This window comes from Ambystoma mexicanum, chromosome 10 (genome assembly GCF_040938575.1).
Source record: "Ambystoma mexicanum isolate Mex_15411 chromosome 10, UKY_AmexF1_1, whole genome shotgun sequence".
Classification (NCBI taxonomy): domain Eukaryota; kingdom Metazoa; phylum Chordata; class Amphibia; order Caudata; family Ambystomatidae; genus Ambystoma; species Ambystoma mexicanum.
In genome coordinates this window covers 190,417,110-190,993,825 of record NC_090932.1, presented here as the reverse complement: position 1 = coordinate 190,993,825, position 576,716 = coordinate 190,417,110, and the positions used below count along the sequence as shown (strand labels likewise).

Sequence of the window (576,716 nt, the reverse complement as noted above, 5' to 3'; positions counted from 1 at the left end):
GCACACGGGGGCAGTCCTCATTAGCACACATGCACCCTACTTACATGCAAGTCACTCGGCGGCCTCTCCTGTCCATGTTCAAGATCACTGACATGTTAGCATATAGCCTGTGGTGTAGTTCCACTCAACACTCGGCCTATGTCATCACCTGACTGACGGCTATTTGAGGTCACCCTGCAAGCTGCTCCTCCTCACGGGCATCCTTCCTTGCCTCACCACCACCCTGCAGCTCATTGTCTCCATGTTACTGGTAAATTTCCGTGTTGGACTACTGCAATGGCCTGTTCCCCATTCCTGTGTACATGCACACTTCCCTCTTCAACCCTGCCAAACCTGTACTGTGGGGAACTTCCGTTGTCCTTGATGCAGGGTGTCTCACTTGAACCGTGCAGATGGCACAGGCTCAGAGTGGACATGAGTGTTCATTCATGGACCATGTGCATTCCCTGTAAGCCCCTATGGGTCAGTGGCAGGCTAATCATTGTACTACATCTCCGGTATGTTATCCGTCTCATGGTATTTGGTCATCCATATCATGCTCACTCAGGGTCACTTCCTCATCACGCACATGTTTAGGGTGTCCTTGTCTGTGTCGAGCACATTCCTCCCTCTGTTACAGCCACCCTTCCTCTAGGCTACTGGTGTTGTGGCTTCTGCATGTATAGATGTACTTGTGATGGTTCCTCATGTATCCTGCTTACTGTCCCCCTCTCATCTGCTGTAGTCTCAGTTGACTGAGATGATGCAATTGACACCTGCCAACACTGTCTGCAACTTAACGGTTCTCTGGTCAGCCATTCTGATCCATGCACTGCCTTCCTGCCATTCCCCAGGGGGGTGGGAGGGGGATTTCACTGCATCCCTACAACCCAGTGCCAACATTTTGCACATGATGACTGCACTTGTCCTTACAGTGCCGTCATGTCACGAGATTGACATCACTACGTTTTTGGTTCTGTAGATAGTTGAGGACCTACACATGTGCTGCACTGCACCCACACACTTCTGAGCCATGTTTCACCCTTCAACATGCCTATTCACTCGTCTGATGTCAAAGGGCATGTATGCATCCATGTGCCTCCCTTCACTGCATTTCAATGCCCTTGCGTTGTTGCATCCTGTGACATGTGTACTTTTTGGGATATTTATTTTCTTGCCGTGCATGTTGACATGCATTTTACATGTGTCATGGACAGTTCAATTTGACTTACTGCTGTGGCTATTTGGTAATTGTGGCATGGCTATGCTATGTGCCATCTCTTTGTTGACATCTGTCATTTTCACCTAAGATCTATGCCTGCCAGAAGGTTGTGTGTGATGCAGGTGATATGCTACATGCAGTACATGTGTAGGTTTTGCATTTGACACACATCCATGTCTGCTTCCATGGTCCCCTTCCATTTCATTGCCACTGCATGCATGCCAGTTTGTGTTGTGTGTGACATGGCTGTCTCATGTGTTGGCCCTCAATATTGTGTTGTGTATGTGTGTGGTATGTGCTGCTGACATGTGTGCTCATGTCTTTTTATTTTGTTACAGGTGATGATGCACCAGAAACAGAGGGTGGGGTGTTCAGGTCAACAACCATGCACCAGTGGTGGTCATGGGGTGGTAGGCGCGAACATCCACTGGTGCTCCAGGCCATCCTGTCCAGGCATGCCTCTGGTTATGGCTCTGAGGATCTCTTTGACTCTGATGGTGAATCGGATGCTCATCAATCCATGCCATCGACGATGGGTGTTTCTGCAGTGGACGCTGTTCTGTCCGCCACACCTGCAGTGGGGGTTGAGCCCTCAAGGGGCCAGCCAGTGGTGGAATGTCCGCCTGTGGTGGTTACGGGTGTAGAGTCACCCTCCACATCAGTTGCTCCTGTTCCTGGGGCAGCAGATCGATGTAGGAATGCAGTCCTGCAGCCACAGGCAGTGCCACCACATCAAGGACCATGGGCCTCATTATAAGTGAGGCGGTAAGGGGTTACGGTGCCGGTAAAGGTGCCGGCGCTGTTAACCCCGTACCGCCTCATTACGAGGTCCCCTCGCGGGACCCGCTCTGCACGTCTGGTTTTAGTAAAACCAGGCATGCAGACCGGGTCCCGCGAGTGGAGGAGGGAGCAAACAACGGGCCGCTCGTAATTGGCCCGTTGTTTGCTCCCTCCCCCATTCCCATTCAGCCCTATAGGGGCTGAATGGGAATGGGGAAGGTCCGGGCCTGGGTTCCTGGAGGGAGGAATTACCGGGCCCTCCGAACTCAGAATGACCCGGTAATTCCCCATTCTGGGAACCCGGACCCGATTTTGGGGCAGCCATGCCGCCAATAACGGCATGGCTACCGCCAAAATCGTAATGAGGCCCCATGTCTCCTTGGGACCAACAGGTGTGGTGTACGGCTGCCTTGTACCACCGGGGAACATTGGGTGGGAGCAAGCCATGTATGCCATAACACAGCAACAAGGGAGAGCAGTTGAGATGTTGGCTCAAGGTATGGAACGTGTGACCGATTCCATTCTCCCCCTGATAGGCAGGTGGAGCTCCAGAAGCAGGCAACGCAGTCCACGTGCCACTCAGGCTGGGCACGGTGGCCTCCAACAGGGCCTGCCAGGCTGAACTGGTGGCTCTGCGCTCAGCTATTGCTGCTGAGGAACAGGCCCACAGGGAAGCCCTGAGGGAAGATAACACCTCCCTCAGAAGTACTCTGGCTGCACTCATGAGCCAGGGGACACGGACAGAACAGAGGATGGTGGAGCAGCTGGAACACACCATCTCGGCTGAACTCCATGCAAACCAGGCGGAGGTCCATCTGTCTCGTGAGGCCTCGCTGGCAGAGCTCCGTGTTATATATGGGTCCTTGCAGGAGGAACTCTGTGTTACAGGTGAGGCGCTGCATGGCGACCTCCATGCCATATTCCTTCAGAACCATGCTCACCAGACCTGCATGCTTGCTGCCGTCGAGGGGCTTGATGGGGCTATGCGTGGTCAGGCACCTGTGCCACGCGCACCTCCTGATGTACAACTAGGGAATGAGACGATGACGTATCTGTCACTCAGGTCAGGCCGTGAAGACCAAGAGCCCATTTTCTTTGTCTCAACATCATCGCATGTGGGTGTTGAGGTGCACCCTACACCTCCCCCCTCCTGGGTGAACCGGGTCCACTTTGGCCATTTTTATTTTTCGTCTATTGTGCAATTATGTTGTAGTGGGGTGCTATGTGGCATCGGATGGCATCCACTTTGTGTTCCGGCTGGGCCCATACAGGCTTGTCTCGTGTTTCTGTTTGTGGCTTGGGGTCCGGACACAAATGCCACTCCTGCTTTCCCTTTCCATGGGCTCGCAAGGATGGCACGGTGTGACAGTAACTTACACAGAGGCATTGGACTTCCATCTATCTGTGGCCAGTCTGAAGTCCAACTTGTGTATACACCCCTAGTGGGGATTCATGATGTTATCTCCAGTGCATGGTTGGACTGAATTTTGGTGAGTATATTGTTGACTGTGCTTGATTTCAATTAGATTTTTCATGTATTGCCTTGACTGTGTATATTGTTGATGCACTTAATGCTGTATGCGGTTCCATGACCCCTTTACCTGTCGAAGCCACTCTCATGATGGTAGGGGGGAGTGTGGTGGCAATGTCACATTGAGGCATTTGTGCTATGGTGTTTCCTCACTGTCTGATATTGTCACTGTTGGGTCCTGTGTTCATGATATGTTATGCTGGTAAATTGGTAGTCCTGTGTTGGCTTTTCTTATGATGTGTTACAGGATCGGCAATATGTTTCCGTTGCAGATGTGTCCAAAACGGAGTGGTTCACATGGGCATTGTATGCAACACTGAATGTTCATGCATTTCCCATGCTAACATACATTAAATAGCCCTGCAACCCCCCCACCCCAACATCCACACACGCACAAACTACTTGCCTTCTGAGACATGTTGTGTCCCTGCTGCACTAGTTCATATTGTCTTTCGTGACCTTGGATTGGCGCCGCAGTCTCATTATTTTGCTTTGTTTTTTCATGCAGCTGCAGGGGTTTCCAGGCCGCAAACCACTCACTGTACGGTGTTGTGTAGTGAGCGGGGTGTTTTGGGGGACATCCCCGCAGCACCTGCATTTTCTTTTCTTCTTTGGGATTCCCTGAAATGCATGTTACAGAAGGTTCAAGGTTTTAGTGTTGACAACTTTGTTGGCATGCTTTCACGTCCTTTTAGTATAGGGTGGATATTTCTGCTCACTCTTTTCCTCAGAGTCCGTGTCTGAGGGGATTGTCTGTGGACTGATTCCATTTGTTACGGTGCAATTTGTGACAGTTGTGTCATGTGTGTTGATATTTTTATTGTAGTTTTCACATTGCATGCCATGGCGTGGTGTGGTGTGTGGGGTGGATGACATGGGGTTGGAGGAGGTTTCCATGACATACCAGCATTTGGATGTGATGTTTTGCATGGGGGGTGGAATCTGTAGCTTGCAGTGTGCCTTTTGGTCACACAGGATTGTGTTTAAGTGGTTAGGGATGCACACAATGCTGCAATTCCAAGGGCACATTCTCAGGGTGTTAAGGTTGTGACAGTTGACTGTCCCTTTGTCATCATTGATTGTCACCTGGAATTTGCCAGGCATGTGTGCACTCCGCAGGGGGCGGGAGTTTAGGTAAAAAATGTAGCCACAAGCTGGGTACGGGCTGGCTTGCCACTTGCCCTTTCGCCTCCCATGCACAGCAGCCATGCGTGTGATTGGGGATGTGAGGGGCACCACCATGTCCACCGGTACACCCTGCCGGGTTGCAACGTTGTGCAGGACCAACCAATGAACCCAAGAGCCCCGCAAAATCTAAACACTCTGCCCGCTGAAGGTCATTGCCATGGCCATTTTCAATCCTCTCAACTCCTCCTAACAAAACTCCTGCTACCCTCTCTCCCTGTACACCACACCCAGGAAACCTGATTGGCTGATCCTCTGATGTACGCAGACACCACGACTGCCCGTGGTCTCTGCAGCCCCCTTTCCATGCCAGGCCAGTTAAAATACCCAGATGTGACATGTTCCATCCACAGACTACCGCAGTGTCCACAGACCCCATAGAACAGGGGCAGCCCTTCTACCCATTCCACTTTCATGTTCTCAACACTCCCACACTGGCTGCTTTCAAGGAGTCACACATCCATCCACCAATCACATCCATATCTCTACACCTAACCATGTGATCTCACTTCAACACTTCAGATGTACACTTGAACTCAGAGTACATAGCGCCTGTTAATGAAAGGCATCCGCATCAAAACTACGGTGCAACTGTCCGAGATGTCTATTTCCAGATTCAACAAGATATGCATCTAACAAAACAGAGTACATGTATGCTTATATTTAAAAAAGAAATGTTCATGAAATTGTTCACAAATATATATATATATATATAGAGAGAGAGGGTTCCTGCTACTTACCCTGTAATAAGGTTCTAAATAAGTATATTCTTACCTGCATTCATCACCTGCTCACATTAAGCAGCAAACAATTACAATGCTCTGCACTTCAAAAGGTTTCTATTTACAATCATTGTGATGAAAGTTACAAAATGCATATGTGCATGTATAGCAGTACTGTGTCCCTGTTCAATAAAATAAAGGAAAAGCATCAAAATGGATCTTTAGACCATTTTTAAGTGGTACTTATTAGTGTTTTACCATTTAATATTTTGGCAGCACATGCATACATCACAACATGACCCATTCCAATCTATATGTGCTTACTAAGTCTTTATTTATTCCTTTGCATTCTGTCACTTCCAATGAACTTTGCCCATTATAAAATTCAAATTACAAGTTCCGGAATGCAAAGAAAAAAACATGACAACTTCAAGATTCAAAGATTCAAAACTGTGACATGTACATCAAATAAACATATAAAATGCTGCGCTTTTCAAAACATTTATTTTTGAAGCATTTTGAAGAAAGTTCAAAAATGCATATCTGCATTTACAGCAGCACTGTCACTTTTTCATAAAAGAAAGTAAAAGCAGATAAAATAGATTTGTACATATTTGTACTTGCCACTCAGTGTGTGCCAGTTTAATAAATTGTCAGTACATGTATACTTCCCAACATAAATCATTCCAATCTTCAGCTGCTTATGCAGTCATACTTTGTTCTCTACATTCTGTGACTTGTACTCCAACTTTCACAATGGGAAAAGTAGAACTACAAGTCCCAGAACGCAAACAAAAAATCTAGGACTACATAAAAACCTACAGATTAGAATGCATCATGTTGGCAAATATGCATATACTCCTAACATATTAAACTTCCATCCACCAACTGCCATTTTAAAGTGTACTACAAATTTTTTCCATCAACTTTTCCTCTTTTTTACAAAATGTTACAGAGCTTCTATAAATGCACATACGGATTCCTAAACTTTCATGAAATGCTCCTAAAAGCAACCATTTTTAAACATCTACCAATTGTATTAACTGTTATCCCCACCACTCCTTCTTCCTTCATAAATGTCAACCCTGCTTACTAAAAGTACTTCGCCATTAACACATATCCCTACTAACTTTCTTTTACAATTACAGGAAAGAAGCACATTACCAAAGACAACAACCGAAAAATGAATACCCTTTGCATCAAACAAAGTATGTATATTAATGTACCATGTATATATATGTAATTACAGCAGCACAGTTCCATTATATATTACCCCAGACTACTCTTTTCAAACCAACATTTCTTTCACTCTAGCCCATTATATTCCACCATTCACACTCTTAACTAGTCCCATCTACACACCACCATTGCAACACCCAATCTGTTGCTCAAAACAGTAAAATCACCCTACAGATTCCATCACATCACCACTCCCTTACTAAGCCAACACCATCACACCTCTGCAGACTCTTACTCTCACAACCTTCCAAACCACACCTAATATACCACCTCACAATCAACCAGCACTCTACCCATCTCTATAATCAAACCCACAAAGCCATGCACCATACATGCATATACATTGCACAACTTTCCAACACAAACTTTCTCTTTTCCCAACAGAGACAACAAAATGCCTACTAAAAAGCAACTCTGTAGAAAAGAAAAAAAATAGAGCAGATAAGAATAAAACTGCAGGACATAGTCATCCACCTCAAAATCATTTATAGAAAACATTAAAAAACAAAAGAGCTAGTAACCTCCCTCAACAAAACTAAACCAGCCACAGCTAAAAAAGGCAAGGGCCCTCTTGCAAAAAGTAAAAAAAATATGTACAAAGAAAAGCAGACCTACTAATGAACCTAACCCTCTATCTACCAGTGTTAGCATAGTCATGGTAAAGCAATCCAAAACATTTATGTTACAGAAAATGTTCCACTGTAGAGTTCTTCACAATCTTATAAAAGCAACAGAAAAGTCACAATCTACCCTTAAAAACTATTGAGGGAGACTAATCCTGCAAGCTCTTATTGACAGCGTTTTTCTACTAAAGAGAAAATTGTTTGTATTAATTTTAACAGAATGAAACCACTAACTAAATTAATTAATACATTACAAAAACTTCTAGACATGCGCAGTGTCAATATACAAACCTTTTCAAACTTTTGTAATGGGGAATGCATTCACACATGCAGTACAGAACCGTATTTCAATGAAGAAGCTTATAAACAAGAACAACAAAAAACAATTGCCATAGACAATAATGGTTGAGGGTATGAAATGGTGGAACACACCATTATGGCAAAAGAAACCCTTATAGAAAAAAAGTCCCCAACAAACTTTGAACCAAATGCTCCTTTCACCCAAACAAACCGTCCAGTGTACAAATGGACATGCAACACAATGTTTAATGTACACCAAAAATCCTTTAAATCTTTACTGCAATTCCTCAATCACTATGTGAAACTAAAAAACAAAAGTAAAATGAAAACTTTACAACCCATAGACTCCTGTCCAGTGCAGAGCCACACTGGTCAGCAAGGATATTCGTTATCCTGTATTTTAGGAACTGCTTGCAAAAGCACTTTTCACCACATCAAAATGTTAGCGACACACCATTCTACTATACATAATCTTGTGCATCAACTATACAATGCAAAAAGTCCTGCTCTAGAACTGCACAATTGAAAAAGCATTTTCCTACATGGAACAGCCAAAGAACTGCTTCAGGAAATGGAGCACATCCAACGTAAATACTTTGGAACTGAATTTGACTTAGAAAATTCTGTACCTTCAGAAAACATTACCGAAAACCTCATGAACACCAACGTCCGAATAAAGACATACAAAAAAGAAATAGATACGTTTCAAAACACTTTGCTGAAATACCAGACCAGATATGTCTGTTGTCGCAGAATGTTTTATAAAAAGAGCACAAAAAGAGTAGATCTAGCCTACAAAATAGAAAACAATGAAGAATATCAATGGTACCAATTAGCTTTATTTCGAACAGCAGAAATTAAATACAAAAGAACTGACTGCTGAACAGTTTGCACGTACTGCAACACAAAGCTTGACAATAACCAAATGCCATCACATTCTCTCACTAATAACTTAGAAATATTCCCACTTCTGAAAGCTCTCCAACAACTTACCATGTACGAGAACATTATAATACAAACAGTGCACACATTTCAAGCTACAATACACATTTAACTGAAATCAGCCAAATTACCTCCATTCGAGTTACTAAATGGCCTCCATAGCAAAGTATTATATTTGCCATTAGATCTAAAAGAAAATGTACAAACTCTAGGAGTAGAGAGACCAATAGATACATCTTTGATTATACTAGTTAATATTGTGACAGCAAAAGACATAAAAAGTGTGGCAACAACTAGTCGACTTAAGCAAAGTTAGGCAAGCCCTACAATATCTAAAAGAAAACAATGAATACTACAAAGATATAAACATAGAGAAAACCTAAAAGAAACCACCCAAATTATTGAAGACCCACCAGCAACTGGCCAATTTGAATGAGTAGATCCTGTTACTGCAGCCAACATTTTAGATCATTATACAATTCACCCACTACACTCCAAAAACACCACAGACAATGCATTAGAAACATATCAAATGCATCAAGCCAAAAGATACCCAATGAGCATATGGGAAAAAAGTAAAGAAGCACGTTCTTTTCCTCTACTCTTTCCTACAGGAAAAGGAGGAAGATATGGTGAAAGGTCCTCACAAATTAGTGCATCAGAATATTGCTCTTTAACCATGTGCAGTGCCAAGGACGAGATAGCTAGTCCTTTTTGGCACCTTGTTTTGAGCGATCACTGCCCCAGAGAAGGGGGCAAAAAATTTTTTAAAAAAATGGGGAGGGGGTTTGGGGGCCCTAGCCACCAGGGATTTTTTTGGAAAGGGGAGATTCTCCCCTTTCCAAGGAGACCCTGTGAGACAGCATTGCTGCCCACGGATCGGGCGCAGGGCACTCGATGCGCGGGCAGCAATGCACACTAGACACCAGGGATGTCTTTGAATGCGGGGGGAGGTGGGGGTTGCTTAGAGTAAGCACACCTTGATCCCCGGCCCCCAAAGCATGGGGGCACATATGTGTACAACCCTGGGGGCAGATGGCTGATCATCTGCCCCCACGGAAGGGGGCAAAATAAAAAACGAAAAGCACAAAAACAAAAGGGAATTTTGGGTGGGGGGGCACTAGCCACCAGGGATATATTTTACAGAAAAGGGGGGTGGCCCTCTCACCCTCACCCCAAGGGGAAATGGGGGCACCCCTTGTAGCCCTCCCTGGGGGCAGATATCTGCTCCTAGGAAGGGGCATTTGACCCCAGGGAGGGCTGCAAGAGATGGCCCCCTCTTTTCTGCCCCCAGGGAGGGCTGAATGAGATCCCCCCTGCATTTGGTGTTGGGGGTAGAGGGTCACCCCCCATTACATTAGAAAATTACCTGGCTGTTTAGAGTGCCCCTCAGCCCACCCTAAAGTATAGAGTACCTTTTCCATTTTTTTCTTTGTTTACAAAACTTGCCTTGGCGCAGAGGGGCACATTGGTGTGCCAATCTGGCACTGGGGTGCCCAAACCTTACTGCCCACCCACTGGGGGGCCTGTCTCACCATTTCTGGGGGCCCTCTCCCCCCCATCCCAGATGGAGGGGGGTGTACCTCACGCAGCCGTTTGTAGGAGGCCCAGGGAGGCCTGCATGAGGTGCCCCCACTACCCATTTGGGGTGGGGGGGAGAGGGCCCCCAAAAATGGTGGGACAGCCCCCAATGGGTGGGGCAGTAAGGTGTGGGCACCTCGGGGCCAGATTGGCACATCAATGTGCCTCTCTGCACCAAGGGGAGTTGGGTTACCAAAGGAAAAAAGTGAAAATGGTGTAATGCTTTTTAGGGGGGCTGTGGGGCACCCCAAAGGGTCAGGGAATTTTCTAATGGGATGGGGCATTGACCCCCTGCCTTCCCACCCTCAATGGAGTGGGTGCCATGTCATGCAGCCCTCCCTGGGACCAGTTATCTGCTCCTAGGTACGGATGCCTGAGCCCAGGGAGGAGTGCAGGACAGCCCTCCCCCTTATCTGCCCCCAGGGAGGGCTACATTTTGCTGGTGGGACCATAGGTAACACATGTCTTTTGTTTTGTTTACAGCTTTTTCTACCCGAGCAGCTGCAATGTTATGTGAGTACTGTTTTTTATTATTCAATGGTTAGGGCCCACTGTCAGTTGGGTGGGTGAGACTGGGGCTGGATTGTTGGTGGTGTGAGTGGGAATGGCCCATCTGGGCAGATCACCTCCAACTGTCCTGGAGTTGCGGCTGGACTGCATTACAGCTTTTCCCTTCGGGGAGGTATTGGCACACTGCCGAGACTCCTTGGTGGGGAGAAGCTGTAATGCAGGGCAGCCAGGGCTCCAGCAAAGTCAGGGGTAATATTCCTGGCCTTGGCCTTAGCCACCCTTCTCCCATGTGGGTATTTGCTGTGGGTTCTGGGTAATACATTCTTGGCCGATTTGCACAAGTCAGACCTCTGTGGATTCCCACGTGTGTCCTCTTTTGGGAAATGCATGGGGTTCCCTGTTTTCCTTGCTGGCTTCAACACCCTAGGCCCAAATCTGTAGGTTGCCCACATGAACAAAATGGTCAGTGGCGAAAGGCTTGGGGTTACGAGTGGGTTTCCCTTTTACTTTTGCGCCCCCGGTAGGTGCACCCACACATGTGAGGTACCGTTTTCATCGGGACACGTGTGGGGACGTGGAAAGGTAGGCCATGTGTTGTTGGTGGTGTGTTTCGGTGGGTGGACAGAGCGAAATGTCTGAGAATTGTCTTCATTTCCAGCCAATTTCAGAGACATTTCCCTGTGTCCACTCACTGAAACACATCAAAATTTGGCCATGATAGTGACGTCACTGTTTTATAGTTCATTGAAAAACACATTATCTGTGACATACCTTCAGAAACCACAGATGGCGACCTACATACCCAAGTTTTAAGTTTCCAAAAACATAAGTGTGACAAATACTGCCGACGAAGACAAAAACAAAGGCAAATGCTGCACCAAATGTCGCTTTGGCTTCCCTAGACCAGTTTGCAAAAAAGGACAAGTAAATACCTTGATGTCTTCTGTTAGACACAGCTTAAAAGGCAAATCCCCTAAAAATACATACAACATTAAAAGGGGCGAAGCATCTAAGTACATCAATGATTACATTGCAATCATTGCCCTCTTGTGGAATGCAAGCATAGACATACAATACAATGCAGACAATTCTGCTGCAATTGCAAGATATGTCACACCCTATCCCACCAAAGCTGAGAAAACAGAGCTAAAACACCTCTGAGATGACATATCTGACAAAACACACATGTATTTTACAACGTCCATATAAAAATGCACTCCCATAGAGAATGCATGGGCTACAAAGCTGCAGACCATTTAACAGGTACAGCCTTATATGGCAAATCTGAACACATTGTTTGGCTGAACCTTGGACCAGCTTCATCCTGAAAAAGAGTACTCAAATCCTACCAAGAGATAGAAAACATAGCCACAAATGATCCCAACAGCCAGGACCTTTAAAAAAACAATTGAAGACTGGCCACCAGGGGGCGCACGGATGATCTCCTCCTCCGTGTGAGCTCTCCCCTCACGGGTCCATGAGGTGACTTGAGCCGCCACTTCTCGACCCCCGCCCTACTGCGATATCTGGAGCCAAGCTGTGTGAAGGTCCCCCCCTACTGCAGGAACAAACCCGGAGCAAAACGGTGAAGATTTCGTGTGAAAAAGCCCAAGAGAAAATTGGAGTCGGCTGCGCCACAGACTTATGAAAGTGAAACCAGCCACAGCGCGCGCGACTCCAAGGAAGAATCTTGCCGGGCCTACGGCGGAGCTTGGATGACTGTGCCACACGTGGAGGGTACCCAGGACGTGTCAGTCGGTGCCGGATTGGCATACAATACCGCGTCGGAACCTGCTTTTCCTCCGGCGAGTGACAGGGTGTGCACTGGGAGGAAGGTGGCCCCCTGGACCAGCAACCGCTAGCGCGCCGGAGCGCATAAGGTGAGCCCTGTAGCCCCCCTCGCCCGAGCGGCGCCCCGCCCGTCTCCCCTAGGGGGTTTGCCTGGGGTGTGCCCTGGTTGGGAGCGGTCAGCCACGGACGTCCGTCATACGGCGTTCGGCTCCCGCAGTACATACTGAGGACAGCTCGAGCCTCCGGGATCAACACAGAGAGCGGACATCCGAGGGAGGACTCCCCCCCCTTCGAATCGCACAAGAGACCTCTACAAAGTCGCTGTGGAGGCCGGTTTTGCACCCAACAGGCCCCAGCGGCCCCGCGACTTGACCCACGCAGCATAGGGAACCGCTGCAAGGGCCCCCAGGATGGCGCACGCACAGAGAACAAAGCGCCCAAGTCCCTAGGTATGCAGTGAACGCAAAACACCCACGGATTGTATTGGGCCACAACTGCAGACCACCTCAGGAGCTAAGGCACCTGAAGCGGTGAGGGGCCCAAAGCACTCTAAGGAAAACGAAGCCAGCCCAGTGCTAGAAACCCTGGTTGCACACGGAAGCAACAAAGATCAGGCAGCAGAAATATTGCACTCAGGGCTGCCTGGGAGGCCTCCCCATACAAAGTTCCAGTAAATGGCAGTAGTGCGCCTCAACAGGTGTGCACCTTGTAGGAGATCCCACTGGGACCATTAAACAATCGACCTGGGAAAAGGGTACCATACACGCTGCAAGTTCTCTGGACCTAGCTGAGGGGGAACTAAAATAGGAAGTACCCCACACGCGGGTCGCGCCTATACTAATCTGTCTCCCTCTCCTAAATACACTCTGGAAGATACCCAAATATGCAGCACCAGTGGTGAGACAAGTGAAGGGTCTATCCCCAGACCCGAGGGGTGCCACCGGACCCAAGTCAGCATCACTCTCTGAACTGTGTATTGCTACGTGAAGCACCCAGGCACCACCCCATGCTCCCCGAAGCTCCATGAAGACCTGAACACTCAGTCCGCCTTGCTCTCACACACCTACATCGCCGCATAGAGGGTAGGGCCCCCGAATCAGGGGCGTGTGCCTCCTCTACCTTGAGAATCATCCCATGCAGGGGGAAAACAAGCTTGCCAAATACGCATACGTTCCATCCCCCCTGGCTCCTCACCAGAAAACGGCAATGGCAACAGACGTCACCGGAGCGGAGGCCGCTGCCACCAAGGGGGACATTGCGGCGCTACTGTCGGAGATAAAGACTCTGGGAACCAACCTGGGCGGCAAGATTGATAGGATCACCCAAAGAATGGACAACTTTGAGGAGAGACTGGAGGGTGTCGAGAATAATCAGGCGTCCATTGACACTCTTGAAGCCCAAATGGACACGAGAATACGCAACATTGAAAGGAGGGAAGGAGAGATACGACTAAAAATCGATGATTTAGAAAATAGGGAAAGAAGGAATAACCTCCGATTTTTTGGTATTCCGGAATCTGAAGGAGAAACTGAAGACTCACTCAAGGTCACAATACACAACATTATAAAAATCTTAATGGCAGATGAAGAAATAGATGAGCCCGTAACCGAGCGGATCCACAGAGCTGGCGGACCCCCCGGTGGTCCGCGCTCTGTCCTCGCAAAATTCCACCGATTCCAAGACAGAAATAGGATCCTGATGAAAGCCAGATCGGGAGACTCGCTCACATTGGGCGGTGCCTCCGTCACCATCTTCCAGGACTTATCATCGCTCACGCTTGCATTACGGCGTCTTTGCAGCCCCTTGACCAAGTGGCTCAAAGAAAGGGGCACAAGATACCGGTGGGGATACCCTTTCTCCCTCACATTTGAACACAACGGTATGAAAATTGTCCTTCGATCCGAAGAGGAGATCAAAGATTGTATTACGGATATCCTCGGGACTGCCCCCGAGGGGGCCGAGCGAGGTGGGTCTGACCAGACCGGACCACAATGGGAGCTTCAGGGCCCCAGAAGAAAAAGAGTGAAAGGATCCAGAAAATACAGACGCCCAAATAACACGCCAGAACAAGGGAAATAGGAAGTGTGTGTGACCCGGCCTGACTACAGCCACAGCTGAAAAACGTGACACCGGTCCCCGCAGAGGTTGCAAAATGGCAAGATCCGTCGTGTGGGTGCCACCGCTGGCGGAGCACCCCTCAGGATTGTGAGGCGATGCAAACTTTTGCGAGAGGACCCGGGGCCCACACGTAACGTTAAACTTTTACATGTCTGTTGTTATCGTTGTTGGAATTTTGTGGTGTTTTGGGGAGGGGAGGGGGGAGATCGAGATGGGGGCTCACCCTAAAGTTGCGATGGTATATCTGACCGGGACCGTGAGGCAACGGTCCCCACTGATGGTCCACCAACGGACTGCACAGTGTCATCCAGTCCGTTCCGGACGCCGTCAACAGCTGCCCATGCAGCGCCTCCAGTTCCCAAGCTTAAACGAGCACCACCAGCTATGGCGGAACAGGGGGAAAGGGGAGAGGGGTAATAGTCACTTGGGAAATGTACACACATCACTGGGCTCACTTCAATACATCACAGTCGAGATGGCACTGGGAACTTGCATGTCTCTCTGGCCGCAAGAGATGAACGATCCTCGAACGCAAACCACCGATGGCATCACCTGAGAAGTCCAAGGGCAAGGGTCTCCTCAGAATTGGGACTATCAATGTGAAGGGATTGAACTCACCTACTAAGAGATCGTTGGTGTATAGAGAATTCCGCAGATCTGACATAGACATCCTCCTCCTGCAGGAGACGAAATTTGCAAGAGGGGAGGAGCGGAGAGTTCTGGGGAGGCGGGGAGGCATGGAATTCTGGGGCTCTGGCCCGCTCAGGAAAGCAGGGGTCGGAATCCTTGTCAAGAAGGGAATTGGGTTTGAATTGGAAAAGACCTGGTCGGATGTGAGTGGTCGAGCCCTTCTGATAGTGGGGAAAATTGCAAGAGTTCGCGTCACAATTGCCACAATATACTCACCCAACAGCGGACAGGCCGCATTCCTTAGGAAAACGATCCCCAAAATAGTACTAGAAACCGCAGGTCACCTCATCTTAGGAGGCGACTTTAACCAGTGGGAAGACCCTTCCGTAGATTGGAGACCAGGCAAACCGGATACGAGGACCCAGCATAGAGGGGAGCGTACTGAATTCGCCGTCATGATGGAACTATACGACCTGCGGGACGTGTGGAGGATTCTGCATCCCGATGAAAGTGGCTTCACCTTTTATTCGAACCCCCATGGCACATTCACACGTATAGATTATATATTCCTTTCTTCTGACCTCACAGAGTCCACAAACTACTCTAGAATCGTCCCGATAACATGGTCAGACCATGACATGGTCCTGGCGGATGTCAACTGGACCAACCTACCCGTCGCTGGGGGATCTTGGCGCTGCAACGAGTCCCTCTGGACTGATGTGGTGTTTAAAAACGAAAAGGAGACCGAGATCGAAGAATATTTCAAGGTGAACAACAATGGAAAGGTCTCCAAACAAGTGATTTGGGAAGCTGGGAAGGCTACTTGGAGGGGGATACTGATACGCGAAGGCTCGTCTAAAAAAAGGGAACGTAGGATCGTAGAAAACAAACTGCGTAATGAAATACACCAACTGGAGGCGGAAGTAAGAGACAATGCAGAGGTGGACCCCACTATACTAGACATAGCTCACCGTAAAAGAGAAGAATTGAGACTGTTGGAACATGGCCAGGTGGTGAGAAAACTGCAATTCCTCAGGCAGACATACTACGAGAAGGGGGACAAGGCCGACGCACTATTAGCTGCCAGGCTAAGGGAACGGAGGGAGGAACCTAAGGTGAGAGAGATAACAGAGACCACTAACCCCACGGTGTACCCTCCCCACTCAATACCCGAGAGCTTTGCCAACTTTTACGAAAACCTATATACCTCTGAGCTGATCTCTACCCAATCTGATATATCCTCCTACTTGTCCTCAATCACCATGCCTACAGTAACACACACAGAGGCCGAGCTCCTAGACACTCCAATAGTCGAACACGAGATACGTGACGCAATCAAACGGCTAACACTAGGGAAATCCCCGGGTGAAGACGGTTTCACGGCCGGCTTCTACAAGACCTTTAGCGACCAACTGTCACCCTTCCTCACGGAACTCTTTAATGAGATAGTGGACTCTGGGACCGCTCCGGATTCTTTCAAGAAAGCCCTCATAACAGTCATCCCTAAGGAGGGCAGGGACCCCAAACTATGTGGGTCATACCGCCCCATCTCCCTCCTCAATCTCGACGCCAAGATCTATGCCCGAGTATTGGCCGCGAGACTGGAAACCTTAATGCCTAAACTGATCCACCCCGACCAAGTTGGGTTTATTCTTGGGAGGCAAGGTGCCGACACCATGCGTAAAACCCTACACCTCATCCACGCAGCACACAGTCTACCAGATGACCCGGTTCTCCTATCCATTGACGCAGAAAAAGCCTTTGATAGGGTGGAGTGGGATTTCCTGGGAGCAGTCCTCCAGAAAGTAGGGATATGCCCCAAATTCTGCGATGGGATACGTGCAACATACGCCTCCCCCAAAGCATCGATATTTGTGAATGGGGAGCATTCCAGATGGTTTGCACTACAACGAGGGACCAGACAGGGATGCCCCCTCTCCGCGATCCTGTTTGCACTCTCCCTCGAACCTCTGGCCCAAAAAATTAGAGAAGACCCCCAAATAGAGGGTATACGGTTGGGAGGGACGGAATATAAGATAGCGTTGTACGCAGATGACATCCTTCTACACGTAACTAAACCTAATAACTCCATCCCCCATGCCCCAACTCTAATAGAAGAATACGGCCAATACTCCGGCTTTAAGGTAAACAAATCAAAGTCCATACTCTTCCCCCTCCAAGGTACCCCCGACGAGAATGAAGCCAAGTTCCTCTCACTTGGACTCAAGGTGGAGCACACGAAATTGCAATATCTGGGTATTCAGATCACCAGAGCCCTGAGCGACCTTTATGAGGCTAACTTCCCCCTTCTCCTCCGACGATTTGAGACAGATCTCGAGAAGTGGAGCAGATTGACGGTTTCCTGGCTGGGGCGTATCAACGCCGTCAAGATGGTGTGCCTCCCCCGCTTTCTCTATCCTTTCCAGATGCTACCAATTGAGATGCCCCAAAAATTCTTCATAGATGCCCGAAAGATCATGATGCGATTCATTTGGCAGGGGAAGAGACCGAGGATCGCATACAATACACTCATACTCCCCAAGGACAGGGGAGGAGTAGGCCTTCCCGATCTGAGGACTTATTACAAAGCCGCCCAGCTGCGCGTCTTAATCCCACACCTTAGAGACCACAAACACCTACAATGGGTACAGATGGACAATCATTACATGTCCCCCGCCACAGTAGCAGAATGGCTATGGTCGCCATACCAATGGGTCCAAAGGAGAATTAAACGTCATCCCATACTAACTACCATATGGAGCATATGGCGCACTGGGAAAGAGATGCGAGAAGTCACAACCTGGCCATCCCTGCTCAGTCACTTGTGGTCTCCTGGCATAAACGACCACATTCCGAATTTAGAACGGTTCCAGTCATGGTATGAGGCGGGCCTAGAGAGGGTGGGGCAACTCCAAAGAAAGGATTCGTTCATCACGCTACCGGATCTGACCACAGCACTAGGGATAGGCAACTTATCGACATTCCACTTTATCCAACTAAAAGGGGTGCTAACGAGACCTGAGTGGAGAGGAAAATTGAAAAGAGACCTTACCGCCTTTGAGAGACTACTAGATTCCAGAACAGAAACGAAAGGCCTTATATCCGCAATGTATCAGATGCTAATAGCAGCGGGAGGTGGATCCACAGACTCCCTTAGAGCCAGATGGGAAAAAGACCTTGGCGAAGAGATACTCCCTGACCAATGGGACTTAATGTGTAGAGCTGCACCCAAATCCTCCATATCCAATCAGTATAAGCTTCATGCCATAAAGCTCCTACATAGGTGGCATTATGATCCACTCAAACTCTCTAAAATGTCCCAGTCAATGAGCCCGAGATGCTGGAGAAATTGTGGAGAAACTGCCGACTACTGGCACATATGGTGGAGCTGCCCACATATCAAAGTGTTTTGGACCGAGGTCCTGGGATGGATTAAGGAGGTGGATGGAATCCAAAGGGAGGTCAACCCATGCCTTGTACTGTTTGGCCTCGAAAAGGACGAAGAGGACTGGTTCCGGGTGAAGGGTCTGGTCCCCCAGCTATTGTTGGCGGCGAGAGCCCTGATAGCGAGCAAATGGAAATCTCCTTTAGCCCCAGGAAAGAACGAATGGATTAAATTGGCCACGAACATTTACGTGATGGAAACGATCACTGCCTCCCTACATAATAAATCAGCAAGGTGTGAAACCCTATGGATGGACTTTAAGAATAAATATATCACACCTATCATGGACTCCCATTCAGAGGAACCCTCAGAAGCTTGACCTAGAGATGCCAAACTCGGAGAATACTACAAGGGGTGAGAGACTCATTTCCAGTGGCCATGGTGCTGGCTGATGTTGCACTGTGCCGATTAAGCGTTCCCAGTGCTTATGTTAAATGATTATACCTATGATGTACACTACTCCAAGTGGGGGAGGGGGGTGGGAGTGGGTTGAGGCGAACAGTGTAAGAGACATACCCAGACACATGGAACTGTCACAAAACCAAGTGATTCCAGCAGCGTCTTTTACTTTGCATTGATTGTCCGGCATGTGCCTCTGGAAGATGTATAATTTTCTTTGGTTACTGTTTGCCTCTCTTTTGTTTTTGTAAAACCAATAAAGAAAAATTAAAAAAAAAAAAAACAATTGAATTGACACATACTACCCAAACAGGAGTCCCCCTTTGGAAAACATGTGCCTGTATGACATTGCCTACAAAACCAAATGACACAACTGGCAAATGTTCAGTCTCAACTTATGAAGAAAGCCTAGTTAAACTCACCAAACTCAATTAATCATATAAAGTCATCATTTAAATCTCCACAACATAAAGAACTGTATTACATGGCCCTACTCCAACTTTTTAAACCTTGGAGAAAAGAAAAATTATTAGGTGACTATGGGCCTCATTAGGAGTTTAATAAGGGCATGGCTGCCTCCAAACTCGGGTCCGGGTCCATGGTCCCTGAATGGGGAAATACCAGGCCATTCTGACTTCGGAGGCCCGGTATTTCCCCATTCAGGGAACCCAGACCCGGGCCATCCCCATCGAGCCTCTTTAGGGCAGCAGTGAAACCACCAGTGAAAGGTCATGCTATTTTCAAAACGTTAAGACACAAACAATGCAACAATACCCTGTGCAGCATTGGAAATGTAAATCTCTGGCAACATTACACTACAGAGAACTAACGCAAAGCATGCGTCCAGTCTGCAGACCTCAACTATACTAACATTTTAAAAAGCATTAGAAAGATGCACATCCATCTTAAATATTAGACTAATCCATGAGCTATATGGACAAAACAAATCTGCTCCTGATGTCATGTAACAAGTAACAACAAAATCTAAAATGTATGTCCTTAATGTCAATCCTTGCAAGCTGTAGTCAATTCAAAGAGAAGTTAATTTTGAAAAAAGAAATGCAACCCATACTGCATATCAGCTCCATAGACAAACTCGAAGTGCACAGCATGACACTTCCTATGTGTCAATAAGCAACAGCATGACTAAATAGCTTAGAAAAATGTATCTCCAACACAGCTGGATTGGAGAAAATATTGACTTTGTGTATAAACTGCAGAGTAATTCTAAAACTTAACCTTGACGTAGAACAAGGTTTAGTCAATGGAGCAATTGGTACAGTTGTTGGCTTCCAAATGTATCCACATGACTATAACATTCAGTTTGTCAACATCCACTTTGACAAACTTGCAGAATAAAAAATAAATTGGACGAACAATAATAGCATGTTTCCTTCTTTTCAAAGACATGTTGGTACGCAGAGAGCAATTTTCTCTATCTCTTGCATATGCTGTCACTATTCACAAATCGCATGGTTTAACCCTAGATCAAGCATTGATTGACATTGGCAGCACAGTCTTTAAAGAAGGTATGAGTTAAATAGCACTTTCACATCTGCGTACACTCAAAGGTCTATTCCTAGTTAACTTTGATGCAAACAAAGTCAACACTGAAATTCCATGCATCATGGAATACAACAGGATACAGTCACTATATAGCCCCATCTAGATACATACCCTGTACCTAAAAAAACAAACCTTTAAAAAGACAAGTAATGCAAACAGAAGCTATAGCAGATCTCCCAACAATACTGCTAAAAAAACAACAACCAATTCCTTCTGCATCAAACAATACAACCACAAAGCTGTCTAGTACAAAGTCAACTGCACGTCCATCACAAAAGAAAGACACACGTCTCTTCTCCAGAAACATCTGCAGGCCCATCAAACAATCCACAAACAGAACTCTCTGGTCCATTTAAATTCAGCAACACAACTGGAGTAAATTGTTATGCTAATGTGACAATGAATCTTCTCTTTCAATTGCCACTAATTGTTCACAACATTTACTTAAACGGGTCGGACCAGTTGTGCTTGCAAATGCTCCTCCTTCATAGAAATGCCACAAATAATCCTGACAACACTTACAGTGTCTCAGGTATAAGGCAAGAAAAGGACTACTGTGCAGGAGTGGTAGAATTTACCCTAAACACACAGGAAGATCCACAAGAATTCCTAATGTACTTACTACAAGTACTGGAAACCAAAAACATCCATATAAATGAAATCTTCCAGATTTCATACACGTGGAAACATACATGCACTCTCTGCAACCATGTTTCACAAGACCACATCCCTAATAAACGATTTTGTATATGTATCCATACCAAATTCTGAATCCATTCCAGTTCCCATCTTCTGCAGAATGCAAATCATGGCATATTATGCCCTTTTTGCAAGTCAGACAATCGTTCCACCATACAAATAAACTCACATAGCCAATATGTCATACTAATGCTTCTAATGTACAGTGCAGATAGTATCAAAAATAACTGTAAGCTTACATGCTTCACACACGGCCAAGTATCTCTTGGAAAGAAACCCTTCATAACAGTATGTATAGTATACCGCACTGGTGCCACAACCACTTCAGGGCACTACACTGCATATGTCAAATAAGAAATGGTTGGTTTGAATGTAACAATACCTCTGTTACTCCAAAACATAGGTTACCAGCACATTTATCAAATGCCTACTTAATATTCCCTCAACCCAAATTTAGCCACTAAACTATAGCACAATTAACAATTAGAATACGCCAACAGATATCTAACTACTTGAAAAATACACTTCAGTCCAAAACACTTAAAATACGCATCTTAATTCTTATATGACAAAACATCTTCTAACCTCTAATGTAGTTAGAATGCGCCAACAGGTATCTAACTACTTCAAGCATTCCCTTAATCACAACATACTATAACCCTTACACTCACGTAACTGTAACCATTATTTTAAATCCAGTATGGATTTTGGTTCCCAATGATTATTTAATGTCAAAACTACAGCAGTGGGTCAAACAGTAATGGTGTACCAAGCTGAGCCTCATTATGAGTTAGGCAGAAATTTGGCAGTAAATCCGCAAAGAAATTGCCCTAAGGAATTACTGTTACCGCCACTTGGTCAGGCAACATTTCTGCCTGATTACAAGTGGTGGTGGTGGTGTAACTACCCATTTATTTTGGGTCCATTGACCCAATGGGGCTTTTTTTTTGCAGAATTACTGCTGCAGAATTACCATCACAGTAATTCCACCAATTCTGCTGATTTTTTTCAGCATTGAGTGGGAAGATTTACCTCCAGGGTTTACCTGGAGGTAATCCTCCACTCAAAACCCAACCTCACAATTTGGCGTAGTGGTAGAATTGGCAGTAACTCAGTTACTGCCAATTTTACCACTTGCCATCTATATCGTATTGAGGCTGACAGTACTTAGAATGTACTTGTTATGAGGGTCTAAAAAAAGTATGTCTAAAATTGTATACAACTACAGATTTTAAACTATGCTGCTTAAACAATTGTACTGTTTTTTTCCCACAGAAAATAAACCAGAGATTCCAGCTTCATAACGCTATAAGACTAACTAACCATAGCAATTATAATCAAATACATATTCTATGAGCCCTATCCTCAATTGTACTACAATCATAAGTACCATATTCATTTCAATTACATCATTCTTCCTTATTACAAACACTTGGTACTCCCACTACATTACCTATAATTACTATACACATATTACCACTATGGTGATTCTGGCCACACTCCTACTACATTACCTATAATTACTATACACATTACTACTGTGCTGGTTGTGGCCAGTGGACATATTCTTGGGGCCATGGCCTGCGGCAATGCCCCCCAGAATCTGGCCACTGGTCTCAACCACTACAATACAATTAACTATGTAAGAAGTACGTACCATACAACAAGTAATAAAACTCACCCTGACCCCCGCAATCAAAATGATGTTCGCGGACACTGAAATTGACCGCGGACTCCCCAGCATTTCCAAACCCTTTTTCCACCTATAAATACAGCACCACATTACCTTTATTCCACTTCCCTACCATTTCTACACCCTCTTTCAGCCATCAAATAACCCCAAATGTCTTTCCCAAGCTGTCCGTTCACGCTGCTGTCCGTAAACTACTGCGGTGTCCACGCACAGCTACGACACCTGAAAAACTTTTTCCACCTACACAAATAGCCCCATGTCATGGTTTTTCCACTCCATGCCCTTCCCAGCCCCTCTTTCCACCACCAAATAACCCAAAATGTGTTTTCCAGACTTGTTCCCCGGCAGCTGGCCGCGGATCCATATTTGCGGGCATTTCCAAAAATATGACACGTCTCACTCTTTTTGCCATCCAATCAGTGGCTGTGTCTGATGTCCGCGGACCTCACGTCGGCTCTCGGACCAATAGGAGGCCCTTCCGCGAACCGAACAGAGAAGTGAGTCTGCGTTCCAAACCCAGATATCGCACATTTCTTTGGACCTACTTGGTGGTTGTTTAAAAAAAAAACTGGACGGATTTACACCAAATGTACAAAAGCACGCTTTTGGGACTAAACCGCGGCTCATGCCGCAAATTTGGTGAAAATCCATCCAGTGGTTTGGGCTGTAGCCAAAATATTTTTCCATTACATCTATGGGAAAAACCACACATTTTGGGACCCCCCCCCACTATAACTTTGCCCCCCATTAACAAAACCTCACCAGTTGGGAAGCAAACTGCAGTCTGTGCAGTTTGCCATAGTGTTTTTTCACTTTTCATTACCTGAAGGAGGAGCCGACCCTTAGAAACAGCTCAGGGCCGCAGAGTAGAGTTGTGCAAGTTGAGAAGCAAACAGCAGTATGTACAGTCAGTGTCAGCCGGGTGTACACAACGCCATAAAATACAACACTTACGGACGTCGCTGTGAAATATCAGCTTCGAAGAGCTACGAAGTGAGTGGGACTTACTAAGGGACTACTAAGCGAATTCTATTTCTTTATGCTCTTGTATTCAGGACGACTTGCTTGTGCACGGCTATATTACTATATGCAGCCGAGACATTGACTACCAAACTTTGAAAAAGATTGTCTGCTCAAAAGCCTATTCATTTGTATTTTTGGGGCTTCCTGAACCATTATCCTTGGCACAAGAAATAAACTTGCTGGAGGCTTCTTCTACTGCTGTCTCCCCTTGGTGGCGAAGGCTGGCAATGCTGTGACTGGTGCCTCGTGTCGATTTGATTGCGGACTTGAAAGGGACCATTAACTACTACTTCTTGTAATCTGCATTTACAGAACTTTGGTTCTTCTTCGGGCAGTGACTGCAGGCATTACTGCCATTGAGCTGACCCGGGCAGTGCACCAAAGTAAGGACATTTTCGTCCATCTGTATCCCTATTGTGTCCTTATTGCTGTGACCAATTATTTGTTTTAATTTTTTTTACGGGCAGTGACTGGGGGCATCCTTGCCTTTGAGCTGACCCGCTTGGAAGGCCCAAGGAAACACATTCTGTATAATCTCCATTTACATTCCTGTGCCCCTCACATTCTACCTAGGCCGGTGACTGCGGGGATTTCTGCTTTTGAGCCGACCCGAGTCCTGGCACAAAGGGGCTGGCTTTACATAATCTATACCTTTTTAGCTGGAATTCTGCTACTCTACTCTGGGCGGTGACTACGGGCATTTTGCCATTGCATAAGCATACCTAATTCATCTTTAGTGTGGTGCTTGGGATCACCCAACTTTGGGAGGCGAATGTGGGCACTTGTGCCTTTGAACATTCCTAGTTGCCAGCTAACAGTTATCATCTGTTATAACATTTGCAAATATTATTCTATTTTCTACTTTTGGATGCTGACTGGCGCCTGTGGGTACTGGTACCTCGAATTTAATTTTGTGTGATTCAAAACTGTCTTGTCTCTATTTTCTTTGGGGGCTGTGGGGAAATTAATCTTTACTACCCTGCTGCCTGTGGGTTCTACTGCTCTAATCTTTTCTGTGAATTGGTTTGGCTACCTGTTTGGCATTGTTCCAGGCAAATTCAGTTCGACTCTTCTTTAGAGGGACCGGGTGTAGGACCTCCATTGTTTTGTCCTACTGGTCCCTAAACCTTGGTGCAAATTAGGATCACGCCGAACTTGAGGAGTGGTTTCGCCCTGGGCAAAGCCTCAAGAGAATGGGAGGGTTATGTGAATGCTATTCGTATCTTGACCATTAATGGGCACAAGGAGGCCCTGAATGAACCACTGTTTCTGTTTAAAATTACTGAACCAATTTTGGAGAACACTCAAGACAACAGGGTTGGGACAGGGCTGGTAGGTGCAGGGTGCCTGCAGGAATGTACATCTGCACCTCATACTATGGTTTCTACAAAGGTGGTAAGATTCCATGCATCTACTCTCCACCCCCCCCCCCCAACACTTTGGACAGGCCAATAAGGATAGTAGATCTCCTGGGCTAAACAGTCGAATGCACATGGTATTAGGAAAGGATTTGTGTACCTTGTTAAATCAATCTTCTTGCCCCCCTTCTTTTCCTTCTCCCCGCTCTCCCAAGGTGTTTGTATTTGGAAATTCATGTTGGTGGTGCTTATCTACGCCTAGGCCTCAAGCACAGTTAGATGCTGTGGGACCACTGAACCTCCCGCTCCCCGATGAGGCGGGGCAGGGCGAGATCCATGGTCCAGGACAGGATTGTACCATCATGTATGATTATTTTCATTTAGCTGCAACAGCAACTAGGGATCTTTTGAGAGACATTATAGTCCTGGGCATGACCTCCATTCTGGAGGACTCAGGAATAACCAGAGGCCACAGGCTACACCCTGGAGCCATTGATCATCTAGCATCTGGCAAAACAAATTCCTTGAGGGGAATGGCAAGTTGAGGTCAGGAATTCCATAGATGGAATAGGATCAGATAAACTGGTGAAAACCCCCTATGAAGACATTAGGTGGCTGTCATGTCTTGGTTGCCAAATATATGACCAGGAACAGCACAAACCATCCAAAAAGACTGAGGAAAGCACAGCGAAGTGTTCAGTGAATGTTGATATATATAGCACACACAAGGAGAGTGAGGGCTTTTCGTCACCGCCTCAGGCCCAGGGGGAGGCAATAAATAGGCATGGAGACACCAATGGCTCCTCTGGGAATGTGGCCCAAAAATTAAGGGAGGGCCCTAAAGCACACACAAAACAAGACTGTACCATATCCGGGGGTCCTATGGGCCTTCCATTTCAAGAATTAGTATCTTCCCTAATATCAAACGTACATATTAGCCTCAATATTGCATTAAAGACTCTGACAGAGACACAAGACAACTTGGGTAGGGTACTAACTGGCCAGCAGACTGCATTCAATGAACTGTTGAATCAAACTGTGTTTCTGGAAGGATTTGTTGAGGGAATGGTTCCCCAAAGTGAACAAATGCAATTAGTTAAGGATTCTCTATTGGAGAATACTCAAAGACTGACAAACCTCGATGCAAAGGTGACATTCATTTTTGATCAATTGTCTATGCTGGAGAAAACCCAGCGGGCAATATCCAAGGTTCCATGTGAAGGGACAATGGTTAAGGATGCAGCAACATGCACCTCACTGGTTGAGGTATCTAGTACTGATGTTCTGTAAGATTCACATCTCTCAGATACGCCCGACAGCCATTCGGTCGTTGTGGCGGCTGCTGCTCGCTTGGAAACATTGCAGGCCCTATACCATCCTCCTGGAACATTACTGGACGTGCCTGCTATAACCACTACTCAAGACAATCCCAATTATCTGTATAGCAGACAGCCAACTGCTAGGGGAACAAAATGCAACAGCAAACAGAACCATTTAAAACAAACTAAAAATATGCTGGCCGCTAGGCTGAAGAGGCATAATTTCAACTTACATGGTATTCTCCAATTGTCAGGGACTGATAAACTTATTGACTTGGATCCAGAAGTGGGTCAAGAAGCAGAGACTGTATCTAGGACCTCTATAAGGGTACCTGATGTTACAGAGGAAACATCAGATACACCTACGTGCCTTGCAAATCCGGCCGGAATGAATCGACTGATGCCCCCGACAAACAATTAGCATCGACTTCTGGTTTTGTCTCGGGGAGAAAAGTCTTACAGAAGGTGGCTCAGGGTCGATCATTAAAGGACCCAGGTTTAGGCTTTCCTGATCGTCTGCAAACAAAGCAAAATAAGATCACCTGTTTTGGCAAGATCATGAGTACAACCCATGCTCGTGTAATGATGGGACCACAGACCTCAGAGGTCGGCAGCCTACGGAGATGCTTCTGGGGCTGTTGCAAATCAGGGGATTACTGTACCTGTACCCTTGTCTAATATTCCACTCATTGGCAATATCAATCAAACTCTTGAGGTTAAGTTGGCAAGACAGGTGTCGCAAATAGCCACACCGGTGCAGGTGGCAGACTATTAAAAAAAATCTTTTTATTGGTTTTACAACTTAAATCAACATCGATAACACCCCCCCTCTCTCCCTCTCCCCACACCCCTCCCCCTTATTCCCTGAGACTCGAGACGACTAAAACATGGCTACCAGTCTTTTGAAATCAATACAGAGTTACACTTTTAGAACATATTAAGGATATAGATGTTATGGGGGCACCATTGAAGCATATAGTCACTCTAAGTATTGGAGTACCGGGCCCCAAACCAGTTGAAAGTTCTCGGTGGCTCCCTGTAGTTTACATGTCATCCACTCCATTGTTACAAAGTGCCATACCTTTCTGAGCCATTGGAGTTGTGTCGGGAGTGACTGTTGCTTCCACCCTTGGGCTATCACCAGCCAGGCAGCTACCACCAGGACCATGATTACCTTCCGCTGGCGCCTGGTGTGTGTTTTTGCGTCGGGTCCCATATGCCCGCCAACCAGACTCCGTCCCCAAGGTTTTCCGATCCTTGAACCATTTTCCCAGCTTGGGTCCTAATCTCGTTCCAGAAGGGTGTGATATTCGGGCAAGTTCTCCAGATGTGTCTCCAGTCTCCTTCCTGGCGACATCCACGCCAGCATAAGCCATCCGTTTTGGGATACATTTCTTTCAGTCTCTTTGGTGTTAGATGCCATTGCAGCAGTACTTTTTGTCACATTTCCCTCAGGTGAATGGATCTTGTCAATGTAGTGACGCTTCGCCAAACCTCCTCCCAGTGGGATCGTGGAATTTCCATTGCCAAATCTCGTGAGGTCTCTCGTTCCCGCTTCTTCGTTGATCGGGGAGGATAGCCAGAGACGTCAAGTTCCCCCTCTTTACTGCCGAGTCCCACGCATTGAGGGGAGCGCTCAGTATCTCACTCAGATGGGTGTTCGCGTGTCTGTGCCTTTTGTGGGACCACAGGAGGTTTGAGAGTGGGCCCCCAGCCACAGCTATGTCCTGCTTTGTCCATTTGGCCTGTGGGGAGTCTGTCACCCACTCTTTGATGACTCGCAATTGTGCCGCTTCATAGTACCTTTTAAAGTTTGGGAAAGCCTGGCCCCCCTCCTTCACTGCTGTTGTCAAGGTAGCCATTGCCACCCTTGGTCTCTTGCGCAGCCACACATATGCAGATGTTATCTTGTTTAGAGAGCGAAAGAATGACCTGGGGAGCCTAATTGGGAGGGCCTGTAAATAATACAGGACTTTAGGGAGAATCGTCATCTTGACCGCCGAGATGCGTCCCCACCACGAGGTGGATAGTGGTGTCCATCTTGTCAATAGTTTTTGGAGGTGGGTGAGCAATTCTGGATAGTTTGTCATGTACAGTTGCTGGATCCTAGAGGTGAGTTTGATTCCGAGATAGATTATACTGTCACGTTCCAGTTTCACTCCTTGCTCCTGGGCCAGACTTGAAATAATCGCAGCGTCGGCCGACAGGTTCAGTACTTCTGATTTGCTTTTGTTTATTTTGAGGCCTGAGATGGCTCCGAATGCCTCCAACTTGCTCATAAGTGTAGGCAGGGATCTGGTGGGGTCCGTCAGAGCCATCATCATGTCGTCGGCGAAGGCCATGGTTTTATGTTCCAGCCAGCCCATCTGCACTCCCTTAATTCGGTGCTGTTGTCGTATCCTCACTAGGAGGGGTTCTAGAAACAGGGCGTACAGAAGGGGGGATAGTGGGCACCCTTGTTTAGTGCCTCTCGTCTGGGCGACAGTCTTGGACAAGAAGCTGTTGACGGCGATTCTTAAGGAGGGACTATAGTTTGCCTTGATCATTCTCATGTAAGAGTCTCCAAAGCCCATGTGTATCATCGTACGAAAGAGCTGCGACCATTCAACTCGGTTGAACGCTTTTTCAGCATCTAAAGCTACTAGTATAGCCTCTATACCCGTACGCTCGGCCTTTTCTATTATATGGCACACTCTCCTGGTGTTGTCCGATGTTTGCCTTGTGGGGACAAAGCCCGACTGGTCTGCATCCACCAAAGAAGAGGGTGTACTGTCAGCCTGTTAGATAAGACTTTGGTGAAAAGTTTTGCATCCAGGTTTATCAGGGCAATCGGTCTATATCACCCTGGGAGGGTGGGATCTTTTCCCGGCTTTGGAAAGAGCAATAGTTTTGCCTCGTTCATTGATGGAGTAATATTGCCCCGAGTTTTGAAGGTATTAAACAGTCTTGTAAGTCTTGAGGCCAATACATATCAAAATTTATTATAAAATGTATCTGTATACCCATCCGGTCCCGGTGCCTTGTTCTTGGAAAGTTGCTTGATGGCCTGCATCACTTTCTCCAATGAGATATCTTGATCTAGTGCTTACGGGCTTCCTCGGTCAGTTGCGGGAGAGGCACTTTCTGGAGATATATTTCTTGGTCCTCCTCTTTTGGATTACTGGTGGTATACAGGTCCCTATAAAAAGTCCTCATAATCTCGCCCATTTCGTCGTTGGTTGTTGTCATGGAGCCGGATGGATCCACCAGCGCCATTATGGATCTTTCCCTAGTCATCTCCCGAAGCTGTCGAGCGAGTAGGGTGTCCGCCTTATTGGCGAGGATGTAATATCTTTGTTTCGTCCTCATGAGTGATTGGCCCACCTTCCGAGTATGGAGGAGTTCCAATTGGCCTTGGATATGCTGTATGGCCCGCCTCTTGGCTCTACTTGAGTTAGCTGCTGCCTCCTTCTGTGCATCTCAAAATTGTGATTTAAGGTCTCTTTCCCACTGCGCTAGCTGTTTATCTCTTTTAGTTTTCAAGGCTATTAATTCACCCCTCAGAACCGCCTTAAAGGCGTCCCACACTGTGTCTTGCGGGCTCTCCCCTGTGTCGTTTTCGTTGAAGTACGTATCAATCTTCTCTTGCATTTCCTCCGCCAGCACTGTGTCTTGTAGGAGCTCCGATGGGAATCGCCAGGCCCACACCCTACCCTCCCTGGTTTTGAATGCTAGAGACAAAGTTATTGGGGCGTGATTCCAGAGAACGAATGGACCCGTCTCCACCTCCCTGATTGTGCCTAGTAGGTTCGGGGAGACCCATAAATAGTCTATTCTCGATAACGAGCTGTGTACATGAGAGTAGTGCATGAAGCCCTGCCGTTCCCCGTTCATTGTTCGCCAGGTGTCATGGAAGGAGAGGGAGTCAAATGCCTTCTTCAATGCCTCCGAGGGGGCTTTCGAGCCTTCGCTAGTTCTACCCGTCCTATCCTGAGTGGGGTGCCAGACCAGGTTCAGATCTCCTCCCAGTATAATATCTCCCGTCTCAAATTCTTCAAGCGTTCCCAGCAATTCCTTTAGGAATGCCTCTTGGCCCACATTGGGAGCATAGACCGATGCCAGGGTGATTCTCCTCCCCTCCACCGTGATGTTCAAGATGACATATCTCCCTTCCTTGTCAGTTCTGTGGCCATGGATCTGTACTTTCAAAGTGTCCTTTATGGCTACCTGGACCCCTGCTCTCTTTCCCTCCGCATTTGACTGGAAAATATGTTTCACCCCTTTTATCTTCAAACAAGTTTTTTCACTTTTCTTTATATGTGTTTCCTGGTACAGTGGGATGTTCGCTTTCTGCTTCCAGGCTTGCTTGGGAGTATTCATGCCCCTTACATTCTGCGAGAGGACCGTCACCGGGATTTTATTTATTGTATTCAAGGGAAGATTGATGGGTGGGTTATTTGTGGTCGCCCTGTTTTCCTGTTGCACTCTGTGTTCTGCCAAAAGATCGTCTCGCCGTCTCCAACTTATAAAGTCCTCTTATTCCCTCCCACACAAAAGAACCCTTGAGGTCAGAACTGGGTTGCTACATACCCTGAGACGAAATGTCTAGTGCCCCCGGCTCGTAATTCCCCTCATAAACACATTGTGGGGAATCCTAAACCCCACTGGTGATTCCATTGGAACTCTTCCTCTTCCTCTCCTCGGCCTGCTAATAGACCATCGGGCAATTCAAACGCTTCCTTCTTTTCCAGTTGGTGTGTGTAGCAGCGACCCTTAACTTATGTTGAGTTCCTGATTAGCGTTGGAGTGCCCTGTGGCTGTCTAGGTTTTCTTGTCTCTTCCTTTCTTGTGGACCATCTCCCACCCCTCCCGCTGATTTGGCCCCCTAAGCCTCCTCTGGGGTTTCCAGTGTGCACCTTTCCCTCCACTCGGTATGGCCAGTATCCTTTCTCCTTCTTTGCAGGAGGTGATCCTGTGCTGGGATCCCTCCCATGTAAACAGGAGGCCGAACGGAAAAGTCCATTTGCATTTCACCTGGGCCGCAGATAAGTGGCGAACTACCGAGTCCATCAGCCGTCTTTTGAGAATGGTGGACTGAGCCAGGTCCTGGTATAATTGCACTTCCTGACCATTCACTCTTATTTGGGGGGCCTGTCTGGCTTTTCTCAGTATCTGTTCTTTCTGGGCGTAAGAAGTTATGGCCACCAGCACATCTCTGGACCTCGTTCCCAGCTCGGCCCCTCTTTTGGGGCCCACTCTATCGATGCGGTCGATCCCCACTCCCAGGCCCTCCTCTTCGGCCGGGATCTCGGCGAACAATTGCGTTACCGTCGACTTCAGATCTGGTTCACCTATGGTTTTCCGGCAGATTTTTGATTCTCACATTGGACCTCCTCGATCTGTTTCCCAGGTCCTCGCATTGCTGTTCAAGGTACATGGTTGTCTGGGCTACCCTATCTAATGTTTCTTTGTATTTTAAGGAGTCATCCTCTAGTTGCTGCAGTTTTCTTTCCATTGAGTCGGTTCTCTACCCCAGCTTGGTTACGTCCTGTCTGATTTCTTGGATTGATTGGACCATCTCACCCCTTAGAAGTTTAAATTGCTCTTGAACACAGTTGAGAAGTTGCAATTGAAGTTCTTTAAAACACATTTGCATGTCCTCTTTGTTCATTAGAGTTCCCTCCATCCTTCCTCGGGTTGAGATGGAGCCAAGCGGGGGGAAATCTTCCGGGGTAGGTGTGAGGTCGTCTTGTGTCCCCCAAAACTGCTTTAGGTTCCTGCCCTGATTTCTCTGCGGGGAGGAGTGTGCTGTGGACTTTGCCTGTGATTTGGACATTTAAATACCTTGTCAGACCTGGTGGTGTTTCTCTGTGGGGGTCTCTGCGGGCCTGCTCTTGGGGGAGTCCTTGATTGCAGTTCTGGGGCTATTGCGTGGACCCACCTGTGCTGCAGGGAGAGCCGGCCTCTGTCTGTGGAATATGTTCTGTGTGCCGCCGCACCAACAGTCACCGGAGAGGGGCTGTGGCACAACGTTGCTCTTGGGGCCCCCAGAGTGTAGTCTCCAGGCAGTATGTCTTTCTTATGGCCCTCCTCCCTCCACCTTTGCCCGCTGTGTGCGTTGTTCCCCACCTATTGCTTGGGGAGGGATAGGCTGGCTCAGGTCTGCTTGCGTGCGTGAGGTGATCACAGCGTTGCAGTGCGCTCTGTGATGGTGGTTATGTGGCGAGATCAAGCTTCACAGTGCCAGTTGTTCGAGTGTAGGGTTGCTTGTGCTGGTGGCTGTGCCCCAGCTTGGCGCACACCTTTGGAGTTCCCCTCCTGGGGCTGCTCTTTCCAGTGTGCCCCCATTCAGACCCCCTGTGCCCGGGGGGTTCTGGTATCTGGGGGGCACCCACGGGTGTGTCATCGCGGGGACCCCGCACCTCCGTGCTTCCTTAGTGTGGCTAATGATCGGTGGGGCCTCTGGCAGGCCTGAACCGGCAGGCCGCTCTGGGATGCTGCTAAGTTTGTTGTTGCCCCGAGGGACTCCGGCGTAACTGAAGGAGGGGGGCGTGGGTCCACTCTCCACTCGGGGGACCCACCTCCTTCCCTCTAGTCTGTCCTCCGGCACGATCTGGGGGCCCGCAGCATGATCCTCGGTGGGTGGGGGAGGGGGTCTGATGCCTTCTTATTTGGTGTTGTGCTGGCTTCCGCTGCAGCAGCCTCTCCCTCCGGCGGGCACCGCGTATGATGCGGGCTGGGCGCACGATCCTCTGGCGGATGGGGGGAGAGGGTCCGCCGCTTTCTCCTTTGGTGTTGTGCTGGCTCCCGCTGCGGCGGCCTCTCCCTCCGGGGGCACCGTGTATGATGCAGGCTGGGCCCGCGGGTCGTCCGACGCACTCGGTTAGCCCCTAGCTGCTATATCTCTTTTAATCCCGTTCTCCCAGGGATCATGCTTCTTTGTTTTTTCCCCTCGGGATCGCCCGATATGCTTTATTGATGAGCTGATTGTCGCGGCCCTAGGAGGAGAGACGGTTAGACGCGTCCTCACTCAATGGCCACCATCTTGGAATCCGCAGGTGGCAGACTTTGAACAACCTCTACAACCTGTATCTGAAACTGCGAAGGGTGAGCCCAATCGCTGTGTTTCAAAAATCTTAGGTTGGGTTGCGAATAACTCACCCGACAATTTAGTGAGGATGAACAGATATAGAGTATTGGCAACTTTACAGAAGATCCCTCAATTGAGGTCTATTACAACTGACAATATTGATGGGATTTCTTTGCCTATTGTGGACAACCAACACATGGTTAGCTATTTCCACTCGGAAATAGTGGCGAATATGGTTTGGTAACAGAGGTAGAATCTCTTATTCCTGGGCTACGAAATAACGGAATTGAAAATTATGGACAATGCTAAACAATTCTTGGGTTACAAACAAATAGAAACCCTGACAAAAAAAGAGACCAGGGCTTCTAAAGACAATGCTGTAAGGGGACCTAGGGATGTGACTTCACTAATTGCAACCTTTCTGGGAAATGGGGAGGATCGGTCATGGGTAGGACCTGTACTTAAACCCTTTGAAATTATCAGACAAGGCATGGGTCAACCCTAACAGTACTAAGGTCGAGCTGATCTCTTGGAATGTGTGTGGTGGCATTCATCTATTTAAATTTATTGCCAAACCAACTAATGAGGGATTGTTACGTATCTATAGGTTCCAGGAAACCATGTTAAGGACTCCTTTTGAAGTAGAAGGTTTCCATACTATTACTAGCCAAGCAGTAAAGGCAGAACTGGATCGACCTAGGGGAGGCCTGGCATTAGCCATAGATCGAAATCTTGGGATAAAATGGGAATTGATTCTTTGGAACAAATGGTTGTTGGCGATAAAGCTCATCTTGGGCTTGGGCCAACTGCCCTTAATTCTAGTTCATATATACTGCATTTGAGACAATAGAGGACTCATTGATTGCTATCTTCCAAGCATGCTTTGAAGAGGGTAATGAGAATAGAATCATTCTGGGGGGCGATTTTAATTCCTATTGTGCGCAGGGTTAACTTTGGAATGCTGTTAAGGATGTTCCCTCTTCTCTGCATAACTCCATAGAACGGGGAATGTGTTGGGATCGCTTTGTCTGGGGATGGCATAAGTCCTTTCTGGACTGTTGCCCGTCTCCCTGTCCTCCATATACTTGGCATAGAGGGGGAAGAACGTCTAGGATCGATTATTTCTATATCTCAAACGATTTAAGGCCTGAATGTGGGTACCTGAATCATATCTATCTTAACTTGGGTGACCATTTACTTCTGTCATTTTTCTTGACTTTTTCTTTCCCAACTTTCGATCTTAGACCTGATCTTGTAGGTCTTACACAGGTTGGGGTGGGGGAGTGGAGTCCTTAATTGGAGTAGAAAGACTGTGGAAAAATTGAGTCATCTTTTCACTGACTCTTTGTCAAATTTGAGCATAAATTCCTATTATTTGGGTGCGAGCGCTGGTTGTCCTAATCTACCCTATGAAACTATCGTGGGATGTGTAAAAAAGAGTTATTTGAGAGTATTCCCCTGCTCTTGGTGTGAACACGAGATACCTCCCAGATAGTGGAATCTTGCATTCTAAAACTGGCTGCCCTAAAAAAACAGTCTATGTACAGCCGATTATTCTGTTGCAAGGAAAAGAACTACCAATCACATAAAAATGTGGTTAAATCACTCAGGATCGAATCTTATGTACATACCCATCAGTCCACGCTTCAACAACTTTGTAATGGCAGGGAAAATACAGTCTCGGCCACTGTCAATCAGACTTTGGGCCTAAAGGGAAAGGGTACTGACTCCCCTATAGAGGAACAATCCTGGGTTGACTTTTACGTGAAGAAATATTCTTTGCCGGAAAGCTACAAAGATATCTAGGACTTCCATCTGGGCCCGGTCAGTGTAGGTTCTTGCCCTTGGGATATAGACAAGATCATCTGGGCCATTGGTAGACTTAAGCCATCTCGTGCTCCAGGCCCTGACGGTATTCCTCTATTTGACATGAAAGATGAGCCGCAGATCAAGTCAGGGCTTCTGAAGCCTATGTTCGATCAAATTTACCCGACCCATGTTATCCCTGTTTCGTAGGCTCAAACAATCATTATCCCTATTTTTAAAAAGGGTGATGCTCAGGACCCCATCAACTACAGGCCGGTCACACTTATTGATGCTACTAGTAAAGTCTTTGCCATAATGCTTTTGAGGGACCTTAATCTGTTTGTCAAACGATCCAAACATTTGAGCCGATTCCAGGTAGGGTTCAGTCAGGAATTGGAAACCTCCCTCCCTGCCACTATTATGGCCCACTTACTTCACAACATCCATCATGCTCAAGTAGGGCAAGTATACTTGGCTTCTCTGGATATATTTAACGCTTTCGACTGTGTGGTCAGATCTGAGTTGTGGTCAAAACCTTTGTGTATGAATGTGCCTATAAAGTTGTTACAACTTCTTGCTCTTCTTCATACAGATACTACACTGCGAATACGCCTGACTAAAGAGGGGGTCAATGTCGAGGGTTAAATCGTATGTAGGCCTCAAACTGGGATGTACTTTGGTCCCAATACTCTTTAATCTCTATTTAAGTGATATGGAGGGTATGTGGCAGGGGCCCTCTACCTCATCGAGACAGCTGGACAGTATAAAGCTTGACTGGTTAGCCTTTGCCGATGACTCCATGCTCTTTGATAGAACACCTTGAGGCCTCCAATGCAAGATTAACCTTTTCTTTGGATATGCATTTGCTAATAACCTTTCTCCTAATGCATCTAAATCTAAGGTGATCATTTTTTCAAAGGGCGCCAAATTGAAAGCTAGGTATTGGGCGATGGGCCCTAAAAGAGTGAAACAGGTACTTTCAGTGACCTATTTGGGCTATAATCTCACCAATAAGGCTTCTGTGGAAGCGTGCAAAACTATCCTCTATGTTAAGGTGAGGAAATTGGCTCCCCAAATGAAATGTTTGTTGTCTAGACTCTGTAAATTCTCCATTTTACCAATAGATCATTTTTATTTAGCTAAGATAGAACCAGTGCTACATTATGGCCTAGATATGCGTCTTCACAATCTGGGGAACTTGCTTAATATCATACAAGGCAAGCTGTGGAAGGAGGTTTTGTGCCTATCCTTGGCTATACCAAATGCAGTTATTAGACATGAATTATGCCTGTCCTCTCTGAAGGCTCGTTGTGTGTGGAAACAACTATAGACATACAACAAAATCCTCGATCCTTTTAAGAACTCACTTTATGAGGATCTAAATAAAGTTATGAAGGACGAATCAATCATCTCACTCAATTCCTTCAGATTGAGGATGCATGGCATTTTACATTCAATTGGGGTGTCTGAGCTTGACTTAATACAGCGTCCAGGAGTCGTTAAAAGGTGTTTGTTTAGGTCGGACTGGGCTGTGACAGTTGATAGAATTGCAACCTATGTTACATATACAGATTATTCGTATTTTATCCAGCCAAGACAATGTATTCCACAGTACTTGCAACGTTTTCCCTGTGACAAGATATGTGCTAACTACATGCGCTTTAGGTTAAATCAGTTCCATTCTATGGAGAGAACTAAGCACTGGAAAGACCCCCTTTCAAGGGGTCATTTTTAAATTGCAGATTTTGTGGTTACACAGATACAATAGAAACTTTTAAACATCGGGTCACTGCATGTCCGCATTTTGTCATGACTAGGTCATCCTGTTTTAAGGGTAAAAGTAGTGACAATGAAGCATCCATGAACTTGTTTTGGTGTAGGTTAATGTTGGGGACTAATGTTTCTTTAATTTTAGCTTTGAATAATTTCTTGAATATCATTTCAGATGATTTGAAAACTAACGTATAATTTTATTTCTAATTGTTATGCATTGTATCTTTTTTTATATATGTCATCTCATGTTGTTAAAGGTTTCTTGTAAACTTTAAATGCAACAATAAAAAATAAAAAAATCTCACCAAACTTCGCAGAATCAATCTGACAGGGCCATATACTTTTTTTGCAAAGTTTCATGAGCATTTGTCCAGGTGGGGACAGGGGGGAGTTCTAAGCCACCTAAAAAGTGCTCTTCCTGTGGGTTGAGCAACTCAACTTAACCATAACTACAGGGCCCTATAATATATATATATATATATATATATATATTCAATGAAAAAAAATTTGTTAAAGGGACGTTATGGTTAAGTTGCACTAATAAAAACCTATGAAATTCAATGAAAGAACTTTGTTAAGGGGACATTATGGTTAAGTTGCACTAATAAAAACCTTTGAAATTCACTGAAAAAACTTTGTTAAAGGGACGTTATGGTTTCAAGTAAAATCAAAAAACCCCAGAAATTCACCAGTTATGGTAAGCTAAACAACCATAACTCACGCCACCACGTGCACTGCTAAGACTAACACCCAGGACATCAAAGATGACATCACAAATGTCATTGATGACATCACTAATGACATCACATGTGAAATACATTTTGATGAAAAGTCCCTACAAGGAGATGTGTTTATATTGTTGGTAACAAGATGTCAGGGGTGATCGGTATACCTATCAGGGACTACTTAATCTATTAAAGAATGTACTCATCCAATATCATTGTTTTGGAGTGTTTTTGTTAATACAGAAACCTAATCATATATAAACAAAGGCAATGACTGCAGCATGCACCATAGAAGTACACTATTTATAATCTTTTAATTTTGGATAGTACAATAATGAATGCTACCGTATCAGAGTTTTGAGTAATGTTAAACATGTAAAAACTAGCTAACAATTCAAGACTTACAGCACTTGTGCTGGTAGAAACAATACATATGAAGAACCACAATGCATACAAGTCAGAGGCACATACAGGGAAACTAAAGTAAAGAAGAAAGAAACTGCATCATCAGAAAATGTTAATGACATTAAAGTTTATCTTCATGTATACAAATTAATGGTTTGTTTGAGGCCTGCTCATTTCCCCATGTATGTGCACCATGAGCTGAGACCAAACCCTAAGGAAAGTACTCAAAGAACATATGACAAGGTTAACGTCTAGATATATAGCATCTTTTTCAATTTTATTATTCTGACTGCCAGTGAACAAAACTACCTGGCCTATATATGTCAAACAAAAACAAGTGGCCCAGATATGTGATGTCATCAGTGATGTCATTAATGACATTTGGGATGTCATCTTTGATGTCCTGGGTGTTAGTCTTAGCAGTGCACAGTGGTGGCACGAGTTATGGTTGCTTAGCATACCATAACTGGCGAATTGCTGGGGTTTTTCGATTTTACTTGAAACCATAACGTCCCTTTAACAAAGTTTTTTCTTTGAATTTCATAGGTTTTTATTAGTCCAACATACCAATAATGTCCCTTTAACAAAGTTTTTTCAGTGAATTTCAAAGGTTTTTATTAGTGCAACTTAACCATAACGTCCCCTTAACAAAGTTTTTTCTTTGAATTTCATAGGCTTTTATTAGTACAACTTAACCATAATGTCCCTTTAACAAAGTTTTTTTCATTGAATTTCATAGGTTTTTATTATTTTGTTTGGCACAAGGTTGTTTAGATGTGGCTGCAATGTCAACTACGTCCAAACGTTCCTTGTGTCCAATCAACGGCACCAGAAAGGCTTCCGTGTCAAAATGGGCACGCCGAAGCAGTCGCTCCAAACCGGCCTGTAGCGAAACGGCAGCGGCAAAGCTGGGTGTACCGTTGTGGATCTGCTTAGAATCACTTGCTTTGCATAGGGTGACATCTAGTGGTTGTTGCAGAGTATTACATGATTTTGGAAAGGGACTTCGATGGGGCGTTTCTGTAATGCTATCCCTACTGCTATGTGTCAAAGTCCTAAGATTGTGGGGGGTTTTCCCCCACCATCGGGTTGGCCGTAGTTCGCTGAGTTCTTGGTTTCAGAGTTTGTTACTCGTGATTTAGCATTTAGAGTTAGTGATTAATATACAGCTTAATATTTCGTATCGCCTTCTTTTCTGAGACCGTTCGCCGGTACCTGCTAGCTTTCGAGGGCTCTGGAGGGTCGGCGCAGGGTGGCCTACAACTCCACAGGCATCGGCCTACATAGTAGGAACAGTGGGAGGGGAAAACACTTTACACATTAAAGCAGAATTTATCCATACAGTTCCCCCATAACATATATAGTCTCAATGTTCACCTACGTTAACCATGCAGAAAACTCCTTTTAAATGTTGCCCCACATGTAACTGGAAGTTTCCCTGGAAGGATACACACGTGTGTATAACCATTGTCTTCCAAGAGACCACCAGCCGCCAAATGTCAACATGTAAGATCTTCAAACTGAAGATGCTAAAGGATCGAAAATCAAAGCGCTGCGTGGCCTATGCGATGCAAGCTGAGGCATCGATGGAATAGCCTGCAGGGGTGGAGGAATCCAAGGCCGAACAGTTAGTGAGGCCAAGGAGACATGTTATAGGGAAACTTCAGTTTCCCGGGTGCCAGTCCCCAGCTCTGAACGGCAGGCATCACACATTGTTATGGAGGCTTCCTCTGGCGACAAGGCCAAACATATTGAACAACTGCATGGGCTCGGGGCACAGTGTGCCAATCCCAAGCAAACCGAAGCATCCTGCTTCACAAAAAAACACATTGCCCACTTCTTCTCTTGCGACGCGTTCGTCGAAAGGGACAAAGGCTTTGGTGGAACAAGTATCCTTAGGGAGCGGCTCCAATAACCTCTGTGCCTAGTGGTGCTCTCTCGATGCATGTTCACAAGACATCACACAGGCCGAGTCTGCCTAGTTCCACACTTAAAATAGCTGCACGTAAAAATAAATCACACACATCGAAACAAGAGTTTCGACGTTGCTAGAAACACCTAATTCAGGGTACACAGGTAGCACTTTCCCTTAAAGGATAGTTCAGGGACTTTTTTTTTATTGTCCCTACGGTTCGGCCATGTGTTTTTAAGCATAAATCGGTAGATCGTAGAAAACTTTCCTATGGACCATACCCGACTTTTCGTCCATTAACGCACTCGAAATCAGCCGCCATTTTCTGATAATCCTATCACTTGCCGCATCGCCCTGGCTCACCTGCTTTTGCGGCACTAAATCAAATCTCCCGCCCCTGAGCCTGACATCAGCAGACGCGTACCGCCCATTTCCCAACGCCAAAGCACGTTTCGTGTCAACAATCGCTGCGCCTCATCTAATGACGTGTCGCCATGGAAATGGCAGGACGCCTCTTTCCTCAATAAGTATAAACACACCGTTTCACAACACACAGCAGCAGATTTTCGATTCCATTCCTCTCTCTGTGTTACTTTGAGTATTCTGTGACTTGTTTCTGTGCTCTGGTCAGCTACCTTCGCCACTTCTAGGCCTTGTGAACACCTGTACCATCTCTGTAAATTATTTTACTTTCTTTACCACACAATGGCTACAATAATGCCGTATATGTACGAGCCCGAGTACACCGAGGAAGAACTACTGGAAAGGCAAGCACGCGAAAACGATGGGGATTCGGACGGCAGTTGGGAGGACCAGTCAACGGATGAAGAGCCTGGACCATGTCGCATGGACGGCGTCTCCACCTGGTGCACGTGCAATCGGTGCGAGCTAATGCCAACTGAGGAGGAGAACTGCTGCTGCCGTGAAAATTCCGGGTGCTTGGCCTACATTTCGGAAGGCGAGACAAGTCTGCAATGCATCACCGAGCTGCCAGAGTTCAGGGAAGCCTGCCTCTCACGGATCGTGTTGAGGATGATGATGGTGCTTATGCACGAACTTCGCGGCACTGTTCGTCCGCGTAATCCGAGTAACGAGTAAGTATACTCTGGTTGTGATGTTAGTGATGCCACTACTATGTCATGGTCGTCTCCCACATATAAAATTACATCTACATATCATTCGAATGCATGTAAATTGTTTCCATATTGTGCATTTTCTAGATCGAATTAATTTTCAAAGCATAATGATATGAAAGTTTTGTCATTTTAATACAGTTTGCATCTTTCATTTTCACAGGTGGTACAGGCTGGTGGCCTATCGTTGCTTCACTTGGTGGCTTCACGGGAGGCTTGGACACCGCGTTCGGAGAGTAATACCTGCCTGTGCGGTACTTGCCATTAGACAACATTTCCCCAGCGACAGGGGACAATACCGCGGATTTTCCCTGGATGTGCTGCAACCTGAACTTTACAATGTGTAATGTTTATTATTTATGTTCAATTGAAATTAAGATCTAAAATAAAACCCAACATATATTTTAACAATGGTTGTTTTGATTTTTTAAATGAATCTGGTGTGTCTCCATTGAATAGTCTTCCTGTGCCTTGTCTTGTCACACCACATGTCTCGTTGAACCCATATGCAGCAGACATACATATGTTATTTTGCGGGTTGGCATCAAGCCTCCCGGCCTTGCCTCCTCCCCCAAAAATACTTACCACACCACTTTGTTCAAGCGTTGGCAATAAAAGGAAGGCCGTTGGATTTTATTGACACAAAACATGGTTATAGGTAAATAATCAATATGGTTGATCATAATAAGACTAACTGCCTAGGCATCCAGGGTCTCGAGGGTGAACTGTACCCATATATTCTCCTGGGAGGGTGAGGTATTTATAAACTCACCCCCTGCCTTCCATGTACTAGATCCTGCAGCCTGCCTCTTACATGCAGTTAGATGGCCTCTCCTTGGTGAGGCCCTGCGGCAAACGAGTCTTGTCTGCACGACCACCGCCCCAATCCACACCCCCCCCCCGCCCTATCAAAGGCAGTTCGCACCGGGGTACTTGTGCTGCCAAGTGGAGCTGTCAGGGAGGGATAAAGGCCAAGAGGTGCCAAAGACCATGTACACTTCAAAGTGGTCTATAGAGCATGGGTTGTTGTTCCCATGTCTACCTCCAGACCCCGTGTCTCCTGCCAAGCATCCCCCCTCACGCTGGACGGCCCCCTGCAATCCGCATAATGCCACGACATATAGACGTCATTCATTCACAAACACACCCCTGTTTCGAATTCTTTATAACCCACTTCATATTTCTAATGAGCACTTCTTTGCGCTTTGCTAGTCAACCCGTGAAGGTGCTGGTTATCTGCTCTTCGTCTCTGTGAACTTCCGTGACCACTTCGAGGAAACTCGTCAGTTTGCAACCTGTGAACTGCTCCCTGTTCTACGACAAGAAACTACTCTGATCCCTGCATCTAACTGTTTGTTCGTCAAGGTAAGGCCATGTACCATAATCATTTTGCGTCCAATTTCTTTTCGTTCAAGACAGTACATGCAAGGAACTAGTCACATGTTCTGAGTCTAGTCAAATTATCTTTCTATTTTTTTAAAGTTATTCAAATACTTATCCGCATGTGAATAACGTGTATAGTTCCAAGAAACAAAACGAACCTTGCATTGAACCTTTTATGTGTCATTTAATTTTTTAACACATTGGTATTCATAGAGAATTGTTGATCTTTACTTTTCAGAACTTTCCACAATGCCTGCCTGTTCCATTGGCGGTTGCCCTTCGAAGACCCATAATAAATCTGAAGGTACTATAATGCATGTTTTCCCTAAGACAATAGATCAGATCAGAGAATGGGTCCGATATTGCGGATATCCACCGTCTGAGCTTGAAAGTAGAGTCCTAGAAGTCTTTGCGGACAAGAGGGGTGATCGATACCGCATCTGCAGCAGGCACTTTAGCTCAGACATGTACTCCACATCAATGCTAATAAAGAAGAACACACCACGAGCGAGGCGAAAATTGCTCTCAACCGCTATTCCCACTCTATTCGTCCACATCCCTCCACTGGTGAGTCAAGTTTACGTATTTATCTCTCGGCCTTGCGGTAGTGTGTAGCAGTAGCTAACAATAATTTCCCCATTTATGTATCCACTCACTATGAAGGCGGAAGATTCTCCATCCGTGTCGTTATTGCAGTCATCAGCCACTTCAAGCGCCTATCGGCTAATCTTACTTGGCTATTCTACCATTGACTTCTTTTAGGCATGTAAATCAATAGTTTTAATTGATCGTGTAATTATTTTACCTAATGGTACACCCTTGTACTCGTCCTCTAGTCTTTGTTTTCAGTTATAATTATTGTTATCCAAAATAATGCAAGTACTGTCTTTCAGGGAGATGCTGAGGAGTCCAACGTATTGACGACAACCGTTGATGTCACTCAGATGCTCGAGGTACGTTTCCGGACAGTTCCATCGATGGAGATCATCAGATCTTGCATTCTTGTAGCGTGATTGTTACACACAATGTTTCTTTCGTTTTTAGCCATTGATATGTCCTTCTGTCGTCGCCCTCCTATGTGTCTTCTTTTTTCAATATTGTGTTCATTACTAATGAAAGTCCTACGTTTCAGGGAGTCGATGGAGCATTAGTCCAAGAAGAAGGGGGAGCATGCAGTTACGGGTCGGCGCAACAGCTTGCAGAAGTGTGCACCGCAGTTACATCGTCCCTTGATGTTCTTATGCATTTCGAGGTATGGATACTGACAGTTCGATCAAGCGAAATCATATGACGTGATTACATCCGCTATACTTCCTTCTTTATTAACGCAAGTACTATGTTTCAGGGAGATGACGGACCTTCTTCTACAAGAACATCACCCCTAGTAGTTGATGCAGATCTCTGGGTGGTGACACTTCCAACGATCGAGCAAATCGAATCATATTTACATATCCATTATTTATTTTAGACAACTGATCATTTGTGCAGGTCTATTTAGATGAGCCGTTGACGCCTGCACAAAGTTTCTGTTCTTTTTATCAAAATAGAAAACCAGACTAATGCAATTACTGTGTTTCAGGGAGTCACTGAAGCATCATCTTCAATAATATCATCAATGGAAGTCTATGAGGAGCCCGAGGTATGGATCTTGACAGTTCCATCTAACTAGATCAACAATGCGTGAATAATTGTCGTTTGAATGTTCTACACAAAGCGTTCATTCGTGTTTTGCTATTGAGATGTACGTGGATATTGGTCCCCAAGTACATTTTGTGTTTTCGATATTATTATACATACTAATGAAAGTTCTATGTTTCAGGGAGTCGATGGAGCGTCAGTGCGTGATGGATGTGCTTATCATGAAAATACAGTCGTTACAGCGCAAGAGGAAGTGGAGACATGCACACACGAGTCGGAGCAACAGCGTCCTGATGTTGAAGTTCGAGGCAAGAAAGTTTCAAAGAAAAGAAAGCAAAAGAAGGTTAGTGTCCTGGTCACTATATTATGGTGTTTCACTGTTAATAGTTCAATACTGTAAGTTGTGTTTAAACTGAACATCCCTTTTCCAATCTGTCCTCTAGTTGCGAGTGGGTGTACGAACTAGATCTACACAGACAGTGAAGCGAACGAGAGATGTTGCTTGTCAAACCTTTTGGCAGGGACTTGAGACTGGAGATGCATCGTGCCAATGGGAAGAATATGAAGTGATTGACAACGGAGCTATACCACATCCAGCCATTGATAGTGAATGTCCTCCTGGTAGTTCGGATGCAGTCGGAGATCAGTTCACAGAATCCACACCCGCAAAAACTAAGACCGCGAGAAAGTTGAAGAAATTGTTTTATTCACCCATCGCCGGAGAAGGAACAGATGTTGCTATGGAAGTGAATGAAGTGGATGGCAATGAAACACCATCAATATCACTGAACATAGCGGAAGACGATATCAGAGATTCTACCTTTCATGTGAGTGACATGTCCTCAACGTTACAGGCCGAACCAGCTGGGATGCAGAGTGACAGTATAAGGAAAGAGGCCAAATTCATTGTATTCGATAGTTGTTTGATTGATATTATTATTCGAATGAAATGTGGGCATTCGGTTGGTGGGGAAGTATGTGGGGAGCCATTGATTAATGTGACTCGTGCAATTCGAGGCACTAACCTTAAAATACATGCCACCTGTACAAAATATCTTCCTTTCTCATGGTCTGCACAACCCATGCTGGGGCAACTGCCAGCAGGCAATCTACTTTGTGCAGCGGCTGCACTTTTTAGTGGTTCAAGTTTTAAAAAGTTAGAGTCTTTCTTTCAGTTTGTGGGAATCCATTTCATTGCGAAAACTCAGTTCTACAAATACCAAACCGATTATCTATTTCCAGCCATTAGCGAAGCTTGGAGAATGGAAAAAATGTCTATTGATAGTACATTCGCGGGCAAACGGTTCAGGCTAGCCGGTGATGGACAGTGCGACAGCCCAGGATTTTCAGCCAAGTACTGCACCTACCACCTTCAGGACATGGAAAGTAAGAAAATTGTGAGTTCGGTGGTCGTGCAGGTGTCACAAAGTACATCCTCAGTGGCCATGGAGAAAGTTGGCTTTGTAGCATCATTGCAAGAACTACAATCGCGGGGAATGGTGATCGACCTGATAGCCACGGACAGACACGTTTCATTTGCCAAGACAATGAGAGAAGAGTACAAAAATATAAATCACCAATTTGACGTTTGGCATCTTGCAAAAACAATCAATAAAAAAATGTCTGCTGCAGGTAATAAAAAAAGAAACGCAAGGTATTTCACAGTGGTCCAAGTCAATCAGCAACCATCTTTGGTGGAGCTCAAAAACATGTGGAGGGTCGTTGGAAATTCTACTGGAAAAATGGCGGTCAGTAATGCTACACTGTACAAACGTTCACACTTGGAACACAAACCAACATTTCCACAATTGTGAACATGGCCATTTGTCCACAGAGGAGGCACGGAAGAAGAAGTGGTTGATTCCTTCATCACCCACTCACAAAGCCATTGAAAAGATTGTATTTGATAAAACTATAACAAGAGATTTGAGGGGACTCACGGAATTCTGCCACACAGGAGATTTGGAGGTGTTCCAAAATATGTGCCTAAAGTACAGGCCAAAACGATTGCATTTTGGCATGGAGGGCATGATAAATCGGACTCTTCTAGCGGTCTTGGCACATAACCATAATGTTGGCCGTCAACAAAGTAGGACGACCGGAACTTTAGGGACGCTTCGCTACAATAAGGCCTTCACTAAAAGAAGTAAACAATGGGTGATCAAACCAGTGTTTGAGGATATGCAATATGAGTTTATTGAGAGACTTATTGTTGATGTCCTAGATAGGCACATACACGGAGTAGTGAACGAACCAGTGCAGGGGACAACTGCATTGCCACCCAACATTGCCTCTGTTCCATGTCCACCTAAAGCAGAGCTCATTGAGAAATACACATCACGGTTTAAATGATTGTCATTTGATTGTCTGTTCTCTCGAGTCTCCTCATGTCGCAGGCCCATTGAATATGTGTAGCTATGTATTGTGTAAATAAAAGTGATTGCTCAGTGTACATGCAATGTGTCTCTCCACCCTTGCCCCTCCCTTCACCTTGCAGTAGTGCGAACCACCCGGGTGTCACCTGTGAATTTGCTCTCGAGTCTCCTCATGTCGCAGGGCCATTGAATATGTGTAGCTATGTATTGTGTAAATAAAAGTGATTGCTCAGTGTACATGCAATGTGTCTATCCAACCTTGTTCATTTGCGCATTAAATTAAACCAAACAGTAATATAAATCATTTTTCAAAAAATATACAATGTCTCCGTATTTATGGTTCTCTGGGGTTCCAAAGCACGCAGACAAAATGCAAAGATGGAGTGTAAATTTCAAGTCCTGTGAGATGGCCTTACACTGAATGTAGCTAACTTGGAATGTGTGCTCGTTCAAAGTGAAGGTCAGCTGCTTTGATTTTTTGCTCGGGTGCCGGAATGGCCCACGACTCAGTATAAGGTTCTATTGTTATTTGACCTTGACAGGCCGGGACCATCCCGAAAGACTTCTTTTTGGGGGTGTGGTGCAATAACGTAAGAAACGATAATGAATAAAATTTCAGAAACGATAGCCATTTAATGTTCGTTCATTAGAAGAAATAACGTTGGCATAGAAGGAGTGGTATTTCGGGGCTGCCCTACGCACAGACACAATGGAAAATGCAAATATAATGTAAGTAACTCTTTAGATGAGTTTATACCGCAATTTAATTACTATACAGTAGCTTTAAAGACGGGTTAAGTTGTACTTGTTCGTTCTATGTGGCATATTGTTTTGTACCGCGCACTATCTTGAGGAGAACCATCTCCTTTTACGGAAGCACCTCAAAACCTTCCTCTTTGCTTCTGCTTTCTCTCTCCCTCTCCCCTGCTACAACTGGTCCACTGTCTGCGACCTCGGTCCTGGGCCCTTCCACTCTCCACCTGCACTGCCTCCCTGTCAACCCCTGCACTGGGGGACTGTCTCAGTATCCTACAGCCCCCCTTCCCAGCACTTGTTCTTCACTTACCTTGCACTCGCCACCAGCTGGCCCTATGTATTTATTATTTTATGCTACTTACCTTGTACTCCACTTCCCCCTCCCCTTCCCCTTGCACTTTTACCTTCCCCCTACCCCTGCACTTGCGCAATCTGAATTACACCTGGCCTAGTATGGTCGTTGTCTGTCTTCTCCTTGTCCCCCCCCCTCCCTGCCTCGCCACGCCTTGAAACACTTGTGTATAGGCGCGTTGCAAATGCCATATTATATCATATCAGTGACAAAGTGGTCCACTGGCGCTCAGGCGGCTCTGAAAAAGGCGGAGGAGAGGGGGTGGGTTACTGGAAATGACGTATAATACCCAGTTGCACTGTCCTAGCTATGAAATAATTTCCCGACCTAATATATGAAATGAATAATTTTAATAAAGATCTGATGGTGAGACTAATTTCATTTTTTATGTTTTTAAAACAGGTACATTCTACATTATTGTCCGTGTCACGAGTACCAGACACCGGCGGATGGCTTTTACAGCCGCCAGTTGCTTCTCCGCGTGAACAACGTTACCACCCTGACCATTTTATGGGACGATCGCCAAGTACAAGTATGCCCTTACGCGGTACTAACGGCTAGATGCAACATACAGACCGTTGTGGTGGCCTAGTGCCTCGTTGTTGGAACAGCCATGCGATTATCAGTGCGACCGAAGAGCTTATTTTATCGTAAACCAACACCCTGTGTACTGCACACGAACATCGCTTGCCTCAAGACGAACTATTTTGGATCGAGAGCAAAGAAAAATGCAAATCCCAGAATATTCTCTAAACATTTAATGTCGAATAAATGTACTTTGCCAAATGTACAATCTTGCCGTTTGCTTTTAAACCACAGTTTCATATTCCGAATTGTGGCGCTGTATTGTGAGATGATCTAAGACCCTGTGTACAGCAAAGGAACATTGCGTGCCTCAAAACGAACTTTTTGGAACGTGAGCAAATAAAAATGAAAATCGCTGAATATTCTCTAAACATTTGATGTCAAATAAATGTACTTTACCAAATTTACAATCTTGAAGTTTGTTTTAAAGTACAGTTTCATATTCCGAATTGTGGCGCGCTGTGTTGTGAGCTGATCTGTGTTGATTTCCGGGTTCTGTGTGGAGTCGCGTAGAAGACGCCTGGGCGCGTTTGCCTACGCAGCTCAGTCACGTCACGGATAGAGGCGGGGAATATGAATGTTTTGATAAAGTCTGTTTCAGGGGCGGGGGATTTGATTTAGTGCCGCAAAAGCAGGTGAGCCAGGGCGATGCGGCAAGTGATAGGATTATCAGAAAATGGCGGCTGATTTCGAGTGCGTTAATGGACGAAAAGTCGGGTATGGTCCATAGGAAAGTTTTCTACGATCTACCGATTTATGCTTAAAAACACATGGCCGAACCGTAGGGACAATAAAAAAAAAGTCCCGGAACTATCCTTTAAGTAAAATAAACCTGCACAGGAAAGTTGGGAGGGAGAGGTGCTTTTCCCATTGCAAGCCACTCCTAGTGGTGCTTGGACAAAAGCTAGAAAAAAGCTGGTTAAATAACACTAGATAAAAGGGCCTCTTTAATGGATTTTCTTTCTTTTACAAACATCCTATAACATTAAAACGTGTTGTACAAGAGAAAGTTCCACCTAAAGCAGCTAGAATAGATCAGCCACTTATGAGGAGCTCATAACTGAGCTGGATGCAGATGAGGAGGAACAATTTGCAGGGGAAGACCCATGCACTGAGCCAGATGATTCTTTTTTCCAGGGGTCAAGTCCCAAAAATTAAAGTGGGGGGAACTCATCAACAAACGCAAAGGGATGTGACGTCGCCAGAAATTAGCATATCAAGGGGAAATATGCAAATTACATTAAATTGGCTTTGCATAACCACCCAAATTGAACAGGACAAATGGCATTTGCCTTTCATAAAATCAACACACACACAAAACCAAGAAAGGATATTATCTTCTAATAGTGTTTTTGAAAACATTAAAAGGAGTGCATGTTTTAAACTCGAAGAACCAATACAAATGTTTTCCCTGGGACTTGCAGTACTGAAATGGGATATTTCACCTTTAGTTGTTTGTTATTTTTCATTAGGTTATATATAGTGCAGTGGTGAAGAGTCCAGCCTACAAACCTGAAGACTGGTTTAATCCCCGAGGTCGATATAAATTCAAAGAAGACATCCAATGTTTCTCTTTAACTGGGGGACTGAGTCCAGCCTCTGAATAAAGTGGGTGGACTCCGTACCCCCAAGTGTACACTCGACTTCAGCCCGGCTTTTTTCCCTTTCTTTCTTTAAATCTACACATGAGTCTGAAGAGGACAGTCATTTCCTTGATGACATTCTGAAAGAGAAAAAGCAAATAGGTCCCTCTATCCCATTACTACAGTCTGTTAAGAGAAGATTAATGTCATCCCTCTCAACATCAGCTCTAACCAGTGCCTCAAGTCAGCATTTACAGACCCATTTAGATTTTCTTTTTATTTTTTTTAAATGCCATCTTAATCCTGATTCTCTCGTAGTTACTACTGCCTGTAAAAGAGCGGAGACTCCTTTAAACACATCTGAGGAATCTCCTGACAAGGAGACCCAAAAGATGTACACCCTAGGGGAAAAAGGTAGCATCATAAGCTGCTTTTCAAATGCTTATTGCCAACATTACTACTCTTACGATAAGTTTTACTAGAGCACAATGGGATCATGTGGAGGACCCCTTGGGTCTGAAATACTTCACTCTAACAGAGGGAAAACAAATAAACACCATCATCAAGAACACACTTGATGCTGCAGAAACTGCTGGTAGAATGTTTGCAGAGGGCCCCCTCATTAAAAAACATGTGTGGCTAAGAAATTCTGTCTTTAGACCAGAGACTCGGACCACACGGCTAAACATGCCTGTGGAAGGCACCATCTTATTCCGTAAAGCAGTAGATGATGCTCTCGAAACTGAAAAGGAGGAACACAAGACTCTTAAAACATTGGGACAAATTTCAAGTAAGTCCTTTCAGCAGAGGTTCCTTTTCTAACCACCATAGTTTTCGTAATCAAAGCTACCCTAGATCCTCAGGCCAGTCAGACTATACCTCGGGTGTAGGCTCCGGTTCGTGGTATATCAACCAGGGACAATTATCCATGTCTCAGTCTTCATTTCCCAGACAATTTAGAAGGGGACATAGCAGAAGTAGAAGCCAAACCACTGGAGGTTGTGCCACACCCGCCAAACAATGAATTGCAGTTTCAGATCATCTGCCATGCCCCCCCAGCAGGGGGTCGCTTTGCATCATTTGCCCACATATGGCAGAGGATCACATAAGACAAGTGGGTGTTCTCGACAGTAAAATACTGGTATTGTGTGGAATTCCAAAAGAAACTGCGCAATCACCCACCAAGACACAAGAAGGTACCGTTAAACCATGAACGGATTCTTCAAGCCAAAGTAGAGGCTATACTGTTATGTTATGGGGTGTTTGTATAGAGCCTTTTACCATTGGTATGATTCCAAAGCTCTGTGGGTGGAACGTGCTCCGGGACCGTAGTCCAGGTCAGTGGAGAAAGTAGAGTAGCGAACAGGGGTGGACTGGCCTATAGGGAGCTCTGTAGATTTCCTGTTAGGCTTCTGCACCCTGGGCCTCTTTTATGGGGTATTGCCAACGCTCCCCCTCTCCCCATTTTCAATCATTTGTGTGGAGGGGAGGAGGGACGGAACTTGCATTTCTGTTTCTTCTCTGCCATACAAACGCTCCAGCACCTTTGCCGGCATGCATTTTTATGCCGCTGTAAAAGCTGAAGAACCCTGTGGTGTCCGCCTGCTTTATGCACGAGCAAAAAGCAGGCGACCCCATAGGAATCCATTGTAAAAGCTGGCTGCCATGCTCGCATTGCAGTCAGCGTTTACAATTGAAATTAAAGGCTGTCTGGCATGCTTGCACGTGCATTTAATTTGCATTGCGAAGAATGGTTACCATCTCTGCCGTACAAATGCTTGAAAATGGGGCGTGGCGTGAATGAAAGGTGTTAAGGCCTTATTCAAGGCTTTTATGCCTTTCGTTCACATTATGCCTCATAAAAAATTAGCTCCATGCTCTGCAACCAGTGTCTTTCAAGAGTCCATCAGAAAAGTAAGTACTCAGCTTGTAGTAAATTTGAGCCAGGAAGGAGAAGCACTAAGCATCAGACAGATCAGACATCCTCAGTTAGTACGAGTGGGGACTTTTTACATCAATGTTAAATTTGACAGGTGGCCCGGCCCATTTCTGGTCTTAGCCCTGCCCCTTTGATATAAATTTGATTAACCCCCAACATTTTTTGATATACAAAATGTTGGGGTCAATACATTTGATATAATTTTGATAAAATCCTTGATATGGGCTATACATAGTAGATATATTGACCCTCTATACATTTGAATGGCCCCCACAATTGTAATAAAAAAATTGTGTATATACATTTTATATACATTTTAGATAAACTTGATATAAAATGGATAAAACCGTCAATGTGGTGCATAAATAGATGGCGTCATTACACCCCAGACATTTGATGGCGTCCAAAAATAACCCTATACAGTTGAGATCGCTTTATGAACTGGTAACTTCAAACTTTGATATAAATGTAACATATATTTTATTACACGGCCCGCAGTAGTGGGCGTGTAGTTATGGTTAATTTGCTCAACCCATAGGAAGACCACTTATTGGGAGGCTTATAACTTCGCTCCCCCTGGACGAATGTGCATCAAAGTTTGCAAAAAAAAGTATATGGCCCGCTCTGAATTGTTTTGGGAAGTTTGGTGAGGTTTTGTCCATGGGGCCAAAGTCACAGGGGGTGTCCCACATTTTTTTTTTCTCCATAGACTGAATGGACAAAAACTTTGCGCACGCGTACAGCCCAAACCGTTGGACGGCTTTCCATCAAAATTGCGGCATGAGCAGCGTCCTGGTACCGAAAGCGTTCTTTTGTAAATTTGGTGATAATCCGTCATGTACTTTTAAAAAAAGCAGGTTAAATGTACGACTCAAAAAATTACTGATATCTGGCTCCGCTCCGCGGTCCCATTTCCCTGTTCGCTCCACGGTCAAAAGTCTGATTGGCCTGGAGTGTGGCGTGATGTCGACAGAGATTGGACGCGCCCGGTGGTTGGCTGGAGGGAAGCATGATGTGCATCATAATTTTGGGTAATGCCGCCACGTTGTATCCGAAGATAGTGCTGTGCAGAAAGGGGATGGAAAACATGCTTTCCAGCATCTGGTGGTGGGAAGAAGGGATGTAAGGGGTGGGGGAGTGTTTCTGTGCGTACTGCACCAATTTGCGGGTACCTCGTCAGGTGACTAGCTTGTGTGGTGACTGCAGGCAGCCTTCGTTACGGCAGGATAGGTCCTGAGGCGACCTCTTTCTGTGGTGAGTGCTGGCAGGCTCAATTGCAGATGGGGAGTGGATTGCACATGACATGAGCATTTTAACACAGGTTGTACTATACTGTGTTGTGTGTGGTAAGCCCCTAGTGCCTTGGATGCATGGCTGGAGGCCTTGCACTAAAAAGTATGTCCACTGGTTGCAAGTGGGTTTCACATTGTTGCCTTGTATGTGTGGTTTGTCAACATTGTACACATTGTTGGTTGCATGGGTGTGATGATTGTTAGCACATCCTACAGTTTTGAGTGCATGGCTGGACATGATGGAGTCAACAGTCCTACAGTGTGTCCACTGGGTGAAGTGTTGGAATACTGTGTGTATAGACTGTGTACAGGGTTCCAGTGGATGTTTTATGTGGTTGGGTTGTGGCCTTTGCGCAGATTACGGAGTACTGTACTATGATGTATTGGTTCTGTGCACTTAATAGACTGCTGGGAGCAGGGGCAATGTTCTGAAGAGTTTATGGTTTGGTTGGCAGTAGTAAAATACTATGTGAATGGAAGTGGGTAGAGGTGCTGGAGGCTGTGTTACGTTTGCGGATTCTGGTAAATGCCTACATGTTTGCATGCATGGCTGTATTATGGTGCAGGGGTTGGGTAGGAGTGCTGGTGGCTGTATTAAGTTTGTGGATTCTGGTACCTGGCCACATGTTCGCATACATAGCTGCATTACGTTGCGGTGGGTGTGGCCAAGGCCTATGCTCTTGGGTGCATGGCCAAAGGCCGTAGGCCATACATCCAAGAGGGTAGGCCTTTGCCACTCCCACCGCAACGTAATGCAGCCATTCATGCCAACACTGTGATACTGCTATATGGATGCAACAAATATGTTTCTGGGGTCATTTCATTTTCCCTTTGCTCCTTATGATAAGTTGTTACAACCATACATTGCTGCATCGTACACAGTTTTAACTCTGCATCTCTCGAGGGTGGTCACCTTTAAAGAATGGTTGTGGAGGACATTTTAGACTTGGTAGAGCACTACAAATTAGCTGACACTCGTACACTACCATATGGTGTAGGCTATAGCTCTTGTTGCACAATAGGGAGCGACATGCCTCAATTCATGTTTGCTCCGGTTTGCCCCTGGTAAGACCCTATCTTTAGGAAGTGCAGTAAGATATTGCGCCATGAAAGGAATTCCTCTGCATCACACATTTAAAATGTGGACAATGTACACAGCCACCCACATACAGTTGAAGGTGTACTTCACATACGCATTTATGAGATGTGTTCTTTATAGAAATGCTTTGGAAACAAACATAACCCATTACAACAAAAGGAGCAGTTCACAATGACCTACCCTTGCACTACATAATTGGTTATACAACTCTCTTTAGCTACATGCGTATGCTGCTGTCCTCCCCCGTCCCCATCCAGCATCGATCCTCCAGATAACGATGAGCATCTACACACCGCTTATGGTTCTCTTGTAATGATTGTTCCACAATCCGTTTGTTGCCATGTGGAAGGGGTGGCACAGGCAGTAAGGTATCAGGTATCTGCGAACGCAGAAGAATAAGAATACATTTCAGTAGCCATTTTCAGTGGCAGCGTAAAGGACAAGGGCTCTGAGGGAAGGATGTCACACAGGGCCCTAAATGGCCAGTCCTGCACCTTAGGGTGGGGTACTGTGTCTTAATGAGTACCGTCAGATGTTCACCCACAGGCTTGTTGTCTGTTTTGTAGGTGCCACTCCTTCCACGGCTACACACATGCCCTTCGTCTTTCAAACGTTGCCAACAGACCCTTCTTTCATGCGTTTGCTTTTCACAACAGATGTCACTGGCAGCGAGTGTCGGCAGACCCATGGCACATTCTCTTTGTGTGTGCCCAAACAAACATACAAAACAAAAAAATCTCCTACAGGACCGCTCCGACTGCAGGACAATGCAGGAGGTGTTTTTCCAAACCATTCAAAAGTAAAATATTAGCTGTTGATGTCTGTGTGCCAGCCCAGTGCTATATGTGCCTCTGACGATTGTTATCTTTAATACAATGAAGGCGCTTAAAACTGTTCAGTATTTGAAAGGTCATTGTAAGGACCATACCGCAAATCTTTTAGGACATGCTTGAACATACGGTGTACTGTTTAAGTGCAGGAGTTGCGTTCATTTTCACTGTTGTACTACATACATAGGTTTGAATAGCCTGGAGAACCATGTGAACAAAACGAACACCAATCATAGTACTCATTTAGGCTGAATGTTGCAGAAATGGTACTGTAATGCAGCATGCACGACTACTCTTAAAAAAACCTCTACATTGCAAACAAAAAAAGTGTACGGCGCGTTAATAGTTATGCATACAGAGGTACATCCAACTACATTTTAATCCCGACACACATGTTCTGTACAGTTGTACTTACATAATTTCTGCAAACTCCATGGTTACACTGTGTCTCCACGAAATCGCACTGTACTGCGTACTAAACACTTGCAGACTACCTTTACGGAAAATGTGCACTGCGCAGACACAAAGTTATCTTTTATTTTCTTTTTAAATTGAATAGAACCTCTACATTTCGAGCAAATCATGCGTACCACTCAAGCCTATTTTACAATTAGCTTTTCCACTCTTGATAGAGAGGTTTGGTAGGTTTCCATTTACGGCCACAAAAACGAAATCAGGCGGCAATGTGTCACCATTTCATCGTGCATTTCCAATGCTAAGTACTCCAGTTACGTAGAACTTACTTTTACGTACATGGAGACATGCTGGTACCTTATACATGGTGCAATGAATGTACAGTTGACACAATAAATAAATGTACATTTACGGCCCCCATCTGCTATTTATATGTGCAGTGTCTTACGAATCAATGGTGTATGTTGGCAGACTGTGTGTGTGCAATGGCTGCGCATACGTGGGTGGCAGGGCTGTCTTAAACACTTTAGTGCCTTTGGGGAAGGAGATTTTTGGGCCTCTCATTCATGAAAGGAAACAAATTCCTTTACAACTTCTTCAAATATTGTACATGCTTTCTAATGTATGCAGTATAGTGACCTGACCTGCTTGTGTCGCCGGTGTGGTAGATTACGGCTATTGGTGTGAAGGTTTTGTTGGCAAGTGATACCTGTCCATGTGTGAAGATAGTCAGCTTGCAGTTACTTTCCTTTTTACATCTTCATTGCACGTTGAAACCATTCATATTACGTACTGCCTATGGGATTGTATATGTAAGGTGGAACGATTATCGGAATTGCAAGGCCTACACAATGTTCTATGGTTTGCATTTTGTACCACTTGCTGAAATGGAATGGTATCACAGTTAGGTATAGATACATAGAGAAAGCGTTCGTTAGGGACTTCTTCCTGAATGACATGATTGCAGAGAGTGCATGTATGTTTCCACATGTAGGAAATCTGAGATTTCATTTATGGGTATGTTTCTACTTTCCAATACTTGTAGTAAGTACATTACAACTTCCTGTGGATCACCTTGTCTGTTTAACGTGCATTTACCATTCAAGCACAGTAGTCCAATTCCTGCCTTATTCCGGAGACACTGTTTCCAGGATTGTGTGCAGCATTTCTGTGCAGGCCTATTATTTCTAAACACAACTGGTTTGAGCCGTTTCAACAATTGCTGCCATTTGCACTACACCATTGCTTGCTATATTTGCATAGTAATTTGCACCACTTGTATTGGGACATTTGAATGGACCAGGCAGCTTTGTGTCTGGGTACTTTTTGGTTACTACACTTTGTAAACAATATTTCTTACACTACAATGTGTGTTGCTAACATTTTGAAATGGTGGAAGGTGCTTTTGCACGCAGGTCCAAAAATGCAGGATAACGAATGTCCTCTTACTCCTGTGCATTTCCGCACTGGACAGGAGTTCGTAGTTTGTAGTATTTTACTTTTTCCTTTGTCATTGCCTTTCACATGGTGCTTGAGGAACTGCTGCAACGACTTGATAAGAGTTGTGGTGACCATTACAAATTGATGTGCAAGGCCATTTGTAGATGCGCTGCATTGGTTTGGTACCATGGGGAGTGGCATTTAAGTTTGTTGGGGATATTTCTGAAAGCAGTGTTTCTTCTTCCATTATGCTATTGTGTACATTTTCATACCCTCGTGCAGTGCTATGTATGGCAATTTGGTTTCTTTGCTCTTGTGTGTACGATTCCTCATTGAAGTGTACCTCTGTGCTGGTGGTGTGCCTCCACTCCCCTGTACTGATGTTGCCAAAGGTATGTTGCCAAAGGTATGATCTGATTCTGAGGAAGAGTACACTAGAATATCGTCAACGTAAACGACTACGCAAACATCGATGAGTTCACGAAGGACATCGTTCATAAAATACTGGAAGGCTGCTGGAGCATTGTACAACCCGAAGGGCATCACCTGATATTCGAACAATCCGTATTTGGTGCGAAAGGCAGTCTTCCACTCGTCGCCCTTCTTTACACGTACCAAATGATACGCCCCTCTGAGATCTAATTTAGTGTGAATGCAAGCATCCTTTACCTGGTCTAGTAACTCAGGGATCAAAGGCAATGGGTATTGGTTCTTCACAGTAATCTGATTTAATATGCGGTAGTCTATACATGTTCTAAGATCACCTTCCTTTTTCGGTACGAAGAACAAAGCTGAGGAAACAGGGGACTTGGATGGACGAATGAAGCCATTAGCAAGGTATTGGTCTAAATATTGTCGTAGGTGCAGGTTTTCGGGTTCTGTGAGGACGTAGATCCTGCTGCATGGGGGTTGTGCACCGGGTATGAGGTCGATTTGACAATCGTATGATCTGTGTGGCGGTAAGGTATTTGCCTGTTCTTTTTGGAAAACGTCCTGGAATTCTTGGTATTCCTGAGGTAACTGCACGACTGGAGTAGTGTCTGTGGCCAGGCCTTTGTTCAAGGGTTTTTCCGGGTAGCAGGTGTGTGCACAATCGGGGAAGGTTATTCTCTTCTCTCGCCAATCAATACAAGGATTATGTGTTTCTAACCAAGGTATCGCCAGTATTATTTGGAACTGTGGGGCTTTGATTAAATCAAACACAATAGTCTCTCAATGCCCGTCCTGACCCAGCAATGTCATCTCTGTAGTGGAATGAGTTACAGGCCCTGAGGCAATTTCAGTTCCATCGACTGTGGTGACGACATCCGGAGCGGTCTTTTTTGCAGAGAGATAGGTTCATCCTAGAAGCCAATTTATGGTCCATATATCGACATATGCCCTTGCTGCATGCATACGTGATTGAAGTCTTGGATCAATGAAGACCATTAGTATGATTAGATGCGAGGTCTGAGTGTCCTTCTTCAAGCTCGGCAAGCAGACCTCTACGCTTGTCGGGCGTGGTCGTTTCCCGATTCAGGCTCTGTCTAATTTCTAACAGCTACTCCGGCTACTTTCTTGGATGGTTTGATAGGGCAATCCCTTAGAAAATGTCCTGAAGCCCCACAATAAAGGCACAATTGCATCTGTCGTCTTCTTTCTCTCTCTTTTTGCGTTAGGGGTCTCTTAACCCCCCCCCATCTGCATGGGTTCTGATGTTTCAGTTCCTTTGGAGATAAACATGTGGTTTGACCAGTACTCGATTCTCGAATTTAGCTCGATCAGCCTTTCGATTCTGAAGTCGGTGGTCTAACTGGACTACTAAGTCTATATATTCTGTGCAATCCTGAGGTGGGTTCACCACTTGGGCCAAAACATCTTTGAGTTCACCCCGAAGCCCATGATGAAATAAAGTAATTCTTTTCTCCTCTGGCCAGCCGGTTTCCACCACTAAAATGTTGAAGGTTGCGATATAGGTTAGCAGATCATGAGAGCCTTGTCATAGGGATAAAAGTTCGTTATCCAGGGCCTGACCCTGTGAATGTCTGGCAAATAGTTTTTCCATGCTCAATTGAAAACCTTGAAAATCCCGAAGAAGAGGGTCATCCTGGTTGACCAGCGGGATCAATCAATCTGCTGCGCTGCCACTAAGGTACGATAGTACAAAGGCTACTTTGGCTTGGTCGTTTGGGAAAGCTCCTGGTCTGCATAGAAAGTGCAAGCTGCACTGATTCATGAACACGGCGAACCTTTTCAGGTCCCCAGCAAAACGTTCGGGTGGAGCTAAAGGAAGGCTCCCTGGTAGAACCACTTGCACAGGATTGCTCGAAGAGACAGGAGCTGGATTCCCTCAGAGTCCAGGTAGTGGTGTCTGGCCGGCTTGGCTTTGCAGCAGTTGTCTAGCAAGATCATCGGTGCGTTTCTTTGACAAAACAAGTTCTCTCCTGAGGGCATTAGTCTCTTGGCGTGCAGAGTGCACCTCTGCCCTAAGTTCCCCTAACAGTTGGGCTAGTTGGTCGGTTTCAGAGGTTTCCATAACTCCCGGGTGGGTATTTTTAGGTAGGCTTTGCGTTCTGTTACACTCACCTGGTTTCCACAGGGGCGTAGATCAAACCAGGACAGCTGCGGCCTCCACCAACGTGAAGCGTAGTGCAAAGATGACCGTCTGGACGGACCCCCTTAGTCTTGTAAGCTTGACTCGTAGAAGTATTCTTCTGTAGATGGAGAAAGGGATTTAGCCTCGTGGGTGTGAATGCAGACCCCCCCTGCTCCCGCTCTCCCAACTTGCCACCTCTGATATTCCCAATCAGTGTCCTCACCTTATGTTTTTGATTGGTGAGCTCTCCATCCTGCGTGGCATGCAGGGGCGCGTAGATACCAGTTGCTTCACCGGTTTTAGGTGCTAGAGTTCTGGACGATTTTTAACTCCGGAGTTTGCCAAGATTAAAGAGTTCAAAATGTCCAATGTTCACTCTTACACTACCCTGTTGATTTGTGGTGACAAATCCTGTCTGGAGGTTGCTGGCCGCATTCAGGTAAGAGTCTGTATCTCCCGAAACTATCCTGTAAAGTTGCGTGAGTTTAGCTCATTGTCTTTTCCTTCTTTCCTAGATGCGGCGTAAGAAGATGCAGCGTATTGAAGGATAAAGCCTCCGGTGATAATCAGGTGAGTCTCGTAATAAAAGTGATTGTCTTTTTAGTCTCTTTAGGCTCACCTTGCTATTTTCTTGTCTTTTCCCCAGATGTTGAAAATCACCGAAGAAAATGACGGAGGCAGCGCCGAGTCGGAGATGCTGTGGGCTGGTGAAAATGGAGCGGCGCTGCAGCTGGAATATGACAAGTGCCGAAAGAATGTCCCTTCAGGCTCGGAGTGATGCAAGATCCAAAATCATGTAAGGAATAGATTAAAATCCGTAATCTAACCTCTTCTCCTATTTTCCTTTCTCTCCTAGGAGCTCTGTGTTCGAGATGGGCGTGGCAGAAGACTGGATGCAGGTTTGCAGGCACAGTGAGCGTTACGCTGCTAAATGCAGAATAACGCGAAGTGTGTGTTGTAGATCGGGCGTGGTTTAAATAGCTTCAAAAGTAGTCCCAGGTAAGAAGTCCCTAGAACCACACCCGAGTGAAAAGTAGTCCTTGTGGAAAAATAGTCCCTTCCAGGTCTCACGTTGGCCTGGATGCATGTGCAGCATGGTCTGCTTGAGGTAAGTGATGACTATGAGCCTGGCGCCTTAGGCGCCAGGACTGATTCCTACTATGAGCCTGGCACATAAGGCACCAGGACTGAACCCAGATAGCCCCTAGCTGGGGCTTCTGAGGTTTAAACAAATGTCTGGATGCCTGCCTCCGGGGTGGATGGGCTTGGTCCAGCTGCCCGGGGGCAGGCATCATGACAAGTAACTGTTTGGATATTGCAATGGCTGATATTGGTAAATGAAAACTTTCAAAGCACATACCATTGCAAGTGCCATTTGATGGTAGGTGATAGCAGAAATGACAGTATGCTTTTTGAGTACGTTATGGAGGTTCAGTGGCAGATACCCTGCTCAGAGGCACTTATAACAGAGTTGCAAAAATACTGTATAAGAAATATTCATACCTGTACTTTGTGGTGATGGGTGCCGATATGGATGAATCTGGATGCAGAAATCTTGGATAGTTTAACAGAACTTTCTACTGGAGGTGCTTTCACATCACACGAGACTTGCACTCAGAGTGTTTAACGGAACATATGGAGTATTGTACAGAAATGATAGTTTTAGATGCAGAGGTCTTGGATGTGATTGGTGGATGCATGTGTGACTATTTAACAGTACCCAATGAGGGATTGCTGGAAAAACAGTAGTGGAAAGGTAAGGACTGCCAATGCTTTACTGGTGTGCGGCCCTCACGGTAGTTGGTGAAGTGCATGTGCCAAATCTCAGCATTCTGGGCATGGAAATGGGACTGTGGGGATTATAAATTTTTTCTTTACTCTGTGTAGTGAGGCTGGCAGAGATGGAGAGACGCACAGTGTTGATTGTGGGTGATGCCTTTGTGCAAGATCTACACAGGTATGCCCTGGAAAGAGGCTTTGGTGGCAATCTCAATTTGGAAGGAGTGGAGGCTTTGTGATGCAGTGTCTATGTGTGCAGTTTCGGCGCTCTGCTTGAACTTTGCAGAGATGTGTCCACTGTCGCTACTGTTCATGTTGTCATGGTGCATTATGGAACCCTGTATTTGGGTTACATGCCTTGTGCACGTTTGTTCCGTCAACTAAAGAAGTTGATGAAAGCAGTGATGCTGATTTTTCCCACTGCTAAGGTGGTTTTTTCATACATACCACCCAGAAAAGTATAGGACTGTCCCAATGTACTTTGTTCTCAGCCAGAGACCGGAAGGTGTTGTATAAACAGAAGCATGTGTGATTTTTTTGTGCGCTGCTGGGATGTTCTCCTGTGACAATGACATCCTTAATTCTAAAAAAAAAGTGCACTTTTTCCATGCAAATGGCATTTCTTTGTACACCAGGGAAATGGTATTTTGTTTAACAATCTACAGACTGTGTTGAAGAGGTTCCTGTAAGAACGTAAGGAGGAGAAGAAAACAAAAAACCCCTATAAAAACCAAAAGAAAGGTATTTTTCTACAAGCACTTAAAAAAGGCTCTTTTCACAACCACCACTAAAGAGGAAATCCCCTATCATGGTTGAAATTTGTTCCCCCACTCCCGCACACAGCATGATAAGTCTGCGGACACTGCAGTAGTTCCAGGATTACACAGGCCACATGCGGGGCTTTTGAGGATGGTAGGCATGGAAATGGGACTGTGGAGGCTAAGGGATTGCTCAATAAGGTTTCTGGGTGTGGTGTGTAAGTAGAGACTGTGGCAGAAGGTCTTTTTGAAGAGAGGAATGCAGAAGCCTATGGTTATGGCTGTGTCTTTCAGGAGGTAGAGTGTATGGATTTTGGGGACTCCTAGATATATTGGTTGAAAGTGAATGCAAAACACCGAAGTGGCTGCACATTTTGGATTCTATCATGTGGATGTACACTTGTATGGAGTACGTGCAATGAAGTGGCTGATTCTGGTTCCTCTTTGTGCCACTTTGGTGACGCTCGATCATCCAGACATTCATTGTGGAGGGAACAGTTTAGGACATGTTACCAGAATTAGTCTGCAGTTTGCAATAAAGGAGGCACTTGGCCACGTCATGCGTATGTTTCCGCACTTCTGCATAATTTTTTGCCGCATTGCGCACACACAAATGTGGCTGCATTCTTTTTCATTTGGTCCGCAAATGGAGAAAGCGAGGCGCATTGTCAAGAAGGCGGTTTGTGCCTTTTTCAGAGATGTTGCCATGTTCTACTTCCACAATGGAAATATTATGTTTAGTGGCACAATGATTTTTCCCACAAATGGCATTCATCTTACTGCTCCTGGCAATCAGCTTTTCCTGCGACCTATATAGCAAGCATGTTTCTAGAAGGTGTAGCGCACTTCAACCCTTCGGAACACAAACACCACAAAAAGCCTATTTTTTCAGCCAGCCTTTTCTCCCAGAAATGACTGCAATGTTTTTGACGGAGCCACGCCTCCCATTATTTACAGCGCAATCTGCTGAGCGTATAGGCTGCGCGGTGGCCTGCATCCTTTCATTAGCAATTCCATTTTTGACCTCTGAAAGGTGGCTCTGAAAGAAGCCTTTTTTTTCTTTTTTCTTTTTCCGTTGTTTTGTATCTTTCTTGGTCTTGTAACACACAACACAGAAGGTAAGGAAGGAAGGGAAGGGAGGGAGGGGAGGAGGGTACGGAAGGGGAACCAACCACAAGGATAAAATAGGGCAAGTGCAGAGAGAGGAAGATGTTGGGTGGCCCTCACTTGGATAGGGGGAGTCATTCTCATGCTCCCGGACCGATCCCTCGAAAGCACTTTGAAGTTGCTCCCCCCTGCAGAGTACCGCCTTGCAGTACCTGCACAATACAATGAACTTTGACAGGTAATGGTCTGCTTTAGGGATCCGGTGCCCCACAGGAGTATTCCCTGGTGTTGGCAGGAGCAGATGCAGTGAATGCTGTAGAGGAAAGTAACTTACTGCCTTGTTTGAAGGGCACTACTCTCCGAACTGTTGCCTTGTGTTGCGACTTGAGCTGTCATCGCATGGAGGTGGTGCCGTAGCTGTACAAGCCAGGTTTCCCGCACCTGAGTCAGTGCATCTCACCTGTTTAGCACATTTCGGCACGTCTCCTACACTGGTAAACAGTTTCCACACCCAGCAGTTAAGCTGGCTGCAGACATTGGCGATTTGCTCTACTTCTTCCTCGTTCTCCTCTTGATCCCTATCTACATCACCACACCTGTTCCCTTGTCCAGGCCCCTCGGAAGGAGGGGGTGGTGGTAAGGATGTGGGTGATGCTGACTTAGAGGCAGCAGCCACGGTTGCCATTAGTTGCAAAGGTAATATAGCACAGCAGATTTGATCAGAAAGCAATTCCAGCACAAAGCAATGTGGCCTGCTACTCTGCTCTGCAAAGCCAAAAACAGAATGCAGAGCACCTCTGGGGTGTGGCCTTTTGTAGGGCTGCTGTGGAGCACTTGGAATCAGAAAGCGGGCCTAATTCGTTCAAAGAAATAGTTACATGTACAGTGGCTCAGTGTGGGACGTTTGTAAGAGTGTACTTTCACAATAACACTCCTTACATTGCAGAAAACAGTACTTTTCCCGATTCTGGGGGCCGGTATCGTGTCCAGCAAATAATGGCCCACGCGCAGCGTGGATGCCGTCACATAGTGACATCGCAAATTTTCTTGAATGGGACGCCTGTCCGCAGGATGCGTATTGGGTGGAATACTTTGTGCGCATGTGCATAGGTGTACTACGGACAGGGTTGGCCTCCCCGGAGTCATTTAAACTGCGACACATGTCCGGGAACCATTTTCGCACAAGCTGGGTGTTTGTAGCTTACAGCACGTGCAATGTTTGTGTGCACCGCTGTCCGTAGGGCGTGGGTGGACGCCTCAAGCTACTGAAAGTACGTCACAACTTTTTCCCACCATGCTGTACAGGGGCGGCGTTACCAGGACACAGAGGATGACATACGCATGCGCATAGCTGTAGAACGGACAGACGTGCTCTCCCACAACTATTTAAAGGTCCATCACAAGATGCAGAGCTGCGGTCAGTACTTGCATTGTACGGATACCTGCATTGTGATTGCGTCATATACGCCGGGCAGGTGCGGCGACCGTAGGAAACCTCAATTTTCCTTAACTGCAGCCATCAGACTCATAATGGAATTTTAAAATAAAAGGAAAAGCCACTCACACACTCAGCAACACTTTACATCTATGCCTTTAATTTTTGGCATTCATAGACACTAGTAGGAAAGGGAAGGGGTAGCAGAAATGGATACATACACAGGGTAAGTGGGGATGTCTACAAGTTAGTCATGAGGGGAGCCAAGGATTGAGGTCTCATCGCAACGTCTCTACTCATAGGGATATTGTTGGAGATGGTGGGCTGGAAAATGGGGAAGGGTTACAGGTGAAGGTGGGGCAGTGTTATTTTATTTTTCCCACAATATGTTCTTGTACAAAATCTTTTAAGGCGGCTAAATAGTTTAACAATTGTTCCATTTTGGCGTCCAGGCTGTCTATGTAGTTTTTTACAAAGTTTCCTTCATTTCTTGTGGCCATATGCTGTTCGGAAGAGGTGCAGCTTGTGGTGCATTCCATTCATTTCCAGTATATCCTGTTAAAGATAGAAATATCCGTTAGATGTATATGAAGCAATTCAGATTAACTGTCTTACTTTTCAGACTGTGCTGCGTACCAATGAGGTTACCATCGTTACTCCTTTCGTCCTGAGGGAAATTCTCTTGCAGCCATTCCAGGGTGCTTGGCATTGCTGGGTACAAAAAACATCATGGTTTTCCACTTTTGTACACTGCACAAGCTGTGCAAGCATAGGTGAAATTTCAGTGTACTAACCGCGTTGTAGTGACGTTCTGCTCAATACTTTGCAGTCCTTACTCTGCCATTTCCTTCTTTGTTCCTATGTAAAGCAGCAGTGCAGTAATATTGTTGGACGCAGATGATATTTTGCTTATTGGTGCATTCCATTATGGTGTATACTTTATGCCTTTGCTCTGTTTGTTTCACACGTACAGAGTTTGCAGACCTACTCCATTTTTCCTTGCAGTGCACATACATGGTGCTCTTTGTATATGTTCCTTGTCTTTGCTGAATGGTACCACTATGTAAGAGATCCCCTGCCTTTTTCTGCAGTTTGAATGCTACCCGATATACACGAAAAGACGCAGTCCGCTGTTACTGTGCCCTTCGGCATGCAGACATCCATTTGGTATGCTGTATGGTACATCTATACAAAATAAGGGTATCCTGGTAAACACCTATGAAATTCAGTGAAAAAACATTGTTAAAGGGACATTATGGTTAAGTTGTGCTACTAAAGACCTATCAAATTCAGTGAAAAAGGTTTGTTAAAGGGACGTTATGGATCAGTTGTCCTAAAATAAAACTATCACATTTAGTGCAAAAACATTTTTAAAAGGGACGTTATAGTTACTTTGCACTAAAAACAACCTATCTATATTATGGCTATTACAAGTAAAACCGAAAACCCCCAGAAATTCGCCAGTTATGGTAAGTTAAACAACCATAACTCGCGCCACCACCGTGCACTGCTAAGACTAACACCCATGACATCAAAGGTGACATCACATGTGCAGTTACTTTTCATGAAAAGTCCCTATAAGGGATTGTGACTATCACGTTGGCAAAAAAGTGTGAGGGGCGAATGCGAGATGTATTATGAACTGCATACTTCACTAAAGAATATACTGATATAAACAACATTCAATTGCAGTGTTCTTTCTAGTATAGCACCCTACTCATACGTAAACGTAGGCATTGCCTGCAGCATGCACCATAGAGGTACAATATTTATAATGTTGCATAGTAAAATGGTCAATGCTTCTGTATCAGACTTTTGCATACTGTGCAAAATGTAATAACTAGCTAATAATGCATCACTTAACACACACTTTTACTACTACAAACAAAACAAAGAGACCACACTCCATACAAATCTGTGGCATACAGAGGGAATATAAAGTAACCCAACGAGAAGTAGTATCATCAGAAACTGTTCATATCCTAACTGGTTCTCTTGATGTACAGACATTATAGCTTTGTTTTAGGCCTGCTTCTTCCTCTATGTATATGCATCACAAGATGCGACTGAACTCTAAAAAAAAGTACTATAAGAACATATGAGAAGGGAACTCTGCAAATACAGTACCTTTTGAAATTTCTGTGTCTGTCAGTGAAGAAAATCACGTGGTCCGAATATGTCAGTGAACAAAAAAGAATGAGTCAGACATGCGATGTCATCAGTGATGTCATCAATGATATTTGTGATGTCATGTTTGATGTCATGGGTCATCTTAGCAGTGCACGGTGGTGGTGCGAGTTATGGTTGTTTAACTTACCATCATAACTGGTGAATTTCTGGGGGTTTCGGTTTTACTTGCAATAACCATAATATGGGTAGGTTGTTATTAGTGCAAAGTAACTATACCGTCCCTTTAGAAAAGTTTTTGCACTAAATGTGATAGTTTTTTTTTTTAGGACAACTGAACCACAACGTCCCTTTAACAAACTTTTTTCACTGAATTTGGTAGGTTTTTAGTAGCGCAACTTAACTATAACGTTCCTTTAACAATGTTTTTTCACTGAATATGTAGTATATATAGATGCCATGAGGGCACCCCAGACGTTTGATGGCGGTCAAAAATAACACCATTCATTTGAGATCACTTTATCAACCGGTAACATTAAACTTTGATATCAATCTGATATAAAATGGACAAAACCATCTGCATGATGTATAAATAGATGCTGCAAAGATCAGCCAGCCCTTTGATGGTGGCCAAAAATAACCCTTTAAATCCGAATTGACTTTATACTCAAAGGGTGTTTCCCAGGGCCAACTCAAGATCCCAAACTGTTGAAATTGGCAATACTTGTCCTTGAAGGAATGCACAATGATTTTAACATTGGCTATGCATTTGAACTAGCTTTACATGCAAAGTGTCTTCACCAGTCGCAACCCAAAATCAAAACTGTTGACTTTGGCAATGCTTGTTCTTGAAGGGTGCACACTGATTGTAACACAATGTGGGTGGAAAAAGGCTGGTGAAGGGAGGATTTTTTTGTGAGTGTGAAAGTGACCGTTGTAGATTATCCATGCGGCTGACTGTTCTTTCAGTTTTTCCAGAGGCACTGACCTGATTTCTTACAGCTTGCTGACTCTACACCAGCCCTCCCAAGCTTTCAGATGTCTCCACACTATTTTACAGGGCAAGCACCCCATGGAGCTTCAAAAGCTGCACCCGAGAGACAGTCCCCATCCTCAACCCCGAAACTGTACATTTTAAAAAAATACAAACCCCAATACCACCCCAGAATAACCCCCTGACCACTAGCATAGGATTATAAAATGTATATTTTAATAATAATTTAAAACAGATACTCATCTTTTTATGAATGTCAGCAAGGGTTGAGGCCAGTAATCCTGTTGGTAACCTAGCACTGCCCTGCAATCTCCACAGGACTCCCAAATGGGGTCAGGGACGTCATTTGGGGGTTGCATTGGGTCGCAGTTACGACCCCTGAGGTCTCGCTTGTTACCCTTGTGGTCTCCCTTGCCACCCCTAAAAAAAAAAGAAAAGAATAAGGTATTTCTTTATTTTAAATGGAAGCTTCTGGGCTGTGGCCAGCACCATGTGGCTCTTTGTTTCTGGAGTGGCTGGCTTTCTTGTTCAGGCCTGTTAAAAAAACAGGGTTCCACAAGTGTAACACTTTGAGCATTGATCTTAAATAAGAAAAAATAGGGATAACAAATTGTCCTTCTGGAATGCTATACAATAATTGCTAGACTCAGTAAAGGTTTATTTCAGGCACACTTCAGGGGGTGAGTCACTGATTTTGTCTGTTCTTAAATACCTCAACTCATGCTTTCATCCTTCAGAGGTCGATAAATAAGTACCAGCACAGGTTGGGTGACATTGTATGTATATTTGTTCTATATAAAGCGCTTAAGCGCTATATAATAACAGATCATTATTGGCCTTGGACGTCTGCTTGCATTCACAGTAGTTTGGTAATATGGGCCTATACACACTGATATTAACGATAGATATGGTGATCCATTCTTGTATGAAATGTATATCACATTACAGTGATATCGTAAGCATATTTTTCGTAGCGTACTTGTTATGTGATGCCACTTCCTGTTTTGTCAAGGGGTGAAAGGTGGGGGTCAAATGACATCGCTTCCTGTGATGTCATCAGATGTCGTGTGATGTCACTCCCACTACCCCAGGCATTTTGGTGAAATGACGTCCCTGAATGGGGTCCTTCGAGGATGCAGCCTTCTGCCCGGTATCCCGGAGCTCCGACAGGGGTCCAATTAACTTCAACAGATCCAATTAACTCCGGAATAGCACAGCAGAGCTTCATCGCAGTCCTTGAAAACACATCCAATCAATCAATTAGCAGGATAATCTAACCCAGGCTTGCAATTTTAAAACCGTTCAAGACCACCCTAGTTGCCAGAAATGCAGCCCCCCAACTCCAGGTAAAAATCCAAATTGGGACCAAGGATCTGTCCCCACCCAAGGCAGAAATGCCCCCTTTTAAGGGTATAGATAGACCCCCCCCCCCCCCGGCAGCCCCCAAACAATATCTGGGGTCCAGATGTCATGGTTTGTGAATGGACTGCCAGGAGTCACAGGGTCGGCACATCCTCAATCCAGAACATGCCAGTGGCTGCTTTCAAAACAAAACAAAAAGAGAAACTGCATCTTGCAATCTTAGCAGCAGCACCCATGTGTTCTCGGGTTACACTGCAAAAATGCACATTATATCAACACATATTATGAAACAGCTGTTTTCTTTTCCACCTTACCACCCCAGAGACATTGTATGAGAAGCGAAAAATAGCAGTGCACACCTGCTTAAGATATTCAGATCTTATGTGTATTCTCCTGCGCTTTTGTTTACAAATTGCGAAAGAGTCGTGTCGTCCTGAGCTGACTCAACAGAGCAGCAAGATACAGCCCCTTTTATAATAACCAACATGTGTTTTCTGCTTACTCTGCAAAATGCAGAAATGCCAACATAGATTATGAAATATCTGCATTCCTGAGTCACTGTATTGCATCAGAGGTTGCAAATGGCCGGGCCATCTCTGGGTTTGGCCTCTGTTTACACGACTGGCACTGAGGTTTGCAGAGCAAACCCCCATCCTGCTCCACAACAACCCCAGTCCACCGACATTTTTGCGGCAGAAGTAAATACTTTTTTCAAAGAGTAAACATCTGTGACTCTTCTCTGAGAGCCTGAGCGGCACTGGCCCTGGAAAACAGCATGGGGCATCTGAAAGCTTGGGAGGGCTGGTGTAGAGTCAGTGAACTGTAAGAAATCAGGTCAGTGCCTCTGAAACACTGAAAAACCAGCCAGCCGCATGGACAATCTAAAACCGTCACTTTCACACTCACAAAAATCCTCCCTTCACTAGCCCTTTTCCACCCGCATTGTGTTAAAATCACTTTGCATCCCTTCAAAGACAAGCATTGCCAAAGTCAACAGTTTGAGTTTATGTGTTAGCACTGGGAAAAACACTTTCAGGGTAATTCATAGAATTTCGCACAAAAGTGGCGCACGCGGCTGGCGCACAGTCTGCACATGCGAATGTCTGCGCCAGCCGCGTGCGCTAAAATCGAGTTCCGCGCACAGCGTATTCATGGATTTAAGCCTCCAAAACCAGCCATGGCGCAGCGACCCTGCAGCAGTGCCAGTTACGCCCCCAAGAACGCCCTCGCGCAAGGAAAAGCCATCAAAATTCCCAATTCAGCGCAAAGGGCTGCGCTAACCCTGGACCAGTTTACAGGGCTGCCAAACAGCAAACGCCAAGCGGGGAACGTGTATTACTGGGGTGCGCGTGAAGTTTCACACGCGAAAGGGCCTGTGCGAGTGGGGTACGTGTATTACTGGGGTTCGCGGGAAGTTTCACATGCGATTTCAGCAGGGTACGTGTATTACGGGGTTTGCGGGAACTTTCACACGCGAAAGGGCCTGTGCAAGTGGGGTACGTGTATTTCAGGGGTGCGCGGGAACATTCACACGCGATTGGCCTGGGTACGTGTATTTCGGGGGTGCGTGGGAAGTTTCACAGGCGATTGGGCCTGCGTACGTGTATTTCAGGGGTGCGCGGGAGGTTTCACACGCGATGGGGCTTGGTACGTGTATTTCAGGGGTGCGCGGGAAGTTTCACACGCGATTGGCCTGGGTACGTGTATTTCGGGGGTGCGCAGGAAGTTTCACACGCGATTGGGCTTGGTACGTGTATTTCAGGGGTGCGTGGGAGGTTTCACACACGATTGGGCTGGGTACGTGTATTTCAGGGGTGCGCAGGAAGTTTCACACGCAAATGGCCTGGGTACGTGTATTTCAGGGGTGTGCGGGAAGTTTCACACGCGATTGGCCTGTGTACGTGTATTTCAGGGGTGCGCGGGAAGTTCCACACGCGATTGGCCTGGGTACGTGTATTTCAGGGGTGCGCGGGAAGTTTCACACACGATTGGGCCTGGGTACGTGTATTTCAGGGGTGCGCAGGAAGTTTCACATACGATTGGCCTGGGTACGTGTATTTCAGGGGTGCGCGGGAAGTTACACACGCGATTGGCCTGGGTACGTGTATTTCGGGGGTGCGCGGGAAGTTTCACACGCGATTGGGATTGGTAGTGTATTTCAGGGGTGTGCGGGAAGTTTCACATGCAATTGGGCTGGGTACGTGTATTTCAGGGGTGCGCAGGAAGTTTCACACGCGATTGGCCTGGGTACGTGTATTTCAGGGGTGCGCGGGAAGTTACACACGCGATTGGCCTGGGTACGTGTATTTCGGGGGTGCGCGGGAAGTTTCACACGCGATTGGGATTGGTAGTGTATTTCAGGGGTGCACGGGAAGTTTCATACGCGATTGGCCTGGGTACGTGTATTTCAGGGGTGCGTGGGAAGTTTCACACGCGATTGGAGTAGGGTACATGTATTACCAGGCTGCGCATGAAGTTTTACACGCGATTTTGCTGTCCGAGCGGGGAACGCGTATTTTGGGGGTGCGCGGGGAGTCCTACACGTGAATTGGCAGTGTGGGTCCTCCCAGGTGTCCCCTCTACCCCCTCCACGGCCCCTGCAGGCAGCCCACACCACAGGGGACTACCCCACACCCCTGGTCATGTCCCGCAGGCAGCACATCCACCACGGGCATGCCCGCCAGCCAAGCCACATGTCACTTTGCAATATGATCACCAACCCATGTCTCCCAGCACCCCCACCCCCCAGCAGTGCAGGGCACCTGCCAGCAGGCCCCCACACATGTCCCCCAGCACCCGCACCCCCCAGCAGTCAGGGGCACCTGCCAGCAGGCCCCCACACATGTCCCCCAGCACCCCCAACCCCCAGCAGTCAGGGGCACCTGTCAGTAGGCCCCCACTCATGTCCCCTTGCACACCCACCCCCCAGAAGTGCAGGGCACCTGCCAGCAGGCCCCCACTCATGTCCCCTTGCACCCCCACCCCCCAGCAGTGCAGGGCACCTGCCAGCAGGCCCTCACTCATGTCCCCTTGCACCCCCACCCCCCAGCAGTGCAGGGCAACGCCAGCAGGCCCCCACTCCTGTCCCCCTGCCCCCAGGTCCTGACGATCCTCAATCATGGCCCTTATGGCCAGCCTCCCCAGCCCAACGACCCAACCAAGTATTGCATCCACCCACATAGAAAAGGCAATTACATGATACAACCCCAATGGCAAGTATGTAAATGAACACATGTCTGTCACACACACACAATGGTTGCAAGTGAATGTGAAAACCCATATCATGACATGCATGAAACCAATGAGATAATACCACACATCGCAGTATGAAGAAAAAAAATGTATTAAACGCAACATGAATGGAATTAAAATCAAACAAACAACAATGGGAATAAAAAAAGAAAAGCTGCATGTCCGTAAAATAATGAAAAACAAGAAATCATAATCCAAAGGAAAGGTGTCCAAAGTCACAGTCCAACAAAGCAAATCCAAGGGAAAAACAAAAGTGAAAACCATTGCTCCATGGGGAAATCCAAAAAAAAGAGGTGAATCCAATAGTGAACTATATACAGATGAACAATCCAGGGTCCATGATCCCAACTGAAGAAATGAAACCTATCAAAAATACTACCTAATGAAAAACTATATACAGAAAGGTGGTGCATTGTCCAAGCGCAACCAAAATAAAGAAAAAACCAAAGGAAGCCTAACACTATCTAACTATTTACAAGGGCAGCAGGCTAGTCCGACGGCTCACTTTTGCATGTCCCGGGCCAGGGCATCATCGAACTCCTGCTCAATATCCCGGAGGCGGTCCTCTTCCATGGCCCCAAGGGTTCGCAGGGACGACGATATGTTCTCCTCCAACTCCCTGCAAATTGCCTCGAGGCACTTGGCCCGCCTCAGGGCCCTCCGCATGGAGTTCTCCGCCCTGACCATCGTGAGCCGTGCCTCTTCTGCCCGCTGCCGCTCCGCATCTATGGCATGGCCTAACCGCTGCCACACGGAAGACACTTCCCGTCCTGGTCCTCCTGCCCTCTGGCCGATGCCTGCCCCTCCGATGACGAAGGCCCCGAGTCATCATGGCTCCCACCTTGTTGCTGTTGCTGCTGTGCCTCTGCCCGTGCCCTGGCTCTTGCTGCCTGCACATCCTCCTCCAGCTGGGGTGCAGTTGTTGAGGTGGCCACCCCTGCTGGACGTCCGACTCCTGACTGTGGCAGGGATGTGTCCTCCACCAGCCTGGCTGCAGGGTCAGAGGCAGCTCCACAGGGCACCCAGGTGACTCATGGGTGGGAAGATGGCACGGAGTACGACTGGCGCATAGGGGGTTCAGTTGAGGAGGGGGTCGGAACAAGGCCCAGCAAACGGAGGAATCCGGCCATGGGGACCTGTCCCAGTAGGTCGACGTGGTCAACGAGCCATTCGAGACGACATGAAGTCTCCCCATGAAAGGACTGCATTTCGCCTCGCATGGCCCGTTGACGAACGCCACACCACCCAGGACAGGCTCAACCCAGTCCCGGATAGCCACGTCTGCAGGCAGAGGAATGCCAGTTGTCGTAAGCTCATCCCCTGCCTGAAAACGGGTCTGGACGTAGGTATCCCTGCTGGTGCAGGATGATGCAGTCACAGGATCGGGGACAGGATTACACACAGGCACCTCCACGGCGGCCTGTGCTGCCTCCTGTCCCTGCCCCTGCACTGCACTGCACCGCACCACTAGCACCAGTGGAATCCCCAGCTCCAGACCCCGTCTCTGTCCCTTGCACAGCCTCCTCCTCCACCAAACCCCCCACCAACCTGGATGACTCCGTGCCATCTTCCTCCGTCGGGCCCTGTGGGGTCTCAGCTACCCCTTCTGCTGCCGAGGAGTCCAACTCTGACCTCTGCCTCTTGGACCTGCCCTCGGTAGCTGCGACCTGGGACGCGGCACCAGACTCCTCACTCCCCGACGAGATGACAACCTGGGAGGGGAGCCGGGCCTTGGGTCTCCGGCTGGCGGTGCGATCCCTGCCGCTGTGCTCCACAGCACCCTCTCCGCCCTCTTCATCAGTCGACGCTGCAGACAGGGAGAGATAAGACACAGGCATCAGGGCACTGTACAATGGACTCATACACACATGACAGTTGCATACGAGTGTCATTGTCAAACTTCAGACATGGCATCACAATCCCCAACACACATGTCATTTCAAATCACACACATGAGCTATTCCACAGCCATATCACAACAGCCAGCACCATCCATACACATACAACAGCATGAGCAGGCAAAGGTGAGCCAGACATCACATGAGACACAGGGAGTGCACTAGACATGCACACACGCCACCACACTTACATGCATGTGTACACCTCCACCAAGTGTCGCAGTGATGGGATCGGCATCCATGTCACATCTGGCAATCAGTCTTCTACATATCAGTCTCACATGCATCCATGTTGCATGACAGTTGCACACTTGTCAGATACACATACATGCACATGTACACAGTGCAAATACATGCAGCTGGAACCAACATCCATGTGTGACACCACAACCTTGATAACTGACATACACAGTCATTCAAACATGTGTGCTCACACATCTGCATTTGGCCTGCATGCTTACCCACAAATACACCATCCATGTGTCTCACAAATGAAAGGACTTGCATGTGTCAGCCTCACGGCCCTGTACATACACATCCATACATGGCCCTACAAAACCACATGTGCAACCTGCACACTACTGGCACACCACCACACGCACAGCTTCCAATCAGTATGCATGTACACTTACCGCTCGACTGCAGACGGGTGTGCCTCTCAAGGACCTGGACGTGGAGCGCTGGGCATACGCGTTCCAGGACCCTCATTTAGTCTTCCGACAGGTGGCCCCGGCGCCCCTTAGCATCCGCTGCCTTCAAGAGGCGACGGGCCTTGTTGAGGGTCCTGGACCTGAAGTCCTCCCAGCGCTTCTTGACATGATGGAATTCGCGGACTGCCACCCCCTCTGCGTTGATGGCAGTCACGATGTCCGTCCAGATCCTGGTCGGCGCGCGACCTTCCGAAGAGGGTCATACTGCCCCAGGACTTGCTCCACCAGGACACCAACTTTGGTGGCAGTGAAGCTGGTGGCCCTCTGCCTCTCTGGCTGGGGGTTGCCAGTGCCGCCAGATGGTGTAGTGCTGGACATGGCAACCCCAGAGGCAGGAGTCGGTGGTCAACTGGGTCCTGGGGCTGGGCTGTGGAGCGATGGAATCCCAGTCGGGAGTCTTCGGTTCCAGCAGGGGTGGTCACAGCAACAGCACCCCTGGCTGACATGCAGGCAGCAAATGGCAGGGCACGTGGGCAGCAGGCAATCAGGCAGCAGCAGATGGCAGGTGGGAGCGTGCTCAGGGCTCTGGGGGGCAGTAATTCGGCCTTCTGGGCAGGAGCGTGGTCTTCCGTGTGTGAACGCGTGGCCAGCTTGATACGGAGTGATTTGGCACGTGAAAATCTTGCACGTCAGCATGTAATTCGAGGAAAGGCCCTTAGCGCATAAGCGCGTCAGCGCACGTACGCGATTTCATTGGACCAAAGGCCCTTAGCGCGTAAGCGCGTCTGTGACGTGACGCGCGCTGGCGTTTCCCTTATAGCACGTGATGACAGACCACACGTGGAAAAGCTGCACGTCCGAGTGTCAGCGCGTGTAATTGGAGGAAAGGACGCATACACGAGTAAGTGACGTGTACGTGTGGGCCGGTTTAAAAGGTACGTGTAGGACGCCATTTCCTTGTATGTGCTTTTTGTGGAGAGCGAGTGGGTGGATTCTGTACTTCTTGTCGGTTCACACGCGATTACTTCACAGCGTTTCAAGTTCGTACTCCCTGTTACCTCTGACAGCTTTCATTTTTCTACTTTTTTTGGGCCTGTTTCCTCAGTGTTCACTTCTCTTTTTGTCTTGTCTCCTCCGACAGCGTACAATTCTTCTTTTGGCGCGTTTTTTTCACGTTCTTTTTCCAGGCAGACGGTGAGTTCCGCACGTACTTAGCAACTGTGCTTGCCCTGTGTGTCGCGTACCCCTTCAGAGGTGATTGTAGGCTGCGTGTATCAGGCGTACCCTTATTTTTGTGTTTCTGGGTGCCACAGCATAGTGCGGGTTCATTTTTCCGCGCACGTGGTCTACGAGGAGTTGCGTGCACGTTTATTTTTGTTTTTGGGCTGCCTGTGCGTTGCGTGACCCGTCATCTTCCCCCAGGGGTCACAGACAGCCTTGTTAGAGCACTAGGGTATGAATTCCATCTAGTACCCTACCCCTTTGACCCCCAATTACCCAGGACAATAGTTTACTGCTCCTCCCATACGCACAACAACATCAGTGCCATGGTTGGGAGGCGACCAAGCGGTAAGAGAGGCAAAGGTGGCCGACCTTCAAAAGGTGGAAGTGGTGGGCGCGGTGGGGGATGTGGCCGGGATTTGCAGGGTGCCCCTATGCCCCATGTGTGGAGGACCAATCAGGGACACCCATGCCCCCCCATGGTTGAGGGAAATGTGGCCGAGACCATCCCAGCTGAGCCCTTGTTGGACCAGCCCATTGTGGCACCTGACCTGGCACAGGATGACTCCTGGCTGACTTCCAGGTCAGCAAGACTAAGCCACGTGTGGTGGTGCAAGTTGTCACCAAGCCACGTGGATCTGGGGCAGCTATGTCATCTGCTGCCCCAAGTATGCAGGGTGGTGAGGCTGCAGGGGCAGCTGCAGCTCCATCCGCCCCAGCTCTGACTCTCCCAGCCAGGACAGTGTCGGTCCTGGTCCATCATACTGATGTTCCCCCTGCCAACATCACACTTCAGACAATGCCTGCACCAAGTCCTATGGTCAATGTGCATTCGCACACTCCAACAACCCAGTCCACCGGTGATTCTGCCCCTACTCACCAGAGCGGCATTAGCCACTCTGGCTCCGCTCCACCTTCTAAAAAGAGGAAGAAGGGTGCTCTGGCACGACAGGCTGAGACCCCAGGCACGGCTACACACTCCGGTACCACAAGGAAGCCTTGCTTCAATGATTCGGAACTTGATGCACTTGTGAGCTATGTGTTGGCACATAGCCACGAAATGGTGGTGACTGCAGGGTCCAAGACCACACCTGGTCAACGTAAGGCACACTGGCAGACCATCGCCAACCACATAAGCGCCCTTGGATTTGTGAGGCGCTCAGCTGATAATTGCTACAAGCGGTGGAACGACCTGAAACGCAGAGCAAAGAACAAGCTGGCCTCAAGTCATGCCGCTACTCTGGTGACTGGCGGTGGGTCTCCACAAGAGGACAACAAACTCACTGAACATGAGTCTGTTGCTGGGACCTTCGTCACAGAGGAACAGATCCGAGGTGTGGGAGAACTACCCGATTATGACACATTGTCCGGTGAGTGCCCATGTGTGTGTGTGTGTGTAATGCATGTGTATGTTGTTTGGGTGACAGGTTCTGATTGAGTGGCAGGTGAGGGTGCGTGTGACTGAGTAGTATGGGCCACCCATGTGCTGCATCCAAAACATTCTGCAGCCTTGAATTTGGGTGTGACACTATCCCTTCTGCCCACAGTAGTAATTTAGCGCAACATTACGGCAGTTGCCCTTGAGGTGGCATCATGCAACAACATTGTTTGTATTTTTCAGTGTTCTTTCAGGCTGATTGTTTCAATTCTCCCACTTTTGCAACACATTCCTGGGCCCTATTGTGACATATGTGACATGCTTCTGTCATTGAAGAACCCCACATTGGCCCACATGTGTCACCTTGGTAGTTGAATGATTTGACCATTCAGGCTGAATGAGTATTGTCCTGATCACATGATTTTTTGGGCCTGTTTGAATGTGGAACATGCTAGTTGTTTCCTGTCATGTTGAAGTGCACAACCATTGATGTGTACATGGCCCTGCAATCACTGTATTTTTGTACACTGGATGTGTTGCAGTGTGTGGTACATATCTTTTCACACTATGTGGCATTTTTCATCTCTTCATGTCCATCTCACATGGATGGGTGACAGTACTCGTTCACTGACATATGGATGTACTTGTGGAACGTACCATGGCTATGGTACATGCCATTTGTGTATTGGCATGTGTCATTTATGTGTTTAGGACATGCCACTGACAGGCCAATGTGTGATGGCAGTGCTACCCAGCATGCAGCAAATGTGTTGCTCTTCCATCTTGGTGTCATCAGTGTCTGACTTTTGCCTCCCCTTCCAACTCTGTGACAGTGCATGCATGGGTGGGTTATAGTCATGTGGGACATGTGTAAATCATGTACTGGTTCTGTAGCTTGTCAGGCCTATTTGTGTGCTATGGTGCTAATGCCTGTTTCCATTTTTTGTCTTTCATGTTTTTGCAGGGGATGACGCACTTGATGCTGTTGAGGTTGAGGAGATGGTGCAGAACCAGGAGGAACCTGAGGCACAACCGGCCACCAGTGGGGGACGTGGTGTGGTGGTGGTGGTGGTGGTGGTGGTGGTGGTGGTGGGTGAGAACCCACTCTTGCTGCAGACAATTCTGTCAAGGGGTGCCTCTGGGTGCACCTCCCCAGACCTCTTTTCAGGTGCTGATTCGGATGATGAGACATATGTGGCGTCGCAGGTAAGTGTTTCTGGAAGGGGTTTTGTTCTGTCCAACCCACCTGCACCAGGGGTAGAACCCTCTATGGGGATGTCAGTGTTGGTTAGTCAGCCTTTGGCAGTTACGGGTGCAGGGTCACACTCCACAACATCTGATCCTGTTCCTGGGCCAGCAGATCAGAGGGGGAATGCAGTCCTGCAGCCTCAGGCAGTGCCGGCACACCAAGGCGCAGATCGGCTTGCCCCAAACAGGTGTGGTGCCCGCCGACGTGGTGGCCCTACGCCACCAGGCAATATCGCATGGGAACAATCCATGTACGGTATGGCAACCCAACAGGCAACATCAGTTGAGATGATGGCTCAAGCAATGGAGAGGGTGGCCACTTCCATTGTCCCCCCTGAAAGGCAGATGGAGCAACTACAGCAGGCAACAGACTCCATTTGCCAATCACACAGGGAGGACATGTTGGCGTCCAACAGGGATAGACGGGCGGCACTGGAGACTCTACGCCAATCGATTTCAATAGAGTCCCAGGGCCACAGGGAAGCCCTGAAGGTAGAACTCCATCACCTCAGGGAGACTCTTGTTGACCTTGAGACTTCCACTAACTTGAGGACAGAACAACAGCTGGAGCGGCTCACACGTTCACTCTCAGCTGAGATGCAGGCAACTCGGGAGGAGATCCGGGCATCACGTCAGGTGCTGCATGGGGATCTCCGCACTATAATCCTCCAGAACGAGACCTTCCACACCCGCATGCTTGCTGCCATGGAGGACCATACCAGGGATTTGCGTGGGCTGCCTCCCTTAGCACCACCACCTCCTGTGGCAGCAGCAGAGGGTGTTCAGAGCGACAGCAGCAGTTCTTCCACATTGGTATAGCCATGCAGGCCATGAGCCCATGGAGGTGTTTTTTTTTCCCCAACACCCACACAGGCGGCTGTTGGTGCGCACCCTGTCCTCGGACCTCCTGGGTGGCCTCCGCCCCCCACCCCCGGCCTCCACATGGCCATTTTTGATTTTTGAATATTTTTTGACAGTGTGTTGCCTTGTGTCTTGTGTGGCTCCCGTGGGCATCCACTGTATTCCGGCTGGGCACATGCAGGCTTGTCCTGAGTTTGGGTTCGATGTTTGGGTTCATGAGACACACACCCCTCCTGCTTCCCGTTTCCATGGGCTTGCAAAGGGTGTGACCAAGTGACAGCGATGTACACAGTGATGTTGGGCACCCATGAGCTGTGTAGGCCGTCTGTAGTCAATACTGTGTAGACATTCCTTGTGTATATTGTTGTTGTATTGTACACTGCATGTTGTAATTATGTATGCTTCTGCTTCCATGTCTCCCTCTAAATTTGCAGGTTCATTCCTCATGTCTTCACAAGGCCGTCTACTTTTGAGATGGAGTTGATGTTGTATGCAGTACACAGACAAGTTTTGAAGCCTGCAAGACTACAGTTTGGAAGGGGGCGATGTGGTGGCATATTCAGGTTGTAAAACTACGACTACTTTAACTTAGTACTGTCATGTTTTAGTTATGTTTGAGCTTGTGTAGCTGCATTGTATTGTTGGTAAGTATTTGGTCATGTGTGTTGTTAGTTCAACATTACTGGGAGCATATTGTGTGTGGCCAGTTTCCATTAGGGACACTGTACTTTGTGACACTTGTGTCAGGTTTTCGGGATTGCTTTGTTTGCTCTCACATAGCATGGCATGCTATGGTGTGTTGGGTGGCGGTGCTGGGGAGGGGTTGGGTGACATGGCACTGTTCTCATGTTGTATTTTGCAAGGGGGTAATGCATTTAGCAGCATATGTGTCTTTTGATGACACAGCATTGGTGGTGTTTCTGTAGGTAGGGATGCACACATTGTGACACTTCCAGGTGACCAATCTCAGGCTGGTATGGTTGTGACAGTTGACTGTCTCTTATGTCATCATCGATTGTCAGCTGGTCTGTGGCAGGGCTGTGTGCACTCCACAGGGGTGTGATTCTAAGTGAAGTAATTAGCCACCAGCTGCGTTCGGACTGCCTCACCCGGTGCCCTTTCCCCTCCCATGCTCAGCAAGCGTGCATGTGGTTGGGGATGTGGGGGCACCGCCATGTCCACCAGCAGGCCCCGGCGTGTTGCAACGTTGTGCAGGACACATGCTGCCACTATGATCCTGCATACTACTGGGGGAGCGTATAACAGCTGCCCGCCAGAACGGTCAAGGGAGCAAAAGCGTGACTTGAGCACTCCGAATGTGCGCTCCACTATGCCACGGGTTGCGATATGGGCAGTGTTGTATCTTACCTCGGCTGGCATGGTGGGGCTCCGAATTGGCATCATGTGGGTGCTCAGAGGGTAGGCACTGTCCCCTGGGGAGGTGGTGATGGGTATCATTATTAGGGTTGTGACATTACTCTGTATCTGGCATGCATGCATGTGCTGTGGCATTTATACTCACCAAGCAGCCATGTATCGCCATGCCTCCCAGCTTCTAGGTCCCGGTTTAGGGTTGACATTCTGTAAATGAAACTGTCGTGAGTGGACCCTGGATAGTTGGCATATACTGAGGTGATGATTACCTTGGCATCACATACTACCTGCACGTTGATGGAATGCCAGTGCTTGCGTTTTCTATAGATGTGCTCTGATGCCCTGGGGGAACGTAGAGCCACAAGGGTGCAATCAATGGCACCTAGGACTTTGGGGAATTGTGCCACCCCATAGAAATCCTGGACGGCAGCCTGCCTTTCTGCAGGTGTTCTGGGCAGGTATATGTGCCTGCGGACTGATGGGCGTGCAGTCATGATGGCCAGGACCTGGTGTAGGCAGCGTGACTGTGTGGCATGTGACACCCCCCCCCCACTGTGGCACTTGTCCGCTCAAATGATCCGGTGGCCAAAAAGTGCAGTATATTGAGGACCTTCTCCAGGGGGCTGAGTGCTTGGGAGCAGAGGGTGGGTGATGTGAGGTCATCCTCCCACTCACTGACCAGGTCGAGTATTATGTGAGGTGGAAACCTGTACCTCCCATACACCTGGTCATCAGGCACACCAAAAAGGCTGGTTCTCGGTGTGAAAATTCTGGGCCTGACTATCCTCCTCCTCCTCCTGCGGTATCCCACGACCACTGCTGCTAGGAACGGAATGTTCATCCTGGCGTCGGAGCTTGCTTGTTGTTTGCACGCACTTTTATGCTGCGTGGGTCCACGTACGCCTGCTTCCTGCTGGCGTACGTGTTTCCGGATTAGCGCGTCTTTTTTGCCGCGTGCGTGTGGGCGTTCTGCGCATTTGCCTCCTGTACTTCCCCGCCCACCCCAGTAATACACATACCCCGCTCGCCCAGGCCCAATCGCATGTAAAACTTCCCGCGAGCCCCTGAAATACACGTACCCCGGTCGCCCAGGCCCAACCGCGTGTAAAACTTCCCGCGCACCCCTGAAATACACGCTATTTTTGACACAGCGGGTGTCCGTGTTTGTCACGTACCCCTTTGGACGTCATTTGTCCTAGAGGGCCACAGCATGGGACATTCATCAGAGCTGTATATACGTGCTTTTTGTTAGCTCACATTTTTTAATGCGCAGGGACGCTACCGCCTGCCTTCGTGTGGCGGACATGTGTTGATGTACATACTTTACTTTTGGTTTGTGTCATGAGATCGCCATTTCACTGCTGGGGGGTGGGGGTGTAAGGGGACATGAGTGGGACATGAGTGGGGGCTTGCTGGCAGGTGCCCTGCACTGCTGGGGGGGTGGGGGTGCTTGGGGACATGAGTGGGGGCCTGCTGGCAGGTGCCCTGCACTGCTGGGGGGTGGGGGTGCTGGGGGACATGTGTGGGGGCCTGCTGACAGGTGCCCTGCACAGCTGGGGGTTGGGGATGCAGGGGGACATGTGTGGGACATGAGTGGGGGCCTGCTGGCAGGTGCCCTGCACTGCTGGGGGGTGGGGGTGCTGGGGGAGATGAGTGGGGGCCTGCTGGCAGGTGCCCTGCACTGCTGGGGGACATGTGTGGGGGCCTGCTGGCAGGTGCCCTGCACTGCTGGGGGTGCAGGGGGACATGTGTGGGACATGAGTGGGGGCCTGCTGGCAGGTGCCCTGCACTGCTGGGGGGTGGGGGTGCTGGGGGACATGAGTGGGGGCCTGCTGGCAGGTGCCCCTGACTGCTGGGGGGGTAGGGGTGCTGGGGGACATGAGTGGGGGCCTGCTGGCAGGTGCCCTGCACTGCTGGGGGGTGGGGGTGGGGGTGCTGGGGGACATGAGTGGGGGCCTGCTGGCAGGTACCCCTGACTGCTGGGGGTGGGGGTGCTGGGGGACATGAGCACTGCTGGGGGTGGGGGTGCAGGGGGACATGTGTGGGACATGAGTGGGGGCCTGCTGGCAGGTGCCCTGCACTGCTGGGGGGTGGGGGTGCTGGGGGACATCAGTTGGGGCCTGCTGGCAGGTGCCCTGCACTGCTGAGGGGTGGGGGTGCTGGGGGACATGAGTGGGGCCTGCTGGCAGGTGCCCTGCCCTGCTGGGGGTGCTGGGGGACATGAGTGGGGGCCTGCTGGCAGGTGCCCCTGACTGCTGGGGGGTGGGGGTGCTGGGGGACGTGAGTGGGGGCCTGCTGGCAGGTGCCTTGCACTGCTGGGGGTGGGGGTGCAGGGAGGACATGAGTGGGGGCCTGCTGGCAGGTGCCCTGCACTGCTGGGGGGTGGGGGTGCTGGGGGACGTGAGTGGGGGTCTGCTGGCAGGTGCCTTGCACTGCTGGGGGGTGGGGGTGCTGGGGGACATGAGTGGGGGCCTGCTGGCAGGTGCCCTGCACTGCTGGGGGGGTGGGGGTGCAGGGGGACATGTGTGGGACATGAGTGGGGGCCTGCTGGCAGGTGCCCTGCACTGCTGGGGGTGGGGGTGCTGGGGGATATGAGTGGGGGCCTGCTGGCAGGTGCCCTGCACTGCTAGGGGTGTGGGGGTACAGGGGGACATGTGTGGGGGCCTGCTGGCAGGTGCCCTGCACTGCTGGGGGTGCTGGGGGACATGAGTGAGGGCCTGCTGGCAGGTGCCCCTGACTGCGGGGGGGGGTAGGGGTGCTGGGGGACATGATTGGGGCCTGCTGGTAGGTGCCCTGCACTGCTGGGGGGTGGGGGTGCTGGGGGACATGAGTGGGGGCCTGCTGGCAGGTACCCCGGACTGCTGGGGGGTGAGGGTGCTGGCGGACATGAGTGGGGGCCTGCAGGCAGGTGCCCTGCACTGCTGGGGGGTGGGGGTGCTGGGGAACATGAGTGGGGGCCTGCTGGCAGGTGCCCCTGACTGCTGGGGGACATGAGTGGGGGCCTGCTGGCAGGTGCCCTGCACTGCTGGGGGGTGGGGGTGCAGGGGGACATGTGTGGGACATGAGTGGGGGCCTGCTGGCAGGTGCCCTGCACTGCTGTGGGTGCTGGGGGACATGAGTGGGGGCCTGCTGGCATGTGCCCCTGACTGCTGGGGGGTAGGGGTGCGGGGGGACATGAGTGGGGGCCTGCTGGCAGGTGCCCTGCACTGCTGGGGGGTGGGGGTGCTGGGGGACATGAGTGGGGCCTGCTGGCAGGTGCCCCTGACTGCTAGGGGTGTGGGGGTACAGGGGGACATGTGGGGGGGCCTGCTGGCAGGTGCCCTGCACTGCTGGGGGGTAGGGGTGCTGGGGGACATGAGTGGGGGCCTGCTGGCAGGTGCCCCTGACTGCTGGGGGGTTGGGGTACTGGGGGACATGAGTGGGGGCTTGCAGGCAGGTGCCCTGCACTGCTGGGGGGTGGGGGTGCTGGGGAACATGAGTGGGGGCCTGCTGGCAGGTGCCCCTGACTGCTGGGGGACATGAGTGGGGGCCTGCTGGCAGGTGCCCTGCACTGCTGGGGGGTGGGGGTGCAGGGGGACATGTGTGGGACATGAGTGGGGGCCTGCTGGCAGGTGCCCTGCACTGCTGTGGGTGCTGGGGGACATGAGTGGGGGCCTGCTGGCATGTGCCCCTGACTGCTGGGGGGTAGGGGTGCGGGGGGACATGAGTGGGGGCCTGCTGGCAGGTGCCCTGCACTGCTGGGGGGTAGGGGTGCTGGGGGACATGAGTGGGGGCCTGCTGGCAGGTGCCCCTGACTGCTGGGGGGTTGGGGTACTGGGGGACATGAGTGGGGGCTTGCAGGCAGGTGCCCTGCACTGCTGGGGGGTGGGGGTGCTGGGGAACATGAGTGGGGGCCTGCTGGCAGGTGCCCCTGACTGCTGGGGGACATGAGTGGGGGCCTGCTGGCAGGTGCCCTGCACTGCTGGGGGGTGGGGGTGCAGGGGGACATGTGTGGGACATGAGTGGGGGCCTGCTGGCAGGTGCCCTGCACTGCTGTGGGTGCTGGGGGACATGAGTGGGGGCCTGCTGGCATGTGCCCCTGACTGCTGGGGGGTAGGGGTGCGGGGGGACATGAGTGGGGGCCTGCTGGCAGGTGCCCTGCACTGCTGGGGGGTGGGGGTGCTGGGGGACATGAGTGGGGGCCTGCTGGCAGGTGCCCCTGACTGCTAGGGGTGTGGGGGTACAGGGGGACATGTGGGGGGGCCTGCTGGCAGGTGCCCTGAACTGCTGGGGGTGCTGGGGGACATGAGTGAGGGCCTGCTGGCAGGTGCCCCTGACTGCTGGGGGATAGGGGTGCTGGGGGACATGAGTGGGGCCTGCTGGTAGGTGCCCTGCACTGCTGGGGGGTGGGGGTGCTGGGGGACATGAGTGGGGGCCTGCTGGCAGGTACCCCTGACTGCTGGGGGGTGGGGGTGCTGGGGGACATGAGTGGGGGCCTGCTGGCAGGTGCCCTGCACTGCTGGGGGGCAGGGGTTCAGGGGGACATGAGTGGGGGCCTGATGGCAGGTGCCCTGCACTGCTGGGGGGTAGGGGTGCTGGGGGACATGAGTGGGGGCCTGCTGGCAGGTGCCCCTGATTGCTGGGGGGTAGGGGTACTGGGGGACATGAGTGGGGGCCTGCAGGCAGGTGCCCTGCACTGCTGAGGGGTGGGCGTGCTGGGGGACATGAGTGGGGGCCTGCTGGCAGGTGCCCCTGACTGCTGGGGGGGGTGGGGGTGCTGGGGGACATGAGTGGGGGCCTGCTGGCAGGTGCCCTGCACTGCTGGGGGGTGCAGGGGACATGTGTGGGACATGTGTGGGACATGAGTGGGGGCCTGCTGGCAGGTGCCCCCGACTGCTGGGGGGTAGGGGTACTGGGGGACATGAGTGGGGGCCTGCTGGCAGGTGCCCTGCACTGCTGGGGGTGGGGGTGCTGGGGGGACATGAGTGGGGGCCTGCTGGCAGGTGCCCCTGACTGCTGGGGGGTGGGGGTACTGGTGGACATGGGTGGGGGCCTGCTGGCAGGTACCCCTGACTGCTGGGGGGTAGGGGTGCTGGGGGACATGAGTGAGGGCCTGCTGGCAGGTGCCCTGCACTGCTATGGGGTGGGGGTGCTGGGGGAAATGAGTGGGGGCCTGCTGGCAGGTGCCCTGCACTGCTGGGGGGTGGGGGTGCAGGGGGAAATGTATGAGACATGAGTGGGGACCTGCTGGCAGGTGCCCTGCACTGCTGGGGGGGTGCTGGGGGACATGTGTGGGGGCCTGCTGGCAGGTGCCCCTGACTGCTGGGGGGTGGGGGTACTGGGGGACATGAGTGGGGGCCTGCTGACAGGTGCCCTGCACTGCTGGGGGGTGGGGGTTCTGGGGGACATGAGACCCGGTGGGGGTGCAGGGGGACATGTGTGGGACATGAGTGGGGGCCTGCTGGCAGGTGCCCTGCACTGCTGGGGGGTAGGGGTGCTGGGGGACATGAGTGGGGGCCTGCTGGCAGGTGCCCTGCACTGCTGGGGGGTGGGGGTGCTGGGGGACATGAGTGGGGGCCTGCTGGCAGGTGCCCCTGACTGCTGGGGGTGGGGGTGCTGGGGGACATGAGTGGGGGCCCGCTGGCAGGTGCCCCTGACTGCTGGGGGTGGGGGTGCTGGGAGACATGAGTGGGGGCCTGCTAGCAGGTGCCCTGCACTGCTGGGGGGTGGGGGTGCTGGAGGACATGAGTGGGGGCCTGCTGGCAGGTACCCCTCAGTGCTGGGGGGTGGGGGTGCTGGGGGACATGAGTGGGGGCCTGCTGGCAGGTGCCCCTCAGTGCTAGGGGGTGGCGGTGGAGGGGGTCATGCGTTGGTGATCAGTAGTGCAAGCTGACATGTGGCTTGCCTGGGGGGCATGCCCATGGTGGATGGGCTGCCTGCGGAACATGACCAGGGGTGCATGGTAGTCCCCTGTGGTGTGGGCTGCCTGCAGGGGCCGTGGAGGGTGTAGAGCGAACACCTGGAAGAAACCACACTGCCAATTGAAGTGTAGGACTCCACGGTACCCCCGAAACACACGCACCCTGCTGAAATCGTGTGTGAGACTTCCCGTGAACGGCAGATTTACACGTACCCAGGCCAATCGCATGTGAAACTTCACGCGAACCCCAGGAATACACGCACCCCACTCGCACAGGGCCTATCACGTGTGAAACTTCCTGCGAACCCCAGAGTTACACGTAGCCCGCTCGCCCAAGGCCAATCGCGTGTGAAACTTCCTGCGCACCCCCAAAATACACGCACACGCTATTTTTGACACAGCGGGTGTCTGTGTTTGTCGCGTACCCCTTTGCACGTCATTTGTCCTAGAGGGCCACAGTATGGGACAATCATCAGAGCTGTATATACCTGCTTTTTGTTAGTGCACATTTTTCTCATGCGCAGGGACGCTACCGCCTGCCTTCGTGTGGCGGACGTGTTTAGGCCTGTGCGCGTCTTCGCCCGTGCGCTGGTTTGCCCTATTCGATTCCATGAATACGTGTTGTAGGCGAGCGTGTGGGTGTTCCGCGCACTTGCCTCCTGTACTCCCCCCGTGACGCCCACATTTTCACGCGTTGTTCCCCATTCCGCGTGTCACGCCCCGCGTTACGCCTACTTTTGTTATGTGCACCGCGCTATGTGCGCTTTCGCTGTGGCCGTAGCGCACACCGTTAGATGACCTGTGCGCCGGCGTGCGCCACGCAGATTTTACTCGCGCACGGACTTCCATGAATCGATGTGCGCGGGTTTTGCTGCGATTTTCGCACTTGCACTGCGATTCGCACACTTGCGCAGGAATTTTCAGCGCACATTAATTCCATGAATCGGCCTCTTTGCGTATAAAGCAAATTCAGATGCATAGAGTTATGTGTAGACCACCATCAAAGGGCTGGATGGCCCTTGTGGCATCTAATTATACACCATGCTGACAGTCTTGTCCATTTTATATCAGAGTGATAGCACAGCTTGATGCTACCTGTTGATAAAGCGATCTCAAAAATATAGGGCTATTTTTGTCCACCATTAAATGTGTGGGGTGTCCTCATGCAATCTATATCATACCTAAAATGTATATTACATTTATATCAAAGTTTGATGTTACCAGTTCATAAAGTGATATCAACTGTGTAGGGTTATTTTTGGACGCCATCAATTGTCTGGGGTGTCATCTATTTATACACCTCGATGACGATATTATCCATTTCATATCAAGTTTATATCAAATGAATATAACATTTATATATATAAAAAAATGAGGTTCAATTAACATTGGGGGGGCCACTAAATGTAACCCCCCCATCATCATATGTAGGGCAATATATCAACTATTTATAGCCTGCATCGAGGATCTTATAAAAAATGTATCAAAAATGTTGGGGGTCAATAAATTTGATATCATAAGGTTTTAGGGTCAAACAAATGTATATCAAAGGGGTGGGGGCTAAAACCAGAAATGGGGGGCAGGCCTATGATGCTGGAAATGCATTGGAGGGACAGGGCCTCCATGTCCTTGTCCTGTACTCCCTTATGTGTGTTCTGTGTTGTTTTCTGCACTGGAGTCCAGTGGGACCCTTGGCAGTGCAGGTCTTCCTATTTTTGGTTGTGGTTAACAGAGACCCTTGGTTTACTCTTATGGCATCCATGGGTGGGAGTACACCTGTAACTAGGTGTAGGTTTTTGGGCACCTGTGTGTTGCCCACAGAGCAGGGTACGGGCTGGTGGCAGCCCAAAGCTGAATTTAACAGGTGCTCCGAGTATCATCCATTTTGGCATAACCAGGCCCTGCCATAGGAATCAGTGTATTCCTGATAGAAGGCAAGATGGCCCCTGTGGTCTCTTGGTTTCTATTTCCTGTTACCTTGTTTTGCCAAAGTCATGGGAAGCCCTGACTATGTCCCTTCCCCTTACTGGCTGTTGGATGAAAGAACCATATATTGTATTGTGGGGGGAAAGACCAGGCCAAACAGGCTGGAGCTTTCCCAGTGACTGTATGTTGTGGGTACACCCTTGAGGTGGGACCTAGGTGAATAGAGTGTGTGACCGATATGCATTCTATGTTATGGGTGTCTGGTTTCTGTGTGTGTGACACAATGAATGAGGCAGCCCTGCCTGAAACTGACATCAATGCAGTTTGGTGTGCTGAAAGGCTGGGTGCTAGCCCCAATCCACATTCCTTGTTATGGGTGTCTGGGTGGAAGTGAATAGTTGAAACTTGAAGCGGCTTATCCTTGAAGCCTAGCCGGAAGAATAATTGGTGCTGCTTACCTTTGATGAAATCTAAAAGCTGTTGTCTGTCAAGGACTGATCTAAGAGAAGACCTGGCTAGGACACCTCTCACCGAGCTATAAGGGACCATAGTGCAAAAGCTGATCTTTATCAAGGTACCCTGGAACCAGTACTGAAAGGCTGTCGACCGGAGAAGGGGTCTGCCGAGAATCTTAAAGTAAAGCGCCATTGAAGTCCATTGAAGTCGGCTGGGGTTCGGAAGATTTCTGTGAACGTTGGAAGCCAATCGAAGCGTGTCACCCAGAAGCGGGAATGGCTTGACGCCGTGCTGCTCGACGACCAGAGCCGCAACGCTCCACTTTGCCTAAGAATTTGTACCAAGGGCTCCCTTGCCATCCCCGTCGACTGCTTTGTCCCGCCGGATGAAAGTCGAGGTTGTCGGCTACTGAGGAAAGTCCACCATTGGGTTTCCCACCACCAGAAGCTGACAAAGACGCCCTAAGGACACAGACGACTTGAAGATCTGAAATCCACCCCGTGGTCAAGTTCCGATTGCCAAAGCTATACTGAGGTACGTGCTGCGGCTGCAGCAATGACAGGCCAGTGGAACGCCAAAGCATCTCCCAACACCCGACGCCTGCTTCTGGGCCTACATCCATCACAGAGTCTTCTTTGTGGCACCCAACACTTTGCATGGAGGTGGACCGCACGCCTCATCTTCCCAGGACTTCCTCGAACAATTGTCGAAGCGAAGATCGAAGCTGCTGTTTCGACACCAGTGTCCACATTTCTTCAAGGAATCTCAACGCCCTGTGGCTCTTGCTTTAAAGGGAGTCCACTCTCGAGGGATCCGTCGACATTGAAGAAACTCTTCCAAACCAGGTACATTGGGGTGGTTGAACATTTTGACCAGGAAACAAGACTGATTAAACATTTATAGACTGGGCTTGTTAATACTTTTATTACAGGTTGCCCGGGTGGGAGGATCCTGTTACGCTCACCTTGTCTATGCGGGGATGTCGGGCGCTGGGGTGTGGAGTGTCTGCTTCCCTGGTTTGAGGCGCTGCACGTCCTATGTTCCCTGGACTGGCCTTGGGCCAGCTCTTATGACAGGGGAGAGGGTGGTGAGTGAGTCTGTCTGTGCCTGCCGCCTGTGACCCCCACCCTGTTCCTTCCACACGTGTTCCCACTCCAGGGTTCTCTCACCTTGTGCATTTGGTTGGTGGGCTCTCTTTCCTGCTTAGTCTCAGCAGGGGAGCAATGTCCTGCAGGATCCAGTTACTTCACTGACCCTTGAGCCGGGTGGCAACCCAGTGCTGCTGTGGTCGCAACTCGAGCTGCTTGTGTTAATCTGCTCATTATTGTCTGTGTAATCCGTTGTATTGTATGTTGTCCGTGTCCAGTTATCTGTGTTGTCCTTTGCTGCATGCTGCAGTTCGTGCTCCTTTCACTGTTGCAGCTTGTGTCGCTGTTGTGGCACTAAGCCCACCTTGGTGTGCGTTGGTTTGGTGCAACGCGTGCGAGCGGCTGAGCCAGTGGGTCAGGGTGGCCTGCCTTTTGTCTAGGGGGCCAGCGCGAGCTCAGGTGCGGTTTGCGTGATCTAAGCTGTTCTTTCTCTTTTCCAGGTACCTGTGAGCCAGCGTGATGAATGAATCCGATCGATGGCGACGGAAGCGGTGAGTAATGCACGGTGGTGATAGAGCGTGATGAATGAGCTCAGCGATTAACCTTGCTTTCCTTCTTTTGCTTCTGCAGGTGCTGGCGACCGATGAAAGCTGGAGTCCTCGACTAACAACCGGAACATTGCTGGAGGCACAGGTAAGTCAGAGCAGGTGAGTATGCGAGAGGCCCGATGGTCTCCGGCTTTTCTTTGCCGGTCTGTGGAAGGTTGCTGGCAGAAGTCCCTCAGAGTGTTATGCTCCCTGCAGAATAACACGAAGCACGCCTTAGGGCTTGGGTCAGGCATATATAGCCAACCATGCCCTGCCACTCCCATGGTGCAATGAATTCCAGAAGTTCTCTGCCCGGGCCATGATTGTAGACTAATGCAAAAGCTAATGGCTCAGAGCCTCACTCTAACAGCAATTAGCACAATATCAAACACGCGTCCATCGCTCTTGGATCCCAACCCTGGGGGCGGACCAGTAAGGAAGGATCACCTGTGCAGGGGGTATTTGAGAACTGCAGGGAGGGCGTCCAAAGGTGAGAAATGTTATCTCCCCTTTCTTGCCCCAATCCATCCTACCCACCCTCGTTGTTCATGGGCTATTGTTACCAGAGTCCCATCCTACCCCTGAACCTTCCCTCACGAAAAGGGAAGATAAAATATCCTGGACGGCTAGGGAGAACAAGCCCTTTTACAACAATTGACCCTATAAGTGTCTTTCCTTCCTCAAGACCCATTATTCATGGTCCAAGTACGAGAAGGAAAAGAGTTAAGTAAATGAGATCGGGTGAGTAGAAAGATCAAGCACAACAGAGACAGGATCGTGATATTAATATCCACGTATCTGTAACCCATCTAGACCACATGGAATACCATCAAGACCCATGCTTGTATGATAAAACAGAGATGGAATACTCTGCCACAAGGGGACGCTATCTGGTTAAATAAGAACAAGGCTAGAGAATGTTCCCATCTCTGCTGTCAATCTCCTAATAGTATTTTAGTAAATAGATTTAACGTCAATCTAATCCCCTACAATCTCATTCTACCTCAAACCCTTTCTCAGCTTTCGGGCGGCATTTCCAACAAATTCTGGGACAAAGAAGAGGCGACAGAGAAATAATGATAACCTACAGGAATAACATGGGGAAAGTAAGAGAAACCTACTTTAGAGAAAACCATTGTCCCACTAATAGAGTCAGACATTTGTAAGTAACCATTCACACCTGTCTCCACTTGACTGTGTGTTCAGCTATAAAAGGCGTGACTTCTCACATGTGAATGAGCGAGCTGGAGATGCTGGGATGCTGGTCGAACGTGGAAGCTGCAGCACAGGAAGCCTGGAAGGAACAGAGGAGAGCGGGACGCCGAGACGCTGACCGGTGTGGCTGGAGGGTTGCAGCGTGGCGAGGGAGCCGTGTCTCCATGGAGTAAGGCAAGCTGCCAATTGTTGCCCGTATCCAGGCCAGCGCTCTGGGACATTTGCCAGTCACAGAGGTGTTTGCGGGCAGGCAATGAGACCCAAACCTCAGCTCACAGATCCTGAGGAGCTGCCCCCCAGCGCTGCGCTACCTCGGTGAGAGACCAAGTGGTATGTATGTGGCTGAAGCGGGGCAGAGTCTGAAAGTTAAAAGTGAGAAAAAACAACGTTCTGCATAACTCTGTGAGCAGAAGAAATGGTGAATGGCAACTGCAGTTAATTTTGAAGTTGAAAGGCAAAGGAAGACAGGCATTCTGGCATTTGTAGTAAATTGAACTGTGAAACCTCATTGTCAAAAGAAGAAAGACATTTAGGGATTCCTAGTGAAGAAACCTAACATATGCAAATCTAAGGAGATTGGGATTATCAAAGCCAAGACTGAAAGTTAAATATTAAGCAAGAAGGACAGTTTTAAGAAACAGAAAGTAAGAAAGAAGGACAAAGCGTGCTAGTGGCACAGAAGGAAGGAAAGGGTACATTAGTAGCACAGAGGTAAAAGTGTAATCCAGAATAAAAAGGAAAGGGTGTGAGCGACCCAGAAAGAAGGACACAGTGCAACTGTGCATGAAAGGAGGGCAGCATGCAAGAGGCACAACAATGTGAAAGGAATAAAAGACAATCCGGGTGTGCACGACAAAGGGAAAGGAATATAGGAAAGTGGTGCAGGAAGCACCTGAAGATAAAAAGTACAAAGGAAAGCAAGAGTAAGAAATAAAGAGAGGGGCAAAAGATCAGAGTGGTCACGCTTAGGAAAAGCAAAGAGGCTGGCATTTTGGAAAGCCTCTGATTATACCCCATGAGAGGATTGTATATATGAAAAGCTGTAGATAAGCAAAAGGCACATCCTGACCAACTGAACTTTTTGGAAACAAAGAGGCATTGAACGTAGGGCACCCAGAGAAGCCTAAAAGGAATTGCGATATATTTCATTTTGTTTGAAACTGAAAGGGGCCTAAGCTTGGAGCAGGGAACCCTGAGAGGTCTTCCAGAGAAAGCAGAGTGCACCCTGATAAGACTGACTCTGTGTTTGAAAGCTGGAAGGGGCCTGAGCTTGGGAAGGGAACCCCAAGAGGCCCAACCAAGTTGGAGACTTATAGGTTTTCTTTATAGTGTTGAAAGGAATGAAATGTGGGGAAGGGAACCCCTGAGAAGGGTCAAAAGGAACGGTTACATTTCTTTTGTGGTGTTTGAATACATTGAAGAATTGAAGCTTGGGGAAGGGAACCCAAACCAGTGAGATCGAGAGACTGCTGAGAGGACCCTGTGGCCAAGGTCCCACAAGCACCCCTCTTATTTAAACTCATTTTGTGAGCCTGAATTCACGCTAGGCCGGAAGGCCACTGAAAACCAACCCTGGTTTTCCTATTTTTAGTTGAACCACACCTTTTTAATTTTGAACAAAGAAACCCTTACACAGTTTTGCATAGAGTGAGGGCAAGCATAGGTTTAGACACAGACAGTCTTTCTTTGGACTTTCAGCCATCAGCGGCCCTTAGATGCATAATTTCAGGGAAACATCCCTTTAGAGTTAGGGCCAGTTCGGTATTACACCAACCCTGAAACTTTAAATAAGGGTTTTGAAATCTTACTTTCTGACACTCTCGCTCTCTTTCTTGTCACCATGCCTGTCTCACAAAGGGAAATCCCACCTAAGCATAGGGCAAGTTTGGCCTTACACCATCATGACAAGTAAGGTAATATAAGTATTTGAGTTGAACACTGAATCTGTTGTCTGTGTCTTGCTTCCTGATACCTTCACAAATGGTGTCAGTAGTGGGATGCAGCTCAACCGATACAAGTTGGGGAAACCCTAAAATTTGAAAAGCTGAGCACCAGGGCATCAGACTCCTCAGTAGCGACTAAGGGATCTATTGGGTTTGATATTTGTAGTAGTAGGGACAAAATTATTCCCCCAGGTGAAAGAAGACTAATACCCACTGCTTTGATCCTAATTCCACCCGCTGAATCTTATATTAGATTGGCTCCCAAATCTGGACTTTTATGGAGGTTTGTTATTGATGTACTGGCAGGGGTTATATAGACCCCAACTTTACAGGTGAGGTTAAAGCATTAATACAGAACCATGGAAAAGATCCCTTCCACATCCATCATGGGGAGAACATTGTTCAAGGGGTGCTTGAGAGGGCAAAGTTCCCTAGGATCAAGGAAGAGGCCAGGAAGGAGAGTATTGATAGATGTATTGCAGGTTCCGGGGAGGCGGACGAAATACCTGACAACCCTCCAGAGCCTGAACCTAGAAAGGTCAGAGAGGAAGAAACTGAAACCCTTCCTGACAGTCTTTGCCAAAAGGAATGACCCGTTGTTGGCTGAAGCCTTTTTACAGGTTACATCTGAACAAGAGGGCTGTGAGAAAGGAGGGCATATTTTCTTCTTAAAACATGGGCTTATGTATCGGGGAGACACCACATCAGGAGGCTTAGAAAGAACCCAACTGGTTATCCCCAAGAGTCATAAGCAAGTGGTACTAGAAAATGCTCACTCACATTTGACTGGAGGCCATTTAGGACAAAGACACAGGCCAACATTACTAGAAAGTTCTACTGCCAGGAATACATGCCAATATTGAAACCTTTATCTAGGCATGTGAGATGTGCCACAATACTAGTACCCGTATGCCACCACCAGTTCCCTTAAATCCATTATCAATCATTTAAATTCCATTCTCAAGAATTGGTATGGATATAAATTAGGGAATAGGTACATTTTGGGGATACTGGACTATGTAACATGATATCCAGAGGCCTCTCCCCTGAGAGCAAATACCACTCAGCAAATCCTAAAACATCTGCTCCCCTTCTCGCGAGTAGGGTTCCCAAAGGAAATCCTTACCGATCAGGGATAAGCCTTCATGAGCAAACTCATGGTGGAGGTAAAACAATTGTTGCACATCACCACTTTGAGAATATCAGTATACCACTCACAGCAAGATGGCCATGTTTAAAGATTTAACAAAACATTGAAAACCATAGTGCGGAAGTTAGTGGAATAAGATGGTAGAAATTGGGATCAAATGATCCTATGGGCTTCATTCGCCTTTGGGAAAACACCTCAGGCTTCCACAGGATTCTGCCTGTTCGAACTACTTCATGGAAGAGAACCCCAGGATGTCCTAGATCGGTTAAGGGGAAACCTGGGAGGAATGGGAGGAGGCCCCAATACCACTCTCCCAACCTGCTCGTAGACTTAAAGAACACATGATGGCTGTTAGATCTTTGGTACACATCCATATCACTAAAGCACAAGTACAACAGAAAGCCTCTTATGACAAAAAGGTTTAATTAAGGTATTTTTCCATCGGCCAAAAGGTGTTAGTTTGTTCTCAGAAGTGGGTAACAATGCTAATATCCAAGTGGCGTGGACCATACGAGGCGCTAGAACAAATGGGAACTTGTAACTCTAAAATCTCCCAAACTGATCGCTGCCTTAAAACCCAAGTCTACCACATTAATCTTCTCAAGGAACAGAAGGAAAATCCTTCAGAATCTAATGTCACCATTCAGTCTTGTTTGTTACCCGAGAATTCAGACAACACTACCCTATAATACAACCTGACATTAATAACACCCAGAAGCAAGATCTATATGATCTTTGAAGTCAGTTCCCTGATGTATTGAGGGAAAAGCCAGGAAGAGTGAAGGATATGTATCACCATATCCTCACTCCAGAAGGCAAAGTGGTACATTTAAAACCTTACTGACTACCTGAATTCCAAAAAGAAAATATTATTCAGGAAGTAAAACAGATGCTTGAGGCCAATATTATTGAACCATCTACCAGCCCCTGGTCCTTCCCAATAGTGTTGGTGGCAAAGCCTGATGGGAGTTGGAGGTTTTCCAATCGACTTTAGAAAGGTAAATGCCATCTCTGCCTTTGATGCTTACCCAATGCCACGTATTGACGATCTTATCGACCAGCTGGGAAATGACGTTTATCTAAAACTGTATCTTTGTGGGCTGAGTGCACACCAATAGGTAATTAACTTTTGATGCGTTGCAGGTAGTTAGTGAAGTGCTGGGGACAAAAACAACCTTGGCACTAGGTTGTGCTAACCAGTGTAAGAACAGCAGATGTCCACAATCTTATGGAACTCTCCCGTCCCCTGCACACCCAAAGATTATTGTGAAAACAATCAATAAGTCTATTGTTATGATATATTCAAAAATGCAACTTTGAACACAGTTTACGTAAAAAAGTTATTTTTACTTCTATTTCAGTATTCTAGTTTCTCACATGAAGCTCAATAATTTCTCCACAATATCTAAATGCTGTTGTAATTCAAATACCTTTGATTGCGAAATATACATAAATTCAGATTTCTCAAATTTCAATATCCAGTAGTTCCTTCGGGTAAACAATTGAACACATCGGATTCCTATCATATGTTAGAATGTTCATTAATCATATGTAGTTTGGTTGATCCTTATGTGTTTCACTCAACACGTTTCGTGGTGGGAAATCCCCTTCTTCAGGAGTTGTTTACCCTCTTCTCTGTCTTTTTAAGGGATCTACAATATGCAATTAATAATAATTATTCAGTTTCACATTCCATCTGTACTGATAATCTGTCAAGATTAATAAATCAATAACTAATAAATCACCTGGATGCCCAAATCTTCTAATGTGTATTTCTTTCACTTAGAATCGGTGTCTGTTAAATTTGTTTAACTCGGTCCCATGTTCAGGGCTGTCCAGTAGCCTAAAATCAAACAGATTGGCTGTGTGTAAAAAAATCTGCTTGTAAAAAATGTTCAATCCTTGGTAAAAACTAATCAATGTAGAGTAATCAATAATCACAATGTGTCCAGTTCCTATTATTAATTAATGCTGGATGATCATATTTAGTCCAGCGAAATATCACAATCTTAAGCTACACAAGGCATTTACCTTTGTATACTGTTCACCAGAAATCCCTTCTTCCATGCCCATTAATGATGCCCACTTATTCCTGGGTTAGCTTGTCAGATATTCTGTTCTTCAATAAACATAAGTATATATGGGATCTTGTGGCATATCTAAGATGAAAGATGAAATAAGGGTACTTTGAAACTCATCATCTGATGTAAAACAATATTAGCATCATGGGAATTTATTCTGCAAACTGATGCCCCTTTGATGGGTTTAGGGGCCGTCCTTTCACAAAGTCAGGATGGGTTAGAAAACCCCATATTATACATCAGCAGAAAATTGTTTCCTAGGGGAAAAACAACTCAGTTATAGAACTTGAGGCATTGGCTATTAAATGGGCGATCACACACCTGAAATACTATTTCTTAGGCCTCAAGTTCAGACTGATCACGGACCACTCTCCTTTAGTATGCATCAGTCAGCGTAAGGACTCTAGTCCACGGGTTATGCAGTGGTTCCCGGACCTACAACCCTATTGCTTCACAGTGGAACACCGGGGAAGGTCGAGATCAGGGTTTGCTAATTAATTTGTAATGCGCACCTATTGGTGCAGTTCTCTGCTGTTGTCCAGCCTCTGTTCCTGTAGCGCAGTCTCCCGTGCTCCGGTTTCGGCTGTCACCCACCTCAGGAGGTCCCCCCACCACTGTGCCAGGCTTGGGTTTTTTGGGCTTTTCCATCCCATGGCTATGCGTCTTTTCGCTGTTATGCATATTAGCTCCTTGAGCTTGTTTTATCTGTTTCGTTTGTATCTGCCCAAGATGCAAGCCGCCGGTGTCTGCACCTCCACGTCGATGCCCCCCCCTGCCACTTTTGTCACAACTTGTGTCCAAAACTCCTGTATCACTGGACATCCCCAGAACATGTCAGTCATAGCAGCCCTAGGTTCGTTACATTTGGGGCATACCTGGATCCCCGCTCCCCCAAACCTTGGGATCGCTTCTGGCGTGAGGTATGCTCTTTTAGTTATGTAAAACTGGATGAGTTGCAGGCGTGTGTTCCTGGAGATCTTTTTGTGCTAGTGGGTTATTTTCTCCTATTCCTTGTCATCAAATTCTAGGCTCAGTTCATGCTCATACTTTGCCCTCCTTTTGAGTTTATTTCTGGTCGTGCCCTCCGTTAGTGCACCGTAAAGTCGACAGGTTTCATGACCCCCTTCAGCCGCGTTTAGCATGGTTTTGATGACCTTGTGCTCTGTTACCAGGTTTGTAGCTTCTGGCCATCTGTCCACCATGCTCCGCACCACAGCTCTATGGAGCAAGAACTGCCCTGACGGCAGTCCTGTGGCCTCGTTGAATTCAGCGAACGTTAGGATCTCTTGTTCTTGTACCAGGTCCCCCAGTGTCGCCACTCCATGGGGCTGTCATGATGCCTACTCCCGGAGAACCAGTCCAGGACCAGCGTCCCCGGAAGCAGACATGTTCCCGGGGAAAAGGCCAGCAACCCCTAGTAGGGGCCCTTTGGCGCCAGGCTCATTTTGGACCTCAGTCCTGGCGCCATAGGCGCCAGGCTCATAAAGGGAGTGTTTATGTGAACTTACCTGATGCAGACCGTGCTGCCAGATCCAGACCTCTTTGAGGCCTGAAAGGGACTATTTTACCTGTGGAACTATTTTGCCACTCGGGGGTGGCCGGGGAAGAATACGTACCTGGAACTACTTTGGGGGCTATTTAAGCCACGCCCAGACAGCAGCTCACGCTTCGCGTTGTTCTACTCCTAGCAGCTGGACGCTCACCGTGTCTGCTCCTGCATCCTGACTCCAGCCACACCCGCCTCCATCCTGGAACACCTGAAAGGAAAGAAGAGAAGGGAAAAGGTGAACAGAAGAACATTACCTGCTTCTACTCGAAGTCCGGAGTCATCACACCGGCGATCCTAAGGGAAGACATTTATTTTAAAGACGCATCGCGTTGCTCGCTGCAGCGCCGCGTTCCACTCACCTGTTCACAAGGCATCTTCATGCTCCTTAGCGACCATCTGCACGATCCGCCGCATACCTGCGCCTAAGGGGGAAGAGAAGAACAAAAGGTGAGCAAAAGGAACATATTGAGGAAAGCCAGATTTTCACCATAAGACTTACCTGATTATTGTTGGGAGAATCTTCCCTCATCTCGGGTCGGCGCCGCTTCTTCGGCAGTACCGTACCCCGGCCCCTATGGGGAAAAAAGACACAAGCATTAGTGGGTGAAGATAAGGACATTAAAGGAACCACCCATCATAAACTCACCTGAGTTTACCTTCGGCGAATTGTTTCCTCTACGCGAAATCTTCACTCAGCACCTGTGATAAAAGGGATAAGAGACGGACTACTGAATATAAAGGCAAATAGAAAAGGAGGCCAACTCTTGAACTTTTACAACAGTATACTTACGGCTCCTTGCCAGGAAAGTCAAGTAAGCTTGGATCCTCACCAATCCGAACACCAGTGAAGTAACTGGATATAATCGCACCCCTGCACCAGAAGCAGGATGGAGAGCTCGTCTTTTCAAACCTTAAGGTGAGAGTTAACGGGGAATTTCGGAGGTGGTCTGAGGAGAGTGAAAGAGGGAAGTGGGAGGCCGACGCGCTACTCCGCAGGTAGTTAATCCCCTTTCTCCATCTGCAGAAGGATTCTCCTGCGAGTCAGACAAGCGAGATTTGGGGGCCCTGTCCAGTCGGTCTTCCGAGTTCTGCGCATCACCTTAGAAGAGGCCGCAGCAGTCCAGACCTGGTCAGCGTCGCCGTGGGAGTCAGGTGAGCGTTACAGGGGCTCCCGTTGGCTACGCGTTTCTGGTTGTCCCCAGGGTCTATTAGCCATGATTGCTGCTATGGGGATTTGTGGAGAGTACGGGTCTTCTACTCTCACGGCTTTGCAGGCTCGTCTCCAAAACGGGGTCCCTAGCTTAACCAGGTATGGGCTGTTTTGCAGTGCAGCAGTCGGGACCCAGAGCAGGTCCCTAAGTAGCAGCCGAGGCAGGGCTGGTTGTAAGAGTCGGGTGTCTGTTGTGGTTTCATCCACCATCCATTTCACTACATGCTTCAGCTGATTTGCCAAGTAGTACAGTTCAAAGTTGGGGATTTTCATGCCTCCCCTTTCATAGGGTCCATGTAGTGTCTCCAGCGCCACTCTGTGTCTGCCTCCCCGCCATAGGAACCGTCTGCAATTGAATGGGACGTTGGTGAAATTGTGTAGTAGCCGGGGCAGTGCCACCATTATGAGGAGGCTGGCCCTCCCTGCCACAGAGAGCGGCAGTATCCCCAAGAAGTACATTGATTTCTCCAGGGCGTCCTTGGCTCTAACCGTGTTGAGAATGTGTTCAGTTCTGGGGGTTCGATGTATAGCGATTCCCAAGTATCTGAAGGAGGTTGTCTTCCATTGGAGGGCCATGGGGGGGAGGGGGTCTGTATTTGTTGCCGCACAGTGCTGCGAGGGGGTAGAGGCAAGACTTGTCCTTGTTAATCTGGATCCCCGTGTATCTGTGGAATCCGTCTAATGTTTCTAGGATATATGGCAGTAGGTGTTCTGGATTGTGTAGATATAGTAGCGTGTCGTCAGCGTACATTGAGATGAGGTGGTTACGCCGTCATCTCCATATTCCTGTCGTAGGTAAGCCGCTACGGGTTCAATGGCCAAGATATATAACATGGGGGATAGCGGGCATCCTTGTCTCGTGCCCCTATGAAGGGCCCATCTATTGGAGTATGTTTTATTCGTGCGTGCCCTGGCAGTGGGGTTGGTGTATACTAGCTGGGTCCATTTCAAGAAGGCCGGCCCTAGCCCCATTTTTATCATGGTGTGATACTTCAGGGGTGTTGCACTTTAAATGATGAGATTTTAGCCAACAAGTAGTTTGTTTGGAATAAAAGAGAGTCCAATTCTTTTATTGAACAAAACTAATTCTTTCTTTATTTTTAGGTAACTGAAAAGGATACGTTTCTTCGGTACTCTCGTACTCCCGGACAAAGTTCTGGTCACTGTACACCAAGGTAAGAGCAAGTTGGTAAGTTTGTTGGGTAAGAATGTTTGTTGGATTATTACACTCCATCTAGTCTCTTTACTCCCTTCTCTGTTCTCTCAATGGGTCTTTCCTTTCAGTCTTTCTTTTGGTCTCTTGGGTCTCAGCTTCCTTTAAGATTTGTTTAGAACTTCCTGTGCTGTTTACTCTGTTCTTAATGCAGGCTGTTTCCCCTCTTATGACACAGTTCGTACTCACTAGCGACAGGATGCTTTCTTTGTTAACACCGACTTAAACACTTCTCTTGTTATCTGCACTTAGCTGGTTTGATGTGTCGGACACCTTGTCTTGCGTGGTTTCCCCTCCTGGAAAAGGCTCCCTCACACTCTCCGTTAGTGTTCCAGCTCAGCGTTCAACTGCTAGTCACATTCGCCTCTTGATACACTCCGCCTGTTCAGCCAGTGCGTACTATACTTCAGTACGGTCTTTCGGTCAGGCACCTCTCTCATCTGGAGTTCGCTCAACTGTCCCACTTTCACCTCCGGTTAGGTACTTACAGGGACCCTCTCCATTACTTCGACATCTGCCGATGGCTTCGCTCCGCTCCTTCGGAGTCAACGTTCCCTGCTCCGCAACTCCAACGGCGTTTGCCCTCCTCCTCCTCAAATCTGGTGCCGGCTCCGGTCCCCTTCGTTCAGGTCTCACCTCCATGCAGGGAGTCGCTACGTTTCAGCCACGTCTCCGTCTCTTCTACGGAACGAGTGACAACGATCGCCTCGTCTTCCTCAGCACCAGTTAGAGCGCAACAGCGCTGCTCCGTTTATGCTCGCTCTGCTTCTTCCAGCCTCGTTTCTCTGACAACCCAAAACAAAATTAATTCCTTAACAACTCGAGTCCGCGCAACGGCGCAGACTCAGTCTAACAACTCTTGAACTAAGAGCTGTCTCTCAATATGTCCAGCTGTAACAGCTCTCCTCGCTCTTCCCTTTGTTCGGCGTCTCCTGGCAACCAAAAGCAGAGACAGAAAAACATAAGAGGAAAGTCCATACATGAAGTGGACTTCCTGGATTATGGGTCAGTAACTGTAGCCTTATAGTCTGCCTGCATACACATTGTCACACATGGTGGGTACAGCCATTTCCACCGTACTGAATCGAAGACTTTGGTAGCATCTAGGGACACCACTGCGTATTTCTGGGGTCCATTTTCGGTGCTGTATATGACGTGGTGAAACCTGCGCAGGTTTTCTGTGATGGAGCACCCAGGCACGTAGCCCGTTTGATCCTGGTGTAGCAGTAGGGGGATTACTCTACGCAATCTCTGCGCTAGCAGGGCCGTTAGGATCTTGTTATCTACATTTAACATGGAGAGGGGCCTGTAGGAGCCGCACTCCGCACCGTCCTTCCCAGGTTTTAGAAGGGGAATGATAACGGCTTCCCTCATGGTTTCTGGGAGGGCGCCAATCTCGTAAGCCTCATTGAACACTTGGGCCAGTAAAGGGGCTAGGGTCTCCTCGTATGTCTTGTAGAATTTTCCCAGGAGACCATCCGTGCCCGGGGATTTTCCGGATGGCAGGGATCTAATGGTTGCCATCACCTCGTCAGGTGTGATGGGTTCATCTAGGGCTTCTGCCATCTGCGTGTCGAGTTTGGGTAACTTAATAATGTCCAGGACATCGTCTATTTCGATGTCCGTAGGGGATGTGGAGTTGGAGTAGAGTTCTTGGTAGACTCAGAAAAGACAGTTTATTTCGGTTTGCGTGTGCGCTGTGGTGCCGTCTGGTTTGCGGATGTGACAGATAGGTGTCCGGGGGGTGGGGGGTTTCCCTCTTAAAAAAGCCAGGCTAATAGTTTCCCGGGTTTATCCCCTAGGGCATGGGTTCTCTCAGTGTGTTTAGCGCAACTTAATTTCCCCAGGGCCTCCCATTGAGTTAGGCAGGTTTGTGTAAGTTCGATCTCCCTCTGCAAGTGTTCTGGGGTTGAGTTGGCCTTCCCTTCCAGATCTCCCAGCTCTCTTTCGGTGCATTCTAGTGAGGCTATGATGGATCTTTGGGCGCCTCCCACAGTTGCTATCATATCCCCCCTCATGACCACCTTGTATGCTTCCCACACCGTGCCTATACGCCTCACGCTGTTTAGGTTCGACTGCCAACATTCCTCTGTGCTTTCCGTATGTGCTTCCGGAAGGCTGTGTCGAGCAGGGCCTCGCTCCTGAGCCTCCAAGTGGGCACCGGGGACTGGGTGGGAGCACTTCCCAGGTAATTGCCAATGGAGAATGGTCAGATAGCACCCTGGGCAGATAGTGTGCGTCCCCCAAACGTGGCCTGTTGCCCTTGGCTCAAAAATATGTAATCTAGCCTGGTGTGTACTGCATGCGGTGGGGAGTAGGAGTATTCCCGTTGTTCCGGGTGCTGTTCGCTCCAGGTCTTGGAGTAGAAGCCGATGCGTTAGTGTAGTTAGTAGCTCGGCAGGGGGGATGGGCGGGTATGTTTGTCGTCTGATCTGTCCTTACGGGGATCAAGAGTGCAGTTGTGATCTCCCCCCCATATCATGGTGCTATCTCTGTAAGGGCTAAGGCGTGAGTATAGTGAGCGAAAGACGAATGTGGCATCATGATTAGGTGCGTAGGTGCTGATTAGACATACCTCTTTTCCCTCTATGGTGCCGTGTGCCAACGCCATCCTCCCCTCGTTGTCCGTTTTAGTGCCTATTAACTTGAGGGGAATGGTCGGGCTGATCCAGATCAGGACACCTCTGGCATAGGAGGAGTAAGAGGATCCCATTAGGGTTCCCCGCCAGGTCTTGGCAATTGCTTCAAGTTTTTGAGCGTTTAGGTGGGTCTCTTGGAGCATGGCGATCCCAACCTTGCATCTTTTTAAATATGCTTGGATGCGGCGTTGCTTAACAAAGCGGTTCATGCCTCTGACATTCCATGTCATAATTTTGATTTTGTCAGCCATGGGTCCCCAACTTTAGTGCCAACTCCCACTTTCCCTCCCCCCATAACTTTAAACTCCCCAAACCAAAAATACATCCAGCGAGGTTTCCCTCGTTATGACTATCCCGTTTCCGCTCCGTTTGACCGCACATGGTCTCCTGGTGCCCTACGGGCGGTTATATATACCCCGATAACTTCTGGGGGTAGAGGGATGTTTGTCTTCGGTGTCGCTCATTGAGGAATCATTCCAGCTGCGCTCGACTTCGGCCATTTTGTTTCTGTGCATTGTGGGTTAAAGGTCCTGCTTGCGGCCCTGTACTATGACTCACCGCAACCTCCGCCTTTTCTCATCGGCGTCTGGGACCTGCTCTCCATCCATCCATTCTCGGGCCTCTGCCGGGGTGTCAAACAAAAAGGCCTTGTTGTTGTGTATTACCTTTAGTCTTGCCGGGTATAAGAGTATGTATCACAGTCCGGCCTTTTTCAGTCTTGCTTTTGTGTATATAAATTGTGCCCTCTTCATCTGGACCTGCAAGGTGTAGTCCGGGTAGATCACTATTTGCACAGAGTCTCTCTGTATTTGGCCACCCGATCTGGAGTAGGCCAGAATGGTCTCACGGTCCCTGTAGGTAAGCACTTTTGCTATCATCGGCCTAGGCGGGGTGCCAGGGGGTGGCTTTTTGGTGAGGGATCGGTGGGCTCTTTCGATCGTGAAGCCTTGCAAGAGTTTTTCAGCCCCTACCTCCTGTAGCAAAAGGTTCTCTACGTAGTTCGTGGCGTCTGATCCTTCGATGCCCTCTGGCAAGCCCAAAAGTCAGATATTATTTCAGCATGCCCGCCCTTCGGCTTCCTCAGCCCTGTCCTCCAGGTTCTTCACCCTTTGCTGCAGCATGTCCACATATTTTAGGAGCTTTGTTTTAACTTCAGTGTTTTCTCTAACCGGGACGTCCAGTGTGTTGGCCAGGGAGCGAACGTCTTGTCGTAGTAGGCCCAGATCTATGGCCACTGCGTCAATTTTATTTTCCATTGTTGTTTGGAACATTTTGATGGCCTCCAGGATCTGAGTGTTGCTTGGTTCGGTTGTCCCCTCAGAGGGATCCAGCGGCGCCTCAGAGGTTGTCTTATTTGCGGTTTCAGGTCCTGTAGGGCCTCCAGCAGTGTAGGTGTCCATGGTGGTTTGGTGCCGTTTGGCCCTTGCTCCTTTCGTGGACATCCCAGCCAGGATGCGGCGGCTTCGCTGGGCCTGCGCTGGGTCACAGGGGCCGGATGGTCTGTTAGACGGGACACTGCTTACCAGTGTCCAGGGCAGGCCGCTCAGCAATATGCACACGTTCGTGGTGCGCTCATCCTCAGTAGTCCCAGGCTGTAGAGGAGTTTGGGGGGGGGCCAGGTGGCGCTTAGGCTGCGGTCAATGCTCAGGGCTCTCCTCCACCGCTCGCCTCTTCTGTTTCTCGCTTGCCACAGCTCTACGGCGCTTGTCCGTCCCCCTCCGGAGCGGGTCCCCGGAAGTGACTCTGCGGGCCCCGCACACGGCAGACAGGGCACCGCCTCTTCCCGCTCTTCGGGTGTTGCCTCTTCCACTGGGGGTCCTCTGCTGGTCCGGATCTATGGATGTGCCTTTTCTGCTCTCAGATCACTTCGGACTCTGTGGGCCTCTGGTCCGCTCGGCGGGTAGCTGGCTGGGGCTGCATCTCAGGTTCAGCGCACGCAACGTTACGCGAGCTAATGCATGGGAGCCACCATTTTGGGCGGAGCCCCGGAGTGTCGCTTCGCGAGGTGTCTTGATCCCTGCAGGGCGCTCTCGATCACAAAACTCAGTTCGGAGCTTCCTGATGTCGTCTGCGACGGGTATGGTAGCTCACGGGTTTCTAGGGCTTCTGCGGTGCATGAAAAGCAGCTCATCGTGAACACATCACACGGAGCTCACCCAAGACGCGTCCTCTTCTCGTGGCGGTTAGCCACGCCCCCAAGCCATGACATTGTTATGGCTAGAATGTCAATCTTTGGCCCGTATTAAATCGGCTATCTCGATAGCATGTGCTACTAGAGATCTATCGTTGATTAATACGCCTTTGATGTCTGAGAAGTTGTTACTAGACAAAGGGTTCAGAGCTTTACACTGGCTTGGTGCTTTGGCAGGTCGTGAGGTGGCGGGTTCGCTCAGTGTTTGTTTTTTATGGAAGTGACCATTGGTCTTTGGCATGAGTGAAGTAGTAGTCATTTTTTTCCTTAGTGTTGAGTTTGTTAGATAGGCATTCACTTGGGGGGCGTAGGTTGAGAGTGGATCTCATCGGGGGCTTGTGGAGTCTGGTCAGTCTAGAGCAGAGCCTGATGTTCCAAAGTCGAGTATGGCATGGGAGATTGGTTTTAATCAGGCTAGGATTTGAATTGTGGTATGTGGGTGGATGATAGTGTCCATTGTCGTCCCTATGGGATGTCTGATCGATGTGGTATACTGATCGTAAATGTTCAGTTGGCGTGGGGAGGTAGTGGGTATGGAATCCATTATAGGTGCAGTAGAACTTCCCTTAGTTAAGTAAATTGAGGTAGTATAATAGTATTCTACTGCACTGGTCAAAAGTCCTAATGCCAGTAGGGCACACAGTCGGTGTAGGCGCAGACAGGTGGTGTTATACATAGTGCACTTCAGACGTGTTTAAGTTAGGTATTTTACAGAGCTGGGGTTGTAGTACTACGCGGAGGTATCGTGTCAGCTAATTGGTAGTTTGTGCGCTCTTGGCAAAAGCCCTGGAGGGCCCTGGGTATCACGCACATTTAGAACAGTGTCTATCCTAGGTCAAATGCAACATAGGGACGAAGTTCCACATCGGTAAGATCATAAAGCGTGCAAGCAATTCATAGGTTGGTACCGGCAATATACTTCTAAGCGAGGACAAGTACAGCTAAGAGGGCATATTCCACTGAGGAAATCAAAACAGTAGGCAAAAAGGCTGTCTATGAGGCATACTAAAACCTTGAAGTTCCACTAGATCAAGAGGTTATGTTTGTGAGAGGAATAGGACTGGGTGCAAAGACAGATAATAAACTTAGTCAACACTTACAGGTATGCAGTTAAGCGTATCACAGAGTTAAGAGTACTGGATCTTGAATCAGGTGAGGCTAGACAAGTTTGAATCATTACAACTTTTGATATACATTGCAACAAGACTAGTTTGCTGACATCACGTGTAAAGGTGCCTGCAGCAAGACAGTGTACAGTGTGGATCTTAGAAACGCTGGGCAGTGTGAAGTAACATTGGTCATAATACAATGGCGGCAGTGATATTATGTCACGGCCATGTGCATGTGAGCGAGAGAGAACAAAGGTCAATTTGCATTTATGTGTGTGCACACATTACTACAAGAGTAGGCATCCAGTTAGGGTACGCACAAAAGCATTGGGGCGTATGCATGTTAAAAAGTTCATGTACAAGCCCAGTTTAGCAGCTCAGTAAAATTACAACCTCAATTGGACCAGGCGACTGATCAGCCTCCGAATGCAGAACATATGCCAAGGATATAATGTAGACACATTGGTGACTATTGTGACTCGGGGAGTAGACGCAAGGACTCATGCATACATACATATGATCAAAGTTTCAATGGGCAATGATACAAAATGAGCAGTGTTAGGGTACTCGGATGAGAGCACGTTATCGAGCTTTGTAGTGTGAAAGCCACGGTGCACTCGACTTTTATCTAAGTCGATGTAGTCATGCTGAGATTGTAGGAGGGACAACAACAGTGCAATTATTTAGTTCAATCGGTACGTTGGCGGAGTATCGTAAGGTAGTACAGAGTTACAATTATGTTCAAAGAAAGCTGGTAGGTTGTGGTGCACGTTTAGGTAGTTTCTTACACAGTAGTGGATAGGGAAATGGAGCCAGGGTGCAGGGTCCTCGGCTCCTCCTACAAACGACAGGTGCAGACAGGCTTGGGCCTTTTGATGAGGCCCTTAAGAAGTAGGCCGGCTCTCGCCTTCCGGTGGGGCTGGCCTGCACAAATCGGAGGCGGCAGCGAATCAGCAGGCTGCTTTGGGCATTTGGTTGCTTAGCAACCGGACGACTGCAACAACTGTGCGTCTGCCATTTCCTGAAGCACACGCAGCAAATAGGTGTGTGAAGGGAGCATGGATCTGCTGTAGCTGCAGGGCCTGGTAGCTCCTTTCAAATAATGTAACCCATACCTCAAAGTGGGCATGCTGGGCGTTGCAGCGAGCGGGTTAAGACTGCTAGAAGTGCTTCTCCTGAAACAGACGGAAGGTGGAGAAAGTGCTCCTGCCCTCCCCTGACGAAACGAGTCTGCAAATGGCCCCTACTCAGACAGGCTGGCCTTTTTGATGAGGCCCTTAGGAAGTAGGCCGGCTCTCACCTTCCGGTGGGGCTGGCCTGCACAAATCAGAGGTGGCATTGAATCAGCAGAATGCTTTAGGGTAATGTTGATTCCCTCTCCCGGTTTCCATGTGAAGCAAATAGGTCCACCCTGCATAGGGGAAGGGTATGTGAGGAACCTGAGGTCATCCTACCATCTACTCCCCTAGGATCCTCTTCTCAGGTGGCCAGGTCACTTTTGAATCCTGACCCTGTGGGTGGATATGCGAGAGAAGATAACCTGGGTGGAGGGTCCTTGGGGAATGGGGAGATGATGTCTTCAGACAAGGCATGGTATCCCCCTTTCCCTTGGCAAAATGCACCCTGCCCTCCCCCTACCTTATAGGTAATTTTCGGTCTGCCCCTCTTTTACACACACATACTGTCCCACATTCATATGCCTCTTGGCCGAAGAAGAGGTAACTAGGAGTAATGCACACTTCTATTGGTGTGCACAACTCTGGTACTGAGACAAACAAGACGACGACTGTAAAACACCACTACCATGGTCAGACATGTCCCTCGAATTGGGGCTAGGCAAAGGACTTATACATGCATCCAGTTGAAAGGCTACAGGTCTATATAAAGAGAAGCCAGCAAAAGGAGATCTTCCCAGGCGAGAGATTGGCCTGGGGAGAGTGAGCTGCCTGGGGCGCTAAGAGCTGCCTGGAGGAAACGTGCCACACCTGTACAGAGCAGGCTGGAGAGGCACCGGTGGAGCGGTTACCAAGAACTGCAGGAAAGCAAGAGGGACGCTGCAGCCCGAGCGGGTTGTGAGAAGGTCGGGAGCCCTGCAGAATCGAGTGCTATGTGTCCCCCCGCTGGAACTGGGGGATGCTGAAAACTCCTGGGAGCCAAGAGGAGCAGAAAGGTTTGGAATCGACAAGCACCACTCGTCGGAGCTCATGGGGACAGACCGCTGAGGAAAAAAACTAGGAGGCACTCTAAGGAGCTGCAGGAGACCGGTGAGTGACAAAAAGGGAATAGTCACCCTGGGGTGCGCCAAGGGCTGGGCTTGGGTAGAAGGAGATGTCAGTCAGATGAAAACTCATGATAAGAGGGTCGGGAGATCAAAGGAAAGATTTGTGAATGCTGAACAAGCTACAAAGTATATTATGCATTATTGAATACCAAACTATTTTATTGACTATGGAACTAAAGCAAAGTTATGCAAAGTACCTGAAAGCACTGCACAAGCAGAATGAAAGGCGGCTGCATTTTCGAATACAGTGAAAGCAAATATAAAAACAATGATGGACAATGTGAAAGTATGTACCGAATGAAAGCCAGTGACAAGGGCTTAAACGATTGAAAAGCAAATGATGAGCACTGCTGTGAAGTGTAAAAGCAAGGTGGTGACCACCCCCTAAGAAGTGAATAGTGTGAAAGGCACGTTTTGGCATAAGCAAGAAGCTGTCAGGGATAAAAAAAACTGCAAAGTGGACAATTGACACAGGCTCACGGAGGGAGCCTGTATTGGCATGAAGTCTAGTGAAAACAAGTGAATATAACAGAGTGCCAAGGGTTATCGGTTGTGTGACCTGTAGTGGGTGGACTGTGTGGTCCGATAACTGCGCCTAGACCGAGTAGCCCCTACTTGGAGTGAACCAAGGAAAGCTAAGTTTCTGAAGCTGTTGTGCCTATCAAGTATTGAAGAAAACAAGTTGAGTGAAACATTGAAAAGTGTAGAAGGTTGAAAAAATTGATTTGGAACATTTATTGAAAGTCGAGAGAACCGACTGTGTTGAACTTGGGGAAGGGTACCCCGAAGCCTATTGGAACAGGTTTGGACTTGGGAAGGGGCTGAAACGCAAACTAAGAGCTGGAAGAATATCAAAACTTTGTTTGGAACACTATTTCTTTTGGTGCTGACATCCCTAAACACTGCTTAGACTTAGTTGTGATGGCAAGTATAGATTTAGGACACAAAGACGTTTAGGTTCAACTCACTGACTAGCACTATCCTAAGTTTCTTTAGGTAAGGAAATCCCCACCTTAGCACAGGGCAAGTTAAGCCTTACACCATCCTGACATTTAAGTTAATAAAAGTATGAGTTGAACATTGAATCTGTTGTCTGTGTCTTACTTTATGATGCCTTCACAACACTTCCCACTTGCCTATGATGTGACACTGAGCAGCCTCTCCTAGTCCTTAGTTTCAGTTGCCAGGCAACCATGTGTACAGCACACACGGGCATCCACAGAGCGGTCCTTTCCTCTCCGACTGCACCAAGCTTCACTCACTTTCACGTGCACGCGCTGGCAAAAGACTTTGCTCTTTGGGCACCCCTTGCACCCAAGTGGGGCTACGACAAAGCTGACTGGGATGCTTCGCACCAACTGACAGCCTCCCACAGCCTCGCACCCTCCAACTGGTCTCGGGAGGATAGCTGAGAGGCAACATGCTCGCCTTGGAAGCAAGCCGACACAGAGCAACACAGGTTCGGTTTCCGGGTCCGCGTTTAGAAACCTCTAGGTATTAAGTGCGTTATAAATATCATATCATATAACCATTCTAATGCTGTACTGGCTCCTTCACAGAACTACCAGGGCGGATCTCACCAGCAATAGATGGCACTCATTGGGGAACTACTCACCATGGCTGGCAAAAACGGCACAGAGAGAGCGATCCTTAGGAACTTCAATGAAAGCACAGCTGTAGCTTCACACAGCAACAAATTCAGTTATCCGGAGTAGAATGCCTTGGGAATCCTCAGCTTCAAGAAGACAGAAACCAGCTCCAAGCCAGAAACTATCACGCAAGGAGAGGGGCAAGCTTTAGCTCGTTGCCAACTGTGATGTGGGAAAATGAGGTGAATACACCAATAACTGTAAATCTGTGTGCTTTATTGATCAAGGTCATCCAAATGCCCCTCTCCACTACCAGACTGCAACTGCCTGAGCTTAATCAAGTAGGCTCTATATATATACGCACACAAGCATAACATTCTAATATGTCATAATATAACAGGCTGGGCAGGAGCCCCAGTCTGAAGAAAACCAAACATATTTAAAAGAATGTATGCATTCAAACATGCCAAATGGAAGGTGGGCTTTGGTTAGTACTTGGGAGTACTGTCCTACTGCTCTACATTACCCCATGCTAGATTCTTTATACATTTTATCATCCCTCTGGAATGAGGGATAGGACGGGAGCCCTTTGTCTCTATTTGCAAAGGTCATTTGGAGCCCCTGGCTGTGCTCTTTAGGAACCAACATGTGCACAGGGATCTGTTCCTAGATGGGCAATGGATCAACAGATTCAAAATCAATTTGAAGTTCAAAATAATTGTATTCTCCTTACCACCGGATTAGGGGCCACTGGACAAGTAGCGTTGGCGTTAGAAACCTAGTGAAACAGCTGTCCTGCTATAACCAATGCTCTCTTTCACGGTGATCAGTCCTTCACTTCCTTTAAGCTCGCCACCCTGAGCAAACCAAAACAACTACTTGCAGCCTCTGTTTTTTTATTATTGTCCCGAGACCTTCTTTTTTTCTTTGTCTTTCTTGGCAGGTGCAAGGGTCGCCAGGACCCCTCGGACCTCCTCAGCTCAATAACTCAATCTCCTCCTATACGGTCTTGTAAATATGCCCCCTCAACTTTGTACTGGCTCAGGAATCACCTTTCCTGGCCCATCTTAACCAGCGTAAGTGCAGGATTATGGCCCTGTCTTAAAGAGCTCTACTCTGCGCCCATAGCTCCTAATACTAGGTACCATCTTCTCCAATCGTTCCCCTACTCCCTCCACAGGTTGACTAGGCACCACCCCCTCTCTCCATTGATCTTTTACATACTCCTTCATCGCTCTTCCTCTTCTCCGCTTCCTCACTTCACTCCAACCTCCATCTCCTCCACCTTCCTCTCCACTTGTCTTGCTCTGAATTCTCCTAAGTTCCACACACTCTCTGGTAATCTCTCCGGTTATACCCTATGTAGGGTGGCAACTGGCCTCATGATCGCGAGATGCATGGTAGCTGCACATTAACAGGGAGCAGGCCTTTTGATTGTCTTGGAGCTGGGCAAGAAACCACATGTTCTTACTTGTCCTGCAAGCCACACTGGAGTCGAGTCCTGCAGACCAGGCCATGTAAAGGCTGACGCCATCTTGGAGTCAGCTAGCCCATTTGCCATGTACACGTCCTGACTCCTGGACAGCCACAGGCCATTCTGCCAATGCTGAATTACCCCATTTATGCACTTTTCTGTATCCTAATAAAAAAGCCCATAATCTTCCCGATCATGGCACTGAGCTTAACTTGCGAGGCACGCAAGAAGCTATGTTTGCATATTCCCTCCATTATCTTTTGACGTACATTACCAGAGTACACTATCAGTTGTTGAATGTCCATGCATACATAGTCCTCGCGTGATCTTTCACCAGTCACAATGGCCTTAACCCATTATACAGGTTTAGCGAGAGAGTTGACCTCTTAAAACATCCCCATTAAGGCTACTCGTAGGTATCCCTCTAAAAAACACCATTTGTTTCCTAATGTCTTACCAAGCGTGCTTTCCTAGGTTCTGGTACTGTCCACAACAGTTGTGATATTTGTAAGAGTTAACTGTAACTAAAGATGCAACCAGATAAAAGTGTTTGCCATTGTAAACACGCAACTCACTTGTGACAAGAAATAATTTGAGGTTTCATTTGAGATCCCCGCTCCCGTTAGAGTAATGGGAGGCCGAAATTTAGTACAGTGCAAAGGTGCCATATTCGGTATAGGCGGAATTTTTAAGTCGCAGTATTTGTACAAACTCTCTTTCATAGCCCAACGCTACTCTGATTGGCTCCTGCCCCCTACATCAGTCTCAATCCGGTCGCCGGCAGACAAATGCTGACCCCCACCTAAGGACCACTTGTTAGGCCCTGTATGGTCCTAGAGGGCTCAAGAGCCAGAATCCTTCACTTCCCGCAACAAACCATGGAGCAGTTCCCAGACACACAGCGTCTTTCCCCACAAACTTTGGCCTTCTTCAACTCTACTGACCCTGCATAAAAACTGAGTAAACCAAGGTGTGCCTACACCATTCTGCCTACTTATTCTCATCTAATCCTTCTTCACCACATTGTTTCTAGTGTTGCAATCTCACAACAGTATAACATATCCACCCAGACTAATTGAGTTCTCCCCACCCCTTGTCTCTTTCACCAGGAACTCTTAAGCAGATTAGATGTGCAAAATTGAATTTAGAAGTGTCCTCTCTGTGCAAAGTTGAATTTAGAAGTGTGCCTGTTAGCGTGCCTGGCTGAATTTAGAAGTATACCTAATATCCTCTCAGTACAAAGTTGAATTTAGTAGTTTGCCTAATAACGTGCCTTGCCTGATTTTAGAAGGGTGCCAAATAACGCGCCCTGGTTGAATTTAGAAGTGTGCCTGATATCTTCTCTGTGCAGAGTTGAATTTAGGAGTGTACCTATTAGCGCGCCTTGGTTGAATTTAGAAGTGCGCCTAATATCCTCTCTGTGCAAGGCTGAATTTTAGAAGGGTGCCTAATATCGCGCCCTGGTTGAATTTAGAAGTGTGCCGGATATCTTCTCTGTGCAGAGTTGCATTGGGTTGCCTAATATCCTCTCTGTGCAAAGCTGAATTTTAGAAGGGTGCCTAATAACGTGCCCTGGTTGAATCTAGAAGTGTCCCTGATAGCGTGCCCTTGCTTTACCTTAGATGTGTGCCCATTAGCACGCCTTAGTTGAATATCCTCACTGTGCAAATTTAAATTTGGTTGCCTAATATCATTCCCATTGTAAAGTTGTTTTGGTTGCCTATTATCCTCTTTCTGCAAAGCTGAATATAGAAGTGTGCCTATTATCCTCTTTGTGCAAAGTTGAAGTTAGAAGTGTGCCTAATAGCGTGCCTTAGTTGAATTTAGAAGTGTGCCTTTTAGCGTGCCTTGGCTGATTTTAGAAGTGTGCCCAATATCCTCTCGGTACAAAGTTGATTCTAGAAGTGTATATAACAACACCACTCTGGCATAACGAGATTTGACAGTGTCCCCAATAATGTCACAATGCCAAAGTCTAGAAAGTCTGCCCTATATCGGGTGAGCAGGTGAAGTGGATACCCTATATTGGGTGAAGTATGTGGACGGAAAGGGTGAAGCACGTGGACGGAAAGGGTGAAGCACGTGGACGGAAAGGGTGAAGCACGTGGATGGAACTGGTGAAGTGTGTGGATGGAATGTGTGATGTATGTGGATCAAACGGGTGAAGTATGTGGTTGGAACAGATGAAGTATGTCGATGGAACGGATTAACTGATGTAGAATGGGTGAAGTGGGTGGAACGGATGAAACGGTAGAACGGATGAAGTAGGTGAATGAACGGGTGATGTGCTTGGAACCGGCGAAGTGGGCGGAACTAATGAAGTGCATGGAACGAGTGAAATGGGTGCAATTAGTTAAGTGAATGGAACGTGTAAAGATGACGTATGTGGATATATGATGCCTGGAGTAAGGATAACATGGGTAGAACGAATGAAACGAGCAGTGTGAACATGACGTATGTGTATGGATGATTCATGGAGAAAGGATAACGTGGGTAGAACGAATGAAAGGAGTAGTGCATAAAATGGTGGAGTGCATAAAATGGTTGAAGGACATGGAACGGATGGGAGTGCATGGAACGGATGGGAGTGCATGGAACGGATGGGAGTGCCCAGAATGGCGCGACGTTGGAATGGAATGGTTTGGAGGGCATGGAACGTCTGAAAGAGCTTTGAAAGGAATGGTCTGAGTGCTTGAAACGGTCGTAATGCACGGAACAGTCGGAGTAAATGGAACGGATGAAGTTCATGGAACTATTGGAGTGGGCGCGAGCTCAAGCACCTACAGTAAACCACCATATTCACATCTCCACGCTTACTCTCTTCTTTACACCACCACTCAAATAGAACACAGCGATAGTATGACACCATTCGGTACAGCTGTTCTCATACCAACATCTGCCTCAAACTCCCCATCACTCTAACTAAACACAACCCCCAGCCAGGCATTCTCCTCAGGCCCAACGCAGCCACAATTCGGTCTGGATAAATCCTGCCAGAACAAACACATACTATTGACCTCTCAACCACCACACCTATCGCTAAGAAGCAGCCACACCAGCTGCACACATATCCGGTGCTCACACGCACCTTTGACTCTCTCTATTCTCTTTACTGACTTGAACTTCGCTTCCCAAGGGCATTCCACCTACCAGCGCCTTTAGACCATACCAATGGTACATAAGGCACTATATAAATGCAAAGTAACATAACATAACTTGCCATCCTTTACAATTTGCTTGAAAGATTAGCAGTGTGTATGATACAGGTAAACAATTGCTTGAAATAAGTGAAAAGAAAGAAATGGGGTATGAAATAATATATTGGGACAAATGTGGGAATTAAAACATCACTATGCTTTTTCATAGACACACGTGAACACAAGATTCTAGAGGAGTGGTGCAGAGCTGAGCCCCACTCAAGTCTTGATGAAGGCCGGATCTAATTGGAACATCACAATGGCTTATTACCGGCTGAAACATGTGTCGACCAAATTCTGTATGTGGTATCAGGCTAGGCATCGATCGTGATGTAATGTCATTTTTATGCAGTTTGTGATTTGTATTAATGTGTTTTATTTCACCTTGTGTTCTGGTGTTTTGGAAAATTAGGACATTTGGTGTACTTCTTGAATTTCTGTAACAAGTAGACGGTGGTGTGGTTGTTATATGTGGCATACAGCGGGTGCATAGTTAGGCCAGTTTTTTCATGTATTAATTCAGAACGAACAAAATCTATATTTTTGTAGAACTTGTCGACTAAACTCTATACAGCATAACAGGTCTTGATTCATATTTCGTGTATAGATATATGTGAAGCCTGGATGAAGACCTTACCAGGCACCCTTTATTCGATGATTGGAACTTGTACATAAATGACACAAAGCACAAAACCTTATCCATTGTGTCCTCAAAGCGATCTCTAGTCTAGTCCAAGGCCCAGTATTAGGGGATTCTGCTAGTGGCAACTCTATAGCTTCTTAATCTTCTCTTTGCCTCTTCTTTTGTAAAGATTGGGATATGGGCGAGGTGGCCTTAGAATATCTAGGGACCTCTGTAAGGGCAGCTGGGGCATCTTTGGGGTGTTGCAGAGACGATTCTGTGCGTTTTTCTGAGCTACTGGCTGACTGCAGCAATTTTCACGTGTTTCGACATTAGTGAAACATGTTCCTTCGAGGGTTTAGGTAGCACGGTAATCGCCGCCTATTTACTTTTATCGCCGTGCACTTTATGCGAGCGCGGAAGCGCAGCTGGCTTGTGGTGCATGGAACCGGTAGGCTTTGCAGTACCTTTCACTACCGTGCAGTCTTCTTTCGACGCCCCTGTCGAAAGTCGGCTCGGGTTGTGTTTATGATGTTTGTGTTGTATGTGTGCATCTTTGTCACCAGAGGTTTTCCCCATAGCAGCGAGGTGGCCATGCATTCCGGGGCTGGGGACAGACAGGCGGGAGCGAGTAGGCTCCTCTAAAACGTCTTTGGCAACCAACGCGGATCCACTGCTGCCGTGGCCTTCTAAATCTAATTCAAAGGCGCCGTAGTGGATCTCAGACTCAGCCATCACAGTGTAGACCGCCCACTATTGGTACGCCGCTCTTTGAGCATCTTAGGCTAAAGAGTTTGCACAATGCCCTTCTGGATGATCTCGGGGGAAGGCAATGGTTACACACTAGAGTGTCTTTCCAGGGGAATATTCTATTACACGATGTACAGAATTTAAAGTGCGTTCTTTCCATTTTGTATAATATGTGAAACGGCAGGTACACAAAAACAGTGTATAAAGTGACTAAAAGGATGCATACTCTAAAAGAAGTGAAGATAATCCACCCCCCCCACTCTCCGTCTGAGGCCGAAGACTGTTGTAGGCCATAGTCTGCTTTCGCTTCATCGAGGAATCCATTTGAGATTTGCAGTTGATGGTTCATGAATGCTGCTCGTCGAAGCGTGCATCAAACTAAGTTTGTTGAAGGGACGATAGAAGTGTTAATAAAGTTATAATAATCTTAAAGTTTGAAAGATATGGACTCCACATTTGAAACAACCGACCACGATGGGGAAAAAACAATCTGAGGGACCTCGACGCGTGAAGGACCATGGGTACAGTACACGTCGCACTAGGGATAATATTACAAACGCGTTCAGTCGACATCCCTTTTCGAACTTTGAAAACAAACTATGCAATACTCTGTGCCTACCACTAGATGTCGGCCTATGCAAAGCATGTGATTCCAAGCAGATCCCGAAGCCACAGAAATGTGTATTATAGAGAATTGTGTGACATTACTACCTGCTAGTTTCATTTTTCAGTGTGTTCTAAAGACCTAAATAAATAACGATTACGGATTATCTAAATGAAATAGTTTATTATACGGTGTGGACTCATTTAGGGCCCCGTTACCGACTCTCACTCCTGAGACTAAGCTTTGATTACTCTCTATTGCTACCATGATTGGGTTTCAGCTAAACTCTCAGAGCTCCCTGTTCACCATAACTGGGGTGGCCTCCTAAAATCTGTCCATCAGGACAGTTTCTAGAAATCCATTTTAACAGTGATTATACCCACCAAAGTTCAACAAGACACAGTGATGTACTGGTGATGATTTACCAACAGGCAGGCAGATATGGCATACCACGAAGACACAGGGTCTGGTTGAGAGTTATTTCTACTGGCCCCACATAGAGATACACTGCAGCACTACATACAGAAATGTTCCACATGCGCCAGCACTAAAAACTCATAGAAGGCTGTTAGGCGAGTTTTCCTAAAGTCCTACTGGCAGTAAGACTTTAGTAAGCTATCCCAGTGGTTTGTAGATCCCCAACTCTTAGTATCAGTCTGTACTAGCTCAGGACCTTGGTAGTGTGGCAGAGCAGTCAGGCTCATCTTAAAAAGGAAGATGTGAGCTGTAGGTAAGTACTCTGAATTTTACACAGGCACAACAAAGAAGCACTTACACATAGTTATATAAAAGATTTATATTTATTATATTTACACCAGACTCACTTTAAATACATCAGACGTTTACGGTAGAACACTTAGAAATACTAGATAATCCACTTCAAAGGGCACTCACTTTTGCGTTTGTTATCGGTTACATTTGTAGCAACGTTAAAAAGGGAAAAGACCAGGTTTTTTAAAAAAAAAAATCTATTTTATTAATTTTTAACAAAAAATTTAACATTTCTCAGCATTGCCACACGTAGTGTCTACATTGCTCACATCATAACGCATCTATAACTGCACCCCCAATGTGGCCCTTTTGCCGGACCCCCAGGCCCACCAGCCCTCCACTTTGCATGAGAAACTATTGTTCACCTCCTGCGGTTTCGCCTGCGAGCCTGGAGCACCACTTTCCTTTAATGGGGATCCCTCACCTCCACGTCAGTCTCAGCTCCCCCAACAAATAGAGTTTGTAATAAGGCTTCCCATTCAGAAACTTCTGCTGTGGGTTCCAGTCGACATCCCCATACCGCTGTTTCGGCCAATGCCCACTTCTATAAATCCCTCCACCGCTCCTCCACACTTGGGCCCCTGGGGGATTTCCATGCCATAGTAATTCTGCATTTAACTCGAATGTACGCCAAGTCTTTCAATTTACTAATATGCTTTGCTTTCTTAGGGCGCAAAAATCCGCCCAACAGGCATGCCCCCGGGAAAGGACATCCAGTCTCACCCCTCTATTCAGTCTGCCTACCACTTCTTACCAGTATTGCCCCACTACCGGGCACGCCCAAAACATACCCTTGAACCTGGGGCACGTCTGCTCCTCTGTTCCTCGGAACTTAGAGATCCTCTGAGGCGTCATGTGTGCCCTGTGTGTTATCAGCAGTTGTATGAGCTGTAGTCTCGAGTTCCGTGACACCCTCTTATGATAACTCGGTACCACCGACCAGTGTGCGTCCGTAAAGGGACCTAAGTCTTCTTCCCACTTGCACCTTACTGCCAAAGGGGAGGCGGGCCATTAGTCAGTAGAAAATCATATATCCGTGATATGGTGTGTGTCCCCCTTTGATATGTCATACAGAGTGTCCACTATGGAATGCTTCTCCTGTAATTCGCTGTGCGCAGGCCACCTACATATAATTTCCATTTAGATCATGCAATGTAATAAATATTGGCCTGTATGCTCTGTCAGCTCTGCAAAGGGTATGAAACAATAAATCCCCTATTGTGGCCACCCCATGTGATTCCCAGTTTGCGTGTATTCCCAGTCTCAACTGAACTGTGGATGCTGCCACCAAGACCAGGGGGACCTGTAATGAGAACGGGTCTGTGAGCCCTATCACTGTGAGTGCCCTCTCCCACATTTTCACCTCCACAGACACTAGGTGCAACCATTGCTCTCCTCGGGGCTTCCTGATCCTTACCAATTCCTTCAGGTAGTGGCATGCTCCTATGGTCTGACGCATTAGTGTGTCTGGCGTTGGGTTGTCTGCTAGCCAGTCCACCACGAATTGCAGTTTCCCAGCTATGTAATATAGCGGAAACTCTGGAACCCTGATGCCTCCCTCCTCATGTCCTGTGTAGTGTTGTTAACACGATCCTATTCCTCCCATTTAGCCATAGACAGCCCCTACACATGCTGTCCAGCGTCTTGAAAAAAGGTATGTAGAACGGGACATTGACAAAGTGCAGCAGTCTCAGTAGTACCACCATGGTCAGCAGGGCCCCCCTCCCCATTAACGACAGGGGCAGCTTAGTCCAGAACTTCATTGAGCTTTGGATGCCCCCAAGGGCATTCAAAGTATTATGTGTATGTTCATTCGCTGTGTCATGATACACATTGACCCGAGGTATCTAAACGTGGACGTTTTCCACTGCAGAGCAAGAACCGGCAATACCCTCTGTTCTGTGCCACCCTACTATTGGGAACAGCGCTGATTTGTCTGTACTGATTGTGATCCCTGACAGTTCGCAGACAGCGCTAACGCCTCCAGTAGCAACTCTAGGTTGTCTTCAGAATTCTGGATGTATAGCAACGTATCATCTGCATACAATGATATCAGGTGCCTGGCCCCATCTATCTCCATACCTGCTGTAGGGGAGGATAGGTCATTAGGACCCTCCCTCACATACATCTCCGACCCAGGTGGAGACTCATGACTCGTCGGAGGCCCCCTCACCCTAAGGGCCCAGGAGGCGGGGGCTGCGGATCGACACGAGAGGCTGCACAACTACAATATAAGACGTAGCATAGACCCCATTTTGTATTAAGACAACTCCATTGTGTGTAAAAAGGCGCTAAAATCCAGTCCATGCAAAGTGCTCGCACACTCGCACACACAGAAAGATCCAGCCTGACCCCTGCCTGACTGCGCTCACAGGAGCAAACGCTCCCCCCCCCCCCAGCCTCCACCTCATGGTAGATCCGCTGATGGCCTGTTCTCACGAGCAACCAGACATGAACAAACAACAAAATAAACACTGTATCACTTGGCCTTCCGCAGTACATCATTTGCCCCAGCCGTGACCGGGCATGTTAGAAGGTAACTGAAACCAGCCCAATCCTGCATGCCCTGACCCTGTACCAAGCCCTCTAAGTTGGACTGTGTGGCGCCCCTCACCCCCACCAACCCCCGAGGCACCTTGCATAACAAAATAAGCATTTGTGTAATATATGTTGAGTTGACTAACGTTTGCTGCTATTCTGGAGACGTGTGATTTAAGAGTAATATGTGATCACTCCTGTACATGATCTAACAAAGCGCATTTGTAATGCACAATGATCAGCCGAGGCAGTGGAGCCAGATTGTACTGTGATGTAATATGCAGTGCTATCTCTTACACACAATCCAACCTAATGCTACCTCATGTTCGTATGTCAACTACTGATGTGAAATACTGTGTTAAATGGCAAAACCCTCTCCAGCCTGTGTTCCCATATTAATGTAAACCTATGTGTATAATACCAGAAGCTCCAAGTGTTGCCACCCACCCTTGCCAAAAGTACGGGGAGCGGCCCTGTGCAGGGAAACAGGCCCAGAGCTGCAAGTTCGTCAGCCCCCTCCTCCCTCCGAGGCCCGCCAGGGATAGCTGGTGTTCGAACAGCACAGCCTCGCCTCCCCTCCCAATCTTGCTGGAACCGCTCCAAGCATCCACCTCCCACATGTCAAGAGGCTGCCACAGCCTGACTATGAATTACGAGTTACCTGGTCCTAAATCCCACCATCTTCCGGGCACCGGTTACATGCCCCCCCACGGCTCATTGGTATCCCCGTTCACCCCAAGTTAATGGCTCGCGAAGGAGGGCGCCCACCCTTGTACTAACAGGTCATAATACCGTCATGTCATTATAGCCACCAGGACAGGCCGATCGAATAACCCTCCCCTCCTCCCCCCTCCTGTATCCCTGGCCCTGCACACGGACTACCATACTTGAACCCAAATGTCACTACAACAGATGGATAGGGATACCCCCTATCACATATCCATGTCCCTGTCTCCCCCTTGGGCTAAGGTCAATGTGTCACAGGATTTATCAGACACCTGATATTGTAGAATGTGACAAATGAGTGCAAATGTGTGGCCACAAGGGCAAGTGTTAGAGCAGCCACCAATCATCAATACAAGTTATTTCCGGCCGGCAGCTCCACCCCGAAGAGCCCAGCTGACCCGTCTACCCCACGTGGCACCGCACGGACGTCCGCCAATCCAGGAACAGCAACTGTATACAATGTATACCACCTAGCCTTCACCACCCAATCCCTAAGACTATAGATGTGACTTATTTTAATAATTGTCCCCTTGGCACGAGACGGCCCTGGTTGCAGTGGAGACGCACGGCACGCCCGCTCAAAAGAGCCGCCCACCTACGGCAACCGGTACGCAGAGACGTGCGCACGCAGTTAGGGCCCCGTTTGAAAAAACCCTTAGTACCGCTCGCCGGAGCCGGGAGGGGCCATTGAGTGCGAGGCCGCGCTGCTTGGACGGACCAAGTCCGGAGAGTCTCGGATCAAGATGGACACATGAGTATTAAGTGCGAGCGATATTAAAAGGGGAGAAAAATCGAGGGGACAAGGGGAAATAAGTTGGGGACGTAGAGGGGACTTTCAATTTCTAAGACTTTCTCTTTCTTTGCATATGACCATTAGGATAAAAAAGGGAAAAAGGGAAAAGAGGACGGGAACCTAACTCTGCAAGGGGGTAGAAGGCGGCACCGCATAGTGCTATCTCGACTAGTGCTGGGAATAAGTAAAACAATGGAAAAATAAATTGAGGGTGCCGGAGTGAAGACACACAGCAAATATATATATATATATATACATATATACATACATACACACAACAGAAGCATTGTGAGGGTTAGAGGGTGTCGCCGTAGAGAAAGGCGAAGGGCCAGACAGGGAGGGTAAATGCAATGTGTGTATGCTGAGGTATGATGAATGTCTGTCGTGTGTTGTGCACATTGTGCGTTTAGAGTTTTTTGCAATCGATTATGTATATATATTAATACTGATTTAAGTGATTTCCAGGTGGTGTGGTCAATGTAAGTGTGACCTGGTAAGATTTGACAAAGAAATGTCTTTGGTTGAGTAAAAGTATAAATTGATCATTAGAAACTGACAGTGAGTAGAGTCCCACATACACAGCTACACACGTATAGAGATAGAGGCGATAGACTCAAGAGAATAGAGTAACACAGGTCTAAAAAATGAGGGAGGAGACACCCTTAGCACACATTTGTAAAAGTTTACCGGGACATGCGCAAAGAATAAGTACCATGACCAGTGGGTCACGGAACTGAAGGGGGAGGGTCTCCCCCAGGTATTGCCACAAGGAGGGTCCTCTGAAAAGAGCGTTCTGGATATGGTAGCCACCTGCATATTCCTAAAATACAAAGGAAAACATTTTCATAACAGGAGAGAAATACTAGATCTGTGGCGATTATTCGAGGAAATACCCCCACCGAAGAAAATAGACACCACACTCGATCAACCTGCCCTCACTGCCACCCCATCAGCAAAAGCAGAAGGTGGTAAGGAGGACAGGGAAAAAAGAGGGATCGGTGGAGGTAACCCGATTGTACCCACTCTTGAATAAGCCCCCACCTGCTGAAGGGTATAGTGATCCCACATACGTGCCCACCAGCACCCCATCCCCTACCGCACGACCAACAGCACCACCACCATATGATTGCCCCCGAACAAGTGGGCAGGCGAGTACGCCATCATTGAATATGTGTAAACTAACAGAAGACTTAGATACACTACTCTCAATAGCTAGAGAAGAGCTATCAAGAATACAAAGCATATGTGAATAAAGTGAGCCAGGCACAACAAGATCAAAGCGATTGTCCCGATCAAACACCCTAGATAAGTCAAATGAGGGGTGGAAAAAGGGGGAGATACTATTCAGGATACAGGAGGAGCCCACAAGGATAGCAGAACTGGGAGCACACAACCTTGGAGGGAGTGCAGAGGGGGAAGAAGTGGCGGACGAAGGGAGGGAAAAGCTATGGTGTGATATAGAAGAGGATGAGCAAGAAGCTGGGAGATTAGGGATTCAGGAGGGAATTCAGTGGAGTTGGGGGAGACACCATTAGGAAGAACAATGGAACAAGAATGGACTGTGAGATTAAGGAACAGGGTGGGAAGGATGGCCCTGGTGGGAAAGAAAGGGACAAAGTTGAGTATTGGGAGAGGAAGCAAGGGACGCTTACAACTCCCACTGATACACCGGGGGGGGGGAGGAGACCAAATTACATACCCTGGGCACAAATGGATAAGACTAATTTAATAAAATCATTGCCCCCGCTATCCAGAGGAGCCAGTAAGTGGATATATGCCTTCGAGAAGCAAACCGCGGGAGTACCCCTGGCCATAGGAATGTCAAGAGTTTACTTGTGTCAGCAGTAGGTGACCAATCAGACCAGGTATGGGGAAAAGCAGGTTTCCCGGGAATAACATTGGACAGTGACAGACATGGCGGCGCTGCTTTCAATACAGTGCGAGAGCGAGTTTGGGACGCGTTGAGGGAAACCTTCCCGGACATGCCAGATTTACAGTCAGTAATGCAATGCACCATGAATGATGGGGAAGAGGCTATGGATTACATTCAGATTGCAGGAGATGTGGAGAGCTGAAACGGGTACGCCGTATGACCAATCAACATCCTTATTTTACTTCATAATGAAGAGGGGACTCCCGAAAGAAGTCCGAAAAGCGCTTGATAAAATAGCAGGGATCGAGGCGAAGGGATGGTCAGAAATACAGAGCATAATAGTTCACCATTGCAAAAGAATCAAAGAAAGGGAGAAGGAGGTGGTACAAAAAAGGCTAGCAGATGAAGCTTAACTAATACAAACGAAACTAGTGAAGGTCGCTGCAGCTGTAGCAGCACTCCCCCACGACAGGGACGCAGAGGAGGAGGGGTGGGGGGGGGATTGGTAGCGATACAGGGGAGGATGGCTGCAAATTGGGCATAGAACCGGCAAAGACAGTGGAATGGACAGGAGGAATACAGAGGGCACCAGTGGCAAGTGTGACACCCCAGCAACAGGAGAGGTGGGTACAGGGGGCGCCGGAGAGGTGGACAAGGATATGGAGGTAATGGCGGAAATGGGGGACCAGGTCCCAGAGGAGGCCAAGGAAACTGTTGGAATTGTGGGAGGTGGGGACATTTCTCACGCGAGTGTAGAAGCAGACCGAATACAGCTTACTAAGATGATCAGTATTGCAGGCACCCCCATCCAGGGAGCCCCTACGGATTGCCCCGGGACGGGCGAGGAGAACAGCCAGAATACAGAGGGCAAGAGCAAAATAGGGAACAACCACATAATGTTCAACAACACCCACAAAGTAGCGTACACCTCCCCTACACACAAAATAACCCCTTCACCACGACACCAAATGGCGCACCTGGCCCATATGGAGGAGTAGCGGTACTGTCAGGTAATGTTTTCAGTCAAGGGGGAACAACGAGACACCCAGCATAGGACAGCCCACAGGGAGCACTTGCGTGTCCAATCCTATCGACAACCTTCAATGCAAAAGGAACCACTGATAGGGGCAGAGATAGGGAATAAGCAGTTCATCTTTATGGCAGATTCCGGAGCCGAGAAGTCATGTATACGTGAAGGCCGGTTTCTGCTATCTAATCGCAAATTAGAGACGCAAGGGTTCTCTGGGCGGTGGTCGAAGTTCCTTACACAGAAGATTTGGATGTAACAGTAGGGGGGAAAACCAATAAGGGCACCCCGATTGTATTATGAGCAATCCCCCGTCAACCTACTGGGGAGGGATCTCCTCAGCAAGCTTAACATGACTATTTCATTTACCAGGAGAGGAGGGATTGTTTGCTCAACCCCGGGGATGTGCTCTATATGCGTGTAATGCTAGTGATATATTCGCGAGCAACGTACCCAGAGGTGCGCGGCATACCGGTGGACCCAGATATGTTCATCCATGGGTTAAAAACATTGGCCCGGGTGGTCCAAGAGTTGAAAAAACTGGAGTTGAGGGTGCCAGCAGAATTTGTTTTTCGTCCAATAGCCCACCCAGAGATAGTGCCAGGGACAGTCATGTCACTGGACATACATGCAGTACAAATCTCAGCCAAAAGAATAGCTGCAATTGCAATGGACATACACGGGTGCGAGTGGCGTACAGTGTTATGCATAAATGCTGACATTGCACTCCAAGATATGTCAGATGAGGAACTTTTTTCAGATTCAGAGAGTGCTGGAGAAATCATAATGGAGATAGCGATCCCTTGTGAAATAATGATACAGCAAAGACAGGTGCCAGTACACCTCATGGAGGTAGTGGGGGCCCCACCGTCATTTTTTAATTACGACATGCAATCAGTACCCTGGAAGTTATGGACATCAGGACCCCATGACATAGGGCTACTACACGGTATCACTCCAGTAAAAATTAACCTTAAGCCTGGAGCCATACTGCCCCGAGTAAAACAATACCCTCTGTCCCGGGAAGCAGAAGAAGGGATAAAAGAAACGATCAACGCACTATTGACACAGGGGATAATAGTACCTTCAAACTCCCCATGTAACACCATGCATTTACCCCATAATAAAAGCAAAAGGAGGGGCATGGAGGATGATCCAAGATCTATGCCCACTTAATGACGTCATTCAGAAAGTTCCCTTTGGTCCCAAATCCTGCATCTATTTTATGCAGTATCCCAAAAGATGCATCTCACTTCACCGTGGTGGATTTGAAGATGCATTCTTTTCCATACCACTCGCAGAAGAGTGTAGAAACCCGACAGCATTCACCCTAGGGGGGAGGAGGTACGAACACTGCAGATTGCCCCAGAGTTACTGTGAGAACCCCAGCATATTCAACAGAATATTGCATGAAGACCTTGGAAACATGACAGCAGACAGCACGATAATTCAGTACGTGGATGATCTACTGATCTGTAGTAAAAACAAAGCCGAATGTAGAAAAGACTCCATTGCCCTCTTGACATTGCTGGCTCAAAAGGGGTACAAGGTAGACAGAGAAAAATTGCAATACTGTCAACGTGAAGGGCTGTACCTGGGGCAACTGATTTTGAAAGATGGCAAGAAAATAATACCAGACCGGGTGGCAGCCATTTCAGCTGTAGGAAGACCAAAACAGTGAAGGATATGGAAAAATTCCTAGGCATGTGCAACTGCTGTCGTGCATGGATATTAGACTATGCTGCATACACACGCCCATTGCTTCAGGCACTCAAAGAAGCGCAGAAGGAAAATACCGAGATACAGTGGGACTCAGAATTATGTGATGCATTCACCTCACTCAAAGAACTCATTTCAAGCGTACCAGTGCTCACGAACCCAGATTATGAACGCGAGTTCTACCTGTTCTCGCACTGCAAGGGAACACTCATGACAGCAGTCGTAACACAAAAGACATCACTAGGTCACAAGCCTCTGGCATACTACAGCGGGACACTAGATGCAGTAATGCAGGGACACTTCGCATGCGAACAGGCCCTCGCAGCCGCCGCGTTCGCCATTGAGAAAAGCGCCACCATAGTAATGGGATGTTCAGTGACGCTATACGTGGAACATTCCTTGTTCGCCATACTAGAACGATCGAAAAGCACACTGACCACACAGAGAGCCACTGCATAAGAGGTAATTCTATCAAGCGCCTACATACATGTAGTAAGGTGTAAGGTAGTAAACCCCGCAAGATTCATTTCAGAACCATGCACTTTGGAGGATGTACAAGCACATGACTGTGCAACATATCAAGGAGAGGAACAGGGAGCAACGATAGTGAGCGAAAACGCACTAGCTGAATGTGAAATATTTTTTTAGACGGGTCAGCCTCCATAAATTCAGAAACAGGAGAAAAACATGTAGGGGTGGTTGTCGTGCGATTGGAAGAAGGTGAATATGAAGTGCTAATACAGCAGTGCCTGCCCGCCCACTTCTCAGCACAAGCGGCAAAGCTCATAGCATTGATTGAAGCGCTGCATGCTGCAAGAGGGTGTGCAGTCACAATCTCCATGGACTCAGCATACATGACCACAACAGTACATGGTGGACTTGCGAAGGTGGGGGAGAAGGGGATTTAACAGGGCTGATGGGTCCCCAGTGCAACATGCAGAACTCTTGAAAGAGTTTATAGAAGCCTTGAAAGACCCCACTGCAGTAGCAATAGTCAAATGCCAGGCCCATACTACCAACACCGATTTCGTCTCTTTGGGAAACACGGCAGCGGACGCTGCCGCGAAAGAAGCATCTTATTTTGTAAAAGAAAGGACGGATGAGTACTTAGTGAGGAAGGAAACAGTGGAAGACCTCCCAGATGGTTACAACACTATGCCCATATCACAAATATTAGAGCTACAAGACGGAGCAACAGAAGCAGAAAAAGAGCTGTGGGAAAAGAGGGGATGCAGCCAGTCAGCAACTGATTTATTGTGGCGTAAAAACACAGGGAAGGTGGTCATGCCCACTAGATTATTAGAAGTGGCCTTCCAGCAATTGCATTTTCCCCGCACACAATGGAAAACACATTGCTGCAGAAATACACGAACACTGGTTCATACCTGGGTTGCAAGAACAACTTTCAAAATTGGCAATGGAATGTACAACGTTCCAGATAAACAATTCGGGCATGACTAAGAACATTAAGAGGGACCATACCCAAGCCAATAGGCCCATTCAGAGAGCTGCATATTGACTATGCAGACATGGGGGGAAGGTGCAATGGAGCTAGGTACATGATAGTGGTAGGGTGCCCATTCTCAAGGTTCGTAGAGGCAGGACCATGTGCACGTACTGATGCGAAGTGCGCTGCAAAGTTTCTGGTGAGAGAGGTATTCCCCCGCTGGGGAATTTGCGACGTAATTCGCTCAGACAACGGCACTCACTTTGTTAATTACCTCTTTAAGGAAGTGACATTGATGTTGGGCATTAAGCACAAACTGTGCTCGATTTATCACCCGCAAAGCAACGGCGTGGTGGAAAAAATAAACAGCCTGCTTAAAGGAAGACTCTCAAAGCTTTGCTTCACTCTTAAAAAAAAAAAAATTGGGTGCACTGTCTCCTCTTGGCCCTATTCGAGCTGAGAAATCAACCCAGTAAGGTCCACCATCTGTCACCCCATGAGATTGTGACAGGAAGACGAATGCACACAGCAATCTCACCCCTTCGTAGACATTCCGACGCCCACAGCAGCGCCATCGTGCTGTGAGAGGAACTCAATGAGTATCTGACAAAACTCACTAAAGCAGCCCGCATGATAGCAAGGCAGCTCGTACCACCATTCACAGGCGAGGGAGAAGCAGACGCATCAAATACAGAAAAAGAAACACCAACAGGGCAGCTAGAGCCCGGAGAAATGGTGTATGTCAGAAGCTTTGTACGTAGGTGGAATGCCCCAAGATTTCATGGCCGTATGAGGTAATTTATTGCACGCCTACGGCGGTAAAAGTGAAGTGCCTGAGATATTGGATACATTTAACAGACGCAAAGAAAGCTTATAACAGTATGAATACAGCTACCAGCACTGAAACAGATCAGATTAAGGATACACAAGAGTAGGAGGGCAAAGGCATAACTGCACTAAAGTTCACATAACTGTGCACATGAATGCCGATACACGATGACGAAAGTACAAGTAAAAAAAAAATCGTTGAAAAGAAAATCATAAATAAATGTAATGTATAAATATTCTATGTGTGCCAATCATTAAGAAGAAAGTGTAAATAAGTGAAATATCTCTCTCTCTCACTCTCTCCCTACCTATCGTTCACTTCCTACTCACACTGTTGAAAAAGTTGAGAAATGTACGTTTTTATAATGACAAAATGCTTAATACCCCAATTCAATGCAATTTTTTTTTAGTTTATATGATTTAAATGATCGCAATCCTTCTGCTATATCACGGCTATATGACACCACTGCTACACTGCCCACCCCAGCTACCAGTCAACCAACAAAAAAATATTTACATCACATATAAAATGAAAGAAAATGCAGAAATGACTAATAACTTCATGACCTTGTACGGCGAGTGGGAAAAGGGGGCGGTGGGGGAGGGTGTCATGATCTCTGCTTCCAAAAGGTCAGGGTTTTCCCCAACTCCCTTGGAAGCAGATCCATAACCCAGGTTCCGAGTGCCAACCAGTCCCAATTGGGACCTTTTGGACCCAGTCCTGGCGCCAGTGGCACCAGGCTCATAAATATGCCCAGTCCCAGCGCTGGAAGCGCCGGGCTCATAATGCTTGGGTGGACTTACCTGCAGCAGACCATGCTGCATACTTGCCTGCCAGTTGAGCCTCTGATCCTCTTCTGTTTGGAACTACTTTTCCTGTTGGGTGGGGCAGGAGCCACTCCCTAGGTTCAGAACACTGGAACTCTTCTGGAAAGCAGGAACTCTTTTCTTACCTAGGCGTGGCTGTGGAAGGAGACACCTAAGCACTACAGGAGGCTATTTAAACCACACCCGATGGATGAATCTTGCTTTGCGTTATTCTGCATCCTCTGCAGCAGAACGCTCATCGTGTCTTCTGCATCTGATCCTGGGCCTAAGGAAAAAGGCTTACCATCCTGAATCCAGTCTTCAGCAACACCTATAAAGACAAGAAAGAACAGGTTAGCATTACGGTCTTCAGTGACAGCTCTTCACTTACCTGGTCCATCGGCTGTCACCAACGCCTCGCGCTGCATTCCGACATCTGAAAGACAAAGGCTTACCTACTCTTCGTGCGCTCCGGAGGTCTTCACACTGCATTCCGGCATCTGAAAGACAAAAGCTTACCAACTCTTCGCACGCTCCGGAGGCCTTCGGCGCTGCATCCCGCATCTGAAAGACAAAACAAGGTGCGTTTAAAGACATTGGGGAACTTTAATACTCACGTGCCATTACTCCTTTCCACATCTAACCCAGTGGGTATTCCGGCACCCTGCAGCCGCTCCGAACTTGTACCTGCAAAATAAAACGACAGTTAGAGCGCATCGTGAAGCAGGCAACAAGCGCTTACTTACGTGCTTCCAGGCGCTTCTATTCATCACACGGGCTCCATCTTCAACTCACTTCCGCCCGTCATCCACCATCGCCGGAGCCCTGCAAAATAAGAGACATCATTACTAAAGACTTTAAAGACATTAGAATTACTCGAAACTTACCGTTCGTGCAGTAAACGACGGACAGCAGTCCTCTGAAGTCAAGAGGCCTGCTCCCCTTATCCAGTGAAGAAACTGGTTACAGCACCCTGCCCCGAGGCAGATGGAGAGCACGGCGTTCACTTACCTAAGACATCTTACCCTTCGAGTCAGACATAAAGTGCACAGAGGTCCAGCCCAAAGAGCCAGCCGTGTGTTACACATCACCTTTGAAGATACGGTATACGCCCAGTCAAGACCGGCGCCTCTACGGGAATCAGGTGAGCGTTACAAAGGGATACACTACTACGAGCAGCCAGGAATGTGAAAAAATACCTTAAAAGCACTAGGAGGAGAGAAGCAGGGAGGAAAACGTATGATGAATACTCCGGCCTAGGGCTAGATACAATAGAAGACCCCAGACACCCACACCAGTCTAATAAATGGTATGCAGACATGAGCTCCACAGCAAAGCAAACAACAAATAAGAGTTGCTATGTGTGCTCATTGATCCCCCATGCCTCAGGTAACCCTAAGGTCTTGCTGCCACAAGAATTGCCTCTCACAGATGCCCAATGTCTCCTTCATCTTACCCCGTGCAGAATTAAGAACACCTTCCAGGCACACACAGTATATTTCGAAATGATGCAAAATGAGAAAACATGCTACTCCAGAGCAAAAGGAGTGGTGTGCATGAAAGAACCTTTTTTCGTCATAAAAGGAACATTGTTTTCTGAAAACAAATGGAAGGATGATGTGATAACATTCAAAATTACAGTGGATCGAGAAAACATGCAACCCTGTCTGGACCGAACATATCTCTAAGCTAACATGGGTGAGCGCAATCGAGAAACCATTCAAACTGCAAAAAGAATTGGACTATGAACTGTGCTTCCAAGGGGAAGGAAAAATGAACATGGGAAGAAACAAAAACTGCAGCAAAACGCTCACGATTCCTGATATGAGGAAGGGAACGGCAGCACTCATGGACACTTACTGGGTGTGCGGCAAACGAGCATACCTGCACCTCCCACCCTCTTGGAGGGGCACATGCTCTATTGCAACGCTGCACTCTGCTCTAATGGTAATACCAGAAAGCCACATCGGAGAATGGCGAACACCAGCAGCTGAAGACACGGAGAGTGTACGACCAACTGAAGAGCCACCACTGTATGCCCTGTCGAAGGACAACATCCAAGGGGTCGTATCCAGGAAACGAAGGTCGTCCAACCACATATCAAAGGCTTCATCCGAGCTACTGGCACAAATCCCAAACCAGTACAGACTGTTCAGCTCTGCCGAAACTTTCTTTGCATCCCTTGTCCCAAGCATCCAAGCACGAACGAATGCAAAGTGGCTCCAAATCACACGTTGGGAGCTGATCCAACTAGCTAACGACACTGAAGAAGGGTTCAACGTGATCAAGGTGGAATTAAGGGCTCTGAGGCTAATGACCTTGCAGAACAGATATGTCCTAGACCTGTTGACGGCGATGGATGGAGGTGTTTTACGAAAAATCAGGAGCGCGTGTTGCACATTCGTGCCTTCTGAAGACGCAGATAATGGGACACTATTGCACGTTATCACCGCAGTGCACAACTTGGGGGAACGCATGAAGAAGGAAGGCAGCGCAGTGGCAAGCACATGGTTTGACAACATCTTTTCATGGGTGCCTTCCTGGATGGGACTCGCCGTCAAAATGCTGATGCCCCTCATCGTGTTTTTTCTCTTGATTTTTTGTGCGCGCCAGCTGGGTCTTCGCTGCTGCGCAGGCGCAGTCCCCAAGGAGCAATGATGGCGACAATGGGCAACGCTAGAGGAGTGGCACGACCGCAACAGGAGGCACACGTGCAGACTGGCGAGAACTCCAAGCCAAAGTATAGAATGGTCCCGATGTACTATGATGGGGATATAGTGAATAGGTTATATCAAACTACAATAAAGGAGTCTTTGGAACTAGAATGGTACACAGAGGTATGGGTAGACATGGAGGGAACGGGGGACTGTGTTGTGTATATATATGACCTGCATGCCAGATGAATACGCTAGAAGGGGGGAAAGCCTCCGGGAGTCTGCAGAGCCTGGATGCCTATAAAAGGAACACCAGCATGGAAGGAGGCAGTGTTAGATGAGAAGGAACGTGAACGGTTGGGGGAGCTGCGTTATTTGTTACTTAAGTAACAAAAGGGGGGAGATGTAGGGGAGGATAGGTCATTAGGACCCCCCCCTAACATACATCTCCGACCCAGGTGGAGACTCATGACTGGTCGGCGGCCCCCTCGCCCTAAGGGCCCAGGAGGCGGGGGGGCTGCAGATCGACATGTCAGGCTGCACGACTACAATATAAGGCATAGCATAGACCCCATTATGTATTAAGATAACTATTTTGTGTAAAAAGGCGCTAAAATCCAGTCCATGTAAAGTGAAAGTGCTTGCACACTCAGAAAGATGCAGCCTGACCACTGCTTGACTACGCTCACAGGAGCATACGCTCCCCCCCAGCCTCCACCTCATGGTAGATCCGCTGAAGGCCTGTTCTCACGAGCAACCAGACACGATCAAACAACAAAATAAACACTGCATCACTTGGCCTTCCGCAGTACATCATTTGCCCCAGCCGGGCATGTTAGAAGGTAACTGAAACCAGCCCAATCCTGCATGCCCTGATCCTGTACCAAGCCCTCTAAGTTGGACTGTGTGGCGCCCATCACCCCACCAACCCCCGAGGCACCTTGCATAACGAAATAAGCATTTGTGTAATATATGTTGTGTTGACTAACGTTTGCTGCTATTCTGGAGACGTGTGATTTAAGAGTAATATGTGATCACTCCTGTACATGATATAACAAAGCGCATTTGTAATGCACGATGATCAGCCGAGGCAGTCGAGCCAGATTGTACTGTCATGTAATATGCAGTGCTCTCCCTTACACACAACCCAACCTAATGCTACCTCATGTTCGTATGTCAACTACTGATGTGAAATACTGTGTTAAATGGCAAAACCCTCTCCAGCCTGTGTTCCCATATTAATGTAAACCTATGTGTATAATACCAGAAGCTCCAAGTGTTGCCACCCACCCTTGCCAAAAGTACGGGTAGCTGCCCTGTGCAGGGAAACGGGCCCAGAGCTGCAAGGTCGTCTCCCCCCTCCTAGGCCCGCCAGGGATAGCTGGTGTTCGAACAGCACGACCTTGCCTCCCCTCCCAATCTTGCTGGACCCGCTCCAAGCATCCACCTCCCCCATGTCAAGAGGCTGCCACAGCCTGACTATGAATTATGAGTTACCTGGTCCTAAATTCCGGTTACATGCCCCCCACAGCTCATTGGTATCCCCGTTCACCCCAAGTTAATGGCCCGTGAAGGAGGGCGCCCACCCTTGTACTAACAGATCGTAATACCGTCCTTCATTATAGCCACCAGGACAGGCCGATCGAATAACCCCCCCCTTTGTATCCCTGGCCCTGCACATGGACTCATGGGACTACCATACTTGAACCCAAATGTCACTACAACAGATGGATAGGGATACCCCCTATCACATATCCATGTCCCTGTCTCCCCCTTGGGCTAAGGTCAATGTGTCACAGGATTTATCAGACACCTGACCTTGTAGAATGTGACGAATGATTGCGAATGTGTGGCCACAAGGGCAAGTGTTAGAGCAGCCACCAATCATCAATACAAGGTATGTCCGTCGGCAGCTCCACCCCGAAGAACCCAGCTGACCAGTCTACCCAGCATGGTACTGCACGCCCATCCGCCAATCCTGGAACAGCAACTGTATACAATGTATACCACATAGCCTTCACCACCCAATCCCTAAGACTATGTGCCCCCTATAGCTTGTGTCATGCGTGAACTTAGTTCTGTAATAAGTAGGACTGTCTTTGCTATTGTCAGAGAGCGCTCTCTGAGTTTGCAGAGTCCTTTGCATGCCCTATATTGATTTATATAAAACCCTTTTTGATCTCACCCGTACTTGGTCCTGGTCTCATTCCCCTCCTGGGGTGTGTCCTTTATTGCCTCCCAATAACGGGGGTTCGTTTTGGGGACGCTCACATTCACTGCCTCTATGTATTCTGCCCTGAGGTACTGTGCTATTGGTTCCATAGCGAGGATATAAAGCAACGGGGACAGTGGAAAGCCTTGTCTAGTACCTTTTCCCGATTCCTATGCTTCTGAGATGTACTTGGCCGTCTTCACCCGTGCCATCGGTCTTGTATACACCAATTGCACCCACTATATGTCTGCCCAAAACCAAACCTACGCAGAGTTGTGTAGAGCCAGTCCCATCTTACTGAGTCAAACGCCTTCACCAGTCTAGCGTAGCTATGGCACCCAGAGTCTTCCAGGATGATGTACTGTCTATCACGTGGTGTAACCTCTGTAGATTCCATGAAATGCTACGGCATGGGACATAGCCAGTTTGGTCTGGATGTATCACCTTTTTCAACTTATTTGCCAGAATAGCCTTAAGTATCTCGCTGTCCTGATTGAGCATTGAGACGGGCCTATACGAGCTACACTCCGTTGGGGGCTTGTGAGGTTTAAGGAGCGGTACAATAATGGATTCCCTTACACTAAAGGGGAAGAACACCGGTCTCATAGGAGTGAAAGCATTAAGCAAGTGTAGGAAGAACAACCACGCTAGTAATGGCAAAAAAAGAAGGGCAGCCCCAAGTTGGTACTTGGGTGCCCCTATTGTGCACTACCAAGACTATTGACATAGCCTGCGATATAAAAATAACACAATAGTTGGTAGAGCATGTCCACTGCCACCAGCCATAACTAGGTGATTGTCTATGTGACTAAAAAGTTACAGGAGCAGAGAGAGAAGGGGGATAACTAAGTAGCCCTTTGGCACTCCACTGAAGGTGGGGTGTGGCAATCTCTCAGTCTATAGGGTTTTGGGAGAGACACTATCGCTCCATCCTTAAGAACTTTAGTTACTTAAGGATAGAGAAAAATAATCTTAAGAGTACCCTAGGGGTCCCCAGCAACATTGCCCATAAGGAGCTGTGTGCTGCAGTAGTAAAACACAGATGCCTTTAAGAGCTATGGAGCAGACCGACTGCATAGTACAGGCAGATTACAAAGAATAGAGTTCCCAAAAGACAGAGCCCACAATAATGAATGAGTGGAAAAAGGCTCCACTCATTCAGGATTAAAAGAAAAAGGTCAAGAAGTTCAGCAAAATGGGGGTCTCACTAGGATAGGGGATGAAGCACAACAATGATACATCTCCCAAACAAAGGCTTATGAAGAACTTGTTACCAGTGGAAAATCCATATTTTTTTGTTTAACTGTTTTTATTAACAGCACAGCGCCATTTGAACACAACATACGCAGTGGCACCAAACAGAAATCTCATTATACAACAAGCCCAACTAGAGTCTCCACCCCCCCCCCCCTATTTTTCCAGGTCTGTCCTGGGAATTGAATATAAATCAATGCTCCCATTGAACTACCTCATGGACAGTACTTCAGTATTGCTGTATCATTGCAGTGCTACCTTTTACACCAGTAGTATGTCCAGTTAGTTCGAATTCCCATGCTCCTCCTCCTTCAAATAAAATATGAAGTAGCCCCAAATGTCCTTTGGCCTGGCTGCGCTATTTCCCTGTAGATCTCCTTGCACTCGTTCACTTTGTGCTCTTGCAGCCATTGATCTTTGGATGGTGTGCTCTTATCCATCAATTTCAAAGCCATACAGTATTGCCCCAGAACAATGGGGAAACAAAATGCTGAATGCCTTTTTACGGTGCATTACGCATAGGTAAAAAGAAATACTGAATCCCAAAATGCCGAACTGGGTGAGCAGGGGTTTGCAGGTGTTTCCCCTGCATACATCAAAGACAATGCAGGGGCAATTGAACACATTCTGAAAAGCTGAAGTTGCAAAATGTGAAGATGTGGGCTTTGAGATTTTGTAATTCAAGCTTTTTTGGAATGTGATTTTATAAACTTGGATCCAAATAAAAGCTTTCTTTAATTTTTTGGTCACATGAAAATGCAAAGTAAGAAAAAAAGATGCAATAGCAAACGGTCTAGTGACAATTTGCCACCCCTCTCACAATCAACTGATCATAAAAGGCACAGGCTTCGTATGAGACGGGGTCTAAATAATTATGCTACTCTTATACCTGACATGTTTGAGGAACAGGGACCAGGTCCGCGTGTATTTGGGAATGGTATTTGTCATGAGTGTCGTAATCCTTTCCATGGCCAACATCTCCCAGACCTTGGTCCAGCAGTAAGCCGGGGGTCGGGGGACCCTCCCGGGTTTTCCAGAAGTGGGCCCTAGTGATTGCTTGCACCATGAGTAGCTAAATCGTCAGTGAGGCCCGGGGTCCTGCCGCATAGGACCGCTTTGGCTACATCCCAGACTATACGTGGGGCCATGGCCCCCATGTTGTTATCCGCAAAGTAGCTGGCGAACGCTTGTGTGATGTGTGCTCTCATCGCAACGTCCTTTAATAGGAAGTCAATAAAGCACCATAGTTTCCGTTTCTGGCTCGTCTGAGCCCCAAGGTCCAGATAGATGTGGACCGGGGCATGATCAGAGGGAGACCCTCGGTAGGATCTCACAATGACGGACCGTTGGGACAAGAGACCTGGAGATTAGTAACATGTCCATCCTAGAATGCCTGTGTTGCACCGAGGAATAGAAGGTGTAGTCCTATTCTTCAGGATAGAAGAACCTCCAGGCCTCGATCACTGAAAGTTCTCTCAGCAGCTTTGTCAGGACCAAAAAGTTGCGCTTATCTGCACTCGACAGGGCTAGGGTTTTCTCTTTGGTTGTTTCTATGACAGAGTTAAAGCCTCTAGCTACAAATAAATTTCCCTCCGAGGAGCCCAGTAATATTTTGGTGAGTGCAGTGAAGAAGGCCTCTTGGCCACTGGTTGGGGCGTAAAGTGATACCATGGACCCCCTCCAGGCCCCCATTTTGGTGTTTAGAATCAGAAGCATCACTCCCGGGTCTCGTAGCACTGCCAGTATCTTAAGTGGAAGCCCCTTCTTAATTGGGATACCCACTCCTTTCGTTTTAGTGGCACTTGAAGCAAAGAAAGACCTAGAATAAAGTTTATGGGCTTAGCGCGGTTTGTCCTCAAGAAGCAAATTAGTCTCCTGAAGGAACATGATGTCGGGAGCAAGCTTCATTAGCCTCTGAAGGACTGTCTTGTGCTCGATTAGGGAATTGAGACCTTGGACGTTCCAGGTGAAGTAAGTAAGATCGGTGATGATCCTAGACATTGCATTATCCAGCATAGAGAGCATGGGTTGAGGTTGTGGGGAGCAGGACCCAAGGACATGTTCAATTTCTGACCCCCAGGTGAAAGGACCTCCGTTGCCCCCCTACCACAGTAGGCCTGGGACGTTTTGAGCGGTCTTTGCGACAAGGCCACTTAGTAGCTGTGTCGTCAACCTTAAAACAGAAGCCCCCATTCCAGAAAATCTGAATGAACAGTAAAAGAAAATAATAGAAATCTCATCTTGTACAAATCCCTCAGATAACTGTTCTCCATTGGGCATTAGTCCGGGACTGCTTCCCCGCAGGATACCCCCCCCCCCCCCCGTGTTGACAAATTCCCCAAACTAACTACTAGATTAACAGGCAATTTCACAATTTAACAAGAAACCATAGCTTAACAAGGACTTCATGTCCAATGAACTGTTTACCAGTAACTGCAAGTGAAGTGGGTCAGGTTAGTGCATCAGACTCGGTCCTGAAAAGTCAACAAACTCTCAACTGCTGGAGGGCTCTCTTCTTCAAGGACCCCGTTGGGCCTTTTGGGGCTCTCTGCGGGTCTTTCAGGTGGGGCGATCTTTTCCATCTGGGTCATCTCGAGTGATACGAGGGATCGCCAGTTCCGGTACTCCGACTGCCGTCCTCTATCTGCTTGAGGAATTCCTGTGCCTCCTTCTCAGATCCAATCACGAGTTTCTGGTCTTGGTGCCCGAAGAGCAGTTTACATGGGAACTCCATTTGCATTTTGTTCCTTGCTCTCACAACCAGGCCGTGACAGGGCTCAACCTGCGTTGCCTGGCAAGGGTCTCAGAGGCTATTTCTTGGAACAGCTGAAGGTCAGCTTCGCGGAAGGTCAAGAAGCCTTCCAACTTTCACGGCTTCTGTTTTAAGAAGTGGACCAGTGTCAACACACTGGGAAGCAGGTTGCTTTGTATCTGCACAGGAGTATAATCTATGGGTTCTGTCCAAAAGGAGTTCCTCCTTGTTCTCCAAGTCTAGCAGGTGGCAGAAGAACTCATGCATGTATTCCTCTAGTTGGTCTTTCACTCAGATGGGGATCCCCGAATGCAAACATTACGTTGGGAGCGGTTTTCCATGTCCTCCTGGTGGATCCAAATTTGTTCCACTTGGTCCTCCAAAGTAAAGAGTTGCTGCCGGAGTTCTATTTGCCCCGGTTCGTTGTTGCAGCACGCTGTCTCCAGGTCAACCAACCTTTTTTCTGCTGATCACACATGGTCATTTAATTCTGCTATAGATTTTGAGAGTCTGTCTCCCGAGCTCTGTATCTCCTGTTCGAGTTTCGTCAACATTAGCATCAGGTCGGACTTGGTAGCCAAACCATCCTCACGTTCTCCTCCAGCCTTCAGCGCATGGACCTGTGCGGTGGCCAATAGCATGTGCGTATCCTCGAAGTCTTGCGAGGTCAACATGGTCTTAATGTCTCCCTGCTTCGACTTACACAGGGTCTTGGCCATCCTTGCACCAGGCAGGGATCCAACAGCTCACCTCTTTCCACAGCAGGCAGCCTCTCTGGAGAATGGGTTGGGTTGCCTGGAGTCCAGAGGTGTCAGGGAGGCCCTACTTCAGTTAATTAGCGCATGGGCCCCACTGGCAGGGCCAGGAGCACAGGAATTACCCGCTGAGGATAATCAGGATTCACTTCAGGGAATTGAGCATGTGCTGCGTCCTTCGCTGGGTCCATCCTACGAAGCTAATTGGAGTATCGGGGCAAAAGACCCCATTGTTGGTCCCTCCCTGGAACTCTCTGGGTGCACTCACTTAATTCAGGGTCTCCGGCTTTATGGAAACATTGTGGGATGGCTATCCTCCCATTCTACAGGCTGCTCCACCCGGTCAGCCTCTCGCTTTCTGTAGCAGGCCAAGTCCAGGGGCCTCAGGGCTCTTCAAGGCCACCTTGCATAGGCAGGGTAGTGTGTCCCTGAGGGCCACGGGTGTGGTGGGGCTCTTTGAGCAGATCACCTGCAGTGCCTTCATCTCATGCTGGTCCGGGTGGCACTGGGGCACTCAGAAAGAGGTTGCAGGGAGGGGCGGCTTCTTTTATCCCGTGTGAAATTAAGTTGCAAGCTGTAGTGCTAGGCTCACTGGCCCTGCGGCTGCTAGGGAGGGCCATGCCACCGGTCCCCATAGTGGAGCAGCCAGCTTCTCAGATGCTAATGCAGAGAGAGGTTTGGGTGTGCTGCACATGCAGGCCCTAGCAGCACCTTCCTTGTCCTGAGCTGCCGCCTCGGGGGCAATCGTCAGTGCCACGCACTTCCTTGAGAGCCCAGGGTTGGTCCGGACAACGCGCTCCGGGGCCCTGTAGTTAGGAAAGATTTCCCTTCGGTGCAATTTTCTCACGAGAGGTGAACCCCCACCCAAACTTTTTGCTTTTGTTTGGTGTACCTAACCTGACTTTTTCTAGTGCCTTCAGTTGCACTCCTCTGGGCTTTCACTCATTTGTTATGGGGAAACTAACCGGTCCTTCAGGCTTACAGTACTGGGAAACTATGTTTCCCTTAGTCTTTGACTTTGTTGCCATTTCTTGGTATCTATGTGTCAAGTACCTTACTGTACCGCAAACAGGGGTCCTTTTCTTTCATGGCCCTAGCCACCCTCTAAGGATTTTTTTGGGTTTTTGTACAAATGTGTCTAGGACGAACTGGTGGCCGCAGTTTACTTTTAAGTATTTTTACTTCATTTTTATGGACCATACTGCGTTTACTGTGCTTGGCCCAAAACTCTGGCCAGTGCCGAAAATGGCCGTGCCACAAAGTCTTTTCTGTCCTGTTGGCCATTTTGTCCCTCTACCTTCCCCCAGGTATTCCTTATTTGGGCATGCAGCCTCCCGCGAAAACCACAACTTTCGCGGGCTCCTGCAGGTCACGTGTGCTAGTGCCCAAGAAGAGGGTTGGGACTGCCTGGTCCGATTCCACACTACTGGTGCCAGAATGTCTGGTAGACATGAATGACTACAAGCACCATGGGCTACGATTGGCGTGCATGCAAGAGAGCAGATCATCCATTGGCTATCAGATTTGAGCGCAAACCAAATCTTGGATAAGAGAAGGGGCTCTGCATACATTCCAGGTCGATCTACTGAGGCTCATACCGAACCTGATAAGGAGTCAAGTATCCTTAACAAGAAAGCAGACTCGAGGAACTGCTGGTGACGTGCTTGGAAGGTTTGGGCTCCCTGACTCTGCTGTTGTCTCATTGGAGCCCTGTTTCTTCATCTTACCAAGAAGGCCTGCAAGGGCACTTCGCCCCTCTGAAGTAGTGGGAACTACTCTCGGCTTCTCCTACTTACCCTCGCAAAGAGTCTCTTTGGACGTGTTCGTGGGCCATCCAGTAAACTGTCCAGCTCGAACCCAGGCTATCACACAGGAATGCCACCGGCTTGGAGTTGAGACTCAGGGAAATCGCTAGCTGGTGGTCCTGGGCCCTCTCCCGCCAAAACTCATTGTCCTAGCTCCTCTGGGTCGCGATTTACGAGAGTGTGCCACGCCGCAAGCATTTGTAGTCACTGTGTCGCCCCACTGAGGCGACCATGGCTGAAAGTGCCGGCAGCCCTTACCTACCGTGTCATGAGACGAGCTGCACCGGAACAAACCACCTTCCTTCAAGGGCTGAGAAAAAGCAAACATCCTGTCATAGACGATCGTCTCGGGCCTCAGCCACTGAGCGCTGGACCATCCTGAAACTGCAGAGTTAAAATCTACAGGCCAAGTGGGCTAGACTGCCAAAGTTTGGTCCGGACTGTGTTGAGGGTCGGTGAGTACTTCCCTAACTTACCGGTGGCCCCCTGGCACATCCATTAATTTTTAGGCACGAGTGTCCCTCAAAACACTCACCTTGGCTGGGATAGCCTGCGCTCCGCAGCTATTCCTGAACTCCGAAAAGCCGCTCTATCTGCAAGGGTACAGACTTTCTAGGAATAGAAATGTATTCTTCATCGCCTCAAGCTCCTTCCTGAGCAGCTACAGCCCCCTGAAGAGACACTGCATTTTTAGTTTACGCGCGACCATGCGTTGTTAACGCACAACTGTACTTTGAGCGTTAGGCTCCTCTCTTCGTAGGGCTGGACTACATAATATAGGGATTGTTGATGAAGGACTGCCTAAATGGATATCTGTGTTGATTTAACCCCCTTCTGTTACAGGTCATGTTTTTTTTCTCCCCCCCGCAACCCCTATCATCAGTACTAGGCTATTCGTAGAATTGTATATATGTTAATGAATGATCATGTGTGGTATCGTTTTTTTCATAACTGGTTTATTGCGTTTTGATTATAAAGGCCTATAATAAATGTATTTTTAATATACATCTGTCTAAGAGTAATCTGTGGAGTTTTGTTGTGCGCGCTCATTGTGGGCTTCCGAGCACCCTCACCCCTTCTTGAGACTTAGTCTTGACCGCCTGCCAAGCTACCGTCTGGTTTGTCCAGAAGGTTGCCTTGTTCCACTAAACTAGGGTGGCCTCCTAAACTTTGCCCATCAGGTCAGAGTTTAGAAATCCATCTTAACAGTTATGACCAAGTCAGGCGGGCGCACAATGGCCCATACCGATAGGGTGCTCCAGGCCGTGGCCTCCATCCAGCCGCCCCCTCACTTGACCGCTTCTGCATTGGAAGCGGACTTGTGGCTCCTCCTCGCGTGCCATGATGGCATTGCTGGTCCACTCCCGGTCCTCGGCGGGTGTTGGGTGGTTCCTGGGCTGCTAATGACCCCCAGAGCTGGTCTCTTCCTCACAGTCCGGGGGGGGCAGCCTACATTTCGGTACGGTGCCTTAATGGTGTTGAGCACGGCTTCTGATGGACTGCCCACTGTACGGATCGTAGGCGAGTGGCTTTATTAGCTTTAGGGGTTAATTGGGATCATTTCAGCACTGTAATCAAGCCTGCAGGGAAGATTCCGTTTTCCTGCACCAGATGAGCCTGGACAAAGCTGACCGCAGTGCCCCAAAGAAATGATTTGTGAGGTGAATTGGTATGTTGACAATTAAGTAGCACGTATCACCATTTTGATGAGTTCGATCCTAGCCATGAAGGAAAGGGTTACCGAAATCCACCACTTAACCGTGCGCTGTATTTCCCAGAGCAGTGAGTCATAGTTCAGCATATATAACTGGGTAGCTGAACGCTCTACATTTCTTCCTAGATATTGCACTTTTTGAGGGGACCATCGAAACTGTGCACAGAAAGGCCCGGCTGAACCACATTGGTTAACAGAAAGAGTTCTGATTTGCCCCAGTTAACCTGCAGACCAGAAAACCACCTGAACCGAGTAATTTCAACCACCACCGGTTATAGCTAAACTATCAGCACACACAGATACCACTACGTTTTGATCAAACAATGGAAGACCCCTTCCGACATGATGCTGCCGGAGTATGGCGGCCAGCGGCTCCATCATCAATGTAAAAAATATCAGGGAAAGGAAGCAAACATCCTAAATGGGCACATTATCAGGCCCCAGTTCTTTCTTCCTGCAGCAGCAGACGATGGACCCACAGACCCCCCTAGGTGCGCCCACTCTACAATCTTCTAATTAAAAATTGCAGGGATGACAACCCCAAGGGGAAATGGATAAAATAACAAACCATGTCCTGCTTGCCACCCTCTGAAGCCTTGCACTCGATTAGACGACTCCCTTTGACCTCTAAACAAAAGTACAGATCTTGCATTATTCCGGCTATAGGAGTCTCTGCTCCTCAGAATTCCTTTTCTCAAGCCTCAAAACCTGATTGTCTGAACTCCAATCGAGGTTCTGTATTATTTTTCTCAGCCCTCTGCTGTGACTTTAGATGGCCTTTAGAAACCTTTTGTATTCAGTCTTAACTTTTTCTCCAAAACATTGTCCGATTCAGAAAACTAAAAACTTGAACAATGGAATCCTAAACTATCATCCCAAGAACACTGGACAAACTTTCTCCAAGAAACGACCATAAATTGTCTAGTTTTAATTTTCTTTTCCAGTTGCCTACTTGGGTCTTGTTGCATGCCCCTCCGCTTCTAGAGTCTGTGAAGTCACCTCTGCGCTGCATTAGATGTACTGCGCTCCCGCACTTGATACGAGCGAAGTTCTGCACTCACTTCAAAGGGAGGGTGTTCCTGACGCGCTGTCAAACGTCTTTCTGCAAGGTCCTTGCGCAATACGCATGCAGAAACGTTTCCAGGTCCTTTACTCTTCAGTCCCTCTGGGCACTTGTGCCTACACCCCGGCTGCTGCACCGAAAAGGGAAGATGTACACATGCGCGTTAGTAGTTATTAGAGCGCCCGCAACAAAACAAAGACTTTTGTTAGTTTTGGTTAAACGCTGACTCGCGCACCAGGATTAATTTATTCACACGCAAATGTTAATGCTTTTACAGTTCGTATAACACTACGCGAGAGACAATTTGGCAACTACTTCAGGCACAAGGTTGCAAACAATGGATATTTACAATTTCATCTTAACTTTTAGCTTTTCTTTGAAAGAAACTCAAACTTCACTTCGCTTCAGTTGCTGCTGTAGTCAGTGTTTCTTTTTACTCTGCTCTTTACCCCACTCTGATTTTGTCTTGGATATCTTTCCTTAGCAAGGTTTTTCTATGGATCTTTCTTTTCTCTGGAGCTAAAAAAACAGCGATTTTCTTAACTGAGTGGATGAATGAAAGGCAGTTTAGAACATTTCACAGGATTCCAAACTACCTCACTGAAGCTGAAGGACCAATCAACAGAGACTAAGTGACTCCATCTTGGACTGGGGTCACTCCTGCCTCCTACAATATACACGTTACGGAAAATTGGGTTTTGATTTAGCAAGAGTACAACACTTTTAGAATCCAGCACCATTCTTGCACCCCACACCTTTCCTAAGCAGCCAAGGACCTTTCCTAGGTTGTAAGAAAAAGGGAAACGGGACACATCCATTTCCCCATCACAGGAGGAGAGCAGGTTTACCTGTGTAGCTCTTTCAGATCCACCAATGCATGAGTATACCCAAGGGTTCTTATGACAAGCAGCCTGTAGGCTGCTTACTAACAAATGTTCACCAACCATATAGGGCATCTTGCCATGGTTTCCCACTGCCACCATCATCATGTGGTGCAAACACAAACACACACAAACACTTAACTAGGACCATTTTCTGGACTTGGAACCCTTTGGACACCACTCTGATATGCCTAGGTGTCCCACAGCATGTTTCACAGACTAGGGCTGGGGGCTGTGTTGAGTACTTACTAATATAAAAAGTGGAAGTCTCATTCAGGACACGCAAAAAGATAAGGGTCCTCGCGCAAGTCACAGTTCAGAACAATCAGGCCCAGGTATAAAAAGGCAAATACAGACTAAAAGCGGGATACACACCTAACAAGAATCACACACAATTTCAACATCACTGTTGCAAACATTCTCCCTAAATTCGGCAAACGATGTACACTTCCTTGCTCCACTCCAAAAAAAGAAAAACTATAAAAAAATATAGAGCTCTGTATTTGGAATAACAAACAGTTGTAGCAGTTTTACAAACTTTAGTTTTTTAAAATTCTTGATACAACCCCCTGTGTTAGTTTCAGAGTATCTGTTTGGTCTGCAAAGCTTGTCAAAGAATACAACACGTAAGTGTTGAGTGTGAAAAGTAAAAGAAAGGGAATCCCTAGTAGGCAGTCATCTGAAGGATGTGTCCATGCAAGTTGCTGGTCTAGGTGATCTTTAATACTTCCCAACATCCTTGCAGTGGTTACCTAGAGGAACTAGAAAATCATATAGCACCTACCAAGGACAAACCCTATATATTTAATGAAGGAAACATTGGGGAATCAGATTCATAATACAGATGCAGCTCTGATGCAACACAGTATTTGGTACATTTGCATCAAACTTCAGTAACCAATGGAAAGACAAGATGAATTGTTTGCTCACAAAGGCCCTCACAGGATTAACACATGTGAAAAGTGTGCTAAAACATGGCAACACAGTGTGTCATTCCACTCTTTTCAGGTTGGAAACCGGAATGTTATTCTTTGTATTTCCCAGACTCAGTCTGCATTGCATTTGCCACTTTTTCTTTACTGCCATGACTGCCTGCAAGAGGAGAGGTGTCCAGGAGAAGAAAACCTCAGCATAAGTGAATATTATGCCACCTCAGGAATGAGCTAGATTGAGCTTTAGTCTCAGGAGAATATGAGGTAGGGACATGCAGATGGAGATGCCATGTCAGGTGTGAGGGTAGAGGCAGTGGTGGAACGAATAAGAACAAGTGCTCTACAGAAGTCAGGCTGGGAAACAATGCTGCATTAACAAACAGGTTTCTGAGAAAGGCCTGAGGCGCAGCTCTCAAGAGAACACTAGGATATTGATATTCCACCATGGATGGCTTTAGATTAACAGGCTTACAAATTGCCATCCAATACCACAGAGACCATTCCATGAATGACCAGAAAACATGCCAGGAATGTAGTGTTATACACAGACAGGATGACGTCAACAACCCAAATACCACCCCAACAACCAATTCCGGGCAGCATGTGCAAAGGACTGGATGTGTCAAAGTCTTCATGTAAAAACAAAGATGAAGAGGACATTTGATTCATAAAAACTGGATCACGAAAAACAGAACCCCATGGCCAATTCCAAGAACACAAGTCCTGGGACCACAATCCAATGTCCAGAGCCTCCACCCTCAACCACAGAAGTTCAGCACTGGGAGCACCACACCTTGGCGCTCCATTTCAAACCTTGCTCCCCAGCCTTGGTAGCATCATATCCTGCCAAGGGATCTTCCTTCAAACCTAGGAACACTGTCAAGAGAACATATCAGGACCCCTGTCTTGGGAGCATCATCCCATGACAGGAGCCTCCGCATCAAACCAAGGACCCAAGTCATGGAAGCACCATACCATGCCCAGAGCCTGCATCTCATACCTATGACTCAAGGTAAGGGGGCACAACACTATAGCCAGTGCCAAACTCAAACTCAGAACCCCAGTCATGGAGAGACCATACCCTGTTCTAGTTCTTGGCCCTAGCCACGGTCACAATAGCACCATATGTTGAATATTCTGCCTTTCAAGGACCACAGCCCAAGTAGTACTACACCTGACCTGATGAATCCACCTCAAATCTGGGGTGTACCCTGGTTAGTATCTTTAATCCCAGAACCCCAGCACTGGGAGCACTATTCCTTGACCTGCCCCTCCATTTTAAATCCAAAACAGCCCCAGGAATATCACCTATTCCCTTAAATAATCCTCCTCTATCCCATGATCCCAGCACTGGTAGCATCACCCCCCTCTAGCATGCACTACCGCAAATTACACTGTGGGCACAAATCACCCCAGCCTCCATCCCAGTCATGGGAACACAGTACTCCGATCAAGTGCTTAGTCAAGCCCAAGAATTCAAACCCAGGAGTTCAGTTACATTCCCATCTCCAACCCAGGTGCTCAACCATTCACTAACTTAACCCCTCCCCCACTATCAATCACAGCCCTGGTAGCATCATATTCCGCACTAGGTTCTCACCTCAGTACCAGGACCCAGTGCTCAGAGGAGCATATGCTTCCTGAACAGACTCCTCAAACGCAAAGCAGTCAGCTTTCCAAACCTTGCCTCGTCAACCTTTCCCTTTACCCGAAAACCTTCAAGCCTATGCAAAGTCATTCACAAACCCCTGAGATCCAACCTTAACAGATGTGCAACGTCTTACCCAGAAGCGCAATCCCCAATGCCCAAAATGTCCACTTCAACTACAGGTCCTTCATTGTTGAAGGAAACCAGCCAGTGTCTTACTGTAAAGTAAGGAGAGATGCTAACCAATGGACCTCTTAGTAATGTGTGGATTCCAACCACCTATGGGAAAAAATATTTACCAGTGACCTCCAAGGCCCTCCGTTTCACTGCAAACATGGATGAAAGGGCATGACAACAACCAATATACTAGCTGTTGTGGCATATATGGGTATAGAAGCTGACACTCCATTGACTTCAGTCACTGCATACTTATTGGGAGGGGAATAAGCTAGAGATGGACAGAAGACCTCCAATGTTCCAAGTCTCATTGCTTGAATGAGTGGGAAAAGGATAAACAAGCGTCATAAACACGTTCCCCCCACACCATTTGAACGGAGTGTCAAAATTTGGATGACTGAAGGTCCAACATCATTGCTCTTCTTGAATGAACACGGCAAATGACAAGGACATGTCAATCACCTCAATCTCAGGGGATGTAAGGGTAGGAGAAGAGGAGGAAGAAGGGAGAATATCCTCAGTTTTAGTGTGGGTGGGAGAAGTGGAAGAAGGTGAGCACCAATAATCCAGGCCGGTAGGTGAAGCTGGTGTACATAAAAGGCTCTGCCACCCTCTTGGTCAGTCTTCAGCTACAATGGACAGAGACCGTAGCTCGCTCAGCTTGGCTTCATTCTCCTTCTCCCGCTCCTCGTCAGTCATTCCAGGCTCATCAATTTGCTGTGTCAAGTCTCCAAAGATCTTGTACATTTCGGTGTAGTATATGACCTGCAAAGGAACAGACCTGTCAGTGAACGAAGGTCAATACAGAATCTCAGACACCTACTGCTGCACTTCAACCAGGGAAGCAACACAAAAAGGAGGCAAGGATCAAGGGATTCCTGTGCATTCCGCAGGTAAGAAAACAAACACCTACTTATCTTCTGCCCACAGGAAGAGCACATTTTAAAATACAACTTGTTAGGACAGTTTTTCTGAAATGCTACCAACTTCTTCAAAACCATTAAACTGAGGCAGTACAAGTATCCGCTCTTAGTATAAGGCTGTACCACCTGAGTACATGGTAGCGTAGACATGGCAGCCAGGCTTATTTTAGGAGGGGGAGAGAGGGCTGTAGAATCGGTACAAATTCAATTGTAATACAAATGGTCCAAAGAAATACTATGTATGTAAAAATAAATGATTTATTTAAATAGAGGTAGGCCCAGATAACTTTAGGGGTAAAGAAACAAGTTACTTTCTTACCTGGTAACGTTCTTTCGATGGGATGTTCCGACGACGTATTCCACATCTATGACAGGTAATCACCACAGCTGTGCTCCTTCGGAACATTTTCGGCATCTGCGTCCTGCGTGGATGACGTTGATGCACTGTCCTAGACGGCCTCTGTTGAGCCGACGTCACCGGATGCTATAAGTAGGACGCACAACGCCCGTAGCCTCAGTTGTAGTTTTTTCCCCAGAAAGCGTGGCACCAATCTTCTGCCAGTATGACTACAGAAAGCCTTGCGGAAATGTAAGCTGCAATCGCATAAGAAATTCTGTAGTGGGGCAGACTGGGAGGGTTCGATGTGAAATGCGTTGTCGGAACATCCCATCGAAAGAACGTTACCAGGTAACAAAGTAACTTGTTCTTCGAGGGGATTGGTTCCTCCAACGTATTCCACATCTATGACAGACTCCCAAAGGAGCACCAACGTAAGGGAGGTGGCAAAAGAATTTAAGAATGCCCAATTAAATTGCAAAATAGAGGACAGAGGGCCATGTGGCTGCTTCACAAATGTTACGAATGGAAACACCCCTCTGCAGAGCAGTAGAGGCAGCCATGCCCCTGGTAGAATGGGCCTGTAAGCCTACCGGAGGTTCCTTACCCACCAAGCGGTAACATTCAGAAATTGTCAAGATAATCCATCTAGACAAAGTCTGCTTAGTAACAGCTTGTCCCAAAAGCCTTCCAGCGTATCCTATAAAGAGCTGATCGCCCACTCTGACCCGGGACATGCATGAGATGTAGAAACTTAAAGCTCTCCTAGGATCCAACCCATGGAGACTCTCCTCTTCCTTAGCAGGATATGGAGGAGGATAGAATGCCGGGCAAATGACCTTATGGCTTAAATGAAATTCTGACAACTTTCGGAAGAAAAGAAGGACGAACCCTAAGGACAACCCTGTCCTTATGGAACACTGAAAGGTGGCTTAGCGGATAGTGCCTGCAACTCACTCTGTGGGCGGAAGTAACCGCAACTAAAAATACAGTTTTAAAGGTCAACAGTCTCAAAGGACAAGAATGTAAAGGCTCAAACGGAGCTCCCATTAGGAATTTTAGAACCAGGATCAAATCCCAACCGGGTACCTGAAAAGGTGATGGTGGGAACACATTAGTGAGCCCTTTCAGAAACTGAGAAATCAAAGGAATCTTAAAATAAGAACACTCCTCAGACAAGCGCTTAAATATGGACAGCGTTGCCAGGTAACCTTTATTGGTACCCATTTGCAGGCCCTTGTGGGCTAACGAAAGCAAAAAAGACAGAACCACAGGAATGGCACATGAAAAAGGATCCACATTGTTAACCCTGCACCAGTCGCAGAACATTCTCCAACGGCAACGGTACAGGGACTTTGTTGCAGGCCTTCTGGCTGAAAGCAACACCTCCATCACGTCCTTAGGGAGGTCCCAATCCTAATACCTCAACCTCAACCTTTCAGAAGCCAAGCATAAATGTTGAGAGACTTGACCTCTGGATGGAGAACCTGACCCCGCCTCCCGTGAGAGCAGATCGTCTCGGTAGGGAAGACAGCGTGGAGGGCAGATGGACATGTAGAGAAGGTCCGGGTACCACCTTCTTCTGGCCCATGCCGGAGCAATGAGGATCATTCGGGAACCGAACCTCCGTAACCTCTGCAGCACTTGCGGAATGACGGGGACTGGAGGAAACTCGTACAGCAGTGAGAAGGACCACTCTACTATGAACGCGTCCCCTAATGCTACTTTTGGAGGAAATTCCCGCTAGCAGAATCTTTCGCACTTCCGGTTGACACTGATGGCAAAGAGATCCACTTGTGGAGTCCTCCAAAGGGCGAAGATCTCCAGGAGAATCTCCTGAGCCAGCTCTCACTCGTGAGACCGTGCTCTGCCTGCTCCGAGCATCCACCGCCTCGTTTGTCTCCAGCCAGATGAACTGCTGAGATCGAAATTTCCTACTGGATGGCCCAGAACCAGAGCTGCATCGCCTCTCTGCACAGAGGGAGAGACCCTGCCCCCCCTTTTTGTTGAGGTAGTGCATGGCCACTGTATTGTCCATCAGAATGAGGACATTCTTCCACCGCATAGACGGCAGAAAAGCCTTCACGGCTAGCCTGACGACCTTCAGCTCCAACAGATTGATATGGAGTCTGGACTCCGACAGAGACCAACGACCGTTGACTGTCGACTCGTTGGCATGAGCTCCCCATCCCGTGAGGGATGCGTCCGTCACGATCGTCACCTCCGGGCAGGGTAGCCAAAACGGAGCCCCCTTCATCAGATTGCCTTTGACGACCCACCACCGAAGAACCTGGGCGACCGAGGGCGGCACCTGAACGGGATCAGACATCCTGCCGGAGGACTGTGACCACTGCATCTTGAGAGCCCATTGCAGAGATCTCATCCGCAGCCTGGCCTCTGGCACCAGGAGAATGCAGGATGCCATGAGGTTGAGCAACCTCAAGAATTCGAACGCCGGGAGACTGGGCATGTTGAAACTTGTTAATCTGCAGAATGTGAGAAGCCCTCACCTGGGGAGGAAAACACAGCCCCAGGGACGTGTCGAGCACTGATCCGATGTACTGGAGCCGCTGGGTAGGCGTCAAGTGGGAATTCTTTAAGTTGAGGGAGAAGCCCAGCTTGTGAGGGGAGTGGCAGGTGACTGACCTATGATCCAGAACTTGCTCGGGCGAGCGCGCCCTGATCAACCAATCATCCAGGTAGGGATAGATGTGAATCCCCCCCTTTCCTGAGATACGCTGCCACCACCACCATGAGCTTGGTGAAGACCCTCGGGCGGAGGTCAATCCGAACGGCAGGACCCGAAACTGAAAGTGCGAGTCGCCAACCGCGAACCTCAGGTACTTCTTGTGCTTGGGATGAATCGACACATGAAAGTAAGCATCCTTGAGGTCGAGAGACACCAACCAGTCCTGAAGTTGAAGGGCCTGGAGGACTTGAGAGTAACCATCTTGAACTTGTCCTTCCTGAGGAGCTTGTGCAAACCACGCAAGTCCATGATGGGTCTCAATCCCAGTCTTTTTTCAGGATCAAAAAATAAGGGGAATACCATTCCGTTTTCGTCTCCGCTACAGGCACCAGTTCTATGGCGCCTTTCTCCAGTAGGGATTTGATTTCCTGCGCAAGGAGCGGACCTGGGCTATTCAAAGAGAGATTCCCTGGTGGATTGTCATGAGGCCTCTGCCGGAAAGGAAGACAGTAGCCGTGGGCTATGATCTCCAGAACCCACACAGCTGAAGTAGTGGCACGCCATTCTACAAGATGCTACGCCATTCTACAAGATGCTGCGCCAGCCTCCCCCCCCCAACCGACGAACCATGGGACATGGTCTCATGACTGACCTGAAGCGGCTGCAGCAGTGCCTGAGGGCAAAGAGGAAATTGCTCGAGCGGCCTTGGCACCTTGAGTACCCCGTTTTCCACCTCTGGTACTCCTACGTTGGCCCCTTTGACTTGCAGCTCCCCTCGATCTACCAAAGGTTGAGTAGTACCGAAAGGAACCTCCCCTCCATTGCTGTCCCCTAGGACGAAAAGGCGGAGTTTGGCGGACTGCAGCGCTCAATGACTTTGCTGCAACGTTTGAGGTCTACAACCTCTCGAGGCTCTCGTCAGCCTTGCTGCCAAAAAGATGTTCACCATCAAAAGGCATGTTGAGAAGCCAGGTTTGTACATCAGGAGCAAACCCCGACTTCCGCAACCACGCAAATCTGCGCATCACAGGGCTCGCCGCCATGGACTGGCTGACACAGTCTGCCACGTCCAGACCCGATTGAACAGATTCACAAATGGCATCCTTGCCATCCTGTACAAGGGCAAGAAAGCCATCCCGTTCCTCCCCTTCGGGAATATGTTCAGCCGCCAAAGAAACAATTCCACAGAGTGTGAGTGAAACGGGCTAAGGCACACATGGAGTTGGCTGCTTTCAAAGCCATACCCCCTGAAGAAAATACTTTCTTCGCTCAACCGTCAAAACGTTTGTCGTCCCCATCAGGAGGAATGGTAGAGTACGACGCAGACCACCCCAAGTACTCCATCACCCTTGACATGAGACGCCGGTATGAAGACTCGGTGTGTGTGCCAGGCTCAGGCTTACCAAACTCAACCTCTGGAGAGGTGTCCAGACCACTGGCGTCATGCAAAGACTGACGCATGTCTTCCATCTGGCTATGACCAGACAATAGTTCGTCAGGATCCTCATCAGGAACCAACCCTTCATCAGACCCTTCATCCACCTCAGATGTAATCCAGAGGCTGGAATAAATCCCTGGATGAGGGCACAGAAAAAGGTTCAAAAGACAGGCCTCAGTGACTTCTTCAGGGCCTTCCTCGGAGTTTCCACCGATGCACGGGGTACCTCCGGTAAAGCCTCCACAAAAGGCGCCGAGGGAGTCCTCGGAATCGGCGTCGAGCGTGGCGCCGATGGCTTCGACACAGTCCTCGAGGGCGGAGCCCCGAGCGTGTCCTTAGACGGCCTCGGTGCGGATGGCATCGACAACTTCCTCAGAGGCGGAGTCTCGAGAGAGTCCCTTGACGGACATGGCGCTGATGGCATCGGCGTCTTCTTAGAAGACCTCACAGGCTCCGACGGTATCGAGGGCATCGAGGACCGGGAGCGGGCATGGCTAGAGCGATCCACCTTCTCCGATCGGGACCTCGAAGGCTCCCGATGATCGCGCCGACCACCCGAGCTCGAAGGCGTGCAAGCGGTGGCCCTAGCGCGTTCCCTGCCGGCTTCTCTCAAAGGCGCGGACGGAGCAGAGCCCTGCAATTCTACAATCGCCATCATCTCCTTACGAAATGCATCCCATTCCGCAGGAGAGGAATGCTTGTTGGGACAAGCAACCCGCCGTCTGGCGGAGTCTTCGGACGAGGACGGTGACCAGTGCTTCCGCGAGTACCTCGAAGAGGCAGAGGAATGGCGGGAACCACTCCGGGACCGAGACCCCCTGGATTTACGCCGACATCTAGGAGAGTCGCCCCTCGAATCGTCGGTCGAAAGCCCAGCGGATTTCAACTTTTGGGGTTTGGAACCCTACCTACAGATAGCTTCTTCCGCTCCCGCAAGGCCTTCGACGTTAACGACTGGCAATCGTCACAGTCATCGGTGGCGTGGTCCTCGCCGAGGTACCAGAGGCAGATGTCGTGCAGGTCCGTGAGTGACATCTTGGAACCGCAGTACCGACACTTCATGAATTCCGACTGCGGGGTGGAAGACGACGAAGACATGATATCTTCACAAAACACCAAGTCCGAAGAACCGATAGAATCAGAAGAACCGAGGCACGCCGAGATCTCTGAAGCGAACATGTTCGCGGAAAAAACAGAACTGAGGCTATGGGCGTTGTGCGTCCTACTTATAACATCCGGTGACGTCGGCTCGACGGAGGCCCAGCGTATCGACGCAGAACATTTTCCAAAGCAGCACAGCTGTGGCAATTACCGGTCATAGATGTGGAATACGTCGGAGGAACCAATCCCCTGGAATAAGTACTATCACACATTATATGAAATGAAATCACAATTATAAAAACACAACACTATACTTGAAGGTACACAGTCCAAAGTATAAACTTTATTTGGAACACCTAACAGTAGTTCTAGGGAAGTCAAAATCTTTTCAAACACATTCAGTATAGGTCACATCTATTCTTGGGGAATAAAAACCGATGGTTACTTTCACAATTACATACAGTAATGCAAGGGCAGTAAATAATACCAGTTGTACAGTGACGCAGTACAAATCACATAAAAGACTTATTCCAGGTACATTAAAAACCTATAACTATGTTTGTGATAACACACAGTTATACTAGGTGACTAAAACCTATGGCTGTAATATTCAATTACAGGTGCTTTTGAGATCAGTGAATCACAGATTGAGATAAGCAGTAACTCTGGTAACTTATTTTTGGGATGGCACACAGCTTACTCAAGGTAAGTAAAACCCATATACTTTTCATATCTCACAAGGAGCACAGGTTAGATCTTCCTCACCTATACAAGTGACTGATGTAGGATATATAAGGGACAGTTAGAACCACAGACTCTGGGTTAGATAGTACACGTAAAGTAAACCCTAATGTTACACTTTACTGAGTGACTCAAAGTTATTCTAGGTAGGCAACAACCTAATACAGACTTTCTGCACAGGCAAGCAGCAAATCAGGAGACGCAAGACCCAGTTGGGGGACATTCATACAATTATCCCAACAGGACTAATCTGGTGCAACCAACACATTACTTTTGGGAAGAGGCACAACCTAATCACAGGCGAGTAATATACCTTCACATCTACTTTCTATTAGAATGGCAAAACAGTTTCTAAGGAAAGACAAGATGTTAACCATACTTTGAAGAATACTGCATTGCACATCTAAGGTAAGTAAGAACTTTTCTAACTGTTCACTCTTAAGAGTTACAGTTAGCAACCATCTCTTTAGAAGTACGTAACTTTTAAACACTTATTTTCTTTTCTAGGCAAAAGTCCCAATGCCTTAAAAGTAATTCCCTTATTCTTGGAGCATGAGTGTTCTCATTGGCAGAAGGGGGGGGTCACTAGGATCTAGTGTCCAACAGGCAGTGTCATGATAGGTTCTTAAGTAGTAAAAGTCAGAGTTCCTTAGGAAGACTGGGCAAACGGGTGAATACTTTAAGAGGGTCCAGGGGCTTCACAGAAGACAGACAGCAGGATTCTCGCAGTGCGACTGGGTGCGCTGGATAAGAGGCCTCCCAATCACAGAAAACACCCCACAGCTACACAGAAATCCTAAGAGACTTAAGGTAAGTACATACCCAAGCCAACACAGTACATCAGCATTGAAGATTTTGCAGCAGGACGACTTCAGGGGCTGCAGCCAAATACCCGGTCAGTGGATTACTTGTCATGGTGACTGAAAACAAGACCTCAGAAGGCACTTCGCAGCAGGGATCAATGAAGGCTCTAGGCAAGGTTTTCCTTGTGGCTGAATGCAGTTCTGCAGATTTGGTGCCTTTTCAAGGCGCACAGAAGACAGAAAATCGCGGTTGAATTCTCGTCGTAACAGAGGTCCAGCACTCTGTTGAGGGGACATTTCGGACTCTATTAGTGTCTCTGGAGATCCACCAGGATGCCCACAGAGTTTCAGCGAGATTTCGAATTTGGAAGACAGTGCACTGCCTGCACAGTAGCTCGAGGTACCAGGGTATAGGCGTATTGCAGCAACGCAAGGTCGCAGCAACGCGTGGGATGGCTCAAAATTAAACAGGTCTTTTTGAGTCTAGTGGGTAACAGGCTCTGGGTCAGGGTCGTCATTTTCAGAGTCCACAGGTCCATTGGAAGGAAGGGCTACAGCAGGCTCAAATTACACAGCAGGTTCTCCAGATGCTGGAAATCATCTCCGCCACTTTTCCATCAAACTCTTTGGTTTAAGTTCCAGTGGTTGACTTCTCTTCAGCTGCCAGGTTCGCAGCATTTAACAGGAACTACAGCACAACCTCTGCATCCTCTCTCTGCATTTTACAACAAGGGGCGGTCTGGTTGTCCAATCAGGACAGCCAGCCCCCCCCACTGGTATTTGTCCCCATTCAGGCAAAGAGGCAGACAAAGGGCTGTGGAGTTTTGGACTCCTCCCTCGCTACCTGCCCTCAGACAGACGGACTGGAGCCTGGGCGGGGAGTCCAGGGGACTCCTTCCTAAGATACAAATCTCAGAAAGGAATTTCCCACCCTGGATGTCAGGGAAAGGAACATGAAAGGACAAGAAACACTAAAATAGTGAAAAAGACAGGGGCCATTTTGGTAAAATGAGCACCCTTAGGAGCCTTTACTGCAGCTGTGAACAGAGCCCGCGGTAAAGCTGCACCAAATGAATACAAGGTATCACTGCCACCAGCCATTGAAGGTAAGGTTGTCCCAGTCACAGAATTGTTAGAGTTTTAATGTGAACGGGGATACATTGCATCTCCCTAGCACTCCACATAAGGTGGGGTGTGCTGGCTTCACAGAATAAAATGTAAAAGGGATCCAAAGATACTTTCTACCCATGGGAACTGTAGTTCACTCAACGTTAGCAAAAGAAAGTTAAAGGGGAGCCCCTAGGGCAAGCCAGCAACAACAGGCACTTATTGCCAATACGTTGTTAAAGAGGATACATTTAAAAAGACACTATGGAGAGTGAAGACATGACACCCATAAAGAGTAAAAGATTCTGCAAGTGTGGAAAAAGGTTCCCACTCACAGAGATAAGGAAAATTTCCCACTAGTAAAGCAAAAATGTTCTGGGGTTGACCCAGGTCAGGAAGATCTACCCGTTTTGTGAAAATCTTACCCAACAACTCAAAAGAGAAAAAACCTGAGGCAGAAGAGAAAATCACAACTAGCCGCTGTGTAAATATGCTTGCACATCCACAGCAGCCACTCTTTGGTCTTCCCTCAACAGCCCATATCTGAAGTAGTTCTGCTTGAATTCATATGCAAATGTGCCAAGATTTCACTACTATGAATAATGTTTCCTTGTTTTACTGTGGGGCCCCCTGTACAATCCCTAAAAAAACATATCCTCCAGTTCCACACAGCCATACACACTGAATAGTGTAACATCCTGTGCGTTTCCCTTCTACAAATGTGAATATACTATTTCCCCCTTCCCCTCAATGTGTCTAGCCTAGACAATTTCCATTTATGAGCTTCTGCTCATAAAACTTGAGGATTAAAACACTTACAGGGTTGATTCCCCTTCTAATTTGCTGGTACCGTTCTGGAAAGTTGGCTTGCGTGACCTGGACATATTGCGGAGGGGCCTTACAGAACTGAACACAATGTTTGAGATGGGGTCTCTAGAAATGGTCACAATGCTCCCAATGAGCGCCTGTATTTTGCACACTGCCCTCACAGAACAGGAGCATGGACACACTTTATAGCAATTCGGAGATCAAAGTATACAATGACCCCTTAAATAGACCTTTTGTTGCATGGCCTTTGGAACCTCAACTTCTTGCCCCTTTAAGCTGCTGCTAATGTCCACGACTTTGCTCTTTACTGCATTAATTACCACTGTTTGGATGCTTTCTAGATTACTACCTGCTGTGGCTAGTCTACACTTATAAGAACTTACATTTGTTTATTTTACATTTGTTTATTTCCTTAGTTTCGTTTTCGCCTCTCCCAATTAATGTTTTGAATCACGGTTGACGCTTTTAGTACGTTTCACCTTAGTTTACGTAAAAGGGAGCATAGTTAAAAATATTGAGCAGTGTTAAAATCCCCATCTCTGTCTCAGATACTTGCTGTTAAGTTGTGTTTCTGTAGCCAGTCCTGAGTGCCGAATGCCGTTTCCACTGTTGTGCTATCACCAACCAGGCTGCAATCAGGAGGGCCATAAATCCCTGTTTCTGTGTTTTAGTAAAGATTTTCAATCATGCGTCCCACATCCCACACATCCATACCCTTTCCCCTAGTAACTCTGTTCCCTGAAACATCTCCTGCATCTGCCTCATCACCGCGGCCCAATACGGTTGTAGCATCATGCAGCTCCACCAGATGTGTCTCCAGTCCCCCAGTGCATTACACCCCCTCTCCAACATAGACCTGATGTCCGGGGAAGACCTTAAACAACTGTCATTTAGAACAAATAAAGGTGGCAACTTCTCAAAGAGAGAAAGACCAGTCCTAGAAAAACTATTGAACAATCAAGATATCATCTTTAAACCGGCCGACAAGGGGGGGTGGGGGGGGGGGGCACCCTAGTACTAATGGACAAGACTGACTACATTGAAGAGATTGAACGTCAACTAGCCGATCAAGAAACTTATAAAGAAATTCAATCCAACCGATCGGATCAGATCATTGATCTCAGAAGTACTAGATGTGGCAATTGACAGGGAAGTTATTACAGAGAAGACACAAACATATCTTGAAAATAAATCACACCTGTGATATACATACTCCCGAAAATTCATAAAAGATTACAGAAACCTCTGGGTCGTCCGATTATCACTGCTACAGACAGTCTACTAGAAGCTTTAGCCAAATATCTCGACAAGATTCTTCAACCACTAGTACAAAAAACAGATACCTATGTGAAAGACACTATGCATTTCCTCAGCATCATTAAAGATGTGAACTTTGTGGAGAATAGAGACACACTTCACGATGGACGTTACCTTAATATATACTAACACTGCACACGAGGCAAGCATAGAAGTGGTGGAGTGGCTCCTTCTCCAATCCCCAGATTGCCAAGGGGACCGGCTGTTTGTACTAACCCTTCTGAAACTTGTCCTAATAAATAACTTCTTTAAATTTGGCGAAAAGTATGATCTACAGTTATCAGGAACCAGCATGGGGGCGGCAATGGCCCCCGCATACGCGAATATCTATATGTTCTACCATGAGTATGAACATGTCTGATCACCAAGATTGACCCAACATCTACCAGTCTTTGTGAGATATATAGATGTGTTTGGAATTTGGTCAGGCCCTGAAGAAGAACTACAGAATTTGTTCGAAACCATGTACAAAATGCATCCAAGGATTACATTCACTAACATAACGAGCAGAACTCGAATTAACTACCTGGATGTAGAGATTTACTCTAAGAACAACAAATTAGCGACTAGGATCTATACAAAAACCACTGATCGTAATAGTCTACTAATGGCAACCAGTCGCCATCCAAAGTGGACACAAGAGAGCGTTCCCTTGAGCCAATTTCTACGCTACAGACGCAACATCTCTGAACCGGAAGAATTTAGGCAACAATCTCAGACATTATGCATGAAATTTCAAGAACGTGGCTATAATCAATCTTTGATTACAGAAATGTCAAGAAAAGTTGAATCCACAGAGAGAGACCTTACCTACACCTAAACCACCCAAAGCTGGACAATCACTGGTATATGTGACCACCCACTCACTGCAAAGTGCCAAGATCAAGGGCATAATCAAAAAGAACTGGCCCATGTTACATATGGACCCAACATTGCAGCAACTGTTTAGGGAACCCCCCCTATGTTTGCCTACAGAAATAGAAAATCTCTGCCTAAGAGCTTGATCAAAGCGAAAATACCTACTAGCAGCACTAGTAAAAAGCAGCATAAGGGTACTACACCATGCCACAATTGCCAGCATTGTGGCAATATCATGAAAGGCAACACGATTACATATCCTCACACAGGTAAAACAATTTTTCTGAAACATTTGTGTACTTGTGATTGCAAAAATGTGGTACACGCATTAAAGTGTCCAGGTGGATTGCACTATGAGGGTATCGCAACAAGAAAGCGAAGCTTCGCTGGACAGAACACAAGTCAAATATACGGACACGAAACCTCAAATCCCCTGTGACAACACATTTCATTGAAGCTAGACATCCAATAGCACATCTTAAATGTGTGATATTGGAACAAGTTACTGTGGGAAATAGAGGGGGTGGGGGCTGTAACTAGGAAATTACAACAAAGAGAGGTTTGGTGGATTGATTTGTTAGATTCCATGCAACCGAGAGGAATGAACTGCCAAACAGATTTGATGTGTTTTGTGTGATATCAACACCTGTCAATTCAAGGAAAATAGTAATTGCCAATGTAGAACCAGGCATATTGTTACTTACTGAAGTGAAGTAAGATATCGATTGGATTTTTGTACCTATGTAAATCTGCAATGTTGATCATCATTCCTCACATTGAGATGGCCATTATTTACTCAGTATTTTACTCTGTAATTTTGGCGTCTGACTGTGGAGCATGCCTATCCACTTAGTTTGGAGACTGATCTAGTGGTAATGTTGGTATATTGTCTACATCTTTATACACTCTGCATTTCTGTAAATTCGCTGTAAGCAATGCATTTGAGTTGATGTTGATCATGAGCATTAGAGGTTGGAATGTATGTTTCAGGCTGCTAGAATGTAATTTTCAGGCTGCTAGAATAGAATCAGCGTGTCTCAAACACACCACAGAGTAGAGCTCAATATCTACGCCACCGGTGATTGGTTGATAGAAAGTGATTTATGGGACTTCTGAACATCCAATGGTAATATCCAGGGACTGTCCGATAACAAGATTGAACATCTGCTATTTATGAGTTGGCGGTGGGTCCTTACCCCACCCGCTCCCCATAGCAGTATTGACCTGTGGACGGGTGTAAGGGACACTGCGTACACTTTCAGTGACGTGATGCCCCTTCGCCCGCCCAACTCGAGACCTATTGCAGCTTGCTTGCATATTTGGACCACGAATGTGGCAATGTTGCAATTTATGAATACAACAGAATAGATATGTATGATGCACCTCCTGCACGCTCGTCCGCCCGACCCGTAACCTACTGCACTTTTCATTGTTCCGTTTACTCTAGACGTGGCATTTGAATCAAATAGGCAAGTAAGCGATTTTATAATCCATCTTGCTTGCCCTGATTTACATTACACGACAATATTCAGTAACTCAGAAGTTGGTTACGTACTGTGCACTACGTTGGCATGACAAATGCTCCAGTGGCCCCTACCAAGATGGCGCGTATGCGACCTTCTACGCATGCGCACCGGTTTCCATGCCAACATATATACACTCGCTTCATGGCGGCTCTGCCGAGAGAGAAGAAAGAAGTGCAAGCAGACAGATGCGCTGCGTGCAGACTCCCGGTCTCGTAAGTTTCTAGTGTTTATTCCTAGCTTAAAGACTAGTCAGCTGGTAGGAGTTGACGATCGAGGGACTGTTTAACAGTATATACAGTAGGACGTGTACACGCTCAGGAACACTGGAAGCTTGTAGGCGAGCCACAGGCAATAAAGGCAGGAACCAGTGTTCGGTAGCCTATCCTATCCGATATTTGATTATAGAGTCGCTTAAGGAGACAGTGTGCAAATAAATTAGAATCGATGCGATAAGGTTTTACCAAGACCCCACGTCATGTACAATCGAGTTCCACATTTAACTTGTTCTTAGCAACTCCATAGTGACATTTATGCAAGTGAGTTATTTACAGCACAGTGAATCCTACCCCTTATTCTCTCTGCAGCTCGCCAGTCCCGGTCTAAATAATCAGACTATTCGGACGAGGTTGTGAGTTACACCATTCGCAGCCTCGCTACAATTGCCATTATCATCCACTTCCTGTTCAACTACCGCCCCTGGAGGATGGGGCTCATCTATACTCGGGTCATGTGAAACAAGGTCAGTCGGAATTAGTTTTATTTTTCTTGAGTTTTGTTGCTCGAGGGATTGGTTAAATTTACATTGATAAACAATCATATCCATGTGTTATCTACAGATACACCTCTGGAATCTCAATGATAATCAGAACACGGCAGTATCAGCCCTGAAGAAGGATTCATTCCGAAACACATTGGCATCATAGACAACACCGTCCCACATACTTGGATCATCTTGAGGCATGAATACAGGACATACAACAATTTGTTGCAAATTGCAATACACAGACATTTGTGAATTGCCACACTCAATGCGATTAAGTAGTGTGAGAGATATCCTCTATGAATTGTATGTCGTGACTCGATGAAATATTAGAACCTACTATTATACTCTTGATTGATGTGTATGTTTGACTCGGACAAACAACTCATCTGAGGTTCATTATGACATTTTTACCTATGCATATATACTTTTTGATCTTAGAATTTCCCCTTTATTATTTTGAATTTTGTATTCTGAATATCTATTCTCCACAAGGAATCATCCATTTAGAATGCGTTTATGCATGAGAATGTATTTGTTTGATTAATTTCTATGTAAATCCTCATGTGAAAAAGGAAAACATGTTTGTTTATGGAAAACTTGGATTATGAAATGTGTATGTTTTGAAAATCTTTATGTGATATTGGTTTTCTCCAAATTTTCATTATAAAGTAATTTTGTTTGAAAATATCAACTGGTTCTCAGGGAGTCATTGATATTTCTTTTGAACCATTTAAATCTGTCAATCCTTGTCTTTGGAATTGATGGGATATATATCCTGTAGGAGTGCACATAGGGACTACACGTCAGTATATGATATGACGGGCGTTGTCGTTCCTGATGTCCGGGGAAACATACAAATTCTCTCAGGCGTATAGTGCCATTGAAGGAGCACTTTAACCCACATCTCCCTTATCTGAATAGAGCAGGTAAGTTTTGGTATTATTCCCCAGATATTCCCACTGTCTTGGAGTGGTTTCCCCCAGCGTCACTTCCCAATTTCTCATACTTCCATTGAACTATTTCTCCGTAATTGCTTACATACATAGAGGTTTGATACCGAGCTTCTCGTGCCCATATGAGTCGTTATGTCTTCTTCAAAGGGGGTTAGCTGTCTTTTGGCTGCCTCCTTAATCATTGGGATATCTAACCAATGTTTCAATTGATAATATATAAATCGATCTTTCTCCTTCAACCCCATATCCGGTCAACATTCCTCAGGTTCCCAGGGCCTGACCTTGATACACATCTTGTATCTTCTGCCATCCCACCCCGTACAGGCTTTAAATGCTCCCTTTTCCATTCTCGGCTGAAAATCCAGATTGCCGAACATTGGATACAATAATAATAATTTGCATTTATATAGCGCTACAAACCCTGAGGCATCTGAGCGCTGCTTATTATTACCCATGGTGCTCATTTATCGACCTCGGAAGGATGAAAGGCTGAGTTTGGCCGCTGCCCGGATTCGAATCTGCATCGGCAGGCTCTGCATAGATGTCAAAGCGAACACTCTACTCTCTATGCTATCTGACTGGCTTATGGGGATGGGTTTACCGTTAGGGCCCCTCGCTTAATCGCTTGATCCCATATTTCCACCCCTACCCCAGTAATCTCACTTTTCTTGATATTTAGGTGTCTGCCGTTTTTTCAACCGCATTATCCCTGAGATGTAGGATACCGCCACTGCCCTGTCTTGTGAGCCCAAATTCTTTGTTGATCCTCTGCTAACCATTCTCTCACCACTCGTAGTTGGGCCGCATCGTAATATCTGTGGAAATGGAGAAGTGCTAGGCCCCCCCTCGATTCCTTGGGGCTATTAATGTTGACATAAATAGCCTAGCGGGTTTCCTTTTTCTATATGATATTATGGCTCTGTTCAGGAATCTGAAGAAAATGTTTGGGACCCTTGCAGGGAGTGCTTGAAAGTAGTATAATAATTTTGGCAGTATCATCATCTTTATTGCAGTCATTCGTCCCCACCATGTTATCGCCAGGGGGTTCCATTTTGTGAGGTCGGTTTAATTTTTTCATACATTTGCCCTTTCGTTTGTGTTAGTGTTATGCCCAAATATGCAACTCCTTTTTCCGCAATTTTTAAATGTGTTGTAACCCCTGCCTATCCATTGCCTCCGTGTTTACTCAAATTTAGAATGTCCGATTTCTGTCTATTGATCTTAAGCCTAGATATTGCCCCAAATGCTTCCAACTCCTTCATAAATTCTGGTAAGGAATAGTCTGGATCGGATAATGGTACTAGCATGTCATCTGCGAAAGCAGTTTTGTGCGCATCTCCCGCCATTGTTATTTTCGGCACCTGATCCGTCACCCGTAATGTAATCAGTAGTGGTTCTAGGTAGATTGCATATAACAGCGGCCACCTGTCGTGCCAGCATCCCATTTAAAGTGATGCGTATTGTTGGTGAATTATAGTTCACCTGTATCATTTGAATGAATCCCATACCAAACCAGATAGGTCTTAAAACAGTTGGGACCACTCGACCCTGTCAAAAGCTTTTTCCGCGTGTAATGACAAGTATTACCGGGTTTTGGGTCATACCTATCTTTTCTATTAGATGGCAGCCTCTGCAAGTGTTATGAAACGTTTGCCTGGTTGGTATAAATCCTGATTAATCTTGTCCAATTAGTTACAGCAGTATGTGTGTTAGTCTTTCTGACAATATCTTCGTATACAGTTTTGCATCCAAATGTACCAGTGCTATCGGCCGGATGGAGCCTGGATGCATCCGGTCCTTCCCCAGGTTTTACCTCATTCATTAATTGTGTGATGGAGCCCCTTATTTCAAAATGTGTTATAGGTTTGTAAGCCTCTGGGCTAAAGTGTCCCAATATTGTTTATAGAAGCACTCAGGATACCCATCTGGGCCCGGTGCCTTGTTTTTTGATGGCCCTTTTTACCACTTCTACCCGTATATCTTCCTCCAAGAGACCCCTTTGCTCTTCGGAAATTTGGGAAGCACAAGCTTCTCGAAGTATTCCTCCCGTTTATCCCCCATCAAGGTGTCTGAAGTATACAGGGCTTGATAGTATCCCTGAACATTTCTCCTATGTCCTCATCTGTCATCTTGACCTGCCCTTGACTATTCTGAAGCTTCATAATTGCCCATGTGCCCTCTAGTTCTTCCTCCACTGTCTCTGCTTGTCCCTCCCTGCCTTAAGTGCTATTGAGTACCCCCTCATTACCACCTTGAAGGAATCCCATACTATCTCCTGTGGCGTGTCAGCTGTTTTCTTTTCTACAAAGTACTGGTGTATCTAATTTCTGATGGTCTTAATTAGAACCTGGTATTGTAGGAGTTCTGTGGGGAATATCCACTTCCATAGCCTCCCTCCCCCCTGGTATTTCCAGTTATACAGGTCAAATGCACTGGGCGTAATCTAACAAAGAAATTGAACCAAGCTCTATGTATCTTACCTTCCTCAACAGCATGTGGAGATCCAGATGTAATCAATCCTAGATTGGGAGGAGTGTACATGGGAATAGTAAATTAACACAGTCCTCCAAACATCTTAGAGAGCAAGCATAGCCATTTTCTTTTTAAGTGCCTTGGACGGGGCTATCGCTCCTGGTGTTTTTCTTTTACTCCGATCCAGTAAAGGCTCCCATGCTATGTTGAGGTCACCAGTCAAGATTTCTCCAGCAGCAAACTCCTCTAAACTCGACAACACCCCCCTCAAAAACCCGACCTGTCCCGTATTTGGTGCATACACTGTAGCAAGCGTAATTTTGTGGTCATCAAGGATAACATTCCATACCGCCCTTCCTTATCTGCCTGGGATTCCTGCACCTGAACTCCCAATCTATCATGAGTCACTATCAATACACCTGCCTTTTTCTCCCCCACATTCGTCTGATAGAGTTGAGTAACCCCTAACTCGTAATTTCCATTTGTCTTTTTTGCTTATATGTGTCTCTTGATACATAAGAATATCTGCATTTTCTCCCCTCAGAAACTTGTCCACTTTTTCCCCTCTTGATGGGGGTGTTGAGTCCCCTTACATTAGGGTTTTCATATGTTAATACCTTTAGGGTTTTCATCTTAATGGCGCCTTCCCCCTTGGCCACTTATTCTCAGTTTTTGATCTCATTTTTTTCCACTACCGGCTTCCCCCATGCTATCCTTACCCTTCCCCTGCCCCCAATCCCCAACTAACAACTTGAATCCCCAACTTGTTCCCCGCCCCTCTCCCTGCCTTACCTTACCCTGAAGAGGGCTCTGGTCCTGGGATGGATCGCTCAGACGATATGTCTGCCGCGCTCCTGGCCCTCATAATCCCAGAGAAGTAATTGTGGGGATTACGAAACCCCAGAGATTCCAAGTTCCCCCGCTCCCCTGTCTTGGCCGATAACCCCTCTATTGGGGTTCATCATAATTACGCTTTCCCGCCTGGGTCTGTCCATCTTGCTCCATTGCATTTCAATCCCAGACCTTCGTTTCTCTTACGCATCCCTCTTGTCATTCTTAGTCCATAGTGGTAGCTCCCCATTTAGCCCAATACCATCATTAGCTTGGGGAGCACTTGTCTCCACCCTTGCCGTTCTTCGATACTGTCTTCCACCCCCCCGGCACCCTTCGCCATGTTTCTCCTCTTTGTGAGCGTCCACGCCCTTCCATATCTTCGTGAGACAAGTCCAGCATCTGTGCTTCTTTGTCACAGGTCGAAATCCTATATTGATGCGCTACCCATGTAAACAGGAGGCCGAATGGAAAAAGTCCACTTGTTTGTTTATGTACCAGAAATCTCACCACCGGGCCCATCCCCCTCCTTTTCTGTAATGTGGATTGGGCTAAATCCTGGTATAGTTGCACTTCTATTCTATTAACTGTTGTTGGGCCCATTGATCTGGACGCCCTTAGTATCTGCTCTTTTTGGGTATAGGATGTCATCGCCACTAGTACATCCCGTGGGCGTGCGCCCGATACCAGTCTTCGTGGGCCTACCCGATGTACCCGTTCTATTTGGACGGGTTGCACTGAGCTAGCTGTCGAGATTTCGGCGAAATGTTATTGCAGTGTCTCTCAAATTTTAGTCTGCAATGGACTCTGATAGGCTCTGGATTCTGATGTTGGATCTCTGAGATCGATTTTCTAGGTCCTCATTGGATTTCCAGATTATATGTCAGACAGGAGAGACATTCCTAAACTACATCGCTCTTCTGCATTTCCTCCTGGAGTGCCCTTTCCATAGTGTCCGTTCTTTTCTCAAGTTTCACTACATTCGTTTTTAAGTCCTGTACCGACTGTTTCATTTCCGTCTTTAAAACATCAAACTGGGACTGAAAAGATGTCAAATTGTTCTGGAAATTCCCTGACCCAGGACTGCAGATCTTTTCTTATTGTCGATGCCGCCTCTTCTCTGCTTCCCTGCTGCGCCATGTCCTGCCTTTCTCTTTCCACCGCTGCCTGGGGGGTGTTCCCGCTTCCCACAGGCTTTTTATGCTGGTTTCTTAGCACGCTTTGGGGGGGGGGAAGAGGGCGTTTGCGTCCGACGCTTCCTTCCCCTTGATTTTGGACATGTCATGTTCTCCTTACTTTAAAAGTTGTATGTTCCAAGCTGGGCTGATTCCTAGCGGTTGCAAAATCCTCTTGCTGTGGTGGATTAGGTTGTGGCTCAGTCGCTTGTATCCCTTTGTAGTCCCAGTATTGAGTCGTTTCTATGCCTCGTATGCCCCTCCTGAGTCCCACCTAACCAAGGAATTGTGCTGTGCCTTCCTGGTGCTTGGGCCATCACTCATATGTCCCTCGATAATGGATGTTCAGGAGAATACTCAGAAATGTGCTAATTCCGCTGTACCTTAGCTGGATTTTAGGACTTTTGGGGGGGAGGAGAGAAGAGAGAAAGGGAGAAGGAGAGAAAGAAAGAGACACAGACAGAGACACAGAGAGACAGAGAGACAGAGAGAGAAAGACTTCCCCTCCCCCCGATTATGCATTTTTAGTGTGATTTGAAAGGTGTTTCTTTGTTAAAGCATGGAGTCTGACAAACTCCATAGGCATCTTTACATTGTGTCACACAGCACCATCAGTGCAGTGGCACAGGAAAGTCTTTCAGATTTCCCAAGGTTTAAATACCTTCTCTTGGATAAACTACTGTTTCCAAGAGCAGTGAAGTTAAATGAACTACTTACATTTGTAACTTTCTAGACCCAGGTGCTGGAGGAGTTACTTGGTATCCCCTTGCCTAGTTTCTCATTTAACATTTTTAGGTTACCCTTTCCTCGATAAATGGCTGGTGGCAGTGGTTTACTTTCAACTACCGTGAAGTGCTTTTACCGCGGGCTGCTTTCGCAGCTGCAGTAAAGCACCCAACGGTGCCATTTTTGTCAAAATGGCACCGGTCTTTTTTCGCCATTTCTTTGTGGAAAGGTCCTTCTGGAGATTTACTCTGCGCGCCAAACCCGGTTTGGTCCCTTTGTTTGTTTTTTCTTTGGCAGGATCCACAAGTGAAGCCCGCCTCTGGCTCCATGGTGTCTCGGCGGGGGAAGGAAGCGAGGGAGGTGCCTAAAACTCACTGTGCTTAGTCTCCTAGGAGACAGGAACACAGTCCTGGGTGATTGGCTGGCTGGCTGGCCAGCAAGGACAGCCACCCTGCTGTGTGATTAACAGCTAGGCTGGAATTAATGGGAGAAACCTGCATAAAAGGCGAGGCTTTTTGGCTTGGAAGGCAGAGTCGACCACTGGAGGAAGGAATCCGAAGAAGAACTTGGAAGAGACACCTGCTGCAACTCCGGGACCGTTGTTTTGCCCAGTGAAGCCCTGCTGCTGTGCTGAAGCTCCGAATTCGCCTCGACTAGCGAAACCCTGCAAGAATGACCTCTCCCTGGGACCAATCAACTCCTAAGTAAGCCACCTGGACATCCTCTCGAAGCTGGTTGTATTTCCACTGAAGTCGCTGCTGGAAACGAAGAGCTGGGGATCGGAACACAAGATTGTGTGCGTTGCTACTAAGTTGGCCAGGAGCTCCAGGAAGATCCCCCGGAAATCCCAGGAAGCAGGACTGACCGAGCCCGAGCCACCTCAGAGTGCTGGGCCCCAGATGCAAGGTAAGCCCATCTCAACAGCCAAGAGTCTGCAGTGGTGCTATTTGCTGAGATGCGAGGAGCTGAAACCGTGAAGTACCACTTAATAGAAGTTGGTCCTTTTCTGTCGCCGACCGTCCCATTGCAGTGCAGGAGTCCTCCAGACGTCCTCCCTCTTGTCCCCACGACTGAGGACCAGGAACACAGGATCTGCAGAGCTGCACAGGAACAGAAGCCAGCTGGAACTGTTTTTCTTCTAACCAAAAGGTACTGTAAAGTCTAAGAACTTACCTCTTGTTGTGTAACCTCGCTTGTTCTCGGTGGAGACTTGTCTTGGTTGCTTCTGTAGAGTTGCCATCAGCATCTTTACCTCACAAGCCTAATCAGCTTGTGGCCTGCTTTGATTTCTTCTTTTCTACAAAGACTTATAAAACATTGTGTAAGATTTTACCTACCTACAAGAATTGCTTCAGCTCACCTAGACTTTTGCCCAATTGACTTGACATGGCCTGGCCTGGCTCCCCGAATGACTTCTTCCCTTCGACTGTTTTGTCCTCCTTCCAGGAAGGGAATAGTTTCTTACCTGTAACTCCATTTCTCCAGCATTGGTATCTTTCATGGATTCACATGCTTAGAATATTCCCAGTCGACAGACTGGGAACCCTCAGTAAGCTTATAAAGCCTTTTCCCGTAGGAAAACGTTCAACACTTTTGTGTCCTATCTACGTCGTTTTGGGCCGCGCACGCATGCCCCTCTAGGACGTAGTGGTATAAATGCCCCGCCCCCGTGGCTCCCTTCAGAATTCGACCCCTCCAAGTGGAACGGGGTGAAACAAAAATTACAAGATGATTGCATTTTGGGGAGGCCGGAGGGCGCAGTAGCGTCCATGTAGTTATGGTTAAGTTGGTGTTTCCATAGGAAGAGCACTTTTTGGGTGGCTTATAACTTCGCTCCCTCTGGACGAATCCTCACCAAACTTTGCAAAAAAAAGTATATGGCCCACTCTGAATTTTTTTTGCAAAGTTTGGAGAGGTTTGGTCCAGGGGGGGCAAAGTTATAGGGGGGGTCCCAAAACTTTTGTTTTTTCCTGTAGACATAATGGGAAAAAACTTTGCGCACGGCTACAGCCCGAACCGCTGGACGGATTTACACCAAATTTGCGGCAGGAGCGGCGGCTTGGTCCCGAAAGCGTGCTTTTGCAAATTTGGTGTAAATCCGCCCACTAGTTTTTTAAAAAATGACCAAAATGTAAGGCAAAAAAAATAGTGATATCTGTGTTCGCTTCGCGGACGGACTTGCCTGTTCGCTCCGTGGACAGCACCCAGATTGGCCCATGGGCTTGCGTCATGTGCGCGGACATGCAACGTGTTCGCTGATTGGACGGCGTGGGGCGCGTCAGATTTTCTGTGGCGCCCGCCATCTTGTATTCGCCGTCGACCGCGTACAGCTCGGTGAAACTTGGATTAAAAATTGTAGTTAGTGGAGTGTGTTGGTGTGTAAGAGTGTTTGGGGAGGGTGGGGGAGTATGAGATAGGTTCAATGTTTTGTTTTTTTATGTGCTATAAGCTTTTGTTGTGTTCGATTTGTCCGCGGAGAACAAGGCTGTTCTGACATTTTGTAAATAAACTAAATGGTGGGGTGTTCAGAGGACGGAGTATGTGTCCTTTTTGTTCGCAAGGAAGGTAAAATTGAGCTAAAAACACTCGCGGTGTATTTAAATGTTCGTAAATACACAAACTGGGGGTGTCCGGAGGACGCTGTCCGTATTGTAATCTGTCAAGTTGAATGTGTTCTAAGAACACTCGCGGTGTCCCGAAATGGTTGCAATTACACAAAATGGGGGTGTTCTGAGAACGTTGTTTGTATTGTTCGTTGTCAGGTTGAAAGTGTTCTACGAACCCTCCTTTTGTCCGCTGATAGTACAATTTCCTATGGGCCTCACCCGACTTTTTGTCCACTAGGGAAACGATAAGTGTGCGCCGACATTATGTGATAATCCTATGACTGGCGCTATTGACCTGGCTGACTTGCTTTTGCGACACTAAATCATATCTCCCGCCCCTAAGCCTGACATTATGAAAGCATTCATATTCCCCGCCTCTCTCCGTGACGTTACAGGGTGCGTCATCAAACGCGCCCAGTCGTCTCCAGTCCTACGCGACTTTACACAGAACCCGGAAGACAACACACATTATGTCACAACACAGCGCGCCACAATTCGGAATATGAAACTGTGATTTAAAAGCAAACAGCAAGATTGTAAATTTTGTAAAGTACATTTATTTCACATGAAATGTTTAGAGAATATTCAGCAATTTGCATTCGTCTTTGTTGTCGATCCGCAAAAGTTTATTTTGAGCCACGCGCTGTTCCTTTGCGGTACAGAGGGTGTTAGATCAGCTTAGAACACAGTGCGCCACAATTCGGAATATGAAACTGTGGTTTAAAAGTAAACAGCAGGATTGTACATTTGGTAAAGTACATTTATTTCACATGAAATGTTTAGTGAATATTCAACGATTCGCAATTGTCTCTGCTGTCGATCAGCAAAAGTTTATTTTGAGCCACGCGCTGTTCCTTTGCGGTAGATAGGCTGTTGGTTTATGATAAAAGCAGTAAATGGTCGCACTGATAATCGGAAGGTTGCTCCAACAACGAGGCATTAGACCACCATAATGGTTGGTATGTTGCTTCTAGCCGCTAGTACTGTGTAAAGGCATATTGGTCCTTGGCGATTATCCCATAAAATGGTGAGGGTAATGAAGTTGCTTACATGGAGCTGCACCTGGCAGTTGAAAAATCCATCCGCTGGAGTCTGAAAATCGTGACATTGGCAAAATGGGGCAACATACCTGTTTTAAAAAACATAAATTAGTCTCACCAGCCGATCTTTATTTAAAATATTCATTTTATTTATTAGGGCGTGAAACTATTTGCTATCGAAGATAGTGCAACGGAGTATGTTAATAATAATAAAATAATATTTTCGCATTTATATAGTGCCAAGAACCGTCAGGTATCTCAGCGCTGCTTATTATTACCCACGGTGTGTGGTGCTCATTTATCGACCACGGAAGGATGAAAGGCTGAGTTTGGCCGTGCCGGGATTCGAACCTGCGTTAGCAAGCTGTGCACGGATGTCAAAGCGAGCGCTCTACTCACTGTGCCACTTGACCGGCTACAGTGAAGTGGCACAGCGAGTAGAGCGCTTGACCGGCTACAGACCGGTTAAATTATTTCTATTAACCCACCCTGTGTTGTCTGCCTTTTTCAGAGCCCTCTAAACGACAGGGGATCAATTCAGCGGTGATAGTGCGCGGTAGAAAACAATATGCCACATTGAACGAACAAGTATCAATGTCATCAATGACATTTGTGATGTCATCTTTGATGTCCTGGGTGTTAGTGTTAGCAGTGCACGGTGGCGCAAGTTATGGTTGCTTATCTTACCATAACTGCCGAATTTCAGGGGTTTTTCGGTTTTACTTTGAACCATAACGTCCCTTTAACCAAGTTTTTCCACTGAAAATATATATATATACACAAATACATATCCAAACCAGCATAGACCCTCCTCAATGAGAAGGGCTTACCTTATTGAAAAAGATGTCGCAAGACAGCTCGTCCCATTTGAATCTCGTCCGCATGCCGTCAGCCGAGGCAGTAGTGGCAGGTGAATGTGGCACTGACCATGCTGCCGCTCTGCAAATGTTTGTCAGTGGAACCCCTGCCCACAACGCCGTTGACGACAAAGTCGCACTGGTCGAATGAGCTCTCGGACGTTCTTGTAGCGGTTTCCCTGCTTTTGAGTGACAGAAGGCAATCGTCGACGAGACCCATCGGGCCAGTCCTTGTTTTGAAATTGCCTTCCCCTTTGTCGAAGGCCCATATGCAACAAAGAGTTGCTGAGTAGATCGAAGTTGTTGAGTTCGATGAAGGTAACATTTTAGAGCTCTCTTGACATCCAGGGTATGCAAGACCTTTTCCGCAGCTGATGAGGGAGTCGCGAAGAAGGTGGGCAGGACAATGGATGAATGTTTATGATAAGTCGTAGGAACTTTCGGGATGAACAGAGGACTCGTTGACAAGACCACTTTGTCTTTGAAAAATCTGAGATATGGAGGGTCTATGACCAATGCCTGTAACTCTGAGATCCGTCTAGCCGATGTTATGGCAACTAGAAAAGCCACTTTCCATGATAAAAACTTCATCGACGATGTGGCCATCGGCTCAAAGGGTGGCTTCATTAACCCTGCAAGTACCATGTTAAGGCTCCACGTCGGTGGAAACCGCTTTACCGGGGGAAACGTCCGGAACTAACCTCTCATGAAGTGTTTCACTAACCTGTCACTAAACAAGGGCGTTGATTTCCTCCCTCTTGTGAACCTGGAGATGGCCGCCAGATGAACCTTTAGTGATGAAAAAGACAAACCACTCTTCGCCAAATGTAGTAGATACGGGAGAATCTGTTCCGGAGTAACCCTCAGAGGTTCCACTCCTGCCTGTCCTTGGCACCACGTACAGAATCTCCTCCACTTACACCTGTAAGACTTGTTGGTGGATCGGGCCCGCGCAGCCTGTAATATCTTCCGACAGTCCGAGGGAATGTTCAAGGCACCAAATTCTGAAAAGTCAGGAGCCAAGCTGTGAGGTTGAGGCTGCTCAGGTTGTGATGCCACACCGTTCCTTCGTCCTGGGACAAGAGGTTGGGCACCTTCGGGAACGCTATCGGGCGATCCGCTGACAGATGAAGCAGGTCGGAAAACCATGGTTGCCTCGGCCAACACGGCGCCATCAAGATGACTCGGCACCTGTATCTGCGTATCCACTGCAGAATTCTCCTTATCAGAGGGAATGGAGGGAAGGCGTAGAGAAACTTGCCCGTCCACGGGAAGGAAAACGCTTCTCCCACCAAATCTTCCTGTGGCCACCTGCTGGCGTACATCTCGCACTTCCTGTTCGCCTTCGTGGCGAAGAGATCTATTTGAGGTCACCCCCATTTTTCGAAGACCTTCGACAATTGATCGGTGTCCATTTCCCACTCGTGAACCTGGTCCATATTTCTGCTGAGCGAGTCCGCCTACTCGTTCCTCACTCCTGGCAGGTCATGAGCTACAATGGATATATCGTGTTTTAGAGCCCAGTGCCACACTTTCTGAGCCTCGATGGAGGGTTCTGGATCGCGTGCCGCATTGTTTCCTTAAGTAAAACATTGCTGTGGTGTTGTCCGTCAGAACTCTCACTGTGGATCCCTTGATGTGAGGCAGGAACGCCCTCAGGGCCCAGCGGACCGCTCTCAATTCCAGAACGTTGATGTGCAGGAGAGATTCCTTCCGAGACCAACGGCCTTGTGTCTGCAGAGTGCCCATGTGCGCTCCCCAGCCAGTTAGGGACGCGTCCGTCACCACGGTGAATCGGAACTCCGGCTCCTGTAGGGGTACCCCTTTGGAAATATTCTGAACTTTCTTCCACCACCGAAGAGTTGATAGGAGCTCGTCATCGTCGTCGACGGTCAGCCTGTCTGACCAGACGCCCTGAGCCTGCGTCCAACGGTCCACCAAACACTGATGCACTGGCCTCATGAAAAGGCGGCAATTGGGCACCAGAGGAATGCAGAACGCCATAGCTCCCAGGATTGATGTATATTTTCTCACTGACAGCCTGGAATTGATTTTCAACTGACTTGCCAATCGACTGAGTCTGGTGATCCTGTCGAGGTATGGTCTGACTAACCCCAACTGGGTCTCGAACTGTGCACCCAGAAACACCAGGGTTTTGGACGGCGTTAACGAGGATTTTTCGAAGTTTATTGCAAACCCCAATCGTTGCAAGAGGCTCATGGTGTCCTGTAGACTCCTGTGCGTCGACGCCGGGGAGGACCCCCTCACCAACCAGTCGTCGAGATACAAGTATACATGGTGGCCTTGCCTTCTCAGCCAGGCATTTCGTGAACGTTCTGGGGGGAAGATTTCAGTCCAAAGGGAAGAACTGTGAACTGGTAGCGAATCCGCCCTACCACAAACCTTGTACTTCTTACATCGGTATGTGGAAGTACGCGTCCTGCAGGTCCAGAGAAAATCCCCTTCTTGAACTGACCTGATCACCTCCTGGAGCGCGAGCATCTTGAACTTTGTGTTTTTCAGCGACTTGTTTAGTTCGCGCAGGTCTAGGATGGGACGCCACTTTCCATTTGGCTTTTTCACCACAAAGTATCGGGAATAAACCCCTTGACCCCTTTGTGACGACGGGACCAGTTCTATAGCCCCTTTTTGTAGCATAAGTGCTACTTCCTGCAGCAACACGCTCAGATGGGATTGAGCTACACACGCCGGTGGAATATGCGGAGGGTTGCTCTTGAATTGCAGGGAATGACCATATTTTACAGTGTCCAACACCCATTGATCTGTTGTTATCAGCTCCCATTTGTTGATGTAACATGATACTCTGCCCCCCAGAACGTTCCGATGCCCGTCATTGCTGGCCCTTACTCTGTTTATCCCTCGTCGACGAGTAACTTGCTCTCTTCTTGGGGGCCTGGTAGTCCCGGCGACGTTTAGCCGCTTGCGAAGCTCGCCTGTATCCCTGAGAGGAATATGCTGGCCTACCGAAGGGACGGTCCCTCGATGAAAATCGAGAATTCCCCGATGCTCCTCTGAAGGGATGAAAAGACCGGAAACTCTGACCACTCTGGAGGGCCCCCAAGGAACACGCACTGTCCGAGTCCTCCTTCATGCCCTTCAGGGCTTCGTCGACCTTCTCACCGAAGAGGAGGTCTCCTTCAAACGGCATATCCAGTACCTTCGACTGCACCTCCGGTCGGAAGTTGGTGCATTTTAGCCATGCCTGTCGTCTGAGAACTACGCCGTTGTTCACTTGCTTAAACCCCGACTCCGCAAGGTCCATCGCAATGTTAATGGCGTGATTCAAAGCCTCCTCACCTTCCCTGACCAGCAACATCGCTGCTTTTCGATGTTCATCTAGAAGGTGTTTGAGTATGGGCGCCAACCGATGACACATCTCCCTGTCGTATCTAGCAACTATGGCGAGCGAATTGGCCGCCTTCACTGTGGTAGCACCTACCGACGGGACTTTTTTGCCGAACGCATCCTGGCGTCTAGCATCACTTTCCGGAGGGGTCGTACACTTGTGTTGAGCCCTTGCCTTTCTCACCGCCGCCGCCGATACCACAGAGTCAGGTGTTGGTTGAGAGGAAAGGCACTTGGGAGTAGAGTCCGGGGCTTTTAATTTTTTCTCTAGGTGACCCTTCATCTCTGGCTCTGAGAAAGGGTGAGGCATGGGCTGAAGACCTTCCTTCCACACATGATCTAGGATGGGCACTGAAAACACCGACCTCCTTTTACCCATGTGGTCGAAAAGAAAACAGTCCTTTTCTTCCTCTTGGGCCAGGCCAAATTCCGTGCAAGCCCTGGCCATCATGTTGTGGAATGACCCGATAACGTCTGGGGGCGACGGCTGAGCCGGGCTCCTCGGGGTTTCCAATTCCGTATCAGACTCTCAAGTCGGATCCCTGGAGGGGGAAAAGGGAGACCACCGATGACGCTCTGCTGCCTGATTCCGAATCCAACAGTTCCCCTTCCTCGCGGCGTGGGGCCGAGAGATTTGCCACCGGAGGCTCTGCCGCGGGGGTTGAAGGTGGAGGGCGGTGAGACGGGCCCGTGTCGTCGACGACCGACCTGGCCGGAGTTGTTCGGAGCAGTCTGTCATCCAGTGTCTTCAGCAGCGTGGACAAAACCTCCAATGACAAAAACGACTGCGGATTGAGCAGGGGGTAGAACCCTGAATGCTCCCGGGGAAAGGTGTGGTAAGTTGTAACCCCAGGTCTGCAAGGGCAGCTATCCTTTCTCCCTCGTCTCCCGAGGATACCGACAAAGCCTCCTGCTGTAGAAGAGTGTCCGGCAAAATTGGGTCGTAGACCTCTGGACGCCAGGCCTCTTGAGGGGTGTCCGTTGATGAAGCAATAGTTGGCCCCGTCGACGTCGTCGTCGCCTGCAATCCAGGACCGGTTGATGTTAACTGCGACAGCGGCAGAGAAGTAGATGACGACTTCCCAACCGTCGACAGTGGTGGTCGCGCAGGCTTATGCGTTGCTCCTGCCTTTTCCGAACTCGACCTGCGTTTCTCTGTCTCTCTACTCAAGGTCGATCTATGACGATCGCCCGAGGAGGATTTAGATTTTTCTTTGTCTTTCCTCACTGAAGGTGAGGACGAAGAGGCCTTCTTCGAAGAAGAGTCCCTGGAATGGCCTACTGACGATTCCTTGGCCACCGGTCGCGATTTCTTTACCGGTGGTTCCGATGATTAGCGGCGCGGGGCCCCTGAAGATTTTGACACAGAGGCCACGCTGCGTGTGGAGCCCACTTCCGAAGGCGGGTATGCCCCCGCTCCGTCGTTCAACCATGCGACAAGTCTGCGACTCCGATCCTTAAGAGTCTTCTGGGAGAAGCCCTTACATATGTCGCACTTGTCAGCCGAGTGATGAGGGGGCAGACAGTAAATGCAGTCCATATGTCCGTCCCCCTCGTAGACCTTTAGTCCGCACGTAGCGCACGGGCGGAACAGTGCTCTCCCCGACATTAGGAGAAAAAAACGCAACAGCACAACCTAACCAAGTAGAAAAGACACAAGGTGTTCCCACTTTGGAGAAGGTTGAAATCTGAAGGGAGCCGCGGGGGAGGGGCATTTATACCACTACGTCCTAGTGGGGCGTGCGTGTGTGGCCCAAAACGACGTAGATAGGACACAAAAGTGTTGAACGTTTTCCTACGGGAAAAGGCTTTATAAGCTTACCGAGGGTTCCCAGTCTGTCAATGGGGAATATTCTAAGCATGTGAATCCATGAAAGATCCAATGCTGGAGAAGGGGTCAACTAACTTTGCATTGTGGGGTTACCAAAAGTACTTACCTGCTTTAGAATATTTGTAAGATCTCTTGTTTTGTTCTAATAACATTTTATTTGACATACTCCAAAGTATTGCTCTAAATGCCACAGTGATATATTAATGTCAACGGTGTCCTAGCTATTTAAGCCACCCAAGGGTCTAAGAAGTGTGTGTGCCAACCCAAATGGGTACTTGCTGATTTAGAGAAACTAAGAGGGTGGATATTGGAGTGTATTTGTGTTACTATTAGATTTCCCCTTCTGAAGAAGGCTTACTCCAACTGACTGTTAGATAAATTAATAATTGTTTCATCAAGAAACCTTGTGTGTAAGATTTTATTTGAATACTTGTCACTGAATCTCTGTGCAACTCCCCTGCTGCTCAGATAGACCCCTCTTAAGATAAGCCTGGCTGCTCAACATGCTACCAATCCTTGTAGTACAGACTTATACCAAAGGTTGGGTTCCTATTGCCAGGAGGTCAATCTTGCCAAAGACTGGTACCAGCATTCTCCACAGCCGCCCGACCTGAGGGGCCTGCCCGCCTCCGCTGCTAGTTATCCATCACCTTGGGCTGCCGATTCCCCCACAAATTGTTCGCCCTCTGGTCTGGCTGAACTGAGCCCTCCTCCTGCGTCGATCCCCACTGCTTATCAGCGGGGTGTTTTATTTCCTGGGTGCCGCTTCACACCTGGATCATTAGCCGGGGGATTATTATCATTCTCCTGCGCGTTGGGGTTGGAGAGTTTGTTCACGGCTTCCTGTGATCTTTTTTAACACCTTCTCCACTGCTTGGGGCAATGGTCTTGTGCACCCTCTGGCCCAGCTCCATACGTTGCTCCTCCCTTCAAGGTTAGAATTGCTCCCGCTTGAAATTTTCCTTGTGCGATTTCCCTTCTCTCGGGGCTCCACTGCTCAATCACAGGAATAGTGTTGTCGCTTGCCACGTTACATCGTCAGCTACTTTTGCGGCCTGGTGGAGACGGACACAGACTCACTCACGTCTTCCTCCACCTGCCGCTATCTCAGAATACTATGTTCTTTTTTAATTCCCACAGATGCGCACTGGGACATAATAGATCAGGTTCTCTGGATGCAGTCTAATTCAGATATACACAAAAGGCCCCATATTCGTCTTGGATAAAAAGTATGCAGCTGCACTGAAACTATAATTATTCTTTTAATATGTTTTCAAGGGTTTAGCCACATCCACTCCATTTTGATCTTGATTCACCTCCTACTGCGAACCAAAGTAGTAAAAACCCCTCCTATGATTTTGGTACTCTGTGGAACGAATCCACATTAGTCTCTCCTTTTGGCTGCGGGCAGAGAGGCAAGGATTCCTACAGACTAGGCCTCCTTTCTAATCGTGTGCGAAAGCAGGCAGCGTCTAGAGGAATCTGCTGTAATGGTGGATGCCATTACCAATCTGCATTGTGTGCACATGGCAGATATCAATTTTCAGTGAATTATCTTTGCAGGGCTAGGCACAGGAACTAAGTGTACGCCCAAGCTCCCGTTCCCGAGAGCACACCATGCAGTTAATCACTGGACACCCAAGGAAAAAGCATGCAGCGTGGAAGCGTAGCGTCGAAGCACTTTCTGATGGACTCCACGCCTTATGTAAAAGGAGGCTGCACCAGTGCCTGCTGCTCTGAGATAGTTTCTGTGATGTAGAGGTTGAGGCTCTTGAGATTGGCACTAAACCAGATGTATAACAAGAGCACCACTTCCTCTCAGATTCTCACCCTGCTGACACAGGCCAGGCTCTCTGGGCTTACTCTCATAAGATATATATATGACCGATGGCAACAGATGGGGTAGCATGCTCTTGATCTATGGAGATCAAAACATTTGAACAGACAATGTTTTCCAGAAAATAAAGGGCAAAAAAGGTGGTTTGTTACGGACAATCTCCCTACAATATCTATTTGTTATACAGTCAACTATAAGTTATCACCTCCTATGTCACACAGGCATTAAATAAAATAGTGGTGCATGTAAGTAAAAGGTAACATGAAAGTAGTAATTAAAGCAATATAGGAAATCACTGGGATCGAGTCAACATCCTCTCTCATATCTGCCGGCAGCGACCGCCAGTCGTGGATCTCTTCTTGTCAGTGAATTGTGCAATTCTATTGATTCTCAAAAGGTAAACTGCACAATGAAGGGAAAACATGCATGGTCATATGATGTGGTGACCATTTGACAGTTCAAGTACGCAGGAGTGTGTTTTGGCAAATCTGATCAAGGTTTGCTGCAATGACTTTGGATTTCGTGGGCACTGTCAAATGTTGCTTTTCATGCGTCAGTCTCATCAGCGGCAGTGCCACCCTCAAATTCAGTCCAACTGACTTCAGTAAGCAAGTGTAAGCAGAGAGCCGGTGCACACCGTCTCCATGGAAACAGCTTCCCTAGAATATAGCCATCTATTCTGGACAGAGTGGAGTGAGCACCTGCTGCCACGTCCCATCTTGAAGCAATGCCCACGCTGGGTTGAAACTAGTGTGCTTTGTAAATTGCCCGTATGCACAGAGGAGCCCCATCGAAGGGTTAAAAATGTGGGAACCCGTTCACTTCTATTCTGCAGCTACAGCCCCCTCATTACATTAAACTCTGAAGAAAATCTCTATGATTCATACAACTATGGTGCGTGGGAAGCACACATCGTCTGACACATAGCACAAAGAAGTGAACAGGAATCAAATACAGATCCCGTGACACAGCACAAATAAGGGAGTGGGCAGCGCAAACACCCTAACACGCACACTTTGTACAGGGAAAATCCTTCCTCAACTGCAGAGCCATTTTTTTAATGTGTTAGAGCAGGTGTCCTCTAATTCGAGCAGCCCTCCTGGGTGAGGCAACAGAAATGCAGATTGACCTCTATATTCACTGAGTATATGACTGAATGGGTCCTAGAGGCAAAGTATAGAGAGTACTTTTGAGTGGCACAAGTGAATCCTGAAATCTCAATAGTTAACCTCTGCTTTGGTTTCCTCCAGTAGCGAACTTGCTCATTTTGCCACAATACTGGCCCCATTCACATTGGCTGTCACAGCATTTACATGGAGGACAGAAGCTGTGTTTGACAGGCAGTGTGATGTGCTCTGTGATAGGGCGTCCTTTTTCCCCAGGGAGAGGCGGGTTGTGGGGAGAGGGAACATCCACAATTCTAGGTCCCTACCTCTGGGTTATTCATTTTTACAGCCTAGTGCTCTGGGAAGATGGCTAAAGGGCCAGTGGCCAACAAACGCATGCTGGACTAGGAGGAGGCCTATCAGGGATTGCAGCATTTACGGACTTGACTGGGGTAACTGTTAGGGAGATTCATCATTTGTATGCTTCATCACCTCTCCAAGTGAGACCCACAGCACTTTTTGCTTGACATCTGGACCTTTTTCTTTCCATCCTGAATGAGGGAAGCCTTTTTCCCCCTCCTTCATTCTTATTTGGTCCGACTTGTTCTCTGTGCTTTTTCTTTACTATGGAGTCTACTTTCCTCCATATCTCTTTAAAGGCACCTGCGTTTACGTTTTGCAGCACACAGCTCCTCATGGGCAGTGTTGCTGGGAACCCTTTGGATACTCCTTTGAGATTCTTTCACCATACTCATCTGGGATACTTTTTATCCTTCCTAAAAGTGTATACTTCGAGAGATTAGCACACACCACCTTCTGTGGAGTACTAAATAGTATCCCCCTTCTTTCTGCTCCTGTGACTTTTTAGTCACAGTGACAACCCTATAGTTATGGCTGGTGGCAGTGGACGTGTTCTACCAACCATTGTGCTATTTTTGCACCGCAAACTGTATTCAGAGTCTCGGTTGTGCACTTTTTTTTGCCATTTTTCGTATGTTTGTCATTTGTTAGCCCTTCTTCTATCATTCTGGGAGGGGGGAGGTGGTGTTTTGCCTTAGGCGGGAACCCATGGGTGTCCCCGCCTAGGCTCCAGTGTCTGGGTAGGCAGGAAGTGGGGGAGCAGTTATTCACTCCCCTGTCCTTTGTCTGCCAAAGTGCCTAAATGGAACCAGTTCCCACTGGGGGGGTGGAGGGGAGGGGGGTGTGCGGGTGGCGTCTGGCTGTCCCGACTGGACAGCTACCTGCCCCTTTCTTAAAATGCTGAGCAAGTTTGCAGAGGAGTGTGGGAGAAAATCGAGGTGAGGTTCCAGAGGTGAAAGGCAAGTTGACCACTGGAACAGAAGATACGAAGCTGAAGACGACCAGAGACGCCTCCAGACCCTTCCAGTAACAGCGAAGCAACCACTGCTGTCCTGACCCCTTTTTCTTATCGACAGAGGAGCTTCGAAGAGGGCTCCTTCCCTTTGGCCGGCGGGGCCAACCAGCTCTGACACAAGCTACAAATCGAGCCATCTCTGGAGGTGCTGTGCCTTTCCAGAGCTGCAGACCACAAATACCAGGAGACCTCTGACTCATTTTCTGTGCAACATCTTTGCAAGGCCGAATCCGTTCAGGACTTTGCTGAGCTCTAGTTGAACCTCCAGAGGCACGATCCCACTCATCTAAGTCCCCTCACCAGAGTGCAGGACTTCAGAATCTAAGAAGCATGTCCGGGCGATGACCGTCCTTTGTTGGAGAAGACCAAAAGGCACCAAAACCGCAGACCGACCAAGGAGCCCGAAGAAATCTGTGCCAAGGGTCCTCTCTCGAAACTGCTGCCGAGACATCCCATTCAGAGTCCTTCCTTTCGTCACCAGACCAAGGAATCAGGAGACCCGGTCCGTCACTGCTGCACAGAGGAGCATCCAGATACGTTTACTTCTAACCAAAGGTACTGTGGGGTTAAAGGTAGAACTTACCTTAAACCGAAGAGTCACTCCAGTCTGGCTGGAGTGCGTGAAGAGATGTCCAGCCTACCTCTGACCCAAGCTTGCCAGCTTGTGTCCCTTTAGGGCGTCCTTTTGCAGGGTCCCCCTAATTTGTGTTATATTGCTAACTATCTTATTCTAGAGACTGAAAGTATCCTGTAGAACTTTGCTATTCTGCTACTTCATAAGACTTTGGCTACACTCCTACACTGACATTTTTGTATAGTTAGGGATTAGAATTAGTGTTAGACGCTCCGAAAAGTGTCTAGAACAAATTCTGCTGCTGTGTGTATAACCAACCTTTTTCCTCCCAAAAGACTATCTGATGTGGTTTTTGCGAACTAAATACAATCACAGTTTATCTGTAAAGTAACGCGAGTGCGTGGTAGTACCAATAATACGGTATAACTGTCATTAGTGTCAAACACTAACACAAGCAACTATTTACGTAATCAACTTTGAAAAGTATTAAGAATTCCTGTGTGTGTTGGTTAGTGAAATAAGTATTTATCTACCTTCCTTGTGAAAATAAGAATAAATGTCAATTTTTAATGACATGCATTACTTACCGTAAAAGCATTTCTGATGATTGTATCTGCTTAGATTCACATGCTGTGCATATGGTCCGACATCCAGTGGTAACCGTGGAATATTGCATCTTGTCTTTCGGGAACCGAAAGGGGACGTCGGCATAGGCGTGTCTGTAACACTATCCCTATCGTGACATGTGTAGTACCCAAAATCCCTCACGTGCCGTGGTCCCACCGATTGTATTTTTTCTGCGATGAGGGAGCCCAAGGCTATCGTGAGTGAGTACATAAAGAGAGAAAGTAAGACTTCTATGTTCCTTCCACCCCGAGCGGGGAGGTAGGGAGGGTGCATGTGAATCTAAGCAGATACAATCATCAGAAATGCTGTTACGGTAAGTAATGCATGTCTTCGAATGCTTGTTAATTTGCTTAGAATCACATGCTGTGAGCAGTACCCAGAGTTGGAGGTGGGTTGTGAGAAGGAACAGTAGAGAAAAGATGTTTTAGTACTGCTTGTCCCACCTGAGAATCAGACCTAGAATGAGTGTCTAGGCAATAGTGTTTTGTAAAGGTGTGTACAGAACTCCAGGTTGCCGCTTTGCAAATGGACTCGAGAGACATTCACAATGCATGCTATGGATGCCCCAGTGCCTCAAGTAGAGTGTGCTCTAGGCTTGAAGGGCAGTTCTCTCCTAGCAAGAGTGTAACAGTGTGATGCATTTGACAATCCACCTTGAGATAGCGGATTTAGAGACATGGTCCCCTTCTCTACCAGCTGACACCAAAACGAAGAATTATTTAGTCTTCTTTAGTGGTTTAGTTCTTTCCAGGTATAATACGACTGCCCTGCGCACGCCTAGTGTGTGCAGGCTTCTTTCGGCCATGTTAGTAGGGTTCTGGAATACAGTGGATAGTTCGATTGATTCACATGGAACTTCGACATGAATTTGCGCAGAACTACCTTATCTTTGTGGACTGTAACAAAGGGGTCTAGAACAGAAAGAGCCTGTAGTTCGCTAACCCTTCTGCTAGAAGTGATAGCCACTAGGAAGGCTGTCTTATAAGTCTAGTCTTTCAGACTTGCTTTATGCATAAGCTCAAATGGAGCTCCCATGAGCCTGGTCAAAACCACATTCAGATCCCATCCAGGGGCTGGGTGAGAAATGGGAGGATAAATCCCTTTAACCCCTTCAATAAAGGCTTTAATCACTGGTATTTTCAACCGACACCTTTTGTTGTGATGTGGTGTAGTGTATGCTGACAAAGCAGCCAGATGAACCTTTAGGGAATTGAAAACTAACCCAGAGTCCAACAGGTGGGTTAGATACAGCACAATGTGTGAGGGTGAGCAATCGATGGGATAGACGCCCTTGGAATTGCACCAGATGACAAAACGTTTCCATTTGCTGGCATAGCAATAACGTGTATTAGGTTTTCTCGCTTCCCTGAGTATGTCTCTGCACCTCTGAGGGAGTTGCAGGTGTCCAAACTCTACGATCTCAGGAGCCAGGCTGCTAAATTCAGAGTTTGTGGGCATGGGTGTAGGGTCACTCCCCTGTCCTGAGATAAAATGTACGGGCAGGGCAGCTTGACTGGTGGGGAGAGGGACATTTCCATCAGGTGCGCTAACCAGGGTTGGCGGGCCCACATGGGGGCCACCAGTATCATGGTAACTTGTTCCTGGTGCATCTTGTGCACTATCTTGTTGAGCAGGGGAGTCGGGGGGGGGGGGGGGGGCGCAAAGCGTAGACACATTTCTCTGACCAAGTTATCCAGAGACCGTTCCCCTTGGATCGGTTCTTGGGGTACCTGGAGGTGTAGTCTGGGCATTGGGCGTTCTCCTGAGTAGCGAACAGGTCGATCTATGGGAAACCCCATTCTGCGAAGACATTGGACACAATGTCTTTGTGCACTCGCCATTTGTATTCTTCTGGCAGAGGAAAATCTCTGCCGAGTACGTCTGCCAGAAGATTGAGTTCCCCTGGAACATGTTGGGACAACAAAAACATCTTGTGTTTGAGAGCCCATAGCCAAATGTTTTGGGACAGCTTGGATAGCCCTGGAGAGTGAGTGCCCCCCTGTTTGTTCAGGTAATACATTGCTGTAGTGCTGTCCGTTAGGATCAGCACTGTCTTCCCTTGCAGTTGTATCTGAAAGGCCTTCAATACTTTGAACACCGCTAACAGCTCCAGTAAGTTTATATGATTGGACGCTACTTGCGTGCGCTGTCTGCTGAAGCAGGTGAGCCCCTTACCCTGCGAGAGATGAGTCTTTCGTGAGAGTGGCTTCCACTGCAGGGGTGGTGAAGGTCTTCCCCCTTCAAGAGGTTTTCTCTTGACTACCACTGCAGAGAGAGAACGAGGGCTGGCGAGACAACAGATCTTCCCATTGTCCGCTGGCCTGACACCACTGGCTGTTGAGCCACTCTTGCATGGGACGCATGCGCAGCCGCACGTGGGGAACCAAGTATATGCACAACGCCATCATCCCGAGCAAATGCATGGCTTTGCGTACCGTCACCTCCCGATTGGCTACATATTGAGGGATCTGAGAAAGCAGGTTCTGAACCCTCTCGTTGGAGGGGAAGACGAGACCATCTTCCGTCCGAATTAGAGTTCCCAGAAATTGTTTTACTTGGCTGGGGACTAAACTGGATTTCTTTTGGTTGATTGAGAAACCCAGGCTGAAGAGGAGATCTAGTGTTTTTTGGATGTTCGAAAAACAAGCGTCAAACGAGTCCCCTGTGATGAGCCAGTCATCGAGGTAAGGGTAAATTGGGACTCCTAGTCGGCGCAGGTGTGCTGCTGTCACTGCCAGGACTTTGGTAAACACCCTTGGCGCTGAGGCGATGCCGGAAGGGAAGTACCTTGAATTGGTAATGCTTGTGCTGGATCATGAACCTTAGAAATTTCCTGTGCACTGGCATCATTGAAATATGAAAGTATGCATCTTTCATGTCCAATGTTGCCATGAAGTCCCCTTGTTTCAGCAATGGGATCACCACCTGCAGTGTTACCATGCGAAACTTCTGGGGTTTTATAAACTTGTTCACTGGGCGCAGGTCTAGAACAGGACGCATGGTGAGATCCTTTTTGGGTACAAGGAAGTACACTGAATAAATACCCTTGTTTACCTGAAGAATAGGGACGGCTTCTATGGCGTCCTTTCCCAGCAGTGATTCCACCTCTTGGATCAGGACCTCCAGATGGTCTGGTGAAAGGCACCGTGAGCGTGGCGGTCTGAACTGTGGAGGTCGGGCGAATTCCACGCAGTAACCATGGGCGACAGTCTTCAAGACCCACTGGTCGGAAGTTATCCACTGGACCGGGTGGTCATTTCTGACCAGAGGCTGTGGCTCCTCTGGGGTTGGGGCCTCTGCCTCTACCTTTGCCACGTTTGACTCCTTGAGGGGCAGTAAGTGGGGTTTCCAGATGTTTCATTTGTGTTGAAGTTACCCGTGCCGTAGTGGTTTTGACCAGCACATGCTTGCCCTCGAAAGGACCGCCGAGAGTTATTACCACCCCTGGGAGGAGGGTTTCTGTGTAATTTGATGCAGAGACCTTATAGTCTCATGCTCCTTCTTGGCTGTCTCCAAAGCCTCATCCACTGCTTTCCCAAAGAGGTTAGTCTCCTCCATGGGTTTATTAATGAGGGAGGCCTGCGTCTCGGGTCTAAATCCTGATGTGCGCAGCCAAGCGTGCCTTTTCAGTAGGGTCCCTTGAGCAAGAGACCTACCTGCAGTTTCCGCAGTGTCCAGGGTGTTCTTCACAACATTCTGATTAACTAGTGCTCCCTCCGTTACAATGGAGAGAAGCTTTGATTTGGCGGGTTCGGGAACCTCTTGGAGGCTTTCCTGGAGCAAGTTCCATTGGGCATCAGCATAGCTTGCTAATAGAGTAGTATTATTAGCAACCCGTATAGTGTATGCAGCTGCTGACGTGACAAGTTTGCCCAGGGCATACAGCCGCTTAGACTCCTTGTCCGGTGGTAATTCTCCCGTGACAAGGGGTACCCCTGCCCTCTTTCGAGTGGTAGTCACTACCAGTGAATCTGTGATGGTGTGCCCTTTGATGTATAGAGGGTCGGAAGGAGAAGGTCGAAATAATTTTTCAACTCTCGGATTCACTGCCCGTGTTTGAACAGGTGAGACCAATGAGGGAGCTACCCGTCTCTTAACAGAGTTGAGGAGGGGGATGGATTGACTCGCCAGAGGTTTTTCCTTAATATCCTCCACGAGATCCTGCTCAGGTACCGCCTTTTGGGTGGCAATTTTGAAGTATTCAGCTGCGTTCTTCAACATGGAGTTGAATGCCATTTGGTCATCTACACGAGAGGCCTGGCGAGCCGGGGTGGACAGAGAAGAGTCTTGGCACAAAACATCACTGATCTTGCTGTGTCCATGGGTCTTGCCCTTCCTGCTGGGTTTCCTCCCAGTTGTCCGTAGTATCCTGTTGATCTTCCCCATAGTTTTGCAGAAAAGAAGCTTCTTCATTATATATGTCTCTATATGTGTCCATCTGGACCACGTCGTCCTGTTGGAAAACATGATACTGATCTTCCTGAATTTGCAGGTTAGGGTCTACCCAAGCTGTTTTTTTGGGGGAGGATGATCAGAAGAACTGATAATCTGCTTCAGCCGATCCATACACCCTTCACATTTTTCTGTAGTCCATTTAGTGGACCCAAACAGGCCTATGTGAGGAGAAATGACATTCTCCTCACTGCGGCGTAGAAAGGAACCACTCAGGGTGTCGGAAAGAGGCTCCCGACTATCCTCATCGGAATCGCGAACCCAATCCGCTGAAATCTTTTCCGCAGCTTGGCCCATAACCTTGGGCGGAACCGGAGTAAGGCCCACCGCCGTCGTAATTCTGCTGATGCTACTTTCGATAATCGCCGAATTGTCGTGAGACAAAGGCTCCGATGATTTATCGGCAGTTGTAATACCATCCGCGGCACTAGAGGGCCTAGCGGTCGGTTTTTCAGGTAGAGGCCTAGCCGTAGTTTTCGGGCCTACTGAGGCCTTGGAAACCGACGAAGCGTCGGGCTCCCGCACACCGACGCGTGTAGGTTTCGGAGTAGCGCACTTAGTTTGTTTAGATTGCCCAGTCGCAAAACGCTGCTGCGGATGCAGGGAAGGCTTTGGATCTGAACGATCAAGGGAACCAGCTAAGTTTTCGGCAGCCCCGTGGGCGCTTTCGCCTGTGCTTAGTGCAATGCGCTTGTACGCCTCTGTCGCCGGGTGTAGTCCCTGTAGCAAGACCAGAGTAGAGCCTTAAAGGGTCGCGGACGGGCGTGGCGGACCTAGAAGCGTCCGCCACAAGGTCTATAACATCCAAGATTGTAACGCTCACCTGATTCTCGCAGAGGCGCCGGTCTTGACTGGGCGACTACCGTATCTTCAAAGGTGATGTGTAGCACCCGGTTGGCTCTTTGGGCTGGACCTCTGTGCACTGTATGCCTGACGTGTAGAGTAAGATGTCTGCAGATAGAAAATATGGGGTTAATGAACTGGGGTTATTGGGGTGTCCCTATCTCTTTCCTCTTCTCCTCTCCTGTAGACCCCCAAAGGTTAACGCTCTCACCTTAGGTAAGTGAATGCCGAGCTCTCCATCTGCCTCGGGGCAGGGTGCTGTAACCAGTTTCTTCACTGGATAGGTAGCGCAGGCCTCTTGACTTCAGAGGACTGCTGTCCGTCGTTTACTGCACGAACGGTAAGTTTCGAGTCATTCAAATGTCTTTAAAGTCTTTAGTAATGATGTCTCTTGTTTTGCAGGGTTCCGGCGATGGCGGATGACGGGCTGAAGTGAGTTGAAGATGGAGCCCGTGTGATGAATAGAAGCGCCTGGAAGCACGTAAGTAAGCGCTTGTTGCCTGCTTCACTATGCGCTCTAACTGTCTTTTTATTTTGCAGGCACGAGTTCGGAGCGGCTGCAGGGTGCCGGAATACCCACTGGATTAGATGTGGAAAGGAGTCATGGCACGTGAGTATTAAAGTTCCCCAATGTCTTTAAACGCACCTTGTTTTGTCTTTCAGATGCGGGATGCAGCGCCGAAGAGTAGGTAAGCCTTTGCCTTTCAGATGCCGGAATGCTAACCTGTTCTTTCTTGTCTTTATAGGTGTTGCTGAAGACTGGATTCAGGATGGTAAGCCTTTGCCTTTCAGATGCCGGAATGCTAACCTGTTCTTTCTTGTCTTTATAGGTGTTGCTGAAGACTGGATTCAGGATGGTAAGCCTTTTTCCTTAGGCCCAGGACCAGATGCAGAAGACACGATGAGCGTTCTGCTGCAGAGGTTGCAGAATAACGCAAAGCAAGATTCATCCACCGGGTGTGGTTTAAATAGCCTCCTGTAGTGCTTAGTTGTCTCCTTCCACAGCCACGCCTAAGTAAGAAAAGAGTTCCTGGTAAGAAAAGAGTTCCTGCCTTCCAGAAGAGTTCCAGTGTTCTGAATCTAGGGAGTGGCTCCAGCCCCACCCAACAGGAAAAGTAGTTCCAAACAGAAGAGGATCAGAGGCTCAACTGGCAGGCAAGTAAGCAGCATGGTCTGCTGAAGGTAAGTCCACCCAAGCATTATGAGCCCGGTGCGCTTCCAGCGCTGGGACTGGGCATATTTATGAGCCTGGTGCCACTGGCGCCAGGACTGGGTCCAAAAGGTCCCAATTGGGACTGGTTGGCACTCGGAACCTGGGTTATGGATCTGCTTCCAAGGGAGTTGGGGAAACCCTGACCTTTTGGAAGCAGAGATCATGACAAAGATGGACGTTTGGTCATCCGAAGTACCCCCAGCACTTTCAGCTGGCGTGGCGGTGGGGGCTCCACGCGTGACATACCATACGCGGCCCACCGCTTTACGCAGCGCTCCTTAAAGGTCTTGGGCTGATTGAGTTTGCAGGCCGCACACCGCTTCTCATCGTGCTCTAGGGGAGACAGGCGTTACACGTCCTGTGTTAGTCCTTCCAAGGATATCTAACCCTACACTTATGGCAGCATCTAAAAAGGAGTCCTTTCCATAGCCAAAGGGAAGGATGACCAGACCAACAGGGAAGAGAGGGGAAAGGAGGAAAGACATACTAAACAATATGGCCACCCCGACCCCACTCTCCCCACTGTATAGGTCGGCCAGAGGGCCAGACCACATGGAAAGTCCGGCCGCCGGATTTTAGTCGCCAAAATCCACAGCCATGGACTATTCCCCGTAGTCTTCATCGAAGATGTTCTTGATGGGCGAAGTGACTTAACAGGGAATAAACCGACAATTCGGTAAAGATAAACAATGTCTCTAGTAAGCGCTGCGCTATAGGGCGACCAGTTATCTGGGCGGAAAAAAACAATCTGAGGGACCTCGGCGCGTGAGGGATTTTGGGTACTACCCACGTCACGATAGGGATAGTGTTACAGACACGCCTATGCCGACGTCCCCTTTCGGTCCCCGAAAGACAAGATGCAATACTCCGTGGTTACCACTGGATGTCGGACCATATGCACAGCATGTGATTCTAAGCAGATTAACAAGCATCAGAAGAACAAGTTACTTTCTTACCTAGTAACGTTCTTTCGATGGGATGTTCTGACAACGTATTCCATATCTATGACAGGTAATCAGCACAGCTGTGCTGCTTCGGAACATTTTTGGTGGCTGCGTCGATGACGGCGATACGCTGTCTTCGAGGGCCTCCGTCGAGCCGACGTCACCGGATGTTATAAGTAGGACACACGACGCCTGTAGCCTCAGTTGTACTCTTTTTCGGCGTGGAGGGAAGCTGGACAAGTCGAGAAGGTCCGGGTACCACGTTCTCTGGGCACATGTCAGAGCAATGAGGATCATCTGGGAACCGAACCTCCGCAGCACTTGCGGGATGACGGGACTGGAGGAAACACGTACAACAGTGGGAAGTACCACTACCACGAACGTGTCCCCCAAGGCTCCTCTTGGAGGAAATTCCCGCGAGCAGAACCTTTCGCACTTTCAGTTGACACTGGTGGCGAAGAGATCCACTTGCGGGGTCCCCTAAAGGGCAAAGATCTCCAGGAGAATCTCCTGAGCCAGCTCCCATTCGTGAGAGATTGCGCTCTGCCTGCTCAGAGCGTCCACCGTCTCGTTTTCGTCTCCGGCCAGATGAACTGCAGAGATCGAAATTTCCTGCTGGATGGCCCAGAACCAGAGCTGCATCGCCTCCCTGCACAGAGGAAGTGACCCTGCCCCTCCCTTTTTGTTGAGGTAGTGCATGGCCACTGTGTTGTCCGTTAGAATCAGGACATTCTTCCCTCGCACAGTCGGCAGAAAAGCCTTCAGGGCAAGCCCGACGGCCCTCAGCTCCAACAGATTGTTTTGGAGTCTGGACTCCGACAGAGACCAACGACCGCGGACTGTCAACTCGTTGGCATGAGCTCACCATCCCGTGAGGGATCCGTCCGTCACGATCGTCGCCTCTGGCTAGGGTAGCCAAAACAGAGCCCCCTTAATCAGATTGCCTTCGACGGCCCACCACAGAAGGTCCTGGACGACCGAGGGCGGCACCTGAACCGAGTCCGACATCCTGCCGGTGGACTGTGAGCACTGTATCTTGAGAGCCCACTGCAGAGATCTCAGCCGCAGTCGAGCCACTGGCACCAGAAGAATGCAGGAGGCCATGAGGCCGAGCAACCTCAAGAACTCGAACGCCAGGAGACTCTGGGCAAGTTGAAACTTGTGCACCATCTGCAGAATGTGATGAGCCCTCACCTGGGGAGGGAAACACTGCCCCAGGGATGTGTCGAGCACTGCTCCGATGTACTGGAGCCGCTGTGTTGGTGTCAAATGGGACTTGTTTAAGTTAAGGGAGAAGGCCAGCCTGTGAAGGGAGTGGCAGGTGACTGACAGATGATCCAGGACTTGCTCAGGAGAGCGCGCCCTGATCAACCAATCGTCCAGGTAGGGGTAGACTTGAATCCCCCCCTTTCCTGAGATACGCTGCCACCACCACCATGAGCTTGGTGAAAACCCTCAGGGCAGAGGTCAATCCGAACGGCAGGACCTGAAACTGAAAGTGCAAGTCTCCAACCGCGAACCTCATGTACTTCTTGTGCTTGGGATGAATCGGCACATGAAAGTAAGCATCCTTGAGGTTGAGAGACACCAACCAGTCCTGAAGTTGAAGGGCCTGGAGGACTTGAGAGAGAGAGAGTAACCATCTTGAACTTGTCCTTCCTGAGGCGCTTGTTCAAACCACGCAAGTCCACGATGGGTCTCAATCCCCCGTCTTTCTTTGAAATCAAAAAATAAGGGGAATACCATCCCTTGTTCCTCTCTGCTACAGGCACCAGTTCTATGGCGCCTTTCTCCAGCAGGGATTTGATTTCCTGCGCAAGGAGAGGATCCGGACTCTTTGAAGAGATTCCCTGGTGGATTGTCGTGAGGCCCCTGGAAAGGAAGACAGTAGCCATGGACTATGATCTCCAGAACCCACACATCTGAAGTAATGGCACGCCATTCTACAAGATGCTGCGGCAGCCTTCCCCCAACCGGCGAACTATGGGACATGGCCTCATGACTGAGCTGAAGCGGCTGTTGCAGTCCCGGAGGGCAAAGAGGAAACTGCTTGAGTACCTTGTTTTCCACCTATGGTACTCCTACGTTGGCCTCTGACTTGTAGCTCCCCTCGATCTACCAAAGGTTGAGTAATATCGAAAGGAACCTCCCCGCCATTGCTGTCCCAGAGGACGAAAAGGCGGAGGTTGGCGAACTGCAGCGCTCAACGCGTTCGCTGCAGCTTTGGAGGTCTGCAACCTCTCAAGGCTCTCGTCAGCCTTGCTGCCAAAAAGATGGTCATCATCAAAGGGCATGTTGAGAAGCCGGGCCTGCACTTCAGGAGCAAACCCCGACTTCCTCAACCACGCAAATCTGCGCATCACGGTGCTCGCCGCCATGGACCGGCTGACAGTCTGCCACGTCCCGACCCGACTGAATAGATTCACAGATGGCATCCTTGCCATCCTGTACAAGGGAAAGAAAGCCATCCCATTCCTCCCCCTCGGGAATATGTTCAGCCGCCAATGAAAATTTCACAGAGTGTGAGTGAAATGTGCTAAGGCACACAGGCACACACGGAGTTGGCTGCTTTCAAAGCCATGCCCCCTGAAGAAAAGACTTTCTTTGCCCAACCGTCAAAACATTTCGTCTTCCCTGTCAGGAGGGATGGTAGGGTACGACGCCCGTTTTGCTGGGGCCGTAGCCGCCTGCACCACCAAACTCTCCGGAGTAGGGTGCATGGACAAGTAGCCGAGGTCGCCACTGGCTGTGCGGTACTTTTTCGGCAACGACGTACCCACTGCCGGGAGACTCTCTGGAGCAGTCCAAGCCGCCGCCGCCCTTTGTTGCAAAGCCGTATGGAATGGCAGTACCGGGTCAGTTGGTGGACCTTGGTCCAAGATATCCGTCAGGTCATCCTGCAGAAAATCTACTGGTGGCGCAGACCACCCCAAGTACTCTGTCACCCTCGATATAAGCCGCCTGTATGAAGCCTGTACCAGGCTCAGGCCTGCCAAACTCAACCTCGGGGGAGGTATCAAGACCACTGGCGTCGTGCAAAGACTGACGCAAGTCTACAATCTGGCTATGAGCAGACAAAATCTCGTCAGGCACCTCATTCTGAACCAAACCTTCCTCCGACCCTTCCTCCACCTCAGAAATATAATCCATAGGCTGGAATAAATCCCTGGAGGAAGGCACAGAAAAAGGCTCAAAGAGAGGTCTCACCGACTTCTTCAGGGCCTTCTACCGATGCACAGGGTACCTCCGATAAAGCATACTCGAAAGGCGTCGACAGGATCAGAGTCGACGTCGATCGTGGTGCCGATGGCTTTGACACAAGCCTCGAGGGCGGAGCCCCAAGTGTGTCCTTAGACGGCCTCAATGACTTCCTCAGAGGCGGAGCCTCGAGAGAGTCCCTCGACGGATATGGCGCCGGTGGCATTGACTTCTTCGAAGACGTCACAGGCTCCGACACTCTCAAGGGCGTCGAAGACCTGGAGCAGGCATGACTAGAGCTATCCACCTTGTCCGATCGGGACCTCGAAGGCACCCAATGATCGCGCCGACCACCCGAGCCCAAAGGCGTGCGAGCGGTGGCCCTAGTATGTTCTCTGCTGGCTTCTTTCGAAGGTGCGGACGGAACGGAGCTCTGTGACTGAAAAATCGCCATCATCTCCGTGCGAAAGGCATCCCATTCCGCAGGAGAAGAGTGCTTGTTGGGACAAGCAACCCGCCGACGGGCGGAGTCCTCGGACGGGGACAGCGACCGGTGATGGCGCTTCCCAGAGTGCCTCGAAGAGGCAGAGGAATAGCGGGACCCACTCCTGGACCAAGACCCCCTGGACTTATGCCGACGATGCAGAGAGTCGCCTCTCGAATCGTCAGTCGAAAGCCCAGCGGATTTCGACTTTCGGGGCTTGGAAACCCTACCGACAGAAAGCTTCTTCCTTTCCCGCAAGACCTTCGACGTAAGCGACTGGCAATCATCAGTCATCCGTGGTGTGGTCCTCACCGAGCCACCAGAGGCAGGCGTCGTGCGGGTCCATCAGCGACATCTTGGAACCACAGTCCAGACACTTCTTGAAACCCGGCTGCGGGGTGGAAGAAGACGAATACATGTCTTCACAAACACAAGTTCGATAGAACCGATAGAAACTCAGAAGAACGGAGGCGCGCCGAGATCTCCGAAGCGAACACATTTGCAGAAAAAACGGAACTGAGGCTACGGGCATGACATCCAGTGACGTCGGCTCGACAGAGACCCTCGAGGACAGCATATCAACGTCGACGACGCAGGACGCCGAAAATTTTCTGAAGCAGCACAGCTGTGGTGATTACCTGTCATAGATATGGAATACGTCAGAGGAACCAATCCCCCTCGAAACAACATTTACTGTTTACAAGTTTCTTTGGACTATTGTACTTACTGGGTTCAGTGTACTTACCTACAGCTCACATCTTCCTCCTATGATGAGCCTGGCTGCTCTGCCATTCTACAAGATCCTTTGGGTAGTACAGACATATCCTAAGAGTTGGGGGGCCTGTATGCCAAGGGATACTTTCATGAAGTCTTACCTCAAGTTGACTTTAGGAAACTTACCCCAACAGTAACCAAGTGGTGTTAGGCAAGATTTGGTGCAGTACCCTTTGGGTGCACTATAACAACCTTGTCCTCATGGCACTAGGAACCCAACCTTTGGTATATGTCTGTACTACACAGCTTGGTAGTGTGGCTGAGCAGCCAGGCTTATCTCAATTGGGGTCAATGTGAGCAGTAGGGTGGTTACACAGAGATTTGCAGTGAAAAGTATCCAAATAAGCACTTGCACTCAAGGTTTCTTGATTACACAATTATTAATTTAACAGTCAGTTTGAACAAGCCTTCTTCAGAAGGGGCAATATATCAGCAACACACATACACTGCAAAACACACACTGGAAAGGATGTCAAAGAAAAGGGTTATAGAATAAAACAAGAGATCACACAATTATTCTGAAGCAGGTAAGTACTTTTGAACCCCCAATGCAAAGTAGATTAACCCCTTCCTGGAAGGAAAGGCAAAACACAAGGTCAGAGGAAAGAGTTAGTCAGGGAGCCAGGCCAGCCAATGTCAACTGAGCACTATCTCCGGGTTAAAAATCAAAAGTCCTAGAGTCCAGCAAAAGTGCTGGGGGCCTCTAAGGTAGGAAGGAATTAACACATTTCTGAGAATTCTCTCTAACAGGTAGTTAACTCAATAACATTTTTTGGGTCATTCCAAGACCATACTCTAGGAGCCAAAGGGGGGGGGGGGGGTAACTTTTACACAGAGTTTCAAAAGACAACACTTATTGAAAGAACACAGGTTCAGACACATCACTTAAATAAGGAGCTTCTTAGCTCAACAGCTACACAATTACCTGGACAGAACCATACACCCTCTATGACCAAGGGTTCCAAAGTTATAGACTGTACCTGGGATATCATACGCTGATCAAGCTCTCTCTAGCAGTCTCTCTCGCCCTCTTGTAGAGGTCTCTCCATCACTAGTGGTCTTGCTATCGCAAGCAGTCTCAGTATCTCTTCCAAAGTGGGTGAGAGTTAAGAAGTCAGGTGCGTGTACGCTAGAGCCACCCTAGCCATTGCGGAATGCTGCACGACCAGAGGGAACAAAAATATCTTATGGGGTGGGGGGTCAGAGGAGGGCGTGAGTGGAGTAGGTGTCTTTTCTGCTTTACAAGAGCCGTTAGTTACCTTTTTTGTTTTTTTAAATATTTAATTGCACTAATAACGTAAACTGGCTCTTCACATTTTTAAATTTTCATTGCCAAAGATCCCTTCCAGTGTATATTTTAGGAGTAATATATTGCAGTGTTCTTATCGAACACAACACATTCCTAAAACCTAGACTAGCCATAGAAACTCTTTTCTGATAGACTGCCACCATTCCGAGATGGACAGTCTGGTACACTCCTAATGTGCTCTTTCAAACTAACCCTATGAAGAAGGGGACAAAAAAAAAACGAGTGAGGGTTTCAGTCTGCTTTACATAAAATTAAAGAGAATTTTGGGGAACACAAGGAGGGATGAGAATGACTACCTTACACCTAGTCCATAGTCCCCTTTCCTCCAGACTGATGGGACATTCCGTCCATCGGGACAGGACCGGAGCACCTTTTAAGCATCAAACTTTTTTTTTGTCCTTTTATTTTTACGTGGGGCCACCGCACATGACTACAGCCCTGCCTTCCTGAGCTCCGCCCACGCACCGCTCTTCAGTCCATTTCTGTCACCAGGTCCAGGACCATTTAACAAAATAGAGGATACTTATTAGAAGGGCTGGCAAGAGGGGTGTATGGAGGAAAGGTGACTATGGACTAGGAGTAAGGTAGTCACTACGGTGAGTAACTGTCATACTCCTTAGTCCCCTCCCCTTTCCGCCATACTTGTGGGAGATTGCCAAGTACCTACCAAAGGAAAAACAGGAGGCTGGAAATTTCCCTTATAGGAAAAAAATTCTTAAGAACTACCTGCCCGAAATGGGCATCAGCCCTGGAGCTCAGGTCCAGACAATGTCTGCAAAATGCCAAAGGGGAAGCACATGTAGCAGCCTTGGCTATAGGCTACTAAGTGACGTATTTTGGAAGGCAGAATCAGAAGCTGACACTTTTCCACAGACCAAATGCGCATGAATGCCCTTTGGGGGCTGAAGGCCTTGAATTTTCTAGGCCCCGGTGATACAGAAATCTATCCAACTAGACATGGACGCTTTCGAGGCAGTTTCCCTTGTTGGTCACCAAACGTAATAAAGAGTTGTGAAGACCTTCGAAGTTCGCTTGATCTGTCGAGGTAAAATTTCAGAGCTCGTCTGACGTCTAGGTTGTGTAAAACCCTTTCGGCATCGGAGACCTGGTTCGGAAAGAAAGCCGGTAAGGATATTGACTGGTTAAAGTGGAATTCGGAGACAACTTTGGGAAGGAAAGAAGGATGAGTGCAAATCACACTACCTTATCCTTGTGGAAAGTTAGGAATGGATGTTCGATAGAAAGTTTGAAGCTCACTTATTCTTCTTGCAGATGTTACCGCAATCAAGAAGGCCACTTTCTAAGAAAGGTACTTGAGCTCAGTAGTGGCCATAGGTTCAAAAGGCTTATGACACAAGGCAGTGAGGACTACATTCAGATGGTATGCAGTGATAAAGTCGCAGCAAAAATGTCGCCTATGCAAAAAATTGCGGCAACAATGCCATGGTTTGACCCGGTAAAGGTGTGCCCCATTATACCATTTAAGGGGAGCAGGGGTTGCGGGGGTGTCCCCTGCTCCCCTTAAATGGTATAATGGGTCCAGGGTTTGCGGGGGTGTCATTTTTGCTGCAATATTTTGTAACCACAGCAATTTTTACAGCGATTTTAACACATGGAACCATTCAGATCCCATTTTTGATGAGGATGCCCAACCGGTGGAAAGAGATAAACGACCTGCAAAAGGTCTCTTGATTGGCTTTGCCAGTGAAAAAGATCAACTGTCTGTAGACCAATAAGCCGCAATGGAGGATAGGTATGTCCTGCATGATGAGAAATGGATGCCAGAGGCTGCAAGGTCCAATATAAAAGACAAGACAATAGAAGCCTGTCCGGGATCAAGCTGTTTAGCTGGACACTAATGAAAAAAAATCAAAGCCATTTGCTCGTACTGAGCCCTCGTAGAAGGCTTATGTGCTGCCTGAATTACTGCGCATGTTATCCTCTGTAAGGTTGAACTGTGCTAAGGATTGGCACCCGGGTACCAGGCCGCCAAGCTGAAGGATTGTGGGCAGGGGTGCCACAACTGGTGATTGTTCTGGTGAAGAAGGTCGGAAATCTGCGGCAACCTGATCAGGTTGAACACAGACAGGTGCTGCAGTTTGAAAACCAGAACCTCACTGACCAGCAAAGAGCTATGAAGAGGAGAATGCAATTGGAAGCACTCCTGAGTTTCCAGAGCGACCGATGAATCAGCGTCAAAAGAGGGAAGGCGTAAGCTTTCATGTTGTCCGAAGGGATCTCGAGAGTGTCCCCCAGGGATGACGCTCCGAGACCGTCCCTGGAAGCATAAAGAGGAGGTTTCCTGTTTGTTGAGGTTGCAAATCGGTGCACTGCTGGAGCAACCCATTGCTGGAAGATCTTGGTGTGCACATCAGTGTTCATCTCCCACTCGTAACTTGCAGCAGATTGGCGGCTGAGGGAGTCTGCCTCAACATTGATGTGACCCGGAATGTGCACTGCCTGAAGCCAGACATTTGGCTGGACCGCCCAATTCCACATTTGGATAGCTAGATCCACCAGAGGAGGAGACCTACTGTCCCCCCCCCCCCCAGTTTCTTGATGTAGAACATTGCTACGGTGGTGCAGGTCTGGGCGTCGAGTCGTGGTTTGAGATAGAGTGCCTGTTGCAATATGTACTCGAAATGGTGTACAGCTGAAGGAGGGTGGTGAAGGAGATTGAGAAGGCAGTGCGGCTGGCGTAGCAGAAGCAGAGGCTGTGAGAGGCACCAGAACAGCCACATAGAGAACACCAGTGGAAGCCGTCAAGAAGGGCAAGGCAAGCTGCATTGCAGAGTATGTGCACAGGAAGCAGCGTGTGAAGAGACCTAGCTGATGAGACGTGCTCCCAACTCGGCACACAGTGTGTCAGTGAGCGAGGAGCTGCAGAAGATTACCAGAGCTCCAAGGGAAAGACACATAGCCCACCGAAGGTACGTGGGAGCTGGAGAGAGCGGGCGAGATGCAGAAGGCCTGCCGCAACAGCCGACCGTGAGGCGATGCCGAACAGAACCAGTGAGTTGGCCAGAAGCGAATGCTGGCCCTGGGGCGCTCAGAACAAGACAATTGTTCAAAACACAATTTTGAATACTGAACATTTAAAGAATCAGAGCAGAAGTGGCAAGAGAGCAAGTCCCCTTATATGGGCTGACTACAATTGAGGAGAGCTTATAACCAGCATTGCCAACAGCCAAGAGGCTGTAAGAAAACCACACTAGAACAACAAGGGCATAAATCCCCTCATGGGAAACAGATTGGGTAAAACATATATTCTGCATTGCCAACAGCCAAGAGGCTGTGATATCAGAGGCGACAAGGACACAACTTATTAACTAGGAGAAACTTGCAACCCCACGCCGTCAAGAGGCTGTCAGGAATTGAGACACAATCTATGAACAAGGCACCCATACTGAATTTCCAGTTTGGGTAAAACTGGAACACACATTACCAAGAGTCAGTTTGATTGTAGTTGTTGGAGTTTTCTTCCTGGCAGGGAGTATACCAGGAAAGGGATTATAGTAGTTAGTCATGGCAGGCGAGTATACCAGTGAAAAAATGATGATTTGAAGAAGTATATTTGTGGCAAACTATCATTTGTTTGACAACCAAAGTAGTTGCTGTGCTATCCTGACAAAAGTATTTAATTTGAAGGAAGTGTGAGAAGCTAATAATTGAACATTTTGAAAAGAATCATTGCTTTGGGTTTTGAACTTGTGTGTTGAAAGAAAGACATTTGACGTTACAAAAGGATACTGTGGAGAACATTTGTCTTTTCCACAAAGGTTTACTCACAAATCACGACATCCGCCACATCAAGGAAAAGACACAGTGGATGGAAGAGGCTTTTTGTGTTATGAACAGAACTATGAGGCATCAGAACTTTGCTCAGAGTATTCCTAAATTAATCCAGGGGAAGGTAGTCCAACCTGGGTCGCAAGGAATACTCTCAATGACCTGTAAATTTGAACTGATAAATTGTTTTGTTGAACTAAAGTTAGGCATCTATTCCTTGTATAATTTAGTTGTATGTATTAGTGTGAGGGTGACCTAGTGAGGGTCAGACACTAGGTCACTTTTCTTTAGTCTTCGTTTGCTAGGCAGGGACCTCCTTATTTAGATAGGGAAAGATAGTTGTTTATCCTACCCTTTATCATTTAATAAATGGCAAAAGTTGAGAAATCTTTACCTTTGTGTCTGTCTCACATTTCTGACCTCTTTCGTAGCCCAATGTACCTTTTTTGGCAGCCACAGGGTATCGATTATCTTTTTTTTGTTTAAATGATCCTCTGTCATTTTGGGTTTCAGGGCCTTCTTTGTTCATGGTGACTGTGAGGTGGTCTTAAAACCATTGGGTGCTCATTGTGAGCCCCCAATGGTAGCCTCCAGATATTGGTATCAACTGATTTAGGCTAGTATCTTTTGGGGGTGGCTTTGGCCAAGTGCCAGTTCCAGTGACCAAATAGAATATTTGAGCATCAGATCATCTGCCTCAAGCCCACTTTAGTGATTGGCTGGCTGGCCTTTGACCAGCCCCTTTGTGCAAGGCTTTATCCTGCATCTGCTTCTCTTTCTCGCTGTTTTGGTCCTGCAACTTTGAGATGGTAGGTCTACCAACTTACTGTGAGGAAAGGAGGAGTGGGGGCACGGAGGCTCCATTTCTGGTCTGCAGGTCGGGAGACTACAATTCCCATGAGGCAATGGGAATGTTGGTTTGCGCGCAAGCTAGAGAGCCTATAAAGCCCCTGCCCCGGCCTGTGCTGCTTGTTAGTGATTTTGGCGTCTGGCACGGGCTGGAGGAGTGCCGGCAGGACTACAGGAGGACAGTGAGCATGAATGGGGACCGGAGGAGGCAGCACCAGGATATTCTCTCGTCGTGCACGAGTCATCGCTCAGACGCGGGTCCGTCCCGCTCAAGGCTGGATTTTCTACACCTGGGAAGGTGGCAGTGCCCCCCCCACCCCACCCGAGGCCTCAGTTCAGTGCTCCACATTGGGTGTGCGGTTGGGGAGGACACGTGTGGGGAAGGGACAGTGGCCGGAATACAGACTGTGGCAAACCGTTGAGCAAAACAGGAACATTTCATCTGGCAAACAAAACTTTCCTCTTCTTGTTGTTCAGCAAGTCAAAGTGGAACGCTCTAAGCAGTGAACGTGTTCAGGACAGGGGCTAAGGACAATGCAATGGTGCTGAGTGTTGTAACAGTACTTCCTTACTTACTGCTATGGTGTGCCATGTGTTTCTGCGTTTAGCAAGCACTTTGTGCTAAGAAAGTATGCTCTTGTCTCTTATACATGTGCCCATGTAGGAGCTTGTCCAGGTTATCTGGTGCTGTGTTAGTTGCTTGCTAGTTATGTCATGATTCACTGTATGTTTGCTTCTTCCTGTGAGCATAGAGCTAATCAAGAAGGAGGGTGCTCAAGGGAGTGAACAAAGGTGTCGAGTCAGACGAAAACAGTAGAAATCAAGTGCGTTTCAATATGTGTTGTATGCACCTTTCCATACTTCACAATACCCATGCACTACGAAAGATCCTTACCCTCTTTCAGGTTACCCTAAAACACCCTCTTCCCTATCCACAACTTCACCCTAACCCTCTCCCCCCACCCAAATGGCTGCCTCGAAATAACCTTTTATACTAAAAGGACTTGTGAGATACTTCAGGGCTGCGACACACACTGAAGGAGTTTTCCTGCAGATTCCTGACATTTTTGCAATTTTTAAAGCCCTCACTTGGCAACATTTGTTAAGTTCAGTGACTAGATCTTATCCCAGTTTGGGATTTTTGAAGACTCCTTTTTACTCCGTAGATCTGCTGGGTCGAGCCATCCTCTAATGGACCATTTTCTGTGCTGTTTATGGCCCCATCTGCCATTTTCCACCAGATCTTCTGCTTGGCTGTGGGTCGCTGCTGGGGTCCACATGGGGGATGAGGCTTTAACACCATGGCAGAAAAACAAAATAGGACAGAGACCATCTTTTTTGTTGACGGGGGGGGGGGGGGCCCCGACTCTAGAGGGAAAATATGTATTTAACAGAGAGCAGAGTGCAGGCTACCCCTCCCTTAAACACAAAGGTGGAGCTAAAAGACCTACTGTAGGCTAGTAACTATTTGGACTAGCCATAGATGATCACACTGGCAACCTAGAAATATACAGATAAAATAAAGTTTAATTGGAAAATAAACAACATGGTAAAAACACAAAACGGCAAAGGTACACTTTTGTCTTACAATATCAAACTGTGTGGACTTAATACATAGTGAGTACCAAATACAGTGTTATTGAATGTACTGTAACAAATTTGCAGCACATTTCTACTGGCTTTAACACCATGGCAATTTTTCAGCTTAGGACGTCTGACGTTACCCTCCAGGTATTGTGCTCATCTTGGGATCGGTTGCGGCTGTGCTGCCTTCCTCTTTTGTCCGAGCCTCCATGAACTGCTTTTGCAAGTTGCCACGTCTTCCTGGTGAGATTTCCTCTCTTGGCTTGAAGGTTGATGCTGTGAGCAGAGCCTTTGTTCCTTTCCTGGGTCACTGGGAACCGTATCCTGGAAACCACACCTGTACAGGGGAGCAGCTACTTACTGTGTAGTTTTGTGCTACTGAAGCAGTCTTCACTAAAACTGCCGATGTGAGTAAGGTAGGTGTTTATTCATGGTACTCACCCCCAAGGGTCCCTCTGGTCCAGAGTAGATATTCTTTGGAGGCATGTCTTTAACACATTTCACATGGGCTTCTATTGGGGTCCTCTTGCCCTGCTGCATCTTCGTCAGGGGCGCTTGATCCATTTGTCGACCACTGTGACACTTCTTTGGAGCCTCCTCTGTCCTTCCCTCGGGTTGCTTTCTGTAGAATCTGCACCTGTGGTGTAACTCTGACTTCCTACCACTGAAGCAGATGGTCCATTCACTCTTTTCAGATTATTTCCAATGGAACCCTGAACCTGCTCTGGAACTCAGTAGAACTATCTCGGAGGTACGGCCGCTGGACACTGTGCATGGAACCCCAAGGGGTTCAGTGAGATTTGTACCAAGTTTAATAATCTTAGTACCTATCACTGAATTTTCATTCATTTATTTGCTCAATGGAACTGTAATTGTTACGCTCACCTGGTTTCCACAGGGATGCCACCAAGCTGGGTTACTCCCTGGTATGCTTCTCAGCTTTGCCCTGATGTGGTCTGCGGGGAAGGTTCTGCCTGAAAATACAGGAGGACTGTGTTCAAGACTGACCAACTGGGGTAAGTATCCTCCCTCCACCCCCGTATGCTTTCAGTCCCTCTGGCGCCCTCTCCTCACCTTGTGGTAGAATTAGGCGTGCTCTCCGTCCTGCCTTCTTTGCAGGGGCGTGTTGTCTTTCATGGGCGAGTGCGGTCCAGTTACTTCATTGACGCCGGCCCGTTTGATATTGTTCAGGTAGGTCTTATTGCTGTTCTTTAGTTTTGTTGCTATCCTGCATGCCTTTCTTTGTTTAAAATGTCTTTTTTTTTCTCCCTTACGTATGCAGAGCTTCAGCGCGGCAAGCTGGCTTGGTTGAGTCCGCTGGTAAATGATGGCGCATTAAGAGTGCTATGATGCGGTAAGTAAGCGGTAAGTAAGCGCTATGCGCAGCGCTGCAAAGTCTTGCCTTTGCTAACCTGTGTTTTCCTTCCTTGTAGGTCGCAGTGTTCTTCAGCACGAGTGGAATGTCCGGAGTGGTGCCGGCTGAGAGGCGACCAGCCAGGTAAGCCTTTTGACCAGTTCGTAATTTGTAAATGTCTCTACAGCTTTCTTTAATGTTGCCTCTATCTTCCTCTTTCAGGTCGTTCTGTCCGGGAGGCGTGCAGATTCGAAGAAGCTGTTCTCAGTAGCTGTGAGTGTTTAAAGACGAAGACTGCAGGTAAGATGATGCTGCTAATGATGTTCCTTTTGTCTCCTTGCAGGTTCTGCTTCTCCGAGGTTCGAGGGAGTAGCTGGACGCGGTGAGCGTCACGTTGCAAGCTGCAAAGTAACACGAAGCATGTTCTGCAGTCAGGGTGTGGTTTATATAGCCCAGGTAAAGTAGTACCAGGGAAAGTAGTTCCAGGCCTACCACACCCAAAACACTAGACCACATAGCTTGGTTCCTAAGAACCAAGCTATGTGGATGCCTCCATGTTGGCTGACAATACAATAAAGTAGTTCCCAAGCACATTGTTGTTCATGGTGTATGAGCCCGGCGCCATACGTGCCAGGACTGGCCCCATGAGGGCTTTTGAAGAGGATACCAGGCTCTAGAGGCCCGAGTCCTGACTCCACCTGGCCAATGGCTTTGCCAGAGGGGGTTTTGGGCGAGGGTCGTGACAGTAATTCTAATATTGTGACTAACCTTGCAAACTGTACACATTTTTCCCTGAAATATAATAAGTTAACTATTGCTAAATTGTTCTTATAATTCTTGAACATGTTTAGCTTTGGTTTGAAATGGTTTGCTACCTTTGAAGTGTTTGTTTTGTTAGCAGGTGTTCATTTGCATTCATTTTAATATTACATCCTACAGGGTCCTAACTATGCATATTTTCCTCACTGGTAAAATTATTGGCTTCCCATGCCCTACCTATGTGTGTTAAGCACAGCCTACCAGGTCTAGGCCCTTCCACATATACTAGGGCTGGGTTGTGTCTTTAGGGTAGTGGGCAAAATTGAGCAGGCACATGGAGGGCTCTCCTTACTTTGTAGATTTTGTTTCCTGGTTCTCTCCACATTCCTGTTTTTGTTGATGCCTACCTCTGGTAGTGGGCCCACATATGGACAGTGGGGTTAAGAGAGTCCTTAACCGACAATTTGTTTAATACTACACTGGGATTATTTTTGAATACTGTGCATTATTCCACAGGTACTTATTTTGACCTGCTAGAGTTGTATAGGTGACTTAAATAAAGCCTATATTTTCCAGTAGATCAGTATGGTATATCTTCTAGAGATGTGTTTGATGACTAATTGTAACTGCTAACTACCCGACCTGGGAGTTGAGCTTTGTCAATTCGCCCTAGCTGCCACACCTTAAGAGAGGTTTGGCTTCACTTTGTCAGGTGTGCTAGGCTCCCATTAGGGTTAGTAGTTAGTACAAAAATGGGGATCTATGTGATCACTGCGACCACATGTAATTGCGACAGCCGAAAATGCCGACTTCTTAAAAAATGAAACCCCCTTTACACCACATAGATATGCGGGGGAGACCCCCGCCACCTCCCCCATATTTCTATAATATCCCATTCCCCCTACATATATATGTGTGGTTAAGGGGGTGTTTCAAATAAAAAAGTCAGGCATTTCGGCCATCGCAATAGCGAGGGCGACATTTTGGCCCATTTCCCAAAAATGGCCTTATGTTAGACAGGTATGGTATCAAGAGATGACGGACAACAGATTTAAAGTTTCAAAGAATGTTTTATTTAAATAGCAGGATGGTGTAAGGCCTAATAGGCTAATAGGCCCTATAACTAAGGAAGGAATTTCTCCTGCCTAAATAAAGATAAGGGAAGTCTGCGTCCAAGTCCAAATCAAAAAATATGTGTGTCAAAAACAAACTTATCTTCACATTTAAAACGTGGTGTGGGATTTTAGCCAACAAAATAATGTTCAAAAGTAAAGTCTCAGCTGTTCTTAGCTCAACGTTCTTCTTGTACGTGGGGTTCTCTTCCCCCAAGTTCAATACAGTATAGTTCACATAAAAAAGAGGTCTTGAGGTTCCCTTCCCAAAGATAGCGTTTTAGTTCTTTCAATTCTCAGGGTTCCTTGCCCAAAGTTCAATATTATATAGTTCATACAAAAAGGATGGCTTGAGGACACCTTCCTCAAGATAGCATTTTTTTAGTGTTAGGACAGTTTTTTCAGAGCTACCCAACTACATCAGAACCATTCAACTGAGGCTGTACAAGATTCCACTCTTAGTATAAGGAGTACATGGTAGCGTAGACAGAGCAGCCAGGCTCATCTTAGGAGGGAGAGAGGGCTCTAGAATCAGTACAAATAAAATTGTAATACAAATGGTCTAAAGAAACACTATGCATGTAAAAATAAATGATTTATTTAAATACAGGTAGGCCCAGATACATTTAGGGGTGAACACATTATATGAAATCACAATTATAAAAAACAAATCACTATACTTTAAGGTACACAGACCAAAGTATAAACCTTATTTGGAATACCTAACAGTAGTTCTAGGGAAGTCAAAACCTTTTCATACACATCCAGTATAGGTCACATCTATTCTTGGGCAGTAAAAACCAATTGTTACTTTCACAATTACATTCAGTAATGCAATGGTAGTATACCCTACCAGTTGTACAATGACCCTCAGTACAAATCACACAATAGGTCAACTAGACAATTACTTATGGTGGATAGTGGAACACTTATTCTAGGTACAGTAAAAACCTAGAACTACTTTGTGATAAAACACAGTTATGCTAGGTGAGTAGAACCTAAGGATGTAACATTCAAATGCAGGTGCTTTTGAGATCAGTGAAACACAGATTGAGATAAGCAGTGACTCTTGTAACTTATTTTTGGATGGCACACAGTTAACTCAAGGTAAGAAAAACCCATATACTTTAACCTCACAATGAAGTCCAGGTTACATTTTTCCCAGCTATACAAGTACCTTTTGTATGACTTATGAGGGGCATTTAGAACCAAAGACTCCCTGTGAGTGTCTACAACAGCACAGGGAAAGCAGAACCGAATATTACACTTTACTGAATGACTAAGTTATACCAGGTAGGCAACCTAATAGACTTATTCTGGACAGGCTAACAGCATGTCAGGGTAAGCAAGACCCAGTTGGGGGACACTCATACAATTATCCTGCAGGAATAATCTAGTGAAACCAGCACATTACTTTTGGGAAGAGGCACAACCTAATCACAGGAGAGAAATATACCTTCACATCTACTCTGTTAGAATGGCAAAACAGTTTCTAAGGAAAGAAAAGATAACCATACTTTAAAGAATAGTGCATCACACATCCAAGGTAAGTAAGAACTTTTGTAACTGTTCACTCTTAAAGTTAGTTTTTCTTGGCAAAAGTCCCAATCCTTAAAAAGTGTTTCCCTTATTCTTGGAGCATGAGTGTTCTCAGTGGCGGGGGTGGCTAGGATCTACTGGAGGTGTCAGGCTAGGTTCTTAAGCAGCAAAAGTCAGAGTTCCTTAGGAAGACTTGGCAAACATTAAAAAAGGGTCCATGGGCTTCACAGAAGACACCCAAGCAGGATTCTAGCAGAAGGACTGGGGTGCACTGGATGAGAGGCCTCCCCATCACAAAAAACAACCCACAGCTACATAGAAATCTTAACAGGCTTAAGGTAAGTATATACCCAAGCCAACACAGTACCTCAGCATTGAAGAAGATTTTGCAGCAGGACCTGCAGCCAAAAGCCCGGTCAGTGGATTCCTTGTCGTGGTGAGTGAAAACAGGACCTTGGAAGGAACTTTGCATCACGGATCGATGGAGAAGGCTCTAGGCAACCATTTCCTCTCACCTGAATGCGGTTCTGCGGATTTGACGCCTTTTCAGGGAGCACAGAAGAAAGAAATTCGGGGTGGAATTCTCATTGTTACAGAGGTCCAGAACTCTGCTAAGGGAACATTTTGGACTCGATTCGTGTCTCTGGAGATCCACCAGGATGCCCACAAAGTTTCAGCGAGATTCAGAATTTGAAAGAACATGCACTGCACAGTGGCTTGAGGTCCCAGGGTATTGGGGTATTGCAGTAATGCAGGGTCGCAGCAACGCGTGGGATGGCTCAAAATGCAGGCCTTCTTGAGTCTATTGGGTCTCACCAGGCTCTGCGTCATGGTTGCCGTTTTCTGGGTCCCCAGGTCGATTGGAAGGAAGGGCTAGAGCAGGCTCTCGTTATACAGAAGGCTCTCCAGTCGCTGAAATATTTTCAGCCGCTTTTCTTCATCATCCTCTTTGGTTCCAGTGGTTGACTGGACTTCAGCTTCCAGGTTCGCAGTATTTAACAGGAATTGCAACAACTTGTACATTCTCTCCCTGCATTTTACAAGGGGCAGTCTGATTGTCCAATAAGGCAGTCTGGTTGTCCAATTAGGACAGCCAGCACCCCCACTGGGATTTGCCCCCATTCAGGCAAGGAGGAAGACAAATGGCTGTGGAGTTTTGGACTCCTCCCTTGCTTCCTGCCCTCACAGACAGACTGGAGCCTGGGGAGGGAGTCCAGGCAACTCCCGCCAAAGATAAAAATCACACAAAGGAATTTCTCATCCTGGATGTCAGGGGAGGGAACAAGAAGGGACAAGAAACAGTAAAATGGTGAAAAAAAGAAGACCGGGACCATTTTGATAAAATGAGCACCATTAGATGCCTGTACTGCAGCTGTGAACACAGCCCGCGGCAAAGGTGCACCAAATTAATACAAGGTATCACTGCCACCAGCCATTGAAGGCAAGCTTGTCCATGTAACAGAATTGTTACAGTTTTAGTGTGAAAGGGGATACATTGCATCTCCCCAGCACTCCACATAAGGTGGAGTGTGCTGGTTTCACAGGGATCCAAAGATCCTTTCTACCTTTGGGAACGGTAGTTCACTCAAGGTTAGCCAGAGAAAGTTAAAAGGGGAGCCCCTAGGGCAACTCAGCAACAGGCACTTATTGCCAATAAGTTGTTAAAGAGGACTGCGCCCAAGAGTGCAATATAGGCATGTATTGCAAGTAATTGAAGAGAAATGTGGTTATAAGTCCGATGGATTTATTTGCTGTAAATGGGAGATGGGACCTAAGATAAATTGAATGACGGACAGTGCCAGAAAACACTCACGGCTTCGCAATTGCGGTAATTTCAGCACAGCAGGAAAAGCCAAAGTGATGTGAAAGGTATCTTAGGTCCCATCTCCCATTTACAGCCTTGGATGAAGAGTCGGTTTAGACTCGAAACACGTGTCAGGCTACTTTGCAAATAAATCCTTCGGACTTATAACCACATCTCTCTTCAATTACTTGCAATACATGCCTATATTGCACTCTTGGGCGCAGTGTGACTGAGAATTGCCCGTGCTCTAATTGTTTACACAACAGTGGGTTGTACTTGGCAGTACTCCCACAACTCTCAGGCCCCTGCAGCCTATGTGCACTCTTAATATATATTTATACAAGCGCTGTGGTTTTGTGACTTTTTCTGCCAAACCTGTGTTTTTCTTAACTTTAAAAAGACACCATGGAGTCTCAAAAAAATGACACCCATAAAAAAAAAAAAAGGGTAAAATATTCTGTGAGTGTGGAAAAACGTTCCGACTCACGGAGGTATTAAGGGAAAATATACCACTAGCAAAGCAAAAAGTTCTGAGATTGACCCAGGCCAGGAATATTTACCAGTTCTTTGAAAATCTTACCCAGGTTCCCTTCCCAAATTCAATATTATATAGTTCACACAAAAAAAGGATGTCTTGCGGTCCCTTCCCCAAGATTTCACTGCAGCACTTACACGGCTTTTGTCCGTATAATCTTCAATACAAGAAATAGGTCTACTTGACCCACCATCTGATGTACTTTGCCAAAGGTTTCAAAGTTCCTCAGGAATCATTTCCCATGTCCTTTGCTTGATATTATTTGGGGTTCCCTGGACTAGGCAAAGTTGTCAGACCACACTGTCCACCAATTAGAGTTCACGCAACCAGGAACCGTAAGCTTCTATTTAGTTATTTATTTTATTTGTATAGCGCCCAAACAGCCCACAGGCATCATGGCTTCTCCCTGACTTGATTTGTGATGTCGTGATCTTCTCGGTGGGAAACTACCTGGTCCAGGCACAGCTGTCAGACCGCACGGTCCACCCATCACAGGTCGCGCAACCAAGAGTTCCATTAACCTGGTTTGGCTCCTTTTTAGGCTCTTCTGACTCAGGCTTCTGATTGCACACACTTGTATTGATATGATATGGCATGGCATTTATAACACGCCTATACACAAGTTATTCACTTTGTTTATTGTGACACTTTTGTATTGGTCTTCTTTACCATAGACTTGTGAGCCTCACACTGATGGTTAAAATACTCAAATGATGGTTCAATATTCCACATGCTTTCGTTCTGCCCACAGTGATGTTTGTGCACAATCTAACATTCAGAATGTCTGTTTAACTCCAAATGTTCCATTAGCATTCAATGTGCTGTGATCTTATTCGGATAACACTTCTCATTCAGTTCGATGTTTTAAATAATTATTCGTTTCAATTCATTTCGGTATTCAATATAGTGTTCACATAACACTCTGTTCAAATTGGTGTTCTGGATATTTAATTCGTAGTTTCAATTCAGTTAGTTATTCAATAAATTTCACTTTTAGTTGAAATGTTACTTGCCTGCACTCCCGAGCGTGCTCCAGTCTCTGTGTCGTCTGGCACTCACCAGTGCTTTGTGGTTTCACAGCAGCTGCTCCTGTTGCTTTCACCCCCTTCTCCGGAACGGGGAAGCAAACGCCACCTCTGTCTGGCACATCCTGACTGCTCTTCCAACCAGCTACAGGCTGCCTTTGCAGCTCCAGCTGCCCCTGGGTACCTGCACAGACGGCGTCCCTCTCTCGCCAGCGCCCTGACTTTTTGGTCTCCACCCAACATAGCGGGTCTCTCCAAGACGGTGATTCTCATCCACAACACGGAGGGTCTTCTTCTAAGCACAGCAGATCTCCTTCTGTTTTATACACCTGAGCCCTATTAAGGGACCTCAGGTGTTAGTGGTTATTTTGTCTTGCCTGACCAGATTTAGTCCAATCAAGGGGACACGCCTGATTCAGTATTGGATGCCTTCATATCCCTCTTCTTCGTCTCAGTACTAGAGTGGTGTTTGTAATGGGAAGTGTGTATTACTTCTAGTTGATTCTTCCTCTTCTCTGATTATTTACAGGGGAAAACAGGGCATGAATGAAAATAGCCCATGAAGGCTAAGGGAAGGGTGGGTAAGTCAGTGTTTGGGGGTACACCATGTCTCGCCCAAGGGTATTCTCACTCCCAGTCCCCAAAGACCCCTCCACCCAAATGATTCTCTCTCGCTTGTCGACCCCCAGGGTCAGGATCCAATAGCGATGGCCTTTCCCTGGCCACCTGCACAGATGATCCAGGAGGAATAAGAGAGAATACCCCCAGGTTTTTCACACTAAACAGCCAGCTTCCAAATACTACAGGACTAATTACGGCCGGTCAAGTGGCACAGCGAGTAGAGCGCCCGCTTTGACACCCGTGCAGAGCCTGTTAACGCAGGTTCGAATCCCGGCGGGGCCAAACTCAGCCTTTCATCCTTCCGAGGTCGATAAATGAGCACCACACACCGTGGGTAATAATAAGCAGCGCTCAGATACCTGAGGGTTTGTAGCGCTATATAAAAGCCTAATTATTATTATTATTATTATTATTACGGCAACATCGGAAGCAAAATAGCACAAGAAGCAACATGGAGGAAAAAAGACATTGCGACAAACAAAATACTGCAGTGCCAGAGAAAAAGCACACAAGCTTGCAAGCTGTGCAAGAGCTGTATCGGATCTTACTTGAAAACGAATCCACTGAACTAAGCGAATATGGTGGGTATTTTGTGTATAGCAGTGGGCGCAGGTTGAGATACTCTTCTGTCCAGGATACCTTACTGAATTTGTTTTAAGCTGTGTTAAAGTGCTCCAAATGCCCCTCATGATGGGCAGATGTGCAACTATGAAGGAGGAGGGCCCAAAGCACTTGACTCCCAAGTTATTTGCCCAAGTGGCGTTTAAATACTTTTGATATACATTTTCCTGGATCTGTATTTTTTACATCTGGATTGGGTTTCAGCATAACATTTAGAATTGAGACCCACTAGTGAGTACTTTGTTGGTGCTTGTGGGGCGGTTTCAACTTAATAAGGGGCTGCTTGATTCAATCAGAAGGACTGTGGCCGTGGTTTCAGGGGCAAGCAAACTGAAGGGGAGGGGGCAAAATGAGGGGATGAAATTCAACTGTAACAAATAGCAAAACACCCAATAGAAATTATTACACAACACAAAAGCATCCAACACGCCTTGCTTGAAAACCATTAAACGACTTCAAAGGGCAGACCAGCATCACCATTGCCGAGCATGCTGACGGTCATCAATATGAGCTTGTGACCAACAGCATGACACAGTAAGAAGTACCTTTTTCTCTCACATTTTCTACTCACCTGAGCCCGTATAAGGGCCTCAAAGCTAGGCTTGAAGTAGTCAGTTCGGCTATTATAAAATTTGGGCATCTCATCCAGCAATTGCCTGTTTTTGGCTTCAAAGTCATCCCTCACAGGTCTTAATTCTTCTCGAGCCTGACGGACAAAAGATACACGTTTATAATTTCCTCAATTAAAAAATCATACATCAATTTGCAAGGTTAATTTGTCTCTGGCATGTCCTGGTACAGTTCATTGAGCCCCAGTATGCACCTATAAACAAGTAATCAGGACGATGCACGTCACAGCACACAGCTTATCTGGCACAGGTGTGGGTCGTAACGACGGGTAATCAGGCTCATGTGTATCATGACACACTGATAGGATGCCCATGGTGAGTTCTCACAGAAAAGTAACCAAAGCCCATATGCAAAATTACATTACTAATCAAGCCCAGGTGTGTCCTCACATACAAGTAATCAGAATGTTGTAGGTCATCACACCAGGACCAGGTGTGTGTAACACAAGCCATCAGGCCCATGTTGTCACAACACACATTATTAGGTCCAGCTGTGCCATGACAAACAGGTAATTTACCACAGCTAAGTCACAATGAACAGAACATCAGACACATCAATGTCATGATACACATGTACATTCCTTTGACTAACAAAACAGATAATGAACTTGAAGGATGTCATAGTACATAGTTCACCAGGGCCAGTTTCTGGGTCAGAAATTATTTTTAGAGTTTCATTTTGCTAACATAAGGAGTCCCCTAAACTTTGAGGTTGGTATTGTTTCTCAACTTTCCTTTTGCAGTCAAAGAGACTTGTACTAAAGGGCCTCTGCAGCTGCAAAGCCTTCATGGTCTCTTGACCACAGTATGCAATAAGCTTGTGCTCCCCATTTTGTCCATGGGTTGGATTTTTTATCCAGAAAGCGTGTTTGTGAGTAGACTGGTGGCAGCTGTGTGAATTGCTTTTAGCTCCATGTTGGTAACCACATGCCCCTAAGTTAGGAGGGATTTATAGCCATGTGGTAGGGCTCTGAGAAGCCAACCTAGTTGATGAGCAAGGGCTTTTTACTTACAACTGGTCTAACCAAGCTCTCTCAAGGTAGAGTAGGCTGAGCAGTAAGGCAGACTTGGATTAGGAGTGGTGAGTAAGTTACCATAGGATTTACACAGAGGATTTTTGGTTACTTTTGTATGTGCGCCTACATACAAGCTGGTGGCAGCAGTAAATTTCACTGTTTTTTTGCATTATTTTTGGTGTCCAGATTCACGTTTACCGCATACGTCTACTAAACGTGTCTAGTTCACTAAAATGGCCATGCAACTACATTTTCATATGCTTCTTTTGCCATATTACTGTTTGGCCTGTTTCCTGCCCATTCGTGGGCTTGGACTTGCTTCCAGCTTCGATTTTGGATAAGAGGAGGACCTCTGCAGCCATTTCTTGAGATCATCGGAGCCACAAATCCCTCTTAGATGAGCAGCCAACTGAAGGTCCAAAGAAGACTCCTGAAGAAGCCCGTCATCCTTTCCTGCACCTGGCCCGGTAAAGACCTGTTGGACTACTGGATCTCCAAAAGACCCTGAGAGGTGCTTCAGCCCTTGGACTAGTGGGACCAACTAACCTTAAATGGCCCAGCCGTCCTGAGCCTTCGGAAATCTACCTGGACTACTCGGTGGACTAACCAGCTCTCTCATGGACTACCTGGCCAGAAGCGTCCCCGTTTCCGCTGTTGCACCTGGGTCTTTAGTGGTCGCCAGCTTGTGGCGCAATTCGCTTTCCCAGAAAATGTCATCCCAGCCTCAAGTGATCCTGTCCTAAAGAAGCATCTTCAAGCACAACTTTAAGGATGCCAACAGTCTGTGTGCAGTTTCCGTCGCTGGTACTTGCCTTCCCCCATCCTGTGAAGTGTCCTGAAGAGGCCTTCATTAGTAAATACTGCATTTCTCCATAGCCAGGGGTTACATCTTGCTGTTGGGGAGAATTCTCAGAAATGTGCCAAATCCCCCCACCTCAGAGACACCCAGCAACTTCGCTGGATTTTGAGGACTTAAAGAGACCCTTTACCCGTACCCCCCCCTCCCCCAACTCTCTCATGTATTTTAATGTGATTTTGTACACCGTTTCTTTTGGCTATTGAGTCTGACAAACTCCATAGGCATCATCTGTGACATTGGGTCACAGAGCCCCTCAGTGCAGTGGCCCAGGGAAGTCTTTTAGATTTCCCAAAAGTTTAAATATCTTCTCTTGGTTAAACTACTGTTTCCAAGAGCAGTAAAGTGAAATTGACTTTACATCTAACTTTCTAGACCCAGCGCACACCATCTTACAATAGGGTGCTGGAGGGGTTACCTAGTATCCCCTTTGACTAGCTTCTCATGTAACATTTTTTATGTTACCCTTTTATCACTGAATGGCTGGTGGCAGTGGTTTCATTTTTAACTACCATGGTGTGCATTTACCATGGGCTGCGTGCTCAACTGCATTAAGGCATTAAGGTATCATTTTGTCAAAATGGCCCCAGTCTTCTTTTTTTGCCATTTCTTTGTGGAAAGGTCCTTCTTGAGATTTATTCAGGGCGCCAAACCAGGTTTGGTCCCATTGTTCGTTTTGCCTTTGGCGGTGTTCACAAGTGAATCCTGCCTCTGGCTCCAGGGTGTCTGGGGTAGGCAGGAAGTGAGGAAGGTGCCCGAAACTCTGTGCTTTTAGGAGACCCAAATGCACTCTGTGATGATTGGCGGCTGACTGTCCAGCAAGGACTGCCACCCTGCTGCGTGACTGACAGCTAGGCTGGAATGAATGGGAGAGAACTGAATAAAAGCAGAGTCTTTTGGCTTGGAAGGCAGAGTTGACCACTGGATGAAGGAACTGAAGAAGAGCTTGAAGAGGACGCCTGCTGCAACTCCTGGACCGTTGGTTTGCCCGGTGAAGCCCTGCTGCAGTGCCGAAACACTAGGTTCGCATCGAATGAGAAGCCCCTGCAAGGACGATTTCTCCCCTTGAGTTGGTGGGACCAATCAACTCCAAAGTAAGCCACCTGGATATCCATCTCGGAGCTGGTTGAATTTCCACAGAGATGCTTCTGGAAACCGTATAGCCACGGTGAGGAACACCAGATTGTGTGTGTGTTGCTTTTATGCTGGCCAAGAGCTCAAGGAAGATCCTCCAGACTCCCAGGAAGCAGGACTGACCGAGCCCAAGGCCCCTCAACAGAGTACGGGACACCAGAAGCAAGGAAAGTCCATCTCGACGGCCAGGAACCGCAGTGTTGCTATTTGAGGTAGACGCGGGGAGCTGAAACACTGAACAGCCACTGAAAGCGAAGTTTGCCGGTTGCAAGTTTTGACCGTCCCAGTACATTGCAGGAGCCCCCGACGTCGTCCCTCTTGTCCCCATGACTAAGGCCAGGAACAGTGAAGCTTGCAGAGCTGCACATGAACAGGAGTCATCTGCTGCATCTTTTCTTCATCTTTAAAAAGGTACTGTACAAGGTCCGAGAGAACTTGCCTCTTGCTGTAGAGTTGCTTGCATCTTCTACTACTCACAAGTCTAATCAGCTTGTGGCCCAACATTTGATTCTTCCTTTCTTCAAAGACTTCTAAAACATTGTGCAAAGACTTTTCCATTTACCTACCAGGAGGTGCTTCATCCCATATAAGACTTTGGCCCATTGACTTTGGCTTAGCCTATTTTATTGAAATACTCTTTCGGGGGGGGGGTCCAAAAGTATTTGCCTGCTTGAGAATATTTGTAGTCTCTTGTATGTTCTAAACAATCTTTTCCTTTGACATCGTACTCCATGATTCTAAATGCAACAGTGATATATTAATGTCCCCAGCTCCCTAGTAATTGAAGTCGGTAGCCAGTCAATATTTCGAAAACATTTTCGCGAAAACAAAATGCCGAATGTTTTTTTTCAAATGGTTATTTTTTTATTTTGTGTTTTATTTTTGTTTGGTTACTAAAAAAAACAGGGGGGTTGGGGGAACCCTCCCCATTTAAAAAATAAAAAAAACATTAGAAAATAAATGTCGGCAAAATTGTGTCAAGAAAATGCCATTTCGAAAATATGGCGTTCGAAAAAGTCACTATAAACCATTGAAGTCACCCGAGGGTGTAGGTAGTGTGTGGGCCATCCCAAAAGGTATCTACTGATTTAGAGATATTAAGATTGTGTATTTCATGAAGTGTATTTAAGTGTTACTGTTATATTGCTCCCTTCTGAAGAAGGCTTATTCTAACGGACTGATAAATTAATAATTGTTTATTCAAGAAACCTTGAGTGTAAGAGTTTATTTGAATACTTGTAACTGTAAATCTCTGTGCAACTCCACTACAACTCACATTGACCACTCTTGAGATACGCCTGGCTGCTCAACACACTACCAAAAATGTGTAGTACAACCTTATACCAAAGGTTGGTTTCCAATACCTGTAGTCAGAGTCGTTTGTAGTGTTCCCAGAGGGTACTGCATACAAACTTTGCCTAACACTTGCATCTGGACCTGACCAGAAGAAACCTTGCACCTGCAGCTCCTTGGCACATCTGACTGGAACCAACGGGGGAAATCCTACATCCAGTGACCCCCCCAGTCGACACATCAAGTCATCTGGGAAAATCTGAGTCGGGGAGGGGTTTGGGGGTAAGTAAATGCAAAGCATTCGTACCCTCGGTCCTCCATAGGATAACATTGGGAACAAGTCCCTTTGTATCCTAATCTTCTATTCCACTGCCTTCGGTCATTCTTCGGAAAGTTTTTCCCTCCATATTCTATGGACTCCCAAATTATTTATTTTTGTTTTACACCATGTCCAGACGTTTTGCAGAGAAGTGAAGCCTTTAGCTTTAGAGTGCATTATTTTCTTTGCTTTCACCCAACTTGTGGCTTTTAAGCCCGACACCCTTTGTCTGCATCTGGGCCACACTGTCCTTTGGCCCCTCCAAGATGGCCGTAACTTTCCTTCTCTGGGAAGGTTCCTCGCCTGGCCTGCATTCCCCCCCCCCCCCCCATCAATGGTAGGCTGAGCCCCGATAGCAAATCAGCACAACCGGGAGGCGGGAGCCGGCACACCAACAAAGGCCCACAATGAGGCACCTGTCTGCTCCCTGTGCGGTAAGAGGACGCACCAGGGTAAGCTGCCATATTCTTGCTGTTAGTCGGATTGTGCCCACTGAATTGACTATTGCATCTGTGTGCTGTTGCCGCCCTGCAACATGGGGTTAGGCACTATATATTTGCCCACTGAATTGACCTTTGCATCTGTGTGCTGTTGCCGCCATGCAAAATGGAGTTAGGCACTATGTATTTGCTCACCCCTAACTCTTCTGCACTTTGCGTATGATGTATTACTGCTGTATGTTCCTCTATGTTGTAATCACTTTCACTAATTCCTTAAGTATAAGCGCCTAGATAACTCTGGGTTTTGCACACTATATAAATAAACAAATCAATGCCCTGTTAAATTTGTTATGGGATAACAGACTAGTCTTTCACACTGTTGGTACTGGGAAACTGTTTCCCTTTTGTCTTTTGACATGTTACTGCTTTGGGAAACCTTTTTCATATAGCACACAGCATCTTCCAATGCGGTGCAATGGGGATACTTCTGTGTCACCCTAAACTTGCACCAAAGCGTTTTTTTTGTTACATTTAAATGTGCTATGACACATCTTATGACGTCCTCTCTCCCAGAAAGAAGGTAGGGAGTGGGGGGGAAAGACCCTTTCCATGAGGCCCGGGAGGTGAGACCCGTTAGAGAGAATTCTCGGAAATGTGCTAATTTTCCTCTACCCCCAGCTCTTTTTGCTGGACTTCAGTGCAGTGACACAGGGAAGTTTCGGATTTCCCAAAGGTGAAACTACTGTTTACAAGAGCAGTAAAGTGAAATTGACTACTTACATTTTTGTAACTTTCTAGACACAGCACACACTATCTTACAATAGGGTGCTGCAGGGGTTACTTAGTATCCCCTTTATCTAGTTTCTCATGTAACAATGTTATGTTACCATTTCTACAATTAATGGCTGGTGGCAGTGGTTTACTTTTTCCTACCATTGTGTGTTTTTAACGCAGGCTGCAATTGCAGCAAAACACACATGGGTGCCCATTTAGTCAAAATGGCCCTAGCCTTTTTTTGCCATTTCTTGTTGGAAAGGTTCTTCTTGAGCTTTACTCTGCACGCCAAACCAGGTTTGGTCCCTTTGTTCGTTTTGTCTTTGTCGGGATTCACTGGTGAAGCCCGCCTCTGGCTCCAGCGCGTCGGGCAGGGCAGGGCAGGGCAGGGAGGTGCCTGAAACTCCCTGTGCTTATTCCCCTTGGTTACAGGAATGCACCCACGGTAAAAACACACAATGGTAGTACAAAAGTAGCTCCATACAAGTATGGTTTAAACTTCTTCAAAGACCACACAATGGCAATACATTCACATGCTATGGTTGCCCACCTGGTCTCAGGGCCCTTCAGTTTCCTACTGATGAACAGATCGGGTGTTCTTTGCCTTTCTCATCCAGCTGACTCAAAACTGCACTTATACCTGTATTGGAAGAATCTGTTTGTACAATAAAGGATTGGTTGTAGTCAGGAGCCCTTACGACTGGAGGTTGACAAAGGACTTTCTTAAATCCTTCAAATGCCTTAGTGCACTCCTCATTCCCCCTGACCTTTGGGAATTTGGGTGAGGAGACCACATTCAAGGCAGAAGCTATGTTCCCATAGTTCTCAATGAAGTTCCTACAGTAACCTGTGAAACCTAAAAAGGCTCTCACTTGCGTTTGAGTAATAGGGGTGGCCCAGTCTTGTACAGCTTGTACCTTGCTAGGCAATGGCCTGATTTCACCTCCTCCTACATCATGTCCAAGGTAAACCACTTTACTCTGACCAATTTGACATTTGCTTGGCTTTATGGTCAGATGGGCCTGCTCAAGACCCTGCAAAACATATCCTAAGCGGCCAATATGTTCCAAGTAGGGCTGAACGCTGCAATGTCAACCAAGTATGCCATGCAGACGTCCTCCATCCCATTCATAACATGATTTGTCATCCTTTGGAATGTAGCAGGTGCATTCTTTAGTGCAAAAGGTATAACCCTAAACTGGTAGAGGCCTCCTGGGGTTGAAAATGCAGTTTTCAACTTGGCATGGTCTGTCAGAGCTATTTGCCAATAGTCTGAGGTTAGGTCAAATGTATGGAGGAAATTGGCTGAACCACCTTTATCCACCAGCTCATCTGTCCTAGGTAAAGGATGGGCATTAGTCATTGTGACTGCATTAAGAGCTCTATAGTCCACACAGAATCACAACTCATTGGATCCCGACTTTGGCACTAGCAAAACTGGACCAGCCCATGGACTTGTAGATGGCTCTATTACCCCAAGAACAAGCATCTTCTTGACCTCTACCTTTATGTGGGTTCTTACATGGTCTGGCATCCTGCAACCCCTGCTCTTAACAGGGAGCCAGTCACCAGTGAGTATATCATGCTGGCCCCAAGGGGTCAAGCCTGGTGTCAGTGAAAACAGGGAGACAAACTGATTCAACAGAATTTTGCACTCCTGCTGTTGCAGAGTCAGGAGATCAGAAGAGCGATTAACTCCTATCTTTCCATCTAAAAGTTGTCCCGAGAAGGTCAGGCAGAGGTTCACTCTCCTACTCCTCTTGATCAGAAGCTAGAAGAAAAGCTCCCAGTTCTGGTCTAGAGACATGGGCCTTTAGACGGTTGGTGTGAAAGACCCTGGGGGCCTCCTTAGGATTGCCTAAGTCCATGAAATAATTGACCTCTCCAAGTTTGCCCACAACCTTGAAGGCCCTCTGCCTTGTAGGTACAATAACTAGAACTAGCTGGTCTTGAGTAAACTCAAACATGTTGGCCTTCTGGTCATGCCAATGTTTGACCAGAGCCTGGCCTGCTTTCAAGTTATCTGACTCTCACTGGCTTGTGGTAAGGAGCACTTGGGCCAATGGACCTCTAACCGGAGGACCATAGAGGAGCTAAAAGGGGCTGAAGCCAACCCCTTCCTGAGGGACTTCTCTATAAGCAAAGAGAAGGCATGGCAGTAGAAGGTCCCACTTTATTCTTAGGGGTTCTTCTAAAGCACCTACCATGCTCTTCATAGTTCTATTAAACCTCTCCACCAACCCATTGGTCTGGGTATGGTAGGCTGTTGAGAACGTGTAGGTCACTCCACAGTTTTTTTTCTCCAAATGGTCTGCATGTAGAGGGACATAACATTGGTCCACCTGTCAGACAACCTCCTTAGGAAAACCAACCCTGGTAAAGAATAGCAAGGAGGGCCCTAGCCAATGCCTGAGCAGTAACAGTTCTCATAGGTATGGCTTCAGGATACCTAATAGCATGGTCTACCACAACCAATATAAATCGGTTGCCTGAAGATGTGGGAGGGTCTAAGGGACGAACAACGCCAATCCACACTCTCTCAAAAAGGAACTCCTACCACTGGGAGGGGCATCACGTTCTTGGTTCCACTCTTGCCAGAAATCTGAAAAGTGTGACAGCTTCTACAGAATTTATCTACATCAGACCCCATCTTAGGCCAGTAGAAATACAGCAAAATCCTTTCCTTGGTCTTCTTAAAACGTAAGTGACCAACTAAAGGAATCTCATGGGCTAACTATAGAAACTGAGGTCCCACCTTCTGAGGCACTACAAGTCTTCTGTAGTCTCCTGGGGTAGACTCAATAGGCTCACTGTAAAGAAGGCCATCCTCCCAGTACAGCCTGTGCTTCCCTGGCTCTTCCCCCATCCAGCTGGGAAGCTGCCTTTTGGCGAAGTCCTTCAAGAGTAGGTCACATTCTTTGACCTCTCCTGAAGTCTGCCCTACAGGGGGCACCTTCCGCAAGGAAAGTCTGCAGCACAGAATGGTCTTTAGGATCCAGATCCCCAACAGGGGGAAGGGCTTCTTCCAGCTCTGTCACCAGTAGCTGTTTTACCACCCTCTGGTTGGTACTGCCACTCGGCCTCAGCTGGTGGAGGGGTCACAGTTGTGACTGACTGTCCTTTCAGGGATGTCCTTGTTTTGTGCACAGGGGTGATAATTTTCCTTCTTCCCGAGAACGTGGGTTTCCCCTTTGTCTCTTTCTTCCTGCAATCAGAAGGTTGTTCTTCCTGTGGACTGGGAGTTATAGGTACCTCTAACTTCTCATTGAGAGTCATTCAATGTTTGCTCTCTGGCCAATCTAGTCTGCTCCTGCTTTCTTTTATTGGGAGGCCTGTGGGTGCTTAATTCAACTCCTAGAGCTTTTAAGTCAATCCCCAACAGGACTCTCCCTGGCACCCCATTTTGTACACTGACAGGTATTCTTACAGTCATATTGTTGCACTGGATGAGAGATGGCAGTATTGGAACCATCTGGACAAGGCCTCAAGCAAGCTTAGTGGAGCCTTTGGGTGCCTTAGCAACATCCTCAGGTTTGTAAAAGGTTTCATCCACCACTGTAATGCTGGTGTCACGACCCTCGCCCAAAACCCCCTCTGGCAAACCCATTGGCCAGGTGGAGTCAGGACTCGGGTCTCTAGAGCATGGCATCCTCTTCAAAAGCCCTCATGGGGCCAGTCCTGGCGCCTATGGCGCCAGGCTTATACACCATGAAAAATAATGTGCTTGGGGACTACTTTATTGTATTGTCAGCCAACATGGAGGCATCCACATAGCTTGGTTCCTAAGAACCAAGCTAAGCGGTCTAGTGTTTTGGGTGTGGTAGCCTAGGGACTACTTTACCTGGACTATTTTGTTGGGGATATGTAAACCACACCAGAGCAAGACAACATGCTTCGCGTTACTTGGCAGCTTGCAACGGGACGCTCACCGTGTCCAGCTGTTACCTCCGAGAAGCAGAACCTGCAAGGAGACAAAAGGAACATCATTAGCAGCAGCATCTTACCTGCAGTCTTCATCTTTAAACACTCACAGCTACTGAGAACAGCTTCCTCGAATCTGCACGCCTCCCGGACAGAACGACCTGAAAGAAGAAGATAGAGGCAACACTAAAGAAAGCAGTAGAGACATTTACAAATTACGAACTGCTCAAAAGGCTTACCTGGCTGGTCGCCTCTCGGCTGGCACCACTCCGGACATTCCACTCGCGCTGAAGAACACCGCCACCTACAAGGAAGGAAAACACAGGTTAGCAAAGGCAAGACTTCGCAGCGCTGCGCACAGCGCTTACTTACCGCATCATAGCGCTCTTAATGCGCCATCATTTACCAGCGGGGCTCAACCAAGCCAGTTCGCCGCGCTGATGCTCCGCATACCTAAGGGAGAAAAAAAGACATTTTAAACAAAGAAAGGCATGCAGGATAGCAACAAAACTAAAGAACAGCAATAAGACCTACCTGAACATTATCAAACGGGCCGGCGTCAGTGAAGTAACTGGACCGCACTTGCCCATGAAAGACAACGCGCCCCTGCAAAGAAGGCAGGACGCAGAACATGCCTAATTCTACCACAAGGTGAGGAGAGGGCGCCAGAGGGACTGAAATCATACGGGGCTGGAGGGAGGATACTTACCCCAGTCGTTCAGTCTTGAACACAGTCCTCCTGTAGAACCTTCTCCGCAGACATCAGGGCAAAGCTGAGAAGCATACCAGCGAGTAACACGGCTAGGTGGCGTCCCTGTGGATACCAGGTGAGCGTAACAGCTGGCCCAAGTGTCTCTAATGGCAGGGGGGTTCCTGCCCATTCACAAATACACTGTTCTTGTAATATTCTTTTGTGTTATCTGGAATAGAGTTATACACATCTAAATTCTGCTGTTCCCACAGACCCAGGGACACTAAAGAAACACTGGCTGAAACTCCAATGGGGTCTTCATCCAATAGCTGAATGTGTCCACTTGTCATATGAACTCCTCCCTCAGAGATGAAGGCTAAGGAGGCAGTGTGGACCCGTGACGGTTTACCCTTGCATCTGGGATCCCCCTTCACATGGTCAGTTGACTCACAAGCTTAATATTTTCCAAATGTTTTGACAAATGGGGGCTTCTGCTGACCTCCCTCTAATTTAGCACCAGAGATTTCACTAGACTGACCTTTTTTCCCATACGGCTTATCCTTATGTTTGTGGCCCTCTTTTGGAGGGGAGGTTTTAGAATTCTCTGTCATCTTTCTTGTGCTGCTTCCCCTCATCCTTTTTATGAATGGCCCCAGAATCCTTGCGAGTAGCCCTGTTGGCAACCCATAAGTCAGCAGCCTTTGCTAGCTTCTTGGGATCAATCTCTTGAGTCAGCCAAGTGCCGTCTCAGCTCAGGAGAGCAGGCATCAAAAATAGATCCCAACAAAAATAGATTTCTCATTCCTTCAAAAGGAGTTCACTCTAACCCTAACCATCTAAGTTTTTCAACCATTCACACACCCAGGTAGCTCAAGGGAGAACAATCTTTTTGAGGGCCCTAAACCTCTTAAGGCACTGGGAAGGAGTTTTCCCAAATCTAGCCATCAAAGCTAGCTTCACATTCTCATACTCCAATCTTTCAAGTTCCCGCACCTCCATTACAGCATCAGTTGCAACCTGGGGGAGCCTAGACAAAAGCCAAGGAATCAACTGATCCCCTGAGAGACCCGGAATCCCATGATTGTATTCAAAAGCACCTAACCAATCAAAAATATCAAGTTTCCCATCATACACACTCACCGCTTCTTTGGGCAGGCAAGGCCTCTGGGGACTAGAAGACCTAGAGGACTCTGGGATGGAAACATTTTCAAGAGACAATTTTTTCATTTCAAGAGCATGTTGCATTTCCAATTCCCTGCGTTTGATGTTCTGATGTTTGGCTTCAGTGTGAGCTTGTAAGCTTTAAAATTCAAGTCCAATTTCGCAAGAGACACATTCTGGACTCAATGATGGACCTGGTGGGGTCCCAGTAGATACTGGTTGAGGCAAAAGGGCAGGCTGGGGCATAGAGATGTACCCTTCCTGTGACTCCTCTCCCTCCTCTGACTCTTCTACAACATTAGAGTTAGACTCTGAATTATCGTCCTCATTAGCAATTTCCACATTTCCTGGGTTAGTAGGTGTGACAGGCCTACTACCCAGACCTTGATGATTAAACAATCTTTCAATCAATTCATTTTTCTTTCCTTTAACAGGGAGATTCCTGACTTTACACATTTCTTTCAGTTGATCTACTGGTAATATGATCAGGGCTTCCTTAGTGAAGTTATCCATATTTGGCATGTTACAATTGCTGTTCTAGTGGAGCTTAGCCTTGTGAAGGTTTTAGTTAAACAAAAGCAAAGCAAATACTTAGTGTAACAACTCTACAACAACCCTGACCACCTGGCAATAGGAACCCAACCTTTGGTTCAAGTCTGTACTACACAGGTTGGTAGTGTGGCTGAGCAGCCAGGCTCATCTCAAGAGGGGTAAATGATGTGAGCAGTAAGGTGGTTACACAGATCCACAGTGATAAACACACTCGAGGTTTCTTGATTAAACAATTATTAATTTATTTAACAGTCAGTTTGAATATATCAGCAACACACAAATACACTACAAAATACACACTCTTAGTTTCTCTAGATCAGAGCAATACTGCAAAGCATGCCAAAGAAAAAGGGTGATAGAATAGAACAAGAGATCACACACTTATTCGGAAACAGTACTTTTGAACCCCCAATGCAAAGTAGAGTAACCCCTTCCTGGAAGGGAAAAAAAGTCATTCAGGGAGCCGGGCCAGCCAATGTCAATTGAGCAAAAGTCTAGGTGAGCTGAAGCACTTCTTTTAGGTGAATAAAAGTCTTGCACACAGATTTAAAAGTCTTTGTAGAAAAAGTAGAATCAATGTAGGGCCACAAGCTGGGAGGCTTGTGAGAGGTAGAAGATGCAAGCCACTCTACAGAAGCAACCAAGACAAGTCTCAAATGAGATAGTAAGGCTACAACAACAAGAGGTAAGTTCTCTTAGACTGTACAATACCTTTGGTTAAAAGAAATGGTTCCAGCTGGCTTCTGTTCCTGGGTGGCTCTGCAGATCTTTTTGTTCCTGTGTCTCAGTCATGGGGACAAGACGGAGGACTTCTGGGGATTCCTGCAACACAACGGGAGAGTCGGCGACAGAAAAGGACAAACTTCTATTCCGCAGCACTTCACAGTTTCAGCTCCTCGCGTCTCAGCAAATAGCACCACTGCGGTCTCACGGATACCACTCTGGACTTTCCTCACATCTGGGGTCCAGCACTTGGTTGAGGTGGCTCAGGCTTGGCAGTCCTGCTTACTGGGAGTCTGGGGGGGTGCGGGGGGATCTTCCAGCAGCTCGGGTCGGTCATAAAAGTGATGCACTTTGTTTTGGGGTTGCTCTCCCTGGCACCTCGGTTCCAGCAGCAGAAATACAGCCAGCTCCAAGATGATGTTCAAACGTGTTCACTTTGGAGTTGATTGGTGCCAGTCCTTGCAGGGCTTCTCTAGTCAAAACGAATTCAAGGGCTTCACCGGGTAAACCAACGGTCCAGGAGTTGCAGCAGGCCTCTCTTCCAAGTTCTTCAGATTCCTTCATCCAGTGGTCAACTCTGCCTTCCAAGCCAAAAAGCCTCGCCTTTTATGCAGGTTTTCCCCATTCATTCCATCCTAGCAGTCAATCACACAGCAGGGTGGCTGTCCTTGCCAGACAGCCAGCCGGCCAATCACCTTTGGGTGCATTCCTGTAACCAAGGGGATTAAGCACAGGGAGTTTTGGGCACCTCCCTCACTTCTTGCTCCTGCCAAACATACTGGAGCCAGAGGGGGGCTTCACTCGTCAATCCCTCCAAAGGCAAAACTAACAAAAGGGACCAAACCTGGTTTGGCGCGCAGAGTAAAACTCAAGGACCTTTCCAGCAAGAAATGGCAAAAAAAGAAGACCAGGGACATTTTGACAAAATGGGCACCTATGGGTGCTTTACCAAGGCTGCAATTGCAGCACGTGGTAAAAGCACACAAATGGTAGTAAAAAGTAATCCACTGCCACCACCAGCCATTACTTGTAGAAAGGGTAACACACATGTTACATGAGAACCTAGACAAAGTGGATACTAAGTAACCCCTCCAGCACCCTATTGTAAGATACTGTGTTCTGGGTTTAGAAAGTTACAGATGTAAGTAAAATCAATTTCACTTCACCGCTTTTGGAAACAGTAGTTTCACCAAGAGAAGGTATTTAAACCTTTGGGAAATCTAAGAGACTTTCCTGTGCCATTGCACTGAAGGTGCTGCGTGTCACAATGCAAACATGATACCTATGGAGTTTGTCAGACTCCAAAGTCACAAGAAACACATCACAGAAAAATACATGAGGGTGGGAAAAGAGTCTCACTCTCTCCAGGTTAAACATGTAAAAATTCCTAGAGTCCAGCAAAAAGTGCTGGGGGTCTCTAAGGGAGAGAGGAATTAGCATATTTCTGAGAATTCTCCCTAACGGGGACCCAAATATGAGAAACCATATTGAAGGGGTCTGGGACTCAAGGCAGTACCTGGCAGGGAAGTATACCAGGATTAACTGTCGAGACAGTGGAGAGGCCCATACAGAGCAAGAGAGCATATTGAAAGGATCTGGATCCCAAGGTAGTAACTGGCATGGGAGTACACCAGGTCTGCCCAACTGGGCCAGTGGAGAGGCCCATCAAGCCTGAGAAAGGAAACATTCACCCTACTTTGTTGAACTGCCAAGTGAAGCCTGAACAAGGCCAGGGGAAATGAAGCATTTCCTCCTACTTTGTTGAACTGGCAAGTATCTGGAATAAGGGAGTTATTCTTCTGGCCAAGGGGACAGTAAACCACTTTAGTTTGTTTTCAACTGTAAGGGATAGAAGTAGGATTTTGACACTGGACGGTTGATTCATTATTTCCGAAAATTCTGACATCTTCCTTCGTGTTTACTTGAGGGAGGGAACCAGAGTTAGGGAAAGATAGGGGATTCTCTTAATTTCTTTAAGAACACAAATGTGTCCAAAAACATGCCACGTGTGTCATGTCTCCTCCTGTCACACCCTTACAGTTCCTAAAGACAACTGGTGGCAACAGTTACATCTTTACAATTTATGCTCTATTTTTAGTTAGCTCATTTGTGTTTGGACTGAATGCACATCGGCCTGGTGAAAAGACTGAATTTCAAAATACCGAACAAGGGGAGCTGGGGTGTCCCCCATATACACTACATGCATGGTGGGGGACAAAAATATATACATCAAAAGATAGATTTAAAAAATGCAATCAAGCGGTGTTCACAGTTTTGTAATTCGATCTTTTGGTACTCGATTTTTAAAAAAAAATATATTTTTATTGCCATTTTAAAACATTGTAAACCAAACTTCCCTTCCCTCCTCCCCCCAACCCCCTCTCCTTTGAGGAACCGCTCCCCCATTTCGCCACTTCTGAGGACCACAATCTTTTCTCTGTACCCTTCATACACCGGTATGCCACCAAATGTCCAATACCCGAATGTTTTGGGGGCACCATTGTTGCACAAAGTCACTTTTGAAGAACTATCATTTCTTCCCAATCCTTCTGGAGCCCATTAGCATCCCCTTGGGCCTTTTATGTCATCCATTCCATTGACACTATGCCCCACAATTTGCGGTAACAACTTTTCATCGATGGCGATGAACTTTGTTTCCAGTCCTTGGCGATCACCGTCCATGCGCTATTAGTGCGGTGGTCAAAGCTCTTTTCTGGGACTTCGACATTATGTATGTCTCTGGACGCAGAACTCCTCCAAGGTTCTCCGCTAGTGTCAGGGGTAGCACCTATGGGGCAATTTCCCATAGGCTTTTCATAAAACTCTTATCTTGGGGCAATCCCACCAGATGCGCATCCAGTCCCCTACTGCCCGGCATCCCCTCCAGCATTCGTCAGGTACGGTTCGTAACATCTTATGTAATTTATTGAGGGTGTAGTTGTTAGGCAAAGTTTGAATGCAGTACCCTCTGGGAACACTACAAATAACTATGACTACAGGTATAGGCAACCCAACCTTTGGTAGAAGCTTGTACTACACAGTGTTGGTAGCGTGTTGATCAGCCAGGCTTATCTCAAGAGGGGAAATGTGAGAAGTAGTGGAGTTACATAAAGATTCACAGTTACAGGTATTCAAATAAACTATTGCACTCAAGGTTTCTTGCATAAACAAGTATTAATTTATCAGTCAGTTATAAAGCTTTCTTTAGAAGGGAGCAATATGCTAGTAACATACAAATACACTTCAATACTGTACACTATGAGTTTCTGAATCTGACAAGACCCTTTTGGGATGGCCCACAGACACAACCTAAACCCACAGGTGACTTCAATGACAAGGGTGCTGTTGACATTAATATCTTACTGTTGGTATTCAGAACACTCTTAAAAAGTTGGCAAAAGGCAAAAGTTATTAGAACACAAGAAATTACAAATATTCATAAGCAGGGCAAATACTTTCAGATAGCAATTCGAAGAGTCATTCAATTCAATAGGCTAAGCCAAAGTCAATAGGCAAAAGTCTTTGTATAGGATGCAGCACTTCAGGTAAGTAAATGGAAAAGTCTTTGCACAAGTTCTTAGGTGTCTTTGATGAAAAGATTAATCAAATGTAGGGCCACAAGCTGATTAGACTTGCGAGTTGTGGAAGTTGCAAGCACTACTACTGTAAGAGGTAAGTTGTCAGACTTATTTTACAGTACCTTGGTAAAGAAGAAAAGATGCAGCTGATGACCTCTGTTCATGGGTAGCTCTGCAGATCTCACTGTTCCTGGGCCTCAGTCGTGCGGGCAAGAGGGAGGACGTCGGACTCCTGCACTGCACTGGGACTGTCAAAACTGGCAACCAGCAAACTTCACTTTCTGTGGCTGTTTCGCGTTTCAGCTCCTTGCGGTACAACAAACAGCAATAAGCGTGGTTTCTGTCTATCAAGGTGGACTATCCTTGCTTCTGGGGTCCCGCACTCTGCTGAGGGGGCTCAGGCTTGGTCAGTCCTGCTTCGTGGGAGTCTGGAGGATCTTCCCAAAAGCTTTAGGCCAGCTTGAAAGTAACGCACACAATCTGGTGTCCCTCGCCCTGGCTATACGGTTTCTGCAGCAACTCTGACGAAAATCAACCACCTCCGAGATGGGTGTCCAGGTGGCTTACTTTGGAGTTGATTGGTCCCACTAACTCAAAGGGAGAAGTCGTCCTTGCAGGGGCTTCTCCGTCGATGCGAACTTGGCAAGTAGTCGCTGCAGCAGGGGGGGGGGGGGTCACTGGGAAAACCAATGGTCCAGGAGTTGCAGCAGGCATCCTCTTCAAGCTCTTCTTCAGTTCCTTCGTCCAGTGGTCGACTGCCTACCAAGCCAAAACACTTGCCTTTTATTCAGTTCTCTACCATTCATTCTAGCCTAGTTGTCACTCACCCAGCTGGGTGGCTGTCCTTGCCGGACAGTCAGCCAGCCAATCACCACAGAGTGCATTTGGGTCTCCTAGGAGACTAAGCACAGGCAGTTTCGGGCACCTTCCTCACTTCCTGCCTACCCCAGACACTTGGGCGCCACAAGCGGGTTTCTTTCAGAAACCCTGCCAAAGGCAAAATGAACAAAGAGACCAAACATGGTTTGGCACGCAGAGAAACTCTAGAAGGACCTTCCCACAAAGACCTGGCAAAAAAAGAAGACCGGGCACCATTTTAGCAAAGATGGCTTTATGCCATTTTGAAAAAGATGGCTCCCGCGGTTACTTTACCGGAGCCACGAATGGTCGCAGTAAATGCAAACCAAGGTAGTTCAAAACGAAACCACTGCCACCAGCCAGTCAATTGAGGAAAGGGTAACATATAATAGGCTACATAAGAAGCTAGACCAAGGGGATACTAAGTAACTCCTCCAGCACTCTATTGCAAGATAGTGTGGGCTGGGTCTAGAAAGTTACAATGCTAAGTAAAGTCAATTTCACTTTACTACTCTGGGAAACAGTAGTTGATCCCAGAGAAGGTATTTAAACCTTGGGAAATTTGGAAGACTTCCCTGAAGGTGCTTTGTGACGCAGTTGTAAAAGATGATGCTTACGGAGTTGGTTAGATTCCAGAACCAAAAGAAACAAACACAGAAAACACATTGAATTGAAAAGTTCAAAGTCCCAAAGTTTAGCAAAAGAGCTGGAGGGCTCCAAGGTTGGAGGAATTGGCACATTTTTGAGAATTCTCCCCAACAGTAGTGCCACTGCAACATCAGTTTGTGCCACGCCTCTCTTTGCTGGAGTGACCTAGTTAGTTTTGTTATGTTCCTCCACAGCACTTCCCAGTGTTCATGGGTATTACTTCCCCCAGCCATCCTTCCCAAGCCGCTTGGTACGGCCAGGGTTTAAGAGCCGGGCATTCCTGTAACAGTCTATATATGTCTGCCGCCAAGCGCTTGTCTCCCAGAGTGAGAGATGATACACAATTCAAAATTGTTAACGGTCTGACTGCGGCTTGCTGAGTCTCCTGCCTCAGCCAGTGTCCGAGTTGTGAATATTCGAATCTATCCCCTTCTTTCACTCCTCCTGTGCTTTACACTCTTCACACAACACTATTTCCCCATTGCATACCATGTCGCCAATATTTTCACACCCCTGATCTCTCCACCTTTTGAATGCTCCTTTCAGCAAGCCCGGGGTGAAGTTGGGGTTTTTGAACATTGGTATAAAGGGGGAGGGTATGGAAGACAAATGTCCTTTCCAGAGTCTCCTATCCCAGATATTGCATGTCGTGCGAAGGACCTTACTGCGTTGAGCGGTCGGTGGTCTCCTGCTCCCCCTCAACCAGAGCAGACCTGCCAGGAGCATTCCGGCTACTGCCCTGTCCATCCGAGCCAATATTTTGTCGGTGCTTCCCGTGAATCACTCCCTGAAGTTGTGCTGCTTCACAATACTGAAATAGATTGGGTAGCATTCCCCCATCTATGTCTGGGAGCCCTTAGTACATCCATAGTTACTCTCTGGCGTTTATTCTGTCATATGAATCTAGAAATGAGCGAGTTCAGTATTTTAAAGAAGATATTCGGAATAGCCATTCGGAGTGCGTGGAACCTAGATAGAACCCTTGGGAGGGTCACCATCTTTACGGTGTTAATCAGTCTCAGCCAGGAGATCCTCATAGGGGACCACTTTGCGAGATAATTTTGAGTTTATTTGATTAAATCTGGCATGTTCGCCTAAAAACGCGGCCACCCTACTTGTCAGTTTGATCCCCAAGTATACTAAACTGCCATTCGGTAGGCGGAATGGAGAGGAGTTTCGTATTTGACTGGCCATCTCCTTTGAGAGTCCCACTTCTAGCATCTCCGACTTCACCATGTTTATTTTTAGGCCTGATAACCCTTCTTGTTCTTTAAGTGTGGTTACTAGGGTGGGAATCGATCCCTCTAGCTCTACCAATGTAAGCAGCATATCATCCGCTTATGCGGACGTCTTGTGTGTTTTTCCGCCCCAAAGGGAACGCCCCATTTGGTCTTTTTGAGGCGAGCAGGTGCTCCAAGTAGATCGCATACAGATGCGGGTAAAAGGGCATACCTGTCTCGTCCCTCGTTCTATCGGTATTGCTTCTGAAATCTGGTTGTTCACCGTCAAGCGAATCAGAGGGGCGCTTACCTTGCCCGGACCATTTGCATGCATTTAGGTCTGTGGCCCATCTTGACCATAGTCTGGATCAGATACGGCCACTCCACTCTATCAAAAGGCTTCTCCGCATCTAAAGAGATGAGTGGCCGGTATCTGTCCCTTTCTAATTTCTCCAGCAAATGATCACCCTTCTTATTGGCCCAGGTTTGCCTCCCTTTTATAAACCCAGACTGATCTTGCCAGATGATCCCTGGAAGGACCTCCTTTACCCTATCAGCCAATATCCTGGTATAGATTTTGGTGTCTGTGTTTGTGGGATCTTTATTTTGTTTACCGAATAGGACCACCTTTGGTTCAGAGTTTATCACTCCCTCCCCCTCCCTGAATGTGTTAAATAGTTTTGCTAGAAACCCTTCAGCCTCTTTATAGTAGGTCTTATAGAACCCCCCAGTGTATCCATCTGGCCCCGTCGCCTTCCGAGGACCTCCCTTTCTTCTGCCGATATCTTGGTCAATTCGATCGCCTCCAGGTGTGTCCATATCTTTTGCATGTCCGGTTTTCCCATAGAGTACAGCTCTCTATAATATGCCGTGAAGGCCTGTATTATCCCCCATGATTCCATCGATAACGTGCCGTCTGTTAATTTTATTCCCTCTACGTGCCGCTGTCCTTTCTGCTGTTTCAGGAGTCTAGCTAGCATTTTGTCTGCCTTATTTGCGCTCACGTAATATCTTTGTTTGAGCCTTAAAAGGGCACTTTTTGTCTTAAGTATTTAATAGCCTCCTTAACTTTATTATAGTTCTCCTTAGACTTTTGTCATGCCAAGATTTTGTACCTGCACTAGTGCCTTCTCTAGTTCTTTCTCTTGTCCATTTCTTTCTTTTTGCCTTTGGGCTTTTAGCGAAATCTGCTTCCCCCCTCAATACCGCTTCAAAGGCATCCCACATATTCTTTGATGATACACCCCCCCCGTCATATTGTTCAATGCAAAGTATTCTATCATTTTATCCCTCACTTTTTTGCGTATTACTTGGTCCCTCAGTAGTTCCCCTGGGAACCTCCATGGCCACAAGGGCCTGTTACCTTTTAACTCCCCCAGATGTATTCTAATCGGAGCGTTGTCATAGATGTCAATCGGACCCAGTTCTAGGTCTATCAGTTTGCTCAGTATTTCAGGGGTCACCCATGCATAATCTATTCTCGAATAAGTGCAGTGTACATGCGAGAAACAGGTAAACCTGCCCTTGTTTTGCCCGCCATATAACTTTTAGCCCCAGCTCTTCCATTCTGTTTCGTACTGCCTCTGTGGGGTGTGCGCCCTTCTGGTTGCTCTGCCCACCCCTGTCAAGTTCCGGGTCCCATGTCATGTTGAAGAATCTTGTTATTATCTCCACGGCTGCAAACTGCTCAAGTTTCCCCAGAACCTGTTTTAGGAAGGTGTCCTGTCCTGAGTTGGGGATGTATCTCGTCCCAATGGTAATTCCCCTCTTTCCTATCTGCACCTGAACAAACACATATCTCCCTTCCCGGTCTATCAGTGTGTTGGTTATCTGTGCCCCCAGTGTGTTCTTGAAGGCAGTGTGGACCCCTGAAGATTTCACAAGTAAGTACACTTTTAAACAAGTTATATTTTTCAAGGCAGAATCCTTTTCTTATCCAGTCCTTCCTAATTCTATTGCAGGAGTTCTCTCAGAGGCAGAAGAGGGACCCTAGTGGTCTAGTTGTCTGCTGTAGGCAGGGTGAGACAGGGTTCCGTTGCAGAAAAAGTCAGAGTTCCTGTGGAAGACTGCTCAAAGTAGTAAGTAGTTCACTTTAGAGTTAGGGTCCAGGGACTTCCGATTAGACACCCCAGGAGGATTCCAGCAGTGGGCATGGGTGAGATAAGAGGACTCCCAATCACAAGAAACACCCCAAAAGCTTTACAGAAATCACACAGGCTTAAGGTAAGTAAATACTCCAGCCAACAAAGTAGCTCAGCACAGAAAAAGTTGCAGCAGGAAGACGTCAGGATTTGCAGCTAATAACCTGGTCGCTGGATTCCTTTGTCATGAAGAAGGAAGACAGGACTTTGGAAGGGATTTTGCAGCAAGGATCAACGGGGAAGGCTCCAGGCAAGAATTTCTTTGTGGCTGGATGCGGTTCTGGTTTTGGCACCCTTTTCAGGAGCCAGAAGAAGACTGAATATCGACGGTCGGATTCTCGTCACTTGCAAGGACCAGCAATCTGGCGAGGGGAGTTTTCAGACTTGGTTCAGGTCTCCGAAGGTCCCGCAGGATGCCATCCAGGTTTCAGCTTGATTTGGGATTCGGAAGACCGTGCACCGCACAATAGCGCAAGGTCCCAGGGAATTACAGCCCTGCAAGGTCGTAGCTCAACATGGGGTGGCTCAAAATGCAGGTGTTAGAGTCTAGTGGAACTCAACAGGCTCAGGGTCAGGGTTGTAGATTTCGGAGTCCCCAGGTTGCTTGGAAGGAAGGGCAACAGCAGGCTCTGGTTACACAGCAGGCTCACTGGTCGCTGGAAATCATTTCAGCTGAGGTTTCTTAATCTTCCTCTTCGGACTCAGGTCGAGTGGTCGACTTCCTCTTCAGCTTCCAGGATCAGACTTTTATGCGGGAACCCACCCATTCACGACAGTTAGCCTCTCAGTTTGAACTGGATTCTCGGAGGCAGGCTGGAAGACAAAAGAGCAGCAATGTTTTGCACTCCTCCCTCGCTTTCTGCCTTCACAGACACTATGGAGCCTGGGCGGGCTGGACCGAGATCTCCCACCGAAGATAAAAATCACACAAAGGAATTTCCCACCCTGGAGGGAAGGGGAAAAACCAACAAGGGACAAGAAGCACGAAAATGGCAAAAAAAGAAGACAGGGGCCATGTGTGAAAACAGCCTGCGGTAAAGGTCCACCGAATTTGTACAAAGGTTTACTGCCACCAGAATTGTTATGGTGCTAGTGAGAAAGGGGATACATAATGTGGGGTGTGCTCGTTTTCTCCTAACAAAATGTAGAAGGGATATAAATATCCTTTCTACCCTGGGGAACTGTAGTTCTCACAAGGTTAGCCAGAGAAAGTAAAAGGGGAGGCCAAAGGGCAACCCTGTAACAATAAAAAGGTATCCAAAGGGCAACCCTGTAACAATAAAAAGGTATATACCAAAGGTTATCAAAGAGGATAACATTAAAAGGACACTATGGAGAGTCTTAAAAATGACACCCATAAAAAGAGTAAAAGGATCTACAAGTGTGGAAAAAGGTTCCCACTCACGGATGTTATTAGGGAGGAGAATTTTTATTTCTGTGCCAATTCCCTTTAACCTTAGAGACCCCCAGCTCTTTTGCTGGACTCTGGGCTTTTAAGTTAACTCCTGAGTGAGTGGGACTCTCACTTTTGTGTGCTTTTTCTGACTAGGATTTTTGAGTTTCTTACTGTTTAATGGAGTCTGGTAAACTCCATAGGCACCTGCTTTTTGCATTACGAGACATAGCACATTTTGTGCAGTGTCACTGAGAAGTCCCCTGGACTTCTCTAAATGTTAAACTACATTTTCTTGGGTTTACTACTGTTCCCAAGAGTAGTAAGATTACTCCCGTCTTACTTTTTCTTTTGTGAGTCCAGCACACACAACCCTATGTGGAGTGCTGGGGGGGGTTACATAGTAATTCCTTTAACCCATTTCTCATGTAACATTTTGCTACACTAACTCACTTGAATGGCTGGTGGCGGTTTCTTTTTTACTAACTGGTGACGGGTATCTGCAGGCTGACACCTCAGCTGCAGCGCTGCACCCAAGGGGGACCATTTTTTCAAAATGGCCTTGTCTTTTTTGCCATTTCTTGAGTTTCTTCTGGGCTTTTACTTTGTATCCGGTTTGAGTCCTTTGTTTTGCCTTTGGCAGGCTTCAGCCCTGAAGCCCACCAAGGCTCCATTGTGTCTGGAAAGGCAGGAAGAGAGGGAGGGCCAGTTCCAATTGGCCAACTGGCTGTCCTGGATGACAGCCACCCTGCTGTGTGATTGACAGCCTCGGACTGTGAATGAATGGGGACTTGCATAAAAGCAAGGATTTTTGGACTAAGAGCAAAGTCGACCACTGGAGGAAAACATCCGAAGCAGAAGAGACAAGATGCCAGTAGCATCCTCCTGGACCGCGAAGTGCCCCGTGAAGTCCTGCAGCTGTGCCAACCCCGTTTTCAAATCGAAAGGGAAGACAGAAAGGACAACGTCCTCCCTTAGGCTGGTGGGACCAACTAGCCTCAAGAGAAACTATTTAGGCGCAACCTCCGACTTGCTGCGACTTTCCAAGGCTGAAGGCGGCCAATATCCGGGGTACCTCGACCACCTGTGAGTGAATTGTTGTCCGAATCTGGCCAGATCTTCATGGGCATCCAATGGACCCTACAGAAGCAAGAAATCCACGTCCAGAGTCCCTTCACCTGAATCCAGGATTGAGGGATCAAGGAAATGGTATCGTACCAAAATGTCGCCCTCATTTGTGCGCCCCCGCAGTCACTGCGACTTTGCAGGTGCACAAAATGAGGGTGACATTTACTGCGCCCAAACAGAGCAGCTGTTGCAGGGGAGGCCTCCTCTCTATTTGGGCGCAGTAATGGGAGTCGGGGGTTGTGCGACATTTTGGAAAGCGGGGGACACGCAAGAAAAAAAACAATGCACCCTGCAGCATCAGCTCTAACCCACGTTAGTGGGAAGAGCTGACGCTGCAGGGATCGCAGAGTGCGGGCGCCACACGCAGAAGTGTGCCGCCCTAAAGGTAAGTGGGGTGGGGGCGGCTCGGAGAGATAATGCTGGCTGGGGGAGCGGGCACAGTGATCTATATGATCACTGTGCCGCGCCGTAACTGGTGCCAGCATTTTTGCCCTTCGCAGTTACGGGCGGCACAGTGATCACATAGATCCAAGGAAATCCTAACTTGAGCTTTTTGTTTTTCTTTGGTGCTGAGAAAAAGGTGCCAAAACCACATTGACGGTGAATAGATGGAAATCCATTGCTGCCTAGTCCCTCTTCCAAGTGCTGCCGCAGGAGCCTGCCAGACTTTCTCCCTTTCGTCACCACGACCAAGGACCAGGAACAAGCGTCTACTGCATTGCACCGTGAATGCATCCAGCTGGAACTACTTCATTTCAAAAGGTACTGTGGGCTTGGGGTACATTACGCTTTTGCCATCTGAGGTGCTTCCTATCCTTGGGAGTGTGATTTAACGCTACAATAATTTGACCTCAACTTACCTGCTTTGGCCTTACAGCTTGTGTTTTCTAAAGGTGACGCCTCTCGAGTTGCTGTGATATATCTTTTGAACGCTGACTATTTAAGAAGAACAAGTTACTCTCTTACCTGGTAACGTTCTTTCGATGGGATGGTCCGACGACGTATTCCATATCTATGACAGTAATCACCACAGCTGTGCTGCTTTGAATTTTTTTTCCCCGGCATCTGCGTCCTGCGTCGATGACGTCGATACGCTGTCCTCTAGGGCCTCCGTCGAGCCGACGTCACCGGATGTTATAAGTAGGACGCACGACGCCCGTAGCCTCAGTTGTAGTTTTTCCCCAGAATGTGTAGCACCAAACCACTGCCATTATGACCACAGAAAGCCTTGCGGAAACGTAAGCTGCAATCGCATAAGAAATTCTGTAGCGGGGCAGGTAGGGAGGGAGCGATATGGAATACGTCATCGGACCATCCCATCGAAAGAACGTTACCAGGTAAGAGTAACTTGTTCTTCGAGGGGATTGGGTCCTCCGACGTATTCCATATCTATGGCAGACTCCCAAAGCAGTACCGACGTATGGAGGAGGGAAAAGAAATTAGAATATAGAAATTTAGAATGCCCAATCAAATTGCAGAGTAAAGGACCGCCTTGCCAAAGGCTAGGTCCTGCCCATGGATAGAATCTAGGGAGTATTGTCGTAAAAAAGTATGGACCGAAGCCCATGTGGTTGCTTCACAGATGTTACGAATAGGAACACCCCTCTGCAGGGCAGTAGAGGCAGCCATACCCCTAGTAGAATGGGCCCGTAAGCCTACCGAAGGGTCCTTACCGGCCAGGCGGTAACATTCAGAAATAGCCAAGATAATCCATCTAGACAAAGTCTGCTTAGTAACAGCTTGTCCCAAACGCCTTCCAGCGTAACCAATAAAGGGCTGATCGTCCACTCTGACCCGGGACATGTGTGAAATGTAGAAACTTAAAGCTCTCCTAGGATCCAACAGAATAACCTTCTGGCTTAAATCAAATTCCGACACCACCTTCGGAAGAAAGGAAGGACAAACCTGTCCTTATGAAACACAGTGAATGGTGGCTTAACTGAAAGTGCCTGCAACTCACTCTGCGAGCGGAAGTGACCGCAACTAAAAACACAGTTTTAAGGGTTAACAGCCTCAAAGGACAAGAATGTAAAGGTTCAAACGGAGCACCCATAAGGAATTTCAGAACAAGGTTCAAATCCCACCCAGGCACCTGGAAAGGGGACGATGGAAACACAGTGAGTCCTTTGAGAAACTGAGAAATTAAAGGAATTCTGAAATAGGAACACTCCTCAGAGGAGCGCTTAAATATGGACAGCACCGCCAGGTAACCTTTAACAGTACCCACTTGCAGGCCCCTTTGGGCCAACAAAAGCAAAAAAGACAGAACCACAGGAATGTCACATGAGAAAGGATCCACATTCTTAACCCTGCACCAGTCACAGAACTTTCTCCAACGGCAACGGTACAGGGACAGGGACTTTGTTGCTGGCCGTCTGGCCGAAAGCAACACCTCCATCATGTCTGCAGGGAGACCCCAATCCTTATAACTCAACCTTTCAGAAGCCAAGCGTGAAGGTTGAGGGATCTGACCTCTGGATGGAGAACCTGACCCCCACACCCCCCTCCTGTGAGAGCAGATCGTCTCGGTAGGGAAGACAACGTGGAGGGCAGATGGACAAGTCGAGAAAGTCCGGGTACCACGTCCTCCGGGCCCAAGCCGGAGCAATGAGGATCATCCGGGAACCGAACCTCTGTAACCTCCACAGCACTTGCGGGATGACGGGGACTGGAGGAAACTCGTACAGCAGTGGGAAGGACCACTCCACCACAAACGCGTCTCCTAAGGCTCCTTTTGGAGGAAATTCCCGCAAGTATAAACTTTCACACTTCCGGTTGACACTGGAGGCGATGATCTCCAGGAGAATCTCCTGAGCCAGCTCCCACTCGTGAGAGATCGCTCTCTGCCTGCTCAGAGCGTCCGCCGTCTCCGGCCAGATGAACTGCCGAGATCAAAATTTCCTGCTGGATGGCCCAGAACCAGAGCTGCATCGCCTCCCTGCACAGAGGAAGTGCCCCTGCCCCTCCTTTTTTGTTGAGGTAGTGCATGGCCACTGTGTTGTCCGTCAGAATCGGGACATTCTTCCCTCGCACAGTCGGCAGAAAAGCCTTCAGGGCAAGCCTGACGGCCCTCAGCTCCAACAGATTGTTATGGAGTCTGGACTCCGACGGAGACCAACGACCGCTGACTCAACTCGTTGGCATGCGCTCCCCATCCCGTGAGGGATGCGTCCGTCACGATCGTTACCTCCGGCCAGGGTAGCCAAATGGAGCCCCCATTATCAGATTGCCTTCGATGGGCCCCCACAGAAGGTTCTGGGCGGGGTCCGACATCTTGCTGGAGGACTGTGACCACTGCATCTTGAGGGCCCATTGCAGAGATCTAATCCGAAACCTGGCCTCTGGCACCAGAAGAATGCAGGATGCCATGAGGCCGAGCAACCTCAAGAACTCGAACGCCGGGAGACTCTGGGCGTGTTGAAACTTGTGCACCATCTTCTGAATGTGATGAGCCCTCACCTGGGGAGGAAAATATTGCCCCAGGGAAGTGTTGAGCACTGCTCCGATGTACTGGAGCCGCTGGGTTGGTGTCAAATGGGACTTCTTTAACTTGAGGGAGAAGCCGAGCTTGTGAAGGGAGTGGCAGGTGACGGAGAGATGATCAACCAATCGTCCAGGTAGGGATAGACGTGAATCCTCCCTTTCCTGAGATAAGCTGCCATCACCACCATGAGTTTGATCTCCGCTGCGAGGGTCTTCACCAATCAGAACGGCAGGACCCAAAACTGAAAGTGCGAGTCTCCAACCGCGAACCTCAGGTACTTCTTGTGCTTGGGATGGATAGGCACATGAAATTAAGCGTCCTTGAGGTCGAGAGACACCAGCCAGTCCTGAAGTTGAAGGGCCTGGAGGATTTGAAAAAGAGTAACCATCTTGAACTTGTCCTTCTGAGGAGCTTGTTCAAACCGCGCCAGTCCATTATGGGTCTCAATCCCCAGTCTCTCTTTCAAATTAATAAATAAGGGGAATACCATCCCTTGTTCCTCTCCGCTACAGGCACCAGTTCTTTGGCGCCTTTCTCCAGCAGGGACTGAATTTCCTGCGCAAGGAGCGGATCCGGACCCTTCAAAGAGATTCCCTGGTGGAATGTCGCAAGGCCTCTGCCGGAAAGGAAGACAGTAGCTGTGGATCTCCAGAACCCACACATCTGAAATAATGGCACGCCAATCTACAAGATGCTGCGCCAGCCTTCCCCCAACCTGCCGAACCATGGGACATGGCCTCATGACTGAGCTGAAGCGGCTGCGGCAGTGCCGGAGGGCAAAGAGGCAACTGCCCGAGCGGCCTTGTACCTCGAGTACCCCGTTTTCCACCTCTGGCACTTCTACGGTGGCCCCTTTGACTTGCAGCTCCTCGTTTACTAAAGGATGAGTAATATCGAAAGGAACCTCCCCTCCATTGCTGTCCCCTAGGACGAAAAGGCGGAGGTTGGCGAACGGCAGCACTCAATGAGTTTGCTGCAGCTTTTGAGGTCTGCAACCTCTCAAGGCTCTCGTCAGCCTTGTGCCAAAAAGATGTTCACCATCAAAGGGCATGTTGAGGAGCCGGGCTTGCACATCAGGAGCAAACCCCGACTTCCGCAACAACACAAACCTGCTTATTACGGTGCTCGCCGCCATGGACCGGCTGACGCAATCCGCCATGTCCAGACCCGACTGAACGGACTCACACATAGCATCCTTGCCATCCTGTACAATAGCAAGAAAACCATCCCGTTCCTCCCCTTCGGGAATATATTCAGCCGCCAATTAAATACAGTTCCAGAGTATGCGTGAAACGTGACAAGGCACGCACGGAGTGTGCTGCCTGTAAAGCCAGACCCCCTGAAGAAAACGGTTTCATCGCCCAGCCATCAAAACGCTGGTCGTCCCCATCAGGAGGGATGGTAGGGTACGACGCCAGCTTTGACGGGGCCGTAGCCGCCTGCACCACCAAACTCTACGGAGTGGGGTGCGTGGTCAAGTAGCAGAGGTCACTACTGGCTGGGCGGTATTTTCACGGCAAAGACTTGCTCACTGCTGGGAGACTCTCCGAAGCAGTCCAAGCTGCAGCCACCCTTCGTTGCAAAGCCATATGGAATGGCAGTACCGGGTCAGTTGGAGGACCTTGGTCGAGGATGTCCGTCAGGTCATCCTGCAGAAAATCCACCGGTGGCGCAGACCACCCCAGATATTCCGTGACCCTCGACATAAGGCGCCGGTACGAGGACTCAGCATGGGTGCCAGGCTCAGGCCGACAGAACTCCACCTCCAGAGAGGTGTCCAGACCACTGGTGTCGTGCAGTGACTGACGCAGGTCTTCAATCTGGCTGTGACCAGACAAAATCTCGTCGGGCACCTCCTCAGGCACCAAACCTTCCTCAGATCCCTCATCCCCCCTCAGAAATATAATCCAGAGGTCGGAAAGAGGGCACAGACAAAGGGACAAAGACATTCTTAGCCTTGGCCAGAGCCTTTCCAGGGGGTTCCACCGGGCCACGGGGTACCTCCGACAAACCAGCCTCGAAAGGCGTTGAGGGCATCGACGGAATCGGTGTCGACCGAGGCACCGACAACTTTGACGGCGTCGACACAGGCCTCGAGGGCGGAGCCCCGAGCGTGTCCTTTGACAGCCTAGGCGCTTCCTCAGAGCGGAGCCTCGAGAGAGTCCCTCGACGACCTTGGCGCCGCAGGAGTCGATGTCTTCCTCGAAGACTTCACAGGCTCACGCGGTCTCAAGGGCGTTGAAGACCGGGACCTGGAACGGGCATGTCTAGAGCGACCATCCTTGTCTGACCGGGACTTCGAAGGCGCCTGGTGGTCGCGACGACCACTCAAGCCAGAGGGCGTAGGAGTGGTGTCTCTAGCCCGGTCACGGCCGGCATCCGTCAAAGGCACGGACGGACCGGAGCCCTGCGATTGAAAAATTGCCATCATCTCCTTTCGGAAGGAATCCTATTCCTCAGGAGTGGAATGCTTGTTGGGACAAGCAACCCGCCGACGGGCGGAGTCCTCGGATGAGGACGGGGAAGGCGACCTGTGACGGCGCTTCCGTGAGTGCCTCGAAGAGGCAGAGGAATGGTGAGACCGACTCCTGGAACTAGCCCCTTTCCACCGGACTCACAGCGACGATGCAGAGAGTCGTCTGTCGAAAGTCCAGTGGATCGCGACTTCTGGGGTTTGGCCACCTTACCCATCGACAGCTTCTTCTTACGCTCCCGCAAGGCCTTCGATGTAAGCGACTGGCAGTCGACAGTCATCCGTATCGTGGTCCATCTCGAGGCACCAGAGACAAGCATCGTGCGTGTCAGTCGACATCATCTTGGACCCGCACACCTAGCACTTCTTAAAACACGACCGCGGGGTGGAAGAAGCCGAAGACATAATTTCAATACACAAAACGAACAGGTTCGAAGAACCGAAAGAACAGGATTCAGTAGAACCAAGGCGCGCCGAGATCTCCGAAGCAAACACGTTCGCGGAAAAAACGGAACTGAGGCTACGGGCGTTGTGCGTCCTACTTATAACATCCGGTGACGTCGGCTCGACGGAGGCCCTCGAGGCCAGCGTATCAACGTCATCGACATAGAAAAATGTTGCCGAAGCAGCACAGCTGTGGAGATTACCGTCATAGATATGGAATACGTCGGAGGACCCAATTCCCTCAAAAATGTTTCTAAGAAGAGCATCAGAATATGACTTCGCCCATTGACTGTAGCTGTCCTGGCACCCTAAGTACCTTCCTCAGAACCTATTGGCGTTGACAGTGCTTGTTCCATTACAGGTTTTAAATGTTCAACACTTTAATGCTGGGATAATAGATTCTCGCAAAGGGATGCAAGCAGTCTAACTGTTCTTGTAACCTATCAGTCTGTTCTGATCCAACCCCAACCTTTCCTTGCTTGAAACTCAATATTGCAAAGATGATGCTATATAAATGCTATACTGACCTCAAATGACGTCACCTCCGGTTGCTGGAACATATTTAACATTTGAATGAATTACTCACGTGCTTTATTGTTCACTTTAATTGAATCCTAACTTGGGATTCATGTTATAGCTAATTACTGCTTTTTAAAGAATGCTTTAAATATCTGCGTATAAATAAATACATAAATTATATAACTAAGTGTGTAAGTGTTCAATTGGATACTTGTATTTACCGATGTCATTGTACAGCTTGTTACCCCCTCTTAAGATGAGCCTGGCGGCTCAGTCACAATACCAACTTGTGTAGTACATGCCTATATTAAAAGGTGGATTAACGAATACAGAGAGAAAGTCTTGTGTAGTCCCACAGCAGTTGGACTGCACTAATTCTTACCCAACAATTGTGAATGCTGAAATAAGTAATTTTGAATACCGAACAAACTGAAAGACATTAAAAGCACTTTTGTATGCCACCCAGAGCAAAAGCAAGTTGTGAGCACTCGTGAGTGGAGAGAAAGAAATTTGGTACATGTGGCAGATACAATGGAATGCGCATTGTTTGAGACCCAAGCAGGTGCAAAATACCAAAAAGGGTACACGACGAGTGTTAGGTAAGAATTGGTGTAGTCACACTGTGTGAGACTACGCAAAATGTATCTGCTTGGAATTAGGTCACCCACCTTCCTTTTGCTATAGGTCTGTACTACACAAGTTGGTAGTGTGACTGAGCAGCCAGGCTGATCTCAGTCCCCACGACTGAGGCCCAGGTACAAAAGGATCTGCAGGACCTACAAAAGGAACAGAAGCCAGCTGGAACCAATTGCTTCAGACCTAAGGTACTGTAAAATAAGGGGTACTTACCTCTTGTCGTGTAGCCTTGCTAGCTCTCAGTTGAGACTTGCCTTTTGCAGAGTTGCTTGCAGCTTTGCCCCTCACAAGCCTCCCAGCGTGTGGCCCAACAGGGATTTCATTTTCTACAAAGATTTCTAAAACATTGTGCAAGACCTTTTACTTGCCTGCAAGAAAGGATTCAGCTCCCCTAGACTTTTGCTCAATTGACATTGGCTTTCCTGGCTCCCTGAAAGACTGTTCTAACCTCTGACATTGTGCTTTAACTTTCCCTCCAAAAAGTCACAATCTATTACTTGTGTAGCTGGGAAAGGGTTAATCTACATTGTACTGGGGGGGTTCAAAAGTACGTACCTGCTTAAGAATATTTGATAACCATTCTTTTATTTCCTAACCTTTTGACACCAAAGTCAGTATTGCTCCAAGTGTGCCAGTGATAGATCAATGTGTACAGTGACCTAGTTATTTAAGTCACCTCAGGGTGTAGGAAGTGTGTGTGCCATCCCAAACGGGTATTTACGGATTTATGGAAACAGAGTGTGTATTTAAGTATATTTTTGTTGTACATATTTGCTCCCTTCTAAGGAAGGCTTATTCAACTGACAAATTAATACATAATTGTTTAATCAAGAAACCTTGAGTGTAAGTGTTTATTTGGATACTTGTAATTGAAACTATGTTGCAACCCTACAGCTCACACTGACCCCTCTTGAGATAAGCCTGGCTGCTCAGTCACTTTATCAACTTGTATAGTACATGCTTATACCAAAGGTTGGGTTAACTATTGGCAAGAGACAGGGCACTTCATACAATCTTGCCCAACATTCTGGCACAAAGCTAGAGAGTTTGTTGGAAAATCACTTGTAGGGTCACAAGCTCTTAAGCCTGCGGAAAGCAGAGTTGGCATCAACTCTAAAAGGTAAGTCACTGCAAATCTCAACTGAGAAAAGCACAGCTCTAAGACAATGAGTTAAGAACCCCAAGTCTAAACGGTACCTCTGCCTTGAAGATTGCTCCAGCTGGATTCTGTCCTGTTGCAGCGATGCAGACCCTGGGTTCCTGAGCCTCAGTCGTGGGAACAAGAGGGAGGACGTCTGGAGGGCTCCTGCAGTGGCACTTCGGAGGTCGTCGGCAGCCACGTGCTCTTTTCGGTTCAGCGGCACTTCGTGGTTTCAGCGCTCGGTAAACAGCACTGTCGCGGATCTTGGATACCGGTAGGGCTTCCTTCCCTCCTTTGGTCCTGCACTATAGACTCTAGCTCGGGTCGTCCTGCTTCTGGAGGGTCCTTAGGAGACTCCTAGAGCTTCTGGCTCCGGCCGGATTTCAGACATTGCACTCGGTTCTTGCAGCAGCGAACTAGTACAGCCAATCAGGGAAGATGGTACAGTGGAGTTCGTCTCAGGGTTAGTTGGTCCCAAAAACCCAGGGGAAGAGGTCGTCCCTTCCGGAGCTTGTCTGTCTAACTGAAAAAGGAGTTTCAGCCCAGCAGCGGGGCTTCACCGGGCAATTCAAAGGTCCAAGAGGATGCTGCAAGCTTCATTCATGGTTCTTCGTCGGGTGTTTCTCCCAGTGGCCGACTGACCTTGCCTTTTAAGAAGGTTTCTCCCATTCATGTACAGCCTAGGATGTCAATCACACAGCAAGGTGTCTGTCCTGACAGCCAGCCAATCAGGACTGGTGTCAAAGCGTGGACAAAGGGTGGTTGCAGGCATTGTGGGGACAATTTCACTCAGCAGATGCCATCTCTGCACTTCTTGTAGATGTAGATGTATGAAATGTGACAGGCGGGCATCTGCTGGCAAAAAGCATGATGGTTCCAAAAAGAACAGGACCAGGAAGGAAAACTGTTTCCCAGCAAGCCCGGCTCCAGAACTACAGCCCCAGCAGCCCAGAAACTGCTACTAAACAAATCAGCCACACGGTGCCTGTAAACTCAATGGGAGACGCCCAGGCCAACGCCCAAGCTACCGCGCATGCGCGGAGGAACACACGTGCATGCGCAGGATCAGAGCACTTGTTCGTGCTCAACTTTTGTGCCAAGCGGACGTGTTGCAGTGAGCTCCCGAGTACAAACCCAACGCGGGGCCAGCCCTCGCCTGAAGCAGTACCTTCAGGCCCTGCATGCCAATAAGATAAGCGCTGAATAAGAGAAGCGCTCATCTTATTCAGTGCAAGGCGCTGCATGTTACCAACGTCCCTATCAGTGTTTACTTTCATTCGGGGAGGCTCCGGTTGCCACAGTGACAGCCTGCGAGTCGCGTAAAACGCTTGCGGGAACCTGATACGCAGAGACATACTAAAAGACTAATACTTACTGCATGCGGATGTCATGCCTGCTCATGTGAGACACTGCACAAGTCTAACGGAGTGTTAGGACTTAAAGGCACACGCTAATGGTTTTCCTTTTTGACAGGCGCACGCAATACTCACGAGCCCAGGTGTCCACGGGCCATGGACAGACAGCAGGACAATCCACAGAACGCACAAGTGGAAAGCCAGAGCTAAGTGCTTTCTTTTGCTTATCCGTATACAGTGATAATTGTGTTAGCTCCCAGAAAAGGAGCAGTCTTTCATTTGAATTGGCTTATATTCTGCACTAGGGTATGTGTTTGCTAATGTAATGTAGCACATGTTTTTACGACTTTCTCTATATCGCATACGGTTGTGGGGGTACTGTACTACCCACTGTGAATCCAGAGAGGCACAACTCAGTGCTGTTAACTGATTGCAACTTCTCAGGTGAATAGCTCAATGCTAATAACTGAGAGCCAAGTTTCTGAGAGTGAATGTATGTATGTGTTGCAGAGAGAATGCGCAGGTAAATCCATAGCGGTACTGGGCCTTGTTCAGGAGGCTTGCCAACATACTACCTACAGTACAGACCCAAAGATCAAGAGCCAAGGCGCATGCTTCCCCTTTAATCCCCTTACCTATCCATTACCTCACCCTAACCCTCAATCCAGTCTTCCTACAACCCCCCCCCCCCAACCTATCCAATCCGTGGACCCTAACCCTCTTTCCCCGTGGGGGTCGCGGTGGCCTGCGTTTATACACTCCAGGCACCAAGACCGCCAAGGGGAGGTAGGAGTTTGTGCTGCTTCTGCGGTGGACAGGACTTCGCCTTGACAGTAGCACAAACCCACGTATTACACAGCGCCCAGGCAGCACAAATTCAACCGCCATGGAGGACATAGCTCTAGTCTTACACAAACTGAAAACCGAGTTGGAGGCCACTAGGCAGAACTATGCTAACCTTGCCACTCGGGTCCAGGTACTCGCAGCCCAGGGGAGTCCGCTTCCCGAAGGAGGTCCCCCTCCAAGTCCGGTCCAGGTTATCACAGAACCACCCATACCCTTAGCTGCCCCAGAAAGATATGGGGGGCCACAGAAATTCTCTGTTTTTATCACGCAGTGCCAGCTGCATTTCCTAACCAAGCCAACTCTCTTTCGCTCTGATCAGTTGCGTACAGTCTGTCATTTCCTATCTTACTGGGAGCCGGAGCTTGGGCTATCCCCTTAGTGCAGAAGGATGATGGAGTTTTGTATGACTGGCAAACCTTCCAAGAGGAATTCGGAAAGATTTTCAATCGGAGAGCGGCTTCCCTAATTAGGGATTGAGAGTTGCTCAGCTTACGCCAGGGCAATAAAGACTTTATTTCCTACGTGACCACATTCAATCGACTGGTGGTGGAAGCGGAATGGCCTCACGAAAAAAGGATAGCCTTATTCTATCAGGGCCTCAGAGAAGAACTAAAGGACCTCATGGCGCAGATAGATCCACAGCCAGACACCTGCACATGGATGATTTTGGCCCTGCGCCTGGACCATCGTCAAGGTGAAAGGAGACCAGACAAGAGAAGGTGGGAAAACAAACAGGGTCCGATGAGGTTGGATTACCAAAGACCCATAATGAGTACCAGAAGGAGCGAGAAGACCCCGGAACAGGAACCCATGCAGATCGGAACGGTGCGAGGGCCAATTACAAAGGAGGAGAGAGAGAAGCAAAGACGAGACAAGCTATGTATGTACTGTGGCAATTCCAGCCATTTTGTGAAGGAATGTGGAGCCAAACCTAAGGGGCACCGCCGCTGGGAAACACCAGCGCTCGCCAGTGAGAGGGACGGATCTGCCGAGCCAAAGCCATCATAACGCCCCCATGCATATGTTAGCCAACGTGACTCATATCCTTAAGAACCATGTCACTGTTACAGGTATCCTGCAAACGCGCCAGTGTGACCAGTCAGTTACCCTAATGGTGGATTCAGGCGCCACAGGAAATTTCGTGGATATTCTCTACACCGAGAAGTTAGGGTTACCCGTCAGCCACAAAGGGAGTCATGAAGCAGTTTGTTCTGTGGATGGGTCACCATTAAAATCTGGGCCAGTAACGCAACACACAGGGGAGATGGTATTAAATATCCAGGGACACAAGGAACTCGTCTGCTTTTACATCATAGCAGCCCCCCAGTTCTGGTTTATCCTCGGTCTCCCTTGGCTCGCCTTACACAACCCAGTTACTGACTGGACTTGTGGAACAGTATGCTTTTCTTCAGACTATTGTAGCAAGCATTGTACTAGGAAGACAGGCGCGTAGTACAAGTCTTAGGGGCCATGCAGACAATAGATGCAGAGAAGACTGAGGGGCTGCCTCCTGAATATGAAGACTTCTGTGACTTTTTAGCAAGGCAGCAGCTGAGACTCTTCCGCTGCATCGGTCGTTCCACTGCAGGATAGATCTTGAACCTGGAGCAGCGCTACCATGCATAAGGATTTATGCCTTGACAGAGGCCGAAAACCGACACTTCAAAGAATACATAGACACCAACCTGCAGAACGGGTTCATCCGTCACTCTAACTCGCCGGTCTCATCACCCCTGTTTTTTGTCCCGAAGAAAACTGGAGATCTTAGAACCTGCATTGATTACCGTGCAGTGAACTGCATTACTATTCAGAATCGCTATCCCGTTCCTCTCATACCAGTCCTGCTGGATCAAGTCCGAGGAGCCACCATCTATACAAAACTGGACTTACGCAGAGTTTACCATCTGGTGCGGGAAGGAGACGAATGGAAGACTGCCTTTAGGACAACATTTGGACTATATGAATACCAAGTCATGCCATTCGGTCTATAACGCACCCGCCGTCTTCCAGCACTTCCTAGACAAGGTCCTCCGTGGATATCTTCACCGTAGTCTACATAGACGATATCCTAATCTATTCCCAAAGCAGGGAAGAGCACGTGCCGCACGTACGACCTGTCCTCCAGCATTTACAGGTGCAGCACTTATATGCCAAGCTGGAAAAGTGCTCATTCCATTGTACTATAGTGGAATTTCTAGGGTTCGTCCTATCGCCAGACGGGGTCAAGATGGAAACTCACAAGGTACAAGCTATCTTGGACTGGCCTGCCCCGAAGAAGATCAAAGTAGTACAATCCGTGTTAGGGTTCGCAAACTTCTACCATAGGTTTATTCAGGGATTCGCACAGAGAAGCCTGGCCATTACTCGACTCCTCAAGAAAGGGATACCCTTTGTTTGGAATGCAGAGGCGGAGCGCAATTTTAATCAACTAAAAGAAGCTTTTACCTCAGCACCAGTTCTCTTGCACCCGGACCTGACGCAACCATTACTGGTAGAAACTGACACCTCCAGCTACGCACTGGGTGCCATCCTATCTCAACAGGATCAATCAGGCCGCTTACACCGGGTGGCATATTATTCAAGGAAACTCAATGCAGGAGAACAGACCTATACCATTGCAGACCGCAAACTGCTCGCCATCAAGGCAGCTTTTGCCGAATGGAGGCATTACCTGTTGGGGGCACAACACACCATTACGGTTTTCACAGACCACCGCAATCTCCAGTTTTTGAAGTCAGCACAGGCCCTTACCCCACGGCTGTTACGATGGATAATGTATTTCGCGACTTAGACTTCGTGGAGACATATCGTCCAGGGCAAGATAACAAAAAGGCATACATATTGTGGAGGTATCTGGAACTACCAGTCTCCACTAATGTGGATGAAACAGTAAGGCCCATAGTGTCCCCAACAAAGATCATAGGCAGTGTGACCAGTAATCTGTTCGAGCAGATCAGGAACACGATGACAGCACAAGAACTCATCCAGTGGGAGGATTCTAAGAAGGAGCGTCAGGTGCTTAATGGAATACCCTACCAGGGGACGGCTGTGTTCTTACCCACTGCGGATCTGCGAACACGAGTGCTCAAATGGTGCCACGATTCCCCATTGGCTGGGCCCCCAGTTATAAATAAGACCCAATAACTGATCCAACTACATTATTGGTGGCCAAACCTCCACAAGGAGATCCGGGAGTATGTAGAGCACGGAGATCTGTGCTTGAAATAAAACTGACCATAAGAAGCCAATGGGTCTTCTCAGACCCCTACCCACGCCTAAGCACCCCTGGCACACCATTCCCTGGATTTCGTTGTCGAATTACCCTCAGATCAAGGATTCAATACCATACTAGTGGTAATAGACTCCCTAAGTAGGCCCACTTCGTTCCAAATAAAGGTCTGCCAACAGCTAGCGAGTTTGTGGATTTGTTCGTACAACACATTGTTCGCCTACATGGGGTATCACAACATATTGTCTCGGACCGGGGATCTCAATTCAAATACAGGTTTTGGCGTTTGTTCTGCAAGAAGATTGGCATCGAGCTACAAATGTCCAGCAGTTACCATCCTGAACCAGATGGAACGGCTCAACCAAACGCTTGAGCAATACCTCCGCTGTTTCACGCAGTACCGAAGGAGCTTGGGTGGAAACCCTGTGGTTGGCAGAACTGGCGTATAACAACTCCCAGCACACCGCTCCTGGTTACTCTCCTTTCTACACAACTTATGGGTATAACCCACGCATACAGCCTTCAGTTACCTACACCCCAGAGGTGTTACCTTCCGTTCAAGCAAAAATTGAACTGTCGAGACAAACCTGGAAAATGAAACACCAAAACCTAGTTAACGCCGAAGATAAAAGCAAGAAATATGCTGATAAAAAAACGCAGAGCCAGTCCGGACTATAAAGTGGGAGATAAGGCTTGGCTTTCAACACAGCATTTGCAATTGCCCGGATCCCAAAAACTGAAACCTTTTTCTTGGCCCATTTCAGATCACACAAGTTATAAATCCTGTGGCTATGCGACTCCAACTACCTCCGCATATGAAAATACACCAAGTATTCCATGTAGCACTCTTGAAAACTGCTGCACCTCAGACCCGTATGGAAAGACCACCACCTATTTTAGTGGATGAGTATCCAGAGTACGAGGTACGGGCTATACTCAAATCAGGGCTAAGAGAGGGTCAGCTGTATTACCTCAGATTGGGTGGGTTTTGGCCCAGAGGATCGATCATGGGAGTCTGCCACTAATATCCATGGTCCTCAGCTCTTGCGCCAGTTCCATCACAACCACCCCACTAAACCAGGCCCTTCTGCAGGGAGGGGATGTACTGTCATAAAGTGCAGGCAAAGTGTGGTTGCGGTCATTGTGGGGTCACTTTCACTCAGCAGATGCCATCTCTGCCCTTCTTGTAGATGTATGAAGTGTGGCAGGCTGGCATCTGCTGGCAAAAAGCATGTGTTCCAAAAAGAATAGGACCAGGAAGGAAAACTACGTTTCCCAGCAAGCCCGGCTCCAGAACTACAGCCCCAGCAGCCAGGGAACCGCTACTAAACAAATCAGGCACAGTGGGACTAAACTCAACGGGAGACGCCCAGGCCAACGCCCAAGCTACCGCGGAGGAACACACCCACATGCGCAGGATCGGAGCGCTAGTTCGCGCTCGACTTTTCTGCCAAGCGGACGTGTTGCAGTGAGCTCCCTAGTACAAGCCCAACGCGGGGCCAGCCCTCGCCCGAAGCAGTACCTTCAGGCTCTGCATGCCAAAAAGGTAAGTCCTTCTCTTATTCAGCGCAAGCCGCTGCATGTTACTAACGTTCCTATTGGTGTTAACTTTCATTCGGGGAGGCTCAGGTTGTCACAGTGGCAGCCTGCGAGTCACGTAAAACGCATGGGGGAACCTGATACGCAGAGACATAGTAAAAGACTAATACAAACTGCATGCGGATGTCATGCCCGCTCATGTGAGAACCTGCACAAGCCTAACAGAGTATTAGGACTTAAGGCACACGCTAATGGTTTTCCTTTTTGACAGGCGCACGCGTCGCCCCATGAGCCCAAGTGTCCACGGGCTGACAGCAGGACAATCCACAGAATGCACGAGTGGAAAGCCAGAGCTAAGTGCTTTCTTTTGCTAATCCGTGTACATTGATAATTGTGGTAGCTCCCAGAAAAGGAGCATTCTTTCATTTGAATTGCCTTATATTCTGCACTAGGGTGTGGGTTTGCTAATGTGATGTAGCACATGTTTTTATGACTTTCTCTATACCGCATACCATTGTGGGGGTACTGTACTACCCACTGTGAATCCAGAGAGGCACAACTCAGTGCTGTTATCGGAGTGCAACGCCTCAGGTGAATAGCTCAGTGCTGATAACTGAGAGCTAAGTTTGAGTGTGAATGTATGTATGTGTTGAAGAGAGAATGTGCCAGTAAATCCATAGAGGTACTGGGTCTTGTCCAGGAGGCTTGCCAACATAATACCTGCAATACAGACCCACAGATCAAGAGCCAAGCAGCATGCTTCCCCTTTAATCCCCTTACCTATCCATTACCTCACGCTAACCCTCAATCCGGTCTTCCTACAACCCCCCCCCCCCAACCTATCCAATCCGTGGACCCTAACCCTCTTCCCCCGTGGGGGTCGCAGTGGCCTGTGTTCATCCACTCCAGGCACCAAGACCGCCAAGGGGAGGTAGGAGTTTGTGCTGCTTCTGCGCTGGACAGGACTTCGCCTTGGCAACTGGTTGCATTCAGGCATTCCTAGAGACAGGGGAGTTTTGGGAACCTCCCTCATATCCTGCCTTTCCAGACACACTGGAGTCTGAGGCGGGCTTTAGGGCTGAAACCTGCCAAAGGAAAAACAAACAAAGGTCTCAGACCTGGCTCAACGCACAGAATAAAATCCCCAAAAGACCTCAAACAGAAAATGGTGAAAAAAGAAGGGGTCATTTTTGACAAAATGGTCACCCATGGGTACTGTACTGCAGCAGAGGATTCAGCCTGTGGTACAAAAGCACAATTGTAGGAAACCAACCACTGCCACCAGCCATTAAAAATAGTGAGGGTAACATAAAAATGGTACATGACAAGGTAGGATAAGGGGCTACTAGGTAACCCCCCCCCCCAGCACTCCACATAAGATGGGGTGTGCTGGACCTACAAAGAGAAAAAAGTAAAAGTCAATTTCACTTTACTATTCTTGGGAACAGTAGTTCACGCAAGAAAAGGTATTTAAACCTTAAGAGAAATCCACAGGACTTCTCAGTGACAATGCACTGAAGGTGCTGTGTGTTACTATACAAGAAGCAGATCTCTATTGAGTTTGTCAGACTCCGAAAACACAAAATCCAAAACGGGGAAAAACACATGAGAGAGCGAGAAGAGAGGGTGAGAAAAAGGTCCCACTCACTCAGGAGTTAAAATTAAAAAGTCCCATGTCCAGCAAAAGAGGTGGGGGTCTCCAAGGTTGAAAGGAATTAGCACAGAAATTGAAATTCTCCCTAACAATGAGAAACCAAGTATTGGCCAAAGCTAAGAGTTCAAGGAACTGCAGGAAACATGTATTGTGCATGATGGCCCGGCATGCCAAGGAACAGTGTTAGAAGAGTGTGCCACTGATAGAACCAAGCTTCACTGTCAAAGGAAGGCAATGGCAATTGTTGATGAAAAGCAGTCAAGAAGGGGCATTGGTTGCATGACCTGTAATGGGTGGACCATGTGGTCTAACAACTGCACCTAGACTAAGTGTCCCCCTGTATGGAGAAGCTAAGGGAAGTATCCATAAAGAAGCTTGTGTTTTGCAACAGTCGCTTATGTGATTTGAACATTAAGAAAGAGAATCATCTATGTAAGCCAGTGAAAAGTACTGATGTCAAAAGAACTGGGAAATGTTCAAAGGAATTGTGTTTTGTTGAAAGCTGGAAGCTTTGAACTCTTGGGGAATGGAATCCCTGTGTTGTATATACTACTTACTGATTGCATACAATTAGTTGTGAGAGCAAGTATAGGTTTTGAACACAGACATTTTAGTTGGACTTCCTAACGCAGACTATGCTTACTTTTCTTTAGGTAGGGAAATCCCACCTTAGAATAGGGCAAGTTATGCATTACTTCATCCTGCTTTTTAAGTTAATAAAGTTTGATAACAAACTTCAGCCTGTTGTCTGTGTCTTATGATGCCTTCACAGCTCTCCACTCTATCCAAGTCCCAAGGCTAGCGCAGGGCTAGGATACTTGCCCCAGGTTCGACAACCAAAGGGAAGCACTGTGGGACTTAAGGGACAAAGGGCTTTGCACCCAATATTATCCTATGGAGGACGGGGGGGGGGTACAGTAACACTACACCTCTCCCCACTCCCAATCGGGAGAAGTAACCCAGTGCATCAGCCAGGTAGCACTGTGGACACGATCTTAGGTCCTGTGCGCAGGTAAGGGGTGCCCAGCGGTTGCAGGTTCAAGTGCTTCTTCCAGTTGAGTCCAAATTCAATGCAATACCAGAACGTTGAAAAATGCAGACTTTTGCAGTGAGGACTACTTCCTTCCGGGCACTTCACAGGATGAATGAATACAGGTTCCAGCGACGGTCACCACTTCCATGTGGAGGACAGGCGATCTTCCAGGCGTAGTCAAAGATGCAGCTCCAACTCAGCGTCCTTTGATGCTAGGACACAGACTTCAAGCTGGCGACCACCAACGATGTGAGGCTTAAGGTAGAGCAGTGATTGCTGCAATGAGGTAGCCCACGAGGGAAACGGTCAGTCCAGGGACACTACCAAAGGCTCTTGGGGCATGCAAGCTCAAGAAGGTGTCGAGACTAGTTGGTCCCACTAGTCCAAGGGCTCAAGCACCAACAAGGGTCTTTGGAGATCAGGCGGAGGAGCAGGGCTTCAACGGGCCAATCACTGGAGGGGATGCTGGTCCACAGCAGAAGTAGTCCTCAGGTCATCAGCAGGCTGTTCTTTGCAGGAATCTTGGCTCCAATGTAGATCTGAAAATGGCTGCAGAAGACATCCTCTTATCCTGATTTGGAGCTGGAAGCAAGCCCACTAATGGTAAGGATCTGCCACATTCTAACAGATTGGTCAGCTCTGGTTTCACATCTGCTCAGTAGCAGACCCTCTTTCACAAAGGCATGTGGACTGGGAGCAGAAAAGCACACAAGCGCACGCAGCAGAAGCTTTCCCGGCCAAGTGCATGATTTTATATGGGCTTCCATGACTTGAGAGAGCAGGAAGGCCAAACTGCAATATGGTTAAAAAAACAAAGTAGCGAAACACCTTGCAGGATGGCTATCTTTACGTGCTAGCCAGCTTTAGTAGCCATTCGCAGTAAATGCAAAAGTGCACAAGTAGAATGAAATAAAAATGGTACAAATTAAACTGCTGCAACCAGCTTGTCTTAGGCACATAAAATGTAACCAAAAACCCATAAGAACAAAGGTGAAGGGGATACAGAGTATCCCTATTGAACTGCATTGTAAGATTGACAAAGTGCACACATTTCTAAAGAGACAGTCTTGATCAGTACTGACAGTCTTAGCGACTACCCAGTTTCTCTATAACAATGAGCAAAAGGCAAGGGAAGTGAAGCTAAAGGCGTTACTTCCCTTTCAAAAGTAAAGCAGGTTAAAAAATAAGCACAAAGGGTGTTCCTTTGAAATCAATGGGGGTGGATGGTGCAAAAGAGAAAAAAGCTTTCCCAACACCGCCCTACAGATAAAAACAATTTATCAAACATTTTTACTCCTTAAAAACCAAACAGGCAAGTACTACCAATTAAATAGAATATGGAGTACAAATGTGCCCAATGGACACACAAGAGCATGCTCTCGGATTCCATCAACACAGCTCAATGGATATGTTTAGATTATTGGTACCAGCATAGGAATGCCACAGAAAGGAGCTCTAATATTACTGCTAGCTGTCAAGAGAAACTTTAAAATAAAAATGCATCTTTGAATGTGCTCGATTTACTAGGAACCATGAACTAAGGATTACAAAATCAAGAGTGGCGTAGAGTTAAATATAGGGTTACCCTCTTAAAAAAATACTTCCAATGAGAGTGCAAAATACTTTTAGTCCCCAATGTACTCGCAACTTGAAAATATAGGAAGTAAAATACATGAACTTTAAAGTCTTATCTGAAGCCCTTGTCAAAACGAATTCTGTTGTCGATTCCACACCTGGTGCAGTTTGGCAAGGACCGGCCCAGTCTTCTCCTTCTCTTCGTACTTCTCCACCTTGGACTGAAGGCGTTTGTAGTCTTGCAACGTCTGCTCGCGTCTTTTCACTGCCATGTTCAGACTGGGGAAAACACTGCTGTACCTGATTGAGCACATCAAAAACACACATGAAGGACAAGAGGGGAAGTGACTTTACAATGTTTCAGTATTCACGTAATCACAAACAGCAGAAAAAACTGACAGCAGCGGTAGCTTTTCTCACATACACTGAATAGATGCAGCGTTGCAGGAGCTGGGCAAGGAACACAGACTGAGAACAGGCACACCACCAGCAGCAGTGCAGGATCCCCTCTCCCATGCAATGACATGTAGATTAATGGTAGCACAATTGCAGGTTCAACCCCCCACTACATACATACATACATACATACATACATACCGGACAGTACAGGCAGAGACAGACAGTGCACGTTTTCCTGAGGCCTAGATAAGCACTGGCAGCAGCAGTGTAAGCTTCCCACAAACATGCTCAACCTTTCTGGATGCCAGAGGTGCTCTCTGAAGCCTCGAACTTGAGCTCATTCGCCAACTCGCGATTTCACCATGAACCATACAGGAAATAAATTATTCCGAGTAGAGAAGGTTTACTTACTTTTTCAGAGGTTCTAGGACAGTTTTCTGGACCTGGTTCACCTGTATAATGAAAGAACAACTCTGATGTGCTTCCACGGGATAATGTCAGCAGTGTGCCCAACACTGATAAAATATAACATCCCTCTGTGCATGTATGGAACATAAGCAGGTACAGTGAAGAAGAATGGCTAAAAGAGTATTTCTATACAGGGGGTCGGTTTGCAGTAACACATTGAGGAAACTAAGGGGGGCAGGGGCAGAACCACGCCAGACTTTTGAAGGGAGATGCTAGCATTACTCATACAGTGATAGTTCAGATTCTAAGCCAAGCCCTGCTCTTAAAGGGACTCCTGCTAGGAGTGTTGCTGCAGCAACCTTAGATGGTAGAAATCATTCTATAACAAACATAGCATAGTATACAGGGATGAGTCCAACAACTCCTAATGCAGGAGCCTACTAGTGTTGGGGGAGATGGAGGCAGGGGAGGGAGTCTGGCACTGCACTACTGGCACCCACCTTCTCTTGGTTGAATGAGTCCATCCTTTTCATCGCAGTGTCCAGTGCGGTCACCATTTGCTGGAAGGCAATATCCTGCTCACACAGCGGGTTACCCAGAAGATCGGAGGATATCTTCACAGCTGACTTGGACATAGCTGTTGGGAGATGTAAATAAAATAATGCCTTTTTATGACTCACCTAATGCAAACGTACTTGATCAGGGCAAATATAGGCTGCACAGCAGTGACAGAAGCAAATGAAGGGAGTTTGTGGCAACTCTGTAGTCAAGAAGAAAATAATGTTATGAGGATAAAAAAGGCGGGATAGGGAGTGCATATAAAGTGCCATGGCAAATCAAAAAAGATGGCATCTGGTGACCAGTGGCAATTGGAGAGGGTACATGGCAGAAATCAGCACTGGCGATTGGGCTGTTCGGAAGGCAAGTGGTTACATTTGATAAGCAAGTGGGCTACCGAAGGGGAATTTCAGTGAGAGGGAGGAATCGGACACAATAGAGTCAGAACTCAGGGGACAAAGAAAACAAATGCCACAGTAAGTGGGAGAATAACCTATTACTACAGTTTAGCATTTGGTACGTTTTTAACATGTAGTCACTTTGTAGAATATTCCCCAAATTGACCAGTTAGAAATCCTTGGTAGTTCAAGACAAAATAACAGCTTTAAGATGCCACAAAATCATTGGGGTTGAGCTGTATGTTCTTTGAAGCTCTTCCTGACCTTCAACAGGATTTGCTGCCTTCCACTTGATATGATTTAACCCATCTTATGATCAGATTCGAAGCATGAACATGGACAATATTAAGCAAAGGACCATTTTTGGGGGGCGGGCAGGCTGGTTCACTTGTGAACATATAACTATTAACTGTTTGATTTATTGTTTTGTTTTGTTTTTAATGCCACCAGTGCTGTGAGGTTTAAAGACCAAACCATAGTGGACGAGCAGGGCTTCCACCAAGTCACTGGTAGATTTCCATTTATTTATAACACTTTGGAACAAGGACCGTGGGCATAGAAGCGAAGACAGAACAAAAAGAGAAATATCAAGCAGATGCGAGAGCAAATCACAGGTAACTACAGGAGAGAACAACATTCAGGTTTACTCACACAGGAGGGTCTTTAGTCTGTGTTTGAAGGGGTATAGTGAGTCACAAGATCTGAGGTCAGATGGCAAGGCATTCCAAAGGTGAGCGGCTGTCATGGGAAAGCAAACTTCGAGGACAAGAGATCATTTTGCTTTGGGAGTCACAAGCAGGTTGATGTGATTAGATCTGAGCGTGCACCTGAGTGGGAGCCATTCCCGCATGGTGTACAGATAGATGGGACTTTTCCCATAGAGACAGTTGTGCACAATACAGATTGTGTGAAACATCACACGCTTCCTGATTGGAAGCCGTTGTAGGGATTTCCTGACTGAGGATATATTGTCATGCCCACACGTTTGTTAACCCCTCCATGTGCCCCACCCCGACTATGTCCCAGAACAGGTACTAGGTCTCGTGCTCACCTATCCTCCATTCCCTCTTACAAGATTAGACATCCTGTTGCTGGGAAGAGTTGGGGAAGCCATCGGAGAATGCATCAGGTGAGTAGTCATCGCCTCTATCACAAGTGGCGACTCCCCTGGCGTTTGTCCACACTGCAGAATCGGGCCGCCTCTGGCAGACAATTTATAAGGGCGCCAAACCTGCACGATCCCCGGAACGTAACCTGGCCACGTGGTATGGCTCCCGCCGCCCATACTCCAATACAACAGACGGGCTTGTCTGTTCACCACGGCACAGCATCGTGGGTCGCTGTGACAATGGCCACGCCCCTTCTGATCACTGCATCCTCATTGAACAGTGAATCGAGCAACATTCAAGCCTCTACTATCCAACACGGTGATCACATGACACGTAACGCGTTCCTAGAAACCACGTGACATGGCTCTCAGTATATAAGGAGCTCCCGATTGCTACAAAGCGCTTCTCAACTGTTTGCTTACGCTGTTTCAGAGCTCACCTACGTTCTTGTGCTTGATCTACTGTTTTGACCACAGATTACGTATTAAGGACTTCTTTGCCGTTTCCTCTTGGTACTTCTGCTTGGACTCATTGAACTCTTGGAAAGACCGACCACGGACCGCTTCTTGGATAAGCTTCAGTTACCTCCTTGGCAAAGTCATACCCGGACTCGCTTTTGACATTCTTGTGCTCCAGTTTCCAATCTCCAGGAGCATCCTACTCAGGTGTTACCAGTGTGGCAATCCCCAACTCCTCCTCTGGCTTCCCTGATCTCAGCCCACAGAGGGAACAGGTTTTACCCCACCATTTCGGCCTTTCCTTTAGTGGTTTCTGGTAGGTGACATTACTGCTTCTTGTTATTCAGCTTTGTTTGCCCTGTGTAATCCTGACCTTACTTGTCCCTTTTTTCCTTTACAGCAGTCATCTGGACCACGTGGGTATCCTGTTTCTCCACCTGTGGCCCTAAGCCTCGAACAGCAAGTGACTATCTTCTTGTAGTTGGTTGCTTAGGGATGGAGGTATTCTTGTTCCTCGCGACCATCAAGTCTTGACATATATGCTCATGTATTTGTATTTAGTTTATTTGTAAAGTGCAGCCAGGCCCGTGGGCATCCGGGCGCATAGTCTTGCATGACATGCGTTACTTACCGTAAAAGCATTTCTGATGGTTGTATCTGCTTAGATTCACATGCTGTGCATAGTCCGACATCCAGTGGTCACTGCAGAGTATTGCATCTTGTTTTTCGAAAGTCGAAAAGGGGACGTTGACATAGGCGTGTCTGTAATACTATCCCTACAGTGACGTGTAGTGTATCCAAAATCCCTCACGCATCGAGGTCCTTCTGTTTGTATTTTCTGCCACGAGGGAGCCTTATGACTAACGTGAGTGAGTACAGAAAAGAGAGAAAGTAATAAGACGTTTATGTTCCTTCGATCTGCAGGGGTAGGAAGGGTGGGCGCATGTGAATCCAAGCAGATACAACCATCAGAAATGCTTTTACGGTATGTAATGCATGTCTTCCGATGCTTGTTAATCTGCTTAGAATCACATGCTGTGCATAGACTAGCGAACAGTACCCCGGAGTTGGAGGTGGGTTGTGAGAAGGAACAGTAGAGAAAAGATGTCTTAGTACTGCTTGTCCCACCTGGGAATCAGATCTAGAATGGGCATCTAGACAATAGTGTTTTGTAAAGGTGTGTACAGAACTCCAAGTTGCCGCCTTGCAAATGGACTCAAGGGGAACATTTGCAATTAATGCTATGGATGCCCCAGTGCCTCGAGTAGAATGTGCTCTAGGCTTGAAGGGCAGTTCTCTCTTAGCAAGAGTGTAACAGAGTGATGCATTGGACAATCCATCTAGATATAGTGGATTTGGAAACTGCCTCTCCTTCTCTTCCTGCCGCCACTGAGACAAAGAACTGATTAGTCTTTCTCATTGGTCTAGTTCTTTCCATATAAAACATGACCGCTCTGCGCACATCAAGTGTGTGCAGGCTCCTTTCTCCCAGGTTGATGGGTTTTGAAAGAACGTTGGTAGTTCTATAGACTGGTTGACATGGAATATTGAAATTAACTTGGGTGCAAACCTAGGGTGTGTGCGTAGAACCACCTTGTCTTTGTGAACTGTTACAAAGGGATCTAGTATAGCGAGCGCTTGCAGTTCACTCGCCCTCCTAATGGAGGTGATAGCTATCAAGAAAGCAGTTTTAAGAGTGAGATCCTTAAGGGTTGCTTTATGCATGGGTTCCAAGGGGGAGCCCATTAGCCTGGTCAGTACAACATTCAGGTCCCATCCGGGAGCTGGGTTAGATATAGGAGGGTGAATTCTTTTCACTCCCTCCATGAGGGCTTTAATAACTGGAACTTTCCAGCAGGACACCTTATGTTGAGACATAGTGTAGGCAGAGAGTGCAGCTAGGTGAACTTTAATAGAATTAAAGACTAACCGAGTCCAACAAGTGAGTCAGGTATAGAACAATCTGTGTGGGAGAGCAGTCAACTGGGTTGATGCTCTTTGACTTACACCAGATGACAAACCGTTCGCTAGAGTAGCAGTAACAAGTGTTCGGTTTCCTTGCTTCTCTGAGAATGTACATGCATCTCTGAGGGAGCTGCAAATGTCCAAATTCATGACCTCAGGAGCCAGGCTGCCAAGTTCAGGGTCTGTGGGCATGGGTGCAGTCTTTGGCCCCTGTCCTGTGACAGCATGTTGTACGGGCAGGGTAGTTTCACCAGAGGCGACAGCGACATCTCCATCAGATGAGCAAACCAGGGTTGTCGGGCCCACATGGGGGCCACCAGTATCATGGTAACTGGTTCCTGGTGCATCTTGTGCACTACCTTGTTTAGAAGGGGAGTCGGGGGGGGGGGAGCGTAGACAAATTTCCCTGACCATGTTATCCAGAGACCATTCCCCTTGGAGCATTTCTGGGGGTACCCGGAGGTGTAATCTTGGCATTGGGTGTTCTCCAGAGTTGCGTACAGGTCGATCTCTGGGAAGCCCCATTCTGCGAAAATGTTGGAGACCATGTCTTCGTGAAGTCGCCATTTGTACTCTGCGGGCAGAGAGAAGTCTCTGCTGAGTTCGTCTGCCAGAAGATTGAGTTCCCCTGGTACATGTTGAGATGACAGGAACATGTGTTTGAAAGCCCACTTCCACATGTTCTGGGATAGCTTGGACAGTCCTGGAGAGTGAGTGCCACCTTGCTTGTTGAGGTAGTACATGGCTGTGGTGCTGTCTGAGGATCAGCACTGTTTTCCCTTGTAGGTGTGTCTGGAAAGCCTTCAGTGCTTTGAAGACCGCCAGCAGTTCCAGCAAGTTTGCGTGTTTGGATGACACACTCGGAGTCCAAACTCCATGTGCAGTCTGAAGGGATAGGTAAGCCCCCCCATCCGGTGAGGGATGTGTCTGTGGTTAGAGTGGCTTCCACTGCAGGGTTTTCCTTCGAGCACCATCGCAGCGAGAGAACCAAGGCCTGCGAGACCACCACTAGATCGACCCATTGTCCGCTGGCCTGACACCACTGGCTGTTGAAGTACCAAATAACTACATCACGCCATCATTCCTAGCAATCCCATACCCTTGCGTACCGTCACCTCCCGACTGGCTACATATTGAGGGATCTGAAACAGCATGTTTTGGACCCTCTCGTTGGAGGGGAAGACGAGGCAGTCCTTTGTTCGAATTAGAGCCCCTAGGAATTGCTGGACTTGGCTGAGGTCTAGACTGGACTTCTTCTCGTTGATGGAGAAGTCCAGGTGGAACAAAAGGTCTACAGTCTTTTGGGTATTTGAGAAGCATGTTTCGTAAATGTCCCGTGTTATGAGCCAGTCATCGAGGTAAGGGTAGACTGAAATGGACAATCTGCGCAGGTGTGCCGCTGCCACTGCCAGTACCTTCGCGAATACCCTTGGCGCTGAAGCTATGCCGAAGGGTAGTACTTTGAACCGATAGTGTTTGCCTTCTATCATGAACCTGAGGCATTTCATATTTCAATGTTGCCAGCGCACAGGAAAGTATGCATCTTTCATGTCCAGTGTTGCCATGTAATGCCCCTGTGTGAGCAGGGGGAATCACCTCCTGCAAAGTCATCATACGAAATTTCTGAGGTTTTACGAATTTGTTCGCTGGGCGCAGATCTAGTACAGGGCGCATGGTTAAATCCTTTTTGGGTACACGGAAGTACACTGAATAAATACCCTCCATTACCTGTGATAGAGGCACGACCTCTATTGCTCCTTTTTCCAGCAGCAGTTAGACTTCCTGAAGAAGGATGGAGAGGTGTTCTGGTGATGGGCGTCTTCCCCTTGGGGGGCTGAATGTAGGGGACCGACTGAATTCGATGCAGTAACCGTGGGGTATTGTTGACAGTACCCAACGGTCTGTTGCAATTCCCTCCCAAGCTTGTAGGAATGATGTTAACCGGCCCCCGCCTGGAGATGCATAGGAGGGGACCCGAACTTTCGGGTCATTTGGTGTTGGCAGCCGGGGAGCCTATGGGAGTGGGACCCCGACCTCTTCCCTTGCCACAACATTGTCCTCTCTGAGCATATTGTCCACTGGTTCCCTCAGGGGACGACCAGTTGCCTGCTGTGGCGTATTGTTGTTGATTTTGTCGTTTGCCACGAAAAAAGCTTCTGTTGCCGTAACCTCGCTTATTAGGAGGTCTTGTGATTTGTTCCAGAGTCTTTAGAGTTTCAAATTCCTTTTTAGCCATCTCCAGTGCGTCGTCAACCGCCTTACCAAACAAGTTCGAGTCTTCAAGGGGTTTGTTGATGAGGGACGCCTGGTTTTCTGGCTTGAAACCTGAGTTTCTGAGCCAAACATGACGCTTAAGAAGTACACCCTGGACTAGTGACCGGCTGCAGCATCTAGAGTGTTCTTGATGATACTTTGGTTTACCCAAGTACCTTCTGTCACAATGGCTAACAAACGTCTTCGCAAGGGCTCAGGGGCTTCTTGTAGGCCTTAACAATCCCCATTGGGCATCCGCGTAGCTTGCCAACAAAGTATTGTTGGCAATCCGCGTGAAGAAAGCTGCAGAGGATGTAATCCTTTTTTCCAAGGAATAAAGCGGCTTTCCTTCCTTGTCTGGGGGTGCTCCACTAGTAGATAGCGGAACCCCCACCCTTTTCCTCGTGGTGGTTACTACCATGGAATCAGGTTTGGCGTGACCCCTAATATATAAGGGATCCGACGGTGAGGGGCTAAAAAGCTTCTCTATTCTTGGGTTGACCCCCCCTAACCAATGCAGGTGTGGATAAAGAGGGAACGAGGCGTCTCTTGACTGAGGCAAGAAGGGGTATGGTTTGGCTAGTAGGTGGTTTTTCCTTAATTATCTTCTCCACAAAGTCTACTTCTGGGGGGACTTCCCGTGTGTCAATTTCAAAATGTGCTGCCGCCTGGCGTAGCATTGCATTGAAAGTGGGTTGGTCATCCACCGGTGATTGGTTTCTGACCGGTGTGGTCTGAGGAGAGGGCAGATCTAAAACGTCAGGGTCTGTTGACACCCCTGGAGACTGCGAGGGCTGTGGTTCACATATGTCTGGGTCTTCTTCAAAGTCCCCTACAGGGTCTTGTAGATCCTCAGTATTTAGGAATTCTTCATCTTCCTGAAAATGTGGGTCCTCTTCAGTGAGGTCATATGTATCAATTTCCTCCTCAAGTGGGTCAAAGAGTCTTGGATATTTGGCCCTAGGGTCTTCATGGAGTCCCTCTCTTGACCTTTTGGGTGTAACGTGTTCAGGGGTGGACATAAACCTATCTAGTCTGGCCATACATAATTGAAATCTTTCCATAGTCCACTGGGATAACCCTGAACGGTCTAGTGGCGGAAAGGTATGCTCCTCCACCTCTAGTCGTCAAGATCTCTCCCATAGCGTGAAGGATATACCCCCCGTCGCCCTCTGAGAACCCTTCTCGTGGGCCCGACACTGGGGATATAACTTTAGGTCATTCCTCCAGCGTGGGGGGAGGTTCCGGCGTACCCTCCGTAGGTTTAGGTGTCTCTCTGACCTTGAGAGAGAGTGTCGACGACTCTTTCGCCGCCTGTTTCTGAGCGTCAGTGGAGACTATCCTAGCTAAGCTTTCCACGACGAGCTTGTCCATCGAAGGCTGGTTGTGAAAGGTTTTCGGTGGAGCCGGAACCTTATCGTCGACGGACGCTCTCTTACGAGGAGTTTCGCCAGACGTTTTGGTGATAGTGCCCTTAGTTGGACGGCCCAGTCGCTAGGCGCGCATGCGGCTGTGGGGAGGGCTGGCGACCCTTATGGTCAGTGGAGGCTGCCGGTAGAGTCGGCGTCTCCGTTGGCGCTGGGGCCTTCTTCGACTTACTCGAGGAATGGCCGTGGGTTGTGCGTTTAGTTTTGACTTTTTCATGTGCGTCGGCGTTGCCGGGGTGTACATCCCCATAAGTAGGGCGTGAGCCGAACTTTTCTGGGCCGGGGACAGACGCGGAGGAGCGGGAGCGCTCCTTAGAGAGGTCAACAACCTCCGATACGGAGGTAGCGTTATCACTGTCCCCCTCGTCACATTCGGCGGCAGCGGGTGAGAAATCAGCCTTCAACATAGCGTAGGCTGCCCACCTCTTGACCCTGCGGTCCTTCAAAGTTTTTGGACGAAGGAGTTTACAGGCCGCACAGCCGGCCTCGTTATGGTTGAGGGGTAAGCAGCGGTTACACCGCTTATGTTTATCCTTCCACGTGAATTTGCTGTTACAAGGGCAAAATCTAAAAGGAGTCCTCTCCATAGCCGAGGATGTAATAAGTGATAATGACCCCGAAGGAAAGGGGGGGGGGGGGGAGAGAAAGGCATTCTAGAAGAAAACAGAAATGTCCACAACAACCCCCACTCTCCCTGTGTAGGCCGGCGAGGCCGGTCCACGTGTTTTGGGCAGCGCCGATAGGATCGCCTCTGTCGAAACCACCGTCGAAGATCTTGACTCAGCAGGGAAGTTGCTTAGCCGTCGAAGAGGGCTGGAGGCGGTTGAATAAAACGATAACTGACAAATCGACCAAGGCTCGAATAAATGGTAATGGCAATGTCTCTTACGAGCTCTGCATAAGGCGACCAGTATTCTGGGGGAAAAAAACAATCTGAGGGACCTCGACGCGTGAGGGATTTTGGGTACACTACACATCACTATAGGGATAGTATTACAGACACGTCTATGTCGACGTACCCTTTTTGACTTTCAAAAAACAAGATGCAATACTCTGCAGTGACCACTGGATGTCGGACTATGCACAGCATGTGATTCTAAGCAGATTAACAAACATCAGAAACACAGTTACAGTACATTTGCAGCCCACAGACAATCCGGATTGCATTGTTCTGGACCACTTGAAGACGATTCAGTTCTCCTATACCCACGCCCTGTAGAAGACTTGCGCAATAGTCAAGTCTTGACTCAATAACGTCTTGAGCAATCTATCGGGAAGAAGAAACGGACGTAGGAGGGCTAGAAGCTTTAGCTGGTACGATGAACAGGTGACTAGATGACTAACACAAGCCTTCATATTTAGCTCCTAATCTAAGATAACGCCTAGCTTTTTCACTTTGGGTAAAGTCTTAAGTGAACAGCCTTCCACTCTAAAGGCTTTATACATGGGGTCAAGGTTACAAAGCGTGTGGGATGTGCCCACAATCATAAGTTCAGTTTTGGCATTGTTGAGGGCCAGTCCATTAGACCTCATCCAACTAGATATGCAGTTGTATGTGGTGTTGATTATCTGTCTTTCATCAAACCCGTCAGAAGGATTAGACACTGGGTATCATCGGCAGTTTGCGTATATCACACCTCTGTCATCCAACTTTTTGAATAGGGACAAAGTGAAAATGTTGAAGAGTGTAGGTGACATGAGCCCTGCGGGACCCCACAGGGTAGAATGGAGCCATCTGCCACTTCACTATATACAATAGCTGTACGTTCTGACAGTAATGACAATCCAATTTGCAGCACCCACAGAGAAACCGGCAGAGACTTGTAGCAGCATGGCATGATCAACTAGATCAAACGCTGCTGTCAGGTCTAAGAGCATCCGCAACGCAGTCTGACACCATCAAGAAGTTTAAAGAGGTTTGTCTTCAAATCTAGTAGGGTAGATTTAGTGCTATGGTGACTCCTGAAACCCGACTGCTTGGGGCCTAGAATGTTCCTACAATCTAGAAAGGCCTGGATTTGATGGAGAGCAATTTTGTCCATGATTATTAATAGGAACGGTGTGTTACTTAATGGCCAATAGTTACCAGCCACTGAGGGAAAGGGCGCAATTCATGCCTGTTTAATAGTTTTAGAAACGCAACACTCTCCAAAGGAGAGGTTGGTGAAACTGGTGATTATGGGGGCAAGCAGATTGGCACAGGATTTGACGATGGGTGCTGGCCAGATGTCCCCCTTGCAGTTGGTTGGTTTCAGTTTTCCAGGGTGGCCAGGACCACTGTCGCTGTGACTTCGGTGAACACAAAACAGGGTGTGGGAGCACTAGGGTTTTCTGTGCTCTTCTCTGAAGAGGTGTTCAGTAGAGAGGTAGAGCTAGTGGCAATGTCGGCTTTGATGTTATCCACTTTGTTATGTATAGAGTTCTGTATGTTTAAACACCATTGTGCATATTTCTTAAATGAGTTGGGGGTGGGGCAAGGGTTTTCTAATTCAAGATCTTGAAAAGTTCCTTAGAGTTGGAAGAGTCCTTATTAATCCTGGTTTGATAGAAAAAATGTTTGTCCTCACAAATAGCTAGTTTGTGGGATTTAACAGCTCCACAGTATATTAATTGTCTTCCGAGGACAGGGATTTTTGCCACTTTTTTAGTGCTTAGTCTTTGGCAGATTTCAATTTGCGAATATCCTCTCTGTATCAGGGCTGTGAGGGTTGGGATTGTATCAATCGTAGTTTTAATGTAGCCAGGCTATTCACGGCCTGAGACAACATTGTTTCATAGGCGACTGCAAGTTGTGGAGCAGACTCAAAACACGGAAGGCTCCGGTGACTAGATGTGACTGAGCAGTAAATCTTCTATTCTTAGGAGAGGTAGATGTTGGTATGAGGTACAGATCGCTCAAAATGGAGGCCAACTAAAATATTGCCCACACAAGACATATGGAAAAAATATATACAGGCATTTAGCTTACAATGTGCCACAAACTAAGATCAACTATAAGGTGTCACACACACACCATCAATTAGTAATTACAATTGCTACAACAATAGATCCACAGCTGCGATTGGAAAGTGGGGACAAAAATGGGAGTTAGCAACAATATTATAGATCTTAGATCACCCATGATGAACCAATGCTTCCAACGTCCATCTGTTAGGTAAGATTTGCACAGAACTGGAAATCTTCCTTACCTGGGACAACCCCAGAACTTTTTGCTTTATTAGTGGGATAGTTTTGCATAATACCTCAGTGAGTGGGAACCTTTTCCAAAACTCACATAATCTTTAACTCTTTTTATGGGTGTCATTTTTAAGACTCTCCATAGTGTATTTTTAAAGTTATCCTCTTTAACAACTTATTGGCAATAAGTGCCTGTTTTTGCTGGGTTGCCCTAAGGCTTCCCCTTTTAACTTTCTTTTGCTAAACCTTGGGTGAACTACAGTTCCCCCAGGGTAGAAAGGATCTTTGTATCCCTTTTACATTTTGTTAAGTGAAACCAGCACACCCCCACCTTATGTGGAGTGTTGGGAGATACAATGTATCCCCTTTCACACTAAAACTAACATTCTGTTACAGTGACAAGCTTACCCTCAATGGCTGGTGGCAATGATACCTTGTATTCATTTGGTGGACCTTTACCGCGGGCTGTGGTCACAGCTGCAGTAAAGTGACCCAAGTGTGTCCATTTGACCAAAATGGCCCGGTCGTCTTTTTTTTGCAATTTTATTGTTTGTCGTTTCTTGTTCCTTTCCCCTGACATCCAAGGTGGGAAATGTCTTTGGGTGAATTTTATCTTTGGCGGGAGTCCCCTGGGCTCCCCGCCCAGGCTCCAGTCTGTCTGTGAGAGCAGGCAGTGAGGGAGGAGTCCAAAAGTCCCCAGCCCCTTCTCTTATGCCTTGCTTGAATGGGGACAAATCCCTTTGGAGGGTGGGCTGTCCTGATTGGACAACCAGACTGCCCCTTCTTGTTAAATGCGGGGAGAGAATGCAGAGGTTGTGCTGTAGTTCCTGATAAATACTGCGAACCTGGAAGCTAAAGAAAAGTCGACCACTAGAACCGAAGAGGAAGATGAAGAAAACCCGGGTGAAACGATTTCCAGCTACCGGAGAGCCTGCTGTGTAACCGGAGCCTGCTGCAGCTCTTCCTTCCAATTGACCTGGGGACTCCGAAAACGACGACCCAGAGCCTGGTGAGAGCCACTAGGCTCAAGAAGACCTACATTTTGGGCCATCCCACGCGTTGCTGCGACCTTGCGCTGTTGCAATACCCTGGGACCTCAAGCCATCATGCGGTGAAGTGTTCAGAATCTCGCTGAAACTTTGTGGGCATCCTGGTGGATCCCCAGAGACAAAAATCGAGTCTGAAAAGTCCCCTCACCAGAGTGTTGGATCTTTAAAATGACGAGAATTCAACCACAATTTTTTGTCTTCTGTGCTCCTTGAAAAGGCACAAAAATCAGCAGAACCGCATTAAGCCGCGAGGGAAACCTTGCCTAGAGTCTTCTTCATCGACCCCTGATGCAAAGACCCTTCTGAAGTCTTGTTTTCAGTCTACACAACAAGGAATCCACTGACTGGGTATTTGGGTGCAGACACTGAAGTTCTCCTGCTGCAAAATCTTCAATGTTGAGGTACTGTGTTGGCTTGGGTATATACTTGCCTTAAGCTGGTTAGGATTTCTGTGTAGCTGTGGGTTTTCTGTAATGGGGAGGCCTCTCACCCAGTCCCACTGGTAGAATCCTGCTAGGGTGTCTTCTGTGAAGCCCCTGGACCCCCTTCTAACTCAGAAGTAAAGTACTCACCCGTTTGCCCAGTTTTCCTAATGGCTTTTACTACTAAAGAACCTATTCTGACATTAGCTGTTGGTCACTAGTCATAGTGACCACCCTTCTGCCACCGAGAACACTCATGCTCCAAGAATAAGGGAAATACTTTCAAGGGATTGGGACTTCTGCATGGAAAAGAAAATAAGTGTTTAAAAGTTACTTACTTGTAGAGTTGGTTGGTAACTAATTCTAAGAGTGAAGAGTTACAAAATTTACTACTGATCTTGAATGTGTGATGCACTATTCTTAAAAATATGGTTAACATCTTTTCCTCCTTAGCAACTGTTTTGCCAGTCTAATAGAAAGTAGATGTGAAGGTATTTTACTCTGTTATTAGGTTGTGCCTCTTCCCAAAAGTAAAATATTGGTATCACCAGATTAGTCCTTTGAGGATAATTGTATGAGTATCCCCCAACTGGATCTTGCTTCCCCTGACTTGCTGCTAGCCTGCCCAGAATAAGTCTACATTAGGTTGTTGCCTATCTAGAATAACAGTCATTCAGAAAAGTGTGAAATTGGGTTTTACTTTCCCTTCATTGTGAGGTAAAAAAAAGTATGTGGGTTTTACTTGCCTTGTGTTAGCTGTGTGCCATCCAAAATATGTTACAAGAGTTACTGCTTACCTCAATCTGGGGTTCCCGGATTTCAAAAGCACCTGTAATTGTATATTACATCCTTAGGTTTTACTCACCTAGTATAACGTATGACAAAAGTAGTTCTAGGTTTTTACTGCACCTAGAATAAGTGTTCCACTATTCACCAAAAATATATTGTCCAGTTGACTGAGTAAGTGATTTGTACTGAGAATCATTATACAACTGGAAGGGTATACTGCCCTTGCATTACGAATGTAATTGTAAAAGTAACCATTGGTTTTTACTCCCCAAGAATAGGCTTGACCAAGGGTGCCAAATCCTTGGCTCCACGCTTGCCAGAAGTCTGACAAGCGTGACAGCTTCTACAGAATGTATCTAAATCATACCCCATCTTGGGCCAGTAGAAATACAGAGAAATCCTTTCCTTGGTCTTCTTAAAACTTAAGTGACCAGCTAAAGGAATCTCATGGGCTAACTGTAGAAACTGAGGTCTCACCTCCTGAGGTACTACAAGTCTTCTGTAGTCCCCTGGGATAGACTCAATAGGCTCACTGTAAAGGAGGCCGTCCTCCGAGTACACACTACTTCCCTGGCTCTTGTTCATCCAGCTGGGAAGCTGCCTGTTGGCAAAGTCCTTCAAGAGTAGAACACTTTGACCTCTTATGAAGTCTGCCCTAGTGCGTCTACCTTCTGCCAGCAACGTTTTCAGCTCAGGATGGTCTTTAGGATCCAGATCTCCAACATGGGGGAGGGCTTCTTCCAGCTCTGTTTCACCAGTAGCTGTATCACCATTCTCTGGTTGTTCCTCACACTCAGTCTCAGCTGGTGAAGGGACCACAGGTGTGACTGTGGACTGTCCTCTTGGGGATGTCCTTGTCCTTTGAACAGGTGCAATACCTTTCATCTTTCCTGAGACCTTGGGTTTCCCCTTCTTTGTCCTAGAAGTTGAAGGGTGTCCTTCCTGTGGATTGGGGGTTATATGTTCTTCTGTAATTTCCTCTTGAGAGTCACCTAAGGTTGCCTCTCTGGCCAATCTCGTTTGCTCCTGCTTCCTTTTACTGGCAGGCGTGGGGGTGCTTGATACAACTCCAAGAGTCTTTAAGTCATTTCCCCAAAAGGACTCTCCCATGCACCTCACTTTGTACATGTTAGGCAAAATTGCATGCAGTACTCTTTGGGTGCACTACAACAACCCTCACCTGCTGGCAATAAGAACCCAACCTTTCGTATAAGTCTGTACTACACAGGTTGGTAAGCGTGTTGAGCAGCCAGGCTTATCTCAAGAGGGGTCAATGTGAGCTGTAGGGGAATACACAGATTCACAGTGACAAGTATTCAAATAAACTCTTACACACAATGTTTCTTGATTAAACAATGAATGTATTTAACAGTCAGAGTAAGCCTTCTCCAGAAGGGGCAATATAGTAGTAACACTCAAATACACTTAAAAAAAAATACACACGCTTAATATTTCTAAATCAGCAAGTACCCATTTGGGATGGCCCACAGACACTACCTACACCCTCAGGTGACTTCAATAGTTAGGGTGCTGGGGACAGTAATATCACTGTTGCATTTAGAATCAGATTTAGGAGGTCAAAGGAAAAAGATTAGAACAAAATAAGAGATCACACAAACATTCTAAAGCAGGTAAGTACTTTTGGTAACCCCCAATGCAAAGCTAGTTAACCCCTTCCTTAAGGGAGACAACACATAAGCAGAGGAGAGAAGAGTCATTCAGGGATCCAGGCCAGCCAATGTAAAATTAGCAAAACTCAAGGTGAACTGAAGCACTTCTCGCAGGCAAGTACAAAGTCTTGCACACTGTTTTAAAAGTCTTTGTAGAATAGAAGAAATCAAAGTAGGGCCACAAGCTGATTAAGCTTATGAGGTAAAGAAGCTGTTAGTAGCTCTACAGATGCAACCAAGACAAGTCTCCAACGACGACAAGTGAGGTTACACAACAAGAGGCAAGTTCTTAGACTGTACAGTACCTTTAAGTTGAAGAAAAGTGCCGCATAAAACATCTGTTTGTGTGCAGCTCTTCAGATCCTGGTGTTCCTGGGCTGCAGTCATGGGGACAAGAGTGAGGACTTCTCAGGATTCCTGCACTGCAATGGGACCGTCACTGCTCGCAACCTGCAATCTTCAAACAAGTGGCATTTCTGTGTTTCAGCTCCTTGCGTCTACCGCAAATAGCAACACCACGGTTCCTGGCTGTCGAGATTGACTTTCCTTGCATCTGGGGTCCAGCACTCTGTTGAGGTGGCTCAGGCGTGGTCAGTCCTGCTTCCTAGGAGTCCGGATGATCTTCCTAGAGCTCTTGGCCAGCTTAAAAGCAACGCACACGATATGGTGTTCCTCTGCCTGGCTATTCGGTTCCAGCAGCAACTGCAGTGGAATTTCAACCAGCTCCGAGAGGATGTCCAGGTGGATGGCTTTGGAGTGGATTGGTCCCACCAACTCAAAAGGGAGAAGCATTCCTTGCAGGGGCTTCTTTGTCAATACGAATTTGGAGTTTCAGCACAGCAGCAGGGCTTCACCGGGCAAACCAACGGTCCATGAGTTGCAGCAAGCGTCCTCTTCAAGTTCTTATTCGGATTCCTTCGTCCAGTGGTCAACTCTGCCTTCAAAGCCAAAAAGCTTGCCTTTTATGCAGGTTTCTTCCAGTCATTCCAGCGTAGCTGTCAGTCACCCAGCCCGGCCAATCACCTAAGAGTGCATTCCCGTCTCCTAGGAGACTAAGCACAGGGAGTTTCTGGCACCTCCCTCGCTTCCTGCCCCGGCCAGACACCCTGGAGCCAGAGGTGGGCTTCACTCGTGACTCCCGCCATAGGCAAAACTAACAAAGGGAGCAAACCTGGTTTGGCACGCAGAGTAAATCTCAAGAAAGGCCTTTCCACAAAGACATGGTGAAAAAAGAAGACCGGGGCCTTTTTGACAAAAATGGCAGCTTTGGGTGCTTTACTGCAATTGCAAACGCTGCTCACCGTAAATGCACACCACAGTAGTGAAAAGTAAACCACAATCGAGGAAAGGGTAACATAAAATTGTTACATGAGAAGCTAGACAAAGGGGATACTAAGTAACCCCTCCAGCACCCTATTGTAAGATAGTGTGCGCTGGATCTAGAAAGTTACAAGTGTAAGTAGTCAATTTCACTTCACTGCTCTTGGAAACAGTAGTTTATCCAAGAGAAGGTATTTAAACCTTGGGAAATCTAAAAGACTTCCCTGTGCCACTGCACTGACGGTGCTGTGTGAGAATGTAAAAAGATGATGCCTATGGAGTTTGTCAGATTCCACTACCAAAAGAAACAGAGTTAAAAATCACATTAAAATGCATGAGAGTGTGGGAAAAGGGGTCTCACTCTCTCCGGGTTAATAATTCAAGTCCTCAAAATCCAGCAAAGTTGTAGGGGGTCTCTAAGGTAGAGAGGAATTAGCACATTTCTGAGAATTCTCCCTAACAGTACACCGACAGGAATCCTCACAGTCATATTGTTGCACTGGATGAGAGCTGGTAGTCTAGGAATCATCTGGAGTGGGCCTCCAGTAAGCTTAGTGGGAGCCTTAGGTGCCTTAGCAACATCCTCTGGCCGGAAAAAAAGTTTTATCCACTACAGTAATGCTGGCCCCAGTGTCTCTAATGGCAGGGGTCTCCTGGCCATTCAGAAGTACACTGTCCTTGTAATACTATTTGGCATTATCTGGAATAGAGTTATACACATCTACATGTTGCTGTTCCCACAGCCCCAGGGATACTAAAGAAAACTGACTTCAATGGGGTCTTCAGCCAATACGAAAGTTACCACTAGCCATATGAACCTCATCCTCAGGGATGAAGGCTAAGGAGGCAGTGTGGACCCCTGAAGGTTTACCCTTGCACATGGTCAGTTGACCCACAAGCATAACATTTACCAAATGTTTTCTGGAATGGGGGCTTCTGCTGGCCTCCCTCTGGTTTAGCACCAATGGTTTCACTAGACTGACCTGGTTTCCCATGGTATTTACCCTTTTTCTGTTTGTGGCCCGCTTTAAGGGGTTTGGAATTTTAATTCTCTTTTCCATCTTTCTTGTGCTGCTTCCCCTCATCCTTTTTGTGAGTGGTCCTGTTGGCGACCCACAAGTCCGCAGCCTTTGCCAACTTCTTAGGATCAATCTCTTGAGTCAGCCAAGTGCTGTCTCCGCTCAGGAGAGAAGGCATCAAAAATAGATTCTAAAACAAATAGATTTCTCATTCCTTCAAAAGGAGTTCACTCCACTCTGTAACCCTTAACTCAACCATCTAAGTTTTTCAAACATTCAAACACCCTGGTAGCCCCAGGGGTACCATCAGCCTTTTTGAGGGTCCTAAACCTCTCAAGGTACTGGGAAGAAGTTTTCCCAAATCTGGCTATCAAAGCCAGCTTCACATTCTCATACTCCTGTCTTTCAAGTTCACCCACCTCCATTACAGCATCAGATGCAAACTGGGGAAGCCTTGACAAAAGCCAATGAATCAACTGATTCCCAGTGAGACCCTGAATCCCACTATTATATTAAAAAAAAACCAACCAATCCAAAATATCAAGTTTCACATCATACATACTCACTGCTTCTTTAGGCAGGCAAGGTCTCTTGGGACTGGAAGACCTAGAGAACTCTGGGAGGGAAACATTTTCAAGAGATAATCTTTTCATTTCAAGAGCATGTTGCATTTCCAATTCCCCTGAGTTTGATGTCTGGCTTCAGCGCTTGTAACCTTTTAAATTACAATTCAAGTCTCATTTTCTCAAGACACAGATATTCTGGACTCGGTGATGGACCCTGTGGGGTCCCAGTTGACATAGGTTGAGGCAAAAGGGCCTGCTGAGGTAAAGAGGGGATCCTATCCTGGGACTCCTCTCCTTCCTCTGACTCTAAGACAGAGTTAAACTCTGAATTATCAACCTCATTATCAATTTCCACATTCCCTTGGTTAGTAGGTGGGACAGACCTACTACCCAAACTTTGGTGATTCAACAACCTAGTAATCCTTCCTTCCTTCGTTCCCTCCCTCCCACAGGGAGATTCCTGATACACATTTATTTCAGTTCTGTCAAAATTATCTGGGCTTCTTGAAAGTTATCCATATTAGGCATGTTACAATTGTTCTGAGGGAGCTAAGCCGTGTGAAGGTTTTTAGTTGAACAAAAGCAAAGCAATTACTCAATGTAATAAATCTACAATAGATCCCCACTGCCTGCCAGCAGTGTTAGGCAAGATTGTATGCAGAACCCTGTGGGAGACTGCAACAGCCTTGTCCTCTTGGCAATAGTTAACCCAACCTTTGTTATAAGCATGTACTACACAAGTTGGTATAGTGACTGAGCATCCAGGCTCATCTCAAGAGGTGTCAATGCGAGCTGTAAGGTTGTAACAGAGTTTCACGATGACAGTTATTCAAATAAATACTCACACAAGGTGTCTTGATTTAAATGTTTTAATTTATTTACCAGTCAGTTGAATAGGTCTTCTTTAGAAGGGAGCAATTATAACACAACATATACTTCAATAAATACACACTCCGTTCCACTAAATCAGTTGATACCCATTGGGGATGGCACATACACTTCCTACACCCTCAGGTGACTTTAATGACTAGGACACTGTGGACATTGATTTCTCACTGGCACATTTTGAAGTAATACAGAGATTAGTGTCAAAAGGAAAAGATGAGGGAATAAAACAATGGTTAACAAATATTCTTAAGCAAGTAAGTACTTTTTGAACCCTCCAATGCAAAGTCATTTAACCATTTCAGGGGGAAAGACAAAGCACAAAGTCAGAGGTAAGAAGAGTCTTTGAGGGAGCCAGGACAGCCAATGTTAGTTGAGCAAAAGTCTAGGTGAGCTGAAGCACATCTTGTAGGTAGGTAAAAAAAAGTCTTGCACAATGTTTTAGAAATGGTTGCAGAAAATGAAATCACTGTAGGGCCACAAGCTGGCAGGCTTGTGAGGGGCAAAGCTGCAAGCAAAAGACAAGTCTCAACTGAGAGCTAGCAGGGCTACACAACAAGAGGTAAGTCCCCTTAGTTTTACAGCACCTTTGGTTTGAAGAAAACTAGATCTAGCTGGCTTCTGTTCCTGTGTGGGTCGGCAGATCCTGTGTTCCTGGGACTCAGTCATGGGTACAAGAGGGAGGGCATCTGGGTACTCCTGCACTACAAATGGAAGGTTTGCGGCAGCAATGGGCGAACTTCAGATCAGCAGCACTTTGCCGTTTCAGCTCCTCGCTAGCTGCACCACTGCGGCTCTCTGATACCTTTATGGACTTTCCTGCACTTGTTGAGGTGGCTCAGGCTTAGTCAGTCCTGCTTCATGGGAGGATCGTCCTGGAGCTCAGGTCTGACTTAAAAACAATGCACTCGATCTAGTGTTCCTCTCCCTGGCAATTGGTCCCTGCAGCAGCAATGGTAGTACAGCCAGCTCCGAGAGAATGTCCAGACGAGTTTGCTTTGGGGTCAATTGGTCCCACCAACCCAAGGGGAGAAGTCGTCCGTTGCAGGGCTTCTCTAGTCGAGGTGAATTCAGAGCTTCAGCAATGCAGTAGAGCTTCACCGGGCAAACCAACGGTCCAGGAGTTGCAACAAGCGTCTCTTCCAAGTTCTTCTCCGGATTCCTTCTTCCAGTGGTTGACTGCCTTCCAAGCAAAAAGCCTCGCTTTTTAGGTGGGTTTCTCCCATTCTGTCACACACAGCAGAGTGGCTGTCCTCCAAGGACAGCCAGACGGCCAATCACCTTTGGGTGAATTCCTGTAACCAAGGGGATTAAGCACAGGGAGTTTAGGGCACCTCCCTCACTTCCTGCCCCTGCCAGACACGCTGGAGCCAGAGGCGGGCTAGACCAGTGAATCCCGCCAAAGACAAAATTAAAAAAGGGACCAAACCTGGTTTGGTGCGCAGAGTAAATCTCAAGACGGACCTTTCCAACAAGAAATGGCGAAAAAAGACAACCCGAGCTATTTTGACTAAATGGGCACCCATGGGTGTCTTACTGCAGCTGCAATTGCAGCCCGCGGTATAAACACACAATGGTAAGAAAATGTAAACTACTGCCACCAAGGTATACTGAAATATTGTCCAGAGGTTGTTTTTTAATTTTTCAAGGTATCAAAATGTATTTACTGAGATACATCATTTTCCACAATGAGATCATCAATTAATGCACACATTAAATTACAAAAATATTGCAGGTGAACATAATACACCAGATTATAAAAAACCTAACACAACTATCATTCCTCAACAATCAAACCATCATTTGCAACTCACATCAATCAACCTCATTCAATCACAATTTGATAAAAATTGAACCAAACTATTAGTACAATATATATGTAGTGGCATTTCATTAATGAACCCCACATAATCTTTGTCATTTCATCCACATTGAATATGTATCAACACAATGATTGTCGAAAATGTGCTCTGTTCCACGGAGTGGGTACATTCAACTGAAATTGTCTTTTTTACAAACTACTTCTGAGAACTTTGGCAATAAATTTTCCGTTAAAGACCAGAAGTGCTTTATCCTATACAAGACTTTAGCCCATTGACTTTGGCATAATCTATTGCATTGAATCAACTCCTCTGGTGAACTCAAAACATTTGCACTGTCTAAGAATACTTGTAACTGTCGTTTTATTAACCTATGCCATTTTGTATCTACTTCAAAGTACACTGAATGCCATTTGGCTCCTCCGTCAAAGTAGTTAAATTCCTCAGAATCTTATACTATCTAGTACTGAAGTATATTATTGTGTGATATATGTTGCCTCCTTCTATTGAATGTTTTCTAACTGACTGTGAAATAGATTTATAAGTGTTTTATCAAGAAACCCTGAGTGTAAGAGTGTATTTGAATACTTGTGATTGTAGACCTCTGTGTAACCTCATTACAAGCTCACATTCACTCTTGAGATAAGCCTGGCTGCTCAGCTCCGCTACCAAATACTGTGTAGTACAGACTTGTACCAAAGGTTGGTTTAGCTTTCACCTGTAGTCTTAGTTGTGTGTAGTAGCCCCAAAGGGTACTGCATACAAACTGAGCCTAACACCAACAATAGTATTTTCTCCCAGGGGGATGTAGGAAGTCTTTTCCCCAGCAATAAGAGTTTCAAACAATTAAAACCTTTATAGGGAACAAGCACTGCCAACACCAGTAGGGTTCAGTAGGGATGCCTTTAGGGAGCCAGGACATGCACCCTGATGCCCTTGGGCAGGTTGCACAATATAAATAAAGAAATACAAAACACACAATGGACTCAAACCAGATTCAAATGACAGTAAAAGCCCAGCAGGAACTAACAAACGTGAAATGGCGAAAAAAGAAGACGGGGGGGCCGTTTTGGTAAAATGGTCACCCTTGGGTGCTGTACTGTAGCAGAGAAATCAGCCTGCAGATACATTGCAAAAGGTAGTAAAATGAAACCACTGCCACCAGCCATTGAAGTTGGTGTAACTTGAGAAGTGGGATAAGGAGTTACTATGTAACCCCCCCCCCCCCAGTACCCCACATAAGGTGGTGCGTGCTGGACCCACAAAGGAAAAATGTTAATAAGACAAAAGTTGTCCTATTATTCTTAGGAACTGTAGTTCTCGCAAGAACATTTAGAGGAGTCCAAGGGTGCTGTGTGTCACTATATAAAATGCAGATGCCTATGGAGTTTACCAGACTCCATTGAAACATAAGGAACAAAATCTTTGCCAGAGGGAAAAGGCATGAGTGGGTGGCAAAAAGACTCACTCACTGAGGTTACAATAAAAAAGGTCACAGATTCCAGCAAAGGGCTGGGGATCTCTAAGGTTAAAGGGAATTAGCACAGCAACTCAAAATTCTCCCCAACATCGACTGCTGCTGCAATTTCCCATCAAGTGTTCTTTCACTCATCTAAAAACCAAGAATCCAGAGACCGGGTCCTGTAGATGCTGCATCGTGATGGCATCCATTTGAAACATCAGATTCAATGCTGGGGTACTGTGTGGCCTGAGGTAATACTTAGCTAAAGTCATTGCGCATTTCCTGTGTTGTCATTGGTGCAGTTGTATTTATGGTTGCAGTGGTTTTCTTTTTAAGTTTCCCGAGCTCCCCGGGCCAGAGGAGCCCAGGAAACTTAAAAAGAAAACCACAGAAATTATAAATACAACCGCTTTGTATTTATGACTGCAGCGGAAGTTGCAGTCATAAATACCTTTAACTTCCTTTCTTGTATGTGTTTGCAGAGTAAATGTCTTACTGTAAATCTGCTAACAGCATGTGCACATGTAGAATCTGATAAAAATGAGGATGCCTGGTATTGTTATCATTAGAGAATCATAAGAGTCATAAGAGAATCAGTACTCTGTTACAGAACCATTACTCATCAGTACCCATTGTTAGAGAACCATTATTTATTATTACCCCTTTAGGAATGATTGCATCATGTTTAGTTATCCATTGTTGCATCCTGTTCTGATTAGTACATGAAGAAGTAGCATCATTATATTATCCACATATTAGACTGACACTTTTGTATGCATTAGCCATTTGCCTTATGCATTTGAAGAGAGATATAGGCGCTGTTAAATGAAGGGTCTGCTAGTTATGATATTGCCAAATATGACAGAAGGATGCTTTTAGAATGATATTTTTGCATTATAGCGCTTGTCATTAGAAGAGAAACATGCTAGACACTAGAATTTGCAATAGAATGACACTTGCACGGTCTTATTTGAAGTGCCATGTAGTGCTTTAGAGACACAGTATATTTGCATCATGATATGTAGAGATAATGTTATGTATTATGCATTTATGTAGCGCTTACTTTGAGGGAGAAGTATTGTTTGCACTAGAGAGAACGAATGAGGCCTGGAAATGACAAACTGTCATACCTGAAAATGCCACGTAGAGACATTTAGAATTACAAACTGTTATGCTTTGTAGTTACACATTTAGAGATATGTTTGACACACATGTATGTATGTATGTAGAGTGTGCACTTAGAATTTGCATTATGCTTTGAGGATAGTGCTTGGCATTGTTTGAATGTGTTAGGCACTATATTTGAGAACGTTAGAAAGCATTTAGCTGGCATTTGAATCCCTTTCTGATGGAGACACAGAAGCGCCACTGGGCACTGTGCAGAGAGATGGTATGGTACAGTGAAAGAAGGAATTCGTAAACATTTGCTTGGCAGACAGATAGCACAAACCCTTGTCCGAGTGGGGAAAGCGAAGGAGGCTAATCAGCTTGAGCTCTGTGCTTCGCAGAGACAGCAAAGGTTGGGGCCATGGAGGGTGCGACATGGGGAGATGGGAGAGTGTGTTTTTGCATGAGGAGAGATGGCCTATTCTCTGACAGAGAGGGATTTCGTGATGCCAACAGTGGAGTGAATGGAGAAATAGAAGGAATTAGATGGTGCTTTGCAGGCACTGCACACGGAAGGCCAAGGCAGAGATATGGAACAAGGTACTTACCTGTAACTGTTCTCCATCATGGGTATGGCATGGATTCACATGCTCATGAATATTCCCCGTCGTCAGGCTGGGAATCCTCGGTAAAGAAAAAAAAAATCAGTATCAGTTTCGTTTCTGATCTGTCTTTCTTAGTAGTAACCAATCACTGGTCTGTGGGTCATACTGCCCCCAGCAAATGACTGCCCTCTCCCTAAGCCCCGTCCCTGGCAGCCATCCTCAGATTTGGTAGCACGTAAAGTGGCAGTAAGACCAAGTGAAGAGCCGTAGAGGGGTAGGAGGGAGGGTTCGCATGTGAATCCATGCCATTACCCATGCTGGAGAACAACAGTTACAGGTAAGGAACTTGTTCCTTCTCCAGCCTGGGGTCTTGCATGGATTCACATGCTCATTAATATAAGAATACATAGCAGTACACACATGCACAACCACGGGAGGTGGCAAAGGCTCAACATTAAGCAACTCTTACCTCCTCACCAGGCCCACCTTCAGGCGAACAGGTTACGCAGCAATGCCTGGCCGACTCTGGACTTCTCCCTGGAATCCCGGTCGACGCAGTAGAATCTCGTGAAGGTGTGCGTCGACCTCCACATAGCAGCCTTCCAGATGTCCAGCAGGGGTACACCAGACAAGAACGCTGTGGTAGCAGCGATCACTCTGGTCGAATGAGCTCAGACGGCCGGGCAACGGTCAGTTTGCCAACCGGTGACAGTGCATGATGCAGCCGGAGCGCCATCTGGAAATGGAAGCCTTCGAGAGAGCCTTCCCTTGGTTCACAGGTCCAAAGTTCACAAACAGCTGTGATGTCTTCCGAAAACTTTGTTCGTTCCACATAGAACTTCAGCGCTCTAGCTACATCCAGCGAGTGCAAAGTCCTCTCGGCTGGCGACGAAGTCGACGGGAAGAAAACTGGTAACACCAAGGGCTCGTTGAGATGGAAGTCCGACGGCACCCTGGGCATGAAGGAGGGGGTGCGTCCTCAGCACCACCCTCGTCTCGTGGAAAGTCAAGTATGGAGGCTTGCAGGATAGGGCCTGAATCTCTCCCAAGCGTTGTGCGGAAGTGATGGCCACAAGGAACGCTGTCTTCCACGACAGGAACTTCAACGGAGCCGAATGCAAAGGCTCGAATGGCGGGCCCATGAGCCTGGTCGGCACCACGTTGAGCTTCCACGCCGGGGCTGGAGCCTTCACCAGCGGGAACGATCGGAACAGTCCTTTCATAAACTCCTTCACCAGGCGATGAGACCACAGGGATGACCATCCTGCAGTTCTGGTGTATCGGGAAATCGCTGCCAGATGTATCTTGATGGAAGCATGAGCTAGTCCAGCTTTGGCCAGCAACAGTAAGTACGGTAGCACTTGAGGGGAAGTAATCTGTAGAGGGTTAATCTTCTGTGCACGGCACCAGACAGAGAACCTCTTCCACTTGTGTCCGTAGCACTTGAGAGTTGAGGACGCCCTGGCCTTTGCAAGAACCTCTCTGCAGTCCGCTAGGATATCGTACCCTCCAAACTCTAGTGCTGCAGGAGCCAGGCCTGCAAGTTCAGCGACTCCAGGTCGTGATGAAGGATGGCGCCTCCTTCTCTGGAGAGAAGATCTGCGTCCGTCGACAGTTTGACTGGTGGGGACGCTGACAAGTCCAGAAGGTCCGGGAACCAGATCTGCCTCAGCCACGCCGGTGCAATGAGGCTCATCCTGCATCGGGACTGCTTGAGCTGGTTGAGGAGTCGCAGTAGCAACGGAGGGAACACATACAGGAACATGCCGTCCCAGCAGAACAAGAAAGCCTCGCCCATGCTCCCCGTCGCGAACAGGTTGATCTGGGGTTTGCCCCATCATTGAGACAATCCACTTGATCCTGCAGCAGTTCCCACTCGTGGCACAAGCACAGCTCCCTGCTGAGCGAGTCAGCGATTGTGTTTGTCCCTGCCAGATGAAAGGGTACCAGAAACATCCCCTGGGTAACGGCCCAGTGCCACAGATCCTGGGCTTCCTTGTACAGGGCTGGGGATCTTGTTCCTCCCTGCTTCCGGATGCAGAACATTGTGGTGGTGTTGTCGGTGAAGATCCTTACCACCTTGCCCTTGAGGGATGGGAGAAACGACCTGAGGGCCCAGAACACCGCTCGGAGCTCCAGTATGTTGATGTGGAGTGACCTCTCCTCCGGGAGCCAGAGGCCTCTCGCATGAAGATCTCCGGTGTGCGCTCCCCACGCCTCCAGGGAGGCATCCGTCGTCACCGTCACCTGGTGTGCTAGGGTCTGAAAGTCTGTGCATGCCACAAGATGCCTGCGGTTGCCCCACAACCGAGTCGCTTGGCGGAATACCTCGTTGAGCGAAATCTTGGCCTCGAAGATGCCCGTCACTTGCGTCCAACGGGCGTCGAGGAACTCCTGCAGAGGGCGCCTCCGAAGGCTGCACAGGCGCACCAGGTAGAGGCATGAGGACATCATCCCAAGAAGGGACTTGACTGACCTCACCCTGGCCACGTCCGTGGCCAGCAGACGCTGCACCTTGCCCAGGATGGCCTCCGTCCTTTCCTCCAACGGCGAGGCCAAACGTTGGGATTTGGGGAAGTTGGAGAATCCCAGGTCCGTGAGCAGTCGGACGGTCTTCGCTGTGTGTTCGACGGCGAGCTCCCTTGTTCTTGCTCGGATGAGCCAATCGTCCAGGTAGGGGTGGATCCCCTGCAGGCGCAGCCGCGCCGCCACTGGCGCTAGGCACTTGGTGAACACCCTGGGCGCTGACTTCAATCCGAAGGGGAGGGCCTTGAACTGGTAGTGCCGTCCCCTGGACCACGAACCTGAGAAACTTTCGGTGTCCTTTTAGTATGGGGATGTGAAAGTACACATTCTCCAAATCCAACGACGATAGGAAGTCGCCTTCTTCCAGCTGGACCAGCATGTGCTGGAGGGTGACCATCCGGAACTTCTGTGCCTTGATGCATCTGTTTAGTCGACGCAGGTCCAGGATGGGACGCCATCCTCCTGTCTTCTTTCTGACGAGGAAGTATCTTGAGTATACTCCGGAGCCCCGGAGCATCTTTGGGACAAGCTTGATGGCTCCTTTCTTGAGCATCGCCCTTACCTCTAACAGCAGTTGAGGGACGGGAGGAATTCGGAGGCACTTCTTTAGAAATTCCAGAGTGTGCCCGTGGGCCAGGGCATCCAGCACCCAACGGTCGGTGGAGATGGACTCCCACATGCTGACGAACTTTGTCAGCCGGCCTCCCAATGGGGTGCTTCGGTGGGGGCCCGATGCAACAGCCGGTTCAGTCCTGCTTGGAAGCGGACTTGCCTCCCTGGCGACGACAGCGAGATTCACCAACTTGCCTCATCCCCGTAAGCTTCTTGTGATGAGGAACGGGCCGCCTGACGGTACGTTGAGGAGCAGCCGCCAATCCCTTGGAGACACCTTGCTTGCCTCCGGAGTTCCGAAAGGGCAGCCGCCGTTGCTGCAGAACTCCCAAGGCCCGAGCCGTCTGTGTCCGTCTTGATGGCCTGCAGTGACTCATACACTGTCTTTCCAAACAGATTGTTCCCGTCGAATGGCATGTCCAAAACCTTGGCTTGCACATCTTGGCGGAAATCCGTCGCCTTGAGCCACCCCAGCCGTCTAAGGCAAACGCTGTTGCCCAACTGGAGGAAACCGGTGTCGGCAATGTCTGTGGCTACCGTTATGGTGTGGTCCGACGCCACCTCACCTTCCTGTAGGATCGCCAGGGCCTCTGCCCTCTTGTCGTCTGGTATGAAGTCCAACAGGGGGGCGATCTTGTACCACAATTCCCTGTGGTAGCGGGCCACGATCGCTAGTGCATTGGCCGCCTTCCTAGTTGTTGTCGCCGCCGACGACGAGATGACCTCGCCGTCCCATGGCGTCCAGTTTCTTTCCCTCGCCGTCTGGTGGGGAAGTTGAAGATGAAGTCGATGCCCCCCTGCTTTCTTCTTGGCCGCTGCCGAGATGACCGAATCCGGGGTTGGTTGTGCTCTAAGGCACAAAGGGGCGCCGTCAGGGACCCGGTACTTCTTGTACCGGTCCCTCTTGGCAGGCGTCGTGGAAGGGTTCTTCAGGAGAGCAAGTCCCTGGTCCCAGATGTCATCCAGCAACGGCACCGCAAGGACCGTCTTCCTCTTGGCCTTGTGCCGTTGTTAGAGGAAGCCTTCCTTCTTTTCTTTGGGACAGAGCTGGAAAAGCTCGGACGCCCTGGCAATCATGGCGTGGAAGGAGCCAATTTCGTCGGGCGGGGATGCCCGAGGAATCGCCGACGGGAGGTCAGTCCCGTGGTCACCACCATCGTCATCCGTCCCGTCGTGGCCGTATCTGTTCCTGTGTCATCCCTCGGGACCGGGGAAGGAGACAAAGGCTGAGAGGGCTGAAAGGGCAGGGCTGGATGAATCCTCCTCCTCTTGTTATGAGGGCTCCGATGGACCCGGTTCAGTTGGGTCGTCCGTTGGGGGTAGGGGCAATCTCGTCCTTATCTCCGTGCATAAGGCTTGGATTGCCGTCAAAATGGCCGCCGAGTTATCCTGTGGCTCGGGCTGCGACGGTTGCTCCTCCTCCACAGGGGCCTTGTCGTCGCCACCCTCGCTCTCGTCGGGGTCCCTCCCATGGGACCGGGCCTCTTCCAAATTCTTGTCGAGTCCCTCTTCGACTTCGACCAGCTCCTCCTCGGATGGCTGTGTCCGTAACGGCCACCGCCCCCCTCTCTTTCTCCACCAGGGTCTTCCCGATGGGCTTAAAAGAGGATTCCCTCCACGGAGGCAGGGAAACTCTGGGCCCCGAGGTCGCCTCCACTGGGGTAGCACCACAGGCTTCGCCAGGGCCGCAGCGACTCCCTCAATAGAGGCCTTGGCCGGTTGAATCAAGGCCTTCACCACCTCGGGTGCGCTTGAGGCCTTCACCTTAGGGGGAGGGTCACCGCCTCGCTCCACTTCGGCTGGTTTCTTCGAGATCAACTGGGGCCTCTCCAGAAGCTTAGCCGGGCTCTCGGATTTTCTCTTCCCCGAGCCAAAGCGTTGGCTCGCAGTTGATGGCGTCGGTGAAGGTGCACCCTGCCTGGCAGCCGAGGAGCCCGACCGTTCGGCGCTCCCGGTGCTTTGCCTTCTGTTGGGCCCCCGTCGCCGGGGCGCCCTCAAAGTACTTAGAGGACCGCTCAGACTTCTTCTCACCTGCTGGGCTCTTGCCTTCCAGCCAGTTGGCAAAACGGGTCAGACGATCCCTCATAGTCCAATCCGACATGCTCATGCAAAACGCACAGTCCTTTTCCAAGCTCTAGCCAACAAAGTCACTACCCTTCAAATAAAAATAGCCAAGAAAAAAGCCACACTCGCCGGCAACAAACCCATTAGCGTCAACCTAGAACAACTAAGTAACTCTACCAATCACCCCAGATTCAAGTTTTCCAAAGTCACCATAAAAGAAACAGAAAATACCATACTATCTCTCAAACCCACCAACTGTCAAGGAGACCTATGCCCCGCTCAACTTCTAAAGGATGCAGCCAGAGATCTCGCCCCCTTTATCACAAAACTTATTAACTCATCCTTCTCCACCAATACCATCCCATCCAACCTCAAAGAATCATGGGTGCTTCCTCTACTGAAAAAGCAGTCCCTAGACCCACTAATACCCACTAATTACTGCCCGATTACTACAGTGCCGTTTCTCCTAAAGATCCTAGATAAAATGGCATACTCCCAGATACAAAAATACTTGGAAACCAACTCTCTACTAGGAACTAGGCAATCAGGCTTCCGGCCCCAACATGGGACAGAAACAGCTCTCATAGACCTCAAGTCACAGATAGATGAACTCCGGGATGAAGGAAAATCAGCCCTCCTTCTGCTCCTAGATTTATCAGCTGCCTTCGACCTGGTCGACCACAGGGTCCTATGCAGCCATCTGGATTCGGCAGCTCATTTCTCCGAAGAAGCCACTCCATGGATACAATCATTCCTAACCAACAGGACTATGAGAGTCTTCTCTCCTATGGCAGCAGCCAACCCCATCCCCATAACTTGCGGAGTGCCCCAGGGATCTTGCGTCTCACCCACCCTCTACAATATCTTTACCAGGCCCCTGTTCGACAATCTGGACCTTCTGGGTGTCACCTACACTAACTATGCAGATGACACTCAGATTCTCCTACCGCTTACCAGTGATTACGACAAGGATTTGGCATTGGTGAACAGGATATATCTCATCATCCAGGCATGGATGGCCACCCACGGTCTATGCCTGAATGATGACAAAACAGAGATCATCATCCTGGGCACTCCCTCGACCCTCAAAAAACTCAGCCCTGAATACTCAGCATTCAACATAGACAATAATATTATTACTGTCGCCAAGGAGGTCAAAACACTGGGTTTCTATCTGGACTCCACTCTCTCCCTCAGCAAGCAGGTAAATGCCTTGGCCTCGGCCACGGCATACACATGCAAGTTGATCAGAGCAGGCAAGGCCTTCCTGTCTCAGGACAGTTGCATCACCCTAGCCAGAGCCCTCATTTTATCCAGGCTGGACTACTGCAACGCGCTATACATAGGAGCCAATAAACAAACCATCAAAAAAATCCAACTCCTACAAAATAATGCGCTAAGAGCAGCCCTAGAAATCCCCAAGAGAGAACATATCTCTAACACCAGAAGAGCCAAAAACTGGCTCTCCACTCACGACAAAATAAAACTAAAAACTGCCTCCCTCACGCACAAATGCTTGAACATTGCAGCACCCCGCTACCTATCCGACAGATTCACTTTGAAGCCTACCACAAGAATCACCAGACTCGCTAACACCAACTACCTCTGGATCCCCAGATACAAACATGTCAAAATAGGAGGCAGCAGCTTCCAGGTCAAGGCAGCACTCCTATGGAACTCACTACCTTCCCCTCTAAGAATCAATCAATCCTATCACAAGTTCCGTCAAAGCATCACTAGTTGGCTCAAAGATGCAGACATCTAGGCATATACCTTGCTGACTTTGCCCGGCACCTCTCTCTACACCGCATGCACCAACCACTGTGTAAAACTATGCATGCCATCAATGTACCCGCCTGTATATATCGTAACTTCATTGTGCCGACATGTAACCAAGCGGAACTTGCTTATAATTGTATTTTACATGTTGTAACCAAGCTTTGAATATCCTTATGCCTTGCGCCTGAATACCCTCGGGTCTGGAGCGCAATACAAATAATAAACCAAACTAAACGTGCGTTTTGTCCTCGTGAAGACAGTAGAGGCACCTCGAGTGCTCGTCCTTGAACACATTCTGTAATCTGCATCCACGACAGATCCTAAACAGCTTGGATCCGGGTGTCGAGCTTCCTTTCTCCTGGGCCATGTCCAAGGGTTAGGCCTCAGAAACTTCTGGAATCCTCCAAGAAGCATAAATCGACGAAGACTTCACCCTTGAGGGGCACAGAAAACTCTGAAACGGGTCATCGTTGGTCAGAAGTAGAAACGGTGGAGCTTGAGGCTCGAATGACCGAAAAAATGAGATTAAACTGGTTGAAAAAAAAACGCAAAACGCAGTAAAAGCTCGAGAGCTATAGCACAAGGACTCCCAACACTTGAACGTGCAGTAAAAATCTGAGGATGGCTGCCAGGGGCGGGGCTTAGGGAGAGGGCAGTCATTGGCTGGGGGCAGTATGACCCAGAGACCAGTGATTGGTTACTACTAAGAAAGACAGATCAGAAACAAAACTGATACTGATTTTTTTCTTTACCGAGGATTCCCAGCCTGACGACAGGGAATATTCACGAGCATGTGAATCCCTGCCAGACCCCATGCTGGAGAAGATGTCCTATGTCAGATTTACAGCACACGTAGTGACCAGAACACGAGACAGAACATAACAGACTGGCAGGCACTTCCTGAATATAGAATGCTGAAGAGACATTCTTAGTAGAGAATGTTTAAAGTAACCATGGGAATGAGTGCGTCATTGGAAAGTATAACCAGAAGTGAAGAGAGACTAGAGTGGCTAGTTCTTGGTAGTTGCTGGAAGTCTCTGTTGGAGAATGGGGTTAGATACAGATGGAGTTCGTTCGAGTTAGTTGCTGATTGAGATTTGGATGGAGGTGCAGTCCTGAGAATGAGGGAGATGCCTTGGTGCAGCAGAATCCGATGGCTTGGCAGAGTTTGGCAGAGCTCGACAGTGACCAGATCTTGAAGGGCCTGCTACTGACTGGCTGATTGCAGAGTTGTGCATAGAGGAGAGACTTGACAAGGACAGAGCTGGAGACAGAAATGCACAAGCAAGTTTTTGCCCTTCCCTGGCCACATAGGGGACGACTTTTCCCCAGGAAGTTAATGACTGCCAGATGTGTGTCAGATGTTGAATGGGACCAGACAGTCCCACCCACTTCCTGGGCCACACACACAAAAGGCAGCACTAGCCCGAAAGCAGCAGCTATTGGGGCAAGTGCATTACCTTATATGAGATTTGCTGACCTGGCAATGCAGGAAAAAGGCCTACAATATGGTCAAAGATGAAGTGAAATTCTCGTGGCAAGGCCATTTTAGGGTACTAGCGACGTTTAGTAGCCAGACGCGGTAAACTTGAATGTACACACTAAAAATAATGCAAAAATGCAAATGTATCTGCTGCCACCAGCTTCTCTTCAGGCACATATAAAATCCCAAGTGTTAAAAGCTAGGGTGATACAAAAGTATACCCATTGCACTGCATCGTAAGATGCTGTGTGCAATGGTACAAACATTTAAAAGATCAAAGGGAAACAGTTTCCCCAGTACGGATAATCTGAAGCACTGATCAGTTCCCCATAACAAATGAGCAAAAGCAAGGGGAAGTGTAGCTGAAGGCTTTACTTCCACACAAAAATACGGAACAGGTTCAAAAACAAAGTAAGAAGATTCGGGGTCCATAGCCCCATTTAGGAAAAGTTGCCAAAAAAGAAATATTTCCCAACAGGTGGTACCATGTTTGTCTTACCCAAAATGGGGCAATTTGTATTGTAGTAAGATGTTCCTAGAATAGTTTGCGTTTTACTTTGCCGGGTGGAAAGCATAATCAAATATTCCTGACCAGTTCATCCAGTGCGGTACATTGTGACCCCTTGTATGAGTACCTGGATGCAAAGTTGGAGCATTTGGCGTTTTGGGCAGTTGTGAAGAGATCCACCATTGGTTGTCCATGTATATTGAATACATATTCGAGTGCGTTTATGTTGATCTCCCAGGCATGTTTTTGCTGAGGAACTCAGCTTAGATTGTCTGCTATGAGGTTGCTATCTCCTGATACATGTGCTTGGGTGTAAATCCTGTTCTTTATGCACCAGTGCCATAGGTTCTGTGCTAGGAGAAATAGTGTTATAGAAAGTGTCCCTCCACCCCTGGCCTTGCTTGTTAATGTACAACATTGCAGTGGTATTGTCCATACTAGCATGCTGCGGTTTAGTCTCATTTGAAAAGATAATAGTGCCATATTCATGGCCAGGACTTCCAACACATTTATGTTTTCTTTTGATTCCTTTCGTGTGCATGCTCATTGTGTAGTGAGCCCGTGGCAATGTGCTCCCCCACCCAGCAGTGAGGCGTCTGTAGTTAGGGCCAATTGTACTGGAGGTTGCCTGAATATTTAGGCATGCACGTGGTACAATGTAGATGCAGGATGCCATCGTGCATAAGAACGTGTACAAGAATTGCATGTTATCTTTCTTGTGATGGAAATGTGAATACCAGCTGTGTGCCTCAAATGGCGTCTTGAAACTGAGTCGGCATCAAGCTGGACTTCGTTTAGTTAATTGTGAAACAGAGTTTGTGTAAAAGATCCACTGTTTTTGTTCTTTAGACAACATTATAATGTTTTGCCTGGTACGAGCAAGTCGTCTAAGAAGGGGTACACAGGAATATTTTGGCAGCTGAGGTGCACCGCCATTAATGCAAGCACCTTGGTGACTACACCAGGTGCAGATGCTATTCAGGAAGATGGTATCTTCAATTGGTAGTGATGTGTTCCTACCTTGAACCTTAGAAACCTTGTGTGACTCTGGAACACAAAAATATGAAAGTATGCATCTTTCATGTCTAGTTTGGTCATGCAAATCCCCCTCTTTAGTAGTCGGATGACCTCTTGAAGTACACACATTCTGAACTTATGCGGTTTGACATATTTGTTTGCTGGTCTTAGATCCAACACTGGTCTCGTTGTTTTGTCTTTCTTGGATGCTAAAAAATAAAGTGAGTAGATGTCCTTGTTTACCTTTAACTGAGGAACAGGTTTGATGGCATTCTTTAGGAGCAGAGCCTCAACTTCCTTTTTTAGCAGTTCTTTCAGGATCTTTCATTCTCCTGGCAGGAAGTCACACAGCGTATGGAATTAACTATGCAGAAATCCTGGGTTATTGTGTCCAACACCCACTGATCTAATGATATTTAACCCCCCCCACAACCCCCAATGAGTTGGTAAATTGTAAGCGTCCTACTTGAGATGCATGGGAGGGGACCTGTATTTGGGAGTAGTTGTTTTGAGGAGGGGTGCAGCCCTCGTGAGGTTTGTTAGACTGGATATCTAAACTCTGGCCTGGTGGACAGAGTATAGGAGTCCAACCTAGTTCTAGTGAACAGGGACCACTTTGGGAGCTGTAGCCAAACCAATCAAGGTAGCATGGAGAGTGGACAATTCCAAGTCTCAGGAGTGAGCGAGTGTGGTAAGGGGTCCACAATGAGTCCAACACAGTGAGCAATCAATTATTAGACTTAGACAATCAGTGATACAAATACTATATTTATGGTAAAAACAAACTATTAAAATGACTACGCACAAGTACACAACACTAATAATAAAACACATCTACAGATCCAGTGGCAGAGGTCAGTTTTCTCACCGCCGGTTCCAGTCCAAGAAGACCACGAGCTGTGGGTGCAAGACGACGTTCCGGTCGCATCCAGGAGCTAGTGCAGCCTGTTCGAGTGGATGAATGCAGACCACAACGATGCAGCACTCCTCTATGTACTTGACCAGACGCGGGAAAGCTGGTTTTGACAAAAGTCACCAATGCACAGCAACAGAAGGGGACACAGAGGTTGCGGTTAGAGTCTGCCTCCTATCTCGGGTCCCGTTGGTGCTGGAATGCCAACACTTCACAGGAGGGACTCTTGTAGAACAAGCTGGGGGTCCCCAAAGTTCTGAGGTGAAGCATGGAACGATGAGGTCTCTACCGCGGTGCCCAAACTGGAGTTGGTCAGTCCACAGGATCCAGGTCCAGGAACACCTTTGAATACTCCAGATGGCAGGGCACCAAGCAGACAACGGGAATGGTAGGTCCCACCACTCCAAAGGGTTGAAGCTCCACTGAAGGACTCCCAAAGATCACCAAACAGGGCTCCACTGGGACTGCAGCAAAGGTTGGTCGCCAGGCCTTCCAACATCTTCACAGGGTATTCGCACATTTGAGCTAAAACATTTGTTTTTTAGGCCAAATTTAATTTGAGGGTGGTCTCCCCCTGCATTTTAGACTGAAATAAAGGTCCAATAAATTCGATCAAATGTGATTAGGTCAAATAGACCCAAACCCTTCACAGATGGGCAGGATACTTGGCTCCTCGGAGGATCTCTGGGGAATGGCTGCAGGACTCCTGTTCTTATACAGAACCTCAAGTGAAACAACCTCAGCCCACTCACCCAATGGGAGATCTCACACAGAAACCAGTTTGTGGATGAAGGCTTCACCTCCCTGGAAAAAGTCAGGACAGAGTACAAAAACAAAAACGTTTGGGGGTCCATAGAAATGGAAGGAAAGTTGCTAAAAAAGAGAAAAACTTTCCTAACAAGGTTTGTCTTCTTCCTCTAGGTTTTCCTCCACATGTGTCTCTTGTGCAAGCAGAGTAGGTGAATTGCTGGGGCTATGACCAAGAGTACGAACTGGAACCCACCTGGGTCTGCAGGGTGGCTTTTTATACATACAGTGTGGCCCCCGAAAGGACTGTTTATTTGCTGGCAAACCTTGTTTTACAACGTCTGCCTGATATTTGTCCTAGAGTTTTTAGTGTGTCGTGAGCTTTCTTTGCCATTTCCATCGCACAATTGACTGACTTGTCAAATAATCTTCCACTGGTGTTTCAAACAGGCATGAGGCTGATGGCAGCTGCCTGCGCTATTTGGCAACCAGCTGTTTCTGCTGGGTCCAGACTATTTTTAGATGACCATTTGTTTCCCCGCCTGTACAATTTTACAGAAGGTCCCCTAAAGCTTATTTGGGATTGGTTTACCCAATTTGTCCATGTTGTACTATCGTAAACGGTTGTATCTGGTCATGAGAGCTGTTGCTATGGCAAAACTTGGTCTATGTGTTGCAGATGTTGCTGCCTTCTTGCCAAAGGCATATGTGCGCCTGCTCACAGTCTTGTGTGTAATCAGGGCACCACCTAAACACTTCACAATTATTATTTCAAATTCAACACTATTAGGTACTGGCCAAAGCCTGGATTGCCCTGCCAGGGAAATATGCACCTTTGTAGTAAACACTACTATAGTCTTTACTATAAGGGTGCAGACAATACAGGTGGTGTTCCCCCTCTTCCGGATAGGTATAAATTAGCTCTATTGGGGGGTTGGGAGGGTAATTGGCGCCACTAGTGAGTCGGGAGATAACTGGCCTTGGATGTAAAAGGGATCAGAATTAGATGGTTTATACTTTTTTCTACCTTCAGCATCACTTGCTTTGTAGTGACTGGTTTAATTAAAGGGAAGGTTATCTTTTTATTGAAGTAAGTAGAGGGATGCAATGAGATATTTGCTCCTTTCCCCCAAAACGTCCTATGAATTCTGTCTTCCCCAGGATCCTCAATGAGGATTGTAAAAAGATTGATCCGCTCTACAAACCAAACCAGTATACTGAACATTATCCTGTGCATGGGATGATTAGACTGGGGTTCTTCCTCATCTGGGACACCATGCCAATTACCAGGGTCCACATAGTCCTGGTAATATTGGTGGGAGTCTGCATCACCTGTATTATCTTGATACTTATGAACTGAGTAGGAGTCATCCTGATTGTTAGGCGGCTATGCATGCCTGACTTTGATTTTAGGTGTTTGTACCTGGGGTAGCTAAGCTTTCCTTTTGCTAGGTTTAATTGTGATATCTTAGACATGGTTTCCTTAAACTCTATGGGAATTTTCAATGCCCATATGGGTCTTCATCTTCCAAATCCTCTTCAGAATGCGATATATCAAATATAGCTTTTTGCTGCATGGTTACAGAAAGTATTTTTCTCGCTGCCCTGAAATGTCCTTAATTTGTCACGTGGAGTGAAAAGTAGTAATTTGTTTGGAAACCCCCTTATTTCCGATATGCTTAGGTTTATGTGCACGTGTGTAAGTTGTGTCCTTGCATTTGTGGATCGAGCTCAACCCTTCTATGCTTTTGTCTCAACCTCAGTTGATGGGTTTGTGGTTATGTTGTATAGCAGCTTTTTGATTGCCAGGGGACTTCTAGAGAACTAGTTTTTTCGACGAGCGTCTGAGCTGGTGATCGGCTCCAAGGCCCTGCCAGATGGGGCCTCTGTCTGGCTGTTTGGAGGATGGGCAGTGGCTATCTCAGTGTCTAAAAGCCTGGCATAGAGTTCTGATGTTTGTTCTTAGGACTCGCTCTGTGCTGATCCCACCTGCTTGGCATACACTGGCCAACACTTCTACCGGCGCTTGCTTAGTGTTTTTGGTTTGAATTTCTGGCACGCCCTGCAGCAATCCACAGTATGGTTTTGTGGAAGACTACTACACGATGTGTGCATCTTGCCTGGGGAATTTAGGATTGCACGGATGTCAACATGTAAACTATTTTTCATTAGGGCCTCTGGGATTCCACGAAACCTTAGGGTAGGGATGATGGAAGCATTCTCACAGTGCTACAAATGTAAAATTAATGTTAACCCACTCTCCCTACTGTACGTCTCGATGCAGACGCTCTAATCAAGGTCGACTGTCAACCTCTTGGCACCGAAAACTGCATTCTCTCATTAAACGGTATTGAAAAGTTCTTCTCTATTGCAAATTAGCTGCCAACCAATGGCATTAAAAAAGCAATCCGAGGATGACATTGCATGAATATGTGTGGGTCCCTGTACACGTAGTCCACGGATAGTGTGACCAGAACATCCCCGGCGACAACCTTTTTTCTAATTCAAAAACATTTTTTAATACTCCACGCCAAACCCTATATGTCTAGATTGTCCCAAGACACGTCTCTGACCTTATCCTAAATTGTAAGACCACTACCCAGTGATGGGCACTAAACATTGCGACAACAGGGGCAGGGTGGAAGAAAAGGGAACCAGGCATTATAACACATTAGTAACAGTCAAAATGGGATCCCAATTGCCAAAACAGTTCCATTATTTAAAGACCTCTAGGACATATTTGGAAAATATAAACAGGACTTCATGTGATTCAGGTTCTCTTATTCCTTGCTTTCCCTCCTTCACAACTGGTTGGGATGCCTGCCTTCGTAGATAGGTCAGAAAAAGATGGCTTCTAGAGATAGCAGCCCCTTTAAGAACTTGAAGTTATGTGCCTCGTTTACACGTCCCTCTGCACGCCCGTCCCACCCTCCACCCCCACGTCACCAACCGGCACGCCCAGTTACCCTGCTGGTTTTTTTCTCACTTCGCCTACTTGTGATTGGAATCAAGTATTACTTTACTGGGGATGGCTGGGCGGGGGTTGTGAAGACAGGAGAGGGGCTAAGAGAACCTGAATCACCATGAAGGTAATTTCTCATTTGTCTGGGACCAGACTAAAAAGCCTTAATAGTAAGGATAGAGGAGACTGCACATATGAGATTGAAGCAAGTAAATTGCATACAACTTCTTGTTCAAAAGTGGCATCCCTCCTTTAAGATGCACAATGCTTGCAGAACGCAGGAAGGGTAGCCCATGTAGCAGCCCTAAAACCTTTTGCAATAGGGATGCGCCCAATAAAGGCTACTGACGTTACCTCGGCTCTTGTGGAATGAGCCTGAAGTCTGTGGAGCCGAAGCCCCTTCATAAGCCTTTGCAACACACGAGACAACCTACCTGGCAATTGCCAGGATAAAGACCACCATATGTGACAAAGAGCTGTGCTGTTTTCCTGCATGATTTGGTCCCTTTTAAATAACATTGAGATTACTGGTCACTTCCAGGCTATGCAAGGTCTCCTCGGCCGGAGAAGAGTGTGGTCTGGGAAGGGAAACTGAAGGAAAATCTCTTGGTTCAGAGGAAAGTCTGATACCACCTCTGGTAAAAAGGAGAGGACTGTATGACGTACTACTTTATCCCTTTGCAAAAATCAGGTATGGTTCCTTTGAGGACAGAACCTGAAGTTCTCCTATTCTTCTTGCAGAAGTAATGGCCACCAAAAACACAGTCTTCAACGTTAGGAAGTCAATATCACAAGATGCCATAAACTCACATTGTTTGTGCATTAATGAGGACAGAACTACATTTATATTCCAGTGAGGTGGAGGATTATGATACGATTAGGTAGATACAAGAGAAGGCCCAAAAATTGCCTTTGAAATGCCTTGTTCAATAGCGAGAAAGATTTCTCTTCTCTATTCAGACACCCATTTTTGAGAAATAATGTTTACAAGTGTCTTTCACTCCTGTTGATGCCACAAAGGATATCCCATCGTCAGACACTTTCAATGGGCTTAAACAATGTTCCAGAGCTCAATGGCAAAACTGCAACCATTTGCTTAGATATTGATTCCTTGTGGATGCCTTCCTAGAGGCAATTGTGATTTTTAGATTCTGCTCAGATAAATGCAAATGAGCAGATGACAATTCTTCAGGAACCAAGCCTTCAAGCTCAGTAATAGAGGCGAGGGTTGAAGCACCTGCCCCTTCTGCTGAGTGAGATGATCTTTCATCTGTTAGAACTAAACTCTCTATCCTCGCTAGATACAGCAGATCCACAAACCAAATCCGACGCAGCCACAATGGGCATTATTGTAGCATTCTGTGTTGCTTTGAATTTCATCAACGTATTACGGGAAGCGGAGGAAACGCACATTACATTTTGTTTGACAAATCCAAGCATGTCTCCCAGAGTGTGATGCCCATGTCCCTGCCTTGATGCAAACAGGAGCCAGAGGGCATTGTACTGGGTTGCGAACAGATCCACCGCTGTGCGACCCCACTTCTGAAATAGCATCTCCGCAACAGATGCCTTTAGCTCCCACTCGTGCTCTGCAGACTCTAGTCTGTCAGGTTGTTCACTGAGATGTTTTTCTTCCCCTCTACATGGGACGCTGTCAGAAAGATTATTTTCAATGGTTCAATACCATATTTCTTCTGCCAGAATATAAAGTGGACAGGAGAGAGTTCCCCCTTGCTTGTTCACATAAAACCGTGTTATTGCTCGTAAACATATTCACCACTTTTCCCTAAACTGAGGGTAGAAATGACTTTAGAGCATAAAATAATTTCAAAGAAAAAAGGAAAAAAATAATCACTTTCAGCTCCAACACGTCTATGTGGTCCTTTCTCTCCGGTTTTGACCAAAGACCACGAGTTGTAAAATCCTGGCAATGAGCATCCACCGTATTCTGAAGGATCTGTCTGCATCACAACTTGATGGGGAGGGTGAAATGGAACTACCCCCCCTCCCATCAATAGATTTTCCGATTTGTGCAACCAAACCAGGGATTCCCGAATGTGAAATTTTCATGCTCTGCAGATCCAACAGTGGATTCCAGCTGCTAGCGAGGTGCCACTGAATGGGTCCAGCCTTACAGATGAGGGGTCCATTGGCCACTTTCTACTCCCAAAAATAGGCAAATACTCCCAAAAAGTAAAAATAGGGAGTCAAAATACTCTCAACAAAAATAGGAAATGGGCACAACTTTAAAAAAACAGGGGGCGTGGCTACGAGAGCCATGTAAGAGGACGCGTTTTGGAGGAGCTCCCGAGATCCTGCAACGATCCGGGCAAATAAGTGCGTTAAGACAGACCGCCGACCACTTACAAAACACATGCCGGTGTTCGAATGAGTGGGCTACGCATGGTGAACTTCTGGATGGTGCAGGAGTGACGACGACGGAGATCGGTGCGGATGAGATAAAGGACACCGGGGACGAAGGACGACACAAAATGGCCGACCAGGATCCGGAACAAAGGAAGAAGTGAGCCGCACGGTGACCCAGTGGAGGCGGCGCACTGCGTGCACATTTGTCACTTGAGCAAACTACAGATAACCTCGGTCATGTCGAATAGGACGGTGTGGCCTAAGGCGAAACAGCCCACCCTAGATGACTTCACTAGGACGTCCCCGGGTCAGGACATCACCAAGAGCAGGGACGCGAGCGGCACAATGACTTCGGGCGCCAACCAAGAAATCCTGGCGGCGATTGCGGACCTAAGGGCGGCCTGGGAATCTAAGCTCGAACTGGCCGTCACCGAACTAAAAACAGCACTGGATCTCAAGGTCGGAGAGGTTCAAGAGGACGTTAACCTACTCCGACAGGATGTCAGGGCCTTGGCGGAGCGCACAGAGTCCCTTGAGAAGGAAGTCGGCCCGAATACTGCGGATTGCGCCTCCCATAAAGCCGAATTGCACGCCCTGATACAAAGAGTGGGCAACCTGGAGAGCGGAGCGGAGGAGGCGGAAGGACGAGCCCGTCGCAATAACATCCGCATCGTGGGCCTGCCGGAGGGGATGGAGGGCCGTGACCCTACTGAATTCATTGAATCCATGTTATTACAAGAGATAACCGGAGGGGCCCTATCCCAAGGATTCGCAGTAGAAAGGGCACACAGAGCCCTAATGAGGAGGCCGCCGCCGGGGAACCCGCTTAGGCCTATGATCGCTAAAATTCTCAACTACCGCGACCGGGAGAGGATACTGGAAGACTTTCGAAAAGGAGGAACGATCACACGAGGAGCGGCAAACATCACGGCTTACCCGGATTATACCCTGACTGTACAGCGTAGCCGCATGAATTTTGGGTCAGTGAAGCAGAGATTGAGAGAGGCGGGCCACAAATATATGTTACTTTATCCCGCAAAATTGAAGGTCATTCACGCACATAAAACTCTGTTTTTTGAGACCCCGGAGGAAGCCATGGGATGGCTCGATGCACAAGGATGCCTCCAGGAGTCAGAAGTTCGGACGAGAAAGAGCTCGGAAGAGATACGGGAGACATGAAGATGGCGTCGCAAGATGGCGTGGCACGTGGGACTTGAATATAGTTGTTTGCGCAGCCTTCAGTAGAGAAGGTCAGATGATTGCACTATTTGTCATGAGCACTGTGGTTAATGTTTACTTAACGGGAGCCTTACGGAACGATTCTCTTCACCCCACGATAGTTTTAGTTGGGTGGCCATTAGGGCGACCTCCCCCTACTGAGCTCTGTGCATCGGTCGGTGCTTGCAGGGCTAGATGTGGGGGTGCCTGAGCACCGAGGCTGGAACTGGGCAGCAGTTGGGGTGTGTGATGTTGGGGAAGGGACGGGGGGGAGGGAAGTTGGGGTTTTGCTGTGTACATAGTTAAAGGGGGTTTGAGCTGGTACGAGGAGCTACTAGAACGAGATGCTATCTGTATCACGTGGGCAAAGGGGAGTCGCTACATGGGAAGCAAGAAGATACTCATGAGCCATGGGAGATCTTAAGATCGTAACCTGGAATGTCAGGGGACTTAACAGCTATTTAAAAAGGAACAAGGTCATGATGTACCTTAAAAGACAGGATTGACATTGCGCTGCTGCAGGAAACACACCTGACCCAACAGAAATTGGAAGTGGTGGGGAAAAAGTGGAGAGGCACAGTAGTGGGCTCTCCGTAGTCTGCCTATGCTAGGGGAGTGCTGATCTGGGTGGCACCGCATGTTCCGCTCCGACTCATACAGGAGGTGGTGGACACGGAGGGCAGGCTGGTCATGCTGAGGGCCATGGTAGAGAATAAGGAGGTGTGCATTATAAATACATATGCCCCCAACCAAAACACTGCCACATATTTCAGAACCCTATGCACTCACCTGGGCGCGTGTGTGGGGGGAGCGATTATTTGGGGAGGGGACTTTAACTGCATGCTCGACCCAAAGGCAGACAGGTCTGATGAGAAGATTGATCGGCCCACCCCGGCGGCCAGGGTATTACAGGCATTACTAGAGGACTTTGGGCTGGCGGATGTTTGGAGACTGAAACACCCTAATGCCACGCAGTACTCTCACTACTCTGCTCCGCAGCACTTACATACGAGATTGGATTATTTTTTTGCCACGCCAGATGTGGTGATAGAGACCATCCAAATAGAATATAGAGCAAGGGTCCTGTCGGACCACTCGCCCCTGGTGCTGACCTGGCAGTACTGTCGCCCTAGGGCGCGGATACCGACGTGGCGCCTCCGTGCGGAGGCGCTTAGGGACTCAGTCTTCAGGGAAGACATCAGGGATGCGATCTTGCAGTACTTTGAGGTGAACACGGGCAGTGTGGATTCAGCGAGTACACTCTGGGAGGCTTTTAAGGTTGTGTTGCGGGGTACTGCCATTTCCAAGTCAAAAGGCCTGCAAGGTGGGGTCCTGACAGAACTAGAGAAGGCGGAGAAGCAACTGGAGCGCAAAAGCGACAGGGCAGGAGGGGACGCGGAACTAGTACTCGAGCTGCAGCAGAGGTGTGCGGAGCTTTGGGAAAGGCTCTGCAACCTTAACTATAAAAAAATATGTCGAGAGGCAACATGCAGGTGGGGACAAAACTGGCCGCTTGCTGGCGTGGTTATATAAGAGCGAAACCCCCAGGCCCCCGATTAGGATAATAACTAGAGAGGACGGGGAGGAGGTTGACACCCAGGAAGGAGTCAATGGGGCATTTTTTGACTATTATAGAATACTATATGAGGACAGAGGAGGGGAAAACCAGAAAGAGATCAGAGAAACATTGAAAGACATGGAACTACCTAGGATTAGTGACGAAGAAAGGGAGGAACTAGACGCACCTATTACCCTGGATGAACTAGAGGAGGTGGTGAAACAGCTGCCCACCTGCAAGACCCCGGGCATGGACGGATTCCCGGGCAAGTTTTATAAAGTATATAGGGCAGAGGTACTCCCCCCCCCTATGCTAGAGATGTTTAATGAGTCTTTTGAGAAGGGTCGGCTACCGGATACGCTTAAAGAAGCACTAATCGTACCGCTCCCCAAGCCCAATAAACCGGGGCATTGCTGCGGTTCGTATAGGCCGCTGTCAATGTTGAACCAGGACAGCAAGATCCTGACGGCGGTCCTAGCTAATAGGCTACGAAGGGTCACCAGTAAATTGATACACCCGGATCAGACAGGCTATGTCCCCAATAGAAATATAACTCACAACCACAGGCGACTCCACCGGGTGATTGAAGAGGGGAACAGAAGCGATGAAGAGATGGTGGTGGTGTCCCTAGATGCAGTCAAGGCTTTTGATTCGGCGAGGTGGCCATGGTTGCTGGCGGCCCTGGAAGAATACGGAATGGGGCCGGGTTATGTTAGGTGGGCGGAATTGTTGTACAGCGAACCACTGGCCAGAGTACGCACGGGATCAGTGATATCTAAGAGGTGGCAACTCAGTAGAGGCACCAGACAAGGGTGCCCCTGGTCCCTGATGTTATACATTCTAGCCCTTAGCAGTGTACCTCAGACAACAATATGACTTGGTTGGCATTGAAGTGGGGGGAGAGAAACACCTAATATCCTTATATGCTGACGATTTGTTACTGTATTTGAAATATCCGGAGGAAAATCTCCAGTACGTTTTAGAGGTCATGGAAAAGTATGCGGAACTGTCCGGCATAGGGGTAAACCACCAAAAATCGAGCATGTTTCCATTGGGGAGCTACACAGGAGTCCCTCTGGAACGATTGCCAGTGTTGTCCGTGCCTTGGGCAGCTGATTCTTTCCGCTACCTCGGAATAGATGTATATCATACTGTGGAGGGGGAACACTTGCACAATACCGAGGTGGTTGTGAAGAAAATCCGCACAAATATGAAGTTTTGGGAGAAGCTGCTGCTGGCGATGATGGGGCGGGGGGCGATGCTCAAGATGGTGGTCCTGCCTAGGCTGTTGCACTTTTTCAGTAATATACCACACCTGATACCCAAGAAGTTCTTTGCCAAACTTAACAGCGTGTGCAGGGACTTCCTGTGGCACGGCACCCGCAATAGAGTGGCGCTATGGAAGCTACAGAACTTCCATGATAGAGGGGGCATCAAGCTGCCGAACTTTGAGGCCTATTATGTAGCCAGCCAATTGCAATATGTAACTAAATGGCTTTCTGATGAAGAAACTCCTGAATCTAGGCTGGTTGGGCAGGACTGCGCCCCGTTTTACCTAAAAGAGATCATCTGGGTTCCTAGACTTGAACTGAATGAATGCCCGAGTATGCTGTTGCTTGGGTGGAAGATGTGGCACAGAGCATGCCAATTGATGGAGAGCCCGTACCAGTGTTCCCCACAGGTGCCGCTAGTTGCCTTAACTAAGGGAGACAGCCAGTTTAGGATGATAATCAGGACCTATTGGGAATCGGTTGGGCTGGCCACATTGGGAGATATATGGCAAGAAGGGGCTATTAAAGAATTCGAAGTCCTAGGAGAAGAGACAGGGTTGCATGGGGGCCAATATGTTACGTATTTTAGGCTGGTGCAGACTATCCGTAAAACCTGGGCGGAGACTGTGCTGGCGGAAGAACCAGACGCTCTAATTGGAACGATATGACATATCGGAGGGAGGGCACGAGATCTCTAGACTATACGAGGTGGTGATGACCCGGGTGGGGAAGGACCTGATGGACTTGAGGTTGGACTGGGAAGCGGAGGTGGGGGCGCAGTTGACCGATGGGATGTGGGAACGGGCCATGGGATACCATAAGAAAGTGGAAAGTGTCCAGGAATGCTAGATTGCAGCAAATACAACAATACATTACACATAGAGCCTATATGACCCCGAAAAGAATATCCAAGTTTGCGAACGCAGGAAGACAAGCATGTCCGAAATGCGATGAGGAAGACGCAGATATGACACACATGTTCTGGTCTTGCCCAGTGATTGAAGCATTTTGGGGGGAAGTGGCACGGAAACTAGCAGACAAAGGGGTCCCGCTACACATAGATACGGCCTGGGCCTGCCTGTTGGGAGGGTTTCCCAGACCACGGAACACTAAACATCTTGGGAAACTGAGGGACCTGGCGTATGTGCTTGCTTAAAGAAGGATAGCCATGAGCTGGAAGCAATGCCACAAGCCACGGATAGAGGTATGGTGGCGGGACTTGCAAAAATGGGCGGAGGCTGAAACCATGGTGTGGCAGGAGGCATGTAGCAATTGCGGGGAGGAAGATGTAGGTAACCTGGCGGCTTGGAGGATGTGAATTACAGGACTGTTTGGCACGGTAGTGGACCCTGCAGCTTCGGAAGGAAGCGATACCCAGCCACACGTAGTGGATACAGAACCGAAATGTTGATAAGCTCTTGAGCAAGGGGGGGGGGATTGGGGTGCAGTAACGTGTGTTAATTGATGTTTACGAGTCTATTGTAATTAATGCTGCAAGTTTGGTTTGTATTGTTTATTCTCAAAATAAAATAAAATTTAAAAAAAAAAAAAAAAAACTTAAAAAACAGGGATTAAAATACTCCAACCTCCAGAACTTAAATGGAGCACTGAATGGTTCTCCACCGAAGTCTCGCATATGGGAGTAGATGATTTCAAGATGCCATCAGACCTAGCAGTCTTTGGTACCACCAGGGTGACAGCGCTTGACGAGCATTGAAGACAGATTACTGGTTGTATTGCCAAAACCCTGTCTACAGGAGGGAAGGGTTTCCTTAGAGTAGAATCATTTACTGCCAATATGAACTGAATCCTCCAAGATGGAAGTCATTTTGATTTGGCCACATTTATCGAAAACCCCAGCTCGAACAGTGTGTCACATGTCAATTGTACCTTTTGCAACACCTCTTCCGGAGATTGTGCCTTTATCAGCCAATCATATAGGTATGGGTAAAGATGTACTTTTTTCAACTGCAGGTGGGCTGCCATTGTGTCCAAAACCTTGATGAAGGTTCTGGGAGCTGAATCATGTATACTGGTAATGCACTATTCATATAGTAAATCTCAGGTACTGAAGGGGATCCTGCAATACAGGCATGTTAAAATAAGCATCTTCAATACGGGCATGTGAAAATAAGTATCTTCAAGGTTTTTAAACGGCATCCAAACATTGTGTTGGAGTGCTGAGGAATTGTTACCATGCAAAATGCAATCCCTTAGAGAAAATGGACAAAATCAGAAAGATCTAAGATTGATCTTATTCCACCATTCATTTTTGGAACTTTAAAATCCCAGGAGTAAAATCCTAGACCAATTTCTTTTTCTGGAAGCAATTCTATTGCCCCCGAAGAGTGCAATTTTTGAATCTGAAGCTCCAGTGATGACTTCTGGAAATGTGGCTGTTAGGCAAGATTGCATGCAGTACCCTTTGGGTGCACTACAACAACCCTGACTGCCTGGCAATGGGAACCCAACCTTTGGTACAAGTCTGTACTACACAGGTTGGTAGTGTGTTGAGCAGCGAGGCTCATCTCAAGAGGGGTCAATGTGAGCTGTAGGGGAGTTAAACAGAGATTCACAGTGACAAGTATTCAAATAAACTCTTACACACAAGGTTTCTTGACAATTTATTTAACAGTCAGTTAGAGTAAGCCTTCTTCAGAAGGGAGCAATATAAAGCAACACAAATACACTTAAAAATCTACACTCTTAGTTTCCTAAATCAGCAAATACCCTTTTGGGATGGCCCACAGACACTACCTACACCCTCAGATGATTTCAATAGCTAGGGTGCTGGGACATTAATATATCACTGTTGCATTTAGAATATTATAGAGAGGGGTGTCAAAGTAAAGAGGTTTCAGAATAAGTCAAGTATTCACACAATTATTCTTAAGCAGGTAAGTACTTTCAGAATAACACCCCAATTAAAAGTAACCCCTTCCTGGAAGGAAGCCAACACATAAGCAGAGGAGAGAAGAGTCATTCAGGGAGCCAGGCCAGCCAATGTTAAGTTAGCAAAACTCAAGGTGAACTGAAGCACTTCTCGCAGGTGAGTATAAAGTCTTGCACAATGTTTTAAAAGTCTTTGTAGAATAGAAGAAATCAAAGTAGGGCCACAAGCTGATTAGGCTTGTGAGGTAAAGACGCTGTTAGTAGCTCTACAGATGCAACCAAGTCTCCAACGAGGACAAGTGAGGTTACACAACAAGAGGCAAGTTCTCTTAGGCTGTACAGTACCTTTAGGTTGAAGAAAAGTGCAGCAGATGGCTTCTGTTCCTATGCAGCTCTGCAGATACTGGTGTTCCTGTGCCTCAGTCGTGGGGACAAGATGGAGGACTTCTGGGGACTCCTGCTCTGCAATGGGACGGTCACCGACCACAAGCAGCAATCTTCAAACAAGTGGCACTTCAGTGTTTCACCGCAAATAGCAACACTGCGGTTCCTGGCTGTTGAGATGGGCTTTCCTTGCATCTGGGGTCCAGTACTCTGTTGAGGTGGGTCAGTCTCGGTCAGTCCTGCTTCCTGGGAGTCCAGAGGATCTTCCTGGAGCTCTTGACCAGCTTAAAAGTAACACACACACACACACACACGCACGATCTGGTGTTCCTCTCCCTGGCTATTCGGTTCCAGCAGCGACTGCAGTGGAAATTCAACCAGCTTTGAGAGGTTGTCCAGGGGGCTTACTTTGGAGTTGATTGGTCCCTAGCTGTCAGTCACCCAGCCAGACAGCCAGCCAGCCGGCCAATCACCTAAGAGTGCATTCCTGTCTCAGAGGAGACTAAGCACAGGGAGTTTTCGGGCCCTCCCTCGTCAGGCACCCTGGAGCCATAGGCGGGCTTCACTTGTGAATCCCGACAAAGACAAAATGAACAAAGGGACCAAACCTGGTTTGGCAAGGCACAGTAAATCTCAAGAAGGACCTTTCCACAAAGAAAGGTGAACAAAGACGACCAGGGCCATTTTGACAAAAACTGCATCCTTGGGTACTTTACTGCATCTGTGACCGCAGCCCGCGGTAAATGCACACCACGGTAGCTAAAAGTAAACCACTGCCACCAGACCAGCCATTCATCTATGAAAGGGTAACATAACAATGTTAAGCTAGACAAAGGGGATACTAAGTATCCCCTCCAGCACACTATTGTAAGATAGTGTGTGCTGGGTCTAGAAAGTTACAATGTAAGTTAAGTGAAGTCAACTTCACTTCACCGTTCTTGGAAACAGTAGTTTATCCAAAAGAAGGTATTTAAACCTTGGGAAATCTAAGAGACTTCCCTGTGCCACTGCACTGAAGGTGCTGTGCGATACAATGTAAAAAGATGATGCCTATGGAGTTTGTCAGACTCCAAAACCAAAAGAAACAGTTTAAAATCACATTAAAATACATGAGAGACTGGGGAAAAAGGGTCTCACTCTCTACCGGCTAAAAATTCAAGTCCTCAAAAACCAGCAAGGCTGCTGGGGATCTATAAGGTAGAGAGGAATTAGCACATTTCTGAGGCCATGAAGGAAGGTGTAGTAGGAAGGGCCATAGAGTAACCTAGACACATGATATTGAAGGCCCAATCCTCCTGCGTGATGTTTTCCCACTGAAGGCGTTTTTCAATCCTTCCTTCTACCGGGATCTATGCTTTTTGAGGTAGATTGGAACGGATAGTTTGTATATCCCTGGATGGAAGTCAAAAAGACCTTTGTCATGCTGATCCTACCGCCTACATAGGTTATTCTATAATTTTGTAAATATCCCATACTTGATCAAGAAGTTATTCTTCAAGGTGAGACACACAAAAATAGGGAACTATTGTGGGGCTCATGTAGGTGGAGAGCAGCTCTCGAGATGCTCAGATGTTCTCGTCAGGAGGGTGGGTTATCCCTTCCGGACTGTGAATTATTTTTTATGTCAGCTCAACTACGGTGGATAGTCTGGTGGGAGGATTCGTCAGAGGGAGACACGGAAAGGCTGCTAGGTACCCTTACATGATATAAGCAGGGAATTGAGCTGCTACGGGGCACGATAAGGTCCAAGGGAATGGCAGAAGCCCAAAAGAATCATCAGCGCTAGTCTAATTGCTCTCAGCTCTAAAGGTTTATGTGAAGTCTGGATTCCGACGGAGGCCAACGGCCACTGATGGACAGGTCATTCATGAGGGCTTATGGTAGGAGGGGATGAGCGGGCACCACTATATTGGTAACGTAAAACGATTCTTCAGTTGTTTTTAGTTACGGAGTGGGGTGCAACCCACTGTATCATGCCTCCGTGCTGGGCATGTAAGTAATGGTAGTAGAATAAAGACCTAGGCTCAATAGCCATCGGTGTGGGCTGCACACCCTAAAGACCACTCATGTGGTTTCTTAATGTTTGAGATACATTGGTTGATCTTTTACTTATAGCTATTGTATTCATCTGTGAACACTAACAAAGCATGGATTAGAAAGGATTAATTCGAAAAAGTTCCTTGATGACAAACATATATGATACAATAGGTTATTTATAACACTCTTAATACCCAGAGGTTTCTAAGCGCGGACCCGGGGATGGAACCTGTGTTGCTCCGTGTCGTCTTGCTTCCAAGTCAAGCACGTTACCCCCCTGAGCTATCCCTCCCAAGTAGTTTCACTCCCCTGCCCTTTGACGGCCTGAGTGCCTGAATGGAACCCGCTCCCCCTGGGGGTCTGGCTTTCCTGATTTGACAGCCACCCGGACACTTTCTGTAAACTGCTGAGAGAGATTGCAGAGGAGTGTGTGCTGAAACTGTATGAAATGCAAGGTTCCTGAGGTGAAAGACAAGTCGACCACTGGAAGCTGAAGTAACCGAAAAAGACGACGACCAGAGACGCCTTCAGACCCTTTACAACACTGTTAAACACCACTGCTGTCCTGACCCAGTTTTCTGTGCGACAGAGGAAATCCAACGAGGACGCCTCCTTCCCTTTGACTGGTGGGAACAACCAGTCCCAAGATGAATTTTAATCAGAGCCATCTCCTGCGGTCCAGTGACTTTCCAAAGCTGCGGAGCCCGAATACCAGAGGACCACCAACTCAAGTGCATCATTGTGGAAAGGCTAAATCCGTCCAAGTCTTTTCTGAGCTCCAGGTGAACCTCCAGAGACACAATCTGACACGTCCTAGTCCCCTCACCAGAGTACAGGACGTTAGGCACCAAAGAAAATTGACAGGGCGAATCGCGCCCTTTGTTGCTGCTGCAGAAAAGGTGCCAAAACCGCAGAGTGACCAGAGCAGTTGCTGAAATCCAAGACAGAGGTCCTCCCTAGAGACTGCTGCTGAGGAATCGCATTCATTGTTCTGTCTTTCATCACCAGACCAAGGAACCCAAGAAAGTTGCTCCAGAGTATTGGAGTGCACAAGAGGTTTCCAGGGCAACCCCCTCTTACCTCCGACTCAATCTGCTGCTTGTGTCCCTTTAGCAAGTCCTTTAACAGGGTCTCAACGTTGGTCAAGCCTTCTTGTATCTTTTTTCCTATAGACTAGAAAGTATCCACAGCAACCTTTGACTTCTGCTGCTTTTCAAGACTTTAAGCCTCTCCGAACTGCCCTTTAGCTAGGGTTGCGTTTTGGACTTGAATAGACTTGCTGTGCATAGAAGCCTCCTCTAGAACCAGATGCTCTGCTAGGATAATACTAACCAGCTGTTCTCGTTCCCAAAAATCACCATCTTATATGTGTATGCCAACTTAATTAAATTACTCTATTACTTTGTGGGTGCACGTCATTACCAATACGGTAGACCTGTCAAACTCCTGTAACAATTGCAAGCGTTCAGCAACTACCAACTAAGAAGTGGCCTTTTGAAAGTATTGAAAAGTATACCCATCTGTGTTGGTTTATTGTGTTAAGTATTTAATAGTGACTTGTGTAAATATAACAAATCTATTTTAATTTAAATCTATGTGTAAGTGTTTCTTTGATGTGCATTACTAACTGGGTTCAGTGTACTTACCAACAGCTCACATCTTCCTCTTAAAATAAGCCTCACTGCTCTGCCACTCTACCAAGTCTCTGAGTAGTACAGACTGATACTAAGAGCTGGGGGCTCTACAAACCACTGGGATTGCTTACTAAAGTCTTACCTCCAAGTGGAACTTTAGGAAAACTCCCCTACATGGGCTACTTTGTGTTTTTGGAAGCTTGTTACGAAATACAGTTTACCTAAGTGAGAAGAGGCTAAGGGATCAGAGCGGTTTCCTAATAGGTTTGCAAGACTATAAATCTGGAAGAGATCCATATTTGATCAATTTGCACTAAAAGGATCCAATGGCTATTTGTGCGCCCCTTAAACAATCAGTCACCCTGTCTGCCCCCCTCTCGTCATATCATTTCAGTTGTTACTCTAGGTTTCTTTTATTACTTTTCTTGTCCCTCACCTCCTCCCTCCATCCTTTCCTCCAACAACCACGGTCTGATTACCCCCGATGAGGGCACAATCTGTCACTTTCTGGACAATCCAGGTACTGTAAAACCACCATGATGGCGATGCGCACAATTTAAAAGCTCTGACATTTCCGGGTTCTATACATATTCTGCCATTTAGTGGTATGTCCCAGGTATTTCAATTTGTTTAATTCAAAAGTAAAAGTAAGTGTCTAGAGGGGTGTTATTTCAGACTACCCCTACTTTACCTGGGTAGGTACCCACAGGGCCATGTAGTCCCTACGTCCTTAGATTTCTTTTTTCCCCCCACCACGGATACAGCCATGAGAGCGCAACTGGAAAACTGAATAGGTGTGGAGGCCTGTGACACTGAAGGGAGACATGGCAGCGAAGCACCACAAGAGGCCACCATTTCACGGCACTGATTCACAACACAGTCTCTTGAGGCCATGGGCGGACTCCCAGCCCTGGGCACAGCAGGGCAGGTTCAATTGGGAATGTCTGTACTACTGGTCTCAAACTCCCCCAGCGCCACGTGTACAAAATGGAGAAAACATGTTTAGTTCTGCCCAGAGTGCAACTTCTGATTATCCTGGGTTGACCCCCATAGGGATTGTAATCAGTGCTTCCCTTGATGTCACACCAAAATTCAGTGGGCTGCCAGTAAAAAAATCTAAGCACTACAGTAGAAATCAACAGCGCTTGGCGGCAGTGTGACATGGAAGTCGCAAAGGCAACCTCATCTGAGGATCAGATCGCCAGGGGAGGAGGGTAGAGACGTGGACTGGCTCACAGCTAGCATCCTTATTAGGTGATTTAAGGGAAATGTTTGTTTGTAAATTTTAATGGGACGCCCAGTATATGCGTCTGTCATGGAATACTGATTGACTTGAGATAAGTAGTCTTTTTAGCTTGACGTACTCATTTATTTTGGGGCACCGGTCAGTCCCTAGGGCTGCCAGTACAGGGAGACTGTTTCTCCGAGTCATGTTTCCTTTTGTTTTTATTTTGTATCGCTCACCACTTTCAGTGGAGGGTTCACAGGTGCTTTGTGCCCCTTTTTCTGGTAACCTTTGTTATGCCTTTGTGATGTGCCTAGGATGGGCTGGTAGTGAGCCTGGTTTTACAACTTTTTCCAGTGCATTACCATGCACCATCTTTATTTTCCCAGCGATATTGCAATTTTGAATACCTCATATTCAAAATGGCAGCCCCTTGTAGTGAACGCATTTTAAAAGAACAAGTATAAAATTCAAATTAACCCTTACTCAATAAAAGTATTTTAGATTATAGATTTATTATATATACACACACAAATCACTTTTAAATACTTAGCACATTAAACCAAAACACTTTAGAATACCTTTCAAAGGCCACTGCTTAGTTTTTAGTTACTTTCAGTTACAGCATTTGACACTGACAGTTCTACCGTATTATCGGTAATAACACGCACTCGCGCACACACAACCCAATATGGTATTTGTATTTAGTTAGCAAAACCACATAAGATAATGACTTATAGGAAGGAAAACAGTTGGTTAGCGTGATACAAGCAGGGCTTAAGGTTACAAAGGCTGTTTCTTTGCACAGCAAGGCTTTTTAAGTCAAAAACGCAACCCTAGTGAAAACTCCTCCCCCACTTCCTGCCTGCCCAGACACACTGAGGCTTAGTCGGGGACACCCAAGGGTTCCCGCCAAAGGCAATACACACACAGGCCTCCCACCCCCAGAAGGGTAGAGGGGCTGACACAGAACAACCATGCTAGTAATGGCGAAAAAAGATGGAAGGCCCCAAGTTGGCACTTGGGTGCCCCTCCTGTGCACTACCGAGGCTATGGACATAGCCTGCGGTAGAGAAATCCCACAATAGTAGGCCGGACACATCCACTGCCACTGGCCATAATTAGGAAGCGGTCTTATGTGACTAGAAGGTCAAAGGAGCAGAGAGAAGAGGGCTACTCGTTATCCCCTTGGCACTCCACATAAGGTGGTGTGTGCTAGTCTCTCCGGCTATAAAGTTTTATGAGAGATACCAAGTATTTTCTCTATCCTTACTAGTTACTCTAGGATAAAGACAAGAATCTCAAAGGAGGACGCTAAGGATCCCCAGCAACAATGCCCATAAGGCGCTGTGTGCTGCAATAGTAAAATACAGATGCCTTTAAGAGTTATTGAAAAAAATAGACTGCAAAGGACAGGTCAAATACAAAGAAAAGAGTTCCAAATGATAGAGCCCATAAGAAAGAATGAGTGGAAAAAGGCTCCACTCATTCAGGATTTCAGAAAAAGGCACAGAAGTCAAGCAAATAGTTCTAGGGGTCTCACTAGGAGAGGGGATGAAGTATAACAATGACAAATCTCACTAACAGCCCACCTGCCAAAGGTTAACACCCTACTGCACACTGAACCCTGTGTACCCAAGCGCGGTAGGCACTGTAACCCACTGGAGTCCTTTGTCAATGCAACAAAATGAAAAGGCTAGAGGGCTGGTGGCCAATGTGTGGTAGTCAAAGACCGATCATTTCAGAGCAACACTAGCTGGGAAAGAAACATCCAAACATTAGCATCAGAAGAAAAATACTGTGGTGCACGGTGCTGGTGGACCTGGGGTGGGGAGCGGAGAACTCTACAGGAATACACATAGGCTTAGCTCCGTTTTAATGAGTCCTACTGTGCAAAAAATATTGTAGTTCGTCTGCTGTTGTCACGGGACATCCCATGTTTAGACAGAGGTATTGGCTATGCCATTGCATGAACAACCAAATCTCACTATCTGAAGGCCCTCTCTCTGTAATGACCTAATACTTTTACATGTGGAGAATACAATTTCGTATTTGCGAGTGCACGCAGTCCAAATTCACAATAATGAGAAGCGTGCACCATGGGCACGGATCTCTCGTAAAGGCACAATGTCTACATTCACTTTCTAAACAAAATCAAAGTTTGTTGCGGTTGCAGTGAAACAGAGGTGGTATGAGGTGGTTAGCCCCAAATAGACAAGGAGGGATTTGACCATCACCCCTGATCACAGAAAGAAATGGGCAAACAAAATGTTCTGAATCAGGTGATGCCATGAAGGACTTGTGGTTGAGGCCTAGAGAAAATGGCACAATCGAGAATCTCAGCTGGTCATTAACTAGTAAGATTTATAAGGTTTGGCAGAAAGGGAAAGAGGCGAGGGAGTGGAGTTCTCCCCAGATCAAACAGCATGGAGAGAGTCTGGGAGAGCGAGCATTGTAATCAAACATTTAGATTGCAAGATTTAGGACACTGGTCTAAAAAATGAGCACACACTTGATGCAAGGTGTGGGAGGTGAGCTGCACGAGATTAGCAAGGCAGCATGAATCGGTGCTAGGAAGGCATACATTGGTTCCTTTCACCATCATATCCCGATGATTCTCTAACAACGTCGCAATCTTTTTTTATTCTGTCATATTCTGCTCTTCCCCCAAGTTCCCCAGTCTATATTCCAGAGCTTTTCCTACTTTGGGCAGGTCAAAGCCATACACAAGAACACACACCATGCGGTTTTATTTCCTCCGTACCAGACTGCTCTGCCCCCATTCCCTCTCTTTGGCCTAAGCACAACCCTAGGTGAGTACAAGCTCCAATCAGAATAACATATGTAAATACCTCTTACAGAAAGACAACATACCAGCTAATAATGAATTAAGCTACTCCCATAAAATGCTCAAGAGAATGAAATATTATATCAAACGGCCCTTGAACCCCACAGACCTCAGGTGGAGGATTGTGGAGAATTAAAGCCTGAAAAAATATTATCTGGTTTGAAAGGAAGGGCTTGTACCATCCAAGATCCCTCCCCCATTCCCATGCCTTTGGACAGAATGGATAACAGCATTGTGGTTACTGGATCAAAGGCTGCTTCGAGATCTACCAAAAAACGAAGATACATTCTACATCCCCTATCCCGACAGAATAACAGTGGCCATCTGGCACTAAAAAAGAGATACGCGTCCCAACTAATACAACCCAACTAACTCTGCAAACAATGCCCCCAATCATTATTAATGATGTATTTTGCTTAAGCTTAAGGTTTAGATGGACGTGTAAGGAATTGTGTTTAAATTGAAAAAGTCACCCTGATATTACAGAACAAGGAAGACCGATTCTCTGACAAACGGGCCAAAGACTTGGAATGTTACTCAAATTGACTCTTACTGCTACATGGACAGAAGTGCATCCCATAACTACAACCTGATGGAAAATAAATCTTCTATTTCACACTCAAATCCACTTGAGTAGATCTGACGTGGAACGAACCTTAACATGTATCAAATTGTGATCCTGCACCCTTACCAAGTGCATAAGTATTTAATGAAACAAGGAAGACTGATGGCTGTAAGGTTTTCAATTAATAAAAAAAAAACACTGGCATTGCTCCGGGTAATAAGAGCACCCCATCTTTTTTCAGCCGACCATGAAATTACAAAAGGGAAGAAAAAAAAAAAGGCATGCTAATCAGGCTTCGTCCCACCCCAAATGGTGGTAGTCCCGCCGAATCAGCTAGAAGACAGCCCTACTGCAGGAGACCAAAAGTAATGCCAGAAATGTTTCAGCCACATTGGCCATCATCAGTAAGGTGTAGCCTGGGCCTCTAGGCACAGCAAGCTCAGTACGTATTGAGTTAATCGACGACTGATAAAGTTCTGGACAACCCTTTACACTATTATTTTTCAACATTCAATGCCATTTCAGAAAGGGAATTACCATATGCAAACCAGGCTTGGCCCCACACCAAAATAGGCAGCTCAGCCTGAATTGCCAGGACATACCCCCTTCTGCACGAGACCACAGGCCAGTAGTTATGATAAATTTCAAACCTTACTGCCATCAAGCCTCAGTTTTGTTAAAATATTTCATAAAATATTTAACATTTACCAACAGATGTTGGCCTAACGGAGTTGTAATTGTAGCTTTAAAATACCACAGCTGTTAAGGTCCAACGGAGTGCTGTTGGCTACCTGTGACCCGCTGTGGACTTTGTTGGACTGAATCGTGAATTACCAGTGAAGAGGTATCCAACGAGGGACACAAACGGGAACCATCATAGACCTGAGGCTGCGGGAATAACCATCTAACGCATCCCTATTTTTTTCTCTCTCTTTTATAACTTTGTAAACTAACTTTAGTGAAAAACTAAACTAATTGATGTATTTAGCCCCGCCCACTTGTTGCCAATTCGCTACAAATTCGGCCGGCCACACCAACGGAGTGCACTGCTGAGTGCTATTGGCTGTTGTGCTATACAGTGAAGGACCACTTATCTTGACGCAGTGACAATCTAACTTTACCTTAATTTTTTGTTTTTGTCCTAATGTCTTATGCTTCTACTCTAAAAACAGCAATGCCTGGGAGAGTTGATCCTCAGCGGTCTAAGGAGGTTAAGGTAGTGCCGCGACCATCGAAAGAGTTAAGCAAAGGTTTTCCCTTGACCACCACTGCAGAGAGAAAATGAGGGCTGCCGAGACAACCATTAGATCTTCCCATTGTCCGCTGCCTGACACCATTGGCTCTAGAGCCAGTCTTGCATGGTGCGCATGCGCAAACATGCGTGTGGGACTAGATAAATGCAGGCGGCCATCATCTGTAACAGTCGCATGGCTTTGTGTACGGTCACCTCGCGATTGGCTACATAATGAGGGATCTGGAACAGCATTTTTTTAACCCTCTCGTTGGAGGGAAAGAAGAGCCCCTCTTTGGTCCGAATTAGAGCCGCCAGAAATTGCTGGACATGGCTGGGGCCTAGGCTGGACTATTTCTCGTTGATCGAGAATCCCAGACAAAAGAGGAGATCTACTGTCTTCTGGGTATTTGAAAGGCATGTTCCGTACGAATCACCTGTAATTAGCCGGTCATCGAAGGTAAGGATAGACCGGAATGGACTGCCTGCGCAGGTAAGCTGGCTAGTACATTCGTAAACACCCTTGAGGCTGAGGCAATGCCAAAGGGAAGGACCTTGAACTGATAGTGCTTGTCCTCCATCATGAACCTTAGGTACTTTATGTGCGCTAGCAACATTGAAATATGAAAGTATGCATCTTTCATATCCAATGTGGACCTGTAGTCCGCCTGTGTCAAGAGTGGGATTACTTCCTGCAATGTTGTCATTCTGAACTTTTGTGGCTTGACAAATTTGTTCGCTGGATGCAAGTCTAACACAGGGTGCATGGTGAGATCCTTTTTTGGTACAAGGAAGTACACTGAATAAATACCCTTGTTTACCTGATGAATGGGGACGACTTCTATGGTGCACTTTTGTTGAAGGATCCACACCTCTTTGTTAGGGAAAGATTGTATGCAGTACCCTTTGGGTGCACTACAATAAGCTTGACCTCCTGGCAATAGGGACCCCACCTTTGGTATAAGTCTGAACTACACAGGTTGGTAGTGTGGCTGAGCAGCCAGGCTTCTCTCAAGAGGGGTCAATGTGAGCAGTAATGTGACACAGCTTCACAGTAGCAGTTATTCAAATAAACACTTACACTCAAGATTTCTTGATAAAACAATAATATTTTACAGTCAGTTGTATAAGCCTTCTTCAGAAGGGAGCAACATATAGATAACATTTATAATACACTTCAAAACACACTGTTTCTCTAGATCAATTGATACCCATTGGGGATGACACAGACACTTCATACACCCTCAGCTGACTTAAATATCTAGGACACTGTGGACATTGATTTATCACTGGTACATTTAGAGCAATACTGAGTTAGGTGTAAAAGATAGACTAGAGGAATAAAACAAAGGTTAACAAATAATTAATAAACGGGCAAGTACTTTTAAGAACCTTCCAAAGCAGAGTCATTTAACCCTTTCCTGGGGAAACGTTTAAAGCACAAAGTCAGAGGTAAAGAAGAGTCTCTCAGGGAGCCAGGACAGCCAATATTAATTGTCAAGGGGAGCTGAATATTTGCGGGTAGGTAATAATTCTTGCAATGTTTTTAGAAATGTTTGTAGAAAAGTAGAACACTTGAAGGGTCACAAGCTGGGAGGCATGTGAGGGGAGAAGCTTCAGAAACTCTGCAAGGTAAACAAGACAGGTCTCAACTGAGAGCGTAAGACAGCGGAAGGCTACACAACAACAGGTAAGTTATCTTAGACTTCACGGTACCTCTGGTTAGAAGAAATGGTTCCAGCTGGCTTCTGTTCCTTTGCAGCTCTGCAGATCCGGTTGTTCCTGAGCCTCAGTCATGGGGACAACATGGAGGAAGTCTGGGGACTCCTGCTCTGCAATGGGAAGGTCAGCGGCAGCAATGAGCAAACTTTGTTTCAGCGGTTCTTCAGTGTTTCAGCTCCTCACGTCGGACAGCAAATAGCAACACTGCGGTTCTCGGATACCACTTCAGACTTTCCTCGCATCTGGGGTCCAGCACACTGTTGAGGTGGCTCAGGCTTGGTCAGTCCGGCATCAGGGAAGTCTGGGGGATCTTCCTAACAATCGGGTCTGACTTAAAAGCAACGCACACAATCTGGTGTAACTCTCCCTGGAACTTCGGTTCCAGCAGCAACATCAGTGGAAGTACAGTCAGCTCCGAGAGGATGTCCAGACAGGCTTACTTTTGAGTTGATTGGTCCCACCAACTCAAAGGGAGAAGTCATCTGTGCAGGGCTTCTCTAGTCGAAGCGAATTCGGAGATTCCGCATAGCAGTAGGGCTTCACCGGGCAAACCAACGGTCCAGGAGTTGCAGCAGGCGTCTCTTCCAAGTTCTTCTTCGGATTCCTTCGTCCAGTGGTCGACTCGGCCTTCCAAGCCAAAAAGCCTCGCTTTTTATGCAGGTTTCTCCTATTAATTCCAGCCTAGCTGTCAATCACACAGGATGGTGGCTGTCCTTGCCGGACAGCCAGCCGGCCAATCACCTTTGGGAGCATTCCTGTAACCCAAGGGGATTAAGCACAGTGAGGTTCGGGCACCTCCCTCACTTCCTGCCAGACATACTGGAGCCAGAGGCGGGCTTCACTCGTGAATCCCACCGAAGACAAAATGAACAAAGGGACCAAACCTGGTTTGGCGCATAGAGTAAATCTCAAGAAGGACCTTCCCAACAGGGAATGGTGAAAAAAGACAACCAGGGCAATTTTGACAAAATGGGCACCCGTAGGTGCCTTACCGTGGCTGCGAACGCAGCCCGCAGTAAAAACACAATGGTAGTAAAAAGTAAACCACTGCCACCAGCCATTAATTGTAGAAAGGGTAACATAAAAATGTTAACTAGACAAAGGGGATACTAAGTACCCCCTCCAGCACCCTATGGTAAGATCGTGGGTCTAGAAAGTTAAAAAAATGTGTGTAAAGTCAATTTCAGTTCACTGCTCTTGGAAACAGTAGTTTCACCAAGAAAAGGCATTTAAAACCTTTGGGAAATCTGAGAGATTTCCCTGTGCCACTGCACTGAAGGTGCTGTGTGACAATGTAAAGATGATGCCTATGGAGTTTGTCAGACTCCAAAGTCAAAAGAAACAGAGAATAAATCACATTAAATTACATGAGAGATAAAAGGTCCTAAAGTGCAGCAAAACGAGTTGGGGGGTCTAAGGTAGAAGGGAATGAACACATTTCTGGGAATTCTCCCTAACACTCTTCCAGCAGAATCTGCAGGTGTGCTGGCGATCAGCATCTGGATGTTGGTGGAACTCCATACAATAACCATGGGCTATGGGCTTGAGCACCCACTGGTCTAAAGTGACGAAAAGATGTTAAACGTCCCCCGACCAGGGAGGCATGGGAGGGGACCTGGACTGGCGAGTCATTTCTGAGCAGAGACCGTGGAGCCTCTTGGGGTGGAGTTCCTACCCCTGCCTTTGCCTCTTCGCTGACCCCTATGCTGGTATTGACCGGTGCCAGCTGTGCCCTGTCAAGAGGTCCATGATGTACCCCCTGTTCCATACTGGTTATGTGGGGAACGGGAAAAAGATTGCCCCCGAAAGGAGCAGCGAGAGTTACCTCCCCGTTGTTGGTAAGGGCAAGCAGTGATTTGATTAAAAGACTTTATTCTCGTGCTCTTTTTTTGCTGTTTCGAAGGCATCAGCCACAGCTTTCCCAAACAAATGTGTGCCTTCCACTGGTTTGTTTATTAGTGAGGCCTGGGTTTCCGGCTTGAACCCAGAGTTCTTGAGCCAGGTGTGCCTTTTAAGAAGAGTACACTGAGCCAGGGTCTGCCCGCTGTCTCGGCTGCATCCAACATGTTTTTTCGGATGTTATGGGTCACCTGTTTCCCTTCCGAGACAACCGCCAGTAGGCATGATCGCGCCGGTTCTGGGACTTCCTGGAGACCCTCCTAAACTAAATTCCACTGTACATCACTATAGCTTGCCAGAAGTGTAGTGTTATTAGCAATCCTCGTGGAATATGCAGCTGAAGTGGTGATGCGTTTGCCGAGGGCGCACAGCTTTTTACAGTCTTTGTCGGGAGGCTGTTCTGAAGTAGACCATGGCACCCCAGCCCTCTTCCTGGTAGTAATAACTACATGAAGTCTGGAGTGGCATGCAACCGGATGTACAACGGGCCGGAAGGCCGGAACAGTTTTTTGACCAAAGGGTTGACGGCCCTTGTAAGTGAAGGGGACAGCAAAGAAGGTGCGATGCGCTTCTTGATGGAACGGAGCAGGGGTATAAACTGACATACAGGTGGTTGTTCCTTCAGGATGTCCTCCACAAAGTCAGTATCCTGTGCAACTTCCTGCCTGGCAATCTGGAAATGTTCTGCAGCCCTTTTCAGGATTGCATCAAATGCCATTTGGTCATAAACAGGTGAAGCTTGTCTCTGTAGTGGCGAGGAGGGACGATCAAGAAAAATGGCGTCTAGGTCAGGAGTGGGGGAAAAGCTAAGGTGCTTCCGATACAGGCTGATCTCGGGCCCCAATCTGGGTAAAGGTCAGGTGTGTCCTGCCCAAAGGGATTGTCTTGTTGGTCATAGGGATCCTCATAGACCTCTTCAGGTTCTGAGAATTCAAAAACCTCTTCCTGTGGGGTTTTGCTGGAGAGTTTTGCACTTTGGGGAAACTAGTGCAGGAATCCTCCTCCCCAGGTCTCTTAGGGGTGGAAAATGTGTCGGAGAAATCTTCAAACTTTGAACGTTTGTTCATACAGCTCTCAAACCTCACTCTGGTCCATTGGGATGAACCAGAGCAGTCAGGAGGAGGGAAAGGCTCTCCAGGAGAAAAGGCGTCCTCAGAAGGAGGGGCCTTGTCAGACAGTCTTAGAGAGGGGCTGCGACCCTTCTGAATACTCTGACGAGATGTGCTTTTTCTGCTTATTCACCGCTGAAATAATGTTTGTGAGATTCTCGCATAGCTCCGGTGGATTAGGGAGCTTTAGACGTGCCTGTAGGCGTTTCCGGCACCGCCGAAACCTTTGGGGCTGACGCGCTCTTAGACGGTGCGTCGATGCTCTGGTGTTTTATTTTTTTTATCAGGGACGCCCTTATGGGAGGAATGCCCTGACGCATGCCGAGACGACGGATGCAGGGAGGGTGGCCGATTGTGAGGATCGGTAGGTGCTGTCAAAACTTCGGCGGGCCCTTTGGCGTCTGTTGCTTCCTCGACGTATCCGTTGAGGTAGCTTATGGGGTTGTGTGTTTATCCTTCTGTGGTGCAGGTGTGCCCCTGTTGCCAGGATGTAGTCTCCCCATAGCAGTACCGGTGGCCTGCTCGTCAGGGACCGGCAACTGGGAACCAGACGGTTCAGCGGAAAGGTCTATGGCCTCCACATCGGAGCAATGGCTGCCGCTAGAATCCTAGTCACTCGAGGCACCTCTGCCGATGGGGGAAGAACTCTAGGCCTGCTGCATGGCGCAGGCCGCCCACGCTTCGTCCGCCCATCTGTTAGCGTCTTCAGCCGAAAAAGTTGGCAAGACTTGCAGGATCACGGGGCAGACACGTGTCCCACTTTCAGTGAGTGTCCTTCCATGGGTAGTTTCCATTACAGGACGGACAGAACTTAAACGGTGTCCTCTTCATAGTAGAGGTAAAGGGCAGCAGCCAGACAAGAAGGGAAAAGGGAGGGGAAAGAAAATGCATTCTTAAAAAAAAAAAAAAAAAACCACAAACCTCAGGGCCCCACGCTCCCTACTGTATAGGTCTGGCCGGAGGGCCGATGCCACGCAGTGACAGCGTCGACCGAAGCACCAGTCGCCGAAAGTCGACGTCTCTGCCATAGGGGTCCACAGCAGCAGTCGAAGACTAAATGACCAACAGTCGCCGGACAAAGAAGTTTTATGTTTTTGCAATATATCTCTTACAAGCTCTGCATATGGCAACCAGCTAGCTGGGTGGAAATAAACAATTTGAGAGACCTCGACAAGCAAGGGATTTTGGGTACACTACACATCACGTTAGGGATAGTGTTACAAGCACGCCCATGTCAACGTTCCTTTTCGATCCTCGAAAGCAAGATGCGATTACCACTAGATGTCGGACTATATGCACAGTATATGATTCTATGCAGATTAACAAGCATCAGAAATGGCTTTTATAGTTTAAGATAGTGTTTGACTCCGTTTCTAGGGAGATTGTTTTTAAAATTGGAAAAGGCAGCATGCCCATTGCAGGTTTCGGCTTCTATTGTGCAATTTTATATATAGACACCTCTCTGCAAATTAGACTGAACAGGGCTGGACTCCTGACACGATCAATCCCCACTGCAAAAGGGTAAACAGGAATGCATATTGGGCCCAGTGCTTTTTAATTATTTTATTTCAAACATCATGACTTTTTGGGAAAGCATTGTTGCAAATCTGCCTAAATTGGGAAATCGGCGACTGCAGTGGCTCTTTTATGCAGACTGTTAGGGAGAATTTACATTTCTGTGCTAATTCCCTTCAACCTTAAGTCCCCCAGCTGTGGGAATTAGGACTTTTTAATTTTAACTCGAGTGAGTGGGACCTTTTTCTCACTCATGTGTTTTTCCCTGATTTGGATTTTGTGTTTTCACTGTTTTTGGAGTCTGTCATAGGCATCTGCTTTTTGTATTGTGACACACAGCATCTTCAGTGCAGTGTCACAGAGATCATTTAGATTTCTCTTGAGGTATATATACCTTTTCTTAGGTGAACTACAGTTCCCAAGAATAGTAAAGTGAAATTGACTTTACTTAACCTTTCTCTTTGTAGGTCCAGAACACACCATCTTATGTGGAGTGCTGGAGGGAGGGACGGAGGGGGGGTTACCTAGTAGCCCCTTATCCTACTTTATCCTTTAACATTTTTACGATACCCTTACTACTTTAAATGGCTGGTGGCAGTGGTTTTATTTTTCCTACCATTGTGCTTTCTACAGCAGGCTGAACAATTCAGCTGCAGTACAGCACCCATGGGGGACCATTTTGTCAAAATGGCCCCCCGTCTTTTTTTTGCCATTTTCTGTTTGTGAGGTCTTTCTTGGGTTTTACTCTGTGCGTTGAGAAAGGTTTGAGCCCTTTGTTTTTTCTGCATTTGGCCGGCTTCAGCCCTGAAGCTGCCCCTGGCGCCAGTGTGTCTGGAAGGACAGGCTTTGAGGGAGGGTCCAGAACCAAATTTCCCTGTCCTTTGTCTCTATGAATGCCTGAATGAAACTAGTACTAATTGGCTGACTGGCTGCCCTAAAAGGACAGCCACCCTGCTCGGTGATTGACAGCCTAGGCTGTGTATGAATGGGAGAAACCTGCTTAAAAAGGAGAGGTTCTTGGGACTACAGGCAGAGTCAACCACTGGAAGAAACATCCGACAAAGAAACTAAGAGAAGCCACTGCAACCTCCTGGACCTTGAAATTGCCCGGTGAAGTCCTGATGCTGTGCTGACCTCCTTTTTCACCTCAACTGAGAAGCTCTGGATGGAACGACTTCTCCTTGGGTTAGTGGAACCAACTAACCCGAGACGAACTCCTCTTGTGCACCATCCCCGACTTGCTGTGCCTCCCCGTTGCTGCAGAAGCCCAATGCCAGGGGTTGAGTGTCCATAGTCAAGTGCCGTGGAACAAATCCAGCTAAAAGCTCCAGGAGCCTCCTAAGGTCCCTCCAGAAGCAAGACCTCCAGATCCAAAGTCCCTTCACCAGAGTGCAGGACCGAGGGAGCACGGAAAGTCCAACCAGTGTTCATTGTTCTGCATCAGTGCTGTTTGCTAAGCGCTGAAACCGCGAAGTGCTGCTGACTAGAAGAAAACCTGTAGCTGGCGCCACCGATCCAGAGTACTGCTGCAGTAGCCCTCCAGACGTCCTCCCTCATGTCCCCATGACTGAGGCTTGGGAACCAGGGCGTGCTTGGATCTAGCAAGACGAAATCCACCTGGACCCCTTTCTTCTAACCAAAGGTACTTTTTCAGGCTTGCGGGTACTTACCTTCCCGCCTTAAGTCGTATGGCCTCACTCGAGACTTTCACCTGCTTAACTTTGAGTTGATTTCAACTCCCTTTGCCCAGTCATCACAGCGTGCGTCCCTACAAGTTTGTTTCCTGAACTCTCTAACTTTGTGCAAGACTTTTATCCAAGAAGTGCATCAGAATCATAGACTTTGCCCGAATGACTTTGGCTCTCCTGGCTCCCTCAAGGGACTCTTCTAAATCCAGTGACTTTGATATTGCTTGTCCCTCATAGGTTGTAGCTTGTTCTATACCGTTACTGCTAGGATAGGCTTATCTAGACTTCATTGGAGGATTCAGTTGTCCTCACATGTTTTGAGAAACTGTTCTAACCTTTTTACTTCCCTTAACCATTCCTTTCTGCAACTCAGAACTTACAAAAGTGTATGAAGCATATGCAAAGATTATCCACTTGATTGACTACTGCTGAAAAGTAATTTCAAAGTTTACTTTAATTGTTATAATCAATTGCCTTTTGAAAGAATGCTTATTTAAACTATGTTAAATAAATAACCACCAAATAAATAATGGCCATCACCTTATTTAACCTCTTTGTAAACTACTCTAGTCTTAGCCCCTTAAATATACGTTATGACAGTGGCAACTCAAACTGTATATTGGTCACGTCACGACCCACTGTACCTCACCTTGGACCATGGTCCCATTTACTGTAATGTATTATATTCTGTATGTGCAACAATATGTAACTACTGTTGATCCGTAGGTTTTTAGCGCCCAGTTAGCCGAGCGTTTGGCCTCGCTTTACAAACAAACTAAACTATTTATAACTGAAACCTTTAGTACAAGTGTTATTTGGCTACTTGTATTGACTAATTTCATCTGTACAGCTCACATTTACCCCTCTTGAGATAGGCTTGGCTGCTCAGTCAAGCTACCGAACTTGTGTAGTACAGACCGATCCCAAAAGGCGGGTTACCTAATATCAAGGAGATAGGTATTTTGTCGTCTCACCCAGTGTGACTGCACCAACTCTTACCCAACACACACGACTTGGTCATAACGGATGAAACAGCAATCTGTCTGCAAATATCATCGATGGCCATGGAGCAGTACTTGACTGAAAATTATTTGACTAAGCGTGGAGAAAACCAACATTTTGGTTTTAAGCTCCAAAAACGCAAAGAGGTGATGAACAACAGTAATAAAGAGATTCCATACCTCGTTGATATTAGGAGGGAAAACGCCACTGGTGGCCACCCAGGCTTCCATTATACATAAAAGGTACGGCAAATGTTCTTGTAAACCTCTAGTAATTTTCTATAAACGTGACACCAACGATAATCTATGGGACAGATACCAAGATAATAGACTGTGTACCCGACTGGAAGAAATTGGAGGGGCTATTTTGGAGGAAAGTGTGGTCTCTCCCAATTTGTGTACCAGTACAAGTTATACGTTTTGAGCTGGGTCTATTGTGTCTTGACATCATGTACAAATACGGCTCATTACTTGGTATAGAAAAAGTGTTCTATATGACTCAAACCATAGACCTATGCTGCCGAAGATAGCCGCCTTGTTGGCATCTACCGAAGATCGATCACTTAAGGGGAGAAAGCAAACTTTCTTGGAAGTAATGAGCGCTGTCGATATTGAGCTCAATGTCCCAATTGAGTACCCAGACAGAGCGAAAGTCAAGCTGTGGCAGTATGATTGGAGGTTGACCTGGGACAAGTCCAATAGGCATGACATTTTTAAAAGAGGCAATTTACTTTTTTACAAAAAACTAATGAATAAGCTCCAAGGACATTTGATGACGTTTCCTGCACCTAAGTTAAGGATGTTGTTTTTAAGGTTACAATTTAACTCGTGGCCAACCGGAGAAATCCAAGGCACTAGGTTGAAGCTGATGCAAGAGAAATGCTGTAGATTTTTCCAAGAAAATTAACGAAGTAGAAACCTTGCAGCATTTAAATGGTATTGTGTCCGCATTTACTCCCTCAACGAAAATTGTTTTTGCAAAATGTTTAAGGATTATAGAGATGTCACTTCAGAAACCTTATGGGAAATTATTTTTACAGGTCAACGACAGACTGATTTTAGCAGCAGTTAGATATTTAATGTTTAGATATTTTTGAAGGTGAAAAATAGTACTAATATGAAATATGTATTTTAGAGGGAGAAATATGACGTTAGGTACGCTCTCTTGTTTGTCAATTGTAATAGGAAATATTTTGTTCTGTTAAAGTATATTTTATTTTTCGGTTTTTGTTACTTTGTATGTATTGAGAGCTGAATCATTGAATATTCAACTAAATCAATAAATTAAAAAAACATAATAAAAAATAAATAGGCCCAAGCAATCCAAGACGCTTCTATGGAAGAGTTATGAAATCTATCCAAACCAACAGCTGCAACCTGCAGCTCTCCAGATGCTTTGGTCTAGAACCCATGACCAGCACCATAGACTATGCTGTTTGGGGCTGGTGTTTTTTTGTCCAAAACTTCTGGAGAGCAGCCAAAAGGCAGCAGATCCCCTGATCCAAACCCTATACCACCATTAACAAGCACTGCAAACAATATTGCTTTTTGTCCATAGACCGACTCCCATCTCTCAGGGATAAAGACCAGGAATTCAGCCTAAATGGCTAAGAGCACCACTGGAGTGGAATGCTGCACGCTTCCCTGTCCCCACCAGCTTCCCTGGTAATTTTCAGTGAGCACAATCTGGTGCATGCCCCATCCCATATATCTATTAACAATACCCAGGGCAGCCACTCACGCTAAAGCACAGAGAGGAGACAAAGCTGATGGTGGCAACCTTTAGGTGCCAAAATGATGTGCTGTGGCAGGTGGTGATCAAATGCACCACCTACCTCCTCCGAGCCAAAACTAATTATGGAGGAAATGCCTGATCAATGAGCCAAACTATGTACTACACCACCGGGGTACAAAAATCAGTTTTGATGCTCAAGTGCTACCTCTGAGCCAAAACTAATGATGGGGCTAACCACCAATAAACTGAAATTCACTTTGTATTATTCTCATCATGGCATGCTACAACCCGGCATCGAAGCACCTTAAAAGAAAGAGGGCAAGCCTGCAAAAAAGGAATCCTAAAAGGTGTTCTTTTGTTTCGTTACAAAATTGAAGATTTCCAATTCTGCAAATCTCCTATAGAAACATAACTAGAAAGGACAGACTTCAGGACCGAGAACGTCAGTAATGAGGAATCGCCGATGAAGAGCCACATGGGATTTTTCATATAAAAGAGTACCTAGTATTCAATGATAGTTCCATGTGTTATCGCTGCAGTCACGTTACCCGTTTGCACTTAACAGTGCAGTTTTCACTGCAGTTGTTTTCGCCGCCACCATTTCAACCTGCAGTCCCCAATCTCCTACCCCAAACGACCGCGGTGAAAACTGCATTTTTAAAATGAATGTGTAAAATGGCCGTGCCGAAAACACGGCACACGCTCTACCATCCCGCCCCCTCCTTTACAGGGCAATGCACAAACAGAGGTGAGCTATACAAGACATCTTTACATTACACATTTACGGCACAACCAATTGTGGCGCCAATGTGTCACTGCCACATATGAGACGAACATAATTGTGGACCATGATTGAGGCAAAGCGGATAGTGCAACAAAAGCGCCCTCAAGTAGAAGCTACGAGCCCGAAATAATTGTGCTAAAGCCATCTTCGAGGCATCTCCACCCAGAGACACCTATAGGACGAGGCTAATTGTTCCTCCGAAGCACCATATAGAAGCCAAGACTAACAGTGGTGCTACAATGAAGCCGGCCATCTTTAAGTCTTCACCATGCACCCAACTCTGCAAACACTATACCAATGACGTTGGCCTCAATAGGTGGCACTGAGCCCAAGCTAAAAAGTGAAAGCTCCACAAAAGCCTGAACAATGGGAGGAAAGCAAGAATGACCAACTCAAGGAATCCGGCCACTTTCGAGGAATAGAAGATACCTCTGCCAGAGCGGCAGGACAGGCCTCCATTGAAGGTCGAGCAATAATACCAGACTGATTTTAGACAGGGCCACAAGTGACATGCCTGCAGTGACTGGAGAAGAAGCAACATGCATGGATGGAGATATGCGAGACAGGTTTAGATGCCACGAAGGGAATTAGATTAGAAGGGACAAAACGTGAGCAAATAGGGGCAGACACGTCTGAAGGGATTCTTAAAGGGGTCAGGGAGAGACGTGCACAGCAGTGGCAAAAAGACGTGCATGGAAGGCACTTTAGAAACTTGGATCAGAGAGGTAGGGAAATGCACTGAGGGAAACATGCAAGCGGATGTGAAAGGGGAACACACACGTATGATAGGGAGGAAAAGGTACAATTGGAAAGCACAGAATGGTGCGGTACCGATAAATACACGGGGAGAGGCTTGAGGGTCTTGCATAGGCAAGGCAGAGAGTACCACGCAGAAAACCTCAAGCCTTAGACCAGAGACGGAAGTACATGTGTGCAAAGAGGAGCACGGACAGGAGGGCAGGGAGGAAAGGGCAGTGGGTGCAGGAGTCACACCTGGGGGTAGGGAGTGAGAAGACCATATGCAGGAGGGGATAACAAAGGGTACACACTGAAGAGCATCACCAGTGGACAATCTTTAACCATGCCCCATCATCAGCCACCTACCTAAATCAGCCTCTGTGCTCTTCCTCATGTCCTTCTGCAGCTTCTTGGTTTGATCTTCAAGCCTAAAATATTATTTAAAAATGATAATATTGACCATTAACATAGGGCACACCATAAAGTCCACATTGACCACAATGATACTAATACATTACTGGTAGATTAAGTAGTACCCTCGACCACACCTCTTGGCTACTGCTGTATGAAACATACATTGAAGGCCTGCTTATATGTAGAGGATATGGTTATTCTGGCTCCCCACTCAGTATGGCCTGCAAAACAATATGAACCTGGTAGAGGTGTAGTGAAAAAACATGGATATGGAGAAGACTGAAGTAGCCTTCCACACTACAAGCAAAGCAGAATTACAGTTACCATTAAAGAAACGAGCTACGTCTACATTGGTACCACCAACAATTGTTTTTCAGAGCTTCAAAAGGGACTGTCAAATTTCTACCAAAAGAAGGTAAGAATTGCAAGATATGCCATAAAAAATGGCTTCTATAACGGAATTATGCAGTCCACTTTTCTCAAATTACACTCCAGACTATTTTCCTGCTGCCCATTTCTTGTGTCATCTACTGCCCCTTTCTCATCCCACCCTCATTACCTAATCCCGCATCCGCTTTCCCCATCCATTTCGTGGACCGCTCAACACCCATCCTGCCGACCTGCCCCACACTCTTTCCTCATTGTGCGAGGAGAGACGCCCACAAGCTCCCTTTTATTCCTCCATGCTTGCTGGCAAGATGGATTTCCAAACCCTATCCGGGGGTAGATTTTGTAAGGCCACCATATTATGGTAAACAGAGAGACAGTGGGGACTACTCAAACCCAATCAAAGTAAGGTAGCAGAGCGGCATGGCTTTGTCTCAAGAAGGCTGTGGTCTAGTGTGAAAATAAGTCCACACAGAACACCACCAATAATTCAAATTAGACAGCTAAGTACTAAAATGTACAATGATTTATTAGGCCTTTGAAATACACAATAAGCAAGTAAAAACTCATATTGTCACCCAATTACTACAAAACGGAAATATACATTCACCCTTAGGAGAAGGAAGAAAGCATATACTTCATTAGTACCCGGCGAGGGACAATCAGATTGTAATCGATCTGATTGGCCCTTCCTGTGTCGTTACCAGCCCAACAATGCCTTAACTGCTGTTCTTCCACGTCCCTCAATGTTAATTCCCTTTCTCCAACTGGCCGCCAGGGAAAGGGATAAGGTACTGTTCCATGGTGTTAGGACAGTTTTTCTGAAGTCCAACTAAGGGCTTAGCAAAACCATTAAACTGTGACAGTACAGGACTCCACTCTTAGTATAAGGCTGTACCACTTGAGTATATGGTAGCAGACAGAGCAGCCAGGCTGATTTTAGGAGCGAAAGAGGGCTGTAGGAAAGTACACTGAACTTCTAGTATACCAGGGATTCAATAGAAACACTGACAACCAGAAGTTTATTATTAAAAAAAAATAATTATAAATACAAATAGGCCAAGTTAAGTCTTGGGGTAAGTAATGGTTAAAGAGTCAAACACATTTATAAAAAAAACACACCACAATGCTTGAAGGTACACAGACCAAAGCATACAACATTTTCTGAATACTTACCAGTAATTCTAGAGTGGCCAGAAGTTAGCATACACATTTAGTATAGGTCACACCTATTCATTGGGAGTAACATCATCAGTTACTTTTAGATTACTTTACAGTAAGTTAACGTTAGTAGACCCTATCAGTTATGCAGTGACACATAGCAAAGGAATCACATAATCAACCAGCCCTGTTACCAGGATATTTTTCTGAATAGTGCAACACAGATTCAAGGAACAGTATATACCTATAGCAATTTTTGTGATAACACAGTTGTACTAGGTGAGTAAGAACTTTTTGGTGTAATATACAATTACAGTTGCTTTTCAGCTCAGCGGAACACAGTACAAGATAAGCAAGAACTCTTTAAAGTAATTGAGGATTTCACCGGGCAGACCAAGATCAGCTACTCCTGAAGAACACTTTTTAAGAATGGCACACAGCTATTCTACGCAGGTAAAACCCATTGTAATATACTATTACAGTTGCTTTTCAGGGCAGTGGAAAACAGATCGAGGTAAGCAATTCTTATTTTAGGATGGCACCCAACTAACTGAAGGTACGTAAAACCTATATACTTTTTAAAGGAGGTACCAGCAACGTAAAGTTAAGTATAACCTAAGGCAGACTTATTTTAGACAGGCTAACATCAAGTCAGGGGAAGCAAGACCTAATTGGTGCACTCATACATTTATATCCTAACAGCAATAGTAAAGTGAAGCAAACAGTTTTACTTTTGGGGAAGAGGCACAACCAATACACAGGTGAGTAAATTAACCTTATATATACACTTTTCAGAATGGCACAGCACACATTCAAGGTAAGTAAGCACTTTTGTAACTGTGCATTCTCAGAGTTACAGTTAACAAACTCTTCCACAAGTAAGTACTTTTAAACACTTGTTGTACTTTTCCAGACAGAATCCTTTACTTATCCAGTCCTTCCCTAGTCTATTGCAGAAGTTCACTCGGGGGCAGACGAGGGACTGTAGTGGTCTAGGGGGCAGCAGCAGAGAGGTTGGTATAGGCTCCTGTTGTAGGCAAAGGTCAGAGTTCCTGTGGAAGCCTGTTCAACAAGTAAGTTCACTTTAAAATTAGTTAGGGTCCTGGGACTTCTGGAAAGACACCCTAGGAGGATTCCAGCAGGGGCACGGGTGAACTGGATGAGAGGACTCCCAATCACAAGAGAGGACTCCGCAATCACAAGAACCTCGCAAGCTTAACAGAAATCGCACAGGCTTAAGTAAATTTCCCAGCCAACAGTACCTTAGCACGGAAGAAGAGTTGCAGCAAGAAGACTTGAGGATCTGCAGCCAAAAATCCAGTCGTTGAACACCTTTATCATGAAGACAGGACACTGGAAGGACCTTTGCAGCAGGGATCATGGGGAAGGCTCTAGGCAAGAGGTTCTCCACATGGTTTACTCAGCACAGAAGAAGAGGTTGCAACAGGGAAGAGACTTCAGGATCTGCAGCCAAAAAGCCAGTTGCTGAATTCCTGGTCATGAAGACAAGACCCTGGAAGGGCTTCTGCAGCAGAGATCAACAGGGAAGGCTCCAGGCAAGAGTTTCTTCGCGGCTGGATGCAGCTCTGTGGATTTGGTGCCCTTTTCAGGAGCCAGTGAGACAGAGTATCGCTTGTCAGATTCTCGTCACTTGCAAGATCCAGGACTCTGGTGAGGGGACTTTTCAGACTCTAGTCACGTCTCTGGAGGTCCAGCAAGATGCCACCAAAGTGTCAGCAGGATACGGAATTAGACTGTGCACCACAAACTAGCTTGAGGTCCCAGGGTATTGCAGCCCGCAACGTTGCAACATGACGTGGGATGGCTCAAAATGCAGGTGTTCGAGTCTAGTGGATCTCACCAGGCTCTGGGTCGGGATCGTCTTTTTCAGAGAATCCAGGTCACTTGGAAGAAAGGGTAATAGCAGGCTCAGTTTACACATCTTCCTTTTCGGACTCCGGTCCAGTGGTCGACTACCTCTTCAGCTTCCAGGATCAGACTTTTTATACAGATACCCAGGCAATCTAACAGACTGGCAACATTCAAACTTGGGGATGGGGGGGTTGTCAGTCCTTTCAGGACAGGCAGCCTCTCAGTTTGAACTGGGTTCTCGCAGGCAGGCTGGAAGACAAAAGGGTGCAAAGTTTTGGACTCCACCCTCACTTCCTGCCTTCATAGACACTTGGAGCCTGGGCAGGCTTAACTTGGGTCTCCCGCCGAAGATAAAATTGACACAAGATTTTTCCACCCTGGAGGTCAGGGAAAGGAACGAGAAAGGGCAAGCAACACTAAAATAGTGAAAAAAGAAGACGGGGGCCATTTTAGTAAAATGGGCACTCTTGGGTGCCTTTACTGAGGGGTTGTGAAAACCGCCCGCAATAAAGGTGCACCAAATTAGTAAAAATCTTCACTGCCACCAGCCATTAAAGGTAAGCTTGTCCCTGCAACAGAGATGTTACAGTTAGACTGAGAAAGGGGATACATTGCATTTCCCCCAGCACTCCACTTAAGGTGAGGTGTGCTTGTCTCACCTAAATAAAGTTTAGAGACGTTCTCACAAAGCTAGCCAGAGAAAGGGGAGTCTAAAGGGCAACCCGGCAACAATAGGCAGTATATGCCAAACGTTGTCAAAGAGGATAAAATGAAAAGGACATTATGGCGAGTCTTAAAAATGACACCCATAAGAGTCCAAGATTCTGTCAGTGGGGAAAAAGGTTCTCAAGTCATAGGGAAAAATAATCCACCAGTAAAGCAAAAAATTCTGGTGTTGACACAGGCCAGGAAGATTTAACATTGATATAAAATCTTACCTACATGGCAGGCATCTTTCTTTTTTTCTTTCCGTTGTTAAACGCCAAAGCGTCTTGCAACTTTAAAAAAAATACACTATTAGTAACTTGGTCTTACGGGCCGGAGAACCGATAGCAATAAGCCCCTCGTTGAGGGGGTGGCATTAATGCTTCATGTAATGCCCCATTCACTGCGTGAAGGACCTCGCTTCGCTTGGGCCTGTAACTATGAGCCCCGGTGCATTACCTGAAGTGGTAATGCCACCCCAGCTTGGGGCTAATTGCTTAAATAACCAGTGCAACACAGTACTTTTATGCATGAAATTCACCATACAAACTTAGAATAACCACAAAATAGCTCCCCTAACACTTAGTGAGTACAACCCTAAGTTGGTTTGGGGCCTTGGGCCCTAAAGTCATCATTTCCAAAGTTATACTTCACAGGTAGGTTGATTAAGATATTTGGACAACACCAGTGGTTATCAAAAAGTCAGAAAGGTAAATAAAGTTCAGGTAAGCAAACTAACTTGATCCCAGACACCAGGATAGGCCTACGAAGGGATTCTTGACTAGGCCTCCAATGACCAAAGTCAGGAAAGTAGTTTTGGGACAGGGCTTTACGCCTATGCGACCCTATAAGGGCCGGTGTGGTAGGGGGCAGAAAAATATTTCACCTTACCCCCTGACTCAGATTTCTCCAGAGACCACTACTGAGGTTCCGGAACATGTTGGGGACACGTGCTTGGTCCGGTCGAGGTAGGCCCAGGGGGTCACGGGGAGGTCAATTGCTGATGCAGGATTTAGTCAGCCAGTCGCTGTGCTTAAGTATCTGTTCCAGACACCTTCTAGTAGAACACCCAAATTAAGAAAAGATGCAGACATCAGGACACTTCTAGAATGAGAAGGCGACGGATTACAATGGGAGTCACCACAGTCGAGGGACGACAGGCAATCTTCCAGGGACTAACAAAGCAGCAGGTCCCGACGGCTTCCGTTGATGTAAGAAGGCTAAAAATGGAGGAGCAGGGATCTTGCTGTACAAGTTAAAGATCCTAGGATGCACTCGGCACAGCGAGAGCTTGTCAATCCACCTGAACACTTCCGAAGGCACGGACCCTCGGGCATGGGTCGAGACCGTTTGTTCCCACAGGTACTAGGGTCCAAGCACCAGCAAGGGCTTCTTGTGATGAAGCAGAAGATCAAGGATTCACCAGAAATTCACTCGAGTCGATGCTTGCCAGCTACAGGGGTTGTCCTCAGGTCGTCAACAGAATGCTCTTCTTAGTGGAGGACTTGGCACCAACAGTGATCTGAAGAATGCTGCAAGACTCATCCTTTAATCAAGATCTGGACTGGAAGCTCGCCAAGGTCCATTGATAAGGATCTGCACCATTCAAACAGGCAGTGATTATTCAATCATGGACAGCCACTGGCCACATCTGCCCAGCAACAGACATTCAGGCAACTGGATGTGTATTAGGAGCAAACAGCAGAGTGACGAGGCCCAACTCTCAGGAAGTGTGCCCTGTGGGTCGGCCTCTGCGGTCCTCAAAAGGGAAGCCACCACTACCTCGATGGAAGGTGGGGTCTTCGTCGGGTGTACCTGGACCTTGACTGTCAGGACCAGTTCCTTGTCCTGCTTGGTCTTCGTAGCTGATCCGGACGACTTGTCCTGTTGGCCTTCTCCTTAGAAGGCTGGTCAGAGCCTCTGTCCCCTTTTGCCTTCTCCGGCAAGGGCGTGCTGGACTTGGACTTCTCCTTGGGAGACCCCGGAGCCACCTTGAGTTTGCCCGGATGGTCTGACTTCCTCTTGGACGAAGATTCTGAGCGTTGACTGGTGACTGAAGTTGCTGGCGACATTGGGCGCTCCCTGGCTGCTGAGGAGTCCGCCGCAACAGCGCTCCCGGTAGCAGTGGACTTGCGGTGCTTAGCCTTTTGTTGGACCCCCACGGGAGGGGCGCCCTCAAAGGTCTTAGAAGCCCGCTCAGCTTTCTTGGATCCAGAAAGGCATGCTCCTGGCACCCACCCACGCACAGCAGAGGCCTTGGCCTGTAGCCAATCTTTCAGCCGCCTAGGACGATCCTTCAGCGTGCCAGTTGTCTTCTCCTGGCAAAAAGCACAATCTTCCTCCTTGTACAGGCAGTCAAGGCACTGGGAATACTTGTCGTAGACATTCCGTAAGCCGCAGTCAGCACAAAGCTTGAAAAGGAGGGCCTAGTTCTTTTCCTCCGTCATGGTCCACGCGGCGTAGGCCTGAAGAATATTCTGGAAGCCTCCATGAAGAAACTCTACGAATTCCACCCTTGAGGGGCACTGAAGAATCCAAAAACGGGTCTCCGTTAATCGGAAGGATGATCGATGGAGCACAAGGCTCGATTGACCAAAAAAATAGAGAAACTCTTCCAAAAAGCAAAAAACGCAGCAAAAGCTTGAGAGCTAAGCACAGGGACTCCCAACACTTGAACATACGGTAAAAATCTGAGGATGGCTGCCAAAGGAGGGGTTTAGGTAGACGGCAGTCATTGGTTAGGGGGCAGTATGACCCCAGAGATCAGTATTTGGTTGTTAGGAAATACAGTTCAGAAACTAAACTGAAACTGATTTTTTCTGTTACTGAGGATTCCCAGGCCGACAACAGTGAATATTCATGAGCATGTGAATCCATACCATACCCCAGGCTGGAGAATCGTCTTTTGGGTATTCAACATGCATGTTCCGTATGAATCCCATGTTATGAGCCAGTTGTTGAGGTAAGGATAAACGTGGATGATTGCCTGCTCAGGTGTGCTGCTGCCACTTCCAGTACCTTTGGAAACACCCTTGGGGCGGAGGCAATGCCGAAGGGAAGGACCTTTAATTGGTGGTGCTTGTCCTCCATCATGAACCTTGTGTGCCGGCAACATTGAAATATGAATGTATGCATCTTTCATGTTGAATGTTGCCATGTAATCCCCCTGCGTAAGCAAAGGAATTATCTCTTGCAGCGTTACCATACAAAACTTCTGAGGTTTGACAAATGTGTTCGCTGGTCGCAAGTCTAGGACAGGGCGCATGGTGAGATCCTTTTTGGGGTACAAGGAAGTACACTAATAGATACCCTGGTTTACCCGTAGAAGAGGGACGACTTCGATAGCGCCCTTTTCCTGCAGGATGCTCAGGCATCTTGATCTCTGAGGTCTGAATGGAGGCGGTCAGCTGAACTCGATGAAGTAACCGTGGGCGACTGTCTTGAACACCCACTGGTCTGTTGTAATCCCCTCCCATGCGTGCAGGAATGATGTTATATGTCCCCCGACCGGGGAGGTATGAGAAGGAGCCGGATCTGAAAGTCATTTCTGACTGGAGGCCGGGGAGCCTCTGGCGATGGAATTACAACCCCTTCCTTTCCCACGGCTTTGTCCCCTAGGTGGATACAGGGTAGAGGAGGCAGACCCCTATCCTGAGGACCTATTGTTCTCAGAACCATATTGGTTGTGAGGCGAGTGATAGTAGGACTACCCACGAAAGGAGCAGCAAGAACCTCCCCCTCTCTGTTGAAAGGGTCTTAGAGTAAGTCTTGTGTTCCTTTTTTGCTGTTTCCAGTGCCTCATCAACGGCCTTGCCGAACAGGTTGGAGTCCTTCACCGGCTTGTTGATTAATGACGCCTGGGTCTCTGGCTTGAACCTGGAGTTCTTCAACCAGGCGTGACACTTTAGCAGGGGAACTTGGGCTATGGTCCTTCCTGCTGTCTCTGCAGTGTCTAAAGTATTCTTGAGAAGGTTATGGTTCACCTGCTTACCCTGAGATACAATTGTAAGCAGGTGAGTACACACCAGTTCAGGGACCTCCTGTAGGCCCTCCTGCAGCAGGTTCCATTGAACATCCGAATAGCTAGCCACCAGCGTGGTGGTGTTGGCCATGTGGGTGGAGTATGCTGCCACAGTAGTGATTCTCTTTCCCAGAGCGTACACTTTCTTACATTCTTTGTCAGGTGGTGCCTCGCCTGTGGACAAGGGGACACCTCCCCTCTTCCTTGTCGTCATGACCACCAGAGAATCCGGAGTGGCATGCCCCCTAACAAAGGGGGTCAGTAGGGGTAGGGCGAAAATATTTTCTTCCACCCGTGGGTTAACAGCCTTGGTTTGTGAGGGTTTTAATAATGAAGGGGCAATGCGCCTCTTAATGGAATTAAATAATGGGATAGCCTGGCTGGCAGGAGGCTTCTCCTTTAAAATATGTTTCACAAAATCCGAATCTGGCACTGCCTCCTGCGTGGCAATTTCGAAGCGTTCTGCTGCCTTTTTCAGGATGGCTTTAAACGCCATCTGGTCATCAACAGGTGATGCCTGACGCAATGGTGGGGGGTGGTAGGGGGAGTCCATACATAAGGTGTCAGGGTCTGGGGTATGGGTAGGGGACAGCCAAGGTGGTACCCCCCCCTACTCCCCTATTCCTGGGTCTGATCAGTGGGATCATCAAAGGGATCATCCTGTAAGTGTGGGTCAATAGGAACCCCTTGATCAGTAAGGTCTAAGACCTCTTCATGAAGTAAGTCAGAGGTCCACTGGAACTTTGCTATTGGTGTAGAAGGACTTTCTTCACAAGGCCTCTTAGGAGCAAACCTTTCAGAAAAGTCTACAAACTTTTCCAGCCTGTCCATGCAACCTTCAAACTTCTCTCTGGTCCAAGATGAGGAGCTAGAGGAGGAAAGGGCTCTTCCTGATGATCCTCAACCAGAGTTTTAGCGACAGATAGGGGACTCCCAGTGAAATCTTTCCGTCCTTCCGGGTGTTTCGAGGTGTCTTTCAATGCGTCTTTATGATATGATGTGGCATTTATAACGCGCCTATACACATGTGCTTTAAGGCGCGACGAGGCAAAGAAGGGGGAAAAGAGGGAAGACAGACAACAATCCTACTAGGCCAGGTGTCATTCAGATCGACACAAGTGCATGAGAAAGGGAAAGTGCGGGGGGCAAAAGGGAGGTGCAGTACATGGGATGATAGAATAAATAACAATAAGTAAAGTAAGGCCAGAAGGTGGCAAGTGCATGGGTAAGAGCAGGCATCAGGGGTCAAGTGCTGGTAATGGAACTGTAGGGATACAGAAAACAGTCCAAGTGCAGGGGTTGCCAGGAAGGCAGTGCAGGTGTTCGACTGGCTGGGCAGGGGACCTGGGCCCGATATCAGAGGGCGACCAGGTAACCAGTGCAGTTTCAGTCAAGTCAGCAGGGAAGAGGAGGAGAAAAGGCAGAAGCAAACAAAGGTTTTGAGGTGCTTCAGGAACTGGGAATGGTTCTCCTCAAGTTTCTGGGAGGCAGGGAGGCTGTTCCAGAGGGAGGCCCCAGCTGAACACAGATCTAGCACCAACTTGTTGCTTGGAGAAACGACTGAACCTGAGGGAGTTGGAGGCAGATGAGCAAAGAGCACAAGAAGGAAGGAAGGTATTTAGGAAGAGAGAGTTGAAGCTATTGAGGCCCCAAGCCCCAGAAGGCCTTGTGGGCAATGCAGAGGGGTTTGTACTTAATCCTAGTGGAGATTTCAGTCCTGGAGAGATACGATCCCTGGGCTTGAGGCCAAGTCACGCAGTCTTGTTCTAAGACATTAGACCGGTCTTTATGTTTAGCCGCCGAAACAATCTTCGCGTTACTCTCGCTGATGTTCGGCGTTTGGACTGTCTAGGTGGTAGCGTGGATTTCGATGCAGCGTTGGCACGCTCTTCTGAGGCGTCTCGACGGCTGAGTGGCTTTTGGTGCTGGTGCCCTTACTTGCAGAATGCCCAGGCACAGGCCGCTGTCGCCGTTTCGGGGAGGCCTGCCGATCAAGTGAATCAGCGGGTGCCTTTGAGGAATAAGACGCAACCATTGGCACTCTGGATCGCTTTGACTGAACCGTTGAGGCGGTACCGGGGGTTGTTTACTTTGTGCCCTGAGTAGCAGGTATGTCCCTGTCGCTGGGATGTACATTCCCCGTCTGCCTAGCAGGGCCGGGGACGGACGCGGACCGCGAGCGCTCAGATGTAAGGTCAATGGCGTCCGAACTGGAGCCTTGGTCATCGCTTATCTCATCACATTCGGCAGCAGGGGAGCTACCCTCGGCCTGCGACATAGCAGAGGCTGCCCACTGTGTCACTAGACGCTCCTTAATCGTCTTAGGACGTACGAGCTTACAGGATGCCTCATCATGATTGAGGGGAAGACCATGATTGCACCAATGGTGCTCGTCTTTCCATGGGAATTTTCCCTTACAGGAAGGGCAAAATTTAAATTGTGTCCCGTCCTTAGCTCAGGGATTTAAAAGCGATGACAAAAGGAAAGGCATTCTTGAAAAGAATAGAAACCCTCAGACCCCACTTTCCCTACTGTATAGGCCGGCCAGAAGCCCCGGACACGCGGTCGACAGCGTCAACCGGAGCCCCAGCAGGGCGAAGTGTGTTCTTTTGCTGTCTTCTGCGGTGGTTCAGGAAGCAATCGTCGAGGAGGGGACGAGAATATAAATATGACCAGAGGTCGGGAAATTTAACATGATTGCAATTTGGTAAGAGCTTCACATAAGGTGACCAGCTAGCTGGGCGGAATAAAACAATCTGAGGGACATCGACAGGTGAGGGATTTTTGGTACACTAAACGTCACGTTAGAGACAGTGTTACAGGCACGCCCATGTCGACGTCCCCTTTTGATCCTCGAAAGACAATATGCAATACTCTGCGGTTACCACTAGATGTTGGAGTATATGCACAGCATGGGATTATAAACAGATTAACAAGCATCAGAAGATCATTTACTGGAATATTTCCAATTGGAGGCAATAACATGAAAAGCAATGCTAATAAAAAGAATAAATTAGGCGATTCAATTATTTGCATTTATGGGTTTACAATAGGACCAATCATTAGGTTGCAAAGTGAAAGTGGTTCTTGAAAATGAAGTCTTTGGAAGACTAATCCAAATTCTGGACCAAAAAGAACAAATTTACAATCGTAGATTTCTTCCATTTTCATCTAGGATTATAAAGTTGTTTGTTATTCTATTGTATCACTGTGCTGTAGTACTTGACTTGAAAGTTTCAACTCTTACATACCTATTTTTTATATAACTTCTAAGTGTATCAGTGTTTTCTTGAACTAGGTGTATGCTGGGAGTTTTGTACCTCGCTACAGTCCTCCTCCCTCCTTAGACTAAGCCTGGCTGCTCACCATTCTACCAAACCCTTGTGTGGTTCACGATAAATCTAAGAAGTGTAACCCTGTTCACCCAAGGTGGGCTTTCCCAAGTGCTGTCTCAGACTCGCACAGCACTTTTGTAAAAACACTTTACATAAGTGGTGGCAGCGGTGGGATTGCGTAGTTTTGGATACACAGAGTCCTGTAAGGCTGGTTGACAAAGTCTGTGTAACTTAACTAATCAGGAGTAACATGGAAAACTAAGCACGAGGCCCATGCTCAACTTCAAGAATTGTATAATAGAAAGGCCTGGACTGTAAGGGTAACAAATCTGAATTGATTCAAGTGTTGATGGAATTTCAGAAGTCCCAAAGTAAACCTGTATCTCCTATATCAAATATTAACTGAGTGAGGATATTGAAGTAGATTGTGACTTAAGTGCAAATCTTGAGGAAGAGTTAGATTTGGAGAAAGACTCCAGAACAGTTGGAAGTCCCCCTCCAACGCCTAAAACCCCGAAATATTTTTGGAACTGGAAATGCAAAAAGCAAGAATTGTGGAAATTAAACTGCAATTAGAGCATAGAAAGCTCGAACTCAAGAGAAAAGGAATTGAAACATGAGTTAGAAATGAGAAGGATGTCTCTGGAAAACTCTTCTTCAGTTTTAGGGTCCTCTGCTGTGGATGCTACCAAGACCAGAAAACCAAAGTTGCCAAAGGAAATGGTGAGTCAGTACGACTGAATTGACCTAAGAAATTTGAGTTGGCATGCAACATGCAAGAAGTGAGTGTTGTTGACCAACTTCATTGGGTTCTTTCTAGACTCCACCAGAATAGATGTGATGTGATTCTGGAGATGGATGTTGCAGATAGGAAGAACTACAGCTTGGTAAAACAAACCCTCATAGCCCGATATGGGAAGACCCCTTCCCAATATCTGAAAAGGTTTAGGAAACATAGAAAGGAGGATGTGTGCTTTGGGCAACCTGGATGTGTGAATCCCTTAAGAACCTAAATGGGTGGGATTGAAGGCCAAACATTAGAATATTTGATGGCATGAAGAATCCTTTCATGTTAGAAAGCCTTTTTTTGTGCCTGTTCCCCAGAGTTGAGACAGCACCTGGCTGACTCAAAAGAATTAGGCCACAAGAAGCTTGCAATAGCTGCTTACTTTTGGGTGGCCGATAGGGCCACTCACAGGGATTCTGGGGCTCCTCACAAGGAGGGGAAGAAGCCCAAGAAGGAAAGCGAAATAGAAATCCACAAACAACCCATCCAAAGAAGCCCACAAAAATAAACCAAAAACACCATGAGAAATTCACTAGGGCTAGTGAAACCTCTGGAGACAAACCAAAGGAATGTTACCAGGAACCCCAATTCCAAAAGGCCTTTGGCAAATGTGTGGTTTGTGGGTCTGGTGACCATGTGAAAGGCAACCCCAGATGTAAGGGCAAACCCTTGGAGGTCCCGTCTGTCTCCTTAGCCTTCACCCAAGCGAGAGAGGCTCATCCGACAGGTGCCAACTTTCACTCTCTTGCTCAAGAACCCATTGGAGTTCAGGTTAGAGTTACTTTACTGTCCCATGGTTCCTAAGAACAACAGAGTCAGGATATCTACAATTCCATTCCAGATAACAAAAAAGGTTAAAGGACAGTGTTCTCCTTACTGACCAAGAAACCTATGCCATTAGAGACTCTGGGACCAGCGTTTGTGGTTGATGAGTTTGCTCAGCTCAGAGGAAGTAGCTATGGCTGCCTTGAGACCCACTAAACTTACAGGAGGCCCTATCCAATGTGCCACATAATACCTGTCAAACTGAAGTGCAATGATCGAACTGTCAGAATTCCTGTCAGTATCCAGGCAGAGGGGCCTGGCACTATGCTCCTCGGCAAAGACCTGAAGGTCTTGGGTGTTGACTCGGACACAGCAGAGCCACCAAGTCGAAAGACAAGGGCTCAAACAAGGAAGACTAGAGAGGGCACTGTGAAGAATCAGGAATGAAACTCGGACACAAGTTAGCCATGCTTTTGGTAAAAGACTTATTGAAAATAAAAGATTTGGGGAAAAGGCTTCTCTGATCCTGCTATAAGAGGAATTTGCATACCTAACCCAAAACTAAGGATCTGTCTGCATCAGGATGTCAAAATCAAAACCGCCTTTGTGTCCAAAAGTTCTATTCTGACACACTCACTATAAACTAAACAAAAAGGTGAAAAGGGAAATGTCTTTAACCTTTGATGCTTTTTGAAAAATTGGCCGTAAACAAAGAATAAGTAGTTCCAACTCAGTTCTTTAAGGTTAAAAAATCCTTGTTCCAGAGGGTGACTAGTTTCCCCAGGATTCCTCTTTACCATAAACCGTTCTTTATACAACAGTTCCTTGTGTGTTCTTGGCCCAGAATGGCACTGTCACACAAAGTTGTAGGATTCCATTCACTTACGAATTCTGTTGGCAGGATTTTGCTCCTGCTCCTCCGGCCAATGCAGCCCATATATCCTCTCTTAGGACCTCTCGTTTCCACACATTTGCAAATTTGCCCGGTATACTCTCCTGCCGAGGCTTCTTTTTTGTATTCCCATGTGGATGCCTGGATAATTTATCCTCTTGATATATAACTCAATTCAGTGTTTCCATGTATTTGGATTCCATGCATTCACATACCATACTGGCAAGGGGGCTTTGATTTCAATGCACTTTCCCTTCTTACAATGAGTCTCTTTGATTTATCTTGTTCAGTCTGCTTTATTATTATTTACATATGGCGCAGTCGCCGATATGACCCAGGCTCCCCACTATCCTTCGGTTGTCTTAAACGGCTTTTGTCGGCGTTCTCGGGCTCCTTCGAAGGTACTGGGAAAGTACTCCCCTTGCTTTCAATTCAAGATTGCTTACTTGCCCCTTCGTCTCCCTGGGCTTCCCTTCAGCATGCCAGTTTTGCTTTGGGCTCCCGCAGATAAGTGTCTGCTTTCGACCAGGAGTCTTTTCCTGGCTCCTGGCATCTCGGCAGCGAGTCCCCTTCTCGCAGGGTTTCCCTTCTTCCTCTGCCGTGAGCCACACGGCTCCACCACACCTGTTCGGGACCTCGAGCCTCGCAGAGAGGTGAACCATTCTCTCGTCAACAGCATCAGTCTTTGACACCAGGCTGCCAGTCTTTAAATTTTCCGGGCATAGGTGTTTTTGGCCAATGACTAGAGCACTCACTGGGCTTGAAGCTGTTTCCGCTCTACACAGCTCTTCTCCTCTTTCCTGTATACAGGCGATTCTGGGAAAAGGAGTCCATTGTTGATGTTTGATGAAAAATATTTGCCTAATCACGTTCAACATGTCTGGATGGTAAAGCAGTTCTGGATGATGAATACATGGAACTGATAAGGCATTCTTGTTACTTCTACATGATAGACCAAAGTTGTAAGTTTGGTTTATATGCTTTGGTGGGAAGAATCTTTTCTATTCTTCGAGGGGGAGGTGTAGCGGTATGGCAATGGCCATGAGGTTGCATCACCCCAGAGATTGTCTCCTCCAATTTGATCTACCTCGTATAGCTGCCCCCAAGGTCAGGATCAGCTAGTGGCTGCCATCCCCCGGCCACATGGGAGGCAGTCACTGCCAGGGTATCAGTGATGACTCCATTGGATTCATCACACACCCTGAAGGACCTCTCTCAAGAGACCAATGAGAAATCCAGAGTCTTCAAAGGGCCCCAAGCCCAAACCGTCCCGTAGGAAACCAGCTCCTAGGCTCAAAAAGCTTAAGGTCACCCCAGTGACACCACCTCCGGCTCAGGATGAAGTTAGAGAATTCCCAGATTTGGATCCTAGAGACCATCCTGATCTGCAGACTATGCTGGCAGAAGGTGGACCCTATAGGGCAGACTTCAGCAAGGTGCAAAGGGTCCCTCTCATGAAGGCTTGAGCAGGCAAACTGCTTACCAGTTTGAAGGGCAAGATGAGCCTGGGAAGCACAGGCTCTATTGGGAGGATGGCCTCCTATAAAGTGAACCTCTAGAAACTGCTCCAGGGAACCTCAGGATACTGGCGGTTCCCCAGGCAGTAAGGCAACTACTTTTGCAGCTGGCCATGAGGTACCTCTCTAGTCACTTGAGTACCGTAAGAAACCAGAGGGTGTTTCACTGCACAGACTCTGGCGATCCCTTGAACAGGTGGCCAGGGAACAGCCGTCATCTTTGGATCCAAACGCTCGGGGTGGACAAATGTGGGAGGATCACCTGAGTGAGTGGTCCTCAGGGAGTGGGGGAAGAGACACCCAATGGCGAGACGCGGTATTCCCCCTTTCCAATCCCGCTATCCAATCCTATTTTGTGGGATATTCCAACTTTCTAGATTCCCCCCCCTCTCCTTTCCTATGCAAATACTGAGCTGAGGAAGAGGAGATCTGAGCAAGGCGGTGCACGAAAAGGAGCAGACCCTCCAGGGCAATGTGAAACCAGGCAAACAAGAGCGACAAACCGAGGGGTTAATCCGAAGGGGCAAGAAGCCAGGGACACCCCCCTCACCCTCCTCCCACCCCCAGCGAGAGATTGCTATTTTGTTTGTTATTTCAGAAAGGCTGTGAGGATAGCACAAGACAGCCCAGCTGGAAGTCCTGTGCTACAAGGTTACCAGGGATGAAGGTTATGCAAGCACCGATAAGCTGCGAGAGAAAGTGAATCCATTATTAAGAACTATGAATATGAAATACAAAGTAGCAGAGTGGTCCGGCGAAGTGATGGGATTGCCCAATCGAAAATCTTGTGAAATCTTTTAAAGCAGCAGAGGCATCGGGAAGCGTAAGAAAAGGACCATTAAGTGAAAAGCTCAATAACGGTTGAACTTTGTTTTGTTGAATTTGCCAGGGGAGCTAAAGGAGTGTCCGAGCCCGACCGAGGGAGACCCGTGTGTGAAAGTAAAGAAAGGGTCCGAGCCCAACTGAGGGAGAGCCGTTTGAAAAGCAAGTCATAAATTTCCTAAAAGACATTGAAACTGAAGGAAAATATGTAACGTGGAAGTAAATAAAGAAAGGAGGGTTGAAGTGGTCATGCGGAGGGGAGGGCACAAATCCTCCCATTTTCGAAAGTCTTCGACAGTGAAATCAAAAACACAAAAGGAGGTTTGAGCCCGACTGAGGGGAGCCTATAGTGTGGAATGTGAAGAAAGCTTGGGGAAGGGAACCCCACCAAGGAGAAAAGGTTTGAGCCTGATTGAGGGGAATCTGTAATAAAATGTGACAAAATACAATACTTAAAAACTGTTTTGCTGAAATGGTGTAGAAACTTGAAGGATGACCTGGACTTGGGCGAGAGGAACCCAAGAGGTTAAACCTGTGAAGTTGTGACTCAAATGGCCAAGAACTGGAGGACAGAGCCAGCCGCCTGTGTTCGCAAGCCAAAGTGGGTCCATCCATCAAGTGTTCCACTTAACCACGTGCTATACAACGTGGGTAGGAGAATTAATCCTGATTTATTTTGCCATTCTGACATTATGCTTCACCACCGACTTTCCTTTTGTAGATACATATCCCTATATCACATTGGAGTGTATTAGAGTTAAGGCAGGCATTAGGTTTTTGTTAGTATAGGCCTTTATTGTTTGACTAGGACTATTTCTTGATTATTTGGTGGTCGGGATTACTTCCATCTTAGTAATAGGGCCAGGCAGCTGTTTTTCCAAACCACTTGAATTTAACAATATAGGGTTTGAAGCTTAAAACTCGTGTCAGTGTCTACTTGTGATACCATGCCTCCCTTACAGTACCAAGAACACCAAGTAAAGGCTCTCACTGTACTTCTACTGGCCCCAGATGGGTGCTTCAGTAGACACACGCTGCAGAATTTGCCACACCTGAAAGTTGTCCGGCAAAAGGGGTTCCAAGAATGTGGCACCGTTCCTGCCTCTCCCAGTTGTGGGAACTCCTTTTGAGAGGGTTGGGTTTGACATTGTTGTTCCAATAGAACCTCCCACTTCCCCAGACAATATTTATTTTGGTTGAAGTGGACCATCCCACATGGTACCCTGAAGAAATTTCCATGAAAACTGCCAAGGCTCTACTAAGTTTTTTTTAAAAAAAAAAAATGTTTTAACCAGAGTAGGATTTCCTAAGAAGGTGATATCTGACAGGGGGACCAACTTTATGTACCCCTGCATGCAAGCCATGTGGAAAAGCTGGGTGGTATCCTACTAGTTCTTAACAGTTTACCATCCACAAACCAATGGATTGGTAGAGCCTTTTAACAGAACTTTGAAGAGCTTGATGGAAGCTTTGGAAGAATCCTGTGGCACAACGTGGGACCTTCTACTGCCACGCCTTCTATTTGCTTATAGAGAAGCACCACCACCAGGAGTGGTCTTCAGCCCCTTTGAGCGTCTATGGACACCAGGTCAGAGGCCCTTCGGCTCCGATTAATGAAGGCATGGAGGCTTCTCCACTTTCCAAGCCAGTGAACACTATATGCTAGGCCTGAGAAAAAGGATGGCACTAATGAAGTCTGAAGCCAGAGAGAATGTGAAAGCTGGACAAGCCCTGGTGAAACACTGGTATGACCAAAAGATTCACATGGTGGAGGCCACTCCAAACTAGCAAGCTTGGAGAGGTGAATTATTTGGTTGACTTTAGCAACCCCAAGGAGGCCCCTGGAGTCTTTCATGCCAACCGTCTGAAGGCATATGTCCTCATGGCAGAGATAGGTGCTTAGCTCCTAGATCTGACCAGGAAGAAGAGACTAATTGGTCCCACTAGTCCAAGGGCTGAAACACAGATGAAGGTCATCAGAGATCTTGTAAAAGAGTAGACTGGAGAGGATGCTGGTCCACTGCAGATGTCGTGCTCAGGCGGTCAGTGGGATTCTCTTGTCATAGAATTCTTTGCTCCAATGTAGATCTGAAGAATGTCTGCAGGAGGAGTCCCCTTATCCAGATTCTGGCTAGGAAGCAAGTTAAGGTATGTTAAGTTATGTTGATTTATACCGCACACTGATACCACCGAAGGGCAGTATCCAGACACTCGCATGGCTCTGGTAGAAAAGGGAATGGGCATGTTATTGGGGATAGGATTAGAGGATAGGATAGGTTCAGGAGCAACTGGCATCTGTGACTGATGTTTTGCATGTGGGGGTTGATGCAGAAGGCCCTGTGCATTGCAACCATATGGGCAGGCCTCCAATTAAGGTGCGTACACAGCTTTTTTTACGCATGAAAATCTTGTAAATATGGCAGCTTTATTATTTTCCTGTGTACATTTACATACACGTTTAGAGCAGAGGGCAGTGCAAAGGTCAGGTTACTGGACACAAACCAGAATGCTTCTTTTGATTGTTATACATGGATGCAATTGCAAGCCATTGATAAGCCTCTGAAACAGAATCCTTGTTCCAGAGGGTATATGCCGGACCCTCAAAGGCCAATGTGCCAGGAGTCAAGGCTACATATACTCTCAAGAGAACAGGCTGTAAAAAAGGTACAAAATACCAGACAACATACAATAAGAAATTGTCCACATCTCAAATCCATCACACAGCCATACAATGCAATTTGTAATATTCTTTATTAAATCTGCCCTCAAGTCAAAGTCCCCTTCTCTACAGGTACCTTTGAACAGACTCATTTTTCTGCACAATTCATTCTTGTTCCAGGCTTAATGGAACACCATGCACCCAAACTTTCACAAATCTTCCTCCTTTCTATTTTACCTAGCAGTTTACACCCCCCCCACACACCCAAATCAACAGATTGCTCTTCCTCCCCACCCCAACTTACCTGCAGGACCGAAGCCTTGCCCTCCAGTCCCCGATCTCCTCCCGTCAGGCTGCCCTTGAAATGGAAAAGGGACTAGGTCCCTTTTCGGACGGTGGCCATTTTGGAACATGTTTTCCATTGCCACTGTCATCCACAAAAGGGCACTAGTCCCTTTTCCATTTCGAAGGCAGCAGGCATTTATTTACTTTTATTTCTGCAACGGGAGATGGTCTCGCGCAGAACTGATTTCCTATCAAATGAGGAATAGAAAAGAAAAAAAAAGATACACACCTCGATAAATCCCAGGGTGCAGATAGCAAAAGGCTTGAAAGCTGGTCTGCCTGAGCTGAGGCCCTTGTTTCGCTCAGGCCTACCAAAGCTCAGGCAGGCGGGCCGTTAAAGCCCATGTCTGCCCCCCCAGCTGGGGCGTGAAAGCTATATTAGAAAATAGTCTTTAAAAACTAAGGAGGGAGCTGTTTTTCAAATAATATTTTCTAACCACTTGTAACATATGGATGAGTTGAAAGGCAGAACAAGCAAGGAAACCTTAAACATTAAAATCCCAAGTGTGAATGGCTTGGGTGTGTTAAGGTGGGGGGAGGATTTTCGGATACCACTCTATTTATGGTGAACAGGGAGGCACTGATGACTAGCCAAAACCAATCAAGGTATGGTAGCAGAGTGGCACGGCTTAGTCTCAGGAGGGCTGTGAGAGAGGTGCAGGGCTACAATGAGTACACACAGACCACCACAAATGTTTCAAGTTAGACAGGGAAGGACAAAAAAATGTCAATTATGTATTTATTGGGCCTTTAAAATACACATTAAGCACAGATCTATACATTCACCATGTGGAGAACAAAGAAAGCATACTCCAATAATCAGTGAGACACAGAAGTACTTGTATGTATGAAATTCAGTTTAAACAAGTAACCACTGAAGAGCTCCCCTAATACTTAATGAGTCTAACCCCAAGATGGTCTTGGGCCTTGTGTCCTAAAGTCACCAGTTCCAAAGTTATACTTCATAGGTTGGTTTATTAAGAGATTTGGGCAATGCAAGTGGTTATGGTCACAAAGTCAAAAAGGTAAGTAAAGTTCAGGTAAATAAACAAGCTCAATACAGTCCATAGGATAGGCCCAAGAATGGATCCTTGACCAGGCCTCCACCGACATATGTCAGGGAAGAGTAGTTTAGGGACAGGACTTTACACCCACAACACCCTATGGAGAACAGGGGAGGTGAGAGGGGGACAGAAACAGGCATGTGGACTTTCCCCCCTGACTCAGATTTCTCCAGAGACCACAGCGGAGGATCTGGAATCTGTTGAGGACACAGTCTTCCATGCTTGGTCTGGTGGAGGAAGGCCCAGGGGTCGCTTTCTGATGTAGAATTTTGTTTTGATCGGTCACAGTGCTTAGGGATTAGTGCCAGGCACCTTTTAGCTGAACTCCCAAAGAAAAGATGAAGACTTTTGCGATGCAGAGGCAACCATACAGCACCTCCAGGAAGCAAAGAAAACTGATTCCAACAGTCAATGCGGTCAGGCAGCGAAAAGGGAGGAGCAGGTCCTGCACAGTTTATTTTGATGCAAGAAGGGTGAAAATGTGGGAGCAGGTGTATTGTTGTACAAGTTGAAGATTCACCAACTTCCAAGGATGCTCTCAGAAGAGCAACGGCTGAAGCGAGGTAGCCCAGAAAAGAGAGCTGGTCAGTCCACCGGTTGGTCCAGGTGTAATTCCAAAGGCCCCCACCAGCCCAGGGGTCGAAGCGCCCATGAAGGTTTTCTAGAGACCAGGCAGAGGAGTAGGGCTTCACCAGGACTTCACTCGAGTTGGTGCTGGTCAGCTGTAGGCGTCGCCCTTGGGTTTATAAACGGGCTTCTTTCCTTTGTAGAGGACATGGGTCCAATAGTGATCTGTCGAATGGTTGCAGGAGCCCTTCTTTTATCCAAGATTTGGGCTGGGAGCTTGCCCAAGGACACCAATGGTAAGAATCTGCACCAAACAAACAGACAAACAGACAGGCAGACAGGCAGACAGACAGGCAGACAGTGGCTATCCAAATCTGCCCAGTAACAGACATTCAGGCACCTGGATGTGTACTGGAACCAGACAGTCCCAGCCCACACATGCGGGCTCACACAAACACACATTGCCCCTTTGCCTGGGAAAGGGCATTCCATGTATGGAATTTTAGGACCTGCGAAGGCAGGAAGAAGACCAAAGAACAAGATGGCCACAGGACAAGCAAAGACCCTCTACCAGGGCCATCTAAGGGTGCTAGCCACCTTTAGTATCCCTTTGCTCTAAATGCAAAAGTGCACAAGTAAAAAGTATAAAACAGGGTACAAAAATATCCACTGCCACTAGCCCATCCTAGGCACCATTGCAAAAGTAACCAGAACATTATAGAAAAAGCTGTGAGGATAGCAAGTATCCCAGAAATCCCATTTTGAGGTGGTGTGTTTAATTGTAACAAAACAAGAAATTCACTAAGACAGTCTCTCAGTACTGATAAGTCTTAATCCGTTTCCTTGTAAGAATGAGCAAAAAGACGAAGTAAAGCAGAAGGTTTTACTGACCTCCAAAAAGTCAGGACAGGAGTCTAAACAATGCAAAAAGAAGGTGTTCCATAGAAGTCTAAGGAAGGAAAGCAGCAAAAAGAAAGTCTTTCATAATAGGGGGCGACTACCATTAGCCTACCAACCCACTGTCAGCTAAATCCCCTGATAAGACTTACTGCTGAAGTCGTCCATACTCCCGTTCAAAGTCCAGTTCCACCTGCAAGGATAAGAACAAACAGTGAGCATATGACCTTGTCAAACAGTAAACCCACCTCCCACCCCGAGCCATCCAAGCACCCCTTCTTATAGCGCAGAACCTGACAGAGCTACCCTAAAGGGTTGAGGGTCACCTAGGAGCCACTCTGCCTATTCCTCTGGATGTACTATCTTTTTTTCCCATATGAGCAGTGCCCAAGGTTTGAGGTTAGTTAAGCAGAAGGAATTCAGGCATATTCACCCATTTCTTGAAGTAATTCATTAAGCCTACCTTTTAACAGCTCTAACTGGCATGTATCTTTACAGGGTGGGATTCCTTGGCAAGTGTTAAAGTTAGATATACTTAAAAAGCATGTGAAGTTCTTTTCCAAACATGTTTACAAAACTGATCAGGGAATTCCAGGCACAACATTTTACACACCTTGAAAGGTGCGGCATACTTGGGGTAACAAACTGTGTAGCGATCTTTATTATCTCAAACGGGGAGGTTGTCAGGCTTGGCTTTCTTAGTTTGTCCTGGGAATTTGGATTAAATTTCAAAGAAAGTAGTTGTCCAGTTATTGTCTCAGTTTGAACTCGAAAATGTGCCCTCATTATCCCAGGATATAATAAATAGTTCAACAATTTTCTTTCTCAGTTTATGCTGGGAATCTGGGTTCAGTGTTCAAACAAGCAAGAGGTGGTCCACACTGGTCACTCTCAGTTTATGGTGGTAATCTAGACTCAATATCCCAGCATGCAATGTATGTTCATGAAGAACAAGTTACTTACCCCTGGTAATGTTCTTTCGACTGGATGTTCCTCCCACATAGTCCTCATCTTTGATATTTACAATATCCCAGCTATGCTGCTTTGGAATATTCTTTTCCCAGCAGGGGGCGCTGTGCGTCTATGCAGGTCGAGTCGATGTCCCTCAGAGGCCTCTGTCTCGACGTCACCGCAAGTATATGTAGCACGCGCAGTGCCCGTTGGTATCAGTTCCGTTTTTACTAATGGAGCATTACCTTGTGTTCCACGGTTACTCCCCCTGAGAGAGCGTAGGCTGCAACAGCAAGGAAATTTTACTGTGGGGTAGGCTGGGAGGGGCGATAAGGAATACATGGGAGGAACATCCAGTGGAAAAAAATGTTATCAGGGGTAAGTAACTTGTTCTTCAAATGAATTGTGTCATCCCATGTAGTCCTCATCTTTGATACACTCCCAAGGCAGTTTAAGTAATTTGGAGGTGGGAGTAAAAATTAGTATGGCTTGAGAATTTCATGGTTGTGCATGTACTGAATGCAACACTTCTTTCCCAAAAGTGGAATCTTGGCCTGAGGAAGAGTCTAAACTGAGTCTAAACTGTAATGTTTAGTAAAGGTGTGCACAGACGACCATGTGCCAGCTACACATACATCTTTATCGGAACACCCCTCTGCAAGGCAGACGAAGTTGCAATGCCCCTGGTCGAATTAGCTGTTCAGTGTTCTGGAGGATCTTTACCTGCCAGTTTGTAGCATTCTGATATAGTTAGTATAATCCATCTGGATATAGTTGTCTTGGTAATGGGCAGTCCAGTTTGTGACCTGAATAGCCCACAAACAACTTGTCATCCTGCTGTAATTTCACCAATCTGGAGATGCAAAAGCTCAGTGCACGTCTAGGGTCAAGCCTGTGAAGTCTTTCCTCTTCCTTCACAGGATGTGGAGGATAAAAAGATGGTAACATTATCTTCTGAGTAATGTTAAACTTAAGACAATTTTGGGGAGAAAATTAGGCTTCACCTTCAGTACCACTCTGTCTTTATAAAAGACGGTATGAGGAGGCTTGCAGGATAAAGCCTGTAGCTCACTCACCATTCGGGATGATGAAATTGCCAATAAAAAAACGTTTCAGAGTTAACTGTCTTAAGGGAAGAGTGTAAAGGAACGAAAGGAGCTACCATCAAAAAGTTTACATCAAGGTGAGATCCTACAGTGGGAATTGAAACGTTCCTGGAGGGAAAACATTAGTCAGTCCCTTTAAGAATTGTACTATTAGAGGAATCTTAAAATAGGAGACTCTCTGAAGTGCGCTTAAAAACAGAAAGCCCTGCCAGATAATCCCTTGATGGCACCAATCTGGAGCCCCAGATTTGCCAGATGTAATAGAAAGGACAACACCATTGGTGTATTAAATGAAAGGTCAACATTCTTCTCTCTACACCAGCTGCAGAACCTGCGTCAGTGGCACAAAGATTTGGTTGCTGGCCTTCTGGTCGAAAGCAAAACCTCCATTACGTCGTCCGGTTGGTCCCAATCTTTGTATCTCAGCCTCTCAGAAACCATGCGTGAAGGCAGAGAGTCTGGATATCCGGATGGAGAACCCGACCTTCTCACGAGAAGTATCGGGGGGGTAGATGGACATGTCCAAAAGGTGAGGTACCATGTCCTCCTGACCAAATGCAGGGCCACTAGGGTCATGGATTTCCTGAACTTTCTCAACCTCCCGATCACAGAGGAATGACAGCTCACACTTCCGGTTGGCACCGGTCACGAACAGATCCACTTGAGGGTTCCCCAAAGGGTGAAGATCTCTTGAAGGACTTTGAGCTAGCTCCCACTCGTGGTAGGCTGCTCTGCTTGCTCAGAGCATCTGCTGTCATGTTATTCTCTCCAGCTAGGTGAACTGCTGACAGAGATTACTTGTATTGCCCAGAACCGGAGCTGCATTGCCTCTCTGCACAGTGGTAGTGACCCTACAGAACCTCTTGTTGAGGTAGTACCTGGTCACTGTGTTCATGATCAGGTCATTCTTTCCCTGTACAGAGGGCAAAAAGGCCTTCAGCACTAGTCTGATCTAAAAGGTGGATTTGTAGTTTGGACTCTAATGGAGACCAACCACTGCTGATGGTCAAATCATCGGCATGGGCTCCCCAACCAGTTAGTGAGGCGTCTGTCACTACTGTTATCTACGGCCATGGTTGCCAAAAGGGTTCTCCCTTCAAGATGTTCTCCCGACAGGCCCACCACTGAAAATCCAGTGATACTCTTTTTGGGATTTGTAGGAGATCTTACATCCTTCCTGACAATTGTGATCACTGGGTCCCGAAAGCCCACTGGAGAGATCTCATTCTCAGGCGAGACTGGCACCAGAACAATTCAGGATGCCATGAGGCCGAGAACTGCAGAAAATCAAAGGGTGGTAGATGTTGGGCATTCTGGAATTTGGTCACCATCTGCAGAATGTCATGAGCCCTCACCTCTGGTGGCAAGGCTTTTCCTAGGGATGCATCCAGGACTGCTCCGAAGAATTGGAGTCTGTGATGGCATTCTTGAAGTTGAGGGAAAAGCCCAGTCTGTGAAGGGAGTGAGAGGTGGAGCTGAGATGTTCCAGGGCCTGTTCCGGGGAACTGCCCTTGATCAGCCAATCATCCAGGTAGGGTTAGGCGTGAATCCCCCCCCTCTCCTGAGACTCGCTGCCACAACCGCCATTAGCTTGGTGAAAACCCCCGGGGCAGAGGTTATCCCAAATGGTAGAACCCGAAACTGATAATGAGAACCGCCAACAGCAAACCTCAGGTACTGTCTGTGCTTGAGATAGATCGGAACAAGAAAGTAAGCACCCTGAAGGTCCAATGATACCATCCAATCCTGAAGCTGGAGGGCCTGAAGAATCTGAGAAAGTTACCACCTTGAACTTGTCCTTCCTGAGGAACTTGTTCAAGTCTCTGAAGTCCAAGATGGGTCTCAATCCTCCGTCCTTCTTGGGGATTAGAAAATACGGGGTATACCAACCCTTGTTCCTCAGCTACAGGTGCTTGTTCTATAGCACCTTTCTCTAGCAGAGAAAAAATCTGGAACCTTGTGAGGTTTTTGCAGGAAAGGTAGGCAGTAACCTTGGGCAACTGTTTCCACTGCTGAAGCATCTGAAGTAATAGCCTGCCATCTGTCAGATGCTGTGACAACCTGCCTCCTACTGCAATCTTGTGAACGAAGGCCTCAGAGAGGTTTTGGAGCGGCTGACGCAGTGGCTGTTGCGGTCTTAGAATCGTCTTTGTCCTCTTTTAGCCGGCTGTCCTCTGCCTCTTCCAAATGTGGAGTAACGGCAAAAGGACCTACCCCTCCAGGGAGTTTATCTTATTGCAGCTCTAGGAGATTTGGCCGCCGCCTTGAAAGTTTGCAGCTTCTCCAAACTTTCATCAGCTTTGTTCCCAAATAAATGCGTGCCGTCAAAGGGCATGTTGAGAAGCCTGGATTGTACATCTGGGGCAAATCCTGACTTCACAACCACACAAATCTGCGCATCAGTGTACCAGCCGCCATAGCTCTGCCGATACTGTCAACAGAGTCAAGACCAGTCTGGAGGGATTCGCACATTGCGTCTTTCCCATCCTTGACAATGTTAAGGAATCCGTCTCACTCCTCCCCTTCAGGGATATGGTCAGCCGCCATAGAAATGCACTCCCAAAAGGTGTGCGTGAACCTCGCTAGCGTGCACGTAGCATTGCCCGACTTCACGGCCATACTGCTGGCCGGGAAAAGCGTTTTGGCCATGGCGTCATAACGTTTGTCGTCTCTGTGCTGAGCTATTGTAGGATAGGCATTTTGCCTACTCGTGGACGTGGCCGCCTGAACTACCAGGCTTTCTGGTGTTGGGTGCTTGGAGAGCTAAAAAGGGTCAGAGGTAGAAACTCTGTACTTAGCCATCAGCTTTTTATTTACAGCTGGAATAACCTCTGTTGTCTCCCAGTTAGAAGCCACTACCCTTTGTAAGGCTTGATGAAAAGAAACAATTGGATCCCCCTGTGGCCCCTGTCCAATATGTCCGTATGATCATCCTGTTCAAAAACAGATTTAGGTCTAGACCAACATACGCTGCCTGTATGTTACCCCAGCGTGGTCACCAGGGTCTGCTCTTCCAAATTCAACCTCTGGAGAGGTGTAAATTCCACTAGCCTCATGAAGGCATTCTTGCAAGTTTTTCATACGCGAATCCTCCGTTATCAGTGCTGGCGTTCAATTGTAACCAAAAAGGCCTTTCATCAGAGGATTCCTCTGCATCTTCATAATTGGAAGACAAGGATTTGAAGAATTCTGAACATGGTAAAGGAGTATGTTGTTTCAACCGCAGTTGACATTTGTTGTCACAGGTGCCGAAATTGTCAACGTGGACGTTGATGGCTTCGACGGTTGCGTTAATGGCTTTGACGGTTGCGGTAATTGTGAAATGCCTAAAATAAAAGGCATTTCAGCCTTCTGTTTGAGGGCTACAAACAAGTGGGACAGCAGCCATTCATAACACTGCTGTCCTGCTAAAAACAAAACCCCAAAAAATAGCAGAGAAACAGGCTGATTTTCTGCACAGAGCAACAAGCATACTAGTAGTGCATTTGTAATGTGTTTTTCAATGTGGAGAAACACCTCTTTCCGAGCGCAATTGTGCAAATAGGTGAAAAGAAAGAGCAGAACCCCTTTGTGAATCCTGCAGACTATTTGTTCAAGACACCATACCATCACTTGAACCAAAAAAAGATTTTGAGAATTGGACCCATAGACTGAATGTACCCAGGGCATCACGCCAACTAGCTCTCTGGCGGCTCTCCAAAGTGCTTCAGACATCTCTTTCTTTGCGGCTTGCATGTGTCGGCCTATGGCATTATCCCTCCCCTCCTCTCTCTCACATTCTTTCCTGCTCTCTCTACCAGGTATGTGTCAAACATCCGGTGGGCCGGATTACTTTGGCCTCATCCTGGTCTTCATTGGTTCTGGTGAAAAAATTACTTCCTCTCAGTTCTGCCTTCTCTTCAACAGTTCTGCGTGAAGAGAATCTCCAGCACCACACACGGCTACCCACTAGCAGGATGGTAGCGTCTCAGTCTTCCTCTAGGAAGAATTTAAGTGGCTACAGGATGGATCACATGCCCACCTACACGAGAAACAGACTGCCAGGAGCTCCATGAATGGTGTGACTAGCCAAAAAAGGCTAAAGAGCATGTTGAACTAACGATTCTTGAAATGGGAGATAAATAGGCATGGACTGGGAGTGCTTTGTGACTCGTTCAAGACATTGTCCCTCTGGAAAAGCCAGGAACTAAGATGCAGGCTGCTGCTAGTTTCATTGTGATATGACCTGTGCAGGCACCCCTCTCAGAGCAACAAAGAAACTAAACTTGAGATTGTATGCACTATGGGAGGAGAAATCACCAGCAAAACAGACTTCTTCCATTTGTCCTGATGGAACCTCTGTCAGAGTTTTACCCTGTTTTCAGGGAAGGGACTGATAGCCACCCAAATGAGAGCGAGGCCACTGATGGACAAGCCACCTAACCAATCAAGTAATTTCATGTGAAACGCTGGTATATGCCTCTTCTGATGGAAATAGGTCACCTATGACTTACAGCCACGCCTTGAGCCACGTGTAAGACCAGACAATGCTTTCTCACTTCTGGAAGACCGTCTAAGCATCACCATGTACCATGAAACCGGCGAGTACAGGTGTACCATCTACCCTCCTGCAACCAGTTTGCAGGGCTGACCCTTTACCCTCTCCCAAAACGAATTATTTTACTGGACTGTAGTACTTATAGTAACGATTCAACAGGGACTGTGACTTAAAGCTGGGCCCTGGGCCGGTGCGAAAACAAAATATTCCACCCAGCCTCTGCTTTGTATGTTGCTTACACATCTTGCTGGAGTGAATGCTGCTAACCATGTTTTCTAACATTGTGAGGCTTTCCTAAATCTGTCACAGACAATGATAACTTGCAGCAGATGAGTCAGTCTTCTATCACTTAATTGTTTCACATTACACTTCTATGTAAGGGTCAGCATTGTATAGCCTTTGTTTAGGTTTCATAGTGTGCGAGTGTGTGTGCAAGGGATGCAGTGTGCGTGCCCGCGTGTAAGGGCAGTATACACTGACCCAGTAGCAAGTGGTATTTCTGTGTGTATGCATGTCCAGGACATGTGCCCTGCTACTTTTTAAAATACGTTCTGTTTTTCTAGGGTCAACGAGAAGCTATTCCACAGCCTACCCAACCTCTCCAAGTCACTATGGTCCTCAGCATATGTAGATCATAAGAGGTCAAAGTCGGAGAAAGCGATGGCAGTGTTTTGAACAGGCACCTTTCCCACTCTTTATGGAGTGGGCTGTTTCTTAGCACACATGTCCAAAGACAGGGGAGGTTTGTCAGTCAGGAATTCGTTAACTGATCAATTTTTCAGCACTGATTCGCACGTTGGATTTTGTTTGACTGCAATCTAACAAGATGTAGCGTGAAGTTGCCCTCTTTCTTACAGACAAATGGAATCACACTTTTGTAAAGAAAGGCACACAACAACTTGGCACACTTCAGCAGGCACACCTGCAATCACCCCTTCCATTGCAAGGACAAGAAGCTTTAAATGAGCAAAGAAATCTATGATCATGTAATGTGCTGTTAAAATGCCCATTTTTTTATGACAAAGCTCAAAAAGGGCATTCTCTTATTCAAGTTTGATTCGATCGAGAACTCGCATTGAAAACACTAAGAGGGTAGGGGGGATTATTAAAGTCATAAATACCAATATAAAATCGATCTTCATTAAATATATAAAAGACCATGCAAAGGAAGGGGAGGTGTTCCACTAGAGAAATTAAATCTAAGGTGACAGGGTCAACCTGGAACCGTCTGATCTCCTGAAAGAAAAAACAGAAACTGCCCAAATCCACCCCATCACACATATTGGAACCCAGCATTGGACATTAGCCTATAACTAAATGCATAAAGAAAGCCCCACTCCATACACTACCAAATGATTTCTAGGACGCTTAATTCTATTTAGGGGAAACTCAGTAGCCAATCACAAATAATAACTGGCTAATGATGCAAGTAAAACAGAGCTAGACAAGGAACAAACTACCTGTTGGTACCAAAACCCTCCTGTATAAATATGCAGGAAGCAATAAAGAACACAATCGCAATTCTTCAAGGAACATTGTAACACTTATGGTCCATTTGTCACATTTCTTTAATATCAGAACTAAAATGCAAACCCATTTAAGAGCCCCTCCATAAAAGGAACACCACCTGTTCTCTAAAGCCAGTACAATCGCTCCAAGAGCCTCATTAGCAGTATGGCAGTAACAGTACAAACATGTGGTATTTGAAATACCACCAGTTTTTAAAATGCCCCCTCATTATGCTTTCTTCTGGTGGTACCATCGTATGGCACTCAGTTCTATTTTGTGTGTTTTATTTAAAAGAATTGCTCAAGAGATTTTTGCAGAGGGGCAGAGAAAACTGGGAGACATTGGGGTGGGATATGGGGAGGAGTCGGAATTGTGGAAATAAATGAAACTTAGGATGATCTCTCTACAGCAAACTGATCCTGAAAAGCTCTGCGCTTTCTTTCTAATGTGGCACATGGGACTCCACCATCTGGAGCAATACTGCTTGAATACAAACGACAATAGGTGTTGCATTCTGTAATGGACTGAGCCCATCGTGAGGACTTGGAGACCACCTCAATGTAATGCTAGAGGTGCTAAAGGAACATGCCATGTTAAATAAATAAAACATATCTGGCCCCCATTTGCTTAACTGAAAGACAGCACTGGGAACACAAAATAGGAAAATTGTTTGATCCAAAAGGTGTCGTGGCGAAAGCATTTGGAATGCCATTACCAGCAAAAGAACTCCACTTAGGTTCACTTTATTTTGGAGACTTAAAACTTAGGATAATCCCAGAATCTCCACTATGTTATCATATTCCAGATATCATGTAAAGAGGAAAAAAAATACACTTGCAATTTCTTCATGTAAAATAATGCTAAAAGTAAAATTATGCAAGCACCAATGAAGAAACACTGAAGAAATGAAGGACCCTTTCTCTCCTCCATCCCTCTCTCTACTTGTGGTGCCCCCAGGGATCCAGCCTATCCCATTGGTTCTTCATTGTCTACATGGCCCCTCTGGCCCACAGGATCTCTGCCTGCACCTCCAAATTTCAGTGTTATGCAGATGACACATAGCTCTCTTTCAGGCTACCCTCCGCCTCTTAGTCCTCCTCGCTCATTCCTGACTGTCTGTCCACAAATCAGTCTTGGTGTGCTGCCAATGATCTCTGCCTCAATGCCAGTAAGACAGATAGTCTTCATTGGGACCCCTGTTCCGCTTTCCCAATTTGTGAATGGCCAGCCTCCCTTGGCCCTGTGCCCCCCACCTGTTAGTGAGGCAAAAAATCTGGGTGTCATTTTTGACTCTCTCCTACTCTTCTCACATCTCGGACATCTCCAAAAAGTCCCACTACCAGCTGCACCTTCTCACCCCCCCCCCCCCAAAGGCTCACTGTCTCCAGAGTCCTGGTTGTCTCTAGGCTGGACTACTGCAACAGCCCCTTTCTCAATCTTCCTACTTGTACTCTGCGTCCACTACAACTCATCCAGAACAGAACCGCAAGACTTCTCCTTGGCCGCAAACCCAGGGACAGCATCTCTCCGGTGCTGAAATCCCTCCACTGGCTCCACGTGGCTGCTAGGATCAAGTTCAAGACACTCTGCATAGTCCACAAGGCTTTCTGGGGCCAGGGCCCACACCATCTATTTGGGGCAAGGGCCTGCACTATCTACAATGCTTGCTTCCTAAATATTCTCCTTCTAGAGCCCTCCGCTCCTTCCACTCTTTGCGGGTGAGGGGTTTTTCCAAGCAGAGGTTTGGAGGTAGATCTTTATCCCCTTCAGGTGCCTCCCTCTGGAACAGCTTCCCTGCCTCTCTCTGGCTTCAGCCGGAGCTCCTTAAGTTACAGAAACTCCTCAAGACCTTCCTCTTCTCTTCCCTGCTAACCTCTTTTTCTCTCCTGCTGCACTGCTCCTTTCTCTTCCCCAACTCTGTTCAGCTTTTGCTGACTGGTCACCTGGTTCATCACCAGAGCCTCACAGGTTCCAGGCTCCCCTTCAGTCTCTGCACTTGCCACCGGGCCTCTGCACTATGTTCAGCACTACTGCACTTTCAGCAAACATTCCAAGGGGTAACCTCTCTGCACTTACCCCAAGGTGCTGCTGTACTGGGCACACTTGTTTCACCCCCTCCCTCGCACTGCTCTGTACAGTTGCATGACAACAATTTACTAGGCATAGTAAGTTCTGTCCTGCCCCCCCTTTGTCTCCCCTCCCTAGTTTGGTTGCGCCTGAAACACTTCATTCACTTGCACTAGGAGAAATGCAGTCAGGCCTAGTACACAAATAACTTTTTTCTCAGATAATTCAGAAACCTCAAGGCCTAAGAAGGACTACTGTATTCCCTTTCTCCCTTCCCTCCTTCAAGCGCTTTGAAGTACTTCACTTGTGTATAAGCGCTGTACAAATAAACAATTACAAAAAGAAACATTGCATTCTGTTTAGCTTGAATTGGTTCTGAATTTGGATTCCTTTTGGAGCAGTTCAGCCCCCTCCCAGGGAATTCCCAAATGAATCGGTTGTGCAAATTACAAGTTGCTTTTCAGATCAAGAATCACTTGACTGAACTTGTCTAAACCAGTTATCAAGGCTATGATCACAAGTGGTCTTCCATAGAAAATATCACGCTTGAGCTTGTATTAGTCAGTATCATGGAGAAGAGCTTATTTGTACTGCAACATTGAGGACATCTTGTGGCCAGAAATAGAATTTTATTTAGATGCATTCAGGTCAAAAAGAGCAAAAAAGCTTGTTGTCTTGCCATGTAACCAACGTGTATGATACATTTAAAAAAATTCAAAATGATCAACTTCATAGTGGAAAATGTTAGGAACCTGAAACAAATTGGGTTTTGTAGAAAAAAAAAATATTTGTTCAGTAAATATAAAATGTGCATTGCTTTAAATTATAAAAATGATCAACAATCAATAACTCCAGAAAACAATATGTCACACAGTCATGCAAAATGACGCTGTGCATGGCAGCCTAGAGTTTAATGGTTTTTAAATCGAACTAGCACTTTTCTGTTAAATGTTATGGGGACCAAACGACACTGCAGTTTTGCACAAGAAGTGTTTCCCCCCACTTTTTTCAGTTACAAGAGGTATAAGATCTAATGAAAATCAGGGGTGTTGTCAGGTACAGGGTCAGAAGGTCATAGACCACCTTGGGTTTGCGGGGCTTCTTGGAGGGGAATGCTTTTAATTTTCTATTTTTCCTTTGGCATTTTGGTTTGGGCCTTAACTTTTATGTCTAGAGTAGGGAAGGCATCCCTATCAAGATGGAGGAAGAGACCCTGCACATTGATTGGCTTCAACGCCAACAAAGGTTCTTGTCCAACATTCTAAACTGCCTTTCATTTGTCACAATCACAGAGGCAGGTCATGTTTTCAGAAACTCTAGTTTTAGGCCCATGTAAACCTTCACCTCATTTTGGCAGTTAAGTGTCAGGAAGAAACAGGAGTCTGTAGAAAAGAAAGACTGAATGGAAAAAAGCTGTTCCAGCTACTGATGGCAGCTAAGTTCTTAATCTGTTAACAGCATTTACTAAAACAGTGGTTTGCAACTGAGCTGAGAAAAGGTACCGTTTTATTTTTTTAGCTTTCGTTAGTTCGATAAAATAAAGACTGTGGCAATGTTAATGAGAAAGTGCGAGGGAAGTTTGAACCCAGCAAGCAATATTCAGAGCGACATTCACCAGACAGTGAGCGCATGAGATTATAGTTAAATACCGAGCTGTTACTGTTACCTGTGCCGCGATCTGCTCTGAGCCAGGAGTTCTTTTGCATTTTTTTTATTTGTAAATAGTTGTCCTTTGCTTGGTAGGCACAGAGACAGTACACGGAGGCTACGAAGTAAGATTTTTTCATCTTCTTGACATTTTACACAAGCATGTTTTGCGTGGTTGACACAGAAGGAAAAACAGGACAGATCTTGTTCATGGACGACTCAAACAGTTATTTTATGAAACAAAGTAAAGATACAAGTAGAGAGGGACTACAGAAGGAACAGAAGCAACTACAGAAAGTAAACTAAAAAAAGAACAAGTTACTTAACCCTGGTAAAGTTCTTTTGACTAGAGATTCCTCTCACATAGTCCTCATTTTGATATCACTATTCCAGCTTCAGCTGCTTTGGATTTATTTTTTCGGCAAAGGGCGCTGTGTCTCGATCCAGTCGACTGTCCCTCGAGGGCCTCCTTCTCAAGGACGACTTCAGCATCAGTATATATAGCACACGCCACACCCGTTGGCTTCAGTTCTATTTTTTCCCCCCCATTTTCCTTTGCAGAATTACCCGCTTAGCATCATACCCTATCAGGCTCAAAAAGAGCGTGAAGTGTTAATACCTAGAAATTCTACAGCGGGGTAGGTTGGGAGGGGAGATTAGGAACACATGGGAGGAACACCCAGTCAAAGGAATGTTACCAGGGGCAAGAAACATTCTCCAAATGGGTTGTGTCCTCCCATGTATTCCTCATCTTTTGATAAGGCTGCCAAAGCAGTGCTGGTTTTGGAGGCGGGAGTACATTTTCAGAATTAATATTAGTCAGACCGAATGAATGAATGTCTCCCCAAATACTCCTTCCTGAGAGGAAGAGGAGTCTAGACAGTAATGCTTTACAAAAGGTATGGATGGTAGAACAAGCAGCTGCCGCACTGATGTCCCTTATCGGCACCCCTCTTTGTAGAGCAGATGATGTTGCCATGCCCCCTTCCCCTGTAGAATGGGCCCTTAGGCCTTCTGGAGGGTCTTTCCCAGCTAATCTATAGCATTCTCCAATGCTCAGAATAATCCATCAGGGCTCGTTTTGTTACTGCTAGTCCTAATTTATGACCTGTGTATCCAATGAAGAGCTGATCTGGTGAATCTTAGCCATTCGCGAAATATAGAAACTCGGCGTCTATGTAGCTCTCCTCTTCCTTTTCAAGATGAAGGGGGGGTGGGGGGGCGGGTAAAAAGTTGGTAAAAGAATTTTTAGAGATGCATGGAATTCTGAGACTATTTTATGTAGAAACTAAGGTTTTAACCTAAGAACAACCTTGTCGATAAAAAGTAGTAAAAGAGGGATTACAAGAGAACGCCTACAACTCCGTCACCCTGCGGGCTGATGTTAGAGTTACTAGTAAAATGGTATAAATGTCAAACGGTTTAATGGACACTAATGAAAAGGCTTAAAGGGAACACAAGAAATGTTAGAATAAGATTCAAATCGCAAACTGGGACTTGAAAAGGAGTTGGGAGAAACACGTTGGTGAGCCCCTTGAGAAATTGTATGATTAAATTAATTTTAAAATGACAATTCCTCAGGAAAGCACTTAAAAATTGAAAGCACTGCCAAATAGTCTTTAATCGTTACAATATGGAGCCCCAGATTGGCCAAATATAGCAAGAAAGACAACACCATAGGTGTATTAAATTGAAATGGGTCCACATTCTTATCTCTGTATGAGTTTCAGAACCTGTTTCAATGGCAACAGTACAAAGATTTAGTTGCTAGCCTTGTGGGCGAAAGCAAAATCTCCATTACATCACCCGGGAGGTCCAAATCCTTATATCTCAACCTCCCAGAAACAATGCGTGAAGGTTGAGTGTCTTGACCTCTGGCTGGAGAACTGGACCCACCTCTCGCGAGAGAAGGCCCTTCCCACCTATCCTTCCACAGAAAGCTCAAATCCTGGCTGCTAACTCAATCAGTAACAACGTTTCAGACTCTCCCAATCTCCCATACATTCTTTTAGCACACACTGCCTCGATGTGCCGCCTAGACATACCGCAGATACTGTAAATCATGTACATACTGTAAATTATAGCAACTATGAATAATTGTATTATGCCACTATTGTGTTCTTGTATATTACATGCCCCTCCAGCACCCAGATACCCACGAGTTTGGCGCGCTTTACAAATGCCAAATAAAGAAAATAAACAAACGAGCTTGGAAAGCATCAATTGGCCCTAGGAACTAAAAGTAGCACCTGTCATAGTTCTGACATTATACCTAAAATAAATATTGAATTTATATTTGTAATACACAAACCAGTTAAATTTCATTGCAGTAACAAAAGATTGGTTTGCAGTAATTCAGCATTTCCACACTTTGTACATGCAAAGTACTTACATTATTGTGCAAGTCCAAAAAATCGTTTGGATTTTAGGTTAATTAATTCTGATTGTTTCCTTAATGTGTTGCTCTTTTGTCTCTGATTTTTGCAATTCTAAAAAGTTAATGTAAATTGTATCGTTTATAATTTCCCCCAAATTTGTTCCATTGCCCTTGTAGTTCGTTCCGGTCTCCGTTCCAAATATTTTGCACATATGTGAAAAGGAATAACTAGTTCAGCCCTAGACTTATGTCATAAGTACACCGCAATGTATGATTAACAGGGGTATGTAGTTCTACTGATCAAATTCCATTTCTTCTAGCATTTGGCTTACCTTTAAGAATAAATGTGATCATTCCCTGTGGGTTTCCCTGTAGGGTGGTTGTCCTTGCAGCATGCTAACAGCTTGCTCCCCAAAATGGCCGCATATTTATAGCGACGTAATGGCACGATCTGTTTCTTTCCACCAACAAAACGAAATTCTGTTAGAAATGCTGCACCTTACACTCAATATATTCATTTTTAATGGACTAAAGTACAGACAAAAACAGGGAACGGCAATGGGTGCCAAGTTTGCACCATTATACGCCAACCTCTACAGGGGGCATTTTGAAATAGAACATGCTTGGCAAAATGCTGCATTCACCACAAAAAATTGCATCATCTGTTGGGGCCGTTACATAGATGATGTGCTGATCATTTGGAACGGAGACCGGAAAGAACTACAAGAATATTACGAATACCTGAATAATAATAATGAATACAATTTACCGTAACAGAAAGTAACTCTTCAATTCATTTTCTGGACCTAGAAATATATATCAAGAATGACAATACACACAACTTTATTTGTCAAACCAACTGCAGGCAACACAATCCTCCATGCAAGACGTAACCACCTAGAACATGTGATTCAAAATATTTCATATGGAGAATTGCTGCGAATTAAAAGAAACTGCACAGACAATGAACAATATGAGAAGCATGCAAAGGATTAAATCAATAAATTTAAAGCAAGAGGGTACAACCATCAACACCTTCAGAGAACCTATCAAAAACAGAGGACAAGAGCCAAACTGCTCTCTAACAAAATCCTTCTCTGATAACCAACCCAAACAAATTGAGATATATAACTACATATGCTCAAATACCAAAGATTTAAGATCGATATTATCATAAAATGGGCACATCCTAAAATTGGATGAAGACATCTCAGAATATCTGTATGACATACAGCATGCACAACATTTCGAAAAGCATGAAATGTCAAAGACCAACTAAGCCACTCATATTTTATGAGGAAAAGGAAAGAACCAGGTCTTCTACAGATGTGGAACAAGAAACCGCTGATAGGCAATTTCAAATGTGGCAAATGCATTGCATGTCTGAACTTGGTGAATGGAAAGCAAGATATTACACAGCCATATGGGACAAGCAGAAAAATGAAACAATCAATTGAAACACAAATATGTCATATGCTATTGAATGCATCCACTTAAAACTATATGTGGGAAGCATCATCGGACCGCTAAAAAAAAAAAATCAGAATACAGGAACACCTGAGAACAATTAAAAATGAAGATCTAAGATTCCCACTAGGTTACCATCATCAACAACATCGAGGAGAACCAAAGGACAATCTCAAATTCTTTGGAATTGAAAGAATCTGTATGCCACCACGAGGAGGGAACGTAGAGAACATTCTAAGAGCAAAGGAGGCTCAATGGATATGCCTACTGGACACCTGCCACTCTGGTCTAAATGAAGATCCAGAGATGCACAATCTACTCTAGAATCTACTGTGCCCAAGAACTAAAGAAACATGCCTATGTAACGGTTATGACATTGATTTTAATGACCAAGCAATGAAGTATAATAGATCTCCAAATATTTTGCACATATGTGAAAAGGAATAACTAGTTCAGCCCTAGACTTATGTCATAAGTACACCACAATGTATGATTAACCTACATATTCTATATCAGTAATGAATTGGGAATCATTTTGCAAAAGGTCTATTTGCTAAAGCTCGTATTTACATGTAGCAGTATATTCAGAATCTGGTCAGTTCACCAAAAGCAATGGTTCGTATGATGATAGCATTAATAATGCTCTAAGATACATAAGGAACCAAACACGTATATGAGCAACACATTATACAAATCACGCAACTATAAACAATTGATATAGCTTCAAAGAGCAAACAATCCCAATCCAAGATGGCTGCTAGAAGATGACGTGACTGCTCAAAACAAGCGTGGTCGCGTCATCACGTCGCTATAAATATGCAGCCATTTAGGGGAACAAACAGTTAGTATGCTGCAAGGACAACCAACCATAAAGGGAAACCCATGGGGAATTATCACATTTAACCTTAAAGGTAAGCCAAATGCTAGCAAAAAATGGAATGTGATCAGTATAACTTAAGAATACATACCGCATGAGGGCAATGGAACAGATTTGGGGGAAATTGTAAATTATACAATTTACATTTATTTTTTAGAATTACAAAAATCAGACAAAAAAAAATCAACAAAAAGGAAACAATCAGAACTGCCAATATTAATAGGCAGAGAAACACATGTCGAGGGACGTAATCTTTACTTTGACTTGATACAGTGGCCATAGATATTCAAGGGCCTTTTGTATACTGTTTCGGGATTAAAATCAAGTTTGGCGCAAGTAACCGGAACCATCTCTTCTACCATTTCTTCTGGTACTTTCTGGATACTGGTCAACCTCAGCATCAGGGACCAGAGTGCGGCCAACTGAAATTTAACATATCATAAATCTATTAATTATCAAGGAATCGCCATCAGCTGCTGTAAGGCGGAGTATCTAAAATCTGTTGGCAAACGTAGCACCTGGTAGCTGTTGGTTTCAAGCTAACCAGGCTCTACTGTGCTAGAAGCAGCAGATAAATAGTTCCCAGCTCCGCTCAATTTCGAACCCTGAAGATTGATGTGTAGTTTGGATTTCAATGGAGACCAACGTCCACTGACTGTCAGATCGTTGGCATGTGCTCCCCACGCCGTGAGTGAGGCATCCGTAACTACGTTTATATCTCGCCATGGCTGCCAAAAGGGTTATCCCCCATACTTTCTAATCCCAAAAAGGATGGGGGATTGAGACCCATCTTGGACCTGAGATGATGGAACATGTTCCTCAGGAAGGACAAGTTCAAGATGGTTACCCTTTCTCAGATCCTTCAGGCCCTGCAGCTTTGGGATTGGATGGGGTAATTGGACCTTCAGGATGCTTACTTTCATGTGCCTATCCATCACAAGCACAGAAAGTACCAGAGTTTTGTGGTTGACGGTTCTCATATCAGTTTAGAGTTCTGCCAATGGCAGTTGAGGTAGAGAGTCTCAGGAGAGGGGGGTTTCGCGTCTACCCCTACGATTGGCTGATCATGGTCGGGTCTCTTGAACAAGCCGTGGAACATCTCAGCATTATCTGCCACTCTCTCCACATACTGGGCTTCCCCCTAAATTACAGGAAGTCCCACATGATGCTATCACAAAAGACTGCAGTTCATCGGAGCAGTCCTGGATGCATCCTCAGGGAACACCTCACCACCCGAGGTGAGGGCTAAACACATTCTGCAGATGGTCACCAAATTCCAGAGTTCCCCACATCTCCCGGCCTTCAATTTTCAAAGGCTGCTTGGCCTCATGGCATCCTGCATTTTCCTGGTGCTAGAGGCACATTTCAGAATGAGATCCCTCCAATGGGCCCTCACGACTCCATTCCACTACAGGTACTGGTTTTATAGCACCTTTCTCTAGCAGCCTCAAATTTCCTGCACAAGGAATGGATCTGGAGTTTAGAGTGAGTGGTTCCCCAGTGGACGATTCAGAGGTCTTAACCCTGGGCTACAGCTTCTAATGCCCAAGCATCTGAACTAATGCCCCGCCATTTTTGCAGATGCTGAGACAGTCCACCTCCCACTGGGGTCTTGTGGATTAAGACCTCAGAGAGGCTTTGAGGTGGCTGGAACAGTGGCTAATGGTAAAGCAACCGCTGTTGGGCAGACTGCCTAGCTCTCCCTCGTCCACCATGAGGGAATCTTCTTTGGCCTCTATGACTAGTCCGTCCCCTCGTTCTACCAACTGACAAATCAAAGTGAAAGGACCTACCCTTTGAAGATGATCCCATGGGTTAAGATTGTTGTGGCCGTCTATTGCGACCCTAAGTGATTTTGCCACCAATTTAGAGGTCTGCAGCTTCTCCAGGCTTTCGTCAGCCTTGCTGCCAAACAGTTGAGAGCCATCAAAAGGCATATCGAGAAGTCTGGACTAAACGTCCGCTGCAAATCGCGACTTTCTCAACCACGCAAATCTGTGTAGTACGGTACTTGTCACCATGGATCTGCTGATGCCGTCATCAGTATCCAGTCCTGACTGTAGAGACTCGCACATAGCAATATTTCTGTCACTTCCCCCTTGGGAATATGATCAGCCGCCATTGCTATACAATCCCACAGGGTGAAAGTGAATTTTGCTAAGGCACAAGTGGCATTATCAGACTTCAATGCAATGCTTCCCGCAGAAAGAAATCTTTCTTGCCCAAGTGTCCACCTGCTTATCGTCTCGGTCAGGAGGGCTAGTGGCATATGCGGCCTTAGAAGAGGACGTTGCTGCCTGAACCAATAGGCATTCTAGTGTGGGTGCTATGCCAAATATTCAGAGTCGCTGCTCGATGGCCTATACTTTTTAGTGAGGTTCTTGTACACCGCAGCAAATCTCTCAGGTGCCTCCCAATTTGTCTTAACCGTTTTTTGCTCTGCAACATAAAACGGAAGGATTGGATCCTTTTGTGGACCCTGGTCCAGGGTATCCGTTAAATAGTCATGCTCAAATGGGGGAGCAGGTCTGCTCCAAACTAGAAAGTCAACCAACCTGGTCTTGCGTCGCCTATAGGAGGCCTTTGCGTGGTCTGAAGGGCTCGGTTTTGCAAATTCCAATTCAGGTGATGTAGCCACACCACTGGTTGTTTGGAGGGTCTCGTATAAGTCCATCTTGGACTCTTGACACCAGGGCCTCTGGCACGTTAGGGGTACCAAACTCCATGCCAAAGGGTGGAGTGTCCCCATCAGAAGGATCATGCCCTTCATAAATTGATAAAGATTTGAAGAAATATTTTCTCTGTGCAGGTTTGTATGTTTTCTCCACCTGCTTAACTAAAAGTGTTGACGGCTTCCAGCCTGCCGTCAGCGGCTGCTTTGAGATCGATGACAACTTATTCTACACAGGAGATATCAACTATCGACGCCAACAACATCAGTGGCCTCGACACGGATGGTGTTGATGACTCCTTTTTGTGTACAACGCACTTGAAGGGCTAGATGCTCGACTCAAAGGAGTCTTCCATTAAATGTTGTTGGATTGAGGCCTCGATGGCTCTGGTTGGGTTGATGGCTTACATCCCGGGCTCAAGGGCACACAGGAGTTTGCCTTTACCATCATGCAGCGCGACAGGAGTATGGCTTCTCCCCTTGTCCTTAGAGGGGGCTGGGGCATCCTACTCGAGAATCTTTAACATCTCTCTCTCCGAAACTTTTCCCACTTGGCAGGAGTAGAGGATTTGGTCGGACATTACATTTTCTGAGGAGAGGAATCACTAAAGGATGATGGAGATCTGTAATGGCTCTTTTTTTTTACTTTTTAGAATGGCAAGACCCACTCCTGGAGCGAGATCATTTTGTGGGAGATTTTCTCAGAGGAGAGTCTCCTCTCGACTAGTCAGAAGATTGAATTTTTAGATTGGGATGAATGGGTTTTTCAAGGGGGGTCCTACCCGCCACCAATTGCTTTTTTAGAGCCTCACTGGTCATTGCCGGATACGAGTCAGAATCAGCCATTTCGATGCTCTGTGCCCAGGCACCACAAACACACTCGATGAGGGTCAGTGATCATTTTGGCACCGCAATCATGGCCGTTCTTGAATTCCGTCTTCGGTGTCTAGGGAGCCGAAGAATTTTTTGCTCTCCAATCGTAGTTTTTATTTAAAAAAACAAAGCGAAACGTCATTCTTTCAATCGGTGGGTATGGGGGGCCGGCAGGGGGTGGGGATCATTGGGCCCGAGACAAACTTTGCAACATTTCAGCCAAATCCGTAATGCAAGTCAAAATTTATTAGCATTTCATTTTTCAGGTTTCCTATGTATCGCGATACTCAACTTAGTGCACCGACAGCCGCACTATAATTATATACATCATACAGTAGTATTTCTGATGCTTGTATTTGCTTAGATTCAAATGCTTTGCATAGACCGACATCTAGTGAAAGTTGCAGAGTATTGCACATGAAGTTTTTGAAGTTCGAAAAGGGACATAGACAGGGCGTGACTGTCATACTATCCCTGGTGTGACATACCTTGTATTCATGATCCCTCACGCATCAAGGTCCCTCGATTATTTGTTTCTGACAAGAGGAAGTGTAAGTTGGAAGCGTGGAGTGTAGGTACAGAGAATGAGGTGTGAAAGATCTATGCTCTTCTCCCAAGCGCCTACTCCAAGAGGGGAGGAAGGGCAGGTGCATGTGAATCCAAGCAGATACAAGCATCAGAAATATGATTACGGTGAGTAATGTATCCCTTTCTGAGGCTTGTGGATCTGCTTGGATCACATGCTTTGCATAGATTAGCGAGCAGTACTTGCAGAAGGAGGTAGATTGATAGAATGTAATGCGGTAAAGAGATGCTTGAGCACTGCTTGTCCCACCTGTGCTGCACCCATGGAATGTGTGTCCAAACAGTAATGTTGGGTGAATGTGTGTACTGAAATCTAAGTGTCAGCCTTGCAAATGGCACCTAGGGGTACATTTAGTATGAAGGCTAGAGTTGCCACTGTGTCTCGAGTTGAGTGTTCTAGGTTTAAATGCAACGTTCTCTTAGCAAGAGAGTAACAGAGTTGGATGCAGTTGACAATCCATTTAGAAATGGCTGCTTTAGAGATAAGTGTCCCCTTCTTTTGCAGCAGCTACAGAGCCAAAGAAACAATCTGTTTTTCTGATTGGCTTCGTCTATTGAAGGTAGAACATGATAGCTCTGCGCACATCTAGTGTATGAAGGCTTCTTTTTGCTGTGTGTGTTGATTTTGGAAAAACGCAGGAAGCGCTATAGTTTGATTCACATGGAATTTAGATATGAATGTGGGTGAAAATCGAGGATGTGTGCGTAGCACCAACCTGTCCTTGTATATAACTACAAAGGGGGTCTTGTACTGACAGAGCATGTAGTTCGCTAACCCTTCTGATCGAGGTAACGGCTATGAAGAAAGCAGTTTTGTATGCAAGATGTTTAAGGCTGGCCTTGTGCAAGGGCTCAAAGGAGGACCCCCATGAGCCTTGCGAGTACGATATTGAGGTCGCAGCCTGGAGTAGGATTAGAAATGGGGGGTACCAGTTTTTGATGCCCTCCATGAAAGTACTGGCAGTTTCCAGCCCGAAATTGTACTTTGAGATGTGGTGTAAGAGGAAAGAGCCGCTAGGTGTACCTTGAGTGAGTTAAAGACTAATCCGGAGTCCAGTAGATGGAGCAGGTAGAGGACTATATTGCACGGTGAGCAGCCAGTTGGATTAAGAGACCATGTTCTGCACAATAACACAAAGTGTTCCCATTTGTTAAAATAGCAGTGCCTTGCGTTAGGTCTGCATGCTTCTTTTGAGTATTTCCATGCACCTTAGGTCTAGGGGGGAAAATTCTATAACCTCAGGAGCCTAGCGGCTAAATTCAGCTACTGAGGGCATGGGTGGATCTTTGTTCCCTGATCCTGGGTAACAGGTTGTCTGGACAAGGTAGTTTCATGGGAGGACAGAGGGACATCATCTGAAGGCAGGAAAACCAGGTCTGTGACACTCACATTGGAGCTATTAGGATCAGCGTTACTTGTTCCCCGTGTAGCTTGCGGACTATTTTGTTGAGAAGGGGTGTTGGGCGGGGAGGGGGGTCTGCGGGGGACAGCCTATGCAAATTTCCCTGACCAGTTCATCAGAAGTGCATTCCCCTTGAATCCTTTCTGGAGAAATCTGGACACGTGATCTCGGCATTGTGCGTTCTCTAGGGTTGCGAAGACGTCTATTTCTGGGAACCCCCAGTTTGAGAAGAAGTTGTTTAGCATGTCTGTTTATCTGGGGGTAGTATTGTACCTCTGCTTAGCACATCTACCAGAGAACTGAATTCCCCTGGAACATGTTGTGCCACTAGGAACATGTTGTGATGTAGAGTAAACGGCCAGATGTTCTGGACTAGTTTAGACAGCCCTGGAAAGTGTTCTCCCCGTTTGTTTATATAAAACATGGCTGTGGTACTGTCCGAGGATTAGGACTGTTTGTGCGCTGAGTCTTGAAGTGCCTTGAGAATCACTAGTAGTGTTTTTCTGGTAAGCGCCTGTGTCCCCAGGCCGTGAGCAGTGTGGTGAAGGAAGTGAGTGCCCCACTGAGTGCCCCACCCTGTCATTGACGTATCTGTTGCGAGAGTGGCATCCATCACTGGTGTGTGGAAAGGATTTCCCTTTAGCAGATTGTTTCTGTTCCACCACTAGCGATTGAACTAGAGGTTGCGAAACCACCACTAAATCGTCCCACAACCCGCTTGCCTGCAACCATTGTTTTGCTAGCCACTCTTGCATTGGACACATGCGCAGCCTGGCGTGAGGCACTAGGTAAATGCAGGAAGCCATCATTCCCAGAAGGCGCATTGCCTTTCGTACCGTCATAGGACGACCGGCTACATACTAAGGTGTTCGAAAAAGCATGTTTTGTACCCTCTCTTCTAAGGGGAAGACTAGTCCCTTGTCTGTTTCGATTAGTGCCCCCAGAAATTCCTTTACTTGGCTGGGCACTAGAATAGACTTTTTCGTTCATGGAGAAGCCCAATTGGAACAGTAGATTGTCTGTTGCATGTTATGAAGGCACCTCTGGGGAGAATCCCCAGTAATTAGCCAGTCATCTATGTAAGGGTACATTGGAATAGACATGGACTGCCTTTAAAAGTGGGTGGCCACCACTGCCAGGACCTTTGTGAATACTCTGGGGGCTGATGCAATGCCGAATGGAAGTACTTTAGATTGGTAGTGCTTGAATCTGAGGTATTTTTTGTGCGCAGGCAACATTCAACAACATCTGGTGTTGCAGCCGCCCTGCAACATGGGGGTTGGCTCCATGAATGTGCCCACTTGAACGCTCTGCACTTTTGCCTGTGATGTAATTACCTTCTGTAATGGCCTCTATGATGTAATTACTTCCTGCGCATTCTGTCCTAGTTACACTGTAACCAACTTCTTAAGCATAAGCGCCTAGATACCTCTGGGTTTTGTGTGCTATATAAAGCAATACATCAAATTGAAATATGAAAGTATGCATCTTTCATATCCAATGTTGCCATGTAATCCCCTAGTCGATAGTGGGATGACCTCCTGCATTGTTGTTATCCTGAATTTTTGGGGTTTGACATACCTGTTTGCAGGGCGCAGGTCCAGCACTGGCAGCATTATTAGATCTTTCTTTGGAACAAGGTAGTACATTGAATAAATACCTTTATTTTGTACCAGGTAAGGTACCAGCTCGATTGTTACATTTTCGAGTAAAATTTCTATTTCCTCCTGCAGGATGGTGAGGTGTTCGAAGGACAGTCTTCCTATTCGAGGTGGATGGTGGCGAAGTGTTTCCAGGAACTCCACGGAGTATTCCTTGGCCACTGTGTCCAGAACCCAGAGGTCCGACGTTATTCCCTGCCATTGCTGGGCAAAGAGTGCTATGCAACCTTCGAGTGGGGGCGCATGGGAGGGAACGTGGATCGGCATGTCATTTGGGGGCAGGGGCTGCTGTGTCCATAGAGGCCGCAGCTCTGCCTCGTCATTTCCCAAAGCGAAACTTACGCTGTTGGTACTTATAGGATGACTGGCCCTGGGGACTGTAGAAGAAGGCACTAGACTAGCTTGTGCCGGCTTGGCCTGACCTGCTGAGTCCTTGCGCCCGGAAGTTGGTGCATATTGAATAACCCCTTTTCTAAGAAGGCTTTGTTCGATATCTTCCCAAGGTTTTTGATGATCTAATGCTACGTTTTGGCCGTTTCCAGCTGGTCGTCAACTGCTTTACTGAATAGAAGACCCTCCTCAATGGTCGTATTGATAAGGGCCGCTTGTGTCTGGCTTAAAACCAGAGTCCCATAGCCACCAAGAGTCTTTTTTTTTTAGGGGGCTCCCTCTGCAATGACCCTTCCTGAAGTGTCAGCAGAAACGAGAACATTTTTCAAGTTGTTCTGAGACACTTGTTCACCCTCGTGGCAACCTTGAAGAGGTGTGAGCAAGCCTGTTCTGGTATGGAGTCGAGATGCTTCATGACGTCATCCCACAGCGCAAGCAAGGTGGTATTGTTTGCAATACATGTTAGGTACACAGCTGAAGTGGTGATCCACTTACCAAGCGTGCAGTCTTTTGCACTTTTTTTGTGAGGTGCCTCAGAGGTGGAAAGTGGCACTCCCAGCTCTTTTTCTGGTGGAGGTAACCACCAGAGAATCCAGCTTGATGTGACCTCTGATGGAGATGGTTTGAATGTTTTCTCTACGTGTGGGTTGACCGCTCTGGTAAAAGAGGGGGGGACTGGGATGGAGAGACCCTCTTCCTGATGGATTCCAGAAGAGGTATAGCCTGGCTAACAGGTTTCCTCGTTGAGTATATCTTCAACAAAGTCGGTACCTGGAGGGCTAGATTCCTCCGTTTCTATACCAAAGTGTTGTGCTCCCTTCTTTAGCAACTCATTGTAAAGTAATTGGTCTGAAATGGGAGAAGTAGGACCGTTCTCCACTGCTTAAAGGTCGATAAGTTCTGATAATCTGAGGTCTCTGTCATCTTGGTCTTGCAGGTAGGTGGCGTCGCTGTCCTGGACGGGGTCATCCTGGTCAACCACCCACATATCCTGGTTTGCTTGGTCAGATTGTAGATCCCCCCGCCTGAGATTCCTGCAAGGGTTCCCAGGCCATAAGGGCTTCAGAGGGTGTGGTTGGAGTTGGTTCGAGTGGGTGGCATTGGCCCTGAAGGCTGCTCCACAGGTTTTTGTGGAGTGGGTAACCTACTCAAAGTCTCTGAAGAAAGAAATCTTCCCCATGGTTTCCTCAAACTGTATTTGTGTCACAGGAGTTTCCGATAGAATGGTTCTTGCCGCCTTTGTGGTAACCTTGGGGGCTACTGGAGGTGCCTCTGTAGGGCACTCAGCCCTGGGTGTGTCTTTGGAGCTATCCCTGGGGCGTTTCCTGTTGAGGGCAGAGGACAAAATAGGCGATTCCTCCTGATAGTCCTCAGGAGGTCTCATGGGCTGGTTTACCAGGAGTGTGATCCTCCGTCACGCTCTGAAACACATGTGTACGAGCGCGATAGAAATAAAATATCAATTCAATTCCCTAGGGTGTTTTTCCTGTGCGAGTGACATTTGTGCTTTTTCTACGGTTGTTTTGGCATCCCCGCCTCAGCCGTCGAGTAATTTTTATGCATGTCCTTTTCTGTAGTGGGAGCACGCTCAAAATGTGGTAATCACAGTGGTGGAACCACAGCAGGATTGGTCAGCGTTTGATCGGCGGGCCTTGAGGCACCTACAGTCGGCGTGCGGCCCTCCGTCGAGGAACGGCTGGTGGGAGGTGTATGTGCTTGTGTGAAGATGGTGTGTGTACGCCGTTGTCACCAGAGCCCGTCCTCATAGCAGCGTGCTGTGACTGCCTTTCGAGGCTGGGGACAGGCGTGCAGGAACAAGTTTGTTCCTCGATCATGTCCTCTAGCTCCGAATCAGAGTCTCTGGTGGTCCGACACAAATATCGCTGCAGCAGTCTACGACTCCGCCGAAATGGCGTATGCCGGCCACCGTTTAGTCTGACGCTCCTTTAGGGTTTTGGCTCAAAAGAGTTTGCTAAACATGCAGCGGGATTCTGAGTGGTCACGTCTAAGGCAGTAGTTATACACCCTGTGTGAGTCTTTCCACAGAAATGTGCTATTGCACTTCAGGCAAAACTTAAATGGAATGCGCTCCATAGTGGAAGGTGGATATGACAAAGAGGCAGTATGTCAAATGCAGTAGGGGCATGAAAAGGGGATAGGCATTATCTAAAAGAAGAAAGCATCAGTCCCCCCGCCCCCCGCTCTCCTTACTGAGAAGGCCGAAGCCAGGTGTAGGCTGAAGCCCGTTGAACAGATATCCGCAATCCGGCGTTGAGATGCTCCGAAGGTCAACTGTTGAAGATGTAGGTCGATCGGTAACCGAAAAGAGATTTGGGTGAAATTCACTCAAAGTAGCAGTATGCTAGGGACTCCGCGAAGATGCAACTATCCACAATGGCAGAAAAAAAATTATCTGAGTGACCTCAACGGTTGAGGGATGATGGGTACAGGGTACGTCACACTAGGGATAGTATTACAGTCATGCTTTGTCGACGTCCCTTTTCGAACTTCGAAAAACGTAATGTGCAATACTTCGCAACTTCCACTAGATGTCAGCCTATGCAATATATATATCACTAATCGTATTTCTGATGCTTTTATCTGCTTGGATTCACATGCTATGCATAGGCCGACATCTAGTGGTAGTCGCAGAGTATTACATTTTTTGTTTTCAAAACTCAAAAAGGGACGTAGACAGGGCGTGCCAGTAATACTATCCGAGAGGGACATCCACTGTACCCATGGTCCTTCACGCGTCAAGGTCCCTCAGATTGTTTTGTTTCTTACATGGAGGTAGCATGAAGTGTAGCATAAGTACAGATGTAATAAAGCAGATAAACCTTCTACTCCACAGGGGAGGAATGGTGGGCGCATGCGAATCTAAGCAGATACAAGAATCAGAAATACGATTACGGTGAGTAATGTATCCCTTCTGAAGCTTGGGGATCTACTTAGATCACATGCTATGCAGAGATTAGCGAGCAGAGTCTGGAGAAGGTGGTGGGTTGTGAGAAGGTACAGCGGCAAATAGATGTTTTAGCACTGCTTGTCCCACACCTGTGAATCTGCTTTAGAATGTGCGTCAATGCAGTAATGCTGGGTAAATGTATGTATGTATGGAACTCCAAGTAGCTGCTTTGCAAATGGCGTCCAGCGGGACGTTTGCAATAAAGACCAAAGTAAAGCCTGTACTCCTGGTAGATTGAGCTCTTGGTGTGAAAGGCAGTTTTGTTTGACAGGGAGTAGCAGAGCTGCATGTATTTCACTATCCATCTGGAGATGGCGTTTTTTGAAACGTGATCACCTTTCCCTGCCTAGTCCTATGGAGACAAACAGTTCGTCTGTTTTTCTTAGTGGTTTGTCTGTTTACATAGTAAATAACCACTCTACTTAAATCTAGTGTATGTAGGTTTCCCTCAGCTGAGTTTGAAGGGTTTTGAAAGAAAGCAGGTCGTTCAGTGGACTGGTTAACATGGAACTTGGATATGAACTAGGTGAAAACCTAGGGTGTGTTTTAGTACCAACATGTCTTTGTGGACAACAAAGAAAGGGTCTTGCACTGACAAAGTTTGTAGTTCACTGACTCTTCTAATGGAGGTGATTGCCACCAGAAAAGCCGTTTTCTATGTTAGTGGTTTAAGTATGGATTTTGCATAGGCTCAAAGGGAGGACCTATGAGCTTTTTGAGTTTCACATTAAGATCCCACCCTGGACGCGGGTTTGAAATGGGGGTTGGGGGTAAAGCCTTTTTACTCCCTCCATGAATGCCTTAACAGGGACTTTCCACCAGGACACCCTGTTTTGAGAAGTGGTGTATGCGGATAGAGTCGCTAGGTGAACTTTGATGGAGTTCAACACTAGGCCAGAGTTTAGAAAGTGGAGAATGTAATGAAGAATGTGTGATGGGGTACATTCGATTGGGTTTAGATTTTTTGACTGGCACTATGTTACAAATCTTTTCCATTTGTTAAACTAACAGTGTCTGGTGCTTGGTTTACGTGCCTCTGAGGATTTCCATACACCTTTGAGGTAGTCTTAAATGACCAAACTCTATGACTTCAGGAGCCAAGCTGCCAAGTTCACAGATTGAGGATGTGGGTGTAACGTTGTCCCCCCGTGTTGGATGAGCATGTTGAAGGGGCACGGGAGCTTGATTGGCTCGTACATGGGCAGTTTGCGCAGATGCGTAAACCAAGGTTGTCTCGCCCACATAGGAGCAACCAGGATTAGAGTTACTTGTTCCCAGTGCATCTTGTGCACCATCCTGCTCAGGAGCGGTGCTGGGGGACAAGCGCAAGCAAATTTCCTTGACCAGCTCATCCACAGGGGGTTCCCCCTTGGATCTGGGTTGGGGAAACCTGGATGCGCAATCTGAGCATTATGTGTCTAGGCTTGTGGCAAATTAGTCCAAAGGAGGATAGCCCCACAGGGAAAATATATTGTCCAAAATGTTTCTGCTGAGCTGCCACTTGTGCTCTTCAGGTAGGGGGATCTCTGCTTAGCGAGTCTGCTAGAGAATGGAGTTCCCCTAGTATGTGATGAGACACTCGGAACATGTTCCGCTGGAGTGCCCACTTCCAAATGTTTTGGGCTAGCCTGGAAAGACTTGGCAAGTGTATGTCTCCCTGCTTGTTTATGTAAAACATGGCAGTGCTGCTGTCTGTGAGGTCTTGTACGGTTTGACCGGTTAGATGCACGTGAAAGGTTTGTATGGCTTTGAGCACTGCTAGCAGCTCTAAAAAGTGTATGTGATTCTGGGCTGGGATTTGTGTCCACCGGCCATGCGCTGTGTGGTGAAGGTAATGGGCTCCCCATCCGGAGAGTTAGGAGTCTGTTGTAACAATCGCTTGCACTAGGGTTGTGAAATGGTTTTCCCTTTAACAGATTTTCTTTTGTCCACCAGCGCAGCGCTTGAACTAGGGTGAGCGAAACAACCACTATATAGTTCCATTGACCGCTTGCTTGAGACCACTGTTTCGCTAAACACTCTTGCATTGGGCACATGCGCAACTGTGTGTGCGGAACCAGGTAAATGCATGAAGCCATCCTCCCGAGCAAGGGCATTGCTTTGCATACCGTTATTTGGCGACCGGCTAGATACTGAGTTATTTGCAGCAGTATGTTTAGTACTCTTTCGTTGCATGGGAAGACAAGCCTCTCCTGTTTTTATGATAGCTCCTAAGAACTGTTTGGTTTTGCTTGGAACGAGACTTTTTCTTGTCGATTGAGAATCCCAGTTGTAACAGAAGATTGATTGTTCTTTGGGTATTTTGCTTGCAAATTTGAGGTAATTCCCCTAATATCAGCCAGTTGTCCACATAAGGGAGCACTGGGATTGATTCTCTGCAGAGGTGCGCCGCCACCATCGCTAGTACCTTGGTGAATACCCTTCGAGCGGAAGCTATGCCAAAGGGTAGCATCTTGAATTGATAGTGGTAATATTTTGAGGCGCAGGAATTTTCTGTGCACTGTGAAGATTGAAATATGAAAGTAAGTATCTTTCATGTCCAAGGTTGCCATGTAGTCCCCCCGTTTAAGCAGTGGGATTACTTCTTGTAACGTAGTCATGCAAAATTGCGGAGGCTTGACATAAGTGTTCACAGGGTGCAGGTCTAGTACAGGGTGCATTGTTAGGTCTTTCTTTGGCAAGTACATTGAATAGATACCCTTGTTTACCGGGAGGAGTTCTATGGCGTCCTTTAGCAGTAGTGCTTTGATCTCTTCCAACAGAATGCACTGTTACTCCGGCATTGTTTGTCTTGGCGGGTGGTTGGGAGGTGTTTGTATGAGTCCTATGCAATAAACTCCTGCCACGGTGGAAAGTACCCACTTGTCTGACGTGATCCCCCCCCCCCCCCCCCTCCCATGCGTGGGTAAACTGAGAAATGCGTCCTACGGGAGAGGAATGGGAGGGGAGCTGTAGTGGGTGGTCATTGCTTTGGTGGGGTGGAGCATCCTCTGGAGGAGCAGGATCGGCCTCTACTTCTGGACCTTCTGTGCACCCGTTGAACATTTTGTCGGAAGGACTATCCCTGCGAGGAACCCCAAGATGAATTTTGCCCGTCTTGGTTGTAATTTGGAGGACCGCTGGGAGTTTTGCCCTCTAAAACAGCACGTATTAAACCCACCTCTCTGCACAAAGGGTTTGAGTTGTCCCAGGGATTTGAGCATGTCATACCCCTCCTTAGCACTTTTCAGTGCGTCCTCGACCGCTTTACCAAATAAGGCATTAGGCTCAATTGGCATATTTAAAAGGGTGGATTGGGTTTCCAGCTTGAAATCCGATTGGGTTAGGCATGCATGCCTCAGCTATTATCCGGCCTGCATTATCTGCTGCATCCAGATTGTTTTTAGGATGCAGCTTGCTACCGGTTTACCTTCCACTACTACTTGTAAAAGCTGTGTCTTTGGGGGCTCTGGGACCAGTCCATCTGTTGTGCTGTGGTCACACTTGTGGCAATCATAGCTTGCCAATTGCGTAGTGCTGTTAGCTATCCACACTTGGTAAGCAGTCAAGGAAGCTACCTTCCTGCCTAGGGTGCAAACCTTTTTGCTTCCTTTGTCAGCGGCGGGCACTTTGGCAGAGGCTAAAAGGTGTGCCCACTCTTTTCCTTGTGGTGGTCCCCATAAGAGTCAGGCTTTAGCTACCCCTTGATGTACAATGTGTCTGACGGGGCAGGTCTAAACATCTTCTCAATGCGAGAGTGGACTGCCTCGTCAGATTGGGGGTAAGTAGAGAAGGCTGAATGCGCCTTTGGACAGATTGAAGCAGTGAGATGAACTGTGCTGCAGATCATTTATCCCTGAGGATGTCTTCTTCGAAGTCTTTATCGACTTGTGTCTCCTGGGTATCGATTGTAAAATGTTCTGCAGCTTTTAAAAGATCATTATACTGCAGCTGGTGTCCACAGGGGACTTAGCCACTGGTTTGTCAGTATGGTCTGGGGATTGGATGATGTACACATTGTCATAGTATTGATCTGTATCCCCCCCCCCCACCTCCTCCAGCCCCCCATACCCTCCTTGATCTGGTAAGGAGCCAGTGTTTTGGAAAGTGTCATAATAGAATAGGTCAGACATCTTGGTAGGTAGATTTACTAGGTTGTGTTAGGTTCAGGAGGGCTTTTTTGGCATTGGGCTGCTTGTTAACTGGTTCGCCCTGAAGGTGCCCCTGGAGGCTGGTAAATTCATCTGGGTGTTGATCCAGAAAATCAACAAAACTAGACATTCTCCTCATAACCCTACCAAACTGTTCCGGGGTCCATTGGGAGGAGCTTGGTACTGTGGGAGCAGGTGCAGGCAAAGGCTCTCGAGTAGGGTGCCGTTTGTGATGCATTGCCCCAGAAAGGATGTCCCTAGGGGCAGAGTATTCCTTATCCTTTGCAATCTGTGATTTAAAGGGTAGAGGCGTCGAGGATGGAGTTTTCTGACGTCTTTGCTTTGAGGAGGGTGTCAGAGATGTGTTTTTTTAATGAGTTCCCTCATGTTTGAATTTTTAGCAGGGGCTGTTGATGCGCCCTTCGACAGACCCAGAGGACTTTCGTGATTAGCTCGCAGTATCGTAATTGGACTTTGGTGTCTGTTTTGGTGGACTATCATGTGGCGAACGCGATGGCCCAGAGAAAAGACATTTTTTGGACCTTCCATTCGACACCTCGTGTGGCTGATCAGTCGATTGGCGGAGTCGACTGTCGGCCCTGGGGTGTGTGCTTAGTGTGGCGTGCAGTGAAAGTGCCTGAGCCACCAGGTGCTGTCTCCGTAGCAGAACCGCCGGCCTGCCTTTTGGAGTCAGGGACCTGCACGTGGGAAACCATCGGGTCTCGATCACCCTCAGCGTCACTTAGGACGCTGATGCTGCCATCGCTGGAGGCTTCCTCAACATCCATGGCAGCCATGGCCTGCATGGCGTGGTGGGCCCAGTGTTTAGTTTTCCGGTCAGTTTTTGGCCCGAAACAGTCTGCAGGACTTGCACTGTTTTTAAGTATTATCCCTAGGGAGGTAAAGGTTACACACTCTGTGTGAATCCTTATAGGGAAACTTCCTGTTACAGGAAGGACAGAATGGTGCGTTTTCCATAGTATGGAAAGATGGCAGCCTGGCAGAATAAAAGGAGTTAAGGGGAATAGGCATTCTCTAAATGAGATGCATTATGATCTCCCCCCACTCTCCTTCCTGTTAAGGGCCGAGGTCCGTTGGGGCCTAGGTAGGCCGCGCACAAAGTTCATTGAGACAGGTTGTTGTCGTTGACAAATGGTCTTGGCCTCGAAAGGGTTAGGGTTGGTTTGCAATTCTTTGTTTTTGGGGTTATGAATTATCCTGGGATGAATTTAGTGTTTATTTTATGTTTTGGGGAATGGCAGGCACAAGACATGTTTGTCCTTAACTACTCATGTTACAGAGTGGGAGCTTACCAATCCATCATGGAGGAGAGGAATCTGGTCACTGATTCTAAACTGGCTTTCATTGTCCAATTTTGATTTGGAAGGTCCTGCTAATGGAGTTCGCCTTGTTTTCTGACTGCAGTCCTTAGTCTCAAAAGGGGAAGATTTGAGTGAAACTCCTGCAAGGGACAAGACATCCGGTTACAACTGGTGAGGGTGCAGCGATTCAGTTGTGAATTAAGCAAGATTCTAATTCAGCTCATGAGACTCATTTGTCTACAGTAACAGTGAAGATTGAAAAGGTTTTGCTAGTTTTAAGTAAAGTGTGTCTCTTCAGAAAAAAGTTGTGCTAGCGCGATCTTTGTGAGAAATCCGCTTTAGAAAAACGTCTCAGGACTGTTTCTAAGTCCGACTAGTGGATCGGATCTGAGAGCAATTTCTACTCCGTTGGTTCAGAATCACAGAGAAGGAGTTAATCTGCGTGCATTGAGGCAGAGCACATGAGCGAAGGAGAACATTCCCTGATACGCTTCAAGTCAGTCACAGCGTAGGGACAGTAATCCTCTTACGCATGTGTGAATAAGGGAAAGCTGCGTTCATTCGCGTCTCCCTCTGTTTTTGCTTATTTTAATTATTGTGAACATGCGTGAAGACTGCGGGTTAGCATTTGCCCCAGCGAACTTGCGTCTTTGTTTTTCGTTTCTTGGCAGTTTAGCGCACATGCGTGGGAGATCACAGGATAGATTTTCTCAGATCCGTCTTTTTGTGTGATAAGGCGTCAGCGTGCATGTGCTATAGGGCAGAATAAAGAGTATCACTAGTTTTCAATCTCAGCAATACAAGGAAGATCAGTAGTCTGAATTCGGATTAGTTAAAACTCTTACTCATAAAACCTCTGGACATCCTTTTAAGGTGAGATAAAAGACTCCGGACTGGAGGAATACATTCAACAGTAATATTGTAAGTTATCCAGAAAGTGCAATCTACCTAATCTCAGTTAAAAGTTGTAATGGTCAGAGAGAATTTTTTCTAGATCTCGAGTTCTTTTCCTGAAAGCAATCCAAAGGATTGATTTCAGGAAAAGTGTGCAGATGAGACTAAAGAATATAAACTCTGAAGTTAAAAAAGAAAACTGAAGTAAAGAAAACAATTCTTAGTCCTCAGCCTCAATCAGAGGATACACAGGTACATTACTTGTCAAGGGCGAAAACATGTGGGTAGAATGGAAATTCATTTGAATAATATAGCTTACCTGTTTTCTCTATCTTTCCACCTCCTGCAGATTGGTGAACTGTCGAAAACCAGAATCTGTGTTCTTTCTTATTTTATCTACTTCCGCTGGAGAAGTAGGGATTACAGTTGTTTCTTAATTCAACTGTGGACCACACTTTTCTGGGAGACTGTGGGGTTCAGCAGTTTCTGCGGATTGAAGAAAGCAGGAGATCTTGCGGTGTACGGTCGTCAAAAGGACAGAAAGAAAGTCTAACTTTAAACTTTGTATAAGTAATGGCTTTAGCCAGACTAAGGAACTCTGCAACATGCGTCGACTATGAAAAAAACAATCTGAGGGACCTTGATGCATGAAGGGCCATGGGTACAGTGGACGTCACACTAGGGATAGTATTACTGGCACACCCCGTCGACGTCGCTTTTTCAAAAACAAAACATGTAATACTCTGCAGCTACCACTAGATGTCAGCCTATGCATAGCATGTGATCCAAGCATATATCTCACAGAATCCCCAAACTACTACTGATTAGATTGGTTCTAGTGACTGTTCCCATTAAAGAGAAGTTGTTTCTCATCTACAGGGATGAAGGAAGGTAGGCCAGCGGGTCTTACATTTGGCTTTTCCAGCTCAAGTCTGTTGTAGAATCAAAGAAGCCACTAGGAGGTTTTCAAAAAAATAAAAATCTCCTTTGAGCAGTGGAAGACACATTGCACTCTATGTAGCAATAGGTAAATCCGGTAAATCCATTAATATCAATGGTAGTCATAGCCCATTCAATACCGCCATCATAACCCACCACCTCAACCCCCCACACCCCATAACTGCCCCATCTCCTCCATCGATCTGTATATGGCGACACTGCGGCCGCCTTGGCTTTGTGAAAGCTCAGTGGGTGATTTGATCAAGATGTTGACTAGCGACTTCGCTGTACCACACATGCTTTATACTTGCTTAAAACACATCTATGCACGCAGCAACCACTTGTTATCAAAGAGCAGGTCGAACCCCTTTTCTTGGGTCCGATAGTTGGAGAAAAGCCCATTTGGTCTTTGTAGTTTGACCCATCAGAGAGGTGAATATCCTTGAGAGCCCAAGTGGCCATAGGAGGAGTTTGATATATACGTTGTTATGTTACTTGGCATTTATATAGTGCCTTATATATCATTGGTATGACCTCAAAGCGCTGGTAGGTTGAACGCCCTTGGGAACTGAAGTTCAAGTCAGTAGAGAGAGAGAGTCGTATGGTGCGTGCGCGCACCGGGTATGTGCGCAGCTGGTGTGGTTGTTGCATCATAGCTGCTTTTTAGTGGTAGGTGTGGTGCTGAGGAGATCAGTTGGATGTGTTCAGTCTGGAGGGTGGGCACACAGACTGAGTTCTGGCTGCGTTAGGCCTGAGGAGATGCCCAAGCTAGCAGGTATGTGCTCAGCTAGCTGTGTTTTATGAGGATGATGAGGTGTTCATGGGGTCATGTTAGTATGAGAACAGCTAGGCCGAACTTATCGTAGTATAGCTGTGTTCTAGTTGAATGATGGTGCATAGGAGAGAGTGAGCGTAGTAGTGTGATATGGTGGTTATCAGTAAATCGCCTGTGACCAGGCACGAGAGCAGGACAGGGGGGCGGGGGAGGAGTACATATCGGCATACGTATATAAAGCGACAGGGTGGATAGGGGGTAAACATGTGATACAGATAACATGGCGATACAGGTATTTAGCATATATAGGAGATACAGATCCGTACCATCTGCAGCAGCATCCGTACCATCTGCATCGACCGCAGCGTCTGCGCCATCCGCAGCGTCTGCCCTGTCCACGGCATCCGCAACACCCGTGGCATCCGGGTCATCCGTCGCACCCACACCCTCCGTACCTTCCGTGGCATCCATTCCGTCTGTTACATCACTCCAATCTGTCCGTTCCAACCACTCCATCCGTTCCATCCACTTCATGGAGAAACCATCCACGCTATTCGTTCCATCCACGCTATCCATTCCATCCACTTCACTCAGTTTATCTGTGTTAGTCATTCTGTCCGTTCCAACGACTCCCTTTGCTTTTATTTCCTTTGCTCAGATAAACTTAGATTTGTGTTTGCTGTGGCTATTCATTCCATTTGCTCTAAGCATCGCTTCTTTAAGGGAAGAGCCACGTTTTCAGTAATTTGCGGAAAGACAGGTGGTCTCCGGTGTGTCGAATGTGGGGGTGGAAGAGAGTTCCATAGAGTGGGAGCCAAGGCTGAGAATGATGGTCCTCCTATCCTGACTGAGTTGGTGTTTGGTATCATTAAAAGGAGGGCAGAGCTTGATCTTAGAGTGTGCGCTGGGTCATAGGGTTTTAGTTTGTCCTGTAGGTATAGAGGGGCCGGGCGGCGGAAGCAAAGGTGGAAGGGGGTTGGGGGTCATTTGTTTCCTATTGTTGAGGAAGGATGCTATCCACTTAAGAGCGTTTCCATGGATTCCTAGGGAGTGGATGCGGTCGAGGAGGATTGAGTGGTTGACTGTGTCAAAGGCGGCAAAGAGGTCTAGAAGGATTAGTGAAGCGCATCTTGCAGAGTCTGCAGTGATCTTAAGGTCGTTCCAGATTGAGGTCACAGTGGTTTTGGTTCCATGTCGAGGTCTGAAGCCTGATTGTGCAAGGTCTAGGAGATGGTTGTATACGACAAAGGCATTTAGTTGGGAGTAGGCAGTTCGATCGATGAGTTTAGCAAGGAAACTTTTTTTTGAGATGGGGCAGTAGTTTTTGGGGTCGAGAGCATCGAGGGAAGGTTTTTTTAAATTTTTTATTAGGAGAGGTTTGACATGAGCAGTTTTGAAGGCGTCGGGGAAGATTCCCGAGGAGAGGGAGTCATTTATGATGGTTCTTGCGTACTCTCCTGCGCAGGTGGATGAGAATATTTCTTTGAGGATTGAGGCGGGGAAGGGGGCTAGGAAGGAGCCAGATGGTTTCCGGGCAGAGAGAAGTTTGAGAAATTGGTCTCTTGATATTGGTGTGAACGAGTCGAAAGTGGGTTGGGTTGCAGTTGCTGTGGCAGGCGGGGGTGACTGGTAGGGCGGGTGGATTACGTGGCGGGGACATGAGGGCCAGTTTGTTGAGAGAATTTGTTCTGTCGAGAGCAGTGGTGTAGAAGTGGAGAGAGAGTAAGTCGCAGAGTGATTGAGATGGGGTCGATTGGGTGGTGGTACAGGTTGGTTTGGTGAATTCAGAAATGATTTTGTGGAGTTCCTTGCTAGAGTTTTCACAGTTGAGAATTTGAGAGTTGTAGTGGACTTTTTTGCTTTTTGGATTACGGCTTTGTAGAAGGCGATGGTGCCGGGCTACAGTGGATCTAGTCAGGTTGGTTTTATCTTTCCGCCATTTCCGTTCGAGGGATTTATACAGTTTTGCAGTCTTCCGTTCTGGTGTAAACCATCTGGGATAAGGGCCACAGCGAGCGGAGGATTGGCAAGTGGGAGTGAGCAGGATTAATGAGATATTGAGCCACGAGTCAAAAGGAGTCGGTGGTTAAGGGTTCATTACGTGGGGTGGTTGGGGGAGGATTTTGAAGCAGCGCAGGTACTGGATTCCAGCAGCGGGCAAGGGGACTGGCTATGGAGGTCTACCTTTATCTCTCTAGGGAGGCAGTGAGTGAACATAGCACCCAGTGGTACACGATGCATTATTCAAAGAGAGAGCTGGTCAGCCAATGGCTGATCATCCATCCTAGTGCACCCAGGCACTCAAGAAGTGCTCACACACACAAAGAAAGGCAGTGCACACTATCCCAGACCAGCATTCTGAATATACTAGTAAGAGCAGGGTTCATGCTGGCTACACACCTTAGACCTGGTATACACAGGTACCCAATGACCAAATACGGCCCTTCCTTCCCTACAGTGTCAAGGAATGGCCATGTGACCCAACCCCTCAGGTCTTTGAAGCAAACCGAGATTACTTCCATTTCGTGAATCAAGGAGTGGGTAATAAATGGGCCCCAGCCACGTAAAACGGTTCCTGTGAAATGAAAGCCACAACGTTAAATACCAGCCAATGTACACATAAAACACAAAACCCGCCGCCCCCCAAAAAAAAAAAAAAACACACCCCCAACAGGACAGCCATTCACATAAACCAACCCAGGTATTGGGCATCACCGTTACGGATAGAACAAGCCAGTGCACACAATCAACCCATCTGCAACCCAACAAAGATGCCAGTTTCTACTGGTTCTGGACCCATCCTTCTACCCTCACTAGCAAAGCCCATCCTCTTTCTTGCAGCGCCACATGAGCGCCTTGAGACTGCCCCTAGGTGGTAGCGGTGCACGGTATAGTCAACATAACATAAAATAACACAAAGAAAATAATACCAGCCTAGCAAAATGACTAACCGGGAGGGGGTATTTACTAAAACTCCAAAGCTCTGAGAAGCACTCCATGGACCTGAGAGGGCCCCCAGACAAATATGGAGTTCAGGTAAGGGCACTAGAATGTCATTTGTCGTCCTATAGTTGTAGAAATGTTCCCCATTGGAAATGAGACAATGTTGGTCGGCTGACCAGTGGTTTTGCAGATGTCCACAGACTACAGGGACACCAGAGGGTGTGCATCGTGAATCGCTCATCTACCCAATGCCCAGAGGTAGATTATCAAAGTGTTCGTTCCAGGCACGTCGGTTCACGAAAGACTAATCAACCCAGTGAGTATAAATCACCTTTTACAGGGCAAGATGAAGGATCTGGTCACGCTGGGACTTGAGCAGAAATGGCGCTGGAGCAGGACATGGATGGAAGCAGCCTCAACACACAGATGCAGGCCCAATACCCAAGCACACCAGCTTCAAGTACCAAGGAGAGAAAAATAGCCTGGACAACAATCCCAGGATGGAAGGCCTGCCCCAAGCAGACAAGGAGGTCCGGTGGAAGAACAAAGCAGGACGTTCAGAAACTGAAAACCTGGACCTTGGAACCAGAGCCCAGCAAGCATGGGCAAACCTGGTCCTGACGAGCATTGGCAATGCCTACAATTTGGGATCTTGTGTAGGCACTTGCCAGGCACTGCAATAGCAGTATTAACTGGCTATTGATGGTAGCAGGTGCAAAATGGTGCGAGTACCTGGGCATCTAACCGAAGTGCCTGGCAAATGCCTAATACTTGCAGACAAGCCAAAACGGCTGGTTTTGCCAATGCTTGTTCTTAACAGGACTTCAGCGAAGGACATGCATAGAGATTGTAAATTGAGTGGCTGAAGGCAGACCTGGCTGGCATTTGTATTACACCAGCAGCGGGTTTACAACTCCAATCAAGTCATTAACTCTCTGCAGACTGCTTTGAAAAAACACTGGCAGGCACTTAGTGAAATGTTTGATGGTAAGGATCAATTAAAGCGAGCTGAACCAGTTTTTCCACGAGTAGCTGTTTTGGGTGGGGAGCGGTAGGAACTGGTTGGGTATGGCCATAGGGATTAGCATGGCCAGTCAATGGGTGGGCAAATAACCAAACACCCACAAGCTGCATGTCCCTCCTCATATACCATTTCTCCTCATCTCTACTCTAATGCAATAGTTTTGACTTGTAGGTGTCACAAGTGACACCTGTGAGAAACCCTATGGTATGGTCACTCCTACTCCCCTTGGATCCTCTATGCAGGTGGCCAGGGAAAGGCAAACATTTAGATCCCCGACCCTGGTGGTGGAGAAGCGATCACCTGGGTGGAGGGTCCTTGAGGATTGGGAGTGGGAGTGGGATGCCCCTAGGCAAGACATGGTATCCCCTTTTCCTAGTAACAGGCAACCTAACCTTCCCCCAACCTTTATAGGCTGTTACAAGCCGATTCCACACACAACACCCGACAGTAATGAGATGAAGAAGAGGCAACTGAGTAATAAAGATTACCCCTCTTCACCACTTAGGTACTGAGACGAGGAAGCTGCATCAACAGTGGGAAGGTCAGGCATGTCTGCCTTACTATGGCCAGGCAGATGTAATTAACCTGACACACCTGCAGCCTGTTAAAGGGCTGCAGGTGCATAAAATGAGCAGCCAACGAGGAGAGAGCGCGCCTGCAAGGAGAACCAGCAAAGAGCTGTGAAGGAGAAGCAGAGAGACCAGCAGGGAATCCACTCTTCGTGGAACTGGACGGCAAACCAGAACACCGGCAGACCCAGGCCTCAAAAACCGCTGTCCGTGTTTGCAAAAAGCAGCAAGGCAAGTAGGGCTCGCATTGGTGGTGTTCCCTGCCCCAGAAGTGGAGCAGAGAACGCAGCAGAAGCAGTCAGGAGCAGGCCCCTGCTGAGTGTCGGAGGGGCACGCAAACTCCGTTGAGCTCCAGGATGACCCGCAGGCAACAGGAGCAGACCGCGGGTGAGTCTCAGAGGGACAAACAGGCACCGAGGAGCTCCTATCAGGACCGCAGGCAAGTGCCCAACCACATATTGAATGTTGAACTACTTGAAAACTTAATCTTGCAAGAAACCAAGGTATGCTGAATACCAAACTATTTTCTTTATACCAAACTATATGAAAATGCATTAGAAGGCATTGAAATGAACAAACACATTGAATTGCAAGCTCTAAAACACCTTTACCTTGAGACAATGCAAGCGTGCCTTCAAAATTGAATTTGATTAAGAAACAAAGGAATACTTTTGAACTCTGAATTGGAACTCAAATCACAGTAAAGCCTGGTTGCACAGTGAATTAAATTGAACTTTACAATTGACTACAGTAAAGACGAAAGAAAGCATGAACACTAAATTTCAATGAATAAATGCAGCGTGGTAAGACATCTACTTGGTGAAGGGTGTGCGATAAATGGTGGCAGGCCCACGAGGCAATCTAGGAAAAGCCAAAAGGATACAAGATTGCACCCTAAAAGCCAGGAGACCAGCACAGCAGAATCAAGCAAGGGTGACTTGGCGCATAGGAGCAAGTGCCAAGGAACTTGTATGTTGGGCTGAAAAGTCCAGGGACCCTGGTTGCGTAACCTCCGATGGGTGGACCGTGTAGCCAGACAACTGTGCCTAGACCGGAGGACCCTGAATGCTGAAAGCGAAGGACACCCAGAAATCAGCCCTATGAGAGTCCAGGAATCCTGGTTGCGTGACCTGTGATGGGTGGACCTTGTGGTCCAACAACTGCACCTAGACCAGAGAATCCTAATTGGTTAGAGCCATTACGAAACAAACTCAACAAAACCACTGCACACTTTTGAACTATACTGGTTATCTGGGGAACAGAATCCTGAACCCTTTTGTTCTGGATTGTGCTACTTAAAACCTGGAGAAGGGTACCCCAAGGATTGGTCTTTAACTATATTGCCTTGAACTGAAGGTGACCTCTGAGAATTTGCTTTCATGGAACTTCCTTATGCTTGGGGACGGGGAGCAGAGAGAAATCTGAGCTGGAAGCAGTGCAGAACTTTGAGTTAAACACTGTTTCTCTTGAGTTTGACATTCCTATAAATTGGTGTAATATAGTTGTGAGGGCAAGGATAGGTTTTTGACACAGACTTAAGTTGAACTCTTTGACACAGACTTTTCTTAGTTGTGTTCCAGTCAGGAAATCCCATATTAGCATAGGGCAAGTTAGGCCTTCAACCATCCCGACATTTCAGTTAAATAAACATCTTTTGTTTCAACTTGAAGTCTGTTGTCTTGTCATACTTCATGATGCCTTCACACACTTAATATCCCAAACTAAAAATGCAGCAGGGGCCCAATCAGTAAAAAATCCTCCAGCAGGCAAGTTAAGCTGCTGACCTTGCAAACATCCGACAGAGCCGAGTGTAAGAGCACGGTTTCCCCTGTTATGCACCTGTACTCACAAGGACTGGCCTAATCTGCCGTCCAATCACACTAGGGAGTTTAAAACGAACGTTTTAGCAGATTGCCAATCAGGTTGATCCCAAAAATCACCAAACTTCCAAGCCCACCCCCACAAAATGTGTACTAGTTTGCCCAGGGACGAGTATCCAGCATAAACCAGGTCACACCACTCCTGTGGGTGCCATGATGGGCCCATCAAAATTCCATGTGTGCAAAGAGTCCCGTTCAGCCTGCCTCAGGGTTTCCCCTCAACAAAGAAGATAAGCCCTTAAAACAAAATGGCCGAGAGTAGGACTTAACAACCCATTTGTAAACTGATGGCTACGATAAAGTTTCTTTAGGCTACTAATGTGGTAAATCAGCTTGCAAACCTGGTGAAGCCAAGATTATATTGGCCATCAACCTACTCCCTAAAGCCAATGCAGGGTTATAAAACCATCGGAGGCCAGAAACTGACCAATTCGAAAGTGTCCCTTCCTAGAAGCCATAGAGGCTACCATAGGACCATATACTTAAAAAGAAAAACAGGAGAAGGCGCCAAGGGGACTTTAGCAGAAGTCCCTCTTGCCTCCTAAAATTAGTCCGAAAATCTAAAAACCAAAGGGGTGGGGGCAAAATGAAAAATGGTCCCACCGATAAAATTAAACCGCGGAAAACGGAAAAATGTATTCTGCCTTAACACGTGGCATTGTTACTATTGCTCCATTTCGCAAAATCACTGTATTCTGGCAGCTGGTAATAGTTAACTACTTGGGACCGCCTGCCTTGCATCCTCCACTATGGTATGGCTGGCCACACTAGCAGCTCGCATGTCCTTGAGGTACGCCAACTGTGCTGAGCAGTATAGCTGTGATGAGTTTTGTATTGTTGGTCCTGCTGCAGTGCAGCTATTAGTGTGTTCCTGGTCATGCTGCCAGCATTCAATTACTGGTAGACAGTACTCCTGTATCTGCACTTTGTCATCTTGTGCAGAGGCACACCAGAAGGTAGATCACTGCTACGGTTGGTAGTTTTCTTTTGCAGGCATGCAATCAATGTGCCAACACTCATTCACGGTTCACACAGGTGTTAGGCAAGATTGTGTGCAGTACCCTTTGGGAGACTACAGCAACCTGGACCTCCTGGCAATAGAAACCCAACCTTTGGTATAGGTCTGTACTACACAGGTTGGTAGTGTGGCTGAGCAGCTAGGCTCATCTCAAGAGGGTTAAATGTGAGCAGTAGGGCTTTTACACAGATTCACAGTGACATGTTCAAACAAACTCTTACACTCAAGGTTTCTTGATTAACAATTATACATTTATTTAACAGTCAGTTCAATAAGACTTCTTCAGAAGGGAGCAATATATAAGCAACACACAAGTAAACTTCAGAATACACACTCTTAGTTTCTCTAAATCAGCAAGTACCCTTTTGGGATGGCACAGAAGGTTCCTACACCCGGAGACGACTTACATAACTAGGGCACTGGACATTAATATATCACTGGTACATCTAGAGCAATACTGATGTCAAATCAAAGAGTTTGGGACTAAAAACACAAGTTACACAAATATACGGAAGCAGGAAAGTACTTTTAAACCCCCAATGCAAAGTAAAATAACCCTTTCCTGGGGAAAGGTAAAACACAAAGTCAGAGGTAAGAAGAGTCTTTCAGGGAGCCAGGCCAGCCAATGTCAATTGAGCAAATGTCTAGGTAAACTGACACTTCTTGAAAGTAAAGGTCTTGCACAATGCTTTAGAAGTCTTTGCAGAAATAAAGAATCACAGGGGGGCCACACGCTGGGAGGCTTGTGAAAGGCAAAGCTGCAAGCAACTCTGCAAAAGCAACCAAGACAAGTCTCAACTGAGAACAAGCAAGGCTACACAACAAGAGGTAAGTCCCCTTAGTGTTACAGTACCTTTGGTTAGAAGAAATGGTTCCAGCCTGGTTTCTGTTCCTGTACAGATCTGCAGATCCTGTTGTTCCTGGGCCTCAGTCGTGGGGACAAGAGGAAGGTCATCTGGGGAACTCCTGCACTGCCATGGGAAGGTCAGCGGCAGCAATGAGCAAACTTCAATTCAGTGGCACTTTGCAGTTTCAGCTCCTTGCGTCTATAGCAAATAGCAACAGCGATTCTCAGATACCACTTCAGACTTTCCTTGCATCTGGGGTCCAGCACTCTGTTGAGGTGGCTCAGGCTGGTCAGTCCTGCTTCAAGGGAGTTCAGAGGATCTTACTGAAGCTCGGGTCCGAATTTAAAAGCGATGCACTCAATCTGATGTTCCTCTCCCTGGCACTTCGGTGCCTGCAACAGCAATGGAAATACAGCCAGCTCCGAGAGGATGTCCAGGCGAGTTCACTTTGGGGTCGATTGGTCCCACCAACCAAATGGGAGAAGTTGTCCTTGCAGGGCTTCTCTAGTCAAAGCGAATTCGGAGTTTCAGCACAGCAGCAGGGCTTCAACGGTCCAGGAGTTGCAGCAGGCGTCTTTCAAGTTCTCCTTCCGATTCCTTCGTCCAGTGGTCGACTGCCTTCAAAGCCAAAAGCCTAGCCTTTTATGCAGGTTTCTCCCATTCATTCCAACCTAGCTGTCAATCACACAGCAGGTTGGCTGTCCTCCAAGGACCGCCAGCCGGCCAATCACCTTTGATCGCATTCCTGTAACAAAGGGGATTAAGCACAGGGATTTTCGGTCACCTCCCTCACTTCGTGCCCCTGCCGTGAATCCCGCCAAAGACAACTAACAAAGGGACCACACCTGGTTTGGCGCGCAGAGTCAATCTCAAGAAGGACCTTTCCAACAAGAAATGGCAAAAAAAAGAGACTATTGCGCCATTGACAAAATGGACAGCCATGGGTGTTTTACTGCAGTTGCAATTGCAGCCCGCAGTACAAACACAATGGTAGTAAAAAGTGGACCACTGTCACCAGCCATTAATTGTAGAAAGGGCAACATAAAAATGTTACATGAGAAACCAGACACCTCCAGCACCCTATTGTAAGATAGTGTGTGCTGGGTCTAGAAAGTTACAAAATGTAAGTAAGAGTTAGTCAGACTCCAAAGTCAAAGGAAACACAAAGTCCAAGTCACAGAAAAATACATGAGTGTGAGAAAAAGGTCTCACTCTCTCCAGGTTAGAAATTAAAAGTCCAGCAAAAGAGTTGGGAGTCTCTAAGGTAGAAGGGAATTAGCACATGTCTGCGAATTCTCCCCAACAGCAGGCCTGCTCATCTCATGTAGCACTACTGCACTTTTACTGCTAATGGGTTAACCTTGGCTGCTGAGTTTTCCCGTGCCCAGTCAGATGGCATGAAGCGCTTTGGTTGATTGCCTGTGGTGCTTGGGAAGGGTTAACACTAAGGTTGCTGGAAGGAAGTCTATGGCCAGAGGGAGCCTGGCCATCTGCAGGATTCTCACCACACCAATTGAATCTCTCATTGCCCCATTGAGGATGCGCAACTCTTGGCTCAGCAACCTAAAGAACCGGAGGAGAACTTCAATGAGAGCAATGGGGGAGAAGAGGGGCGCGAGCAAGAGTGAGTGAGGACAAGTCTTGAGTCTAGCCCCTGGCAGTTGCACATAAGTACATCTGATGAGGCCTGGAGATAATTTGCATCATTTTTCCATAGGGTCTGGTAATGCTGGCTTTTTGACATCTAGCATTATGGTTTCAAAATTGGTCATGGTACCAAGCCCAGATTGCAGACATGGCTCAGATGGCGGAGCTACTGATGTCTGTAGACAGGGCTGTATTTCATCGATTCTCATGTTGATACAGTTAGCGCCCTTCCAAACCATTTATCATTTTAGATTGCTGGCCCATTTCGAAGACCTTGCTGGGACTGTGGGAGGGGGGAATACATTAGTTCTTGACTCAATATCATTTCCCTGCATGGCAGCACCCAGCAGATAAGCATGGGACACTACATGTCCCCTTTCGTTCCTGTCCTCTCTGGGGTCCCTAAGAGTTCTCCCCTCCATTGCTTAATGTACATGGCAGATCATCGGGTGGATAGCAGCCAGAGGCATGGTCTACAATTGCATCAGTAAGCGGATGACAGATCTATGTCGCTTTCTAAGATAGTACCATAACAGTCATTTAACTGGACAGCCTGCTGGAATGAAGTTGGCATTTGGATGTGGGCAAATTTGCGTAAGTCGAATCTAGCCAAAACAGCGACAATTAAGTTTTTTGCAAAAAGATCAAGGCTTTGCATGTAGCATTTCTGATGGCATAAAATAATGTCTGTCAACCCCTCCTTGTTTCACATCTTGGCATCTCAGCATGCTGTTTGACAAATGTGACAAGATCTAGGAAGCCCTCTCAGCCTGGGGCACGGGGGAGAGTCCGACCCCAGAGGGGGACAGTGGCAGTTTGAGGGTGGGGAGAGCGAATTCCTGTCCACTCCACCAGTATTTATATGGTTAGTATGTCCTAATTAGGAAACCTGTGTCCCTTGCACACTTTCAAGATGCCCTAAGCCTAAATTCATATTTATAGGTATCTGTTTTAGTCTCTACCTCTCATCCAGGAAAAGAAGACTAAACAAGCTTTCCTAGTACCATTTGAAAATTAATATAGGAACTTAATTCAAGACTTTGAATTATCACCTCTTAATATGAAACACATTTCAAATATCAGAATAATGTAATTTGACAATTTTAGGATTTGTATGAAAAACAATCAGTGTCTATCAGTTGAAAATTGCCCCAACGCGTTTTGAGTATGAATCACTCTTCATCAGGGGCATGAATTCATTTGCATTCAATTTCTAGAAAGCAAAAAAACATTTTATACAACCATTAGCATCTGTGAATATGTCTAAGTTAGAATTCATCAAAAGACAGATATAATTTGAATTTCCCTTGGAGGTTTTACACGTGTTTACTATTTGCCCGTTACACCATGTTATACTTACAAAATTTGTATAAATAGTTGATGTGGGAATTTCTGAACATTGCCCTCTTTTGTACTCGGACCAGCCAGTGAGAAGATTATGAATAGTCATGAAAATCAATTTGTTTCTAATGGTATAACATTCTAGTCTAGAGCTACTCTCAATGGGTGTATAACCGCGTCCTTTGAACTATATTCATGTTCATACAAATGTAAATGGAAGAAATACTTGGCTATGTGTCTATGTCAAGATGGTCTTACCTAATAATCATCAAAAGATCTCTTCTACTTTTTGTGTAGCGTCAGAAAATCTCTCCCTCAAATCTATCTCCGGGTTAAATGGAGCCACGGTAAGTTCAGGCTTCTTGTACCAAAGGCCCGTAAAAACATATCACTAGTTATCACAGGTATCCAATATACTAGTATTGGCTAAGTTCTGTTTAGCGGGCATGTGTGCAATTTACCAAAGTATTGACTGCAGAAGTCTTAGTAAATATCGATTTGGAAGCAAATCTATTTGATTTTTAATCCCTCCAGTCTCTTTTAGATTTATTAAGAAAAGAATCTATGAATAAGAACTTCTGTTAATGACGAGCTAAATTCATAATTTGTCTTTTCTTAATAAATCTAAAAGCAACTATATTGACCTTTAGATTTCTGTATATGACCCGTCTTGCCATATCAGACAGAACCTTTCTCTCCACTAGTGAAAGGACTCAGATCTCCACTGGGAGACCGGAGAGATAAAGAATCAAATAACTTTGCTTCCAAATCGATATTTGCTAAGACTTCTGCAGTCGATACTTTGGTAAGTTGCACACAGGACTCTAGGTAGAGAATGCAACCCACACAAACTGCCATTTACAGAATAGACAGTAGGCGATCAATATTTTCCATCTACTAATACAGGGAATAGGGACGCTTGGGTTCGTGTGGGAAACACTAGAGAGAAAAGGACAGTCCTGGTGCAAAGCAGATAAAAATGCACAAAAAACCTGTGAACAATCTCTGAGAGTTGAAGTATTCTTGGGCCATCCGTGAAACTAAACACTTGTGTGTGCAAGAGTCCACAGTGGTTAATGATGGGCATTTGTATATCGGGACGATGCAAGTGCTGCAACCTATATGTTGCTTTCAACCCGTGAACAAATCCTCCATGCTTTGGAATGAATGCAACTGCACTACAGAAACAGGCTTTATGAAAATAGATCTGTGTGCCCAATGCTGAAACTACAGGGATGCAGAACGCTGCAGCTCGAAATCTGTAATGTGGCTCGTGCTGAAACATGTCCTCCGATTTTGTGAGATCAAAAGTGGCCTGTGTGAAGTAGGCCATTTTGGTCTTTAAGGACTTGCAGAGACTACGGCCACTGTCTACAGCTTCGCGAGGTCCTTGGAAAGGATGCACTTCTTGATGAGAAAGGGACTTTCATCCGACTGTGGAACTTTTTTTTCTCCCCCCTCAAGTGCAGTTTGATTTGTAATGCCCAGGCCAATGCCTAAAGATGCAGTCATTGCCCCTTTTCCATACAATAAAGATCCCCTTTGTATGCCGAGCCCGCCCTGAATGCTACACACAAACCAGTGTGCAGATTTAAGTGTGCAGATTTAAAAATGTGTAAGTCCCTGGAGTGAACGTGTAGTACTTTAAAAATAACTTTGAATGACTGCAGGGGTAATCTAATATTGTTTGTCTACAAGCTGAGGACTGGTGTCTGTGCATTGGGCCAGTGGATGAAAACCAACCAGTTGAACATGTGGTCAATATCCAAATCCAGTTCCAGTGTCATGGCCTCAGGATTCCTCCACACCAGCACATCTTGGTTTACAGCTGCTATTCCACTCTTGATGGCTCAACCTCAATAGAATATAGTGGTTACAATGTTGATATCTCAATATTACTAAAGGAATAATGTATTGAAAATGATAGTCATTTGTCTGGTAGCAGAACTCAAGAGGAGAGATATTTGACCAAGTTCACTGACAGTGAGTTGGGTGAATCGACAACAGTGTCTTTCACAGGACAAGTCACTTGTTCTTGCAATTCTTTTGTGGCAAACAAATGTTATCTCACAGCCCAAAACATGACCCACAGGTCCACAATTCTGGCAGTTTCAAGGTTTCATATGGCTTACTTAAGCAGTCAACTTCTTTAAGAAATGCTCCTCGGTGGTATCCCAGGCTAAACCTTTGCACTTTCAGGAAGTCTTAGTTCCCTGTAACTGTATTTCTCCAGCATTGGTATCTTTCACAGATTCAGATGCTTGAATATTCCCTGTCGTCAGACCGGGAATCCTCAGTGATAAAAATATATATATTTTTTTAATATACATACATTGTTCCATAGAGCATGCATATAAATACCTCATTGTGGTGTATGAGCCATTCTATTGTGTAGTCCCTCCACCTCACTTTCGTCCTTTATGGCCCCCACCAATGAGGTGGCAGGGATTAAGCTCCTGCCTCAGTCAGCCATCTTCAGATTTTGAACCGTAAAAACTACAGCATGATGGGTGCTGAGCATAGGAGCAGCCTCTCAAGGGAGGTGGGTGGGCGCATGTGAATCTACGAAAGATACCAATGCTGGAGAAATACAGTCACAGGTAAGTAACTAAGACTTCTCCAGCATTGGATCTTTCATAGATTCATATGCTTGAATAGAGTTCTACCTTATGCAAAGAGGTGGCGGAGCACTGCCTGTCTAACTGTAGATTCTTTGTTGGCATCTTCTGCCAGGCAGTAATGTTTAGCGAACGTGTGCAGAGTGCTCCAGGGTAGCGGCTCTGCATATGTCTTTCAAGGCTAACCCTGCGTGGAACGCTACTGATGCCGCTCTCCCTCTGGTGGAGTGTGCCGAAGGCGGCTTGATGAGAGGTTAGCCCTTCACTTGAGGACAGTGGGTGATAGAGAGACCCATCGTGCCAAACTTTGTTTAGAGATATGCTGTACTTTTGTGCGACCAGAAAAGGCAATGACAGTCTACTTGAGGAGCAGAACTCCTTAGTCCTCCAAGTAAAATTTCAAAACTCTAGCCGCATCTAGAGAATACAATGGTCCTTCTGCTTCAGAGGTATGATTCTGGAAAAAGGAGCAAGACCATGCGCTCCGAGTGTCATTTCCGATAAGACCTTGGGAAGGAATTTAGGGTGTGTTCGCAAAATGACATGGTCCTTCTGAAACAAGGTAAAAGGAGGTTCTGAAGACAAAGCTTGCAATTCACTGATCCTCCTGGCCGATGTAATGGCCATCAAAAAGGCAGTTTTCCAAGATAGGAATTGGATGTCACATCTGTGAATGGGCTCGAGAGGGCGGGTTCCATGAGAGCCGTTAACACAGTCTTTAAACTCCAGGTAGGGACTGGTGAGGGAGTAGGAGGGTAAGTATGCATCAACCCCTTCAGGAAGATCTTGACAGCCGGAAGAGAGAGTAATGACTGCGCTTCTGGAGTCGTTGTGTATGCCGATATGGCCGACAGTTGAACTTTGATGGAGGACACAGAGAGACCGGACTTAGCCAAATGCAATAGGTAAGGTAGTATCTGTTCTACCGAAGCTGTAAGTGGGTTATCGTAGATGTTTCACACTACTTAGAGAAGCGGGTCAATTTCTGCACGTAGGCGATTCTCGTCGAGGGGGCTCTAGATGCCCTGATTATGTTCCAGCAGTCTGCCGGGAGATTCAGATTCATTCTACGCTGCTCAGGAACCAGGCCTTGAGGGAGAGGCTCGCTGGGTCGTGGTGGTGGACTTTGTGGTTATGCTGAGTCAATGGGTATTGCTGTGCCTGGAGGCGAATTAGAGGCCATCGGGATAGATGCTGCAGAGTCGGGTACCAGATCTGTCGCGCCCAGTCCGGCGCCATTAGGATCATGGAGCAGTCCTGCTCCTTCATTCTGGGCAGAATTCTGGCTATGAGTGGAATGGGGGGTGGGGGGCAGACGCATAAAGGAATTTCCCTGTCCAGTCCACCGAGAATGCAGCTCCTGCTGACTGATGTTCCAGGTACCTTGAGGCAAATGCTAGACATTTTCTGTTGACTCTGTGGCAAAGAGGTCGATCTATGTATGGCCCCATACGGAGTAAATCTGTTGGACTTCCTTTTCGTCTAGCTCCCATTCGTGGGATGATGCGTACTCCCGCCAAGACATTTTCCACTCCAGGGAGATGTTCCGCCCTGATCTGGACTTTGTGGTGTAAGGCCCATGACCATAGTAGTTGAGCTTCCTGTGAAAAGATTTGACTTTGTGCCCCCTTGCTTGTTTGTGTAGTGCATGGAGGTTGTATTGTCTGTCTGGATGGTAAAGACTGGACCCCCCACTACTGGAAGGAAAGCTTTTAGAGCCCATCGTATCGCCCTGATCGCTAGGACATTGATGTGGAGCTGCGATTCCTGGTCGGACCAAGCCCCTTTTGTTTGGAGGTGCGCCAAGTGCGCTCCCCATCCCGAAAGGGACGCATCTGTCCTTAAGAGAAGAGCAGATGTTGGTGACTGGAATGGCATCCCTTGGAGCAGGTTCAGTGGAGTATTCCAACATCGAAGTGTCTTGTGTACTGCCGTCGGTATCTGGACTACATCTTCCCATGAACCTATGGCTCGTTTCCATTGGTGGTCCATTGCCTCCTGGATGGTCTCATGCGAAGTCTGCAATTTGGTATGAGAAATATACATGAGGACATCATGCCCAGGAGGGATTTGAAAGAGCGTACCGTGGTTGTCCCTTTTTCTAGGAACAATGATGTCGAGTGGAGGATGGCTGTTATTCTGTCCGCCGATGGTCTTACCATGGGAATGGTGGTGTTGAACTCGGGCTGCAGGAAGAGAACCGTCTTGCGGGGTACTGGGCAGGATTTTATGTTTGTCGAAAAACCTAACCCTTTTAGGAGTTTTATCATTTTCGATACTGCTAAGTGAGCTTGACTGTAGGAGCTTGCCCTTATCAACCAGTCGTCATAATATATGGAAAGACCTCCGTTCCCAACCTTCTGAGGTTTGCTGCTACGGGGGCCAGACATTTGGTAAATACCCTTGGTGCTGATTTTAGTCCGAACGGGAGTATTCTAATTGGAAATGTAGGTCTCCTATAGCGAACCTGAGGAACTGTCTGTGGGCAGGAAGTATTGGAATGTGGAAATGCGCGTCTTCTAAGTCCAGAGTGGCTTGGAAGTCGTTTCTGTTCAGCCAAAGTAAGACGCCTTGCAGGGATATCATTTTGAATTTGATGCGTTTGATGTATTTGTTGAGTGCCCTCAAGCCCAATATGTGCCTCCATTGGCCGTCGTTCTTCTCGATTAGAAAGAAGCGGGAGTAGAAAATTTTCCTTTCTGGGAATAAGGAACTGGTTCTATAGCTGCTTTGTGCAGTCATTTTTTAACTTCTGCCATGACTTGCCACAGCATGTGAACTTTGAGAGGGGTGGGAGCAAGGGATGGAGGATGGTCTAGGAATTCTATGGTGCGACACTTGCGGACCACCTGTAATACCCACTTGTCCGATGTTATCGAATTCCAGCATTGAAAACAATTGGCTTACCCTTCCCTCCACAGGTGTTTGACTTAGAGGGGGAAGAACCGATTGGTCAATTTTGTTTGTTCTGGGCTTTACCTTGGGTAGAGCCGCACCGTTCTCTCTGGGAGTACTTGTTGGCGGATTGATATCTGTTGCCTTGGAATGAGTTTCCTTGCGTCTTTTGACGATAGGAAGAACGGGTACATCCTCTGTCTTTTGATGAACCTCGAAAGGGCCGAAAAGACCTACGGTCTTCATATTTCTCCTTCAAGGAACTGATGGCTCAAGCTGTGTCCATGTTCATTTTTATTCCTTTTAGGTGGTCATCTACTTTTTTGCCAAATAATTCTTGCCCGTTGAAGGGCATGTCCAATATTTGTGCCTGCACTTCAGGCCTGAAATTCGTGGCTTTCATCCAGGCCGGTCTCCTTAATACCGTGCCGTGGGCCATTTGCCTGAAACCTGACTCAGACATCGACTGCAGCATCGATCATGTGATCTGAAGTAGCTTCTCCATCTGCAATGATAGACCTGGCTTCTTCCTGTAGATCTGCAGGTAGATGTTTGGTCAGCATGGAGATGCGAAGCCAAGGTTCGCGGTCAAACCTGGCTGTCATGGCTAATGCGTTGTCCGCTCTATTAGTGAGAGATGCAGAGGAAAAGACCTTTCTACCCATTGTTTCTAGCTTGCGACCTTCCTTGTCTGACAGTGCTGACAGAGGTGATGAAGGGTTGGCTAGCTTCTTTCTAGCCGCTAATGTAATAACCAAGTCTGGCTTAGTATGACCCCTTAAACAAAGCAGTGCTGAGTCTGGTGCCTTGTATTTCTTTTCAGGTCTTGAAACCAGCGCAGGTGTGGATAATGGCGTGGCCAGCATCTTTGACCCAGACTCCCATATGGTGTTGAGAAGAGGAATGGTAGTAACCGTTCTGCTGCGCTTGTCCCTGTGCTCATAAAGCACCGACTTCTTCTCTTCCAATGCAACTTGCAATTTGAACAAGTCTGCAGCTTTCCCGATAATAGTGTGAAACGATACTAAATCGTCCGGTGGTGAAGAATCACCTGGAGAGTCTTTCTTTCTGTGTTTCTCAACGATATAATCATCCCATTCACTGGGAGCATCAGGCTCCTGTGTGATCTCACCTTCCTCAGGGTCTGAGAAATCCCTCAACGGGTCTTCTTGCCAATCAGAGACTGACGCAGACGATGGCACCATAGTTGGATCTCGAACTGGAGATCGAGATCTATGTGGTGATGCTGGAGAGGGGACTCTTGTCGGTGAAACACTGAGTGTTCTGCTCCTGGATCTACGTGGAGGCTCAGGTGATTGTACTCTTTTCTGTGGCCTACTCCTGGAAGGGGATTATCTGGGCATGCTATGCCGAGGTGAAACATCCCTCAGGGGAGTTCTTGGCTCCTTCGGTACAGATCTATTCTTTTTTTCTTGACGTCTGTTGAATTCATCAACGATTCTTTGCATCAATGCCATGAGCACCGGGACAGAAGGATCAGCAATGTCCTCTGAATCCGGTTGCCATGGAGGGCGGTTTTCCTTGGAATAAGGAAAGTTTGCTCACCAAGAATTTCTGTGTCTGAGAACTCCTCTTGAAGAGGGAGTTCTGTCATTTCTTTTAACAGAGATAGCTGTGATCCAACTGGCTCAGGAGTATCTGAAATTGGAGGCGTAACTTCCAAAGACTTGGGGAATCTGCTCACACTGGATGGTTGATCCGTGACATCACGAGAGGTGTTGTGGTTTCCAATTCTTCAGTAGACGAAGAATTTTTCAGTGTCAACGGTGGTTTCATTTGTGGACGGTTTCATGGACAAAGACTTAGAGGATTATCAACCATCTTCAGAGAGTTTCGTCGACGAGTGATGAGCTTCCTTCGTCGACTTCGAAGACAAGAATTTGGCCGTGGACGATGAGGCTTGGAGTGTCATAGTCGTCGATGGGGGTTTCGTCAACGGCTTGGTCGTCGGTGAGTCTCTAACCTAGCTGCCGCTCGTTGACGGCTTCTCCGTGGACGACTGCCCCCCTGCCCCCACAGGTTTTTTTTTAAAACGCCTCCTTACCTTTGGAGGTGTTTTTTTCTTCAGGATGACGTGTATTGTGGTCTCTAGAGCCCAATGAAGGAATGGAAGAAGTGGATTCTGACTTTCTCTTACTCTTATTAGAGGGAGAGGAACTCCTTTCCACTGAAGAGGCCCTTCTCTTAGACGTTTGTCTCTCAGATGGTTTAGTAGACAATACAGGAGCGGTCTTGGTAGACTCCTCGTCAGAGGACAGACCTTTGGCTTCTAGGTGTAACAGAAGTCTCCTGTGTCTGTCCTGCAGGGTTTTGGTGGAGAAAGACCTGCAAATGTCACATTTGTTGATGTCATGTGGATATAAGCAGTAGATGCAGTGGTCATGTGGATCCTTCATGTATACCAGTTTCTTCCTGCACCTCATGCAGTCCCTAAACAGGGAAGGCTTCTTGGCAACCTGAAGCTCAGCCATGCTGAGGAGAACTTTCACTCGATTAATTTGTGTCAAGAAAAAGGATTCTCAGAGCCCAAAACCTCAGAAAGGATATCCCCTATGGAAGGGAAAACAGTAGAATATATCAAAGAAATACGCAAAAGGTGAAAAATATTGAAAGCTCAGAGTTGGAGGATTCCTTCTGTCTGATAGACTGCGGTGAAAAATCGGAAGATGGCTGACTGAGGCGGAGCTTAAGCCCTACCACCTCATTGGTGGGGGCCATAAAGGACCAAAGTGAGGTGGAGGGACTACACAATAGAATGGCTCATAGGCCACAATGGGGTATTTACATGCATTCTCTATGGAATAATGTATGAATATTAAAAAAAATGTAACAATTATTTTTATCACCAAGGATTCCCAGTCTAACGACGGGGAATATTCAAGCATCTGAATCTATGAAAGATCCAATACTGGAGAAAAAACTAGGACCTACCGCTTTTAATAGGACGTCTTGACCGCAGGTTAACAGCCTGTTCGTGTCCCTCGTGCAAAGATAGCATTTCAGTGGTGCACATGCATTTTATAAAAAAAATACCATATTTGCACCATGTGTCATACATTTTGATGCATGTTCTTAGATACCACAGTGGACAAAACTTAGATTCTGCCAGATTGTACCCTGCACCTTCAGTACCAGCTCTTGTATATAAAAGGGACAAACTCAGGCTTTTCCCATACGAGGGAATATTTTGTTTGGGGTGTGAGGGTGGTGGAGGAGGATTCTAGTTTTCAAGCTATAGCAGATCATGGTGTCATCTGCAAAGGCACAAAACAATGTACTTTCATGAGTTAATCCTTCCCTGCCCACAACCCCATTTCCCAGAATCAAAAGCTATAAGGCATCCTGACAAATGAGGGAAGTAGTGTGTACACATGCCCTGGCCGTGACCCAGAACGATTGCCATATATATCTCTACATCACAGGAGCCAGAGTGGATGCATCCTGGGGGCTAGGGATGCCGATGGATGTATCTAGAACTCTGGTTCTTTGAAGAATGCAGGAATCAGGAAAGATCTTTAATGTATGGCGTAAGACTACATCTCTAAAGATTCGCGGAACAACAAAATGGCTGGGTGGTGGCAAAGAGATTCTGTGGCGACCATGCACGTCACACGGGCAAAAGGCTGAAAATACAGGTTTTATTCCAGGCGCTGCATTGGCCAGTGAAAACCCCAGAGTAAACAATGTCCTTCCGGGCATGGCATTCCAAGCTGTAAGCAGAAAAAAAGGACATCACAGAATTGTGAAAAGGGAAATCCTAAGGGGTTGGAGGATTTTAGGCCTAGGTAGCATAAGTCTACAGCAGACAGACCCGGGAACAGAAAAACCTTGGCAGTAAAACGCGGGCATCTCTGCAAGTGTACAAAGAGGAAGATGCCTCATGTGCCATAGGTCATAAGCATTTGTAAGTACCTAAACCCAGTTCACCATCTCTTTATTCTGTGAATTGTCCATGGCAGGCACAAAGGAATATATACTGTAACAGATTTGAGTCCCTGTGCAATTTGGGGCCAAGAAGGTCGTGGTTTTTGTGTCCGCGTGCTTCCCTTAATATCAAAAAACGAATTAGCAAGGTCAGGTCAATCTCTGCTGAAGAGAAACCACTGCTACACCCTGAGTGGGTGACCCCTTGTGTGGGTGGTCACAGAATTCTCATGAAACTGTTCTTCTGCACAAAAGGGTTTTATTTTGAAGTGCAGTGGTGTAGTAATACACTGGTATTTTTCATAAAACATAGGATATTCACATTTGAGGACATACAAAGTGTAGTACCTAAGTACGAATTATCAAGTAGTCAATATTTGAGACATCTACTTGTACAGTTTGTTCATTCTCTATAGGTTCCTTGGGAAGGAAGCTTAGAGAATTCAGTGGAATCAAACAGGTGGGGGGCCCATAGAGTGTGGGCACAATCAAGAGTTGAACAACATATAATACATGTCAACACAACAGTGTTTCGGCCATTTTGCGTGGAGCTAGGTGAGCTCTAATGGTGTAGGCCTTCATCAGGACAGGAGTGTCTTTACGAGTGGAGGGTCCTATGTGGTCAAATACGAGGAGCTTAGTGGCTCAGATTAAGAGGTGGAAGGATCCACTTCTTTAGGATGCAGTCGTCATCTTGTCAACAGGCGCGGTCACGTCTATTGTCAGTGCATTCAGCTGCCAAGACCGTTGAAGCAGCAGTGTGACGTCTCGGATGTCGAGGATGCTTCCCTTGCTATATCACAGAATCTTCTTGGTTCTATCCTTTTGGACAAGTAATAAGCTCAAATGTCATGCCGCACTGACACCCCAGAATCTTAAAATGTGATCTGTTTTTTTTTTTTTAGAGCCTATGGTTATTTTGGACGGTGCCTATGCGGGGAGCAGTGCAGGCAAAGGCTTCAAGCCCATTTTAAATAACGTGGGCAGTGAAAGACTATGGACTCTGTTAGACCATTGGGCGCATCTGGATTGAGCATGGAATTAGGAAATGAGGGCACCTCATGAACAAGTAGGTTTTTAGGTTGTGAAACTAACCTCAAGGAAGGTTACCAGTGGAGTGTACACAGAATGAGCCCCCATCTGGTTGTTAGAGGTCTTCCTTGCAACATGCAATCTACCAAGAAAGGACAGACTTCTAATGGTCTCCGTAAAAAGCGGTTCACTCGCCTCTTAGTTCCCTGTTGGAAATCCCAAGAAATCCTTTGGTCTGTGGATCTCAATGATTATTGGGGAGTAAAACCATTTCTTTTGCTAGAACCATCAGCAATTACACAAGGAAAAAGCTCAAGGCACTACAAACAATATTTGTGGGGCCATTTTCAGAGATGTGACTGCTTAAAAGACGCTCCAGCCCATCCCCCGTTCTGTGGGACATCCCAATAGCAAGGAGAAAAGGGGATGGCTGTTAGAGTAATACAACGCTACGAGAGAAACAATTTGTGGACACCAGGACGCATAGAATAAAAAGTGCAAACAGATGGGTCGCTGCATATTTTGGGAAACCATTTGCTTTTCAGTAACAAATAATGGAGCCTTATGAATGATTTGGTCAGTGGATATAATGAGGGGAGTGAGGAGTCCCAATGCTGGGTTTCCTGGCCACGAGCAGGAAATTGCAGGTGTCTAGGTTCTAGATTTTTGAAGAAATAAAGAAACGCTGGGCAAAGATGGTCCACTCCCCACCATTAGCAAGAATGACTTACACTTTATTTGGGGTAAGGAGACTGAACATAGAGGTATAACCGGCGCGCACCGGCGAAGTCCTGTCAAGTCCCGCTTTGCCCGCTGCTCTCTGTGCTTTGAAATCGCCATTTGAACGAGGACGCTCTCACCATTCATTCTTCACTACGGACTTCAATATCCACAAGGTGAAGCATTCTGAAGTCCCAGCATCTACATTTTAAGAACATATATGTGCCATATATATATATTAACGCTATATTTACTTGCTTGTAGGCACTCCGTTTCCCTGTGTGGGCGTGCCTATTTAAGAAGGCACCGGCGAAGTCCCGTCAAGTCCCGCTTTGCTGCGGCGTCGCAAGCTAAGCGAGTCTCGGGGTTGATTTTGCTAGTTGCGCAAACCGGCTCGCTCACTTTCTGGTTAGAAGCCTTGAGTTTCGTGAGGCTTGTGGCTGCTGCTGCTTTAATATTCCCAGAAGTTGGGCTCCTCTGGTCAAGTGTCCCCGATTTTCATTCTTTTGAGGCACCATGAAACGAAATTTATATACTTTACGTACTGGAATGCCTCCTCTGATCTCAAGCTGTATGCAGGTTAAAGCAGTCCCCTGTGTATCGACTCCTCGTGCGGTAGGCTCAGGGGCTGAAGCTCATCCCTTTTCTAAACTAAAAAAGCGAGTCACTGCTCGCGCTACTAATTGTAAGAAACAATCCACAAGTACACAGGATATATGTTTCTTCTACCCGGATTGTGTTACTCTAAATCCGACTTTACAGAATCCCAAAGACAATTCTCAGGTTGTTCCAAACACAAATACAAATAAGCAAGGGGAGTGTTGTACGACTGTGCATGTCTCTTTATCTGACAGCACAGTTTTAAGAGGGGACTCAATGGCTCCATACTCAGAAACCAAACACAGCTCATCGTCACCAAAAACTCCTGAAGATGTAGCTGTGATTGATTTGCCTTCCCCTGAATCTGATTTTATGTTACAACAAACTCTTGGAAATTTGTCTTTTTCGCCAAAGCTGTTTTCTAATGGTGGTTGCACAAGATCAAACTTAACATCTTCCTTTTTACATCCTACTCTGCGCAAATGCTCTCATGTAGAAAAACCTCCACTCCCACAAAATGTGTCAAAGGTAGTGGAATTAACTTTGGGAGCAATGAATTTAACATTGCAAACAATTACCACTCTGTTTAATACGCTGAATACCAAACTGGACGTACAAAGTGCTCAATTATAATCTGTTTTAGCCTGGCAGGCTAAACAAGACATACTTTGGGCTAACCAATGACATTTTACAAACGAAATTTCCTCGCCCCCAAAGAGGACAGTCGACCAGTGTTTATCACCAATAAAATCTACTCCTGTTGTTGATTTAGCCTTGGATCCGAATTCTGCCCTCCAATAGTACTGCCGAACTCGGTGGAAAATTCAAACCTGCATCAACATGTGGGGAGTCAAATGTCGCCAATTACTGTAGACAACTCAGGCATTTTGTGCTCTTTTCCCTATAGTGGACAAATTATCAGAGAAGTTAATCCAGACAAAAACAAGTGCCCAGTTGGTACGACTAGCAACGCTTCTTTACAAGAACCGTATGCAATATTTTGTAAAAATTCCTCACTATCAGGAATAAAACCTGCCTCTTCTGGGAAACCCAAACAAAAAATAAAAGGCGCCTGCTGCTTCCAAAAAATCTAAAAATGTTAAAAAAACTGAAGTAATTGCTCCGGTAAGCTCCAAACCATTCTTTAATATGCTTACTCTTCCTAATAAGCACAGTCAGTTAACTTCATGTGCTATTATAAAAATGTACACGCAATTGAACCAAATACGCAAAATAAAGCTTGATTGCGTTAACAAAAATGTTGCTGGACCACTTAGTTCAAGCAGTTCAAGAATTTTAAACTCTTGGAAAGCAGAAAGCTTGTTCAGAGATTCAGCCTCCACCGCAGGCTGTTAGTACCAAATCTCTGAAGACTGCACAAAGGGGAACCGATAAGAGAATTACCAAGAGTCCCAAAACGAGACAAGTTTTGACCTCCCTACCTAACACACCCTCTGATCTCGTACAAGAGATGCTAGCGGCTCGTAGATCAGAAATCAAAAAGGAAGTTGACTCATACATGAGTGCCTTTGTAGCTCTACCGTCACTTAAAGCTCCAAGGTTTGAGTTAAGCAAGTGTAAAACTCCAATAACCCAATCGCCTGTGCTTAGACGGGCAGTTACCTTTAAGTGTGACCATGAAAGTGTTAGCTTCTGCACCATCTTTGCCAACTCACAAGGCTGAAATTGCCTCTTTGTTAAATTCTTTACGCCCAGTTCCAATTAACTCTGACTCCCCCCTGGCATCAGCTCCTCCTAAGAACCCAGCCTCAAAGTCCATCTTGAAAACAAAAGCAAAAAAAGAACATCATATTGCTTTAGTGTTGGGATGTCGGCCAGCGCCGCATCCTCAATACGTGTTAAATCGTCATAGCATTTTACAGGTGTTCTCTGATATTCCACTCCTACGGGACATTGGGTCAGCAGACATAGCTCTAGCTCAGGTGGAGTTCTTCAATGACAACCTAGTGAGTACAGCGTGTATTTGGCTGACGTCCCGAGTTGTTAGGAATCTTATATGGGAAGCTAAAGACCAATTGCTAGAGCTAGGGTTCATACTCCTATTGGGACCCATCAATCCACCTAGTGGACCCCTCAGTGCAGAAGCCTGGATTGAAACAGCTTCAAAGGAGCTTATGAATTCCAAAAGGTCAATTGAAGCTAATACAGTTGTTGATGTACTCTCCCTGTGCTCCTGTAATTGTGACTCCAGAAGTTAACTTCCGTACAAGGTTAAAAATGAACGGCTTGTTACTCTTGCCTCATGGAATACGCGTGGGTTTCGCCATCTAATTAACAACACACAAGATCCCTTCATTAATTATGATGTGATCCTTTTACAAGAAACCTGGCTGATGTCTGTCCCCTCATGGGATAATCACGGTTTACATTTTCTGGCAGCAATGGAAGGAGAGAAAGGTCGGCCGATGTCTGGTCTTCTGAAAGGTGCCAAATTGACTTCAAATACTAGCATAATGTTTACATATGCTCCAAATTCCTTTGGCAACTAACAATCATATCAATTGAAAAAATCTTGTACGCGATTGTAAACTTATACTGGAATCCCAAAGGCATTGAAATTCGGAGGTTCCTGGTTGATCTGTCTACCATGTCGGACTTTATTGTACTAGTCCCGAATATCCAGCATACAATTGTTGCTGGTGATCTCAATCTACACTGCCTCCATGAAAAGTTTTTGATAGAAAATTCAAGACAACGAATGTGGGAACAACTTATGTCAAATAGAGGGTTTTGTATGTTGAATGGGAGTAGACTGGACATTGGTGATTCTAATTACACATGGCAACAAGGTTCTCTAAAAGCCACAATTAATTATATCTACAAAGATGACAGGCTTTTTTCCAAAATCAAAGCTTTTAATATGGTCTCAAATGTTAATAGTGACCATTGTATTCTTTCTATCAAATGGTTAGTTGATGCTTCTCACACCAAGTGTCGTACTATGGCATTGTCTGGCCAAATGTCTGTCTCCAATCAGTTAAACCGCATACTCTGGAATGAAACCAGTCTTAATAATTTTGACAACTCCTTGCGAGCAGCCTTCCGCCACTCGCGAGACAGCTGACTATTCACTGTTACTCCTTACTATGATCTTATGCAATACTTTCCAGACAAAAGGGCTCGTAAAACTCTGGCCCCTAAGCGCACTCACATGTTTGATAGGGAAGCCCAAAACAAAAAAACAGAAATTCGACTTCTAAAAAGAGGCCTTAAAGCTCCCATCGAGCATGAGATATGAAGCACTAACCAAAATTAAAACCTCATACAGAAATTGGCGGTGACAACACCGCAGTAAACTACTCCAGCAAGATGGTGAATTAATGTTAACAATCAGTCTTAACAGGAACACGGCTCAAATTTGGAAGGTTTTAACTGATGCTTTATCTCCGGTGCAAACAATGTCCCAAATTCAGAGTGTTCCCGAAGAGAGATGGATCAGTTACTTCTCCAAAATGTATGCGCTTCCGCCAAATTCTGTGCAAACCTCTAGTGCATTCTCTCACAAACCATTTCACATTAATATCTCGAAGGCCTATATATTGTATTTCATCAACAAAATAACTCATTACAGAGCCCCGGGGACCTGATGGCCTGTCTAATAAAATCTTCAAACAGCATCCTGAACTATGGTCATCGATCCTGTATCAAATTTATGAGCATATTAATGATACGCAAGAGATTCCTGCCTCTTGGAAACACTCTTTAATTGTCCCTATCCATAAAAAAGGTGATCGGTGTCTGCCTGAGAACTACAGACCCATAGCCCTATTAGATGCTCCGGGGAAATTATATAGTGGCATCATATTACAAGAACTGAATAGATGGACAGCAGCTGACCTTAAACAAGATCCGTTTCAAACCGGCTTTGTGGCGGGTTTAGGAACTTCGGTGAATTTAATCACGCTAAACATGTTAAAGTCGAAATATGCCGAACTAAATCAACCACTGTATATGGCATTCGTAGACTTTCGGTTAGCGTTTGATTCGGTTGATAGAATGCTACTTTTTCAGAAATTGCAATAGTATGGTTGTCCACCCTCAGTGCTAACCATAATTAAAAAGCTACACTCAAAAACAACTATGCAAGTTAGATTGTCTCTTGAGGGTGCCCTGTCTGCGAACATTGAGACATTAAGAGGCCTAAAACAAGGGTGCATCTTAGCGTCAACTTTATTTAACCTTTTCTTATTAGATATTGGAACTTCCTTCGAAGAAGCAATCTCTGATGCACCCAAGTTAGGGTCCCAAAACATCATATGGCTTCTCTATGCCGACAATCTAGTCTTAATTTCGCAAACCCCAAAAGGTCTGCAAGATCTACTAAATAAATTGGATTTTTATGTTGGTAATAACAACCTAACCATCAACGTGAGCAAAACGCAGATGGTGATCTGTCAAAGAAAAAAGAACACAAAAATGTCTAATTATCAGTGGTTTTTGCAGAAATCACCCTTAAAAATTGTAGCCAATTATAAATATCTAGGACTTCCTTTCTCAGGCTCTGTAAAAAATCAAATTTATGAAGATACACTAAGGGCAAAAACTTTGACTTTAACGTCGCAAGCAAAGATAATTCTGTATAAATATGGAAAATTCACATCAATTCATGTAGTCACTTTTTTCAACCAAAAGGTTGTCCCTATCCTTTCGTACGGAGCTGAGACTTTCACACCTCGTCCAAGAACTTTCTGGGATCTCCTGGAAGGCAAATTTTGGAAAGCAGTTTTCTGCTTACCGTTGTGCACTCCGATTTGTTTATTAAGGCACGAATTTGGTTTGATTTCGTTATCTGCATTGGTTATGTGGAAGTTGTGTAACGTTTATCGTAAATGCTTGCTCGGATTTAACTACACGAACATTCTGGGGTCACTGGCAATGTATTTGTGCTCATCTCATGATGTTTTTCCTAAATTGTGGGTAAAAGTTATCTTGAGGCTGTTGGTTGATGCTGACATTTCAATTGATTAGTTGCTAACTAATCCAGACAAAGCGAAGAAAAACATTTATTGGCATGATTGGGTTCTGACGCAGCAACTGTGTACTAATTATGTGGATTTTGATTTAAATATCTTTCCACCTAAAAAGTTTAAACAAATGGCCAATTATCTCAAAGTCTCCATCACATTTTGTCCGTGCAGAAATGCTAAGAGTATGTCTAAATCTGCATCTGACTAATCAAATCTTAGCTAGATGCGGATTAATTCCAAAAGATCAACAATTTTGCCGGTTCTGTAAAAACTGTAAACAAGTGGAAACACTAGCTCACTTCGTAGTCGACTGCCTCAGTCTCTCTAGTTTGCGAGAAATTTATTTTCGCAATTTACTACAATTATCGTGTGATCGTTCCTCCATTGAAATTTGGACTATATTAATCACGAGCAATCGAACTGCTATTCACATTGCACTTATGCAGTTCATAAAAACAATTCTGCCACATGTTTTCTTGCCATAAGAGAATTTTACATTCGTGTGGTTTAGGTTTCTTTTAACATTATCTTGTAAAATGTAATATGCTATGTTAACCATTTTATATATTTTAGCTGTATTGGCATAGTTTTGGTTTGAAAAAAACTTCCCTTTTCTGTATAATAATGCTGTTTTTGTATAACTGAAGATAACTGATTTAATTATGTAAATAATCTGTAATTGTACCTCTGTTTGTCATTGTCTAAAATATGTTGTAACAAAGTTGTTTTTTGAAAGGTTGAAGTCTTCAGCCAATGAAATAAAACATGTTTTTTAAAAAAAGAGGTATAACGGGATGCTTTGAATTTCACGAGTAAGAGTAACACATTTCCAAGTGTGAACGTTAGAAGTTACGAAGTCTAGTATACTTGTAGAATGCACAAACACTGAAAGAGGTTTCTTAGCACTTAACATACAGGATGCATTACTACACTCCCAATTCGGATTCAAATGGATAAGGGTATTGGTTTTGAAGCTGGGATAAGTCACAAAGGTTAATCGTGCAAATGCCTGCAGTAGAAACTCCAAGCTAGCCAGTCTCATTCGGTCTATTCAATTTCAATCTGAAAGGACCACTTTAGAAACTGGTGTCAGCAAATAGGAACAAGTAAACCAACACACATTCGGCGCGCTAGTTATTATTACAAACCACACCAGAGATCTCCAATTAGGAGATGACATAAAAATGAATTCTGAATTGGGGTGGACAGCTCATGAGTTAAGCTCCCGGCTCAGACAAAGTCAGTTAGCGCTTTGAATACAGTTTGAATCCCAGGACACGGGCAACTCAGCCCTTAATCCTTCTGAGGTTGATACATGGATATGATATGGCATTTGTAACGCGCCTATACACAAGTGATGGAGTACCATCAAATTAAGTAATAGCATGTTATTAAATAGCTAAGACGTGGGAGGACTCTGGCATAAAGCCCAAGGGAAGAATAATTAATTATTAACTGCATATTTTTTTAAGCTTTTGTTATATGATAGGGGCTGGGGTGTCTAGCTGCACCCTTTATATTACTTTACTTTTTCATCCACGGTTTAGCCCTTTAATGAACTGCCATTACAGTATTTAGTTCTCATTTTTTTACTTCCACAAAACGACTGGGGTACAGGAAAAACAGTTAACACCCAGAACAACCCCTCCATATCAGGGACTCCCAGTCACCACTACACGCAGCTGTGAGCAAAAGATCTCAGGGGTACTTCACACTGTGGTCCCTTAAAGCAAATAACCAAGCTTCGGAGAGGCCCTCGGAATAAGATCTCCTAAAGAAGGAACACAGGAATTTGAAACACTCATGTGTAATCCTGCACACCTCCCATCTGCCATACTGTCAAGCAAGGCATGGATGCCACCCAAGTGAGACATTGCAATAAGCATCCCACCACACGGCCAATAGAAGGATCACATCCATATCAGAGACCATCTAGCACAGGACGCCTCAGTACTCGCAGAGCAGGCCAGGGACACTCGCCAAAACAGAGGGGCCACCAAGAGCAGAGAATCAACCCACCACAGGCAAGTACTCACATTTTTAGGCACAATCTGCTTCTTGGGCTGCCCAAGCTTGAACGGAATCCTGAAAACAAGGAATGAGAAAGAAGGGTGAGACTTGGTTACTTGCATCAGATTGGTTGACAGTTTTACCAAGATGACAAAACACGGGCATGCACAATCAAAAACAAAATCCTTAAATTGAGAGGCAGGAGAGTGTTTTATTAACTACTAAAAGCGGAGTCACTGCTGCGAGTGCAAATCAGAAGGTTAACAGGTCCAGGACTTTATGTTGCGCACATTAGCTATGTCTTTTTTTTCCAACATCTTACAAACTTTATATGTGAATGAATCTGTGGACCCGCATCTATACAGATTTGTATAATGTTATCTTCCACTATGCCACTGCCCAGGGTAGCCCAAAAGACTATCAGAACACGCAACTACCTTTTCAGAAAAAAAGGCACAGTCTTCAAACACTCACTATCCAGTTCTAGTAGGGAATGGAATTGTGTCCCAGGAAAGAAATACACAGAGTGGTGCCAATAGAAAGACGTCTTAACGACGGAGGACCCAAAGCAGCAAGATCTCAAAGAACATACCTTGCTAATAGTAATGAATGAGGGCCCAAGGCAATGCAGCGAGATCTTAAAACATTTGCGATGACAGGCAATGACAATTTAGAGAATGCTCGTCTCAGTCACGAGCACCTTTGCATTCAGCAAGACCTTCATATCAAAGATTCAAAGCAACAATAAGAATGATGGGCCTATGCAGTGAGAACTCGATCAATTGGTTAAAATCAAAATTATCGTCTTATTTTAAAAGACAGAATGAATTAAAACAGTAACACATTATTAAATAGCCGCAAAAATTAGCCCTACAGTTACTCATTGGGGGCGTCACTTTTCCCCCTACCTCCCATTGGTGCCATGACCTCTGTCACAGAGTATTAATTTTATAATCAAACTGATAACTGCAGGACTTTTTCCTACAATAATGAAAGCCAATGATGTGGTTACTATGCATCAGAAAAAGACTGGACTGTTGACAACGTCAGTACTGTAACGTTGTGAAGAGGGGATGGGACCCCCCCCCCCCCTCCGCCTGATGTGGGAGGCCTACCTAGGCGAAATCCAAAGCCAGTCTCCAGGGGACGACAGTGGCAGTTGGCAGCACCCAAACTCCTGCCCTGTCTCTCCCAACCCCAAGTGCCAGTGCGTACATGTGCAGTACCCATGGTTGGGTAACATTTTAATAAATGTGAATGCCAAACCTGGATCCAATCTGATGTAGAACTAAGAAAGAAAGAAAATAATAGGTTTGGCTTGTGTATGTGGATGAGGGAAAAAATGTTTTTATATAAGCAAAAGTTTGTATTTTTTTACGCTGAATGCTTTAAATAAAAATAAAAAAGTGAATAATCTTCCTACCATGTGTCAATCTCAGAACATTTTGCTTGGGCTTGGGTCATTATTTGTCCTTGTCCCTAGGTGAAGTGACATCTCCCCCCCCCTCACCTAGTCGCTTACTCTTTTTATGCGTGACCTTTTTATGTCTCTCCATAGTGTGTTTCGATGTATACCGTTTTAGCTTAGGCTGGGTAGCCCCTCAGGGCTTACCTTTGTAATTTCTCTTTAATGTACTTGGGTGAACTACTGTTCCCAAGGGGTAACGTGGGATTCATGTCCCCTTTAAATTTTATATAGTGAGCCAGCACACCACCTTATGTGGAGTGCTGGGGAGATGAACAAGTTACTTACCCCATGTAATGTTCTTTCGACTGGATGTTCCTCCAACGTATTCCTCATCTTTGACATGTAATGCCCAGCTTCGGCTGCTTCGGAAAGGCTTCCATCAGAGGACACCCTACATCGATGGCATGGAATCGATGTCCCTCGAAGGCCTCAGTCAAGGGCGACGTCTTCCAATGTCATAAGTAGCACGCACGGCACCTGTTGGCCTCATTTCTGTTTTTCCTCCTTGTGCATTAGAAGCACCCATAAATACGGGCATGACAGTACTTAGCCTTGTAGGAACAAAAGCTGCAATAGCATGGGAAATTCTACAGAGGGGTAAGTTGGGAGGGCGATGAAGAATACGTTGGAGGAACATCCAGTCGAAAGAACGTTACAAGGGGTAAGTAACTTGTTCTTCGAATGGATTGTCATCCAACGTATTGCTCATCTTTGACAGACTCCCAAAGCAGTATCCATGATAGGAGGAGGGAGAAGAATTTAGACATGCAGAACTTGGGCAGAATAAATCAACATCCTGAGTGTGGGAAGTATCCAGAGAGTAATGCCTAGTAAACATGTGTATAGATGACCACTTTGCCGCATCACAGATGTTCTTAACAGGGACCCCTCTCTGCAGGGCAGTCGAAGTGGCCATGCCCCTGGTGGAATGGGCACGCAAACCACCGTTAGGGTCTTTGCCTGCCAGCCTGTATCATTCAGAAATAGTGAGGATGTTCCACCTAGACAAGGTTTGTTTGGCCCAGTCTGTGTCCGGTCTACCCAACAAAGAGCTGGTCGTGCACTCTTAATTTGGTCGTCCTGGAAATATAAAAGCTCAGCACTCTCCTATGGTCCAACCAATGTAGCCTTTCCTCCTCCTTGCTAGGATGCGGAGGATAGAATGCTGGTAGCACCATTTTCTGCCATAGGTGAAAGTCCGAAACCACCGCAGGGAAGGAGGGTTTTACCCTCAAAACAACCCTGTCCTTGTGGAATATAGTAAAGGGTGGATTGGAATAAAGCACTTGCAACTCGCTCACTTTTCTTGCAGATGTAAGAGCAACAGTATAGTCTTAAAGGTCAACACCCTCAATGGACATGAGTGCAAGGGTTCGAAAGGAGCACCCATCAGACAATTTAGAACTGGATTGATGTCCCACAATGGAGCCTGAAACGCAGAAGGCGGGAACACATTTGTGAGCCCTTTCAGAAACTGAGTGACCAGAGGGATCTTAAAATAGGAACATTGTTCTGAAGAGCACTTAAAAACCGAAAGCGCTGCCAGGTAACCCTTAATGGTACCAACCTGAAGACCTTTGTGTGCCAATGAAAGCAGAAAGGATGGAACATCTGGTGTCTTACACTAAAAAAGGATCAACATTCTGCTTTCTGCAGTCGTCACAAAATGTATTCCAACATCAACGGTACAGAGACTTTGTCGCTGGCGGCCTGGCCGAAAGCAACACCTCCTTCACGTCTTCTGGGAGGTCCCAATCCTTGTACCTCAACCTTTCAGAAACCAACGTTGAGAGTGTTGACCTGCAGATGGAGAACCCGACCCCTCCTCTCGCGAGAGAAGATTCTCCCTTTGTGGAAGACGTATCAGAGGACAGATGGACATATCCAGAAGGTCCGGGTACCACGTTCTGCTGGCCCAATCCAGGGCAATGAGGATCATGCGGTTCCCGAACCTCCTTCGCCTCCCGATTACTTGGGAAATGACGTGCACCGGAGGAAACGTGTACAGCAGTGGGAATTCCCAATCAACCACGCATGCGTCTCCTAGAGCTCCTCTGAGGAAATTCCCTTCAGCAGTGCAGTTCGCACTTCCGGTTGACACCGGTCGCGAACAGATCCACTTGAGGGGCTCCCTAAAGGGAGATCATCTCTTGAAGGACTTCCTGAGCTAGTTCCCACTCGTGGGAGACTGTGCTCTGCCTGCTCAGAGCATCCGCCACAGTGTTTTCCTCCCCGGCCAGGTGAACTGCCGAGAGGGAGATTCCTTCTTGAATAGGCAAATACCAGAGCTGCATTGCCTCTCTGCACAGTGGTAGTGACCCTACGTCTCCTCTCTTGTTGAGGTAGTGCATGGCCACTGTAATGTCAGTCATTATCAGGACATTCTTACTGACCACTGATATGCACCTGCCTTAGCTAGGATGCCTGAGACTAGACGTACATCACACTGCAACTAGGACTTGTGCACACTTACCCTCCTGCCTTAACTTGCGCTAAACCTGTACATCTCAAGATTTAGGGAAGGAGTTTGACGAGAAGGTTTAGGTTTTGGAATATATAACAAGTGTTAAAAGTACCCACTTGTAAATGCGTTGTTGAGTAACTTAGGCTCTGAAATAGAATAGGTGCCCCATCACAAGTTGGCCGGTATCCTGGCGCCAAATCTGTGGGGCTATTGCCCAACACAAATAGCGTTACTGCAACTCCCCATTTTTTTTCCAGAGTCCATAGGGCTCTTTGGGGCATTTTCAGCACTATTGTACTATCCACACAGCAAATTGTATCAACAGTACACAAGTATTCCATTGTGTTTTTTTTTTTTTCCAATACATTACATCAATGTAGGCCAAGGTGGATTTTTCGATTAAATGGGGGGAAAAAAATCCAGAACCAAACGCTCCATGTACTTTTAGGTTAAATCTGTGTGCATATCTTCAGCTTCCTCTGTAGTATATTAGGGTGTACCTTAAAATCTTGAAAGAGGTTTCTTGAAAGTCTTTGTTTTCCCCTTAATAGTCTCCTTTTCCGGAGGGAAAAAAAGGAGCAGAAAGGTTTTCTTACTCTTGGTGCAAACAATGAAAAACATGCAGTCAGGAAGAAATATCTTGGCATATCCTTCCCTTGGTATCAAACCTCACACAATTGTTCTTTCCAACTTCACGCATAGGATTCTGAGGTTTTCATGGGTCTCGAAGGTGCACCTCATGTGATCTTTGGCCAAAAAAAGACCCCACGGTCCATTTTCTTTAGTTACAAATGTATTCCACAGAACAGATTCAGTCTAGACAGAGCTAATGAGACGATGTAGATTTGATAATGACACTTAGGCCTCCATTCTTGGCTTAGTGGAAACGGAAGAAAACCATGAAAAAGGTTGTTCAGCGTTTTTCTCATGCACCTGCCGATTCTCCTGTGTGGGACGTCTACAAGCAGTGTCTCCCTATGCATGTAGATTCAATGTGGATAAGTGCGACATCGCTAACGGATCACACAGACCAATGAAAATGGGTGCAGTCGCAAATGCCCCAATGCCGTCATCACATGCAAAGTCTAGTCGCTAGACGCAAAACTATACAACCACATGCGCAGATACTGGCATCTATTGGGGCAAATGCAGTCGCAATTGCCCCACTAATACCATAATTTGCCTGCTAAATTACCATACATGAGGAATAGCCTTGCAGGTGCAGAACATACTTTTACATTTCTGTTTTCAGTGTGAGCTTTCAAGCGGTTTCATTATCCAAACTTAGCTCCAGCGCATCCAAACGTAGCTCCACTACCTCGTCCAAATTTCACATCACAATACGTTTGAAATAAAACTTGAAGCAAGGGGAAAGCGGCGGTGCAAGGTAGCTGTGGGGCCAGGCATGGTCTAGCAGGTGCGTTTAGAGGTCCAGGGCTGTCCAGACTAGGTAATCCGTGCTTCAACCCACTGTAGTAGTGACGTGGACCATGCGTGGCACCCCCTCTACCTTGACATGCAGTTGCTTACCCTCACTGCACCTAGCAGAATTCAAAAGAAAATAACCAGAATATTTGCACGTTTTGGCGTTTGCTTTTGAATATTTCATTTTACATCGATAGGAATTGATGCAGAGCTTGGGCCAGACATTCCCAGTAATGAATTCAAAACCTCCAAAAAGGTCTACAGGTTAAAGGTTTGCTGACACGTATATTAGTAATAGATGTGAAAGAAAGAATTCCCAATTCGCCACTGTGTACATATATCTTTTCATCAAGTCTATTGCTTATAGGAGTCTGAACACGCACTTACATACATCTATTCAAATCAATTATTAGGTATGCAGGACAAATTTAACTAAGGTGATTTTTTTCAGCACGCTTTCAGATGGCCTCTCCTAATGCATGACTGCTGACCTGAACCCCACACCACACAGTAATTACTTTAAATTTACCAAACGTGCCTGCAAGTTAGAAATTGTTGACAAATAACATTAAAAATAGGTACAGTAAAGAGATTTCTGTTCACTGCAGTGTAGGGACATCTTTCTACTACGCTGGCGGCTGGACTGGGTCGTAAGAACTGGTTGCCCTCGCAGCACTCCCCCGAAGGGAACTTCGTTGGTGCATGCCGTTCCTGCCATGGATCCTATTTGCAACTCCATTTACCCACTTCCGGATTTCTTTTCTTTCATTTTATTTTGATTTATTTCAGTTTTCCATACAGTCATATAAGACTTTCTCTTTGAACAACTTCGCCCCACAAACATAGGATTTCAATTAACTTTTTTAACACTCATTCACCCCCCCATCCACCCAACCCCCCACTGCAGAATACAACCATACTTTTATATACGTCATGCGTAATACAATACCCTCACCCACTGCCAAGAATCGATCCCGAGGACTATCATCAACTGGCCCCCTTACTTCCAGTATCCAGTATACAGCCCAGCCCGTTTAGGCACCCCCTACACCTCCCACCCCAAATAAAGTGACAGACACAGCCGACCCACACTTCCCACCATACCTCACCTCTGGCCAGCGCCATCTCCCCTTTCTGATGCAACACTGTGCAACCGAAGAAATTCCTAAGGGGGTCCGCAGTAATCTTTAGGGTGTGAGGCTAGCATCGCCAATTCCATATACGTATTCTCCTGAGGGATACCGCCATTCAGCCAATCCCGGAGATCCTACTAGTGCATCGCCAAACATCTCTTAGCAATCAGAAGGGCCACCCCCACCAGTGTGTGCAACCTTTTTTTGTATACCCCGATTAAGTCCCAACAATGCAATCTCCTGGCTCAGCTGTAGCTCAGACCCTATCATCTCACTCGCTGTAGCTCGTATTTCCCCCCAAAAGGATTCCACCTTCCTGCATTCCCAAGCCATGTGCATGAAACCAACATCCTGCATTTTACACCGCGGGCAAGCACCCGGTGACGTTGGGTCATATCTTAATTGGTTACGGTGTAACGTATGCTTGGTGTAAACATTTGAAATAAAGCAGCTTGTTCTTATAGTTCATAGAGACCTTCCTAAATTGCTTGCAAACATATTGCTAATCCTCATCCCCTATCTTGCGCCCCAGCGCGTCCTCCACCTACGCTGCGCTCTCACTTAGTAGCTGTCAGCCAACCCTGCACTCCTGGCGTAAACCTTAGAGATACTGTTCCATGCCAGGGCTGCCCCCCTCCATATATTGCATCGCCTTGGAAACCTGCAGCATCTGTAGGAACGTAACCATGACTGCTTTGTACTCTTTCACTCTAGGGTAAGCCATCATCGCACCCAGAGTTGTGCCCTCAAGGCTTCTAAGCACATCCACGGTAAGCAACAAACAGGTCCGCTACTCTAACAACCCCTAATAACCCCTAATAAAGCCAGCTCCTACGCAGGTGCGCAGGGCCGGATCAAAGGAGCACCTGATCCCATTGATTCTATTAAAGCCCATCTGCACTGTAGTGGCCTAATCTGCCTAGGCACTCACGCGCGCACTTGGAGCAAGTACTGGTTAAGTACTGCTTAGCTGTCTTGGTGTCTCCCTGCCCGTTGGCTCCTTCGTGCTTCCAGTGTTTGAATTGGAGAAGCTTGAGCCCTTTAAGAAGGTGACGAATTTGGATTGTGTTTGGACTTCTTGTCCCTGGACTTTGTTTGGACTTTCTTTTGATTTTGACTTTTCTTCTCAGGGCTCCACCTCCTTTACAACCAGATTGGTCAATTCAATATAAAAGCCACACGCGCGCACTTGGAGCAAGTACTGGTTAAGTACTGCTTGGCTGCGCGGCCAGCGGACGAGGTGACAGATTATCCTTAACTGCTTTATTCCTTTCTGCCCGAGTGATTGGTAAACCATATCCCTATATTCTAATTCTAATTGCTTTGTGTACTAACTGTTTTTTCCTCTCCAGGTCATTTTAAATACGCTCTTATGGGGTACTCTTTGAAAACTGGTATGCCGGTAACTTTAAATGCTCACCAAAATGGTACGATTACCCAGCTTTCACGCGCCTTAGGCGCGTCTCATAAGTCTATTACATTGACTCCAGTGAATTTGGCGTCTGCCATGTAGGGATTGTCCAGGCCAGCCTTGTTAATTTCAAGTGACGGTACACCAATCGCACCAAGGGTGCTCCTTCCATCGGCCCTAACGGCTCTCCCGCCACCTGGGCGCAGCTCAAACTTTTCTGCTCTTTCTCTCTCAGATAACACTATGTTTCACACCTTCCTCCCCCTTTTTTCGCATCCGACGAGAGGGCCCGTGAACACTGCGGTGCCTCAAGCCTCCTCTCCTTGTTCTGATCCAGATCTTTCCTTATATGCGAGCCAATGCGAGTCTCCAACTTCTAGGTTTATTGACTCGGCGGGCGCCCAGAAAAGTGAGCCAGATTCTGCGTCCACTACAGGTTCCCCGACAGTATCTTTTGTGTTCCCCACTCCACGAAGACCTTGTGCCTCAGCACCTGATGTATCAGTTCTTTCGACCCCTGTTATCCCCTTGCCCCCCTCCCATGCTTGATGTGACCTTGGCCGCTATGCATCTTAATTTACAGAGCCTCTTCAAGTTATATGAAGGGTTAGATGCAAAAATTGCTTATCAATCAACCCAACTTCAACATGTATTGTCCCTCCTCGAAACTCTAGTGCGGCACTCTGAGTCAATTCCCCAAGAAGTTACCAATCTAGATTGTGTTCCGGTGGATAACATTTCAATTATCACCACATGCTCCGGCCCTACCAGTATTTAAAGATGTCATCACCCCAGAGGTGGCGATCGAAGTTGATGCCGGTGTTACATCGTCTCCCGAGTCTTGGATTAGTCTCCCACCAATGCCAGTCTCCAATGTACCTTCTTCATCCCCACCCCCTTTGCCGGCCCAAGTCCCACAGAGGCTGTGGCCCCAACTTCAATTCCAACTGCTCCAGTCAAAAGAAGTTCCAAGGGGTCCCGCACATTAACCAAAAAGATCAAAAATCACATTACTTTGAGACTTTCTAAACAAACTATGAAATCCTTTTTTCATATGTTGAAACCTAGATCAGCCCAAAATAAGTCTACTGAAGAAATAAAGAAACTCTGGCTACTTTGCCAAAAGACCCAAAAGAGTCTACTACTTTGCTGCAAGATCTGGTGGTGCCCGCAGTAGTTGTTCCCACTCTGCGCACGCCTTATCCACCGCTAGATGCATTAATTCGAGAACTGGACAATACAGACTCACAGAAGGCAGCCGAGCATGCCAAAAACACATCTGTGCTGGTACGCAAAAATAACATTCCTGCCTCTGCTTCTAAAACAAACACAAATGAGGCTCGTGACCTTGCAACCGACCAAATACGCAAGGCGGTAGACTCTTATTTAGCGCTACGTGATCAGCCATCTGTTGCTGCCCCGATCCAAATGCCCAGTGAGCTGGATTCTCAACTACTCAAATGGCTTCTGCCAAGTGCTGCCCCCCTGAATGTAGGTGGTTCACAACATCTACCTCCGCTCAGCAGCATTGATCATCCCCTTCCCCTCCGGTTCATGGAGGCCTATCAGCCCTCTCGAAAACCCAATGAGCCAATCACCAATTTTAACCCACAAGGTGCCCCTGTGATGGTATCTAGACATCATGCCTCAATTTCCCTGAAATGCCATTCTCTAATTTTAAAATGGCGAGGAGATAATTTCGGCACTTATGACCTTAACAGACGCAGTGTGCTCAACATCTTCTCAGAGCTAGTTGAATTAGAAGATATCTCTTCCAGTGATCTTGAACAAATTGAGTTCACTTCTGATTTCACTTGTTCTGTGGTGCGTCTGTGGATTCCCTCAGGGATTGTTTTAAATACCATTTGGAAATCAAAAATGCAGCTGTTCCACATGGGTTTTCTATTAGCTCAAGACCCAGCGCGTATGCATGTAAGAAATGATCTAAAACAACTAGCTCCCAATACTTCTAATAATGATGTAATCACGAAACCATCTTATCCCGATTATCCTTACATGTCGTAACCATTAGTAAAACCTACAGAATGCCACGTTACGATTGTGAGCTACAATACACAAGGCCATTCACACCTGCAAGTTTCCATTTCCGGATTCCCTGAGGAATATGATGTCAAAGCATTACAGGAAACCTGGCTTATACAATCACCTGTGTGGAATAATTATGAGATTGCATTATTGCCAGCCATCGCAGGAATCAAGGGTCGTCCTTCCTCGGGCCTCCTAGTGGGGGTCAATATGTCAAAGGGTATTTCTGTTCTGCCTTGGGATTCTGTGTCAGCCTATTTGCAGCTTGTGAACATTTTACATCCACCTCATGTGTTAGCACTGATTAACATCTATCGCAACCCCCTTGGGTTAACAGATGCTGCCTTCTATGCCGGCTTGACTAGGCTTCTTGACCTTGTTGTTGTTGCCCCTGAAGTCACAGATACAATCATTGTTGGAGACCTTAATCTCAACTGCTTGCATCCTGGGGCAAAAACAACATTGCAAAGGTAAAGGGCTGGTCTTCTTTTAGGTTATAACGCAATTTCCACATGGTCAATGGCTCCATACGAGGTGACATTCCGGCTCGGCCAACGTGGCGAAGGAACACCACATGTAGCATTATTCATTATATGTATACTCGCACTAACTTGAGTGGTCATATCCAGTCTTTTGAAGTTATCCCCCAACTGCATAGTGACCATAACCTGTTAGCATTAAAATTCAATTGGTTTTGTGTACCATCCAACAAAATATTTTTTCCGCAGAACCTTATTGTCAGTAATGCTAAATCCCACTTTCGCTGGTCTGATACTAATCTATTAGTCTTTTCTGATTTGATGATCAGTAATAACAAGTCTCTAACCCAGTATACAAGCCTTTTGATCTCTTAAGAATCCTATGAAAACCAATAGTCACTGAGGCACTTTTCATAGACATTCTTTCAATCCTCTAGTTAAAGCCAGAAAGAATGAATACCAACGTGAAAAAGAAAATCATTTGCAAATTAAACGAGCCTTCTCAGAATCAACAGTTGAGAACTGCAAAATGTAGATACTGTAACTAGATGCGACAACATCAAGCCCAAATCCTGCAGCATGACAGTGAACACATGCTCAAATTAATAGCAAACAAAAACACAGCTGAAACATGGGCCGTATTTAATCAGTGTGCCCAACAGATTCAACCTCTAATGCAGGTTCATAATGTCACCGAGGCACAGTGGATCCAGCATTACACCAACTTATATGCGGATCCTAGTTTCTCCAACTGTGCTTATAGACAAGAGGGAAGGGAAAATGGGTGGTGGAATGCTCTTCGAACATTCTAGAGGAACACATCAAGAATATTAGTCCCTCTAGAGCCATGGGCCCTGATGGTTTTAGCAACTTTATGTTTAAATTCAATCCCCCCATGTGGGCAAAAATCTTGAATGATCTATTTCAACAGATTATTGCTTCACGCTGCATCCCTCTTTCATGGAAAACCTCTATAATCATGCCCATCCATAAAAAAGGCGACCGGACTCTTCCCCACAACTATAGGCCAATTGCGCTGCTAGACGCGCCGGGGAAGCTTTTTGCCAAATTAATCCTCTGTGACTTTAACATCTGGACAAAAGCTACCCACAAAAGAGATCCTTTTCAGATGGGCTTTTTAGCAGGTATGGGCACGAACATTAACCTGTTTCGCCTTCATGCAGTCATATTTCAAGCACAGGCATTAAAACAGGCAATTTACTTTGTCGATCTTCATACAGCGTTTGATGCCATCTCTCGTCCTCTATTGTTTTCTAAGATCAAAAGAGACAACTGTCCTCATACATTGTTCCAAATTATCCAATCTTTACAATGTGAAACATCGATCCGTATCAGATTGACCTTACTAGGGTTGTTGTCCATGGCAATTCCTACTGCATGTGGCCTTAAACAAGGCCGTCTACTCGCCTCCACGATCTTTAACTATTTCATGCATGATGTACGGCAGGTCTTTGAGGCAACATCATCAGATTCACCCAAACTAAACAATATTAAGATCCAGACCCGACGACTTGGTGTTGATTTCGAAAACCCCGAGTGGCCTACGGAACCTACTTGATGCATTTAACATCTATATAGAGAAGAATGAATTGTGAATTAACACCACCAAAACTGAAATTGTCATTTACAAACCGAACAATTTGTCCAGAAATAAATCTATATGGGCAATCAAATTAATTTGGTGACAGTACCAAACTATATTTATCTGGGAATGATATTCGATGGTGATGCCTCAGTTTCTGGCCACTTAGATGTTGTAAAGCAAAAATTGGACTCGCCCATCTCACAGAATAATGTTATATCACATCGTTATGGTGTCTTCACCATGAAGCCAGCTGTCATTTACTGGAAGCAGAAAGCCACTCCCTGTATTTTAAATGGTCTCGAATCTCAACCACCTTGGTCGTCAAAAGTCTCAGATAACCTTGAAGGCAAGTTTGGAAAGTGATTCTCCATCTTCCCCAATGTATTCCAGGGCTTTGGTTACGCTACGAATTAGGTTTAACCTCTTTACATGCACAATATCAGTGGAAGGTTTGTCCATTATTTCTCAAATGTTTATTGGCAACCAACGAGAACAACATCTTGAAATTTCTATCCGACTACATTTCAAAACCAGTCATAACTTTGTGCCAAGATGGTATATATAGCGGGTAACCAACATTTGACAATGTTGTGCACTACAAATGTTTTGTTGCAAATTGCAATGGTAAATTTCCTGCATGCTGTAAAATTAACCTATTGAGCCACATCTCAGATTATGTTTGTCTCCTCAATCTTGTTATCTTGTTTTCTTGATTGTTTATCAACTGTGTTATTCTTCTTTCAACCTTGATTGTTTTAATTGTAAAGTTTTGTATATTGAAAAGTTGATTTAATTCAACTATATCAATAAATAAAATCTGCAAAGTCTGCGTGCATCAGTCGACACCTTGACTCCCAAGCAGCGCACCCCTTCCTGGCACCACTTAAACCCCTATCTTGTGCGCCCATGCACAGTATAGTAGCAGCACAGACTTCGACCAGTTAATGCGAAGCCCGACAAGTTCCCGAATTCCAACACTGCACCCACTATTGAATCAGAATTACTCTACGGGTCGGATACATATGAGCAGGTTTATCAGCATACAGCGACACTATAACCCTCTGCGTATAAAAGCACAGTCCACGCTGAATATGCGCTGCTCTCAACACGCACGCCAGCGGCTCTATGGCCAATGCAAATAACAAAAAGGTGACAGGGGTGAACCACTGCCGAGTTCCATACAGTGTAGACTAAACAGTTCGAAACCTCCCCGCTGATCAGCAGCCTCGACCCTGGCCCAGTATATGTGATCCAAGACAGCATATTCTGACCCATTCCCATACGCTCCCTGACATTGAACAAAAAACCGCAGATAAAGCCATCAAATGCTTTCTCTGTGTCGAGCAGCATAGCTACTGCCCGGGCTGAAGGTTCTATTTGGGAGAGGACTGCAAATAACCTGCACAGATTGAATAAAGCCACATTGATCTGAACAACACCAGTTTAACCATCAATGGGGATAGCACTGTGGAAATTATTTTATAGTCTGCATTCAGAAGCGACAGCTGCCTATACGAAGTGCACAGCCGCACATCCTTTCCCAGCTTGGGCACCAACGTGATAATCGCCTCACGCATCGTGGGTGGCAATACAATACCCAGTCCATGTGTGCCTCCTGATGCAATCTGACAAGCAAAGGGGCGACCGTTTGAGAAAACTCCTCGTAATACTCCATAGCTATACCGTCTGGTCCTGGAGCCATCCACCGGTCAGGTCTGCTGCGATTCCAAGCTCGGTCTCTGAGATGGGGCATCCAAAGACGCCCTATGCGCCTCCACTATTCAGGCCAGTTCTATCTTTTCCAGGTACTCTTTTTACCCATCCTGATGAACTGGCTCCATGCCCCAATACAGTTGCGTGTAACACTCCATAAAAGCCTTTGTTAAGGGAGCCTGGCCGCTGCATAGAACTCTTCCACCAGCACCTCACTAAACGGCACAGATAGCCCAAGAAAGACGGCGGCCAGGCCCAGTCCCCCCGCCCCCCGGTCCCATATCTACGCACAGTCACCTTTTGTCCCAAGATTCTCGCCTCCGTATTTTAGTGGCCTCTCTAAACTTCTATCTTATCCTTCCTTATTCCTTTAAACTTCTCATACTGTGCTGCATGTCCTTGCAGCTCATCTTCTAGCCTATCCAGCATGCCCCTCAACGACTTGGACATCATTTTCCTTGGCTATGCAAATACCCCTCAAATAAACCTTGTATATCTCCCACAGTGTGGCCTTTCTATCCACTGACCACCATTATGCTCCACAAAACATGTAATTTCCTCCTGGAGCTCTGCGTTAAATACCCCATCCCTCAGGAAGACTGGTTTAAATTGACACCCCCTACTACTAGTTAGCAGCAACTCCAGCATCACTGGGGAAGGGTCTGAATACGCATGCGGCCATATATTACAGCCCCCAACCGAGCTACTTATCTTCTTAGACATTAGCAATTGATCGATCTGAGTGGGCGTCGTGCACTGATGCGCAAATTGAATATTCTCGCCGTGTACCATACGTCTCTCTCCAGATATCCACCAGCTCATGCAGATCACAGAGCATCAACAGCACCTTAGCAACCCCTGTAAGTGGTCTAGTCCTAGCCGTGGGCCTATCCAACACAAGGTCAGTGACAGTGTTCATATACCCAACTACAACCATGGTGTAATCCACAAACTCCATCCATCAGTTTCTTTTCTATACCCATGAAGTAACCAGGGTCATCTACACTGGGGGGCATACATATTCACCAACACGATTCGGTGCCCTGCAAGTCACCGCAGCCACTCTAACATATTCCCCTCCCAGTCTTGTACCAGTTTATGGTGCTGAAACCCAACACTACTCTGCACCATAATCAGAAACCCTAGAGAGTATGAGGTGTAAGAAGAGAACCATTTCAGATGTACATTGCTTCTCCAAAACCTATCATTGCCCACCAGCGTGAAGTGCGTTTCCTGTAGTATTACAACAGAACAGTCTCGTTAGATATGCTATTTTCTGCTGTTTAATCAGGTTTAGTTTCCAACATTCCAGGATAACAATGTGATCTTCCCGGTGCCACCAAGTCCTTTACCTACCATGGCTACCTCTCAATCACCCAATTCCAGTGTGGACCCCCTTTACTCGAGTACATAATACTTCACCACACCAGAAGACCACCTCATATAACTAAATCAAACAAACTAGCAAGGCCTGCACCCCAACCTCCATAGTGGGAGACCCCCACCCCACTCCTCCACCCGCCTGCCTCACTGGACAACCCACAACCTCCAGTGCAATACCCAACCTCCCCCCCAACCGAACAACACATTGCAGCCCATTCGAGCCATGAGCGCCACTCGCTCTGCGGGGGCACATCAAGCGAGAGTCTGCCCGGGAACATCAGACAAGATCAAGTCTCACTATAGAAACAGCAGGGCCCCATAGCCCCATTATGCACGCACACCAGGCTAACTATTCTTAGCAGTTACATTATCACCAGCCAATAGTTCACATAGCGTCAATAAACTACCGTGAAAAAGTCTTATCCTTCCAGATTATTTTTAGCTTCGCTGGCAAGAGCATTTGTTATTTCACTTGTTTATCCTGCAGTCCATGCTTCACATCTCTAAATGTACGCCTAGCAGCCTGCTAAAGTCTGGCTATATGGATACCATTGCATTGTCATATTGCAGCTCCACTTTCTCCCTAGCCGCCTACAGAATGAAGTCTCTGTCCCTGTAATTTAGGACTTTCACAATCACTGTGCAAGATGAGCAGGCAGGCACAGGCATGGACCAGGAGTGTGATGCGCCCTTTCAATCAAGAAGCGGTCTGAAAACACAGGGTGATCCAGCAACTCTGGTCATTGCTTTTCCAGGAATAACTCAACTTGGCCCCTCTCTGCCTACTCCTGGAGCCGCACTATTTGAATATATTACGGCGGCGGGACCTGGATTCTAGGTCCTTCTTCCTGGACTGCTTTCGTGTCCATCTCCAACCGCGCATTATAATCCAAGGTTCGCACTGCATCTTCAGTCAGCCCAATTAGGGTCTACGTCTTGCCCATACGCCCACAGAGAAGCTCAATTTTATGCTGCAAGCTCTTCAGGCGAATAGAGAGTCAATCTTCTGGTCAAGTTTCCCAAGCGTAGCACGCATCTCAATCATAAAGCTCTTCAGGTCCGCTTGACTCAATGCTCCTGCCAGCTCCCAGTCAGGCCCACTTTGCTCAATTGCCACCTCTGGAGGGTTGCTTCCTTGCCCTCCCCGCACAAAGGTGCACTGGCAAAGCAAACAGGGTTTGGTTGTTATATGACCCACACATTTAATGGCAGGACTTAAGGGCAGCAATTAAGTTCACACCATTTAAGAAAGATCATAAAACAGCCACAAACTTTAAACACAAAAGTCATGTCAACCGAACTCTTAAACTGAGAAAAGGGGCAAACAATTCTAACTCTGTGCCAAATGTTCCCCTTTCAGCAAATCAAAAGGCCAGAAAGATACAAAGGAAGGAAATAATTACATCACAAAGGCAAGATGTGCATTTGTGCACTTTCACAATCTCCCACCATCCGGTCCAGACAAAAAAGTGCCCCATGACAAAAAATGTCAAAGTGTTACTGTTCTTGAGAACTTTTTTTTAGTATTACCCAAGGGGGAGTTTTTGGTCAAATGTTTTGCAAATAGAGCATTCTAAAACACATTTGGCAGCATTGGTCCAAACTACCATTTATCTGTACAGTGAAGTAACGGCCACACACGGTGGTCCCAAAAACGCCCCCCACTGGCCTAGTGGGACAGCCCTTCGACCAATTCCCTATAGGGCACTGTGAGACTGCTGTTCGATATCAATAGTATGTGTTCAGCTATGTGTCACTGAAGTGACACCAATGGGAAAAACGACTAAAAGGGAGCTGAAAAGGAGGACGAAGGAAAGAAGACGAGGGAGAACGGACATCAAAAATTAAGAAAGTGAGGAAAGGGATGGAAGATTACAAATTACTTGATTTCCTCATATCACTGTTTCTTGCTGTTTTATAGCATTTATCCTTACTCTGTTTGATGACCATTTACCATCTATAGAAAGGATGGATGAGATTGAAACGTATCTGTGGAGGGGCAGGGAGGTAGACAATTATTTGAGCAGTGAGCGTGTAACTCCCAGAGCGATCTGAAAGGCTCAGAAGGGGGAAGAGTAGAAGTGAAAGAGAAAGAATTAGAAACGGAAATGAGAAATAGAGACGATAATACTGACTAGGAGCTTAAAAAAATAAAGAAGGAAACTCAGAAGAGCGAGTGATAAAGATGTGAAAGGTATGTACACGTGAGTGAACGAGTAAGTTTCACAAGAAGACAGACAGAAGGATAGATGGGAGCTGGAAGAGAATATGGAGTGCAAGAATGAAAGGTTGGGGTGCGATGAAAGGGAAGCGAGAATGTTTCTTATGGTATATGATGGGAGGAGCAGTCCCATTTGTGGTTGCTTTACGATAAGTCATAAGAGAAAGATCAAGGAAGTAAAGGATATGATAACCTGATAGAGGGTGGTGGATGAGGACATGAAATTGGGTCAGTATAGTAATAATTCTACAGAGTATCCATCAATAACCAATTTACAGTACTTTCAGCAGCTGCAGTAACCGATCGTGTTGATGTTCAAAGAGGAGTCATGTCCATGCACTCCATCTGAGCACCTTTGAAAAATATGAGATGCCGTTTTAGTGCAACCTTGAATTCTGTCACTGGGCGATTACACTTGCATCGCCACGGGGTACTGATTTACAGAGCTGGGAAGGTTGGAGAGTAAACCAATGGAAATGGGAGGAAGAGCACGTTGGAAAGAGGGGTGGAAAGGTTGTGGGAACATAAAGAACGAAAGGACATTTGCAGAAGATAGTGTAAGCCAGAGACCAGCGGTCAGGCCCATAAATAGATTTGAAGACCAGAAGAAGCAATTTAAAGGAGGAAAAGGTTTTACATAGAGAGCCACGACTCGTTGAGACAGTAGGCAGAGATGGACATGGGTTAAGAGAGTTTGTAGAGGGCCCAGGTGGAAAGGATCAGTGCCTCGTTAAGAGGGGCAAAGGAATAGAGGTGGTTTCTCATGAAAAGGCTAGAGCAGTAATCTGGTTTGCCAACGATAAGGGTAAAGATTGATGTCTTAGTGGTGAGATGTAGGAAGATTGTAGAAGTCTTTAGGAGGATGAGCCTGGCAGCCACATTATAAGTAATTAATTACTCAAGAATTAGACTGTTGGGTGCTCTTTGCCTCTCCTGCAGTCCACATAGAGCAAGAGATATAATGTTGGTGTATGTTGTGTGCATATCAGAGAATGTTTGGGGAGTGCTTTGAATGAATGTTCCGAGAGGTATTCGGTGGGGGCTGAGCGGTATATGAATGAGGTGGGCTGTGGGTGTCCGTCTTAATCTTATACTGGCTTACTAGTGACCAACTAATTATCTAAGAATCAAGTCTTTCATGATATACCACTGGCCTCCTGTGTCATACCTGGCTTACCATATCATCATTACAACAGAGGTCTCTGTCAAAGAGGACTCAACCTTACAAGGCATGGGGAACGATGTGTGAAGATCTGGGGGGAAAGGAAACATGTAAGGGTCTTAAGGGTGTCGGTGGGAGGCTGGAAGCATGATCACTTAAGTTAGAGTTGGGTATCAGGCAACACAGCAAATACCCACAAATGAAAAGTGGAGAGGCACTTGGTGAGGAAAAAGATGTGGGCGTCACCAGCAAACAGAGGGTATGAGAAACCAAAGGATATGTGTACCTATAGAGAAAGCATGTACTATTAAGTGGGGTGGGCATATTTCTGAGAGCCACCCAATGGAATGGGTGGTGGGGGCAGAGGAGGCGCTATTGTTTGAGGAGATTGAGAAGTAGGTATGGGACCAGTAAGCGGTGACCCAATTAAGCCATTGTTTCAGAGGGTCAAGAGGCGAAATGGACGGCTGTCAAAGGCTGTGGAGAGGTTTAGGAGAATAAAGGATTCAAGTTGTAAGGGGAGCAGCTTGAAGAGGTCACAAAGTTAATTCACCAGCGAATAATTGGTCAAACAGTTGAAGGTCACAGGCTAAAGAATCTGGGAGGGGAAGGCAGAAAAGAGGTCATTAGTATGCTTGATTGTTGGGTTAGCTGTGAATTTCTTTAGCCAATATGAGGCAAGTTCAGAAGATCAAGAAAAGGAGAAGGAGAAAAGAGAAAGAGACCCTTTTATGAAATGCAGAGGTAGAGATTAAGACGAAAGAAGCAGAAGTACAGTGAGAGCAAATCTGAAGAGACAGGGATGCGAAAAGGACAGAGGTGGAGATTTAGGTGAGAGAAATGTGGATTTGTAGGCGAAAGAATGAGAAAGGTAGACATGGGCATGAGCAGAGGAGAAAGACAGCCATTGATGTGAGCATGAGAACAATGGAAATGGGTCTGAAGAGGGCAGAAAGTAGAATAGAGGTGAGCAAACGTAATATGTATGGAGGTAACAGAATGAGAGTTGCAGGTTGAAAGTGAAAATGCAAAAGCTAGGGGTGTACAACAAAAGGCACAGATGGAGGACATCGAAAAAGAAGAAAATGAGATTGGCCTATAGCAACCACCGCACCCTCCTCCTCCCTCTAACACCCCTACCTCCCCCCCATCTCCTCCAAGGCTCTTGAGATTTGCGGTAAGTGAGGCTGCCATCCAAATACTGGGATGCAATTTCTTTTTTGGGCTGGTGGGGCATACCTGCTCTTCGATTGAAATTCAGATGTAACTATATCTGCCCCAAACCTTGCAAGGAGGGCAACTCTGCTAACGCATGTGTGGGGTCATGGACACCGAGTGAGATTAAAGTAAAATCTGTCAGTCGTTGACACTGGCTGTGAGACGGTTTTACGTTTGGGACCCATTACTGTCTGTGGGATGTTGAATGCTCTATGACTAGCCAAGAGAGTGCTTTCAGAGGTGTGAGGCTACATTCAACTCGGATACCCAGGAGTAAGGTCAGATTCCAAAGCCTGGAACTCCATTGGGTCTTTAGGGCTTTTTGGGTGGCACCGATTAAAACTGCTACCCAATTTGTTCGAGTTTTGGGGCATTTGAGATGGTCAGGAGTAAAGCTCCTTTTCAAGTTATGAGATGCCATCAAAACTGGGAGGTCGTTAGCAGCGACAGAATTAGACTCCCTCCCAATGAGCGAGACTTTGACGTCTGGTGCTGTATTCTGCTCTGTGCCAATCTCGCTCATCCTTAATGCAGCTCACAGTACAGAAGGCTCCCATGATGGGCCCTGCCCCCTCTCCCAGGATCTGGTTCTCGAGACAGGCGTCGATTACCTTAAAAAAAGACAAACCACATCCCTAAACCCTCCCTTGTGGCTGCACGTCTGGGCTGGAGGTAACCAAAGCCTGTAATTAAGCACCACAATTACACACTGACCACACTGTAACCACATTCAGTGACTCACAGCTCCTGCGGAAGGGACGCCGCCAGCAGCAGAATACATTAGCCAAGACCTACACCACAACAACACACAGGAAGGCCACATTCAGAGAGAGCACACTACCATTGAGGGTCGCAGGCCAAGACGGGCAGTCCACCTCAGGGCTATTATTGGTCACTGATTATAAACTGACTGAAGAGTCCCCGGAGGCCGGCCGTCCTGCAAGCATTAAGAACTGCGCTGCGGCTTGGCAGGCAGGTTGGCACTAGGTGTGAGTTATGCAAACGAACAGCGCCCACGAGATATATCATCGGCGTATGTGTAATGTATATGTACATCATACTTCTATGTGCACGCCTACATATAGGTAGGGTGCTTGTGTAGCTGTGGGTGACTGACGCAACAAGACACAGTGAGAGGTACTACTACCAGGACTAGGACAAATTGGTACCAGGCGAACAGTTTTACCACTTTTGTCCACGCACCACCATGCCTGCTGCATACCAACCATCCCTCCCACCTCTCTTCCCAATGCCTCGCCCTAATGCGTGGGTACTCACAAACTTTTCCTAACGACCAAAACATCCGGTTGACCGCAGGCCACTCTCCGTCCACACCCAATACACAATGCATCACTCGGTTTAAAGGACTGCGGGGCTTACAGGATTCTGTTCTTCTTAAATGCTGGTAGTGGAAGTGGAAATGAAATTTATGAAAGGCAATCAGACTAGCAAAGTTCTCAAACAAAAGCACTCGAAGAGCATTTTATTGTGGGGTGGGGTGTTCTTCCCACACTTTCTCCAATTAAGGGATGTGATGCATTTTCTAAGACACTGGGCCAAAAGCGTGACGGACTTCAAGAACACTTTACAGGGGGTTGACAGTTCGCCCCCCATGAAATGTTTGATGAAAAGCGGTATATTTAAAATCACGTTGTGCCAGTAACGTTAGTCAAACAAACGAAGGATTAATTTGTAAAAGTAGAAACTGGTTATATGTGATCGTACCACAAACAATTACAGAGTGGTAAATGTCATCGTGGACAAAATACCGAAAAAAACTATTTGTGGGCCTATATCACGAACCACGCCACACTCCCGCCCCCACTTTTTAAAAACGTTACCACCGCCCCAAAACCTTTTAACCCCTTACCCCACTACCCATTATTTAATTAATGTTTGCACTGTTTTCCTGATTTATTGTCCGCTATGAAATTACACCATTTTGGACTCGTCAAAAACGCTCGTGGAAGAACCTATGAATTGCTAAAGACCAAAAACTGGAGGGTTTTTAAAAAACAACCCCTTGGGTAAGACACAAACAAGAGTTGTATTGCTTTGGATGGGCAGTTTAGAAAAGTACTCCATCATGCATTGTAAAGCTTATTGTGGCAGTCACGTTGGCCAAATTACGATAAGATTTAATTACAACTTTAGAGGTAGAACGGGACTACTCCACAGTTCCCAACGAAAGGAGCTATTGCCAATGTGCCCATGCCTAGTACCAGGTATTTTTTCCACGTGTCTAATAAATGCATATTTAGTTCGGCTGCACACGCCCAGCCATTGATAGAACAGATATCTGCAGGTTATAAAGCTTCCTGTGTACTGTGCCATTCCCCGCCCTGGTAATCTTATGGCACTGGTACAATGTACGAGAAAATGGCGTATTGCGCCCCTGGTAACCAGAGCATGTCGAGGACCAGGTATTGCCAACCACCATGTGTCCCGAAACAGGTATTGCCAGCTCCATGTGCACACAAACATGAATGTGTGGGCTGTGTAAAGCAGGAATGCCACTGGCTAGCAACAGAGCACCGAACTGAAATAATAAAGAAGGGAGGGTCGGGGCAGTAACGGTTCAAAAACGAGCATTGGCAAAAAAAGGTTTTGGCTTTTATGCAAGCATGGAGATAGGCATTTGCCACACTGCCATAATGGTACCACCTGGCCATACAAAAATAGAGAGTGATACGAGTACTGAACATATGTAATAGTAGTGCCTGGAAAATGCCTATTGAATCCCTGTACACAAACCAAAACTGTTGGCTTTGCAAATGCTCGTTTTTACAGGACTTCAGTGAAAGGACAGTGTTGTGCTTATAAATCAAGTGGTTGAAGACACCGCCAGGGCATGTTTATTGCACCAGTAACACATTTAAAACTGTGATTAAGCCATCCACTCGCAGAAGACAGCTTTGAAATATCACTGGCCGCCCCTTACAGCAACAGGTTTGATGTTACTGCATGATGAAGCTAGCTCAAAAGAGATTCAAGCAGGATGCGTTTTAGGCAGGGAGGGGCCGGTAGTGGGTGCAATGGTATAGGGATTAGCAGGTCAAAGAGCAGTCAATGGGCGGGTAAATATCCAAACACCCCCCACAAGCTAGGTGTCTGTCCCTCCTTGGATCTCATCTCGCTCATGGCTGTACTCCAATGAAATAGTTTCTGCTTACAGGTGGGGGCTATAGGGACCGATTACTAGTCACAACTAAAACATGGGTGAGGAAGTGCCTGGCTGCCAACGATTTTCTGGTCAGTTTCTTTTCCAACTTTATTTAATTTTAAACCATAAACATCAAAACATTGGTGAGAGTCAGAAAAGTAACAATTTACATAACATTTCCTTTGTTAAATAACATCGTAAAATCCCCCTCACATTACAATTTGAACTTTGAAAGCACAAACTTACACACATACAAAAAAACAAAAACATCACATCAACCCCTACCCAATTCCCATATTCCATCAAACCTATTAGATCTATACCTTACTCAAACAATCATTAAAGGAATCACAATTTTCACAGTATTCAGTCTCTCGATGAAGCCGAGATGCTTGAGACCTTTCATACTTTGAAAGTGTGTGCATATCTACCACCCAACTATCAGTATGTGGCTTCTTACGCGACTTCCACACTTTCATAATATGTTTTATTGCCATTAACAATGCCCTATCAAGAGCGGCCACCAGGGGGCGCCGGATGAAGACCTAGCTCCGCGTCGCTCCGCCAGGGCTGCCCAAATCCTTCAAAATCCTGCCGTTTCTTCGGTTCTCTTGCCGACCTGCACTACATATCACTGCAGGGGAATGCACCAGCATCCCCCCTGAAAAATCCTGGCGAAAATCGGACCTGCCTGAGCCTCCTGCACCGTGTGAAAGCCCTGCCGGTGACAGTCGACGGGAAGGAAGCGCCGTCATCGGCAGTGCCCATCAGAGCCCCGCTGAGGCTGCACCTCATACACTGATCGATCGAGGCTCCCGGGACAGCTGCCGCGGGACCGGTGTGGTCGCCCCGCGAACTGAGAGGTGAGGACTTGCCCTCCCCCCCTCCCCCCTTGGGCCTCTGCTCCAGCCGCAGCCACCGACTGGTCCCGAACCCGGAGGGGCGCCCAATTGGACCTGGGGCTGCCTCCCCCCCCACCCCCTGCACAACACCCGCGCGGGCTCTTCCTCCCCGGCCCCCGCTGAGCACGGGCCGTCTGGGTTGAGGGCTGCCCGCGGGAAAGAAACATCGAGTGCGGGGGAGGCACACACGGCGGCTGGGGGAGGGGAAATCTCGGGGGCGGCCGGCAGCGGGGACAGAACACCAGCGGGTCAGAGCGGACCTGTTGGGGGATTGCTCCTGACCCCAGGCGCCGCAATCTGGGGTTGCCTATAAAAAAAAAAAAAATAAATAAAAAAAAAGAAGAAGTGCAGCCCAACCGGAATAGTGAAGGTGCTCACACCAAACACCAGGAAAAAGCACCCGCCACGCACTGGGAAGGAGGCCAAGGACTCACCCCCAGATGCCTGGACCCAGACTTGCCACCTCGGCCGGAACAAGCACGCCAACACATCAGACTGGCGCCACCCTCACCGCCTGCATAATCACCCCCACCCCCTGAACTACACGATAAAACATGCCCAGGGCTGGGTCACATTGGACATAATGCCAGACTGCGCAGCCAAGGCCCGACAGGGGGCAAAGCAACACGCTGGGAACCAGGGATAAGGCCACCAATCGGCAATCCACCGGAGGCCACAGAAACGGATCGAAAGCCTAAGGACCCCCAGGAGGGAACCTCCGACCCAACGGAACACATCCGCTCCCAGTGCCACCCCCATAGGGTCAGAATGGGGAAGGATCAGCCCCGCAGGGGAACGACCCAAAACAAAATAGACAAATACATGATGAGCACCCCAGCGGCTCTCCCGGACCCAATTAGTAGGGCGGACAACAAGTCAACGAAGGGGGGATGCGGCCCAAACGCTGTCTCCCACCGACATCATGGCAGCAATCAACGACTCCAGAACCTCGGTAGAGACCAAAATAGACGGCTTGGCCTCCGAGGTGTCCTTTGTGAGGCAAGACTTAAGGAACCTAACTACCAGGGTTGGGGAAGCAGAACAACGTATATCCGACACCGAAGACACAGTTAAAAACCTGGGAGGCCGCCTTGAACAAATGGAACGGAAAATCACCACGCTCGAAAATAGAGCTGAAGACAGTGAGGGTAGGTCCCGCCGGAATAATCTCCGCATACTCGGCCTTCCCGAGAAAGAGGAGGGGCCCTCCATGGAGCTCTTTCTGGAAGACTGGCTAGCAGACTTGATGGCTCCCAAACAACTCTCCAAATTTTTCTCAATAGAAAGAGCACACAGAGTTCCGACAGGCAGACCAGTCCCGGGGGCCCCCCCACAAACGGTAATCGCAAAACTCATGAACTACAGGGACCGAGACACACTGGCAAGGGCGACTGGCCCCATCACTTACAATGGTAACCGAATCAGGTTCTTCCCCGACTATACAAGAGGTCCAGAAGTAGCGACAATCCTACGACTCCATTAAAAAGAAACTGTCACCCCTGGGCATTAAATACGCCCTCTTCTTTCCGGCAACATTCAAATTATACCACAACGGCAAGGTTCATGTGCTCTACAACCCCCGTGAGGCCTGGCAGTGGTTAGAAACACAGGTCCTCTCCACTCCACGCCCGAATAGACCGGGCGGAAGCACACCCCGCAGGCACGACGGAGACAACGACCACCCCGCTGGACAGGTCACCCCAACTACTGACCGACAGGACTAAGGAAACGGTATGAGATCCTTACAGCCGGCAGCCCTGGAGGGGCTGTGTGGGAAGTGGACACTTAACACCTCTGCGCCCCCTGAGGGGGACTCTTCACTGTTAAGTTCTACTTTACGTTCAGTGGTTACCTTGAACCACACGAGTTGCGGGGTAGGGTCCTTCTGACCCCTCCCCCCGCCACCGAGTTGGGGCCTTTGCGCCCCTTTAGTAGTTTAAATGGTTAGGGGAACAGGTACTTCTGGTTGGGGGGTGAAGTGCAGGGTGGGGGGAGTTTAGGGGTTTTCTTGAGGAAGGAAGGGAAAGGCCTCATGTCACAAGTACCAGCAGTAATGGTCAGCAAAACAGAAACTCAGAGAAATCCTTGCATGAGATATGAGAGGGACCGAAACATCCCCCCCACTGACCAGCATATACCCATCTGCACGGACATGGCCTACGGTTCACAGGTTAGGGTTCTAGAGTTTGCACATGTAATACACAAAATTGATCATCAAATAAGAACGGCAGAACGGCTCAGATGTCAGTTGGGCCTCAAAACGGCTGACAAAATAGAAGCACAGGAAACACACTGCATCCTTCCATATAACCCCGAACCAAGACTCACGCCTATATAACACAAAAGAGACAAATATCTCTGTTGACCTGGAACGTAAACGGCATGGGGTCGGGCATAAAGCGTAAACTGGTACTCCAATACCTTAACCGCCATTCCCCAGACATTGCATTCATAACAGAAACCCACCTGATCGGTACCAACAGTGGGCTCTTTAGGAAAACAAATTACCCACACACATACCTCGCTGGGTTCTCCAGAGGCTCTAGGGGAGTCATGATCCTCCTACATAAAAGATTCCCGTTTATCACAAGGAAAGTCAAAGCAGACCCTCGGGGCAGGTTTGTGATGGCATTGGGGGAACTGCGGGGGGAGACTTGGGGCCTCGTGGCAGGGTATGCACCTCCCACGCTTACAGCGGAACTCCTTGTTGAGCTCCAAGATATAATACTAGAAGAGCGGGCGGACTCATGGGCAATAGGGGGAGATTTCAATGAGGTCATGGAGATAGCCTCGGACAGAACACACGTGGGCAGCAGAGCAGCGGACACTCCGACCAAACTCTGCACCTTTGCAGAAGCTAGGGGGCTATCTGACACATGGAGGGCAGCCCACCCTATGGATCGGGGCTACTCGTTCTATTCCAAAGCACACCAGTCCCTATCCAGACTCGATTATATCCTCACCCCTATGAACATGGCCCATCGACTATTATCTGCAGAATTCCTGGCGAGAGGGATCTCTGACCACTCCCCCCTGTTGGTGAAACTAAAGGGTTTGACAGCAAAACAGGAGCCCACCTGGCGCCTGAACACCTACTATTTAGGGACACCCGAAATACTGGAGGGGCTTGCAAATAAAACATCGGAATACTTCGACTTAAATGAGGAGGCTGTGGACTGCCCAATAATAAGGTGGGAGGCATACAAGACCGTCATGAGGGAGGAAGCAATTTCCTTGGTGGCAGCTCACCGCAAACAGCACACCGAGGCAATCTCTGAAGCGGAGGCCCAGGTAAGTAGGCGGGAGGAGCAATTCCTCGAAGAGGGAACCCAGGAGGCACATGAGGCCTTGGTAACAGCCCAAACAATCCTGAAAGACAGGGCCTTAAGACAATGCCCAAACCTCCCACTGGCTGGTCCGGAGCCAGATATACGAGAGAGGAGACAAAGCCACCAAAACATTAGCCTGGCTGGAGCGTAGGGAGCAGAGTAAAGCACAAGTACGGGCCATCCAAACCCCAGACGGGGATTTACTAACGGGGGACGCGGAGATCGCCGGGGAATTTGCAAACTACTACAGAGAACTATACTCCCCGCAAATACGAGAACCCCCAACAAACATCCCAAACTTCCTGGACGCGATCACGATCCCCCGCCTTTCTGAACCCCAGATTGAACAGTTAGACACAGCCATCACCGAAGATGAGGTAGGGGAAGCCATCTCTCAACTACAGACCGGGAAGACCCCTGGCCCCAACGGGTTCCCGGTGGAACTGTGGAAAAAACTGAGTGTAACCACAACAAAACATATGCACACCATGTTCCTCCGTAGCAGAGAACAGGGCACCCTCCCCCCTGACCTCCGAAAAACGACAATAGTGGTGATCCCCAAAGCAGGGAAACCCCCGGAGCACTGCGCCTCCTACAGGCCTATTTCTTTAATAAATGGGGAGGCCAAAATACTAGCCAGAGTCCTCGCCGGTAGACTGCTGGGATGATGGGATCTCTAATCCACCCAGATCAGTGTGGATTTATGCCCGGTAAGTCCACACGAATGAATCTCCGCAGGGTCCAGATTGCTCTTGATCGGGCTGACGAGATCCCATTCCCACTGGCCCTCCTGGCGGTGGACTTTGAGAAGGCTTTCGATACAGTGGGATGGGATGCCCTGTGGGCCATAATGGAACGCATGGGCTTTGGACAATACTTTATGTCCTGGGTTAAGCTCCTTTACTCCCTCCCCGAGGCCTCTAAGAGTCAATGGGAAGTCATCCGCCACATTCCCGCTGAGTAGGGGGACCAGGCAGGGATGCTCCTTCTCTCCCCTGCTGTTTATCCTCGCCATCGAGCCTTTGGCAATCCAGTTGAGAACTGATACACAATGGACAGGGTTCGCCTGGCCACGGGGCTGGGAGGAACGGGTCTCGCTGTATGCGGATGACCTTTTGATATATTTGAGCAACCCAATAATCTCCTGCCCGATAGTGACCAGAACCCTGGCGGAATACCAACACTTCATGGGACTCCGGGTCAACACACAGAAAACAATCTATTTCCCGGTACAGGGAGGGGAGGAAGCAATCCCAGATCCCTGTCCATACTCCGTTTCAATTCTGGGCTTACCTACCTAGGCATAAGAATTAACAGGACACAGGAGGACTTCCCCAAACTGAACCTGCACCCGATAATGGAAAAACTGGAGAACGATGTCGCCCACTGGCACTCCCTCCCACTTTCATTACTCGGGAGGGCAGGACTTTTTAAGATGCTGGCACTCCCGAGATTTCTGTATATCCTCCAAAATGCCCCGCTCCCCATCCCGGCCACAACATTCGCAGATATCAACCGGATCCTCCGCACACTTCTCTGGGGAGGGAAACAGCCATGCATAGCCCTAAAAACGCTCTACCGCTCTGTGTGGGAAGGGGTTATAGGACTGCCCAACATTCGCACATACTACTGGGCGGTACAAGCGGGGGTGGCGAATGAATGGCTACACGGAGACCCGCTGCTACCACACATCCGAGTGGAGACAGGGGACACTGGCCCCCCCTCCACCCTGCATATACTATACGATAGCCCAAGGAACCTAAGAGCGGCACTGACCGGGTCCCGTCATATAAAGCGAGTTTGGATGGAGATACATAGATACTTAGGCTGGGAAGACAGACCAACCCTGATCCAACCCCTCTGTCGTAATGCACATCTTCCCGAAATACAAAAAATGGGCCACTTTGAAACCTGGGAGAGGAAAGGGATATCCACACTGGCGGACATTGTCCAGGATGGGCGACTGATAGACTTTGAAACCCTACAGACGAGGCACGGGCTGTCACCTATGGATCGCTTTAGATACCTCCAACTCACGCACGCCATTAATACCCAATTCCCGAACCTGGCCGATATACCCGCCTGCTCCCCCTTGGAAACAAACATACTCCCACAAAGTATCCCTCACAAGGTAACCTCCACCCTCTACCAGGCAATTAACTCCTTTGGATCCGGGGAGCTCGTCAACCTCAGGGATAAATGGGAACAGGCCCTAGGGCAACTGGAGGCAGAAGAGTGGGTGGAAGCCCTGATGTCCCCGCGGGAAATTGGGATCGATGCTAAACTCCGGCTGATTCAGCTCCGAATCCTACACAGGTCCTACTACTACAGAACGCAAATGGCCACTTGGGGGAGGGAGGATGGCAACGCAGAATGCACCCGATGCAAATGGGCAGAGGGTACCTTATACCACATGTTGTGGGAGTGCGGGGTGCTGCAGGAGTTTTGGCCTGCATGTTTACTCCGCCTCTCCAGAATACTTGGTACCACAATCCCGAGAGACCCTAAACTTATCCTGCTGGGTATAGGAGGCGAAACTGACCTTAATAAACACGAAAGAATATTTCTAGGAGTAGCACTTGGTGCGGGAAAGAGACTCACGGCAGCCACATGGGGCTCGGGGGACAGGATAACCATTGACAGATGGTCCAATGAAATGGACAGATGCGCCTCCCTGGAGAGGCGAATTTCTAATGCGAGGGGTTCCCCCCGTAAATTTCAGAAAATATGGGGAAAATGGGAACTGTAAAATGTTAAGGCCAAAACAAGGGACAGCGGCGACGCCCTGCGCAGCTGCCGGGAGGGCGTGCGGATTCGACCCCCACATCCCCTCCCCGCCGCACTACACAGATGTCAAGAGTTATGTTATGCACTGCTATCTACTGCGACCTTGATGTTGTGTCTCCTAATGTCTTTTGTGTACTCACGTTGAATGTGCTACCTTCTCCTTTTTCTTTTTTTTTTCTTTTGTTCTCTGTTTAATAAACCAATAAAAAAAGATTTATAAAAAAAAAAACAATGCCCTATCAATCCATTCAGACGCACCACAGATTTCCAGACATCTACCTTAATTTGAGAGAAAAACTGCAGACAGGAAAGTTCGAGGGAACGACCTACCCATCACTAGATCTACCCGATCTATGACCTCCTTCCAAAAAGTCAGTACTCTATCACACTCCCAAAGCATATGCAAATAAGTTCCTTTTGAATGAGAACACCCCAACATAAATTCTGGTCAGTTTCTAATGAATTGTTTAAAACCTAGGTTTGAGATCCTTTGTGACTTGCGACGGTGCCAGTCTGATCAAGTGAGGTAGTACATTGCATTTCACGGGTCTGTGGCAGACCACCAGTGTTCCTTTTTTGTATTAAAGCAGAATGACGATTCTTGTGCTACGATTGCCTCCTGAGATGTTGAGTTTAATGGCTAGGGTATACAGGAGCATTGGCAGTCGTGGCCTTGTAGACAATGCAAGCTTATTTGAGAGGATGCTAGCATGGAGGCACATCTAATGCAATTTCTAAAACAGTGGGGATATGATTGAACTGACCCGTGAAGAGGTGGGCTGCAGCTTGTTGGACTCCCTTGAGAGTTGACAAGGCTAAAACCTCAGCATGCAGGGTGCTGCTGTCAGGTGGCAGAGGACCAGCGCGCGCATCACGGTTTTGAAGAGGGGTCAGGTCTGTATGGGTTGATTCTGTGGAGGAGAGAGTTGTTAACACGGTCTCCATGGTTTCTTTGCAATGTGGCCATTGAAGAGATTGCTCTTGTTGGCGAATACCACACTTTTTGCGGTCGTTACTTGTTGTGAGAATCTTTCCAGTTTAATTTGTTAATCATTCCTGGACTATGGCTTGCTTAAAGGCACTGGCCAGAAGCCAGGGTAAACATTTCAAGTTTCAAGCAACTAGTCAGCCATAAACAGTCGGTTTCCAGTTCTCCACATATACAGAGTCCATCACCATAACTCAATGGCTAACGGCTAGTCCACATTTTGAGGCATGACAATAGGATGAGTTCAGTTGTTGTGGAGTTACATGAGGGGGAGGCAGGTCTTCAACTCATGCATCACAATTGACACGCAGATATAGCTGTGCATCATCTGCATACTGGTTTCAAGCTTCAGAAGGAGTTACCACAATGGTTCCATGTATTGGATGAAAATGACTGCGGTGAAGATGGATCATGCACGAATCAATAACTTATGGGATGGCGTCGCCATCTGTGTGAGCCCATCTGAACAAGCTTGCTTCTCTTAATGAGTTAAAAGGTGAACTGCTACAGCACTATGTATTTGATCCCATGCATTTGGCAAGGCTGTCGAGTTCCCTGTGGTCGATAGCGTGCACAGTGGGAGAGGTCAAGCAGATTCAGGAGGCATGGATCCCCTTTATACATGAAAAGCAGGGAATCGTCAATGGATGGTAGCACTCACTCTACATGCTGGATCTGGTGTGGAAATCAGACTGGCAGTCCATCATGAGGCTGAATTCAGGGATTGCCATAGTGAAATTGTATGCAGACTGGTGAAACGCTAATCTTCACTGTGAGGAGTAGGTGTATGATGGGGGTAATTAGTTGGGTCATCTGAGTCGAGGTTTGCCATTTTCAGTAGGATTATGATTTGGCCAGTCTTCATGACATCCGAAACTGTGCACAGTGGAGGGGTTGTGCGAGGGCCCAGCTATAGGAATGGTTAGTCTCCATGTGCCCAGCTGCAGGTACGGACAGTTTTCATATGCCCAAAAATCTGCATTTCCCACTTCTACCTGTCCAGCAACAGGTAAGGCCAGCCTCACCTTGCCCACAAACTGCTAATACTAGTCTCCACATCCCTAGCAACTTCGGTGGCCTCCCACATGCTCTGAAACCACAATAGACCATATCCAGTAATAGGTATTGCTGGTTACAGTTTTGGACTGGTCTGGTGAAGTCTGTCCCCAGGCACCCATCGTCGCCCTCTTCATCAGTCACATGCTATTACCAGGCCTCCTCAACATCTCCCAACTGGTCCAGGTAGGAGTGGGAGGCAGATCAAGTTTGCATGATTTTGGTGTGTCAGAATGGCTTTTGGCTTTCTCCTGTGGAGAGGAGCCACAGACATTTCATTCATGTGCACTCACTGAGCACCTCGGGGAAATGAGATGCCTGCAGAGGTTCTGTGCCAAGTCTGCAGCAGCCATGTAAGACCGCAAGCAGAAGGCTAAGGGTAGCAACCAGAATTGTTAAAGCAGCAGAAGTTGTCTTCCTGACCAGGAAACGAGTGGAATCAAACTAGACTTGAAACAAAATTAAAAAGGGTACAGAGGGAAAAAACCACAGCTAAAATGTTGAAACGGTCGGGAATCAAAGACATGTGAAATGTTCAGTTTGGGGGAGATATAGGCAAATATGGATCACAATAGCAGAACAGGAATGCCCCGCCAGCCCAAAAAAACGAACTGCATCTCAATCTTTGGATGGCAGCCTCACTCGTCACAAGACTTAAGATCATCACATAATTTACACTTTGGAAGGTACACTCACTACTTTCCAGCATCCAAAAATCCTACACTTTTTTAAAATTTAAAATGCATTTGGTTTACATCTTAAACCTCACATTTATGATTCAAATCGATTTACATTGTCCTCATTTAAAATACTTTAACTTTGTTATTCCCGTTTGCTGCTGCAGTTTTCCAAGGTGATGGTTTCCCAGAAGTGGATTATGGTAGCGATCATCCTTCTGTTTCCCATTAGGATTTGGCTCCATCGTTCTTCTATTTCCATTTCTACAAGGGCACTTTGATATTTGTCGCCGTAGAGCAGTCTTTTTTGATGGAGTGCCTCACATTCCATTATTACATGGTATAAAGTTTGTTTTCCCCGATATTAGACAGAATCTGCAGTCGCTGTTTGCACTTTTGTTTTGACTCCATTTCCCCAAGACTTCTCTTGTTGGGAGTAGGTTGAGTCTTAATCTTAGGCACATGTCTCTAATTCTTTGATCTGGATATAAATTGAGATAGTGTGGTAGTTGGTTGAGTGCTCGTGCCTCTCCGTTGCACTTTAGGTTCAGTTTACATCGGTCTTTCTGCTCTTGTGTCACAATCCAGTTGATTTGACTCAGCTCCTTTTTTGCGTTTTGTGGCATCCTCATCAATGTCTCCAATGCAATTCCCTTTTTATTACATATTCTCATTGACACTTCTTTCCATTTGTTTAGTACTGTATCATTAACCTGTAAGTGTGAAGTTCTTAGTATTTCCAAAGCTGGTATCTTTTCTTCGCTGTTCAGTTTTCTGAATAGGTCTAATATTTTCCATTCTATTATTGATTCTAGCAATTGAAGGCCCAGCTCGTAACGTATAAGGGCCATCGGCATATTTTGAGGTAGGCCCAATACTTTCCGCCAGTAAATCGCCTCCAGTTTTGCCCATATGGATCGGTCCAGATTGATCATAGTTTCAGCACTGTACGCGAGGATCGCTGTAACCTTTTGTTTGTAAAAGGTTACCGCTGGTTTTAGCGAGAATTTCCCAAATTTCTTATGGATCGTCAGACCCTGTCGTGCTAGTGCTCTAGTTTTGGACTTCAAAGATTGATTGATCCATATTCCTAAATATTTGTAGGTTATAACCTGTATCAATTTTTCTTTCTGTAGCTAATAAGAAAAAACGTTTTTCCCTTTTCGTTTCCCATTTGTCAGGTACATCATTTTTGTCTTCTTGATGTTGAGAGTTCGTTTTTTTCCATATATTCTTGTATTTTGTTAAGTGCTGTTTGTAGTCCACACAGTGTTTTTGCCAATAGAATTATGTCATCGGCATAGATCAAACATGGTACTGCAGTCGCATTTAATTTTGGAGGATTAATGCTGGGTGTATTTATAGACGCTTCGAAATCTGACGTGAAGAGGCTAAACAGAGCTGCAGCCAGCGGACACCCTTGCTTTAGGCCATGGCAGGTATTGATTTGGTTTGATATAATGCCATCAACTGTCATTCTCACTTGTATTTTTGCGTTAGTATACAAGAGTTTTATTGGCTTAAGGATATTGCTAGGGCATTGCCATTGCTCGAGTTTAGTCTAAAGCAAGTCTCTATTGATTTTATCGTAGGCAAGGCTCAAGTCGACATACGCTACTATTATTTCTGTTTTAGTTCTTTCGGCTTGATGCTTCATCAGATTTAGAATTATCAGGTTTATATTTGTGCCAACATTGCGTACAAATCCTGTTTGACGGACTGCAAGGTGATTTGTTTGTTTTGCCCAAATATTTAGTCTTGTCAGTAGAAGGTTGGCAAAGATTTTCCCTAAGGGGTCCAAGAGTGCCAATGGTCGATAGTTCTTTTGCTTCTTAGATGATCCTTGTTTATATATTGGTATTAGTGTTGCTATTTTCCATGAATCAGGAACACTTTTGGTGCGGTTGATCAGATCTATGATTTTTCCACTAAATTGGGCCCAGATTTCAGGGTTCTGTTTTAATGTAGCATTTGACATACCGTCAGGGCCTGGGGCTCTTGATTTATTTAGTTTTTTATTGTGTTGATGTTAAGATGGATTTCTGAACTCTGACCTGGAGGGTCAGAGGTGCAGAAAGCCAGCCTAGTTACTTGGAACAGGGTAACCTCTGGACAAGCCATACCAATCAGGGTAGCGATGGCAGCGATCAAGACTAAGTCTCAAGAGGGGTCAGGGTGACTGAAAGACCTCAATGAGCCCACAAAGCAAGGACACTTACAAATTACTTCAGACAGGTGTTATATTAAAAATATAGACACATTTATTACAAGGCCTTTGTAACATCGACCATAGCAAAGAATCACAATAATACTTAAGTAAACCAACACATCACAATCAATACAATATATATACACAATACCGAGGGGTCTAAGGAGTTAGGAGCACGAAATATGTAGACCACCTAGATGGGGAGGAAAACAGGCAGTGCAAGTAATCATTAGACCCAGTTCGACATCAGAATTTCACCTAACGAGGCAGAAGTCCGAGCCCTACGAAGAGAGGAGCCTTATGCTCAAAAGTACCTGCACGCGCTGGTGCCAATGGATAAAGTAGGGTCTCTTCAGTGGTCTCAGGCAGTTCAGGAAGGTGAATGAAGCGATGAAGAACAAGTCTCTACTACTCAAGCAAGGCCTCCACTTGTGGGCAGAGGCAGGGTGAGTGTGCGGGATAGAGTCGCTATTTCGCATCAGCAGTAGAAAAGAAACGGGCTCCTGCGCGAGGGGCCACCGGTTGGGGTATGGACTTCTCACTGATCCCCGACGCAGGCAGTCCCAGACTTCTCCAGTTCAGTTCACGTTGCTGGCGGGTTCAGCTGCGATGATCAGGACGTTGCAACACCGTGTAGATTCTGTGTAGCAGGATGCAGGGTCGAGGGTGTCCCAAATGCAGCGGACGTGCACAGGTTGTTACCACAGCAGGACAACACGGCAACCGCGTTTACTCTGGTCCAGGTGCACTCGTCTCACTTCAGACCTGGGAATGCCAAGTGTACGAAATTCAGTGCGAGGGTGCAGTGGACGCAGAGCAAGCAGTACACCAAGTTTCGAGGGCTTCCCCGAAACGGCGGCGGTGACAAAGCAAAGCGTCCTGCGTAAGCTGGTCAGCCCACTCGTTGGCCCAGGGACATTTCCAAAGAGGGTTACTTGCAGGGTTTGATGAAGGTGCCGGGAATAGTTGATCCCACTATTCCAATGGGTCGAAGCGCCTTCGCAGACCTTCTAGGACGATCAGATGCAGAGGGGTCTCGCAGGACGACAGCAGTTCAGGGTGCCAAACCTTCAGCGGGTCACCAGTGGTTCCTCGACTCAGCTTCTTGTTGCAGGATACTTCGCTCCTTATCCCTGATGTGAACTCAGGAGATCGACATGGTAGTGGTGTTTTCAGCCTCCTCTCATCCAAAGTTCCCTTCGCGCCAAAACGGAGTGGACCCAATCAGAGATCTGCTCACAAACACTCACACCATACGTGGACCTATCACGGACCACGGTGGTCCCAGGCATTCAGGACACTCCAGACTCTCTGGCACCAAGGATGTGTATTGGAACAGACATCCCAGCCCACATCCTGGAGGCACACACAAGGCATGCAGAAGCCAGCGAAAGCGTTGGGTTTCGCGGGAAAGTACATGACCAAATAAGGACGGACCCGGGTCGGCTCGACCTGGGGAAGGCGAAGGGGCAAGACGGTCAGAGGACAGGACAAAGAACCTCGTGGCATGGCCATTTTGGAGCCAGGCCACTCATTTGTGCCAAACGCGGTAAGCGCGGATAACATGGCGAAAAAGGGTTCAAAACACAAGAGAAACGATAGCTGCCACCAGTCCTGTCCGTGACACACTTGCACAGTTCATAATAATAAGTCCAGCGAGAGTTTCTAGGGCCTTTGGAATGACTAGAGACCCAAGAGCACAGTAAAGTAAGTTACAGTGCACTCTTGTTTCATGTTGCACAAAAGCTGCAATATGAGGAAAGGACTAAGGGAAACAAAGTCTCCCAGTACTGACTGTCTTAAGGGCATGTCAGTTTCCCCATAAGAATTGAGCGAAAGCCCAGAGGAGTGCGACGGAAGGCTGCGCTTCTCTGGCAAAGTCTAGATCAGGGTGTAAAACAGCAGCAAAATGTTTGGGGGTTGCCAATTGGAGAGAAAATTACATATAATATGAAATATTTCCTAACAGTTGATAAATTCATTAATGTCATAACTCACACTCCATGTCTTTTCCATGCATTGCAGGGATTTGTTCCCTGCTGTGGGTCTTTCTTCGTAGAGTTCAGTAAAGTACTTTACCCAAGCGGATTCTGGGACATCCACTATCATCGCATCCTCTGTGTTTTTGTTCTGTTTCAATAATTCCCGTAATCGTCTGGTGTTACAGTTTTTAAGGGTGTCCATCATGATTTCCGCATTTACTTGTTCTTGGATCATTTTTGCATTTTTGAGCCAGTTTTGAATTTTTGTTTTGCTTGACCAGTTATTCTTTTTTTGGTCTGAGGGGATCCCTTTTGGGCTCCTTTTATAACAGATTTCTTTTCATGTTTCTTCTCCGCAATTGCTTTGTTATATGTATATTTTCGTTCAGGCTGTAAATGGTTACTCTGTCTCTGCTTCAGTTGGAATTGGTTAGTTAACCATCCATAATTAATTTGACTAGAATCTTCTTTCTTTCAATTCTTTAATGTTTCTTTGATTTCACTGAGTTTGCTTTGCGGGATCCTCAGTCGGTTCATTCTATTTGACAAGGTCAAACTAGGAATATTTATTTTGGGACGTCCGCCTGTATTCATTTCCCACGAGCGCTTGAGTATGTAATGATCGCTATACTCGCTAAACAGATTCATGGCTTTGATTTTGGTTTGAGGGATTCCTTTACTGGTGTAAATGTAGTCAATAATTGACTTGGTTTTTCCACGTGACCATGTGGGTGTCGGTGTATTTGTTGATACATTAAATGCATCCCAGCTTTCCAAATTTCTATTGCGTGTCTCTATTGTCCATCTTCGGGCTCTATGTTCGAACAACAGTTCTATTATTTCTCCCTTGCCATCAAATAGATGCAGGTTGAGATCGCCACATATAATAAATTCTACATCTTGGTGTTTCTGTGAAATGTTATCACTCTTAGTCAATATAGAATCTATTACTATTTCTTCATGAAATTTTCTCGGATTCCAGTAAACATTAGTGATGTTTAAATATGTAGCCCTTGTCATGGCAGTGCTCGTTGTTGCATCATAGTTTGCGCCTTAAATAGCGTGTTTTGTGCCCAATTTCCTATATTTTGGTACTCAATTTCTATTGCCAATTCTTGTCTGATTAAGGTAATGAGACCAGCTGACTGTCTACCTGCTTTGGAGGTAATTGCAGGAGTCATGTATGCAAGGAATCTTTCGCATACTGGTGGTTCAGTTAACCATGTCTCCTGTAAACATATCACATTTGCTGTACTCAGCTCGGGTCGTTCCATTTGGAAAAGATGCGAATGTCCCCTTGTGTTCCATAAACAAAGTCTTACTGTGCGTTCGATACTTTCCGTTCGTTGTTATCGCATCTGTTTTTCTATCTTCTCTTGCCTGTTCGTTTCTATACTAATTTCACGCCAAAAAGGGGATTTTTCATAATTCCGTCCAGTTGGTATTTTGTCTATGTATTGTTGGGGATTCATTCTTTTTTGATAGTCCTTGTGCCATCTTTCCTCTTTTTCTTTCCTTCCTTCGTTATCATTGCACGTAATGCTTGAGGCACTACTAATATCAGAATACATTCTGCTGTTGTCCTGCTGGTTCATGTAGGAGTTTTCTTCGGGCCTGCTATCCAGTCTATCTTCGTTTGACACTATGAATCCACGGGATTCGAATTCTTTGGCACATGATGATATTAAACTCTGCAGTTCCCATGAACAACAATATATCCAGATGTTATCTAATCTTTGTTCATCTATGAACTCTATTAATTTGAGGTCTTGACTTCAACATTTTCAATTTTGGGATTGCCTTGAAAAGGCATAATATATTAGTTCTATTTGTCACAATTTTGGCATCTTTTTCTGATTTTCCTTCCAAACTCAATCCGATTACTTTTTCTTTGTACGAAGGGTCTACAAATTTAGGTTGCCCAGATTGGAGGTTTTCTACATTGAAGTATTGAATCTTGTTCCAGTCAGTGTGTTTGTGGCTAGCAGTACAGGTTTCTTCAGACTGTTGTTCCTGATCTGATCTCTCTAGCCTTGTCGAGCTCAGGGTGCGGTTTCTGGAGTATAATTCTTCGTCTGAAATCTCTTCACAGGAAAGCTCTATCGATATATATGATCCTGTAATAGTTTCCTCATAGCAATCGATTACAATCATTGAGGAAGTGTTTGTGATTCCTGTTGCTCGATTCCTATAATTTTTTCATTTTGAGCACTCTCTGATTCATGTGTTGAATATGTGGATAGATTCATCAGGGATTCAATGTTTCCCTGATCAGTTGTGGAATTTAGGGACTGTGTATTTGAGCCTACTCTTATTCTTTCTTGAGTTCGGGTGGAATCTTCTATTCCTCCAATTCCAGTGCCCCTTTCCTTTATTTCAGGGTTAGCTGTTCACATTTCTTTAGGTTCTTGGTTCTGGGATTTTTTAGTAATTTCTGAGGAAAAGCTCTTGAGCCTCTTTGTTGTTTTTTGGTAAGTTGTTTTGCCGCTTCGCTTGAATTATTCTGGGGCTGTTCAAATATACTATAATTCCGATTCCCTTGAGCTATTTTGCTGTGTTGATCTACGTTTGGTGCAGTTGATTCCAGAATCCGATTTGTGGGCTTTTTGCTTATTTTGTTCTGTAGATCGTCAGGTGTCAAATCAATCAAGAGGATGCCGCCATCTATATTCGCACCATCTGGGTGATGCTTCTCGATCATGGTCCGTGAGCTAGCCAATCTTGTCTTAGAAAGGCGGGCCTTTGGTACTCCATCTGTGTGGCCATTCTCCTTGTGTTTTGTCTTGGATGTTATTCTTCGTTAGAGATGTCTTTGTAAAAGAGATTAAGGCTTCTGTTAGCAATGCTTTATCCATTCTGTCTTGTCTCGCTATGTCGGCGAGACGTTGTTGCAACTGTTTTCCGCTTCTATGCTAAGACGTTCTTGTATCTTGTTTATGAGTTTTTCTAAGCTCTTCTGTTTGGTAAATATGGAGCCAAGTATTGTGGTATGTTCTTTGGTTGTTTCATTGTTTGCTTCTTGTAGTTTTATGTAGGGTACCATTGTTTGCGTTGTTACGGTGATCAGCATAGTCTGTAGATCAAGCATTGATGTGGCAACAGACTCCTGTTGGTTTACTGGCTTTGGTGCACAGTAACAGACTGTTTCTTCCGTCGTATGGGCTGTTTTCTTGGCATCTGTTTCGATGTTTGATATTTGAGTCTTATTTACTGTTGCATTGCTTAAAATCAGAATAGCATAAAGAGCTATTGGTTACATTACTTGTTTCTGTCTTTATTCCTGATAAATTAGCCTGTCGTTTATTTTTCCTATTTGTTTGTTGTAGTTCCATAAGCGCTTCAATTTCAGTTAAAATGAGCGATATGCGTTCCAATCGACGTTGGCTGATTGGTGCAGTTTATTTTGCAAATCGCTCTGATTTGGTTGCTCTTTGATAATATAGTTTCCATTGTTCCTTTGACTTGATGGCTTTCTCTTTCTGTGATAGTAAGGTGTTGTCACATTTGCTAGTGTCGCTTCCTTGTGTTATTTCCTTTAAGATGTCATTTTGCTCAATATATATATATGTCAGGCTCTCTAGTTTGCATGTGTTCAGGCTTGGTATCTTGTTCCTTTCCCCTTTGAAGCTGTGGATTATTTTTTTCTCCAGCGTTTATTTCGTTGTAACTTGGACCCTTGTTACACTGCTGGTCTAAATGGTTTTGAATTACATCGCATTTCTGTGTTCCGCATGATTTTTCTATTGTGGGCAACACGGAGTCATGATTTTTTCCTTCATATTGTTATTTCCCCTCGTATCAAGTCCTGTCTCTTAAAGAGTTGGACAGCCAGGGACTTCTGACTGACACAGTCTGTGCCCCTCGTCCGTTACACTGCTGCTACGGTCATCGTGCTTCGACTGGTTCTCCGACATTTTTTTTAGTTCTTAACCTTGTATTTCTCCGGGATAATTGTTTGATTAAAGTTGTTTTGGTGTCTTCTGCAGCTTTAGTCATTGTATCTGTGTTTTTTGATTTGAGGGAGGGGCTAACGCTTGCTACGTTCCTCTCTGCTTTCCTTCCGCATTCCCCTTCACTCGATTTCCACATTCTCCTCTTTTCTGCTGGCGGTCTCACGACCCACAACCAACCGTTGGTGCGCCGTAGGCACTGCACGCGTCCCCACCTCCTCTCCAGCACGGGCGCCCCCGCTCGTCAGCCCGCTTGAGCAAGCCCACGCCCTAGACAACCGCGGCACCAGGTAATGGCAGGGGAGGGGTGTTCGATAGTTTCCTGAGTGTGCGTGGGGGGGTCAAAGGACTTTGTCCCACAGTCCCCCCACGCAGTTCTCCATCTGAGATCAGAGTCATTAGCGCGGTTTCTATGGTGAATCTTCTGACGCCGCCCACTCTTATTTAGCGTTTTTTTGAGTATTGGACAGTTATATTGTGATGAAGTACGGTAGTTCTGTACCGTTCTATATATTTCAATGTACTTTATGAAAACTTCTCTGATTACCGCGTGGGGGTCAAAGGACGTAGTCCTGCAGTCCCCCCACGCTGCTCACTCTCAATGTCTGAAGGGGCTTTAGTTGTCAAGGTTGAAGTCTGTCGAATTCTGTTGAGTACAGACTATGTTACATGGAAGGTCTCTAATTGCAGCTGGGTTTTTAAGGTTAAAGGTTTCTTTTGTGTTATAGATGGTTGTGCACAATGAGGGTTTCCTACCTGAATAGGTTGCTTCCTCAAATCTGCTGATCGTGCGGACTCCAGCAGACACCACACTCTGCCTCCACGCTCCGCGGCCAGAAGTGGTAGTTATGTTGTTCTTTGGCTACACCTCCAACAGTAGACACAGAGGACAGACTTGACTCCAGCAGGCTCCACACTCTGCCTCCACACTCCGCCTCCACACTCCGCCTTTAAGATGGCATCCCACAACGTGCATGGCTCTCCCATCAGCGCCAATGGTGCCACAGACGTTTTACGGAGTCTTAGATGCTCAAAGGACTCCTCAAATCCAGTCTCATTTTAAGTGCATTGCTCACACAAAGATAAAAATGTAAAGTTTCAAGCTAGGCAGATATAAAAAGTCAATAATCACCTCAGTTGTATACATACACACAGCACATAATTTCTTACTTGCCAAGAGTCAATTATCTCTAGCCATTGGCTAATGCTGATTTTACGTCTTCTAGCCTATGAAGTTAGCTTCACTGAAGAAAAGCACCAACAGCTGAATCTCACACAAGGGGATCACCTATTAAGATTAAAGCTTCCAGGTGAAAACTTTGAACTCTAGCAGATGTGGGGCGCAGCAATCCCCAAATCCACACACTGTTAACTTCGAATGAGCAGCTAGAAAGCAGGCTGTTGGTGGCATAAGTTATTGATGAGCGAGAACACAACAGCCTGCTGAGGGTGAAGAGAAGGAAATTAATCTATGCAGGTGCTGTGTCAATATCCACATTTTGGTCTGCCAAATCCAGACTCTTGCAATGGGGTCCCCTTCCATTTGTAATCAAGGTGCCCAGGAACCCCCAGGATCCCGGAAAACTCCAGCTTTACGCCAAACGCATTTTTAAATGCATTAATGTCAAAGACAAAATGTAGAAAGAAAAGCAACTCATGAGGAGACTTCACATGCCTCACTGTCCATACGAGTAGTGAATACATCAGCACACATCTACTTTTCCAGATCCCCATCAGTTAGGAGCCTTATCCGAGACTTTCATCAAGTCCACGAAAGCCCCAAAACTAAGACGGTCTACACTTTTGGTCAGAAGAAAGAAGCTTCCCTATATTCTTCAATTACGGTAACGCTCTTGGGATCGACAAAGTGCATGAGGCAAATCACCCAGAAATCTGACTTAGGTTACTGTAAAGCAATGTCAAGTAGTTATTTTTGCATGAAAATATTAGACATGTACTGACTATTTTAGATGGAGGCCAATATATAAAAAAACAAAGGGGGCTCCTTATCAGCAATATTGGTAGAGAAACAAGTATCTACTCATACTTCAAGTGGAAAATCGTGAGAATCATCCTTACGACAAGTGTCCCCCACTCCCTCTTCTTGAATGAAAGCAGGAGGTCCTGGACCATAGTCAAATCATGTACCAGAGTTGTTGCAGGGTTCTGGTTTTGAAATGCCACCCTGGGTGCCATCCTGCTCCAAGGGTGGGTTGTCTGCCTCCTGCTTGGAGCATCCAATGATGCCCAAACTGTGGTTAGAAATCAGATGCACCCCTTTGTGTCAATCCTTTCCATGCGCACTCAACGTGGGACAGGAAAAACGTAAGAATTTGAGGGGACAAGATTCCAAGATGGCCGTCACCCTGTGAGGTCCCATAACCGCCGTGCTCCGCTTGGGCGGGAACTCGAAAGGCGAAAATAGCATCCCTTCACCGTAAAAAATCCCCCAGACTGCCCCCGAAAAGGACTAAGCACCGCAACCCGCTGAACTGAAGCAGATCGGGAACTGTAGGCGTCCGACGCCTTACGCAGGGAGCTGGCCGTGAGGGAAAGCGTGGAGCCCGGGAAAGCCTGGAGCACAACACCAGTCAAGAGCAGGAGACTGGGGCGGAGCACCCGGAACCCGGCATCAGAGGGACGAGGCGCCTGTAGCAGCAACGGAACCCCCAGAACACCACGATTCTGGAGCAGTAACACTTCCCAGCAACGGACCCGGTACCCGACCCGCTGCGGTGACACAGGGAGGAGCCGGGGGCACGACCCGCAAGGACCAAGAGGGAGAAGCTGACACCACGACTGGGGGCACTGAAAACAAACCTTCTGCTGGCTACCCATTGCCAAGGTGGGGAGAGCCAAAGGAGAGTGCTCCATCCGCGTCAGTGGGGTGCGGCCAAGACGTGCTCCCCCGTGCCGTCGCGTAACAGGGCACCCACGAAGGACCGAAAGCAGTGCTACAACCCCCATCCCATACCAGCGTCCCCGGGACCCTGCCCACTGAGAAAGGAGCCGCTAAAGACCCGGAACGTCGAGAGCTGCGGTCCCCAAGCACAAGGTAGTACAGCCTCGAACATCGCTCGCACACCCCTTCCCTAGAAGCAGAATAGTATACTTGGCGACACCAGGGAATACGCTGGGTTGATTACTACCCAACCCCTCCCATACAAAGCAGACCCTCCCCGGCGTTGAGGGTCGCATATAACCCCAAGCGGGAGTTGCGACGTAGAAGCGGATGACTACAGGGGTGCAACCCAGGGGCTGACCTGCAAGATTAGAGTTGGGAACAGTGCTAATCCGAACTAATCTGAACCCATAAACCCCAGAAAGCGAGAAGCCACAGGCGGGAAAATCCCCAGCCTACAACGAGGAGAACGGCGGACATGATGGAATAGAAGTGACCAGCCCCCTCAAAAGGGAAACAGCGCTACTGGCATAGAAGCCTCATTAAGGCTTCCCCAACCGGCCTACACTCTGAACACGAACTAAGTAACACAACCGTGCACCAGACCTTAAGGCGATTCATGCTTGCCCCCCAGAAAGACCCCCACACCAAAGGAATGAACAAGAGTACCGCATACAGCACCGACTGGGGGTCACATAAGCATAGACAGGTTTAGCGGAATCGTGACGCAGACGCGCACGAGAATAGAGGAGCTACCCTGGGGCAGACCCATAAGATAGGTACTAACAGCAGCGCCGACCATAACCCATATACCCCAGAAGGCTGCGGGCAAGTAACCCATCAATCTACAACGAAGATAACAGGGGTTAGGTGCAATAGGGGTGGAAGAAAGCCAACCCCACCCCCCAAAAAAGAAAATAGCGCTATCAACATAAAAGCCCCATTAAGGCTTCCCCCAACTGACCTGCACATCAAGCACAAACCAAGGAGCACAACCCGAACCCTGGCCCTTCAGGTGATCCATGCTTGGCCCCCAGAAAGCATCAGCTGGACACTCATGAGCTAAGCCCCCACCTCAATTAAGCCCAGAAGGAAGACTCGGAAGGGGCCACGCAGCACCCACTAAAAGTCAATACTCGGAACCACCCACAGACTTGGAGTCGAAGTAAAGACACAGATGCCAGGGACCAAAATAACACTCTGCTAAAAGCTAAATCCATAACCAAGACGCGAGTGGGACAGCTCGAACAATGTTGGAGACAGCTCAGCTCGGAAGAACACCGAAGTGAGGAAACCACAGAACAAACGGACCGCAGGGAAAGACCAGGAGAAACCACAGATATGGCACTCAAAGAAGAACAGCAGGAATGCTTGAAAAGCATGGAAACGATAAGGGAGGACCTGAGGTGCTCTCTGAAAGAGATGAGGAAGGACATTACGGATCTGTGGGGACAGAGTGAACAGTACAGAAGCAGGTCTCTCAAGAGATCTCACAAGACGCAAAACAAAACAGCATTCTCCTAGAGCAGATAGCTACTGCGACAAAGGCCTGGGAGAAACGATAGAAGACAATGATTTGGGAGAAACAATACAGCATTGCTTCAGCAGTCTCCTCGTCGGCACGCAACCGGAAGACATACTCATAAATAGGGTGCACAGAGTGGGACAAAAGAAAGGAGAGCTTGGAGGAAAACCAAGAGATGTCTTACTGGCAATGACCTCCTACCCAAAGAAGGAGGAAATATTGCGAGCAGCTAACAAGCAACAGACAGTCACCATCAACGGAACACCTGTCCAATTATATCAGGACCTGGCACTCTCCACAAAAGAAGATTGATGCAACCAGTAACAAAAGCGCTGATGGCCACAAGGATAACCTACAGATGGGCGTACCCCTTTGGTCTGTCTTTCATGTGGGAGGGCAAACAACAGCGAATCGCCACTTGCGAGGAAGGAATGGCCCCTGCTACAGATGGAGGAGGAGGAACGACCCCGTAGGAGCAAAGGAGCGGCCCATGACCAGAAAGCGGAAAGACCCAAACAATGGGAATGGTCATCTGATTCCAAAAGAAGGCGAGGCAGGGAGACCAATCTGACGGGGCCATGACCGAAGTGAAAACCAGAAGCGGTACACCAATTAAGACAATTACTGATAACTAGGATCTGAATCCCGGGTCGGGGACGGAATGTGAGGTTAAAGAAGGGACTTAAAGAAATGATGAAGGGACGAGCAAAGCCAACCCCCAGGTGGGGTGGGGAGGAGGCGTCGGAATCAAACTTCAGGACCTGAACATGTCCGGGCAGGAACGAAGTTCGAAGACATATGGGACCCAACGCCCCGGGAGGAACCCGGGAAGGTTCCAAGAAACCTTGGTCTAAAGGAGAGGGGAAATTGAGAGGAGAGGGGAGTTGGGGGGATGGTTAAAGTTAAAGTTCAGTTATTGGGGAAAGTTTCATGGTATGACCTGCTAAGCGGAGGGAAATTTAAATCTTGCAGTGGGAGGACCCATTACATACACCTACTGGGGCACCGACACGGGAGGAATGACTGATCTGAAAATCATAACCCTGAAACGTACAGGGTTTGAACTCCCCAGTGAAGAGACGCTCTATCCTAATGAGGCCAGTAGACCTCCAGGCATTGATAGTTTTCTTACAAGAAACTCGCCTACTCCCTGTAGACGAAAAAAGGATGGCGCATAAAGCATTCCCTAAACAGTACTATGCCCCGGGGGGGGGGGGGGGGAAGAGGACTAAAGAAGTGGCCATTCTGGTGGGGGCCAATATTCCATTCAAGAAACAGGCCTTATATATAGAGATGAAGAGGGCAGATATCTGCTGCTCAAGGGCATGCAAGATGAACAGGTATATACCTTAATCACAATTTACACCCCAGATGAGAGGCAGGACCTATACCTGCGGGACATTTTGCAGAAACTGGGGCGATGGTGTGAAGGCCAAATACTGATTGGTGCAGATTTTAATTGTGTGATGGACCCGGTCCTCGACAAGTCACTACCACCCACAGCTGCAGATGGTAGAAACAGACAAGCGCTGGCTAAACTCTTTAGGAAACTGGGGGTGATCGAGACATGGCGGTTCTTCCACAAGCAGGAAAGAGTTCACCCACTACTCTGCAGCCACAGGGGATACTCAAGATTCGACATGATCTTGGTCTCGGCCACGTTGATTCCCCAAGTAGATGAGGTACAAATAGGGGTCAAGAATCTCTCTGATCATTCTCCAGTCATAGTGCAATTAGAGATGGCAAAAGACATCCACACCCCGTAAACACTGGAGACTGAACAAAATGATACTGAGAGACATTGCACTCAGGGCACATATGGAGGAAGTATTAAATAACTACTTCAAGAAAAAACGACAATGGGGAAACAGATTGGGGGATGATCTGAGATGCGGGGAAAGTGGTGGTCTGGGGGAGGGGAGTACGGGGGGGGGAAGAGTTCATATCCCAAGCGACAGTGTATATGCGGGAAAGAAGGCTTAAGGGAAGACTTGAGAGGCCGAAATACAATACAAATCCAGGCAATCGCTAAAAGCGCTGAGAGTGCTTTGCAAAGCTAGAGCCCAGCTGGAAGATCATGTAGCAGATCGCACTGCACATTCCATGTTGCACACTAAACAGACAAACTATGTCCAGGGGGGAAAAGCCAATAGGTTTTTAGCGGCTAAACTACGTAAACAAAAGGGCCCGTAATTACATTGCTCGTCTGAGGAACCAGAAAGGGGAAACAAAGCAGAAGAGGATAAACTAGATATAATGGAAAAATTCCATCAGGAGCTCCTAAAAAGGGAAGACACCCCCCCCCATAAGCCCAAATAGACTACATGTCAACACTCACTTTGCCCCCAAATCATGGAGGACATCATCATCATACAAGCCCCTATAACTGCACAGGAATTAAGTTATGCCATAACACACTTACCCCCCCCTAACAAGACCCCGCGACCAGATGGGCTGGGGAACGGTTATTACAAAACGTTCAGAAACCAACTAAGGGGGCCACCGACTAAACTCTTTAATCACATTAGGGAAAAAGGTACAGTTACTCTTGACATGGGGAGATCGACCACAGTCCTGATACTAAAACCGGGTAGGGACCCCACAGACTGCACTAGTTACCACCCGATATCATTGCTTAGCGACGCAAAACTATACGCTAAATTCCTGGCAACAAGACTGATGAAAGTATTACCCAAAATAATCCATGAAAACCAAGCAGGCTTTATAATAGGAAGACACATGCAGGATAATATAAAGGAGGGCAGTGGACATCATAGACTTAGGAATTAGGACGGGGCAAAAATTCCCCATAGCTGCCTTAGATGCACGCCGTGCCTTTGACAGCCTAGATTGGACATACTTGCACCTGGTCTTGAAGAAATTTGGCTGTAACCCCACCTTCATCAAAATGATCCTAGCGAACCCTTCCACGACCTTCATGGTCAATGGGAAACCTACAGCCGAAATACAAATACAGAGGGGCACACGACCGGTATGCACACTATCTCCCCTGATATTTGCAATGGAACCCATAGCGGAAATTATACTGCGGGACCAAAAGATGATAGGGTTGACTCAGGGAGGGATAACACATAAAATAGCACTATATGCGGACGACATCCTACTGTTTCTTAGGCACAGTATTGGCTCGCTCCCCAGAGCACTGGGAATGCAGCAGGAATTTGCCAGGGTTTCGGGCATCACAATAAATCTCAACAAATCTAAGGCCCTAAATATCTCAGAGGAAGAAGAGGCGATTGAAACACTGAAAGCACAGTAACCCCTAACATGGGAACCCGAAGCAATGGAGTACTTAGGAATACACTTAACTAAGGACTACAAAAGCCTTGATGGAGCAAACATAACCCCGCTATGGAAGCAACTGAAGGAGGAGTTACATAAGTGGGACACCCAAGAACGATCTTGGTTTGCACGCATTGTTGCAATCAAAATAACACTACTCCCCCGGTTGCTAAACGTGATGAGCTCCCTACCGTTAGATATTCCCACCAAGATGAGTAAAGCACTACAAAAAGGAGTTACTACTTTTGTGTGGCACAGGAAAAAACCCAGAATACAAAAGAATGTCTTGACTAGGCCCCCCCCACGCACTTTTGGGAGGTCTCGGAGTCCCAGATATAGAAAGGTATATTCTAGCTGCGCAAGTGGCACCTATGTTAAAATGGATGGGAGGGGATGCACTGAGGTTGGATGGGAATAGAGCAAGGAGTGACCACTATCGCCCTGGGTACATTGCACGTACTAAGGACACAGGCCAGGGGAGCAGGAGGACAGCTATTGGAAACCACCCGTGTCTCACTGAGGGGTTGTGACAGAGCACTCCGAAGGCGCCACATTACACCGGGTCTAGGACCCTTTACCCCAATGGCACACAACCAAGAGTTCACTCCTGGGAAACAAAATAGGTTCTGGGACAACTGGGGACAGACACGGGCCCTCCACCTAAAAGAAATCTATTGTGCGTGTAATCCTCTCACATTTGAGTGTACAGAAATTTGGAATAAGGGAAGAAGAAAAATACACTTTTATACAAATCAGGCCATTGATATCACAGGAGGTCAAAAAGGCAGCGCCCAGGACCCCGGTAGGGATGGAACTAACCCTCCAGGAGGGAGCAACGAGGGGAGCGTTATCCAGAATCTATAAACTACTAGACAAGGCACTAGCAGGGGATAGACACTAACTGGGAGAGGGATTGGGCACACCATTCACGGAGGAGGAATGGGGGCAAATATGGAGGAGGGCGCAAAAGACGTCCAGATGCACGGCGGTTAAAGAGACGGCCTATGAATTATGTTACAGGTGGTATTTGACCCCACATAGGCTACATAAAATGAACCCTGCCTACTCTTCTGACAGCTGGAGGCAATGCAGAGCCAGAGGGGATCTAGATCATATGTGGTAGGACTGCCCCAAAGCAACGATATACTGTAAGGAGGTCCTGGGGCACATAAAAGAAATCACAGGTAAACAGCTACCACTCACACCAAAAGGTGGTATTACTGGAAACTGAGGTAGAAGGAGTTTACGCGGCAACAAGGAACAACGCATCCCTCATTACCAAATTATTAATGGCGGCGAGGATGACCTTAGCCCAGGGGAGGAAAAATGTGGAAGGCCCCATAATAGCATGCTGGTGGGTCAACATCTGGAATCTACTGGCAATGGAGAAAGTGGGAGCTCTGAGGGAGGGCCAGTATAAGAAATTCTTAGCAATATGGGACCCATTTCTAGAGTTTGTCAAAGATCGGGAGGCCCAACATTACAGACCAGCCCTTCTGAGAGCAATCCTAAACTAAAAACGTAATGCTTTGAATATGAAGTAACCCGCTAAAACTAAGTCTGGTGATGGAACACCTTGCATCCAAGAACTGACCAAAGGAAGCAGGAAACGTAATCATACCAGTTGGGGGAAAGGTGGGAAAGGGGAGGGGAAGGGGGAGATGTGTAAAGTTGGAACTGTTAGTACAACTGAGGAAACAAACTATCTAATCACACAGCTTTGAGCTCTGGTGGAAAGTGGTTGGGGACTGGTACCCAGAACTGAAAGGTATTATATGCTAGTCCACCATGCCGTTTATGCGAAGTAACTGTGCTTGAAAACGAAAATAAAGCTTTGAAAAAAAATAATAATTTGAGGGGAAGATTGGTGCAGGGAAAAACCAACAAGGTTGGGTTACTATGATTCATGAAGAACAACAAGATCACCTATCCTGGAGATGGCGTCACGACATCCTCGGGCAATGGCTCACCCAGACAGGGCTCTCCTTGTGGACAACCTTGGAACCAGTTCCTGGATGGGTGGAGGGGTCATTGGAGCTTCCAGGCATGGGTATGTGGGAGGTTGGAAGTTAGGGAAGGTCGTCAGTCTCTGCTTTGCCACCAGGAGAGAAATTATGAGATTAGTTTAAGCAGTAGAGTGCCGAGCGAGGCATGGCAAGTTGGGGGAAATGTAGCCCTCCAGTGGGCATACTACGGCTGGTGTAAGAACAAGAGAATCTACAGCAAGGTGCAGAATTCGCACTCGCCACTAGCCGTTGGCTAGTGATGGTTAACTCTTGGAGAGTAAGAAATGGTCTGCTGTGTGTTTGCACAGAATGGTGATGGTGAGTGCTGGCTGGCTAGTAGCTTGCAACTTAATTTGTGCCCCCTCTATGGGCACGGATCTTCCATCAGGGCAATCATAAGTCCACACAGGCTCTAGATCACTAAAATCAAAGCGGACAAGAAGCTCTTCATGAAGCCTTTTCACTGTGCTACTTAAAAAGGTCTTGGTGCAGGTCCCAGAGGTCATTTGGCAATGCGTATTGAAAGCTTTTAGAGGAAGCTGCAGAGAACATTTCCATTGCTTCTCCTTGACAACAGCTCAGTCGGATGTCCTCCTTCCCACGATCAGTGCAAAGCCTACCAGACTAATGGGAGTTTGGGCCAACAACAGGGGGTGGCGCAGGCCAACCAGGGAATGGCATTCTCAATCTACATTTGCTTTTCCTACATAGTTTCCTGGCTTGAAAGGGTATGTGGATTCCACCATAAAAGCCAGAGAGTGACGCGTTTCCCAGGCCTGGCCATGCTGGTCTGAAACAGGCAGACCAGTTCCATAAACTGGGGGCACCTGGATGTTTAGAGGGGTAGCCACCATGCATCACCTCGAAAAGATACAACCACAGTGTTAGACTAGATACACCCCCACAGCCAACCAAGCAAGGCTAATTGCTCAGGGAAGACAGAATAACTGGTGTAACCCCAACCATCAAAAGCCTACAGGCCCTGGAGTGCACATCATCAATTGCCATCCTCATTTAGAGGCATATTTCTTTTTATTCTCAAAATGCAACCATCCCAAATTAGACTAGGATCTAATCTAATTTCCACCAGTAAAGGTTCTGCCCTCAAATAACCCGAGCTTCCAAGAAAGTCCATACACATCTACAGGGAATTTTTCTGCCTTGTGCTCTACTGTAGAATCCAACATTTGACAGAAAAAAAATAAGTACCACAGTAGTTTCCGATTTGTTCCCCCTTTGCGGCTGTTTGTGGCTTACGGTTGGTCTGAAAGGTAAAAAAAGCACACCTGAAAAGATAAGTGCCTAAAGGGTGTAGCTGGTTGCTAATTAATGTCATTCACAGCTTGCTCCCTTCTGGTTCAGCAGAGTCAGTACGGAGCCCACCCTATATTCAGATGGGCATCCCTGCACGATGAAAGGAGGAGTAAAGGCTGGTCATACATGGCTGTTTCTCCATCGAGTCTTGTAGCTTTTCACAGTACAGATAGTATTTGTTGCAACCTTTGAGGATATAAGGGCTTTCAAGAAAGCAACTATCATCGCACAGTGCTGCACACATTTTCGCAACCTCACCGGAATATCTACTTGTTCTCCAACACTGTTTCTTCAACTCCATGATCAAAAGCACTTGGTATTTCTGTCGAGTTATGGGTGTATCTTCTGCTCTAGTTCTATTACTAAGGGGAGTGGACTACACAAAGGAGAAAAAAAAAGGTAATGATCCAGACTCCTTTCAGAGACAGTCTCTGGCAGGGGGATGCACTGCATTGCCCTTTCAGGTAGTTCTAAGGCTCCTATCATTTATTGTGTGGTCTTATTTAAGCAGATCGCCAACCTATTGGTCTGGGGTGGTCAGTGATGTACAATTTGTAGACATCCCACATAACTTTCCTATGTGCATTCATGAAATCAATATTCTAGTCTGAAACAACATTCTCTGGAAATCAACACAGGAAAAGATCCAAATCATGACCCGAGTGGTCCAGGTGCAGTTGCGGTTGCAAGAGGCACCTCTACAGAGCATAGGTTTTCATGATCAATGTTAACTAGGATCTTATGTTCCAATAGGTAGTCATCAAGCTCGAGTCACACATGGTCTAATGCACAAACTACTACCAGTGATATCACGGAAGTCTTTCTGACTCTACTTTTTCTGAAGAACTGGCAAGCCAGTCAGGTCTTGCAGAGACACCAAAGTCATGCATGTTGAGCAAGCACAAATACGGAGACCAACTCTCCACTATTTCCCCAAAATACCTCATCAAGAGAACCGTGTGCAGGGACTGCATCAGGAACATACTTTGATTAAGGAGCACAGACAACTTCCAGTTGGCACCAACAACTGGATGTTCAAGCTCACTTTAATGGCATCTACCCCCCCCCAAAACATTGAAGCATTAAGTAGCTCCTCCTTTTTCCTGACCCAGGGAATAGCAATGCAGTCCCTTCAGAGTTGGACACACTTTCTGGAGGTTACAGAACACCAATAATCAGGACTGTCCCTGTGCAAAAAACCCATAAGATTCAGATAGGTCCTTCAGCTCACACATTGGTCTGGTCTACTCTTCCAACAGACTTATCCAGAGACACAGGAAGTTCAGTCCTACTGATGACCCTGCATTTTAAGTGAGGTGGCTGACAGTTTTGTTTTTCAGCCTCAGGAGCACAATGCTTTGAGGATTCCTAGACAACGATGCCCAGCTCCATCAGGTCAATGTTTAGTGAACATCTAACCGGAATACCTTTCTTGACACCTACCTTAACTAATTCAACTTGATTTATTAAAGGTTATGTTATAACAAGGGTTATTAAGCCACTTCGGCCAACCTTCTCCCATGCCCTTCTTGCCAAAACAAACTGCCCAGAGAGAGAGTCTTTGCGGACGATTATCTTTCCGTTCCACCAGTGTTCTTAAGATGTGTGACCTTTCCATTAACTGAAATGAACTGCAGGAACTGCAGTGTCCTCTTTGCATCCCTGTGCACCGACAGGAGCATCTTCCACAAGGAAGGCCCAAACTGCATTTTGTCTGGTAATTCAGTCTAAATTTTCATGGTTCCAGAACCCTTCAGAGATGAGATTACACTTGCCAAACTTTCAACCAATGGAATCCTGTCTGACTGACCAGTCCATTCTCAGATTTCCCTTTGGTTTTGGGGTACTAATTGGACGAACAAGTTACTTACCAACTGGTAACGTTCTTTCGACTGGCCGTCCTAGCCGTCACCGCCTGCACCAGCCTTTCTCGCGATCTGGGAACCCAATGGGCCCACCTCCGGCACACGGGACCCAGATACTACTCCGGCCCCCAGGAAACCACGGCCCATTCAAAGTGCATCACGCACCTGCAGTCCAGTAACCAAATTGAGGACCGCATACAGCACCCCACTGCTATTTCAGCAGCAGATACTACGGACAACACCGCTACTGGTGTCTATCCTACGAAGGCCATCACACAGACCGGCTCCAATCAAGCCCGATTTGGCCGAAACACACCCGTGTCGATCCCCTGTGACACAACTGTCAAACCCCCTTTCGTGTATGTTATGTAGAAAATGTTGTGTACACCCTGTGTTAACCACGTCCTGGACTACTCTCCGTCCCGAGTGCACGTTGTTCAACCATAGGCTGTTCGTACCATGATTTGTGATTGTGCTCTTATGTATAGTGTTTTGCCTCATCACCATAGAGGTGGATACTTACCTTGTATTTTCACTAAATAGAATCACTCTTGTCCGTGGTCTAGAACTATCGTGCTTATCGAGAGCATTGTAAAGTAATTGCAAAGTCACCAAGAAAAATTCTTTTGTGTTTGAAATAAATGACCACACAACCGCTTATAGGATCTCTCATCCTGATTATTTTTTTATAATTGTATATGTGCCCACCTGGGTATATCAGGACCCCGCCAGGCGCCCTAATTTTTTACTTAACTCTGCTGCAGAAAGGTGCTATAGAACCAGTACCTGTAGCGGAAAGGAACAAGGGATGGTACACCCCGTATTCTTTAATTCCCAAAAAGGACGCAGGACTGAGACCCATTTTGGACTTACAAAGCTTGAACAAGTTCCTCAGGAAGGACAAGTTCAAGATGGTCACTCTTTCTCAGATCCTTCAGGCCATTCAGCTTCAGGATTGGTTGGTGCCATTGGACCTTCAGGAAAATACCCGAGGTTCGTATTTGGCGACTCACACTATCAGTTTCGAGTCCTACCATTCGGGTTGACCTCCAACCAAGGTTCTTCACCAAGTTAATGGTAGTGGTGGCAGTGCACCTCCGGAGAGGGGGGATTCACATCTACCCCTACCTGGACGATTGGTTGATCAGGGCACGTTCTGCCGAACAAGCCCTGGATCATCTGAAAGTTACCTGCCACTTCCTCCACAGACTGGGCTTCTCCCTCAATTTCAAGAAGTCACAAATTACACCTTCCCAACAGCTCCAGTACATAGGGGCTGTATTAGACATATCCTAGGGAAAGAGCTTGCCTCCCAAGTCGAGGGCTCAAGACCTTCTTCAGATGGTTTCCAAATTCCAAAATGGAGAAAAACTCCAGGCCTACGACTTCTAAGGTTGCTCAGTCTCATGGCATCCTGCATTTTCTTAGTGCCAGAGGCACGCCTGAGGATGAGATCCCTTCCGTCGGCTCGAAGACACAATGGTCCCATTTCTCAGGTGAAATGACGGATCTCCTTCAGATTCCGAACAAGGTTCAGCAGGATCTTCTGTGGTGGACTTGCACAGAGAACATCCTAAAAGAACATTTTTGGCAACCATGGCCGGAGATTACAGTAGTGACGGACGCTTCACTCATGGGGTCGGGAGCTCATGCCAACGATCTGACAATCAGCGGTCGCTGGTCTCCATCAGAGTCACAACTACACATCAACCTTTTAGAGCTGAGAGCAATCAGACTAGCGCTGAAGGCTTTTCTGACATCAATCAGAGGAAAAAATGTCCCGATAATGACGGACAACACAGTGGCCATGCATTATCTAAACAAAAGAGGTGGTGTAGGGTCACTACCTCTGTGCAGAGAGGCAATGCGGCTCTGGTATTGGGCAATTCAAGAAGGAATCTCCTTAACAGCAGTTCATCTAGCCGGGGAGGAGAATATGACGGTGGACGCTCTGAGCAGGCAGAGCACGGTGTCCCACGAGTGGGAACTGGCTCAGGAAGAACGGGCACGGCGCGTGCTACTTGTATACCCGATGACATCACCCTCGACAGAGGCCTTCGACTCTACATCGACGCACAGCGTCCTCTGCCGAGAAAAATTTCCCAAGCAGCTAAAGCTGGATGGAATACATCCAAGATGAGGAATACGCTGGAGGACACAATCAAATCGGAAATGGCTTTTGGGACTTCAGATTACACCAGTCCTACTGCTCATGCAGCGGTTGTGAACCCTAGTAATTTGCCAACAGCAGAAATGTGAGGGTCTGGCAAAAGAAGACAAAATATTGCTGCAATTCAGTGGAACAAGAATCATAGATGTGCATTTGAAAAATTCAATTGATTTAACCCGAGATATCACCTAGCTTCATTTTTGAACAGTTTAATTTACCAGTACCTCAATTTACGCTCAATATGTCACAAACTGGCTCAAGTATCCTAACTTATATTCAGTTTCTTTTGTGTGCTGCAGAAACCTTTCAGATACCGAGTAGGCTTTTGTTCATAAACGTCTTACAATCATCTGGGTCATCCTTAGAGGATACTCCTGCTCAGACACATCTAACTTTCATCCCTTTACCATCACTATATGGTTCAGGCTTACACCATGTACCCAGCTTTCCCTAGGCAAGTAACCTCGCCTGATTAGATGTATCAATGTGTCTGGTGGCGACAGGGTTTGTAGTCTCTCAGGTCCAGATGTGGTTGTACCCAAAGAAGAAAAATAAAATGGGTCACCACTCATGAATTCAAGGAGCCCCAGAAGTAGTGTGAGATCAAACCTGGTTATGAAACTGCCAAGTCTAATGGGGGTGGGCCAGCTTTGATCATATGTGGAGAGGGGCTTCTCACTGCCCAACTTTCTTACGCCTTGCTCTGGTTAGCCCAAACAAAAGGGAATTTAAACAAATGTGGTCCCTCAAATTGTGGCTTGAGATGTTCATCCTAGCTCCCAGTTATCTGGCATTACTCACTGTAGACTGTGCGCTACTCTTGGGCACCAGACCAAGGAATACGCTGCCAACTAGGTGAATTGCTGCAGAGCAAGTTGCAGAGAAATCTTTAGAGGCCAGTGAAGGAGTGAAAGGGGAGGCTCTGAGATACAGTTGGGACCATCTCCAGAGATTGCTAAGATAAGGCTACCAGTTTGGTCTACATCTACTCCTCAGTAGGGCTAGGTGAGAAACAAAGGAATGTTTGTTGTCAAATGTAAGTAAATGTTCAGATGCCTGTGATGGAGCATCCGATACACCTGCACCTAATAAGTAATCTTAAAGTCTCAGCTATTGAATGTACCCCATATCTAACAAACAGGTCCAGTGCTATCTTTTTCCAAAAAGCATTCACCTGCAGAGCATGTCACTGATCTCTGCAGTGGTTTAACCTATACAATTTTTTATATTGGCTGTATAGATTTAAAAAAGAATGCGGGTACTAGACAAAGTGGAAAGGGGTCCTCAATACAAGAAAGAAGACATTGATTAAATGGCTAAAATGAAATTGCCACATCCAAAGAGCCCCCACAGAGAAATTGTGGTGGTGAAATAACAGTACCCTTTTCACTGTCATTTTCCATATCAGATACTGCAGGCAAGGAATACATGTCCCTGCTAAACCAGAAGAGCCACCTGCTTCCCTCAACAAAGACACACATCCTGTGCTATGCCAAACAACCGTCTGCACCCACCCATCATCTTCTGATAACTTGGCACGATGAATTGGACCACAGGCAGCACTTTGCCTGTCAGAGGTCCAGGACACAGATTGCTGCAACCACGAGAGTGCCAACACCCCAGGACCAAGGGGAGCTTGTAAATTCTGACCAATATTAGTTTCCAAAATTTTCTGTACTCAGCATTTTTTGCCAAAAACCAGACGTGTTTTGACACAAATTGAATGCAAGTAACTTTAAAGATTAAAATCATAACTCCTAGGTCCATCCATCCAAATCGCTTTGGATAATTCTGTGTGGTCGCGGGCTTGTTCCAGCAAGGGTGGGAACAGGGACCCCTCTCAGCCTGAGGCAAGGCCTGGAACTACGTGATTTTTCTGTCGTGGAAAAGTCAGCGACGGAAAAGCATGCATGAGAAATGTGCGACCCACAAAAGGTTCGCACATTTCCCATGCGAACACGCATTGAAACCCCCACTGACCCACACCCCCACCCACAACACACCCACCAACATACCTAAACCCTACTTACCTTTTCAGACGCTGTGTCCTTGCAGCGCCAGTTCCCTTTCACTTCCGTGATGGCAGGGTCTTTTTTTTTTTTTTTTTTCGGGTGCTGCAGGGGTGTCCCCCGCACATGGTATAGTGAGCGGGGTTTTGCGGGGGACAAACCCCTGCAGTCTTTTTTTTTTTATACTTACCTACAGTGCTGCCAACCAAGAACTTTTGGTGTTCGAACCTTTGGTGGTAGAATTTCAGGCTTTTTGCACAGTCAGACCTTTTTAATTTGGTCCGATCGTATAATTCCGCTAGGGCCTACTAGGGTTTTCCCCAGAGCCAGTCCTGTCACAGAGTCGGATGAAGGTGTCTCACCACCTGCCCCCATTTCCCACCTTCCGGTTATGGCATGTTGCATGTACCAGGTACCATGTCACCCAATGCCTGCTGTACTCCATTTCTGAGCAGAATTCTGTTTCCATTCTCACAAGATTACCCATCCCACCCAGAAGACCATGCATTAGATGGGACTCGACAGGCTCTATAGAATGAAACCATGGGCATTGCCAGAGTAAAAGAAACAAACACTGGTCAAGCAAAGCAGCTCACCTTCAATTCTTCAGTTCCTGGCTTGCCAGTGCTCCATGTTGGCAACATAAACTCAAGGACCTGATGAGACTGCATTATTCGCGAGAAAGGAACATGGCTAAGGAGCGCTTTTGACATCTCCTGTAGCATTGGCACAACCCCAAGGGAAACAAGAAAGATAGATTCACTATAACAAGCAAGTGATCAACTGACCCATAAGGGAGGGATGGATAAGAGCAAGAGAATTCAGATGTATAAAAACCGTGCAAGAACCTGAAAGAATGACAGGTGTTTGTGTGTGGTCTGGTGGGGCAGAGAGACCAGGTGGAGGAAGGACGCAGGAACAGAGTAATTTGGAGATTATGGTTGAGCGTGTTACAGGGAGGTGTTGGTTGAGAGTGAGTGAAGGGTGTATTAAGTGTAGAGTAGCAGAGGGGGGGGGTCCAAGGGCAGGCGACGAGGGAAAAGAGCAGGGGACGAGGGCAAAGGGAAGCAGAGAAAGACCAGGGTGACAGGAACGGGGCAGTAAGTGGAAGGGCACCAGAGCATTAAGAACTACCCAAACCGTTTCCCAGTGTAGTGTCAGGATAGGTGAACATCTACGAGAACCCAGAGAGAGAGCGCAAGAAATGGCTAAAGCCTAGAGGTTCTCACCTTAGAATATTAGACAGTAGGAGTTACCAGTCATTAGTAAACAACATTGGGTACAGGAACAGCTGGTTTAGAGAGGCAGAACCCCAACTGGAGAAGAGAGAAGGACAACCTTTAGTGTGCCACAATTTGGCCTGCTGCCATCAAACCATTGTATTGCTTGCAGCACTTGAAATAAAACCTGTAAACCTATTCCTGTAGTTTGGGTATTCTTAAGCAATCTGAGACAAAACCTTTTTCAACAAAGGGATCCCATGATATGATATGGCATTTATAACGCGCCTATACACAAGTGTTTCAAGGCGCAACAAGGCAAGAGAGGGAAACAGCGGGAAGCCAGACAATGATCCTACTAGCCCAGGTGTCATTGATATTGCGTAAGTGCAGAGGAAGGGGAAAAGTGTGGGGGGAGGGGTCTGGGACAGTGCAGTGCATGGGATCAATAATCAAAAATAATAGACTATTAAAACAGCAATAAATAAAAGTGCGGCCAGCTGGTGGCAAGTGCAAGGGTAAGTGCAGACATCATGTGTCAAGTGCTGGTAGGGGACTGAAGGGATACAGAAACAGTCCCCAAGTGCGGGGGTTACCAGGGAGGCAGTGCAGGTGTGCCACTGGCAGGGAAGGTGACCTGGTAACCAGTGCAGTATCCAGTTCCAGCCAGGAGTTCAGCAGGGGAGAGGAGAGAAAGCAGAAGCCGAGAGGAAGGCTTTGAAGTGCTTCCGGAACCGGAGGTGGTTCTCAAGTTTCAGGTAGGCAGGGAGGCTGTTCCAGAGAGAGGCCATAGCCGAAGAAAAAGATCTACCACCATCTCGTTGCTTGGAGAAGCAACTGACCCTGAGGGAGTTGGAGGCGGATGAGCGAAGAGCTTGAGAAGGAAGGTATTCTGGAAGAGAGAGTTGAAAGTATTGAGGCCCCAGAAGGCCTTGTGGATAATGCAGAGGGTTTTGAACTTAATCCTCGCAGCCACTGGGAGCCAGTGCAGAGATTTCAGTCCTGGAGAGATACGATCCCTGGGCTTGAGGCCAAGGACAAGTCTCGCAGTCCTGTTCTGGATGAGTTGCAGAGAGTAGAAGCAGGTAGATTTAGAAAGAGGATGTTGCAGTAGTCCAGCCTAGAGAGAACCAGAGCTTACAGACCGTAAGCTTCTGGGCGAAGGAGAGGAAAGGAAGAATACCTCTGAGGAGATGCAGCTGGTGGTTTGACTTCTTAGAGACAGATGTGAGGAGAGAAGGAGAGAGTGGAGTTGAAGATGACTCCGAAGTTTTTAGCCTCGCCTGTGGGAGCAAGAAGAGGGCCAAGAGAAGCCAGCAATAGAGTGACAGGAAAGGAGGGAGCGGGATTGCCGATGAGGAGAATCTCAGTCTTACTGGCATTAAGGCAGAGATCCTTGGCGGCACACCACTCCTGGATAGCAGACAGACAGTCAGAGATGAGAGAAGGAGAAGAGGTGGCTGAAGGTAGCCTGAAAATTAGCTGAGTGTCATCTGCATAGCACTGAAAGTTGGGGCAGAGAGCAGCAATGCAGTGGGCAAAAGTGCCAGGTATTGGTTGAACAGCCAGGGAGAGAGGTTAGACCCCTGGGGAACACCACAGGTAGAGATAGAGGAGAGGAAGGACCCAGGTTGGACCTGGGAGGGTCGATCGGAGAGGAAAGAAGTCAGCCAAGCCAGGGCCTGACCGGCGATACCCAGGTTATCACGGGGACGGTTGAGCAGGATGGCATGGTTGACCGTATCAAAGGCAGGATAGAGATCAAGTAAGATGAGGACTCTCGGTGCTCACACCAATCCCCACTGTCTTTAAATGTTTTTTGTCAAAGCTTTGGGTCTCTTCTTTCGGCACCAATATTTTAACACTTCCTAATCATTTTGGTAGCATTAGTTGTGTGAATAAGAGTGTTTGCTTACAAAAGAAATAAGCAACGGTTGGCTTTGATATGTATTGCCTGTAATACTAGTTATTCTACCCTGAAACTGGAGCTTTTCCAAAAACCCTTTCTTAAGCTAGGCATTTAACGCTAAATGTTTACCTTAGATGACAGAAGGAAGTTGCAAAGTTGTACTTAGTTTAACGCTATACCAAACAAAACATCCACCACCTGGATGATGCAGCACCCTGTCAATATTACAGAGAGGGTACCAGACTCCCCTTTCTATTCCAGGGCCTGAAGAAAAATCTGAAATCTGGTGATAAGCAGTGAGGATCTGAAGCGAACCTATTGGCAACATGGTCATGGCAGTAAATAAAGTCCAGTTGCATCAAAGCTGCATTAAGCAGATGATACAATGGGCCTCATAGGAGTTTGCTGGTGCATAATAACGTTCTGGTAATTCCCTTTGCCGGCATGTTACAGCACCAACAAAGTCCAAGTTTACCGGTGGGGTGGCTGGAATTAACTCCAGCTATTAGGTGATAGCACAAATTACCATGATTCATTAGTGGAAGGACACCCAGGAATAGCCACAACACAGGCGTAGGTAAAAAAAAACTACTGGTCGCCAACCTGGCGAAAAGACACCGCCCAATGTATTGAAACCTGCGGTGTCAGTGCACAACACAAGTCTCAGAAACAGAACCCTGCTGGCTTACTACATCCCCTAACGGTACCGCCAGCACCTTGGCATACCCAGTCGAGTAACTTCATCACAGATCTTCCACCCTGCAATGGATAGAACACTATATTAGTCGTTGTGGATTTTTTCTCCAAAATGCCCCATTTCATCCCTCCCAACTGCATCAACTCTCGTGTTCCTAGAGCAAATTGTTTGATTGCATGGATTTCCATCAATATTAGTATCTGATCATGGAACGCAATTTGTTTCTGCCTTTTGGAGAAAGTGTTGTACGATTGCCAAAATCGATCTCCGGTTGTCCACAAGCCATCACCCTCAAACTGATGGGCAAACTTTAGAGCAATATCTCAGCTGTATGTTGCAACAGTGAGGATTATTGGAAAAATATACTCTGGATAGTTGAGTATGCATACGACAACTCCGTTCACACAACCACAGGGCAAACTCCATTCTACACGGAAGACATCCGAGGACATCAGTATTTGATCCACCCGATACCCTGGAAATACCAGCCATAGAAAACTTGCATAAAACCATCCCTCAGGTTCTAAGGAGGCGACAGAGCATCTGACCAAGGCTAAGGAAAGACAAAAACTGTTTGCTGATCAACTTCGGAAGGAAGCTCCCGCCTACCAGATTGGAGAAAAGGTGTGGTTAGCATCCAAACATTCCCCTGAAAGGGCCAAGAGCTTTCCGCCCAAGATACCTGGGCCCCTATACTATAAAGTCTATAATCATCCTGTTGCCATGAAATTGGAGTTACCATCTCACATGAAAATTCACCATGTATTTCATGTCTCTCTCCTCAAACCAGTGAAGTCCAATATACGGCTTAGTTCTCCGCCAGAGCCCGAAGTAATAGATGGAGAACCAGAATATGAAGTCAAATCCATCCTGGACTCCAAGGTGGTCCGATCAAAATTGTATTACCTAATTGACTGGAAAGGTTACGGACCTCAAGACCAAACTTGGGAACCCAGTGAACACGTCAATGGTCCATGTTTAATCAGACAGTTCCATCGCAATATTTCCACCAAACCAGGACCGGGAGGAGAACCACCCTTGAGAGGGGCCTTGAGGGGGAGTGCTGTCATGGTCATGAAGTCAGAGGCACAGGAATGCAGGGGTCGCATGCACAGGAGACCTGGGTGGACACTGTCCTGGCGCCATTGGCACCAGGCTCATGAACAAAAGTAAACAAGAACATCCATTTAAGACCAAAAAGCTTTTATTATGGACATAGCACTTCAGATGCATTAACCTTGAACATTCCATCCATTAAGCAGCCCCAAGTGTATTCTTGGGTGTGGCTGCTAATGGATTGCCCTTGCACGTGCTCACTCTCTAGGAGTGGCAGGGTGTGGCTGGTAAGCTAGCCCTAATGGGCATGCATACAATCACAGCTATATAAGCTGCCCCGATCCGACGCTTCACGTTATTCTGCACTTGCAAGCAGCGTAACGCTAAGGTAAGACTTACCTCAGAAGATCCTGCTTCCTGGACATCCTGCTTCCTGCCAACATACTTACCAACTGGGGCAAGCTGTTCTTACATTTACATCTCTTCGGCGAACCAAGTATTCATCTCAACACTTCCGGAACGCCGAAATCTTAATCTTGGCACCGCAGCACGACACGCTCCATCGTCTACAGCAGCGCCTGGAAGGAAAAACAGAAGACAAGGTTAGACATCGAAAAAAAAACAGTCAGTTTAAGGTTGCGCTTCACCATACTTCGCACTTTTCCTTAAACCATCACTTACCTGCTGTTGAACATTGCGGTAGCATCCATCTTCCATCCGGCCGCGTCTCGCGTCTCACAGCTGCATTGAGGCCGCATTTCCATTTAAGGGAAGAAAACAGAAGAGAGACATTATTGCGGGCATAAATAGGAACAACATATAAAGACATTAAACAGAACGAAGAGCATCACAAGAGCTCAAGAAAGACTTACCAATCATAAGGAGAAGCATAGTCGCAGCTGGACTGGACTAATTCTTATCAGAGATCAGTGAAGGAACTAGATCCCATTCGACACGCCCCTGCCAGAAGTAGCAGGACGGAGAGCTCATCTTCCATAATTCACAGGTGAGCTTTATGGGCCAGCGTATGCTCACAGAAACCGTACTTAGGGGTGAAGGGATCGAGAGGTACAACAATCACAGATTGGCGCACTCACAAACTCTTATCTCCACGCAGGAGCAGTATCACCACATACCACCGCTCACAGCTCTTCTATTGAGAGAGAGGCCTGAAGGGGGCGATTCAAGTTCAGGGAGGGCTGCAACCGTGCCCCAACGCCTCCACAGAGACCAGGTGAGCGTAACAGCACTGATCAACCCACAAAGCTGCCAGCGGAGGGAGAGTTTTTCTCCCATTTGCTTTTTCCGGAAATGTTACCCATTGTAGTGACACTGATGCCTAGTCGGTAGTCCCCTTGGGTGTGTGGCAAGAGTCCATGCTGTGAGGACGTGCCTAGCATGAGCTCCAGTCTTCATTCGGACAATGATCCTCTAAGCTGTGCTTATTTAAATACTACTCGTTGCAGCGACACTGGGACGACTTTGTGGCTTTCCCCGCTAACGTGGAGACCCCAGGAAGCGAGACATTGATTGACTCCGATGCATCTGCGTAGGCAAAATGGCGGTTGCACCGGTACTCAGCGCACAGTGAGGGTGGAAAGGGAGGCAGCAGCTCCCCATAGATCCTTCCCCCTGCATTTGGTGCTGCAACGAGGGGGTCCCTCTGTAGCCGTGACCCGCAGTGAGGATTGAATACCTCCCGCTGAACCGTACGGTGAGGGTGTGCATCGCCCTCCTCTCGGCCTAAATCTAGGTGCTACTGAGACACACCCTAGCAGTAAGGAACCTCAGGAGCAACTGGCGGGAGGCAAGGAGGGGTTGTGCAGTGGCACAGTCGACCACAGTGCTCCAGTCTCCCTGGCGGGAATGCAGTTGAGGAGGCGGCAGCCCTAACATGTGCTGGATCTGAACATGATGCGCATCGGATGCCGGCTAACTGACACAAGCGGCTCGCTGTGGGGCTTCACTTCACTTGGCGACTAGGGACTGCAGGAGGGAGTCGTGGAGAGCTGTGAGCACGGATTGCTTGGCATGTGTGCCCGTATTGTTATTACAAAACACATTTATACAATCAAGGTGGGGCCCACATTTAATGCACATTAAATATATTTGAGACTCTGGGGAAGCGACCAACAAGATTGCATATAAGGATTACTATGGAGTGCTCGCTGAGAGGACACTCCACCCAGCAGGTGTACATTGGGGGCGGCCTGATCGGAGCCAGCCCTGCTCAAGTTGGTTTTTGTGGGACTGTCTGTACCTGCCTTTCTCTTTTTTCACTGCCATGTACATTGTCCTGATTTTTTCTTACGATAACCTGGTAAGGGAAGCTTGGTGGTGTCATCTCCTGGGGACACGTTGGGCCCGCACTCCTTCCAAGGCTGGCCTAACTGCCTTGTAGAAAATTGAGGGCACAGCCCAGAAGTGGGGTCCCCTCACTGCTACCTGGACCATGAGTCTGCCATAGGCTTCTGCACATACAAAGCCCCCATTTATCATACTAGTTGACAACGCACTGAGCACTACTGGGTGAGCATTTTGTGTGCTCTGTCCATGCCTGCTACCAAACAGAAAGGAGGCAATAATACCACAATTATGGAATCCTTTGCTGCCCAAGGGAGCGCTGTCACCCTGTGCCAGAGAAAGATGTGGAGCAGCCAGATGCGCCGACATCTCAAAAGCGGTCTCAGGAAGAGAAGATCCTGGCTGCCATCGCTGCTTCGCAGTCCTCCTTGGAAGGCAAAATCAAGGACATTAAAGTGGACTTGCACCTCCTGAGGCAAGCTGTTCGATCATTGGGGCAGAAAGGGTCACAGCTATGGAGTCGCTGCTGAATGAGACGGACTACTGCAGATCTGGAATCGAGAGTGAAAGCCCTGGAAATGAAGACTGCTGTACTAGAACTGCATGCTGAGGACGGATAAGGAAGGTCACGTAGGAATAACACACAGGTGCTGGGCCTACCTGAAGGCACAGAAGGCATGGATTCTCCTACCTCCTATATTGAGAACCGCATATTGCAAGACGAAGGCCCAGGGAGATTGTCCAGGGGCTTCACAATTGACGGGCACATCATTCACTGCAAAAGAGACCACCGCCAGATGCCAACCCGCAGCCCATAATTGACAGGGACCTTAATTTGGACCTTTCCGCCGCTTTCAACCTGGTCAACCATGAATTGCTGGCGACCAGGTTGCAATCCCTGGTTGGATACTCCAGTGCAGCAACACAGTCGGTGGCCTCCTTTCTGGGCCCCTGTACCGCCAGGGTTGCCCTAGACTATGCCTGTTCCACCCCCCACATTACTAACCCGTGGGGTACCCCAGGGCTCCTCTCTCTCTCTCTCTCTCTCTCTCTCTCCCCCACTTTGTTAAACATCTATATCCTTCCACATTTGGCTATCCTTGATGACCTAGGTGTCCTGTATACGAACTACGCAGAGGACACTCGGGTCACCCTAAAACTCCCAGGCACATACTCTCAGGATTCCCTGGCCATCACCTCCATATATTCCACCATCCATTCTTGGAAGGCAGCGAATTCAACGGCCCTTAACGCAGAGAAAACTGAGATCCTTATAACTGCATCCAGCCATATGCTAAAGAAAGAGGACCCAGAGTATGCCAACTTTTCCTCGCCAATACCACTATACCGGCCACCATGAGCGTCAAAACACTAGTTAACTTGGATGCGGAACTCACCATGAGGCAGCACGTCACTAAGACTTGCGCATCGTGCAGGCTCATTAACAAATTCCTCAGCTACATTCCCCACTTTCTCTCACAGGTTACTAGCCTCATCCCTAGTCAATTCACGGGTTGACCATTTTAACAGCCTACTGGCTGGCACCGCCCAGTCGAATCATTCCGCTCTTCAAGTGACCCAAAACGGGGCAGTAAGAGCTGTCCTGGCCATTCCTAGACAGCACAACGTCTCGGAGGCAAGAGAGCGCTCCATTGGCTGCCTGTGAGGCAACGTGTGCCTCATAGGATCCTGACCCTAACACACAAGTGCCTGATGCAGGTGGCACCTATCTACCTCACAGAGCGTCTGAAGCTATATCTATCCTCGCACTCCCTTAGATCACAGGACCAGGCCAGACTTATACAGCCCAGATTCTGCCTGGCAAAGTATGGAGGGGGAGGGGGGGGACAAGCTTCGATGTCTCTGCCCCAGTCATCTGGAACACCATCCCTCCTGAACTCAAGAAAATCCAAAACACAACCGAGTTCACAAAAAGGCTGAAAACCTTCCTTTTCAACGCACCTTGAATCTAAAGTCACTTTCTGCCCCCCTATTCTGTCTTCATGTACTTACGTCTTGTTTGTTCCATGTGTACCTTGAGGCCCTTAGGCGAGCTGGCGCGTCGTTAAAAATGTAAACAAATAAACACATTTCAAAGATAGGGAGGAGATACTGCAATATTCCAGAGAAGGCAGAACTTCAGCGGGGTAATGCCAAGATTGCTATATTCCCAGATTATACGCCACCTGTCCAAAAGAAGCAAAATAGGTTTGTTCCCACGAAGGAGAGGATCCGTCAACAAGGACTCAAATATATGACACGATTGTATTTTTTCTGCCGTGAGGGAGCCTTATGACTAACCAGAGTACAGAAAAGAGAATAGTAGTAAGAGGTCTATGTTCCTTCCATCCGAGCAGGGAGGAAGAGTGGGTGCATGTGAATCTTAGCAGATACAATCATCAGAAATGCTATTACCGTAAGTAATGCATGTCTTCTGATGCTTGTTAATCTGCTTAGAAACACATGCTGTGCATAGACTAGCGAGCAGGTGGGATGTAAGAAGGAACAGTAGTGAAAAGATGCCTTAGTACTGTTTGTCCCACTTGAGAATCAGACCTAGAGTGAGTATCTAGGCAATAGTGTTTTGTAAAGGTGTGTACAGAACTCCAGGTTACCGCTTTGCAAATGGACTCCAGAGGAACATTTGCAATTAATGCTATGGAAGCCCCAGTGCCCAGAGTAGAGTGTGCTCTAGGCTTGAAAGGCAGATCTCTCTTGGCAAGAGTAGCAGAGTGTGATGCAATAATCCACTGTAACGCTTACCTGGATTCCTCGGGAGCGTAATGCCTTCTCAGCTTGTGGACCTGGTGCTTGATACCTTTTGGATTCTCTTTCTGTTTAAATAACAATAATAGAACATTAACATCTACTGACTAAGATACTACTGCATGGGATGTGTACTCTTAATCCCCTGACCAGGGTTTAATTTTTGTGGAGCTCTCCATCCTGCTTTTCTACAGGGGCGCGTTGAGATGAAGAAAACGCGGGCAACTTGGGTAGATCAAGTATTCTATAGTCTCTTGTCACAAAATGTCTTACCTTTTTTCAGAATGAGACTTGGGGTAAGCATCTGGTAAAAAACTGTAATCTTTAGGGCTTGAACCAATTCCTGCGTTGGAGAGTTCTCTCTAATAACTTTCTCTTTTTTCTTTCTTTAGCAGTTTCTCTGAATCTAGGAAAAGGAATTATGGCTGCGGAGTTACTCAGGATGAGAAAACGTTTTAAAACGTAAGTTCGCTTATACGGAGCAACTGCAGTCTTCAAGGAAGTGCGCGGAAACAACGGCGAGGTGAAAACTTGAACTTTCAGGTACGTAAAACGCTTAGTAAACGTCTTCTTTCTTTAACTATTAAATTAGTTTATTGTTATTTTAAATACCTCTTGTCTGCAGGTTTTCGGAAAACTGAGGAAAAATACCTTCGGCTGATGCAGTGGCTGCGGAAGAAACTTCTGACTGGAATTACTGCTGCTACAAACGAAAACTGTTGACTGAAGATGCTGTAACTACGAACAAAGACTGCCGACTGAAGATGCTCCAGCGGTGAGTGAAACTTCTGAAGGAAGCTAGTTGCTTCAAAGATAATAGAAAAGACTTAACCTCTCTAAGGTTAACTTATTGAACTCTGTAGTACTAATGTCTCTGTTATCTCCTTTTACAGGTTCTGTGAGGAGAAACGCTGATCGCGTCACCCGCTCTCAGCGGAGCAGACACGAATCACGCGTTCCAGCGGAGGCGGGGCTTAAATAGCTCCCTCTGCAATATGAATAGAATGTGCTGCAACTTCTAAAAAGGACCTTGCGGCGGCCATGTTAAGAGTATGGAATTACTGTAAAACATCTCAAAAGTCTATGGCAGTGTATGCTGAGAATGATGTAAATGCCATGTGTGCCAGGCTAACAGCCATCTTTGTCCTGCTGTTGTATCTAATGTTCTCTGCCTAGCCTGGAAGCTTGAATGAGGGCTATGCCCACTGACTGGGATCATGACAGTCTCTCCCCCCACCTCAAGACCCCTCCCAAGGATGTACCTTCCGGCCCCGGCCTAGTGGGGTGATTCTTATGAAACTTCTGAAGCAATTTGGGAGCATGAATATTTGAACTAGGTTCCCAAGTCCTGTCCTGTGGGCCATACCCTTTCCAATTCACAAGGTAGAATAATTTTCTCGACAATCTTGGAATCTAAGATCTTTCACTAAGAATTCTGGTTCACCTTCTATGATCAGGGGTTTTGGGGATGGTTGTAGCCTGGTCCCCCGATTCATGGGTTTTAGCAGGGAAACATGGAATACGGGATGAATTTGTATGCGATAGGGTAGGTTCAATCTTACCGCTACTGGGTTAAAAATGGCTTCCACAGAGAATGGGCCCAGAAATCTAGGCTGGAATTAAGTGCAATGTGTTTAGTTTAAAAGATAACCATACCTTGTCTCCCACTTTATACTCTGGAGATTTTCTTCAAAGTGTACCTGCAAATTTCTTTTGCCTTTCGTTTGCTGTAGTCAAATGTCTCTGAACCCCTTTTGTACCTGGGTGATGTTCTCATGAAGATTTTGCACTGCTGGCATTTCTAAGGTTTCTGTTGGATCAAAGGTAGAGGTTAGAGGATGTGAACTGTTGAGGACATAAAAATTGGTGTAACCTGTGCAAGTGTGTTAGTGTTATTATAAGCGTACTCTGCTACCCAATGGACATTCACCCAAGAACTATATATCTGGTAGAGAAGACATTGAAGGTATTGTTCCAGAGTTTGATTGGTTCTCTCAGTTTGATCATCAGTTTGTGGATGGTGGCTAGTAGATAAACGTACTTCAATTTTAGCCAACTCACAACATTTCCTCCAGGGTTGAGAGAAAAACGTACTCCCTCCATCAGAGATCACCGCAGATGGAAATCCATGAAGATCAAACATTTGTTGTAGGAATACCTTTGCTAGAAAACTGAGGATGTAGGAAGCCCTTTGAGGGTAATGAAATGGGCCATTTTGGAAAACAAGTCCACCACTACAAGGATTGTGTTATAACCTGAACAAGGGGGCAACTCACTAATAAAATCCATAGAAATGGTTTGCCAAGGCGCTGGTGGGACAGGTAACGGTTGAAGTCCTGCTGGTCTCTGCTTTGAGCTTTTGTTTTGGGCATACATTTCACAAGTTTGGATGAAATCTATAATATCCTTGCGCCATGTTGGCCACCAGAAATGTATTTGGATCTTGGCCGTGGTCTTTGCGATTCCAGGGTGGCCTTCTAGTGGGGCCCCAGGGTAATCTGCCATGACCTTCCTCTGTAGCTCTTGATTTGGCAGGTAAAAACGACTCTGCAAATAAGGTAACCCTTCTTGAATATAAAACGTGGGTCCTGTTGTCTTCCAGGCCTCCAATTCTGAAGGGGTCATGCTGATTTGAATCTGTAACTTCTTCAGAAGATCCAGTGACTTCCAACACCACCTCTTCTGGAATTCTATTTATTGAATCTGAAGTACCTAGCATCTCTTCTTTCTCTCCAATCCGTGACAAGGCATTCACTTTACCATTCTTTACTCCTGGGCGGTACGTTATAACAAAGTCGTATTCCACAAAAAACAATGCCCAGCGGAGTTGTCGGGATGATTGGGCCTTTGCATTGCGTAAATATTGCAGATTTTGGTGGTCAGTGAAAACGAAAGGTTTTCCCGGACCACCAATAAATGGTCTCCATTCCTTGAAAGCATTTTTTATTGCTTGTAATTCTTTATCTGTGATACTGTGATTTAATTATGTAGTTGAAAACATTTTAGACCAGAAGGCCACTGGATGTAGTTGTCCAGTTTCGGTATCTTTCTGAGATAATACAGCTCCCATAGCTGCACTGGACGCATCAGTTTCTACTATGAACAGTAGCTCAGGTTGTGGGTGTCTCAAAAAGGGAGCTGTGGTAAAATGTTTTTTCAGATTTTGGAAATTACGTTATTGGATGGACTAGTTGGGAAAATCCTGCAATAAAGCGTCTATAGAAATTTGCGAATCCGAATAAAAACTTTGGACTCCTTTCACCGACGTAGAGGAAGGCCAATTCAAAATGGCTTCCACTTTTCGATTATCTACTTGAATTCCAATTGGTGACAAGATGAATCCCAGAAATCCCACTGAGGTTGCAGGAAAGGAGCATTTCTCCAGCTTGACAAATCTCTTGTGTTGCCGTAGTTTCATTGGTACTGCTCTTACAGAGTTATATGCTCTCAGATTGAGTTTGAATAAATTAGAATGTCATCGAGGTACACTACGGCACATGCATCTAACAATTTGCACAAGACATCATTCATGAAGTTCTGAAAAGCTGCTGGAGCGTTGCATAAGCCAAAAGGCATAACTTGGTACTCATAAGTTGTATTTAGTTCGAAAGGCAGTTTTCCATTCATCCCCTTCTTTGATTCTCACTAAGTGGTAAGCTCCTCGAAGGTCTACTTTGGTAAAAACTTTGGCATCCTTAACTTGGCCCATTAACACTGGGATGAGTGGAAGTGGGTACCTGTTCTCAACTGTGATCTGGTTTAGGGCGCGATAGTCTACGTAAGTACGAAGGTCCCCTTCCTTCTTGGGCACAAAGAACAGAGGAGAGGCCATGGGGGACTTAGATGGCCGAATAAAACCATTGGTGAGGTAGTTATCCAAATAGGTCTTCAAATGAATATTTTCTTGTTTGGTTAAGGCATACATTCTACTGCATGGTGTTTTTGAGCCATGGATTAAATCAATTTGACAATCATATGACCGATGTGGAGGCAACATGTTGGCCTGTTCTTCAAATAATTCTTGAAAATCTTGATATTCTGGTGGAAGGGTTCCTATTAATCCTAAAGTGGGTTCTTCGCTTCAGATCGCTTGAACTTCTTTTCCAGGGGTTCCAACTTGAACATAGCATGAGTGTTTGCATCCTTTGGCAAATACTAAGGTTCTGGCACGCCAGTCATCTGTGGATTATAGATTTCTGTAGCCATGGAATTCCTAAGATTACTTTAAATTGTGGAGCACTAATTAGGTGAAACAAGATATTTTCCCGATGTCCCTGCTAGCAAAGCAAGATGCAAACTTCAGTGCACTTCGTCACTGGCCCGGATATCAGTTGAGTACCATCCACTGCGGTGACATTTTGTACCACAGCCCTTGGGTGCATACCAATACCCATCTTGCCTGCTAGTTCATAATCCATGTAGTTCTCAATCACACCATTGTCCACATATGCTTGCAAAGCATATATCTTGGAAGGTTGAAGGTCACTACTTAAGATAGTGGGAACAAAATTATTTCCTTCTTCTAGCTCGACAAGTCGACCTCTACACTTGTCAGGCATTGGAATTTTCCATCGGTTCATCTTTTACTATATTCCTGTCCGCTTTGTCTATGGCTCCCACTGGTTTCCACAGCGGCTTTACTGGACAATTACGCAAATGATGACTGGCTGAACCACAATAGAGGCATAGGTTCTGTTGTCTTTTTTTGTTTCTTTCTTTTTTTAGAAATGGGACCCCGAACACCACCTATCTGCATTGGTACAGAGTGACTTTGTCACTTGACGAGTTCCACTGTCTTTTGGGCGAACATAGATTGATCTAGTCTCTGACCTGGCCCAATCAGAGCGCCAGTCCTGCAGTCGGTGATCCAATTGTATAGTTAGATCAATGAATTCAGCACAACTTGTAGGAGGGTTCACTACTTGCGCCAATATGTCTTTGAGTTCCCCTCATAATCCTCGAGAAAAGAGTTCTCTCTTCTCCTCTGGCCAATTTGTCTCTGCTACTCGATTAAAGGAAGCTATGTAAGCTAATAGTTCTTGGTTACCTTGGCGTGCCCCAAAGCATGATGGGCAAAGTTTCTCTAACTCCCGCCTAAAACCAGGGAAGTTTCTCAATAATGGGTCATCACGAATGGACCAGTCAGCAGCATGTCCACCCAGATATAACACAAATGCCACCTTAGCCTGATCTGAAGGAAAGACCCCTTGTCTACACAAAAAGTGTAAATTACATTGGTTCATAAAAACTGCAAAACGCCTTGGATCCACTGTAAACCTTTCTGGGGCTGCTAGTGGAATGTTCCCGGGTATAACTACCTGTAGAGGTGGACTGGGAGCGAAAACTTGACCCTTTGGAGCACCACCTGGAAGTGGTGTTTGTCCAGCTTGGCACTATAATAATTGGTGTTCCAATTCACCTGTGCGTTCTCCGTTAACCGTCTCTATCCTGAGAGACTTGGTTTCTGACTTAGCTGTCTATCTAACTCTCCCAGAATCTGGGATAAATTGTCTACTTCTGTGCCTACCATTACGCTCAGGTGGAGTATTTTCAGTACATCTTCACGTTTTCTAACGCTTATCTGGACTCCTCGTGAGTGCAATTCCTTCTCAGCCCGTGGACCTGGTGCTTGATACCTTTTGGATTCTCTTTCTGTTTAAAGAATAATAACAATAATAGAACACTAATAACCGGACTCTAACTATCCATGTGGTCTACAGACCACCTGGACCACTAGGCTCCTTTGAAGATGACAAACTGTATCCTAGCCAACAACACTAAAGATCATTCGCAAATCCTGCTCATGGGAGACTTTAACCTCGGATTTAACGATAAAAATGACAAACATGCCAAATCAGTAGATGCTATACTGCAGGACTTGGTCTGACACAAAAAGTTACTACCCCGACACACACTAAAGGTAGGACCTTAGATTGGGTTGCCGACCTGAACTGTAACATTACCATTACTAATACTACATCGCAATCCTGGACAGACCATCATCTAATCACTTTCTCCGCCTCTCTTGACCTTAATCGCCCCCAAACTATAGTTAGGGTACCACCACTCCCCACTAGGAGCAAAAAGGACATTATGGCGGGAAAGTGAATTCCTCATCTTCTCCCCAAGCTTAACAACTTAGCCAACAGCACAGACCCCACCTTGCTAGTTGACGTCTTCAACAGTACCATGACCAAGGCATTAGACACCATTGCACCAGTCAAAAATCGCAAACGTAGACAGAAATCTCACCTTAATGCATGGCTCACACCCCAATTAAAAGCGCTAAGGACGCAAAAAAGAAAGCTGCAATCTATTTGGCGCCACTCGCCTACTGAGGAGAACAAGCTTAAGTTAACAAACTTTTCTAAACTGTACAAGAAGGAAATAATTAGCACAAAAAAGAATACATTCAACGACAGAATATCCAAGGCAAATATCTGACACCAAGGAACTTTTTTTCTATCCTTTGTGAAATGGAATCACCAATACCACAGGCTGACAACACTCCCAAGGACAAACTTTGGTGTACTGAAATACAAAATGCCTTGTCAAATAAAATCACTTCCCTCCAACTCAAAATAGCCAAAAGAAAAGCCCCTCTACTCCTACCTTCAGAGACCTTACCTCAACAACACCTCCCCTTAGTACACATGATAGCACCACTCCACCTTTTAGTTTCAGGAACATTTCCATTATTGAAACAGAAAAAAAATCATACTTTCACTCAAACCCTCCAACTGCAAAGGAGATAACTGCCCAGCCCAAATTATAAAGGATGCAGCTAGAGACCCAGCCCCTTTCATCGCGAAGCTTATCAATGCCTCGTTCAGGACGAACCTAGTGCCCAATAACCTTAAACACTCCTGGGTGCTCCCACTGCTTAAAAAACAAACCTTAGAGCCCTCCATTCCAACTAATTATAGACCCATCACTACTGTCCCCTTCTAACTCAAAATTCTCGACATAGCCTACTAACAAATACAGGACTATTTAGAAGTTAATAACTTACTAGGATCACAACAGTCTGGATTCCGCCCCTTCATGGCACAGAAACAGCCTTGATCGACCTTAAGACTCAAATTGACCAGTTGAAGGACAATGGCAATTCATCTATGCTACTCCTCCTTGACTTATCGGCAGCTTTTGACTTGGTGGACCAGGCAGTCTTATGCAACCACCTTAGGTCAGCTGCCCATTTCTCAAGTGATGCCATAACTTGGGTTCAATCCTTCCTAGCAAACCGCACGAGAGTCTTCTCGCCTCTAGCAGCTGCTGATCCCATACAAGTCCCCTGCTGTGTACCTCAGGGATCTTGCGTCTCACCCACTATGTATAACATTTTTACTAAGCCCTTGTTCGACAAGTTGGACAGATTGGGTGTCACCTACACAAACTACGCAGATGACACCCAGATTCTCATTCCCCTTTCGGGCAACTTCGTGGAAGACTCGGCCTTAGTAAATAAGATATACCGCCTCATTCAGGCATGGATGGCAACCCATGGCCTCTGCCTGAATGACGATAAAACGGAGCTATTAATCCTTGGAGCCGAGACTGTCATTAAAAAAACTTAACCCCAGCTATGCCTCTTTCAACATTGATAATATCATTAAAATGATGCCTGCAGTCAAAACCCCTTGGCTTCTATCTTGATTCTTCGCTTACCCTCAAGAAGCAAGTCAACTCACTAGCATCATCATCAGCATATACCTGCAAATTGATCAGAGCCTGCAGACCATTTCTCTGAAACTAGCCGTATCACCCTAGCCAATGCGCTCATATTATCTAGACTGGATTATTGCAATACTTTAAACGCGGGATCCAATAAGTACATTATGGACAAATTGCCAAGACTCCAAAATAACGCCCTAAGAGCAGCTTTAAATATTACAAACAGAGATCACATCTCTACTTTCAGAAAAGAGGTCCACTGGCTCAAGATCAAGGACAGGATCCTCCCCAAAACACTGTAGCTCACCTCCAAATGCCTAAATAACATAGCGCATCCGTACCTTGTAGAGAGAATAAACAAAAGAACCTCCAACAGACCCACGAGATCAGCCAACGCCTACACCCTAGAGGTTCCCAGATATAAATACAGCTGGTGGCTCTAGTTTCCCAGTTATAGCTGCACAATCCTGGAATGGACTGCCTTTAGAGCTTAGAACAGACCCACCCTACTCTAGATTTAGGCGAAAAGTCCTATCCTGGTTATGGACCAATGATGTTTGAACCGAACTGTAGTTGACCCTTCTCAATACCGAACTGATCCCATTCCTAGACTATATCACCTCCTACGACTGCTAGGCCTGTCCTACTCCTAATGTATATACTCCATTGTTCCACCTGACTCTACTCTATGGTTCTTCCGATGGGACCTCCTGGAACTATTGTAAATTATTCTGTAGTAATATGCCTATCATTGTATGCATCTTGGTTTAGCAATTCATGTATGTATCTAACTACCCTGTAACTAAGCTTTTAAGTATCCTTGTAATGCTTGTGCCCAGCTACCTGAGGGTTTTAGCTGCGCTCTATCAAATAAACAAACACTATAACATCTACTGACTAGGATACTACTGTATGAGATGTGTACTCTTAATACCTCACGCCTCACCTACGTTTATTTTCTGTGGAGCTCTCCATCCTGCTTTTCTAACAGGGGCGCGTTGAGATGAAGAAACGATGGTAACTTGGGTAGCTAAGGTATTCTATAGTCTCTTGTCACAAAAATGTCTTATCTTTTTTAAGAATGAGACGGGGTACGCAGCTGGTAAAATACTGGAATCTTTATGGCTTGGATTAATTCCTACGTTGGAGAGATCTCTTTTTCTAATAACTTGCTCTTTTTTCTTTCTTTTGAAGGTTCTTTGAATCTAGGAAAAGGAATTATGGCTGCGGAGTTACTCAGGATGAGAAAACTTTTTAAAACGTAAGTTTGCTTACACGGAGCAACTGCAGCCTTCAGGGAAGCGCACAGAAACGGCTGTAAGGTGAAAACTTGAAGGACTTTCAGGTACGTAAAATACTTAGTAAATGTCTTCTTTCTTTAATTATTAAATTAGTTTATTGTTATTTTAAATACCTCTCGTCTTGTCTGCAGGTTTTCGGAAAGCGGAGGAAAAATACTGTCTGAAGATCCGGTGGCTGCGGAAGAAACTTTTGACTGGAATTAGTGCGACTACAAACGAAAACTGTTGACTGAAGATGATGCGGCTGTGAGCGAAACTTCTGACGGAAGCTAGTTGCTTCGAAGATAACCTTAGACAGGTAAGTCTTTTCTATTAACTTATTGAACTCTGTAGTTTTGCTGTAAACTAATGTCTCTATTATCTCCTTTTACAGGTTCTGTGAGGAGAAAAACGCTGGTAGCGTTACCCACTGTCAGCGGAGCAGACGCGAAGCGAGCGTTCCAGCTGAGGCGGGGCTTAAATAGCTCCCTCTGCAATATGAATAGAACGTGCTGCAACTTATAAAAGGACCTTGCCGCAGCAATGTTAAGTGTATGGAATTACTATAAAACATCTCAAAAGTCTATGGAAGTGTATGCTGAGAATGATGTAAATGCTGTGTGTGCCAGGCTAACACCCACATTTGGCCTGCTGTTGTATCTAATGTTCTCTGCCTAGCCTAGAAGCCTGAATGAGGGCTATGCCTACTGACTGGGATCATGACATCCACCTTGAGATGGCCGATTTAGAGACAGATCCCCTTCTCTACCAGCTGCCACTGAAACAAAAAACGGGTTTGTCTTTCTTAGTAGTTTAGTTCTTTCCAGGTAGTACATGACTGCCCTGCGCACATCTAGTGTGTGTAGGCTTCTTTCCACCACGTTAGTGGGGTTCTGGAAGAAAGTTAGCAGTTCAATAGACTGGTTCACATGGAACTTAGAAATATATAAGAACACAAACCGAGGGCGAGTGCGCAGAACCATCTTATCTCTGAATTGTAAACAAAAGGGTCTAGAATAGAAAGGGCCTGTATTTCACTGACTCCTTATTGAAGTGACTGCCACGAGGAAGGTGGTCTTGCAAGTAAGAGCCTTGAGACTTGCCTTATGCATAGGCTCAAAAGGAGACCCCACAAGTCTGGTTAATACCACATTTAGGTCTCATCCAGGAGCCGGGTTAGAAATTGGGGGGGGGGGGGGGGGGGGGGGGGGGAGATGAATTATCTTAACCCCTTCCACAAAGCCTTAATAACTGGGATCTTCCACCACAACACCTTCTATTGGGACATAGTGTAGGCTGAGAGTGCAGCTAAGCGAACCTTCAGGGAATTAAAAACCAGGCCTGAGTCTAGTGAGTGAGTCAGGTACAACACAATATGGGTAAGCGAGCAGTCAATGGATTGATGCTCATGGAATTTCACCAGATGACGAAGCGTTTCCATTTATTGGAGTAGCAATGTCTGGGGTTAGGCTTTCTTGTTTCTCCAAGTATGTCCAGGCATCTCTGAGGACGTTGGAGGTGCCCGAACTCTGACTTCAGGAGCCAGGCCGCTAAGTTCAGAGTTTGCGGGCATGGATCTAGTGTTTCCACCTTGTCCTGCGATAACATGTGTTATGGGCAGTTTCATTGGAGGAGACCGAGACCTCTCCATCAGATGGGAGAACCAGGGTTAGCGGGGCCACCAGGATCATGGTGACTGGTTCCTGGTGCATCTTGTGCACAATCTTGTTGAGTAGAGGAGTCGGGGGCGGGGGGAGGCAGGGTTAAGCATAAACAAATCTCCCTGACCATGTTATCCAGAGACCATTCCCCTTGGATCGGTTCTGAGGGTACCTGGAGGCGTAATCTTGGCATTGTGCGTTCTCAAGAGTTGAGAACAAGTCTATCTCTGGGAACCCCCATTCTGCGAAGATGTTGGAGATGTCTTCGTGTAGTCGCCATTCGTACTCTAAGGGTAACAGGAAGTCTCAGCTGAGCACGTCTGCCAGAAGATTGAGTCCCCCTGGAACATGTGGAGACAATAGAAACAACTTGCGTTTGAGTGCCCATTTCCAAACATTCTGGGACAGTTTGGACAGCCCTGGAAAGTGAGTGCCCCCTTGCTTGTTCAGGTAGTACATGGCTGTGGTGCTGTTTGTGAGGATCAGGACCGTCCTCCCCTGCAACTGTGTCTAAAAGGCCTCATTCCGCTAACAGCTCCAACAGGTTTATGTGGTTGGATGCTACTGCTGGGGACCAAACGCTGTGCGCCGTCTGCTGGAGGTGGCGAGCCCCCCACCCTGTGAGAGATGCGTCCGTCGTGAGAGTGGCTTCTCCTGGGGGTGTGGTGAAAGTATTCCCCTTAAGAGGTTTTCCCTTGACCACCACAGCAGAGAGAGAACAACCACTAGATCATCCCATTGTCCGCTGGCCTAAAAACCACTGGCTATTGAGCCACTCTTGTATGGGACGCATGCGCAAACGTGCGTGAGGAACCAAGTAAATGCAGGACGCTATCATTGCCAACAGTCGCATGGCCCCGAGTACCGTCACCTCTCGACTGGCTACATACTGAGGGATCTGAAACAGCATGTTTTGGACCCTCTGGGAGGGGAAGACGAGGCCATCTTCTGTCCGAATTAGGGCCCCCAGAAACTGCTCGACTTGGCTGAGATCTAGGCTGGACTTTCTCGTTTATGGAGAATCCTAGACTGAATAAGAGGTCTGTCGTCTTTTGGATATTCGACAGGCATGTTCCGTAGGAATCCCATGTTATGAGCCAGTCGTCGAGGGAAGGATAAACTGGGATGGATTGCCTGTGCAGGTGTGCTGCTGCCACTGCCAGCACCTTTATAAACACCCTTGGGGCGGAGGCAACGCCGAAGGGAAGGACCTTGAATTGGTAGTGCTTGTCCTCCATCATGAACCTTAGATATTTCATGTGTGCCGGCAACATTGAAATATGAATGTATGCATCTTTCATGTCCAATGTTGCCATGTAATCCCCCTGCGTCAGCAGAGGAATTACCTCTTGCAGCGTTACCATACGAAATGTATGAGGTTTGACAAATTTGTTCGCTGGGCGCAAGTCTAGCACAGGGCGCATGGTGGGATCCTTTTTTGGGTAAAAGGAAGTACACTGAATAAATACCCTGGTTTACCTGTAGAAGAGGGACGGCTTCGAAAGCGCCCTTTTTCTGCAGTACCTCTACCTCTTGCAGCAGAATCCTCAGGTGTTCTGGTGTTGGGCGTCTTGATCTCCGAGTTCTGAATTCAGGAGGTCGGCTGAACTCGATGCAGTAACCGCGAGCGATGGTCTTGAGCACCCACTGGTCTGTTGTAATCCCCTCCCATGCGTGCAGGAATGAGTATACGTTCCCCCGACCTGGGAGGGAACCCGGATCTGAAAGTAATTTCTGACTGGAGGCCGGGGAGCCTCTGGGGGTGGCATTAGGAACCCTTCCTTTCCCAGAGCGTTGTCCTCTAGGTGGATAGGGGGGTAGAGGAGGCAGACCCCTGTCCGGAGGACCAATTGTTCCCGGAACCATATTGGTTGTGAGGGGAACGAGAGTAGGACTGCCCACGAAAGGAGCAGTGAGAACCTCCCCCTCTATGTTGAAAGGGTCTTTGAGTAATTTGGTTCAAAGTTCTGAAAGTCTCGTGTTCCTTTCCTTGCCAAACAGGTTTGAGTCCTCCACTGGCTTGTTGATTAATGCCACATGAGTCTCTGGTTTGTACCCAGAGTTCTTCAACCAGGCATGACGTTTTAGCATGGTACCCTGGGCTAAAGTCCTTCCAGCTGTCTCAGCAGCGCCTAAAGTATTCTTGAGAATGTTGTGGTTCACCTGCTTACCCTCAGATACAATTGCAAGCAGGCGGGTACGCACAGGTTTAGGGACCTCCTCTAGGCCCTCCTGCAGCAGGTTCCATTGAACATCCGAATAGCTTGCCAACAGCGTAGTGCTGTTGGCTATGCGGGTGGAGTATGCTGCCGCAGTAGTGATTCTTTACCAGAGCGTACAATTTCTTACATTCTTTGTCAGGCGGTGCCTCAACTGTGGACAAGGGGACACCCAACCTCTTTCTTGTAGTCGTGACCACCAGAGAACATAAAGGGGGTCAGTAGGGGAAGGGCGAAAAAGCTTCTCCACCTGTGGATTAACAGCCCTGGTTTTCGAGGATGTTAATAATGAAGGGACAATGTGCCTCTTAATGGAACTAAGTAATGGGATAGCCTGGGTGGCAGGAGGCTTCTTTAAAATGTCTTCAACAAAATCCGAATCTGGCACTGCCTCCTGTGTGGCAATTTGGAAGTGTTATGCTGCTTTCTTTAGGATGGCGTTAAACACCATCTGGTAATCAACAGGTGATGCCCGACGTAATGGTGGGCGGTGAGTCCATACATTAAGGTGACGGGATATGGGTAGGGGACAGCCAAGGTAGGTTATCTACCGGCTGGTCGTCACTCCATCCCTGGTTCTGATCAGTGGGATCATCAGCAGGATCATCATCATCCTCCTCCTGAAGGTATGGGTCAATATGAATTTCTTCTTGATCAGTAAGGTCAAAGACCTCTTCATGAAGTATTTCAGAGGTCCTTTGGAACTTTGCTATTGGTGTATAAGGGCTTTGTTCAAGAGGCCTCTTAGCAGCAAACCTTTCAGAAAAGTCTACAATCTTTTCCAGCCTGTCCATGCAACGTTCAAACTTCTCTCTGTTCTAAGATGAGGAGCCAGAGGTGTCTAGGGGGAGGAAAGGGATCTCCCTGATGATCCTCTTCCCTAGAACATTGGGATTTCTCAACCAGAGTTGTAGATAAAGATAGGGGACTCTCAGTGTAATCTGTCCGCCCATCCGGGTGTTTCGACGGGTCTTTAGACGCGTCTTTAGATTTGTCTTTATGTTTAACTGCCGAAACAATCTTAGCGATACTCTCGCTAATGTTCAGCGTTACTGGGAGGTGTTTGGACAGTCTGGGCGGTTGCGCCATGGATTTCAACGCAAGCAGGATTTTTATGGAGCGTCAGCGCACTCTTCTGAGATGTCTCGACGGCCATGTGGCTTTTGGTGCTGGCACCCTTACTTTGATAATGCCCGGACGCAGGTCACTGACATGTTTTCGGGTAGGGCTGCCAATCACGCGAATCGGCAGGTGCCGAAGAATCCGACGTATCCGTTGGTGCTTTGGATCGCTTGCCGTCCAGGCGGTTGTGCACTTTGTGCTTTTAGTAGCGTGTGTCCCTGTCGCCGGGATGTACATTCCCCATAGCAGGACTTGCATTGTGCCTAGCTGGGCCGGGTATGGACCGTGTGGAGCGTGAGAGCTCTGATGTAAGGTCAATGGTGTCCGAACTGGAGCCTTGGTCGTCGCTTATCTGAACACATTTGGCGGCTGCGGGGGAGGTACCCTCGGCCTGCGACATACCGTAGGCTGCCTATGGTTTCGGTCGATGCTACTTAATCGTCTTAGGACGTAGGAGCTTGCAGGACTTACAGGATGCCTCGTCGTAATTGAGGGGGAAGACACTTATTGCACCGCTGGTGCTAGTCTTTCCATGGGAATTTTCCCTTACAGGAAGGGCAAAATTTAAATGGTGTCCTGTCCATAGCTCAGAAATTTAAAAGCGACGACAAAACCAAAAGAGAGGGGAGAAGGAAAGACATTCTTGAAAAGAATAGAAACCCCCAAATCCCACTCTCCCTACTGTATACAGGCTGGCCAGAAGGCCCGGCCACGCGGTCGAACAGCGTCGACCAGAACCTCAGCCGTCGAAGAGTGTTCTTTTGTTATCTTCGGTGGTGGTTCAGGAAACAATCATCGAGGAGGGGAAATATATAACATTGCAATTTTGTAAGAGCTCCGCATAAGGCAACCAGCTAGCTGGGTGGAAAAAAACAATCTGAGGGACCTCGATGCGCCAGGGATTTTGGGTACACTACACGTCACGATAGGGATAGCGTTACAGGCACGTCCATGGTCGACGTCCCCTTTTGATCCTCGAACAACAAGATGCAATACTCTGCGGTACTAGATGTCGGACTATATGCACAGCATGTGATTCTAAGCAGATGCTTTATTATGCAAGACTGAAAGTATGATACAAAGGAAAAGCAGTTTTCTTCGAAACCACGGAAGCTGTTGTTGGGACAGACTCCAAGGTAAAAGTCTACAGATTTAGGAGAGCCCAACTCCCTCCCCAGTATACACTGAGGACTCAGTCAACGGCAAGTTCAAACTGTGGTTTATTACAAATAAAACTAACAGGGATCAGCATAGGAACACAGAAATATTCATGCACAACTCGGATTCCTCTGGCTCACAGGCCGATTTTTCCCAAAAACACGTCACCACTTCGTCATAACGTGGGCCTCGCTCCAGAAACCTATCGTGATTTGGGCACTAAGGCTTCAATAACCTATATGGGTACATATAGGTGTTATTCTACTGGCTCTTACATGTCAGGTGGCTGGAATACCATCAAAAATGTATTAACTATAATATTATTGCAGTTATGGACATACCATTGGTTCTTGCCCGTTGCTACCCACCCCTTAGGGTACTAAACTGTGATTGGCTAGATCGGACGTCCCCAGGCCTGGGACCCGAAATGGTTCTCAGCTCACTGTGCGCCTTTTTCAAGGTGTGGTGAACGGTTATGTGTCTGTATTGCAAGTGGTGGATACCACCTTTGCCTTAAGAGACCATGTCCTGCTCGCCGCAACACTTGTTGCATACTTGTTGCAGTGCGTGTCTGGCTGCCTGGGATCGGCCCTACTTTCTCACCACTGATCACTGTCCATTGTCCATTGTCTGCTTCAGCAGAATCACGTGTCCAGAGACCACAAAATTGAGCTCTGCAGCTCAGAATTGTGAGGATGTATTCCCTTTTTCTGCCGATGGTACCTTTGTCGTCTGGGGATTGGAATATCTTTCCGTATCTCTTGACCTTGGCTGCTGGTCCCGTCTGTCAGGAATGGCACTCTGTCAAGAGTGGCACAGGGTACCCAAGTAGGGTTTGGGTGGCTGTGCTGAGGTAAAATAGCAGATAAGCACACACAGCAGGAGGTTCAACAAGAAAGAAGAGTAGGAAACAGTAGCTGTGCGCCAAAAGGGGCAAAAGATACAAAGGTACAAACAAACTGGATTCCCTCTTGGGGTGTATGCTGAAATGGGAAAGAGTGTTCCACGAACCTTAGGAAACTCCAGCCTTCTGCACAGATTGCTATAACAGAGGCCCAGGCTGTATGCTCATGGCTGGGAACAACAGCAGTGGGTGTCTAACACTGAAAACGCGACAAAGGAAGGGGCAGAGGTTGCCTGCCGGAAACCAACAGGCAAGCTCTGTACAAAGGGATTACATAAGACGCATGAGAAGACAAGAACAGAAATATCCAGCGAAAAGGAAGAGCAATCTAGCAGAAGGAAATGAAGGAAAGGCAGTTAAACTGAAATAGATAACCTAAGGTGGAGTACAGAGGACTCAAGGAAGAGAACAAGGAGCAGCAGTCAGGAAAACAGAAGGCTGCAAAGTAGGAAGCAGGTCTGCAGTCAAGAGTGGCACTAGGTGCAGGCAAACTGTATTGGACTGCGGAGGACTGTAGTAGGCTGAAAGGCAGGGAGTCCAGAAGAACAGGACAGAGAGATTAGTAGCAGGCGACAGACTGAGAGCCCAAAAGAATAGGGCCGCTAGGTAGGGAGCCCAGAGGAGCAGGGCTGTAGGCAGCGAAGAGGTGCAGGCTGCAAGGTAGGGAGCCCAGGGAACAAGGGCTTGGAGACAGCAGAAGGTTGCAAGCTGCACGGTAGGGAGCCCAGAGGACAAGGGCTGTAGGCAGCGGAGTGAAGCAGGCTGCAGGGCAGGGAGCCCAGAGGACCAGGACGGTAGGCAGCTGGAGTGAGGCAGGCTGCAGGGCAGGGAGCCCAGAGGACAAGGATTGTAGGCAGCCGGAGTGAGGCAGGCTGCAAAGCGGGCTGCAGAGGACTAGGACTGTAGGAAGCCGGAGTGAGGTAGGCTGCAGGGCAAGGAGCCCAGAGGAGCAGGGCAGCAAGGAGTGAGCCCAGAGGAGCAGGGCCGCTGACTGTAGAGGGCTGCAGAGGACTGTAATAGGCTGCAAGTCCAGAGGACAAGGGCTGTAGGTAGAAGGCAGCGGAGCGTGATTGGCTGCAAGGCAGGGAGCCCGGAAAGGGCACTGGATCAAAACAGGATAATGCACCAACAGGAACAGCATACAAAGTAGCGGGTCAAGGCAAACAGGAGCGGGGAGATCTCAAGATGCAAGACACTGTGCTCCTGCAGGCAGCTGCTTATATACAGCTCTGCCCTGTTCTGAGGCAGGCTAATTGACAGCCCCTGTAGCAGCACACCTGAAGACAATCTGCCTCCTCCCTCTCTGGTCCTGAGCAGGTGGAAGCAGCACTGGCTGCTAGGGCTTCTGGGGATTGTGGTCCCAATAACGATGAATGAGAATAGCCAGGAATTGAGGACTGCAGCAGGGTGCATTATGGTAAATGTAGTTAATTGAATAAAATAAGAAAGAACCAAAGTTGAGCAAATGGAAATAAAAGACCCAGGCGTGAAAAGTAGTTGTTCAAGGAGTATTAGAAGGATAAATGAGTACCAAGTAGTCCATGATGGTTGCCAATGCGTGCGCCAGCGGCACGGGCATGACACAGTCTCAAACGTCTTGCTCTCGGTCCAGCCTGAATCGGCTCAGCTCATCCCTTGCTCAGTGATCTGAGGCTGGCTGCAATTTTCCTAAACCTTATACTGCGGTTCCAACATTGTCCACGCTATACTATATTCTCCATAGGTTAGTCATATTTGGCTCTGACAGGTCCTATAGGTGCTCCTGCAGTTCCATAGAGGTATTCGTGTTAAGCATCTGCAAGCTTTGCTCAGGATCTCTTGTGCCTTGCCGTTTCTGCATTTGGCTAATGGCAAAAATAATAAAAGAAATGACAGTATGTATATTTATCTGTCCTCCAACTATAGAACTGTACAGTCGTGTTCTTCATGTATTAGAGTGTGTGTTTGTGTCACGCAGTGTGGATTGCACGTGTACTTCATGTCTAAAGCTGCTATATCGTGGTGTCTCTAACGACGTCAGCAAAATGGCTTCTTGGTGCTTAGTCCAGGCTGTCCATATAGGCGTCTCCGACCACGGCCTGCGACTCTTCATTCACGCATTGATAGATTTGTACCGCACCTGGTCTGTATGGCTAACTGAGAGGATACCTCTCAGTGTATTTGTCGATCATTGGTGCATTTGGGATTAGTCCAAAATTAGACGATAGCTGCGTTTTATGGCCTTCGTCTTGTCATGAACTTGATGGGAGGGAGGGGTGGTCCTTGGATCCTGACTCCCTCTTCACTGTGAATATGTGGATGGATCACAAAGGCCTGGCAGAGATGCGGATGACTGATTGGAAAAAAAGGGCTCCTGAACTCATCTGGGCGGGTCGACTGCAGTCGTGCCTGGGATGCATTTGACACTTACTGTCACCGCTGCCTGAGGTTGACGCATGGCAGCAGGAGTGTAACGCTGCTCCCCATGGTGTTGAATTACGGACTCCCCTGGAATATCGGGCACTACTGGTGCCAGGCTACTACTGGTGCCCTTGCCTCGATGGCGAGCGCCCTGAAACAATGCCATTGAGCACTGTTTTTTCCCCCACTGCTGGGGGTGCACTGTTCTTGTTACAGCATGTTTAGTTATGGTGGCATCTGGGGCACTGAGTGTTGGATGGAAGCAGCGTGGTGGGATGGAACCTTGCATGTGGTACCCAAGGGTCCACTTAGGGGTCTACTAATCTGGGAACGTTTGCAGGGGAGGGGGATGTGTTGGCATTCTTGGTTGGGGACCCTGGAGACATCGCTGGGGGTGGCGGGGTTCAAGTGTTCTTCAGATGGCATCAATTAGTATAATGACCTGGAATGTCAGGGGACTGGGCTCTTATTTGCGCAGGTTATCGAGTAAGATCCTACACAGAAAGAAGATATCAATTGCTTTGTTGCAGGAAAAGCACCTGCTCCCTGAAGAGCAGAAACACATTGTTACCAGATTGGGGGGGGGGGGGAGGGGGCATTGGGATATGGGTCCACCTACTCGTAAGTATGCTAGAGGTATGTTGGTGTGTATAGATGCATCGGTTCCCTTTCGACTCTTGAATGTGGAGGCGGATAAGGAGGGCATGTGCGTGGTTGTACATGGTTGTGTGGATCAGGAAATAGGCATAGTGAACTCCTACTGCCCCAATCATGCTATCCCGGCTTACCTCTGCTCATTATGTAGCCAGCTGACCCAGATACGTAGTGAATCGGGAGAGACTTTTAGACCCTTCCCCTGAGCCAAAACTTTTCTTGCTGCGGACCCAAGAGGCATGGGAGAGTCTCCGCAAATGTGATCACAGTGCACGTGACGCGTGCGGATGGTGAAGGAGACAAACCTGAGAGGTTATTAGTGTGGTTGTGCAAGACTGAGCAACCTCGGTGCACGATGACGCTTGCTACAAAACAAGTGCAGTGCCCTCTGGCGTTAATAAATGATATTTTTAGAACCTTCTATAGTAGCCTTTATAAACATGAGACACCAGTCGATCCAGACGAACTTTGTGCTGCAATCTCCCAGATTAGATTATCATGGCTCAGGTGCTGCGCTTGAGCTGCCTTTAACGGAAGACGAGTTAAGTGCAGTGATAAGTGTCCTTGACAACCGGGAAGACGCTGGGGGGCGATGAACTCCCCGCAGAGTTTTATAAAAACGTACGGCTGCACTCGTGCCCCTGTTCTGCAGAAGGTATATGAAGAGGCCTATGAAAAAGGCCTCCTCCCTCCTACCATGAAATGCTCATGGTCACCATTTAAAAGTCTGGGAAACCGGCAGAGCGTTGCGAGTCAGATCAGCTTCAGGCAATGCTCAACCAAGACATAAAATACTAACTGCGCTGCTGACGGGCGGCTTTGCAAAGTAATCAGTGCATTCATACAGGAGGATCAAACCAGATTTGTGCCCGGACGGAGCACTACCTTGAATCTTCGCTGCCTGCAACATAATCGACCAGACTAACTCCAAGGCATTTGATTCAGTCTATTGGGAGTGGATGTGTACTGCGTTATGGGGCTTTGGGATCGGAGAGAGCTTTATTAGCTCGGTTATGCTACTAAACATGCCGCAGGTGGCCAGGGTGAAAACGGGGAGGCAGGCGTCTGGCTCATAGGACATACAGAGGGGGACCCAACATGATGTCCGCTGTTGCCCATGCTTTATATATTGGCATTGGAGTCCTTGGCAGTGTTTTGAAACAGGAATTCTTAGGAGGCTAGTGTAGAGGTTGGGGTATCTCGTATCTTTACACGCAGATTGTGTGCTTTTGTATCTGTGTAAACCGAAAACAATCTACCGATCATCCTAGAGATACTGGATGCTGTCGCTAGTCTGTCCGGAATTTCCTTCAGCAGGCAGAAGTCGTGTCTTTCCCCTACCCGGGTTATGACACTATGGGATTTGCTGGAACTGGGATTGTGATACGAGGTACATACTTTCAGGTACTTGGTTATACATGTAGCACATACACCAGAGAATACGCACACCAGAAATTTGGTTACGGCGGTAGAGGGGGTGAGACAGTCAGCGGCAGTTTGCCCCAAAATGCCACGGTCTCTTATGGGACGGATAGAGCTAGTGAAAATGATTATAATATCACTCCTACTATATGTCTTTGCGAACGTACATTACTACATTGCAGCTGTTTCTTTCAGCAGCTTGGAAACTATGCTCAGGGGATTCCTTTGCGGCCACGTGAGAGAGAATTGTGTTGAATAACCCATGCATAGCATATATTATAATATAAGGATGGAGGTGTGCACCAAGGTAATTCTAAATGCGGGAGCTGCACAACTCCAATATGTAGTGCTAGTTATCAGATGAGCCTATTACAGAGTCCAGGCTGCTTCAAGTAGTGTGTCGTCCGGCAGTGATCAAAGCGGCCTTGTGGGTCACGGACAGCTGCATAGACCAACTGCCACTACTGATCAGGTTGGGGGCGCCAGGTGTGGAATAGAGTGCTGAGGGTGCACAAGCCCTATTCGCCACACGTCCCAATCACAGTGGACGTGTGCTCCGAAGTGGATGAATTGGTGGCTGCCAGGCAGTGCAATGAGATGGGGCTGTGGGGAGACATGTACAAAAAACCAAAAAGGACAAAGACTCTGGGGGACTTCGAGCAGACGGAAGGCATGCCCAAAAGCCAGTTCTTATGGTATTTAAGGCTTGTGAAGGTGGCAAAAAGGGCAAATTAGCCAGAAGAAAATCTGAGCCTACCACGCTATTAACACTGATGTATGAAGTAAAGGATGGCTGGCGCCCGGTGTCACGATTGTATAGGTGCTTGCTGAGTGCAGTCACTGTGCGGAATGTGCGACTGAAGGTGCGATGGAAGGCAGACCTAGGCTGTGAGCTCACCCATGTTCAAAGGGACAATGCACTAATTTTTGGCAAAAGGGTTTCACGTAACGCTAGGTTTTGTCTCCTGCAACTCAATGTGCTCCACCGAACGTATAGGACACCTACCCGAGTGGCCAGATTTGACTCTAAGGTGAAGCCATTATGCATGTCTTTTGGCGCAAGATAGAGGTGGCTTGTGTGAGCGCTGGGGTCACAGGATATCAGTGGGACCCGGCCGAATGTTTACTGGGCGTTCAGACCAGACAAATGTAGGCATGCGATCAAATTCACAGACCTAGCTTGTGTTTTGGCAAAAAGACGTATAACAGTGTCCTGGAAACTACAGAAGGGGCCCCAATATTGCTTATGGTACAAGGACTTCGAGCTGTGGCGTGCTGCAGAGGTCACTGCTTGGTACAGGGTCCCAAGTTATGGCGTTTGGGAGCCTTCAGAGAATGTCGCAACATGCAATGCCCTTCTTCTTGCAATGTTCCACCCATTGGACGAAAAACCCCTGTGAACGATTGACTGATTTTTCTTGAGCCTAGTACTCAAATAAGCTTCTTGACACTGAAATTTGAGTATAGATGCTGGCCCCATTTTCATTTGCTTTGATTGATCTGTACTTATTCCTACGGGGACCACCTGGAAATGATCCTCCTGCAGGTGCGAATGGACCCCTGCTGACTTATTGGACGATGTTAACCCTAGATGCCTTTTTTTGTGATGTTTTTTCTTTCTTTATGGTTGCAAGTTATAGGTTGTTTTGTATATTACTAGGCCTTGCGTTGGCTCTTTGACGGAACCACTGAGATTGCATATTGTTAATTTAAAAAAAAGTTTAAAATAAAATGTGTCCATAGTCCCCTTTACTCCATACGCTTGGGATGTCCCACAGTATGGTGGACAGGAACGAAGTGTGATGCTAAACAACATAACAGAATTCTTTACTGAACAGGCGTGTGCTGGCACGCTCTGCGAGGTACTGCCCCCATGCACCCCGTCTAACCAAAGTCCCTTTTTGTTATTTATATTGTTTAAAGCGCGGACCTAGCACGAGAGCAGCGGAGTGATGTAACGAGTGTGGGTAGCCAGCCTTTGGACTGGATTCTTAAGAGTAGCACACTGCTGGGAGGTCTGAGCGTCGTTGGGTGCGTCCACTGGAATTGTGGGGGCATTCCGAGCCTACACCAGAACGAGTTCCAGAAGGTGGGTGCAAGTCCTCTCTTTGTGGACGAGTTATGATTCAAGCCAGTTGGTCGATTTGCTGCGCGAGGGGTGTGTGCCACCAGGTATGCTCTTGTGCTACTCGTGACTGCTTTGTAGATGACACATGCAGTCTTGAACAGTATCCTGACCCGGAGAGGGAGCCAAAGTAGTTTGCGTAGGATGGGGGTGATCCGGTCAAATTTCCGTGCTCCGGTCAAATTTCTGTGCTCCCTTAATAAGACATGCTGCAGCGTGGTTTACTGCTTTTAGAGGTGCCAAGTGAGCAGCTGGAATCCTCGTCATGAGAGCATTTCCCACATCAATGTGCAAGACCATATGGGCCTGCATTATGTCCAGAAGTCCTGTGGTGGGATGAAGGGTTTGATTTTTCAAATGGTAGAAATTCAGAGCCAGGCTATTTCGACCTTATTGGTTATGTGTTTCTGGAAGGACATGCTACTGTTAATGGTGAAGCCAAAGGATTTTGCCGAGTCCCAGAGTTGCAGGTCAAATCCTTCTAGGCACATATCATAGAACCATTGTTGGACAAGTTGTTTTTTAGTGGGTGGACTGATGAGAACAAATTCACTCTTGGATGAGTTTAGTTTGAGATAGGCAGTCGGCATCCAGGACTAAATGATGGTTAAGTAAACGCAGAGACCAACGGCATACAACCGAGTATTGTTTGCGTATTGGTGGGTGGCTATATTGAGATCTTTGAGGAGAGTGCCGAAAGGCTCCATGTAAAGGTTAAAAACAATTGGTGAGAGGATGAAGCCTCAGGGGACTCCGCAGGAGACAGTGCAACAAGTTCATCTGGACAGCCTGGTGTCTGCCTGAGAGATAGGAGGTAAACCAATTCAAGATAATGCCAGAAAATCCCATCCCGTCAGCAAGGAGGGAGAGAAGGATGCAGTGGTCAACCGTGTTGAATGCTCTGATTACTTACCTATAATCTTCATGACACCTAGTCCTACTCTTCCTCGTCGCAGTACTTACCTCGAGGCCCCTGCCTCCAACACAGGACCACCTTCTATTTCTTCAAATCCCTATAACTCCTCCCCCACATCCATGTCACTCAGTTTCATATTACCAAGCCGGAGCATGGGACCTTCCCCGCAGGGAAGGTGAGGAGGGTCGTCAGTACTGTGACGAGAAAGAGTAGGACTAGGAGTAATGAAGATTACCAGTAAGTAATCGGAGCATTACCTCCACGTCCACTCTTCCTTGTCCCATTACTTACCTCATGAGGTATACCAAAGCAGCAACGGGGAAAAGGTCCCAATGAGACAGAACCAAAAACAGTGCAGCAAAATACACACCCACAATAACTCTTAATTCACATCCCCAGAGACAAAACTCCAACCCCGAAGGAACCAACCCTCAAGTGGGAGAAACTCAACCCATAGCGGTTGATGAAAGTGCTTAGACCAGCCCAGGTGGCAGCCATACAAATCTCTTACAGAGAAACCCTCCTTGCATCGGCCCAGGAAGCCGCCAAACCCCTGGTGGACCGCCCCTGATCATGCGCAGGCACGGCAGGCCAGAAGCCACATAGGCCATGGAGATCACAACACGGAACCACCGGAAAATGGAAACCACAGATGCCTTACGCTCAGCCACAGCCGGACCACAAGCAATCAGAATACTATCAGATTGGTGGAAAAGAGCAAACTTAGCCAAATACTCCAACACAGCCTGCCGGCCCGGGACACAATGCCCATGCTGCGGTCCGGAGCCTAGCAAAGAACCGAGCAAGGCAATCCCGCTCAACTGGGTCTTCCAAGCCCCGCAGGGGACCCAGGAGCAGCGCCGCACCCAAGGGAGCTGAGGGCCCCGCCACACAGCCCCCACAGCGGGCCAGCAATCTGTGCTCCCCAGTACCCCGCACCGGGAAGAAAAAGTCCAACCTGCCGGAGGCAGGAAAATTTAAACTGAGTGACGTGGATGTGGGGGAGGAGTTATAGGGATTTAAAGAAATAGAAGAAGGTCCTGAGTCGGAGGCAGGGGCCTCATGAGGTAAGTACTAGGACGAGGAAGAGTGAACGTGGAGGTAATGCAGCCGAAGGGTCAAGGACGACGAGGAGGCATGAGTCACCCATATCCATGATTTGGAGGGCATCATTCACCACCTGGATGATGGCTGTCTTGATGCTGCACTTGGGGCGGAACACAGACAGTCATTTAGGAGGTGGAGTTGTTTGATCCTGGCGAGGTGGTTTGTAGAAACTACTTTTTCCAAGATTTTGCCAATAAACGAGAAGTTTGTAATAGGCCAGTAGCTGGCCAGGTCGTCTGGATCTAGGGTTGTTTTTTTCAAAAAAGGTTGTACAAGACCAATCTTGAGGATGTCTGGGAATGACCATTCGGTGAAGGAAGCATGGATGATGGTGAGGAGCGCATGGCCTGTCGATTGTTTAATGTTGGAGGCCGGGATTATATCGTCAGAGTAATAAGTACCTTTGAGAGAGGCAATAATTTTGAGAGAAAGGGGCGGGGGCATTTAGTCCAGAGGGTTTGGGGTGCCAATGCTGTGAGGTTGATTCGATGGTCTCTTGGATCTTGTCTAATAGCTCCTTAAAAAAATGTTTTGATTCAGTCAAATTTCAGGAGCTAAAACAGCCAGGTACGTCAGTTGTCTTAAGGACTGTGTTGAAAGTATGATGAATTGAGTCCTTAAATCAGGCAGTTCAAGTGATGGACTGGTGGCTGGCGAGAAAATCGTCAAAGCTCAGGTGCGTCTTAAAGTCCTTCGAAAACCTCTTGTGCTTTGCTGCCCAATAACGTTATTATTATTTTTTTTATTTGCATTTTTAAAGCGCTCACACAGCCCGGGGGCATGGAGGCGCTGTAACAGGAATATGTCTCTTAGTTGCGTATTTATAACGCGCTAAATACCCGTTTTAAGCGCAGACCCGGGGATCGAACCGGTGTTGCTGCGTGTCGTCTTGTTGCCAGGAGAACATGTTGCCACTGAGCTATCCTCCCAGGACCGTTATGTTTGTGTTCAATAAATAAGTTGGTCAGAATAATACCCAGAAACATTATTGTTTTGCTTAATGTACCTTTGCAGTATAGACACTCACGTTGACCACTAGTTCTAGCTTCCCGACTGACTGTAGCGCTAAGAACCCCGGGAGGGTTCTCTGCATAGATTGCAATCTGAATTCCCCCTACACGTTGCTGGTGGCTCAGCGGCCTGACATGCCAGGTGTATGAATGCACCCGTAGTACCCTCACGCTCGTAATTAATCGGCAGCAAGTATTTCCACATGCTTTGGCCTTTACTCTTTGGGAAGGTTAAATACTCTGGTGCAGTCTCCCTACTACTCCAAGCATTACTCAGCACGGTTATTAAAACAGATCAGCTAATAGTATCACGCACAGTAGAAACCTCACAGAAATCAACGTCCTTGACAAATGATTGTCATCCATCGCCGACCAAAGAGACTACCGAAAGTGTGCTTTGTCAAAGGCCCTTGAAACAGGGCAGTGAGACCATTCAGGTAACGTGATAGCTCTGCTGAGGCGCTGCTGAAAGGGAATAGTTTCTTACCTGTAACTCCATTTCTCCAGCATTGGTATCTTTCATGGATTCACATGCTTTGAATATTCCCCGTCGTCAGGCTGGGAATCCCCGGTACATTATATAGACCCTTTCCCGTAGGAAAACTTTTTCGACGCTTATGCGTCCTATCCACCTCGTTTTGTATCATGCGTGCCCGTGCCGTCAGGACGTCATGATATAAATACAGGCCCCGCCCCCGCGCTCCCTCAGATTTCGGCCCCCAAAGTAGTGGGGGAACCGGTTTGCATGATCAGGGGAGGCAGGTGGGCGCATGTGAATCCATGAAAGATACCAATGCTGGAGAAATGGAGTTACAGGTAAGAAACTATTCCCTTCTCCAGCATTGGATCTTTCATGGATTCACATGCTTTGAATAGATTACATAGCAGTACTACCCCCAAGAGGAGGTGTGCATGCAAACCCCTATACATTCTTCGCAAAAGGCCGTTCCCTAAGATTATGTATACATCAGTAATAGTTTACATAGGGAAAAAACGGACCACATACAGTCATAAATTCCACAGGATGCCACCCCGCAGCCGGGGCTTACCTTACTGGAATAGGTGTCGAAGCACCGCCTGTCCCATCCGGGTGTCTTCGGCATGTTGCTGCGACAGGCAGTAATGGCGGGTAAAGGTGTGTGTAGTCGCCCAGGTAGCCGCCATGCAGATGTCCCCTAGAGGGACTCCGGCCCACAGTGCCGTCGACGATGCCGCTGCTCTAGTTGAATGAGCTCTTGGCCGTCGTAGAAGAGGCTTCCCTGCCTTGGAATGGCAGTACGAGATGGTAGATGACACCCATCTTGAAAGTCCTTGCTTTGAAATGGCTTTTCCTCTAGCACCCAACCCATAGGCCACAAACAGCTGTCTCGTTTCTCTGAACGGTTGCGTACGATGAAGATAAAACTTGAGAGCCCTTTTTACATCCAATGTGTGTAGCATGCGCTCCGCTCCCGAGCATGGCTCCGGAAAAAACGTAGGCAACACGATAGAAGAGTGTTTATGAAACACCGAAGGAGCTTTTGGTATGAACTGTGGGTTAGTGGCTAGGACTACCTTGGTCTTGAAAAATCGTAAGTATGGTGGGTCCACCATTAGAGCCTGAACTTCTGAGATACGTCGGGCTGAAGTGATGGCCACCAGGAAGGCCAATTTCCACGACAGAAACTTCAGAGACGATGATGACATTGGCTCAAACGGAGGTTTCATAAGAGACGTTAAGATCAGATTGAGGCTCCACTCCGGTGGAAATTTCTTCTCTGGAGGGAAACTCCGAAAGAGGCCTTTAAGGAAGTGCTTAATCAGGCGGTCGCTGAACAATGGTGCCGAGTGCCGTCGACGAGTAAACCTGGAAATGGCTGCTAGGTGTACTTTTATTGACGACACCGACAGGCCCATTTGAGCTAATAACAGCAAGTATGGAAGGAGCTGTTCCGGCCTAATCGATTGCGGGGCCAAACCTGGTTGATCCTCACACCATTGACAGAACCTTTTCCATTTGTACGCGTATGAGGCGTTTGTGGAAGGTGCTCTTGCCGCTTGCAGGATACGTCGACAGTCCTCCGGAATCGTTAGCCGACCAAATTCGGCGAAGTCAGGAGCCAGGCCGTCAACTTGAGGCTGTCCGGGTCGTGATGCCAAACGACACCCTCCTGTCGAGACAGAAGGTCGGGGGTCTTCTGGAATCTCATCGGTTCCGCCGCCGCTAAGTGTAGTAGGTCTGAAAACCACACTTGTCTGGCCCAGTATGGGGCCACCAGAATTACCCGACATGGGTACCTGAGGATCCATTGCAACGTCCTCCTGACAAGGGGAAAAGGAGGAAATGCGTACAGGAATTTGTTCGTCCATGGGAATGAGAACGCATCCCCCAGTGAGCCCTGCTGAGGCCATCTGCTTGCGTACTGATGGCATTTCTTGTTGTTCTTCGTTGCAAACAGGTCTATGGAAGGGTGTCCCCATTCCTTGAATACTTGTTGAAGTTGTTGGTCGTTCAGCACCCATTCGTGAACTTCGTTCATTTCTCTGCTGAGGGCATCGGCTTCCACGTTTTTCACTCCTGGTAGGTGAAATGCTAAGATTTGTATGTTGTGTTGAAGGGCCCAATGCCAGATTTTCTGTGCCTCTGTCGATAGGGACCTGGAACGTGTCCCTCCTTGTTTCCTCAAGTAGAACATCGTAGTGGTGTTGTCCGTCATGACACGCACCACCGAGTCCCTCAGTTGCGGAAGAAAAGACTTCAGAGCCCATCGCACTGCTCTCAGTTCTAGCAGGTTGATATGCAGGGAGGACTCCTGCAAAGACCACTGGCCTTGTACCTGTAACATATCCAGATGAGCTCCCCATCCGCTCAGCGATGCATCCGTCACCACCGTCTTTTGGAACTCTGGTTCCAGTAGAGGCATCCCTCTCGTTAGGTGAGTAGACACTTTCCACCAGCCGAGTGCTTGAACTAGTTGTTCGTCGACGACCAGTCTGTCGGACCAGCGACCTCTGCTCTGTGCCCAACGGTCCGCTAGAAATTCCTGGCAAGGCCTCATAAACAGACGGCAGTTGTTTATTAACGGAATGCAGGACGACATGGTCCCTAGCAGGGACATGTACTTGCGCACAGAGACTCTGGTACCGCCGCTCCATTCCGACGCCTTGTTTTGAAGTTTCTGAATTCTTTCGCTGGATGGTTTCACCAGGCTTGTGTGCGTATGAAACTCCGCTCCTAGAAAGACCAAGGTCCTCGAAGGCTCTACTGAGGACTTGTTGAAGTTTATTGCGAAGCCCAGTTCCTGTAAGATGGACATTGTGGCTCGTAGACTGTCTCGTGTTTGTTCCTTGGATGACCCTCTGATTAGCCAGTCGTCTAGATATGGATAGACATGATGACCATCCTTCCTTAAATGGGCCGCTATAGGGGCCAAGCACTTGGTGAACGTCCTGGGGGAGGACTTGAGCCCGAACGGGAGGACCTTGAACTGAAAATGCTTTCTCCCGACGACGAATCTTAAATATCTCCTGTGTCGTGGGCGTATTGGGATGTGAAAATAAGCATCCTGAAGGTCTAGTGAAGAGAGATAGTCCATGGGTTGCACCGATCTGATAACCTCTTGGAGTTTTAGCATTTTGAATTTTTGGCTCTTTAGCCACTTGTTGAGTACCCTCAGGTCGAGAATGGGCCTCCATTTGCCGTTTGGCTTTTTGACAACAAAGAACCTGGAATAAACTCCTTGGCCTTCCTGTGCCACAGGAACTCTCTCTACCGCCCCTTTTCGCAACATAAGCTCCGCCTCTTGTCGTAGGATTTGGAGGTGGGGCTGTGTCGAGAATAAAGGAGGAAGACGCGGAGGCTTGTCTTTGAATTGCAGCGCATGACCCATGCGAATCGTGTCTAGGACCCATCGATCTTTGGTGATGCATTTCCATCGGTCGAAGTGATGAGAGACTCGACCCCCCAGGACGTTCCGAAGGCCGTCATTGGTTGCTGGTTTGCTTGTTCTTCGTTGACGACGGACCTGAGCCTCGCCGCCTGGAGGCTTGATAGTCCCTGCTTCCACGTGCCGACTGGGACGCTCGTCTGAACCCTTGTGAAGAGTACGAGGGCCTGTTAAATCCACGGTCCCTCGAGGCTCCAAAGCGGGAGTTTCCAGAAGCACCTCTGAAAGGGCGAAAAGAGCGAAAATTTCTACCCGTTTGAAGGGCGCCGAGGGACCTAGCAGTATCCGTGTCTTCTTTCATCCCTTTCAGCGCTTCATCAACCTTTTCGCCAAACAGGTGCTCCCCTTCGCATGGCATGTCCAGGACTTTGTACTGTACTTCAGGACGGAAAGTAGTACATTTGAGCCACGCTTGTCGACGAAGCACTACTCCATGGTTGATTTGTTTGAAACCAGACTCTGCTAGGTCCACTGCGATATTAATAGCGTGGTTCGAGGCCTCCTCGCCGTCCCGCACCAGTAACATAGCTGCTTTTCGGTGTTCGTCTGGCAGGTGTTCTAGGATAGGGGCTAATTTGTGCCACATTTCCCTATCATATCGTGACACGATCGCTAAGGAATTGGCTGCTCTTACTGTCGTCGCTCCGACCGAGAGCACCTTCTTTCCAAATGCGTCCTGCCTCCTAGCCTCGCTTTCCGGTGGCGTTGAACATTTTTGCTGGACCCTGGCCTTCCTAGCTGCTGCCGCCGACACCACCGAGTCAGACAAAGGCTGTGATGTTAGACATTTTGGAGTGGACTCCGGAGCTTTAAACTTTTTCTCGATCCGTCCCTTTATGGCTGGTTCCGAGAACGGATGGCGCATCGTTTTGAGACCTTCTTGCCACACGTGGTCAAGGATTGGGATGGCAAATACCGATTTTCTCCTTTGACCCATATGGTCAAAAAGGAAACAGTCTTTCCTCTGCTCCTCAGGAATCAAGCCGAATTCGGAACACGCTTTCCCCATCATTGCATGGAAGGCTCCCACATCATCAGGGGGAGATGGCTGTGTCTGGCTCCTCGTAGACTCCAATTCTACATCCGAATTCCATGTCGGGTCCCTCGACGGTGACAGGGAGATGTCTGACCCAGAGTCATCATGTATAGAGTCGGACTCCGACAACTCACCCTCCTCCTGAGCTCGAGGACGATCTTTTACCGCCTGGGGAGCCGATGGGTGATTCGTCGACGAGCGAGCCGTACAAGTTTGCTCGTCGACGGAAGGTACAGACAGAAGTGACGATGACGTCCCAGGTTGAGGGAACTGGGTATCCAGCCGCTGTAGTAGCTTCTGAAGAGTATTAAGCACATCCAGAGACAAAACTGTCTGGGGGTTCAGCAACGTGGATGATATAGGTACCATACCCCCGCTCGCACTCGTCGCCGTCGTCGTCGACGTGGAAGGCCGTAAGCCTAAATCCAATGGCTGCAGAACCATGTCACCTTCCCCTTCCGCCGAGCAGGCCGTGTCTGGCTGCAGTAAGACCTCAGGGGGGATCGGGTCATAGACCTCAGGCAGCCAAGCCATAGACTGAGTTTCCGTCGACGAAGGAATCCCAACCGCTGCTGCTTGAACGGTAATAGGCATCGTCAATGACACCGAGGTCGACGAGGAAGTCGTCGTCGTCGAGCCTTTAGACTTCGTTGTCGATTTTGATGCCGACTTCCCGGCTGAAGCTTCTCGACTCACGGAAGACCTGGGACGGTCCCCTGAGGAGGATTTAGACAGCGCCAGCCTCTCCGTCTTAGATGATGAGGAGGAGGAGGGCTTTTTATGAGATGAGGAGGATCCAGCATGTTTCCCCTTATGCTTGTCCTCAGGGCGAATTTCTGCTGGCCGCACCTTCTTCGATGGAGGCTCCGACTTGCTCCTGGAGGCCGTGGAGCCAACTTCCGAAGCCGGGTAGGCACCCGCTCCGTCATTAAGCCAGTCGACCAGCCTTCTTTTACGGTCCTTAAGGGTTTTTTGGGAGAAACCCTGGCATATCTCACATGTATCCGCCGTGTGGTGCGGGTGGAGACAGTAGATACAGTCCATGTGGCCGTCTCCTTCATAAACCTTTTTGAGGCCACAGGTTGCACATGGGCGAAATAACGCCTTTCCAGACATAATTCTCCAGATTTGAACTTCGCTTACGCGAAACAGACAAAAAAACAATCTAGTTATCACTAGTAGTAACACGAAGATCCCACTGCTTTGAAAGACGGTTGAAATCTGAGGGAGCGCGGGGGCGGGGCCTGTATTTATATCATGACGTCCTGACGGCACGGGCACGCATGATACAAAACGAGGTGGATAGGACGCATAAGCGTCGAAAAAGTTTTCCTACGGGAAAGGGTCTATATAATGTACCGGGGATTCCCAGCCTGACGACGGGGAATATTCAAAGCATGTGAATCCATGAAAGATCCAATGCTGGAGAAAGTGGTAGTGTCCAAATACACGACTTTTGTGCTCCGCCTACCATTTCACTTGCTCTGGGCGAGCTCCCAGAGGCACCCCACTGGGGTGACCGGAACAAAGAAGGCCTTCATAGGGCCTGGGACAAAACAGCAGCGCCTCTCCGATTGTAGAAATAGTCTCGGCGATGGCGCAAGATCACACGTGGAAAACGTCGACCCCCTGCCCAGCGGTTTACAAGGATATTTGTTGATAACCCCACGTCAGCACTGAGGCTCGGTCAGAGACAATGTATTCGCTCTGGTTAACCAGCAGGACACCAGTGACGATTTACTCAATGGTGACGCAGGGGTCTCTGAGGAATAATATCTGCCCTCTGACCATCCGGACATGGAGATGAGACGATAACCTAAATGCTGACGTGTGGCCACTGGTGAACAATCCCTGCCCTCTATCCATACGGCCATGCTGCAGCACCCCGATTCTTTCTGTGATGGGCTGAGCAATCACCGACTCTGACCTTTGGCTTCCGTAGATATGGAGGAGATGAGGAACAGGCGTCACTCTGAGTAGCCGCCCCTCCCAGGCGCACGCTCGCCAGAGACGTGTGAATGGCACAATTCATAGTACCCGGCAGACTTTGCTTGCCAGCTCATGAATGACCAAATGTGAGCTCTGGGACACGTTTCGGTCTACTGGAAGAATAGGCTGCCCCTGCATGCAAATGCAGGGTGGGGGTCAACACGAACGTAGGGTACAACGTCATGGTAGGGACCAGGCCGAGAAACTGAGGCTTCATTGAAATCCACTGACCTCTGCCACCCCAGCCGGGAAGAGCATCATGAAATGACGGGAGCGTTTAATTTTTGGAGGGACTTGGATGAGGCTTGCTTGAGGAGGGTGTGGTGAAGGGCTCACAATGTGCTTGATTGAGGAGGGTGTAGTGAAGGCCTCACAGCGTGCCTGGAGGCTAAGGGGAGACGCGTACTTTAACCTGGGAAAGCGTTAAGGGGCTTATTGAAAGTCTATGTGGGGTCCTCCAAGGGATCTACACTGAGTCTGTTGCGTCTAGCACAGCCCCACAGAAGGCCTCTGGATGGCCCAGCAACTTCATACCAGGCGGCCCATGAATGGGCAAACATCAGACCTCATTGGCAGGAGAGTGGGAGCTTGCCAGTAGAAGTCGGGCTCAAGGATTTAAGGGATGGCTGATTAACAGGCATATAATCTCTAAAAAGGACAAGGCTGCTCACCAGAAAGGAGGTGGGGGCAGGTGGGATATTAGCAGTGGCTTGTGTTATAGGGTGCAGGGAGTAAGAGATGGATCAGCACTGGTGGGGGGAGTCAGAGAAGGGGACGATCACTCAGCATTACCTCCACATCCATCTTTCTCATCCAAGTACCTACCCACCAGCCTCCACGGCAGGACCCCAATCCCAATACTTTTTTTCCGGTACACCCCGTTTCGCCGCAGCCAGTTCGGCGCGACCAGTTCAGCGACGAGATGTTTTGGCGCGCCACACACTTTGTCCTGCAAACATTGTAATAACATGCAGAACGTGAAACGTAGCATGTCTCGCGGAACTGAAACTGTTGGCTGCCCTCAGATTTGAGAGTGCATACTGCACAACTACCTGCCTTTCTTCGAGGGGCAGACATTGATAAGGGTAAGATTCCACTCGTTGTGTTGCAGCTTTGTTACATCCGTGCAGAATCGCACCCCATCTCCATAATTCATTGTGTCGTCCCAAACACGCAGGAAGACTGCGTTCTAGGGGTCACAACGCAAGGAGCCGCCTGCGTGTGCGCCAAGAGTTTCCCAAGTGTGTCCGCTCTTCTGGGAGCCACACTCGGAGACAGGGTCAGGGTGCGCGCGCGATGAGCAGAACATTTCTGTGCGGCCAGTTCGGCAAAGGCTGCCGCGCCGAACCGGCTCCTGCGCAGAACTGCCGCGCCAAATCGGCCCGCGCCGAACCGGCCGTGCCTAAATGTACTGCTCTGCTTTTTTCCTGCCCACTTCACTCTGAGGTTATATAACGCTGAATCACATAGCTAAAAACATGCCAGTCCTCTGAAAAGGGCCCAAGAAAGCAATGTCGTAGGTTGAATCTTCCAACTGCTGGACCTCTGTGGCACAACTAATGTAGATTTGTTGTGAGTATCTAGGACTGCAGGTCAGACAAGGACCTGAAATGGTTAATCCAATTAGGACTTCTGTGGAGAGAGAAACACACCAGCTTCAGAAAAAGCATGAGTGGTGAGCGGAACATTGGCCTGCAATTAGGACCAGTTGGTGGGGCCCAGGGAGAACAGGAAAAAAAATAGTAACATGCATACCTGGAATCCTGCTCTGTGTGTGCTGGGGCAGGGTAAGGCATGGGGGGGCAGGGTCTGTAGACCCCTCGCCCTAGGTTGGGAGTGGAGGGAGGACAGCAATGTATGCACTCCAAAGCTCTGGGTTGGTATGTTCGTTCAAGGTTCCCCAACATGGCAAAGAAAAGGGAACAAAGGTGTCTGAAACAAAGACCGGATCGGACATATGTGACTATGAACGATATGATATGTAAACCCTCTCTGAAACGCAGAATAGTTACATTGTAGCATGATCACAGTTTGACAGATGGCTGGTGAAAATTAAGAGGAAAGAGAAGCGCAAGTAAAGAGAGGAAAGAGGCAGAGACCTCTGTGAGAGACATACCAACCAAGAAAAGAAAGCAGGGTCTGAAAAAGAACAAGGCCCATAAGAAAAGGCACTCTCGTGGAGTAGCTGGAAATAAAGTAAAAACAGATATTCAAGAGTTCCCTGTAAGAAAGGAAAACAAAAAAAAAAAAAAGACTCAAGAGATGAAGAAGCGCTCCATTCTCTTAGTATTCTTCCGCCTCATCAGGAGTGTTATTCTTCCTCCTCATTTGATTAAGAAAGTTATCCTGTGGGAACTCACTAGCACAGAGGAGAAGTAGAGTATGAACTGATCCAATTCTCTGAACTCATAGGATTTTCAAAAGTTAGGAATCAACCCTTCCCCAGATCTTAAAAGCAGGCAATTTTCTTTTTTTTATTGTTTTGGCTGAATAAACAACCTTTCAATTTCTAAAATACCATCATTACAATTGTGATCAATATATAAAACAAGAGCAATTATACATAATTCAGAATTAATACAATGACATTTATCAACTCTTTCCTCACCCAGTTAGTTTTTAAAAATTCTACAATTCCAATTCATTCAAATATCCAATAGGAGCTAAATTTGATAGACATTTGTTTAGCACCAAATACAAGCAGCCAAAAGTCTTCATTGTCAATAGATCTTAGTTTTTCAAAATATCAGAACAAATATCAGGCAATATAAAAATATCCTAAGACCATATCAGATTTCAGGGAGATGATAATGAAGGAATTGAAGGGTATGAAATATATAATGCTGAGTTACATGTCCAAATTAGACCCTCTGTGGGGTGAGAAAATGTCACTAACAGAGTCGATTGATTGTATCAAGTCTGGCGGGGAGATCTTCAATCCCAGCCGAAGAAGCAGCAGTCAGATATCAGGTAGTAAAAACCTTATGACTTAGCCTGCAAAGGATTGCATGCTGGTGCATTGCTATCTTTAAGAGACAACACTTATGAATCATACAAAGCCAAAACAATACTGGGTGGCTTCAAAAAGGCCAGTAAGGCAATAGACAGTGGAGTGGACTGTGCTTCCTTGTTGGCGGACATGCAAAAGTAGAGCAGTTGTTGGATTTAATATTTGATTAAGAGGTGGTGCCGTGGCTACAAAAGCTCTCGGGCACAAGGCGTCTACACATTAGAGACTGACAAACAGATGGTTTTCTGAAAGAAATTGATCTGGAGTTGCCCCTCGAAGGAACTAAACTCTTTGTGGACTCCCCAGAGGGAAAGGTACACAAAAGACGCAAAGCCGACAAACAGGCAGGCAAGACTAAATCCACACATAAGTCATCTGGGGGAACCGAATCATTCTAAAGCTCTGCCTTCATGCAGATTCCACCAGGGTCAGAAGTCAAGACAGAAAATCCATGCAAAGTACACAGAGGGAAATCTCCAGCAATAAAGCAGAAGTCTTGACAATCAAGGATGACTAGTGGGAGGCAGGCTGCAGGGATTTTTCAGGGTATGGGAATGATTATGTGCACAGTAAGATTTGGATACTAGATAGAATTCAGTTTGCCGCCAATTCCATTAGACCCAGATCGGATGCCAGAATCAAGGACCAAGCGCAGGATGGGAAAGAATGTGATTGCAAGAGTTCCTAAAACCAAACATAATCAGAGTTCTATTCCATAACAGGAAAGTTCAAGTTGGACTAGACCTTAAAGTATTGAACCAATTCATATGCAGGAAGAAATTCAAAACTGAGAGCCTGCAAATAATGCCTTTCATACACAAATATACAGTACTATAAAGAAAATCTAAGGTTGGATTATAGAGAAGAAATTGATGACATTACAAAAACTAGTAACTGATGCTCGCTCTCATATATTATGCAATTGGAATCCAAAACGTACATACATGAAACAAAGATAAATAAGGAATTGCAAGAGTAGTAAAATCATATAAGACAGAATAATGTCAGTGGGTTTTAATATATACACAAAAATATTAAAAGAAAGTTATGAAGTTTATTTTATAATAGCACCAAATAATGTTTTTTTTCTCTCCTCTTTCTTTTTTCATCCTGCCTCTTTTTGAAATATAGACTATTTGAATGGGACTGTGGTTAAAAAAATAGTAAATAAGAAAAACAGTAAAACTGGCCCAGAAGAAGCTCACCATTAGGCCCAGGAGGATTTAAAAAGACCTATGAGTGAAACATGTGTAGACTGTTCTATAAGTATAATGAAAAAGAATGCATTAAGCTCTAGACTGCTCTAGCAAAAACAAAAAGTGTAAAAAACATTCACTGCAACAAGGTGAAGGCTTTTCTAGGAGTACAAACACAAAACAATTGATTGTATGATAGTTAGGCAATAAGGTGCTGTAATTATGAAATGATTTAAACATTGAGAAATGGAAGGTTATATGAATCAAGTTGAAGTGAGAAATTGGTTAAGTTGATTTAAGTTGAAAACAAATTAAGTTTTTGTAATAGTTTCTACAGAATTGAAGAAATACATTTAATCCAACTCGGCACACATGGGCAATTCTTGAATTTGTGCCATTTTCATTTAGAGAACCCATACAGATGTAGTGTTCTTCAACTTGTCCAACTGCAGCAGAGGGTTCTTAGGTAAGATTTTCATTTCAGTGATGAATCTTTCTGACCTGTGAAAGCCCCAGAACTTTTTTGCTTGGACTTGGAGATTATTTTCCCTTGTCCCTATGAGAAGGGGAATCATTTCCCCCTCTAACCCAGTCTTTTACTATTTTTTTTTTATAGGTGACCTTTTTATGTCTCCACATAGTGCAGTGGTCTTCAAACTTTTTCAGCCTGGGCCCCCCCTGAGCAAAATCTGGGCAGGCCAGGCCCCCCCAAAAACACCAAAGAGACAGTATGTACAAATGGCTATGAGCTATTGCGTGCCGTCACCGCACTCTACTCCCAGTATAGTACCTTGGCTCTCCCACCTGCTCCGATCACAGTGGCTGGGTTCCCTCATCCCAATCCTACCCAGTACCTGCGCTCTCTCCACCCAATCACAGACCCGGGGCTCTCCCCACCCTGTTCCCACCACTATCCTAGTGCTCCCACCACAGTCCCTGGGCTCCCCCCACCCCGTTTACAACACAACAACCCGAGGGCCAGTGGGAGCTGGTGAATTTTTTAAATGGAAGGGCATAAATATTTCCCACAAAAATGTCAAAGCGACGGAGTGCAGCGAGGGAGCCCAAACTAATCACTGGGGGTTTCTAGCCATGAATTTTAAAATACTGGGTTAAAATGTTGCATTTTAGGATCATACTTTATAAACAAAATGGGTAAAAAGCTAAACAGTTTGCAATTGGCACTGGTAGGCCAAGGGGGAAAGTGTGGTATTTTTGACTGGACATCTATGATAGATATCCAGTAAAAAAAATTTAAAAAAAAGAAAATACATACCATCCATGTCCCCTGAGCTCCACAGCGCCTCAGAAGGAGCCGATTTTGGCAGGTGGGTAGGGGGATTGTGCAAAAAAGGTATTTTTAAAATGCCTTTGTTGTACAACCCTCCTTTCCCTACTTGCCAAAAACAGCCCAACAGACCAAAAAATAAATAAATAAATAAACACACAGCAATCACCATCATTCATACAAGCACCCATCACCATACACTCACATGCATCCATACAAATATTTGAATAAAAAAAAAATGAACGAACATTGAACATAAACATACCTTCTGCAGGAACCTGCGCATGGTTGCTGAAATTACCCGGAGGCAAAGAAGCTCCCCCTCGTAAATACAGACATGCAATGCCCCAGCCAGGATTTCCAATGAGCTATGCAAGGCTAGCAAAGCAAAAAGCCCCCCAGAGTTACATGCCTCATTTAGCATGTGCGGCTGGGGAACTGAACTGCCAAAGGGAAACTCTGTTTCACTTTGACAGTTCAGCCAGCCCAGGAGCACTCCCTCAGCTGGAAAAAGCAGCTGAGGGAGTGCTCAGTGTTTCACTGGGCTGGCTACTCAACTCCTCCAAAATGGACGAGGAGGCCACTGGGTGGACGCCCCCTCATCCATTATGGATGAGCTGCCAGGCACAGACTGGCCTATAGGGCAGTGGGGCGATACCTGTAAAAAAATAATCATTTAAGAAAAAAAGACTAAAAAATGCTAAATCCTAGTGTAGGCCAGTCAAAATGGGCCACGTTTTTGGCCAATGTGGGCCAGTTTGATGAGTTACTACACTGTGCAGGTAGTAGTTTTGACCATTGTTGCTGAATATAAATATCACAATTTGCTTACATTTTAACAAAAAACACCCCCTTGGGTAGTATTCAAACAGTATGTGACTAAAGGAATGAATATCCATTTGCAACTGCGGGCCACTTGTTCATTGGTGCCCGAGACAGTTTTATGGTCCAGTCCGACCATGTGAGCGCCCAAAAAAAGAAATCTGTGCGCCCCACAGTTTGAAGACCTCTGCCATAGTGTATGGTTGGAGTTATAGTTTCCTCTAACTTTTAGGCTTGGTTGCTCCTTTGGGCTTCCCTGTTAATTTCTCTTTAATATAATTGGATGAACTACTGTTCTTAAGAGGTAAAGAGGGATTTTCTTCCCCTTTACATTGTATATAGTGCGCCACTTTATGTGGATTGCTGGGGGAATACAACATATCTCCTTTCTTACTTACCTGGTAACATTTTTGTTACAATTGAAAGTTTACTTGAATGGCTGGTGGAAGTGGTTTTACCTTTGTGACTTTAGTCTCATTACTCTCAGGCTGTTAAATCAGCCTCTGTAATGCACAGAAGGGCCCCCAGTCTGATAGAATTGTGGTCTCCTTTTTTCACCATTTCTTGTTTGCTTGCTGTTTCTGTGGACCTCAGAGGAAGTTTGGTCTTCAGCAGGAATCCTTTGTATTCCACGCCGAGGCGCAAGTGTCTCTGAGAAGGCAGGAAGCGAGTGAGAAGTCCAAATCTCTGCAGCCCTTTGTCCTTCACCATGCCTGAAAGGAACCAAGTCCCAATGGGGGACTGGCTGTCCTTATTGGACTAACCAGACCGCCCCTTTCTGTGAACTGCAGGGAGGGATGGCAGAAGTTGTGCTGTAGTTCCTGATAAATAATCAGGAACCTGGAAGCTGCTGACAAGCTGACCATTGGAGCAGAAGAGGAAGATGAAGAAAAGACACCTGTAGCGATTTCCAGCGACTAGAGAGCTTGCTGTGTAACCGCATTCTGATGCAACCCTTCCTTCCAATCGAGCTGGGGGGCCGGAATGAGACGACTCCTACACAGAGGCTGGTGATGTCCACTAGTCTCAAGAAAACCTGCCTTTTGAGCCACCCCATGACGTGCTGCGGCCTTGCTGGGCTACAAACAGCCAATACCCTGAGACTTCGAGCCTGAGTGCAGTGCATGGTCTTCTGAAGTTCGAACCTCGCTGAAACTTTGGTGGGCTGTTGCTGGATCTCCAGAGACATGATTTGAATTCGAAAGTCCCCTCACCAGAGTGCAGGACCGAGAGTGAAAAGAACCAGACCAGCGTTATTTGTTCTTGGTCTGACTGCTGTAAAAAAGGTGCCAAATCCACAGACCCGCGAGAATCTGTGAAGACACCTTTGCTGGAAGCCTCCTCTGACTGCTGCTGCAAGGTCCTATCCAGTTCTTTTGTCTCCAGACCAAGAATCCAGGTCCTGTGCTGCTGCATCATGAAGGCATAATCAACAAAAGGAAAGACACCGTCAACTAATAAAATCATGTGTACCCTGACTCCCAAATACAGGACCTGTGTCAACAACCGCTAAAGCAAATATGGGTTGTACACATCTAGGTCAAAAAAGATATTTCATGATATACCTGATTCATTACTATAATAAGCTTACACAATCTATTAACAATAGGCAGAGCGCAATACGCCAATTCAAAAATTCTTTTTTGTATTTCTTCATTTAGGTCTTTATGGGTAGACCTATTCTGAGTTGGTGACGCAGTCAGCCACTTCTGAATGTGATAGTGGTCAAAGCGCACTCTTAAGGGTCTGTACCCATTCTTATTGTTACACTGATTACTCAGATGATTTGCTCTTTTCTGAAGAATCTGTAAATTGGCCGAGAAATAGGCTGCCTGCAGAAGTGCCTAGAAAGAGCGATGGGAAGCAGAAGCAAGACCCACGCGCTGGAGAACGAACAGAGGACCATAGTCAGCAGGAGAAAAGAACTGACATGCTTATGCTACACTTACATCGTACCACGCGGTAGGATAACTATATCAATTGTTACTTCAGCGATTAGATACCGGCGGGTTTGTAGCGCTATATAAAACTACATATTATCATGCCAAATCACAACCATAATGGTCTCAGAGCATTAAAAAAAAACAGCTATTCGGTCACATGTAGGCCACTGGTCTCTACATTCTAAGCTTCAAGTTAAGAACATGTAGTCAAGACAAAGGATTCAACGGGCATTTCACAGGCAGATGACTTTGATTTACAAAGATATGCTTCATAGTTGGCTTGTTGGGGAAAGGTGGATTTACCAATCATGAGAGGTTGCTGTGACATTGCTCAAAAGGAGATAGCAGCAGCTCTGTGCCCAACACAACGTGCAGGCCTCATCGGAACCTATGCCTCCCACCTTTCGTCGTCCCTTCTCATCTCCAGTCTCTCTATCCTCAGGCTGCACTCCCCACTCTTTTCCTCATAGGGCTCCACTACTGTTTCTATTAAACGGAGTGGGACCATAGTAGCCCTCAAGTGACCCTCACTTTACCCTTATTTTATCACAAAGTGCACTTAGGACTGGCTTCCATAGTCCAACAGCACGAACAGTGTACTTATGACATATCTGCATGTTGCTCCAGTTATATAGCACTGATCTGAAGACTAAAAGAAACTCGAACTAGTTGAACCTTGCCACTGACAAACTACGGCTAGGGTTCAATGCCGCTAAAAACAATGTGCCACTATGTACCAATTGTAGACCATCGTGAGTCTTTCACTGTAGCATTAATGGACACAGTCCCCTCTCCCCTTTGTTTGCCTCTGGGAGAAGGACTGCCCCTCTAAAAATGATAAGGGGGCTCAGCCCAAGCGCATATACGCAAGAGACTCAAGACCCCACAGGGCCTTTGGTGAAGTGCAGTGTCTATGGGTGATGCATGTTTGCCAGCTCACCCAAGTACTACCATATATATAGTCGTCAATCTGACCCATTCCAATCTGTAGGTACTTTTCCAGTCCTGTTATTTTTGCAGTCGGGGATTTGTAGTTCTGCCTTTCACCATTATAAAACTCAAACGACATGTCCCAGAATGCAAAGAAAAAAGGACTTGCTATGTACCTACAGAGTGGAATAGGTCATGTTGGCAACTATGCAGGGCTCAAGTCGAGGGCACATGCGGGGGGACGGAGTCCCCCCACTTTATTCAGAGGGTGGACTCAGTCCCCCCCCAGCTAAAAGAGAAACATGGATTGAATTTATGAAGAACTCAGGGATCAAACCGCAGTCAGGTTTGTAGGTCAGACACTTCACCACTGCACTATAAAGCCTTATTAAAAATAACAAACAACTAAAGGTGAAATATCCCATTTCGGTACTGCAAGTCCATGGGAAAACATTTGAATTGGTTCTTGGGAGTTTAAAACATGCACACAATTTAACGTTTTCAAAATCACTATTAGAAGAAAATATCCTCTCTTGGTTTTGTGTGTGTGTTGATTTTATGAAAGGCAAATGCCATTCGACCTGTTCAATTTGGGTTGTTATGCAAAGCCAATTTAATGAAATGCGCATATTTCACCTTGATATCAAAATTTCTGACGTCACATCCGATTGTGTTTGTTGATGAGTCCCCCCACTTACATTTTTAGGACTTGACCCCTACAATTATGCTACCACCTGCTTTAATCAATGAACATGCCATTTACACCAACCAGGTAAAATACTACAAACATAATTGATTGGGGCCCCATCTCGCTCTCCCGAGCTCTGCTCCACATAGATTTTCGCACTCAATAATCATTTGAATGGGGCACCTCACACCTGCTACTTAATTGTTGCATCTCAATAATATGATTACCATTTTTACTTTCCACCGCACCATTATCTGCTAGACAATCACTGGCTGCAGGAGAGCAACTGCTACTAGCTACTTGCACACACTAATATCCACATGAATACACCACCAACCTTTGGTACACGACCTTCTAGTCAACCTCGAACCATCCTTGTTTACAGGATAGACCTAGTCAGTAGTAAACCGAGCAGGATATGTGCAGCGGGGACTCTCCTTTGGATATATAAACCCCCAAGGGCCAACACCAACCTCTTCTGATCTGCACTCATCAATACTTCAGGTTACTTCTTGCCTGTGTCGTCCACTAACTTCCCCTCAAAGGACTCAGTGCCAAAAAGTACTTAGAACGACAAGAGATGTGCTATTCAAGACCTCTTTACGGTATGGATTGATTAGTACTGGCCAGAGTATAATGTCAATCGTCGATCCCCCCCCACCCCCACCCAAAAAAAAAACACAATGCTTTGAAAGGGCTTCACGTTACGAGCCCTGTTAACACGTCAACAAATGTTGTGAGGCATTAGAGGTACTGGCGGAGGTATACAAACTCTAGGCGACGACAACACTTAATGTAGGGGATGGAAAGTTGGAGGGGGTCAAAGGATACATTTGAACAATGTGGGAAGGGCGCGTTCTTGTTATCGACCCACCTATAACCACCAGAAGTGCCATCAAAGCTAAGATGAACACGCGGGGGTTGATGGGTGTGTTAAAGGGTCACTAATTCATCGCTTTGGGACCGGCAATTGAGTCGGTGATCTCTTGAAGAAAGTCAGATTTGGTCATATAAATATACATTCCCGCCTCAGGCTCAATAATAGCTGCTCCCCAGTGATTCTATTGCCCTCCCTCTCACCAGCTCATTTCTTTTGGAATCCCCCCACTCTTCCGCCTCGGACTCTTTTAGACTCCAACACTGCTTCGCCCCTCCTATACCGGAAATGACGTTGACAGAAGCTTGCTGCATTGCAATCGGGGAGGGGTTTCAGAAGGTCTCCACGGCAACAGCTGCGGCAGGCGGTGCAAGCATCTGAGCAGGGTAAACACAGAAAAACAGAACCGAAACGGTAATCCAATGTTGACAGACATGCAAATGCTAATGACACACGTGCTACCAGGGAAATAACACGCAGCCAGATATGCATACATGCCAACGTTTTGGAGTACCTGGGAGTTGGATTTCGTGAAATAAAGCGGGAAAAAAGGTGTTATATTTTTGGAAGAAAATTCAGGATTCTCGCCTAAATCAGGCGGGCTGGCATGCATGGCTAAGCTGGACAATAGTGCTCCTGGTGACACCTAACGCTGGTCATTGGCCCAGCCTTAGTGCAGTGCTGCCTGGGCGACCAGCCGGGGTGCCTTTAGACCCCCGCCATGCCAGCTCAGGGGAGTCTTTCAAGGTCTCCCCCGGAGCTGGCGTGGTGGGAGAAGGCGCGGCAGGAGCCTTATTGAAATTAAATGCACCCACTCTTGTGCTGGCACCAGGCTTTCCAGCATGGGAGCAGGGCACATTTAATAGCAATAGGGCGCTGATGCTATTGCATCAGTGCCAATTGAAAAATGTGAAACCCTCCCCTCTGCCATGTCCAGGAGCAGTGGGGGGGGGGGCATATTTTTGTTTTGGTGCCTTGTGCGCTGCCACCAGGGCAGTTTCTGGCCAACTTGGTGCCCAGGATGAAACATCAGAATGCACCCCCCAACTGGCACACGTCACTTCCAAACTACACCTCTGTTGTGCGACAAAACCCCTCTTCAATAGGAATAAATAATTGCTATATAAAGGAGGCTGGTTTCATTACATTGTAATTCAAATAATTAACAGAAGAATTCTAATGTGAAAACACAGCTGTTGCTGCCCAAGTAAATTATTTTTCTGTCACCTCCTCTTTCGGGAAGGCCTTGCCTGAATGCAGTTTCAAACTGACCGTACTGGCACACTGCGGTGTGAACAGCCTACCAGGGTTTGACCTTACCCTGTGTTGCAAGTGTTCGGTTCGTACCACCTCACTTGCATTTCGCAAGGGGCAATACTGGACTAACTATATCATTTTTTTTTAATTCATTTAGCTGATCGAAATCAACCTTTCAAATTATACACTATGTACGGTGTTTCTCCTCTTTTTATCTGTAGGAATGATTGAGCCGTAACCTGTACGAGACCTAAGCATAGGAGTACAACACCTTACTGCACACATGCAAAAAAATGAAAACCCGGGGGGACTTTGGATGGACCCTCTTTTCAAGAGTCTAGTGTTGGTCAGGCCAGATGGGCTGGTGCCCCTGGTTTAATAAACAGACAAAGCCTTATTTATTATAACAAGCGAGAACGGCTTATGTTTATATAATTGAAATCTGTCAAACCAATCACCGGTACACTTTTGTAGTATTACATACTGTGTTCCTAACACAGGAGCTCTCTGCTAGTACTTGGAAGCAACATTACTTAAAAGTTCTCTTTACATCTACTTCGTTGTCAACACTTTCACATTAACTATAATAATATTAAATTAGGTCCCGTGGGATCACCTTGAGAATAAGTGCATTCACATTTGGTAAATAAGTACTTAACTAGATCAGTGGGTTCACTTGAGAACCAGTGCATTCACATTTGGTAAATAAATTCTTAAATAAATCAGTGGGTTCACCTGAGAACCAGTGCATTCACATTTGGTCAATAAATAATTAAATAGATCTGTGGGATCTCCTAGATAATAAGTGCATTCACATTTGGTAAATAAGTACTTATATAGATCAGTGGGTTCACCCGAGAACCAGTGCATTCACATTTGGTAAATAAATAAATAGATCTGTGGGATCTCCTTGAGAATAAACACATTCACATTTTGTAAATAAATAATTACCTAGATCAGTGGGTTCACCTGAGAACCAGTGCATTCACATTTGGTAAAGAAATAATGAAATTGGTCTGTGGGATCTCCTTGAGAATAAACACATTCACATTTTGTAAATAAATAATTACCTAGATCAGTGGGTTCACCTGAGAACCAGTGCATTCACATTTGGTAAAGAAATAATGAAATTGGTCTGTGGTATCTCCTTGAGAATAAACACATTCACATTTGGTAAGTAACTACTTAAATAGACTAGTGGGTTCACCTGAGAACCAGTGCATTCACATTTGGTAAATAAATAATTAACTAGATCTGTGGAGTCTCCTTGAGAATAAACGCAATCACATTTGGTAAATAAATACTTAAATAGGTCGGACCAGCGTCTCCTCACAACTAGTAGCATCAGAATGTCACAAGGACGTACAACACTTAACACAACAATCAACAATCACCCAGTCTGGCTACCGGGCCATAATCTACCTCTATACTGAGCTAGGCGAGGCCCTCAGTGTGGCTATAACCGTGAGAAATGGAACTGAACCTGTTTTTGATTGAACCAAACCTAACCCACAAACCAAGACGAGCCTCTGGAAAACAAGCGGGACCTTTCCCCTACAAGGGTGAACAAACCCCCTCAGGGCACCACAGTGCCGTACCCATCGAGTACTCTAGTCGTCCAAACCCACTTCGTTATATGGCATGTTAAATCATCCCCACACCCTGCGTGAGCGACTGAATGAGAACAGCCTTTCAGCGCCACCGGGACAGGGGCGGAAAATAATACTTTTCCTGCTGATCCTCTACCGCCCACGTGTTACCATAAGCTGGCACACGCTGGGAACGGTGTCCCTATCTCACACTTTCCCTTTCCTACCTGACAGCAAAGTCGCAGCGCGAGACCCGACTCCGCTCTCTTTCACACAAGCGGTGCCGGGTAGGGTGAAGCACCGGCAGAGTGCTCCTTCAGATATCGTACCCCAGCACGCTCTCTCGACCCCAGGTGGGGGAGAAAGGAATGCCAGCCTAGAAAGGCGGACAGCCTACGGGCGGCGGGGCGGCCCAGACACAACCGAGGGCCTGGGTGCCCTCTGTGTCGGTCTGGCGCTGCTTCTCTCCTTGCATCTCCAGGCACTCTGGGCTCTTGAGCTGCCCAGGGACTTTCCACTACTCTCCCCCAGCAAGGGACTCACGCCGGTCATGAGGTGAAATCACCTCACAGACAGCCCCGCTCCCCCTGCTGGTGGAGCCTACCATGTCTGCGTGCCAAACCCATGCAGAAAAGTGAAACGAACATAGAGAGAGGACAAAAACCAAACAGGCCAGACAAGCAAAACGTGACACATAGCCCATGCACATAACTGAAACCCACAGGAAATGCATGTTTACACTGACCCCCTTCTCCTTCAAAAACCCTTGTCCCTATGGGTTTCTCTGCTCCCGAAGGGCATACAATACAATATGACATTTGTCATTCCATAGTAATGGCACAGTCCACCATTGTTTAGAATAACCCATTGATTCATTAGTACAAGCTTCTGTACATGTAATTGTGTGAACAGGCAGTCCCCTTCTGATAGTTTCAGTTTGGGCTCATTGAGATCGCCAGAGCTCAGTCACAGAGTCTGGCCTTTGCATGCTTTCCTCTTTTGTTGGGAATAACGTGTTGGAGTCCCCAAAACCTGATACCTCTCTTCTGATCCCAGACTGATCTGCGGGTCCTGGAGTTGTATCCTCACTTCCATACCAGTATCCTATGGCTAAGCCTTCAGCACTTTCATCTCCTTCCTCTTCTTCTGGACTGGTTGAAATGATTCAAAGCCTTTGGGCCATTTCAGGGGTTGGAGGTTCTCTCTCCTCCGCATTCTCTTCTCTCTTGACTTGGAGGCTACAGACGGTACAGTACTTGGGCCTGCCGGTTGTGGGATTTCCCAGTGGACAGATTCCAGTTGATGACTTCTGGCGCTCCTCTTACTGGGGGGAAAAAGGAACTTCAGCAACAGTCGGATCCATTTCCACACCATACCCTATGGGCAGGAGATTATTTCTGTGGAGGGTCTTCACCACCCTCGGGGGGGCCTTCCCTTCTCAATCTGAACATGGGCAACCCTGTCAACTGTCGCTCAATCAGATAGGGCTGCGATTCCCAGCTGTCTCCCAACTTGTTTCGCCCTCTCTTCCCTAAACTTCTAATGAGCACCCAATCCCCTGGTTGCAGGTTGTGGAACTGGACTTTATCATCATACCTTTTCTTGGTTTGCTGCGCATTAAGTTTGGCAGTGGCTTGTGCCAGTTGGAAAGCTTGGGACAATTGATCTTGAAGGTCCCTCACATACTTTCGGTAGTTTTCTACCCCTGTCCCATCAGAGGAGACCCCAAAGCTCAAGTCTATGGGTAGCTGGGCATCCCGGCCGAACATTAGTTGATACAGAGTGAATCCAGTGCTCTCATTCCTGGTACAGTTGTACGAGTGAACTGGAGTGGACACATGTTGGCTCTACTTCAGTTTCTCTTTGGCACTCAGTGTCCCCAGCATACCCAACAATGTGCAATTGAAACCTTCGGCTTGTGCATCGCCTTGTGGGTGGTAAGGGGAGGTTCTAGTTTTCTTTACCCCAATCATCTGCATGAGTTCTTTGATGAGTTTGGATTCAAAGTCTCACCCTTGATCAGAATGTAGGCGAGCAGGCCAGCCATAACGCTGCAGCACCTACCTTAAGCAGCATTTTTTTCAGGAAAACAAATGCTTCTGAGCCGTGAAGGGGCTCTTTCTGGTCCTCTGTCCCGTCCCGTGCCTGCTTCCTGGAAGAGGCGTGGCTTGAGTGACACACGTGAGGCATCACGTGACCCCCAGCTGCCTCAAAACACGGAGACACTCACCCTTGCAGCGTTAAGCCCGAGGGAGTAAAGCACATCGGCTGTTGTGCGGCTGTTTGGCGCTGGGGCGCACCACCTCAACTTGGGGAGACTGCGGAGAAATAATCTCTTTGATCCCCTTTTTGAACGTAAATCCATGTCATTACAATTATAAATACCAGCAGGAAAGGAAACGTATCCACAGAATCCCGTATTGTTCTACCTCTCGCATTTCTATACTCTGTAAATCTTGCGGCACAAGGGCTGTCCTCGAAATCAATAAGACAACCATAAAGAGAGGCGAAGAACGATGGCCTCGACTACAATAGCAACAGATGACAGCAGTAACATCTCTATAGGAGGGGCTACAGCCCGCCCACTTACAAGAGCAACTTCAAGACTTCCACTGCAACAACGGGAGAGACTGGGGAATATCCACAACATACACAAAGAAAGAGGTAAGATCTCTGCCTTTCCCAGATTATCGAACATTGACTTGCTCAAAAATTCAGAAAACACAGAGATGGGAGGGAGGGAACTGAGGAGGGAAGCAATCAAAAGAGATACGAACATCAACCAATTTAAATTGACAACACCAGCAATCGCACACATAAATACAATTACAAAAGTTCATGATGAAGAAAACGTTTTTTGTGAGAAAGCCTCTAGGGAAAGTCCGACAACAGAGAGGGCAGACAAAGTCCAGATCTTACCCACAGGCGAAAACGTTATAGTACAGCAGTGCATAAATGAAAAGGAAATAAACTGTGAAGAATCAGATCCAACAACACCATCGCTAGCTGAACACCTAAACGTGACAGACGCCGAACTAACAGACCTCGGGCTGTTGATGGAAGCTCAGCAAAATAGAACTGATTTAAGAACTGAAGGGGATGAAATAAGAGAAAGTTTGCCCGTGGAAGAAAGGAACGAGGTTTGTCTAACAACGATAAACAGAGAACATGACGGAGAATATCCACCAGAATCTCTGTTAGAGCTAAATCAAAAAACCAGAGTACTAATGACAATTGAAGATGAAGATATTAACAGCGTAAACAACACTGAAAAAGTCATACAACTAATTAACAAAGACTTGGACGAATCAGTATACTCAGATGCTTCCGAAATACTATCAAATACTATCAATAAGTGATAAAGGAGAGAACCACAAGACAGATAACAGCAGAATACCACACGATGACTTGAATGTCTCCAAAGAACAAATAAATAACATAAAGGCACAAATGGAAGCAGGACCAAACGAGAATGACTACAAAAAATTGGAATCATTAATCAAGCAAAGATCGCAGAAAAGAGGACTTAGTCAGAAAGAGGGAACTGACCCACATAGACAGATAAACCAGCTTCTTCAATTAGCAAAGAAAAAACTGCATTCCCCCTTAATCGGGAAAAGACTTGCTGCCAAAAATGGTGGTCAGGAAACCTCAATAGCCGAAGAGATTGGTGAACATGAATGGAGAGAACATTTTATTAAAACAATGGAAGGAAACACAATGAAGAGAATAACAACAGGTAACAGATTAAAACCCGGCCAAGAAAGCAGTCCCTCTCCAGGAGCTGATACATCGACATACTCGCAACTGACAAAAGATGCTTGCATTCAACATTCGAAAAGAGGCGCCGGTTCCTTAACGTTCAAATGCAACAAGGGGAAAAGTCTTGCGAAAACGCCACGACGATATCCACCGCAACACAAACAGATGAATGCTCACCACAAAGAAAGGCTCAACACACCATCCACTCGCAAAGTATTAAAAAAAAACCAACAGGAAACACTAAAGAGAGCATAAACATCAACGAAGAAGTAGTTGTAGGTCCAACTTCATTCCCAGAACTGGGAACACAATTGCAGAATAATGTAATGGCCGCCTTAACAATCTCACTAGCCCCATACATGAAATTGTATGAATCCATCAGTGAAAATGTAAAGGACAATAACGCTCTCGTAGCTTTAATGCTCACCAAGCTAACTGCCCAAGAAATAACAGCTTTAAAACTGGAAGCGAGGTTAAATCAAGAAGCAGAAACCTCAGCAGCATGGCAAAGGAGACTGTTTGACCTTGCAAGAGGAGATAGACAAGAAAAAGACATCCTGACAAACGCCTTGCTAGACTCATTAAAATGGATGCGGAAATCCATTGAGTCTGCAGAGAGGAACCAAAAACTCCAGAGCTTAGATTCAACTACTAAACAAATGGTCATGAGGGAAAATAGACCCGATACAAGTAGTTTTGAGGGCTATAACAAAGAAAACCAAGAATACTGCACAGTATCAACACATAGTGAAAAATCGAATAAAGTCATGCTATCAAAAACTAGAGCGCAAGACCCAGACGTTTCAAGAAATCGACCAAGTAGCATTAGCGAAAACACGACTCGTAAGGAAAAAATCTCTGAAGGTCCGGTTGAAGATCCGAGGAAGAACAAAAAGATTAAGCAAGCCGACGATCTCTTAGCCGAAACAAGAGAAAACGAGTATATAAAGAAAAACTTGAACAAAGACGAGCACTATCCCGTGTTCGGTCATAAACAAGGGCAGGAGACCCAAGAAAATGCGGCCGAAGCTACAAAAACACCAAAAAAAACACTCAAAAAAACTAAAACTGTAGAGGCTAAAGAAAAGGGAATTCCGAATACCTCAAAAAAAGGAGAGGGATCCATAAAAGGCATACGATCAATATTTAGGAATGTTAAACAAACAAGAGAAAACGAAGACGTGACCTTAAGTAAAGAAATAGAACGAACAACTCGACCTCTTCCCAAACAAAGTGAAAGGCATGTAGTGCTGATCACCGAGGACGAAGATAGCGTCCTAGAGTCGCATGATGATTCAAGAGATCTGATCGAGGACGCCTCTTTCTACATTGAAGAGGTGGAAGTAAACAACAGGCAATATCCAATGGAAGTGGCTGAGTTTTCATGTCAAGAGCAAAATGAAGTAAGGCCACTACAAGGGGAAAAAAAAAAAACGATGATGAAAGCTCGTACTTAGACTCGGATGAAGACGACTACCATGAACGTCCAGGGTTCCTAACATTAGATGAAAAAAGAAATAGAACTAACAGGGAAAAGCTTCCGACTGAAAAAGCAAAGACCAAGAGCGACCTTCCTAGAGAAACGCATAACCCATGGAACCCAAAGCACCCGAGGAAAAAACAGTTCAATGATCAGGATCGCAATCAAATGAAAAAACAACAAAACGAAAGAGTCCTGTCTCCTAAAAAGGTGCTGGTTGAAAACTTGCTTGAAGAAAACGAAGGAAAAAACCTAAACCGGAAAAACGTGATAGCCCTGCTTCACTGTGTGGATAAATTGAGAAAGCTAAGAAACGAAGATATAGCGGTGGTTGAATACGTTGACGAAGAACGCGAGGACAAAGTGGTTTTACATCTGAAATCAAGAACACACAAAGAATTAATTTTAAAAGATGGAAAAGAGTTGTTGAAACGAGGCTACGAGATTCGAGAAGTTTTAAATAATCCAAAAATAGACGACAACAAGAAAAAAGAGCAAACACTTCGAGAACAGAAAAGGGCATCAAAAACTCCTTTACCGTAAAAGGGAGCGGTCAGAATGCAAAAAGAAAACTTCAAAATAACAGTGGCAAACATGAAGGGTGAACTTGTTGAAATGGTGAAAGATGACTCAAGAAAAACAGAAAAAACAAACAGGGACAGAAAAGACAGTCTGAAAAGGAATGTAGAGCTCCAAGAAGACTGGCTATGGTTAGCAAATTCCCTATCCTCAGATGGAAACGACCGATAGCAAAAAAAGTCGGAAGCAAGAAATGAGGAATCACTGTTCTCTTGGAACACGAGGGGATTTAAGCACTTGATGACTTAGGAGAACCCACAAATGAACAACGCTACAATAATATGTTTACAGGAGACCTGGATACGTGACATGCCTGTATGCAGAAATTTCGAGATCGCCATGAACCCCGCAAAAAAAGAACGAGATGGGAGACCCTATGCCGGCCTAATCACATTAATAAGAAAGGGAAGTGGCTGGCGGATCATGGAGAAAGGTAATGCAACCCACCTCATACAATGGACTCTGTTAGAAACCAACAGCGACTCTAAAAATGTGGAAATGTCTTCCCTATTAGTGATAAACATCTACTGGAACCCAGCAGGAACAACAACCACCCAGTTCCTACAAGCAATAACAGACATAATAGTCAAAAGAAGGGAACAGAATTCAAATTGTCAAATAATTTTATGTGGTGACCTAAACATAAAATGCCTGACAAAAAATGGGCTCCCGCGGTTAGAAGAACTACAGATGGGGAACTCAAATGCGGCCAGATGGGCACAGATGGCAAAAGGTTTTAACCTGCACATGTTAAACGGTCAAACACGTGGCGATATTCCAGGTAAACAAACGTGGTCGAATGGCCAAGCATCGTCAACAATAAATTACATATGGGTCTCTTTACCCCTGATGTTGGAAATAGAAAACTTTGAAATATTATTTCAAAATGACAGTGATCATAACATCCTTAAAACATCATGGAGGAGAGAGAAAAATCTAAAATCTTACGGGAACAGTACTAACCTAGCCTTAAATCCGTCCGCAAATCGAATAAGGCTGACAAAGAAAAACATTTTATCGCTGAAAGAGGTCTTCGTCGAACCAGAAAAAAATTTGACGGGACACCTCAATTATGAAACATTATTAGAAGCCTACAAAATAACGAGCTCAGGACTTAAAATTGACGCAATAACATACAAGCACAAATACAGCAGAGAACTAGTAGAAAGGAGGAAACAGTCTTCTCTGCTAGAGCTGACGACGTGGACTTACCTGAAGAGATAACAACACATGCTTGGATGAAAATGATGGACGAGGTGGAAATTGAAACCGCAATTCGGAAATTAAAAGACTCTTCCGCTGCAGGGCCTGATGGGTTAACGAATATCCACCTGAAGAAAGATCCAAAATCATGGGCAGTGATAATAAACATCTTATTCACGAGAATTGTATTGCAAAGAAAGATCCCAGAAACATGGACAAAAAGCATAACAGTGCCAATATATAAAAAGGGTCAACGAGATCTGCCTACAAATTATCGACCTATCTCGTTACTAGCAACAACAGGAAAGCTTTTTGCAGCAGATTTACAGAAAAACCTGACAAAATGGGCAGAGACGAATAACATCATCGACCCGCGCCAAACAGGGTTCACAAAGCGAACAGGAACTGATCTAAACCTATTTATCATATCAATGCTAAAAACCAACGCAATAGAGTTAAAAAAAGAACTACATTTGGCTTTCATTGATCTAAGCCAAGCATTTGATACCGTAAACAGAAGAAAGCTTTGGGAAAAGTTAAAATCCTGGTCGTGTCCAGTGGAATTACTGAACCCAATAAGGGCGTTACATCAAAATACGACCACCCAAATCAGAGTGAACGACCGAGGGGATTTGACGGCCAACATCAGAATCAACAAGGGTGTGAAGCAGGGATGTCCGCTTGCAGCAACATTGTTCAAACTGTTTATAGCCGACATTCCAGAAATAACATCATGTACAAGACATTTCAGTCCGAAAATAAACAACCAGGAAGTGGCGATAATATGCTATGCAGACGACATAGTAATATTAGATGAAACCAGAATCGAGCTGCAACGACTCATAAATAACCTACAAACCTACATGCAAAAAAATGACCTGACGATCAACGTGGGAAAATCAAAGATTCTGACTATAAACGGCAAGAACAACGCCATAATGAAAAAATTTAACTGGCATATAGCAGGAGAACCTCTTGAACGAATACAGACGATAAAATACTTAGGTGTCGGACTCAACGCCTCTACAGTGGAAAAGAGCTGGGAAGAAACTCTGCTTGTAAAAGTCAGAAATCTAAGCGCACAAGGAAGGGTCCTAGATGGTTAATATGGAAAATTTTCATTGGCACCGGTAAGAATGTTCTATGTTCAAAAAGTCCTGCCCTCCTTAGCATATGGGAGTGAAGCTGGTTTGAATCTATCATATAAAATATAGTCGAAACTGGAAAGTGGATTTTGGAAACCAGTATTGAAGCTTTCAAGGTGCACTCCGATAGTGGCAATAAGAGCGGAACTGGGGCTCGAGTCACTTGAAGCCATAATGAAATGGAAATCATTATGCCTGTTGAGAAAAATCTGTGAAACCAGTCCGGCTGAGAGCTATAAACTACTGGCAACCAAAGGATTAGATAAAAGTTCAACTTACCTCAACCATTGGAAAAGAGAATGGTCGCAGGCTCTAACAAAAATGGACTCATCTAAAGAAGAACTGGTCTCAAACCCCAACAAAGTAAAAGAAAAGCTCATGAGACAGGACTGGATTGCAACATGAGAGGCTAAAATGAAGCTAACGAACATAAAAAACATGGCAGTCGAACATAGAAAAAGAAACGTGCTTCCAGAGTATCTAGTAAAATTTCCATCATACACACATAGAGCAACACTACTAAAAATCCGTTTGGGAGTTTACCCAACTAACGAATATAAAAACAGAACTGGAGGAAGAGGCATTAATGAAGGGCGCTGCAGATTCTGTCAAAAAGAACGGCAACTAGAGACACCGATACATCTCATGATGAACTGCACTGCCGTTTCAAAGGACAGAAAGCGATTGCTATCAAGGTATATGTCAAAAATAACCCAATGCAACGACGAGGAACGATGGGACTACTTTATTCAAGGACACAATCCCAGATTCTCATGTGCGGGTGTAAACTTTTTGGATAAAATCCTCAAAGAAAAAGACGACGAACTAGCCGAGGAAAACACGCAAACACCTGGACACATCAAGTGAATAAACAAACATATACCTTAGGAGGCGATGGACTTAAAGATAGTCACGACGAAATGAAAGGAAAAGAAATGAATTGAAATGAAACGGAAAGTGTGATAAAAGTTTAAATGTAAACTAAAAAAATACACTTAAAAAAAAAAAAATAACGCACAAATAACTTGTCCAGAGTACTTTCGTTATGGTAGTGTCACAATCTTATCCCCACCAAGGGCTCACGGGGCCCTAAGGACCTTATTCGGGTCCCCTCGGATGCCTTGGAGCCAGTCCTGGTGCAGTTGGCATAGGAGACGCTTGCTGGAATGGGGTTTCTTTGGACAGAGAACAAGCATGGCGCCCCCATGCGGAATACTGGGGAACAACATTCTGCAGTCTAGCCTTCAGGGTGGGGTCCGCCCCAAAGACACCTGGGATGCCGCCTTGCTATTTAAACCACGCCTGGGCACGCGCTTCACGTTATTCTGCCTTTGCAGTGTGACGCTCATCAGATCCTGCCCTGCCATCCTTACCTGCTCTGCAGAACCCCTCGGCTTCGAAGTCATCCAAGGCAAGAACCATTGCCATCCTTACCTGCTCTGCAGCATCTCTTGGCTTTGAAGTTATCCAAGGCAAGAACCATCGCCATCCTTACCTGATCTGCAGCACCTCTTGGCTTCGAAGTCATCCAAGGCAAGAACCATCGCCATCCTTGCCATCTCCACTGTTCGCCTGGAAGGCCAACATCTTCAAGACATCTTTCATCCCGTCGGATTCCCGGGGCCATTCTTCTCCAGGTTGTCGCGACCTACAGAACAAAACAAAACCACAGGTTAGCCTCTTGCTAGGACGCTCTCAGCGCTGCTTGGTGTTCTTCTTACCTTTTCGAACCGGGCTTCGGCTTCTACCGCAGCACTCGCCACCAGCAACAAAAAGCGAGAAACTCATCATTGCAAATTCAACTAAAGACTTTGCTTGCATCTAAAAGACATTGCTTTTGCCTGAAAGACTTACCTGAAAGAAGGAGTTATAGCCAGTCTGAACTCCGGCCCTCGCCAGTGAAGAAACTCGGCGGTACGGTGCCATCATTCGACGCACCTCTGCCCAGCGCGGCTGGAAGGAGAGTGCACCCTTATAGAAAACAAGGTGAGAGACATTCTCTGGGGAGCTGCAAGGGGAACTCGGGAGGTGGGTTGCAAGGAAAGAACTGTAGCTTATCTCCCCCTCCTATCTTCTAAAGTTGCCCTCGATTATCCGGATTCCAGGACAGGCGAAGGGTTCCGGAGAGCATCCCAGCTATTCGAGAGGCGCCCCGTGGACCAACAAGGTGAGCCTTACAGAGCGCGAAGCCCTATAAATCATCCACCTGGGCATCTACTATGGAAACTTCGGAAACAGACAAGTTTGCCCAGTTATTGGGGCAGTTGCGCGTGGAGGTTCATTCTGCGCGGCAGGAAACCAACGCATTACGAAGGAAGTTGATTGTTGCCAAGGAGAGGACGGATGACCTCGGGAGGAAACTTATTCAGTCACAAGCAGGACAAGCCCCGTTGCCTGGAGTTGGTCAATCCACCTCGGCTACTGCAAGCAATCCCGTTCAGATGAACCTCCCTGGGGCTGTGCCACTGGCTCCTCCGCAACTGTTTGCGGGAGATCCCCGGCGATACGCCACCTTCATGAACCAATGTCGCCTCCACTTTCTGTGCAGACCTGGGGTGTTTCCTACGGACCAAGCACGTGTAGCTTTCGTTTTATCCTACCTTAGCGGGAGTGCAGCTGATTGGTCAGTTCCATTCATTAGCCGAAATGACCCTCTGCTTCAAGACTTTGATGGATTTCAGCGGTAGCTGGAAAAACCTTTCGCCCTGACGCCACCATGGACAGGCCCTAGATAACGAACTCTTGTCTCTTCGTCAAGGGAGCCAGGATCTGCTGACCTACATTGCGACATTCAATCGACTGGTGGTTGAGGCAGATTGGCCTGAGGATAAACGGACTATGTTATTCCACCGGGGTCTTCGTGGGGGGTTAAAGGACGTCTTGGCCCAAGTGGTGGACCCACCCCTGGATTGTGCCGAGTTCATTGGTTTGGTAGTCCAGTTGGATCGTCGACTACAAGAAAGGAAGAGTGACCGAGGGAAATCGGATTCGTGTCCCTTATTCGTGCGTCCTAAGGATCATGCTCCGCGGGGCTCTGACGGAACCAGTGAACCCATGCAGATAGGAGGGGTCAGGCCCCTGTTAATCAAAGCCGAAAGGGACAAAAGGAGAGAGATGCAATTGTGCCTGTATTGTGGGAAAGCAGGCCATTTCTTAAAGGAATGCCCGGTCAAGCCCCACAGACAAGCCGTCGGTGCCACGGATAAGGAAACCCCTGAAGAGGAATCGGGAAACGACCAAGCCCGGCAATTGTAGGGGTCCAATTCTCGAGCGAAGAAATCCAGCTTCAGACCTCCCATTTTGCGCTACCAGTGATTTTAATTCCACACCAACAGTCTTCGGATATGCATTCCTTGGAAGCCTACCTCGACAGCGGAGCAATGGGGAACTATATCGATCGAGACCTTGCAGCAAAGATGGGCCTAGTCCTGTGCCCCAAGCCAACTGCAGAAACCGTAACCACAGTTGATGGCACCGAAATCGCTTCAGGTCCTGTGTCAGAGTGCACCACTGAACTTACCCTCCTGTGCGAAGATGGGCATCGCATAATTATAGTATTTGACCTGATCAAAGCTCCCCAGTTCCGACTGATCTTGGGAATGCCATGGCTGGTTGCTCATAACCCCCGAATCAACTGCCGAGTACGCGAACTGGTTTTTGCTCACAGCTGTACGCATAATTGTTACCCGAAAGGGCGGAAGACAAAACTCGCAAGTTCCCCGGTGCAGGAGGGATTGGCCCATGCCCTCGGAGGGGTTGCGACCCTGCCAGTTCACTACCAAGATTTCCAAGACGTTTTCCAGAAGGAGCAGGCAAACACGTTGCCCCCCCACAGACCTTACGACTGTCAAATCGACCTGCTACCAGGAGCCCAGATTCCATGTGGACGCATTTACGCGCTCACTGAGCCCGAAAATCAGCACCTGAAGACATACCTGAAGCAGTACGTGGCCAATGGGTTAATCCGCCCCTCCAAGTCATCGGCCGCGGCGCCGTTATTCATCGTTCCGAAAAAGGAAGGCGACCTAAGAACGTGCATAGACTATCGTGCATTAAACCAGGTGACCATCAAAAAACCCTATCCACTACCCTTGATTCCGGAGTTACTGGACCAGGTCAAGGAGGCCAAAATCTACACCAAACCGGACTTGAGAGGGGCGTACCACCTGGTGCGCATCAAAGAAGGGGACGAGTGGAAGACGGCCTCCCGTACCAAATACGGTCTGTTTGAGTATCAAGTTACGCCGTTCGGCCCATGCAACACCCCTGCTGCGTTCCAGTACTTTATGAACGACGTCCTCCGAGAACTCATCGACATCTGTGATCTAGTATACATCGACGACATTCTGGTGTACTCAATGTCCGAACAAGAACACATTGAGCACGTGCGGGCGGTCCTGGCTAAACTTCGCGAACACCATCTGTACGCAAAATTGGAAACGTGCTCGTTCCATGTTACAGAGGTGGAATTCCTGGGTTTTGTCCTTTCCACCCAAGGCATACGAATGGACGCTCATAAGGTGGACGCAGTCCTCAATTGGCCAGCCCCCACTTCAATCAAAGGAGTCCAAAGCATGTTGGGGTTTGCAAATTTCTATCGCTGCTTCATCCCGGGTTTCTCCCAAGTTGTGCACCCAATTACTTCATTGTTCAGAAAATGCAACAAGACCTTTAATTGGACTGAAGAAGCGGAAAAGGCCTTTCAAGAACTCAAGACCAGGTTCACCTCTGCCCCCATTTTGTGACATCCACGTCCAGATCTTCCCTACATTATGGAAACTGATGCGTCCAGTCTGGCCATGGGAGCTGTTTTGTCCCAAAAAGACCCTTTAACAGGCCAATTGCACCCGGTGGCCTTTTGGTCACGGAAGTTCACGCCTGCTGAGCTCAACTACACCATCACCGATAAGGAGTAAAGCAGCCTTTAAGGCCTGGTAACACTACCTGCTGGGGGCCAGGCACACCGTCACCGTAATAACTGACCACAGGAATCTCCAGTACCTGAAAGGAGCGAAGGCTCAATCATCACGGCAGCTACACTGGGCCCTTTTCTTAGCAGAATATGACTTTGTGATTACGTACCTACCCGGGGTCAAAAACGGCAAAGGTGACACTCTCTCCCGCATGGGCACAGATGACATGGCACACATGCCGCCGGACCCAGTGGCCATCATACCAGAGAATAGAGTACTAGGTATTACTACCACCATGACCCAGAGTGAACTGCTATACGAAATCCAACAGGTCTTCACCCAGGAGCAGCTACAAGACTGGGCCTCTAGGGGAGAGCACTATAGTGTCAGGAATCAACTGCCATATTACCGAAATCGGCTATTCGTTCCAGTGAAGGAATTACAAGGACAGGTCATCTCCGAGCACCATGACTCCCTCATGGAGGGCCATCCAGGAATCACCAAAACCTTAGCTAAGATTCAAAGGAGCTACTGGTGGCCAACTTGGCGCAAGGATGTAACTGAGTTTGTGTCTTCATGTGGTGTCTGTGCCCAAAACAAGTCTAGCAAGCAAAGCCCTGCCGGGCTCCTTCAGCCGTTGGACATTCCCCCAGCCCCATGGCACACGTTGTCACTCGATTTTATCACCGACCTTCCTCCATGTCAAGGTTTCAATACCAACCTGGTGATTGTGGACTTATTTTCTAAAATGACCCATTCCTTCCCCTTCAAGGGTCTTCCGACTGCTTCCGGCCTTGCCAAAGTCTTCCTGGAACATATAGTACGCCTACACGGATTCCCGTCAGTCCTAATATCAGATTGTGGGTCCCAATTCGTGTCTAGCTTCTGGAAGAAATGCTGCTCTTTGGCCCAGATAGACATCTGGCTGTCCACTAGCCACCACCCACAGACCGACGGTGAAACGGAGAGAACAAATCAGACTCTCGAGCAGTACTTACGCTGAATGCTGCACCAGGGTGAAGGGGATTAGAAGGAACTTCTATGGATTGCCGAGTAGGCGTATAATAATTCGCTACATAGCAGCACAGGACAAACGCCATTCTTTACGATCTATGGACGACACCCACGCACTTCTGAACTCGACATCCGTACAACCCTGGAAATGCCTGCAGTCGAGACTCTACACACCACCATCACTCAAGCCTTCGCGAAAGCTCAGGAGCACCTACGACATGCTAAGGCATGCCAGAAAAGATGCGCGGACCAGCGTCGCTCCGAAGCCCCTACTTATCAGGTGGGAGATTTAGTGTGGCTTGCTTCCAAGCATGTACCAATTAAAGGAACACGAACATTTCATCCCCGGTTCTTCGGACCGTACCCGGTGGAGGCCATCATTAATCCAGCAGCTGTGAAACTGACACTACCAGACCATATGAGAATACACCCAGTATTTCATGTATCTCTCCTGAAACCATTTAGTCCGGGGACCCGTGTAACTGCTCCCCCTAAGCCGATTATCATTCAGGGGGAACCTGAGTACGAGGTAAAAGACATTCTGGACTCCAAGTTGGTGAGATAGAGACTCTACTACCTAGTAGATTGGAAAGGATATGGACCTCTGGATAGGACGTGGGAACCGAGTGAGCATGTTCATGCCCCTCGCTTGCTCCAGCGTCTCCATCGGATGTTTCCCTCCAAGCCAGGACCTGGCCGGAGAACCACCTTGAGAGGGGCCTGATGGGGGATGTCACGATCTTATCCCCACCAAGGGCTCACTGGGCCCTAAGGAGCTTATTCAGGTCCCCTCGGAAGCCTTGGAGCCAGTCCTGGTGCAGTTGGCATAGGAGACGCTTGCTGGAACGGGGTTTCTTTGGACAGAGAACAAGCATGGCTGCCCCCATGCGGAATACTGGGGAACTGCATTCTGCGGTCTAGCCTTCAGGGTGGTGCCTGCCCCAAAGACGCCTGGATACTGCCTTGCTATTTAAACCACGCCCGACTAAGGGCACGCGCTTTGCGTTATTCTGCCTTTGCAGTGTGACGCTCATCAGATTCTGCCCTGCCATCCTTACCAGGTCTGAACTCCGGCCCTCGCCAATGAAGAAACTCGACGGTACGGTGCCATCATTCGACGCGCCCCTGCCCAGCGCGGCAGGACGGAGAGGGCACCCTTATAGAAAACAAGGTGAGCGACATTCTCTGGGGAACTGCAAGGGGAACTCGGGAGGTGGGTTGCAAGGAAAGAACCGTAGCTAATCTCCCCCTCCTATCTTCTAGAGTTGCCCCTCGATTATTCGGATTCCAGGACAGGCGAAGGGTTCCGGAGAGCATCCCAGCTATTCGAGAGGCGCCCCTGTGGACCAACAAGGTGAGCGTTACAGGTAGTCGCCTTCTGATCTCGGGTGGGATATGCCTGGGCATATCGAGTGAAGTAATCTGTCACTACCAAGATGTTCTGAATCCCTCTGTTGTCAGTTCAAAGGCTCAGGAAGTCCACACAAACTAAGTCCATGGGTCCAGAGCTCTGTAGATGTTGAAGTGCTGCAGCTGGATGACAAGGTTTTTCGGGCGATGCATCGGGCAAAGGTGTGGCAATACTCTTCTACTTCAGGGCCTAGGCGAGGCCAGTAAAATCGATTTCGTACCATTTCTAATGTCTGTTCACTTCCCAGGTGTCCATGTTGGTCATGCAGTGCGCGCAGGAGGGCCAGTGGACGTAATGAGCGTGGCAACACAAGCCGGGGTATGAGGCGCCCTTGGATTCGGCTCTCATTGTACAGTACTCCTCCTTTCATCACTAGCGATTTCCATTCTTTGCGATAGATCTGGCAATGGGGCATGTTTCTGTTTTCTGGTGGTCCTTTGGCGCCGTTCTTTTTGCCTTGTAGCACTTCTCGTAGCTCCAAGTCTTGCAACTGCTTTTGTCTCAAGTCCATCTGGTTCATGTGCGGCAGTTCAGGAGCCATTAGACTGGTTGCGTTGCAATAGCTCACGGGCACCCCCTTTTCGGTCCCTCATAAGCAGTCGATTAAACGTGCCGGTTCAGCGGTTCCTTGTTGGAAGATGGCTTTCATTGCGGCCACAGAGGCCATCTCGATAGGGATGGGCTTGCAGCTGTTGTCGGAGGGGGTCTTTGGGACAGTGCATCAGCATCTACGTTGTTTATACCAGGGCGATATTCCAACTGGAAGTTGTATGCGGACAGCGCTACTAACCATCGATGGCCGGTTGCATCCAATTTGGCGGACTGAAGGATGTATGTCAGTGGGTTGTTGTCTGTTCTCAGTGTGAAAGTTGCTCCGTACAGGTAGTCATGCAGTTTTTCTGACACTGTCCACTTCAGGGCCAAAAACTCCATCTTGTGGGTGGGGTAGTTCAGTTTGGCAGGGTTCAGCCGCCGGCTGGCAAACGCCATGGGTCTCACAGTTCAGTTGCTCTTTATAGAGTACGGCGCGCAGCCCATCAGAGCTGGCATCCACATGTAGAATATAGGGCAGGTGTGGATCAGCGTATGCCAGTATGGGCGCTTCAGCAAGAGTTTTTTTTTTACTTGGCAAAAGCTTGTTCACACTTCTCACTCCATCGCAGACCAAAGTTCTCTTTAGGATGATACCGGGTCATTGACTGATTCCCTCTGCTAACCGCCATCTTCTGTGGGGCTGGATAACCCTTGGTCAGTTCCGTAAGCGCTCTTGCTATGTTGGTGAAGTCTGGCACGAACCTTCGGTAATAGTTGCAGAACCCCAGGAAACTCCTCAGTTCCCGCAGGTCCTGCGGGCAGGGCCAAGTCTCGAGGGCTTCCATCTTGGCGGGATCCACACTCACTCCTTCAGCAGACACCACATGGCCAATATACTTTACACTGGTGCGGCAAAACGGCATTTTTCTAGCAATACTTTCAGCCCCTACTGCTGGAGACAATCCAACACCTTGAATAATCTTTGGTGATGTTCTTCCAAAGTCCTCCCAAACACTATCACATCGTCTACGTAAAGCAGCACCTCAAGTACGTTCATGTCCCTGACTTTTCGTTCCATCAAGCATGGAAATGTGGGTGGCGCACCCGATATCTCCTGTGGCATTCGGGTAAACTGGTAGAATCCTAATGGGCAGATGAAGGCTATCTTCTCCTTATCCTCAGGCAACATGGGTATCTGGTAATACCCACTACGGAGATCTAAGACCAAAAACCACTGGCTCACAACCAGACAGTCCAGGACCTCATCCACTCAGGGGGTGGTATATTGGTCTGGCACGGTTCTGCTGTTTAGCCGACGGTAGTCGATGCACAGCCGCACATCCTGGTTCTTCTTTCTCGCCACCACTATGGGGGAGGCATAGGGGATTCTCGACTCCTGGATTATACCTGCCTGCAGCAATTCTTCAAGATGAAGCCGGACGTCCTCCACATCTGCAGGCGCCAGATTTTACGATCTTTCTCTAAAAGGGGTGACATCGTTCAGACAGATGTGGTGCTGCACTCCCTTGGCTTCACTCAAGTCCCAGTCACTGGTTGAAAACACATCTGGCCTCAGGGCCAGTTTGTCTCGTAGATGATTTTTTTCATGTTCCGACAACGGGGATCCCCCAAAGTTTATCTTGTCCACATCCAAGCGAGAATACGTGCTTCGGCTTCCAGTCATCTGTGCCACTGAGTCAGCATCCCCCCTGAAGCACTCCCTTGTGCACTCTCTTCTTAAGAAACCCTCTGCTGACCCCTCCTGCCCAGCTAACTATCGCCCAATCTCCATCACTCCCTTCCTAGGCAAGCTCCTGGAGAAACTGGCCATCTCCCAACTTAATTTCCACACCAAATCTGTCGGTTGTCTTCATGACCATCAGTCTGGCTTCAGGGCTGCCAGAAGCACGGAAACTGCTCTCCTGAACATCCGTGAAGACCTGCTCTCCAACACCACGTGTGTCCTCATCTTGCTTGATTTCTCTTCTGCCTTTGACACTGTCAATCATGCCATCCTGTTCAACCGTCTCTGTGACACCCTGGGTATCACTGGACAGGCTCTGGCATGGCTGACTTATTTCCTCTCCAACCGACCCTCCCAGGTCCAACTCGGGTCCTTCCTCTCCGATACCCTTTTCTCTGCCTGTGGTGTCCCCCAGGGGTCTAACCACTCTCCCTGGCTGTTCAACCAATACTTGGCACTCCTTGCCCATCACATCGCCGCTCTCTGCCCCAACTTTCAGTGCTATGCGGATCATACCCAGCTCATTTTCAGGCTGCCCTCAGCCTCCTCTTCTCCTTCCCTCATCTCTGACTGTCTGTCTGTTATCCAGCAGTGGTGTGCCACCAATGACCTCTGCCTTAATGCCAGTAAGACTGAGATCCTGCTCATCGGCACACCCACTCCCTCCTTCCCTGCAGCTCTCTGGCCGGCCTCTCTTGGCCCTCTTCCTGCTCCAACCTGCAAGGCTAAAAACCTTGGGGCCATCTTCGACTCCACACTCTCCTTCTCTCCTCACATCTCAGACGTCTCTAAGAAATCCCACTACCAGCTGTACCTCCTCAGAGGTATTCTTCCTTTCCTCTCCTTCCCCCAGAAGCTCACCGTCTCCAGAGCCCTGGTTCTCTCTAAAATGGACTATTGCAATAGTCTCTATCTTAATCTGCCTGCCTCTACCCTCCGCCCTCTGCAACTTATCCAAAACAGGACTGCGAGACTTGTCGTTGGCCTCAAGCCCAGGGATCGTATCTTTCCAGGACTGAAATCTCTGCACTGGCTCCCAGCGGCTGCAAGGATCAAGTTCAAAACCCTCTGCATTGTCCACAAGGCCTTCTGGGGCCTGGGGCCGTAATACCTGCAACTCTCTCTTCCCAAAAACCTTGCTTCTCGGGCTCTTCGCTCATCTGCCTCCAACTCCCTCAGGGTCAGTCACTTCTCCAAGCAAAGAGTGGGTGGTTGAGCCCTCTCTTCAGCAGGGGCCTCCCTCTGGAATAGCCTTCCCTCCTCCCTTAAACTTGAGGAGAACCATCGCCGGTTCCGGAAACACCTCAAAACCGTCCTCTTTGCTTCTGCTTTCTCTGCCTCTCCCCCCTGCTGAAATTCCTGGCTGAAACTGCAATGGTTACCTGGCAACCCTTTCTGATCTTGGGTCCAGGCCAGGCCCCGCTTTGCACACCTGCCCTGCCCCCCTGGCAACCCATCGCACCTGGGGACTGTTTTCTGTATCCCTACAGTCCCCTACCAGCACTTATTCTGCTCTTACCCTGCACTTGCCACCATCTGGCCGCTTTTATTTATCTTATTTATTCTTCTATCCCTTGCACTGCACTTTTCCCCTCTCCCTTCCCCCAGGCACTTGCCCTTTCTCCCTACCCATGCACTTGCGCAATCTGAATGACACCTGGCCTAGTAGGATCATTGTCTGTTTCCCGTCCCTTGCCTCGTCGCGCCCTGAAACACTTGTGAATGGGCACGTTCTAAATGTCATATCATATCATATCAAGGTGGAATTGTGCGACTGTCAGGCCTCGAGGTAGATGCACAGTTTTATCAGTGACAGCCATAGGGACTCTCATCTGGGTCACTCCTGGGCCGGTATCACTAATCAGTGTGCGTTGGACTATCAGGCTTCCCGACAGTTCTTCACCTTCAGGAGCCTCCTTCACCAATCTGCTGTAGCGGTGTTGACCTTGGAGGTGTACATGGCCAGGCACCATTATTGTCTGACCTGGCAGTATGTCAAGTTGACTGTGGTTCGTGGTGGTCACCTCTCCCACGGGCCAGTCGGATTGCGCTGCTTTCTCCATGCTTTTCTTAAGGTAGACCTGTTGGCAAGCGGGGTGCATCAGCAGAGAATGTGCAAATTGCAGACCTCCATACACATCGTGGCTAGGGGACCAAACAGGGCAGAGTTGGTGCCCATGACCAGGGGTACCTCCGGATACGGGTTCTTGGTGATACACACTTAATGCCAGGGCGGTCAAAGTGGTGCTTACTACAGCCACCTCTTGATTTAGGTGAATCTTCACGCAGATGTACCCCAGATATCAGCAGGCGGCATCTCTGACTCCCATCAGATTACGTCTTCCAGTGGTTCTAAGGGCAGATGTCACGTATGCTGGCGATAGTAGGGCTCATAGACAATAGTGACCTGGGAGCCACTGTCCAGTAGTGCTGTAAACCTGTTGCCCTTCAAGTTCAACTGGGATGGTCATAGGTGGCCCGACTAGGCCCGCAGGAATGCCTCTGGGAAAACGAGCATGAGTTCGTAGCCTGTTGCAGGTTGCTGGTGACATCCTCTTAGAGTTGCAGAGCTCCTGGACTAGATCGAGATGGTCATCTGTGGGACCCTCCTGAGCCTTAATTTGGTGCTTGGTAATTAGTAATTCGGGATTTCGTGTCCTTATGACTGTACGTGAGTTATTGACACGGGAGCTTACTCCTGTGTTCGAGGTTCTAGCTGCTCCTCCGCTACAACCTCCTGTGCGTTTCCCGACAATGCTGACGCTGGAGTTGGTGTCAGTGCAGTAAATCGAGCAGCTACTCGGGCATAGTCTTGGTCACACAGATGAGTTGAGTGGCTGTCATCCCCACAACAATGGCAAAATCTCCATGGCGGTAAAGGTGCAGACAATTGGGTTAGATATTCTCGAGGCTCTTGAGCTTGTCTAAATACTTGGTGTTCTCTTTCACGTGATGAGGGAAAAACGTCTGCCTCGCTGTTGATTTGCATTCAGATTTTTCCTGGGTAGCAGCTGTGTCTGTAGCCTCCTTACCAGTTGTTGCAGCTCCTCAATCTGTTTCTGCTGAGTAATGGCATGATCGGGTGCTGGGATCTTGCTTATGACAGGGTGACTCTGGACATTGACATCACCAGTTTTTTCTTCTAGAGCTCTTATTGACCTGAGTAGATCTTTATAGGAGGGAGGGGTGTCTAGTTTTTCACGCAGTCTTAGTTGGAGGATGGCAATGGCAGCTTCTTTATCTCCCCTAGGTATCTGCTTCAAACGACACCGGTCCAATTGGTAAGTCTCTACTCCTCCTCTATGGTGTACTAGACGCAAAATCTGTTCAATCCTCACCAGGAATTCAGATAAAATATCTCTTGGCTTCAGAGAGGTGGCATGGAACCTCATCATCAAATCTTCCCCAGGTTCGGTAGTGCCAAACGCGCTTTCTAGTGCTCCCATCACTTGCAAGGAAGTCGGATCAGGACTTAGTGCGCCCAGGGACTGTACCGTCTGTAGTGCAGGTCCTCGCAATGAACTCTATCACTCGTCTCCTTTCTTCTTGATCTGACACTTTCCAGTCATGTAACATAAGTTGAACGAGGTCGGCCCATACTTCATAACCCTCTTCTCCTTTGGGCACAGGTTTTATGCCTGAAAAGGGTTGCAAACGGGTGCAGGTCCCATGTTCACTAATCAAGGGCGACAGTGTTGACGCTCCATAGTTACTCTAACTGCTTCAGCCACCTCAGCGGCAATGACAATGGCGGGGGTCGTAGCTTCTGGGCAGAGAGGTATTCCGGGCTATGCATGTAAGTGCCATACAGGTCAGGTAAACACATGTCCCACGCCTTGGATTTCTGTGGGCAAGGATTTACCTGTAAGAGAAACTCCACCATAACATAGCATATAACATTTGGTATCTGGCCCAGGTATGCGGCCCACACTTTTCACTTTACCAATGATAGATTCTAAGGGTCCAGTCATGGCTAATACTTCATCTGTTGTAATGTGTAACAGGACATCACCTATGATGAAACAGGCCTCGAGCTAAGCCCTTCAGCTCGTATCTAGTGTAACACGTATTCATGCGCCTTGTTGACTTTGTGTAAATAACCACTAAGATTTGGGTCAAACTTTCTGTTGGTAAACCCCCCCCCCCTCCTTGGGATCTCAGCAGCGCCTCCAAAAGTGTAAGGTGTTTCTCCTCTTTTTATCTGTAGGAATGACTGAGCCGCAACCTGTAGGAGACCTGAGCATAGGAGTACAACACCTTACTGCACACATGTGCAAAAAAATGAAAACCCAGGGGGACTTTGGATGGACCCTCTTTTCGAGAGTCTAGAGTCGGTCTGCCCAGATGACTGACAGCTATACTGGTGCCCCTGGTTTAATAAACAGACACAGCCTTATTTATCATAACAAGCGTGAACCGCTTTCGTTTATATCTGTCAAGCCAATCACTGGCACACTTTTGTAGTATTACATACTGTGCTCCTAACAGAGGAGCTCTCTGCTAGTACTCGGAAAGCAACATCACTTAAAAGTTCTCTTTACATCTCCTTCGTTGTCAACACTTTCACATTAGCTATAATAATATTGAATTAGGTGCAGTGGGATCACCTTGAGAATAAGTGCATTCATATTTGGTAAATAAGTACTTAAATACATCAATGGGTTCACTTGAGAACTAGTGCATTCACATTTAGTAAATAAATTCTTAAATAGATCTGTGGATTCACCTGAGAACCAGTGCATTCACATTTGGTCAATAAATAATTACATAGATCTGTGGGATGTCCTAAATAATAAGTGCATTCACATTTGGTAAGTAACTACTTAAATAGACCAGTTGTCGTGACTTGACTCGTTGTGAAGAATATATGGGCCTCTGTCCCCAAGTTCCACACGGAGAGAAGAAAAATCACTCCCCGTGCGAGCCTTGAGGCCACAGGTGGTTGTTGTTGTTTCGCAGGAACAGACCCCGCCGAGGACCCCAGAGCTGTGGAATGAATTAGGTATTAGTACAAACAAACACAATACTATCAACAATGTAACTGTTATTGAAAATAGGGCTTACCAAAGGGTTATATTCTAACTGCCAGTAACTCTGAGGCTGTGGTGCAGGGAAGCATCTGTAATCCTTCAAAGCCAAGGCGCTAGAAACTCAGCGCTGGCACCACCTGATGATTCTTGGAAGTATTCTGAAAACTGTGGTAACGTAGCAGTTCGAGGAACTCTGGAGAGCGTAGAATACCAGACAAAGCAGATAAGGATAATCCAATCAATCCATGAAACGTGAGCTAAAGTCAAAAAGGTCCGTAAATCCAAGCAGAAACCAAAACACCAAAACCCCAAATCCAAGGAACAAGAATATCCAGTCCATAATCCGTAAGCTTGAGATCTGTAACCAAATTAATCCAACGTGAATCGAAAACGCCAAACAGTGTCGCGAAACAGCTGTGAAGTGACGAGTGATTCAAAGTGCGTCGCTTTTATACCTGCCGAGTCCTGATCACGTGAGCGGAGCTCAGAGCACGTGACCGAGCGTTCGGCCCAGAACCAGGAAGTAGTTGTTGTCGATTACTCTTGCTCCAGCCCTCTCGCAATCTCCATGGCAGTTGCCAGGGGAAACAAGGAAACAAATAGTATCGCCCTCTGACAGAGCCTGGAAGTTGGTGACGCTTCCCTCGCACCACAGGTAGCGTGATCATGTGAAGGGCTGACTGTGACTTGGAGATTCTCGCTGTATTATGTGTCAGAGAATCACTGCGGGTATGAGTGTTCTGTAAGGCGGTGTGCCTGACCTTCCTTCTGTGCATGACAGAGCCCCCCCCAATGGCCCATGACCATGTGGGCATGCAGGATGGTCCAGGTGGAAACGAGAAACCAGCCGCGGGGCATGGACATCTGCCTCAGTGATCCAACATCGCTCCTCCGGGCCAAAACCCGCCCAGTCCACAAGATACTGGAGACCACCCCTAACCACACGGGACCCCAGAATATTCGACACCTCATACTCCTCCAAACTACCCACAGAAACAGGTCCTGGGGCAGAGCGAAGATGGGTAGGAGCGGGGCAAGGTTTCAACAAGGAGGTATGAAACACAGGATGGATGCGCCAGGAAGAGGGAACAAAAACGAGATAAGCCACCGGGTTGATCACAGCAGAAATCCTATAAGGACCCACAAAACGAGGAAGTCATTTGTGACACCCTGGTAATCGGGGGTGACGTGAAGAAAGCCAAACCCTGTCCCCCACAGAATAGGAAGGTGCGACAGCTCTCCGCCTATCAGCCGCAGACTTCGCCGATGCCTGAGCCTCGCGAAGATCAGTGAGTGTCTGGGCATGAATAGTCGATAGGTCACGGGCACAAGCAACCACAGCAGGATTAACAGAAAGTGTGAAATCAGGAACAGGCAAGGTACGGGGATGTTGACCATACAGAACATAAAAGGGAGAAGAACCAGTGGAAGTGTGCAAGGAATTATTGTAAGCGAATTCAGCAAGGTGTAGGACATTTAACCATGATTGTTGGTGCTGTAAAATGAGACAGCGTAAATACTGTTCCATGGCCTGATTCACCCTCTCAGTCTGGCCATCCGTTTCTGGTTGATAGGCGGATGAGAAACGGGAATCAATGCCCAGGAGACCTGTGAGCGCCCGCCAGAATCGAGACGTGAATTGCGTCCCTCTGTCCGAGATGATAACCGTAGGTAGCCCAAAAAGACAGAAGACAGATTTAAAGAATAGGTTGGCCAGGGTTGGGGCGGACGGTATGCCAGAACAGGGAATGAATCGAGCAAGTTTAGAAAAAGAATCCACCACCACCCAAACTGTGTCGAAGCCCTTGGTTCGGGGTAAATCCGTCACACAATCCATCGACACTGTGTGCCAGGGTCGAGGGGATACAGGCAAAGGATGTAAAAGGCCCACTGGACGCCCCGACGATGCTTGCACTGGGCACATATTGCACATTTGTTCACATAGCCCTCAACATCGTGTTACATGGAAGGCCACCAACACCAGCGTTTGAGGAGATCCAACGTCCTCTTTTGTCCAGGATGTCAATTGATAGCAGTCATGGGACCACTCCAGAGCAAAATGCGTGTCTCTGTTGTTGGTAACCATAATCTATTCTGGATGAAAGGTAAACCATCATGAAACACTGGATTCCACTCTGAGACTTGTTCAGGATGTAATGACACCCATGTTCGAATTGATTTCAGTAGTGGCAAAGGGGGTGTACATAGACAAATGACATGTTGGTCTAATAGAGTTTCCAGAAAAACAGGTAGGGAATCTCCGCCAGGGGAACATGATAGTGCATCTGCCTTTCCATGGGACAAGCCTGATCTATGTTTGATCTGGAAGTCGAAGGCCGCAAAGAATAAATGCCATTGCACCTGTCGGCTATTGATACACTTGAGTGAGGCTAAGTCCTGGATATTACGGTGATCTCTGAATACCGTGATAGGATATCTGGCCCCTAACAGATGATGTCGCCAAACCTGAAAGGCATCTTTGATGGCTAATAATTCTTTTTCCGTGACAGTGTAATGACTTTGAGTAGGACAACATTTTCGGGAATGAAAGGCCACTGGATGTAATTGACCTGAATAAGGGCAATGCTGGGATAATACTGCGCCAAGGGCAAATGAGGATGCGTCTGCTTCCACTATGAAAGGGAGTTCTGGATCGGGATGTTTCAGAACGGGGGCAGTAGTAAACGCTGTATTTTATGCGTCAAAAGCTGTCTGATGTTCTTCTAGCCATACAAAATGCACTTTGGGACTGGTTAGTGCAGTCAGGGGTGTTACAATTAGGGCTGTACCGAACTTCGGCTTCGAGTCCCTATTCTGCCGAAGTTCGGCTGAAATACTTTAATTAATTAATTAGGCTTTAGGCTTTTATATAGCGCTACAAACCCTCAGGTATCTGAGCGCTGCTTATTATTACCCACGGTGTGTGGTGCTCATTTATCGACCTCGGAAGGATGAAAGGCTGAGTTTGGCCCCGCCGGGATTCGAACCTGCGTTAACAGGCTCTGCACGGGTGTCAAAGCGGGCGCTCTACTCGCTGTGCCACTTGACCGGCTATCCGGCTTCGGCAGAATAGTTTCTGTTTAGGGACTCGAAGCCGAAGTCCACTTTCTATGATTAGCTGCCCTCTCCCTGTTTGGGAGATGACAGCCAATCATAGAATGTTTGACAGTGTTCAGGCTGCAGAAGCCAAACAAGCTGTTTGCCTATTGGCTTCTGCAGTCTGACCACAGAGGAACCAGCCTAACGTGTTGAAATAGGAAGCGAGGGAAGGGAACAGTTCTTCCCGTCCCTCACTTCCTATGCCAGCACCCGGACCCAATCACCAGGTAAGTGACGCCCCCCCCCCATACCCCCTCATCACGGTGAGGCCGCGGGGCCTCAGGGAACCCCCGCGGCCTCACCGCAATAATGTTCTGTTTGTCGGGCCACCGGTGCAAAGCCGGTGGCCCGACGTTTATTTTGCATTGGGGGGCCGCTCCTACAGGAGCGGCCCCCCCAGACTCATGAGGCCGCCGGGGCACTTTGCCGACCCCGGCGGCCTCGGTGCCCCCCATCCCCCTCACCACGGTGAGGCCGCGGGGCTTCAGGGAACCCCCGCGGCCTCACCGCAATAATGTTTTGTTTGTCGGGCCACCGGTGCAAAGCCGGTGGCCCGACGTTTATTTTGCATTGGGGGGCCGCTCCTACAGGAGCGGCCCCCCCAGACTCATGAGGCCGCCGGGGCACTTTGCCGACCCCGGCGGCCTCGGTGCCCCCCATCCCCCTCACCACGGTGAGGCCGCGGGGCCTCAGGGAACCCCCGCGGCCTCACCGCAATAATGTTCTGTTTGTCGGGCCACCGGTGCAAAGCCGGTGGCCCGACGTTTATTTTGCATTGGGGGGCCGCTCCTACAAGAGCGGCCCCCCCAGACTCATGAGGCCGCCGGGGCACTTTGCCGACCCCGGCGGCCTCGGTGCCCCCCATCCCCCTCACCACGGTGAGGCCGCGGGGCCTCAGGGAACCCCCGCGGCCTCACCGCAATAATGTTTTGTTTGTCGGGCCACCGGTGCAAAGCCGGTGGCCCGATGTTTATTTTGCATTGGGGGGCCGCTCCTACAGGAGCGGCCCCCCCAGACTCATGAGGCCGCCGGGGCACTTTGCCGACCCCGGCGGCCTCGCTGTGAAATGTGCCTCACCCCTTGAGCACGGTGAGGCCGCGGGGCCACAGGGAACCCCCGCGGCCTCACCGCAATAATGTTTTGTTTGTCGGGCCACCGGTGCAAAGCCGGTGGCCCGACGTTTATTTTGCATTGGGGGGCCGCTCCTACAGGAGCGGCCCCCCCAGACTCATGAGGCCGCCGGGGCACTTTGCCGACCCCGGCGGCCTCGGTGCCACCCATCCCCCTCACCACGGTGAGGCCGCGGGGCCTCAGGGAACCCCCGCGGCCTCACCGCAATAATGTTTTGTTTGTCGGGCCACCGGTGCAAAGCCGGTGGCCCGACGTTTATTTTGCATTGGGGGGCCGCTCCTACAGGAGCGGCCCCCCCAGACTCATGAGGCCGCCGGGGCACTTTGCCGACCCCGGCGGCCTCGGTGCCCCCCATCCCCCTCACCACGGTGAGGCCGCGGGGCCTCAGGGAACCCCCGCGGCCTCACCGCAATAATGTTCTGTTTGTCGGGCCACCGGTGCAAAGCCGGTGGCCCGACGTTTATTTTGCATTGGGGGGCCGCTCCTACAAGAGCGGCCCCCCCAGACTCATGAGGCCGCCGGGGCACTTTGCCGACCCCGGCGGCCTCGGTGTCCCCCATCCCCCTCACCACGGTGAGGCCGCGGGGCCTCAGGGAACCCCCGCGGCCTCACCGCAATAATGTTTTGTTTGTCGGGCCACCGGTGCAAAGCCGGTGGCCCGATGTTTATTTTGCATTGGGGGGCCGCTCCTACAGGAGCGGCCCCCCCAGACTCATGAGGCCGCCGGGGCACTTTGCCGACCCCGGCGGCCTCGCTGTGAAATGTGCCTCACCCCTTGAGCACGGTGAGGCCGCGGGGCCACAGGGAACCCCCGCGGCCTCACCGCAATAATGTTGTGTTTGTCGGGCCACCGGGCCAAAGCCGGTGGCCCGAGATTGTATTGCATAGGGGGGCCTAAAAAAAAAAAACTATTCGGCTCACTATTCGGCTCCGGCCGAATAGTTGACAAACTATTCGGTATCCGGCCGAATACTAAATATGCTATTCGGTACAGCCCTAGTTACAATGGAGGAAAAATCCTGAATAAAACGCCTGTAATAATTTGAAAAACCCAGAAATGATTGTAATGCCTTAAGATTACTGGGCTTTGGTCAATCCAACACAGCACAAACTTTAGAATGATTCATGGATAGACCCCCGGGCGTAATATGGAATCCCAAGAACTCCACACTGTCAGTATGAAACTGGCACTTCTCAGGTTTAGCAAAAAGTGAATTTTGGCGAAGACAGGACAAAACCTCGTGGACGTGTGTCACATGTTCCTTTAGGTTTTGTGAAAAAATGAGAATATCATCTAGATATACCGCTACACATACATCCAGCAAGTCATGGAATATTTCGTTCATGAACCGTTGAAATGTGGCGGGGGCGTTACAAAGCCCAAAGGGCATAACCACATACTCGAACAGCCCATCCCGAGTACAAAAAGCAGTTTTCCATTCGTCTCCGGGGCGAATCCTAAGCAAGTTATATGCTCGCAGGAGATCGAGTTTTGTAAAGACAGTGGCGTGACTTAATCTATCCAACAATGGAGTGATCAAAGGAATAGGATACCGGTTTTTTATGGTGATGGAATTCAAGAGGCGGTAATCCACGCAAGGACGTAAATCGCCCTCCTTTTTGGGAACAAAAAAAATAGGGCTGGCCGCTGGTGAGGTAGAAGGTCGTATGTGACCAATTTCTAGGGCCTTTTGGATGTACTCCTTGAGAGCTTGTTCCTCCGAGGGAGATAGTGAATAAATGCACCCTGAAGGAATGACGGAATCAGGAATTATGTCAATAGGACAATCATAAGGGCGATGCGGAGGTAGAATTTCAGAAGAACCCTTATCAAAAACTGTCATGATGCCTACCTCCAAGGAGCCAGGTCCGACCCAGCAACCCCAGAGGCAGGCATCATTTCCCCCAGGGAAGTGCCAGCGGGCCCAAGCTGGGGACCTTTGGACACAGTCCTGGCACCTTAGGCTCCAGGCTCATGTTAGACCCCTGTCCTGGCGCCTTAGGCGCCAGGCTCATAAAGCAAGACATGTGTTCAAGTGTTTTAAGGTGCACTTACCTGATGCAGACCATGCTGCTACATCCAGGCCCTCTTGAGGCCTGAATGGAACTACTTTACCTGTGGAACTACTTTCCCCTGGGTGTGGTCGGGGAAGGGTACATACCTGATCGGTGGAAGGATACATACCTGGAACTTCTTCCAAAGCTATTTAAACCACGCCCGATCAGCAACTCACGCTTCGCGTTGTTCTGCTCCTCGCAGCTGGACGCTCACCGTGTCAGCTCCTGCTTCTGGACTTCAGCCACGCCTGTCAGCATCCTGGGTCACCTGCTAAGAGAGAATTGGAGAGAAAGAAGACCTTACCTGCTAAAGCTGCATCACAGAGACTTCACACCGACGATCCTGAAAGGGAAGACATCATTTTAAAAGCATTTCGCTTCGATCGCTGCAGCGCTGCATTTCACTCACCTTTCCTGGGCACCTCCATCTTCAGCAGCGATCATCCGGATCCGCAGCCACATCCCAGAGCCTAGAGAGAAAAAGACAAGAACACAAGGTGAGAGAAGGAAGGGAATAGGAAAAGCTCAGTTTCCTTCTAAGACTTACTTGTTGGGTCATTCCCATTTCATTTCGGGTCCTGCCTCTTCCTGGCATTCCGGACCCCGGCCCCTATGGGGAAAAAAGACAAAGACATTGAATGAGCGAATGCAAAGACATTACCCGAACGCTCATCCAGAACTTACCTGTCATTTACTGGAACTGCACTTTTCACTTCGGGTCGGCGCCATATCTCCGGCATTCCGAACCCCGGCCCCTAAGGGGAAAAAGACATAAGCGTTAGCGCTTGCTGCAATAAGACAATGAACATTATTATTAAGCTTGAACTTTTGAACTTGCTACAGAACTCTTACAGCGCCTTACCTGAATAGTCAAGCTTATTTGAACTCCCATCAAACCTCAATCCAGTGAAGTAACTGGGTTTCAATGTGCCCCTGCATCAGAAGCAGAATGGAGAACTCATCCTTCCAGACCCTAAGGTGAGACTTCACGGGGAATCGAGGAAGGGTATCGTGGAGGGTTGGAAGGGAGTGGGAGGCTTGAGCATTATTCTGTCAGTAGGTAATACTCCCTTTTCACGCACAGGGGAATATTCCTGCGAGCCAGTGAGTCCATCTTCAGAGTCCTGCGCTTCACCATAGAAGAAGCATCAGCACTCGAAGCCAGACCTGCGCCTCCGTGGGAATCAGGTGAGCGTGACAAAAAGTTCCTGAAAATCTTGGTATTCAGAAGGAATGCCAGTGTCATGATGCCTACTCCCGGGAAGCCAGTTCAGGACCAGCGTCCCCGAAAGCAGACATCATGTCCCCTGGGAGGGACCCAGCAACCCCTTATAGGGGCTCTTTGGACATTGTCCTGGCGCCTTTGGCGCCAGGCTCATAGAAGGCATCAGTCCTGGCACCATAGGCGCCAGGCTCATTATGGGAGTGCTTGGATGGACTTACCTGATGCAGACCATGCTGCCGGATCCAGACCTCTTTGAGGTCTGAAAGGGACTATTTTACCTATGGGACTATTTTACCACTCGGGCGTGGCTGAGGAAGAATACTTACCTGGAACTACTTTAGGGGGGCTATTTAAACCACGCCCAGACAGCAGCTCACGCTTCGCGATGTTCTGCATCTAGCAGCTGGACGCTCACCGTGTCTGCCCCTGCATCCTGGCTCCAGCCACGCCCGCCTGCAACCTGGAACACCTGAAAAGGAAGGAAAGGAGAGAAAGGTGAATAATTGAACTTTACCTACCTCCATCCGGAGTCCGGAACCATCATTCTGACGATCCTGAGAAAAGACATTATTTTTAGAAGCGCATCGCATCGCTCGCTGCAGCGCCGCGTTCCACTCACCTTCACGAGGCGCCCTCGGGCTCTTCAGCGACCGTTGGCACCATCTGTCGTCTTTCAGCGCCCAAGGAGAAAAAGTAACAAAAACAAAGGTGAGCGAAGGAACAGATTGAGGAAGGCCTGATTCTTCCACCTTAAGACTTACCTGATTATTGTTGGGACAATCTTTCCTCACCTCGGGTCGGCGCCGCTTCTTTGGCACTTCCGTACACCGGCCCCTAAGGGGAAAAAGACACACGCATTAGTGGGTGAAAGCAAGATCACTAAGAGAACCATCCATCAAAAAGACTCACCAGAGTTTACCTTCAGCAAATCCATTCCTCAACGCAGATTCTTCATCCTGCATCTGAAATAGAGAAAAGGACAACGGACAATTAAGGCTTGAACTTTTGCAACTGAATACTTACGGCATCATATCGGAAAAGTCAAGCGGAGTTGAATACTCACCAAACCCGAGATCCAGTGAAGTAACTGGAAATCAACGCGCCCCTGCATCGGAAGCAGGATGGAGAGCTCGTCCTTTCAGACTCTAAGGTGAGACTCTACGGGGAATCGCAGAGGGGGTTCGAGGAGTGTGAGAGGGGGAAGGGGGAATCCGACACATTATCCAGCAGACAGTTAATCCCCTTTTTCATCTACAGAAGGATTCTTCTACGGGCCAGACAGGCGAGGTTTGGGGGTCCAGTCCAGTCCGTCTTCCGAGTCCTGCGCATCACCTTAGAAGAGGTCCAGAACAGGTCTGCGCCTCCGTGGGAATCAGGTGAGCGTTACAGCCAGTCACAACCGCCCCCACCAAGTGTGGCTCTGATAATGAAGAAGAAGTGTCATCGTTCAACGTGAGTTGTGCTATGGCCTCCAAAGCACGTGGAGGTGAATCAGTGCCTTCAGGTGCAGTGAGGCAAAAATGTTGACATATTTCCGACTCAAAATGAACATGCCCAGGCATCCAGTCAATCAAGGGATTATGTTGTTTCAGCCACGGGATACCCAATATCAACCCAAACTGTGGTGTCGAGATTAAATCAAAGGAAATCACTTCCTGATGGGTGTTCTGTATATTCATGGTAATTGGGGCAGTTTGTTGTCTAATCGGACCGGAAATCAATGCTGTGCCATCAACTGCCTTACAGGTTCTGGGTGTTGCTTGGTTACCAGTGGTAGATTCAATGACTTAGCCAAGTTTATATCAACATAATTGCCTGTGGCACCTGAATCAATAACAATAGGAACTGTGTGAGTGACCAGTGGAGTGGGTTTCAATGTAGCCTGTACCACCACTGGCCTAACCCTCCCAAAAGCAGGTATCATTTCCGAGGGAGTGGATGAACTGCTCGATCCGGCCCTCGAATCTAGGGTCGAGCAGTCCGAAAAACCAGATTTTTAGTCTTGGGACGCCGAGGACAGGTCTTTACAAAATGACCGTTTAAGCCACAATAATAACAGGCGTTGTCCGTTCTACAGCGTTCTCGCTCGATCTCTATCTGCATGGGTTCGCCACCTGTATCTGTGGAAGAGGAGGTCTGAACTGTACTAGGAAACCCTGCTTCATTCTACGTTCAGAACGCCGTGCGTCTATCTGTAGAGAAAAGTCAACTAGTTCCACATGTTGTGTAGGCAGAGAGGGTATGACAGTCATAGCGTCCTTCATGGAATTACTGAGTCCTCTGTAAAACACCACTGCTTTCTTTGCTTCAGGCCAAGAGGTCTCTGCAGCCAATTGATTGAATCGGGCAATATATTCTATGAGTGAACCCTTTCCTTGGGATAGTTCCAATAACTCAAGATCCCGGGACTGGGCCTTTGGCGTGTGTCAAATACCTGAGACATTTCTGTGACTAGTAAGTCAAAATCATAAAGAACAGGACTATTATTTTCAAGTAACGGGTTTGCCCAGGCGGCAGCTGTACCAGCTAGATGAGATAATGTAAATGCTGCCTTTGTGGTGGAATCGGGAAAAGCCTGAGGTCTACAAAGAAAATTTAATTTGCATTGGTTTATGAATGTACGAAACTTTCGGGGATCCCCATGAAATCTTTCTGGAGCAGCCAAAGGAAAGGGCGTGGGCACCAATACGGGAACTTGAGGTGCTGCAGTGGGAACAATAGGTGGCGTTACTGCTGGTGGGGCTGCCGCCAAATTGCCAAACTCAGCATCAGCGGGTAAGGGATTGTGAGCACTTTGAATGTGGTCTAACCGCTGATGTATAGCGGCATTGGCTGCTGTCATATCCGCCCTCAATACTGTGATTGCTTGTACCAATGCAGCCACGGGATCGTCGGCTGCAGCCTCCATATTCAACACAACCCGCGGCTTCACAGTCTGTCGTGACTTGACTCATTGTGAAGAATATATGGGCCTCTGTCCCCAAGTTCCACACGGAGAGAAGAAAAATCACTCCCCGTGCGAGCCTTGAGGCCACAGGTGGTTGTTGTTGTTTCGCAGGAACAGACGCCGCCGAGGACCCCAGAGCTGTTGAATTAATTAGGTATTAGTACAAACAAACACAATACTATCAACAATGTAACTGTTATTGAAAATAGGGCTTACCAAAGGGTTATATTCTAACTGCCAGTAACTCTGAGGCTGTGGTGCAGGGAAGCGTCGGTAATCCTTCAAAGCCAAGGCACTAGAATCTCAGCGCTGGCACCACCTGATGATTCTTGGAAGTATTCTGAAAACTGTGGTAACGTAGCAGTTCGAGGAACTCTGGAGAGCGTAGAATACCAGACAAAGCAGATAAGGATAATCCAATCACTCCATGAAACGTGAGCTAAAGTCAAAAAGGTCCGTAAATCCAAGCAGAAACCAAAACGCCAAATCCAAGGAACAAGAATATCCAGTCTGTAATCCGTAAGCTTGAGATCTGTAACCAAATGAATCCAACGTGAATCGAAAACGCCAAACAGTGTCGTGAAACAGCTGTGAAGCGACGAGTGATTCAAAGTGCGTCGCTTTTATACCTGCCGAGTCCTGATCACGTGAGCGGAGCTCAGGGCACGTGACCGAGCGTTCGGCCCGGAACCAGGAAGTAGTTGTTGTCAATTACTCTTGCTCCAGCCCTCTCGCAATCTTCATGGCAGTTGCCAGCGGAAACGAGGGAACAAATAGTATCGCCCTCTGACAGAGCCTGGAAGTTGGTGACGCTTCCCTCGCACCACAGTTAGCGTGATCATGTGAAGGGCTGACTGTGACTGGGAGATTCTCGTTGTATTATGTGTCAGAGAATCACTGCGGGTATGAGTGTTCTGTAAGGCGGTGTGCCTGGTGTGCCTGACCTTCCTACTGCGCATGACACCAGTGGATTCACCTGAGAACCAGTGCATCGTTTATCTAAGTGAATATTTACACAGCGACCAAGCCTCACAATTAGTACCGACCATCTCTGTCCCATTGTACACATTCAATGAAGGAGTGCATTGCAACTGTGCCCTCATGAGGACTCCACCTACTCTTTTGCTACGTGTTGCCATTGAATCACTCATGACCTTTCATGAATGGCTAAATAAGCGAGATGAACACATCAGATTTACCATCATTTGGAGCAAAAGAGAGGTCAGTTTCCTAGACCTATTGATCAGCAAGGTGGGGGACAAATTGGAGACCGGTCTATATAGAAAACCCACTGATCGCAATACACTTTTGCACTACTCCAGCTTCCACCCAGGAGGCTTGCGATATAATCTACTGTATGGACAGTTTTTACGGATACGCCGTAACTGTACCGCCAAGCAGGAGTTTGTAAAACATGCACTACAAATTAAAGACAAATGACTGGAAAGGGGGTATCCCAAAAGATTGGTAAAAGATAACCTGAAGAGGGCTAGAAATACAGGTTGGGATGTGTGTTTAACTCCCTGGATGAAAAACAAAGAAGAGAGACTAGTTTGCGTCACTACTTTTAATCCTGTCATGAGATTAAGAAGATAGCGAATCGCAACTGGGATTTAGTGAAACAACAAGGCACTCTGTATAAAAAACCTATGTTTGCCTTCAAGAGGAACCAAAATTTGAGACAAAGATTGGTTCACACATATGTAGAGCTGAAGAAAGATCAAACAATACGAAATCAATGGGGCTTAAGACCTGTTGTAGGCCATCATAAATGCGGCAGGTGTGTAGCATGTCCACTTACTGAAACCAGGTCTGAATTTATTTACAGACAAGTGAAGTGGCAATTAAAAACACACACGAACTGTAAAACAAAAAATGCAATTCACATCATTAGGTGTCCATGCGACCTGTTGTATGATGGTAAGACAACTAGGGAAGTTAGACAAAGAATATCAGAGCACAGGTCGTGTATACGTAATAAGGTGGCTGACAAGCCCTTGGTTGAGCATTTATCGCGCCTTGGACACAAAGACACAGAACTAAGATGGTTTGTTTTACAGTCAATAAAACCTTCTAGTAGAGGTGGTGATATGTCCACTTTACTACACCAAAAGGAACAGCGATGGATTTACATCTTAGACACGGTCCAACCAGGTTTGAATGTTTCCGTTGAATGGAACCACCTTATTACAAAAATGTGAATCAAAGAAATCTGTTTGGTCACTCTATAGAGACTGAATGATTCACTTTGCTTCCTCCCGTACGAGATGTAAGCAGTATACAGATGTATATATAATCGGGATAGATGCATAATGAGTGGCGGTATAACATGTAGTGTATCATGAAACATCGAAAGGTTAGCACTGTGTAGATAGAATCTAGAATACCTGTACCATAAACCTATCCAAAGGTTATGCACTTATTATTTAGGAGATCCCACAGATCTATGTAATTATTTATTGACCAAATGTGAATGCACTGGTTCTCAGGTGAATCCACCGATCTATTTAAGAATGTATTGACCAAATGTGAATGCACTAGTTCTCAAGTGAACCCACTGAAAGGTATGAATGGGTGCCACATATGAAGTTGGTCCCTGTACACTATAGTTGTCGGCACTAACTACCCATGTGATTCCCTGTTTATATAACTGGGAGACATTTGGTGTATATAATGTAAATGCCCCAGAAACGACCAGGGCTGACAGGGCTTTTTCTGTGTTGCGGCAGAGATAAAAACTAAGTTTCCGAGGACTGTGGACTAACGAGTGACACAGGCAGAGGACGGTGGCCTTCATGTGGATGAGTTTGGAGGAATGGTTATTTATGAATATCCAGTAAGTACCCGAAAGGAAATATATAAGTGAATATTAGTAAACAGGACCAGCAGTGTACTGGATTATAAATCACCATGGTGATAAGCGGTTTTCCACACTTGCAGGTGAAACAAGAGACAGATAGGGGAGCATTTTGAAGGTCCTGGAAATCAGAACAAAAAGTACACTGGAAGTGTGAATTGTGTTACATCTAAGTGCCACCTCATTTGACGCTAAGTGGACATTTTGTGATTAAGATTGACTGTTGTGGTTGTAAAGGGTATTAGCTAAAGAAGCTTTTTATACCCATTAGGAAGACCTAAAGGAATTGGAAGAGTCTAACAATTGTAGCTGGGATTTAATCATTACATCTTGACTTCCCCCACTATCATATTTGGAGGCGAGTCAGATGGGGCAATAACTGATGGATTGCTCAGTGTGTAACATTAAAATGGATTTTTTTAAATAATGGGAGGACAGAAGGCGTTAATTGTGGCTCACCTTCGTTTATACGAAAGAAAATACATTTGGTTTTTTTGTCCTGAAGAAGGTTGCGTTAGCAAGAGAGCACTATTGTTGATGCTCTATCGTAGCAACTGAAACATGTGTTGACGTTAACATCTGTTGGAACAATAACATACACATAGGGTCACCTAGAATAGGCAAAAGGACCTAAATATCATTCAAATGTATAAGAATAGAAAATGACAGATGTTTTACTTTTGGTTCATGTGTACAACCAATTTAGACAGTGTGATAAAGAGAGTATGAATGTAAATGAGTGAAAGAGAGCGAGCAAAGGTGTGCATCTGCTGCATTATTGTGATTTGTGTAATTTAATGATATTTTTAGATAGATTAATTTTTCTAATAAAAGATGATGGAAAAAATGCTTTAAATATAAATTAAGCGTTGAAGAGTGTTTTTGTTACCTTTAGATTGCTACATATTTCAGGAGTCAGCAAGCTACATATACATTTAGCATATGTATTATCCATTGTCAACTCCTGTAAGTTTCAGAGATTCTAAATAATTTACAATGGCTAGCTTTATGGATATGCGCTGGCAATTATATAGAACATTCCACATTAACTTAGATGTTACAGAGCAATATTCATTGCAAGACATTGCTGGAAGTACTTTCTCCTCAATCTCAACAAGTTAGGGCAATCAGTTACCAAGTGCTTAATGGTCTCCAGCTGTTCATGATTCAAGTAGAATCTACAGAAGCTGCTGTCGTTAGCCAGTATCTTACGTAAAGCTAATACATCATTGGTATACCACAGTTTCAACTTGAATCTCAGGAACTGATTTCTGAATTTAGGAGCTGGTGATTTGACAAGGTGTGATTCTGTGATGTTTTGTTTTGGGGGGAGAAAGATATGTTCTTTAAATAAATGTAATTGGATGCACTTCTCCCTAGTTGTGACCCAGTCAAGCTGCCAGAGTTTATATTTCGCTCTGGTTGGGTTGGTTTTTAATAAGAACTACTCTGATACCCCAGCAGCTTCCATAGAATTCTGTACCTTACACCTCCACATCTGTATTTTCTTATCGGTTGTACGGATAATATGCAAAGAAAGAATATTCATTATCGCGTTTCTTTTCGATGATAATAAGCACTTCCTGTAAAAGGAGTATAGCCTCCACATATATAAGAAGCTCAAGGATACCAGAACTATTTTGTGCCTAATGGCACACATCGATTGACCCTGTGGTAGGTTCAGGACAGATCTCCAAAAATGTCCTTCAATACGGAAACAGAACGTTCTTGTTGCCATGTTCTTGCTTCCACCTTGTAGATTAGTGTGGGGACTACTTTCTGCTTGTAAAAAGTTATTGCAGGCACTAGGGAAAACTTGCCACACTTAGCCTGAATAATTTGGGTTTGGGCCGTTTTCTTTGTAGATCAACATGGTAGGGTATATTAGAGGGGTGGTTGTTCATATTAAGGCCCAGGTACCTATATTCATTTACCACCATCAAGCGCTGCCCTCTAGGGCCCAAATAGGATGGAGTTTTTCCTTGCTTGGCTGGAGGCATTTATCAAAATCTTGCATTTTTCCTTATTGATCGTATGATGATTAGATTCTGCATATTTACATAACTGAGTCAGCAGGGCCTGCAATCCCCTGGGAGTTTTAGCCAACAACACTAAGTCATCAGCATAAAACAACCAGGGGATGGGATGACCACTTAACTTTGGAAGATCAGCAACCACTTCAATAAACAGGAACCTCATATCACAAATAAAAACATTTAAAAAGGCTGTAGCCAATATTCTTTCAAACATCTGTATGTCGAAATGGGGGCTGAAAGAGTTCCATTCATAGATAGACGAATTTGAATTATTGTATTGGAGTGTAGTTGATGATCCAATACCGCAATGATGATGGACAGGATGCTTTGTACAATTTATCTCTAAGAAGCTCCCTGGAAACAGAATCAAACGCGGCCTGAAAATCTATGACCTGTTTCTTTTCCATTTCGTGAAGTTTGATTGCATGTAGTGTTAGCAAGTTTACCGTTGTGCCAAGCCCGGTGACAAAACCCAACTGAAAAGGATCTGGTATGTTTGTTGTAGCCAGCCAGGTTGAACATTCTCTAAGAATTATGTATGCAAACAATTGGCCTTGTACATCGAGAAGTGTAACTGGCCTGTAGTTTTCTGGAGCCTGACGATTTCCTTTCTTATATAAGGGCAAGACTATAGATTTTTGCCATGAAGAAGGAAATTTACCACTACGTATGACCTGCTTGAATATTCTCAATAGAATTGTTGCCCATGCTTCCGGATGTGTTTTCATCATCTGATTAAGAAGACTATCTGGGCCTGGGGCTTGTGACGTACTCAATTTGGCTATAAAAAACAAAATATCTTCAATATAAAATTTGATGTCATGGTGCTCATTCAAATCATTAAAGTCAAACAGAGTGGAGAGAGGCATCTCAGCATATAAGGTCTTATAACATCCCTCCCACACCTCTTCAGGTACTGCATTGATCTGAACCCCCACCTGAGATTTACCATTTGCCCAATTTAGAAGTCCCCAAATAAGTGCAGAATTTTTAGATGATAATGCTTGCAACATGTGCTCCGAATCTTGTTGGTACATCCTCGCCTGTCTGGTCCTAATACAGTTCTTGTATCTGTTTTTTCAGTGTTTTAAGTCCAAATAGATGCTGATGGTGACTTCTGGAGGGCGCGCCTAGTAGCTCGATAATGTGATCTCGTCATGACCAAATCATGGTCATATACATGCAAATGACTAGTATTCGTGTTATTCTTCAAACTAGTCTTTTGTCTGTATTTTTGCAGCGCCACAACATAGAAGCCACTTGAATAAAGGAAGATCTGGATATAAGGTATCAAAAGGATATAATAGCTGCATATGTAAATCTCTCAGTAGGTCTGGAGTCCATTTAAAACCGTTTTTGCCATTGGACTCAAGACATCAGAGAGCCTACTTTAGGGTTGTTCCAAGGCCAAGTCAAAGCAAACAGGTCATGGTCACTCGTCACTTGAGGTTTTATCTGGAATGATACAGCTATTGCAAAAAGGTGTCTGCTCACATAAACAAACATAATCTATCCATGCCACCTGTCCTGTTTATCTCAATGCCAAATGTGTCGAGGTGGGATATCAGCTGCGATTGAGCCGTTTGTCATCAATAGTTGTCTCTCCTCTATAAGTGCCGACCAGCGTATGACCAGCGAATTCAACAGAGTTGTCAGATTCGTGGTACACTTGATATTTTGATCTCTGGCCAAGATCGTATGGGGAATGGTGGAATCAGAGGAAATAAGATCCAAGATGGATTCTAGATTGTGTATAAAGTCTTCATCTTGGATTCCAATATGCATTTATCAGTGCTATGGTAGCAGTGGGCGATTCAATTTTTACCAATTGCAAAAACATATTTGGGGTTAACCACAGAAAGATTTGTAGGTTTGCTGCAGTTCGGACCGATACCATTAACCCAGCCATAGGTCTGCCTCTGACCGGGAGTTTGGCAGATACTGTCCTAAGGCATGGGTCTCCCACACAGGTTTTTTTTGCCACACCTCGTGTAGCACAAATATATCATATTCTTTGAGCGGATTTAAGTCAGCAAACGTTAAATGCTTATAACCTTGAGTATTCCACGAAGCCAAGGAGCATGAGGTTGAATTTAGTGGTGCGGATTATTAATTAGAATTATAAAAATGGAACATTTGATTTGCTTAGGTCTTGAGAGCATGTCAGTTTAGTACCTTGGAGCGCAGAGTGGGCATTCACCAGGGCCCCCGTTGTGTTGTTCCAGAGAGAGGGCTTTGTTGAATCATTACCAGGTTGCTAGCTTACGAGGAAACCCACTGTATATAGATCTTCTCTTGCCTACCAGATCAGGTTCATGACAATACCAGATGGCATCCATAGCTTAACTATGGAAGGCTTACGTTCGTCTACATTCGTCAATTTGGTCAATGTCGCTTGATCATAAGTCTTCTAGTTATGGTACATCACCCATGGTGTTTAACACCCTGGACCTATTTAAATCATATGCTGCAAAAGGTTTACCTCTACACTGCAGGATCAGATAGTGAGCTGTTTGATAACTTTGTTTCTGATTTGATTGCTTTTGGATTTCTGTTTTGTGGGCCTTAAATGGTTTCTCTAAGTATCCCTTGGGTTTCACGTTCCTGGCAATTGCAGATTCTGGTTCTACTCTTGGCTGTTCGATATTTGCTTGTATTTTGGCTGCAGATAGGTGGAAGGGAGGAGGAGTCATGTAGGGGCTAATGGATTTTGCGATTTCCTCTTGTCTATGTTCTAAAGTGGTGAAATTTGATTCATCTGGATCTTTCCCCTCGGGTACATCATAAACCACATTTCTTTCCATAGGGGGGGTTTAACCGTACTTTTGGGGCTGATGCACTACTTTTCTGTTCTTGCTCAACTGTTCGAACCAATGTATCCAGAGGCTCGTACGCTAAAATCGTTGCTGTCTGGGCAGGCTGATTAGATGAATTTCGATTAGATCTCAGTTCAGTCTTGTTACGGGATAGTTTAGCGTATTTCTTCACTAGCGCTGAGCTAGCAAGTTGAGTGTTAGTGTCATGCATGCTGGACATATTAACTCTGGACCTGGAAAACCATCTTCACGCAGAACGGGTTATGCTCATAGAACTGCTAGACCATTCTATTCTAAATGGAGGTTGTTTGATGTACTGCCGGGAAAACGACGTTTGCATTATTCACGTCGTTGAATTCACGTGATTCAGGGTAGTCACGTGTGTTACTGCAGTACGTTCATAAGCAGTGTGGAGACGTTGCTCGCTGCTTCTGATTGAACCAATATGGCGTTTGGTAGCTGAACCCTTGATCTGCGTCCTCGCATCTTGTCAGTTACTTCCTTGGCTTTCTTCGGCGTGTTTCTTCCACACGCAAACTCCTGGAGCTGGCTTTCCTTCACACGCGAGTTTTGGCAGCACTGTCTGCGTGCACTTCAGTCGCGCGTATCCTCACACGTGGGTTCCTGATATCTTTGCATGCTGCTTTCCTGACTGCGTGTAAATTGCTGCGTGTTAATTCCCACGTGGACGCTGGAACTCTCCAAGCGCGGCTATCCTGGCTGCGTGTACTTTGTTCGCGGGTAAAACCCCATGCGGACTCTGGAACTCTTCAGGTACGGTTGTCTGGGTGCGTGCATTTCTGTTTGCGTGTAAAATCACACGTGGTCTACTCTACTCTTTACACGCTGTGGTCCTGGTTACGTGTACTTTTGTTGCGTGTAAATCAGCACGCTTTTCTACTATACTTGCAAGCGCGGCTGTTCAGGCTGCGTGAACTTTTGTCGCGTGTAAATCTGCACGCAGATTTTTGAACTCTTTGAAACATGTAACTTCACATGCATCCCTGGCACCTATGAGGAGATAACAGGTGGACTCATTTCATTTCTGTTCTACGTGGGATAGGAAGTATTATCAACTAATGTTTATTTGAAGGTGATTGTGCACAGAACTTTGGACGCTATCCTGTGGTGCACCAACCCGGTATCTAGCGTGAGCCTCGTGCCGTTCGGGATAAGTCTCCCTTACTAACCTCCCATCCTTTGCCGTTGTTTCAATTCCTGGATTTCTTCTGAGAATTGTTGGTGGAGATTCCAGTTCTAAGCCTACAGGTTAGTGTTGTATTAGTGTTATTGCTGTGCTATCAGTGAGAGTTTAGTTTGGACAACTTCTCATGATGCTTTATTTGTCCTAGGCTGACTTCCTATAATGCTCCCACGCCCTTTCCAGTGATCCCTCTCTCTGCCTGTTTTACTAGTCAGAGAGTTGTATCATTTGGAAGGTCTAATTTGACTTCACTACTATCAAGCCGTGTGAATTCAAGGATCTGGAAGAGCCCTACCAATTGTATCTTTTTTGGTTACTGCATCCTTTTCATAAGATAACTTGGTGATTTATGACAGAATCAGAAGCCATGGAGGGTACGGATCCTTTAACGGTCTTGACTCAGTTCATCACGGATTTGAGAAACGAAATGATTACGGCACAGGACACATTGCGTCATCGCATGGATGTTATGCAAGACGCCACTCATGCCGCTCCTTAGGGAGCACAGGCTCCAGCGCGGCCACTGCATCTGGATCCGGGACACCGGCACCACAACAAGAAACCCTTAAAGTGGTTATGCCAACACAGTTTCCCTTGGCTCCCCCGGAAAGGTTCACAGGTGATCCTAAAACCTATAGAACCTTTGTCAACCAGTGCCGAATTAATTTCCTGTGCCGGCCTAACTCGTTTCCCGATTTAACTACAAAGGCAGCATTCATGCTTTACCATTTGGGGGGCACAGCTGCTGCTTGGGCTAATCCTTTATTGGAGTCAAACAGTCCTTTGCTGTACGATTGCGACGATCTTCTGGCTGCCATGAGTAAGGTCTTTGACATGCGCTATGCCACTCAAGCCACAGATTTGGAGTTGCTAAGTTTACAACAAGGTAGTCAAACCCTGTTGGCTTACATAGCCAGATTCAACCAATTAGCAGCCGAGACCCAATGGCCTGAAGACAAGAAAACGGCTGTTTTTTACAAGGGTCTTTCAGAAGAACTAAAAGACGCCTTGTCTACGGTTCCTGTGGTCCCTACAGGGTTCACAGAATTGCTCAATCTGATTCTACAAATCGATGCTCGATGAAACGCTCGCAAAGGAGAGAGAAATCTTGCAAGCACCTGTTCGTCCGGAAGTACTGTCAGCCTCCTCAAATGACCCTGAACCAATGCAGATTGGTGCCGTGAGAGGCCGGTTATCTAATGCAGAGAGAGAGAACCGAAGAAAAAACAATCTATGCATGTATTGCGGTTCATCTGAGCATTTACTGGTGGCATGTTCCAAGAAGCCAGTTAAGCGTTCGGGAAACGCCAAAACTCGACATTAGCAGGAGTCCCTGTGTCGAGTGTTACATCGGACTCCCATACCATTCCGGCGTACGCACCTATAGCTGTGGAGTTGACGTTACGTTTTGCTGACCCATAATTTGTTTCCAGGGCTATGGTGGATTCTGGAGCCACAAATAATTACATTGACATCACATATGCTAAGAAATGTTCTATACCTCTCATGACCAAGAACAAACCTGAAACTGTGAACACTGTGGATGGGTCAGTTTTGACTTCGGGTATGGTAACCCAGGAGACTGTACCTATTCAAATGACTTGATCAAATGGTCATTCAGAGGAAATGATTTTTGATGTCACTCCTCAATACAAACTATTGCTTAGTCTTGCCTGGCTGACTCTTCATAATCCAACCATTGACTGGGTTACGGGATTGATCCAATATCATTCTGTTTATTGCAACGAACATAGCTTTTCCAGTCAGGGGGTGTCAACCAAATCACATATTTTGGCCTCTATGGAGGGAGGTTCGTCTATCAGTGTTGTACATCAGAGTGGTACACATATAACATGCAAGTATACAGAATATGCAGATGTTTTTGACAAAGGCCAGGCAGAACAGCTGCCTTCACATAGACAGTATGACTGTCCGATTGAATTAATTCCTGGGGCCAAAATCCCTACTGGTCGTGTCTACTCTTTAACTCCCAAAGAAGATGTTGTCCTGAAAGAATACATCGATAAAGCTCTTGATATGGGGTTCATACGGCCATCCCAATCGCCTGCAGCCTCACCATTATTCTTTGTTCCAAAAAACGAGGGAGATCTAAGGCCTTGCATAGATTACAGGGCTCTTAATGACATCACCATAAAGAACCAGTACCCATTACCATTGATAAATGTTTTGTTAGATCAACTAGGTACTTCCAGGTACTTTCTAAATTAGACTTACGAGGAGCATACAATCTGGTTCGCATTTGTGAGGGCGATGAGTGGAAGACCGCTTTTAAGATGCGGTACGGTCTTTATGAATATCTTGTGATGCCTTTTGGCCTTTGTAACGCTCCCGCCACGTTCCAGTTCTTCATGAACGATATCTTCAGAGACATGATGGATCAATTCGTGGTGATCTATTTGGATGACATATTGATATATTCATCGTCTTTCCCAGAACATGTTAAACATGTGTCTGTGGTCCTACAAAGACTCGTAGAGAACAAACTCTTTGTTAAAGCTGAGAAATGTGTCTTTCATACACAAGAAGTGGAATTCCTGGGTTATGACTTTACCAATCATGGTGTCCGAATGAGCCGTTCCAAAGTGAAGGCCATATTGAATTGCCCCATTCCACATAATGTCAAGTCTCTACAGTCATTCCTAGGTTTTGCAAATTTTTATCGCAGATTTATTCGTTCCTTCTCCAAAACAGTGGCCCCATTGACAGCTTTAACCAGTTCAAAAGTACCATTCTGTTGGAACCAGAATGCCCAAGCATCTTTTGAGATGTTAAAGGAAGCATTTACTACTGCACCTGTACTACAACATCCTGATCCTGATTGTCAGTTTATCGTAGAGGCGGATGCTTCCAGTGTCGCTACAGGAGCTGTACGTTCGCAAGTTTGTGCAGAAACCAAGGAGGAGCATCCAGTCGCTTTCTTTTCTCGTAAGCTAACCACATATGAACAGAACTATACCATTACTGAGCGGGAATTGCTTGTGATCAAGGATGCTTTCCGAGAATGGCGACATCATCTTCTGGGGGCCAAACATCAGGTGTTGGTGTACTCCGATCATCAGAATCTTCAGGCATTCAAAACTATGAAATGTCTTACGGCTCGACAGGCCAGATGGCATGTGTTCTTTGCTCAATACGATTTCCAAATCACATATCGCCCTGCCAGACAACATGTCAAATCGGATGCTTTATCCCGCATCGGCGAGGAGGTGAAGGAAGAACCTCCAGTTCAAAATACGTTGTTGGCAGACCACGTGATATGTAGTTGTTCTGCACAGTCTTCCCTAAAACATGAATTACAGGAATGGGTTGAACAAAATCCACGATTGGTTCAGGAATTTAATCTAGACATACACAACGGTTTGCCTTTCACACAAGGGGTGCTTTATCTACCAACAGATACCACTCGGAACAAGGCTCTCAGTTGGGGACACGACTCCATTGTGGCAGCCCATACTGGACAAAAGAAAACCCTAGAGCTGCTCAAGAGATGGTGTTGGTGGCCTTCCATTACACAAGATGATGTAATAGATTATGTTTCTACATGTTCTGTATGCATCCAATGCAAGAACACTCCTGGCAAACCAGTGGGTTTACTACAATCTTTACCTGTTCCTCACAAACCATGGTATATGATATTGATGGATTTTGTGGTAGAACTCCCAAGAAATAATGGTTACAATACCATATGGGTTGTGGTGGACTACTTTACGAAATTGCCTCTTTTTGTTCCCTGTATTGGGTTACCAACAGCTGCTGTCCTGGCTGACTTATTCATCCGCCATGTATACCGGTTGTTTGGTCTGCCTTCAGTGATAATTACCGACAGGGGTTCACAATTTGCGTCCTGTTTTTGGAGAGCACTAACCTCTGCATTGCTTATTGATGACAGGATGTCTAGTGCTTATCACCCCAAACGGACAGACAGACTGAGAGGGTCAATAGCACTATGGAACAATACCTGCGGTGTTTGTGTCTTCAGTTCCAATCAGACTGTGTCACTGTCCTGCCGGCAGCAGAATTTGCCTACAATAATTCCTACCATAGTGCCATAGGTACTTATCCTTTCTATGCTCTGTATGGGCAACACCCCAGGTCCATTCCTTTGGATTCCGGTTTGTCTATGGATACTCCTGCAGCAGTTCGTAATATCAGAGATCTAAAGAATTTACAGATGAAGGTGAAGCAGCAATTGGAGCAGGCTAAAAAACGAGATAAGATCTATGCTGATGCTCGTAGAGTACCTGCACTAGTCTACAAAACAGGAATGAAAGTATGGCTGTCTACTAAGAACTTGAGGATACCTGGTAAAAAGAAACTGTTGCCTAAGTACATTGGGCCATATGAGGTGCTCAACGTGATTAACCCGGCTGCTGTCTGGCATTGCCACAACAATGGCGAGTGCATCCAGTATTTCACGTGTCACTCATCAAGCCATGCTCTGATGCTACTAGATTGCCTATACGGGCTGTTGCTGTTTATGTGAAAGGTTCAGATGAATTCGAGGTACAAGAAAATACTGGATATGAGACTGCGTTCTGGTAGGTCTTATTATCTGGTGGACTGGAAAGGATTTGGTCCAGAAGATAGGTCCTGGGAACCTCTTTCCAATATCCATGCTCCCGCTTTATTAAGAAAATTCCACTTGAAAAGGCGAGAGGCTGCTCCTTTGGGGGTTGGCCCTGTCATGCATGCTGGACATATTACCTCTGGACCTGGAAAACTATCTTCACGCAGAACGGGTTATGCTCATAGAACTGCTAGACCGTTCTATTCTAAATGGAGGTTGTTTGATGTACTGCC

General features: G+C 47.1%; 1 protein-coding gene across 3 annotated transcripts; it reads right to left on the bottom strand.

Moving 5' to 3' along the window:
• Positions 1-146,057: 146,057 nt before the first annotated feature.
• Positions 146,058-527,167, bottom strand: BIN3 (bridging integrator 3). 3 transcript variants are annotated; one of them, XM_069617695.1, is made up of 9 exons: positions 527,065-527,167; positions 415,713-415,761; positions 350,612-350,652; positions 328,616-328,677; positions 258,659-258,795; positions 258,162-258,202; positions 257,510-257,651; positions 213,520-213,654; positions 146,058-149,097 (listed from the first exon to the last, which is right to left on the bottom strand). In XM_069617695.1, the coding sequence occupies exons 1-9, from the start codon at positions 527,070-527,072 to the stop codon at positions 148,951-148,953; spliced, it is 762 nt and encodes a 253-aa protein (XP_069473796.1). In that variant the 5' UTR covers positions 527,073-527,167; the 3' UTR covers positions 146,058-148,950. The 3 variants fall into 3 exon arrangements, with proteins under 3 accessions (XP_069473796.1, XP_069473797.1, XP_069473798.1); XM_069617696.1 differs by lacking the exon at positions 527,065-527,167 and adding an exon at positions 436,694-436,713; XM_069617697.1 differs by lacking the exons at positions 415,713-415,761; positions 527,065-527,167 and adding an exon at positions 384,214-384,354.
• Positions 527,168-576,716: the final 49,549 nt, after the last annotated feature.

Excerpts from the sequence above, each read along its gene's own strand:
- BIN3 (XM_069617695.1), bottom strand. Across the intron at positions 328,678-350,611 it reads GAGTATGGACGACTTCAGCA|GCTTGAAGATCAAACCAAGA; the intron begins GTAAGTCTTATC and ends ATAATATTTTAG. Across the intron at positions 258,203-258,658 it reads ACTCATTCAACCAAGAGAAG|GTGAACCAGGTCCAGAAAAC; the intron begins GTGGGTGCCAGT and ends TTCATTATACAG.